This window comes from Hemitrygon akajei, chromosome 16, assembly GCF_048418815.1.
Source record: "Hemitrygon akajei chromosome 16, sHemAka1.3, whole genome shotgun sequence".
NCBI lineage: Eukaryota > Metazoa > Chordata > Chondrichthyes > Myliobatiformes > Dasyatidae > Hemitrygon > Hemitrygon akajei.
Genome location: NC_133139.1, coordinates 74,070,500 through 74,647,215, shown reverse-complemented (window position 1 = coordinate 74,647,215; position 576,716 = coordinate 74,070,500). Strand labels below are relative to the sequence as shown.

The 576,716-nt window shown below is 44.4% G+C and overlaps 4 protein-coding genes and 1 pseudogene across 15 annotated transcripts; 3 read left to right on the top strand and 2 right to left on the bottom strand.

The window, feature by feature from the left end:
- Nucleotides 1-110,396: 110,396 nt before the first annotated feature.
- LOC140740189 (C-type lectin domain family 4 member E-like) lies at nucleotides 110,397-174,111 on the top strand. The gene is made up of 10 exons (XM_073069201.1): nucleotides 110,397-110,576; nucleotides 136,355-136,433; nucleotides 143,635-143,679; nucleotides 145,310-145,417; nucleotides 146,338-146,409; nucleotides 156,032-156,100; nucleotides 158,163-158,237; nucleotides 161,736-161,887; nucleotides 165,139-165,251; nucleotides 173,170-174,111. Exons 2-10 carry the CDS (start codon nucleotides 136,382-136,384, stop codon nucleotides 173,312-173,314), a joined length of 831 nt encoding a protein of 276 aa, XP_072925302.1. The 5' UTR covers nucleotides 110,397-110,576; nucleotides 136,355-136,381; the 3' UTR covers nucleotides 173,315-174,111.
- Nucleotides 174,112-176,909: 2,798 nt separating this feature from the next.
- On the top strand, nucleotides 176,910-380,940 carry pnpla6 (patatin-like phospholipase domain containing 6). Of its 6 annotated transcripts, none has more exons than XM_073069195.1 (37): nucleotides 176,916-176,992; nucleotides 186,513-186,594; nucleotides 202,975-203,040; nucleotides 213,815-213,902; nucleotides 233,069-233,151; nucleotides 236,887-236,972; nucleotides 239,935-240,075; nucleotides 241,621-241,780; nucleotides 247,096-247,176; nucleotides 248,211-248,339; nucleotides 250,420-250,500; nucleotides 252,600-252,735; nucleotides 276,174-276,260; nucleotides 278,417-278,523; nucleotides 279,864-280,040; nucleotides 283,882-283,959; nucleotides 286,906-287,111; nucleotides 298,381-298,512; nucleotides 301,730-301,853; nucleotides 303,342-303,455; nucleotides 304,378-304,453; nucleotides 307,497-307,643; nucleotides 308,456-308,519; nucleotides 312,921-313,089; nucleotides 319,931-320,113; nucleotides 321,016-321,134; nucleotides 322,481-322,637; nucleotides 324,650-324,766; nucleotides 325,270-325,339; nucleotides 338,191-338,307; nucleotides 340,151-340,267; nucleotides 348,478-348,626; nucleotides 352,207-352,359; nucleotides 362,888-363,004; nucleotides 365,900-365,987; nucleotides 370,236-370,390; nucleotides 378,197-380,940. In XM_073069195.1, the coding sequence occupies exons 2-37, from the start codon at nucleotides 186,556-186,558 to the stop codon at nucleotides 378,275-378,277; spliced, it is 4,194 nt and encodes a 1,397-aa protein (XP_072925296.1). In that variant the 5' UTR covers nucleotides 176,916-176,992; nucleotides 186,513-186,555; the 3' UTR covers nucleotides 378,278-380,940. The 6 variants fall into 6 exon arrangements, with proteins under 6 accessions (XP_072925298.1, XP_072925296.1, XP_072925295.1 ...); XM_073069194.1 differs by lacking the exon at nucleotides 176,916-176,992 and adding an exon at nucleotides 196,773-196,859 and having other exon boundaries at nucleotides 186,510-186,594; XM_073069197.1 differs by lacking the exon at nucleotides 186,513-186,594 and having other exon boundaries at nucleotides 176,910-176,992.
- A 9,278-nt stretch (nucleotides 380,941-390,218) lies between these two features.
- LOC140740187 (ultra-long-chain fatty acid omega-hydroxylase-like) lies at nucleotides 390,219-443,477 on the bottom strand. 7 transcript variants are annotated; one of them, XM_073069189.1, is made up of 13 exons: nucleotides 443,259-443,477; nucleotides 431,570-431,782; nucleotides 420,375-420,519; nucleotides 409,067-409,120; nucleotides 407,102-407,229; nucleotides 403,299-403,420; nucleotides 402,055-402,322; nucleotides 399,555-399,621; nucleotides 398,198-398,327; nucleotides 396,589-396,722; nucleotides 395,927-395,991; nucleotides 393,807-393,889; nucleotides 390,219-390,712 (listed from the first exon to the last, which is right to left on the bottom strand). In XM_073069189.1, exons 2-13 carry the CDS (start codon nucleotides 431,780-431,782, stop codon nucleotides 390,505-390,507), a joined length of 1,617 nt encoding a protein of 538 aa, XP_072925290.1. In that variant the 5' UTR covers nucleotides 443,259-443,477; the 3' UTR covers nucleotides 390,219-390,504. The 7 variants fall into 7 exon arrangements, with proteins under 7 accessions (XP_072925290.1, XP_072925288.1, XP_072925289.1 ...); XM_073069187.1 differs by lacking the exon at nucleotides 420,375-420,519 and adding an exon at nucleotides 426,033-426,177 and having other exon boundaries at nucleotides 443,259-443,476; XM_073069188.1 differs by lacking the exons at nucleotides 420,375-420,519; nucleotides 443,259-443,477 and adding exons at nucleotides 426,033-426,177; nucleotides 436,322-436,474.
- A 15,143-nt stretch (nucleotides 443,478-458,620) lies between these two features.
- On the bottom strand, nucleotides 458,621-459,399 carry LOC140739670 (RNA-binding protein 25 pseudogene; annotated as a pseudogene).
- Nucleotides 459,400-508,330: 48,931 nt separating this feature from the next.
- LOC140740186 (rho GTPase-activating protein SYDE1-like) lies at nucleotides 508,331-576,375 on the top strand. Its single transcript, XM_073069185.1, has 8 exons — nucleotides 508,331-508,655; nucleotides 538,615-539,205; nucleotides 546,752-547,543; nucleotides 553,702-553,931; nucleotides 555,088-555,214; nucleotides 564,698-564,876; nucleotides 571,239-571,470; nucleotides 575,027-576,375. The coding sequence occupies exons 1-8, from the start codon at nucleotides 508,574-508,576 to the stop codon at nucleotides 575,866-575,868; spliced, it is 3,075 nt and encodes a 1,024-aa protein (XP_072925286.1). The 5' UTR covers nucleotides 508,331-508,573; the 3' UTR covers nucleotides 575,869-576,375.
- Nucleotides 576,376-576,716: the final 341 nt, after the last annotated feature.

Sequence of the window (576,716 nt, the reverse complement as noted above, 5' to 3'; positions counted from 1 at the left end):
TTGAACTTGCAGTTTGGAATGGCAATTATAACATTGAATTGAGGCCATCAATCCATTGCCTACTAATACTGGACCGTTCTCTCTCTGCTTGTGTCCCTCCATCCACTTTCATTCTGTGGAGCTCTTTATTTCCACTTCAACGTTGTCTCTCCTCCGGGAAGGAGCCTGCATCCTTGAATATCCATTCCACTAACTGCAACTTCTTGTCCTCTATCACAAATTCTGTCCCCCAGCCTGCTTCATTTCCTCACTAACTTTAGTATGCAGCCAGGCCTGTAAACTGTAGACTGATTAAGTAAGTGTAATATTATTTCCCTGCTTTTCAACACCCAATCCAGAGTTTTCACAAGTTGTTTTCTGCTTTTCTTTCAGTGACAGGCTCTTCTGAAGAGGCGAGGAGCTCACTCGCTGAGGTCAGGGCTGAACTCTCCCAGCTGAAGAAGAGTGAGTGTTACCAGTTTCATTGGTTGCATGTTTCCAACTCCAGCGGAGCCTGTAGCTCAGCCTGAGACAGTCCTGGGTGGTGCCGGCTGCACTACTGAAGCCTGGGATGGGTCAGGGAGAAGAAGTCAGGAAAGGGTTCATTCTGTGTGTCTTTCCCTCAGTGGTTAGCCCACCAGAGAAGAGTTTGAGATATTCCCTGCCACCTTTGCACATTCAGGATTTATCCTCTCTGTGTTTTCCATTGACATTCAGTAGAATATCAAAGAGGAAGTGCACTCACTGGCTTGTTTCCTGAAATGCTAGTCCACTCTATCTTAGACCCCAGGGTCTCGCAATCCACAACTTGGCTCCGATGTGCTGTTGCATTCCTCATAGTGTCTGCATATCGTTAGATGCCGGGATTTTGCAAGGGTGTAGTTCATGGAATAATACACTAGTGACTTTCACTTGGGTTAGGTTACAAATTCAGCAGGACTGTAGTGATAGTCTTCTTTTCTTTTCTAGTCTTCAAATTGAAGGCAATTTGCCTGCATTCTCCTGTGTGAACTCAGGACAGCAGTGTCTACATAACGCAAGCCCAGGTTTGTCCTTGCCTATTGAAGGACACAAGAACTCTTTCTGTCCTGTAGAAAGCAGAAATTAGAATCAGAATCAGATTTAATATCACCGGCAGATGTTGTGAAATTTGTTGTTTTTCTGCAGTAGTACAATGCAATACATAATAGTATTAAAACTATAAATTAAATAAGATATATATATATATAACTTCAAATTTTTATATATATATTAAATTAAATGTAGTGCAAAAAGAGAAAATAAAAAGAAATGTCTCCCTGCTTGATGGTGCTGAGGTTAAGATGTGCTCACTGAAATTCATAACCATCTCAGGTCAAATCAACTTTTACTAGGCAGGACTCTCTCGGGATGAGGTCTTTCGAGTGATGGTTCCCTGTTCCATGCTGTGAAACCATGGTTAAGGTTCAACAAGCTGAAAACAGGACAGGACAGGTTGAAACCAGCATCTAATAGGTTTTATGGAAAATAAACTCAACATAAAACTAACCTGACCCCTGACCGTACAATCAGATGCAGAGGCTGAACTGCAGAACCAACTTAACGGCAAAATCTATTAGAGCGCGGATTCATTTGGAGTATTTTTAAGGAACATAAGCGGCATACATATGGTGAATACACTCAGGCTTTTTCCCAGGATTGGGGAATCAAGAATGAGATCTCAGAGGTTTAAAGTGAGACTGAAAATATTTATTAAGAACCTGAGTGACAACTTTTTTTTTACATGGAGGGAGGTCATTATATGGAATGAGCTATCTTGGGAAGTGGTTGAGAAAGGTACAATGATAACTTTTAAAACAAACTCCAAGAGGTTTAGATGGATATAGGTTAAAATGAGCAAATGGACTAGCTTGGATGGACAGGTTGATCAACAGGGACCAGTTTCCCTGATCTATGACTGTGGGATGAACTAAGGTCCTTTGCAACCTACAAAATACTTTAGCACTGTTGCTGCTGCAGTGTCAGAAACACACTGATGAAGATCCTTTAGCAATAAAGCAATGACCCATCAGTTGATATTTTTTTCTAGGTGCTGGTTAGAAGGGAGGGAAATGTAAGCCAGGTCATTTGGTCCAATATCAGTGGTAAATAAGTCATTGGAAAATATTCTGAAGGACAGGATTAATCTACACATGGGAAAGCAGAGGCTGATGAAGCATAGATTTGTTGGGGAGAGATCATATCTGACCTATTGAGTTATTTGAAGAGGTGAATATGTTGATGAGGGCAATGTGGTTAATGTGGTTTGCATGGATTTCAGTAAGACTTTTGAGGAGGTTCCACATGAAAGGTTGGTCCAAAACATTGAAGAGTCAAGACAAGTTGGCAAATCTGATGCAAAATTGTCTTGGTTACAGCAGACAGAGGAGTGACAGTGAAGGGCTGGTTTTCTGCTTGGAAACCTGTGACCAGCGGTGTAACAGGAATCAGTACTGGGACTCTGGATATTCATTATATGCACTAATTACTTTTGTGCATGGTAGAAGAGGTTTAACCAATCCTATAGAGTTTTTCAAGGAAGCTACCAGGAAAGTGCAGGAAGGCAAGGCAGTTGATGTGTCTAGCAAGGCATTTGACAAGATCCCGCATGAAAGGCTGGTCAAGATGATTCAGTCTCTCAACATTCAGGATGAGATAGTAAATTGGATTAGACATTGGGTTTCTGGAAGAAACCAGAGAGTGGTAGCATAGGCTTACCTCTCAGATTGGAGGCCAGTGACTAGTGATGTGCCACAGGGATCAATGATGTGTCCTTTGTTCTTTGTCATCCATATCAATGATCTGGATGGTAATGTAGTTAAGTGGATCAGCAAATTTGTGAATGGCACCAAGATTGGCAGTGTAGTGCATAGTGCGGAGGGCTATCTTGGCTTGCAGAGGAATCTTAATCAGCTGGAAAAATGGGCTGAAAATGACAAATGGAATTTAATGCAGGCAAGTGCGAGATGTTGCATTTTGGTAGGACAAACCAGAATAGTCTTACACTGTGAACGATGGGGCACTGAGAAGTGTGGTAGACAATGGGATCTGGGAATAAAGGTCCATAATTCATTGGAAGTGGCATCACAGATAGATAGGGTCGTAAAGAAATTTTTTGGCACATTGGCCTTCATAAATCAATGTATTGACTACTGGAGATGGGACGTTATGTTAAAGTTGTACAAAATGTTGGTGATGCCTAATCTGGAGTATTGTGTGGTCTTGATCACCTACCTACAGGAAAGATGTAAACAATCTTGATCACCTGCCTACAGGAAAGATGTTGAAAGAGTACAGAGAACATTTACCAGGATGTTGCCAGGTCTGGAGGACCTGGGTTATAAGGAAAGATTGGATAGGTTAGGATTGTGTTCTTTAGAACGTGGAAGATTGAAAGGAGATTTAATTGAAATGTACAAAATGATGAGGGGTATAGACAGGGTAAATGTAAGCAGGTTGGGTGGGCCTGCAACCAGAGGTCATGGGTTAATGGTGAAAGGTAAGAAGTTTAAAGAGAATATGATTGGAAACTTATTCACTCAGAGGTTGTGAGAGTGTGGAATGAGCTGCCAGCAGAAGTGGTGCATGCATGTGCGATTTCAATGTTTAAGAGAAGTTTAGATAGGTACATGGCTAGTAGGGGTATGGAGGGCTATGGTGCCCATGCAGGTCAATGGGAGTAGGCAGTTTAAATGGTTTCAGCATGGATTAGATGGGCCAAAGGGCCTGGCATCATACACCAGGGTGCTCTGTACTGTTACCTGATGAGGTAACCATAGCCTTTGACCAGGAGCAGATGTTGTTCGGTGGTGCCCAACTTTCATGGAGTGTTTCAGTCCTTAACCACTACACTCTCCAGTTGGCAGAACAGCACTGGTGGCCAAGTCACTGTCCATCTGCTCCCAACTTTCAGCTCAACTCCTCTCGCCTGCTCCATATCCAGCAAGAGGCTCTTTCTGCTTCCTCCCCCATCCTGCGAGCTGCTTGATTCTTGCTCTTTTCATCAAGCCCAGTGCAGACAGCAACCTCCATGCTGACCTTGCCGGGAACCCTCTACAGCCAAGCTCCATGGGGAATAGCTCCGTCTGCCATCCTTGTCTCTGCACTGCCGGACCAAGGACTGATACTTCAGGGTCTTCCTCTCACGAGCCTCCTCACAGCGTTCCTCCCCTGGTTCTGTGAGCTCCACCAGGATGATTTTCTTGTCTTTGGTGGACCACGGTGTGATGTCTGGTCGAAGTGTGGTTTGTACCACCTCTGGGAACTGTATCTTCCTCCCCACATCAACCGTCATCTCCCATGATTCGACAGTTTGCAGCAGATTGGAGTTAGGCCTCTTTGATATGACTGGCAAGGCCCTCTCCTTGATTAAAATGACTACCCTGTTTGCCCCTCTGCCAACTGGTCTCTTTTTACACGTCTCTCGCTCCAGTGTGTCAGCAAGGGGCAGGAGGACCTTGTCGTGGTGCCACCTATACCATCCCTGTGTTAAAGCTGGTTTGCATCCTGACAGTATGTGTGCCAGTGAACCCCAATGACCCCAAAGCTTGCAGTTAGGGTTCTCTCTCAGCCCCCATGTGTGCAGCTGTGATGATGTAGGGAGAGTGTCATGCACGGACCGCAGGAGGAAAGAAATGCAGAAGGGCAGCAGTCTCCAAATCTCTGTCCAAGTGATCTTGCGTTTGGGAAGGACCCACTTCATCCAGGACCCAGGGACCCCCATTCCACTGCCTTTGATACTCACCTTTCATCCTCGCAGTTCCATACCTCTGCCTGGACCATGTCATGCATATCCCTTGCACCTGCACTCCCCCATTGTTGGTAGTGTGCAGAGCTGAGGCTTTGCCATCCCAGGGATGGGCTGCCAGTGACGTCTCTCAGTTGCAGGGAGCTCACTGTCTGGTCTATGGATGAGTTGGTGGCCCACTATCAGCCCAGTCTTGCTGTGAAAGCCTGCTTGGTTTATGAGCTTGTCATCGGAGCCCTTCAGTGTTAACACAACTCTACATTTTGCCACCCTGAACTCCTCCACTACCGGTGACAATGGGAGCTGTAGTTGGCCTGATCTTATGTAGAACCCCACTGAAGAAAAACTTGGGTGATCCCCAGCCACCTGCACAGGTGCTGGTTGACATTCCTTTTGATGCCTTCTACTGTGGTCATGGGGAACTCATACACTGTGAAAAGCCCCAGCAGCCTTGGTAGAAGGCCACTTTGGTACAGCCATGTCTTAAATTTACCAGGGAGACCAGTTTTGTCGATCTTCTTCAGCCACTCTTCGGTCTGCTTTACAGTGTCAGTGATGTTGACACGGTCAATCATTGTTGCATTAAACCACTTTCCCAGACACTTTACTGGGTTATCTTCTATGAGTGGAATGACTTCTCCCTGTACTTGAAAACTGAGCTTGCTAGGAACCTTGCCCTTTTTGATCACTATGCATCTGGACTTCCTGACCTTGAAGATCATCCTAGCCAGGTAGCTACATTGTCCAGGGTTTTCAAAACCATGAACCCCTATATTGCAGGTTGTCAGATGCCGAGCTCCAACACTGGGCCTCGGGTTACGTCTGCTGCTGCTGATATGAAGAAGCTCATACCCATGACAAACAAGATGGGGGAGATGGTACAGCCTGCTGGAATCCCTTTTTGGAGGTCTTGCCACCTGGTTGTGAAGTGGGCTGAAGTGAAGTGTAGCTTGAATCCTCCAAGGTAGCTGGTGATCATGTCTCATGTTACTGACGGGACATGGTAGTGGTCCAGGCCAACTTGGATCAGGACGTGTGGAATTGATCCATAGGTGTTGGCTAGGACTAACCAGACAACTGTTTCATCGCCTTTCTTCTGCTTGGCCTCATGGATCAATTGGCTGAGTATTGAGGTATGTTCAAGGCAGCTGGAAAAACCCGGGATGCTACCTTTCTGGATGGATGTGTTAATATAGTGGTTCTCCATTAAGGAAGAGGTCAGGGAGAAGAATATCTTGCACTCCACATTAAGCACGTGAAGATATCGTCTACTCCATACAAAGGACAGAGACTGTCCTAACTGAAAGATTGTGGAGGAATCTTCTTCCTTGAAGCAAAACATCCTTCATCCATTTTCCAGCTTGGTGGGATGGAGCCTTTGGTCAAAATCTTCCTCATAATCTTCCACAACCTCCAGAGGAGTTTTGGACATGTCTTATATACCTTGTGGGGTATATCACTTGGTCCTGGGGTGGCAGATGACTTTGCTCTCTTGATGTTATCCTGAACTTCTTGCCACATGGGCTCTGCATTCCTGCAGAAACTCTTCCACCTCCTGCTTTGAGCTGATTAGCGTGCCAGCTTTTTGCTAGCTGAGAAGAGCCCAGATGAACCTGAATGGGTTTTTAACAAACTGTACTCTCCTTCTCTCTTTCTCCCTTCTTCACCTTTGCTGTGGCTCCACCTTCCTGAGCTTGCGCAGCTGCTCCTGCAGTTTTCTGGTTAGATCTTTGACACCTTCTTCTTCATCAGATGAACAGTTTTGAATTCTTTGTTCAGGGTCTTTATCCCACGTCTCAGGTGGCAAATCTCCCTTTCTCTCCTGTTTGATTGCCATAATGGTTTAAGATCCCCTTTCTTCTCCATTGGGTCCAATTTATCCATAGCAAAGTTAAGCACAATGGCTGTAGACAGGTCCTGCCAATTGAGCTTCCAAGATGCAATCCAAGTTGTCATCGAACTGCTTCCAAGATGCATTGTCTGATGATTAAGGCCATCTGATCCTCTCTTTCCTCGATGAATGGATTAGGGTGTCTGAGGGGGTACTCACTTGGTCCCTTCTTTGACACTGGGGCAGCTCAGGTGCGGAGAGATCTTCAGCTCTGTGGGGTGCTTCCTGGCTGAATGTCTCCATCATCACACCAGATGTTTCTGTGCTGAACTTCTCCATGACTCCATGAGTATAATTACCAAAATGCAAATATAAGAGACATAGCTACTAAGTTTCTAGTTGACGCAAAAATTAGTGCTGCTGTTGTTAGTCAGCTGGGTAATCTTAGACCACAGAATTATATTGATCCGTTGGTAAAGTGAGCAGAGCAACGTCAGATAGAATATAATCCCAACAAGTGTGAGGTGACACACACAAAATGCTGATGGAACGGACTGTTAGTCCTGACGAAGGGTCTCGGCCCGAAACGTCGACAGTGTTTCTTCCTATAGATGCTGCCTGGCCTACTGCATTCCACTAGCATTTTGTGCGTGTTGCTGGAACATGTACCATGATTGGTAAGGTCTTAGGTTGTATGGAGGAACAACAGGACCTTGGTGCACATCCAAAGCTCAAAGTTCAAAGTAAATTTATTATTAAAGACTGCATATGTCACAATATACTACCCTGAGATTCATTTTCTTGCAAGAATTCATGGGAAAATGAAGAAATAAAGATGAGTTTTTGAAAAGCTACTGTACACAAGACAAAGACTGACAAACATGCAATGTGCAAATGAGGGCAAACTGTGCCAGTAATAAACAAATGGAATGAATCACAGGTTGTGGAGTCAGATCAGCAGTGAAGTTATCCAGACTAATTCAGGAGCCTGATAACTCTTCTTGAATCCAGTGGAGTGGGACCTAAGGCTTCTGTACCTCCTGCCAATGGTGGCGGCAAGAAGAGGGCATGGCCTGTTGTTGAAAGTTGAAAATGTCAGTAAACAATTCAGCCAGTTGATTAGCACATGTCTTCAGTAGTCTGCCAGGTATACTGTCCGGGACAAATGCTTTCTGTGGGATTACTCTTCTGAAAGATGTCTCATATAAACCCAAAAAGCTGAAATCACAGGGTCACCTGGGACTTAGGGGATTCATGAAGTTGTCTTCATGTTCTGTCAAGCAAAGCAAGCATAAAAGGCATTGAGCTCATCTGGGAGTGAAACCTTGTTGCCGTTTATGTTGCTTTGTTTTGCTGTCTAGGAGGTGATGGCATTCAAGCCCTGCTGCAGATGTTGAGCATCCTTCTGTGATTCCACTTTGGTCCGGAACTGCCACTTTGCCTGCGAGATGGCTTTCCGGAGATCATACCTGGAACTCTTGTACTTTCCTGGATCACAAGTCCTGAACGTCACTGATCTAGCACTCAGATTGCAGATCCCTTGTTTCAATCATGGCTTCTGGTTGGGGAAAACTGACTGATTTTGTAGGTACACGTTTATGCAAGAGTCTTTGTAAAGTCCATAACACTGTGGCATAATAATTTAGGATCTCTGATAAATGATTAAACACAGCTCAGTCCACTAACTTGAAGCAATCCTGGAGGTGCTTCTCTGCCTCCAATGTTCACCTCTTTGTTGTCCTTACCTCTGGTGCTTCTGCCTACGTTCAGGTAGGAGAAAGACAGCCGGGTCTCTCAAATGCTACAAAGAGGATTTAGATTCAAGATTCAAAAATTTTATTGTCATTCTAACCATACATCAGCTCTGCAGGGCAGAATGAGACAGCGTTTCCCAGGAGCAGTGCAATCATAACATAACAAACACAACACTAAATAATAAACATAACAATAAATAGTAAAACACAACAGCCACATGTCAGTTAAAAACAAGTTATAAGTGTCCAGTGCAAGTTAAAAGAGTCCAAAGCAGAGTCAGGTAGAGCATCTATTTAGCAGTCTGACTGCCTGTGGGAGGAAGCTGTTTAGTAGCCTTGTGGTTTTAGTTTTGATGCTCCTGTAACGTTTACCTGATGGCAGAAGAACAAACAGTTCATGGAGAAGGTGTGAGGGGTCTTTAATGATGTACCGTGTCTTCTGGAGGCATTGACTCTGACAGAGGTCTTGGACAGAAGGTAGGGGTTCTTCAATGTCTGAGTAGCTTAAGAACCCAGACTAAAACATTGGACACATTTTTAATAATGGGAAGGGATAAAAGGACTTCTGGAGAAAATCAGCCTGGCAATGGCTAGAATATGGAACTCATTACTGCAGGAAGTGGTTGAAGCAAAGACTTAGATGTCTTCAGAAAGACCAGTACTTAACAGAAAGAGATCTCATAATGCCATAGAGCCATAAAGTCATACAGCACACAAACAGGATCTTCAGACCTACTGGTCTATGCCAAACAAGATTCCTAGTTCAGCTAGTTCAGTCGCCTATGTTTACCTTGCATTCTGCTATACCCTTCTTAGCAAGTAGCTCTTAAATACTTCTAATGTGCCTGCCTCAACCACTTCCTCTGGCAGATTACACCATATGCTGTTGAAAGAATTACCCTATGGTTTGTCTAAGATCTCTCCCCTCTCACTGTAGACCTGTGTCCTCTAGTTCTTAATTCCCCAAGCTTAGAGAAAAAGGTAGTGTGCATTTACCCTATCTATGGCCCACATGATGTATAAGATCGCCCCTCCTTATCCAATGCTCCAGCACAAAAACATCTCCCAAGCTGCTCACTCCATGACACAGTTCCTCATCATTGGAAACTTCCTCTGCACTCTTTCCATCTCCCTCCATAACTCAGTCCCTCATACTTGTAAGTTTCCTCTGCATTCTTTCCAGTTTAATTCTTTTCTGTCACAAGTGCGGACAACTGCATAATGCCCTCTATGCACACTTTGAGAGGGAGAATAAAGCTACACCAGTGTGAATCCCTGAAGCATCTGGTGATTCTGTAAACCTCTGTTGTGGAGGCCGACGTCAGGGCATCTTCCATGAGGATGAAACTTCACAAGGCACTGAAAACCTGTGACAACCAACTGGCAGGAATGTTCACGAACATCTTCAGTCTCTCAGTGCTACAGCTGGAGACTCCCACCTGCTTCAAAAGGGTGACAATCATACCAGTACCCAAGAAGAGCAGAGTGAGCTGCCTCAAAGGCTATCGCCCAGTTGCACTCACATCTACTGTGATGAAAAGCATTGAGAGGTTGGTCATGACTAGAATCAGCTCTGGCCTAAGCAAGGACCTGTGCCCATTGCACTTTGCCTACCAGTATAATAGGTCTACAGTGGATGCAATCTCTATGGCTCTCCACTTGGCTCTGGACAATAGCAATACCTACGTCAGGCTGCTGTTTATTGATTACAGCTCAATAATCAATACCATTATCCCCTCAGTACTAATCAACAAGCTCCAGAATCTTGGCCTCTGTACCTCCCTCTGCAAATGGATCCTTGACTTCCTCATTGAGTGACCAAAGTTTCGGGCCGAGACCTTTCATAGTCCTGATATGTAAACTCTCTTGACCGTGGCACAGTGAGTACTCTAGAGGTTGTGCTTTCTAACCACCTTCCCATCTCCCTACATTAACTCCACAGGACTTCATCCATTTTCCTTGTATGTCACTTGTGCCATTGCGTACAATGGCTTCTCACCCTCTCCCCTGAGAATGGTCTGCAATCACTCAGAGACGTCCTCCACCCAAGCCGTCGTGAAACAAAATGCCATCTCAGAATCTCACTTGCAGCCACGGTCTCCTGTCTGCCCCCCTCCCCTGCCTAACCAAGTCTGCTATCACCATAATCCTTCCTGCCTTCTTGCTGAGAGCCAGTGTCTGTCATGGTGTCTCGGACTTGGTTGCTGCTGCTTTCTCCTGACTCCCCAACAGATCCAAAATGGTATTCTCATTTTCAAGGCGAAACACCATGGGGGAGCCCTGCACTACCGCCTTTACTGTTCCAGTTGGTCACCCAGCTCTCTGCAGCTTACATCCCAGGTGAGTCCACCTCACTGGAACTCCTTTTTATGATGCTCACTTTATTTGAAGTTATGGTGGAATGGGAGGAGGTTGCTGAGGGGCACTCACCATCACCTACCACGTGTTGGTTCTTGCATGCAGTCCGTGTAAAACATTTGTATCACTTCAGTTATGTAGACATTGAAAGAAATAAGGAAATCCAGCACTGTGATCAAAATGGAAGTTTCACTCATGCAGAGTACAGGTCAGTGTGTGTCATATTTACCTCCTCTGGTAGTTCTCAATCCACACCACAGAAGACTCTGGCAATGGTCCCGGCACTGCAGAGTAATGACACCTTGTGAAAGTCTCTGGGATTGGCTCAAAGTGCCATTGAACCCTAGAGCTGAGACAGAAGTGACATTTCTTGAAATAAAGAGAAAATGCAGAGTCAATGAATACATTGTATTTACTGACCACATTGTGACAGCCTTTGAGTTGGGGTGGGGCAGAATGAATGACCCACTAGCAATTTATAAAAGCTTTGCTCAGTAAAGGCCGTGCAACTTCTCCAGAGAAACACAATGAGTGGAGGACAGCTACAGATCAATCAGCCTCAGCAACATCGATTATGTGGTCACCAAACCTGATTGACAGGGATTTGTTGGATGCAGTGTTACACAATGCATCTTGCTCAATGCAGTATAAAGATCTCATTCACAGGGAACTGGGATTACTACAGGCTGCCAAGGCAACAACAGAGAACTTCAGTGAATGTTGTAAACTCATCAGTGAATGTACAACATTCACTTCACCAGAAATAATTCGAGAAGGAGAGAAATAAAGTGGTAGTGGTCCAACAGCTATGTAAAACCTGCCAGGCACCATTAAGCAGCTAGACAGAGTTCAGACCATAACAAGAAATTAACAAGAAACCAGCAGTGAATAACAGCCCTTACACAGCGGATAAATGCTGCAGAGTATTACAAATTCCTGGCTTACGTATATATATGTTGGGTGTTCAGGAGGAAGATCTTAAAAACCCACCTAAGTGATACCCAGATCACAATATGCCAGTCCCTGGTAAAACGAGGACTATGCAAAGCATTACAGGCCATACTGGGAGCTCTTTGGACTGACTAAATGGGACAGCTCCTCAGCAAAGGGAACCGGGCTGGATTAACTGGAGAAGTAAATATCAGAGGCTAAACTATGAACTGTGAGAGAGGTACAGGGGAGCTGATAATGGGAAAAAGCACAGCCGAAGTGTTACAGAGTTTAATGTACCAGTCCCTTTAGTGAATTGTCTTGTGAAACTTTGCTGGAGGATTAGGTCATTCTGCAGATATCCATGACTTCCTCATCTGATCATAGTTTCACTGCAGATAAGCATATAAAAGTACTGTCATGGTTAGTGGGAAATGAAAACATACTCCCTACTGGAAGTTCATGAGCTCCTCATATACAAGCAGAAAGCACAGGGAACCCTCAGCAAGTCTGGCAGCACCTAGAGAGTAAAAGGGAAAAGAGAGAGACAGTGATAAAAACAGAAGAAAGATACAGATAAAGAGCGGAAGAGGCAGAGCCAGCGAGAATGAGTGAGAGAGAGACAGAGAGGAAAGGAATGTGACACTGCCATAACAACCATGTCCTGTGGTCACACAGCTCCCACCATACTCTTAACTTCATTACTCCAAACGTAACGCGATGTGAGGCAGAACAGACTGGGAGATAATCTGGACACAGCTGGTGGTGAATGAACATCAAAATACACAGATGCTAGAAATCTGAAATAAAATCAAAGAAAGGTTCCTCAGCTGGAACCATTCACTGTTTCCCTCCCAGCACCTACTGAGTGTCTCCAATGTTTCCAGTGTTTATGACTAATGGTGCAATTGGAAACCTCTCTGGGGGCATATCTCTGCTGCTTCCTAGGAAGTGGCCAATTTCTTTTCCAGTAATCTGGGGATGTGCTAGGGATGTTACTTCTTGGCACAGTGGTGCAGCTAGTAACTCAATTCTGACCTCTGCTGCTGCCTATTTGGAGTTTGCATGTTCTCCCTGTGACCATATGGATTTCCTCAATGTGCTTCATTTCCCCCCCCCCACCCATATGTAAGATGTGTGGATTGGTAGGTTAGTTGGCTGCTATAAATAATCCTGTGTGCATAGGTGAGGGGTAGAATCTGGGGTGAATTGATGGGAATGCGTGGAAAATAAAATGGGATAAGAGTAAAGAAATGTTTGATGGTCAGTATGGACTTGATGGGCCAAATGGCCTGTCCTATGCTGTGTACATGAATGTGTGGCCCCCTCAGGAGATAGAACAAGGCAGAGAGAATTAATACAGTTCCTTGTTGAAGGTAGATGGAAGAACTCTCCTCAAAGAAAGTCAATTAAACAGTTCTAGTAATGCTTCACATGTGGAAGTCAAGTCAGTAGTTCAGAAGAAGATAGCTTATTGGACCTTGAGAGAAGAGCGGGGCAATGAGACAGCACAGATCCAGTTGGCTGAATGGCCTTGTGTACTGGTTTGCTCAGGTCTCAGACCTTGTGATCTGCTATAAAAATGGGACATGGACAGAGGGGCATTGTCATTTTGAATCTGGTCTTTGATCTAAAGCTGTAGGGTAAGGAACTTCCTTTCACATTAGAAAGTACACCCTGCCCTCGTTGTATGCATCTTCATACTATGCGGATTCACAGTTATGCGAGGAACCTATTTCTACCAATGTCTCCTTATATGCCTCCAAAACTCACAGTTATGCGAGGAGCACTGCTTTCCCGCCAATACAAGTCACACATGCACACCTCACAGTCTCACTATTGGGATGAGAAGCATTGCTTTCCCAACAATGTAAGTCAGGTGCACACGCCTCACAATCTCACTCCCGCCAGTCTCGCATTGGTTTTGGCAAGGTGTGGATGTGCGATCTTGCGCTCTTAAATTTTTGTTGGTTTTACTCATGGTGCAGTGATTTTGTGCTTGAAATATTTAACTATGCCTCCTAAGCATCCGATGTCACGTCCTGAGCCATCAGCCCAGCGGCAGAGAACCGCTTTAACACTTGAAAAAATATTATAAACAGCGCGGCATCAGCTGAAGGTAACACAGCTCTGAGACGCTACTACTGGGAACAGAATCTTGCCTTTAAAGTTCTTTTGTTGCCTGACAAAGTGCCAGCCTATCCTAAACATTTGGACAGCATCCCTCCTAACATAACGGTGTGTTTCCTGCTGCCTAACACAACATCGCTGATTCAGCCACTCGACCAAGGTGTGATCCACATTCAAGACGTATTTTTTTACGGCGAACTATCTCTCAGATGCTGCAAGCAACAGACCATTTTGAAAATCCCGGCAGTTTACCAACGGTGAGGGAATGGTGGAAGCCGGAACACTTGGCACAAATGGCGATGGACATGGACCCGAGTTTAGAATGGAGTCAGCATTTCCATCGTACCCTGCCGTCAACCCTTCTTCCCTACAAGCAAACTTATGCTGAAAAACAAAATGCTGCCAAGCAAACAACCCTCACCACTTTCTTCAAACCGGTGTCATCTCCTGCTGCCGGCAGTTCTAAGAGATCTGTGAGTCTTCCTTCATCCCTGGCTGTGCTTGATATGATCCCGACACCACAACACCCACTCACCTCCCGGAGCGAGCACACCTGCCACTGTTGGTGAGTGCTGTACACCCTAATATGTTAACTTACAACTTACACTGAATATTACCTTAAATTGATGAAATATAATATGAATGTTGCCTTGTGGTACTGCTTTTGTGTTGTATTGGTATGAAAATGTGAATAAATTACAGATAAGACATATTTAGGAAGCCCTCTGGAACGCATCCCTATTTTCTCCATTTAAATAATTGTTTACATTATGCGTTCTCACATTATGCGCCGACTGCGAGGAACGTGTCCCCCGCATATAACAAGGATAGAGTGTATAATGCAGGAACAAAGTTGTACTGAACTAATTAAACTAGCAATTAAATGCCTAACTTATTTACCCTTCTGCCTACACAGTGTCCATGCCACTCCATTCTCTGCATATTCATGTGACTATATTCTGGCTTGCACTGTTTTTCAGGGTCCAATGACCTCAGGGTAGGTCAGTGGTCCAAATTTCAGTGTGTTGGGAGAGGGAGTCCACCATCACAGGCTCGCCAAATAAACGGAATCCAATTGTCTCCTCAGCCAAAGTGAGAAACCCCTTAAGATGCTGGAATATGCCAGTGGATGCACACCTACTGCATCAGATAGCCAGGACAGTACAGCAGACACATCAAAATAAAATATTCCATTATGCACAAGACAGTCACTGGATAGTTTTGACAGAGAAACTGCTTTTGGGGGGCAATCCCATTACAGAGACCCATAAGAACTCCAGGGAAAGTCCAGTGAAGGGATTGTGTTTAACTTGTTGAAGTGAGCCCTGGCCACTGGGAGCCTGACCGAGAGTACACATTCAGGAGCTTCATTGATAGACAGCATGACCAAGCTCCTCACATACTGGCAGGCAGTCAGGGTTGTGAAAAAGTTAGATTTGCTCATAGATTTGGCCACAGAAGATAAGAGACGGGACATCATAGTGTAACTGTACCAAACATTATTTAGACCACACTTGGAGTATTCTTTGCACCTGATCCCCACACCACAGGAAGGATGTGGTTGCACTGGAGTGACTGCAAAGGAGATTCACCAAGTTGTCGGCTGAGTTGGAGAATTTTTATTATAAGGAGGGAGTGGTTGTATATTGTGACATACACCGTATGTACTTTGATAATATACTTACTTTGAACTTTGAATCGGCTGGAATTTTCTTCCCATGGAATAAAATGGCTAAGAAGTGGCATTTGTAAGGCATAAGATAGGCAAAGAATCTAAATGTGTTCCTGTGGTAGCGGTGCAAAGAATAAGAGAACATTCATTTAAAGTGAGAGGAAGAAGCTTTTAAAAGGGGTCTGAGGGTAAGTGCTTCATGCAGTGTGGTTGGTACCTACAACCAGCCAGAGGAGATGGTGGAATCAGATACAATCAATATATTTCAGTGACTTTGAGACAGGTACTTAAAATAGGCAAGGGTTAATGCAGATAAGCAAAAGCATGGCATGGACATTCTACTGCCCTCGCTGTGCATCTGGGCACAACTTTGCAGCAAGGGCAAAAATCACCTGAAATGGAAGCCTTCCTCAGGGTTTTTAATGAAATCTCCTACTGATAAAAAGATATTGCTGTTTCAGTGGTATGTAAAGGGAGGATGGAAATGAATGTCTTCCCACCGTACATTCCTCATTGAATCAAAACTAACCCATGCTGGGAAAAAAAGGTTATTAAAAAACGATTATGTATAGTGAGTCGTGTTCATACAAAACGAACTGTGCCTCCAGAGGCCAGAACACTCTCCGCCTGGCATCTATAGGATGTCAGACTTAACTACTGTAACTAAAAGTCAAGTGATCATTTCACTAAATCTTTGGCAAAGAAATCACTTCAGGAAGCTGCAGATGAACCGTCCCTCTCTGCAAATATATAGCTCCTCTGTAGAGAGAGTTAAGTGCACCAAGTTTCTGTGAGCTCACATCATAGATGACCTCACCTGGTCCTAAGGAGATTGAGGCAAGCAAGGAACCCCCCCCCCCCCCCACCACCTCCCCATCTTAAGTGCATTTTATAGGAGCACCATTGAGAGCGTCCTGACCAGCTGCATCTCCATCTGGTACAAGAGCAGGCCAAGCATCGGACTGGAAGTTCCTACAAAGGACTGAGAATGGATGAGGGGATCACTGGGGTCTCCCTACCATCCGATAGGGAAATTTATCAGGAACGCTACATACACAGGGTCCTTAGCATTATTAAGGATACTAAGGATATTAAGGATACTAAGGATAATAACCCATCCATCCAGCATCCTCTTTGACTTGCTACGGTCAGGCCAGAAATTCCAATGCACAAGAACAAGAACAGTCAGGATGGCAATCAGTTACTCCCCTCAGGCTTCTGAGCTCCATCACAACGCATTCAAACTGTCGCCGGTTAATTTATTCTGTACCTTACAATATTTATTTTATACTGTTTAGTTTGCTTGTTTATGTGTAATTCATCTGTAGAGTTAATCCCTACTTTCATAAGTTATTGTGTGTTTTGTGTATTATGTGTACTACTGTGCTTTACACCCCGGTTTCAAGAAACATCGACTTGTTTGACAGTATACGTGAATATAGTTAAATGACAATAAACTTGACATGACTTGACTTGAAAAGAATAACCGTCTCAAGACTTGAAAAATGTCTTACTACATCTTTAAATGTTCCCACTTCGAAAGTGCTGGCCTTGATGACATATTTGCTCACAGTAACAACTAATGAACAGTGAGGTGACATGGAGCTTACCCAGAATGATTGACTGGATGAGTTACCTCTGACCTGAGTTGTGCCTTCTTGACCCATCCTTCAACTCACAGTAACCCCTCAGAGTCAATAAAAAGGGACAGAGTTTACAAAGGGAACTTTGTTTTGGGAGAGGTTCCTGCTTTGTGGTACTTTGCACTTCTTCGGCATAAACCTGTCTCAGAATAACAAGAAGAATTCTCACCCTTGTCCGATTCAGTTGCTCTGCGCTGAGGGGTTGCTTACAAATGTGCCAACCATTGCAAAGGCTGTCTTTGGCTACCCCTGCAAAGAAATGAGCAATATGTGAGAACTGGACGATTGCTCTGGTAAGTGAATTCCAGTAAGTGAAAGTGCTCAGTGTGTTCACTGCCAAGTTGGAGCGATGATAAATGAGTGATTTTGGTCAACACATATTTCGGGCAAGTCAAAAGTTCCCTGCTGACTGCATTTCTGCTGAGGAACAGCAAGAAATACTGGGCCAGTTAACCAGAAGGAGAGGATGACCTAATTAGCTTGAAGGCCTTTTGTGACATGATCAGTAGGAATATAGTTCCATTGGTTCTTCTAAGCTGATCGCCTGATATGTTGGATCCTATAATGTATATTAACATAGAATCTCCTTGTTTCCTGAAGAATATAACCAAGCGCAACTTTGCTGTTGGTAAAGAACTTGATATCATCTAGTTCTACGTCCAGCTCTTCAGTTATCAACTGCTCAAGCAGCAGCACCAAGTTCAAGCTTTGGTAGGTGAGATCTGCTTTGGGAGCAAGCTTTGCCTTGCCCAGAATAAATCCAACTTCACTATATCCAGCAGCATCTGAGACCGTCAGGTTTGTAACAGCAGTAATAGCTTTAGTTGGTGCATCACAGAAAATGCAGGCCTCTTCTTTTTGGGCTGTAGGTAGCATAATTGTTGCGTAGGCTCTTGGAATTTTCACGCCTTTAAGATCTTGAAGGGAAGCTGCTGCCACTGCTCATGTTTCTCTTTAGGGAATAGGACATCCCATCCAACAGAATCTGAAATCAACTGTCTCAACATGAAGGGTCACTGGATACCCTGGATACTGACTGGAGCAGCAAAATAAAGAGGATCAAGTAGGCTGTTGATAGTCAATACTGTAGTACAACATGACATATAAAGGTTCTTTCAGTATCAGCAACCTAGAACGTAAGGGAGCTGGTAACGAGGTCCCATCCAAGGCCCAGATTGCACTGCATAGGACGGAGGTCCTGTCAAGATCAAGACTCTGTAGACCTTTGACCATGTCTTGCATAAAGTTACATGACCTCAGCACTGTTGGATGCGTTTGTATGCAGTCTGAGCCAGCCTGTCTTGTTCTGCTTTCAGCATGCTGACTGCTTCTTCTGCACTAGAAAATTATTTAAGACCAACATCAACATAGAAATGCCTTTCTATGTACCTCCCTGCTTCAGTCGCAAATTCCTTCTCTTCCTTGGTAGCTGTCCTCTTAATGTCACAGATTGCCATAGCTGGTGAGGGGCAGTTACCTAATACATGAACTCTCATGCAGTAGTCCAGAATCTCGTTGTCCAGTTGATGGTCATGAGAATCTGAGGTAGTCTCAATGATCATCTCACTAGCGTGCTGTGGGACATTTGCTCAGTCTGCTTTCACTGTAGCAGACTCAGAAGTGCATGAGGATCCTGAGCAGACTGTATTGAGGTTTGGAGTCTGCATGAGCACATTGTCCAGTAATACACCTTTGAACTGCACACTTGAATCAAAATCAACTTGTACTTGCACAGGTTTCTGGTGGTGATAAACAACAATGTTGGCAAATTCCAGTCCTCTTTGTTGGGATCTGATGGAGGTGCTAACTCAGTCTCTCCATGAAATCCACCTAATTATCTTTCATTTCTTGTTTCCTTCTCAATGTGCGACTGAGGGACATGTTCTCTGTGGTTTGGTAGCAGCAGTCGTGGAGAGCGAAAAGGAAGAAGGGCTTCCTAACTGTTTGCCTTCTCTTTGCTAAACACATGTTTATGATTCAAAGGAAGGCCACATCTTTGATGGAAGATACTGGATTGTAAACATCTTGCAAATGACTGAAAACCAGCTTGCCTAACTCTAATTATGCAGGGCACTTGGTTGCTTACCTGCAATCTTCTCTTTCACAGATTCGACTCTCACGGGGTCTGAAGTGACTTGGATACCTGTTCTCCAGGACATTAATCTTAAATGTGCTGATGGTGGACTGCTGAGAATCATCGATGCAGACTTCACCCTCTATAACCCAACTCAGGTACAGTCATGGGATATAAGTTGCATTGTGTCAACCATTGCGCTGGTCATGTACCTTATGTGCACAGATGGTGTCTCTGCCAAACAACAGGAGAACCTCAACAGAAGAGTCAAGAGGGAGAATCTTGTCAGCTACGGCCTTGAGGTGTGAATGACCACATGCAGCTTTTGGAGCTGGGATTTCATTCCTGTTGTTGGGAATATAGTCACATTCAATGAGGATTGGGAGGGGTAAGCAGCTCTCCCTTCCTATTGACTCCACAGCAAATCTCATTGTTCTTCTTCTGGCAACTTCTGACGATCCAGAACGGGTCTTTAGAGTGCTTTGAGAAACAGAACTTTCAATACTGAATATGTTAAAGAATTTTGATTTTGCTAATGACACATTGATCTGATCATCTATTGTCACATAGGCCTTAACTTTTTGCTGAGGATGTCCTTTCAGATAGACATTGAATAGGCATACTGTATTTTAGAGCAGGATTTGCCTTGAATACCTTTCTGCATAACTCTTCTGCATAAGGAAGTGGCTACTTCTGATGGATGCTCAGGTGGCTCCCATGTTCTGCTGCAGGAACTCTGGAACCAGTGACAGCCCAAGGTGCTGAAAATGAAGAAAGTGCTGATACAATATGTGGTAGCTATTGTTGCATTCAGTGCAATGTATAATTACTTGGCGTGCTGTTGAAACACAACATTCAAAACGTATTCATTGTTTCTTTAGAAAGTATCTCTCTGAATCTCCTGCATTTCCTTAAGGGGTGAGGTTTCTTATGAACAGTGCATTATCTACTGAGGTTCGTGATGCTTCATTTTATACTAGAAATCTTCAATCCACTGTTCTTGCATGCTGTTCAGTAGTTCCTCCACTATAGGGTTTATTCCTCTTGCTGTGTCCAAGAAACTCAGTCCTAGTAGGTAACCCTCGTATTTAGCAATTTTCTGATCTGACAACAGACCTGCAAGGTCCCGTAGCTTCCGCGGTTCTTTGTGTGACAGCTTTAGAAAATTATCAAGCTTGCTGAATAGAGATTCTTTGATTGCTTCCGAAGAGCCATAGTCTTTATCCAGCCTCTGCCAAAGCATTTGCAAACCCTTAGTTGGATTATTCATGTGAACCACTTGACTTCTTCTTGCATGTTGCAGTAACTCCCCACCAAGCCATTTACAGTGCAAGTCAAGTTCTTCAGTAGGTTGGAGACTTAGCCCTTCCACAGCACTGTGGAAGCTTGACTTCTAGGACAGATAACTGGCAGGCTGGTTTTTAAACACTTTTAGTCTTGCTGAGACTAGGTCTCAACAAGCCAGATGCCAAGCCAAATCTAATGCACCCATGGCTCATAAAGGAAAGCATTTTGGAGACTGATTTGCCAAATGTGTGTCTTGGAATGGATGGAAGTTCAGTCTCTCCATGTCTGTGCAGATGGGGTTGGCATCAGTAGCAACTCTCGACTGAGATCTTTGCTGTGGTAGAACTGCAAAAGGGGGTATTGTGGGTCTTTGCTGTTGTAATCTTTGACTGTCAATACTTGGAGTATGAGAAAGACACGTTGGCTGTGTGGTGTGGTAGCTTCCCCTTGTAGACCTGGAGCACTGTCTTCTGTTTAGCCAAAATGCATTTGGACATATTCTTTAGTTAAATGCATTGGCTGTTGCAATGGCAAAGCTTAACTGCTTTTAGAACATAGAACATAGAAATCTACGGCACATTACAGGCCCTTTGTCCCACAATGTTGTGCTGACCATATGACCTACTCTAGAAACTGCCTAGAATTTCCCTACTGCATAGCCCTCTCCTTTTCTAAGTTCCATGCACCTATTTAAGAGTCTTTTAAAAGGCCCTATTTTATCCACCTCTACCAGCTTTTCTGGAAATGCATATCACGCATCCACCACTCTCTGTGTGAAAACTTTACCTCTAACATCCCCCTTGTACCTACTTACAAGCATCTTAAAACTATGCTCCCTCATGTTAGCCATTTCAGCTCTGGGAAAAAACCGTTGACTATCCACACAATCAATGCCTCTCATCATCTTGTACACCTCTATCAGGTCACCGCTCATCCTCTGCTGCTCCAAGGAGAATTGGCCGAGTTCACTCAACCTATTCTTATAAGGCATGCTCCCCAATCCAAGCAACATCCTTGTAAATCTCCTCTGCATTCTTTCTATAGTTTCCACATCCTTCCTGTAGTGAGGTGACCTGAACTGAGCACAGTACTCCAAGTGGGGTCTAAGGTCTTATATAGATTTAACGTTACCTCATGACTGTTGAATTTAATCCCATAGCTGATGAATGCCATCAGACCATACGCCTTCTTAACAACACTGTCAACCTGCACAGCAGCTTTGAGTGTCCTATAGTCACGGACCCCAAGATCTCACTGATCCTCCACACTGCCAAGAGTCTTGCCATTAATATTATATTCTGTCTTCAAATTTGACCTACCAAAATGAACCACTTCACACTTATTTGTGTTGAACTCCATCTGCCAATTCTCAGCCCAGTCCTGCATCCTATCAATGCCCCGCTGTAACCTTTGACAACCTCCCAGACTATCCACAACACCCCTAACTTTTGTGTCATCAGCTAACTTACTATCACACCCTTCTACTTCCTCATCCAGGTCATTTATAAAAATCACAAAGAGGAAAGGTCCCAGAACAGATCCCTGCAGAACTCCACTGGTCACCGTCCTTCATGCAGAATATGAACCATCTACAACCACCCTTTGCCTTCTATGGACAAGCCAATTCTGGATCCACAAAGCAAGGTCTCCTTGGATCCCATGCCTCCTTACTTTCTGAATGAGCCTTACATGGGGAAACTTATCAAGTGCCTTACTGAAATCCATATGCACTACATCCACTGATCTACCTCATCTGTGTTTTGTTACATCCTCAAAGAATTCAATGAAGCTTGTAAGGCATGACCTGCCCTTGACAAAGCCACGCTAACTACCCTTAATCAAGTTATGTCTCTCCAAATTCTCATAAATCCTGTTTCTCAGGATCTTCTCCAACAGTGTGTCCACCACTGAAGTAAGACTCACTGGTCTATAATTTCCTGGATAAACTCTACTCCCTTTCTTGAACAAGGGAACATTTGCAACTGTCCAATCCCCTTGTACTTCGCCCATCCCTATTGATGATGCAAAGGTCATTGCCAGAGGCTCAGCAATCTCTTTCCTCACTTCCCACAGTAGCCTAGGGTATATCTCATCTGGTCCCACTGATTTATCTAACTTACTACCTTTCAAAACCTGCAGCACATCCTCTTTACTAATGTCTATACACTCAGGCATTTCAGTCCATTGTATGTCATCCCCACAATTGCCAAGGTCATTCTCACTGGTGAATATGAAGCAAAGTATTCTTTGAGAATTGATAAATTGATTTTATTTATTTTTATTTATTCTCTTTGGGGAAAATCCTTATCCATGAAGATTCGGAGATGATTGGAAGAATGTTTCTTCTCTCCCTCTTTTTTAAATTGTATCCTCAATTGAACTGCCCAATCTTTCTTTTTCTTTCTTTTTTTTTCTTTCTCTTATTTTTTTGTTTCAGGTTAGTTAGTGGGGTTTTTTTTTCCTTTACCAATAAAATTTCCAATCTTTTTTTTATGATTGCTATGAGGAGTTGTAGATTTTTTTACCATTGTATATATAACAGCATAATATTTTACCTATTTGATTTTGACATTATATACTTTCTGATTTTGTTATCGCTGTTTATATGTCTTTTATATTATCTGTTTGCTAAACTCCTCCTCTGATTTGTATATTCTTTATTTGAAAATCAATAAAAAGATTGAAAAATTTAAAAAAAAGAACCTCCACTATCATCTGACTCCATGCCCATGTTTCCACTATCACACCTGATTGGTCCTATTCTCACACAGTTCATCCTCTTGCTCTTCACATACTTGTAGAATGCCTCAGGGATTTCCTTAATCCTATTCACCAAGGCCTTCTCATGGCCCCTTCTAGCTCTCCTAATTTCATTCTTGGCACCCTTGTAATTTTCTAGAGCTCTAACAGTACCTAGTTTCTTCAACCTTTCATAACCTTTTCATTTTTACTTAACTAGATTTTTTACATCCTTTGTACACCATGGTTCTTTTACCTTACTATCCTTTCCCTGCCTCAATGGAACATACCTATGCAGAACATCATGCAAATGTTCAGGGAACATTTCTGCCGTGCATTTCCCTGAGAAGATCTGTTCCCAATTTATGTTCCCAAGTTCCTGCCTAATAGCATCATATCTCCCCCTACCCCAATTAAATGTTTTCCCAAATTGTCTGCTCCTATCCCTCTCCAGTGCTATGGTAAAGGAGATAGAGTTGTGATTTCTACCTCCAAAATGCTCTCCCATCAACACATTGGACACCAAACCAGGTCAATTTCCAATACTAGATCAAGAACAGCCTCTCCTCTAGTTGGCTTATCTACATATTGAGTCAGGAAACCTTCCTCAACATACCTAACAAACTCCACCCCATCAAAACCCCTTGCTCTAAGGAGATGCCAGTCAATATTAGGAAAGTTAAAATCTTCCATCACAACAACCCTATTGCACCTGTCCAGAATCTGCCTCCCTATCTGTTTCTTGATGTTTCTGTTACTACTGGGGGGTCTTTAAAAAACATCCAGTAGAGTTATTGCCCCATCCTGTTTCTCATTTCCACCCGCAATGATTCAGTAGACAATCTCTCCATGACTTCCAGGTCTTGATGATCAGTCAGAGGTGGACATTATCACCCAAGGCATTCAGACAAATCACCAGTCCATGGGTAATGAGCTTTCTTTTCACTCTACTGCCCTCGCTGTGCAGCAAACTAAAAAACTTCCAAATATCTCGGATGCTGTCTTCAGGGCTTTTAATGAGATCTCTTTACTGGTGAAAATATATTGCTGTTTGAAGGATAAATAAAGAGAAGATTGAGATGAATGTCCTCCCACCATACATTTCAAATCAAATCAAAACAAACCCAAGCAGGAAATATTTAAAAATAGCTTACGTATAGGAAGCCACGTTCATACAAAATGAACAGTGCATCTCGAGGCCCTGACAGGCATGTGCAACACCACGAATAAAAGTGCCACAGAGAGGGTAGTGTTCCTTGTTTTCTTCAGTTTAAGTAAATCTCATGGATCAGTAGATCTGTGGATGTTAAGGAATCTGGGAGTGTGTGCAGGGAATTGGTGCTGAGGGAGAAGATCAGCAATAACTTTATTGAATAATGGAACAGACTCCAGGGACTGAAGAACTGTTGTCTGTTTCTGTTCTGTTCTGAACTCCTTTGTATGCAATCCCTGGGCATTAAAATTCACACAATGTATCCAACACACAACAGCACAGCGTGGGATTTGCTCTGCCTGATTGTAATTCTTTCAGTTTATTCTCATCAAATCTTTAAAGGATAGAAACTTCCACTCAGTTCTAAACCAAATACCACTTAGAAGGAAATTCACTGCAAGGCTCCCGCAAACTGGAAGAGGCCTGGCCACTCTCTTGCTCAATTTCAAAAGCAGAGGCCAGGAGAGCCATTCACAAGAAGTGGCAAACAGTGATTGGCTAATGTATTCCTCTGGGAACTTGGTCTGAACCAATTGTCACCACTGGCTCAGCTCCACCAGTGTACATATATTTTCCAGTCTGTCCAGGAGGTCCTGAATGAATGAGGAAATGACAAAATATCTAGTTTATTAATACTGACATACGGTGTGAACTGAGTTGCTTTGTGGCAGCAGCACAGTGTAAGGCATGAAAATTACGATGAGATACAATAAAAAATAAATAATACAAAAGAGGAATAGTGTGGTAGTGTTCATAAACTATTCAGAGGGGAAGATGCTGTGTGTAATGATGATAGTAATGAGAACTGTTTCTTGATACCAGGTTAAACAAGTAGCATAAGACAGCAGGACCAAACTCACACACACAAAATGTTGAAGGAACTCAGCAGGCTAGACTGCATTTATGGAAAAGAGTAAACAGTCAACGTTTCAGGCCAAGATCCTTCTTCCAGCATTTGTGTCTGTTACTTTGGATCTCCAGCATCTGCAGATTTTCTCGTGTTTGGGTCCAAACCTGGCCTGATATCTGAGTAACGACAGCAATAATTCTGAGAAGCAGAATTCTCCTTTCTTTGATGCTCAGAAATACTGTTCAAATAATGTCTTTTTTTTTTGTTTTTATTTGTTTTTTGCACCTCCCTGTAAACTCTAGAGATGGTTGTGCATGAAAATTCCAGGAGATAGTAGTTTTAGAAATACTCAAAGCACCCCTTCTGGCACCAACAATCATTTCACTGTCAAAGTCACTTAGATTGCATTTCTTTGCCATTCTGCTATTTGGTCTGAACAACAACTGAACCTCTTGACCATATCTGCATGCTTTTATGTATTGAGTTGCTGCTTCGTGATTGGCTGTTTAGATACTTGCGTTAACAAGCAGGTGTACTTAATAATGTGGCCACTGAGTGTATGATTGGGGGATATAGAATCCTGTGGGTAGAGTTAAGAAACATCAAGGTTAAAAAGACCTTAAGGTTAAGAAAGGAGTTATATACAAGCCTCTGAATAGTAGCCAGGATGTGGGGTACAAATTATAGCAAGAGATAGAACAGATATGTCAAAAGGGCAATATATGATAGTAATATGCAGCTAAAATGGGAAAATCAGGTTGGTACTAGATCTCAAAGGAAGATATTTGCAAAATGCTTATGAGATGGCTTTTTAGAGCAGCTTGTCCTTGAACCCACTAGATAAAAGGCATTTCTTGATTGGATGTTATCTTGTTATAAGGATTTACCCCTTAGTAATAATTGTCAGTTGGGCATAGACAGAACCTGTATTTACTGACAAGTATGTTTGCTTCCTCAACTAAAATGCACATGGGTTTACACCAAACTAATTGTGTGCATACCCAATAGGATTCCCTGACCCTCCATGAACAGTCAATGAAGAGAAAATGTATTACCCAGGAAAGGAGACTACACTAGCCAGCTGTTCCTCTTGATCCTGATCAATAATCTCCATGTGTCCAACATGGGTGTCCACAGCTGCGATTAGTAGTCTCTGAAGAGTTGTCACTCCTTCACATTTGAAGCCTTTCATCTTTATACTCTTTCATCACCAGTTCAAATGTTGCACTTCAATCCTGAGTTCATCTTCTTACTGGCCCTGGTCCAGAGATACAACCAATATTATTCTACGCCCTTTGCTATCCACCTCATGCCTTGTCTTTTTCAATTCTGACTGGTTCAAACCAGTCAGACCAGGAGACCCAGGCACTGAGCCTAATGAGATTACATATTGCTCCTCCTATAAGCCAGCCACTTTACATGTAAATAGTGATTTGTCTGAGAATAGTCTCAGGATTAGAAAGTCATTAGCTGAACACTGAGTCTACATTCAATTGCTCTAATTAAAGTTATCCAAGAGCAAAAATCAGTTCATCAAACAATTCACAAAATGGTGGCTACAAGGACAGTCTCACTAAATGGCCAGGTGGGGTTCATCAGCCATGGTTGGCAGCTCATCTCAGAGGAGGAAAACTTTGATCTCAAACCTCTGCGGCCTCAGTCACTCATGGGGAAGGGTCCAGGAATGAACCCCCAAGGGAGAAATCCAGAGGAGGAGTCCGAAGACAGTCCTACGTTCAGTTCAATGCCGACTGGCAACTCCTGCAACGCTGCTGGTACCAAACTGTATCGGTCTCTGCCATTCCTTTGGGTTCATCAGATATAGGGAGAGGGGCAGCTTACTACATGGGCAACAGCTTGCTCTCCATATAGTACTGCCCTGGCCAGCGTATCTAGACCACTATGACACAACATCCATGGTGGACCCTGACTGACAGAAGCTTCACTCACTCATTGCTAGGACCACTTCTCTTCATGATAGACATCAATGATTTAGATGATGATATTAACGGTTTTGTGGCCAAATATGCGAATTATACGAAGATAGGAGGGGCAGGGTGTGTTGAGGAAGCAGAGAGTCTGCAGAAGGACTTACATAGAATGGGAGAATGTGCAAAGAAATGGCAGATGGAACACAATGTAGGGGTGTGTATGGTCATCCATTTCTGTATAAAGAATAATGGCATAGACTATTTTCTAAATGGGAGAAAATTCAGAAACCAGAGGTGCAAAGGGACTTGGGAGTCCTCGTGCAGGATTCCCTAAAGATTAATTTGCAGGTTGACTCGGTGGTAAGGAAGGCGAATGCAATGTTAACATTCATTTCAAGAGGACTAGAATATAAAAGCAAGGCTGTAATGGTGAAGCTTTATATAAAGCATTTGTCAGACCATACTTGGAGTATTGTGAACCCTTCTGGGCTCCTTAAAAGACCATAAGACCATAAAATATAGGAGCAGAATTTTGCCATCTGGCCCATTGAGTCTGCTCCTCCATTTCATCATGGCTGATCCAATTTTCTTCTTATCCCTTCCCTGCATATCCCTTCATGCCCTGAGCAATCAGGAATCTATTACCCCTGCCTTAAATATACAGCAAGATGGCCTCTACAGTTGCCTGTGGCAACAAATTCCACGGATTCACCACTCTCTAGCTAAAGAAATTCCTCCTCATCTCCGTTCTGAAAGGACGCCCCTCTGTTCTGAGGTTGTGTCCTCTGGTCCTAGATTCTCCCACCATAGGAAACATCCTTTCCACATCCAATCTATCAAGGCCTTTCACCGTTCAATGTGTTTCAATAAAGTCACCCCTCATTCTTCTGAATTCTAGTGAATACAGGTCCAGAGCCATCAGATGCTCTTCATATGACAAAGCCATTTAATCATGGAATCATTTTTGTGAACCTCCTTTGAGCCCTCTCCAGTTTCTGACCCAAAGCTGCTCACAATGCTCCAAGTGAAGCCTCACCAGTGGTTTATAAAGTTCCAATATTACATCCTTCCTTTTATATTCGAGTCCTCTTGAAATGAATCCCAACATTGCATTTGCCTCACCACAGACTCAACCTGCAAATTAACCTTTAGGGAATCCTGCACAAGGACTCCCAAGTCCCTTTGCACCTCAGTTTTTTTGTATTTTCTCTCCATTTATAAAATAATCAACCATTTCATTCCTTCTACCAAAGTGCACTTACACTTCCTGACTTATCTAAGAAAGGATGTGCTGGCATTGGAGAGGGTCCGGAGGAGGTTCACAAGAATTATCCTAGGCACGAAAGAGTTAACATCTTAGAAGAATGAGGGGTGATCTCATTGAAACCTATCGAATATTGAAAGGCCTCAGAAGAGTAGGCATGAAGAAGATGTTTCCTATAGTGGGGGAGTCAAGGACACATCCTCAGAATACAAGGATGTCTCTTTTTAACAGAGATGAGGAGGAATTTATATAATCAGGCTGTGGTGTATCATTGCCACAGACACAGACAGCTGTGGAGACCATGTCATTGAGTATATTTAAAGTGTAGATTGATAGGTTCCTGAATAATAATGACATCAAATGTTATGAGGAGAAGGCAGATGAATGGAGTTGAGAAGGAGAATAAATTAGTCATGGTGAAATAATGGAGCAGACATGGTGGGTCAAATGGCCTTATTTCGCTCCTATGACTTGTGGTCTTCTCTTAATATTTTTCTCCAAATGAATCAAATGTTAATCCACCACACTGATAGACAACTGCTATATCCTACTGCAGTAACTGTGTTACTGGACCAGGCATGCATGAATTTGAGTCCCATTACAGCAGCTTGTATACTTGAATCTCATGTAACACAATCTGGAAGTAAAAAACCAGGAACAGAAATTGCCCACTGGATCTTCAGATTTTCCATAACCCTCACGGTTTTGCCGAGACCTGCGGTGATGTGGTCACAGCCTACCTGTTGGTCCACGTGATTCCAGCCAATGGCAACTGCAGTTGCATCTTAGTTCTGTGGCTTAGATGCATCAAACACCAGGAATGGAGCTGTTCAAGGTGGTCTGGCTTTTCAAGGGGAAGAAGGATATTTAGGCAGTAACCTCCAGACTAGAGTCACTGACATTCCATGCCCACCCAGAAATCCAACAACTCTGGGCTGATGCCTGCTCAGCCACTTGCAGTTTTAATGTAAGTATTTGAAAACAAAATTCAGGCTTCAGGGTGATTTTGTTCTCAAATGTCAGGTGCCAAACTAAATGACTTTACAAGGTAATCAGCAACAGAATGCAAGCTCATTTATTTCATAAGACTATTGAAATAACAGAGGTTAAGGACTGGAATTTCCATGGTGTCTTCCCAACTTCTCACCGATGTTAACATTTGATGAAGGAACTCTTGCCAAAGCTGTCTGATTCCAAAGGGATCGTGTGGGAGTTGCTCAGTGGAATTTCTGCCCACAGATGAAGCCAATTAGAGCAGTTCGATAGGAATTTACTCTGAGCAGAGGATAACTTCATTCATTTTATGCAGTGGAAAATTCTGAATTCCAGTGAACAATTCTTGAATAGCTCTCTATAAATGCTGGGCCCTTCAGCCCATCTCATCCATGTCAACAAAGATCTCCAACTACAACTGATATCGGCATTGGTTTATAATCGTCAAATGTACCAATATGCAATGAAAAAAAATCTTGCATCCTGTTTCTATAGATCAAGTGCATTGAGCTAGAATGGGGTAAAACAATAACAATGCAGAATAAAGGTACCAAAAAAGTGCAGAGCAGATAAACGATAAAGTTTCAGGTCGATTGTGAGGCCAAGAGCACATCTTATCATACCAGGTCCATTCAAGAGTCTGGCAACAGGGGGATAGAAGATGTCTTTGAGCCTGGTGAGACACGCTTTCAGGCATTTGTATCTTCTGCCATTTGGGAGAGAGGAGAAGAGCAAATGCCTGGGTTGGGTGGGGGGTCTTTGATTACGTTGGCTGTTTTACTGAGGCAGTGAGAAGTAGAGACAGAGTCTATAGTAGGTAGGATTCTTCCTGTGATGTGCTGAGCTGCATCTGCAACTCTGTAGTTTCTTGCAGTCTCTTGCAGAGCAGCTGCCAGACCAAGCTGCTATGCATCTACGCAGAATGTTTCCAATAGTGCATCAATAAAAATTGTTAAGAATTGACAATGTCATGCCAACTTTCTTCTGCCTTCTGAGAAAGTAGAGGCATTGGTGAGCTTTCTTAGCCATGACATCAGCGTGGTTGGACCAGGGCAGGCTATTGGTGATGTTCAGAACCAGGAACTTGAAGGTCTCAGCCCTCTCAACCACAACACCATTGATGTAGACAGGAGAGTGCGCACCAACCCCATCCCACTTCTGAAGTCAATGTTTTGTTAACACTGAAAGAAAGGTTGTTGCCATGAGTTGGGGTACAGCAAGTCTCTGTCTCCTTCCTGTACTCCAAATCATCATTGTTCAAGATGTAGCCCACCACAGTGGTGTCATCTGCAAAATATAGATGGAGTTAGAGCAGAATCTGGCTGTGCAGTGAGAGTGTACAGGGTGTAGAGTAAGGGGGCTGAGGATGCAATCTTGTGGAGCACCAGTGTTTGTGTTAGAAATCAAACATCCATTTGCAGAGGGTGCATTTGTACCTAGGGTCCAGAGTTTGGTGATGAGTTTGCTTGAATGATAGCATTGAAGGAAGGATGCATTCAGTAAACAATAGCCTGACATAGGAGTTATAACTGTCCAGAGGCCATGGCATCCATAGTTTCCACTTTGGAAACACCTGGATTCACCTTGATACATCACCCTCAACACCATACGGATAAAGTCTATGATGATAGTAATATACACATCTAGGTTGGTAAATGAGTCTTTGAGCATGGACTAGTCTACCAACTCAAAGCAGTCACGATGAATCCCATGAGTTTCCTCAGAACAGTACTGCATGACTTGCTGTTCTGATTCTCCCATTTGAGATAGTCCTCTTTGCCCACGTTTGACCTATATCCCAATAAAACTTTATCTGTATACCTGTCCAAGTATCTTTAAGATGATTTTTTTTTACCTGCCTCACCCTGTTCCTCTGGCAGTTTGATCCATGTACACGGCTCCCTCTGTGTGAAGAAATTCATGGACTCCATTGACTGAGGCAGCTCTGTAATTAGTGAATCGTGGCAGAAGAGAAATTTGGTGTAAGGCATGGTTAACTCAGCACAATTGTGACATCAGGACAGCAAAATGAGAGATCAATCTGCTCCAATGACCCAGGTTCGATTCTGACCTCCGGTGTTGTCTGTTTTCACATTCTCCCTGTGACCATGTGGGATTATCCTGGGTGCTCAGCTTTCTTCTTACATCCCAAAATTGTGCGGGTTGGAGGTTAATGGGCAGTTGTAACTTATCCATAACGAAGACAAGGGCAAAATATTATAGGGAAGTTGCTGGGCTTATGACAGGGAATAAGATGTAGAGCTACAGGGAAATAGGAAGAAGTGAATGGGTTGCTTCTGTTGGGAGCTTGCTTTGATCTGATGTGCCAAAAGACCTTTTTTATGTCTTAATGACTAACATTACTCAGTATGACCATTTACTTCATGTCTGATATCTGCAGAAGGTTTTGATTATCCCTTGAATAACTTTCCAGAAGTAAATGGCAAAGTTACAATGACAGCGTTGTTTGTGGAAGCTGGCTGTGTACAAATTGGCTCCCATATTGCTTAAATTCTAACAGCAGCTACACATGTCACTGACTGTAAAGGACAAACAGCAATTAGGAAAATGGGCAAAGAAGAGGCAAATAGAATACAGTCTCGGGAAATATATGCTCATGCACTTTGTCAGAAGAAATAAAAGGGTAGACTATTTTCTAAGTGGAGAGGAAATTCAAAAATCTGAGGTGCAATGGGGCATGGGAATCCTCGTACAGGATTCCCTAAATTAATTTGCAGGTTGAGTCTATGGTGAGGAAAGCAAATGCAATGTTAGCATTCATTTCAAAAGAACTACCGTAGATTCCGGATTTTAAGCCGCTACTTTTTTCCCACATTTTGAACAGCTTTGAACTCTGCGGCCTTTACTACGGTGCGGCTAATGTATGATTTTTTTTCATGCCGCCAAAAACATTTTGCCTCGTAACAGTAGACCAATAAAATTGATGAGTAGTTCACAGAGGTCCAATGAAATTGTACGATAAATCAAGCGCACTTTCACAATTAAATTATTGTAAATCAGTCATTTGTACTCACCCTCATCAACATGGAAAACACTCGAAGAAAAGCATTGTGCTGCCTTTATGGCAGTTATTTAGTTTATAATATTTTCACTTAGTAATTCATTTGTTAGTATGTTTTCTGTACTACAGCCCGGAATGCTAGACGTTACATCCGGTTTCGCCGCGTCTTGTGGGAAATACCGGTTTGCGATAAACGGGAAGGTGGGAGGGAGCGGCGGAGCCAAAACGCTGCTTTTAAGTTAAAGGCGATCAATAACTTTTCCTGGTAGGCTGCAGTATATATATTTTTACCAGTCGCTAGGAGATATTGGAATGTATATGCAACGTAATTTGTGTGTTACCGATACGTATGTATATTTAAAAGTAGCCGTATTACAGGCACGGTTCGAAAAAAAAGCATTTGCAATATGTATTTGTTTGTTACCATATGGATTTAATTAAAAGTTAAAAAATCCTCACGTGTAATATCTTTCTGTGTAAATATCTCATATTACAACGTGGGACACCTGCGGCCTAAAATCCGGTGCGGCCTGTACAAGTACAAAATTGATTTTCTTTCTAAAATTAGAGCCAGCGGCTTTTAATCAGGTGCGCTCTGTAGTGCGAAATCTACGGTAGATTATAACAGCAAGCATCTGATGTTGAGGCTTTATTGAGCACTGGTGAGGCCTCACTTGGAGTACTGCGAGCAGTTTTGGGCCCAATATCTAAGAAAGGATGTGCTGACGTTGGAGAGGGCGCAAAGGAGTTTAACAAAATTGATTCCAGGATTGAAAGGCTTGTCATATGAAGAGTCTTTGATGGCCCTTGGCCTGTACTTGCTGGAATTCAGAAGAAGGAGGGGTGACCTCATTGAAATCTATCGAATGTTGGAAGGCCTCAATAGAGTGGATGTGAAGAGGATGTTTCTTGTGTGGGGGAGTCTAAGATCAGTGGACACAGCTTCAGAATAGAAGGGCGTCTTTTTTAGAATGGAGATGAGGAGAAATTTCCTTAACTAGAGAGTGGATGCATCCTCTATGGATGCATTGCCACAGGTGGCTGTGGAGGCCATCACTGGGTATATTTAAAGCAGAAGTTGATAGATTCTTGATTGGTCAGGGTATGAAGGGATACGGGAGAAGGCAGAAGATTGGGGATGAGAGGGAAAATGGATCAGCCATGATGGAACGGTGGAGCAGAGAGAGTCAATGGGCCAAATGGCCTAATTGGTCTCCTATATCTTATGGTCTTATGGTCTGTAAAGTGCTATAGAGCTCCCAGTATCAGCAATGGTGCTATTGAAATGTAAGACCATTCACTGTGCAATCAATTTGAAGAAACTTCCCCCTGGATCTGCCTGTTTTGGCTTGGCCAGGTTTAATTCCTCCTTTTCCTTCTGTTCAGAGAGAACAGAACTGCTGGCCCCAATCGTCAGGTTCAATCCTGACCTCTGTGCGGAGTTTCTCTCTGTGATTTCCTCAGGGTGCTTCAGTTTCCTCCCACATCCCAAAACTGTGCTGATTGGCAGTGTTATTGGCTGCTGCAGATTGCCTCAAGTGTATAGGTGGGTGGTGGAATCTATGGAGGGTTGATGGGAATATGATGTGAATGTAATGGGTTCAGATACGATTAATGTAAATGGGACCTTGGTGGTACACGCACTAATTGGGTGGAAGAGCTTATTCTTCTGTGTATATAATCTGTCCAATATGTTATTGGATCCCTCTAGCCTTTATCCTTCACCATTTTCCCTAATCCTGGCCAATTCCTGACTCAAAGACCTATGACCTTTACAAGAGAAACAGCAATGGGATGTTTTTTATCCTTAAATGGAGCTCATTAATGGGAAGATCTCACAGAGCTATTTCCCCAAAGACCACCTAAACAGAAAGGGAAGTAGTTTCTATCATCAGCACTGTATTTTCAGGCCACGTGATCCCTTAACATGTACATTAAAAAGGAATTGTCATCACTGATAATTTGTCTTGAAACTGGGACAAAATACAGCAATGTGGATGAAGAATTGTGATGGTGCCAGCAGTCAGGAGCTCTGCCTCACAGAGTGGTCTTCAGCAACAAACACCTTGCCTCACTCTCCCTGCTCCCTCATACTGTACATCGAGAGTGGAGAGCAGGGTGAAGGTTGGGAAAGTTTCCATTAAGAATTCAGTTGTTGAAACTCTGCACTGCGCACAGAGAGAACAGGGCAAACACTGGAAAGAGGGAGAAGTTGCTGGGAACGCTGAGCATATGCAGCAACATATGTGGAAACGGAAACAGTGATTAACCATGTCAAAGAGCCTTTTGTCAGAGCTAGGAAAGGGAGAAAACAAGTTAATGTTGTGGATGGTAGCACACCACGTTCAACTCTACTGCCTTTAACAATGGGAACTCACAAGGGCCTACGACATGTCTTTCTTATATTTTTGTAGTGTTCAAGAAACAAACTTTGTTTCATTCTTACTTGGGACAGCTCCCTCAGTTCTTTCTCCAGTACATTTATGATACATTCTGCTGTTTTCTTCATTCTTACAGAATTTGAAAATTCATCAATTTCTTAGATAATTTTCACCTTCACCATGCCTATTTCTGACTTTTCCCCTTCTGGGTCTCTCTGTCTCCATCTCAGACAGTAGACTGTTACAAATATCCATTACAAGCCTGCACATTCCCAAAGCTATCTCCACTGTCATTTTTCCCACCTTACCATCCAAAAGAATGTAATTTCATTCTCTGAGTTCCTGCTGATCCATTGTATTTGTTCTGATGATGAGACACACAGGCACCTCAAATGTCTTTCTTCTTGAATCGTGGCTACCCCCACCCCCCCCCCCCCCAATATTGTAGATGTAAATCTTGGCCATAGGTTATCTATCTTTCAGACCTCTGCTCTCACCCCTTCTCCTCCTGCAACAAAAACTGAGTTTCCCTGGTCCTCACCTTCCATTCACCATCTTCTGATTTGAATGGATCTTCCCTTGCAATTTCTGTCAACCGATAAGATTCCGCCACCAGCTGCATTTCCCCTCCTTCCCCCTTTCGCATTCCAAAGAGACAAATTCCCTTCTCCACTCCCTGGTGTGCACACCCCACTCGTGGCATATCCAGTAACTTGTCTATCTTTTCATCTCTTCCCTTCCCTCCATCCAGTTGAAGCAGTGATTCACTTGCACCCCTTCTAATCCAGTGTTCTATACTCGCTTTTCATTTTGTGGCCTCATGATATAATCATGGAATGATTATCAAATGGAATATCTGGTTGGAAGACTCCAAACGTTCACCAGAAGTTCCTTCTCACCTACAATCTGTGGCCGACACTGCTCTAAGACACAAAATGCTGAAGGACCTCAACATGTCAAGCAACATCAATGGAGGGAAATAAACAGTCTACTGTACAGTGCCGGCTGAGACCCTTCATCAGAACTGGTGATGGGTGCTGATGTAAGGTCGTGGCCCAAAATATCAATGGCTTGTTTCCCTCTCTAGATGCTGTCTGACCTGATGTAGGGTCGTGGCCCAAAATATCAATGGCTTGTTTCCCTCTCTAGATGCTGTCTGACCTGCTGAATTCCTCCAACATTTTGTACATTATGCTCAAGATTTCCAGCATATGCAGAATCTCTACTGGTGTCCTTTTACTCGAGAGTAGCTTCTGATACGTCCTGAAGAAAACATCCTCTGGCTATTCTGTCCCTTAAGCTGCATCGTAGACCAACATGTCACAATGCAGTCCCCTCTCTTGACAAATCTCCAGTGAGTAGAGGCCCAACATTTGCAGCTACTCCATACAAGACAACCCTTGGTTTAAGAAACGCTTGGGAAGTTTTGAGCATTCCAGCTGGTGGAATTCACACCAGCTGTTGAAGCCGCGCTGTGATTCTCATGTTACATATTGTTGGAATAAAGCCACTGAGGCTGCAGGGGATCTGTGAGTGCAGAAACCCTCACAGCGTATCATCCAGTCACACGCATTATATCAGTACCAGCTGCCAGTAACTCTAACATACCAGACCTGCTCACAGAACCTCTGTTGCAAACTCCCTGCTTCCTGCAGCCCACACCACTGACCCTGCGGGCTGCATAACAGCCACTGTCATCCCCGTGACCAAGAGGGCAACAGTAACCTCCCTTAAAGACTACTTGCCCTAAAGCATCACTGACCTCAACAATAATAATACACACAAAATGCTGGAGGAACTCAGTAGACCAGGCAGTAGCTATGGAAAAGAGTACAGTCGACGTTTCGGGCTGAGACCCTTCAACAGGGCAGGAGAAAAAGAGATGAGAAGTCAGAGTTAGAGGGTGGGGAGGGAGAAACACGAGGTGCTAGATGAAACTGGGATGTGGAGGGAGGTGTGAAGTAAAGAGTTGGGAAGTTCATTGGTGAAAGAGATACAGGGCTGGAGAAGTGGGCGACTAATAAGAGTGTGCAGAAGGCCATGGAAGAAAGAAAAAGAGGGAGGAGCATGAAAGGGAGGCTTATAAACAACTTTATGTTGTGCACCTTGGGCTGGAGGAACATTGTTTCATTTTGTAGTATACCTTTGAATATCGATAAATTTAAACTTGAGCATGCTGGTATTAGAACAGAGGGAGCTTGTCCATGAAAATACTCTTCTTTCAGTTTGCCACGTTAAAAGCAATTGTTTGCTCATTAACATATTGCTGGGAGCCTGCTATGCTGAAGCTGCCTGCTAGAGCAGGAGGACCTCCCATCAGTGAGGGGCCTTACCGCACGCTGAGGATGTGGAAGGTAACACCTTCCCTGCTGTGTCTACTCACACCTGAAAGGTGCAAGCCAGCGCCGCATAGGTAGAGTCACACCTCAGTCTGTACAGTGTATCAACACTCTGGTCTTCCCCATCACTGGTGCCTTTGCCTATACAGCAAGGCTTACGTCTCCCCAGGGCAATTGTGAGGCAGCTTGATATCACCGTGGAAAGGTTTTGCAGACCATAATAGTAGACCTATTAGAAATATACATCTCCTGACCTAGAACTACGTCTCATTGTTTCAGTTGGTTAGACTATTATGGAACCTCCCAACAGGAGATGTTCCCGGATATTCAAGCACAGCTAGTAAATTCTGTGACTGAACCCAGAATGCTGGAGCAATGAAGCAGCAGTTCTATTTGTTGCAACTCTTTGCAACCCAACCTTCTTCACCTTAAATAGATGTTCTGGAAATTATCAAACTCACCATCTTGGTCTGAGTCTTGATGTTCAAGCATCCTACACTTTTATTGATCAAAGTCTGTGCTAGCACACTGTAGGTGGTGGGAAATTACATCACAATATCTGTTTTTACCAAGAAATGTTCACGGTTAGCAAAGTCGTGCCAGGAGCCTTAATTGCTGGAGGCTAGTGTGGTGAAACAAGGTTAGCTTGATGAAGGACCTTTGTCCTGCAGGACATGAGTGTTCAAGCTGTCCTGCCTTCTCAGTGCAGACATTCTCACATTTCCCTCACAGGTTTCATCCTGGGTAGAAACCTCCTTGTTATTATCCACAGGTCCTGCTGCCAACTTCTGCCGCCCCCCTCAGTGATGCTGACAGATCGTCCATTTGTAAAAATAATCCAGTAGGTATAGTTCACCAAATGTGATGATGGTAATGTTTGTGTTGGAACAAGAGCTTAGACTTTGCTTCATGTTTCAGTAACCAAAATGTTCGGAGAGATGAGTTCGCAGTCGAAGCTCAAGGTGGAATGTTGTCTGAATCCAGTAAATGGTGAGTTGTGTATTACCCTTTCCTGACACCTGCTTCCTCTCTGCCACCATCAATCCTCTTCCAGCCCCTTCCCACCCTGGCCAGTTATTCATTCCATTCCCTTAACTGCCCACTGGAGCCCACCTCAATTCTTCTCCCATTTGGACCCCAGCTTTTAGATTGTGAGCATCTTCCATTCTTCTATATCACTGACTCCAGCCATGATGTGAACTCTCTGCCAGTTTAGATTGAACCACATTTAGCAAGATCAGGGCACACCTCACAGCTTCAATGGACAGAGTTCAATCTTGACCATCAGTTCTGACTGTGTGGGATTCATACATTTTCCCTGTAAAGGCATAGATTTCCTCCAGGTAGTCCAGCTTCCTCCCACAACCCAAAGATTAGACACTGTAACTACCAGAAGAATTATCTTTGGGCAAAGAAATTACTTGATTAATAATAACAAGTCGCCTTCTACTACACCTGATAACCAATGAAATAATAATAATGGAGAATTTTATTAATTATAATGATCACTCTTTATCCACGTCCATAACATGCCCAATGAAATCAGTGGAGAGTTTTGGAGTCATAGGAACAAGTGTGGAGTGCTGGCACTGCTGGTAGGGTCATCGCCTCATAGTTGAGTGACCTGGGTTTCAATCCCGACTTCAGGCTCTATCTGTATGGAGTTTGCACGTTCTCTCTGTGACTACATTTTGCATGGTGCTCCATCGTCGTTTCACATCCTAAAGACTTGCTGGTAGGGAAGTTAATTGTCCTGTAGATTACCGCTAGGGTGTGGGTAAGGGGTAAAACCTCAGGGAGTTAATGAGAAGGTTGGGAGAATAACGTGGGATTAGTTGATGGTCAGAGCAGAGCCCATGGGCCAAAGGGACTATTTCCATCTAGATTCTAAACCAGTCCCGTTTGCCAGGTGTGGGATAAAGCATATTCCTTCCCTGCTGGTCTGTTACAGCATTAAATCAAGAGTGTTGTCAGACACAAGATCAGAGACAGGACACAGGAGGCACCAGAAGGAATGCAGGCCAAATTTTGCACCACAGTAATGATTAAACCCATTGCAGACACAAACATTTGCATCTGTGTGTATAGTCAGCATCTGTGTGTATAGTCAGCATCTGTCAGTGTACTCCTGCTGAAGTTCAATTTCTGCTCACTTCTAGTCAGAGGCAGTGACTTGCTCCTTAAACTAGAAGCTTTAGCCCAGCTCCTGAACTCACTGAGAGGTTGATTTTCACCAGTGCATAACAAGAAACTGCTAGTGACTACCTGCTGAAGTTTGAATTATGATGTTTCTTTAAAATCATGGAGTCATGGAGAGATACAGACCCTTCAGGCCATTGAGTTTGTGCTGACCATCTAAGCTCCCAGTAATCTCATTTTGTATATTCCCCACATTCCTATCAAATCACCCACATTCTACCACTCTCATGGGGGGCAATTCACTGCAGACAATTCATCTACACCCCCACACATCTTTAGGATGTGGGAGGAAACTGGAATATGCTGGGGAAATGCATGGGGTGACATAAAGAGCATGCAAACTCCACAAGGACAGCTCTGGAGGTCAGGACTGAACTCAGAGCAGTGGAACCATGAGGCAGCAGCACTGCCTGATGCACCGTTCTACTGCCCACTGCTTGTGCTTACGACAGAACCCGTTAGTACAAGGATCGTGGAGAAAGTGGTTCTCACATTAGACATGTAACACCCTAGTGAAGGCTTCACTGCTAACATTTCTGTAGAAGCAGTGTTCGGGTTATGGTTAGAGATAACGGTGAGCAGGTCTTTTCTGAGTGCCTGACACTGGTATAAGCTAGGGTCTTTGTTCGGTGGGAGATGAAGAGAGAAGGCACTGGAGAGAACCGGTCGTAGGATTCGACCCGGTGGGGGACTGTGATTTGATGGAGCAAGCTGCCGGGGTCTACTCTGGATTGGTGAGTACGTATGACTTTCGGAAGAGTTGAGCTCCAACTTGTGCACATTTGACTGTTTAATTATAATGGGGCCTTTTTGATTTTTCCTTTTTTTTTTACTAACCCTTTAGCTATCATTCATAAATATAATTGTATGTAGTGTGCTGTCTGTTATTTCTTGTCACCAAGTTGTACGGGGTAGCAAGTTACACAGCAATCACACAAACCAGGGTTTGGAGTGGGAGGGCCATCACTATCTCACGGATTTGGCACACCAGAGTGTGTATTCCCTAGACTTACGCAACCAAGGAAACCCGGAGTTTCAGATACAATATGTGGACCACCATTACGCCCATCACTGAAACACAGTGGCTGCATTGTACGAACTGCCCACATGCATAGTGCAGTTACTCACCCTGACAAATGGTCGTTAACACTTTTCATCCACTGGTTCCCCTTTACCGATCCTACCAATTGCATCTTCCAACGACTCGCCTGCATTTGCATGGATTAGCTCCTTTTCATAAAACCTCGATGACACTTAATGGGGATTGTGATACCTGTCAACAGCTGCTTCCATTTTAGACAGGTTTGCCAGGGAGAGGAATGAGGATCAGGCTGGGAAAGAGAGCTTGTGATAGTTGTCAAGGTCAGTGTTTCCAATTGAAGGAAAATTCTGTTAATCCACCACTGGATATTGGACGTGCAATTGTGGGGAATTTTGGACAGGTAGTGATAGTATTAGATTCTGGTTTCTGAAATAAAGGACGAGGAACAGAAGAAAGATCAGGCTACTTCGTCAGATTATGGTTGTTCTATTTCAGAGCCGCTCTCCTGTATTAATTCCATCTCCCTTGTTTGCTTTACTATCTAAAACTCCTTAGATCCTGTATCATGTACACTCAGCCACTGAGCCTCCATTGCTTTTTTTTTAAGATTGAGTTCCAAAGCTTCACCATACTCTGGGTGGAGAAATGCCTTCTCATCCTTGTCCTAAATGGGTGTGATGCACCATCAATAACTCTAGGAGACTAGAAGTGAACGATAGGCTTTTCTTAACAGCAAAAATGGAGCACGACCATGTTGGAGACTGAGGGGGGAGCAATGCCCCAATCACCTTTATACAGGGGTCTGTGTGAGGAGCCACAGGAGCAGTCAGCGGGGAGCGTGTCCAGACAGGTATACATGGTTTACCACAGGGTGATTCTTCAATGTGGTGAATGTTTATCAAGGGAACTCACTACACAACTTTTAATTAGTCAAACACACACTTTACTGTCTCTGCGCAAACAACTACATAACTATGTTGATCCCGGGCCAACAACTTAGAAAATGAACTGTGTTGTTCCCTTTGTGCCAATACTCACTCAGACTACTTTTCCAATTTATAACACTAAAATAGGGATCTCCGTTGGCCTGACAATCAATTCTTTCTTCTCCCAGCTCCTGATGTGAGGGTTCTTCTTTGTAATGGTGATTCTCTAGAAAGAATTATTGCTGATAGCACACTCGAAGCATCCACTTTTATATTCATTCCTTATCAATTCAAAAATTGCCCTTCAGTGTCATTGGCTATATGTCACCAGTTTGACCTTTAACACATTTTTCTAAGCTCTTATCCAGAAGGGACAACTGGTAATTTATGCTTATTTGTATTCATCAGTAGCCAGCTCAAATCACTTCAGGTAGGCACAGACCCCAAAATTCAAAAACCTGCATGTTATATGATATCAAAGAATATCTCACAAATACTTCTTCTTTGGAAATGATCTCTAGTCCAGCAGATTACCTGGAGCATCATTGTGTCTACTTTAAAACGCAAAAAGCCAAGCAAATTCATCTCACAAAATGGAGGATGTAAAACTGTTCTACAAAATGGCAGCCTCCATCTCCAAGCACATGGCAGGAACAAGACAATTCCCCTGTCTGCTTTCACCGTCCTTGACCCATTCGAGGATGTTGTTTACTTCCATATTTTAAGTCCGCCATGGCCAACTACTGGGAGACAGTGAGTCCTGGTTCCAGACGCTACAACCACGGGAAAATCAGCTTCGTATAAGCTATGTTAAGCCCTCTAAGAATTTTATGTTAATAAAATCTGAGCCCTAGAGAGTATTCTGGAATTTAATTCCAGTTCAAATCTGCCTTTTTAATTATCTTGTTAACCTTTTGCATTCATAGTTGTAGACCCCAATTCTACCCCTTTGGTGAATACTCACTTGGCACCTTCATGCTTATTCTCATTGTGTCTGCATTTCTCATTGTTTCTGCATCGTATCACGGGCTGCGTGGTGTAATTACAGAATCTCATTTCAGCGCTGTCAATAACATCGAGGAATTAGAACCACGCCATGACTCTACACCTCCCTTTGCTGTTCCCTGCACAAGACTCATTGTGGGACAACAAGAAGGATGAGTCCCTTGTTCACCATTCCCCTCCCCCCACTTTGTGTTCACCAGCATAGTTTTCATATTTCAGTTAATCTCATCTGATTAACTGGAACAATTTATTATGTCACAGTGAAAGCCCTAAGCAAAATGATGAAAAGTGCATTAACGGAAGTTGATATCCAAAAGTCTGGAAAATCTGCTCATCCAACTGTTGGTGAGAGTTTTATTATGTGTAAGGTTGTGGGTATGTTGGCTGTGTGTGTATTTTGCTTACATGGGCACTGGGTACTTGTTGGTGTATACATGGGGATGTGAATATAGAGCCTTCCAAATCAGAATCAGGTTTAATATCATCGGCATATGTTGTGAAATTTGTTAACATAGCTGCAGCAGTACAATGGAATACATGATAACAAAGAAAAATAAATAAATTACAGTAAGTATAAATATATATATATAAAATAGTTAAACTAAAAATAGTGCCAGTGCAGAAACAGAAATAATCAAGGTGAGGTAGTGTTCATTAAGGAATCAGATGGCAGAGGGGAAGAAACTGTTCCTGAATTGCTGAGTGTGTGCCTTCAGGCTTCTGTACCTCCTTCCTGACGGTAACAATGTCCTTGGTGATAGGGATCCTTAATGATGGATGCCGCCTTTCTGAGGCACTGCTCCTTGAAGGTGTCTTGGATGCTACGGAGACTAGTACCCAAGATGGAGCTGACTAATTTTACAGCTTTTTGTAGCTTCTTTCGATCCTGTGCAGTAGCTGCCCACCCCCCCCCCCCCCAATACCAGGCAGCAATGTGGCCTGTCAGAATGCTCTCCACAGTACATCTGTAGAAGTTTGAGTGTTTTAGGTGACAAACCCAATCTCCTCAAACTCTTAATGAAATATAGCCACTGTCTTGCCTTCTTTATAGCTGCATCAATATGTTGGGACCAAGTTAGATCCTCAGAGATCTTGACACCCAGAAACTTGAAATTGTTCACTCTCTCCACTTCTGATCCCGCTATGAGGACAGGTGTGTGTTCCTTTGTCTTACCCTTTCTGAAGTCCACAGCTTTGGTCTTACTGATGTTGAGTGCAATGTTGTTGGGCGACACAACTCAATCAGCGGACATAGCTCGCTCCTATACGCCCTCTCGTCTCCATCCAATAACATCATTTTGCTAATTGGGCAAGTTTGCATTTCTCCAACTGACTGGAAGCCCTGAAACACTGTGTAGTGTCAGTCACAGTTGGAGCGTGGATGACTGAGTCTAGACTGAAGGCTATGGCCCTTTGGCCAGTGTCTTAGGCCAATTACAATCTGGCAAACTCCATGAATATCAACTGATGGGGTGTAAGAAGCATGGCAGGTTTCAAGCAGCTCCTTCTGCTCCACTCAGAGTGGTAACTGCTGACAAGTGCCACCACCAGTAACCCAGGGACAGAGGAGGCAGCACAAACGCTGCTGGATGCCACTACTCTGCAACATCCAGATTCTGAGGCCTGTGGAAACTCAATGACATTGGTTCCACACTTTGCCACCAGCAAAGAATTGGCTTCCTTACATCTGTCTAGAAGCTCAGTTACATTCTTAACTCAAAGATTTACACCTGGGCAGCACTTCAGCAGATGGAGAACATTTGTAGGTCCAGTGTTTTAGAGAGCAAAACCATTAACCTCCAGTGGAAGCGCCACTTTTGTGATATCATTCTGGAGGAACGTTGTCTCATTTTTTAACTGCATTGCATTTGTGGTTTCTAAATGACATTAAACTGAATCTGGATCCTTTAGGAGAGGATGATTTGTAGTAACCCAACTTCAGGCAGTCGGACATTCTCATCCATGGGGTGGTGAAATTGGGAAGAGTGGACTCCCCTCCACTCAGCTCAAGCCCCATGAAATCATCTCACCTCCCACCACTGCTGAGCTATTGTATGGCACCAAACAATAAAAGCCACTGGATCCGATGAGTGGCGAGAAATACCAGGTAGGATGGTACCCAGGTAGGATGAGGAACCTCATCAGGACTGAATGGCTTCTCAGGTTTCAGGAAAGATGTCTATTACTAATTGCGTTGCTGTCACATCCGACCACTCTACACCCCTCACCTTGCCTGATGAACTTCCCTGTACCCGTCTTTATCATGTCTCCACCAGTCTGCAGCCCTTCCCACAGTGTACAACTTCTCCCACACCCACTCGCTTCCTCCAAGTAAAATGTGCTTCTACGCAAACCTGGATGGGTGGGAGCAATGTCTGAACTTTCTTGGGATACATAAATGTCCTGATCTATCCTGCTCACTCCCTGAGCCAGTTTTCCAGAGGTTGTCCCCATGCTCAAGCACTCCTGTTCCCTGTTTTCACACCTCCTTCTCTTGCCCCATCCTAGAAACATTCCTTTACTTTGCAGTCAACTCCCTCCATCCCATCATGATGTCCCAGTACAGCTGTCACCCTTCCTCTGCTCCTTCATTCCAAGGATTGGTTACCAGTCGTAGAATCCATTGTAAACTCATTGATTTCCACAATTATTTGGTTACACTTCTTGCTGGTTTCAGTTATGATTCCAAGCACAACCCCAGTGTCTGGTTCCTGTTGGCAAAGTCACCTTTCAGCTCAGGGGTCAAGGCCCTCAGTTACTGACATGAGTTGAAAAATCTTGACTGTGTTCTCCCATTCCTTCCTCCTCCCCCATCCTGTCCATGCTGTCTGAGAGAGATGGAGAGTCTCCTTCCTCACTTTCCATCCTACCAGTCTCCACAATCAACAGATTCAGACGTTCCTGCTGTCACCCTCCCTAATCAGTGATCCTGGCCAATTGAAACACCTCTTGTGCTTCTCCCATTTGCACAGAGCCTGTCCGCAATCAGAAATAACGCATTTCATCCCTTCCCAATGTCTGGACTCCAAATACAGCTCACAAGCAAATCTGTGATTTATTGTGGTCCCTCAGTTCTGCATTATTCATTGTCCTGAACAGTGTTCCTTGTGCACTGCACTGCCGGCTGTGTATATGCACAACTGGACTGCATGAAAACTGAGTGTCCTGTACACTACACCGCACGCATGCTGTGTGCCTGTACACTCTACTGCAGACGGTGTGAAGAGGTGGTGGGGATATGGAACAAGCAGCCAGAAGCAGGTGTAATTACAACTTTTAAAAGTCATTTTGATATGTGCATAATAGAAAAGAGGGTTATGGGCCAAACATGGGCAAATGGGACCAGCACAGGAAGGCAACTTGTTCAGCATGGATGAGTTGTGTCAAATGGCCTATTTCCTTCTGCATAACTCTATGACTATGATTCAGTTACCTAGACCCTATTATGACCAATAATGGTTGAAAACTAATATATATATCTTCTTTCAGGATCTAGTGCTTTCCCAGCATTTCTGATGAATAAACTCTTCTTGAGCTCCCAGCCAGATACAGGTATTGATTTTAACCAACATTTCGATGACGAACTCCGCCATCTTCATCAGGGTTGATGTCTTGTTCATTGGTATACTGTATATACCCACATTGTCTGTCTCTCCTCATTGGTTAGATGTCAACCAACCAAGTTTCCACTGCCCCACTTTGTTTACAATCAAATTCCAGTTCTTGCTTAGAGCAAGACCTTCATCTTTCTTAAACTTCTTATTCTCTAGTCTTATTTCAATGGCATCATTTACCAGGCAGTCCCAAAAGCCACTGGTGTAGCACAGTAGTTTTGTGCCATTGAATGTCATTGTGAATGTAATGTTCTGCTACCCCCGATTTCTCCGGGTACCCCAAATGGATACACCTCCTATGTTCCTTGATGTGAGTTTCCACTGTGCACCTCGTCTGGCCAATATACACTCTTGTGCATTCACAGGGAATCCTGTAAGCGCCAGCTGTCCTGAGTTCCAGGTCACCTTTGATCCACATAAACTGGGATTTGAATTTCCTTATGGGTTTGTGGATGGAATTCAATTGTAAACAAAGTGGAACAGTGGAAATTTGATTGGTTGAGGACTAACCAATAAGGAGAGACAGATGACAGGAGTATATATACCACCAGACTAGACATGCCCGGGCATCATCCCTGATGAAGAGGGCAGAGTTTGTCACTGTCTTTAAAATTGAGACTTGTACCTGGTTGGAAGCCCGAGGAGAGTTTATCTTCTTTCACTTTAAAAGCATTATAATATCCAGCCACCCTTCGAACCTTTTCTGGTTGGTGTTTCTGAGTCCTGTCCAAACTCGGTATAAAAATAAAACATTCTGAAACTCTCTCTTTGATTATTAACAACATTTAATGCATGACCTAACCTAATATTCAATGTAACTAATCCTGGGCACTTAACCAAATATCTTTCAGGACTGAGGCACTGGGGCTGTGGACTACCACTTTGGCCCTGGATCTCAGAGTTGTGACGGAGCCCAACTATAGCCTGGACAGAGAGAAGAGCCATTATCTACTCCACATAACAGTGCCCACAAATCTGAAGCATCACGCCAGCTTAAACATTCCAGGGAAAATACATCATTTGAATCAGTCCCTTGGCTGCAGTTTGGAAAATATGCAGTTTTACAGTAATTCATCTAGAATATATTGGTCAAAAAGTTTCTGTTTAATCACTCACAGAGGCATCAACAGGCAAGGCAGAAGTGGAAGTCCTGAGAATTTTGTGCATGTAATCCCCCTGTGAAACTGTTGTGACCAAACCTCCTTCCTGTTTATCTTGCAATCATCCCCAGTCCCCCACTTGCTGTGTTCTTTTTTCTAGCTCTGCGTTTTTTTTGGTTAAAACTATTATTGATTTACAGCAGCTAAATAAAAATGTCATCGTAGTGTTGAGGCCTGTGGTGCCCACCAGTCATGGCAGACTTCCAGTGAGGCAATGAACAGGTAGCCATTGTTTACAGATCTGCCTGGCCAACTATACCTCCAGCCAGCGTAATGGGAACAACCCTAAACTACAGAGCATAAAAACGCAAGCTTCCTGCGTTTAGTTTCGAGCAGTGATTCTCACCGACAACATCATACTTCGAGGAGCAACAATGCGCATCTCTCCCGGCATTCATTGTGATATACCTGAATTTATCTTTAAATTTTATGTTTGATAACAGCAAATAAAGAGGCCATTCAGCCCAGTGAATCCATAGCGCCTTTCAATTTATTCCCATTAATCCCATTCCCCACTTAACCTATTCTCATGCACATGGTCACCAAACCCCACCCCCCCCACCACTCCCACCATCATCTCTGATACTTCCACCACTTGCTTACTCCAGGGTTAATTTTCCGCGGGCAGTTCACCTACCCACAGATCTTGTGGATGTAGGGGAATCTGCAGCACTTAGGAGAACCCATGCAAAAATAGGAAAAAATAACGTGCAAACTCCACACAGACAGCGCCCGAGTTTAGGATTCAACCTGGGTCTCTGGAGATAGGAGGCAGCGGTACTGTCTGCTGTACCACTGTGCCACTGGAGATTCCAGAAGCATTCCCTGGTGAAAAGATCTGGCCCAGGTGGGAAGAGCACCTGTCTTCTGCCCAGATCAGCTGTGTATGTCAGCCCAGAAATGTGGACAGGGCAGAACAAGGATAGATAAATGTGGGAATAGTGTAAATGAGTAGTTGATCATCATGGTGAACTTGGGCTATTTCTGGGGCTGGTTCTCTGCCCTAATTTTCTTTGACAAAAGGGTGATATTCTAAAGTTCTAAACACACAGAGTGTGGAGGAGGTGGAAATGTTGGGCCATCCAAAACATCCAAAGGACTCTTGAAAATATATACGAGTCAGTGCCATCTACCTGCATGCAAATCCTTTGCGCCTCCCCCTCCCTCCCCTTCCTTCCCCACTCCTTGCCCTCCCTCTTCCCCTCACCATCCCCTCTCTCCCTTCCCCCTCTTCCTATCCCCTGCTGCCTCCCCTCTCCCTCTCCTTCTCCCTTTCCCTCTCCTTCTCCCTCTTCCTCTCCTTGTTTCCTTCTCTCCCTCTCTCCTTCTCCCCTCTCCCTCCCTCTTTCTCTCCCTCTCCCTCTTCTTCCCTCTCCCCTCCCTCTTTCCCTCTCTCTCTATCTCTCTCTTCATTGCTTTCTCCCTCCCTTTCCCTCTTGCACTCCCTCTCTCTCTCCCTCTCCCCCCTCTCTCTCTACCTCTCCCCCCTCTCTCTCTACCCCCGCTCTCTCTCTCTCCCTCGCTAAGAATCCTCTCAAATATTTTGCCCAACACTAATGTAAGTCACCCGTTAGGCAGCGGAGAAGAACATACTTGCAACATGTTCATACAGCACTTTATCAAATTGTTAAATCAGTTACAGATCTATTTGATGATTATGACTGAATAAGAAATGTAAAATATGTTTTGTTTTGGCTATGAGTCGGGTGGAACATCTGGTGACAGCCATGAGAGCCAAGAGCTGGAGTTGGTCTGCATTTATCGGCTGATCTTGGAGTTCCATGTCACTTTCCTCCAATGTCCCCATTTTCCTTGGTCCCCTTAGTCTAGAAATCAATCTTGGGCCAAACCGTATGAACTTTTCAAATTTAAATACAGCCCGCCTCATCCTTTTTGGAGTTGAACCAATGTTCATCCATTCTGAGATTGTTATCCCACCTCCCCTCTCCTCCTCCCCAGCACACCTCCTGCTGGCTCTAAAGGCAAATCAAAGGGAACGTTCCAGAACGAGGGTCAAGACCAGGATCTGCCTCAGGTGGGAGAGCAGATCTGCAGCCCGGACCAGTCAGAGTTTGGACACCGGAGGTACAATGCCGGTCGAAGCTGTGGACGGGCTTCCAACAGCGAAGGGTATGGGGCTGATCACGTGGTGACCAAGCTGACGTCACAGCTCTACCCCTGTCCCTCCACTGAACCAGTGACGTGTCCCAGACACAGAAGGCCGTCCCCTCATTATCACAGAGCAGGTTCAACATCAACCAGTCACTCAGACCCTCTGCCAAATGCCATTAAATGTGTGGCTCCTGCCCAGAAGGCCGCAACATTGTGTAAGCATAGAATGTTGATTAAAACCCGTTTCACTTGTAAAACCAATCTGCTGCAGTCACAACCTACAGGTCCTGAACTCCTATAAACTCTTTTGCATTTTCTACGGACATTATGTCAAATCTCTTCCGTTCAGTTACACAGATGCTCGGAACAGGAAGAGCCTCACAAGCCCATAGCGACTTGCAGTCAGCCAGCATGGAGAACGCCAGTGAGTGAGAGGCAGCTGGATTCTGTTCAGTGCTTCTGCGTGCTGTTTACTAACCACTCTGAGCTGTCGAGATTAAAATGTAATTGTTACTGTTCTGATGGATACATGGATGAGACGTTAAACCAGAGAGCCCATTATCACTCCCCCACGTAGGGAAATGTCATGGATTCATAGTCACAGAGCAAAATGCAGTCCCTTCAGCCCATCTAGTCTATGCCAACCTGGACTTCTGACTAGTCTCGTTCACCTGCACCTGGCCCATAGCCCTTCATACCTCTCATCACGTACCTATACAACATCTCTTAAATGTTACAATTACCACTTCCGCTGACAGCTAGTTCCACACTCGCACCACCCTTTCAGTGATGAAGCTGCCCCTCCAATTCACCTTTAATATTTCACCTTTCACTCAAAACCTACAACCAAAGGGGGAAAAGACTGCATGCATTCATCCCTCATAATTTTGTATACCTCCAGAACAAGGGTTCCCAATCTGGGGTCCATGGACCCCGTGATTAATTATTGAGGTCCATGGTATAAAAGGTAGTGAACCCCTGCTCTAGAAGATCTTCCCTCATTTCCCTGCTCTCCGGGGAATGAAATCCCAACCTATTCAACCTTTCCCTATAGCTCAGGTCCTCAAGCCCTTCTAAATTTTCTCTGCACTCTTTCAAGCTTATTGATGTCTCTCCTGAGAGTGGGTGACCAGAAATTCAGCCTCAACAATGTCTTAAACGACTACAACATAACATCCCAACCGCTGTATTCAATGCCCTGATTACTCAATGCTAATGTAGCAAATGGTCTCTTTATGACCCCGTCTACCTGTAAGGCCACTTTATGGAGCTTACTGCCTGGTCCCTTTGTTCTACCACATACCTCAGAGCCCTACCATTCACTGTGTAAGTCTTACCCTAGTCTGTCCTTCCAAAGGGCAACACTTCATTATTGGTTGCAATAAATTGAATCTGCCATCTTTCGACCAATTTGCCCAGCTACAAACTATTGCATTATTTGAAGAGAGGGCTCCCTCCCAGTACTCTGGTTGATATCTCATCCTAATTCAACTTCACTACAAATAAAGCTGCTCATTTACTTGGCAGTTTATGGGATTTTTCCGCATGACCAATGCATTTCCTACATTGTGGATACTTATAAAAGGTGTATCCTTGGCTCTACAAGTTTGGAAATGTCCTGAAAACAGAATAGGTGCTATACAAAAGAAAGTTTGTTAGTGCATTTAGTCCCTAACTTGTGCTGGGGAATGTAATTGGAATTTATCATTGCCATGTGTCCCAAAACACAGTGAAAAACTTAGTTTCGCATGCCCTCTATACAGATAATTTCAAAACTTAAGTACATTGAGATATTAGAAGGAAAAACTATAACATATCATACATAGATGTGATAAAATTTCATCCAGTTTTCAAAGTGCAGTTAGAAACATAGAAACATAGAAAATAGGTGCAGGAGTAGGCCATTTGGCCCTTCAAGCCTGCACCGCTAATCAGTATGATCATGGCTGATCATCCAACTCAGAACCCTGTACCTGCTTTCTCTCCATACCCCCGATCCCTTTAGCCACAAGGGCTATATCTAACTTCCTCTTAAATATAGCCAATGAACCGGCCTCAACTGTTTCCTGTGGCAGAGAATTCCACAGATTCACCACTCTCTGTATGAAGAAGTCCTAAAAGGCTTCCCCTTTATCCTTAAACTGTGACCCCTTGTTCTGGACTTCCCCAACTATAGATATGAAAGCAGCTGTGGTTAAAGTGGAGTAGATAACGATGTTAAGTGAAGTTTTATAAACATTTCAGGAAATGCCTGTCATTGGGAAGGATGATCTATTGCAGATGAATGTTAGATCAGGAGGTGGGGAAGGCATAATGTAAGGTTAGTGCTGCCTTAAGTGTCTTAGAATTCAAAGGATGTCACATAGGGGAGAATGGAGAGCATGAAAGCAAAAGAAATGTAAAAGGGAAGTCATCTTTGATCTCATTTTAAAGTTGTTCTTAAAACATAGATCAGTGCTGCTTAGGAACTGGGCCACAAAGAAAGTCTAGGCCAATTGCAATGCCATTCTAACCCCATCTGCCTGCATATGGCTGGTATACCCCTGTTCCCTGACTGATTATGCCTGTTCACATGCCTCAAATGTTACTATCGCATCTGCTTTCACCACCTCCCCATCAGCACTTCTAATATAACGAAAAACTTGCTTTTCACACCTCTTTTAACATTCTCCCGCTTGCATCAAACCTATGCCCTCTAGTATCTGAAATTTCCACCCAGAAGGGGAAAATATCTTAACTTTATATACTTCTGTCAGGTCACTCCTTATTCTGTGATGCTGTAAACAAAGCCAAGTTGCTCCAATCTCCCCTTACAGCTAATAAGCCATAGTACATAATGGTTAGCAGACCACTTTACAGCACCACCAACCTGTGTTCAATTCATGCCAGAGTCTGTAAGGGACTTTTACACTCTACCATGATCATATGAGTTTTCTCTGCTTCTTCCCATATTCCAGACGTAGGGTTTAGGGTTAGTAAGTTGTGGGCATGCTAGGTTGGCACTGGAATCATGGTGACAAATATCACCTACCCCCAGCACACCTTGGATTGTGTTGGTCATTGACACAAACAATGTATTTCACTGTATGTTTTTATGTTTCAAGGTTCAACGTAAATTTTATTAGCAAAGTACATATATGTCACCATATACAACCTTAAAATTCATTTCCTTGTGGGCATACTCAGCAATCTTAGAATAGAAACTATAACAGGATCAATGAAAGATCAACCAGTGAACCAGACAACAAACTGTGCAAATGCAAGTGTAAATAAATAGTAATAACATGAGATACTGCGATAAGGAGACTTTGAATTGAGATCACTGGTTGCAGGAACATTTCGCTGATGGAGCAATTGAGTGGAGTTATATCATTTTGTTCAAGAGCCTGATGGCTGAGGATTAGTAACTGTTCTTGAACCTGGTGGTGTGAGTCCTGAGGCTCTTGTACCTTCTACCTGATGGCGGCAGTGAGAAGAAACAATGACTTGGGTGTTGAGGATATTAAATGGATGTTGCATTCATATGACAGCATCTCATGTAAATATGCTCAATGGATGGGAGGGCTTTATCTGTGAAGAACTGGGCCAAATCCATTACTTTTTGTCAGATTTTCTATTCAAAGGCATTGGTGTTTCCATGCCAGGCTGTGGTGCATCCAGTCAATATATTCTCCACGCTACATCTACAGAAGTTTGTCAAAGTTTTAGATGTCATGCTGAATCTCTGCAGACTCCTAAGAAAACAGAGGCACTGCTGTGCTTTCTACATGATTGCACTTATGTGCTGGGTCAAAGACAGATCCTCTGAAATAGTAACACCCAGGGATTTAAAGTTGCTAACCCTCTCCACCTCTGATCTTCCAATGAGAACTGGCTCAGGGACCTCTGGTTTCCCCCTTCTGAAGTCAATAATCAGCTCCTTGCTCTTGCTGACATTGAGTGAGAGCTTTTTGTTATGACACCACGCAGCCAAATTTTCAATCTCCCTCCTGTATGCTGATTCGTCAACACCTTTGATTTGGCCCACAACAATGTATATGTACACGTGACAAATAACGCTAATCTTAATCTTAGCAGATAGTGTCGCAGTTACAGAGAAGGTGCAGTGCAGGTAGATAATGATACAAAAGGGCAACAAAGAGGTACATTTTGAGGGCAAGAGTTTAGGGGGAGCTAGGACACAGGAGTGTGTTTCACAGCTGCTGACGGAGAACTGGTATGGAGTCAAGTGAACCCCAGAGGTAGTAATATATTATGACGAGAGTTCTTAACAAGGATGGTTTGGACTCATATGCTGGAATATCCCAGGCCAGGATGAAGGCAAACTGTATCAAGAACTGGGCACAAAACAACACTAGACAATGTATCTAGGTGGGTTTATGACTGAGCACTGAGGCTTCATTCAGGTGCTCTTTAAATACTCAATTCTTGGTGCCCAAAATATGATTGCCAATTTGCAGGACAGTCCTGAATCTTTAAGGGGACCACACCAGCTATCCATATTCTGTATGAGTTAGAGCATCTCAATCCTGGAAGCTGGCACGGTTGGGTGTGTGTAATGTATATGGCCCGTGAAGATATGGCTCATATCAATGTTACCTGTATCACTGAGATTCCAGTTGGTGTGCTTCTCCTTTTGAACAGTCTGGTTCTGTCAAGGAGATGAAAGGGACATCAATTGGAATGGAAGAGAGTTTGTGATAAGCCTCTAGGAGGATTAATTTGATCTTTCAAATATTTCATGATGATCAATGTTTCCCTCTAGGGTGTGTGGATATGTGCACTTACACATCTTTTGCTACTAGCGCACAAAAGAATTTAAACTGTGCACAGAAGGTTGCCACCTCTGCCTCATGGGAATATTACGTACATTTCATGTCGTACACAATTACATTTTCTTTTCCAGTTTCTGATGCGGACGCTGTTGATAACGTGGAGTTTGCGATGATTTGTCTGCAGATTTTAGAACTGACTTATTTACACTGCTTTTATTGAAGAAATTATTCAGTGCACTCATGTTGTTGTCGCTGGGCAAAAATGACCCAAGATTTTTATCCACACTGGTCATTACAAATTAGAGAGAGCATTGATGGAGAGTTGTGTAACACTTTACCAACAGGCTGGTATAGGTCTAGGGGAAAAGGAGATCCAGCCACTAACCAACCCCACCTCCCGTACACGCAGGTGCTGTGGGAATCAAGTTTATGCCTCGCGCACACACACAGTATCAAATTCACACCAGATACCATTATGAAATACACTTTAAAGAGTTTACTAAAACTAAAAGAGTACTAGGCAATACAATATATATGAAAGAAAAGGAAAAGCAAAAGGCACCAACTTATCAAAGTTCAGTCAGTTTAGTGCACATCGTTGGAGCTCAAACACCGAACCATTCAACCCCTCGTCGCTTGCCTCCGACCTCCATGTCTTCGCAACTGGGACCACCCCCGGTGGTCGACCGAGCAGTGCAGCGCACGTCCACCTTCCTCGGCGTCTTCCTCCCGACTCTCCCGAAAACCCGCGAAAACCCCCCCCCCCCCCAAGCTCCCAGCCTCACAAGACAAAATAACATTCCCCATTGGTTAACAAATGAATACAATCCCCATATCAGCAAGTCTAAAGCTAAACAACTGCGAGAGAAACACTTATCAGACAAAGAAGCATTCCTACTCTTAACAAACCAAAGAAGCCATTTTGAGTAACATACACAGGACATTATACAGTTGTTTAGAGAGACTGGAGGTGAACTGAACTGATATGTTTCTATTTCCAGCTAGTATGTGGTCTGGGGCTGCAAGAATTGCCCAGGATGATCTACGGGGCAAAGTTTCCCAGAGGAATAACAGTAAGTGATAATTTGGATGTTTGCCTAATTAGTGCAATCATCAAAATCAAATGTACAAAACACACGAGTAAAACAATTTCAAAAAATCTGATGTTACCAATAAGATGTTTAGGGGCCTGGAAAGAGAATATTAATTACAGAATTTGCACATTCTCGCTGTGACTGCGAGAGTTTCCTCCGGGTGTTTCAGATTCCTCCAACATCCCAAGGAAATGAGGGCTGATGGTACAACTGGTGACAGTGAAATGCCCTGCTTATAGGTGAGTGGCATGAGATTGGTGGTCATGTTGGGAGAATAGGTTATCAGCAATGGGCTAATAGGAATTCTCTGAGAACCAGCAGAAAATGATGGGCCGAATGATCTCCCATGTCTTTAGAAAATATGAGAAATGTGTAAGAGATGGCTTAGCATCTGGGTGCATCCAGTGAGATGCTGAGAAAGAATTTCCCCACACTGAGCATGACACAGCTGGCTCATGGGGGTGAAGTATTGGTGGGAGAAGGGTGTGTCTTTGGGGGAGTATTTGGGATATTTGTAGACACGGGATGTTGCTCCGGGAGGGTGTGGGGTGCTGAAGGGGAGGGATATATTGCTAGGGGATGATGCGGGGTGTTTATGCTTGTGGGGTGCGGTGGGGTTTGGATAGGTTGCTGAGGGAGGGTTTGAAGTGTTTGTGTTTGTGGAGTGTTGGTAGGGTTTGTTTATGTTGTTGAGGGAGGCAGTTTAGGGTGTTTGTGCTTGTGAGGTGTTGGTAGGGTTTGGATATATTGCTGAGGGAGGAGTGTTTGAAGTATTTAAGGTTGGGAGATGCTGGTAGGGTTTGGATATATTGCTGAGAGAGGGGATGTTTGAAGTATTTAAGGATGGGAGATGCTGGTAGGGTTTGGATATATTGCTGAGGGAGGGGTGTTTGAAGTATTTAAGGATGGGAGATGCTGTAGGATTTGGAGATGTTGCTGAGGGAAGGGGTATGGATGGGGGGCTGTTGGAAGAGGAGTGGGGAGGAGTTGAAGGAGTCAACACTGCAGCAAAAATCTGGACAGCAAGTCCACTTCAGCACAAAGCATCCTGTCACATTTGCTCCCGGACTCCCAGGAAGTAGACAATTTGTTCCCTCATTTGAAAATCAAACCGTCTGATGCATTTTGCCCCATCAGCCCATCACGCAACACTCCAGTGCCCCTAACCAGCAGCTACACCTCACTTCTCCCAGATAAGTGCATTTGGTTTCCAGTTCGCTTATCCCATCCTAGTTTCTGGTACCTGCACCAGAAATACTACCACAGTTCCTGAGTTATTCCCCTTACTTCTTTCCTTGTCAACATCTGTCTCTCCCTTCCAGACACAATGCCACAGCTACAGGTCAGTTCTGGGTTCTCTCTATGGCAGTGTTGTGATAAACAGCAGGGGCAGAAACATCATGTTGGAATAAGATCTGGTTCCGTGTTTCCTTTTCAGTTGCGCAGATGTTGAGAGACATTAGAAACTTGCACTATGAGCTAAAGGTGGAACTCTCACAGATGAAGACTAATGGTGAGTGGTGATAAAGCCTAAACCATCGGTTTAACCCCAGTTGTTCTTTTACTTATTTATGTATTTAGCAATACAGCACGGATTACGCCCCACTGGCCCTTTGAGGCACACCACCCCAGCAACTCTACAACCCCAATTAACAGAAGCAATGTCATCCACACACTGCCCACTGCCACACTCTGCTTACTGTCCACACATGGTTCTCCAAACCACTACCTCACGATGCCCTGCGCCACGGCCCTCTCTCTACACTCTTTCCCCACAGACCCAATGTCACCCCGACCTCCACTCTCTCCACACACCCCTTGGCCCCAGTACTCCATCTCCAAGATCTCCCTGCACCACTCCCATTCCTTCCACAAGCTATCATCCATTGAACTTTACCCCTCCCTACCAAACACTTGAGAGACACTCTCCCTCCACATCTAACATGCACATACCCAAGCCGACTCCCACCTCCTCCCCAGCTGCCCCCTCCGTCGCTCAGACACACTCCGAGCCCGTTCTCTCTCCCTACTCACGCCATCTATCTCACGCAGACACACACACCCGTCCCCGAGAGGCAGCTCCCTCCTCTCTTCCAGTCCTCCATACTCAGAGCCGCAAACTCAAAAAATCTGCGGATGCTGGAAACTCAGAGCAAGACACACACAAAATGCCAGAGGGACCAGCATTAGGGGGGGTGACCCTGTGAGCCACTCTGTCGCCCCACCTACTCCTTCAGCACCCTCCCCGCCCCACCCACACACATCACTCAGCCTCACCTTTAGGCCTCGCTTCTCGATCTCAGAGACACACTTCTGTATCAGCAGCGGCACACTGACTCCAGAACGCTCCCGCTCCACCAGATCGCTGAGCTCCATCCTGAAGACCCTGGGCTCTCGTTGCTCGTCAGCGTAGCCCGCCGGCACCTCCCACACCTCCACCAGAGACACCTTCAGGTAGAGGACTCCACGGGGTTCCAGCTGCAGGGCAAGTTGATGAGTGCGGGTTCCTTCCAGGGAGGGAACGTGCTCATTAAGGATGTATGACCATGACCGATTGGTCTGCAGGTTACTGAAACTGATGTGCTTACATTCCTGCACTAGTAATCCAGAGGTCCGGATAGTCAAGGGTTCAAATCCCACCCCAGCCAGGCCACTGAGCAAATTCTGGAATTCAAACATCCGCAATGGTGGCCCTGGTTCACTGGTGACAATAGGGAAGCAGCTGTCACGCAGTGTGGTCTAGACCCACAGTAATGTGACTGATTGTGCAATGTCCTGGCTAGTTGCTTTTTAAACATTTCTTTATATTGTTATTTCTTTTTCATTTATTTTTATTATTAATTTTTAAAGCCTGTTTGCAATTTTTTTTGCTTTTTAAAAAAATTATTTATCTACTTACTTAAATTTTATGAATATTTTAAAAATTTTTATTTATTTATTTTGATTGCTTAAAATTTCTTTTCCCTATTGATTGATTGAGATACAACATAGAATAGGCCCTTTGAGCCATGCCACCCAGCAATCCCCTGATTTAATTCTAGCCTAATCACTGGACAATTTACAATGACTAATTCACCTACCAACTGGTATGTATTCGGACTGTGGGAGGAAACCACATGGTCACTGTGAGAACGTACAAACTCCTTACGGGCAGCAGTGGGGATTGAACCCAGGTCGTCTGTACTATAAAGTGTTGTGCCAACCATACCTCTCCATGCCACCCAGGGGCAATAAGGGGTGGGCAGCAAATGCTGATTTAGTCAATGAAGCTCACCACCTGATCTGCGGGCATCTAACCAGATCACCTCCTTCCCTTCTCCTCTCTGAAGAAAACTGTCCCAACCTCTCCAAGTGATCTTTGTAACTGCGGTCCCTCATATTTGGAATCAGTGCCCCACATATTTTCTGAACCTTTATGGAGTGGTGTGCAACTGGAATGGAACACAATACTCCTCTTGAGGTTGGAGCGGTGTTCTTTGAAGGTTCGGCTTGACTTCCATGTGACTATGACAGTAGAGCTACTGTGTCACAATTCTCGATGTTAGGGTTCAATCCTGACCTTTGGCTTTGTGTATGTGGAGCGCCACATCTTCCCTGTGACCGCTGGGGCTACTCCGAGTGCGCCAATTCCCTCCAAAATCTCAACAATGTGTAGACCGATAGATTAATCTGCCTTCCCACCCCCCCCCCCCCCCACTGTAAATTACCCCTCGTGCACATGCACCCGACAGGCTCTGGAGGGAGTAGAGTGGGAGTACTGTAGTCAGAGTGCTTGATGTTCAGCATGGATTTGCTGGGCTGAAGGGCCTTTGCCATGCTGTTCTACACTTACCTCTGCTCTGCACATTTTTTTCAGACTATCCTTTCCTGTCTCTCCTCTTTTCCCCACAAAATACCCTCACCTCTTTTCCCCACGTTAAACTTCCCCCGGCACAGGCCTGCCCATTGCAATCTGACCTTGTCCTCACCACAGTTTACGATGCTGCTAAGGTCCGTGCTGTAGGCAAACTTAGAAATTGTGGCTTGCAATCACAAATCTGGGCCGTTGATATAGATGTAGTATAAAAAAGCAATGGCTTGAATATGAATCCCTGGGGACTACCTTTATTCACCTTCCTACTGTCTGAAGACCAACTATTGACCATGACTGCTGTTGTGTGTTACTTAACCAATTTCACATCCACACTCTCAATGTCCCCCTCATTCTGTGTGCTTCAACTTTGCTGATAAACCTACACTCAGTGGCCACTTTATTAGGTACACCTGCTCGTTATTGCAAATATCCCGAATGTGGGATGCAGACAGGGTCAAGAGGCTCAGTTGTTGTTCAGACCAAACATCGGAATGGGGAAGAAATGTGACTTTGACCGTGGAGTGAAAGTTGCTGACAGACAGGGTGGTTTGAGTATCTCAGAAACTGCTGATCTCCTGGGATTTTCATGCAGGGTAGCTTTTAGACTTTACAGAAAATGGTGCAAAAAACAAAAAATAAATCCAGTGAGTGGCAGTCCTGTGGGTGAAAACACCTCGTTAATGAGAGAGGTCAGAGGAGAACGGCCAGGCTGAAAACAGAAGGGTGACCCGATAGTGCGATATGCAGTATGGACAATCTGGAACAAATAATAAATACTGGTCAGGCCAGAGAAACCCAGATCTCAAATTTAACTTTAAGAAAGATGTGTCAGAGGATGCATTCCGTCCAGTCCCACCAGCATACTGTCTGATTCAGAGATTGAGAAGAGAAGATTGTAATGATTATGATGCCAAAGGGTTAAAAGAGCATCAGGGATCCTGGACTTTATAATTCGTGATGTTCAATACAAAATGAAAATATTTATGTTGAGTCAACCGCAGCTGGAGTACTGAGTCCATTTCTCAGCTGCATAATTTAGGGAAATGATCATGGTGGAGGCTGATATAATGAGACATTGACTCAAACTCATAGACATAAGAGAAATGGAATATAATGAGCTGCATAGGAAGGAGTGGTATGATTGTTCATGTATAGGTTGGCACAGCTTCATGGGCTGAAGAGCCTGTACTGTTCTATATTCTATGTAAAGACATGAGAAGGTGCAGAAGTCTCATTACAGCACCAGGCCCTCATTAAAGCATCAGATCTTATAAGGTTTTCTTCTCTCTCTGGGATGCTGTGTTGATGCATTTCCTACTCTATAGATTCCGTGTAAGCTTTCTAGGACCAATTGTTGGCTTCCAGAATTCCAGCAGAATTTACCCATCCAGTTACACTGTCACTGCCACTTCCACACAAAGAGTGATCAGCTCTTCTGATCACGTTAACTTCAACATTTATGGGTACTCGACAGACCAGCAATACTTTAAGAAGCAATGAGAGGATCAATGACATTGTATAAGAAAGCTTGACTTATTTCTGATGTAATAAGATTCTGCCTGTGACATCCCAATTACCAGATGAATTGTTAAACTAGATGCCACCAGATATTGGAACAATGCCAAGACTGCAGACACAGCTTTACCTGCCTCCCTAAAACTTGGTCACTGGGTCAAAATGCCTCGGAACCCACCACATCTCAGTATTTTCCCCTGCAGAGGCCAAATCTTGGTCTTACAGATGTAATTTCACATCCATCTACGTGAGCCCAGAGATGCAATGAAAGCAAATATATTTTCAGAAACATATGCTGCTTTAAAAGCTGCTAAGCTTTGAAATATTAAAAACTTCAGATAATGCAGCCTCAAAAGATCTGTATTTTCGCAGACCTCTCTCACTGTGGACATAAATTCATTGATTCTTCCTTCTAGTTATTCCAGCTGTTTGAAAAATTAACACAAATTCCCTTTATGCCTCAACTGTAAACCCTAACTCCAAGGTTTCTCGAAGTTCTCCTGGGATAGATCAGCGAGAGCATATATTGTTCCCAACAGCAAGTTGTCAACCACCTTTTGTAAATTGCATTTCCTCACATAATACCACACACTGTCCAATCCAAAATGCAGTGATCCCTGATACAATAGGAGGTGTGGGTTTCCTGCTTTAACACTCAGAGTACTTGTTTTTTCAGGAAGCAGAATTAACATTAATTCCATTACAGTAGTTAAAAAAAAACATTTCTTGACAATGAACAGCAACACACACAAAATGCTGGAGGAACTCAGCAGGCCAGGCAGCGTCTGTGCAAAAGAGTAAACAGTCGACATTTCAGGCTTCGACCCTTCACTGGGTTTACTCGTTTCCATAGATGCTGCCTGGCCTGCTGAGTTCCTCTAGCATTTTGTGCGTGCTGCTTTGGATTTCCAGTATTTGCAGATTTTCTCGTCTTTACAATGAACAGGCTTCTTCGTAACCGTTGCTAAAGTAAACATGTAAGTGAATGCTGACAGTCCATTTCCCCAGCATATGGTTCCCTTTATACCAGAATATACTGTATTCTTCATTCATAAAATGTGCAAATGCATATAATGCAGAACATTGAAGTCAACCCATTTTCATCAGTAGTTATGTTTTTCCCATTAATTAATGTTAACATGAATCAATCTACTCTTTTGTGCCAGTAATTCTTGAGCTATCACAGAGAATCCAGACAATTAGTAATGGGAGGTCTTAAACTCTGGTCTTTTCCCACAGTATCATGTACAAGGTCCTTCCAGAATCTGTCTTTAGCAAGGAGGGCAGGACAGGGATGCATGGATCTTAGTCAACTTTTTTCCTCAGTGGTTACAAAACAGAGACTCTGTGCTGTATGGGTTGTACAGCGACACATACTGAAACAAATTTGGCAAGAGAACCCTCTGGCTACCTTGCCACCACCGAGATCTCATCACAAGGACAGTGAGCTGGTTACTGCATACCTGTGCTGCACGTTCCTACGTGTATTTTAAATGATAGGTTATTAACTTACGTATGCATATAATATTTTGGTTTATGTGTTGTGTGTGATATATGTTGTATGGGTGCACCGTATAGTCAGATGAGAATAAACGTGAACCACAACCTGAACTGGTCAGCCTGGAACCCAGTGGTGTTCCAGTGCAAAAGCTTTGAGCTGCATCCATTCAGCCTTTGGGATTGATTAGCAAGAGCAACCTAACGGCGGGCAGGGGCAAGCACAGCAGCCGTCTTGTGTGTGGACAGAGTGATCTTCAGGCTTTAGCTCCTTGAGGCTTCAGTCAGAGAAAGCAAAAGAAAAGGAAAACTCAAGTATTTTTTCTCTTCCGCTCTTTATAGCTGTTCAGCTAGGACAGAGGAGATGCCTGGCTGGATTGTGGAATGCTCCTCTCGTGGGATGCGGGAAGGCAGGGAGACCTCCAGTGTCCCTGATGACTACCATTACGAGAAGTGCATCCAGCTGTGGCTTCTGACAATCTGCATTGGGGAATTAGAGATGGAACAGGATGAACTCCAGGTCGTTCGGAATGCTGAGCGGGTGATAGATAGGACATACAGTTATAGCTATGGTGCAAGACACAGGAAACTAGGAGACAGTCAGGAAGGGCAAAGGGGTTAAGGAGCCAGTGCAAAGTACCCCAGTGGCCATCCCCCTCAACAACACTTTGGATACTGTCAGTGGGGTGGAGGGGGGAGGCGGGGTGGTGTGGTGACCTAACGGAGGAAAGTCACCGTGGTCGGGTCTCTGGCACTGAGTCTGCCTCGGTGACTCAGATGGGAAGGGGGAAGAAGAGGTACAGTGTGGTGATGGGGGATTCATTAGTGAGGGGAACAGACAAGAGGTTCTGTAGGTGAGAACGAGATTCCCAGATGGTATGGTGCTTCCCGGGTGCTAATGTCTGGGATATCTCAGATCGAGTCCTCAGCATTCTTAAGTGGAGGGGTGAACCATCAAAAGTTCTGTTCCATGTAGGTACCAATGACATGGGTAGGACGAGTGACAAGGTTCTACACAGGGAATTTAGGAGGTTAGGTACTAAGTTAAAAGGCAGGACTTCCAAAGTTATGATTTCAGGATTGCTACCTGTGCCATGTGTCAGTGAAGCCAGAACTAGGAAGATTATGCAGTTTAATACATGGCTAATGGGTTGGTGTAGGAGGGAGGACATAAAATTTTTGGATCAGTGGGCTCTCTTCCAGGGAAGGTGGGACTTGCACAGAAGGGATGGTTTGCACCGAGCGGGAAGATATTCTGGCAGGAACGTTTGTTAATGCTGCATGGTGGGCTTTAAATTAGAGTCGCAGGGGGATGGGAAACAGAGTGCCAGAACAGTTAGTGGAGAGGTTGTGGAAGCAGATGATGGTAAGATCTCAGACAAAGTTAGGAATCAAAAGGTTAAGCCTGGCGTGACTAGTGTCCTGAGCTGCTGATATTTCAATGCAAGTATAGTAGGAAAGGTGGATAACAGTGCTGAAGATGAGGCAGCTGGTTTACAAACAGGGGCAACGTGTAGTGAGGAGAGGCTGTCGGTAGGCAAAATTCCAGTCAACAGGAAGAGTTGCAATGTAAAAGGCAGACAAAATCAAAGAGGGGTGAGAACAGGACTGAAGGTGTTATATCTGAATTTGTAGGGTATACGGAATAAGGTAGATGAACTTGCTGCACAGTTGCAGATTGGCAGGTATGATGCTGTAGGCATGACTGAATCATGGCTGAAAGGAGATTATAGCTGGGAGCTCAGTGTCCAAGGATACACATTGTATTGGAAGGACAGACAGGAAGGCAGAGGGGGTGGCGTTGCTCTACTGGTAAAATATTAAATTATATCATTAGAGAGAGGTGACATAGGGTTGGAAGGTGTTGAATTATTGTGGATAGAGCTAAAGCACTGCAAGGGTAAAAAGACCCTATTGGGAGTTGTATACAGACCCCCCCCCCTCCCAAAACAGTAGTAAGGATGTGGTCTACAAATTACAATGGAAATTGCATGCCAAAAGGCAACATTACAATAGCCTTGGGGGAGTTCAATATTCAGGTAGATTGGGAAAATCAGGTTGGTGCTGATATCCAGGAGGAAGTTCTAAAGTGCTTACAAAACTCCTTTTTACAGCAGCTCATGGTTGAGCCCACTAGGGGATCAACTAGTTTGGATTCGGTGTAGTGCAATGAACCAGAATTGATTTAGAGGACTTAAGGTAAAAGATAATATGGTCCAATTCACCCTGAAATTTGAGAAGGAGAAGCTAAAGTCAGATGTATCAGTATTACAGTGGAGTAAAGCGAATTACAGAGGCATGAGAGAGGAGTCGGCCAGAACTGGTTTGAAAAGAAGACTGGCAGGGATGCATTGGCTGGAATTTCTGGTGGCAGTTCGGAAGACATGGGATATGTACATCCCAAAGAAGTATTCCAAAGGAAAGATGACACAACCTTGGCTAATGAGAGAAGTCAAAGCCAACATAAAAGTCAAAGAGAGGGCATATAATAGAGCCAAAATTAGTGGGATGTTAGAGGATTTGGAAGTTTTTGAAAACCAACAGAAGGCAACTAAAAATGTCATTAAGAAGGGAAAGATGGAATACAAAAATAAGCTAGATAATAATATTAAAGAGGATACCAAAAGTTTCTTCAGATACATAAGGTGTAAAAGAGAGGTGAAAGTGGATATCAGACCACTGGAAAATGATTCTGGAGGGGTAGTAAGAGGTGGCTGAAGAGATAGTGCAGGCATTAGTAATGATCTTTCAAGAATCACTAGATTCTGGACAGGTTCCAGAACATTGAAAAATTGCAAATGTCACTCCACTCTTCAAAAAAGGAGTGAGGCAGAAGAAAGGAAACTATAGGCCAGTTAGTCTGACTTTAGAGGTAGGGAAGATGTTGAAGTCGATTATTAAGGGTGAGGTCTCTGGGTACTTGGAGGCACATGATAAATAGGCCATATCCAGCATGGTTTCCTCAAGGGAATATCATGTCTGACAAATCTGTTGGTATTGTTTGAAGAAATAATAAGCAGGATAGACAATGGAGAATTGGTCGATGTTGTGCAATTAGACTTTCAAAAGGCCTTTGACAAGGTGCCACACGTGAGGCTGCTTAATGAGTATTGAGCTCATGGTGTTACAGGAAAGATTCTCGCATGGACAGAGCAGTGGCTGATTTGCAGGAGGCTAAGAGTGGGAACAAGGGGAGCATTTTCAGGTTGGCTGCTGGTGAGTCGTGGAGTTGCACTGTGGTCTGTGATGGGACCTATTCTTTTTACGTTATATGTCAATGATTAGGATGATGGAATTGATGGCTTTGTTGCAAAGTTTGCAGACGATGTGAAGCTAGGTGGAGGGGCAGGTAGTTTTGATGAAGTAGAGAGGCTACAGTAGGACAGACAGATTAGGAGAATGGACAAAGAAATGGCAGATGGAATACAGTGTCGGGAAGTGTATGGTCATGCACTTTGGTAGAAGAAATGAAAGGGTAAACTGTTTTCTAAATGGAGAAAAAATATAAAAAGCTGAGGCACAAAGGGACATCGGAGTCTTTATGCAGGATTCCCTAAAGGTTAATTTGCAGGTTGAGTTTGTGGTCAGGAAGGCAAATGCAATGCTAGCGTTCATTTCAAGAGGACTAGAATATAAAATCAAGATAGTAATCATTTGATCATATTATCTTTTACCTTAAGACTTCTAATCAATTCTGGTTCATTGCACTACACCAAATCCAAAATAGCTGATCCTTTAGTGGGCTTAACCATGAGCTTCTGTGAAAAGGAGTCTTGTAATGTTGAGACTACAAAGCGCTGGTGAGGTCTCGCTTGGAGTATTGTGAGTAGTTTTGGGCAACTTATCTTCAAAAAGATGTGCTAAAACTGGAGAGGGTTCAAAAGAGATTCACAAAAATGATTCCAGGATTGAAAGGCTGGTCATATGAAGAGTGTTTGATGGCTCAGGGCCTGTATTCACTCGATTACAGAATGAGGGGTGACCTCATTGAAAACTATCGAATGGTGAAAGGCTTTCATAGACTGGATGTGGAGAGGATGTTTCCTATGGGGACAGCCTCGGGATAAAGGGATGTCCTTTTAGAATTGAGATGAGGAGGAATTTATTTAGCCAGGGAGTGGTGAATCTGTGGAATTCTTTACCACAGGAGGCCAAGTATTTATGTATATTTAAGGCAGAGGTTGATAGATTCTTGATTGGTCAAGGTATGAAGGCATACGTGGAGAAGGCAGGAGATTGAGTCTGAGAGGAAAATTGGATCACCCATCATGAAATGGCAGTGGGCCAAATGGCTTAATTCTGCTCCTATACCTTATGGACTTATCGTCTTATGGTCTTGTCCAGAACCAAGTATGAATTACTTTGAGAACTGAATTTGCTCTAAGACTATTGGTTCTTCACTCTGCTGTCCCTGGTAAAGCATTACTGCCCATGTATTGGACACCCTCCCCCAGTCAGGTCAGAACTTCCTGACTAGACAAAATCACCCCAACCCTGGTGGGTTGCCTAGGAACTATATTTGGCAGCTGGTTTATTTTTGCCATCTGTAGCAAGCTTCAGTGAAAAGCTGTCATTTCCATCCTATCCAGCCAGAATATTCCAAACATGCGTACGTAGAGGTCGTGCAAAAAGGAAAAGATTGTATGCAGGATATAGTGGTCCAGTTGCAGAGAAAGTGCTGTGTAGGCACACAAATAAGTGCAAGGGCTAGGAAGGTGTGAACAGAGAGATCAAGAATTTACCGTACTTTTATTGTATAAGAGAGCTATTCAAGAGTTTTATAACAGTGGGATAGAAGTTGTCTTGAGCCTGGTGGTAGGTGCTCTCAACTTTTTTATATCTTCTGCCTGTTGGGAGGGGATGTGGAGAGAGAATATCCAGGGTGGGTGGTATGTTTCCCATGGCAGTGAGAAGTGTAGGCATTGCCAGCTGAGGGAAGGTGCTGCTGTTTTTCGTAATGGACTAGGCGACATGCAAAGATCCCTGTAGTTTCTTGCGGTCTTAGGCAGAGCAGTTGTCACACCAGGATCTGGATGGGATTAAATATGAAAATGTTACAACAGTGATGTACAGTATGTGTGATTCTCACCAGAATGAAACTGAAAGTTTTGTTTGGCTTCAGTCACACAGATGATTGCTGAACTCAGGACATCACAGGAAGACGTCAGGACTGAACTCGCACAGATGAATTATGACAGTAGGTGGTAAATAAAAAACTCGCGTCAGATACTTTGCCATCATTCAGCTCCACCCAGTCACATTTCAATCCAATTCATAGAATACAGCTGTTAGCAGGAGCTGTGGAAGTGTCATTGATGGGTGTCAGGGGAAACGAGTTGATATGCCTGTGAGAGCATTAATGAATGATCTGTTATAAATTGCATTTCCCAATGAGAACTCATCCACTGTCCAATCCATGAGGTTGTGACCCCTGACACAATTGGCAGGGCAGGTTTCTAGCTCGAGCACTGTAAGTAATTGGTTTTTCGGGAAGCAGGAAGATTACTATCCATTACAGTAGTCTAAAAAACAATTCCACACCATGAAGGAACTTCTTTGTAATCAACCAAGAAGTAAACATACCGATGAATACTCTCACTCTTTTTCCTCAGTCCACTGGAAGGGTCTTGACCTGAATTGTTGACTGTCATTAACCTCCTGTGATGAGAGTTCTAGACGAGGATGGTTTGGACCCAAGTACTGGAATATTCCAGGCTAGGATCGAGACATGGTATCAAACTGGATTGAAAACTGAGCACAAAACAGATGCTAGATGATATCACTTGTAAGGCTTTCGATTGAGCTCGGTTCAGCTGCTCTTTACATACTCAAATCTTGGCACCAAAAACATAATTGCCAATTAGCAGGACGGTCCTGAATCGTTATAGGGGCCGCGCCAACTATCTATATTCTGGAGGGTTAAAGCATCTAAACTCCAGAAGCTGGTGCAGTTGGGTGGATGTCATAACAGGACCCCCTCTATGGCTGACTCCTGATGGCTGTGGCTACTCGGAGTGACGATGATTGTAGTCATGGAGGAGATACAGATCCAAGATGTCTCTTTCAGGAACTCAGCACTATTCCTTGGCTCTGAATCCTTCTCAATCCACAAGGAACTGCCAAACACCCCAAACAGTCTGTGAATCCAAAATTCTTTTCACGGTGAAGACCAGCTCCCCATCGACAAACCTGAGTGGCAGTGGGACTGACAATGGTGGTGCTAAAGGGCTGGTGTTCACAGGTTTTAATTTGGAAATATGGAAAGTGAGATTGATCTTCAGGGTCTTGGGGAGCTGCAGGGTGTAAGCCACTGGGTTTACTTTCCTAAGAATCATGAAAGATCCAATGAACTTGGGCGCCAATTTCCTGGACTCCACTCGAAGAGGCATGTCCTGAGTTGACAGCCAGACCTGTTGCCCAGGCTGCAAAACTGGTCCCTCTCTTCTCTTGCAGTTAGCCTTTATTTCAGCCTTCTGGGTAGAGTCCAACAGAATATCCTTTGCCCTAATCCATTTCTCCTTCCAGCATTGAATGAGATCTTTAGTCACAGAAACCCACCCTCAGCCTACTGTTCAGGGAAGAGTGGTGGGGAGGACCCAAACTGGCACTCAATACGGGACATCCCATGACCTGAATGCCGTAAAGTGTCATGAGTGACCTCTGGCCACAGTAAATGGTCATACCACTTGTTCGTTCTTTCAGAGGCCAGGCACCTGAGAGTTTGTTCCAAATCTTGATTCGTCCACTCTGTCTGGCCATTGGACAGTGGGCAAAACCCCAAGGAAACTCACTGTTGCCTCAGTCAGCTTACAGAACGCCCTCCAAAATGTGACGGGAATTCAGGACCACAATCCAACATGATGTCTGCCAGAAAGCCATGAACCCTGAAGACTGGGTGCAGGGCAGTTCCAGCCATCTCTTCTACAGATGCCAGTCTGTCTAAGGCCTTAAAAAAATGATCCACAATCACCATGATAATGGTCTTCCCTATAGAGGGAGGAAGACCTATGACAAAACCCATGGAGATGTCCGCCCATGGTCTGTCCGGAACAAGCAGAGGGTGAACGAGGCCTTGAGGTTGAGCGTGATGCTCCTTATTCCAGGCGCACAACACACATACCTGCAAGTATTGACGGATGTCCCTTGCCATTCCGAGCCATCAATACGTACAAAAAAGCTGGATGAACTCAGCCGGTCGGGCAGCATCCGTTGAAAGGAGCAGTCAATGTTTCGGGTCAAGACCCTTCGTCAGAAAACGTTGACTGCTCCTTTCAACGGATGCTGCCCGACCTGCTGAGTTCATCCAGCTTTTTTGTACGTCTTGATTTGACCACAGCATCTGCAATGCACTTTGTGTTTACCAAGCCAACAATATCTTCTCTTAATGAACTTGAGGGTCCTGGCAATCATTTGGTGAGCGGTCATTCTCGATGCATGTCCCCATTGAAGAAACTGAGACCTGATGGGACTGAGAAATCTCCCCTTGCGCCTGGACCTTGTGAACAAGTGTGTCGATTCCCCAATGAATTGCACTATCACCTTGGCTTGGGGCAAAATGGTGGTAGGCTCCTCTTCTCATTTGGGTTCATTGGGACAAGACATCTGGCTTCTGGTTCTTTGATCCTGATAGGTCAGGATAAGATTAAAATGGTTAAAGAAAAGAGACCACCTGACCAGCCTGGAATTCAGTCTCTTGGCCTCCTGAATATAAGCCATGTTCTTGTAATCTGTCCATATGATAAAGGTGTTCTTGGCCCCTTCCAGAGCCAAAGACCATGGGCAGCTCTGTATTTCCAGTGTCGTAGTTCATCTCTGCCAGAGATAGCTACCTGGAAAAGAATGCGCACAGGTGCAATTTATAGTAAGTCCATAAGATATAGGAGCAGAATTAGGCCATTTGGCCCATTGAGTCTGATCCATCATTTCATCATGGCTGATCCATTTTTCCTCTCAGCCCCAATCTCCCAGCTTCCCCCTGTATCCCTTCATGCCCTTACAAATCAAGAATCTATCACCCTCTGAATTCAATATACATAAAGACTTGGCTTCTACAGCTGCCTGTGGCAATGAATTCCATAGATTCACTACTCTCTGGCTAAAGAAATTCTGCCTCATCTTCGTTCTAAAAGGACACCCCTCTATTCTGAGGCTGTGTTCCTTCCTCCCAGATTCTCTCAACATAGGAAACATCCTCCCTACATCTACTTTATCAACGCCTTTCACAATTTGATAGGTTTAACTGAGGTGGAATGAGCTTCCTGTAGAAGTAGTAGAGGCCAGTTCAGTTGTGTCATTTAAGGTAAAATTGGATAGGTATATGGACAGGAAAGGAGTGGAGGGTTATGGGCTGAGTGCAGGTAGGTGGGACTAGGTGAGATTAAGAGTTCGGTTCGGACTAGGAGGGCCGAGATGGCCTGTTTCCGTGCTGTGATTGTTATATGTTATATATGTCACCCCTCATTCTTCTGAATTCTATTGAATGCAGGCCCAGAGCCATTGAATATGCTTCACATGACAAGCCGTTTAATCCTGGAATAATTTTCATGAGCCTTCTTTGAACCCTGTCCAGTTCCAGCACATCCTTTCTAAGATAAGTCTCTCACAATACTCCAAGAGAGGCCTCAACCGTGCTTTATAATGGCTCAGCATTACATACTTGCTTCTATATTCGAGTTCTCTTGAAATGAATGCTAACATTGCGTTTGCCTTCCCCCCCACAGACACAATCTGCAAATTAACCTTTAGGGAATCCTGCACAATGACTCCCTAACAACACACACAAAATGCTGGAGCATCTATGGAATAAAGTACAGTTGATGTTTCAGGCCGAAACCTTTGGCAGGATGTTGTGTGTGTTGCTCAGATTTCCAGCATCTTCAGATTTTCTCTTGTTTGTGATTCAATGACTCCCTGGACCCTTTGCTCTTCAGACTTTTGTATTTTCTCTCCATTTAGAAAATTGTCAACCCTTTCATTTCTTCTACCAAAGTGCATGACAATGCACTTCCCAACACTGTATTCCATCTTCCACTACTTTGTCCATTCTCCTAATCTGCCTGTTTCCTTCTGTAGTCTCTCTCCTTATAGTGCACCCACTCCCGACATCCGAGGACTCCACCTCTATGATGAAGAGAAGGTCTGGGTTAGGTGCAACCAAAATGAGAGCTGTTGTAATCCATTGTTAAAGTAGCCTCCACAGTGGTCTGTGGAGACCACAAAGGGTCCATGGATCCCTTGGTAAGTGCTGTCAGTGGAGTCATCACTGAGCTGAAATTTTTGATGAACTTCCGAGAAAAGTTGGCAATCCCAGGAATCTTTGGAATTGTTTCACATTGGATGGGTGTGGCCAACCTCCAAAAGCTTGAGGATTACTAGGGTCCATCTTGAGATTGCCACTATTGATGATGAAACCCAAAAATGAAATGGTAGTTATGTGAAATTCGGACTTCTCCAGCTTGATGTAAAGTCCATGAAGCCTCTTTAGAACATCTCTGATGAGAGCAACATGCTCCTCCCTGGACTTCGAGAAAATTAGGATGTCATTCAAGTGGACGAAGGTGTATTTATGAAGAGTATCCTGAAGCACCTCTTTTATAAAGGCTTAGAAAACTGCTGATGCATTCACAAGGCCGAAGGACATAACCAGGTGCTCATAGTGCCCTGTCAGTATGCTATCCACTCGTAATCCTCCTTTATGCAAACCTGGTTGTATACACTCCCACAAGTCTAGCTTCAAGAATATTCTTGCTCCTTGGAGAATCTTGAAGGCAGTGTTCATGAGTGGGAGAGGGTAACGATCCTTGACGATTATGCGATTCAGCCCTCTATAATCAATACATTGCCACAGGTTTCTGTCCTTCTTCTGTACAAAGAAGAAACCAGCACGGGCTGGAGAGGTGGAGGGTTGAATAAATCACAAGGTAAGAGCCTCCTTCATAGTTCTTCTCTCCGGGCCTGAAAGAACATATAATTGACCCCACGGAGGACAAGTATCAGGCAGTAGATCTAGGGTCATTGTGGTGGAAGAGCTGAGGCCCTTCCCTTGCTGAAAATCTCTTCCAAATCCTTGTAGATGGAAGGGATTTCTACCAGCTTGTTTGCTGTAATTATCCCAGAACCTTCCTCCAACAAGAACGCCTGAGCCTCTGTAGCAGACCCTAGAGTCTCCTCCATTGGTTCATAACAGTCTCTAGTGAAAACAGAGGCCAAATGACAGTCCAAATCCTCAAAAATCGGCAACGAGATGCAACAAATGGTCCATATGCTCCTGGGACTAAGCTCCAAGGGTCTCCATTTTGGAGCCTTCCCCTTAGACGGGATCAGGCGACTGGAGTCCCTTGGCTTAGGGGCTCGAATTCCTGACTGCTTGGGCACTTCCTTGGCTTACTCCTGAACTAGAGATCTAGTTCCAGCTCACCCCTGACAAGACTGATTTGGGACTCGCTCATGCCTGGTGGCTGGAGCCGGCTTGTCTACGCTTGAAGGCAGGACTGGGTGTCCAGTAGGCTCCAGGTTACCCTGAACAGAAGTTTGCCACCTCGTCGGTCGCTGGTCTCGGGAGAGTCTGGAGGTCAGAACAACAACCGTGAAACATACACTCTTGCAGCGACTGGACCATGCAGTGATCCTCCCTTCCTTCCAGTTCATGGAAAGATTATACTGGGACAGCCAAGGGTGCCCAAAGACCAGGGGAATGTGAGAAGACTCAATGAAAGAGGAGCTAATGTCCTCTGCATGATCCTCTATCCCATCCGCAAGACCAATGTCTGCTGCCGGATCTGCCTGGAACCAAGCAGACAGCCATCCAGGACCTGCAGTGGTATGTTGTGTTGACGGGCGATCCCCAATCCAGGAAACTTCCAACTGCTCCAGAGTCCAAAAAAGCATTCAAACCGTCAGTTCAAACCGTAGGAGATCTCCCTCAGCATGAAACCAAAATCCATGAGGTTGTGGGTAGTGGCTGCTACTGTCACAATCCTCCTGACACCAGATGGTCTTAATAGTTCTCCCAAAGCTGCAGCTTCAGACATTCAGCCCGCAGGTAACCTGCTTCCCTGCAATAATAGCGGCAACCTCGGCTCCGATGCCAGAACCTCTCACAGGCAATGATTTTTATGCAGCCGATTTGCATGGGCTCACCAGGATCCTGAGCAGGAGACAGGCTGGTCATGATCTGAGATCCGGGAGTGGAACAACAATGCATTGAGGTCGTGCTTGGGCTAGTCCTCTTTGACCTCTTGATGTAGTCCCACTTACAGTCTGCCAGATGATTATCAAACCGAATGGATTGGTTGATCAGAACCTTTGCTGGCTCTCCCAAGGTAAGGGCTTCTTCAGTTCATCTCGTAGTCCTTGGCGGTGTAGAGAGGCCAAGGCCTCCCCGTTCCAGCGACTCTCCTGGGTCATGGTCCGAAACTCAATATTGAAGTGGGCTGCTGGCTGTCTGTCCTGTTGAATCTTCATCAGATGGCCCAAGCCTTAGCTGGCTCCAGCAGGGTGAGAGAAGACCTTTCATAGCAGCTATAAATTCCTCCAAATCCAAAAAACCCTCCAACTTTCATTCCCAATACGCAATGCCACAGGCCAGGGCTCTTCCAGTCAGAAGAGAGATAGTGAAGGCCACTTTTCCGCACTCCGAAGGGAACCCAGACAGATGGAAATCAAAAACTAATGATGAATCCGCGGCAAGAGCCTGGGTAACCATCAAATCCCTCCGGAGTTGGAAGATGTACTAGCTCACTGACAGGACCGACTGGCTCTTCCGAGCAACTCTGGCTTTCTCCTTGCAAAACTTGACCAAGGGCTACCTGGAGGTTGTGTATCTCCGTGTTCTGTCTGAAAATATATTCACTGTAGCTGGTCACAGTGGATGAAAGACTCTGATACCTCGCTGGTCCATGCTTCCTCAATCATACTGTGACAAGGATGGTTGGGACCCAAATACTGGAGTATCCAAGGCTGGGGGTCAAGACATAATATCAAACTGGATCAATGAGCACAGAAACAAACACTAGACCATATCACTAGTAGGACTTATGGCTGAGCACTGAGGCACCATTCAGGTGCTCTTTAAATACTCAAATCTTGGCACCCAAGACATGATTGCCAATTAGAGGGACTGTCCTAAAGGGGCCGTGCCAGCTATCCATATTCCAGAGAGTTTGAGCATCTAATCCCTGGAAGCTGGCGTGGTTGGGTGCGTCTTGTAACACCTCCACAGATGCTGACTGACCCATTGAGTTTTACCAGCAATGTTTGTGAATTAATATGGGCCTTGTTTAAACATAGAATGGCACAAGTACTGGCTCCAAACTGAGGAGCAAATTGACCAAATTTCAGGAGTTACTAGGATTCCAGAAAAAGCTTTCAGACAGCACAGTCTTGCTTCAGCAACCTGACAAATGGTTCAGGACAAAGGGGTGTATTTGATCTCTCCCGATGTGAGAGTCAGATGATTAGAAATTTGTACAAGGAGCGTTAGACCAACCCAAGGTCAATTGCCTTGAGCAAGGGGCTGCTTAACCTCTTTTGACTAAGGCAAGCAGGCTGTCCGACAATAAACTTTTGAGTCCTTGGGCACAAATGGCATCGCAGAAGGAACAGAGGAATTTCAATGGCTCGGAGAGAGGAGAGTAATTAAGGTGGCTAGAAGGGGAGGGCACTCATTTGAGGATTGGGGCAGGGAGGAACCTTGCTTTTCTTCTCCATGAACATGGATGGAAAGCACTTCCCCAGCACTCCCTTCAGCCATTGGTTTCCTTGAGAACTCGGATGCAGTCTCATTATGCACTAGCCAGGAGTACCAGAGTCCTGGGATCACTGTGACAGCCAGTCACATAGAACCTCTGCTAAATGCAAAGAGCTTCATAAAGCAGAGTATTAGATCTTCCACTATCCTTCTATGTAGGAAAGAGAAAATTCCCCCTCATCCTCTGGCCACACTTTACACTTCTACCAACATTATTCAAAGAGATTTGCCTGTTGTTATCATTATTTTTGGTCACATCCAAGACATCATTCACTGAAACTTCCACCATCTTCAACAGGATCCCATGACCAGGCACGTTTTGCCTCCACTGACTCTCTGCTTTCCATGGGGTTCACGCTGTCTGTGACTCCCTTGTCCAGTCATTCCTCCCCACCAATCTCTCTACAGGCCACGATCCCAGGACTCGAGCTAAGTGCTACATCTTCTCCCTCACCACCTCACAGCCCTAAATAATACATCAAGGTAAGGCAACACTTCACCTGTGAATCTCTCAATGTCATTTATTGCATCCAGTGCCCCTGGTGTGGCTTCCTCAACATCAGTGAGCTCCAATGCAGATTGAGGAACTGATTCGTCAAGCACCTTCACGTCATCTCCAACAGCCAAGATCTCCCATTTTAATTCCACTTCCCTTTCCCATACTGACATGATGCTCACACCCTCCTCTACTGGCTGAGGCCAGATGCAGGTTGGAGGAAAAACACTTCATAATCCACCTGGTAGTCGCCAACCTGACCATATCAGCATTGATTTCTCTAACTCCCAGTAACCACACTCTCCGCTGTCTTTGCTTTAACTCCCCCTCCCCAACTTTATTTTCCCTCATTCTGGTGGCCATCTCATCCTTTCTTGTTTCCCTCCCCTGCCCTCGAGACCTGCTTATCACAACCTATGGTCTCCACCTCATTGTCCTCTCCTATTAGATTCCCTCTTCTTCAGACCTTCATCTCTTCCAGCTATATCCTCACAGCTTCTCATATCATTCCCCACCCCACCTGCCCACTTCCCCCTCAGTTGGTCTTACCTAGTTTCTACTCCTCTTAGTTTCTACCTGTTAGTTTCTATTCCTCTTATTCTGGCTTCTACCACCTCCCTTTCCAGTCCTGATGAAAATACTCAGCCCAAAACATGGACTGTTTTTTTTCCCTCCAAGGATGCTGCCTGATCTGCTGAGTTCCTCCAGCACTTTGCATACGTTGCTCAAGATTTCCAGCACCTGCAGAATCTCCTGTGTCCCTGGTTTCTGGAATCTTATTGTGCACAGATTAGCCAAGTTTTTCTTGCATTAGAACAGTAATTGTCGGGACCCACTCAACCAGGCACACAAATCACCCCATCACCACAGGCCCAGCAGAAGTCAGAGGTCAGGATGTGGATGGGGTTGAGGAGACCTGTGGGCCATCACACTACTTAAGCACCTTCCTAGTAACCATGGTGACCTCTCACTCTGTGCCCATCACTTAGTTTTAAAGCACACCCTCTGCATGCCCCAGCAGGCGATAGGGCAATTGGTTACTGCAATCATCCTGGTGAGATTCTGCCATATCACTACACTGGGGAACTTCGAGATCTGCCAGGTTCACATCTAAAACTTTGTTTCTCTTTCAGTCACAAAGCAATTCAGTGAAATTCGGATCTCACAGAGCAACTGGAAACTGGAACTGGTTCAACTGAAGAATGCCTGTGAGTATCATTATGTGTCCCATGGTAACCACTGGAAGCAGAAGGCTAGGATTTAAATGAACATAATAATCCTAGGACTGTGTCTGCAATGAATGGATGATCCTGAAAACATCCATGGTGAACTCTACTCTCCAAAACCACCCCTCCCCTCCTGGCGCAACCTGGGTGTCATGTTACACCCCTCCATAGTCTACCAATCATCTTAGGCTCCCGTATCACTGTTACCCCCTCCTCTTTATAGCACCTCCTCACCTCTTCACTCTCAATTCTGATGTAGGGTCTCAAGCCAAAACGTCGAAGGTTCCTTTCCACACACACAGCTGCCTGACCCGCTAAGTTCCTCGAGGCAACTGTTTGTTGCTCCATATTCCAGCATCTGCAGTCTCTTGTGCAGGGATCTGAAATGAAGCCTCGGGCCCTTTAGTTATTTCCATAAGCACAAACCATGGATCGTACAAGCAATCAAACCAAATACTGGGCCAAATGTTCAGTCCAGCAGAGGAGAAGGAAGGACAGAGAGGTGGTTCAGGATAATTCTGTTGGTAGAGTGAAATGAAGGGACCCAGCAGAGAAAAAAAAGATAAAAAAGCAAAATTAAGTGAAATGGACAGCATTCCTAGGGAGGTAGGTGAACTGAAGACAGTAATAATGTGATCCTTGCAGAGACATAGCTGCAGAAGTATCATTATTCATGGTGTTCAATGGACTTTGATGTTGTGGTCTCCCATTATGATGGCAGGGAAAGCAGAACCACAATATGTTGTTTGATATAGAAATAATCCTTTAGTACTTATTCTCAATTGTGTTGTGTTTTCTTTCAATCTGGTGCTGATGGACTTCCATCCAGCAAGGACCACTCCACTCCCCTTGTTCAAGTGCAGCCAACATCCTCTTGGGTTGTCCCTCACCCTGGCCGGACACAGCAGGATTTCTCCCTCAGCATCCCTACTCCCATCATCTGCTCTCACGGGGAGACTGCAGCATCTCATCTCAGAAGGATTTGTGTTGAATTTCCTGCTTTATACATTTCCCACACGTGAAGACATAGAATGTCAAACTATACTGCACAGGAACAGGGTGTCTGGGCTGGGCACACTGCTGAATTAAACCATTCCTTACTACCTGCGCATGATCAGTATAATCCCAGCATACCCACATGAACATCTCAAAGGATGTCACTGTCTTATCTGCTTCCACCACTTCCTCTGGCAGCCCCTTCCAGGCACTGGAAAAAACTTGTCTTGCACATGCGCTTTAAACTCCTCTCCCCCCACCTTGAAAGTAATACCTTCTTTTATTTGACATTTTTAACCTGGAAAGAAGGTTCTATCTATCCCATCTATGCCTCTCATAAACTTCACGTCTCTTCCCCTCAGCCTCTGATGGTCCAGAGAAAATATTCCAAGCTTGTCCAACATCTCCTTATATCACATACTCTATTACAGGCAGCATCACGGTAATCCTCCCCAAACCCTTTCGAAAGCCTCCGCATCCTTCCTGTAACAGGGCAACCAGAACAACACTCTATACCTCAATTGCGGCCTAACCAAAGTTTTAAACAGCTGCATCCAGACTTCCTGTTCTCTGTGCCCCTTGTGATGAAGGCAAGTATGCCATTGGCCTGCTCTAACACTCAGCTCGCATTGCCACTTTCCAGAAGGCATGGACTGACAGTGGCTGAAGCCAATGTTCCAAAATCATTCCAGAGGCATTGATCGTGTGGATAGTCAGAGGCTTTTTCCCAGGGCTGAAATGGTTACCACAAGAGGACACAGGTTTAAGGTGCTGGGGAGCAGATACAGTGGAGATGTCAGGGGTAAGTTTTTTACTCAGAGAGTGGTGAGTGTGTGGAATGGGCTGCCGGCAACGGTGGTGGAGGCTGATACGATAGGGTCTTTTAAGAGACTTTTCGATAGGTACATGGAGCTTAGTAAAATAGAGGGCTATGAGTAAGCCTAGTAAATTCTAAGGTTGGGACATGTTCAGTACAACTTTGAGGGCCGAAGGGCCTGTATTGTGCTGTAGGTTTTCTATGTTTCTATGTTAAACCAGTGTTGGTTTATATCTTCATTGTGAGAGATCAAGACTTTATGGTTTTTTGCTGTGGCCTGCTCTGCACTACTGTTTCCATGACAACACACACAAAATACTGGAGGAACTCAGCAGGTCAGGCAGCTTCTATGGAAACGAATATTTTATTCCCTTCCATAGATGCTGCCTGACCTGCCGAGTTCCACCAGTATTTTGTGTGTGTGTTGCTTTAGATTTCCAACATCTGCAAACATTCTCAAGCTTATGTTTCCATGATACGTGTTACACACAATAAGCCACGTGGACAATAAGGCTAACTATCTTTACAGTCAAAGAGCACAGAAACAGGCCCTTAAGCCCAGTGTATGTTGATCACCTTCGTGTCATGGAGGCTTACAACTGTAGAAACAGGCCCTTCAGCCCATTGTGTTGATGCCAACCTTTTGCCCATCCACACTAATCCCAATTGCCCACATTAAGACGATGTTTGCTATTTAAGAGTCAGTTTAAATGCCTGTCACAAAATGGTAATTGTATTTGATTTTGTAAATTGCATCAAACATCCATCTATACCAGTTCCATTATCCTCTCCACAGTCAATTCCCCAGCCTCAGTATCTAACATACCCTACACACTAGGATCAATCTACAGCAGCTACTGAATTTACAAACTTTATGTAGGAGCAAACCTGAGCACATGGGAAACGTGCAAACTCCACACACAGCACACTGGAAGTTAGGATTGATCTGAAGTGCCCCTGGAGCCAGGAGGCAGAAGCACTGCTCGTCTATTTCAGACTAATGTCGTGGTTGAACCTGTTTGGAACAAAAGGCCACCAACACATTAGAACGTGTAAGTTGTCCTGACAGAAAGGCACAAGAAGAATGAGTAATAACTCTGTAGCACTTTATCTAAATATAAATTTGACAAACCGCATTCACAGAGATATAATCTCGCCACAGAGTTCACAGAGGTCCTCAGAAAAGCATAACGTTGAATCAATCAAGGAAGTGTCTACTTTAAGTACTTCTGTAATGAGACAGGATCAAATAGTGATCTTATTCTACCATAGAGAATCTCATTCAGTTTGAGAGTCAAAATGAAAGTCCAAAATTAAAGCATTAAACTTAAATAAAGATGGTAACAACAAAATTAAGACAGAGTAGGTGGAATGGGCAATAGAACTAAAGGATAGATAGTGAGTGAGCAATGGCAGACAGCTGAAGAGATGCCTCATGGTCTCGAATGGTCTTTCCATCGAGAATGACAAATTCTATGCAAACAATGATCCATCCACAGCTAATCAAGAAAGTTATGGCTGGAATCAGATTGGAAGGGAAGAATGAATAATATTGTGAATATTTTATAGGCCGAATGATTGGGAAAATTCAGGAACTAATTAAAGACAATGAAAAGAAAAACAAAATGTGACAAAAATATAGTTGATCATGAGAGCAAATTAGCAAAAAGTAGAAATACACACTAAGACAAACACGAGGAAATCTGCAGATGCTGGAAATTCAAGCAACACACACAAAATGCTGGTGGAACACAGCAGGCCAGGCAGCATCTATAAGGAGAAGCACTGTTGAAGAGTCTCGGCCCGAAACGTCGACAGTGCTTCTCCTTATAGATGCTGCCTGGCCTGCTGTGTTCCACCAATACACACTAAGAATTTTAATTTGAGCAGAAAAGAAGAAAATAATGTAAATATCTCCCTTCACAAATGTTGCTTGACATGTTGAATATCTGCTATGGTTTTCTAATTTTATTCCAGTTGGACTAACCACTGGTATCAGTGGTATTAGTCAGGGCATGAAGGGATACGAGAAGAAAGCAGGAGATTGGGGCCAAGAAAGACATGGATCAGCCATATGAAATGGCAGAGCAGACTCGATGGGTCAAGTGGCCTAATTCTGCTCTAATTTCTTATGGTCTTATACATCCTGGACAATGTAACTGAGAATTACTAACAGGAAATGAAAAAAAAATGGACTTTCAACGAGCATGTTGTACCTGCCTTCACAGTAAAGGGCATGAATAAGACCCCATGGTAGTCAACCATCGTGAGAGAGGGAGGGAGAAAGTTAAAGCAATGATTATCACTACAGAGCTGTGACTGGCAGGTGACAAAGTCCATAAGACATAGGAGCAGAATTAGGCCATTCAGCCCATCACGTATGCTCCACCATTCCATCATGACTGATCCTGGATCCCACTCAACCCCATACACCTGCCTGCACACATATACTTTGATGCCCTGACTGATCAGGAAACGATCATCTTCCTCCTTAAATATACCCACTGACTTGGCCTCCTCTGCAGTCTGTGGCAGAGCATTCCACAGATTCACCACTCTCTGTGGTACAAAGTCAGTGATGCCCACAATGTCACACTGACCAATCTCTAATTGCACCATGAGTTCATCCACCTTATTCCGAATACTACGTGCGTTTAAATACAATACCTTCAGTCATGTATTCCTTGCCTTTTAGAATTTTGCCTCTGTGGTACAATTTAACTCTTTGCTCTGTCTGTATTTGTACCTAATCATTGGCTTGTCCTTCCTTACATTCATCATCTACTTGGAAACCTGCTGGCACATCCTCAACTCTATCATACTGGTTCCCATCTCCCTGCCATATTAATTTAAACCACTCCCAATGGCTCTAGTAAACCTGCCCACAGAATATTGGTCCCCGTCGGATTCCAGTGCAACACGTCCCTTTTGTGCAGGTCCCACCTGCCCCAGAAGAGGTCCCAATTATCCAGAAATCTCAATACCTGCCCCCTGTTCCAATTCTTCAGCCACACCGTTATCTGCTACCTCATTCTATTCCTATCCTCACTGTCACATGACACAGGCAGCGATTCCGAGATTACTACCCTTGAGGTCCTGCTTCTCAGCTTCCTTCCCGACTCCCTGTATTCTTTTTTCAGGACATCCTCCCTTTTCCTACCTATGTCATTGGCTGAGCCTCTGTCCTTGCATGTCAAAGGGTATGAAATGATGGCAGCAAGTGTTGTAGATGAGCGAAAGGGCTGTCATGAAGTGTTAACTCTATTTCACTCTGTATTCAATTCCATTTAATTCGATTCAATTCAAATGTAATTGTCATTCAACCATACAGGAATACTCATGAATGCAGCCAAATGAAGCAATGTTACTCCGGGGTCAAGATGCAAATCACAGAACCAATAGTCATACACAGCACAAAGCACATGCAAGATAGCAAAAGCACAAATAGTATCATAATTCTGTAATAAAAGAATCCAAATCTCGCACCATCAAACAGTGGTCCACAATAGAGCTTGTTTTCTACCAAGCAAACACTGGAGTTGGGAGAGGAAGGGGAAAGCTCCTGTTGGCTGTTGTTTCCAGCATGTTGTTGGGTTTTGATGTGCCTATTTCAGAGTTCCAATGTCAGAAGTCTTGATACTGATACAATGTGGGTAAATAGGATTAAGGTACAGTACTTGGGCAAAAGTGCTGGCATTGATGTTGAGGGCCGAAAGGTCGGTTTCCGTGCTGTACATCTCCATGACCTTATGAACTCCACAGGATATTGGTGAAACCATACCCAGAGCACTAGTACAGATTTAGAGACATACAGACATAGAATTGTACGGCCTAACTTGTCAGTATCGATCAATTGTCTATCTCGGTTAGTTCTACTTGCCTGCATTTGCCCTGTACCCTTTAAATGTTAATATTCCTGTACTGTCAAAATGTAGGTTCACATACCCACCACTCCCTGTGTGAAAAAACTCGCCCCTTTAGGTCGGTTTTAAATCTTCCCACTCCTACCTCAAATCCATATCCTTTACTTTGGGACTCCATGACCTGGGAAAAAGACGGTGACCATCCACATTATCTACATCCCCTGTGATATCATAACCTTCAATAAGATCACTCCTCAGTCACCCATACTCCAGGGAATAAAAATCTGGGCTCCTTTCTTAGGAACGGTGTGCTCAAGTTGGGGACAGTTCGAGGAAGGTTTGTTCAGATGTCTCCTGGGTGGCCTAAGGGCAAAGAATGAGCTGGACGGACATGTCCTGATTGCAATCCTGAGGAATGAGATGTGATATTGAAGCTGAGAGGGCGGGGGGAAATAGCCGGTGAGAGGATGGTTCTCCCCGGGTCCTGTTGAATGACATGGGTAGTTTCGGGATTATGAAGATGAGGAGGAATGTCTTCTCTCAGGTCAGGAATGTTTTAAGTTCTCTCCATTTGTAGAAGTAGTGTCATTTAAGGTACTCAAGTTTGAGACTGATGTTTGGACAGTAAGTAAATCAAGGATTATGGGAACTGGAAAGGAAAAGGAAGGTTAAAACAAGTGATATCAGGCGTGATCTGATTGAACATTCTCGAGGGGATCCTCCTATTTCCTGTTGACTGACTTAATCCCCCTTTGGCAATATGCATTTCAGCAATGTTTACCTTTGAGTAAAACAGGCCTGGCAAATTATTCATCTGCATTGGGGTTGATAAGCACTGTGATAAGGCCCAGGGCCAAGAACTGATCAACTCTTTAAGAAAGCAGAATGACTAGAGAAGGAATACAGGAAAGTTATTCTGGGGTTGGAGTTTAACATTCACTCTCAATTAGTACTGGCAACCATACAAGGGTCCCACTTAGAAACATGGCCCAAAGACATGGTTTATGTAAGTTACCAAGCACATTTCTGGTCTCCATCTCACCATCTCAAAAAATGCAACGGAGATGGTGAAAAAGAGATTTGAAAGGAGGTAGTACTTGCAGGATAAAATAACTGAGGTTATTTTTCTCTGCAAAACTAAGGAAAAATAAATAGTCCTGGCCATCACACTATAGGAAGGAATTGAATGCAGTGGAAAAACTGTGTTTATTTTCCCTGGAAGAGGCTAAAAGCTGACCTGATGGAGGTTTATAAAATAATGAGGGTGATGGACATTTAAATCTTTTATTGTGTGATGCAGATGTCTAAAACAAGAAGACGTGAGTACCAAGTGAGAGGTAAGAGGCCTAAAGGTGATCTGAATGGGAATATATTGTCATGGGGATGGTTGAAATTTGGAAGTTGCTCCCCGAGGAAGTAGTGGAAGTAAGTACTCTCCCGAGTGACAAGCATTTAAATCACGAAGGAGTCATGATTGTTGCTGGTAGGTTGTTCCCTCCCCCCAACACAATTCAAAGTGGTAATACCTGTTATGCTAATCTCTTTTCAGTTCCTTCGTCTCCACTGTATCCGTGTTCCCAGGATGAGGCTTTCTTTTCCAGGACATCAGAGATGTCCTCCTTCTTCAAAGAACGGGTTTTCCTTCCTCCACCACTGATGCTGCCTTCAACCACAACTCCTCCATTGCCTGTACATCCGCGCTCGCCCCATCTTCCTGATGCCTTAACAGTGACAGACTTCCTCTTGTCCTCACTTACCACCCCATGAGCATCCACACTCGACACATCATCCTCCACAACCTCCACCATCTTCAAAGGGATCCTACCACCAAACATATCTTTACCACTCCTCCCCTCTCTGCTTTCCACAGGGATTGCTGCCTCTGTGATTCCCTTGACCATTCATCCTTCCCCACTAATCTCCCTCCCAACACTTATCCCTGCAAGTGGCCCAAGTACTACACCTGCCCATTCACCGGCTCCCTCACCCCCATTCAGAGCCCCAAACAGTCCTACCAGGTGAGGCAAGATTTTAACTGCGAATCTGCTGGGGTATCCAGTGCTCTCGATGCGACCTCATCCACATTCGTGAGATCCGTTGTAAATTGAGGGACCGCTTCATTGAGCACCTCCGCTCCATCCGCCAAAACCTGAACGTCCCGGTGTCCAAACATTTTAATTCTGATTCCCATTCCCGTTCCGACATGTCAGTCCACGGCCTCCTCCTGTGGCGTGATGAAACCAGCCTCAGGGTGGAGTCCGTCTGAGTAGTCTCCAACTTGATGGCATGAATATCGATTTCTCCTTCTGGTATAATATAAATTCCCTCCGCCTCCTCATTCTTCTGTTTGCCGCTCTGGCATCATAACACTTCTCACCTACCTGTCACCTCCCCCTAGGTTCTTCCCTCCTTCCCTTTCTCCTATGGTCCACTCTCCTCTCCTATTGAGTTCCCTCCTCTCTAGCCCTTTGCCTTTCCTGCCCACCTGGCTTCACCTATCACCTTCTAGCTATCGTCCTTCCCCCCACCCCCTCATTTTTATTGTGTCATTTTCCCCTTCGTCTGCAGTCCTGAAGAAGTGTCTCAGTCCAAAACGTTGACTGTTTATTCATTACCATAGATGCTGCCTGACCTGCTGATTTCCTCCAGCATTTTGAGTTTGTTGATATAGAGGACTACGAACTAAATCAATGTCATTGTGTCCTTTGCAACTTTTTTTTCATCTATCTCCACTGCGCTTTCTCTGTATATCCTGCATTCCGGTCTCTTTTTGCTAGCTTCGCATATTTGGTCGTTCTAGATAGTACACAAAGCAAAAGCTTTTCTCTGTATCTGGGTACACGTGATAGTAAAAGCCAATCCCAGATGCAGTTAAGTGGAATTTATATAACAGGTGGTATGAACATGATGAGTGAAGGGACTGTTTAGAACATAAAACATAGATCATAGAAATCTACAGCACATTATAGGCCCTTTGGCCCACAATATCGCACCAACCATGTAACTTAGTCCAGAAACTAACGAGGATTTCCCTACCGCATAGCTCTCTATTTTTCTAAGCTCCACGTACCTAAGAGTCTCTTAAAAGACCCTATTGTATCCGCCTCTACCACCATCACTGGCAGTGCATTCCACACACCCACCACTCTCTGTGTAAAAAAACTTACCCCTGACATTCCCCCTTGTACCTACTTCCAAGCACCTTAAAACTGTGCGCCCTTGTGTTAGCCATTTCAGCCCTGGGGAAAAAGGCTCTGACTCTCCAATCAATGCCTCTCATCATCTTATACACCTAGCAGTTTCTCTGCGTGTGACTGTTACGTGACTCTATAGTTCTGTGAAATAAAAGTAGAAAATGCTGGAAACACTCAGCATGTCAGACGGTTTTTGTGGAGAAAGAGCCACGGTTAAAATTTCAGGCCCAGGACCCCACATCAGAACTGGGAAAGAGAGAAGGTGGAGGGAGGTGCAGAGGATGAAGGAGACATCAGTGACAAGCTGAGTTCAAATTATCCTGGGGATTAGCTGCAAATGGATTCATCTACACAATAGGTTAATGGAAGCAGTTCGAGAGAATCTGAACAAAGAACCATTGGAGGGATGAAACTACAATCAGAATTAGGCTCATTATCATTTTCTTACATGATGTGAAACTTACTGTTTTACAAAGCAGCACTCAAGTCCCTCTTTACATCAGTGGCACAGCAGTGGAAACTGTGAATAATTTGAAACTCCTGGGAGTGAACATCTCGTACAACTACTCTCATGGTCCCCAAAGACATCCCACATAATCAGCAAAGCTCACCAATGCCTCTGCTTTCTGAGAAGGCTGAAGAGAGCTGGACTAGGCATATCTTTACTCACATTATTTTACAGATGTGTGTTAAATATAGAAACTGCACAATGCCAGAGAGGAAAGCACTATAATGGGTAGTTAAACTACCCCTGCATCACTGGTATACCCGGCATCAAGCACATATATATAGAAAGGTGCCGGAAAAGGGCCAGTAGCATCATGAAGGATCCCACCCACCCAGCTGCTGGACTGTTTGTCACATTCCCACCCGTGAGGATGCTATGTAGCATCCACAACAGGACCAGCGGACTGAAAAACAGTTACCTTCCCCAAGCAGTAAGGCTGATAAACATCTCCACCTACTAATCCAACCCTCCACACACCCCACCATCACTATTTTATTATTTTCTGACAGCCAGCTTAGGCACAGAAACTCCTGTGCCTATCATCACTTTATGGACATACAATCCACCTATGTACATATGCTACCTTAAGTACATATTTATATTTATTACATTTTTATTATTATATTCATTATCTTATTCTGTATTTTATATATACATTATGTGTGTGTGTATATACATAAATAGATAGGTAGATAAATAAATTGGGAACAACAAGGTAGTGTTCAGAATTCTGCTGACAGGTGTGTGGGGAAGAAACTGTTTCTGTTTCAGATTTCCAAGATTTGAAATGTTTTAACATTTAGATTTCAGGATTAAATAAGTATTTGATAAAATATGTGAAAGGCTGTATCTGATGACATATTATTTGTGTGGTTTTCAGACACGCATGTGTATAAAATGGCCCATAATAAATTGAACCAGGTACTTGGGCAACTTCTTTATTGGAAGTTATTCAGCAGGAGTGCAGAGAAAATCCATGCATATCTTTCACTGGAAGGAAAGCAGAAGACACTGTAGATTCTCAGCAGGTCAGGCAGCAGCAGTAGAAAGAAAAACAGAGATTAAATTTCAGGTTAAGTAAAGAAAATTCAGTTACACTAGTAACACAAATACTGTTTATTCCTCTGCAGATGTTACCTGCCTTGCTGGGAGTTCCCAGCATTTCCTGTTTTTATTTTGGATTTTCTCATCTAAGGGATTTTTCTTTTTTCTATGTCAAAGGTTCAATGGTGCAATTTAATATCAGTGAATGTATCCAGTATCCAACCTGAAATTCTTACTCTTCACAGACATCCACGAAATAGAAAAAAAAGTATGAATAACAAAAACATCAGAACCACACAGCCATCCCTCCCTCCGCACCCCACCGGCACAAGTAGCAGCAAAAAAATCAACTCTCCCCACATATGCACCAGTAAAAGACATGACCCCCACCACCACTACCATGCAAGCCCCCAAAGAGTTCTTACTCTTTTTTTGATATTTAGATTTTACATTTAATTGGAAATCAATATCAGGTGGAATGACTGAGATGAAGCAGTCAAGGGTTATGTACAATAAAAACTATGCTATAACTGTGCAAAACTTTGGTTAGGCTGCATTTGGAGTATTGTATGCAATTCTGATCACCACATTACAGGAAGGATATGGTATATGGTGGCTTTGAAAGAGTACAGAAGACATTTACCAGGATACAGCCTATATTAGAGAATATGTGATAAGTGGAGAGTTTGGACAATTTGTCTTTTTCTCTTTGTCAAGCATCAAAGGCTAAGGGGAGACCTGACAGAGCTATTTAAGATTATGGGAGTCACAATAGAGACAACAGTCAACATCTGTTTCCCAGGGTAGAAATGACACATACTAGAGAAGATGCATTTAAGTTGAGAACCAGAAGGATTAAAGGAGATGGGTAGTGCAGGTTTTGCTTTACCCAGAGAATGGTGGGTGTCTGGAACAGGCTGGCAGAAGCAGTGGTGTTTAAGTCAACTTTAAGTAGTCACATGAATATATAGCAAATGAAGGGATGTGGATATGGATTGTACAGACTGAAGAGATTTAGTTAGATTCAGCATTGCATTTGGCACTGATTTTGTGAGACAAAGAGCTTATTTCTGTGCTGTACTGTTCTATCTATCTATGAACCAGTCGATAGATATTGGGCTGCGTCCAATGTAATTCTGTGCAAATACACTCATGAATACATGTGGACACCATCTAATGGTGTGATTGAGGTGATCAAGAGTTAACTGAAGGCTCCAAATGTATATGTTGTGTGATCGGAAGCCTTACCTTCCCACTGACTATAGAAGTTCCATAAATCCAGCTTCACCAGAGCTAAGCCAAGCTATTTATATTTATTTGTTATGTCTCCAAAGTAAATGGCCGAGAAAGTCTACATCAGAAAGAGGTGCAAACTGGCAGAAGAAGAGCATAAGGATGCTGAATGAAGAATAACAGATGGCAGATCTGAGAACACGATCCAGAGATATACTCTGTTGATCAGAGCAAGTTATACCCTCACCAAGGTATGGACTCCCTGTGGAAACCAGGGCAAAGTACTCAAACCATGGAGGCTGCCCTCACCAAAGGAACTGCAACCTTGAAAATTCAGCTTTACTCTGTGGCGTGCTAAGTGAATCACAGATCTGTATGCAGAGTCAGAACCCTACGTGAATTAGCCTCCCTGAGCCGGAAATGGTTATGACAACATAGGGACTGGTGTAAATAAACTTTGCCTGAGCTGGGGTTCAGTTACTGTAGACCATTAGCAGCAGGTCCTAGGGGCATAAAGATGTTTCATCCTTGTGAACGATTAGATAAGAAGCAAATTTACAACCACCAGAATGATTACATGAGAGGTCACTGGGCAACTGAGTCCATGTGGCTGTGCTTGGAATCATCTGATAGATCTAAAAGTTAGTGTAGAGTAGAAGTGGTGAAGTGTACCTGGCTAATCCTCTGTGAGCCGCTGTTTCTCCCTCTGTTGATTCAAAGCTTCAGAAAGGTTTGTTTGAGTGGCTCTTCGATGGGGCCACATGTGGCTTCCAGGACAGCAACCACTTTGCAATGAGGAGGAGACTCAGTCCCCAATATCCAGCCGTGAAAGGAAGCGGTGACTCTCTGGGACCTGTCACCGCCCACCAACATTTGTGCTGACAGTCTGACCAGCCCCTAGAGGAGCCCAAGCAGCCCTGGTGACCAGTAATGTAGAATCAGAAAATGATACAATTCAGGAGATAATTCTGCTCTTTACATCTATAGTGGCTGTCCAGTTAGTACTGCAATTCATCTCCTCATCGCAGCCAGTACACTTCTGTCAAGAAAAATTGGCTATCACCAAAGATAACCTCCATCCAGGGTACGCTATCTTCTCACAGATCCCATTCGGAAGGTGGGATAGGAGCCTGAAGTCCCACACTGCCAGATTTAAGAACAGTTACTTTCCTTCATTCACTTAGCTCCTGAATGAACCAACATAACCCTAATCACTACAGTTTTACTGAACACTCTGGCCACTTGAGTTTTCTTATAAAAAGTTGTGTATAATTTGTGTTTTTTTTGTGTGAATGTGGCTTATCTGATGCAATGTGCTTGTGATCCTGCGCATACCGTCCATGCGCTGATGCAAATGAAAATAAATTCAAACTTTGACATCCTGTCTTTCAAATATTCTTCCAATTGTCCTTTGAAAGTTATTGCGGAATCTTCTTTCCACAACCTTGGGCAGTGTGTGGCAAGTCACAACTCCTGAGTGAAATAGGTATTTGCCCTGCCTGGGTGCCCACACAGAACCCCACTCAGCAGTTCCTCACTCTGAATGAAAGTTGTAGGCAAAATACTTCAAGGCTCACAAAGTTAGAAAGCCACATCCATGATCAGTGCCACTTCTCTGTTAACTAGTCCACAACAGACCTAGTAACGAGGAGATGAAGTCCCATAAAATTATAGTGCAGTGTATTGTTGTGGGTTTGACAGGGATTGTATTAGCTCCACAGGACTCTGTGCTTAGTCCTCCGCTCTACTCACTATACGCTTATGACTGTTTGGCTAAGTGCAGCTTCAGTGCTGTCATTAAATTTGTTGACAACACTACTGTTGTTGGTCAGATCAAAGGAGGTGACATTTTAATGGAGAGGAGGGAGATTGAAATTCTGGTTGAGGTGCTGCAACCTCTCACTTAATGTCAATAAAAGCAAGAAGCTGATTATTGACTACAGGAGGAAGAAGCGAGAGATCCAAGAGCAAATCTCATTAGGGGAACAAGGCGTAGGGGTAGTAGCTTCAAATTTCTTGGTGAATATCTGAGGATCTGTCCTGGGACCAGCAAATAATTGTCATCACAAAGATGGTATAACAGTGCCTCGGCATCCTTAGAGGTTTGCATAGATTTGGCATCACCAAAAGCTTTGACCTACTGTACTTCTGTAGAAGCACAGTGTCCTAACTGGTTGCAACATGGCCTGGAATGGAAATGCCAATGCCCAGGAACAGAAAGTGATGGATAGTTCCCAGGTCATCACAGGCAATGCCCTCCCCACCACTGGACACATTTACATGAAGTGCTGGCTCAAGAAAGCAGCATCCATCATTTAAGACCCCACCCCCTGCCCCAACTTCCAAGCCTTGCTCTCACCTTGCTAGTACAGCCAAGCAGGAGATACAGAACCCTTAGGCCCCACACCACCAGGTGCAGGAACAGATTTTATGCTACAACCATCAGGCTCATGAACTAGCATGGACAACTTTATTCACCACTACTCTGAACTGATTCTACGACTACAGACTCACTTTCAAGGACTCTTTACAATTCAGTACAACACAGTATTATTTTTATTTCCAAAGTATTGCACATTGGTTGTTCCCAAGTCTGCGTCTATGTATAGTTTTTTGTAAAACCCTATTGGTTTTTTTTTTCCCCTGTAAGAACCTCAAGATAGTGTATGGTAATAATGTATGGTAGTGTATGATAATAAATTCACTTTGAACTTTGAACACATCAATCCCAATCATAGCTTAACCACCGTTATTATAGTGGGGTCAGGTTTTAGTCTCTTGAACTCTGTGTGAGGTTTTGGTGTCCACAAGTGTCTCGGGTACTGTGTTTCATTCAGTAAGGGAGCACACCAACCATAAGCCTGTCTTTATCACTCTGCTCAACACTTCTTTTAGATCCCTCAGGTGTTAATCTCTCTTGATGCTCCAGTAATCAGGATATGACCCTGGGAATGGCAGTTCCGAGACTTGCCATGCACCCGAAGATGAGGTTCATCTGCAATAAAAGCTAAGATTGTCACTGACTACTCGGACATGTCCTTTAGTACAACACAAGTGTTGCCATGTTGATGGCCTTGTGAAAACTTGCTCAGTTCAGCTACTTACTCAGCCACCATCTCATTGATGTTTTTAACTTGTGGCAAAATGGTAGAGACGCAGCCTCACAGCGCCAAGGTCCCAGCTTCGATCCTGACCTCAGGTGCTTGCACATTGTCCCTATAACTTCATGGGTTTTCATCGGATGCTCCAGTTTTCTTCTGCGAGTTTGTGGGTTGATTCTAAATTTCTCCCAGCATGTAGGTAGTCAGAACTAGGCCGTTCAGCCCAACACATACCTAAGCTAGACCCAGTTACCTACATTTGGCCTAGAACTCTACAGCTTTCTGATTCATAAACTTATCAATGTGTTTTAAACATGGTAATTAAACCCACATCTACCGCTTCCTCCATATACCCACCACCCTCTGTGCAAAAAAACAGCCCCTTTTAAATCTTTTCCTTCTCACTTCAAACATACACCGTCTGGTTTTAGACTCCCCTACCCTGGGAATAAAGGGGATTATTAATTTTTGTTTCTTTGCAAACAAATCATTATAAGACTTACCATTCCCGTTTAGTTTTTAAATTTTCTTCAGTCTTACCTAACTTCATGAACAATTTTCCTTGTCACAAAATGTTATAACTGAACACAATAATAAAGAGAAGGCTGAGGTTCCTTGTTTAAGAGGTTTATTTTCTTCAAGTCTCTATATACACATCTGCAAACATGCAATCTTTGCCAAGATTAATGAAAATGCTATCTCAAAGTCACCTGGACTGATGTCAGAAGTTGTTTGTGGCAAAAGCACCTTGGCACATTCTATTATGTTAGGCCATCATACAAATGAAACTTGTTATTGTAAGTACAGATTAGTTGTACCATTTCTTTCCTCTGTGAGATTAGGTTCTTAAGGCAGCAGAGCTATTTATTTACTATTGAGAAATATGCATTCCATTGCTATTAAATAACAGACTGGGATCTTTTCTCCAGAACTTGAGGACCGAATTCAAATTCAGATTTAAACATACTGAGAAACACATTTTTACATTAACAACCAACGCACCCAGCTTACTGGGGGCAGCCTGCAAGTGTCATACACATACTGCCAGCAACAGTGTTCAGCAGAACAACACAGAGCACAGTAGGTGGGAAAACATCAGAACAGAAGCCCTATTCCTCTCTCCTACACAGCCACCCACAGACACAGAGTCCTCCACCCCAGGGCAGGGCATCTTTGGCCCCCAGCCTCCAGAGGACTTACACTTCCAGACATCGGGTTTTCAACTTTCCCAGCAAACTTGCAAAGACTCACAGACTCGGGGATCCAGCCGTCGTGACTTATCTACCAGACCTCTGACTGACCTTCAGATGATGATGCTCGGTATCGACCCAGGACTCGCCACTGGCAATGATTGGCAACCCTGGATAAGGACCCGACCTCCAGGCTTCGAACTCCAGACTTGCCGATGATGAGACTCTGCGCAGTAGGCTCTTTATCGGAAACATTACATGAATTATCAAGGGAAGGCAGGGAACATGACGGAGTTTTTCACAACCTGGGAAGTTCCAAACATGTTAGAGTTAGGGTTCATAAGTTGTGAGCGTGCTACGTTGGCACTGGAAGCATGGAAAAACTTGCGGGCCTCCCTTGGCACATCTTGGGCTGCGTGGGTCATTGACAAAAACAACACATTTCACTGTATGCTTTGATTTTGAATGGTTAGAGCAATGTTATTACAGCTTGGGACGTTCCGGAGTTGAGAGTTCAGTTCCGGTGCCATCTGTAAGAAGTCTGTCTGTCCTCCCCATGGAATGCATGGGTTTCCTCAGGTCCTCACACAGCCCAAAGACATACCATGTAGGTTAACTGGTCATTGTAAATTGTCCTGTGACAAGGTTGCTGTTAATTGGGTTTATTGGGGATTGCTGGCATGGCACAGTCGAAGGGCCAGAAGGGCCTACTCTATGCTGTATCGCTGAATAAATCAGCGTTCTCATGTACTTGTAACAAATAAAGCTAATTTTTCTTTAAGTTCAGAATGCATTACTGGGTATCGAGTGCCCACAATTTATGTGTGGCTGTCCTCAAATCATTCGTCTGAAGATTCATAAAGTTAAGGAATATCTTGTACTCAATGGGACTTCCATATGGAAAAACCTGGCTCCATGTCCTCATTAACCAGACTGTGTGGGGAAGCATGAGGGAGCGTACTGTACCGGGGAATCGATGAGCAGGAGCCCCTAATCCCTCACATGTGCTCAAGACAATTCCACTATCTTTCCTCTGGAGAGCAGAAGCAGGGGGGGGGGGGTGTCACGTTCAAAGTTTCAAAGGTTCATTTATTATCAAACTATGTGTGCAGTATACAACCCTGAGACTCGTCTTCTCCAGAAAGCCATGAGACAAAGACAACCATGAGGCCGTTCAAGCAAAAAGATCAAACCACCCCCCCCAACCCACACAAAAAAGAATGGCAACATGATCCAACAGCTTCCCAACCGCTGAAGTCAGGCCACCAAGCCCATAACTTCCTTTCTTCTGCCCTCCTCTCTTCTGAAAGACATTTGCAATTTTCCAGTCTTCAGGAACCATTCCAGAATCTAGTGATTCTTGAAAGATTATTACTAATGTTTCCAAAATTTCTTCACCTACCTCTTTCAGAACCCTGGGGTATAGTCCATCTAGTCCAGGTGACTTACCTACTTTCAGGTGTTTCAGCTTCCCAAGCACCTTCTCCTTAATAATAGTGATGGCACTTACTTCTGAATGCTATTTGCTCATGTTCATTGTTTGCATGACTGGTTTTGTTTTCTCTGCACATTAGATGTTTGACATTCTTCTCTCTTTTTAATGAGCTCCTTTGGATTCCTTTGCATTGTGGCTGCTTGTAAGGAGATGGATTTCAAGGTTGTATAACGTATACCATGCATACTTTGATAATAAATGTACTTTGAACTCTTAACTTTTCTGCCCTATGACCCTTTCACATTTCTGTCATTCTGCTGGTGTCTTCCACACTGAAGAATACGACTGATACAAGATACTTATTAAGTTCCTCCACGATTTCTTTATCCCCCATTACCATCTCTCCAGCATCATTTTTCAGCAGTCCAGTATCCACTCTCGTCTCTCTTTTACTCCTTATATGTCAGAAAAAAAACCTTTTCTATCCTCTTCTATATTATTGGCTAGCTTATCTTCATATTTCATCTTTTCTCTCTTTATGGCTTTATTAGTTGCCTTCTGTTGGTTTTTAAGAGCTTCCAAATCCTCCAGCTTCCCACTACTTTTTGTGATATTATATTCCCCCATTTTTGCTTTTATGCTATCTTTGACTTAGTTTGTCAGCCATGATTGCATCATCATCCCTTTAAAATACTTCTTCATCTTTGGGATGTAACTCTCCTCTGCCTTCTGAATTTCCTCCTAGAAACACCAGCCATTTGACAGCTCCTCTCTTTTGCCTCGGTAATTCCCTTTACTTCAATGTAACATAAAAACTTTAGAAATAGGAGCAGGAGTGGGCCATCTGGCCCATTGAGCCTGCTCCGCCATCTGACCATGGATTCATCTCCACCTACCTGCCTTTTCCCCATAACGCTTAATTCCCCCTACTATGCAAACATCTATCCAACCTTGTGTTAAATATATTTACCGAGGTAGCTTCATTGGGCAGAGAATTCCACAGATTCCCCACTCTTTGGGGAAAGCAGTTCCTCCTCATCTCCATCCAAAGTTACTCCCCCGAATCTTGAGGTTATGTCCCCTAGTTCTAGTCTCACCTACCAGTGGAAACAACTTTCCTGCCTCTATTTTGTCATAATTTTATATGTTCCTGTAAGATCTCCTCTCATCCTTCTGAATTCCAGCAAGTACAGTCCCAGGCAACTCAATCTCTCCTCATAGTCTAACCCCCTCATCTCTGGAATCAACCTGGTGAACCTCCTCTGCACCGCCTCCGAAGCCAGTATACCCTTCCTCAAGTAAGGAGACTAGAACTGCATTCCTAAGGAGACCAGAACAGGGTTACTAAGGTTGTGATAGCCAGGGGTGATAGTGGGGATAAGCTCCCACTACCTATAAAGTGCTCCAAATGCAGTGCATCTCTAACAGCCTCTGACAACCCAGTCCAACTCCTGGCCTTCTAGGCCCGGCGAAATTGTTTCTACTGACAAAGGCGGACCACGTGCCTCAAAACCACTGGTGCTTCGGGCAGGTGGGGCTCTTCAGCCTGGGACAGCAGCCCACCTAGGAGAAGGAAAACTTGGATTTTAAGCCTCCACTGCCTTGCGGCTATACCCACCCATGAGAAAGGCTTTGGTAGTAAACCCTGAGAAAGAAATCTGGAGCTGAGGCCCCTAAGGCAGTTTGACGCTATTTCCAACTTCGCTCTGGCAACCTCTGCGATGACACTGGTGCCAAGCTATATCGGCGCTTGCCCTTTCCTTGGACTGCATCAGTGACGTGGAGAGGGGGAACCCACTGAATGGGCAACAGCCAATTCTTCAAATCTTCCCACCCAGGCTGCGCCCTGGAGAGGACACAGTCCACCAGAGACACAAACCCATGATCCCCTGGGATCAACGGCTGCCTACTCCAGATGCAGCCTCACCAGTATCCTATACAGTTGCAGCATAACCTCCCGACTCTTAAATTCAATCCCTCTAGCATTGAAGGCCAACATTCCATTTGCCTTTTTTATAGCCTGCAAACCAACCTTTTGCAATTCATGCACAAGCACTCCCAAGCCCTGCACAGTAGCATGTTGCAATCTTTTACCAATTAAATAATAATCTGCTCTTCCATTTTTCCTTCCAAAGTGGATGATCTCACATTTACCAACATTGCATTCCATATGCCAGACCCTTGCCCACTCACTTAACCTACTTGTATCTCTCTGAAGATTGTCCATATCCTTTGCACAATTTGGTTTTCCACTCAATTTAGTTTCAGCAGCAAACTTAGATTCACTGTACTTATCCCCTCTTCCAGATCATTAATGTATGCCATGAATATTTGCAGGCCCAGTACCAACCATAGCAACTGCAGCATAACGCTCACCACTGATTGCCAACCAGAGAAACACCCATGTATCCCAACTCTTTGCTTTCTATTAGTTAACCAATCCTCTGGCAAGTGTCAATATACATTCTGGTGCCAGGATAGCATTCCACCATGCTCAGCAGAACACGAGAGAACGTGCCAAGTGATAAAGCAGCAGCAGCAAAACAAGATTCATTCACAAAAATACAACTGCAGATGCTGTGGATCAAAGAATACGTACACAACGCTGGAAGAATTCAGCAGGCCAGGCAGCATCCGTGAGAAAAGAGTAGCCAACCTTTCGGGCCGAGACCCTTCATCAGGAAGATCCATTCCCTCCCTCCCACTCACACACCCATGCAGCTACATAGTCCTCTAAGCCCAAAGCAGGTCGTCTTCAGCCTTCCAACCTCCAGTGGACTCATGGATTTGCAGACATTAGGCCTTCAATTTCCCCAGCAGACTCACAGAGATTCCACCTTTGGGCTTCATTCTTCAGTACGAACCCAGTGCTTGCTGATGACAATGAATGAGACTTTAAGCTCGGGATTCGTTGATGACAGGATCCCCTGAACTCTGGTCTGGCTGGCAAAGAGATATATGCAGAACCACAATCCTGGCAACTGTCATGCACAAATGGTATAGTTCTTGGAACTGGAGAACATGAACGTATCTTTCCTCCATCCCACTCTCCACATTCCACAGGAATCACTCCTTCCATGACTCCCTTGTCCAGCTGACCCTCTCCATTGATCTCCCTCCTGGCAAGCGGGAGAAGTGCTACACCTGCCCCGAAACCATTTCCCTCAATACCATTCAGAGACTCAAACAGCAACACTTCACCTCAAATTCTTTTGGGGTCATCTACTGTGTCCAGTACTCCCAGTGCAGCGTTCTCTAAATCAGTGAGACCCAATGCAGATCGGGGACCACTTTGTTGAGCCCATTCGCTCCATCCGCAAATCTCTCGGTTCCCACCCATTTTAATTCTACTTCCCATTCTCATTCCAACATGTCGATTCGTGGCCATTCTCAGGTTGGAAGAGCCCCAGTCACTGTCTGTAAGGAGTCTGTATATTTTCCGCATGACTGCATGGGTTTCCTCCAGGTGCTCCAGTTTCCTCCCACAGTCCAAAGACAATCCAATTGGTAGATTAATTGGTCACTGTAAAATGTCCCGTGATTACACTAAAGATATAGGACAGCACAGCTTGAAGGGCTGGAAGGCCTATTCCATGCTGAATCTCAACAAATAAATAAAAACCTCGTATTATAGAAACATAGAAAATAGGTGCAGGAGTAGGCCATTTGGCCCTTCAAGCCTACACCGCCATTCAGTATGATCATGGCTGATCATCCCTCAGAACCCTGTACCTGCTTTCTCTCCATACCCCCGATCTCTTTAGCCACAAGGGCCATATCTAACTCCCTCTTAAATATAGCCAATGAACTGGCCTCAACTGTTTCCTGTGGCAGAGAATTCCACAGATTCACCACTCTCTGTGTGAAGAAGTTTCTCCTCATCTCGTTCTTAAAAGGCTTCCCCTTTATACTTAAACTGTGACCCATCGTTCTGGACTTCCCCAACATCGGAAACAATCTTCCTGCATCTAGCCTGTCCAATCCCTTTAGAATTTTATACATTTCAATAAGATCCCCCCTCAATCTTCTAAATTTTGGCTGGGTAATTTAATTTAATTTAATATTCTGTCTGGGTAGCCTCCAACCTGATGACGTGAGCATCAATTTCTCTAACTTCCAGTACTTTCTCTCCTCTCGCTTTTTTCTCTTTTTCTATTCCTTATTATGGTTCCCCTCTTACTCCTTCTCTTCTCCTGACCTGCCCACCACCTCCTCCTGGTGTCCCTCCTCCTTTCCTTTCTTCCCTGGTCCTCTCTCCTCTCCTAACAGGTTCATTCTACCTCAGCCTTTTACCTTTTCCACCTATCAAATCCCAGCTTCTCACTTCATCCTCCCTCCCAACCACCTACAGTACCTTCTCCCCCCCCTCACCTATCCTAACCTTTCAGCGGTCAGCTTGTATTCCAAACCCATCCCCACTTTCTTATGCAACACACAGAAAATGCTGGAGGAACTTAGCAGGCCAGGCAGCATCTATGGAAAAAGGTACAGTCGGCGTTTCCGGCCAAAACCCTTTGGCAGGAATGGAGAAAAAGTGTTGAGCAGTAGATTTAAAAGGTGGAGGAAGAGGAGAGTGAAACCTGGAGGGGCAGGGATGATGTAAAGAGCAGGGAAGTTGATTGGTGAGATGAAGTGAGAGAGAGAAAAAGAGGACGGGTAATAGAGAAGGTGGGAGTTGCTGGGGGGCATTACAGAAGTTTGAGAATCTATCTTCATGCCATCAGGTTGGAGAAATATAAATGTTGTTCCTCCAAGCTAAGTGTGATCTCATCACAACATTGGAGGAGGCCATGGATGGACATATTGGAATGAGAATGGGAAGTGGAATTAAAATGGGTGGCCACTGGGAGATCCCGCTTGTTCTGGCGGATGGAGCATAGGTGCTCAGCAAAGTGGTCTCCCAGTCTACATCGGGTGTCACCAATGAAGAGGAAGCCACACTGGGAGAACCAAATACAGTATATGACCCCAACAGACTCACAGGTGAAATGTCGCCTCACCTGGAAGGACTGTTTAGGGCCCTGGATTGTAGTGAGGGAGGAAGAGTAGGGGCAGGTGTAGCCCTTGTGCTGCTTGCAAGGATAACTGCCAGGAGGGAGATCAGTGGGGAGGGACGAATAGACAGGAGAGGGACGAAATGGACGAGGGAGTCACGTAGGGAACGATCCCTGCAGAAAGCAGAAAGTAAGCGGGAGGGAAAGATGTGCTTGGTGGTGGGATCCAGCTGGAAGTGGCGGAAGTTACGGAGAATTACATGTTGGACGTGGAAGCTGGTGGGGTGGTAGGTGAGGACTAGAAACCCTATCCCTGGTAGAGTGGTGGGAGGATGGGGTAAGATGTGGGTGAAATGGAAGAGATGCAGTTGTGGGCAGCATTGATGGTGGAGGAAAGGAAGCCCCTTTTTTTGAAAAAGAAGGACATCTCCTTCGTCCTAAAATGAAAAGCTTCATCCTGAGAGCAGAGCGGCGGAGATGGAGGAATTGAGAAAAGGGGGTAGTGTTTTTACAGGTAGTAAGGTGGGACGAGGTGTAGGCTGGGTGACTGTGAGAGTCTGGGTTTGGAATAGACATTGGTGGATAAGCTGTTTCCAGAGATAGAGACAGTGAGATGGAGAAAGGGAAGGGAGGTTTCAGAAATGGACCAGGTGAATTTGAGGGCAGGGTGGAAGTTGGAGGCAAAGTGGATGAAGTCAATGAGTTCAGCACGGGTGCAAGAAGCAACACCAATGCAGTCGTCAATGTTTCTACTGCTCCCCAACTTTCTTATTCTGACTTCTTCCTCCTTCATTTCCAGTCCTGAAATATTGACAGTCTTCCCGATCCATAGATGCTGCTGACCTGCTGGGTTGCTCCAGCACTTTGTGTGTGTGTTACTCTTGATTTCCAGTATCTGCAGAATCCCTAATATTTATGCACACAGAGAGCAGAGTCCCAGGAATTGGTGTACACAAAGTGCGGAGGAGTATGCAAACACATTGTAAATAGTTTGGGATATCGGATACCCAGGGCATTGTTTGTAGAGTTCACAGTCTAGGAAATCATGTACAGGGAGCTACTTCCTTACTGACCATTACGCTGCTGGCATGTAGGGCAACAATAAAGGTCCTTCTTCTCTGCCGGTGTTCAGAGCTTCCTTCATCATGTCAGTAGCTTCTTCTTGGTTTCCAGTACTGTTACTCATGCAAGTCTCGGGCGGAGACTCTGGAATACCGTCGTACTCAGAAGTAGAAAGATTCTTCATTGTTGTTTCTATAACAATTTTGTTTTACCAGTCAGGGTTGTTAGCCCTGAGCTGAACCCCCGAATCTGGAAGACAGGTAGAGCACTCTCCTTCTGGCCTCTACACTTTGATCTACTTGGCGAGGGTGACCCTACCAAGAGGCAAAGCATAAAGCCCTGACTCCAGCCAACATAGTTCCTCCAGGTCATTGAGGCACACAAGCCTCCAAACCATAATATGGTTGCAGCCCTCTTGAAGAATGTACATAGAGTAATGCCTGATCAGTCTGCAGAATTAGAGTGTACAAAGTTCACAGACTGGGGTACCTCTGCATAAAACTAGCATACACAGAAAACACAATCTGGGTTATAGATATATAGAGAGAATGCAATCTGGCAGAACAATGTGGACAAATTACAGTCTTGTGTATTGATCCTTACACAGTAGAATCAGAGAATTAGTGCCCAGGCAACACGTACTGTTAGTGTAGTCACAGAGTGACTGCACACTGGGTATGCGTGCTTTTAGAGACGACAGAGGGTGTACAGTCTGTGAATCCTATGGTGTGTCCACCACTGCAGTTCTAGCCAGCCTGGATACCAGTTCCCACCACAGCCATGGCTCTGCCTCCTGCCCCTGGCCCCTCTCCCCGGCTCTCTGCTCGGACTGACTGCTGCCTCACTCTGAGGCCTCTGTTTCTGCCACCATCTGGGCTGTAAGTTTGCTTCCTGCAGGCAGCGGGATGTTGATGAGAAACATCTGGTGATGATGAGGTGTGTAATTCATTTGTGTTGTAAGGACTTCCCAGAGCTTAGATGTTAACCCTTTCCTACTTACCAGACAGGCTAGGATATCCCTGGGCTGAATGCTTGGGGATCAAACACTCACTTCACACAGGTCAGTGACTGTGGGAATGCTGGCTCTGGCCTGGGAATGCCTGCTAGTGTAAAGCCTAGCGTCCACTTTCAGAGAGGTTGAAGTTGTAGAGTGCGCGGAATCGATATCCTGGGGAGGTGGAACTCTGGAACCCGGACAACGCAGCAGCCAGTTACCAGCTGTACACTCCTCCCAGGGCTGATAGGGGAATATTGAAATCCAGCCCACAGATTCCAGAAACCTGAAATAAAAGTAGAAGCTGGGAACCCCCAGCAGGTCAGAGAGCGAGGGAAACAGTGCACGTTTTCTCGTCCGGGACCCTACATCAGAAATGGGAAACAGAGACACAAGGAGACACAAGAGACTGCAGATGCTGGAATCTAAAGCAAAATCTGATTGCCAGAGCAACTCAGGTGTCTGTAATAACCATGGTGGGGGGGATTGGAGAGTCAATACTTCAGGTCTCACACTTCATCTGCACTGAGACAGTAGAGGAGATAGCCAGAATACAAAGGTGAGGAGAATGGTGGGCAAAGAGCTGGCAGGTGACAGAGGAGGGATTGATAGGCAGATGGAGTCAGATGGGGAAGGGAAGGATGCAATAACTGGGAGGTGATATGTGGAGCCAAAGGTGGAATCTGATGGGAATGGAAGATGGAGTAATAAACCAAGTGAGGGAGGGTGAGGAGAGCAGATGGGAACAGTGTACAGGTACATCAACTGTCCTTCTCCCAGTATAGATGCTGCCTGACTGACTGAGTTCCACCGACTTGTTTGTTGCACCAGAGCTACTGAGGTTTGGGCTGACATGTAGTAAGCAAACTCCTGCACCAAGAAGAAGAGGCCTAGACTGTGTCATTATTTGAGCAGCAGTGAATGAAACCGAATGTATATACTCACTTATAAATAACCGTCTTTCCAACCATGTGCTGGAAGGAAGGTCACTGGTGAAGCAGCTGAAGAAAGAAGTCTTAAACTTGTCTGGAGAAACTCCTGCAATGATGTCCTGATGCTGAGATGATTGACCTTCAGCAACCTCAACAGTACATTGCAATATGTAATAATAAAAAGACTACACATTATAATAAGTATATCTAAAAATTAAATTAAATAAGTAGTGCAAAAAGAGAGGCAAAAATACTGAGGTAGTGTTCATGGGTTCTTTGTCCATTCAGAAATCTGGTTGCAGAGGGGAGGAAGCTGTTGATGAAATGTGGAGTATGTGTCTTCAGGCTTTTGTACCTTCTCCTTGATGGTAGCATTGAGAAGAGGGCATGTCTTGGGTGATCAGGATCTTTAATGATGGATGCTACCTTTTTGATGAATTTGAAGGTGTCCTGGATGCTGGGGAGGTTAATGCGCATGATGGAACTAGTTCAGTTTACAACTTTCTGCAGCTTTTTCCAATTCTGTGCAGTGGCCCTTCCATACCAGAGTGGTGCAAACAGTTAGAATGTTCTCCACAGAACATCTATGGAAATTAATGAGTGACTTTTGTGACATACCAGTTCTCCTCAAATTCCTAGTGAAATGTAGCCACTGTCATGCCTTCTTGGTGATCACATCAATACGTTGGGACCAGGATACATAGATCTTCAGAGATGTTGGCACCTAGGAACATGAAACTGCTGAGCCCTTCCACTGCTGATCCCTCAAAGAGGACTAGTGTGTGTTTCTTTTACTTCCCCTTTCTGAAATCCACAATCAAATTCTTAGATGGCATTTGAGCTGTGCCCAGACACACAATCATGGGTGCAGAGAAAGTAGAATAGTGGACTAAGTGTGCATCTTTGAGGTGATTAGTGTTGATTGTCAGCAAGAGGGAGATGTTATTTCTGATCTGCACAGACTCTGGTCTCCCATAGAGGGAGGTATAAGGGCCCAGGATCTGGAGCCTGTTGATTAGAATGATTGCATTGAATGCTGAACTGTAATTAATGAACAGCAGCCTAACATTGGTATTACTATTGTCCAGGTGATCCAATGCTAAGTGAGGAGCTAGTGAGGTTACATCCACTGTAGCCCTCTTGTGGTGATAGGCAACAGGTTCAGGTTTGAGAACGAGGACCATCTCTGGGGCTCCCCCAGCTGTGACCTCTGATCCATTAGCTATAGAGTCACTTAACCCTTCCCATTTGAAGGTACTTTCAGAGCTAAGCATGCATTAAATGCTGCGTAGTAACCCATCAGATTGGCACCCCATCGCTCCATACTCCAGGTGCTGCTCCTGGTAGATCTATCCACACTCACTGAATGGGCAGCCCAATCATAGTGGCAGAGTGAAGGATCGTCCATTCTGGGAGGTTACTTTTTATGTGGTGTAGATTTGCTAAGACTTGGTAGTGATAGACGGAGTGCAGAAGAGATTCACTAGTACATTGCCTGGAATGGAGCGTGGTAGTTATAAGGAGAGACTGAATAGGCTGGGTTTTTTCTCACAGGAAGGTACTCATGGAGAATTATAAAATTATGAGGGGCATGAATATGATTGTTAGTTATTCTCCTTACAGCAGAAGAGAGGCCACAGACCTCTCCTGAAATGTCCAGGGGTAGACTGTGGGTCACACCACACCTAACACAGTGGAGGGTGGAGGGAGTTCTCTTGGGTACTTGGTGCGTCAGGGACACAGGACACCTTTTCAATGCCCAGCAGTTCTAACAAGATTCTCTTATCAGGAACACATTCCTTTTCCCTGGCTTTTCAGCATTTTCAAGGGCTTGTTCCCACCACAGCTCCCTACTTTACTATCCCCGCCTACTACACTCATGGTTAGGTACTTTCCCAAGCAAATGCAGGCAATGCAACACCTGACCTTTCACTCCCTTCCTTCCCAGCATCCAGGGGCTGAAAACGGCTTTCCATGCGAAGCAGTGAATCACTTACATTTCATCCAAACTAGTGTACAGTGTGCCTCCTCAACACTGGAGACAGCAACCACTGTTTTGCAGAGCAGCTGTATTCAGTCCACAGGGACAACCCTGATTTCCTCCTTTCATATCACCTTCATTCCTCTCCCCTCTCCCACTCCAGTCTTCCTGTTGGTGACCTCCTGCACTGCTACAATGAGGCCTAATACCAAACCTGAGGAACAGCATCTCGTCTTCTGTCGGGGCATGCTGCAGCCTTCAAATTCTGATATAACTCATTCTCTCTTTTTGCTTGCATGAGAACTGGCCATTGTAGTTGCCATTACTTTTGCTGAGTTCTTCCCTTCTGTATGGTTTTTTTTGTACTGTCTGGCCTGCTGAATTTGTCCCACTGTTTCACCATTAGCAACGTATGACACAGAGAAGGAAGCTTACCTGCCCCTTACCTGTCACATTAGGGTGCAACTGGATAACTGATCAGGGAAATTATCTCCCTTTCTCCCATCTCCTTCCCCCACCTTCTCTGCTATCAATGACTGGTCACCTGGATGCCACCAGTCAAGATGAAGGGTCTCAACCTGAAGCATTGACTGTCTATTTCCCTCCATAGATGCTGACTGACCCACTGAGTTTCTCTAGTGCTTTGTGAATTGGTCCACATTTGCAGTCTCTTGTGTGTTTTCTGCATGTTAGTTCTAAGGCATTTCTTGATGTTGTGATGGAGATAACAATCATAATTGGTGATCACACTGCAAACAGGGGGTTGCCAAGAATTATTTTGTCACTTTATCATTTCTGGTCAGAGCTACTTTATGTCCAGATACTCCTGCACCTAATGTCACTTTAGATATAGTACATACAATCAGTCTACGTCATCATCATCATCACTATGTGCTGTGTCGTATGACGTGGGCAATCATGGTCTATGACCAAGATTATTCTTGACGATTTTTCTACAGAAGTGGTTTACCATTGCCTTTTTCTGAGCAATGTCTTCAGAAGATAGGTAACCCTGCCATTGTTAATACTCTTCAGAGATTCTCTGCCTGGCGTCATAACCAGGATTTGTGACATTCTCATAGGACCATCCAAAATCTGCTCCCATGGCTTTACGTGACCCTGATCGGGGGGCTAAGCAGGTGCTACACCTTGCCCAAGGGTAAATGCCTTACACTTCCTTTGGTACAGATGTATCTCCACCTTGCCACCCATCAGTCTATGTATATAAGTTAATCTTATATATATATATATACAGCCACACTCAACTGCTTCTTGTACATTCTCTTTTATAGGATTGCTTTTATATCTATATTATTGTATTTTATGCTAATTGGATCCAGACCAATGATCACTTTATTCTCCTATATACTTATATGCTGAAGAATGCCAATAAAAAAATCTCAAATATTGAATGAATGTCAGAAGATTGTGAAAGGGGGCAGGAGAGTTTGTTAAGGAGATATATAGGACAGTGGCCAAGATACCAAATAGAAGATCAGGGAAGTGATGTTGAATCAGCTGGAAACACTGGTTATTCTACATCTGGAGGTCTTACACAGTTCCAGTCATCATACTAAAGGATCTAAAAGGCTGCTGACAAATCAGAAGAGATGAGCAGAATTCTGGTGGTTTAACTAGACAGATCATTGAGGAAAAGCTTCTGTCAAACAGGACAGACTGAAGGCAAATGTAATTAGTATTATCGAATTGCTTGTCAAGATATACAAGAATGATCTGTTCCCCTAGTAGGGGTAATAATTAGAGATGCAGGGTAACTGGTGGAAGAACTAGAGGGGAGGGTAGAAATATTTCATCCCAAGTCCATTGGGAATCTGATGGAAACAGAAATTGTCAGGAGGATAAACTCCAAGGGTGGGACGGACTGTGAACACATGGCCACTGAATCTGCTCACAGAGCAAAAGAAGGGTTTAGATTACAAACTAGAACTAGAACGATGAGGACTTCACTCTTGATGAGTGCTTTACAGTGAAGAGGTTGCATTAGTTGTCTGTCTCACCTGAAATGTGCAGCGTGCACGGCCAGGTGAGGGAAAGTCCATGACTTAGGTGGGTCTGGAGATTTATGCAGGTCAGGTGGAGAATGACGTCTGTGCAAACCCCATGGTCTTGTGGCCATCAGTACTAATGACTGATGTGTTTTGTTCTAATTCCTAATTATCAACAGAACATAGGTGGGTCTGGCTCTACATTTAAGTAAGGCCAGTGAGATCTTAACCCTTTGATTCAAGAACATCCTGCGCCAGTGTGAGACCAGCAGGTTAACCCTTTGTTTATAGAGCATTTTTTGCTGCCAGTATGGGTGCTGTGAATTAACCTTTTCATTCTGTAACGCTTCAATGGTGTTGGCAATTCTGTTGAATAATGCATAGATTCTGGAATGTTGCCCAAAGTATCCAGAATATTTGGGTAAGTGTGAAGACCCTAATCCAACTAGAATCAGATTCAGGTTTATTAACACTGACATAGGTCATGCAAAATTAGTTACTTGTGGCGGCAGTACAGTGCAAGACATAAAAATTACTATAATTTACACAAATAAATAAATAGTGAATAAGATGAATACTGAGGTAGTGTTCATGGGTTCATGGACTGATCAGTAATCTAATGGCAGAGAGGAAGTTGTTGTTCCTTAAACATTAGTGTGGCCATTCAGTCTCCTGGATCTCCTCCATGATGGCAATAATGTGAAGAGGGCATGTCCTGGATAATGGGAATCTTTAATGATGGAAGCCACCTTTTTAAGGCAACTCATCTTAAAGATGTCTCCGATGATGGCAAGGGTTGTGCTAATGGTGGAGCTGACTGAGTCGCAGCCCTCTGCAGCCCCTTGATCCGATGTTTTAAAGCTTCCATACCAGGCTGTGATGCAAGCAGTCATAATGCTTACCACCACTGAACATCTGAAGACCATTTGCAAAAGTCTTTGATGACACATCATCAAAATCCTAATGAAGTTGAGACACAGGTGTGCCTTCTTTGCGATTGCTTCACAACGTATGTGTCCTGGATAGATCCTCAGTCCTGTTGAAGGGTCTCGGCCCAAAACTTCAACTGTTTACTCTTTTCCAGAGATTCTGCACAGCCTGCTGAGTTCCTCCAGCATTTTGTGTGTATTATGTTGATTTCCAGCATCTGCAGATTTTATTTTGCTTATGTTTTTAGATCTTCTGAGATATTGTTCACTCTTTCCACCACTCACCCCTCATCGTGGACTGATGTGCATTTTCCAGACTTCCCCTTCCTGAAGTCAACAATTCCTTGGTCTTGTTGGCATTGAATGTAGGTGGTTGTTGCTGGTCCATCTTTGTATCCCCTCGTCCTTCTGATTCCATCCATTCACGACATATACCCACATTTCATCACATGTCCCCATATTTTCAGCTCCATTACCTATCAAAGTCTAGCACTGTCAACCCTCTGTGTTCCTACTTATCTCCCTACCATAGCCATCTCTATCTTCACCCTCCCCTCCATCCTCCTCTCATCTTTTTCTCTCTGCCTCCTTCTATCATTCACCTACCAACATCTCCCAACTCCACCCTCCTCCCCCCCTACCTGCCTATCATCTCACACCCCTCCTCAGTGCACCAATCACCCACTGACCCCAATCTCATCTTGGCCCCTTTCCTCTTTATGCCAGCCATCTCCCCTCTCCACTCTCAGTCCCAATGCAGGGTCTCGTCCCAAAACATCGACAGTTCCTTTCCCCTCACAGATCCTGCTCAACTGCTGGGTCCTTTAGTGGACTGTTTGCGCTCCAGATTTCATTATCGCAGTCTCGTGTGTCTTGATCCAACCAAAGTGCTGGATTGATGACATCAGGAGTGATGCAACACCCCGGGTACTGTTGAAGGACCATGGGTCCTAGATTCTACCCCTGTGCTCAGCAGGTCACAGTGCCCTCCAGGACAGCAGATCCCATTGCTGAGTTGAATTGAATTGACCTTATTTCATACATCCTTCACATACATAAGCAATAAAAACCTTTACGTTACATCTCCATCTGAATGTGCAATGTGCAAATTATAGTAATTTGTTGGATAGGATCTTCATGGATTGCTGGGATATTGATGTCACCATCCCGAACAGCTAGTGCTGGGAGAGGCCTTCTTCACAGACTACTCCCATGGGAAATCTGTTATTGGTTATCTTCCAGCATGTTGGAAACAAAAATTGGAACAGACTCTAGCTCCTGTGTGATCCTGAACTCATTATACAGAGAGCTCACCCACCACCTGATGGTGAATAAAGTCAAGGACATCTCTCTGCTCACAATCACCCCAAGGATGGGAAAAGTGCTCCCAACACAATCTGACCAGAGGTCCGACAACCTGGCCTCTTCTACCCATGGTGTAATCCTGACCGTCTTGGACTTCATGCACTGTTACTCATTAAACCTACTCCATAGTGAGGGGTAGCTCTTCCATAAAACACGGCATCAGCCCAAATCACCAGCAACTCCTTAGGCTTGGCTGGGGCCAAAATGAGAGAAGGGTGACAGTGCTGATCGACTGCACCACAGGGAATGCATCCCTTGTAGGCATCCCTGCTGCATTGCCACCTCTGTCTTCCCCAAGCAGAGTCTCCACTCTTTATTGGCTCTGGTCATTGGTAAGTAGGCTTATTATCATCACCTACAGAGGCACAGCAAATTGCTTCTATTTGCATGCCTTCCTGACAGATGATTCCTTACATAAATACCTCGAGATAGTACAAAAGGAGAACAGAATGCAGAGTTTAATGTTACAGTTACAGGGAAAGGGCAGTGCTGGCAGACAATAAGGCTCAAGGTCATTGATGAGGACCTGAGAGATCAACAGTTCATTTTCATTTTCCTTATTGGCTTCTACCCCTGTGTTGAAAGACTATTGAGCCAAATAAAGGGAACTCTTCTTCTCTCAGTCTATTTCGTCATGGTCTTTGCTACTTATTGTCCATCTGCACTGCACTTTCTCTGTAAGTGGAACACTGTACTTTGAATTCTGTTATTGCTTTCCTTTTGTATCTTTATGTATATATCACAGACACGAGAAGGTCTCTAGATGCTGGAAATCCAAAGCAATGCACACGAAATGCTGGAGGAACTCAGCAGGACAAGGCAACATCTAATTGAATTGAATGATCTTTATTGTCATTATATATAGGTACAATGAAACTCTGTTTAGCTTCCTCTCAGGCAACTAAATAAAGCGGTAGATAAAAACAAGACAGTGATAAAAAAAACAATATTAAATAGATAAGTAGCAGAAAATAAGTTGCAGCAGCACCAGAATATCACAGTAATGCACAAAATGCCGTTAGTGCAAGTATTTGAGCCCTTGTGTGTGCAAGTGTGTGCTCACAGTTTCAGTCATTGTTCTGTGGGAGTGGTGTGATGGAGGCCACAGCTCTGGGGGAAGCTGTTCCTCAGTCTATTTGTTCTGGCTTTTAGTGGAAAAAAAAACTTTATGGAAAAGAGCAAACAGTCGACATTTCGGGCCAAGACCCTTCATCAGGGCAAGGTGTTTGTTTTATTAAGATACACCCTGGAACAGGTCCTTCAAGCTGCGTTGCCCAGTAACCCACAATAAAACCCTAGCCTAATCATGGGACAATTTACAATGACCAATTAACCTACCAACTGGTACGTCTATGGATTGTGGGAGAAACCGGAGCACCTGGAGAGAATGTAAAAATTCCTTACAGACAGAGGCGGGAATGTATGGAATGACCTGTCTGGATGGGATGCATTTAAAACTGTATCTGCTGATGCTTGTTCGAAAGTGTGGGATGGGGGTTAGTGGAGAGGAGGTAATGAGCCAGATGGTGGGAGGGGTCTTTCCCTATGCTGGCTGCTTTCCCGAGGCAGTGGGAAGTGTAGACAGTCAATAAGTGGAGGCCAGTTTTGACAATAGTCCAGGCTGTGCTCAGAACCGCAATTTCCTGCGGTCATGGGCAGTGCCACACACCAAGTTGTGATGCATCTGGATACGATACTCTCTAAGGTGCATCTGGTAAAATCTGTGAAGGTGTTGGGGGCATGGCTAAACCTCCTTCACAATGGGCAGTTGCTATGGTCTGAGGTTGTAGAACATAGAAACATCGAAAACCTACAGCACAATACAGGCCCTTCGGCCCACAAAGCTGTGCCGAACATGTCCTTACCTGAGAAATTACCCAGGGTTACCCATAGCCCTCTATTTTTCTGAGCTCCATATACCTGTCCAGGAGTATCTTAAAAGACCCTATTGTATCTGCCTCCACCACTGTCGCCTGCAGCCCATTCCACACACTCACCACTCTCTGCATAAAAAACTTACCCCTTACATCTCCTCTGTACCTACTTCCAAGCACTTAAAACTGTGCCCTCTGGTGCTAGCCATCTCAGCCCTGGGAAAATGCCTCAGACTATCTACAGGATCAATGCCTCTCCTTGAGGTAACAGACCCACACAGGAGGGGCTGGATATCTCAGCGAGTCCCTGTTCTGGCCACATTCAGGACACGTGGGAAGGCTCACGCCAAAAAACAGGACTTGGCTGCTGGGTGGAGAAGTCAAAGAGTTTGCAAGAGTTAAAATAGTAATTGGGTGCGGAGGGGAGCTGCTCGAGTGGGAGTGGCGGGAGGCAGGAGGCAGGACTGCGAACAGCTTGGTGAGTCCGGCTGTGTGGAAGGCGCTCGGGTGAAGTTTCTTTGTTGAAGTTGGTTGTGTTCGCTGTGTGAACAAACCCGCATCTTCCGCTACAGGGAGAAACTAACGGCCAGTTATTAGACAATCTCTGAGTGACAGCGTGCTCAGACACTCGGCACACAGCTGTAAGTCTAATGTGATTATTGAAAACTTTAAAATGCAAGATAAGTCACTCTCTTTTTAACCTTAATTGGGACGAAAGGCACCCGCGGTCGGTTCATTTGGGGTCTGCAAGCTGCCAGATGAACAGTTAGTTTGTGAATTCCTGCCCCAGCCCTGGATGTTATATTAAGACTGGCGTGACTGGGGCTGTGGTCTGTCTCATACCTGGAGGGTGGGGGAAGCGGGTCGGAGGATGGTGTGGACTGACGCTGGGAGTGCGGGAGCTCCGCTACCTCCGCGTCGCCAGCCGCATTTGCGCTGAGGCTGAGATTAGGGGAGACTGCGGGCTCATTGCCGTGGTAGGGCGGGGCACTGTGTGTGTGTGTGTATACCCCTGTGGCGCGCCAGTCGGAATGCCGGGCAGTTTGACTTGCTCCAGGTCAGTGACGGGCTGCAGACCGGTTGGAAGGGCGTTGAGATGCCAGTCAGAGTGATAATCAGGGTCAGGATCATTGTTTAGGAGTCACGGTGAGGTTCAAGGTCAGGATGATGGGCAAAGGACAGAGGGTCAGGAGCAATGTTCAGGGTGAGGTTCAGAGGTCAGGATTAGGGTTCAGGGTTTATGGTGGATGTTCGGGGGATTCAGAGTTAGGCATCAGGGGTCAGGGTGAAGTTCAGGGATCAACTTTGGTGTTCAAGTGTCAGGGGTAAACTAAGGACAACAGGGTTGGCATTCAGGGATCAGAATTGGCTTCAGGCGTCAGGGTGGGGCCCAGAAGGTCAGAACTAGTGTTCTGAGATCAAAATTGGGGTTCAGAGGTCAGGGGTAGGGTTCAGGAGTTTCAGGAGTCGGGATTAGGGTTCAGGAATCTATATGGTCTGAGTGAGTGTGGGATGTCACCCGTCCACCGATGGGCAGGGAGAGCTCAGCTACAGTGCGCTTCATGTCACCACAGTAAATGCCTGGTCTGACTCCCCAAAGACCTGGACTGGGGCTGCTTCACAGCAGGACTTTCACTGCTTGGCTCTCAGCACACACTCAACACTTGGCCTTCCACAGCCCCCAGCCAGGCACGGCAACGTGCGTGCCGCTCCATGTAAGGAGAGTGATTGCCACAGATGTTGGAACAGCTGAAAGGACCATGCCTGGATGTTAACCCTTTGTGTGCAAGCTGTCAAGTTACCTAAACATGCTCGGTCAAGATAGGCCTGCAGGTCCACTGGAGTGGGTAGGGTCACGGACCTGGGCGGGGCACTCCCAGATGCCACACACTGACATGTTGATACACTGGACAGTACCCCAACCCCAGGTAAGTACCACGCCACCCACCTCAACACCAACAGTCAGGTTAGTGCCACATTACAGGTGTCACCCACACTCAATACAGACATTGACAGCACTCATTACAGTGGTCAGCCACACTCATTACAGACTTTGCCTGCACTCATTACAGGCATTTCTCACACTCATTAGTGGTCACCCACACTCATTACAGGCAAATTGATCTATTAAAGGTGTGCTATACTCAACCTGCCCATTGCAGGCTGGATATTTCAATGGTTCCTGCCCTACAAACCATCCCCAACCTAGTCAAGACACTTGATGCACTCCTTACTATCCATTACAGGTGAGGGGGGCGGGCAATGACACACTGAGTAATGATTGGGTGGAAGGGAACAGTATGGTCCCAACTATCACTGCAAACAATGAAGAAGCAAGCAGAGGAAAAGTTGATTCGAAAGATGGGCCACGTGGGAGCATCGCAATGCTGGAGTGTAATAATGTGTTCAAGATGGTGTTGCGGACAGTGTTTGTATTGCTGTTAGAGCGAATAATTTGGAGAGGAGTCGATGCGGAATAGGTCCGATTCCTGTCCACGTAACCCAGGTGCGAGGTTGTATTTTTCTAAGCGCTGAGTGGATTTGGTGATATCGAGAACAGCTTTGGGCAGTGCAGACCAGGTGTGTCACTACACCGGGGCCCAGCCCTAGAGTGAGGTATTACTCAGTGCTTGGACAATTTAAACGCTAGCCCAGATAGACGGGAAAACCCGAGTGCGGAGGCAAGGGTGGGGCTGATTTTGCACACTCTCCTGCGATGTTTATTCCTTTCTCCGGTGGCCACTGTCTCAGCAAGTTTTGTGGCATTTTCGCCCACCAATATGATTAACTTGAGATGGAGGCTTCAGCCTACTATTCCAGCTGTTCCAGTGAGTGCATTTAAGGACTCAATCTGGTTCAGAATGCTGTCATTTGCAACATTTGTTTATGTGGTCTGAGTTTTCCCCCCTTTCTCTGAGCAGTGGTTATGGTCTTTTTTTAAAAATTGTGTTCTTCAGGTTTCTTGCTTTGTGGCTGCCTGTAAGCAAACAAATCTTAAGGTGTATAATTTATACATTCTTTGATAATAAACGTACTTTGATTGATTGGTATAATGAGCGCAGTGGATAGAGGGAAATAGGTAAACATTGTATATTTGGTTTTCCAGAAGACATCTAAAATGAGGATGCCTGGAGTTGGGGTAATGTATTAGCATAGATAGAGGATTCGTTAACCAATAGAAGGCAGAGAGTTGGGATAAATGGGTGAATCTTTGGTTGACAGTCAGTGATGAGTGAAACGCTGCAAGGGTCGTTGTTGGGCCCACAGTTGCTCACAATATACATCAACAATTTAAAAGTGGTGACCGAGAGTAGCATATCTAAGTGCTGATGACAATATATTGAGTGGAGCAACAAAGTGAGGATGCAGGGAGAGTCTGTAGACAGATATAGATAGGATAAGTGAGTGGGCAAGGGTCTGGCAGATGGAGTACAACATCTGTAAATTTGAGGTGATCCACTTCGGAAGGAAAAATAGACAACAAGATTATTATTTAAGTGGTGAAAGATTGCAACATGCTGTTTGTGCAGAGGGACCCAAAGACTATAAGACAAAGGAGCAGAACTGGGCCATTCAGCCTATCAAGACCTCTGTCATTCAATCACGACTGTTTTGTTTTCCCTCTAAGCCCCACTCTCCTGCCTACTCCATTTAACCTTTGACACCCTTACTAATGAAGAACCTGTCAAGCCCTACTTCAGATATACCCAATGACTTGGCCCCCACACCCTGGTGCTTGACTCCCCCACTATTAGAAACAACTTCTCCGCATCCAGTCTACCTAGGTCTTTCAATATTTGATCAGTTTCATTGAGATCCACCTCCCCCCCACCATTCCTTAAACTCCAGCAAGCACAGGCTCAGAGACATCAAATGCTCCTCATTCTCATCAACCTCCTCTCTCCAATGCCAGCAAATCCTTTCTTAGATGAGGGGCCCTGAACTGCTCTCAATGCTCCAAATGTGCTCTGACAAAATGCCTTATAAAGTCACGGCATTACATCCTTGATTTTATACTCTAGGATGTTTTCAGAATTCTGAGACATATTTAATTATTGGTGAAATCTATATGTTGGTCTCCTTCAGTTTATCTGCTTTCTTGTTGGTGATTGGCGGGTGGGCAATATGGGTGATGGAGGGGTTGGATGTTTCATGTTATTGTTGCTGTGTTTTTTGCATGGAAGGAGCTTGGGGTTAGGGGTTTAATGATTTTGATGCCGTGTCCAGGTGGACGATCTGTTAGCTTTTGTGTGAGGGAGATGTTGGGGAATTTAGAGGTTTGATGTTTTAGCTGCCGTATCTGGGTGGACGATCTTTTAGTTTTGGGTGTGGAAGAGGTTGGGAGGGAGGGTTTGGGTTTGTAAGTTTTGGTTAATTTTCTTTTTTGTATGGGAGGGGCCTTCAATGACTTCCATGGTTATTCTGTCTCAGAGTTGTATTCTGCATACATAATTTGATAATCAAATGAATCTTTGAATGTTTACTCATCTTGAAATGAATGCCAACATAGCATTTACCTTCCTTACTACCAACTCAGCTTGGTTACCAAGTTCCTTTGCATCTCCGATTTCTAAATTTTCTCTCCGTTTAGGAAATAGTCTATGTCTTTATTCCTTCTACCAAAGTGCATGACCATTGTATTCCATCTGGCACTTATTTGCCCATTCTTTTAATATGACTAAGTCCTTTTATAGAGCCCTGTTTCCTCAACACTATCTACCCCTCTACCTATTCTTGTATCATCCACAAACTTGGTCACAAATCTATCAATTCTATTAAGTAAATCTTTAACATATAATGCGAAAAAAGCGGACCCAACTCCGACCCGCAGAACTCAACTTTCCCATAATCTTTCCTGTAAGACTGTTGGCTCATATTTTGTTTAGTAGCCTCATGTGTGGCACCTTGTCAAAGATCTTCTGAAAATCCATGTAAGCAACTTCAATTGACTCTCCTTTGTCTATCCTACCCATTATTTTCTCAAAGAATTACAACAGACTTGTCTGTAAAGCTTTCCACTGAGGGAAACTATGTTGACTTCTGCCTATTTTATCATCTGCTTCCAGGTACCCCGAAACCTCACCCTTAATCTTTAACAATAGACTTTAATATCTTCCTAACCACTGAAGTGGTCTATAATTTCCTGCTGTTTGCCTTCCTCTCTTCTTAAAGAGTGAAGGGACATTTGCCACTTTTCAATCCTCCATTTCAGAATCTAGTGATTCTTGAGAGATCATTACCAATGCCTCCATAATCTCTTCAGCCACCCTGTGGTGCAGTCCATCTGGTCCTTGTGACCTATGTACATTTGGAACATTCAGCTTCCCAAGTACCTTCTCCAGATTAATAGTAACTACACTCAGTACTCTCCCTAACATTTTTGAATTACTGGCATGCTACTGCTGTCTTCCACAGTGAAGACTGATGGAAAGTACTTATTGAGTTCATGTGCCATTTCTTTTTCCTCCATTAGTACCTCTCCAGCATCATTTTCCAGTGGTTTGATATACACTCTCACCTCTCTTTTACTTTTTATATATCTGGGGGAAAACTGTTTGCTATTCTCTTTTATATGATTGGCTAGCTTACCTTCATATTAGATTTTTTTCCCTCTTTATTTCCTTGTAGTTGGCTTCTGTTGTTTTTTTTTAAAAGCTTCCAAATCCTCTAACTTCCTACTAATCTTTTTTCTATTGAATGCTCTCTCTTTTGCTATTATGCTGTCTTTCACTTCCCTCATCAGTCATGGTTGTCTCATCTTCCATTTAAGAATGTTTATTCCCCTTTGGGATGAACTGATCTTGTGCCCTCTAAATGCTCCCAGAAACTCCAGCCATTGCTGCTCTGCTGTACTCCATGCTAGTATCCCCTTCCAATCAACTTTGCCCAACTCGCTCCTCATGCCTCTGTAGTTCCCTTTACTGCACTGTAACACCAGTAAATCTGATTTTAACTTCTTCCCCTCAAACTACAGGGTGAATTCTAGCACATTATGATCACTCTTTCCTAAGGATTCCTTTACCTTAAGCTCCCTAATCAAATTTGGTACATCACACAACATCCAATCCAGAATTGCCTTTTTTCTCATGGGCTCAACTACCAGTTGTTCTAAAAAGCCATCTTGCAGGCATTTGATAAATTCATTCTCTTTGGATCAAGCACCAATTGGATTTTCCCAACCAATCTGCATACTTCAAACATTGCCGTTTCTATCTCCTGTTGTAACTTGTAACTCTCATCCTAGCTACTGTTCAGAGACCTGTATATACAGTAACTCTCCTTTTACCTCTGTAGTTTCATAACTTTAACTATATCATCCGATCTTATGTCACATCTTCCTAAGGATTTGATTTCATTCTTTACTGGTAGAGCCACCCTACCTTCTCTACCCACTCTCTACCCTATTGATACTTATGAATGAATCACGAAAGGTTCATTTGCACATGCAACAGGTTAGCAAATATAGCGCACAGGACATTATAGCACAGTAAAGCCCTTTGGCCCATAGTGTTGTGTCAACTTTTTAACCTACTCCATGATCAATCTAACCCTTCCCTCCTACAGAGCTCTCATCATGTGCCTTCTAAGAGTTTCTTAAATATCCCCATGTATCTGTCTCTGAAACTACCCCAGCTGGGTGATCCACGTACCCACTACTCTGTGTAAAAACTTTACCTCTGACATCCCACTATAATTATTTCCAATCACATGAAAATTATGCTCCTCGTAATAGCCATTTCCGCCCTGGGAAAAAGTCTCTGGCTATCCATTTGATCTATGCCTCTTATTACCATATACACCACCATCAAGTCACTTCTCATCCCCCTTCATTCTAAAGAGCAATGCTTTATCTCACTGAACCTCTCCTCATAAGACATTCTCTCTAATCCAGGCAGCATCCTGGTAAATCTCCTCTGAACCCTCTCTAAGTGCAATCTAACCAAGGTTTTATTGAGCTGCAACATTACCTCATGGCTCTTAAACTCAATCTCCTGATTAATGAAGGTCATCATATCATACACATTCTTTACAATCCTATGAACTTGCACTACGACATTACGGGATTTTTGGATGTGGTTCCTCTGTTTCTCCACAATGCTAAGAATCCTGTCATTAACCCTGTATTCTACCTTCAAGTTCAACTTTCCAAAGTGAGTCACTTCACACTTTTCCAGGTGGAACTCCCATTTGCTACTTCTCAGCCCAGTTCTGCATCCTATCAATGTCCCATTGTAACCTACAGCAACCTTCTACACTATCCACAGCACCACCAATCTTTGTGACATCTGTAAACTTGCTAATCTACCCTTGCACTTCCTCATCCAATTTCTTTTACAAAAATCACAAAGGGCAAGGTTCCCAAAACGGATCCCCATGGGACTGACCTCCATGTAGAATATGCCCTTTCTACAACCACCTTCTATGGGAATCAAATTCTCAATCTACGCATCCAAGTTTCTCTGGATCCCAGGCCTTGTGACATTCTGAATGAGCCTATCATGTGGAACCCTATCAAACACCTTACTAAAATCCACATACAACACCTCCACCGCTCTACCTTCATTGTTGTGCTTTGTCACATCCTCAAACAATCTAATCAGGATCATGAGGCATGACCTGACCCTCACAAAGCTGTCTATCCCTAATCAGAGTATGTTTCTCCAAATGTTTGTAAATCTTTTTTTAAGTATCATCTCCAATAATTAGTCCACCACTGAAATACAACTCACTGCCCCATAATTCCCAGGTTACCCTATTCCCTTTCTTGTACAAAGCAATAATATTTGTCACCCTCCAAATATCTGACACTATCTTGTGGTCAATGATTATGCAAAGATCATCACCAAAGGCACAGCAATCTCTTCCCTTGCTTCCCATAGCAACCTGGGTCATATCCCATCCAGCCCTGAGAACTTAACTATCCTAATGCTCTTTAAAAGTTGCAGCACATCCTATTTCTTAAAGTTGACATGTTCTAGCACATCAGTCTGATTTATGCTGACCTCACAAACACTGGTTCTCTCATTGGTGAACATTGAAGCAAAGTTTTCACCAAGGACCTCATTTTCCTCCTCCAACTCGAAGCATATGCTTCCTCTTATATCCCTGATTAGACCTACCTTCACTCTATTCATCCTCCTGTTCTTCACATGCACGTAGAATGACCTTAATCCTGCTCACCAAGGCCTTCTCATGCCCCATTCTAGTGCTAAGTCCTTTCTTAATCTCTTCCTTGACTACCTTGTAACTTTCTAGAGCCCTGCCTGATCTTTGCTTCCTAAACTTTAAGTAAGCTTCTTTCTTCTTCTTGACTAGATGTTCCATTTCTCATGTCTACCATGGTTCCTTCACTCTACCATCCTTTCCCTGCCTCAATGGGACAAACCTATGCAGAATCCCTTGGAAGTGCTCTGCAAACAACTTCCATATTTCCATTGTGCATTTTCCTGAGTCATCCATTCCCAATTTAACTCTCAAATTCTGGCATAATAGCGTCATAATTCCCCCCTCCCCCGATTACATCCTTCCATACACCATCTGTTTCTAAGGCTACATCCACACTAGACCAGATAAATCCATAACCAAAGCTTTTTCTCTTCCTTTTTACCCTCCATCCACGCTAAAACGGCATTTTCATCCCCCGAAACCGGAGCTTTTCAGAAACGCTGTCCAGGGTGTATAATTTTGAAAACGGCACTTGGGCAGATCAGTGTGGACGGGGTAACCGGAGAAATCTGAAACCGCTGTCAGACGGCAGAGCGCCATTTCATTGTTTTCCTGAACGCAACCCCCCACACAATCTAACAATTTCAGAACAGACGGCAACAAGACTGAAGCCAGAAGAGTTAGAAATGTACTCACCAAATACTTTGACCCATTACTTACTGAATAAATAAGTATACTCACTTTGCCCTGTTTTCTGTCCTTGCTCGTATGAAGGTGGTTTACCTATTTATGTAAGTACTTCTCTGACAATAGATGTGTAACAACCTAATGTAACATTGTATGGAAATACAAAATAATACTGATGCAGACATGTTTTACACATTTGACAAGGTGCTTTATTAATGCAACAGAGTTAGTCAGTTTTTCAATGTTCATCATCAGCCGGTTCATACTGTCCATGACTCCCTGTCGGTTGCCTCCATATGCTCCAGTATTTGTTTTTTTTTACTTTTAAGTTGTCCTGCACAAGAGCCAACAGCTGCCCATTGTTTAAATTTTTCTGGTCTGTAACTGCGCAAACACACACTGTCTTTCACTGCGAGATTTGACACCAAACATGTCGCTTGTTTTCAGTAGATGTGTCCTGCGCATGCGCAGTAGGAGTTTCGCTGAAATATCCGTTTCAATGTGGACAGAGATATTTTTTTAAACGCCTAGTGTGGATGCCTATCGTTTTTACGTGAAACCGGCATTTTCAAAATTATCTGGTCTAGTGTGGATGTAGCCATTGTAGAGTCATAGTGTTCTACAGCATGGAAGCAAGTCCTGTAGCCACCCCATCCATGCCGATTAAGTTGACCATCTGATCCTTTGCCAAAACTCCAACATCCTTCCTGTAACAGGACAACCAAAACTGTGTACAATACTCCGTGTGGCCTAACAAAAGTTGTACGTAGCTGCAATATGACTTTATACTCTTGTGAAGCACGTGTACACCTTCTGAGAGTGAAATTATCATCCTACAATGGATGGTGAGTGACTGGAATCCTTCACCCCAGAGGCTGTAGAGGCTTGTTCACTGAGTTCATTCAAAGCGGTGCCCAGGCAGATCAACCATGAACTTAACCAATGACAGCGTAGCCTCAAAGGGCGGAATGGCTTTTTCTTGCTCCTCTTTCCGGATTTCTTCTGGCTTTCCGATTATCTGAGCCTGCTGTCCAGAGTGGTGAACACAGACAGCTACCCCATGCTCAGTGAGAGGTGGTGCAGTGCCCTGGAATTGCACTGGGCTTCTCTGGGGCAGTGGAGGAGGCCAGAGGCAGAGAATTGGTGAATTGAAGGGGCGGGCACAGGAAGCTTGGGGTGACAGGTCCCACTCTCGTTTTTCCACCTCTTGCTGCCGCCACGTTGAAACCGCATTTAGCTATCTCCAATGACATTTTCCTTCCTCTGCCCAAAGTACAAACCCACCCTAAGCCAATGAGGAGGTCCCAGTCTCCAGCAGTTTCAGTTTTGCTTCAGGTTTCCAGCATCTGCAGAATCTTGCCAGCTTTAATGATTTCTGGTTCGGGCTCTTGCTGTTTTCTGCACTGTAATGTAAAAACTGAAAATGATGGAAACACTCACCAACTCAGGTTGTACATGTGCAAAGAAAAACTGAGGTTTGAGAAACTTCATCAGACCTGGGAAGGAGACAAAGGAAGCTTGAAAAACTGCATCGAGAGTGGGGAAGAGGTGCGCCTCTGATGGGGGAGCACCAAGAGTGACTTTGTGGATATGCTGTAAACTGGTTATCTTGCTAATGAGTGAATGGAAGCAGTCAGAGTGAAAACTCAGGCAAAAGAATGTAGGAGCTGCAAAATGCAGGTGTGGGAGGAGATAACCAGCGGCACTGGATGATTAACCAGCATTAGGTAAAGTTAACCAGCAGGAGTGAAGAGTTAACTGGCAGCAGTGAGTAGTTAACCAGCAACAGGGAAAGCTGATAGGCAGCAATGAGGTATAAAACAACAGCAGTGAAGTGCCCATAGAGAAGATGAGGGACTGTTCTTCCAGCTTACACTGGGCCTCACTCTGACAGTGCAGGAACTACATCCTGAGGGACAGACTGGGAGTAGACTGGGCAGTTACAGAGGCAGTAACAGTAGCTGTGGATCACCAGCATTGAGTGCCGCTCTTCCACAAACCAATCACCTAATCTGTGTTTGGTTTCTCCACTGTACATTCAAGATTGTTTAATCTCCTTAGTACACAAGTGTAATGGAAAATGAAATAATTGTTACTCCAGATCCAATGCAGCACTAAAGAAGCACAATAAGATAAAGAATATGATAATAAAAACAATAAATATAAATATATAAGATAGTTTATATACATGGATTGAATATATGTCTATAAAGTGATGCTAGGTACAAGAGTGTACATAAGGTGACTGACAGGAAATGATAAAGTAGTGGTGGTTGGGGGTGTGGAGGAGTGGGTTAGCTTTACTGCTTGGGGAAAGTAACCATTTTTGAGTCTGGTGGTCCTGGCATGAGTGTTACATAGCCCCCTTGATGGGAGTAGGACAAACAGTCCATGACCAGGGTGGGTGGGATCCTCCAGGATATTACTGGCCCTTTCCAGGCACTTTTCTGTATACATGTCCTTGATAGCCAGCAGGCTAGTGGGGATGGGCTGGGCAGCTTTGAATACCCATCGCAGAGCCTTCCTGTCTGCCACAGTGCACTTTCTGCATCAAGGAGTTATTGTGTGTGTGTGTGCATGTGCGCGCGTGCGTGCGTGTGTGTGTGATGAGTGCTCCTGAAGTTGAGAAACAGAGGCCATAATGTGAACATTGTAAAACCATACACAGGCTGGGTGACCACTTTGAACTAATTGAAAAGGTATTGGCCGGAACAAATACGGATTTTGAACAATTTCTTCTCGGGGAGAATGTCTCTCAGGATATATTTGTTTGAACATTTGAACAAAAAAAAGTTGGGAAAAGTTCAAAGGCAAATTAGGGCAAAGGTTCCTGGAGCAATGCCTTACAGATAAGCATAGCTCTGTGCTCCCCTGTGAACACACGAAGAGTGGGTGTGGAAATGGTGTGTGTCAGGCAGATATGTCAGCAGTTAAAGTAGATCAACAGCCACAGAGGTGAACGATGAATCGTCCCTCTTCTTTTAACTCTCTCTTACCCCTGTTGTTCTTTCCTTCCAGCCCCCTCTCCGACTTCATGCTTAGTCACTCCTCTACCTCTCAACCCCTCTGTAATGGGGAAGAGGGATGTGTTGGTGGTCCCTTCCAGAGCTGGAGGTAGTTGTTCCAACTTTGGAGGTCTCTTCACCAAGTCTCCCTAAATTCAGACCTCAGATAAGCAATCGAACACTTCCTGAACCCATCCCACATACAAAAAGAGAAAAGCGAGGGAGAGAGGTGAGGTAGAAAGAGAGCTAGAGAGGAAAAAAGGAGTAAGAGAAAGAAAGAGGGGAAGGGAGAAAAGGAGACAGAGGAGGGAGAGAGAAAATAGGAGAGAGGACAGTAGAAATAAGAAAAGAAATAGAGAGCGATGTGAGAAAGAAAGGAGAGAGACATGGAGAAAGAAAAGAACTACTGGTCATTAACAGCAGTGGTAGATGATCTACACTGTTTTTTTTTTCAGTAAAGCCATGCTGCATTCTTACATTATTTCCCTCTTTTCTGAATTCCAGTCGACAATTAATTCTGAGAACATTCTGTGCTCCCGCCCCCCCACCTCTGACCTTTGCAACATACAGATGTTGTTGCTGCACCACTGGCTCCCGTGCCTCCATATGCCTACTCTCCCTGAGCCACTTGAGCAAGGGTGTTTCCTGAAGCCAAACCTACCATCTGATCGACTTAGGATTCACATCTCCTTAAAAGGCCTGATGTCAGATTTCTGATTGATGGCGTTTCTGTGAAAAAAAAATAGCTGCTCAACATTCAGAAATCAAAGGAAGTTACTCATCAGGGGCCCTTAACTTGCACTCACTGATGAAGAGTTTTAAACACTGCAGCCGACTGACATAGCAAGATCCCACAAAAAAACTGCAATCTCAGTGCCCTGATAATTTTCTATTTTTAAACCTCCAAGGAGCATGTGTGTGCCAGGATTTGGAAGTGGGCCAGATACCTACCAAAGTTGCCCGTGAGGGTAGCTGTGGTCCGAAAGGGTGTTTACCTCACCGTGTGCACTGTCCTCCTGGGGTGGGTCAGCAGCCAATGTCTCACAGCTGAGGGTCACAGCTACTGTATGGCCAACCCTTCCTGCTCTGAATGACTCTGCAGCTGTCTTAAAGCACAGCAGGATCAAAACATCCCAATTAAACCAAACGAACTGGTTGCCCGGAGCTCTGCTGCCGATCATTTACGAGGCACTTCGCCTGCTTTCTCTTTGACCCTCAGCTGTCAAATTGAACTTCATTTGGCAAAAGCCGTACATCGATGTTTAAGAGCAAGAAATATCGATTTACCCCACCTTCCCCACCTGGTTCTCCAGGCAGGTTTTGAGGAAGGAAGCTGTGGTTCCTCTTGGTACTTGTCTGAGTTATACAATGAATAGACTGGGACAGATGCAGTCAGCCTCACTGCAGACACATAGTTGCTCCACTGTTCTCTGCTTGGTTCCAGCTGTTCATGTGTTGATAGAGTGGTCCTTCCTCCCATTCCCACCCACTCCCTCCCCTTCCCCATTCCTCCCTACTCCCTTTCTCCTGTCTTCTCTCCCAATCTCCAACCCCCACACCCTCCTCACTCCCTTCCCACTCCCTAATCTTTCACCACCACATTCTGAATCGCAACCTGCATCAAACTGATTTCCATCTCCCAGCAACCCTCTCAACAACCACCCTCAATCAGAGTTCCCTCCATGGATTTGCCCCTCCCTGTGGGAACTGATTCTACTCAATTGGAGTTCCCTCTGTGGATTTGCCCCTCCCAGTGGAAACTGATTCTACTCAATTGGAGTTCCCTCTGTGGATCTACCCCACCCTTCTCGTACCCACTCCTTCAGCATGGTCTCCACTGTTAACGGTTTTAGTGCTGGAGCATCCTTATTGCAAGGCATCCCGTCACTGTACTAAGGGATGTGGCCAAAGCTCTAGAAATCCCTCCTCATCATGTCACAGATGGTGGCATAGAGTGATAGAGAAACCACCCCCCCATACTAACCTTCTCCCATCTCTCCCTAAACCCTTGTTACCCCTCCCCTCCATAATTTCTAACCTCCTCTACCCTCTACTACCATGCCTCTCAAACCTCTTCTTGTTCTTCTCTACCCCCATACTTCTTCAACCTCCTCCTGTCCTACATCTCTCCTGAGGTATATTCACTCTCCATTTTCATCTGTTTGAGCATTCCTGATGTCAATCTCCCAAGCCTGAATTTCCTTTCTAAACCCCCACCTCTTATTTAGGATGGAACATTAAAGCAATTCTGTCAGCCAAGCCTTGGGTCACGTGTCTCCAGTAACCAACTCCCTGTATCCCTCGGTCATGTCTTTGTATCTCCATCCCTCTACCTTACACCCCCTGTGCTGTGCCTTGGGATATCCGTGCCAACCAGATACCCACCTCAGCAGATCCCATTTGCCTGTGTTTGACCTGTATCCCTCTAAACTTTTGCTACACCTATATTGTCCAAGTACCCCAATATTGGTTATTGTATCTGCCCAACTATATCCACTGCTAGCTCAGTCCATAAACAGACCTCCCCTTGTAAGCCACTTCTTTTCCTTCACAAACAGATTTCTGAATATTCCATGAACCCAAGAAGACAACGTTACTATATTTTGCTCTACTTTGGCACAATTCATTTTTTGTGTTTCTTATTGTAGCTTGTGGTAATTATATATATATATATATATATATCAGTAAATCCTGATTCTGAAGATATCTTCTCTCCCCTCTATCAAATCTCTCTCCTCTCATCTTAAACCTGTGCCTAGTACCATTGACCCACACCCACACCAGAGCCTTCTATACCCCTTCCACACATGTACCTATCCAATTTTCTCTTAAATGTTGAAATCAGAACCCACATCAGCCACTTGTATTGCACTCATTCCACATTCTCATAATCCTCTGAGTGAAGAAATTCCCCCTCATGTTTCCATTAAACATTTCACCTTTCACCCTTAACCCATGATTTTAAGTTCTAGTCTCAATCAACCTCAGTGGAAAAACCCACCTTGCATTTACCCTATCTACACCCCTCATAATATTGTGTATCTTTATCAAATCTCCTACGCTCCAGGGAATAAAGTCCTAATCTACTCAACCTTTCTCTATATCTCAGGTCTTCAAATCCTAGCAACATCCTTGTCAATATTCTCCACACTCATTCAATCTTATTTTCAACTTTCCTGTAGGTAGGTGACCAAAGCCGGACACAATGCTGCAAATTTGGCCTCGCTAACATCTTATACAATTTCAACATAACATCCCAACTCCTGTACTCAATAAATTCATTTATGAAGGCCAATGTGCCAAAAGCTTTCTTTACAACCCTATCTAACTGTGACACCAGTTTTAAGGAATTATGAATCTGTATTCCCAGATCCCTTTGTTCTACTGCACTACCAGTGCCCTACCGCTCACCATATAAGATCTACCTTGGCAGATCCTCCCAAAGTGCACACCTCACACTTGTCTACATTAAATTCCATCTGCTGTTTATCAGCCCCCTTTGTTTTTTGGCTGATCCAAATCCTGCTGCAAGCTTTGACGGTCTTCCTTGCTGTCCACTACACCCCCAATCTTGGTGTCATCCACAAATTTGCAGGTTGCCACATTATAATCCAGATCGTTGATATGGATGACAAACAACAATGGACCTTGCACTGATTTCACTGCGGCACACCAATAGTCACAGGCATCTTGTCAGAGATGCAACCATCTCAACCGTTATCTTAAACACAAAATACTCTGCAGATGCTGGGATCAAAGCAACACGCACAACACGCTGGAGGAACTCAGCAGGTCGAGCAGCATCCATGGAAACGAGCATTCAACGTTTCGGGCCGAGACCCTTCGTTAGGACTGAAGAGGGAGGGGGCAGGGCCCTATAAAGAAGGTGGGGCGAGGGTGGGAAGGAGAAGGCTGGTAGGTGCCAGGTGAAAAACCAGTAAGGGGAAAGATCAAGGGGTGGGGGAGGGAAAACAGGAAAGGTGAAGAAGGAATGTAGGGAAAAACACTATGGGTAGTGGAAGGAGGCGGGAACCATGAGGGAGGTGATAGGCAGCTGGAGGAGGAGGCAAAGGGAAAATGGGATGGGGGAAGGGAGGGGGAGGGAATTACTGGAAGTTGGAGAATTCAATGTTCATGCCAAGGGGTTGGAAACTACCCAGACGGTATATGAGGTGTTGCTCCTCCAACCTGAGTTTGGCCTTATCATGGCAGTAGAAGAAGCCATGTATGGACATATCCGAATGGGACTGTGAAACTGAGTTGAAATGAGTGGCAACCAGGAGATCCTGTCTGTTGTGGCCGCAGAGAGGAGGCTGCAGCGGGAGCACCGGATGCAATAGATAACCCCAACAGACTCACAAGTGAAGTGTTGCCTTACCTGGAAGGATGGTGAATGGCAGTAAGAGAGGAGGTGTGGGGACAGGTGGGAGATCTGTGGGGAGGGACGTGTGGACCAGGGAGTCGCGGAGGGAACGATCCCTGCGGAAAGCGGAGAGTGGTAGAGAGGGAAAGATGTGCTTAGTGGTAGGGTCCTGTTGAAGGTCAACCATTATCTGAATTCTTCCGTGAAGACAACATCAAATCCAAATTATTTACTCATCTTGAATGCTAAGTGATTCACCCTTCTTGACCAACTGCCTATGCAGGGCCTTCCTCGATATGACCTAACACGCACAAAGCCATGTTGGCTATCCCTAATCAGTCCTTGTCCATCCAAATACTTATACAATATATCCAGTTCCTTAGAATACTTTCCAATAACTTTCCCACTACTGAAGTCAGACTCATTAGCCTACAATTTCCTTGGTTATTCTTAGAGCTTTTCCTGAACAGCGGAACAACTTTAGTCAGACCCTGGGGATTTATCCACATTAACTTGCCTCAAGACAGCAAATGCCTCCACCTCTGTAATCTGTATAGGGTCAGTTTCTTTGCAGCTGCATTGCCTCACATCTATAAACTGTGTCCTTCTCACAAGTAAATACAGCTGCAAAATATCAATGTAAGATATCCCACATCTCTTTTGGCTCCATGCATAGATTAGTCAAGCCAAGTGAAGTTTATTATCATTTAATTCCATCATGTATATAACCATAGAATGCATATAGAAACAAGACAATGTTTTTTTAAACCAGGATGTAAAGCACAAAACACACATAATGCATGATAACTTATGAAGGTAAGAATAAAATCTACAGATGAATCACAGATAAATTACTAACTAAAATACTTAGAAATGAAATATTCTAAGGTACGAAACAGATTAACCAGTGACACTTCAAATACGATGCGGCAGTGAGTTCAGAAACCTAATGGCCTGGGGAAAGAAACTGTTTCTCATCGTGACTATTCTTGTTTTTATGAATTACAGTCTCCTGCCTGATGGTAGAAAGTCAAAGAGGATGCTGGATGGATGGGTGGGATCCTTAATAATACTCAGACCACTGTGCACGCAGCGCTCCTGATAACTGTCCCCGATGGATGGTAGGGAGACCCCTATGATCCTCTCAGCTGTTCACACAGTCCTTTGTAGGGTCTTCTGGTCTGATGCTTGACTACTCCCACACCAGATGGAGAAGCAACTTGTCAGGGCGCTCTCAATGGTGCTCCTGTAAAACAGAGTTATGGTGGGGGCGAGTTCCTTACTTGCCTCAATTGGTGGTGCTGCTATGCCTTCTTGTTCAGGGAGGTGATACTAAGGGACCAGGTGAGGTCATCCGTAAGGTGGATTCCCAGGAACTTGGTGCACTTGACTCGCTCTACAGAGGAGACATGTATTCGCAGAGGGAGATGGTTTGTCTGCACCTTCCTCAAGACACAATGATTTCCTTTGTCTTCTTCACGTTCAGGCTTAGGCAGTTCCTCTCACACCACTCCACTTCCTCTCTATACTCCGTCTCATCATCGTTCTTGATGAGGCCAACCACTGTTGTGTCAACCACAAACTTGATGTGCTGGAGCTTTTGGAAAGCATCAAGTTGGATAAGTCTCAAGGACTGGATGAGATGTACCCTAGGCTACTGTGGGAGGTGAGGGTGGAGATTTCTGAGCTTCTGGCGATGATCTTTGCATCATCAGTGGGGACGGGAGAGGTTCCGGAGGATTGGAGGGTTGCGGATGTTGTTCCTTTATTCAAGAAAGGGAGTAAAGATGGCCCAGGAAATTATAAACCAGGTAGCCCTACTTCAGTGGTTGGTAAGTTGATGGAGAAGATCCTGAGAAGCAGGATTTATGAACATTTGGAGAGGTATAATATGATTAGGAGTAGTCAGCATGGCTTTGTTAAAAACAAGCTTGACTGAATTTTTTGAGAATGTGACTAAACACATTGATGAAGGAAGAGCAGTAGATATAGTGTATATGGATTTCAGCAAGGCATTTGATAAGGTACCCCATGCAAAGCTTATTGAGAAAGTAAGGTGGCATGGGATCCAAGGGGACATTGCTTTGTGGATCCACAACTAGCTTGCCCACAGAAGGCAAAGAGTGGTTGTAGACGGGTCATATTCTGCATGGAGGTCAGTCACCAGTGGTGTGCCTCAAGGATCTGTTTTGGGACCCTTACTCTTTATGATTTTTATAAATGACCTGGATGAGGAAGTAGAGGGATGGGTTAGTAAGTTTGTTGATGACACAAAGGTTTGAGGTTTTGTGGATAGTGTGGAGGGTTGTCAGAGGTTACAGCGGGACATTGATAGGATGCAAAACTAGGCTGAGAAGTGGCAGATGGAATTCAACCCCAATAAGTGTGAAGTGGTTAATTTTGGTAGGTCAAATATGATGGCAAAATATAGTATTAATGGTAAGACTCTTGGCAGTGTGGAGGATCAGAGGGATCTTGGGGTCCGAGTCCATAGGACCCTCAAAGCAGCTGCGCAGTTTGACTCTGTTTTTAAGAAGGCATACGGTGTATTGGCCTTCATCAATTGTGGAATTGAATTTAGGAGTCGAGAGGTAATGTTGCAGCTATATAGGACCCTGGTCACACCCCACTTGGAGTACTGTGCTCGGTTCTGGTCACCTCACTGCAGGAAGGATGTGGGAGCCATTGAAAGGGTGAGGAGGGGATTTACAAGGATGTTGCCTGGATTGGGGAGCATGCCTTATGAGAATAGGCTGAGTGAACTTGGCCTTTTCTCCTTGGAGTGAAAGAGGATGACAGGTGACCTGATAAGGGTGTATAAGATGATGGGAGGCATTGATCATGTGGATAGTCAGAGGCTTTTTCCCAGGGCTGAAATGGTTGCCACAAAAGGACACGGGTTCAAGGTGCTGGGGAGTAGGTACAGAGGGGATGTCAAGAGTAAGTTTTTTACTCAGAGAGTGGTGAATGCATGGAATGGGCTGCCAGCAACAGTGGTGAAGGTGGATATGATAGGGTCTTTTAAGAGACTTTTAGATAAGTACATGTAGCTTATTAAAATAGGGGGTAAAGGTAAGCCTAGTAATTTCTGAGGTAGGGACATGTTTGGCACAACTTTGTGGGCCGAAGGGCCTGTATTGTGCTGTAGGTTTTCTATGTTTTCTGTGTTAACTTGATGACATGGTTTGAGCTGGATCCTACGATACCGTCATACGTCAGCAGTGTGCACACAGCCTTAGGAGCACAGTGCTCAGTGTAATGGGACTGCCACATGGACTGACTGACTGTGGCCTTACTGTTAATTCCAGTATCCAGTTGCAGAGGGAGGTGCTGAGACTCTTCAAGGACAGTTTCCCACCAATTTCAGGCATATGATGGTGTTGAATGCCAAATTGAATTCTATAAGCAGCAGTTTGATCTTCCAGTCTGATCTTCCAGAGGACCAATTTGTTCCTTGCTATCCTTTTGTTTTTAATATACTTTAGCTGTAGAAGCCCTTAGGATTCCTCACCTTGTCTGCTAGAGCAACTTCATGCCTTCTTCTGGCCCTCCCAATTTCCTTCCTAAGTCTTCTCTTCCATTTCTTATATTCTTGAAGTACCTCATTTGTTCCTGCCTGCCTCTACCTGCTATACACATCCTCCTTTTTCTTAACCTTGGCCTCAGTAACTTATCTCAGATGCTTAAGAAGAATGTGGTAACCTGCCCCAGTGACTATCTTCCAGTAGCACTTACATCCACTGTGATGAGAGGTTGGTGATGAAACACATCAACTCCTGCCTGAAAAGTGACTTAGATCTGCTTCAATTTGTCTACCAGCACAGCAGGTCCACAGCAGATGCCATTTCATTGGACCCTAGACAGTTCAGATTGGCAACATCTCCTCCACAATTTCCAACAGCACAGGTGCACCACAAGGCTGTGTGCTTAGCCCCCTGCTCTACCTGCTTTACACTTATGACTGTGAGGCTAAACAAAGTGCCAATGCCGCATTTAAGTTTGCTGTTGACACCACTGTCACTGGCCAAATCAAAGGTGGTGATGAATCAGCATATAGGAGGGAGGTTGAAAATCTGGCTGAGTGGTGCCATAAAATCAACCAAGGTCAGCAAGACCAAGGACCTGATTATTGACTTCAGGAGGAGGAAACCAGAGGTCCACGAGTCATTCCTAATTAGTGGATCACGAGTGGAAGTTGTCAGTAACTTCCAATTTCTCAGTGTTATTGTTTCAGAGTCCTATCCTGGGCCCAGCACATAAGTGGAATTACAAAGAAAGTACAGCAGCACCTCTATTTCCTTCATAGTTTTGTGAAGGTTCGCCACGACATCTAATACTTTGACAAACTTCTATAGATGTGTGGTGGGGAATTTATTGACTGTTTGCATCACAGCCTGATATGGAAATGCCAATGCCCTTGAATGGAAATTACAGTCCAGTCCCTCATGGGTAAAGCCCTCCCCTCTATTGAGTACATCTACATCGAGTGCTGTCGTAGGAAAGCAGCATCCATCATCAGGGGCCCCCACCACCCAGGTCAGGCTCTCTTCTTGCTACTGCCATCAGGAAGGAGGTACAGGAGTCTCCGGACCCAGACCACCAGGTTCAAGAACAGTTAATACTCCTCAATTATCAGTCTCTTCAACCAGTGGACCCCATCACTGAACAGTTCCCACAATCTATGGACTCACTTTTCAAGTACTCTTCATCTCATGTTCTCAATATTTATTGCTTATTTATTTTTTTCTGTTTTATATTTGCACAGTTTGTTGTCATTTGCACATTGGTTGTTTGTCTGCCTGTTGGGTGCAATCTTCCACTGATTCTGTTGTGTTCTTAAATTTAGTTAGTATTCCCACAAGAAAATGAATTTCAGTGTTGTATGTGGTGACACATACATTATGTACTTTGATAATAAAGTTACTTTGAACTTTAAATATGCCTCAAAAATCAAAGTTCCCTAAACCTGTTATCATTGCCTTTTTTTTCTGACAGGAACATGTAGATTCTGTACCCTCACTTACCAAGTATACATTTGCCAGAAAACAACCTGTCCCAATCTGCAATTCCCAGATCCTGTGTGATACCATGAAAATATGCCTTTCTCCAATTTAGAATCTCAACCTGGGGACCAGCCTATCGTTTTCCATCATTTACCTTGAAATCACTGGCATTATGATCACTAGATGTAAAGTATTCCCCTACACAAACTTCTGTTGCCTACCCTGTCTCATTTCCTAATAGGAAATCACCAAAGACAGATGACAGATTCTAAGGAAATTTTTCGGGGCTATTGAAGGTAATGGGCTATTAATGTGTAGATTACAAAAATGTCTGGAGTTGCACTCTGCAGCATTGAGCATGGATTTCAGTTTATCCTCATGGTGGATACTCTGCTCCACAGAAACTGGCCTCCCACAAATCTGGGCATCAACTCAATTATAAATAAAGTTTCACTTGTCAGAGTGGCCTGTAGAGGGAAGTCACTGACAAAATATCCAATCAGCCATGTAAGTGAGGAGAAGTAGAAACTTGCTGCTGTGAGGGGAATTGAGGTAAATAGTAAAGGGGTCTAGTTAGATAAGATCAAGTGGAGAGGGATGGGGGAAGCAAGGATTGATGCTGACAAATGACAGGTCTTTGTGAGGAACATGAACTGTAAATGGCACACTCTCTCAGGGTATTTAAGTGACCTTCCCGCATCTGTTCCTGCAACTGGCTTTTCCACACTGCGTTTTACTTTAATGCAAGGAATGAGACTCTAAAGTTCAAAGTACAAACACTATCAAAGCAGATAGATGTCACTATGCACAGCTCTAAGATTCATTTTATTGCATGCGTTCAAGATAAATCCAAGCAACACAACAGAGGCAATGAAAGACCATTCCCAACATGACAAACTAAACAACTAATGTACAAAGTACAGCAGACTGTGCAAATACAAAAGAAAAAAATGAAATAATAATAAATGAATAAGCAATAAGTATCAAGATGAAAGCAAGTCCATAGGTTGTGGGCACAGTTCAGTGCTAGAGTGAGTGAAGTTATCCCCTCTGATTCCAGAGCCTGATGGTTGAGGGGTAGTAACAGTTCCTGATCCTTGTTGTGTCTGTTGTGAGGTTCCTGCGTCTTCTACCTGAAGGCGTGTCTTCTTCGTGGATTGTCACCTTGTCATGGTGGAGAAGCTTGTGTGGTCCTGAGATCCCGAGAGCGATGCTGTTTGGAGCTATGCTCCTGGTAGGGTCACCCATGGCGATAAGGTCAAGGGTGAGGTCCCTGACAAAAAACAATTCAACCAAGACCTCAACGGTGGAACAAGCGGGCGAAGTTACTTCGAACTCAACGGCTGTGAAGGCGGATGAAGGCTGCAACAAATCCATCAGCTCCAATCGTTGTGGTTTCCATGCCATTGGAATCAGTCGGTTGATTTGTGAAGTATGGTGTGCTTCTTGGAGTGCAACATCAAGTACAAGTTAAACAAATACACGCACAGGCGACTTCGCTCTGTGATAGATCAACGGAACAAAGACCATCATCCTCGACCTCGAGGGATTGTCACGACGACGACCTGAAGGCAGCAGTGAGAAGAGAGCCTGGCCTGGGTAATGGGAGCCCTTGATGGATGAATGCTGCTTTCCTACGACAGCACTCCATGTGGATGTGCTCAGTGGTGTGGGGGGGCTTTACCCATTAAGGACGGGCCGTATCCATTACTTTTTGCAGGGCTTTCCGTTCAAGGGCATTTGTGTTTCCATACCGGGCCAAGTTATTTCTAGGCCAAAAATATGGTCAGTCTGACAGGGTGGGAGTCCGTTGGGAGCTGGAAACAGCTGATGCAAAGATCAGTTAGCAGCTAGCCTCAGACTGCTGAGCTGGTCTCACAGGCTAGAAATCAGACCCTGTAACATAATGAGGGCCAAACCCCACATTTCCTTTCACCAATTAAAGAAGCAAAACCAACAATGGAATGGGATGTTTCCAGCTGAAGTTATGGAATTGCAGAGGATTTCAAATTCTAGGCAACCAGAAATGCAAGTCCTGACGAAGGGTCTCGGCTCGAAGTGTCGACTATGCTTCTCCCTATAGATGCTGCCTGGCCTGCTGCGTTCCACCAGCATTTTGTGTGCGTTGCTTGAATTTCCAGCATCTGCACATTTCCTCGTGTTTGCAAGATTTCAAAGGCTGCCCTCTCTCTCTTTGGTTTCCTTGCTGCCCCCTCTAAACACCCTCATCTCACCCTCCAAACATGCACTTCCAGTGCATCCTAATGCGTGGATTCAGTGGGAAATATCCACAGTTCCCTTCCATCTTCAAACCCACCGCACAGATACTGCTTCACCCAATCAGTTCGGCCCGCAGAATCTTTGTTGTTCTAGATTCCAGTATCTGCGGTCTTTTGAGTCTCCTTGCAATTCTGGATGTCCCATAGATATCCAATGTCAACGTTTTCTTTTGATTTGAAGTTAGACCCAATCAGGCTAGAATGGAACATTCACAGGGAAGTGTGATGCTTTCTCAAACGTCAAGCCAGCAAAATCATGTCCACTTGGAGTGCAGCTGAGCCAAGATGACTCTATCAGTGGGACATTATGCTGCAGTTGTAAAGACATTGTTGAGGCCTGATTTTGAATATTATGTTCAGTTTTGGTTACCCTTTTATAGGAAAGATACCACAGAGGCGTGAAGAATGCAGAGGAGATTTATGAGGATGTTGTGAGGATTTGAGGGACTGAGTTATAGGTTGCACAGGCTAGGATTTGCTCTTTGGAGCATAGAAGAATGAGGGGTAACCATATAGACATTTATAAAGTCATGAGGGGCATAGAAAGGGTGTTTTGCATGGATTAGTGTATCAACAACTAGACAGCACTGGCGTAAGATGAGATGGTAAATATTTAATAACAATCTTAGGGACAACCTTTTCACCCAGAGCCTGCTAAGTACATGGAATGAGCTGCCAGTAGAAGGGGGTGAGGCAGATATACTAATAACAATTAAAAGGTACTTTGACAGGATGGGAAAAGTTTCAAAGGATGTGGGCCAAATGTTGGCAAGTATGATTAGCTTAGGTAACGTGAAGAGAAAATTGAAAAGGACTGAAACTGTTATATTTGAGTGCATACTGTATATGAAATAAGGTAAATGATGTTGTAGCATTGTTATAAATTGGTAGGTATAACATTGTGGACATCATTGAGTTGTGGCTGAAAGAAGGTCATAGTTAGGAGTTCAACATCCAAGGATACAAATTATATCAAAAGGAAAGGCACAAGGACAGAGTGGGTGGGTGTCTCTATTGGTAAAAAATGAAATCAAATTCTCAGAGAGAAGCGACATAAGATCAGAAGATGCAGAATCTTTGTGGATAGATTTAAGAAACTGCAAGGGTAAAATGGCCGTGAGGCATGTAAAAAGGTCAATTTCATGATAGTCATGGGGGATTTCAATATGCAAATAGATTGTGAAAATCAGGTTGGTGCTGGTTCCCAAGAGAAAGAATTTGTAGAATGTCCATGAGATGGCCTTTTAGAGCAGCTGGTGTTTCAGCCCACTAGAGGAATGGCAATTCTGGCTTGAGCGTTGTGTCATGAACCAGATTTTTATTAGGGAACTTAAGGTAAAGGAACTCTTAGGAGTGATCATAATATGATAAGTCGAGTGGAAGAAGCTAAAATCTGTATTACAGTAGAGTTAAAGGAATCTCAGAGGCATGAGAGAATTCTGGCCAAAGTTGATTGGAAGGAGACATTAGCAGGGAGGATGGCAGAACAGCAATGGCTGAAGTTTCTGGGAGTAATTTGGAAGGCACAGGATCAGTTCATTGCATTAAAGAAGCATTCTGAAGGGAAGAAGAGGCAACCATGGCTGAAAATGGAAGCCAAAGACAGCATTAAGGTAAAAAGATAGGGCATACAAAAAGTAGCGGAAAGCTAGAGCCCATGGTATTAGAGGAAAGGTGCTAACATGGGCAGAAGATTGGACGACCGGCAGGAGGAAATGAGTGTGAATATAGGTGGTCTTTTCTAATTGGCTGCCAGTGTCTAGTGGTGTTCTGCAGGGGTCAGTAATGAGACAGCTTCTTTTCACATTATAAGTCAATGATCTGGATGACAGAATTGATGGCTTTGTGGCCAAGTTTGTGGATGATATGAAGATAGGTGGAGGGGTAGGTAGTGTTGTTGAAGCAGGGAATCAGCAGAAGGACTTAGACAGATTAGGAAAACGGGCAAAGAAATGGCAGTTGGAACATAGTGTAGGGAAGTGCATGGTCATGTACTTTGGTAGAAGGAATAAAGGCATAGACTATTTTCAAAACAGGGAGTGAATTCTGAACATGGATGCAAGGAGACTTGGGAGTCCTAGTGCAAGATTCCCAAAGGTTAATTTGCAAGTCAAACCAGCAGTAAGGAAGGCAGCTACAATGTTAGCATTCATTTCAAGAGGACTAGAATATAAAAGCAAGGATGTAACACTGAGGCTTTCTAAGGCATTGATCAGACTGCACTTGGAATTACGTGAGCAGCTTTGGGTCCCTTATCACAGAAAGGATGTGCTGGCATTGGAGGGGGTTCAGAGGAGGTTAAGGAAAGCGGTAATGTATGTGAAGCATTTGATGGCTCTGAGGCTGTACTCGCTCAATTAGAAGAATGAGGGAGATCTCATTGAAACCAATTGAACATTGATAGGCCTAGATAAAGTGGAAGTGGAGAGGATGTTTCCTACAGGGGACGAGTCTAGGACTAGAGGGCACAGCTTCAGAATTGAGGCTCATCCCTTTAGAACAGAGATGAGCCAGAAGGTGGTGAATCTATGGAATTCCTTGCCACGAATGGCTGTGGAGGCCAAGTCATTGGATATATTTAATGTGAAGGTTGATAGGTTCATGATGACTGTGGGGATTAAAGGTTAAGGGGAGAAGGCAGGAAAATGTGGCTGAGAGAGATAAATCAGTCACAATTGACTGGTGAAGCATTGACAATGGGCCAACTGGCCTGATTCCACTCATCTTATGTTCTGTCGTCTTCATGGGACCTTGGCTGGCATGAGCCAGTTGGGTTGAAGGACCTGTTTACATGCTGTACGGTTCAATGTCCGAGCTAAGCACACAGTGAGTGGTAGTGGGGTACGGATGGGTGGGAGGTCTGACCTGGAGTGACATAAAGCCTTATTTCACCTCTGACCCTCTCCCCTCTGGCAGGTGTAGTGGTCACTGGCAAAGAGAGTGATGAAGGACAGCACGGGGAAGGAAGAGATCAAGATGAACGTGAAGAGCGGAGGTATATTGCACATTGCTCCCCGTTACTATGGGACGTAAGTGTGTGGGAGGGGCTCAGGAAACTGTGGAAAGGGCTGTTCAACATAGAAAAACAGGCCCTCCCACAGGAACCCATTTCAGCCCCTTGAGTCTGATTCACCACCCTGCTGAACTGGTCTCTTGTCCCAACACTATGCAGTTCAGTACAAAAATGCCCCACTCATCCACTCACTCCATGGACTGCATTTTCTCTTGCTCCCTCTGCATTCCCTCCTCCACTCCCCTCACTCCCTCTCCATTCCCTCACTCCCTCTCCATTCCCTCCTCCACTCCCATCAATCCCTCCCCATTCCCTCCCTCATTTCCTCCTCCACTCCCCTCACTCCCTCTCCATGCTCTCCTCCACTCCATTCACTCCCTCCGCACTCACCCCTTGACTTCCCTCACGACCACCCATTCCCTCCTCCACTCCCCTCACTCCCTCCCCACTCACCCCTCCACTCCCTCCACATTCCCCCTCCACTCCCCTCACTTTCACCTTATTTTTCTCCATTCTCTTCACTCCCACTACTCCCTCCCTCCCCAGTCCCTCCTCCATGCCTCTCCATTGCCTCCTCACTGCTGCTCCCACTGCCCCCCTTCTCTTTTCTCCACTCCACTCATCGCTACTCCTCACTTCTTCATCCCACTCCCTCCCTCCTTATTCCCACCCCATTCCCTCCTCTTTCATTCCTTCTGCAGTTCCCTCCCTCCGCCTTACTCCACACTCCCTTCCTTTCCCTTATGCCTCCCCCAACCCAACTCCAATCCTCCCCTCTCCCTCCTCGGTCTGCTTTGCTGGATGCTGTTTAAGTTTGGCAGACTGTTTAGTGACTCGCTCAGTAGTTACTTATTTTACAAATGTTTCTCCTTATTCGGAACTTTGTTGGCGATCAGACCATCTGGAACACATTACACACATCCGCATCCCCAGCAGCACCCCGAGCCCGGCAACAGCATTGAAACCAGTGTTAATCAACAGAGCTGAGGAACATCCCCACAAGGATTAGGCTGACTCATATCATGGCGGGGGGGCTGGGGTTGTTGCAGGGTGGTATGCGATTTGATGGAGCCAATATTCCTGAAGCCTGGGCAGTGATCCAGGCAGCAGGAATCCACAATTCACCATGCAGCAGAAGCTGAACTCTGTTTTTATAACCTAGGAATAGAAGCTGGGATTAATGAGATCAACCACTGCCACTTCGCTATAAGCATCCAGTCTGCCCCCAAGTGTTCCTCTTAAAGGGAGTCTGCTGTCTGGGTCTCGATGTGACTCCAAACAATCGTCAACATTGTTCCCTCTGAGGTGCCTACTAAAGCATCTAGCTGTGTCATTCCATCTACACTGTGAGCAGTATTAACACACACACACACACACACACACACACACACACACACACACACACACACACACACACACACACACACACACACACACACACACACTCTCTCTCTCTCTGTCTCTCTCTACACACACACACTTTCTCTCTCTCTACACACACACACACACACAAATAAACACAGTCACAAACACAAATCACACACTCAATGGCCACTTTATTAGGTACCTCCTGTATCTAATAAAGTGGCCAATGATTGTATGTTCATGGTCTTTTGCTGCTATAGCCCAGCCACCAAGTTACGAAGTGTTTTGCATTCAGAGATGATCTTCTGCACACTTCTGCTGTAACTTGTGGTTATTTGAGTTACTGTCGCCTTCCTGTCAGTTTGAACCACTCTTGCCTTTCCCCTCTGACATCTCTCATTAACCATTCTCCTCCAACCTCTCTCATTAACAAGGCATTCTCACCCATAGAACTGCTGGTACTGGATGTTTTTTGCTTTTCGCACCATTCTCTGTAAATTCTTGAGACTGTTGTATGTGAAAGTCCCAGGAGATACTCAAACCACCCTGTCTGGCACCAACAATCATTCCATGGTCAAAGTTACTTAGACCAATTTTCTTCTCTATTCTGATGCTTAGGCTGAACAACAAATGACCCTCTTGACAATGTCTGCATGCATTTACACTTTGAGTTGCTGCCACTTGATTGGCTGGTTAGATATTTCCATTAACAAGCAAATGGTGTACCTAATATAGTGGCCATTGAGAATATATGCATACATGATACACATGCAATCACAGGCATACACACAGATATATATGCACACCCACACACTAACAAATTCAGACGCACACATATATGCACACATACAGATAAGACTATGAGCACGCATGCATACATACAGAAACATTCACTTATGCGCGCGCGCACACACACACGTATATAAAGACACCAACTCACACTGTGCTTGCCCGTAGTGACACACAAATGCCTTTACACTGCCAGCATCCATGAGCAAGCACAGTAACTGTGTCGCTGGCAAATACTTGAATTCCAAGACTCACCCTGGTGCCCTGGGAATCGACCTACATAATCCTGACAGTTCTTCTAAAGAAACACATCCATGTTCCTTCACTTTGCAACTGGATCTTTGACTTCCTGAACAGCAGACTGCAATAAGTAAGGACAGGCGGCAAGTTATTTTATTTTAAAGTACATTGGTGCCTCTGCTTCTTCAAGGAGCTAAAGAAATTCAGTATGCCCCTCTTGAGCCATAGAAAGCATCCTAATCAACACAGACAACATGCTGGAGGAACTCAGCAGGTCAGGCAGCATTTATGCAAAAGAATAAGCAGTCTGTGTTTCGGGCCGAGACCTTTCTTTAGGACTGAAAAGCAAGGGATGTCATCAGAGATATCCTCCTTTAAAGAACTGGGTTTCTCTCCCTCTACTATTGATGCTGCCCTCACCTGCATCTCCTTCATTTCCCATACGTCCACATTCATCCCATCTTCCCACCACCTTAAAAGTGATAGAGTCCTTCTTGTCCCTACCTACCACACCATCAGCCTCCGCATCCAACACATCATCCTCCACAACTTCCACCATCTCCACTGCCACTAAACATATCTCCCCTCCCTCCCCACCTTCACTTTCTGCAGGGTCTGCTTCCTTCATGATTCCCTTGTCCATTCGTCCCTCCCCACTAATCTCTGTCTAGGCACTTACCCCATGAAGCAGCCTAAGTGCTACACCTGCCCATACAGCTCCTCCCTCACCCCCATTCAGGGTGCCAAACAGTCCTTCCAGGTGAGGCCACACTTCACCTGCAAATCTGCTGCGGTCGTCTGTTGTGTCCAGTGCTCCTGATGCGGCCTCCTCTACATTGGTGACACCTGTCATAAATTTGGGGACCACTTCGTTGAGGACAACTGCATCATCTGCCACAAGAGGGACTGGTGCTTTGAATTGGTGGACTGGACCATATTCAGGGATTCATCTTTGAACCTGGATGAGCATGCTGCTGTTGTTATCGACTTCATTAAAATCTGTGTGTATGAGTGTGTGCCCACAAAGACTTACTGTCCATTCCCAAACCAAAAGCCATGGATGAACCAGGAGATACGTCGTCTGCCGAAGGCTAGATCTGTGGCATTCAAGATCTGGGTACAGACCCAGGCCTGTACCAGAAAACCAGGTATGATTTGCGGAGGGCTATTTTAAGGGCAGATACAATTTTGAACGAGGTTGGAGGCGACATCAGATGTACAACACTGACAGGGTCTGCAAGACATTACTTCCTACAAAGTGAAACCCAACAGCATGAATGGCAGCGATGCTTCACTACCCAATGAACTCAACGCCTTCTATGCCCACTTTGAAAGGGAGAACACAAGTATAGCTGTGAAGATCCCTGCTGTACCTGATGACCCTGTGATCTCTGTCTCAGAGACTGATGTAAGGCTGTCTTTAAAGAGAGTGAACCCTTGCAAGGCGGAAGGTCCCGATGGAGTACCTGGTAACACTCTGAAAACCTGTGTCAACCATCTAGCGGGAGTATTCAAGGACATTTTCAACCTCTCACTGCTACGGGCAGAAGTTCCCACTTGCTTCATAAAAGCAACAATTATACCAGTGCCTAAGAAGAACAATTTGAGCTGCCTTAATGACTATTGCCTGGTAGCACTCACATCGACAGCAATGAAATGCTTTGAGAGGTTGGTCATGACTAGACTGAACTCCTGCCTCAGCAAGGACCTGGACCCATTGCAATCTCCCTATCACCACAATAGGTCAACGGCACGCAATCTCAATGGCTCTCCACGCGGCTTTAGACCACCTGGACAACACAAACACCTATGTCAGGATGCTGTTCATCGACTATAGCTCAGCATTTAACACCATCATTCCCACAATCCTGATTAAGAAGTTGCAGAACCTGGGCCTCTTAAACTCCCTCTGCAATTGGATGCTCAGCTTCCTAACCAGAAGACCACAATCTGTGTGGATTGGGGATAACATATCCTTCTCACTGACGATCAACACTGGCGCACCTCAGGGACGTGTGCTTAGCCCACTGCTCTATTCTCTCTATACCCATGACTGTGTGGCTAGGCATAGCTCAAATACCATCTATAAATTTGCTGATAATACAACCATTGTTGGTAGAATCAGAGGTGGTGACGAGAGGGTGTACAGGAGTGAGATATGCCAACTAGTGGAGTGGTGCCACAGCAACAATCTGGCACTCAACGTCAGTAAGACGAAAGAGCTGATTGTGGACTTCAGGAAAGGTAAGAAGAAAAAACACATACCAATCCTCATAGAGGGATCAGAAGTGGAGAGAGTGAGCAGTTTCAAGTTCCTGAGTGTCAAGATCTCTGAGGATCTAACCTGGTCCCAACATATCGATGTAGTTATAAAGTAGGCAAAATAGCGGCTATACTTCATTAGGAGTTTGAAGAAATTTGACATGTCAACAAATACACTCAAAAACTTCTATAGATGTACCATGGAGAGCATTCTGACAGGCTGTGTCACTGTCTGGTTTGGGCAGAGGCTACAGCACAGGACCGAAAGAAGCTGCAGAGGGTTGTAAATCTAGTCAGCTCCATCTTTGGTACTAGCCTACAAAGAACCCAGGACATCTTCAGGGAGTGGTGTCTAAGAAAGGCAGAGTCCATTATTAAGGACATCCAGAACCCAGGGCATGCCCTTTTCTCACTGTTACCATCAGATAGGAGATACAGAAGCCTGAAGGCACACACTCAGTGATTCAGGAACAGCTTCTTCCCCTCTGCCATCCGATTCCTAAATGGACATTGAATCATTGGACACTACCTCACTTTTTTTAATGTACAGTATTTCTGTTTTTTGCACATTTTTAAATCTATTCATATACAAATACTGTAATTGATTTACTTATTTATTATTTTTAAATTTTATTTATTTTTCTCTTCTATATTATGTATTGCATTGAACTGCTGCTGCTAAGTTAACAAATTTCACATCACATGCTGGTGATAATAAACCTGATTCTGACTTCCTGTTGGCAAAACATTTTAATTGTAAATCCCATTAGCATTCCAACATATTGGTCTACGGCCTCCTCTTGTGCCAAGATAAGGGCACCCTCAGGGTGGAGGGGTGACACCTTACATTCTGTCTGGGTACTCTCCTGCATGATGGCATGAATATCGATTTCCAGCAGACAAATTCCATCCCAACCACTTCCTCTGTTCTCACTCTGACCCTTTACTTCTTCTCACCTGCCTATTATTTCCCCTGGGTACACCCCCTCCCTTCCCTTTCTCCACTCTCTTGTCCTATCAGATTCTTTCTTCTCCAGTCTTTGACCTTTCCCACCCACCTGGCTTCGCCTATCACCTTACAGCTAGCCCCTTTCCCCTACGGCAGCTTTTTTATTCTGGCATTTCCCCCTTTCTTCTCACTCCAGAAGAAGGATCTTGGCCTGAAACATCGACTGTTTATTGTTTACCACAGATGCTGCCTGACCTGCTGAGTTCCTCGAACATTTTGTGTGTGTGTTGCTCTGGATTTCCAGCATCTGCAGACTTTCTGGTGTTTGTAGAAAGCATCCTGTCTAGATGAATAATGGCTTGGTATGACAACTGCTCTGCCTGTGTCAACAGGAGAGTTGACACAACTCAACGAGTTATGGAAAATAACCTCCCCTACTTGGATTCTGTTTACACCTTTTGTTGCCTCAGTAAAGTAGTACAATCAAAGACCACTCCTACCCCAAAGGTTTTCTCCCCCTCCCATCGGGCAGAAGATACAACAGCCTGAAAGCACGTACCACCAGGCTCACGGAGAGCTTCGATCCCACTGTTATCAGACTCTTGAATGGTTTCCAGTGGAAGACTATTTACAAAAAGATGGCACTAGGAAATCTGCAGATGCTGGAAATTCAAGCAACACACACAAAATGCTGGTGGAACACAGCAGGCCAAGCAGCGTCTATAAGGAGAAGCACTGTCGACGTTCCAGGCCGAGACCCTTCATCAGGACTAACTGAAGGGAAAGATAGTAAGAGATTTGAAAGTAGGAGGGGGAGGGGAAAATGCAAAATGATAGGAGAAGACCAGAGGGAGTGGGGTGAAGCTGAGAGTCGGAAAGGTGATTGGCAAAAGGGATACAGAGCTGGAGAAGGGAAAGGATCATGGGATGGGAGGCCTACGGAGAAAGAAAGGGGGAGGGGAGCACCAGAGGGAGATGGAGAACAGGCAGAGTGATGGGCAGAAAGAGAGGGAAAAAAAAGGAGGGGGGAGAAATCTAAATATATCAGAGATGGGGTAAGAAGGGGAGGAGGGGCCTCCCGTCCCATGATCCTTTCCCTTCTCCAGCTCTGTATCCCTTTTGCCAAACACCTTTCCGACTCTCAGCTTCACCCCACCCCCTCCGGTCTTCTCCTATCATTTTGCATTTTCCCCTCCCTCTCCTACTTTCAAATCTCTTACTATCTTTCCTTTCAGTTAGTCCTGACGAAGGGTCTCGGCCCGAAATGTTGACAGTGCTTCTCCCTATAGATGCTGCCTGGCCTGCTGTGTACCACCAGCATTTTGTGTGTGTTGCTTACAAAAAGATGGACTGTTGACCTCACAGTCTACCTCACTTTGGTCTTGCACCTAAATGGCTTCCTACACTGCACATTTCTTTAACTGTAACATTTTATTCTGTGTTATCTTGTTTGTTTCTGTTCTACTACTTCAATGTACTGATGTAATGAAATTATCTGCATGGATGGTGGGTCGATACATGTGAAAACAATGAACAGATTTACCAATTTGCACACTTATTTCTTCTTACCCCTTGAAGGTGAGGATGCCCAGCCAGTCGGAAGACAGGATGCACCAGGTGGAGGTGAGTCTGTGAATAGTGGGGAACAGGAAAGGGTGCAGAATGTGTCTGAGGGTAAAAGAGGGTAACGCATGGGGGATGTGAGAGAGTGGGAGGGTAAGGGGTTAGAGAGAAGGTATGGAAAGGAATGGAGGGAGAACCACCCCTCATGGGTACAAAATGTAACAAGAATCACAGGGAATGATTGCTCCAATCTCTAATGACAGTGGGTAGGAGTCTCCCTGCGCAGAAGTTGGAAAGAAGGAAAAGCTGGGAAGAGCTAGTCCCCCAGCCAGAGGGCACAATAATGGTCCAGTCAGACTGAGGGAAGGGGTGGACAGAGTTTCAGGGAAAGAATTAATCTGCACTCACTTAGGAACTGGTCAGGGAAAGTCAGCACAGATTTCTTGGTGGGACATCCTGTCTAATTTAACTGAGCTCTTTAAAGAGGTAAATATATTGATGAGATCTGTGGTGATTTACATGGATTTCATTAAGATCTTTAACAAGGTCCAACACCTTGGTCATATAAGCAGCATTCACAAGAAAAGCATAAATTCAATATCAAGTATACATAATGACGAGAACAAACCCAATTAAAACAAATAGAACAAATGAACAAGGGCATTTTTAGAGCAGAAAAGTGAAATGTGAAGTGGCCATACCATTGCTATACCGTGGTGGTGATTAGGGTTTTGCCAGTTGGCTCGAGAACTGGATGGTTGAAGTGAAGTAGCTGTTCTCAAACCTGGTTGTATGGGACCAGGCTTGTGTTCCTCCTTTCCGATGGAAGCTATGGGAAGATGGCGTGGCCTGGACGGCAGGGACTTTCGATGATGGATGTTGCCTTCATGAAGTAGTGTCTCCTGTAGGTACTATCGATGATGGGTGTGGTGGGGCCTGTGGTGTATTGAGATGTGTTCATATATATACGAGGTGGTTCATTCAGGGAAGGTTGGGAGAGTTTCAGAACCCAGTATTTCATTAACTCTCTTCTCCTGAATCACAGGTTCCTACTGGGGGTGGGTAAGTTAGAGTATCAACCTGCCCCATGCATCAGCACAGCTGGAAAATCTCCAGCACTTGGCTAAGTCTGGCCATTCCCAACTCCTGCCATCTGAGAATCTAACACATCCAAAACTGTCACTTGTATTCTGATACAAAAACTGAAAAGTCCAGCAAGTAAGGCAGCAACTGTGGAGAGAAACATTAACATTTTAGGTGAAGGACTCAGTATCAGGACGGGGAAAGAAGAAGGTGCAACTTCAAGTTGCAGAGGGGATAGGGGAGGGGGTGAGTACAACAAAGGGTATCACTGTGTTAGAGTGTGGGGATGGGTTGTTAATGGACTAAGAGGGCAATAAAGGAGAGTGATTGGAGCAAATCTCAGGTTATGGTGTTCTAATGAAGAGGGAGAAATCGTTGAGCCAGTATCAATGGGCGATGACTTACAACAAAATGGTCAGGCTTGCTATAGAAGGGAAACTGGGTTGGAGTTTGGAAACTGTGACCTGGTTTCTCATTTCGGGCTTCCACGGTGAACCATGCAAAGGCCACTGGTAAACAGGGATGTGTGGCTTATGAGAACTTTAGCCTTCAGTTAGATGCTGATAATTCTGTTGGTGAATTCATCATCTCCTCCTTCTCTTCCCAGATCCCACGAAAGGAGCAGCAGCAGGGAAGTCCTTCGGCATTGTGAGCTACATCCTCCTGGCTCTGTTTGTCCTGCTGATGGTGATGTTCGTTGTGGAAATGCTCAAGTGTAAGTCACTGACTGCGTGCGAGAGCTGGGTGACGACACGGACTGGGGAAGGGCCTGCACCTTTGGGGAAGTGTTGTGGAGGAACCATTTCTGAAAGGTCAGCAGATGGCTGAGTCACCGTGCACCAAAGGAAGTGTGAGGGCCTGGTCACGAGGTTTCACCCTTGTCTAAATACATTTAGTGTGTCATGAATCCACAGAGCAGCTTTAAAATACTAGGGGGCAGCACGGGAGCCTCACAGTTAGCATTACACTATTACACCACCAGTTCCGCCACTGTTATTCAGGGGGTATGTACTCATAGAACATAGTCATCTACAGCACATTACAGGCCCTTCGGCCCACAATGTTGTGCTGACCATGTAAATTGTGACCATGCAAGTTTCCTCCAGGTTCTCTAATTCCCTTACATTTCAAAGATGAATGGGTTAGTAGGCTAATTGGTCACATGGGTGCAATTAAGCATGACGGAAATTGGTTACCTGGCTAAACCTAGCCACTCCCAACTCCTGCCATTTGAACACCTGGCACATCCAAAACTGTCATCAGCATTCTGATTAAAAGAAACTGAAAACTTTGCACTCAGCAGGTCAGGCAGCGACTATGGAGAGTGAAATGGATTAACATTTCAGGTCAAGGACTTGAGTTTAGCCAAGTGCTGTGGATTTTCCAGGTGTTGGGATTTTCTAGCTCTCTGAAAGTAGAAAGTGAGACTGCCAGTTTGTTAGCTGTTATGAAGCAAGAGGAGATGAACAGACAGTTGTAATATGGCTGAGCAACGTGGAAAGACCTGATGCTCCTCTGTTTCCAAATTCAGTCCCTGCTGTTCATCTACCCTGGGCTCCGACAGTCCTGATCCTGCTGCTTGACAAGGTTAGAGACAGGATGCAGCAATACTAGTAATAACTGTCTCACTTTCAGTTCGACAGATATCCAGTGAAATTAAAGATCTGAAGGAAGATATGACAGAGAAACTTGCAAGGATGAAGGATGGTGAGTCTTGCCCAAACTCTTCATGAACCCAGCTCTTGTTAGAAGCATCTAAGAGCATCAGGAATCTCAGGGACAAAGTGGATCCAGGTCATGTGAGACTGAGAAGCTGGCTCAGATTCCCTATGATAACTGGAGACACTGGAATCTGGAGTCACTAACAACCTGCTGGAGAAATTCAGTGGGCCAAGCAGTATCAGGGATGGAATTGTCAACATTTTGGGTTGAAACCCTGCGTCAGGTCTGATGTGACCTGCATTCTGCAAATTGGTCCATCTACCAGCTTGGTTCTACCTACCTTTTACTCTCTGTCTCCACCTATCATCCAGCTGCATCTGTGTGGTGAACTACATATATCTGTCTCGACACGCCCCCCACCCCCCCCCCCCGCTGACTGCTCCTGTGGCTCCTCCCACAGACCCCTGTATAAAGGCGGTTGGAGGCACTGCTCCTCCCTCAGTCTCCAGGATGTTGTGTGGTGGTCTCTTGCTGCTGACGGTGCTTTCTTCCAGCTAATAATGCTTTCTTCCAGCTAATAAAAGCCTATCTTGACTCACGTCTCCGAGAGTTATTGATGGTGCATCAATCTGTCAACTCCAGCCTTCGCCCTTCCCTACCATACTACATCTGCCCTCATCTGTCACTCCTCCCCAATCATCGACTGGCCTGTCTCAACCCTCTCCCTCCTCTTTATCTCTCCGCTCCATTCTCAGTCCTGAAGCAGTATTTTGACCTGAAACATTGACAATTCCTTCTCCCCCTTCCCCCACCACCAATGCCGCTTGACCTGCTGAGTTCCTCCAACAGATTGTTTGTCTCTCTGAGGTACTGTTGGTAAGGTCACCATTGACCCATATCACTAACTGTGATTCTGGATTACTACATCTGGCTATTGAAAGGCAGAAACTGGGTTGAAATATTCTGCGGGCCTCTCCATCACGCTGAACACTGGTCTCTGACCCACAGGAGAGGGACTAGGGCTAAACACCACAAACTGGCTGGGAACTTTTCAGTGAAAGCTGTCCCCCTCCTGACTTGATTCAGGGAGAATAGTTGTGCTATTCTAGGCTGAGAATTAGTCATGGAAAATACTTTAATATTTCCTTAAATCTTTGCAAAACATTTTCCGTTAAACCCTTTGTTGATATAATTTTAAAATCTCTAACAATGTTTGAAAATATTTAAGTGTTTTATGAAGTGTTTTAACACTTTTTCAGTTTGTTATGGGCCTGCAGAGCAATCTAAGTTTTTAATCAAAGGTTGACACTTGGTGGGAGTGTAATTTTGTGTCCCTCTGACTGGTATCATGGTCCTAATGATGGGGTGGTCCCAAAGGGGCAGCTCAGTTCTCCACAAGTTCCTGCTGAGACAGCTGCCAAAAGTAATATTAGACTTTCCAGTCAGAGACAACTGAACCGATAAAGGTCTCCACTGACTCCAAACTTCACTCCTGTCCTGTGGGAGCAATAGTATCCCAGGGCCCAATGTGTACTATGACACTTCGATGGCCGAGGATGCAGAGGTTTGTCATGGTCCCAGGATCCCTGATCAAGAAGCTGGGATCGTCCCCACCTCAGTTGGGAACATATGCAAGATCACCTATACTTCAATGGGTGCATTTGTATATGTGCCTGTGTGTCTGTTTATTGGTAGTGGTGTGTGATCGTGTGTGCTGTTCCATTGGGTCCTTAACCAGCCTGGTATAAAGGCTTCAGTAAGCTCCTCACAGTAGAGGACCAGCCTGTAACCTGCTCCTATAGTCACTGTATCTATGTGGCTGGACTGGTTAACTCTGGCCCCACAGGTTACTGTTGATAGGGCAGGTTGGAATAGGTTGACTTTGCTAAACTACTAATCAATACTTGCTGCTACACATCAGCCCAAGCTGTTTGCGCCTTGTTGTGTAAGGACAAAGAACATCTCCTCAGCTAAAGAGCTGTGCACGGAACCTGACCGTATTCCGCTGGGGTTGTCCATGTTCACTTGAGAAATGCTACATCCAGAGGGGAAGGCCACCATGTGTACACCAGCCTCAGTGTCTGCCTGGATCCTCTAGCCAAACCTCTAGAGTTTAAGCCAAGAGCCTCAGAGGCCACATCTGATACAGAGACAACACAAGAGTTAACTTATTGGAAGAATTATTGAAAACCCAGATGCAATAACCAGAGACCTGAATTCAAATCCCACTATGGCAACTCCAGGATTTTGGAACAAACCCAGTCTCAGTCATGGTGACTACTTGGCTGATGAAAGTTCTCTGAAGTATATCTTCATCTGACTGTAACTATATACAACCAAATAAAACAATGTTCCTGTGCACCATGGTGCACCAGCAATACATGTATCACATACAACACAAAATATACCACAAATAAGTTAATAAAATATAATTCAAGATGGATGTTCTGCACAGAACAGGTGAACAGTAAACAGACATTTTAAAACAATGCGAGTGCCTGTTTATTACCTCCTGCACAGGCTAGCAAACTGCTCATTGTATGTAAGTGCTGCATGAGGCCTGAGGAGAATTACATTCAGATGAATTATCCAGCTGTGAACTTGCCACCCAGTTTGGACATGGTAGAGATGGTTCCTCAGCCAGCGTTTTCCTCGCCTGGGGAGTAGGGTCTAAATACCGAGCAGTCAAGCAGCAGCCTGATGCAATCATCCTCACACAATCAACCTCACTGGAAACATGTCAGACTCCTGCTCACAATTGCCTGATGCATCCTGTCCCTCCACAGTACACAGGTCATCTTAGAACATTGACTCTTGATCCCATGTTGTCAAATGAACTTTGACAAGGTATCCTTCACCTGACTCCCACCCGTCACCCTCTCTCATTGACGAATCAGCACTCTCCAGTGTTGAACAATGCTTGGAAGAAGTGATGAATGTAGTGAAAGCTCTGTGTGGCACATCAGTGTCCATTATCAGGGTAGGCTTGGTGGCCCCATCACTGATGACGGAGCTGACCATGTCCTGTGGCAAAAGGTGAGGGAAACAGTACAAAGAATAAACTCTTTGAACTACCGACAACTATACGTGTGGTACCTGTTTGTTAGCGTTCATCTTCACCTAGAGAGCACCCCGATTGTGGTGTTTGACAACCCATTCTTAGTAGAACTGAAGCAGAACAAACCTGACCAGTCATCCACAAGGCACTGTGGACCATCGGCAGCAGCTGAGGTGTCCACCCCTAGAGCCTGTCACCCAGGACATTCTTCACTCCACTGTGACATCAGCTCAGCAGACCAATGGGGAGCAGGCCAGGAGCAGAACCACAAGACGTACCTAAGGCTGCACTGCCCAGCTGTTGAAGATGTAACACAGGGTCACTGTTTATTAAAGAACAAAAGCACTGGATGGAGCCTTGTAATTCCTCAGTGGCTCAGGTTGTCTCAGTACCCACACATCCAGTGAATGGTGGTGGGCAATTGCACGAAGAGGAGGAGGCTCCAGTGACGTCTTCACCCCCAACTATGGCAGGGCCCAGCACAAGGAAGTACAGGCAACCAATCCCAGCCAGAAGTGTGGAATGAGCTCCCTCCTGAGATCTTCACCGGCATAGAAACCAGTGCCCAACTAACTCCATGCGCTACTCAGGATCTTCAGAAACAAATGATAAAGCCGAAGAATTGGGACCAGACAACCTCCTAGCTGGTGCATTAAAGACCTGAACTGCATATCTATCTGATACTCCAGTGCAGTTTTCACTCCAATGTTTTACCCAACAATGTGGAAAGTTGCTCAGGTATGCCTCGTTTACAAATCCAGATCTATCCAATCATCAAGTTCTCTAAGACTGCGTTTCAAGAGCATTCAAAGTTGAAGATTCAAAGTACATTTATTATCAAAGTATGTCTACATTATATATAACCCTGAGATTTGTCCTCCCACAGGCAGTCAGGAAAGAAAGATACACCATGGAAGCTGTTGAAAGAAAATCATCAAACGCCCAATGTGCAAAAAAAACCAAATCAGAAAATGTCAAAACAAAATGAGTGGATTACATACAGAATAGTAAACATCAAACCGCAGAGACCTTGAACCGGTTTGGGAGTGTTCCGTTTAGTTCAGTCCAATTCTATTTGGTGCTGTGGCAACACATTCTGGTCTCGCCAGTGATGACCAGATCTGGAAATGAAGTAACTAAAACTTCTCACAGTAAAGAAGGACTGAAGCTCCTTTTTGTTGACCTGAAAGAGATGCCACATCTTTGAGTCTAATCGGTGGAATCTGTCACTGAGTAACCGAAGCAGGTATCTTGGATTATTAGGACTGAGGGGGAAATAGAATTAAATCTCAAAGGAACAGAGGTGAGGTTTCTATGAAACATTCCTCTTTCAGGTGTGTTGGGAGTTGTCATCTGAACCAGCAGAAGGAAGTGGATTCAGGGTGTCAGAAATGAAATATGTGATTAACTTGAGAACCAAGAGAAGCAGAATAGGTTGTTTAAGAGACCTAACATGCAAAGTATGGGTTGAGTAGCTAAGCCATATTTGAAGGCCAGGTGTTTGACAAGGTGTTGGAAGCTATTTGGGATGCATACCATTGACAGTACATAATAGGTAGTGGGAGCTGATCTCTACTACCCCCCCCCCCAACCCCCAGCTATGACAATCTTAAGGAACTGGAGAGGTCAGTGGGCCATGGACTAAAGGGAAGGAGAAAAGAAACCAAAAGGCGGTGATGGACATATCATGAGGGTTGGAGAGTAGAGAGGAGGGGAGAGAGGATAATCAGAATGAGGAATGGAAAAAAGAGAAGTGGGGTTGGGCAGGGGAAGAGGAAGAGGGAAGATATTATGTGAAGTAAGAGAAGTCAATGTTCATGCAACCAGGTTGGCAGCCATCCAGATGGAATATGAGGTGTTGCTCCTCCAACTTGAATTTGTCCTCGTCATAGAGGTAGCTTCATCAGGACTGGAAAGGAAGGATACTGAAGCCAGAATAAGAAAGTGGAGGGGGGGGGGTGTTGGGGATGGAGTGCAAGCTGGCAAGTGAAAGGTGAGACCGGGTGTGGGTGGGCGGGGAAGCAGGGGGATGATGTACCTTAGTGAAGCTACACTCAAGATGAAGGAGAGACTTCTCATATTCTGTCTGGGTAGCTTCTGACATGATGACATGAACATTGTTTTTTCTAACTTCTTGTAGCTACTCCCCTCTGCTTTCCCTTTGCCCAATTCCCCCCCCCCCCACTCACCTCTTTTCTTTCTCATTCCCGATTCTAGTTACTCTCATCTCCTCCCCAACCTCACGTCATGCCCATAACCTCCCTTGTTCCCAACTCATTCCTTTTATTTCATGGTCCTCTGTCCTCTCCTATTAGATTCTTTCTTCAAGACTTTTACCTCTTCTATCTATCGCCTTCCAGCTTTTCACATCTCCACCCCCCTCACCCTCCCACGTCTCCTATCACCTGCCAGCTTGTTTCCCTTTCCCCACCTTCTTAGTCCAAATTCTTCCCCTTTCCTCTCCAGTCCTGGTCAAGGGTCTCAACCTGAAACATTTACTATTTATTTCCCTCCAGAGTTGCTACCAGCATTGTGTGTGTGCTACAGAGGAACCTGGGTTCAGGGCGGGCAGGAGCAGGGTCTCGTTGCCTTGTTGTATGGTGATCAGCCAGCATGCAGACACTCCATGGTCCCAAGAGCATTTCTCAGAAGTGATGAACGTTGAACTGAAACAGGAGTTGAACAAACAGCAGGAAGAGTACGGTTGGACGGTCTTTGATAGATAGATGGATAGATAGATAGATAGATACTTTATTCATCCCCATGGGGAAATTCAAAATTTTTTCCAATGTCCCATACACTTGTTTTAGCAAAACTAATTACATAAAATTACTCAGTAAAAATATGATATGCATCTAAATCACTCTCTCAAAAAGCATTAATAAGAGCTTTTAAAAAGTTCTTAAGTAGTTTACTTAAATACATTAAATACAATCAACCCCGGCACTTTAACATATCTTACTCCTGGCGGTTGAATTGTAAAGCCTAATGGCATTGAGGAGTATTGACCTCTTCATCCTGTCTGAGGAGCATTGCATCGATATCAACCTGTCACTGAAACTGCTTCTCTGTCTCTGGATGGTGCTATGTAGAGGATGTTCAGGGTTTTCCATAATTGACCGTAGCCTACTCAGCGCCCTTCGCTCAGCTACCGATGTTATACTCTCCAGTACTTTGCCCATGACAGAGCCCGCCTTCCTTACCAGCTTATTAAGACGTGAGGCGTCCCTCTTCTTAATGCTGCCTCCCCAACACGCCACCACAAAGAAGAGGGCGCTCTCCACAACTGACCTATAGAACATCTTCAGCATCTCACTACAGACATTGAATGACGCCAACCTTCTAAGGAAGTTCAGTCGACTCTGTGCCTTCCTGCACAAGGCATTTGTGTTGGCAGTCCAGTCTAGCTTCTCGTCTAACTGTACTCCCAGATACTTGTAGGTCTTAACCTGCTCCACACATTCTCCATTAATGATCACAGGCTCCATATGAGGCCTAGGTCTCCTAAAGTCCACCACCATCTCCTTGGTCTTGGTGATGTTGAGACGCAGGTAGTTTGAGTTGCACCATATCACAAAGTCCTGTATCAGTTTCCTATACTCCTCCTCCTGTCCATTCCTGACACACCCCACTATGGTCACTGTGAGTCACTGACTGACAACTTCTGGCAACTCTTTGTGCCTAGTTGTGACCCTTCTCACCCATCCACTCTTTGGATTCAATGGCTGACATTCTTCTGGTCAGTAAATTCCCTTCCCTCTATAGTCTCCCCTTTATGGACTCTGCCCATACTTTTGGTTGCCTGAATACAGCACCCCAGCATAATCAAAAACCCCAGCCACTCTGGATATTCTCTCATCTCCCTACTCCAATCAGGCAGTAGATACAAAGGTCACCAAGCTCAATGACAGCTTCTATCCCATTTTTATGACTATTAAAGAGATCCCTCATACAAGGGATCTGACAGTCGAGCCCTGAGGTGACAAGTGCCTGTGATTTTGCTTTGTTGTGTGCCTGTTGGGTTTGCCTTCCTCTCCGCTCATGGGCCTCTTACAGGCTAACACGAATCACTTGCATTTGCGTGGCTGCTCAAGCCAAGTGAGGTGTTCCTGGGTAATTCATTCAAGGGTCCCCAACAAGCTGGTAGATGACAGGGTTCAGAGAGTGGGGATGGAGCAGGGCCACTCATTGGCCAGCTGCACCATGACAGGGCACCGTTACCAGCATGTGAGACGTCTGCTCTGAGGGTTTTGTATGGGACGTTCACTGCCGAGAAAGGGAACAGCCACTGGTGGGGGAGCTCATAATGAGGAAGATCATGGGAGTCAGGAGGAAATACCCAGCGAGGGGGAGAGCTTCCTGTAGGAGGAGAGATCCAGTGACGAGTGAGCCCCTTATGATGAAGGAGCTCCCTGTAAGGAGTATTCAGAGAGGAGGAAGCTCCCTCGTTAGAGGGAGCTGCCTGAAGTGGGGGAGTACTGAAGGTAGAAAGCTCATGATGGGAGGGAGCTCTGGTGAGAGCCCATCAGCAGAGTGCATCAAAGACAGGCTAGATGTGAATGGGCACTGCATCCCAACCTAACCAGGCCAGGTCGGGAAGGAAAGGAAGCTCTTAGAGCAGTGGTAAGAGTCCCTGGAGAGAGGGATCTCTGCTGCAGGTCTGGCAGGAAGGCCTGGGATCATTGTCCCCAGAAATGAGACTGCTGAGAGGAGGAATGATGGGGACCAGCTTGCACTGAGTAAATACAGGGGAGCTGTTCACACTAGCAACAGTTCAAGGGCACAGCTCCGGCACTGACGGCCACATGCAGAATGTCATGGAACATTTTGTTCTGCAGGGAAAACAATGGGAAGTCAGGCAGAGTCTCCAAAAGAAACTGGGTGTGTATTGACAGAGAAATATTTTCAGAGTTCAAGGAGAGAAGTGGTTGAGATTGCTCACTAGGGATCAACGTTGACTAATGGACTGAATGGCCTCTGTTGTATGCGGTATGTCGAATGCCGGGTGAAACGCGAAGTCTCTGGGGTAACTGCAAGTCTGTGTCCTTGCTATTGCTTTGCTCACGCTCGAGTGCGATGCTTGCCTTTTTTTTGCCGGCGGAGGAAAGGGGGATTGTCGTTCGCTGCCACTTACACGCAGGAGGGGGGAGCTGGGGGTGCTTTGGGGTTCTCATGTTTAACTGTCGTTCATTCTTTGGGGAACTTCTCCGTTTTCGTGGATGTTGGTGAAGAAAAAGCATTTCAGGATGTATATTGTACACATTTCTCTGACATTAAATTGGACCTTTGAACCTTTGTTGGTTATTCTACAGTTGCCATTCCACACTCCTACACTAACAGTGCAGAGAGTTCCAGTCAGCAGAACGTGCGTTTGGCAGGTAGGAAGGACCCGTGAGCTAGTAACGGCCTCCCAGCGGAGGCAACCAGCAGCTGTATTGCTACCTCATGGATGAGGTTGAGTTTGGATCACATTCTGCAGTGAATGGACCTCACTGGATGCTTGGATCATACTATGCATTACATGCACGGCCTGCACTGCGCAGAAGGGTTTGATCAAATTGTAGGAGCATTGTTGGATTGCACTCTCCAGTGTGCTTGGATCACCATGTAGAGTGTGTTCCCCTGTCATTTTTCACTGCATACACGCATTATTGCACTCTGCAGTGCGTATATGAGTCGCACTGTGCGGTGGAACTGAATTATACTGTCAAGAGTCTTATTTTACTGCATAGTGCAGACTGTGATGTGTCTAATTATGCAGAAAGTATTTGGATCTTGGGCCAAGTTTGTGTTTGGATCACACTGTGCAGGCGCGCTTGTGCTGAGCGGGTTTGGATAAGGTTGTGCTGTATGTTTTTGGACCACATGGCAGAATGTTTAAAAACTTCTATAGTGGTACCGTGGTGAGTATTCTGACAGCTTGATTCACTGTCTGGTGTAGAGGGGCTACAGCACAGGACCCAAAGAAGCTGCAGAAGGTTGTAAATCTAGTCAGCTGCATCTTGGGCACTAGCCTACAAAGTACCCAGGACATCTTCAGGGAACGGTGTCTCAGAAAGGCAGCATCCATTATTAAGGATCTCCAGCACCCAGAGCAGGCCCTTTTCTTACTGTTACCATCAGATAGGAGATACAGAAGCCTGAAGGCACCCACTCAGCGATTCAGGAACAGCTTCTTCCCCACTCCCATCCGATTCCCAAATGGACACTGAACCTTTGGACACTACCTCACTTTCTTCAATATACAGTATTTCTGTTTTTTTGCACTTTTTAAAATCTATTTTATATATACTGTAATAGATTTACTTATTATTATTTTTTTATTTTTTCTCTTCTAGGTTATGTATTGCATTAAACTGCTACCGCTAAGTTAAAAAGTTTCATGTCACATGTCGATGAACTGTTTGTTTGGATTGTACTTTAAAGTGTTGGACCATGTGGTTCAGTGTGTGTAGAGGCTCGGAGGGTTTTGACTGTATTGTACTGTGTGGTGTGTATTGGGACTGTTTTGTACAGCGTGTGTATGGATATTGTGTCACTGAGTGAATTATTCTGCACCAACTTGTGTATCTCTTTGTATCTTTAACCACTTTTTAATGTTCATTACAGAGTTGATCACCGAAACCCGGAAGGGTCATGGCCAGTTGGAGCAGGGACAGAGAAGGATTGATGGCGGAAGTAAGTGAAATCTTTCACTCTGCCCTCTGCCTTTCTGTGGCAAGAGAGACAAATGATTCCCTTGTTTATTGATTTGTCAACTCACCACTGCAGTAGGCTGGATGTTCCAGCAGGGATGGGGCTGCCCCTTCTGCTGAATCTTGGGTTAAGCTCTCCGACATCTTGCCTAGAATAGAGATGCCATGGTACATCCAATACTGTTGGTGACAGTGTCAAAGCTCATCTGTGTGTGGCCAGCGTTCATGAGTCATCGGTGCTGTAATAGCCAAAGGTGATAGGAATGGAGAGGTGGAGGAGGCATTTGAGCTTCTTCAGCCTGTGCTGGCAATCAGCTTGATCAAAGTCACTTCATTGCCCTAGTAACTCTCTGAATATTAAATCATTACAATACATGTCATAAACAAATACAGAATATCATTTATAAAAGTATGAGAAGCATAAATAGACATTCAAAATCATTTCCCCACAGTAAAACTATCAAGTGCCAGAGGACATAGATTTAAGGTGAGTTGAGAGAGTCATGCAAGTCCCATCTGGAGACTCAGTAATGTTATCACAGTCAGATGTAGAAGGATTCTTCATTGTTGTTTCCATAACATTTTTTTTACCATTCAGGGCTGTTAGCCCTGAGCTGAACCCCCGAACCTGGAGGACCAGTGGACGACTGTGGCAATGAACTGAACCGGGCCTGGCCTCTACCTTTTGACCTGTTTGGCAAGAGCCAAAGCACAAGGCCCGGATTCCAGCCAACATAGTTTTCCGGGTCCGAGAAGCTCACAAGCCTCCAAACCCTATGGCAAGGTTGTAGTCCTCTTGGAGGGAGAGGGGGAAAATTTGAAGGAAATGCACTGGAAATAACTGGAACATGCTGATAGGGGTAGTGATGGAGGCAGATACAATAATGTCATATAAGAGGCTTTTTTCAGTCACATGAATATGTAGCGATGCAAAGATATGGATCATGTGCAGGCAGAGAGATCTAGTTTAGTTTGGGATCATATGCAGCACAGACATCATTGGCCAAAGGGCCTGATCCTGTGCTCTATGCTTCTGCATGCTGTGTTCTCGAAATAGCCAGTGGCATTCGTTGACATAGTTCAGAGCCAGTGATGGTTAGAGAGAGAAAGAGGTGGCATTGATGTAGCCTGAAAGCAGGGCAGCAGTTACTGCAGAAAGAGCCACACCCACTTCCCAAGGTTTTCACAGCTGCTACATAGTCACAGGTCTATTTTTCATTAAAGCTGTTCTAAACAGTTCTGGGCATTGGAATGTGCGAATTGTGGTATCAATGTGTGCACAGCAAGATCTCGCACACCGTCACCTGATAATGAAACAGTGGTGCAGTGGATATTGCTGCTGTGTCACACCTCCTGGAAGCTGGTTCAGTCCTGACCTCAGTTACTGTCCGCGTGGAGTTTGCATGTTCTCCTTGAGATGCCATAGGTTGTTTCCGGGTGCTGAAGTTTCCTCAAAATTCAAAAAGATGGACTGATTGGTTAATTGGCTGCTTTAAATTATCACTTAGTGGAGATTAGCCTCTGAAAAAGTCAAATGGAAGTTGACAGATGCGTGTGAGATCCACCTGTAAGGGATTCCCTGAAAGCTGGTGGCAACTCCAGTGCAGCCATTCCTCAGCAGGTGACCCAGGGACAACCACTTGGCTGTTCTGTGGGCAACTGCTCCTGACTGGAGGGGATTGTGCTTTTTTGTGAGCCACAATGACAATAGCCTGTATGTGTTGGTGGCCACCATTTTGTGTCTAGGTCTCTAGACTGAAGGTGGAGTGTTCAGACTCAGAGTTAGTGTCAACCAGCCCATGGTAAGCCCTCTGCTGACCCCCTGGCTCACAGACTACAAGCCATTCTAGATTGTGCAGTTTCTGGCATTCACATGTCTCCATATTTCCGGCTTTCACCAGGGACACAGAGGTTTCCTGGTTTCTCAGGCCCTTATATGTTCAGCCCTACCCTGGTATGGATTTTGCAATGTGGTGGCTGAGATTAAACCAGCCGGTGTGACCAAAACGTCCTGGCATCACAGTAAACTTGAGCTTCTTTTTCAGTTTCGGGTTTGAATGACCAAATGCGCAAATGGCACGGTGAACTGCGGGCTCAGATAGCAGACATGAAGAACAACTGTGAGTATTGGGAAGCCACCTTTCCATCTCCTGATGTGCCTCATATTTCTGATCATGGGCATTAGACCATTTAGGTTGGATACTGTGTTGTGAGGGAACTGAAGGGCCAAACATGGGTGGAATCTCTGAGGATTCATCTGGAGTCTGTTATGTCCATTCTCAAATTCCTCACAGTTCCACTCCCATTCTGTTTCCCACTGTGTCAAGGTTTAAACACAGACATCCTCCAAATTTCTTGACATGTGCAATGCTAACTGATTTAGAACATAGAAATCTACAGCACATTACAGGCCCTTCGGTCCACAATGTTGTGCCAACTGTACAACCTATTCCAGAAACTACTTAGAATTTCCCTGCCACATAGCCCTCTGTTTTTCTAAGCTCCATGTACCTATCTAAGAGTCTCTTAAAAGACCCTACTGTATCTACTACCTTCGCTGGCAGTGCTTTCCATGTACCCACCACTCTCTGTGTGGAGTAACTTACCTCTGATATCCCCCTTGTACCTACTTCCAAGCACCTTAAAACTGTGCCCCCTCATGTTAGCCACTTCAGCCCTGGGAAAAAGTCTCTGGCTATCCACACAATCAATGCCCTTCTTCATCTTATACACCTCCATCGCTCCAGGGAGAAAAGAGCAAGTTCACTTAACCAATTCTCGTGCTCTCCAATCCAGGCAACTTCCTTGTAAATCTCTGCACTCGCTCTATGGCATCCACATCCTTCCTGTAGTGAGGTGACCAGAACTGAACACTGTCCTTCAAATAAGGTCTAACTAAGGTCTTATATAACTTTAACATTATCTCGTAGCTCTTGAACTCAATCCCATGGTTGATGAAGGCCATCACACCATACATCTTCTTAACAACATTGTCAATCTGCGTAGCAGCTTTGAGTTCCCCATGGACATGGACTCCAAGATCTTGCTGATTCTCCACATTGCAAAGAGTTTTACCATTAATATTATACTCTGTCTTCAAATTTGACCTACAAAAATGAACCACTTCACACTTAACAGGGTTGAACTCCATCTGCTATTTCTCAGCCCAGTTCTGCATCCTATCGATGTCCCACTGTAACTTCTGACAAGCTTCCAGACTACCCACAACAATCCTAACTTTTGTGTCATCAGAAAACTTATTAACCCCCCACCCCCCCCCCACTCTACTTCCTCATGCAGGTCATTTATTAAAATCACAGAGAGGTCCCAGAACAGATCCCTGCAGAACACCACTGGTCACCATCCTCCATGCAGAATATCTACAACCACCCTTTGCCTTCTGTGGACAAGCCAATTCTGGATCCACAAAGCAAGGTCTCCTCGGATCCCATGCCCCTTAACTTTCTGAATGAGCCTTACATGGGGAATCTTATCAAATGCCTTAGTAAAATCCATATACACTACATCCACTGCTTTGCCTTCATCAATGTGTTTTGTTACATCCTCAAAGAATTAAATTAGGCTCATAAGGCGTGACCTGCCCTTGACAAAACCATCCTGACTATCCCTAATCAGATTATGTCTCTCCAAATGCTCATAAATCCTGCCTCTCAGGATCTTCTCCATCAACCTTGTGAGATTCCTGACTCACTGTGCAGACCCTATGATTTCATTACCTTTATCTTTAATTGTCCAAAGTTCAGGGTTATGAACTTAACTCACAAAGCCAGTGGTACATGCCATACTGATAGAGTTGGACCTTTTTTTGGATGTATTCCCAGAAACATTCCTCTTGGTCATCAAAGCTTGAGCCTCCAACCACAGGTGCCAAGGCGAATCAGATACCTTGCTACATTCATTAAGACCCTAGGCCTGACTCTCCATCTCATCTCGAATCCCCCTCTATCCCAGGAATTTCGCACATCACCTCCGCCACCCCACTCCATCCCCCACACCCCTCAACTGCTTCTGCTCCAACTAAGTCCCTTCCAGACATGAATCTGATGTCTGGGTATATGTCTGAGGGGGCCAGTCCAGATCTGTCCCACTTTCCTGCTGTTTCCCCAGGCCCTGCAAACTTCACCATCTCAATTTAAGTTTAATGAATAATTTATGTTACTGAATCTATGTTCAGTACCTTTATATGACTGAATCTGCATTTAATTATTTTGAGTGAATGATTTTCTTGACTGAATCTGTGTTCAGCATCTTTCAGTCCACAGATTCCAGAATGTGGCCTCTCAAACAGTGAGAGGAAGCCTCCTCACCTTTCCCCCAACTCTGTTATTATTAACCGGCGGGGTTTCTCCTAAGTTATCCATCAGTCCTTCACGTAAATCATTCACTTTAAATAACTGAATGCAGATTCAGTAACATAAGTTGTTTGCTTAAATAAATTGTGGTCGCGAGGGTCAGGGGAAAGAGCAGGAAGTTGGACCAACCCTTCAGCATCAGTCCTTCTAAATTGTAGCTTCTATTAAACATCACCCTGACTCTGTCTGCTGCAAGGGTCAAAGTCTGTCTGGTCTCTGTATACACCACCCTCAAGCCATTCCAACTTATTTTCTCAGTATTGTCTACAAGCAGCTTCCCTAGAAGGGGTGTCCGTAACTGGTATTCCCGCCGGAAGGTGATCAGTGATGAACAAAGGTTTACTATTAAGCAGACAGGCTGTCTCACCATGTTAATGGAAGTCCATCAGAGAAACCTTGCGCAGAATTCAAGGGACGACGCTGAAGATGTTCTACGAGTCTGTGGTGGCCAGTGCTATCATGTTTGCTGTTGTGTGCTGGGGCAGCAGGCTGAGGGTAGCGGACACCAACAGAATCAACAAACTCATTCGTAAGGCCAGTGATGTTGTCGGGGTGGAACTGGACTCTCTGACGGTGGTGTCTGAAAAGAGGATGCTGTCCAAGTTGCATGCCATCTTAGACAATGTCTCTCATCCACTCCATAATGCACTGGTTAGGCACAGGAGTACGTTCAGCCAGAGACTCATTCCACCGAGATGCAACACTGAGCGTCATAGGAAGTTATTCCTGCCTGTGGCCATCAAACTTTACAACCCCTCCCTCGGAGTGTCAGACACCCTGAGCCAATAGGCTGGTCTTGGACTTATTTCCACTTGGAATAATTTACTTATTACTATTTAATTATTTATGGTTTTATATTGCTATATTTCTACACTATTCTTGGCTGGTGCAACTGTAACGAAATCCAGTTTCCCTCGGGATCAATAAAGTATGTCTGTCTGTCTGTGGAATTATTCTCAGTACTCAAAGAGAACACAATTTTCTTTCACAAGTAAACTGGGAGTGGCACTGGAGGAGAGGGAGTACTTTTTCCCTCTGTGTGAAGTCCTGGGTCAGTATTATCTTCAGTCTAACTCCCAGCACTGCTCAACTCTTTCCTGTTTCCTAGACTCTTATCATTTTGCACTCACCCATAGGGTATGTGAACTAAGCAAGGAGAGATCCCGGCACCAAGGAATGTTTTGTGTTCTGGTCTGCATTGTTCCTGCTCTCCTGGGCAGATTGGTGACTGATTGTTCTTCACAGGTCGGCCCCGGTTTGAGTGCCCCTTCCAGTGGACGTTATTTGGTCAGAAATGTTACTACTTCTCACCAAACACGGAAAATTGGACATCATCCCAGATGTTTTGCACTTCACAAATGGGCAACTTGGTTGTGATTGACCATTCTGACAAACAGGTATGACCTCAACTCAATGTAAGTCTTCGGAGTCCCTAACCCCTTCAGCCAAGGACCCAACCCAAGCCAGTACTTCCCCATTTAATCAGGATGAGTCCCAGCAAAACAACACAGGAGAATGGGATCAGCTCTGAGGAACCTCTCAGGGACCAGAGATGTCACACTAACTTCATGCCCAGTGTACGTCCTTTGAATTACTCTGCTGCCTACAGATCCCCATCTCCAAAGGTATGGAACAGCTCAGAATTTAACCTTCCCAAAATGAAAATGTGTGGGACACTGATTACTTTAAGCAAGACACACCCTTTTATAGAGACCAATCTTAATAATATACTCAATGTTTGTGGTTGCAAAATTTGAGTATTTGGGCACAGAATTTCCTCCAATATGGCATAGATTGACACCGTATTAGCAAGGGAAGTAAGCTTAAGGTGAACCCACCTTACCCCATCTGCTCCTTGGAAACATTAAAACATTAAAAATCAAGGAAAATATGTCAGTACAAGAAGATCACCTTTACTTTTATCTAGTGTAGTTTATCCATCATATTCAGATCAATAAACAGTGTAACCTCTTCCGCTGTCTCCACTCTTTCAGCAGGAATTTGCTGCACCATCTTCCATCCCATGGAATCACCCAGCTGGCTGACCCTCAGCGCATACCTATGTGTACCCTCATGTTGAAACGATCACACCGGCATTTATATTCCAGTTCCAGCAATGCTATTTTCATGAACTGGAATGAAAATGTATTGGACACTGATTACACTTGCATCTTGTCTCAGCATCCCTTTCTGAAATGTTGGGAGCCTGTGAATCAAACTGCCAGCCGGCGAAGTGTATCAAAGAAAAGTGCTGCGTCAGGGTAGCTCTCCATACTGCACCCAGGAGACAGAGACAGAAAGACAGCAATTCTGGCATGTTCCACACTGAATATTTAGCAGCAGCAAAAAGAAAAGACAGTCATGTAATAAAATCATTAAAATAATATGGTCTTAAGGCACAAGGAATATTGTGTAAGACACATGTCACAAATAAAGAAATGGCATATGCTATATGAGTTTACATCTGGAGGCTGGAGCTACTAATGCAGGTTAACTTCATCCAGCAAGCGATCATGCATTAACTAGCCAGTAATTGACTTCTGCTGGGGGCTGACAAATGCATGTTCAGTTCTGGTTATATCTACATCATTGACAGCACAAACAGTAATTTAAAATTACATATGTGCAAACATTTGGTAAGTATTACTGTCCAGCACACTCACCTTCCCTTGCTAATACTGTGTCAACCTATGCCATAGTGGAAGAAATTCCGAGCCCAATTTTTCCAATTTTGCAACCACAAACATTGAGTACATAAGTAAATTTGGTCTCTATAAAGGAGTGTATCTTGCTTAATCAGTGTCCCATACATTTTCATTTTGGGAAGGGTAAATTCTGAGCTGTTCCATATCTTTGGAGAATACCTCAATATTTTAATTGGGAGCCATAGAACTAGACTCATGACTGAAAATGAAGGTTCAATAAGACAAACAAGAGGGGAAGTGTTAACAGAAGTGGAATTGCTTTATTACTGTCACATGTACCTAGATACACTGAAAAGCTTTGCTTTGGGTGTCATCCAGCCAGATTACTCCCCACACCGAGGACATAGAAAGGAAAACAGAATGTAGAATGCAGTGTTACACAGAAAGAACAGTGCAGGTAGACAAACTGCAAGGGCCACGATAAGGAAAATGTCATCTTTTAATGATTGGAAGGGCCATTCAAAGGTCTGATAACAGCAGGATTGAAGCTGTCTTTAAGCCTGGTACAACATGGTCTCTAGCTTTTGTAACCTCTGCCCAAAGAGAGAGGGTAGAAGAGGGAAAGACCAGGGTAGGAACGGCTCATGATCATGTTAGCTGCTTTCTCGAGACAGCAGGGAGTAGAAATGGAACTACTGGAGGGGAGGGTGGTTTACATGATGGACTGGCTACATTCATAACCCTGCAATTTTTTTGTGGTCCTGAGCAGATTAGTTACCATACCAAGCTGTGATGTATCCAAATATAATATTTCTATGGTGAATCAATAAAAACTGGTGAGAGTCATCTGGGTCATATTGAATTTCCTTAACTTTCTTAAGAACTAGAGTCATAAGTGTGCTTCCTTGGCCATGGCATCCACAAGACTAGACCAGGGCAGATTGTTAGGGACCTAGCAACCTGACGTTCTCAACTATTTCTACCTCAGCACCATTGATGCAGGCCGTAACATGTCATCTATCACAGTTCTTGAAGTCAATGAGCGCTCTTTTGTTTTGCTGACTCTTGGCATCGTGCCACTAGGATCTCTACCACCCTTCCAATACTCAACAGGCCAGATAGCATCTGTGTAGCGAGAAACATCTGAGTTCTTTCTCTTTCCACGTTTGATGCCTGACCTGCTGAGCTTTTCCAGCATCTTCTGGTTTTATTTAAGATTCCTGGTATCTACAGTGTTTTTATTTTCCATTTACTGAGGAGCTGTTAACAATTGTACAAACTTTGTAGATTGTAAGAGGATTTAAAACTACAAATTAATTGATGCAATTGTCTGAAGGCACAAAAATGCAGATGCTAGAGTTCATGACCGCAGCACTGCGATGCTGATTGTGGCCTTGCATTCTCGAGGGACGGAAAGGAGAAGTGCAGAGTAGTCCCTGGACAATTGAGATAGAGAACAGAATATTGAATGTCAAAGGTGAGCTTCGGGTGAGTGAGGAGGTTTTGCTTGCACTCTGGCTGAAGGGCAGTAACCCCCATCGGACCTTGTTCAGGATGTTTGGACCCCGAAGCACCATTTGAATTGGAAAAGGAAAAGGAGAAGGAAACACATAAAACTTTCTTTAAATTCTGCAATGGAGGGAAGTCTCTACCATTTCCCGCTCCTTCTCCTCACCCCACCCCTTCTATCCCATCTCCAAAACTACCTGATCCCACCCCATCTCTCCCCCACCTCCCCGACATGAATTCTAGTTTTCTAGTTCTAGTTTTCCCGGTATCCAGTTATTTGCTCAATGCTATTGATTTTCCCTCCTGTGACACTGACTCCTTGCTGAACTCTAAACCCTTGATCAACTACCATACCCTCTACCTCCGTCTCAGTGAAGTCTGACGCTGAGCATCCCTGCCACTAGTGGCAAGCAGGCTGAGAGTAGCCCATAGTAGCTTCAGTGAATCATTCTAGCACACCTTGGGATGCCTCACACAGTTTGTTTATACCGCAGGCATTTATTAAAAACGAGATCAAGGCATCACCTTATTGGATCGGCCTGAGGAACTCAAGCTCGGATAGAGCGTGGCTCTGGGTGGATGGTACCGATTATCCTTCCTCAGAGAAGTAAGTTCTTTTTTACTGTGGCACGGCCTGATGTGTACGTTAATGTGATCCTCTGCTGTCGGACATACTTGGTGCAATCAAATCTGAGCATGATCAGGACCGAACGGAAATGAGTTTTGTTCTAAAAGCTGGATCATGCCTTGCATTGAAAAGACATTGGAATTGGAATTGGTTTATCATTGTCATATGTGCCAAGGGGGACAGTGAAAAACTTGCATTGCTTACTGTTAGTACAGAACAAATCATGACATAGTGAATTGAGGTAGAATAAGGTAAAACAGTAACAATGCAGAATAAAGTGTAAGAGCTACAGAGAAAATGCAGGGCAGGGAAACGACAAGGTGCAAGGCCATAATGGGGTAGAATGTCCTGATGCAGGGTTTTGAACTGAAATGTCCACAATTCTCCCCTCCAGGACATTTTGTTATTCAACCAAACATGTTGATCATCTCCACCCTCGCCCACCGCTAGGCCTTTATATTGGGCAAGTTATCCAAAACCAGGAGAAATATACTTAGGTAATTTTAATCACACATTCAGCAAAGGAACAGATTTCCCACCTCCCTGGTCCTTTAAGGGGAATAGAGTGTCCCATCAGTTTCTGCATGAACCTGTGCAGTTCCTGATCTGCAGCTTCTGGATGGTGCAAGGGTGATCCTGGAATCCCTGCCCCCAACCCTGAGGCTCAGGATAGGGGGCCTGACTGGCACAGCTCTCCCTCCTCATTTCCTTTGTCCGTTTATCAGTTGGATTGCTGCCATAAGCATGTTCTGGGATACACTTTGACTCTTTGAAACAGCCTTGAACAGAAACAAGGAACCTGGCTTTTGGTAGGATAGTGAAGTCTGCAGACTAATTCATCTCATGAGACTGCATTGTAAAGGGACACCTTATCTCTGTGTTGCATTGCAAGATTTCCTCCCAGCTAAATCAGTTTAGCGAAGTTTAACTTGGGTTTCGATCAAAGCCCCTGTAGTACATGTGAGCAGCATTGACAAGATCACTGTTTGCAGCAAATTACCATTGTTTACAAGCATTGTTTCTAACTTCCCTTGAGAAGGTGGTTGTGAATCACTGGAGATCTAGCATTTAGACTCCTCCACAATGAAGGAACAGGGATGTGGTTGTGTTTGACTTTGTGCTAAAGAGGGGAACGTGCCTCTGCCTGCTGCCTGAAGTAACTGCGCATGCCCAGTTCTGAAAAATGGTCACTGACTCACAAGGTTAATTCTGTTGCGCGCTGCACAGATGCTGCCTGACCTGTTCAGTGTTTCCAGCATTTTCTGTTTCTATTTGATTTCTAGCGGTTGCATTTTTCGTTTAGTTATGTTCCCTGTGCCTGGAGCTTTTGTTTTCGGTAGTGGAGGTCCCAGGTTTGGGGGGCGGGGGGTGGTTGCTGTCAGAGTTCCTTGTGCAGGTAACTGCTGTGCACCTTCTAGATGGTACACACTACACCATAACTCTGCTGATGGTGGAGTCAGTGCTTAGTGTGGTGGATGGGGTGCTAAACAAATGATCTGATTTGCCCTGGGTGGTGTTAACTGTTGTGCAGATGTACTTGTCCAGGCAAGTGAAAAGGATGGTGGGGGAGATGAGATTGGAGGATGTTTGGGGTCTTGCTGGTGTCAAATGTCTGGACCATGACACCAGCAAGTCAATGTCAAATTTCATTTATTTATCTATCTACTTAGTTACTTATTTTTTTATGGGTAGTTTTTATTTATTTACTTACTTACTCAGAGGCACAGCACAGAACAGGCCCTTCCAGACCTTTGAGCCAGTTATTTAACACTAGCCTCGTCACAGGACAACTTACAATCACCAATTAACCCAGAATGTTAACCAATGCTTCCTCAGAATGTGGTAGGAAATCGGAGCGCCCAGTGGAAACCCAAAAACTCCTTAGAGACAGTGCTAGAACTGAACCCTAAGCTCTGATGCCCCAAACTGTAATAGTGTCATGCTAGCCTCTATGCTACTGTGGTGCCCTATATGCACAAGTATAGTATTGCTGTTAAAGTACAAGTATGTATATATGTATATAACAAGTATGTGTGTGTGTGTGTGTGTGTGTGTATATATATATGTATATATAGATATATATATATATGTATATATAGATATATATATACACACACACACACATACACACACACAGTATATGCACTGGTACAACGAAAGATTTATTCACAGCAGCATCACAGACACATAGCATCAGAAACACAAAGTTCACAGGAAAAACATGAATTAATCATGTTGTACACAACTATTGCAAGAAAGCAACATTATAAGAAAAAAAGTCTATTATTCTCAAAGCATTCGTAGCATTGCAGTGATTAATACTATGCAGATTGGTTCATGAACTGAATGGTTGAATAGAAGTAATTGTTCTTGCTCTTGAATTGGTCTTGAGGACTGTATCTCTTTCCAGCTGGTAGCTGCAAGAAGATGACATAGCCCAGATATAGTTGGGATCTTTGATGATAGATGTTGCCATTTTGATACAATCCTCCTGTAAATACTTTTGATGATGGGGAAGGATGTGCCCACGATGTGTTGGGCTGATTCTTCTACTCTTCAGAATCCTAATCAGTTTTTCATTTACTGTTTTACATGATCTGAAATTTGTTCTTTTTGTAGCAGCAGTACAGTGCAAAGACTTAAAATTGCTATAAATTATAAAATTAATAACTATTGCAAAAAGGAATAACAAGGTGTTGTTCATGAATTCATGAACCATTCAGAAATCTGATGGCAGTGGGTAAGAAGCTGTCCCTAAATCACTTGAGTGTGAGGCTTCTGTGCCTCCTCCACGATGGTAGTAACATGAAGGGGGCATGTCCCAATTGGGGAGAGTCCATATTGATAGTGCCAACTTCTTGAGATATTTTTGATGGTGGGGAAGGTTTTTTTTTAAAGATTAACTTTATTTGTCAAATTTTTATCAAAACATTGAGTGAAATGCATAGTTTTGCGTCAAATCGAATTAGCAAGGATTTTACTGGCAGCCTACTAGTGTTGCCACGCTGCACTTACATAGTTTGTATGCCTGATAAGAGCTGGCGGAATCTATGACCCTCTGCAGCCTCCTCTGATACACTGGAGCTGCCATACCACACTGTGATGCAACCGGTCTGAACACTCCCCACTGTACCTCTGAAGAAATTAGCAAGAATCTCCGGTGACATGGCAAATCTCCTCAAACTCCTAACAAGCTGAGCTGCCGTAATGCCTTCCTTGTGATTGCATCAATGTGTTGGGTGCAGCATAGATCCTCTGAAATGTTCACACTCAGGAACACGAAATGGCTCACCCTTTCTAACGCTGACCCCTCAATGAGATCTGGTGCGTGTACTCCCAAATTCCCCTTCCTGAAATCTACAATCAATGACTTGGTCCCAGTTACGCTGAGTGTGAGATTGCTGTTGTGACACTCCTCAGCCAACTAATCTATCTCCTTTCTGTATATCTCCTCATTGCCATCTGAGATCTTAACTAACAACATCTGTGGATTTATAGATGGTGTTTGACCGTGCTTAGCCACACAGTCATGAGTGTAAAAGAGTAGAGCAGTGAGCTAAGAATGCATTCGTGAGGTGCCCCGGTATTGACTGTCAGTGCGGAGGAGGCTCCCTGAAGTGAAAGTTGAAGATCTCTGCAGTTTTTCACATTCCTGCGTATGTAAATTGTCAAACCAGAGCACAATGTCTGCAGTTAGTCTACAGGGGAAGCGGCACGCTGCATTTCCTGCACATGTGTTCACTACAGACACTGGAAGTCTCCCTAATTCCCACAACCACAGAATTAGTCCTTTAGTCACATTTGACTCATTCTCCTACCCCTATACTCATTGACTGGTGGCACCAGAAGTAAACTAGAGACTACAACTAGAGACCCTGCTCTTTAATCTGCCACCTGAAACCTTAAGTTCATGCTGCAAGGCATCATCCCTTTCTCTGCCTATTTCAAGTTCAAGTTTATTATGCAAACACGAGGAACGTCAGCCTGAAACGTCAACTGCACTTCTTCCTGTAGATGCTGCCTGGCCTGTTGCGTTTCGCCAGCATTTTGTGTGTGTTGCTCAAGTTTAATATCATCTGACTGTACATATATACAACCAAATGAAACAACGTTCCTCCAGACCACAAACAACATATCACATGCCAGAAATATTGAACTATACATAAGTTAATAATGTATAATTCAAAACACGTAGTAAAGCACAGCAAAGGTAAACAGTTCAGTTCAGTATAAACAGCTCGCTGACCTCAGAGGTGGCAGGGTATTCATTCGTCTCACAGCCTGAGGGTAGAAGCTGTTACCCAGTCTGGCAGTCCTCGTCCTCATGCTCCTTTACCTCCTTCCTGACGGTAGTGGGTTAAAGAGACCGTAGGGTGCATGGTGGCGTTCTTTGTGCCCTTCATTGGTACCAACGTGACCATGACCTCTGGTTGATGTCTCCTTTCAGAACTTCATCCACTCTGAGACTGAGGCACTAAGATACCATGTCGTGCAAGAACTTCACGCACAGCCACAGGAAGGCCTGCCTACTATTCCATGAAACTGAGTCCCCTATCGCTATAGGTCCCCCAGTCTTTTCACACCCATCCTGTTGGTGGTGCTGCTAACCCGGATATTGCTACTTTTCCCTCAGAGACCAACTCTCAACAGTATCTAGCATGGTATGTCCATTTGAGAGGGGGATTGCCCCAGGAGAATAAGGAGCACCGATCAGTACAGGAGCAGGCCCTTTGCCGCACTATTTCTGTGCCAATGCCACTAATCCCAACGGACTACATGGTCTACATTCCTCTATTCCTGCCTGCTTACGTGTCTGTCTAGGTGCCTCCTAAACCTTGCTATCTTACCTGCTTCCATCACCTCCCCTGTCACACTCTGTGTATAAAAAAAATAAAAAATAAAAATGCCTTCCAAAACTCCTTTGAATGATCTCCCTTTAACTTTACGCCTACTCCCACTAGTATTTGTCATTTCCAGTCTGGGAAAAGTCTCTGATTCTCAACCCTATCTATGCCTCTCATATTTTACCAGCTCACTCTTCAGCCTCCAGTGCTCCAGAGAGAACCCATCAATCCAACCTCTCCTTATAATTAGTGCTCTCAAATCCAGGCAGCATCCTGGTAAACCTCTTCTGCACCCTCTCCAAGGCTTCTATTCACGCTGGTAAAACTCTTCAGCAACTTCTCCAAAGCTTCTACTCACCTTGATAAACCTCTTCTGCATCCTCTCCAAAGATTCTAATCACCCAGGTAAACCTCTTTTGCAACATCTCCAATGCCTCTCCTCATCCTGGTCACCCTCTTCTGCAACCTCTCCAAAGATTCAACTCACGAAAGCACTCCAAATGCTTCCTGAAATGCTGCGACCAGAAATGCACACAAAATCTCAAATGTCATGTAGCAGCAATATAAACGTTTCACCCAGCTGTAACATGACTTCCTAAGTGATGCACCATCAATAACTCTCGGAGACGGGAGGCGAACGATAGGCTTTTATTAGCTGCAAGAGACCACCGCACAACATCCTGGAGACTGAGGGGGGAGCAGTGCCTCCAACCGCCTTTATATAGGGGTCTGTGGGAGGAGCCACAGGAGCAGTCAACAGAGGGGTGTGTCCAAACAGGTATATGTAGTTCACCACACTAAGCGAAGAAGGCAAGCACACATCCTTCCCTTTCTCCCATGGTCCACTCTCCTCTCCTATCAGATTTCTTCTTCTGCAGCCCTTATCTCTTCCACCTATCACCTGCCAGCTGAGGCTTCATAAGGCATTGGTGAGACTGCACGACGTATTGCAAGCAGGTTTGGGCTGCTTAAGAAAGGACGTGCTGGCACTGGAGAGGGTCCAGAGGAGGTTCAGGAGAATGATCCCAGGAATGAAAGAGTTAACAAATGAGGAGCATTTGATGGCTCTGGACTTGTACCCACTGGAGTTTAGAAGAATGAGGGGGTATTTCATTGAAACCTATCGAATATTGAAAGACCCAGTTAAAATGGACATGGAGAGGATGCTTCCTATAGTAGGGAAGTCTAGGGCCAGAGGGCACAGCCTTAGTATACAAGGACATCCCTCTGGAACAGAGGTGACAAGAGATTTCTTTAGCCAGATGTTGGTGAATCTGTGGAATTCAGTTCCACAGAAAGCTCTGGTGTTCAGTTCATTTAGTACTGTATATTTAAAGCAAAGGTTTATAGATTCTTGATTAGTAAAAGTGTCAAAGATTATGGGTAGAAGACGGGAGAATGGGGTTGGGATGGAAAATAAATACCCATGATGGAATGGCGGACTAAACTCAATGGACTGAATGGCCTAATTCTGTTCTTATGTCTTATGGTCTTCTCACTTCAATCCTACTCTCCCACCTACCCTCCTTCTCCCTCACCAACTTTCACCTATCACTTGCCAGCTTCTACTCCTTCTCCTCCCCTCACCTTCTTATTCAGGCTTCTCCCCACGTCCTTTGCAGTCCTGATGAATGGTCTTGGCCCAAAACATCGACTGTTTATACCTCTCCATAAATGCTGCTTTTACCTGCTGAGTTCCTCCAGTATTTTGTGTGTGTATTTCCAGCATCTGCAAAACCTCTTGTGTTTAAGCATGTCGTAGGCCTTTACTGTCCTATCCACTTTCAGGCAGCTATGGATTTGTCCCCCCTGCTCATCAATGCTTCCACATTATTTACCTGTGCCTGCCAGTCTTGCTACTCTTTCTGCCTGTTCATCGTGTGACCAGCTCATTAAATGTGCTGTCCACAATGTCCTCGACTTCACAAAGACTCCATTGCGAATCCATCTGCAACTGTCCGTCTGGAGCTGCAGCTCGGCACATTTCAGGGCACGAGGGCACTAGAAGTCTCTCTAATTCCCACATATCCACACAGGAGGAGCACATCACAGGTTCTGATATGCTCTAAAACTCTACATTTATTTACCCCTTTAATGTAACCTTCCGGTTACACTTAGAACTTTCTACAACTTTAAGCACCAGCTACTGCACTCAAAGAAATAAAATAATGTAGAAAGTATCTTATTGGTCCTCACAAATCAGATTCCTCCTCCGCTGCTTGCCAATTCGTAGAGTGATGTCAGTTTGGTTTCCACTGCGAAATGAGGAAGGCCGGGTCTCTCATTGCTATGCCCTGTCCCAGGTCTTCTTCGCTTGCTACTGCTACTAAATGTAGGCCATACATTGAGCCTCCTGCTCTATTTATGACCAGTCTCCCAATTTCCCAACCACCCCCTAGCACTTACTTTTGCCACCAACTGTATATGGGTTTAAAAAAAAATCTCAGTTGAGCTAACAACAATTTTTCATGAGTAAAAAGAAAATGCTGTAAATACACATTTAACAAAAGCATGCAGCATTAACCCAATGCTATCCATTAACCCTCCCCTCACAGGTGCTGTGTGCTTCCAGAATTCTCTGTTTTCATTTCAGGTTTGTAGCATCTGCATTTTATTTTTTCCACATAATTTTTTCATGACTCGTGAGCACTCCTTTAGGCTGGCAATTTCCACATGCTACTCCACTATATAAGGAAAATGAAAGAGGAAGTCCCAAGGAAAAGCAGTCTGCAGGGAAACTATTCTGTCTATAATTAAGGAGAATGATAAATATTTTGAAGATTTACATTTAGTCAAGCAGGGCAAAAGTGTATTTACAAAGGAAATGCCGCACCTGCTGAATCCAAGTGTGTTTTTGAGCTGCTTTGCTTTTGTATAACATTGCTATTGAGAAAGCCTGACACTCTGTTTACAACAGTCTTTTGTGGGTGTTACTCCCGATTTCCAGCATCCGCAGAAATTCTTGTGTTTATAATTAACTGTGAGCTGCTTTGATTCATCCTGAAGTCACAGAAGATACAAGCACTCTCACCCATGTTATTTTTTTTACTTAGGTTTTGGTCCTCTGATGAGCCAAGAAGCATTGCAAATTCTGAAACATGTGCGACTACAAATCGTTATGGGAATTGGGTTGCTCGTTCATGCAGTGAAAAAGTTAATTTCATCTGTGAACGACCTGTGTTCTGTCATTTTAAATAATTCTTTACTGAGCTAAAGTCTTTTGTTTTTAACATATTTTCTGCTCCTGTGTCTAAACACCAGATAAAATTGTTATCTTGAACTTAGTTCTGTCAAACCTAGCAAAAGAAGCTGACATTTCCAGCCTATTCAATGGCCATTGATGGAATTTAATTCTGCAGCTAGAGTGCTTCTTTTAACCTAAGAATACAGTATTTAATGTTCCCTTTATTGTGCTTTATCTATCACTGCAATGCTCCCTCTAATGACTTTGCCACAAACGGTATCAGAGGGTTTTCATGTCTATTTCTCTTCAGCGAGAATCTGTTTCCTTCAGATGTGTACTGTACCAAAAGATAAGAGTCTTCCTGATATACAGTAAGCTAATGTGAAAGTCTGTGGCTCTCTTCTTTGCGGCATAGTGCAGCTGTAGTGTGACATTCACCCTGCTCCAATTATATTTATCACATTGCTGAACTGTCTGTTTGTGTGGAATGAACGTACCCATAGTAATCACATGACACAGATCACGTGATCACTCCCTACTTACAGAACTGTGCTCCAAGATTATGAAATAGCCTTTCAATGGATCATTTGTTTTGTATTCTGCGGATCAGATATGCACAGGCTGCAAATAGAGGCCATGATCAAGAGAAGCGTTGGGAGTCAGCAAAGTAAAATCCCCCGACGTCCAAACGTACATACATTTTGTTTCAAATGCAGTTTTAATCTCTCTGTTTGGAAGAATGTAACTATTGCCTTTTGTGAACGTTTACACTGTGGATCAGACCAATTCAATAAAAGAAATCAAAATACCATTGGTCTGTGTATGTTGTTTCCTCAAGTATTTAGCTGTAATTAATCATTAAAGCGAATGTTAGTGAAATGGACAAAATCCTCGGAAGAGTTCCATCTGGATATGACAAAAACAAAAATTCATTCAGACTGTATTAGTGACAAACAGGTTTGCAGTCCCTCTAACACCCCACCCAACTTTAATATCCATTGAACGCTTGAAGAGTAGGAAGAACAGCATTCATTTCCCATATTCATATCACTCACAGGAAATATATGAGCATGGTTAGAAGATTGGCTGACTGGCAGGAGGCAAGGAGTAGAAATAAATTTGGCCTTTTCCGGTTGGCTGCCAGTAACTAGTGGTGCTCTGCAGGGGTCGGTGATGGGACCGCTTCCTTTTATGTTATATGTCAATGATCTGGATGATGGAATGGATGGCTTTGTGCCCATGTTTGTGGATGATACAAAAACAGATGGAGAGGCAGGTAGTGTCGAGGAAGCAAGGAGCCTGCAAAAGCACTTGGACAGATGGGAGATAGTGTAGGGAAGTGTATGGTCATGCACTTTGGAATAAAGTTGTAGACTATTTTCTAAATGGAGAAAAAATTCAGAAATCAAAGCTGTAAAGGAACTTGGATGTCCTCGTGAATTGAATTATTACTTACATCCTTCACGTACATGAGAAGTAAAAATCTTTACGTTACGTCTGTCTGAATGTGCAACATGCAATTTATATTAATTTGTAATAGAATGTACAACAGGACAGTCAATATAACATAGAAATACAATTGTATCAGCGTGAATTAATCAGTCTGATGGCCTGGTGGAAGAAACTGCCCTGGAGCCTGTTGGTCCTGGCTTTTATGCTGCGGAACCATTCCCCAGATGGTCACAGCTGGAACAGTTTGTGGTTGGGATGACTCGGGTCCCAAGTGCACATTTCCCTACGGGTGAACTTACGGGATGAATTAGTAGTAAGAAAAGCAAATGCAATGTTACTCATGCTAGAGGACTAGAAGATGAAAGCAAGGATGTAATGTTAAGGCTTTATAAGGCATTGGCCAGATTGCACTTGGAAATACTGTGGGCAGTTTTGAGTCCCTTATCTATAAAAAGATGTGCTGGCATTGGTGTTCCAGAGAACGTCCATGGGAGTGATCCCCGGAATGAAAGGCTCAGGAGAAGCATTTGATGGCTGTAAGTCCACACTCAGTTTAGAACAATGATGTTGGGGGGGAAATCTCATTGAAATCTATTGAATATTGAAAGGCTTAAGGGTAGATGTGGTGAGGATGTTTTCTGTAGTAGGTGAGTCTAGGACCATATGACACAGTACAAGATAATTGAGTACAAGGATGCCACTTTAGAGCAGAAGTGAGGAGGAACTTCTTTAGCAATTCAGAGTGGTTAATCTGAATTTGTTTCCACAGATGACTGTGAAGGCCAATTCATTGGTTATATTTAAAGCAGAGGTTGAAGATTCTTGATTAGCTAGGGTATCAAAAAGGTTACATTGAGAAGGCAGGAGAACAGTGGAGCAGACTCAATGGGCCGAATGGCTTAATTCTGTTCCTATGCTGTCTGGTCTTCCCGAAGTCATGGAGCAATTAAACATGAACAAAGGGCCTTCAATCCAATGAATTCACATTGACCATAGTGCCCACCCAGTCAGTCCCAAGTTCATGTCCATATCCCTTATAGCATGTCCCTATTCAAGAGCTTCTTAAATATTACCTGCCTCAACGATTTCCTCTGGCAGCTCATTCCATATATTCACCGCCCTCTGCGGTAAAGTGTTGTCCCTCAGTTCCCTCTTAAACCCCTTCTCACCCTGGTTCTATGTCCCCTAGTTTTGAACTCCCTTACCCTGGGAAAAAGACTTGTTACCATTCACCTTAATCATGCCTCTCCTAATGTTAAATGTTTCTGTAAGATTTCCACTCATTCACTAAACGATAAGGAACCTAACCTGGCCAACTTCACCCTGTAGTTCAGAAAGTTACCTAAAGCTGGAGAATTCAATATTGGGTCCAGAAGCTTGTAACAGGCTCTGACAGAAGGTGAGTGCAGTTCCTCAAACTTGTGTTGAGCCTCGTTATGCCGGGGCAGTGGGCTACAGACTAAAAATGTGTCGCCCACTTCTGGGTCGGTACACTTCTGGGTGAGGTTGCAGTTCTGCCAGCTGGATCATTCTGGGACCCAAACCCTTTCGGAATATTTTCAGCATTCTCTGTTTTAATGTAACAAGCGATTTGCTGGAGGAGTTCAGCGGATGAAGCAGCAAACGCCGTGCAGGGATTAGACCCGAAAATTCGATAACTCTTGCATGATGTGTCCTGTGATGAAGGGTTTCGGCCCGAAACGTTGACTGTTTACGTTTTTCTATAGATACTGCCTGGCCTGCTGAGTTCCTCCAGTATTTTATTTGTGTTCCTCCAGTAGGATTGTTTGTGGCACTAGATTCCAGCATCTGCACTCTCTTCCTACTAATCAGATTCTGGCATCCAGAATTTGGGCTCGCTATCTCCAGCGGTGTTTGGCCGTGCTTACAATTTTTGCTGGTAAACCGCCCTCGTTGCGGAAAAGAACCAAGATAGCGATGCCTGCATTGCACACCGCAGCATCCTTGCACACTGACTGTCACTCAAGCACAACCCCGCCCTTTCTCCACCAGCATTGGATGACGATGCGAGTCCGCGGTTTATTTGTTGATAGATACACTGTCAATTAAAAGTCACTTTGTATTTTCATTGGTTCAACGCCTGCCAATCGCAACTGCATGCTAATTTTCTATTGGCTGAAGGCGCCGACAGTCAGCTGTTGGGGCGTTTGTTTCCGGTGCGTTGGCCAGGTGATGTGACAAGAGGCTGCAGAGGGCATTGTGACGGCGAGAGCGGTCTGGTAGGTGCAGTGGGGTTGTCGGCTGTGCCTGCGTTGTGGTTTGGCGGAGGGAAGAGTTTTTATAGCCCGGGTATCGCCAGAGATTGGCTGGGGGCGGGTCTAGATGACGATCCGGGCTGGGCTGACCAGAGCACGCCCCTCAACCACCCTCTACCCCATTTCCCCGCCACCTAGTCTACTCCCCATCCTATTTCCCAAACCTTCTCCCTCCCTAACCACCATCCACCTCAAACGCTTGCCCCTTCACCTTGCCTGACCCCACCCTATTCCCCCAAGCCCTCGCCTATCTCCCGCCGACGAGCCGAGGTTCACTCAGCATTAACTCACACAAAACTGCACCGGACCCGACCACTGTCTTCTTTGCCCTTTGACCCTCCACTCCAACAACCCCTGTCATGTTCTGACAAGCGCCAACTGCAGACCCTATTACTCTCTATCCTTTGACCCATGACCCTGTCTCTGTCAGTGTTACAGCCTCAACCTACCTATCGTCCTCTGACTTCCAATGTCGTCTCTCCCTGCCTTTTGCCTCAATATTTCACCTCCATTCCCCTTTATGCTCCCGCTCCCACCCCCTCCACAGAATCTCAACCCTCTGCTCTCCAATGTGTAGTCCTGACTCTTTCATGCGTCCTCTGTCATCCGTCATGCAACCTGATTGTGTCCGTGTTATTGCTTGGTTCTGCAGAATATGCAAGACTCTGCGTTTAAGTGGAAGTTTGAAGCTGACACTTAGCTAGGTGGTCTGTAGTTTTGTTTTATTCTACAGCAAATGGACCACACTTTGTTTCCTTAGCTTTACTTCTGGGATCTAAGCTATTTCTGTGTAGAAATTATACATTGCAGTAGAATTTATTATTTATAGATCTGCTTGTATTATTAAGAATAAGATGAAAAGTGATCAGAAGATGACGTTTACAATTGATTAATTATGTACTTGTTAAGAAGATTTACATTGAGAGCGGGCAGAGAATTGGAGTAGGCAGCTGTGCCTTTTAGTGATGTGTCACCTTTTGGGCCTCTCAGCAGAGGTGCATGTAATAGTACAGTGTGGTTGTGTTTCCATGGAGAATGTGAAGAAAAAGCTGAGTCCTCAGAATAATGCTTTGACATTATGTCAGCAGGAAGCTGAGTGAATTGTACGACTGTTTAGCTCAACTGGTCAAGTTGATATGTAACTGCAAGTAGCTATCCACCTGGCACCTCTGAACTTATTGCATTCTTCTTCCCCCTCTCCCCTCCCCCTCTCCTCTCCCCCCTCCCCTCTCCCCCCTCCCCTCTCCCCCCTCCCCTCCCCCCTCCCCCCTCCCCTCCCCCTCCCCCCTCCCCTCCCCCTCCCCTCTCCCCTCCCCCTCCCCCTCCCCCTCCCCCTCCCCCTCCCCCTCCCCCTCCCCCTCCCCTCTCCCCCTCCCCTCCCCTCTTCCCTCTCCCCCCTCCCCCCTCCCCTCTCCCCCCTCCCCTCTCCCCCCTCCCCTCTCCCCCTCCCCTCTCCCTCTCCCCCCTCCCCCTTCCCCTCTCCCCCTCCCCTCTCCCCTCGTGCACCCACCTTCCCTGTGCTACCTGCATTTATCTAACACTTGCCAGTAAACACTTATTCCCTCTCCCCTCTCTTTTATTCTGACTTTTGCCCTCTCTTTTTCATTCTTGAATAAGGGCTTTGGCCCCGAAATATCAACTGTTAATTTCCTTCCATAGATGCTGCCTGACCTACTGAGTTCCTCCAGCCCATTTTGTGTTATTGTCATCTGACTGTGCACATTAAATAAAAAACGTTCCTCCTGACCACAGTTCACCTTCAATATGTATATCACACTCAGTACATAAGACAAAATATTGCAAAAAGTAAGTTCATAAATAAAATACAAAATGGGTGTGAAATGCACAGCACAGGTAAACAATAAACTGTATGGTAAACAGCTTGCTGTCCTAGTGACGAGACCTTGGTGGTGGTAGGGTATTCATTAGTCTCACAGCCTGGGAGTGGAGGGAGGGTGGGGAGAAGCTGTTACCCAGTCTGGCTGATTGAGTCCTGATGCTCCTGTACGTCTTTCCTGATGGTAGTGTGTTAAAGAGATTGTGGGATGGGTGGTAGGGATCCTCAATGATGCTTTGGACTCTTCATATGCATTGTTTCCGGTACATATCATAAGTGGGAAGGTGGGGTAGGAGGAAGACTCTGGCAATCCTCTTGGTGGTTTTTACTTTCCTCTGTAGGGTCTTGTGGTCTGTGGCCTCCCAGCTTCCGTACCACACAATGATGCAGTCGGACAAAACACTCTCGATGGTGCTCCTGTAGAAAGTTGTTAAGTGGGGGCAGAAAGCCTCCCATGCCTCAAACTGCTGAGAAAGTGTAGATGCCACTGTGCCTTCTTAACTAAAGAGGAGCTGTTGTGGCTCTAGGTTAGATCATCGGGTATGTGCACACGAAAAAACTTGGTACTCTTCACTCTCTCTGTGATAGAGCCATTGAGCTGCAACTTGCTGAGTCCACAATCATCTCTTACCTTGTCCATGTTAAGACTCAGGTTGTTGTTTTTGCACCATTTAACAAGCCTCTCTACTATGCCAACTCATAACTGTTGCTGTAGTACCATCAGCGAAATTAATGATGCAGTTTTAGCTGGATCAGGCAGTGCAGTCATGAGTCAGCAAAGCACAGCACACAGCCCCGAGGGCACCAGTGCTCAGTGTGATTGAGCTGAGATATTGCTGCCAGCTCAGATTGGCTGGTGTCTTTCTGTCAAAACCACCAAGATCCAATTACGTAAGGAGGTGTTATCCCAGCAAGGACAGTTTGTCAGCAGTAGCCTGACTCCGGAGATTGAGAAAGGGGAGAGACGTGTCGGAAATGGACCAAGTGAATTTAAGGGCAGGGTGGAAGTTAGAGGCAAAGCTGATGAAATTGACAAGCTCAGCATGGGTGTATGAAACAGAACCAATGCAGTGGTCAATGTAGCACAGAAAGAACTGGGGAGTGTCACCAGTATAGGCTTGGAACAGGGACTGTTCCATGTAGCAAGCAAAAATAGTAGGCATAGCTGCGGTCCATGGCTAGGAGAGTGTAGGAGGAGCCGGAAGAGAAATTGTTGAGTTTGAGGATCAGTTCTGCCCGATGGAGGAGGATGGTGGTAGAGGTTAGGTCTATTGTCTAGAGAAAAGCAAGGCCTTCTCGATGCAGGATAGAAGTGCATAGGGACTGGGCATCCATTGTGAAAGTGAGGCGATCAGGGCAAGGGAACTGAAAGTTGTTGAAGAGATCAAGAACATGTGAAATGCCATGGATGTATGTGGGAAGAAACTGAACTATGGGGGATAGAATGGAATTGTTATCTCCAACTAGTAATTTCTCTCCCTTCCCCATCTCTTCTTTTGCATTCCCCATTTTGGCCCCTCTCTAACTCCTGCTCCTACCTGACTATCACTCGCCTGAGGTGCCTCACCCCTCCTTCCTTCCCCCATGGTTCAGTCTCCTCTCCAATCAGATTTCTTCTTCTTCAGCCTTTTACCTTTTCCAGCTAACACTTCCCAGGTTCTCACATCATCCTCCCTCTCCCCACCCAACTATCTACCCTCTCACCCAGCTTCAACTACCACCTCTACTTTGTACCCTTTCCCCCACCACCTTATTCTTGCTTCTTCCCCCTTCCTGTCCAATCCCGATGAAGGGTCTCGGTCTAAAAGAAGAACTCTTTATTCCTATCCTAACACGCTGCCTGAAATTGTTATCAGCAAGGTTCAAGTTTATTGTCATTCAACTGCATACAAGTATGCTGCCAAATGAAACAGCATTCCTAGCATATTTTGCTTTTGTTGCAGATTTCTAACATATACATTAGTGCTTTTCAATTTGTTTTTTTTCTGGTATTTACTAAGTTGGTGTCACATCTTTGCATGTCTAATGCAACAGAAAACTTAATATGAAGCTACTCTGGTTATATTGAATATTTTTGAGCAGTCACAAGAAGTATATGACTTGCTTGAGGAACTGAACTTCATATTGTTTGCAGTGGTGTGTGAATTCTGGGGCTTTGCATGGCAAGGTTATAATGTTTCCTGTTTTATTTCCCTCCTCCTTTTGCATGCATTTTTAAATGTGTACTTTATTCATCAATTGTCAGCATTAATGATTTCTGAACACTTAAACTATAACAGTTAGCTGCCCTAAATGCCAGCAGCGTAACAGGTAGTAACAAATAATAACAGTTGTTTAAAAATTGGAACTGTTTAATTTTGGTGCAGCTTCTTTCTGGAATGGCGAGGCATGATGAACGGCATGGCCTTATTTTCTGAAAGAAATTGGGTGATAGAATTGGCAACTAAGTGTGCAAATAGTGGCAGAAGATTTCCCCTTCTTAGAAGAATAATGGTTTTCATTAGTCACTTTTGTGTCAGTGATGTCAGGAATTATTCCCTTCAGGTTCACAAATTCAAAGCCCTGGTTTATTAATACAATAATTTTCCTTCTGTAGTTTGTACTGCTTTACTTTCATTTATCTTATTTCGTTCACTTACCCAATATAATCTTGAATGCTGAGACAAATTCTGTAGTGAATGCAAACCCTGGAAACAAATTACACAGCTCTGAAGCTATCTGGGATAGCTTCCCACCCCCTTTTCTTTCTACGTCTTCCATTTCGAGTTTGTATTTGATAGACTGCATTTGTGCATTGGCATGAGGTGAGGTTACCTGCACGACATTTGGTTTTGTGTATTAGAGGGATGAAGTCAATGCTCAAAGCTGAACTTCAAACTTTTCAAATCGTCCAGATTGCAGGCTCTTCACCATGTATCTTTGGTCAAAGTTCCATCATCCAGTGTCATTGATGTAAATATGGTTCAGGAAGAGCACTGCTGGAAATGACTCAGTGAAATGAAGACCTGCAGGAAATGCCCTGCTGGATGGTTTCAATTATACACTACATTGCTGTCCTATTGCTTTCTGTCAGCATGCGACCAGCATGTTTAGCTCCCAGCTCCGTGCTCAGTTTTGTTACTGTGACTACTTTTATTGGAGTTGAGACAAGTTTGAATAAATAGTCAGCAACCACCTGCTTGTGCCGAAGTAACAGCAGGTTTGCCTAAATATGTGCTGTATGTTTATTAAGCAAGACCACTGGCTTCACAATTGCACAAGGGACTCCACTTTCTCCTTTATCAAGTTGTACAATTCACTTAATTGTGGACTTTGAATTCACTTAAGATAACACAGAGGTCATTGTACTGCACTTCTTCTGTAAATTTTATAGCATTTTATTCCTTCCGGGAGAAACTGCACCAGAATGCAGCTGATAATAATGGAATCACACAAGTACCCAAAGTGTTTTTTTTTGTGCAGGTGAAGGGCACTCAAGTATTATACTAGAGAGAATCAGAATCAGGTTTAATATCACATGGAATTTGTTGTTTTGTGACTCTGTACATTGCAATAGATAGTAATAAGAACTATTAATTAGAATAACAAGTACTGTATAGAAAAAATAAGTAAGTAGTGTGCAAAAATAGAGGTGAAAAATGCTGAGAATATGTTCATGGGTTCATTGTCCATTCGGAAATCTGATGGCAGAGGGGAAGGAGCTGTTCCTGAAATGCTGAGTGTGTCTTCAGACTCCTGTACCATCTCCTTGATGGCAGCAATAAGAAGAGGGCATGTCCTGGGTGATGGGGCTCTTTAATGATGGATGCTGTCTTTTTGACCAATAAGCTGCTTACTCTGATCAGCACATCCTAATCTAACAAATTTGTGGAGTTGCTTCTTGGGATGAATATGTTTAAGAGTTGTCTATAATGACATAGATTTTAAAAACTGAGTATGTGGAGAAATAGTTATGCAATGAGGGAAGAGGCCCTTCAGCCGACCATATCTGCACTGACAACCTGGTACCCATCTATGCCATCCCCCTCAATCCTGTCCCCCAGATACCCTTGTAACCTAATGTACCCCTTAATTTCCCCCCCACCCCCAGTTCTTCCACACCCTTCATCCAGAGAGGAGGGAGAATTTACACATGGCTGGAATATGGAGGACACCCACAGGGAAAGCCCAGGGTTCCTGTGCAAACTACACACAAGGCGGTTCAGGAGATTAGGGTTGAACCCAGGTCGCTGGGGCTGTGATGTAGTAGCTCTAACTGCTGTGCCACCTAATAGTTGAGCACCTTGAAAATAATAGTAGTTCTGGACAGAATCAGCATGGATTTAAGAGAAGAAAGCTGTGTTTTACTGATCTGGAGATTTCTGAGGATATGACAAAGAAAGTAGTTAAGGGAGAATCAATGATTGAGGTGTATTTGTGTTTGAATGTTCAGAAGGCTCTCTGAGATCCTGTACAAAATTTCTTCAGTGTTGGAGCGCATGGACTTTGGAGTGATATCCTAATATGGTTTGAGAGTTGCTTATCAGACAGAAAGCAGAGCAGCAATTAAAATAGGTTGGGGTAGGTAAACCATAGGGATCAAAGCTAGGACTCAAGTTTTTCACAGTCTGTCAAAAAGGTGTCTGAGGGACCAAATGTCATATTTGCAGATTTGTTGATGGTACTAAACCATGTGAATCTAAAAGTGTGGAGGAGGGTGTAAAGAGCCTTCAGGGGATTTTGGATAAACAAGTGAGTGGTTGAGAACAATACAGATGAAATACAGTGTGTGGGAAAAATGTGAAGTTACCGTCTTTGCAGAAAAGTTGAATTTTTGCTTTAAATGGTAAGGTTTAGTAATTTTAATATTCAAAAGGACCTCTGTGCTTATTCAATTCAATTCAAGTTTAATTGTCATTCAACCATACATGAATATTCATAAGTACAACCAAACAAAACAGTGCTACTCTGGGGTCAAGGTGCAAAACAGAGTACCAACAGACACACACAGCACAAAGCACACACAAGATAGCAAGCACAAATGATATCACAATCAAGCAATAAAAGAGCCTGAAACTCGCGCCATCAGTGTAAGGTTGATCACAATAGAGCTTGTCTTCTGCCAAGTAGGAGGGCAGCACTGTCTCCTGTCCAGGTGCTGTGTCACACCGACGCTGGTGGAGTGCACCAGCTCAGACACTTCTCTCCTGGTAGCTGTAAACAGGTGACCCCGAGGCTTGAGGTCCTAAGTCCATTGAGTGGTGCCAAAATACGAGTCATTGAAGGTCAATGTGTAGGTGAAACAAACAATTCTGAGAAAAACATTGTACTGTATCTTCTGTTCCACAAAGTCTTAAATATAAGTGAAGAACTCTTGTTGCAATTGTTCTGAGCATTGGGGGTGGAGGCAGTGAGAGCATTGTATGCAATTTTGGTTCCCTTGCGAAGATAGGATACACTTACTAGATGGGTCCAAAGATTGCGACTTTGCTAAAGAATATTTTGATTAGTGGTTGCTACACCAATCCACCTAGCTACTTCTCCCTGAGTGATATCAATTTACTTGAGTTTTTTTGGTAACCAGAGAAATGGTAATACAGCTGGAGTATGATAATTAATTGCATTACTATTGTTAAGCTTAATGATTAGACTACATTGTTCAAAATGAAATCTGCCTGATGTTAGTGGGGCATATATGTTGTTTTTTTATTTATCGCCTTATCCCTGACTGTTGTGAGTCTTTCATTATTTGAGGAACTGTCACTCGAGCCCAACATAGACCAATCACCAGTGGCCATACCAGTTCTATCCTTATCATGAAGGAAGGCCATTGATGAAACAGTTTAACATTGCTGCATCTAAGATGCCATGCTGAGAAATTCTGTAGGCATACTGGTGTTTGCAATGAGTTGCCTTCAGTGAGCACAACCACTATTCTCTGTTCAAGGTACAAATCTAGCCAGTGAAGCAATTCAGCATGATTGAGTTTGAATGCAGCTCCTACCAGAGCATGCATTTAAGTTGAGTGGTAAATTCGAAGATGAGCAATCTTTTTTACTCTGGGTTGTAGACATCTGGAATTTGCTGGCAAGCTTGGTGGTGGAAGCACGTATGATGTTTGGCCTTTACAAGCTTTTAATTAGATATGTGAATATGGAAGGATGTGTTTCAGGCAGACAGTAATTAATTTAATTTTTAATTTGTGGTATGGAAACCTCTTCTTGTCTTGTACAGTTCTTTGTTATAGCTGTGTCACTTGAAAGCACTAATTGCAACACTTTTCATCAATTTTTAAATGTATTCATTTTTCAGGATGTGATCATTACCAGAAAAAGCATTTATTGTTTTTCTTTAATTCTCACTCCAGGTGATGGGGAAAATAAAATCTCCTGGTACTAATGGTATCCCTATCTACCCAGTGCTGTTGCCTGCTCAATAGTATGTGGATGTACCTCCTCCTAAAGGATTATTTTGGTCCCTAAAAATAACTTGCCATCACCATTGGCAAAAGTTGCTAATCTTGTCAATGACTCTTGCATCCTGAAAAACATATAAATTAAACAAGAACGATGAAAGGTGTTTCCAGTGCAATTGAGTGGCACCTGTTAGTGATCTTTAAGGAATAGAAAGAGCCAGAGTTTGAGGTAAATTAGGGGCTAGACATCTGGAAGCTCAGTTAATAACAGTTGGGTGATGGAAATTAATAGAAGAATTTGGAGGAGAGACTAAGATAGCTGGCCAATTAGTTGATCATTGCCAGACTTGAAAGTAGCTGGAATATGAGTGAGGAATTAAGGAATGTTCTGCAGATCAAAGGAAGTCAAAGTTGTGTTGTCATATGCGTAAATATATACATGCACAAATGCAACCAAAAACTTATTTGCAGCAGTATCACAGGCACATGGCATCGTGTAAGCAGTATTCATAATAAACCCAAATACAAATTTTACACAATATTTTACAAAGAAGAACATCATTAAAACAAAAAAGTCTATTTTAGTTTAACATGATTGAAATCTTGGTGATGGTTGGGATACTGGGGTGGAAGCTCAGCTCCAGGTTATGAACAGCTGATCTAACTAGGAACAGTGGTCAAGTGAAATTGTTAATGTGGGAAGAAAGTTTGAGACGGGCACCAAAAACATTGGATTTTCAATGCTAATTTAGAAGAAATTGAAACTTTTATAAAACAGTTATGCGGAAAACCTAATCTAAAGTGCTCCAACAAATGTCTTGCCAGAAAATTCCAAGCATGTACAAAGCATTGTTGGTTCATATAGAATTCCTGTATAGGCATGAAGAGGAAGTGCAGATTAGTTCAAGACTTCAGCCATTCTTAACATGAATGTACACGTGCTTGCAACAACAACCTACTTGTAGACTGCATGTGACTGTTCTTACCTGCCTTGCATTTTCAAGACAAGAGTCTGCCCACAGTATTTTCCTTCGAAGATGTAAGAGTAGAAGTGATTTGGGTGAAGAGTTGGGAACAATCCATAATTCATGGTACTGCATGCTTTCAGAGAAAAGTAAAAGCTGCTGACTGTGCCTGTTATGTTTCCGTACTGTTGAAGAGATTGGAATTTAAGCTAACGATTGAGAACTTGAATTATTTGTGGCTTTTGTTTTTTTTTTCTTTTCACTTTCCACCCTTGTATTCTGGACAAGCACCCTGCCTTTTGGGAGGATTTGACAAAGTGAACTGAAAAGAATGGGGCAGAATGAAGCTCACCATGCGGAGGATTTAGAGGTACCTCATTGGAAATGACTTAATGGCTTGCATATAAAATGTTTTGAAGCTTGTTTTTTTTGCTGGGTTTAGGAGGGGCTTGGCTGAGAATTGGCGTGTAAGGAAACCTATTGGGTTTATCTAGCTTTGAGCCTCTCGAGTTATGTGACTCTGGGTTTAATGAATATCCTCACTTGTAATTCTCTTTTCTGTATATGACTTAATTTAGCTAACAGCAAATATATTGTTTGAATGGTCCAATTAGTTTGTGACCCATCCACGTATGATTTATTTATTCCATACTTCTATCCTCATGCATATTTACCTGGAGCCTGAGTATTCTGCCTTTGTAACAACAGTTGTACAACTGCTGCAAAATAACAAATTTCACGTCATATAAGATAGTGATAATAAACCTGATTCTGATTCAAAGTATATTTATTATCAAAGTGTGTTTTCAGTATACAGGGCAGTGCACACAGAATACTGGAGGAACGCAGCAGATTATTTATTTAATTGGGTTCTCTTTATCTAGTTTTAGGACTTGCATGAAGATCTGATCACATTTTTTGTCATATTTATGCAGAAATAGAGAAAATTCTGCAGGGATTTTAGCACTATTATATCTTTTAACATAGAACATAGAAATCTGTGGCACATTACAGCCCCTTCGGCCCACAATGTTGTGCCGACCATGTAACCTATTCTAGAAACTGCTTAGAATTTCCCTACTACTTAGTCCTCTATTTTTCTAAGCTCCATGTACATATCTAAGAGTCTCTTAAAAGATCCTATTGAATCCGCCTCTACCACTGTTACTGGCAGTGCATTCCATGTATCCACCACACTCTGTGTGAAAAACATCCCCCTTGTACCTACTTCCAAGCTCCTTAAAACTATGTCCCCTTATGTTAGCCATTTCAGTCCTCAGAAAAAGCCTCTGGCTACCCAATGATCAGCACCTCTCATCATCTTGTACATGTCTATCAGGTTACCTCTTATCTTTCTCTTGAAATCTCAAAGGAAATGACTGTAAAGATAGCAGTGCAGAATACAGTAGAACTGTTGGAAGCTATCTTCATTTATTTTCCCCTAGCTCCTGGAAATAGGAATAAATTTTCCTCAGCAATTGAAAGCTGAGATTCCTGGAACTGGAGTCTGCCACTGTTGTAACTGTGCTCTTTGTGGTGTAGGGTCATGTGTTGTCTCAATGCAATGTGCTCATTCCATCTTCTAAAGATCATTTGACTACTCATTTCTAGCGTCACAGTTGGTGGTTTCTTCTTGATGTTCACTGAGGGAGCAGGAGATTTGTTACGATGAGGCATTAACATTGACCTTGAATGGCTCTACCACTGGTCTTTGATTGTTTATACTCCTAGATTTCAAGTAATTTCTTGAGGCATTTCCAAGGCATACTGTCTTGATAGTGGACAGAAAGGTTTAGCAATTAAAAATAGTTAAACTTCCAGAAGCTAGAAATAGAGTGTGGATACTTGGAGGGATTCTATCACAATTCCCTTTGTCTTCACTGAGATCCGTGAAGATTCAAAAGGAATTGTGATAGAATTTTGACATTAAGCTGAAGCTAACTGTGTGTCATTGAATCCTGGCTAAATTGATTGTGTGGAAATATACAGTATAATTTAAGACTTGATTAGCAGCCATCCTATATTTTCAACATTCATTTGATCTCAAGATATTGAATACACTGATACTACCAAAACTATATCTTTTACAAAACTGTATTCTGAGAGATGACCAAATTACTTTCTATCTGCTAGAAAGTCCATCTTGTGTGACTGTAATAATGAATATCTTTCTTCTTCTGTTTGAGCAGTTGATCTTGCCTCCTCCTCTTCCTTCTCCACATTCATCTCTACTCATTGCAGCCAGAGAATAGCCTGCAAGGCTTGATGATTAAACCACTTTTGTGGTAAATGGTGAAGGAGCGGTTGGGGGGGGGGGGTGCATTACCAGTAGTTCTGGAATGAACACCCCTTCACCATTCCCCATCTCCTTTTCCCTCTCTCACCTTATCTCCTTACCTCCCTTTGGTGCTCCTCCCCCCTTTCCTTTCTTCCATGGCCTTCTGTCTTCTCCTATCAGGCTCCTCTTTCTCCAGCCCTTTATCTCTTTCACGAATCAACTTCACAGCTCTTTACTTCACCCCTTCCCCTCCTTGTGTTTCTCCCTCCCCCTCCTCACCTTTTACCTTGTGTTTCTACCCCCTTCCCCACCTTTGTGTAGTGAAGAGGGTTATTTCTGGAGGCAAAAACAGGGGGAAGGGTGAGGATTTGGGTAGAGAATTGTAAGGAAGTGATTAGATGTAAATCAGAAGATAATAAGTTCATAACCAGTAATCTTGAAGGGTAGGGATAAAAAGGTGAGAGTTAAGGAAATGAAAGTGTCTGACTAAGAATAGATTAACACTAGATGTGGTAGAGAATTAGAATTTTGTTTGAGCAGTAAAATAGACTAGAAGAGGAAAATCCCAGGAGGAAGTATGCACTGCAGCTGAGTAGTGGTGAGAAGGTGCTGATCGAGTAAACTAATTTATTCTGAATGATGTTTAAGCCTGTTGGCTGTTGTTGGTTGGAGAGCATTCCATTGCATTCCTGTTTTGTTCCTTGTTGATTGGTTTTGGGACACTTGGTGGTGGGCTATTGCAGAATAGATTTCAATTCAAGGGACACTGGAAAATTGAGTTCAGGTGAGAAAGATTTAATTCAAATTGAGATTAAATTGGTGAATTGAGTAACTCACAGAAAGGACTTTAAATTACGTATTAGGGTTTGGAGTGGGGCAAGGGAGAGGCAGGGTTTGGGTGAGTGTAAACAAAGTCAGGGAATATTCAAGTGCATGGTTACAATATGGGTAGTAAGTATGACAGGAGGTGTCAAAACATTCAAAAACAAGCCTGATCTATCTGTAAAGGCAGTGTCATGAAAATAGTTAATGAACACTTTAAAGATTCTTTAAATGGTATATTCAATGTAAATTGCATGGCACAGGTAGAAATTAATGGCCAGGCCTAAGTAATCACAAATGAGGCAAAGATAATGTTAGGCTTCTAGAGTATATTTGGACATCTTCAGACACCTGTAAAAACAACCAAGGACCATCCCATTCTTTAGATTGAGGTTTGTGAAATGTCGTAGGATCAGTCTGATTGCAAAACCTGGATTAAAAAACAGGCCTGAAACGTAAAGATATTCACAAAAGCAAAAGTTGAGTTGATTAACGTGCATTCACAACATTAAAATGCTGGAGGCTAGGTAAATAGGGGGAGGAATTTATGAAATTGCTGTAACACTCAAATGTGAAATTAATAACTAAAATAATGCAGTTTGAAGGATCAGTGTAGATGAGTGCTTGGCACAAACTCAGTGGGCTGAATGGCCTGTTGTATGCCATTAGGGCGTGCAGTATTATGAAAATTAGTGGTCAGAATATTGGAAACGCATTTAGAAGCCAGCAAAGGATGATTAGGAAAACAACGGTAGTAATTAGATTATGAAAATGAACTAGCAAGAAATATAAAAGCAGTCAGGAAGAGCATCTGCAAGTATCTAGAAAAGTAGATAAAATCTTTGTTTCTTAAAAGATAAGATGGAGGAATTAATAATGGAGAGGAAATGGGTGCGACTTGGAACAGATATTTTGTACAGGTCTTCATCGGGAAAGGCATGTAAAACATCCCTGTGATAGTTGAAAATGAGTGAGAAGTGGGAAAGGAACTTAACATAGTAATTATCATTCGATAAATGTGTGAATTAGGAGCATGAGTAGGCCAGTCTTTGTGTCTGATCTGATTGTAACCTAAAATTTAATTCTCATTTACTGTCTGTAACCTTTTATCTCCCTTTCTGTCTATACTCAGCAAATATATTTAAAGACCTTGCTTCTCCATCCTTTGAGCAAGAGTGTAAGAACTCACCATGCTCAGATAAGACTAGAAATGTTTTACCTTAGCTATTTTAAGCAAGTTATCTGCCATGGTGAAACAGTTTCACCACGTGCATCGTTCAGGGACCTCTCAGCATCTTGCATATTTCAGTTGTTGCCACTTGTTGTTTTGTACTCCAGAATGAAGCTCTGTCTGTCCAATCCTTCTTCAAAATAAAAACAAACTGATGAGACAAAACACAGGTGTTATTTCTGAACTGGATCTAAGGATTCTACTGCACTCTCTGGGAGTGTACTTTAGGCACTTGCCATCCTCTGACTGAAACCAATCCTCTGGAAATCCCGTCTACATTTCCTTACATCTTATCATAGGTCTCTGTTCATTAGTTTTATCAACCTCTAAAATGGGGAATTGTCTTCTCCATCCTACCTATCTGTACCCCTCAATTTTGTATATCTCAGTCACATGGACTATGAGCTACTTCCATTCTTGGGGAGAACTGAAGATCCTCTCCATTTTCTCCTCATGACTGAATCACCACATGGTCAAACACCTCTGTACTCTCTTCACTGCCGTCTTAACACAGAATCTTATCTCAGTGCTGGTAGCAGTAGTCATTACTTGTCACAAAAAAGTGAGCGATTTAAAAAGCAGTGCTTACTGTTCAGTTGTAACTTGATTGAGCAATTAGGCAAGTAGAAAGGGCCAATAAAAGGTTAGGTTTAAGTGGAGAGGCTAGTGTGAATGAACACGGTTAGAGTGTGGAGCTGAGGCTCTGTCTCAAAGGTCAGAAGCTAGGGTGAAGTTTCTGTCAAGTTTCTCCTATTGTTCCAGACTGGATCCCAGGACAGTGGCGTGCTCCTCTTGCATGACGTGGGAAGTCAGGGAGACCTCCAGTGTGTAAGAAATGCATTTGGCTGTAACTCCTTACAGACAGTGTTAAGGAACAGGAGCTGGATTATTTTTTTAGCGTGTTGCAGCAGACAGTCAGCCATTCTTGTCTGGCGTGTGGTGTCAGGATTGGTCTCCCTTTTCAGATTAACCAGGTCACGATATGAACGCTCCTGACTCGACCCTTGTTTTATTTTACGAGGCCGAGTGGTCAGCTCGACGCTTAACCCGGCACGGATGGAAAGCATGCTTGGGGGCGGCCCGACTTGGATTCGAACTCGGGAGCCTTCGCTCCGGAGTCCGGCGCTGATGCCATTGCGCCATCAGCTGGCTAGAGCTGGATGACCTATAGTAGTGGTCACCAACCTGTCGATCGCGATCGACTGGTCGATCTTTGAGACTTTCCCAGTAAATCCCGGAAAAAAAAGAAAAATAAATACACAAATACTGTTGAGAGATTGTTTCTGGGTTGTAGGGTTTTAGTTCCGTTCTTTCTGCCCAGCGCGCATGCATGTACCTTCCCCACACTACACAGTGTAATTCAGTGGTCCCCAACCACTGGGCTGCGAGGAAAGGATATGAGTCAGCTGCACCTTTCCTCAGTCCTTGTCAGCCCACTGTTGAACTTGAACCCACGCGAGGTCATCAGTCGTCTAAATGCAGTGACACCTTCGCACCAGTGTTCGCCTCGTGCGGCCGGTGAGAACCGCCGATGCTACTGGCCTGGAGCATGGCTGGCGGGAAGTGCCAATGTTACTGGCCCGGAGCGCAGCCGGCAGGAAGTGCCAATGCTACTGGCCCAGAGCGCGGACAGATGGGCACCGCCTCTGAACCTGTTTAGCACACCGAATGTTTGTGGAGAACCCGGTGCTAAAATATTCGCAGACGGCCTCAGGGTTTCGTAAGGCCGATAGATCCTGCAAGGGGGGTGGGCTCGTGTCCTGTCGCACTCCTCGATCGGTTGGTCGCTCTCTCCGGACTGCGACTGCCGCGGCCCCGGCACGGGGACCTCCGGCCATGACTTTGTCCTCTCACCCCACCCACGACCAGCCTGGCCAAGGCGGATGGCGGCGGGCGGGCGGGAGGCTGCAGTTCAGGCCCAGAGGTTGTCCAATGAGTCAATGAAGTCCTCAAAATGGCTTTGGTACCCTGAATCCAAGCACCCCACACTTAGAGACAAACTCGTTGAGTTTTTTCAGCAGAAAGCAGGACAGAAGCTAAGTGCTGAGAGCCATGAAAACTAAATTGTGGAATAGACTGGACATAAGGAACCTGCTTCGAGTATCGCTGTATTCCCGTCATGTTTAACCCCCCCCCCCATCGGCCAGTCCGCAAGAATATTGTCAATATTAAACCGGTCCACGGTGCAAAAAAGAGTGGGTACCCCTGGTGTTTATACATTATTTCCACTTCCAGGTTGCGGGGTTTTACTTCCTGTCTTTTCTGCCTGGTGCACATGCGTGTAGCTAATCGATCTGGGGTCGATCTTGCCTTTCACTAAGGCTGAGGTAGGGGATCTTAGGCTTAAAAAGGTTGGTGACCACTAACCTATAGGTTATTCAGCAGAGTGGGAAGTTGATAGACAGAAGCTACAGGTTGGCAGCCACACCTAAGTTGTAGGAAGCAGGTAGCTGGGTGACTCAGAGTGAAAGAGAGTAGGTAAACAGTGCAGAATATCCTTGTGACCATTCTCAACAAGTATTACATTAAAAGTGAGATATTTTACACATGCTGGAAATCTAAAGCAGCAAACACAAAATGCTGGTGGAACTCTGCAGGTCAGGCAGCGTCTATGGAAATGAATAAACAGTTGACATTTCGGGCCAAGACCTTTCTTCAGGACTGGAAAGGAAGGAGGAGTAAAAAAGTGGAGAGAGGGGAATGTGGATAGCTAGAAGGCGGTAGGTGAAGCACAGGCATAGGAAAGGTAAAGAGCCAGAGAGGAAGGAATGGGTGATAGGAAAGGAGAATGGAGCATAGGAGAAAGAGATGAAGGAGGGGAGCCAGCAAAGGTGATACTCACGTGAGAAGAAATAAGAGGCTAGAATGGGGAATGGAAGAAGAGGGGAAGGTGAGGGAATTTTACCGCAAGAAGAAACTGATATTCATGCCATCAGGTTGGAGGCTACCCAGATAGAATATAAAGTGTTGCTCCGCCACCCCGAGTGTGGCCTCATTATAGCAAAAGAGGAGGCTGTGAACAGGCATGCCAGAACAGAAATGAGAATTGGAATTAAAATATTTGGCCACTGGGAAGTTCTGCTTTTGGTGGGCAGAGCGGGTCTCACCAGTGTAGAGGAGAACACATCATGAGCACCGAACGCAACAGACAACCCCAGCTGATTTGCAGGTGATGTGTTGCTTCACCTGGAAGGACTGTTTGGGGCTCTGAATGGAGATCAGGGAAGAGGTGAATAGGCAGGTGTAGCACTTCGGCCACTTGCTGGTATAAGTGCCAGGAGGGAGATTTAGTGGGGAGAGACGAATGGACAAGAGAATCACAGAGGGAGTGATCCCTGCAGGGAGAGGGGGAGAAGGTTAAGATATGTTTGGTGGAAGGTTCCCTTTGGAGATGGTGGATGCTGTGGAGAGTAATGTTTTGGATGCGGAGGCTCATGGGGTAGTAGGTAAGGACAAGAGGAACTCCATCAGTGTTAAAGAACATGGAAAATGGGGTGAGCGCCAATATATGAGAAATGGAGGAGATGTGGGTAAGGACAGCATTAGTGGTGGAGGAAGGGAAACTCTGTTCTTTGAAGGCATGGAAAGGAAATCCACATCCTGAGAACAGATGTGGAGAAGAAGGAACTGAGAAAAGGGAATAGCATGCCAAGTATTACCACTTTGGATAGTGTTTGTAGGGGAAGGTGGAGAACATCCTACCAGGACAATCTGCAGTGATCAGCTCCCTGGCACATTCTGGCTCTGTGACTCCAAAGGGAAGGGAGGTGAAGTGGAGAGCTGTAGTGATAGGGGATTCAATATTTAAGAAGCAGGCAGAAGATTCAGTTGGTGTGCAAGAGACTTTTGAATGCTATATTGCCTCCAAAAGGGTCAGGAAATTTCAGATTAGGTCCACCACATTCTTAAGGGGGAGTGTGAGCTGCCTGATGTCTTGGTACATATTGTTGCCAATGACATAGCTAGGAAAAGGGATGAGGTCCTGAAGAGTGTATATAGGGAGTTAGGAAGGAATATAAAGGACCTCAAGGACACTAATCTCTGGATTGTGACCTGTGCCGCATGTCCGTGATGGAAAAGAATAGGATGATATGGCTGATGAATGTGTGGCTGATGGTGCAGGGAGCAAGATATTTGATTTGTGTATCATTGGGATCTTTTCTGGGCAACATTTGATCTACACAAAGGAGATGGGTTACATCTGAACTTGAGAAGTACCAATGTCCCTGCAGGCAGACTTCCTAGATCTGTTAGGAAGGGTTTAAACCAGGTTGGCAGGAAGTCATAAACCAGAATGATAGGTCAAATGATGGGCAGTTTGTATAAAGGTAGATGCAACATGTAGAGAAACCGTAGGAAGGATAGGCCATGGATATGGCATAATTGCAGTCAGTTGGATGGGTTGAAATATGTTTAATGAAAGAAGTATCAGGAACAAGTGTGATGAAGCTGAAGTGCATGGTTCCTTGTGGCCATTACAAAGACTTAGCTGTCACAAAGGCAGGAACATTTGCTGGATGTCTGAGGGTTAAGTATTTCAAAAGGGGTGTGGTGGGAAGTAAAAGATGTGGGGCATGACATTGCTAATTAGGAATAATAGTAGGTAACGTGGTGAATGTACTGCATGGATTTTAACAAGGTTCCCATGGTAGGCTCATTAAGAAAGTCATGATGCATGGAGTCCAGGGAAACTTGGCTGCATGGATTTGGAATTGGTTTGCCCATAGAAGGCAGATGATGGTTGTAGATTGATTGTATTCTGCCTGGAGGTCAATGACCTGTGGTGAATTGAATGAGAAAGTGGAAGGGTGGGCTTGTAAGTGCAAATGAAAAAAGGTTGGTGGAGTTATGGATAGAATAGAAGGTTGTTCACGGTTACAAAGTGACATTGATAGGATGCAGAGATAGGCTGAGAAGTGGCAGATGGAGTTCAACCTGGAAAAGAGTGAAGCAAAATTCTTTGGAAGGTCTAAGTTGAAGGCAGGGTACAAGGTGAATGGCAAGGTTCTGTACAGTGTGTAGAAAGAGGGATGTTGGGATCTATATTCTGAGATCTCACAAAGTTGCAGTGCAAGCTGATAGGGTGGTTAAGTAGGTGTACGGTGTGTTAGCCTTCATTAGTCAGGGAGTTGAGTTCAAGAGCCATAAGGTAATGTTTCAGCTCTGGGAGTATTGTGTTCTTTCTGGCCTCTTCATTATAGGATGTGAAAGCTTCTGAGATGATGCAGAGGAGATATACCAGGATGCTATTTAGACTAGTGAGCATGTCTTATGTGGAATGGTTAAGCAAACTAGGGCTTTTTGAAGGAGCAAATGAGGTGATGTGATAGAAGCAAAGATAGAGAGTCCTGGTCAGCACCTTTTTCCCCATGGTGGCAATGACTGATGCAAGGGGGCATAATCGGAATCAGGTTTATTATCACTGGCATGTGACGTGAAATTTGTTAACTTAGCAGTAGCAGTTCAATGCAATACATAATCTAGCAGAAAGAGAAAAAAAATAATAAATAAAATAAAACAATAAATAAACAAGTAAATCAATTACGTATATTGAATAGATTAGTAAAAACTGTGTAAAAACAGAAATACTGTATATTAAAAAAGTGAGGTAGTATCCAAAGCTTCAAAGTCCATTTAGGAATCAGATGGCAGAGGGGAAGAAGCTGTACCTGAATCGTTGAGTGTGTGCCTTCAGGCTTCTGTACCTCCTACCCGATGGTAACAGTGAGAAAAGTGCATGCCCTGGGTGCTGGAGGTCTTTAATAATGGACACTGTTTTTCTGAGACACCGCTTCAGAAAGATGTCCTGGGTACTTCGTCGGCTCGTGCCCAAGATGGAGCTGACTAGATACACAATCTCCATGGCTCTTCACACAGTTTTAGCCCACCTAATCAACACAAACACCTACATCAGGAAGCTGTTCATCAACTATAGCTCAGCATTTAATACCATCGTTCCCACAATCCTAATTGAGAAGTTGCAGAACCTGGGCCTCTGTACCTCCCTCTGTAATTGGATCCTCGACTTCCTAATTGGAAAACCACAGTCTGTGCGGATTGGTGATAACATATCCTCCTCACTGACTATCAACGCTGGTGCACCTCAGGGGTGTGTGCTTAGCCCACTGCTCTACTCTCTGTATACACATGACTGTGTGGCTAGGCATAGCTCAAACGCCATCTACAAATTTGCTGACGATACGACCATTGTTGTTAGAATCTCAGGTGGTGACGAGAGGGTGTACAGAAGTGAGATATGCCAACTAGTGGAGTGGTGCCGCAGCAACAACCTGGCAGTTTTAAGGTAATTGGAGAAAAATATAAAAGGGTTCGTCAGAAGTAGATTTTTTTTACAGATTGGTAAGTGCATGGAACACTTTGAAGTGAGTGGAGTTAGAGGCAGATATGTTAGGGACATTTAAAGGCTCTTGGACAGGTACATGGATGAAAGGAAAGAAAGGGCTATGTGGATGGGGAGAGTTAGATTGATCTTGGAGCCGATTGAAGGTTGGCATTACATCTGTACCGAAGGGCATGCTCCAGCTGCTCCAAGCTTCTTGTTTGAGAGCTCACGTTCATTCTAAATGCTATTTGCTTACTTTTATTGTTTACACAATGTTTTTCTCTCTGTACATTGGGTCTTTTTTTGAGCTTTTTTGGAGACGAATCTCAAGGTTGTATAATGTATGCATACTTTAATAATGTATTTTGAACTTTAAACTGTGTTCTTAAAGCAGGAATTACAGATCAGTTAAATGACACCTGTAATATTTCATTATTAATGTCGGATTAATCCTTCATATAGAAAATCTCAATACAATTGAGCTGTAAACAGCTTTATGAAAGTGAAATGGTGTTTGAAGATCAGAATTTTAATAGAAGAGCAAGATCAAACTGATTTCTCTTTCTGGAAGTTCCAGTTAGCATGGCAGATAAAATGAGCCAGCAGCTGTGAATCATGTAGGTTTTTGGTGAACGTTGCCCACGATGTAAAACAAAATAACAGGCCAAGAGGTTATTGCTATGCAACTATCAAAGGCATCTACTGATCCACTGATGCATTAAAAAAAAACATAAAGTGTAAAGATCCAGTACAGAAAGTAGTCTACTGATGGTCTTGAAGATATAGATTTGTGTTGTTTTGAGTTGTGTAGAAGCTTATCCGTATTCAAATACTTAGCACCCAATCTCAGAGAGTTCATCACTGCCATCATAGACTTAGTCAACGAGTGGGTGTAGGATTGCATACCAAAAAAGTCACTCTGAGCATTCCCATACTGGAACCTTGTATGAACATTGAGATATACTCCCTGTTGAAATCCTGGTCTGCTGTGTTCAAATAGGGTGATCCTGACTGATATATATAAAAGAAAAATGAGGGAAGATTTTCATAAAGCTATCAAGAATGCCAAGAGAAAATGCCAGTCCAAAACAGTCTCAAGCCAACCATCAGTTGTGGCAGGGTTTGCAAAAAATAGCAGGCCACAAAACAAAGTCAGACACAAGCTAAACGCATTTTTGCAAGTTTTGAACAGAACAAACGTGGAATGTCATTACCTGCCCTGACAATCTACAGTCACAATTCGTGAATTCATGGAAAGCATCTGGTCCATAAGGAGCCCCCTGAGATCCTGCGTTGATCAGTTGTTTGGAGTGTTTACATTTTTAAACCGCTTGTTTTAATAATACCACTATCATCGCAGTACCAAAGAAAGATAAGGCAATGTGCCTTAATGACTGTTGCTCAGTGTCTCCATTATCCACCATCATGAAGTACTTTGAGAGGCTGCTCATTGCACGCATCACCTCCAGTCTCTGAGACAACCTTGACCCACTGCAATTCCACTACTGCTAAAGCATGTACATGGTGGATGTCATCTCCCTGGCCCTATACCCATCTTTGGAGGATCAAAGTAACAAAGCCATCTGTGTCAGACTATTTATTTTCTACAGCTCTGCCTTCAGTACCAGAATTTCATGCAAATTCATTTTCAAACTTCTAGACCTGGGACTCCCTTTGCAACTGGATGCTGACCAACAGATTGTAATCAGTAAGGATAGGCAGCAACACTTCTACTACAATCATCCACAACACTGGTGTCCCAAAATACTGTCTCCTCAGTCTCCTACTTTACTCCCTGTATACTTACGACTGTGTGGCTGGAATCTGCTGTGATTCCAGCTACAAGTTTGCAGATGATACCACTGTAAGACCATAAGACATAAGAGCAGAATTGGCCTATTGAGTCTGCTCCTCCATTCTATCACGGCTGATTTATTTTCCCCTTAATCCCATTTTCCTGTGCCTTCTCCCTGTAGCCTTTTTGATACCCTTACTAATCAAGAATCTATCAACCTCCCCCTTAAATATACCAAATTAATTGGCCTCCACAGCCATCTGTGGCAATGAATTCCACAGGTTCACCACCTTTTGGCTAAAGAAATTCCTCATTATTTCTGTTCCAAAGCAATGACCCTGTATTCTGAGGCTCTGCCTTCTGGTCCTGGACTCCCCATTATGGGAAGCATCCTCTCTACATCCACTCTATTTAGGCCTTCCATCATCCGATAGATGTAAATGAGATTCCCCCTACATTCTTTAAAATTTCAGCCAGTAAAGTTCCAAAGCCATCTTTCTCTCTCATATGATAATCCTTTCATTTCCGGAATCATTCTTATGAACCTTCTCTGAACACCCACAAAATATCAACACATCCTTTCTTAAATATGGAGCCCAAAATTGCTCACAGTACTCCAAGTGAGACCTCACCAGTGTCTCTAAAGCCTTGGCATTACATCCTTGCAGCATGGCAGCATAGTGGTTCGTACAACACTTCACAGTACCTGCAACCTGGGTTCAATCCTCACCGCTGTCTGTAAAGAGTTTGTATATTCTCCCCATGATCAGGTGGGTTTTCTTCGGTTTCCCAATCCAAAGATGTACTGGTTGGTAGATTAATTGGTCATTGTAAATTGTCCTGCGATTAGGCTAATGTTAGATTAGGGTTTTCTGTGTGGTGTAGCTCGAAGAGCTGGAAAGTCCTATTTGTGCTGTATCTCAACAAATATTCTAGTCCTCTTGAAATGAATGCTAATACTGCATTAAGCTTCTTCATTACTGACTTTAACCTGCAATTAACCTTTAGGGAAATCGGCATGAGGACTCCTGAATGCCTTTGCATCTAGGATTTTTTGCATTTAGAAAATAGTCTATGATGTTATTCCTTCTACTAAATTACATGACCATACATACACCTTCTGACACTTCCATTTTCTACATGTGCGTGATTATGTAGAATCAAGTACAATAACAACCACATAGTTATTTTACGGATTTATTGAGTATGCCTGCAAGAAAATGAATCTCCAGTTGTATATGGTGAGATATTGTATTTTGATAATAAATTTACTTTGAACTTTGAAGTCCTTCTGCAGCCTCCCTTCTTCAACACTACCTGTGTTGCTTTAAGCCCATTAAAGCTCAACTATTGAAAAACATTACCTCTGTCACAAGATCACAGATAAGAATGGTCACTCATTTGTTGCACAATTTCCATTCTGGTCACAGTTTCTCAGAGAATGAAGCAATCTGCATGAGCATACAGTAAAACATTAGCAATAAGCAGATTAAAGTTAAAATTGTCCCCACTTCCCCTAAAGATTCAATGGAATTGGCTGAACCATGAGAACACAGGATCAGGAGTCATCCATTTAAACCCTTTAAATCTGCTCAACATTTATTAACATCATCTAGCTAAAAGAATTCATCACCATTTGAGAGGGTCTTCGTTGATCATAAACCTAAATGCACAGATATGAGCATACCTAAATGAGCAGGTATGACGTTGTGGGTAACATTAAGTTGAAAGAAGATTATAGTTGGAAGCTTAATATCCAAGGATACACGTTGTATCAAAAGGACAGGGAGGTAGGCAGAGGGGGTGGTGTAGCTCTGTTGGGGAAAAAAATGAAATCGAATCCTTAGAAATAACATCAGATCAGAAGATGTAGAATTGTTGTAGGTAGAGTTAGAAAACTGCAAGCATAAAAAGACCCTGTAACACGCTGGAGGAACTCAGCAGGTCGGGCAGCATCCATGGAAATGAACAGTCAACGTTTCAGGCCGAGACCCTTCGTCAGGTCCCTGATAGGAGTTATATACAGACCTCTGAACAGTGGTCAGAATGCTGGCTTTAATTTACAATGGGAAGTAGAAAAGGCTTGTCAAAAGAACAATGTTACGATGGTCATGAGGGATTTCAGTATGGAGGAAATGCAGATCCCTGACAAAATCTTCAGCAATGTCAAAGTGCTGAGTTACAAGTCCAGCCAGTGATGAATTTTCAATCTGATTCTACTAAACCTCTTAACAATCATACTATTGTTTTCTTCAAATCAAAGACTCTCATCTTTCTTTGTGTAACCTTCTCGCAAGAGCTCACATACAGGCTTGGCTCCTTTGCTAACTCTGCTAACAGCCATGTGACTCAGTGGTGAGAAAGCCACCTTTCATAAACAGTTTAGGATCGGTACGATTTGGGATTCAACCAAGCAGGATGTTCTGATTAAAGGAACTTGGATTTGAGTGAATGCTGTGTAAATATGGTTCACACACAGTTAACGGTAAACCAGAAATGCCAGATTGTGCACTAGCATAAAATTATAAAGGAAGTATATTTATCAAATTTTCAACTTTAACAGTTACAGAAAAAGAAAATTAAAATAAAAGTGCCCATTACAGTTAAACCAGTCCAATGTGCACGTAATGTCAGAGCTTATACTGGAGTAGTCGGGGGTGTACCTTTTACTTATGCACTGGACCCACAGCCCGAGTAAAAGAACCTGCCACATTCCGAACTCCCCTCGAGATCAGTCTCGAATGACCAGGCTCTCTCAGGAGTATTAGCTCTTCCTCCTTGGAGATATTCATCTCCACAAAGCACTTCTTGCAGTGGAGACTCTCCTTTCCAACAGCATTCTTCAGCATCCCTTGTGGCCTGTTCCACAGCTCCTGCTTTTTTCACATCCCATAATCCCGAGTGGTTGACTCACATTCCTAAATTGGACAGTAAGCACACTTTCCAGCATGGCCCACTGCTTTAAAAGAAAACTGCTAATATAAACTATCTCACAACATAGACATAGAAATCATAACCAGGGCATTACATTTGTCTCCGAAATTTGGCTCCTTTCACCATCATTGGACTAGGATTATAATAATGTCCAGAGTGAAGATCTTCCAGAATCCAAATGGAGCACCATTTATCAGGTGTCTAAGTGTCATTTGATAAGAGTGCCACATTCCGTTTTGGAGATTGCAGTTGGGCAATTTGGACATTTGACCTGGATTGGACTGTCGCTGTTTTTTCTTTTCCCACTATTCTTAATGCCAGTGTTGTAACAGTGCTTGGATTAAAGCATGGATAGATGACCCACCTTTAGCTTACAATCAACACCTGAGCCTTTGACTCTCTTTTTCTTGATGTCCTTCCGAGTGAATGTACCTCTGAGTGTATCAGTTAGCTTCTTGTCATCCTTGTGTTTAAGCTTTACCATGTTGGCACCTCAATTTTTAGATATGTGTGGTTCAGGCATACTCTTTGACAGTAGGAACAGAATTAGATATGTGACTTAATAACAGTTGAATGAGGAATATGCTGGGCCACAAAGTTGTACATTATGGTGCATAGTTCTGGTGCTTCATGGATGTTCAATTTTGTCCAATTAGCACAGTTCTAGTGCTATCCGCCTCAAGGGTTGTCCTTGGTATGTAGCACTTAGCAGACTGGTAACCATTAGAATGGTTGATGTCTGATCATTAGAAAGAATCAGGGATAGATTTTTTGGTTCTTCAAATCTGCTCTGTCATTTAATAAGATTAGGAAACATCTACCTCAGTTTCAACAAAATAACCCTCTATCCCCTTTTCCCTAATCTCCCTAATGATCTTTGCTTTGAATGTTTTCAACAGCAAGCATACACAGCTATCTGCAGTGAAAACTTGTAAAGGTTCACAACTCCTTTTAAGGGATGGGTGGAGGGTGTGACTTCTGCTAAATCCAAAATAACTATACCTTTACTTTATGTTACTGACTAAAATATCATTACTCATTCCTGCCGGAGAAATAATTGCTACCTTACCAAAGCATGCAAGAATTTTGCATGCCTCTCCACCCATTTGTTCTTTCACCAACTAGCACATGTTTACTGTTGGCATTATTGTTTTTCGGTGAGGTAAGCTTTTTATAGAGTGTTCTAGAAATAAATAGTTCAGCATTTTAGTATGAGATTAAACCTCATTTCCTCTGCAAAGCCATGTAATAATGTCAACGTTAGGCTGATCTGATAACATGATTCTATCAGTAAATTATTTATCTTTCTGTAAAGTTTGATACATGTGTTTACAATTTTTTTAATAGAATGAAACTGATGGAAGTTTATTAGATCTGAAGGCTCTGGTTGAGAACCAACTACAGACCACCATGGTAAGTGGTATTTATTTTATTTTGGGTGGCTTGACATGCGACAATGGGACCCATGAAATCATGCTTAGAGTTTTTCAAACAGGACTGATAGAAAAAACGTCTTAAACTTTTTGTAAGGTATTCTGCAATGACATCTTGGGCTCAGGATGAATTATTCCTAGGAGCATATTAACAAGAGCCACTGTTGAGAAATTCTAAGCATATGTAGTGAGTCATTGACGAAATGTACCTGGCTTAAAAGGGCAATCTGAGCAAGACTGAAGGCTTTATTCTTTATTTTGGGGATAATTAAAAAGGATCCCTTGAGGATCTGCTTCATTCGACTGATCAGGGGAAAATCTTGATTATACATCTCATTGCAAAAGGTTACCCACCTGAATTAGGGAAGTAGTTTTGTAGGCCCTGACACTTCAAGCACGTGTGTATCTAAGTACTTTTTAAGTATAATTATTTCTGCCTCTTCTGCCATTTCAGTTGCTGAATTCCAGATGCCCCCTCCCCATCAAACTATGGGTGAAACCATTTATCCTGACCTCTCCTCTAATCTTAGTTATATTTATGTGGAATTTGGCCCCTTGGTCCTCCTCATATCAAGATCCCGCAATTCTGCTTTAGTTTTTTTCTGTTCCCAAGGAAACAATCCTAATTTATTTGATTTTCAGATGGCTACAATTTTCCAATCCTGCTGTTATTGTATACCTGCTCTATACCCTCTCCAATGCCTTCACATCTTTCCTCTTTGACAAGAACTGTGCACAGTAATGAGCTGTGTTCAATCCAGTGTGCTGTACAACTCTAGCATAACCTCTCGACTCTTCTGAACTGCACTTAATTAAGGAAAGTATTACAGATGACCTTTTAACCATCCACTTTCATTAACTTTTATTGCTACTTGCATGAATATGCTGACATATATTCCAACTTCCCTCTGTTCCTTGACATCACTAAGTTTTCTCACATCTGTTGTCTTAAACATCACAAAATGTATTAATTCACTACACCAGATTAAATTGTATTTGCAAATGTTCCACCTGACTGATTAGATTGTCTTCTTGCTTAATGCACTTGGGAGCTTTTATCCTGAATGTCAGACACGTGTCCAATTTGTTGTATCATATTTTGTATATTTCTTTAAAATAAAAATCATTAATAACTGTTACAAAGATCAAGAGACTGAGTACTGAGCGCTATGAAACCATTGATACCTACCTAAGGTCACAAAAGAATCCCAACCATTATCCACTGTCTTCCGATTCTCAAGCAAATTATAGATGATGTGATTTGATGTGTGCTTTTATTTTTCTGACCAGTCTGACATGAGTTTGTCAGTAGCCTTACATGTAGACCATGTGAAACGTACCACATTAACCTTCATTTCTTCAAAAAATTCATTTGTCAGTCAAGCACAATCTACCTTTAAATCTATGATCTGTCAATCAAAGCACACCTTGTACAATTTCCAAAATGGCTGGTTATTTAATTGTTTGAATCTACTGTACCCCTGAGTATGACCATGGCTGTGGTCTGCTTAGGAGAGCAACAATCGACAATGCTCATTGCTCCCACTGCCTGCAAATAGCAATCATCAGAAATGAAAATAAAAGTCATATTCTGTCACAAGTCCACAATTCAAGGAGCCATTTTCTAACTGGTTGTCCCTGTTGACCCTTGCCAATTTCTAAAGATGCACCATAGAGAGTATCCTATCTGTATGCATCACAGCTTGGTATAGTAACTGTTCTGCTCAAAACTGCAAAAGTGCAGAGTTGCAGACTTAGTTCAACACATGATTAAAGCTAGCCTCCCCTCTTATCTACACTTCTCACTGCCTCAGTAAAGCAGCCACCTAATCAAAGACAACTTCCACCCCAGACATTCTCTCTTCTTGCCCTTCCCATTAGTTAAAAGATATGTAAGCCTGATAACATGTACCAGCAATCTCAAGGACAGCTTCTATCCCATTTTTATAAAACTGTTTGATCTTGTATGATAAGAGGGGCTCTTGGCTTCACTATCTATCTCATCATGGCTTTGTACCTTATTTTACTGCACTCCTTCTGTAACTAATACTACCTTCTGCATTGTTACTGCTTTCCTCTTGTACCACTTTGGTGTACTGATGGGATGAAATGATTTGTAAGGGTAGTACACATAACAAAGTTTTTCACAGTACCTGTCACATGACAATAATAACCCAATTCCCAATGTGGGCCTTCTGGGGGGAAGATATTGTGCACCTTTATGTTGCCTCCACTCCAGTGTTCTGCACTATTCTCTTACGCTAAAATTTTAGGAGGTAGTGCTCTGGATGAAAATATTTGCCATCCTGAACTCTATAATAGAAAATTCCACCTGAAAAAATTTCTGTCTATCTCGGTCCTAAATGTGCATAAAAATTTTTTGAGATGGGGTGCAAAGTTCTAGTTTCACTAACCACTTCTCATCATCTTCTCTATTAAGTCATTAAGAATTTTATATGCTCTAGTAATATCTCCTTTCCTAACCACTTTTATTTATTTATTCTAATGTGATAAAACATCCAAAGGTAATTTAACTGAATATTATCATTAGAAAAATTGATATTGAACCACAAAATGGTACTCTGATAATAATCAAAAGCTTGGCCAAAGAGATAAGTTTTTAAAAAATAAAGATGTTAGGTGTGTAGTGGTAGAAAGAGACTAGCTGTAATTTTTACAAAATCATAACCCGATTAGCAGCATAAGGCCTGTACTGTGCTGTATTGTTCTATGTTCTGCTCTATAATGACATGGATTACATGAAGTGACATGCATATAGGCTATTATGTTAATATATTGTTCTCAACATTGAAAAAAAACACTAAGAATAAAGATAATGGCACAGTATTAGGAGAAAGATGCCTGCCTCACAATGACCCTTGTTCAGTCTCGATTTCTGTTGCTGTCCCTGTGGAGTTTGCGGGAACTTCCTGTGACTACATGGGCACTTCATTTTCCTCCTGTGCCCCAAAGCTCTGTTGGTGGGAGGGGGGGGGGTGTTAAAATAATTGTCTACTGTATCTTGTCGCCTGTGTAAAGGTGAATGATCAAAACTGAGGTCTTTGAAGGAAATGCAGGGAGAATAGGCTGCAAGAAGAATCGTTGATGTGCATATGCTGGCACAAATTTGTTGCACTGTCATTCTATGTTGTAATAGTTCCCTGGCCCTTTGAGCTTGCTCTACCATTTCTCAAAACCATGGCTGATCTAGTACCTCAGCACCACATTTCTACACCATTCTCAAATCCCTTGTGTTTTGACCAGCAGCCAATCCGGACATCAGAAGTTTTGAGAAGAGGGGACTTCAATCAGGTCCACTACCTGAGTACAAAAGGCAGAAGTGGGTCACCACAGTAAAAAAGAGCTTTGACTAGCAACCAATTGGTGTACGGGATTGATGAGCAAGAGCAAATTAGAGTGCAGGTGCAAGCGCAGCGGCCGTCATTTGAATGGACAGAGTCAGAGTGGTGATCTTGTGGCTTTAGCTCTTCAAGACTTAGTAAAGAGAGGATTCAGTCAGAGAACACGAAGAAAAGATCGAGGTTTTTTTTTCCCTTCCCTTCTTTACATAGGATAGTAGAGATGCCAAGCAGGATAGCTGAATGCTCCTTTTGCAGGATGTGTGAAGGCAGGGAGACCTCTCGTGTCCCTGATGACTGCTACTGCGAGAAGTGCATCCAGCTGAATTTCTAGCAATCCTCATTAAGGAGTTGGAGCTGGAACTGGATGAACTTTGGATCATTCGATAGCTTGAGGGGACGACAGATTGGACATATAGAGAGGTAGTTACCCCCAAAGTGCAAGACACAGGAAGCTGGGTGACAGTCAGGAAGAGGAAAGAGGTTAAAAAGCTAGTGTGGAGTACCCGTGTGGCCATCTGTCTCAACCACTGGGGGGGTGGTTGCAGGGTTGAGGGTATGGATGACCTAACAGAGTAAGGTCACAGTCGTTGGGTTTCTGTCATGGAGTCTGCCTCTGTGATTCCGAAGGGAAGGAAGAAGAAGAGGCATGCTGTGGTGATAGGGGATTTGTTCGTTAGGGGAATGCACAGGAGGTTCTGTGGACGAGAACGAAATTCACAGATGGTATGTTGCCTCCCGGTTGCCAGGGTCCGGGATATCTCAGATTGAGTCCTCATTATTCTTAAGTGGGAGTGTGTACATTCAGAAGTGGTGGTCCATGTAGGTACTAGTGACATGGGTAAGATGAGTGACGAGGTTCTGCATAGGGAGTTCAGGGAGTTAAATGCTAAGGGCAGGACCTCCAGGGGTATGATTTCAGGATTGCTATCTGTGCCATGTGTTAGTGAGACCAGAGCTAGGAAGATTATACAGTCTAAGACATGGATAAAGATTTGGTGTAGGAGGGGGGACATGAGATTTTTGGATCATTGGGCTCTCTTCCAAGGAAGGTGGGACCTGTACAGAATGGATGGTTTACACCTGAACTAGAGGGGGAATAATAACCTAGTTGGAAGATTTGTTAATGCTGCACAGTAGGGTTTAAACTAAATTTGCGGGGGGATGGAAACCAGAGTGCCAGAACAGTTAGTGGAATGTTTGTGGAGGTAAATATTGGTGAGACCTCAGACAAAGTTAGGAATCAAAAGATTGAGCATGGTATAACTAGTGCCCTGAGCCACATATATTTCAATGCAAGAAGCATTGTAGGAAAGGCAGATAATAATACTGAAGCTGGTTTACAAATAGAGGCAATATGTGGTGAGAAGAGGCTATTGATAGAGCAAAATTGCAGACAACAGTATGAGTTGCAACAAAAAAGATGGACAAAATCGAAAAGGGTGAATACAGGACAGAAGTTATTATATTAGAATGCACACAGTAGACAGAATAAGGTAGATGAACTTGTAGCACAGTTGCAGATTAGCAGGTATGATGATGTAGGCATCACTGAATCATGGCTGAAATAAGATTATAGCTGGGAGCTTAATGTCCAAGGATACACATTCTAATGGAAAGACAGACAGGAAGGCAGAAGGGGCAGCTCTATTGGTAAAAAATGAAATCAAATCATTAGAAAGAGGTGACATGGGGTCAGAAAGTGTTGAAACATTGTGGATAGAGCTAAGGAACTGCAAGGGTAAAAAGACCCTGATGGGAGTTGTATACAGACCCTCCCCCCCATGCAGTTGTAAGGATGTGGCCTACAAATTACAATGAGAGATAGAAAATGCTTGCCAAAAGGGCAATGTTACAATAGTCATGGGGGGGGGGGTGTTCTTCAATATGTAGGTAGATTAGGAAAATCAGGTTGGTGCTGGATTCTGGGGGGGGGGGGGATTTTCTAGAGTGCCTAAGAGATGGCTTTTTAGAGCAGCTCTTCACTGAGCCCATTAGGGGATCAGCTGTTCTGGATTGGGTGTTGTGCAATGAATCAGAATTGATTAGAGAGCTTAAGGTAAAAGAATTCTTCGGGGAATGTGATCGAATTCACCCTGAAACTTGAGAAGGAGAAGCTAAAGTCAGATGTATCAGTATTACAGTGGAGTAAAGGGAGTTAAAGAGGCATGAGAGAGGAGTTGGCCAGCATTGATTGGAAAAGAACACTGGCAGGGATGATGGCAGTGCAGCAATGGCTGGAGGTTCTGGAAGCAATTCAGAAGACACAGGATATGTACATCCAAAAGAGGAAGAGCTATTCTAGAGGAAAGATGACATAACTGGGGCTAACAAGGGAAGTCAAAGCCAACATAAAAGCCAAAGAGATGGCATATAATAGAGCAAGAATTCGCAGGAAGTTAGAGGATTGGGAAGCTTTTAAAAACTACCAGAGAGCAACTAAAAAATCATTAAGATGTTGAAGATGGAATACGAAAATAAGTTAGCAAATAAGATTAGAGAGTATACCAAAAAATTTCTTGAGATACATGAAGTGTAAAATAGAGGCAAGAGTGGATATTGGACCACTGGAAAACTATGGGGGACAACAAAATGGTGGACGAACCGAATTTAGTCATACATCAGCAGTATGGTGGAAGTTCCAAGTGTCAGGTGTCATGAAGTGTGTGAAGTTACCATAACTAGAAGGAAGGTTCTTGGGAAACCAAAAGGTCCGAAGGTAGATAAATCACCTGGACTAGATGGTGTACACCCCAGGGTTCTGAAAGAGGTAGCAGAAGAGATTGTGGAGGCATTAGTAATGATCTTTCAAGAATCAGTAGATTCTTGACTGTTCTGGAAGACTGGAAAATTGCAAATGTCTCTCCAATCTTCAAGAAGGGAGAGAGGCAGAAGAAAGGAAATGATAAGCCAATTAGTCTGACCTCAGTGGTTGGGAATCTGTTGGAGTTGATTAAGGATGAGGTCTCCGGGTACTTGGAGGCACATGATAAAAATGGGCCATAGTCAGCATGGTTTCCTCAAGGAAAAATTTTACCTGAGAAATCTGTTGGAATAATTTGAAGAAGTAAAAAGCAGGATAGACAAAGGAGAATCAGTTGATGTTGTGTACTTGGTTTTTCAGAAGGCCTTTGACAAGGTGCCACACACGAGGCTGCTGAACAAGCTACAAGCCCATGATATTACAAGAAAGATTCCAGCTTGGATTGATTGGCAGGAAGTAAAGGGTGGGAGTAAAGGAAGCCTTTTCTGGTTGCTGCCAGTGACTGGCGGCATTCCACAAGGGGCTGTGTTGGGACCAGTTATTTTTAGGTTATATGTCAATGATTTTGATGATAGAATTGATGGCTTTGTAGCAAAATTTGCAGATGATATGAAGATAGGTGGAGGGGCAGGTAGTTTTGAGCAAGTAGAAAGGCTACAGAAGGACTTGGACAGATAAGGAAGATTGGCAAAGAAATGGCAAATGGAATATAGTGTCAGGAAGTGTATTGTCATGCATTTCGATAGAAGAAATGAAAGGGTTGACTATTTTCTAAAAGGAGAGAAAATACAAAAAACTGAGATGCAAAGGGACTTCGGAGTCCTTGTGCAGGATTCCCCAAAGGTTAATTTGCAGGTTGAGTCTGTAGTGAGGAAGGCAAATGCAATGTTAGAATTCATTCCAAGAGGACTTGAATATAAAAGCAAGGATGTAATGTTGAAACTTTAGAAACCACTGGGGAAGCATCACTTGGAGTATTGTAAGTAGTTTTGGGCCCCTTATCTTGGACAGGATGTGCTGAAGCTGGAGAGGGTTCAGAGGAGGTTCACAAAAATTATTCCAGGATTGAGAGAGTTCTCATATAAAGAACATTTGATGGCTCTCGGCCTGTATTCACTGGAATTGAGAAGAAAGAAGAGTGACCTCATTGGAACCTGTGGAATGGCGAGACCTTGATAGAGTGGATGTGGAGGAGATGTTTCCTATGTATGGTGCGAGAGTCTAAGACCAGAGGGCACAGCCTCAGAATAGAGGGGCATCCTTTTAGAATGAAAAGGAGGAGGAATTTGTTTAGCCAGAGAGTGGTGAATCTGTGCAATTCTTGTGATTCTGCATTCAAAATGAGCTTTCCCTTTTTCTGCACAGGCCTTTTACGACTCATTTGGCTGACCAGTTCTTGTCTCCCTGCAGTATTTCACAGTTCTAGTAGCCAGGTTAGCAGATATTCCCCAGAATATTTTTGTTTGTTTCAGTTCCTAAAATCCAGATTGCTGATGATTTTTTTTTCCATGGCCTTATTTTCTGAAACCTCTGTCTTTAACTATCTGTGAATTCAGAGGTTTGATTTTTGTAGAAGACTGTTGTACACTTTAGGTACATTTTGCCTTGTTTTAAATTTGTCTTTCTGTGTCATAGAGTTTAGATAAAAACAGCAACATAAAATTATAATTAGAAAAGGGTGAAAACTATGAAATTATTCAATAAATTATTTAATATTAAGTTAAATGTTTTCCTGCAATAACAAACATGATAACTTTGCACTAAGTGGAATGCCGATTCCCTCCAGAATTCAGGCTAATGCCAGGAAGGCTGGATCAGAAATAAGCTGGACAAGAAGTGAGTTGATATTTACCTTCTTAGCTATTATACAGAACTTTATCAAGGCAGTCAGACAATGTGGACATCTTAACAGAGACAGTCCTGACTAGATTGGAGAAGTGAAAGGCCTTCTATTAGTTTACCCAATCAGAGTTTGGGATACTTCAACATTCACCAACCAGACCACCGGTGAGTAAGCACTTTCTTTAGATGAGCTTCATACCGTAAAGTTAAATGAGTAGGGAACCTCTGTATAGTCTTTCGTGGATTTGGAGTCTACAGTGATGGCCTTTTAAACTTTATGAACTAAATTATTGGTAAAAGAGTACATCCACTTTGACAATTTGAAGTTTAAGGTAAACCTAGTTATCAAGATTGAGTTAGATTAAAGTTGTTTGTGAAATTGGATTAAAATGGCAAAGGATAGCTTTGAGATGTCCTGGGGAGTTTTTTTTTCATATTTGGTTGACATGGGAAGAATATCCCCACTCTGTTAAACTGAAGTTGAGGATGGCATTATTAAACAAAAAGATTAAAAGTTTCAAAGATTAGTTGTCGGTCTGAGGATGTGGAGAATTTTAAAAGCTAGCGAAGGACATTATTTTAAATCATAGGAAAAAATATAAAGTGAGCAAAACAAAACAGCAAGTTAGAGGGCATTCTGTATACAGAAAAGGAGAGGTAAAACCTTCGAGCATGTAAGAAGCAAGGACACTGCAGATGAAAATGGTGAATGAGAAACTGTCAATGACTTTAAGCATTTTAGAGTGCTTTGTATGAGAAACACAATTGGCATGCAGTTGCGGAGAATAGTTAGATGTGTGGAATATTTTCCTTTTTACGTAAGGTGGTTGATACCTAGAACGTACTGCCAGTAGAAATGGTGGAATTGAATACGATGAAGAGGAATTTATACAGGCACTACTGGACATAGGCAAGACATGGAAAGATATGGTCCTAATGCGGGCAACTGTCAATGATAATAACACTGATTCTGAAATGAGAGTAGTGAAGCTGAGCAAAAAGGTCAGCATGGATAGGTTTGTGTCGGGGGGGGAGAGTTGGGGGGAGGAAGGTGAAGGACCCATTTTTGTGTTGAAGACTCTGACCGTAAAGGGGGGGAGCCAGTTGATGCAATATAATTAGATTTTCAAATGTTAAATAAATTAGCAGATAATATTGTTGTTGCAGAAGTTGAGAGCTTGTGGGACTGAGATGATCATAGTTAGCATGGATACTGAATTGGTTAACTGGTAGAAAAGAGAGACTAAATTTAAGCAGTTCAATTTCAAGTTAACGATTTGCAACAAGGAGGGTATTTCTGATTAGTGCTTGAGCTATTAACAGTATGTTACAGGGTATACAAATTACAACAGATTTATTTCAATTACTCATCAGTGCATGAGTCTGGACACTGCTGGTAAACACTGTCCATCCTTAATTGTCCGTAACTCTTGATGCCATCTTCTCAGTATTAGCACTGATCCACTGACTAAGAGCTTGGCTCTGTTAAAAACATGTTTCCTAGCCACCTGTGGAGTGAAGTTTTTTTTACTGATGCTCCTGCACCCGAACTAACTTGGCACATGCCTAAAAAATAGAAAATGGCACAAAAGCAGGTGTAGAAACAAGGTGCATCAAGATAATCTCTAGTTCTCTCCCGCCCTAAGTCATAAAATTCTCTTTTTTGTAAACTCTGACCCCAAATATGCAACAGCCATCATTGGCATGAAGGTACGTGTAGTGTGGAAATACTTCAAATATCATTGCATGGGCATGCAGCATCTATCAACAAGTCAGGCAGCATCTATGGAAAGGGATAAAGAGTTCATGTTTTGGGCCCAAACCCTTTGTCAGGAAGAGGGTAAGAATAAGAAGGTTGGGGTGTGGAGGAAGGACTACAAGCTGGAAAGTGATAAGTGAAGCCAGGGTAGGTGGATGGGGGAAGAGGGGGATGAAGTGAGAAGTTGGGAGGTGATAGATGGAAAAGGGCTGAAGGAGGAGAAATCTGACAGAAGAAGAGAGTGGACCCTGGGAGAAAGAGAAGGGGCAAGAGGGGAGCCAGAATGGGGAATGTAAAAAGGGAGAAGAGGGAATAGGGTAAGAACACCAAATGAGTTATGTTAGATTAGATGAAGTGCAAGTGAATCAGTGGTTCACATGGAAGGACTGTTGGGTGATTCTTGCCTACTGTAGATCTTGGATCTCTCGCCAGCTGAAGTCACAATAAAAGGAAGCAGTTGATTGAAATTATACAGTGTCTGACTTGACTTAATTCTACAAGTGAATCAGTGGTTCACGTGGAAGAGCTGTTTCTGCTCCTGAATAGAAGAAATAGAAGAGATGAAAACAACTCTTGTAATTCATTGCGATAGTATTGTAGTTTGTGCAGTGGCCACAGAGTGACACTGGATAAGGGAGTAGGGAGCTGTGAAAGTAACACTCTCGTCAAAATGTTTTGAGAGGAGGTGAATGGGTGTCTGACTTAGAATATTTTTGTCGCAAGCAGAAGTTGTGAATGATGGCCTTTTGGATGGAGAGGCTGGTGGGGTTGATATTGAGGACCAACGATCTCTTTCCTTGCTGTGTCCAGGAGGGAAGGGGTTGAGTACAGGTGTGCTTGATGCAGTGTGGTCAAGGGAATTGTCCATTACGGCGGGATGGAAACAAGGGTCAAGGATAATCTCATGTCCACATTTTTGTGATACTCAGTGTCATTCATAATACTGCTTTAGATTGAAGTTCTCAAAAGAGATTGTTTTATAATTTTATGTTTTATCTTTCTTAAAATAAATATCGATTCTATTTTTCAGATGATGGGAATAATTTTGGGGGCTGGTGTGGCAGTCATGCTGATTGCCTCCACCATTCTCATTATTCATAGGCGCTTGCAAGAGAGAAGTAAGTATGACTGCAGTGCAAAATGTTCTATTACTGTGTGTTCTGTTATGTTCTCTTTTCTGGTTGATACTTCAGTGTCATCTCTGTCTGCGTGAGTTGATGGGCTGTCGGGACTTTGAGACGTTCTTTTAAACCATGCCATGAACTGCTCTTTATCAGATTACGGTATTGCTTTGCACTGTTGAAACTATGTGTTATAATTATGTGGTGTTTTGTCAGTTAGTCTTTTATCAATTATGGTATTGTCTACACTGTTGAAACTATATGTTAACTATAACTATATGTAATCTATGTGGTTTTGTGTAGATCTTGTAGCTTTAGTTTTGTCTGATGGGTTTGTAGCTCCCTTCTGGGGAACGTGCCAAGACGGTAGCGCGATATCGATACGCAGCAGCCTCTCCAGACTCTGGATTGGGGATTACCAAACATTATGTGGTTTTTCTTGTGTGGTCTGTTTTGTGCTTTTTCATGACATAATTCCGGAAAAAGTTGTCTCATTTTTTAACTGCATTGTATTTGTGGTTTATAAATGACAATAAACTGAATCTGAATCTAGTATTGCACCATCTTCCCTGATCTGAATTTTTGCTAGTTTGTAAGCAGTGCCAGAGCTTCCATTTATGAAAATCATATTCAGAGGACCTATTGTGTAAGGCATAAAGGAGTCCTGACTTAACTGGAGTCTCTGGGGATCAGGGTACTGAGTAGTCCATATCCAAACACAACAAGGCTTGGACAGTATTGAGGTTTAAAATAATAGGTGGCAGGTTACAAGAGAAAATCTGCAGATGCTGGAAATCCAAGCAACACATACAAAACTGGAGGAACTCAGCAGGCCAGGCAGCATCTATGAGAACGAGTACAGTTGGCATGCTGGGCCAAGACCCTTCAGCAGAAAGAGGAATAGAGTTAAAAGGTGGGTGGAGGGGAGGGAGAAAAACAAGGTGATAGGTGAACCCGGGAGAGGGAGTGGTGAAGTGAAGAGTTGGGAAGTTGATTGGTGAAAGTGCCGGAGAAGGGGGAATTTAATAGGAGAGGACAGAAGGCCATAGAAGATAGAAAAGGGGGGAGGAGCACTAGAGAGACATCTTAAACAGGTAAGGAGATAAGGTGAGAGATGAAAAGGTGATGGTGAAGGGTGAAGGAGAAATGGGGGGGTGGGGGGACAGTCGAGGAGTGTCCCGAATTGTAATAACATCGAGCTAATCATTGCGCTATTATTAAGCAGAAATTGAGCTGGGGTAGCCATGTACACAATGTAGTTAATAAGAACATGATTAAGGCTAGCATGTAATACCGAGCAATTCTTTTTTAACTGCCAAACCTGTCCATGTATAGTGTTCAAGTCAGGAGAGTGATGGGTCACTGTAGCTTTAACAACACTCAAGAAGCTGTTGAATTCTGATGTGTTTATTCAGTGGTTCTTTGGAAGTCGAAAATGAGGCATAGAATTTGTTGCTTACAATCATTTATTAAACTTTACAAGAACAGAGAAGACTAAGGCAGGAAGATGAAACAAGAGGGAGAGAGAAAGTGACCCTAATAGCAGGGGAAAGAGACCAGTCCAGCATGGTTTGGTCCTCTTACACTAGTTTGTTAATTCCATTAAATTTCCATAGACATTCCATTTAAATTCTGTTGTTTGAATCAGGCATTGAGGTAGCCCTCATTCAGGAATACGATGCCCTCAACTACCGCCAAGTTGTTACAAAAGCAACTGAAAGCACACTAAGCAATTACATGGAAATAGGTAATTATATAAAAAGATGCAAACAGGTATTAAAAAGCTAAACTGCACAGAAAATAACAATAATACAGTCTATCCAATGTACCTCCCTTGATTCTAAATCATACATATAGAATGATTACATCTGAAGTTCAGAGGCAGGAAAATTGGTGTTACCTATGTTAAGTATAAAATAATGAAAATTCACCTATTATGGAAATATTTAGAAGTTTGTCATTGCTAAGTAATTGGCTTTGTAAATGGGCACACTTGCGTGAGTTTGAACTACTCTATTAATTGAATTGAATTGACTTTATTACTTACATCCTTTATATACATCAGGAGTAAAAATGTTTATGTTATGTCTCCGTCTAAATATGCAATGTGCAATTTATAGTAGTTTATAATAAATAGTATGTACAACAATATAACACAAATACGGTTGCATCAGCATGAATTAATCAGTCTGATGGCCTGGTGGAAGAAGTTGTCCCAGAGCTTGTTGGTCCTGGTTTTTATGCTGTGGTACCATTTCCTAGATGGTAGCATTTGGAACAATTTGTGATTGGAGTGACTTAGGTCCCCAATGATTCTTCGGGCCGTTTTTACACACCTGTCTTTGTAAATGTCCTGAATAGTTAGAGGTTTACATTACAGATGTGTTGGGCTGTCCACACACTCTCTGCAGGGTCCTACAATTAAGGGAAGTACAGTTCCTTCAATTATAACCTTTATACAAGTAAACAAAATATAAGTTATGATAAGGTGTATTAGGACAAATAAATAGACTTGGATTGAGTAAACTAGCTTCCAAGTCTTGAATGAATCCATTTGAAGAAATCTCATCCATCATATTGAAGCATTTTAGCTGTTTTTTCATGAATATCATCAGCCAAGTTAGTTACGTCTTCAGACTTGTCAAGTATGTATAGTGGCATGTAAAACTTTGGGCACCCCGTGGTCAAAATTTCTGTTACTGTGAATAGTTAAGTGAGTAGAAGATGAACTGATCTCCAAAAGTCATAAAGTTAAAGATGAAACATTCTTTTCAACATTTTAAGCAAGATTAGTGTATTATTTTTGTCTTATACAATTTTAGAGTGAAAAAAGGAAAGGAGCACCATGCAAAAGTTTGGACACCCCAAGAGATTTGAGCTCTTAGATAAATTTTACCAAGGTCTCAGACCTTAAATTAGCTTGTTAGGGCAATGGCTTGTTCACAGTCATTGTTAGGAAAGGCCAAGTGATGCAAATTTCAAAGCTTTCTAAATACCCTGACTCCTCAAACCTTGTCCCAGCAATCAGCAGCCATGGGCTCCTCTAAGCAGTTGCCTAGCACTCTGAAAATTAAAATAAATGATGCCCACAAAGCAGGAGAAGGCTATAAGGAGATAGCAAAGCATTTTCAGGTAGCCATTTCCTCAGTTTGTAATGTAATTAAGAAATGGTAGTTAACAGGAACGGTGGAGGTCAAGTTGAAATCTGGAAGACCAAGAAAACTTACTGAGAGAACTGCTCGTAGGATTGCTAGAAAGGCAAATCAAAACCCCCATTTGACTCTGGAGTGGTGGTGCTCTGTTCTACTGTGCAGCGACACCTGCACAAATATGACCTTCATGGAAGAGTCATCAAAAGGAAACCTTTCCTGCAACCTCACCACAAAATTCAGCGTCAGAAGTTTGCAAAGGAACATCTAAACAAGTCTGGTGCATTTTGGAAACAAGTCCTATGGACTGATGAAGTTAAAATAGAACTTTTTGGCCACAATGAGCAAAGGTATGTTTGAAGAAAAAAGGGTGCAGAATTTCATGAAAAGAACACCTCTCCAACTGTTAAGCACGGGTCTGGATCAATCATGCTTTGGGCTGGTGATGCAGCCAGTGGCATGGGGAACATTTTACTGGTAGAGGGAAGAATGAATTCAATTAAATACCAGCCAATTCTAGAAGCAAACATCACACCATCTGTAAAAAAAAAGCTGAAGATGAAAAGAGGGTGGCTTCTACAACAGGATAATAATCCTAAACACACCTCAAAATTCACAATGGACTACCTCAAGAGGCGCAAGCCGAAGGTTTTGCCATGGCCCTCACAGTCCCCCGACCTAAACATCATCGAAAATCTGTGGGTAGACCTCAAAAGAGCAGTGCATGCAAGACGGCCCAAGAATCTCACAGAACTAGAAGCCTTTTGCAAGGAAGAATGGGCGAAAATGCCCCAAACAAGAATTGAAAGCTGGCTACAGAAAGCATTTACATGCTGTGATACTTACCAAAGGGGGTGTTACTAAGTACTGACCATGCAGGGTGCCCAAACTTTTGCTTCGGGCCCTTTTCTTTATTTGTTTTTTTGAAAATGTAAAAGATGGAAATAAAAAAGTAATCTTCCTTAAAATATTAAAGAGATGTGTCATCTTTAACTTTAAGCCTTTTGGAAATCAGGTAATCTTTTACTCCCCTAGCTATTCACAGTAACAGAAATTTTGACCAGAGATGCCCAAATTTTTGCATGCCACTGTTAGTACACATTCCTGGCCTAAAACTACATGTTTCTGCCCCTTAACTGCCAAGGCCTAATGCCATATGATTTTGAAGACCCACCTTACGCATGATGACTATTTCAAAATGTGTGGTATACATATTCAACAGCAAGAGGCATTAACAAGCAAATCAGCAAATTCATGCGTTACCTGCACGTATACGCTGAGTCATCTCAATTGGCACATTGTGAGTAGGGAAAATCGGCGAAAATATAACAACAGCAAATGTTTTTAGAATAAATTCCATAATGTTCGGTATTTGATGACTCTGAAGCTTTTTCTGGCTGGTTAGTGATTTGTTCACTGTAGCCTAGCAGCATCGACAGAGTCAGAGGTTACTCATGCTTTAAACACAGTGCTGGTCCTTATCAGTTTGCAGTGGTCAGCATTTATCTGCTTCTTTCACTAACAAGTTAGTAATTAACAGCACTTGATAAGGACTTTCCCATTGAACTGTCAGTGGTTCTTTATACGTTTTTTAAAATCAGGACCCACTGATCAGAAATCAGTCAACACACACAAAATGCTGGTGCAACGTAGCAGGCCAGGCAGCATCTATACGAAGAAGCACAGTCGACATTTCAGGCCGAAATCCTTCGTCAGGACTAACTGGAAAAAAAAGATAGTAATGTAGTGGTGTGCTACACGCAGCGCTAAAATAACGACACGGAGTCGGTAAACTGCAGTCAAAGAATAAGTTTATTTCAACTTCACAGTCTTGCTTTAAAGCCTGTCTCCCCCACCAGATACCTCAAGAGGCACGTACTGAAACCCCCTCAGGCTTTCTTCCTTTGTGCCTGCACTCTGGCTAATTGTCAGCCAGTTCGAGTGTGCTAGTAATTGGGTCGCCACATAATCCCCCCCCCCCCCCCCCAGAACCGGCAATACACCCCCCAATGTCCACAGTCTGGGCCGGACCCTGTTTGGGAGATCGGCCTCTGCGCCGCGGTGCCGGAAACTCGACCGGTTGCGCCAAGTCTACATGGGCCGGTTTGAGTCGGTCCACCGTGAAAACCTCCTCTCTCCCCCCAGCGTCCAGCACGAACGTGGACCTGTGGTTTCTGATCACCGTAAACGGCCCCTCGTAGGGCCGTTGTAGTGGTGGCCGATGCCCGCCCCGTCGTACAAACACAAACTTACAGTTCTGCAGGTCTTTGGGTACGCAGATCGGGTGCTGCCCATGCTGCAAAGTGGGTATGGGGGCCAGGGCACCGAGCCTCTCGCGTAGTCTGCCCAGGACAGCTGCAGGTTCTTCCTCTCGCCCCCTTGGGGCTGGTATGAACTCCCCGGGAACGACCAGGGGTGCACCATACACCAACTCGGCCGATGAAGCGTGCAGATCGTCTTTGGGCGCCGTGCGGATGCCGAGTAGGACCCAGGGAAGCCCAGTTAGCTCCTCGCAGGCGGGCCATGAGAGCCGACTTCAGGTGACGGTGGAAACGCTCCACCAGTCCGTTCGACTGTGGGTGGTAGGCAGTGGTGTGGTGCAGCTGAGTCCCCAACAGGCTGGAGGTGAACTGGGCGCCTCTGTCGGAGGTAATGTAAGCCGGTACACCAAAGCGGGACACCCAGGTGGCGATCAGTGCCCGGGTGCAAGATTCAGAGGTGGTGTCGGTGAGTGGGACCGCCTCTGGCCATCTTGTGAACCGGTCCACAATAGTCAGGAGGTGCCGCGCCCCGCGCGACACTGGCAGGGGGCCCACGATATCCACATGAATGTGGTCGAAACACCGGTGGGTGGGGTGGAACTGCTGCGGCGGGGCCTTGGTGTGTCGCTGCACCTTGGCCGTCTGGCCCATTCACGGACCTGCTTGCGGAGTCCGTGCCAAACGAACCTGATGGAGGGGTGCGCCAAGTTATGAATGGAGTCGAAAACACGTCGTCGCCAAGGTGCCGGGACGACGGGACGGGGCTGCCCGGTGGCGACGTCACAAAGTAGGGTCCTCTCACCTGGGCCTACGGGGAGGTCCTGGAGCTGCAAACTGGAGACTGCGGTCCTGTAACTCGGGATCTCCTCATCTGCCAGCTGTGCCTCTGCCAGCGCCTCAAAGTCTACCCCTTGGGAAAGGGTGTGAATGTTAGGGCGAGAGAGCGCATCCGCCACAACATTGTCCTTACCCGAGACGTGCCGGACGTCCGTCGTGTATTCAGAGATGTAGGACAGATGGCGCTGCTGGCGGGACGACCAGGGATCGGACACCTTTGTGAATGTAAAGGTAAGCGGTTTGTGGTCTGTGAACGCGGTGAAGGGCCTACCTTCTAAGAAGTACCTGAAATGCCAGATTGCCAGGTATAGCGCCAACAACTCCCAGTCGAAAGCACTGTATTTGAGCTCGGGTGGCCGCAGGTGTTTGCTGAAAAACGCCAGGGGTTGCCAGCGGCCCGCGATGAGCTGCTCCAGTACCCCACCGACTGCCGTATTAGATGCGTCCACTGTGAGGGCAGTAGGGACGTCCATTCTGGGGTGCACTAGCATCGCGGCGTTCGCCAAGGCATCCTTCGTTTGAATGAAAGTGGCGGCGGACACCTCGTCCCAGGTAATGTCCTTGCCCGGACCGGACAGCAAGGTGAACAGGGGGCGCATGATCCGGGCAGCTGATGGGAGGAAGCGGTGGTAGAAATTGACCATACCTACGAATTCCTGAAGGCCTTTGATCGTGGTGGGTCGGGGGAAATGGCAGACCGCATCTACCTTAGCTGGCAGAGGGGTTGCCCCGTCTCTGGTAATCCTGTGGCCCAGGAAGTCAATGGTGTTGAGCCTGAACTGGCATTTGGCCAGGTTGATTGTTGGACCGTAGTCACTCAGCCGGGCATAGAGTTTGTCGGAGGTGGGACAGATGCTCCTGAGGACTGCTGCTGGCTATGAGGATGTCGTCCAAATAGATGAATGCGAAGTCCAGGTCGCGTCCCACCGCGTCCATCAACCGCTGGAACGTCTGTGCGGCATTCTTCAGGCCGAACGGCATGCGGAGGAACTCAAAAAGACCGAACAAGGTGATGAGAGCCGTTTTGGGGACGTCGTCCGGATGCATCGGGATTTGATGGTATCCGCGGATGAGGTCTACCTTGGAGAAGATCCGTGCGCCGTGTAGGTTTGCTGCAAAGTCCTGAATGTGCGGCACAGGGTAGCGGTCCGGTGTTGTAGCCTCGTTCAGCCTGCGGTAGTCGCAGCACGGTCTCCAGCCCCCTGTTGCTTTGGGCACCATGTGCAGGGGGGAGGCCCATGGACTGTCGGACCGCCAAATGATCCCCAATTCCTCCATCCTCTTGAACTCCTCCTTCGCCAGTCGGAGCTTGTCCGGGGGAAGCCGCCGAGCGCGGGCATGGAGGGGTGGTCCCTGGGTCAGGATGTGGTGCTGTACGCCGTGTCGGGGCATGGCTGCCACGAACTGCGGTGCCAGAACCGATGGGAAATCCGCCAGGACCCTGGTGAAGTCGTTGTCGGACAGCGTGATGGAGCCGAGGTGAGGGGCTGGCAACTGGGCTGCACCCAGGGAGAACGTCTGAAAGGTCTCGGCATGAACTAGTCTCTTCCTGGGCAGGTCGACCAGTAGGCTGTGAGCCCTCAAGAAATCCGCACCCAGAAGCGGTTGGGCTACGTCGGCCAGTGTGAAGTCCCACGTAAACTGGCTGGAGTCGAACCGTAGCTGCACCGGACGGGTGCCATAAGTCCTTATAGTGCTGCCGTTCGCGGCCCGCAGGGGGGGACCCGGCGCCCTGCTGCGGGTGTCGTAACTCGTCGGAGGTAAGACGCTGATCTCGGCACCGGTGTCGACCAAAAACCGGCGTCCCGACCTGCTGTCCCACACAAACAGGAGGCTATCCCGATGGCCAGCCGTCGTAGCCATCAGCGACGGCTGGCCCTGGCGTTTCCCGGGAACTGGCAGGGCGGGCGACAACGGCGGGCTTCTGCGCCCCACCGCTGGTGGTAGAAACACCATTGCTCGTTGGGCTCCACACCCTGGCCTCTGGGTTTAGTGGGCTCTACGGCCGGGCCAGGACTGGTTTGCTGCTGGGAGCGTTGGCCGGGTGATCAGTGAGATGGACGCCCCACTCCCCTTCTTGGCGTTCCACAGCAAGTCCGCCCGGGCTGCCACCTTCTGGGGGTCGCTGAAATCCGCGTCGGACAGCAGCAGGCGTATGTCCTCAGGCAGCTGCTCCAGGAATGCCTGCTCAAACATGAGGCAGGGTGTGTGTCCGTCGGCCAGAGACAACATCTCATTCATTAAAGATGATGGCGGCCTGTCTCCCAAGCCATCCAGGTGCAGTAAACGGGCAGCTCGCTCGCGGCGGGAGAGCCCGAAAGCCCCTATGAGCAGGGCTTTGAATTCCATGTACTTGCCGTCCGCCGAGGGAGACTGTACGAACTCCGCGACCTGGGCCGCTGTGTCCTGGTCGAGGGAGCTCACCACGTAGTAGTAACGGGTGTCCTCTGAGGTTATTTGCCGAACGTGGAATTGGGCTTCTGCTTGCTGAAACCATAGGTGAGGTTGTAGCGTCCAGAAGCTTGGCAGCTTCAAGGAAACCGCATTAACAGATGCGGTGTCGGTCATCTCCGGTCCAAAAACTCCTCAAACCTTGTCCCAGCAATCAGCAGCCATGGGCTCCTCTAAGCAGTTGCCTAGCACTCTGAAAATTAAAATAAATGATGCCCACAAAGCAGGAGAAGGCTATAAGGAGATAGCAAAGCATTTTCAGGTAGCCATTTCCTCAGTTTGTAATGTAATTAAGAAATGGTAGTTAACAGGAACGGTGGAGGTCAAGTTGAAATCTGGAAGACCAAGAAAACTTTCTGAGAGAACTGCTCGTAGGATTGCTAGAAAGGCAAATCAAAACCCCCGTTTGACTCTGGAGTGGTGGTGCTCTGTTCTACTGTGCAGCGATACCTGCACAAATATGACCTTCATGGAAGAGTCATCAAAAGGAAACCTTTCCTGCAACCTCACCACAAAATTCAGCGTCAGAAGTTTGCAAAGGAACATCTAAACAAGTCTGGTGCATTTTGGAAACAAGTCCTATGGACTGATGAAGTTAAAATAGAACTTTTTGGCCACAATGAGCAAAGGTATGTTTGAAGAAAAAAGGGTGCAGAATTTCATGAAAAGAACACCTCTCCAACTGTTAAGCACGGGTCTGGATCAATCATGCTTTGGGCTGGTGATGCAGCCAGTGGCATGGGGAACATTTTACTGGTAGAGGGAAGAATGAATTCAATTAAATACCAGCCAATTCTAGAAGCAAACATCACACCATCTGTAAAAAAAGCTGAAGATGAAAAGAGGGTGGCTTCTACAACAGGATAATAATCCTAAACACACCTCAAAATCCACAATGGACTACCTCAAGAGGCGCAAGCTGAAGGTTTTGCCATGGCCCTCACAGTCCCCCGACCTAAACATCATCGAAAACCTGTGGGTAGACCTCAAAAGAGCAGTGCATGCAAGATAGCCCAAGAATCTCACAGAACTAGAAGCCTTTTGCAAGGAAGAATGGGCGAAAATGCCCCAAACAAGAATTGAAAGCTGGCTACAGAAAGCATTTACATGCTGTGATACTTGCCAAAGGGGGTGTTACTAAGTACTGACCATGCAGGGTGCCCAAACTTTTGCTTCGGGCCCTTTTCTTTATTTGTTTTTTTGAAAATGTAAAAGATGGAAATAAAAAAGTAATCTTGCTTAAAATATTAAAGAGATGTGTCATCTTTAACTTTAAGCCTTTTGGAAATCAGGTAATCTTTTACTCCCCTAGCTATTCACAGTAACAGAAATTTTGACCAGAGGTGCCCAAATTTTTGCATGCCACTGTTAGTACACATTCCTGGCCTAAAACTACATGTTTCTGCCCCTTAACTGCCAAGGCCTAATGCCATATGATTTTGAAGACCCACCTTACGCATGATGACGATTTCAAAGTGTGTGGTATACATATTCAACAGCAAGAGGCATTAACAAGCAAATCAGCAAATTCATGTGTTACCTGCACGTATACGCTGAGTCATCTCAATTGGCACATTGTGAGTAGGGAAAATCGGCGAGAATATAACAACAGCAAATGTTTTTAGAATAAATTCCATAATGTTCAGTATTTGATGACTCTGAAGCTTTTTCTGGCTGGTTAGTGATTTGTTCACTGTAGCCTAGCAGCATCGACAGAGTCAGAGGTTACTCATGCTTTAAACACAGTGCTGGTCCTTATCAGTTTGCAGTGGTCAGCATTTATCTGCTTCTTTCACTAACAAGTTAGTAATTAACAGCACTTGATAAGGACTTTCCCATTGAACTGTCAGTGGTTCTTTATGCGTTTTTTAAAATCAGGACCCACTGATCAGAAATCAGTCAACACACACAAAATGCTGGTGCAACGTAGCAGGCCAGGCAGCATCTATACGAAGAAGCACAGTCGACATTTCAGGCCGAAATCCTTCGTCAGGACTAACTGGGAAAAAAAGATAGTAATGTAGCGGTGTGCTACACGCAGCGCTAAAATAACGACACGGAGTCGGTAAACTGCAGTCAAAGAATAAGTTTATTTCAACTTCACAGTCTTACTTTAAAGCCTGTCTCCCCCACCAGATACCTCGAGAGGCACGTACTGAAACCCCCTCAGGCTTTCTTCCTTTGTGCCTGCACTCTGGCTAATTGTCAGCCGGTTCGAGTGTGCTAGTAATTGGGTCGCCACAGTAAGAGATTTGAAAGTAGGAGGGGGAGGAGGAAATCCGAAATGATAGGAGAAGACAGGAGGGGGAGGGGTGAAGCTAAGAGTTGGAAAGGTGATTGGCAAAAGGGATACAGAGCTGGAGAAGGGATAGGATCATGGGACGAGAGGCCTAGGGAGAAAGAAAGGTGGAGGGGAGCACCAGAGGGAGATGAACAGGCAAAGTGTGATTGTGAGAGGGGCAGAGAGAGAAAAAAAAGAGGGGGGAATAAATAAATAAGGAATAGGGTAGTAAGGGGAGGAGGGGCATTAACGGAAGTTAGAGAAATCAATGTTCATGTCATCAGGGTGGAGGCTACCCAGACGGAATATAAGATGTTGTTCCTCCAACCTGAGTGTGGCTTCATCTTGGCAGTAGAGGAGGCCATGGATAGACATATCAGAATGGGAATGGGACATGGAATTAAAATGTGTGGCCACTGGGAGATCCTGCTTTCTCTGGCGGACAGAGCGTAGGTGTTCAGCAAAACGATCTCCCAGTCTGCGTCGGGTCTCACCAATATATAAAAGGCCACACCGGGAACACCGAACGCAGTATACCACACCAGCCGACTCACAGGTGAAGTGTCACCTCACCTGGAAGGACTGTCTGGGGCCCTGAATGGTGTTGAGGGAGGAAGTGTACAAGCAGGTGTAGCACTTGTTCCGCTTACACCAGAGAAAGCAGAATCTCCCAGTGGCCACACATTTTAATTCCACGTCCCATTCCCATTCTGATATGTCTATCCATGGCCGCCTCTACTGTCAAGATGAAGCCACGCTCAGGTTGGAGGAACAACACCTTATATTCCATCTGGGTAGCCTCAAACCTGATGGCATGAACATTGATTTCTCTAACTTCCATTAATGCCCCTCCTCTCCTTCTTACCCCATCCCTTATTTATTTATTTATTCCCCCCTCCTTTTTTTACTCTCTCTCTGCCCCTCTCACAATCACTCTTTGCCTGTTCTCCATCTCCCTCTGGTGCTCCACTCTGCCTTTCTTTCTCCCTAGGCCTCTCGTCCCATGATCCTTTCCCTTCTCCAGCTCTGTATCCCTTTTGCCAATCACCATTCCAGGTCTTAGCTTTATTTCTCCCCCTCCTGTCTTCTCCTATCATTTCAGATCTCCCCTCCCCCTCCCACTTCCAAATTTCTTACTATCTTTTCTTTCAGTTAGTCCTGACGAAGGGTCTCGGCCCAAAACATCAACAGTGCTTCTTCCTATAGATGCTGCCTGGCCTGCTGCGTTCCACCGGCATTTTGTGTGTGTTGCTTGAATTTCCAGCATCTGCAGATTTCCTCGTGTTTGCGTTGACCAGAAATCAGGATGCATCCTCCTGTTGGACCACTCCCAAGTGCAAAAATCTGTTCAGAAGCAGACTGTACAGCTTGGAGTAATTCCACACAAAATTTATCAAAACTGTCTGCCATAATATGTATGTCAACCTCTCTGAGATGAAAAACTCCCAGCACTGGCATAGGATGCCCTGTTACCACCTCAAATGGACTTCATTTAGTTTTCTTGTTCGGGGTTACTCTGATGCCTCAAGATCATAGGAGGAGCCATAGGCCATGGTAGGCCTTCCTTGTGACACTAAGTCAAAACACCAGGTATATTTATTTTAAAAGTACATTTATGTTACCATATACAACCCTGAGATTAACTTTCTTGTGGGCATACTCTATATATCCATAATAGAATTATAACCATAATAGAATCAATGAAATACGCATCAACTTGGGTGTTCCGCCAGAGTGCAAATTACAACAAACTGTGCAAATACAAAAAATGAAAACAAACAAACAAACAAGCAAGCGAAAAAATATAAAGAACATGAGATAGATTCCCTGAAAGTGAGTTCACAGGTTTTGGGAACATCTCAATAATGGGGCAAGTTAAGTTGAGTGAAATTTTCTCCTTTGGTTCAAGAGTCAGTCAGTCCTTGTTTCATAATTCCATTCATTGGTTTGACTTGTCCTGTTGACTGAGTGATGTGGGTGATGAAAAGACTATTCACTGTACATCAGTTGATATAAGTCCCAGTGAAATGAGTTCCTTGGTCAAAGTTAATGTGACATGGCAAGCCCCATCTAGGAATATAGTCCTTGATCAGAGTTTTCGCTCTGTGTGTGGCAGTGGCTTTTTGCTGGAATATCTTCCACCCAACTGGAAAATTTGTCCACAGAACTTGTCTGAATATCCTTGACATGTTAGTAAAGAAATGTTGTCCACTTGTAAATGTAAAAGTGGACCAGGTGGAGCAAGAGCATTTAATTTTGGTAGCTTTACCACTGCTCCTGGATTTGTTTACTGGCATATCATGCATCTTTTAAATGTTTGTCAAGCCAGTGCCCTGAACTTTGGATTTAACAACCACTGGGAGAATCTTGTTGATCATCTGTCCCACTCCATTGTGTCCTAGGGAGTGTATCTGCCATGCCAAATAAGGAAGTAACATTTTTGGAGCTACTAGCCTATGATCAATGCAATATGTCTATGCTCTATCAGTGTGTTCAACCTATCACCATTCTCCACCAAAAACCACTTTATCTGGTTAGAGGATTGAGCTTGCAACTCGCAAATATCTTGTAAGTTTGTCTGCTATAGAGTCAAACTTTGTTTCCATAGCGTCAGTCACTATGTGTTCCCAGTACATCTTTTAATATTTCAACATATTTTACTTTTTTGGCTGCTTATACCGATTTGCATATGCTCATTTGCAATTTCATCTGTGAATGCATTTCCACGGCATTTCATTGTAGTCATTTTGGAGTAGATTTTACATTTTAATATAGCAACTTCTGATAACAATTGTATGATATTCACAAGTTCTTGTTTTAGTTGCCCATTCTTCACTTGAATTCCTCCAGCTGTAAAAAAGAATCCCCTTTGTCTCCACAAGTTTCCAAAATCTTGGAACAACTCCAAAACCATATTGACGATCAGTGTAGATATTAGCTGATCTTTCTTCTGCTACCTTCCAGGCTTCAATCAGAGCTTTCAGTTCTGCCTGTTGTGCAGAGGTACAAGGAGACATGTTTCTTGATGAAATTTCAGTTTCAGAATCAGTGGCCCATCTAGCCATTGAAATTCCCCTGTCAATCATTGAGGAACTATTGGTGTACAGGATCACATCTGGGTTCAATAGAGGCATTTCTTTGTAATAATTTACATCTTCTTGGCACTTTATCATTCTTGCAGAGTCATGGTTGTCATAGTTTAACAAGCGTTCATCACATTCATTCCCAATTGGCAAGTTAACATATAAGCCATCTTGTTTTCGCTCGTTCAAGGCAAGCAAGGACTGCAGGAATTCACCAATACATCAAATACATATATCTGAAATTGTTTGTTGAAACCATATTATCAGATCAGGATCAGTATCTCCCAACATTTGCAGGGAAGAGGATTGAACTTGTTGAGCTTGTCCCTCTGGTCGACCTTGTTTCTTGTACCAACAACTTCTATCCTAATGTTCATTCTTACCACAAAAGTGATGTTTTGCTTGAGCCTTAGAAGTGTGGTTTGGACTGAAATTGTTGTGAAACACACGGTGAACAACAGTTCACCTTCTGTTGGTCAATATTTATTGGTTCTTGGTTCACTTACAGAAGCTGTGGCTGTTGACTAGCAAACAATGACTGTTGACCTGTGGCCTATGGCTGTTGATCAACAGGTAACTGACCTACCTTTAATGCTAACAATTGTTTATTAAACATTGCAAAAACAAAAAGGCAGGAAGATGAAGCAGGAGGGAAAGAAAATGCAAACATGAGGAAATCTGCAGATGCTGGATTTAAAAACGCAAACACGAAATCTGCAGATGCTGGATTTAAAAACGCAAACACGAAGAAATCTGCAAATGCTGGATTTAAAAACGCAAACACGAGGAAATCTGCAGATGCTGGATTTAAAAACGCGAACACGAAATCTGCAGATGCTGGATTTAAAAATGCAAACACGAGGAAATCTGCAGATGCTGGATTTAAAAACACAGGGTAGGGGGAGAGATGGAGGGAGGGAGAGAGATGAAAGAACAAAGGGGAAAGATACTGAGCCAGTGTAGTTTGGCCCTCTTATGCCAGTTCGCTAATTTCATTGAATTTCCATGGATAACAAACATTCTATTCAAATTCTGTTGTTTGAATCAACCACTCCGCATTCCAGTAATATTAAACCTGCAACTGAAAACACACTGAACAATTACATGTAAATAGGTAATTATATATAAAAAATACAAGCAGACATAAGAAAGTTAAGCTACAATGAAAATAACAATTAAACAGTCTAATGCAACAAAACTCAACACCATGCAGGGCGTACCAGCCCACTTGATAAGCACCCTGTACACAGCCATCACTGCGTCACTAACCTAACAGAAAACAGCAATGATTTGTACTATCTACCAACTACAGCTCATCGCTACCTTAAGGGCAATTAGGAATGAACAGTTAAGTGCTGGCTGAGCCGATAAAGCCCTGGTCCTTTGAACAAAGAGAAAAACTAGGGGAGGCTAATGATTAGAACTGAAAATTTAAGGCCAAACCTTGTGCTCTAGTTCTAATATCCCTAGTTGCAGATTAATTGCCCATTCTTGTATATTATTTTATCCAGAATAATTGTGGAAATAACAGACTTGGACAAAGGGATATCTTGTCCTTGGTATTGGCTTAGTGTTAGTTCCTTTACCATTGATTCAAAATTGAGGACTTGCACAGTGATCTAGAAATTTAAGGCACAGTGAAGCTGCTACCCTATGCTTCCTGCAAGAGAACCAAAATTGAATCCAGATTTGCTGCAGGAAAGAGGAAGTTTATGAAAGCGATAAGGGTACTTTCAAAAGCCTCAACTAAAATGATGTGCTTTTTAACATATAAAAATCAAGCATACAAATGGAAAGGTTACCAAATTTCAAGAGATAATAGTTTAACAAATTTTCAGAGGAAGTAATTTTATGCCTGCTCAAACAAATGTAACGTGAAGTCTCTTTAAAAATAAAAATTAGGATTAGAATTTAGAATTTATTTAATTTTGCATCCATCCCACAACGTGAGGGAGTAAAAAGCTTTGCATTATGACTCCGTTGCAGTGTACAGACATGTGAATTTAAAAGTCTAATGCCTTGTAGAAAGAAGCTGTCCCATAGCCTGTTGGTCCTGGCTTTAATGTGGTACCGTTTGACAGTGTCTGTGGTTGGGGTGACTAGTGTCCCCGATGATCTTCCAGGCCTTCTTTCTGCACTCACTGCTATAAATGTCCTCAATGGAGGGGAGTTCGTATCTGCAGATGCGCTGGGCTGTCCGTACCACTCTCTGCAGTACCCAGCGATCAAGGTTGGTGCAGTTTCTGTACCAGGCGGTGATACAACCAGCCATATGCTTTCAACAGTGCCCTGGTGGAAGATCTTGAGGATTTGGGGGCCCATGCCAAGCTTCTTCAGTTGCCTGAGGTGGAAAAGATGTTGCTGTGCTTCTTTTGCCACAAAGCCAGTGTGTAAAGTCCAGGTGAGATCATCAGTGATGTGTATACCAAGGAACTTGAAACTACTCACCCTCTCAACTGCAGACCCATTGATGTTGATTGGGCTGAGTCCATCTCCGTTCCTGCTATAATCCACAGTCAGCTCTTTTGTTTTTCGGACATTGAGGAAGAGGTTGTTATCCTGGCACCACTGTGTCAACCTCTCCTCTGTAAGCTGTTACCGCTAGAAATAAGGCTGATCAAAATTGTGTCATCTGCGAAGTTGATCAGCAGATTGGAGCTGTGTGTAGCAGTACAGTCATGGGTGTAAAGGGAGTAGAGAAGGGGACTCAGAACACAACTCTGGGGGGCACCTGGGTTGAGAGGCTGAGATGAGGGAGTCCATCCCTACCACCTGTTGACAATGTGATAGAACGTCACCCAGCTGCACAAGGTGGGGTGCAGGCCGAGGTTTCTGAGCTTCGTGTCAAGTCTGGATTGAATTATGGTGTTAAATGATGACCTATAGTCCAGGAACAGAGTTCCAATGTATCCATCCCTCTTCTCCAGGTGATTGAGGATGGTGTGTAGTGCTGTGGCTATGGCGTCATCGGTAGACCGGTTCTGTCGGTAGGTGAATTGTAGAGTGTCTAGAGTGGGTGGTAGAATGCTGCAGATGTACTCTTTAACCAGCCTGTCAAAGCATTTGCTTATAATTGAGATGAGTGCGACAGGGCGCCAATTGTTCAGGCATGCTACCTTGGTTTTCTTAGGTACAGGGACAATGATGGATGATTTGAAACATGGGGCACTACACACTAGGAGAGTGAGATTAAAAATGTCTGTAAACACACCAGCCAGCTGTTCAGTGCACACTTTAAGGACGTGTCCTGGCATACTTTCCGGCTCCGCTGCCTTGCAGCTGTTGACACATTGGAATGTACCTCAGCCTCGGAGATGACCAAGGTGCAGGTCTCGTCAGTGCCTCTCCTCAGGGGTTCAGTCCAATCAACCTCGAATCGACTGTAAAAAAAAAAAGCATTTAGCTCGTCCGGGAGCGAGGTGGCAATGTTGGCTATACTGCTGCGTTTCCTTTAGAAGTCTGCGATGGTGTGCATTGAAAAGGGGGAAAAAAGGTCAAAATTGAAATTGTTAGAAGTTCCTTAATTATATTGTAATTAATTTCATAATTTGACTTTTCTTTCAAATTCCAAATGGTTCAAACATGACTAATGTTTCAGCCAATGCCAGTGCACCAGTCAGGGGACTGTAGTTGCGAATTACTTCATAATTAAATTGCTTCTGTGTGCATTCTTAAAAAAAATTAAACTCATTAAATCATCCTCAGCAACACGAGTGAATCTGCAGATGCTGGAAATAAATAAAAACACAAAATGCTGTCAGAACTCAGCAGGCTATGGGAGGAGGTAGTGACGACGTTTCGGGCTGAAACCTGGCTTGCTGATTTCTGACAGCATTTTGTGTTTTTTTTTAATCATCCTCAGCACTAACTTTTGTTTCAGTTCCCCTTTCCACCAATTCTGTCACTTGAAGGCAGTTTATGAACAACATAAATGGGATGGATTGAGGGACCTGACACTTTTTTTTGGAGGAGTGGATGTCACTTTAAAACAGACTTCCAAGCATTTATATATTTTTAGATAAAATATTTGTATATCTGTAAACTAACTGTTCTAAGAGGCCCAAATTGGAGGCTAAGCTTAAATCAAGAAACTTTTAAGAAGGGTTTGAGATATTACACAGTTATCTGTCCACTGAGCTTCTGTTTGGTTCATTGTCTTGACCCACTTTACTGATTTTTATTATACTTTCCAACATTACGATGAGGTAGTGAATTGGCACCCCCTCCACTCCAGATAAATTCTAAGTCCTGCAAATGTTTGAAAATGAATGCTGTACTGGTCTTCTTTAAGTACGTAGGAACTAATTCATTGCACTTGATCTGTGGGACACTGCAGAAGTTTGATGTGGCATTACATAATTTCAAAGTAACCTAATGCCTGTATTTGTTTTGACCATTTGTTTATTTTATGTTTATTATTTTTACTTTATTTAGTGACAAAGCATGGAGTAGGCCTTTCTGGCCCCTCGATCCGTGCTGCCGCAGCAACCCTGGCAAACATGATTAACCCTAACCTAATCACAGGACTATTTACAATGACAAATTAACCTACCTGATATATCTTTGGACTGTGGGAGGAATCTGGAGCACCTGGGGAAAACATATGCATACCACGGAGAGGTCATACAGACTTCTTACAGACAGCGCCGGAATTGAACTCTGCCGCGTCACACTAACCGCTATGGTGCCATGGTACCCTAAATTCAGAGAAGTTGTTGCAAACTTTGGAAATGCATGTTATATTCTTGAGCAACATTATATGTATAGCGACACAAGCAATTTTTAGGCTCGAATTCATTTACCATTGTGTAGTTTACTTGGCGAGCCAATTCTGTTTCATGATGGTAAAGCTCTCTGCAGAAATGTTGGTTGACTCACTCCTTAATGAATGAAGTAGTTCTGGTTTGTAGAATCCCTGAAGTATTAACTTATTGTACAGTCATCAATGTAGGGTAACTACTATAATGACGAGATAAGAACACTCTGGATATGCTCCTAATGTATGGAAGATGCAAATCATTGTTCTTGATAAATTAAACTTCATTCTGCAATTGATTTTATCCAGCAATTAATTTATTTTGTCTTTGATGTTGCTTCTTAGAAATTCAAGCTCCAGAAACTCCCAAGTACAGATTTCGAAAACGTGATAAAGTAATGTTCTATGGCCGCAAGATCATGAGAAAGGTATGAAGGCATGTCTAATTGAGAGCATAATTGATCTATAGTCTACAGCGAGCGAATATGCCAGATATTACTTATTCCTGTTGTTCAAGATTTAACCAAAGAAAGAGTGACTGGACCAGAAATCTTGGTTTCAGATGTTTCTAATAACATTCCTGTTCAGGAAATATTTTGGAATTGGAATTATTATTGTGAAGTGTGCTGAGGTAAAATGGAAACATTTAATTGCATGCCATTCATAGAGATAATTTCATTACAACAGTGCATTGAGATAATACAAGGGAAATAATAATATAATTCAAAATAAAGTGTTACAGTTGAAGAAAAGGCTGTGCAAGATAGATAATAAGGTGTGAGGCCATAATGAGATAGGTTGAGAGCCCACCTTCCACTACTACCAATCCAGAGTCTACTTGGCTAGGACAACTCTGTTGTAACCTTCTGGACCAGCTTATCATTCACAACCTTATCAAAGACCATGCTAATGTCCATGTAGGCTATATCTATTGCCCTGCCCAGATCAATCCTCTTTGTCACCTCTTCAAAGATACTCAGTTAAATTAATGAGCAATTTCCCACACACAGCCATACTGACAATCCCTGATCAGTCCTTACCGTTCCAAAAGCAGTTAAATTCTGTCGCTTGAGTGCCCTGCAATAACTTACCACCACTGGCATTAGGGTCACTGCTAGCCCTTCATTTGTTATCTTCAATAGGTATATTTAATGTCAGAGAAATGTATACAATTAACATGCTGAAATTCTTTTTCTTTGCAAACATCTATGAAAACGGAGTGCCCCAAAGAATGACTAAGAGTTAAGTGTTAGAACTCCAAAGCCTCCCCCAAACTCCCCCCTCCCACCCATAAGCAGGAGCAAAGCAATGACCCCCCCCTTCCCCCACCAGCAAAATCATTGGCACCCCACCACCGAGCACTCAAGCGTGCAGCAAGCATCAATAAAGACACAGACTTGCAGTACCTCAAAAACTACTCGTTCACCTAGTATTCAACATACTAGAGGCTCTCTCTCTCTCTCTCTCCGTCTCCCCCCTAATAAGGGAAAAAGAGGTGTCTCCATTTCACAGCAAAAGGGGAGACAACAAAGCATCTCGCTGATTTATGGTGTTAAAAGTCTGTTGTGTCGCTTTTTCCGAGCTCTGTGCCCAAAGAACTCGGGTCTCTGGGCACACAGCCAGCAACCAGCTCGCTGCTTATGATCTTCCGTCTCCCACGATGCATCAGGCAGCGGTATTTCCACAAAGAACTGACATCAGCGTGTAACTCCAGATCAGGGTCTTTAAAAGAACCTTGAAAGGGGAAAAAGAGATATCAAAAATAGAAATAGAGCTGTTTCTGGAGATGCAAGCAAAGGAGACGCTGTTGGGCACCATCATCCTCCTAAGCTCAGCCTCCCTCTTGTGCCATCTTTTAACTACTTGTGTCTGACAATGAAACAAGTGTTTCTGCTCAGAAGCTATTCCCTACAAGGTCCTAGGATATACTTGATCCAAGCCCTGGGGATTTATCCACTTGTATGTCCTTCAGGGCCAACAATGCTTCTTTTGTAATGTTGATATGTTTCGGGTTCTCTTCACTGTTGTCTTCCATGAACTCACTAACACCATGACCTTCCCCACATTAAATACAGATGAAAAGTATTCATTGAAGACCTCATCCATCTCCCATGGCTTTCACATAGATGAGCACACAGTTCCTTGAGGGCTTATTCTTTTCCTTATTCCTGATGAGGTCCTGATCAAGGATCTTGGCCCGAAACATTGACTGTTTATTCCACTCCATAGATGCTGCTTGACTTGCTGAGTTCTTCCAGCATTTTGTGTGTGCTGTTCAAGATTTCCAGTATCTGCAGAATCTCTTATAGTTATTCTCTCCCTTATTGCTCTTTTCTGTTAATATGCTCAATGAATCTTTTAAAATTATTTACCTTATCTGCCAAGCATATCTCATCTCTTTTTGCTTCTAGATTTTGTTCTCATCCTTCTACATCCCTCATGGAATCACTTAGTTTTAGCAGCATGTACCTGTCCTGCACCTCCTTTTTCCTGATCAGAGCCTCAAAAACCCTCATCAGCGACATTAATCCTGCCAGCCCTGCCCTTCACTTTTACAGGAACATGTTCCATCAAAGTTGTGCCATCAATTAGTGTTGAATGAATGCTGCAGAGTAGTTCTAGATGACACCGCTCAGTCATCCTTCATTAGCCTAAATAAACAAAGCCAGATGGTACTTGAAGTGATTTGCGTGCTTTATGGATTGGGAAGTTGCTGGGTATTTTCTGAGGTTGTAAAGTTCTGGGCATAATTTGAAATATTGCATACTCATTTGTCTTGAGTTTTATGTTTTTAAAAAAATTGTTAAAATTTTGTTTTAAAACTCTTGAAATCAAGTATCATGTTATGCTATCAAGCCCTTTCACTTAGTGCCTTAAGAATAGTCATTTTTTTAATCAAATTTAACTGTTGCTATTATATCCTGCTTTACATGTCAAGGTTTTACTATCAGCAGAAAGTTGCCTGCAGTTATCTAACGTTCTCTGGCAGGGATTTCTCCATTCCCAGTGTCTTCTGTAGTCAGGTGTCTGCTCTAACGGGTGTCTGATATTCAGCAACAGGAGTGTTATCAAGCACGATTAGATGCCAGTGCCAATGAAGGATTCTCACAAACAGTAAACCGGACAGTCAAAGACACCCTGAGATTTTTAGTTGAACTAGTTATGTTTTTTTTAAGTAAGGTAAAAGATGATACATAGTTTTTATATCAGTATCTTGAAATCTTTATTATACATTCTCTAAAAACATTAGTGTATGCTTAAGGGTTTGTTAAACAGTAGACATTTGTACACCATTAAAAATGGGCACCTTAAGATATGAGACTTGTTATTTTAAATGCCTATTTATAAAAAATGTCAGTAGAAATTCTGTGCAAGTAGATGTAAGTTGTTTGCTGAGGGGTTTGATAGTAACAATTTCAGACAGCACACCCAGTGGAAGAGCACAGAATCATTGAAAGCTGCTTTTTGAATTTGCTTAGACATGGGCACACTCTGTAAGCCCTTTTGCAGTTTTTCTGTTACTACAGTCACAGAATCTAGGACATTGTGATTAGTTAAACAGATGTGGAAAACTCATCCTCTACTGCATTGGACGACTTTTTAAAACTGATTTTGCCAAAGAATATTCACAGAGTCATAATCATATTGTCATAGAATAGCAGAGGAAAAGTTTGTTTGTTTATTTACCGGCATGCAGCACAGAGTAGGCCTTTCCCACTCATCGAGCTATGCCACCCAGCAATCTCCCAACTTAATCCTAGCCTCTTAATCCTAGCCTAATCATGGGACAGTTTACAATGGCCAATTAACCTACCAACTAGTATGGTTTTTGGACTATGAGAGGGAACCTGAGCACCTGGAGGACACCAAGCAGTTACGGAGAAAACGTGCCAACTCCTTACAGGCAGTGGCAGGAATTGAACCCAGGTCACTGGGACTGTAAAGTATTGTGCTAACCACTATGCCAATGTGCTGCCCTATTCTTTGTGCTTGGCTGTAGTAAATAGTTCCCTCTTTACCAGTTCTCAAAAATACTATCAAACCTGAAGATCAGTTGTTCAGTTTTAAAATATGTGAATAGTTCACATTTAGGCTTAAGGTTTTCACACTATCAATATAATGTGTGATGCGTTGAAGTTTGGCTTGTGGTTGTCTTTTTCTAGGTATCCCAATCCACATCTTCCTTTGTTGGGACTTCAATAAGAACAAGAGTGAAAAGAAAACAAAAAATGCTAATCATTGCAAAACGGTACGGCCTTGAATATATATTGTTTGTATATGGAATGGTGGTTACTCTGGAAGGGGTAACATTGCATAATAACTGTCTTAGAGGCATGATAATCATCATGGATGATAATCACCCAGACTTACAAGATACTTTATGTCATTGAGATGTAGCAGGACAAAGTGTGAAGCTAAATTCAAGAAAGCTGTTCATGCCAGATAGTAACTTCATATCTGTCTTAAAGCCTAACTGGTTCTCTAATGTCAAGCAACAAGGGCCATAAATGTATCTTTACCCCCATTATCCATGTGTTGAGATCAAGTTAAATAAAAATGTGGGTAGAAGGTTGATTGATCATTTGTAAAACATGCTAAATGCTGGAGGAACTCAGCAAGTTAGGCAGCATTTACGGAGGGGAATAAATATTCACATTTTGGACCTAGTCCCCTCATCAGTGTCATGACTTCCTGAGTTGCCCCAATATTTTCTGTTGCTGAAGATTTCCAGCATTTGCAGAACCTCTTGTGTTTATGATGGATCATTTGAACTCTTTCCCTAAAGAACTAGTGTTCCTGAGGCTGCTGCTCTGACCTAGTCCAATTCAACCTCTTATTCTTACCTCTTTCTTGATGTCTCATTACACTGAAAAAGATGCCATAGATCTGAGCTGAGATTTTAATGAGAAAAGATCAGATAAGCTGTGATTGTTTTCTTTACTATCCTGTAAATTTTCTAAGATTTCCTACCCCAGACAACACGTGATATTTTATTCATAGGCATACAATGGTATTTCTCACTGTCTTCTGAAGTGCAGCACTGACTTGGCTGACCTTCCCATCTGATTATGTTACTGAGGGTTAACTTCACTGAGCTGCTTCCTATCCAGCTCTCCCAATCTTTTGTCCTAGTTCCCTTCCCTGCATTGCCACCTGAAAACATTATCCAGACCCTCATTTCCACTATTTTGTGTAGAAGGCCCTGTCATGCATAGTCACTCACATGATTTCTCCCTTTATATCAGACTCCCAGAGGAAATTCTCTTTCTTCTAGCCTTGCACAATTGTTTTAGATTATAAATTCCACACATGGGTCATTTGTCACATGTCTACTGGCCACTGTCTTTACCATCATTGTATGAGTGCATTGTTTATCTGATATTTAATCTTTATTGAGATGCATTGTCCTGCAGATAATTATTACAAAATTGGTCATCTTTACCTTTGCTGCAGACTCCCCAACTGCCCGGTGACAGAACTGGATTGTTTACATCTTAAATGATTTACTAAAATGTCTTGTCTATCAGAAGTTCCTGAAATTGTAATATCATCAGGATACTCTCCTGTCTCTGTGCTTCTGCCACTAACTAAACACAAGGGTAGCCTCCTTCTCTGTCCTGCCCGCACTGTCTTGCCTTTTTTGATTCAATGTTGGCTTCTAGTTTCCAGTGCCCTGAACTGAAAATTCTCACACTTGTATCTAACTATCTCAAGTGCTATTCATCTCTCCATCTACCTCCATTCTTCAATGGAGAAGGGACAGCATTTTAAGAAATGCATTGTCTTTGAGGCTTCTTGTAATAATTTTACCCAGATTCTGATAAGTGTGATTATTATTTTCTATGATTAATTTTATATGTTGACCTGTTACTTTGGTTGATTCTGAACATTTTCATGAGTTTGTGTTGCCTCAACAACGTTTGTCGCACAGTGGGTGCCAAAAGGATTGAAAACACAAGACTAGTTGCTGGAAACCAGAGCAACAATCAGCTAGGGGAACTTAGTGGTTTGAACAGCTTCTGGGAGAGAGAGAAATGAGGAAGGAACTGCTGATTTTCAGGTCAAGACTCTGCAGGGTGTTTTGACTGTTTGTCGACAATTCTCTCCCCCCACCCCCCAACTTCCTTCGTGCACACAAAATGCTGCTTGACTCACTGAGTTCCTCCAGTTGACGTTATCAAAAGAACAAGGTTTTTTGGCTCAGAAAATGTCTGATCGGGCAGCAGCAGTCAAAAGGTGCTTAAAAAGACAATGAGAAAAATGAATGGTCGAGGACCATTGCTCAGAATACTCAGTGAGCTAGGTCTTGCAGTAGTTGTGTTTTACTGTAATTTGCAGTGAGCTGCTGCCTCCATGTGTTCTTGTGTTAACAAAATTACAGTAAATGTGAAGGAATACTGTGGTGTTGACACTGTTAGAAGGGAAACCACGTACAGTAATGCTAAAATGCTTTCTAATAAACAGTGTTAAATAAGTATTTTAATAGTTTTATTTTTTTTAAAAATGCAACATATAATATTGTCTTATTTTGTTATTTTACATGAAGTATTTTCTAAGTGTTGGGACTACTGGTGCAAAAATCCAGTTGGGTTAATACCACCAAGCCAGCAATGCTCAGTAGTGCTGGTGATAATCTAGCATTGAGCAGAAGTAACCGAGCAACATTCAGACTATTAGGGATTTTGATTAAAGCGCAGCATGTCACACATGACTGCGTTTCTACATGTCGATTGGCAGAACAATAAGCTTAGTCTAATACCTGACGTAAATTATCAGTGAGTTGCTTGTCTGGTAACCCTGGGCTAAGAGCAGTTTTATTAGTTGGAAGCTTTTTCCTTCATTCTTGTTCCCTCTTACCTCACTCCTTTTGGGTCGGACTGCTTATAGAGGATGCCTTTCAAGTGAGCTAGGATATTGGACAGTTTGTCTTTCCGTAATGATTTGCTGAATGTCATTGTTTTTGTAGAAAAGATAACCACATTGTGCCTCCTTTAGAGAATAGCATCAGTGTAGATATGGAACTTCTGGATGACTGAACAATATTTAGTATTTTTATGTATTTTACATAAGTCATGTACATCATTACATTGTTAAGTAAGTTGATGTGCTTTGTCTGCTTGCATCTGCAATTGCCACTTTGTGTAAATCCTGTTCTCTGCATTCATCTCTTCATTTCTTTTAAAGGCATTTCTCTTCTAAAATTTCCACAGGTTCTTGCACATTAGTAAGGAAGTTCCAACCCTTCAACCGAAGGAGCCCCCACCCTCGGTTCTTGAGGCTGATTTAACTGAATTTGATGTTGCCAGCTCACACTTGCCTTTGGAAGTACTGTATATGCTGAAAAATGTCAGGTAACATTTGGAAGCTTTAACTTATTTCATCTACACTGTTACTAATTGTCAGTGATTCTTTGTATACAGAATTAGTATTGTGTTTAAATTGGTGGGGAAAAAATAATAGCAGCAACTTTAGGGTGCAGCTTTTCCCAAGGAAAATAAGAATCAAGCACATGCTCTATTAACACCCATCTATTTCTTGTGCCAGCTGGTCTATCTTTGAATAGATTGAATCATCTTGCTAAGGCTACTTGTCAAAAATTCCCAAACTCACAGATTTTACTGTAGCTTTTGTAAGTAAATTGACAGAGGTGTTTTAAGTTTAAGGGAAACAGTAACAACTCCCTCATTTACTTAACAAACACAGAACATAATGCGTGATAATAAACTTCATGTAATTACATCGTCACATCAGACCATAAATTAAGTAAGTAATGCAAAAAGAATATAAAAATAGTGAGGTAATATTTGTAGATTTGCAGGGTTATTTGCAGATTTACAGCAGCAACATATGGGACTCGCTACAATTCTCTCTGTGCTTCTTGTACTATGGTGCCTGACTGCAGCTGTGCAGTGGTGTTCAGATGATCACTCATGCTCTGAAGTGCAAGGGATTGGTGAGCCCCAGCAGTTGGGCCCTTCATCCTGTAGTAACTGGGAGATCTAGCCAAAATCAGGGCTGAGTGACTACTTGTGGCAGATGGAGAAGCTGGGTGTCTACTGATGTAGAAAATTGATAAACTAGACTAATATAGGAGCAACACCACAAAATGCTGGAGGAACTCAGCAGGCCAGGTAGCATCTATGGAAAAGAGTATTGTCAGCGTTTTGGGCCAAGATGTTGACTGTACTTTTTTCCATAGATGTTGCCTGGCCTGCTGAGTTCCTCCAGCATTTTGTGTGTGTAACTTGGATTTCCAACACCTGCAGATTTTCTCTTATTTGTGATTAGACAAATGTAGATTTGATCTTAAAGACCTTGTTTTGAATGGATTGCAGCCATGCTTATTGGAATCTTTACTTGTAAAGGAAGGCATCTACAACTGAAAATATCGTAATGTCAGCATGTTTTCTAAAGGGAATATTATGCTTGTCAGATGTTATGGAATTCATTAAAGAGGTAATAAAATAGGCATGAACGATGCAAAGGATTAAGGTGCAATAGCCTCCTAACTAAGGTTAGTACGCTGAGTTGGGGATGAGAAATAGAATGATGGTAAAAGCTAAATAAGGTGTTGCAAGTCAACTTTCAAGGTAAGTGATGAAAGAAAGGTCCGCTGCATGTTAAAGAAAAATATAATTATTTAAGTGGGTCTTGATGTGGATCTGTTCTATGTTTAGGTGAGATGCTGAGTTTTCAATAATGCATTGTGAAGTATCTAATCAAAAGACGGTCTATTCTTCAAGCCTTCAAAGCATTTCATTGCCACAGTATACTGTGTCAGGCCATCTATCTTGTACAGAAATTCCACCTGCTTTTTTTTAATATAGGATTGTCTAATTTTATTGCCAAATACTGGTTAATTGGCAGTCTTTCCATTGTGAATCTTGTGGTTACAGGGTTTTGGGCCATTTCGAGAAGCCTCTGTTTCTGGAGCTGTGTAAACACATGGTCTTCCAACAGTTTCAGCAAGGAGAGTATGTCTTTAAACTGGGCCAAGCAGACAACAGCATCTACGTTGTCCAGGATGGCAAACTGGAGCTCAGCCTCATGGGACCTGTAAGTCAAACCCCACATTAATTGTCTGGGAAATATTGTCTCTCAGTTATTGTTTTCAATGCTCCCTTCTCCAAGGAGCTTGTTCTGCTCTTAGTTTTGCACACCAATTACATTGGCTCCTATGCTGCTGGATAGAGCAAATTTGTGTTTTTTTTATTCCTATACAAGTGCCCTTGCTGAGATTAACACATTGGTCACACTCCGTAAAATGACTTGCTAGCTGTATTATTTCAGAAGGCAGTTTACAAATAAAATATCTAGTTAATTTGCACTTGCATATAAACTTGAGCAGGTAAGAAACACAAGAGGTTTTGAGCAACACACACACAATGTTAGAGGAGGTGAGATCCTGCTGAAGGGTTTCGGCCTGAAAAGTCGACTGTGCTTTTTTCCATAGATGCTGCCTGACCTGCTGAGTTCCTCCAGCATTTTGTGAATGTTGCTCAGATTTCCAACATCTGCAAATTTTCTCTTGTTTGTGAAGAGTATACTGCATTACTAGCAATGATAGCTCATCTTTAGATTAGACTAGATTCAACTTTATTGTCATTGTGCCCAGTACAGATACAAAGCCAATGAAATGCAGTTAGCATCTAACCAGAAATGCAAAGAATAGTGTTATTTACAAAATAACTGCAAATAAAAAGTACCGTAGATTCCGGACTACAGAGCGCACCTGATTAAAAGCCGCTGGCTCTAATTTTAGAAAGAAAATCAATTTTTTACTTGTACAGGCCGCACCGGATTTTAGGCCGCACCGGATTTTAGGCCGCACCGGATTTTCGGCCGCAGGTGTCCCACATTGTAATATGAGATATTTACACAGAAAGATATTACACGTGAGGATTTTTTAACTTTTAATTAAATCCATATGGTAACATAAACAAATACATATTGCAAATGCTTTTTTTCGAACCGTGCCTGTAACGCGGCTACTTTTAAATATACGTTGCGTATACTTTTTTACTGAACAACATTCCAATATCTCCTAACGACTGGTAAAAAATATATATATACTGCAGCCTACCAGGAAAAGTTATTGATCGCCTTTAACTTAAAAGCAGCGTTCGCTCAGATCCAATGCCGCTCGCGTAATGTGCTCCCCCCCCGCCTTCCCGTTTATCGCAAACTGGCATTTTTCCCACAAGACGCGGCGAAACCGGGTGTGACATCATAGCATCCCGCGATGTAGTACAGAAAACAAATATAGTTAAAACACTTCTAACTTTAACTAGAAAATGAATTACTAAGCGAAAATATTATAAACTAAATAACTGCCATAAAGGCAGCACAATGCTTTTCTTCGAGTGTTTTCCATGTTGATGAGGGTGAGTACAAATGACTGATTTACAATAATTTAATTGTGAAAGTGTGCTTGATTTATCGTACAATTTCATTGGACCTCTGTGAACTACTCATCAATTTTATTGGTCTACTGTTACGAGGCAAAATGTTTTTGGCGGCATGAAAAAAATCATACATTAGCCGCACCGTATTAAAGGCCGCAGAGTTCAAAGCTGTTCAAAATGTGGGAAAAAAGTAGCGGCTTATAATCCGACATCTACGGTAAGTGTTACAGCAACAAATATAAAAGTACTGGGACAGCACAATATAGGTGCAATACTGTTTAGCGCTGAGATGTGAGGTTCAGCAGGATCACAGCCTCAGGGAAGAAGCTCTTCCTGAGCCTGCTGGTGCGGGAGCGGAGGCTCCTGTAGCGCCGAACGGATGGGAGGAGAATAAAAAGTGCATGGTTAGGGTGAGACGCATCCTTGATAATGCTTTTCACCCTGCCCAGGCAGCGTTTATGGTAGATGTTCTCAATGGTTAGCAACTGGGTTTCGATAATCCGCTGGGCAGTTTTCACCACACGCTGAAGTGCTTTGTGGTCCGATAGGGGACAATTGCCATACCACACAAATGCGGTTGGTCAATATGCTCTCAATGGTACAGCAGTAAAAGTCCATCAGTATCTTGGGACAGAGGTGAGCTTTCTTGATGCTGTGCAGGAAATAAAGGTGCTGTTGCACCTTTTTGATCAGGATGGAGGAGTTCAGGGACCAGGTGAGATCCTTGGAAATGTGGACACCAAGGAATTTGAAGCTTGATACACGCTCCACTACAGCTCTGTTGATGTTGATGGGGGCATGAGTGTGGCTCCTAGCATGCCTGAAGTCCACAGTGATCTCCTTGGTCTTCTGGGTGTTAAGGGACAGGTTGTTGTCAGCACACCATGCGGCCAGGTGCTGGACCTCGTCCCTGTAGGCCGTCTCGTCATTCCCTCTGATGAGGCCATCCACCATGGTGTCATCTGCGAACTTGATTATGGAGTTAGAGCCATGTACAGGAACGCAGTCATAGGTGAAAAGGGAGTACAGAAGAAGGCTCAGCACACAGCCTTGAGGCACGTCGGTGTTCAGAGTGAGAGTGGACTCTCACTGTTAACTCCTTACTTAGTCCTCAGATAGCCCACTCGGTCCTCTGACTGAGCAGTCTGGATTCTTGCTCAAGAAGCAGCATGCTTAACTCATTCAAAATAGCTTCCAGAAATTAAATTCTGCCTCATTGAGTCATACTCTCCATCAAACATTCTTCTGTTCTTTGATTCCAGTTTCCATACATGTTTTATTTTTAAATCTCCTCCCCTCTACTTATTTTGTAAGCTTTAACTAAAGCATTAAAAGCAAAACTTGTGGATTCAAATTCCAGAGACAGATCTGTGCTGGGTTTTCCACCATGAAGTAAAAAGTATTTCTGTATTTCTGCTAGTTCAGTAGAAAGCACTAATGAATTTTGTTTGAGCTGAAGATTCTCAAATAACTTGTACCTCCCACTGCCACCAAATTCATAGTCCCTTACCCGCACTGCTTGTTTCTGCATCCTACCAGGGTCCACAAACCTGACTAACCAGGTTGGCCCATTGTCTCTGTCTGCTCCTGCCTGAATGAACTTGTACCTCCATACCTCAACTCCATTCTATCCTCCTTGGTTCAGTTGCTTCCCACATGCTCTCGATTTTGTAGTAACTTTTAAAATCCCTGGCCCTGATAGCCTCATTTTCATCATGGATGTTCAATCCTATACACTCCTATCACCCATCAAAAAGTCCTTAAAGCTTCTTCTCGACAAAAGACCTGACTGGATCCTCCACCACCCTTCTCCGTCTTGCAGAGCTGATCCTCACCCTCAACAATTTCTCCTTCGGATCCTCCCACTTTCTACAAACTTAAGCCATGGGCCACAGTTATGCCTCCTTCTTCATTGGTTTCTTGGAACAGTCCATGTTCCAAGCCCTCCCAGATAATGCTCCCCAACTCTCTGCTACATTGATGACTGTTTTGGTGCTGCTTCATGCACCCATGCTGAATGCATCAATTTGCCTCCGCCGTGCTCTTAAATTCAATTGATCCATTTCTGACAGCCCCCACTCCTTTCTCGATTTTGCTGTCTCCATCAATTGTCGGAGACAAATTGTCAACCCACATATTTTATAGACCTACCTATTCCCTTGGTTATCTTGCCTATGCCTCTTCCCACCCTGTCTCCTGTAAAAATGCTGCTCACTTTTCTCAGTTCCTACATCTCCACCACATCTGTTCCCAGGATAAGGCTTCCCTTTCCAGGACATCAAAGATTCCTCCTCCATCAAAGAATTGATGGAGAATGAAGAATCCCTTCCTCTGCCGTCATTTCTATCCTCCTCCATTTCCCAAACATCTTCACTTACTCTATATTCCCACAGCCTTAACAGTTCCTCTTCTTAACCAGCACCCCATGAGCTTCTGCATCCAGCACATCATTCTCCACAATTTCTGCCATCTCCAATGGGATCCTACTATCAAGTATACCTTTACCTCCCCTCCCCCCTCTCCCAACTCGGCTTTTCATTCCCTCCATGATTCATGTGTCCATTCATCCCTCCCCACTAATTTCCCTCCCAGCATTTAATGCTGCAAGTAGCCAAAGTATTACACCTATCCATTCACATCCTCCCTCGCCTCATTTCAGGGCCATAAGCAGTCCTTCCAGGTGAGGCAACACTTCACTTGCAAATCTGCTGGGATCATTTATTGTATCCAGCGCTCCCAATGCAGCCTTCTCTACATTCGTGTGATCCAATGTAAACTGGGTGACCACTTTGTCATGTACCTTCATTCCATCCACCAAAAGTGGAACTTTCTGGTGGCCAGACTTAATTCCAATTCTCATTCCTGTTGTAACATGTTAGTCTAGCACCTCCTCTTGTGCCTTCAGCGTGGAGGAGCAAATCCTATATTCCATCTGGATAGCCTCCAACATGATGACATGAATATCGATTTCTCCTTCCAATGAAAATAATTCCATTCCCCTCCCCTCTTCTTCTATTCCCTTCTCTGACCTCACCCGCCTATCATCTCCCTTAGGCCGCCCTCCTCCTTCCCTTTCTCTTAAGGTCCACTCTCCCCTCCTATCAGATTCCTTTGTTTTTCCTATGCACCTGGTTTCATCTGTTACCTTCTAGATATCTTTCTTCTCTTCCCCCACCTTTTTATTCTGGTGTCTTTCCCCTTCCTTTCCAGTCCTGAAAAAGGACCTTAGTCTGAAACATCGACTGTTTATTTATTTCCATAGATGCTTTCTGACCTGCTGAGTTCCTCCAGCATTTTGTGTTTGTTGCTTTGAGTTTCAACATCTGCAGAATTTCTCATGTTCACCATTTTTAAATTGTTTGAAATATGAAATGTGGCTTGTAAGACCATTGAAGAAAGGGCATAAAAAAGATTGCTGGACAAACAGCTGCCGAGGAGGGGGTTGGGAGTGGGGAGGAATTTTTGATTGAGGTTGAAAGGAGAAATAACTTGCTAAGATACAGATGAGTACATTTCACTAAGGAAGACTTAAAAGATGGTGTAACGCATTCTAGCACCATGAAGAGTTTGTGTGTGGTACACCTCAATAATGGGGAATGGTCATTTTTGAAGGATTTGTTTATTAGTGCAGAGCTAATTGAACTCTGTTTTATTGAAAATATTTTTGTTTAATGTGATTCTAGAAATGGTTGCAAATGTTAAAAACTGGGTCATTTCCAGCTATTAAGTCCTATTGATTCATACAAACACCTATTGATCTTCTCCAAAATATGGCCTTGTGCTAGTGTTTGTTCATTATTGTATTGGGGGTGAAGGGGTTATGCTGAACATCAATTTCTTCACCATGAAGGTGTTTGCCATGATATGATTGTGGGAATGGATACTGAACTCGTGCTGAAAATTTTGCTGTAAATGTATCTGTTTCAAAGCCATTATCATATCAATGTGGCTCTTCTTTTCCTGCAGGAAGGTAAAGAATGTGTGGTAAAGGAGGTTTTTCCTGGCGACAGTGTGCATAGTTTGCTCAGCATTCTTGATGTCATTACTGTAAGTAACTGCATTTTGACATCTTGTTTCCTGGTTTTAAAATATAAACAGGGTTGGTAAATGAGTTTTGGGTCTAAAAATGTATTAATTTGGTAACCTCCCAGACTTGATTCTTAATAACTGGTCTAAGTTGGAAAAAAGATCTTTAACTTGTTCCAGAGCTAGGCGATATTGTGGTCTGAGGAGGATGCAGAGAGGTTTAGTGGAAATATACACAGAATAAGTGTACGTACAAGGAGGTAGCTGATATATGATATATATTCTGTAGGAAAAAAATAGAATCTTGGAGTATTTAATAGTGTGAATTTAGCTGGTGTTTAGAGGAATTAAATATACACTGAAAGTGCAGATGCAAAGACAGTAAGTGATTAGGTAAGTAAGCAATACATTGGCATTTATAGATGGAGTAATACTCAAGAAAACTCTTGTGATTTAGAGTTGTGGTGATAATGATTAGCAGTGGTTTCAGGAAAACTTCAACAACATTTATGCATTTATCATTGTGATACTTGCATTTATTTGGATTACATGTTTTGGGTTCAAGCCTATCTCTACAAATGCAGCTTTATCCACTGAAGAGTGCTGTCTCCTCTTCCATGACCCAGGTTCAGTCTTGACTTTGGGTTCTGTCTGTGTGGAGATTGCACGTTCTCTCTATGAATGTGTGCTTCACTTTCCACCTATAAATCAAAGACATATGCAGATTAGTAGGCCAATTAGCCACTAAATTACCCCTAGTCTAGCAGAAATTAGATAGGATTAATGTAGGATTGGTATAAATGGATACTTGATACTCTGCTTAGACTCAATGAGCCAAGGGACCAAATTCTGTTCAGTCTGTCTCTATAACAGTGGATCCAGGGCTGCCTGGTAGAATGGAGAGCTTGTGTCTTTGACTGTTAAATAGGTAATGGTGAGTGTTCTGTGTCTTGACCCAGAGTTGCAGTTGGCTTTTTTTTTTAAGAGTTCTTTCATGGTTTATCTTCCAAAGGATTTTTGGATGCAATAAGGGTGTCAATGCTTACTTGTTCCAGGGTCACCAACGACCATACAAAACTGTGTCAGCTCGAGCTATTGAAGTATCAACTGTACTTTGCTTACCGGTGGAGGCATTCCAGACAATTTTTGAGAAGTACCCTGAAAGTTTGGTGAGGGTGGTGCAGGTGAGAGCATTATTTGAATTGGGTTTCATACATCCACTCATACAAACATAGATATGCAACATAGTGACACACATTTTCATTAATAGTTACATAGTTTGAAGGGTATTTATAATAAGAATAAACAGCTTGTGTTTCATTTCTTGTAGCAACTGAACATAAACCCTTTAACTTGCCTCAAACAATGTTACTGCCAAGCCCATTCTAGTTCTTCAAATATAGCAAACTAAATAAGTAAATTTATTATCAAAGTGTGTACATGTCACCATATACTGCCTCAGGTTTCATTTTCCTGCAGACATTTACAGGGAAATAAAGAAATACAACAGAATTTATGAAGAACTATAGCAAAGACTGACAAACATCCAATGTGCAAAAGGGGACAAATTGTGTCAATAATAAGCAATGAAAATAAATAATACTGAAAACATCAGTAAATTAGGTATACACTCAGTGGCCACTTTATTAGGGACAGGAGATGCCTAATAAAGTGGTCACTGAGTGTATGTGGTCTTCTGCTGCTGTAGCCCATCCAGTTCAAGGTTCGACATGTTGCGCATTCAGACGTGCTCTTCTGTTTTAACACATGATTATTTGAGTTGCTGTCAGCTTGAAGCAGCCTGGCCATTCTCCTCTGATTTCTTATATTATCAAGATGTGTTCGACCATAGAACATGCTGCTCACTGGATGATTATTTTTGTGCTCTGTTTAAGTGGTAACGTAAAGACGATTGTAGGTTTAGCAGAGTATAGAGATAGGATGGGTAAAGGATTTGTCGTCAGAGGTGAAGTAGAGAGGAGAAAGCTAGAAGAGCTGGTTAGAGGTTGTAAAGACTGGGAAAGCATTGGAAGCGACATAGAAATGAAATATTTCAGAGCACAATGAGCCAAGATAAGCTGGGGATCTGCAAAGGCAATTGACTTAAAAGGAAATTTTGGATACATATCAACACACACAAAATGCTAGTGGAACACAGCAGGCCAGGCAGCATCTATAAGGAGAAGCACTGTCGACGTTTCGGGCCTGACGAAGGGTCTCAGGCCGAAAACGTCGACAGTGCTTCTCCTTATAGATGCTGCCTGGCCTGCTGTGTTCCACCAGCATTTTGTGTGTGTTGCTTGAATTTCCAGCATCTGCAGATTTCCTCGTGTTTGCTCTTTGGATACATATCCTTAGGGATTTAGAAGGGTAAGATAACATAGGAGATACTGAGGGGTCTTGACATGGTGGATGTGGCACCATATCTAGAAATAGGTCAGTGTTTAAAGTCAACATTGAGTTTATTGTCATAATCACAATTACATGTATTCGGAGGTGCAGTGTTAAAATGATAATGATAACAGCTGCATAGCATATAAACAACATTTACAAAAATATCAAATTAAAATTGCATGCAATTTTTACAAGAAGCTATAATTAGAACAAAAAATAACGAAGTCCATTTTAGTGTGAGGTGGCCATAGTGCTCTTAAACTGTAGCGATGGTTTTGCTGGTTGTTTCAAGAACCAGATGGTTGAAAGGAAGAGCTTCAGACCTCTATACCTGCTGCCCATTGGTAGCTGTAAGAAGATGTTGTGGACCAAATGGGGGAATCTTTGATAGGTGTTGCCTTCTTAAGGCAGTGATTCCTTTAGAAACTACCAATAGAATGGAGGGGTGACCCTATGATGTATTGAACTGAGTCCACTACACTTTGCAACTTTTTTCATTCCTGTGCTTTAAAATTGTCAGACCTAATTATGATGCAACCAGTCAGGATACCTTCATCAGTACATCTTAGAAGTTTGATAAAGTGTTCGATGACAGGCTGAATCTCCTAAGAAAGAAAGAGCACTGGTGTGCTTCTTATGTTATTGAAGCATTGTCCATTTTTTTTCCCTGAGGGTTGCAAGTATTTGCAGCTGTTACACCAAGATAGTGGACATAGAACTCATGAACATTTTTAAAACTGAGATTTGATAAGCAAGCCGTGAAAGCCTATAAGTTTGAGGTTTTGCTATTATTAATGGACATACAATTGTCAATCTACATCTTGTGGTTCAATTAATTTGCTGCTTTTCAATTGTTTATGTCTCTCCTAGATCATCATGGTGAGGCTACAGAGAGTGACTTTCGTGGCTTTGCACAACTACCTGGGCCTGACTAATGAGCTGTTCAATCAGGTGACTCTCCTACTTACAGTATATGTTCAGAAGCCTGCTGCAAGATACTTGCAGTTTCTACAGGAGTTCTTATCTCCTACTGTAACTTCAACAGGCTCTATTTTCTGCACTTCTCTTGTATGGGGTTGAGCAATCTCATTACGTGTAAGAATTTTTTCAGTCACCGTCTGTCTGGTGGTCAGATGTAACCCAATCACCTAAGATGGCCACACCGGGGATAGATTGGAAGGTTTCAGTTACGCTGTGGATCTGAGATCTCAGATCCTCTGACAGTTGCAGAAGAGGACAGGAGCAAATGTGTACTGTTTGCTGTGTTGGTACCTGCATGTCTGGGGGTTGCTTAGGACAAGTGTATACTACAGAGCTGAGTTCATTCAAAGCTGTTCTGGCATCCACAAAATGGATCAGTGATGTGCATGATGATCAAGGTTGACCATTCTAACTCAACCCAGATGTTTTGACTAAACAAAACCTAGAACCACTAACAAAAAGTGGCAGCGATTGGCCATGGTAGATGACACTGAGTGGGGCTGGAGTCCAACCTTTTTGACATTTGTAATTGCTATTTGTAAGATCACTACAGTAATTGAAATTGGTGGATGTGGAAGGTGGCCAAACCAGTAATGCATAATGCTGTATTCAAATTCATGTTTATTGTTATTCAACCATACACATGTATCAGCTAAATGGAACATTGTTCCTCTGGGCTCAAGATGCAAAACACATTACATATTGTCACATACAGCACATATCAAACATGCTGTATAATTATGATACAACACATATAGTTTCAATAATGCACAATACAGTCACAAATCAAAATTTGTACAAGTCCCTGAATGGCATGGCCTGAAGATTGATTGCACAAGGGTTGTTGTCCTGGAGCCAAGGTTCTAAGAATAAGCTTGCAGCAGTTCTTCATCTTGTGCTAGATCAGTTGCAGATGAAGATAATCCAGTTTGTTTTCCATGGAGCAAACATTGGAAAGCAGTATTAAAGAGAGAGCTGGCCTACAGAGATTAGCCTTTTAACCGATCATGGATTCCAGTGCATACTCTGACATTGCTACCAGCACCTCCTCTCCTACCTGGCTGTAATAAGCAGGGGCCTTGGTCCATGCAATAACCTGAGGCCACGCAGCTCCTCTGCTGATGGTCTTGCTAGTGGACCAGACTTTAAATATTTTGTACTACTAATATCCAACAGGGCTCTTGCAATCATAAGGAAATGTGTAACACAAAAATTTGCACCATTTGTCCTGCTTGCTGTACTTCAGCTTTCTCTCATACTGTTTCCGGTGCCTCCTCACCCTGGGTGGCTGTTACAGGGCTTGGAGGGTATGGTCCGTGCAGTAACCTAAGGCTACACAAATCCTCTGCTGTTGGTCTCACTAATGAACTGGACATTGTATTTTGTATTATTAATGTCCAACATGGTCTTATGATCATAAAACAAACGTGTAAGACAAACACTTGCACCATTTGCTGGACCCGGAGAAGCCACTGTGACTAAGCACACCCTTACCTTACTGAAAGTTTATCAAAGTCCAGGTTGGAAATCTTTTAAAGGCAAAGTCTTGAGGATGCTGGAAATCAGAAGGAATAACACAAAAACCCAGAGATATTCAAGTTAATCAGTATTAGAAGAGAAAATAGCTAATACTCAGATTGTTGAATTTTCATTGGAGCACTCTGAAAGATCATCAACAACAAATATATTTATATCCACACATGCAATCTGACCCAATAAGTATTTCAGTATTAAGGTAGTATGTGCATATTTGCTTTTCCTTTCCCCATGGCCAATTCCATTTATCTGTGGGTGTGACTGTCCATTTTAGGAGACCCCATGCTGAGGCAGCATGAACCACCTCCAGGTCTCCTCACAGTGCAGAGATAGGAATTGCCTGCAGGAAGGCCTATTGCAGTGGTCCATTTGTGTAGCCAAAACCTTATAACAGTGTGATTGACAGCTGGTGTGACCAAGTTCACTGGCTGTGCTGATTTAATAACTAATCCAGGAACCAGCATTCTGAATATGTGAGAGTATTGCTTCTCTAATACTTACTGACAGGATGTATGTTCTGTGTTTAATGGTAGGAGAACCAGCCTTCACGCCTTGTTCCTCAGCCAAACACCACCACACGGATGAGCCCTTTACGACACAGGCGGTACATAAGTAATTCAGTTGCTGATGATCAGAAGGATATGGCTGGGAAATCGAGTTCAGATGCAGGTGGGTAGATGTAATCTGCTGGTTCTTGTCTGACACAAGCTGGGCAGCAGCTTTGCCAGCATTAATGCAAATTTGCATTATTTGACATGCCAGTCACTTCCATCTGAAATTCTTTGTTTGCGTTGGAATTTGCCTTTTGATTTTTCCAACTGCATGGGACAGTCTAACAGCTTTGAACTTGGCCTCTACTTGCATAGCAAAAAAAGAAAAGAGATATGAAGCCAAACGGAGCCACAATCTATTCGGTCAGCTCCACATTTAAGTACAATCATTGTTGAATTCATTCACATTTTCCCACCTTCTCCCAACTCCTCCCTCATCTGGTGCCAAATTTATCAATTAAGTGTAATGCACATAGGCAGCCTTGGATAGTCATTTGCTGATGTTTAAATTTTTCATTTACTTTCAGTTTAATAGGTGATTATTTAGTGTCTGTTCTGCTCAATTCTCCCCACCATCAACCTCCTGTAATGTCCATACCTCCCATCTGGGCCACATCCTAGTTACTGTGTCCTCAGCCACAAAGGTCTCCCTTATTTTCTGCTGTGAGGGCAGGCCATGAGGTCATGAACATACATGAACATCAACACATCAGTACAGTATCCTATTGGTTCCCAACGATACCAAAATGGCTGATAGCCTCTGTGTAAGTAGTTGTTAAATTCTAAATTATTATGCAAGGATCTTGAATTTCCTGTGAATGGTTTAACCATATGTGTCAATGCTTTCGATAAGAATGAGTTGAAACTTTGTGATCCCAGCCTGGGCATGTTACTCCAGGGTTCATCTTTTATGTTCTCCTTGACTAAACTAACTCACCCAAAACATGGGAAGCTTCAATGTAGACCATTACAATTCAAAACTAATTACATGAAGCAATTACTTTGTTTCTCCAAATATGCTGCTTAATCTGCTGTATAATTCTAGCATTTTCTGTTCTTATTTCAGTTTTCCAGCTTTAGCAGTTTAGTTTTCCAAACTTATTTCTTGTTGTTAAAGATAACTGCATATCCCACCACTGATGTTCTTTCCTACCCAGAACTGGTGCTTTCTGATTCTAGTAGTATATTTATGGTGGGCATTCCTGGTCAAGGAAATTATAAGTAAGGGAACTAGTTGTAAATGGAATAAATGAGAAATAATATTCTGAAATACTGGACCTCAACTAGTTTGTTTCTATCTAGTATTCAAAGTTCAAAGTAAAATTTATTATCAGGGTGCATACATTTCACCACATCCAACACTGAGATTGTTTTCTGCAGGCATACTTAGCAAATCTATAGAACAGTAACTGTAAACTGCAAACATCAGGAACTGTTAGCCATAAACAAACTGTGCAAGTACAGATATAAGTAAATAGCAATAAATGACGAGTATGAAATAACAATATAATAGAGGCCTTAAAATTCCCTTTTTTCCCAAGAGCCTGATGGTTGAGGGGTAGTAACTGTTCTTGAAATTCATCTATATTCATCTATAAAATGGAGGTTTATAATTTACTCATTTGAGTATTGCTTTGTTTCCTCCCTTTCCAAAGCACCTATGTAGCTGTGTCATAAGTGCAAATTGCATTTAGAGAGGAAATGAAGGGAAGTGGGAGATATGCAAGGAGCCAAGAAAGATGAGAGTTCAAGGCGAGACACAGGGAAAGCAAGGGAGAGCTAATGAACAACAGACTATGTTGTATAGTTCTACAGATGCTGTGATTGTAGTGTCCATATCAGATAGTGTTTACTGGAAAAGATCAAATTAAGGCTACTGTCATATGCATGTATGCACGGGAGCAATGAAAACCGTGCAGCAGCGTAACAGGCTCATAGCATATATCACTGCACCAGGGACTAAATAAATATGTCATAAAACACTTTAACATCCTGTTAGTTGTTTTTAAATATTGCAGTTGAAAAGCAGTAGTAATGTTAAGTACAAACGATTATTATGCTGTTCTGCCTAATATTATAAATCTACAGAGACATGTTGTGTAAAGTATCATTTACCACAATTTCCTCTAAACACATTTTGTATAACCTATTACTACTGCACGGCATCTCTGGTTCTCTGAAATATGGGAGGTTTCCTCATCACTCAGTTTGGCTATTTTTGCCATGACGATTACAGTGTGAGCAATTGCTGTTAGGAAGGATAGGTAGTCATTGTACATGAGCTGGTATTTATACTGCCCTATGCATTATAGACTATTGGTTGTTTCACAAGGATGTTGTGCTAAAGGGTGAACATAAATAGGCCAGTATATTATCTGGTCAAACATTACGTGGTTCTGTGTGGTTAAAAATGATATTTGGTTATCTGTGGAATCTCCTTCCTGGAAGGCATTCATTCAGTCCAGGATCTGAGATATCTTTGAAGCTTGGGACTTCACTTACAAAGGCATTGTAGGTCTGAGTTTCCTGTCTGATTATTGTTCATGCAGCTCTTGCTTTTGATTTTCTTAAAGTATGCAATAAAGTTGAAATGATGTTGTAAATGATAAAACACAGCATGTCTCTGTGGCATTCAGTAAAAGAATCATAAATGGAGTTCTGCAAGCTATCTGAAGATGGCTCCTGTGTGTTTCTTTCCCAATCTGCAGTTGCAGGGGAAGGCTGAAGGCAGGACACTACAGAGTCTCGGCTTGAAAAATTAACTGCTTATTCCCCTCCGTAGCTGCTGCCCGACTTGCTGAGTTCCTCCAGCATTCTGTATGTTACTCACATTTTTGAAGACAGTTTTCATGCATTTGCTACCCATTTTTTTTTATTATTTGCTACTCGAGTGAGATGACCTCGGGAAAGTCCTGTGTGAATCTCTCTAGCCACTATAGGTAGACTACCAATCTTAGAATTGTTAGGCCCAATTTCCACCCCAACTATCATTCATGCAGGGTGACGGAGAAGAAGTGACAACTGTAAAAGCTCTCAAGCATGTGTCTGTGGGCACCATGCTGCTGGAAGTCTGTTGCAGGTGGGTCTGTCCATGTCCATAGGAGTAACTAGCACATAATCCTTGTGGATATGAACTCTGCCTTCATGATAAGGGCACTTTCCATCCTGTTCTGTGGGATAGACATCAGACAGACATGAACCGCTGCAGGCCAGCAGCTGCAGAAACTTGCGTCACCGCAATCTTGTGACATAGTGACCTGGCGTGTCCCCCACTCTGACATTGTTATCAAGCACAATGATTAACTCTGGCTCAATGGGGACTGCAGAAGAGCAAGTCAGAAGCAGCACTGGAGTTACTAAACATAAAATACCAACCTACTGCAGTGACATCATGAGTTACATTATGCTAAACTTAGTTATGAGTTTGCAGACCAGGGTCTTGTAACCAAGTCCTATTGTGAATGGCAGTGAAAAATTAAGATATCTAATAGGAGGCGCAATAACCAAGCATGGTCTCCTCCACAGTGTTGAGATTCAGATGCTGGGCCCAGTCACTGTCAAATTGAAAACTTGAAACGTGACTCCAACAACATTTTGGACATGTGCTCACAAGAATCATGTTAAATTTGTGACACAAGTCCCAGACAGTGATAATCTCCTGCAATAAATACAATGACATTACTTTTTGCTATGACCCCTACCATCAACATCCTGGGTTGGAGGGAATTAGGAAGGCAACTCGGTCACCATACAAACACTATCTTTATCTACAAGCAAATCAGAGGCTAATTACATTTGGCAAGTGATTCACCTCCTGATGCTTCAAAACTTTCCTCTGTCTACAAGCCACAAAACAGGAGTTGGATGTAGTACTTTCTTCTTTCTTGGATGAGTGAAGCTCCAATAACTTATGAAAAAGGATTAATACCATCTGGAGCAAATCAGGCTGCCTTTTTCTTGCCTTCTTCTTCCCCTCTGCCATAGACGTATTGTGGCTTAAGCACTCCTAAACACGCAATTCTATTATGAGTGCAAGGGAACATCACCCCCTACAGGTTCCCTCCAAGATGTGCACCAACCTAATCTGAAAATAGATTTGTTTCTTCTTTGGCAGGTCTAAATCTAGGAAGTTCCTCTCCAATGATATTGTGGGAGTACATTACCCAACAGCAGTGCCAAGATTCAGAAGGCTGATCCTCTCCCTAAGAACACTGGAGAGGATTAATAAAAGCTAGTCTTTTCAGCAATGTCTGAATTCTGAAAATGAGGGTTAGAGCCTTGTAACTCTCCTTCCTTTAACAAGAAAAAAACCTCATTCAAGCTTAGTAATAGTCCATTTTCAAAGGTGCTTAACCTGCTTATGTTTAGGAGAATCGGCAAGAAACTGGCAAATGAAATACAATGTTGGAAAATGCATGGTCATAGAAATAAATGTGCGGACTATTTTCTAAACGGGAAATGATGTTGTAAATGATACCTTACACAGTATGTCTCTGTATCATTCAGTAAAAGATTTATAATATTAGGCAAGGACTTGGGAGTCCTTGTGCAGAATGCCCTGATGGTTAACTTGCAGGTTGAGTCAGCGGTGAAGACAAAGCTTAGCAAAATAGAGGCCAATAGGTAAGCCTAGTAATTTCTAAGGTAGGGACATGTTCGGCACAGCTTTGTGGGCTGAAGGGCCTGTATTGGGCTGTAGTTTTTCTATGTTTCTATGTTTAGAATACAAGAGCAATGATGTGATGCTGAGGCTTTATAAGGCACTGGCGAGGCCTCACCTTGAGAATTGTGAACAGTTTTGGGCCCTTCATCTAGAAAAGATGTGCTGGCATTGGAGAGAAATTTCTAATCTTAAATTCCGTCCCTTCATAAATTAGCTCTCTGGATGAGGAATTTGACGTCTGGCCTTTTGTTCTTCTCTTCCTTTTACACATCTGCTGCACAGGCAGCCCTTGACTGATAGTCCCTCCCTTTTTTTATCTTTATTTGGTGCAGTGACATGATGTGCCACTACACGTCAAGCCACATTAGAGAGCTGATCGAGGCACTTGTTCCTCCCAGTCCTTAAATCCAAAGCTGGTGACACGTCCAAATAGATTCCAGCTGAGAGCTTTGTGGAGGCTGTGCGTGGAATTAAAGAAAAAATTGCCCAATATATTTGAATAATATATTCCTCTTTCATTGTGTTTTGAATGGTTATAGAGTCATAGAGCACTACAACACAACGGGCCCTTCAGCCTACTTAGTCCATACTGAACTGTTATTCTGCTTAGTTCTGGCCATTGAATATTTATTCCCTAATCCCATTTAATCCCCAGCCTTCTGTGCCTTGGCTATTTAAGTGTCATCTAGATGCTGCTTAAACATTGAGTACCACCTATAAAACCAGTAGAAGGTTTTCCTCGGATTCCTAATCATCTTGCTCATCTGGTCTTCTAGTCTTTCCCATGAAGAAGGTTTTCTTATCATCCTAATTGATGCCTTTCATAATATGGTATACCTATATCAAGTCCCTGCCCCAACCTTCAGCCATCCCTACTTCCTAAAGAGACTGAGGTCCTTTGAGTATGCAGGCTTCTCCTTCACATGTTCTACCAGTCTTATCACCAGTACAATTTTCTATGTGGTGGTGTGCTAGGGCAATGGCATCAACATGGGTGATACCAAAAGGCCCAAAAAGCTGATTGGAAAGGCTGGCTCAGTAATAGGAGTCAAACTGGGCACACTGAGGCTGTGGTAGAACAAAGAACCCTGCAGGAAATTCTAGCAATTCTGGACAACGTTTCTCACCCTCCGCATGCTGCCTTGGTTGAACAGAGGAGCACTTTAAGTAATAGACTAAGACAACTGTGCTGCTCCAAAGAGCACTATATGAGGTCATTCTTTTCCTTGGCCATTAGGCTGTCTAATCAGTCAACCTACAGCTGGGGAAGTGATGAACCCCACCTGTTAGAATGTTTGTGGTAACTTATTTTCATTCCTTCTTACTTCTCTTCTAATATTGGTGTATCTGTGCACTTGTAATGCTACAGTGACACTGTAATTTCTTTGGGATCAATAAAGTATCTATCTATCTGTCTGTCTATCTTAATTTACACTTGCAAAGGCACAGGACAGTCAGCATGCATTATGTGTTAAGAGATCCTGTCTGTCTAATTTGAATGTTTTTCTTAAAGAGGTACATTGAAGCACTGCAATTGATAGAGTTTACATGAACCCATTATGTCATCACATTCCTTCTCAGGGAATCACTTGGTGGATTTTCTCTGCAATTTCTCCCATGCAGTCATAACCTACCTGATGTGTGGTGACTAGAACAGTGTACAGTATTACAGTTATGGCATTATGAATGTTTTGTAATGTTGCATCAAGCTCTCCAATGACCTGTAGTCCTACACCTGACTATTGAAGGCAAGTATTTGATTTGCTGTCTACCTACTTGTATTCCCAACTTGAGAAATCTTTGGACTTGAACAGGAAGACCCCTTTGTTCCTCGTTATTGTCCAGGACATGATCATTCATGGTATATCTCTTTGCATTTTAGAATTAATTTCCATTTGCCGTTGATCTATCCCAATTCATCAACAGATCAATATCATTCTGTATGCTAGAATTACTCTTAAGGAGAACACCAATTTTTCTAAGATCCCTAAATGTTCCAGTGCACCTTCTACATTTGCATCTAAGTTGTTCGTATATATAACAAGCACCTTACTGTTAGTATCTAATCACAAAGGCAGCCCTCTATCATCATTCTTTGTCTCCTGTATTAAGCCAATTTTGGATCTAATTTTCTACATTTCCTTGGATTACATAAGCTTCAAACTTTTGGACCAGCCTTCTATGTGGGATGCTGTCAAGGGTTTTCCTGTCCTATGAAAACCACATCAGTTGTAGTGCCCTCATACATATATACTCAGTGGCCACTTTATTAAGTGTGCCTGCTTGTTGATGCAAATATCTGATCTGTGAATTGTGTGGCAACAACTCAGTGTACAAAAGCATGTAGTTCATGGTCATGAGATTCAGTTGTTCAGACCAAACATCAGAATGGGAAAGAAATGTGATCTAAGTGACATAGACAGTGGAATGATTGTTGGTGCCAGATAAGGTGGTTTCAGTAACTCAGGAATTGCTGATCTCCTGGGGTTTTCACATACAATGCCTCTGGTGCAAAAAAAAAGTGAGCTGCAATTAATTTGGGCGAAGAACACCTTGTTAATGAGATAGATCAGAGAAGAATGGACGGTCTGGTTGAAGCTGGAAGGAAGGTGACAGTAACTCAAATAATCACATATGGCAGCAGTGGTGTGCAGAATAGCATCTCTGAATGCACAACATGTCTAATCTTGAAGTGGATAGGCTACGGGAGCAGAAGACAACACTGAGTTCCACTCCTGTAGCTAATAAAGTTACCGCTGATTGTACAGTACTGTGCAAAGGTCTTGGCCATTGTAGCTATAATCTCTATGACTTAAGACATATTTATAGCTTGGATGCCCAAGACTTTTGCACAGTACTGTATTTGTCAACATGGAGTGAAGAGCAAACTTGTAAATCTGGGGGGAGCAAGGGATGTTGGGATGTTGGGGTTAGCAAGTGTAGACCACCACAGGAGAGGTGTGGGGCAGTAGGCAGAGGAGGACTGCCAGTAGTGGGTAGGATTGGCACGGGTGCAGACACACGCAGCCCTGAGATGTCAGGCAAGATCGTTTGGTTCCAATCAGTTAGTTTATAGAACAGTACAGAATGTCGCTGTGGTGTTTCCCGCTGCCTCGCCTCTCCCTTCACCTTTTCCCAACCATGATTCCCCTCACCCTGCCCCCCCCCCCTCTCTCAGAATCAGGCTTATCATCACTCACGTGTCATGATTTTTTTTTGCGGCAGTAATACGATGCAAAACATAAAATTACTACAGTATTGTGCAAACATCTTAGGCACACGCAATATATATATATATATATCTTTATATAAGTTGCAATAATAGGCAAACACAATCTGCCTAAACTAAAAACACACAAACAATTGTTCTTGGCAATACTGAATACACTATTTAAACAACCACAGTCCAGGTTCAAAAATGTATGTGAACCTCTGAGGTAATGCCTTCCACAAAAGCTATTTGGAGTCAGGTGTTCCAGTCAATGAGATGAGCTTGGAGGTGTGGGTTGTAGAAGTGCCCCACCCTCTAAAAAAGACACAAATGGTCAGGTTACTGACAGAGCCTGCTCTTCTCAAGAAAGATCTGCTATGTGCACCATGTCTTGATCAAAACAACTTTCAGAGAACCTTAGGAGAATTTTAGAGATGCATGAAGCTGGAAAAGGCTACATAAGCATTACTAAAGACCTGAGTATTCATCAGTCCACAGTAGCAGAAATTATCCATAAATGGAGGAAATTCAGTACTGTTGCTGCTATCCATAGGAGTGGGCACCCTACAAAGATCACACCAAGAGCACAATGTGTAATGCTGAAGGAGGTGACTCGGAACCCAAGGGTAACAGTAAAAGACCTGTAGAAATCTCTGAAACTTGCTAAAATCTCAATTCATGTGTCCACTATAAGAAAAACACTGAACAAGAATAGTATTCATGGAAGGACACCACAGAGGAAACCACTGCTCTCCAAAAAAAAACATTATTGCATGTCTCAAGTTGGCAAAAGACCACCTGGATGTTCCACAACACTTCTGGGTGAGACAATGTTCTATAGACAGATTGAACTATTTGACAGAAATGCACACCACTGTGCTTGGAGAAAAAAGGCTACTCAGACCAACACCAAAACCACATCCCAACTGTGAAGCATGGTAGAAGGGGCATCACAGTTTGGGGCTGCTTTAATGCCTTAGGGCATGGACAGCTTGCAATCTTGAGGGAACAATGAATTCAAAATTGTATCAAGACATTTTACAGGAGAATGTCAGCGTCTGTCACATGAAGCTTAATAGAAGTTGGATGATGCAACAAGGCAATGATCTGAAACGCAAGAGTAAATCAACAACAGAATGGTTTTAAAAGAAGAAAATTTGTGTTTTGGAATGGTCATATCAGAGTCCAGATTTTATCTCAATTGCGATGCTGTGGCATGACCTGAAGAGGGCTGTTCATGCAAGGTGTCCCAGAAATATTGATGAACTGAAACAGTTTTGTATGGAGAGATGATCTAACATTCCTCCCCACCGTTGTGCAAGTCTGATCGGCAGCTACAGGAAATACTTGGTGAAGGTTATTTCTGCTAAAGGAGGTTCTACCCTTGTATCTATACAGCCTGGACTGTGAATGATTAGACAAAGTTTAGGCAGATTGTTCTTGTCTATTATTGTGACTTAAATGAAGATCGGACCACATTTTATGAGTAATTAATGCAGAAACTGGACCCCCAGCTCAGAAGGGAAGGAGGGAAAAGAGGAGAGCAGTAGTGATAGGGGATTCGGTAGTTAGGGGGACAGATAGGAGGTTCTGTGGAAGAGATCAAGAATCCCGGATGGTCTGTTGCCTCCCTGGTGCCAGGGTCTGCGATATCTCAGATCGAGTTCTCAGTATTCTCAAGAGGGAGGGTGAACAGCCAGATGTCGTGGTCCATGTTAGGACCAATGACGTGGGTAGGAAGAGTGAGGAGGTCCTGAAAGGTGAGTTTAGGGAGCTAGGTGCCAAGTTAAAGGACAGGACCTCCAGGATAGCAATCTCAGGATTGTTACCAGTGCCACATGCGGGTGGATTTAGAAATAGTAAGATAGTGCAGATCAACACATGGCTGAAGACATGGTGCAGGAGGGAGGGCTTCAGATTTATAGATAATTGGGCAGTTTTCCAGGGAAGGTAGGAACTGTTCCGGCGGGACAGTTTACATCTGAACTGGAGGGGGACAAATATTCTTGCAGGTAGGTTTGCTAGAGAGGCTCCAGTGGATTTAAACTAGATATGAGGGGGGAGGGGAACCAGAGTGTAGGAACAGATGTATGGGAGAAGGAAGAAAAAGAAGACAGTAAAGTTCTTTGTACTGTTAGAGATAAACAGAGAGGAAGAGGTGGAGAATTTCTTAAATGCATTTATTTTAATGCTAGGAGCATTGTAAGAAAGGTGGATGAGCTTAGAGCGTGGATTGATACCTGGAAATATGATGTTGTAGCTATTAGTGAAACATGGTTGCAGGAGGGGTGTGATTAGCAACTAAATATTACTGCATTTCATTGCTTCAGGTGTGATAGAATCGGAGGGACAAGAGGGGGAGGTGTTGCGTTGCTTGTCAGAGAAAATATTACAGCGGTGCTCTGGCAGTATAGTTTAGAGGGCTCGTCTAGGGAGGCTATTTGGGTGGAATTGAGGAATGGGAAAGGTGTAGTAACACTTGTAGGGGTGTATTATAGACCACCTAATGGGGAGCGAGAATTGGAAGAGCAAATTTGCAAAGAGATAGAAGATATTTGTAGTAAGCACAGGGTTGTGATTGTGGGAGATTTTAATTTTCCACACATAGACTGGGAAGCCCATACTGTAAAAGGGATGGATGGTTTGGAGTTTGTAAAATGTGTGCAGGATAGTTTTTTGCAGCAATACATAGAGGTACCGACTAGAGAAGGGGCAGTGTTGGATCTTCTGTTAGGGAATGAAGTAGGTCAGGTGACGGAGGTATGTGTTGGGGAGCACTTCGGGTCCAGTGATCACAATGCCATTAGTTTCAATCTAATTAAGGAGAAGGATAGGACTGGACCCAGGGTTGAGATTTTTGATTGGAGAAAGGCTAACTTTGAGGAGATGTGAAAGGATTTAGAAGGAGTGGATTGGGACAATTTGTTTTATGGGAAGGATGTAATAGAGAAATGGCAGTCATTTAAAGGTGAAATTTTAAGGTTACAGAATCTTTAAGTTCCTGTTAGGTTGAAAGGAAAGGTTAAAAGTTTGAGAGAGCCATGGTTTTCAAGGGATATTGGAAACTTGGTTAGGAAAAAGAGAGATATCTACAATAAACATAGGCAGCATGGAGTAAATGAGGTGCTCGAGGAATACAAAGAATGTAAGAAGAATCTTAAGAAAGAAATTAGAAAAGCTAAAAGAAGATACGGGGTTGCGTTGGCAAGTAAGGTGAAAATAAATCCAAAGGGTTTCTACAGTTATATTAATGGCAAAAGGATAGTGAGGGATAAAATTGGTCCCTTAGAGAATCAGAGTGGACAGCTATGTGTGGAGCCGAAAGAGATGGGGGAGATTTTGAACAATTTCTTTTCTTCGGTATTCACTAAGGAGAAGGATATTGAATTGAGTAAGGTAAGGGAAACAAGTAGGGAAGTTATGGAAACTATGATGATTAAAGAGGAGGAAGTACTGGCACTTTTAAGGAATATAAAAGTGGATAAATCTCCGGGTCCTGACAGGATATTCCCTAGGACCTTGAGGGAGGTTAGTGTAGAAATAGCAGGGGCTCTGACAGAAATATTTCAAATGTCATTAGAAACGGGAATGGTGCTGGTGGATTGGTGTATTGCTCATATGGTTCCATTGTTTAAAAAGGGTTCTAAGAGTAAACCTAGCAATTATAGGCCTGTCAGTTTGATGTCAGTGGTGGGTAAATTAATAGAAAGTATTCTTAGAGATGGTATATATAATTATCTGGATAGACAGGGTCTGATCAGGAACAGTCAACATGGATTTGTGCGTGGAAGGTCATGTTTGACAAATCTTATTGAATTTTTTGAAAAGGTTATGAGGAAAGTTGACGAGGGTAAAGCAGTGGATGTTGTCTATATCAACTTCAGTAAGGCCTTTGACAAGGTTCCGCACGGAAGATTAATTGGGAAGGTTCAACCGTTAGGTATTAATATTGAAGTAGTAAAATGGATTCAACAGTGGCTGGATGGGAGATGCCAGAGAGTAGTGGTGGATAACTGTTTGTCGGTTTGGAGGGCAGTGACTAGTGGTGTACCTCAGGGATCTGTACTGGGTCCAATGTTGTTTGTCATATACGTTAATGATCTGGATGATGGGGTGGTAAATTGGATTAGTAAGTATGCAGATGATATTAAGGCAGGTGGCATTGTGGATAATGAAGTAGATTTTCAAAATTTACAGAGAGATTTAGGCCAGTTAGAAGAGTGGACTGAACGATGGCAGATGGAGTTTAATGCTGATAAGTGTGAGGTGCTACATTTTGGTAGGAATAATACAAATAGGACGTAAATGGTAGGGCATTGAAGAATGCAGTAGAACAAAGTGATCTAGGAATAATGGTGCATAGTTCCCTGAAGGTGGAATCTCATGTGGATAGGGTGGTGAAGAAAGCTTTTGGTATGTTGGCCTTTATAAATCAGAGCATTGAGTATAGGAGTTGGGATGTAATGTTAAAATTGTACAAGGCATTGGTAAGGCCGAATTTGGAGTATTGTGTACAGTTCTGGTCACCGATTATAGGAAAGATGTCAACAAAATAGAAAGAGTACAGAGAAGATTTACTGGAATGTTACCTAGGTTTCAGCTCCTAAGTTACAGGAAAAGATTGAACAAGTTAGGTCTTTATTCTTTGGAGTATAGAAGGTTGAGGGGGGACTTGATAGAGGTATTTAAAATTATGAAGGGGATAGATAGAGTTGATGTGGATAGGCTTTTTCCATTGAGAGTAGGGGAGATTCAGAAAAGAGGATATGAGTTGAGAGTTAGGAGGCAAAAGTTTAAGGGTAACACGAGGGGGAATTTCTTTACTCAGAGAGTGGTAGCTGTGTGGAACAAGCTTCCAGTAGAAGTGGTAGAGGCAGGTCAGTATTGTCATTTAAAGTAAAATTGGATAGGTATATGGACAGGAATGGAATGGAGGGTTATGGGCTGAGTGTGGGTAAGTGGGACTAGGTGAGAGTAAGTGTTCAGCATGGACTAGAAGGGTCGAGATGGCCTTTTTCCGTGCTGTAATTGTTATATGGTTATATAAAACCAGTTAATTGCAAAGGGTTCTCGATTTTTTCTTGCAACTATATAAGTAATAAATATATATAATATGTAACCCCCCTCACTGGGGCTTGTATACAGATGTGGCTCCTTTGCTAACTCTGCTAACAGCCACGTGACTCAGTGGTGAGATAAACAAAATATGTCTATAGTCGGTATGATTTGGTGTTCAACCAAACAGGAACATCAAATATGTTCCAATTAAATGAACTTCGTTTTGAGCAAAAGCTGTGTAAATACACCCCATCCATGGTTAGCGGTAGCTTAGAAATGACAGATGGTACACCAACATAAAATTATAAAGGAAGTATATTTACCAAATTTTCAACTTCAACAAACAGTTACAGAAAAATAAAAGTGCCCACTACGGTTAAACCAGTCAAATGTGCACATAACGTTAGAGCTCATACTGGAGTAGTTGAAGATGTATCTCTTTACTCGCGTGCTGGCATGGTCTGCGTGAAAGAACCCGCCACGTTCCGAACTCACCTTGATCATCTGGAATGAAGTGGCTCTCTCGGGAGTATTGGCCCTTCCTCCTTGGAGCCATTCACCTGCACAAAGCTTACTTCTTGGAACAGGGATTCTCTTTACAACGGCATCTTCCCTTGTGCTCCACTCCGCAGCTCCGGCCAAAAGATCCCAAAGCAGACTACCATTCTTCAGAAGACTCTTCCCCACAGCTCTCTAGAAGCTTCTCTCACATCCCACAATCCTGATTTGCTGACACACATTCCTAAGTTGGACAGCATGGCTCCTTATATTAGCCGAAGCCAGAACACACTTTCTAGCATGGACACTGCTTTTACAGAAAACTGCTAATATGAACTACCTTACTGCAGAGCAGTAGAAATCTTAACCAGGGCATTACATATATGCAGTACAATATATGGTCATTTCTTCAAAAAACTCCATTCTAATAGACAGGATCTCCCACCAACAAAGCGTTGTGACTACCTGGTCAAGCTTTGTCTTTACAGATGTAGATTAGTCACAAATCTTTGAAAGTTTTCCCAGTAAATTTCTTCCTATAGATTTTGGACAACCTGTGTATTATTCCCTGACTTATCCTTCAGGTCTTTGAACTAAGATATCCACAGCATTCTGGAGCACATTTCATCAAGCCATAGGAGTTTACTGCCTTCATGACCACTAAGTTGTCTTATTTTTTAATCTTAATATGCTTTTGAATCTTTCTATCCCAACTGAAATTTCCAACTTTCTTCTTTGTGGATATAATGAAAAATATTCTTTTAACAGATTTTTCCATCCTCTTGCCCATACACTGATTCTCTCCTTTGTTCCTAATGAGTGCCATTCTTTCCCTGGTTACCCTCTAGCTCTAAATGAACGTATACAATGCTTTTGCTCTTAATGGACATATAAAATGCCTTGGGATTTGCTTAATCCTCTGTGCCAGAGATATTTTGTATCATGTTTGTTCATCTAATTACCTTATAAAACCACTTCAGCACTTCAGCAGTGATGTACATGAAGAGCTCCACCATTTTGTTTGCTTGTTTTTCCTTCTTGTCATTAACCAACTATTGATATTCCTTAACATGTCATATTAGCTTTGTGCTCACTATTTCACTTTTAAGAGACTCACACTTGGCAGGTGAGTATAGGCAAGAGAGGCCAAATCAAAGGTGGTGAGGGGGGATTGAAAATCTAGCTGAGTAGTGTCAGCAAGACTAAAGAGCTGATTATTGACTTCAAGAAGAGGAAACCAGAGGTTCATGAGCCAGTCCTCATCGGGTATCAAAGGTGGAGAGATTCAGCAACTTTAAATTCCTCGGAGTATTATTTCAGAGAACCTGTTCTGGGCCCAACATGTAAGTGCAATTACAAAAAAAAACTCAGCAGTGTCTCTACTTCCATAGAAGTTTGCAAAGATTCAGTATGACATCTAGTAAGACTTCGTCAAACTTGTGGTGGAGAGTATATTGACTGGTTGCATCATAGCTTGGTATGGAAACAGCAATGCCATTGAATGGAAAATCCTACAAAAAGTAGTGGATTTGGCTCAGTCCATCACGGGTGAAGCCCACCCCTCCATTCAGCACATCTATGTGAGGTGCTGTTGCAGGAAAGCAGCATCCACCATCAGGGACCCCCACCACCAACCAGGCAATGCTCTCCTCTCGCTGCTACCATCATGAAGAAGTACAGGACCCACACCACTAGGTTCAGAAACAGTTATTACTCCTCAACAATTGGGCTCTTGAACCAGTGGGGTAAATTCATTCAACACAACTTGGCCCATCACTGAACTGTTCTCACACTTCCAAGAGCTCTTCATCTCATCTTCTCAATATTTATTGTGTATTTATGTTTTTCTCTCTCTTTTATATTTGGATAGTTTGTTGTCTTTTGCCCATTGGCTGTTTGCTGCCCTGTTGAGTGTTGTCTTAGAATCATAGAAAACCTACAGCACAATACAGGCCCTTCAGCCCACAATGCTGTGCCAAGCATGTATGTACTTTAGAAATTACCTAGGGTTACCCATAACCCTCTATTTTTCTAAGCTCCATGTACCTATGCAGGAGTCCCTTAGAAGACCCTATTGTGTCCACCTCCACCATCGTCGCCGGCAGCCCATTCCACACACTCACCACTCTCTTCATAAAAAAAACTTAACCCTGACATCTACTCTGTACCTTCTTCCAAGCACCTTAAAACTGTGCCCTTTCATGTAAGCCATTTCAGTCCTGGGAAAAAGTTTCTGACTATCCACACGATCAATGCCTCTCATCATCTTGTACACCTCTATCAGGTCACCTTTCATCCTCCTTCGCTCCAAGGAGAAAAGGCAAGTTCATTCAATCTACTCTCATAAGGCATGCTCCCCAATCCAAGCAACATCATTTTAAATCTCCTCTGCACCCTTTCTATAGTTTTCCTTCCAGTAGTAAGGTGACCAGAACTGAGCACAGTACTCCAAGTGGGGTCTGATCAGGGTTCCATACAGCTGTAACATTACCTCTCAGTTCTTGAACTTAATCCTATGGTTGATGAAAGCCAATATAGCATATGCCTTCTTAACCACACGGTCAACCTGTGCAGCATCTTTGAGAGTCCTTATGGACTTGGACCCCAAGATCCCTCTGATAGCCACACTGCCAAGAGTCTTACCATTAATACTATATTCTGCCATCATATTTGACCTACCAAAATGAACCACCTCACAGTTATCTGGGAATGAACTCCATCTGCCACTTCTCAGCTCAGTTTTGCATCCTATCGATATTCCGCTGTAACCTCTGACAGCCCTCTACACTATCCACAACACCCCCCAACCTTTGTGTCATCAGCAGATTTACTAACCCATCCCTCCACTTCCTCATCCAGGTCATTTATAAACTTCACGAAGAACAGAACAGGTCTCTGAGGCACACCGCTGGTCACCGACCTCCATGCAGAATATGACCCGTCTACAACCACTCCTTTCCTTCTGTGGGCAAGCCAGTTCTGGATCCACAGAACTTGGATTCCCTTGGATCCCATGGCCCTTTACTTTGTCATCAACTTACCAAATGCTGAACTAAGACTCACTGGTCTATAATTTCCTAGGCTACCGGTACTCCCTTTCTTGAATAAGGGAACAACATCTGCAACCCTCCAATTCTCCGGAACTTCTCCCATTCCCACTGATGATGCAAAGATCAGTGCCAGCGGCTCACCAATCTCCTTCCTCTCCTCCCACAGTTGCCTGGGGTATACTTCATCCGGTCCCGGTGACTTATCCAACTTGATGCTTTCCAAAAGCTTCAGAACATCCTCTTTCTTAATGTCTATATGCTCAAGCTTTTCAGTCCACTGTAGTAATCCCTACAATCACCAAGATACTTTTCCATGGTGAATACTGAAGCAAAGTATTCATTAAGTACCTCCGCTACCTCCTCCAGTTCTATACACACTTTTCCACTGTCACACTTGATTGGTCATATTCTCTCACATTTTATCCTCTTACTCTTCACATACTTGTAGAATGCCTTGGGGTTTTCTTTAATCCTACTCACCAAGGCCTTCTCATGGACCCTTTTGGCTCCCTTAATTTCATTCTTAAGCTCCTTCCTGCTAGCCTTATAATTTTCTAGATCTCTATCATTACCTAGTTTTTGGAACCTTTCGCAAGCTTTTCTTCTTGACGAGATTTTCCACAGTCTTTGTACACCATGCTTCCTGTACCCTACAATTCTTTCCCTATCTCATTGAAACGTACCTTTATAGAATACCATGTAAATATCCCCTGAACATTTGCCACATTTCTGCCGTATATTTCCCTGAAAACATCTGCTCCCAATTTATGCTTCCAAATTCCTGCCTGATAGCTTCATATTTCCCATTGATCCAATTAAGCGTTTTCCTGACTTGTCTGCTCCTATCCCTCTCCAATGCTATGGTAAATGAGATAGAATTGTGATCACTATCTCCAAAATGCTCTCCCACTGAGAGACTTGACACCTAACCAGGTTCATTTCCCAATACCAGATCAAGTACAGCCTCTCCTCTTGTAGGCTTATCTACATATCTTGTCAGAAAACCTTCCTGAACACACCTAACAAACTCCACCCCATCTAAACCCCTTGCTCTAGGGAGATGCTAATCAATATTGGAGGAATTAAAATCTCCCACCACGACAACCCAGTTATTATTGCGCCTTTCCAGAATTTATTTCCCTGTCTGCTCCTCGATGTCCCTGTTACTATTGGGTGGTCTATAAAAAACACTCAGTAGAGTTATTGACCCCTTCCTGTTTCTAACTTCCAGCCGTAGAGACTCCGTAGACAATCTCTCCATGACTTCCTCTTTTTCTGCAGCCGTGACACTATCTCTGATCAGCAGTGCCATGTTTCCACCTCTTTTGCCTCCCTCCATGTCCTTTGTGAAGCATCTGAAGCCTGGCACTCTAAGTAGCCATTCCTGCCCCTGAGCCATCCAAGTCTCTGTAATGGCCACAACATCTTAGCTCCAAGTACTGATCAATGCTCTAAGCTCATCTGCTTTGTTCTTGATATTCCTTGCATTAAAATAGTCACATCTCAAACCATGAGTCTGAGCACATCCCTTCTCTATCGCCTGCCTGTCCTTCCTCTCACAATGCCCACAAGCTTTCTCTACTTTTTCTGTTTGTGAGACAACCACCCCTTCCTTCGTCTCTTCAGTTTGGTTCCCACCCCCCAGCAATTCTAGTTTAAACTCTCCCCAATAGCCTTAGCAAACCTCCCTGCCAGGATATTGGTTCCCCCACGGATTCAAGTGCAATGCATCCTTATTGTACAGGTCACATCTGCCCCAAAAGAGGTCCCAGTGATCCAGAAATCTGAATCCCTGCCCACTGCTCCAAACCCTCAGCCACGCATCTATCCTCCTCCGCACACTATTCCTATACTCATTGTCGTGTGGGACAGCCAGAAGTTCCAAGATTACTACCCTTGTGGTCCTGCTTCTCAGCTTCTTTCTTAACTCCCTGTAGTCTGCTTTCAGGACCTCCTCCCTTTTCCTACCTATGTCATTGGTACCTATATGTACTACAACCCCTGACTGTTCACCTTCCCACTTCAGGCTATCATGGACGCAATCAGAAACATCCCGGACCCTGGCACCTGGGAGGCAAACTACCATCTACAAGTTTCTTTCCTGCATCCAAAGAATCGCCTGTCTGACCCCCTAACTATAAAGTCCCCTATCACTGCTGCCATCCTCTTCCTTTCCCTCCCCTTCTGAACCACAGGGCCGAACTCTGTGCCAGAGGCACAGCCAGTGCCGTTTCCCCCAGGTAGGTCATTTCCCCCTCCCCCCAACAGTACTCAAACAGGAATACTTATTGTTAAGGCAGACAGCCACAGGGGTACTCTCTAGTATCTGACTCTTGCCCTTCCCTCTCCTGACTGTTACCCACTTATCTGTCTCCCGAGGCCTAAGTGTGACTACTTGCATATAGCTCCTCTCTATCACCTCCTCACTTTCCCTGACCGGACGAAGGTTGATGAGCTGCATTTCCAGTTCCCTAACCCGGTCCCAAAGGAGCTGCAGCTCGACGCACTTGGTACAGATGTGACCTTCCGGGAGGCTGGGAGTCTCTTGAATTTCCCACATCTGACACCTAGTTAAGAACACCAGCCTCACAGACATACTTCGTATTCCAATTCTTAACAAGTAACTTACTTCGCCTAGATGCGTTATCGCCGAAGCCCCATTGAGCCAAAGTGCTCCTATTCTGGATCCCTCTACTTCGACGCCCACTTCTCTGACACCCGCTCTATCAAGCTGTCTTCTTTTTAAACTCTTCCCACCGGTCTAACTGACTGATGTTCATGCACCTGCACAGTCGTGCCTCAATCAAACTGCTGAAGAAAAAATGGTCTTTCATTGATTCTGTTATGGTTCTTGGATTTATTAAATATGCCCACAAGAGAATTAATCTCAGGGTTGTATATGGTGACCTACATGTATTTTGATAATAAATTTACTTTGAACTTTGAACTTGGAGAGGGAAAGTGGGAAGTGAAAGGAATTATAAGGAGCTAGGAGTTAATAAGTGGAAGAGGTGAAAGGGTGAAGAAGAAGAAATATAATAGGAGAGAACAATGGAATAAAGTAAAGGAATTGAGGAACTGAGTGGCATGGTAGTGTAGTGATTTGTCTAATGCTATTACAGTGCCAGCAAATGGGGTTCAATTGCACTGCTGTCTGTGAGATATTTGTATGTTCTCCCTGTGACTGCCTGGGTTTCCTCTGGGTGCTCCACTTTCCTCCCACAGTCCAAAGACATATGGATTCATAGATTAATCAGTTACATGGGTGTAACTGGGTGGCATAGGCTCTTTGGGCCAGTATCTCAAAATAAATACATTCTGTATCTCAAAATGAATAAATAGATGGATAAGTAGATTGATAATTCACATGGTCAGAGAGAGTGTGCAAATTCCACAAAGGTATAACCCACAGTCAGGATTGAACTCTGGTCTTTGCAGATGTGAGTCAGCAACTCTACCAATTATGCCAGAGTTTTAACTTCAACTGCATAAGTTGGTTGTTGCATTTTCTACAGTGCAGTAGGCTGGAAAGTCTGGAAATCATCAAAGTTACAAAAATAGTCAAGTTTGATCTCCCTGTTGAATTAAAAGCTAGTGCATAATTATAGGGAATTTTACGCATTGGTGAGCAGATAAAGAACAGCTCATTGACTTCATGAATGTTTCTTTATGATCCCAATGTCAGATTGAAATGGGCAGAAATGGTTTTTCTTTGGCTGTTTGTGGTAACTATTTCACCCATTTTACATACTTAGTATATTATTTATTTAGCAATATATCTCCAAATTTACTTCTTTTCTTGTGGGCTTTTCTTCTGGATTTATTGCAAAAAACAGTAAAAATAGAAGATATTCCTCTGAAACCCAGAGTTGTAATTCAACATTCAATTTTAATGCTCCTAACTTCGGGTATCAGTCTGGTAGTGCAGATTTCCACTTGTCTCTGACTCTGGTTTTGGATCAAGCCTGAGCCTGTTATCAGGTTAACATGGTACCAGTTCTGAAGGAGTGATTCACTGGCTGCAACGCTGCCTCTCTCTTGGTGTTAAATGGAGGCGCACTTTGCCTCCTAAGTGTTAACGATGCGGTAGGACTCTGAAAAAGAGCAAAGCTGCCCTAGTGATGGCAACACTTGTATTTATATAGCTCCTATCTATCACCTCCTCACTTTAATTAACTGCTGATTTCCATATGGTACTACATGTAGAGCATTGGCACATCCTGAGGACATGAAAACAAATTCAACTATTGTAACTTTTTAAATGTAAATGTTAATCTTGTCTCTAATTTATTACAATCTACTTATTATCTTGAACCTGTAGCAAAGTAATCTCCATCGCCTAGCTCATCACGCATCCTTCCCTACTTCGCTCTGCCACCCAGTCCTTAAATGAGTCACCCTCATATGTGTGGTCATATTCTAGTTTCCTATATTTAAATAACTTCTTGTTAACACAGTCGAATTTTTACAGCAATCTGAATAGTACTCTTTTTCTGCAAAATAACTTGACGTGTTAAGTTTGTATTGATGTCCCTTCCATCAAGCTGTGGTTTAAATTCAAATATTGCAGAGTATGAATATTAGGGTAGCATGGTGATGATGGAGTGTTTTACCTATTATTTTCTTTTCTGTAAAGGTATGATCATGGACCCTGCTTTAAAGGAGCCCCCTGATTTCCTGTACATAGCAGTGTTTAAAATGGAATACGAATGCAATGACACAGATAGCTTAGGGAGCAGGAAAGCCACAAGACGCCGCTCCTCAGCAAAGGGAGAGCACTCCAAAGCAGCTAAGGAGAGGCAGGCATGTACCGAATCAGTAAATCGAAATGGAACCCAATGTGAGGAAAATTCAAAAACAAAGGATCAATCTGACAAAGGAATCAGCAAAAAGAAACCAGCAAGACATGTCACAATTGAGACTGTCCAATCACCACTTGTTGAAGTTTTTCAGCAGAGCATAGCAAAAGAAAGTTCAAGTGAGGGGGATATAGATCTACTATTACAGAGGAGAAAGAAGCAACCAAGCCTAGATCCCAGTGATGAAGCCCAAGTGGCCGACCTAGGTCAGTAATACATCTTATAACTGAGCAGGGAGTGTCAACTAGTTCTACTAAGTAAACATTGACATTTTTAAATGCTACCAAGCACCAATTTCAAATCTTCATTCAAAACATTATATGTATGCCAATCTCCATTTAAAGTTGAATATTTTTAACTTCCTACTGTATAAAATAATCTTTTTCGAGTTGAGCAAATGATGACAATATACAGTACATTGTGAAGGTAGAACGGCAACAGAATTCCCTCAGTACTATATCAGCACCAGAATGAATAGGTAAATGAAGGCAACAGCATGGAACATCCTAACCCATGCTGTCTAGAATAGTAGCTCCTAACCTTGTTTGAATTATGAGATCTCATTCAGGATCACAGATGGGGTTTTCCAGTTGACTTCCACATCACTGGGTTAGGGGTAAAAAATACATGAGGCATAATCTCCTTCCCCTTCCAGGTTTCTGAATTTGTAGCATGGAGTCTTCATGTTCCTTTAAACCTCTGCTTGGATCCAAGGATAGGGTGTGAGATATCAGTGAGTAGGGTGGGGCAGAGTTGGGTATATATGCACGGGGTCACAGGGAGACATGCAGGCTGCGAAAACTGAATAATGGCTTTTTGCCTGCCTGTTTACCAGTAATTTAAGGAGCCCATCTCTGCGAGCAGTTCTGCTGGGGAGAAAGCAGAGTATGAGACAGAGGGACTTCAGGGGTCTCAGTGACAATGTTGCAAGATTTATCTGCTGGGAACTTGAGTGTGAACAAGAGGAGGCTTTGTGGCCTATTGTTTGCTTAACCATTCAATAAGGTCAAAGCTCCTCTGATTCTAGATTTGTTTTTCTGCTGGTTCCTCGTAACTCCCCTTTAGAGCAAAACGTAAGCTTAAGGTGGAGAACTCCAAAGCTTCATGAAACTCTGAGAGAAGAAACTTCTCCCCATTTCCATGTTAGATGAGCAATTGTCTTTTCAACTGTTAAAGAATGGGCTGACACAGGCAAATAAAATTCAGTAGCATTAGAGAAGATGGGGAAAAAAAGGTTAGTGTGGTGGGCCAAAGGACTGGTTTCTATGCTGTGTAACTTTAGTTCCTTACTCTGAAACAGCACCCAAGTTTTAGATTTATACTGTTCAGGGAAGCATCCTCTCAACATCTACCTTGTCAATTCCCCTCAGTATCTTTTGTAAATTCTCTCAGAATGTTTTGATAATTCTTCAAAACTCCCATTGAGTATTGACCACCCTGACTAACCTATCCTTAGAAGTCAACGCCATTGTGTTATAATCATCCCAGTGAATCATCAATCAGTTATCCAGTTTTCTCCTTAAGTAGGGAAATTAGAACTAGATGTGCATCAGATGTGATCTCATCAGTAAACTATACACGGTACAGCATTTTTTCCCTCCAAGCCCTTTATAAGACCAAAGACCAACAGTCCATTTACCTTCCTGATTATTTACTGGACCTGCATATTCAAGTACTTGTGGTCCAAGTACAAGGATACCAAAATCCCCTATATATCCCTGTAGTCTCCTTCCAATGTGGATAGCCTCACTTCCACACATCTCCCAAGTTTTTGCCGCCTTGTTTAACATATCCACATTTCTTTGTGAGTTCTTTACACATGTCTGTCTCACGTACATACATCTATGTATGTTCTACGTACATGTCTCTCTCTGCATAGTTGGCTTGTGCATTTCTCTTCTAGACTCTGTCTTTCTAAAAGGTGATTGAAATTCAGGTTGCAGTGGTTTATTGTAACTTTCCTCCACCAGGGACATCTATCATCCATCTCCTTAGAATGCCCCTTGCAGCTGTTCCCATGCCGATTTTGAGACTGGGATTCTGTGCTCCAGTTGTGGCACCTCATATGGGATTATCCCAAAATGTACCCCATTCTTTCTCCTTTTGGCTCTCTTCACAGTGCAGGAATAAGTGGGAACTCTGTGCAGAGACAGCCAGAGTGGTATGTTGACATTGCAAGTGTAACTATTCATTTGCTCTGCCTTTGTCTGTCTGTAGGGACTGAGGGTTCAAAGGCACAGACTTCTGAGAACAATCGAGCTGCATTGTTAAGCCGTTGTATATCCATGCCAGTGGACATTTCAGGTGAGCCTGGGCACTATCTTTCAGCATGTTAGAAACTGGAGTACATATTTACTTAGTGCATAGATCTTAAGATGTCAACAATTAAACACGGCTCAGACTAAAATTTCAAACAAGAGAAAATCTGCAGATGCTGAAATCCAAGCAACACACACACACACAAAATGCTGAAGGAACTCAGCAGGCCAGGCAGCATCTGTGGAAAAGAGTACAGCCGACATTTCAAGCCAAGACCCTTCAGCAAGACTGTGTGTGTTGCTCAGACTAAAACTTGAAGCTTTCTTTTAAGAACTAGCAGAGCTAGTTCTGACCAGTGCCGCTTACATGTAGTTCTTGTAGGTGAAGGAGAAAAATATTATTTATTTTAGTTTTTTCTACAAACATTTTTCTTGACCACATCAAGCTAAGGATCCATTTTGAGTCCTGATGAAGAGTCTCAACCCAAAATGTCGACTGTACTTCTCCCTATAGATGCTGCCTGGCCTGCTGCATTCCACCAGCATTTTTGTGTGTGTTGATCCATTTTCATAGATGGCACATTTCCCCAGAAACTGTTCTGCATACAAAGGACATTGAGACAAGTAACCCTTGAGATGAGGTGTTGGCATTAAAAATACTGGGATTACCTAGTAAAAACTTGTATGTATTTTGGATGCTCCAGCTTTTAGAGCACAGCATCATTTTGATTGAGTGCACACACCTATGAACAAGTACACATGCATGCATTTAAACAAGTGTACATGTATGTGTGTGCATGTGGATTCACATGATTTGGTATCTTGGGTAATAATTCGAGCTTTGGAAAATACAAACTGCATTGTGGCCAGCATATCTTAAATAGCTGATGTCTTAAAAGCTTCCAAATTGTAACTATATCATGAGCTTGCAAATTTGTATTAGTTTGTACTAAATCCTCTCAGCCATGAGAATTAGTAGTTTTTTTTTTCCCTTCTGGTTCCTGTATTAGGTTTCAACTGGTACATTTAATGTGAGAGAAATGTATACAATATACATCCTGAAATTATTTTTCTTCACAAAAATCCACAAAACAGAGGAGTGCCCCAAAGAATGAATGACAGTCAAATGTTAGAACCCCAGAGTCCCCCAACTCTCCCCTCCCACGCATAAGCAGCAGCAAAAGTAATGACCTCCCCCTTCCCCACCAGCAAAAGCAATGACCCCCTCCACCAGCAAAAAAGCAACGGCACCCCCCACCAAGCAGTCAAGCATGCAGCAAAGCATCAATAAAGACACAGACTTGCAGTACACCTAAGACTATCTGTTCACCCAGTAATTCAACATACCACAGGCTCCCTCTCTCCCTAATGAGGGAAAAAGAGGTGTCCCCATTTCACAGCGAGAGCAGAGACATTACATAGCAACTTGCTGATTTATGTCCCGCTTGGTGGTGCAATAATATCAGCACCGGACTCCGGAGCGAAGGTTCCCGAGTTCAAATCCAAGTTGGATTGAGCGTTGAGCTAGCAACTCGGCCTCGTAAAAACAAGAATAGCTTGCTACGGAAACACCGTCATGACGGTGCCCCGATAACTCCACTGCCGAGTATTTGCTGATTTATGGTGTTAAGAGTCTGTTGCGTCACTTTTTCCGAGCTCTGTGCTCAAAGAACTCGGGTCTCTGGGCAAGCAGCTGCTTGCGATCTTCCGTCAACAAAAAAGCGCATCAGGTGGTGGCACTGGCCTTGAGTCCACCCACCTCCAGAGCCACAAAAATCCGGCACCCTGAAGGCGTGTTAGTCTTCCAGGCCGCGTCTTTGGCATATTGAAAAGCAGCCGGTCGTGAGGCCCCGAGAGCGGGTCCCAATTCTGCAAAGAACCAAAGTCAGCATGTAACTCCAGGCTAGGGTCTTCAAAAGAACCTTGAAAAGGAAACAAAAAGAGATATCAAAGATAGAAATTGAGCTGTTTCCGAAGATGCAAGCAAAGAAGTCGCCGTTAGGCACCATGGTTCTCCTAAGCTCCGCCCTCTGAATTAGTAATGTTAATTAGTAGTGTGGTCAGAGCAATGAGACCAACACTAGTAATACACTGGTGATAAGATTTTGAAGGCCATATGATCGCAAGTGAACTGCGGTAAGTTTAGGAGTTATCATTATACTTTTATAATCGAGATGAAAAAACTTGTCGTTTTCATTTTAGGAATACAGAAAGGAATGTGTTCAGATTTTGATATGGCATATGAACGAGGGAGGATTTCAGTCTCCCTGCAGGAGGAAATACCATTTTTCCCTTCTTCATTTAGTAGAGTAAGTATAATACTGTTCCAAAGTGTAGAATTAAAGGTGTAACTATGTTAGCCTTGTAATCACTTATGGCATATATTTGTCATTTGAGTTTCAATGGCTCTTGTTCAGATATCCCTATCAACTGGACCAAATGTAAATTGGCTGAACTATTTTTAATATAATGACATAAAGCTGGAACTTCTCTTGCGGATGCTGAACATTGCCAAATCATGGACTTAGCACTGAGATGCATTCCTAACTTCCTTTTTAAGTACAGGTTGAATTTAAGTTGCAGATATTGCATAGTTGCTGTCCCATTAGCCAAACTGAGTATGTGACCTCCAGAAATGATCCTGACATTGGTTAATGTTTCAACAAGCAGACACGCTGCTAATGAAATGCTATTGTTCTCAGCTGGTCAGTGTTGTTCTCCTTTCAATAAAAACAACACAGTGCAGTCTTTGGAAACTTGAGAGCTTCATCTGATTGGGAATAATCATCTCCAGCATTGTACGAGATCACATACCAGGTAGCTGTTTGGGAACAGTGGCTTAGACACTAGCTCCACTTCAGTGCATTTATTTCAAGAGGCCAAAGGTGTGTCCCTGGACACAGTTCACAGAATTCTGCCCAGCTAGGCTGGGACTTCATTCATTTGTGTTCTTTAGTTGCTTTTGCGTCCTTCTTCAGTACACCACTTTATCAAATATAGCAACTTTTAAACGTTTGGTTGCAGACCTGTTACTCTGGGGTACTTAAGTTGATTATTTATGAGACAGTTTGGACCAAAGACTTGGCAGGTTCTCTGTTAGTGGATTGGAGCCCAGGCTGCCTGATCTCCAATACTCCCCTCCCTGACTGATTGTTCTGCAACCAACTGATATGTCTCAGTTAGTGTTCCGGTCTGTTATATATGTTCTGTTTTGACTGGATACTCATGATTTGACAGAAGCTGTGCACTGCTCTTGAATATTTACAGAAACAACATGATATATATTTCAAATATTTTCATTTTTATATAGTTATGTTTTGTCAAAAATGTTAAAAGAAAAGAATACTATGAAATTATAATAACCCTTGGTGATATAACAGTGCAGTTATATGTAGTGAGCCTATACAACTTTCTGCCCTACATTGCAACCACTTAACCTCCTGAAGAAAGAGAAGAAGTATTAGAAAACCAGGTAATCCTGTGACTCTGAAAGTTGCTGATAGTTGACACTGTCCAAAGCTTGGGAGCATCTTCCAGATAATATTGCTATTTGCTCAGAAATCTAGAAGGAAAAGTTATTAGGCAGAGGAAGATGTGAATGAACTACAGATACTCTGATTCCCTGAATAACTAGTTTTGTCTGTACCAGACAGCATCACAGGATACTAGGGAACGCAAGTCTGTGACCGTGGAGGGACAGCCATCATCTGTGTTTCTTTATCCCGAGGATGACCCGGATGACTTCTATGGAGCAGATGAAGTGAAACATGTTGGAAGCATTTTTGAGGAGGCAAAGCAGGAGCTCCTGAAGTTAATGCGGATTGAGGTAGAGACGTCTTATTCATTAGTTGCTTGTGCACTCTTGTGTGGAGTTTGCATTTCTCCAGGTAACTATATGCTTGTATGCTTCTGAATGATGATGCAATCTTTTGAATAATTTTCCTTAAAACATTAGGGCAAATCTGAGAATTAAAACAAAACCTCAGCCATATTCACACTGGAATTTTAGTAATTTCTCAACCAGTGTTGTTCTTCATTTTCATACCTGAAGGAAACTGCTAATTATAAGTAAATAACTTATTGAGAAGTGTTATCTGGAGTGTTTATAATAGTTTAAAAGCTGTATGCATTGAATCAGTCAGTCATGAGTCTAGCTTGCCTTGGGAGTTACCCAGTTCTTACCCTGGCTGGCCCTCAGAAATGGTATAGTCAGACATTTGATTGTCTCCAAGACTTTCTCAGTAGCACGAAGAATTGTACAATAAGTGCTGACACATTCTGTAAATGTAAAATATGTTTAAAAAGATGTTTAATCAAATGTTGTTCATGTTGATAGAGATATGCCTGAATCAGCTAGGGGCACAGTTCTGATTGTTTATTTCTAACTATTGTAGTTCCACCTCTAAGAAGGCCACAACCTTGTTGTGGTTGGGAGGCTTCTGTGCCTCAATTATCCGGAGAGCTATACTGGCTGGAGTCAGATCTTTATGCTTTGGCTCTTGGTAGAGTCACCCATGCCAAACAAGTCAAAGTGTAGAGGCCTTGCTAAGAGTAGTCCACTGGTTATCCAGGTTCAGGGTTCAGCTCAGGGCTAGCAACACTGACTGGTAAAAAAAAAATTGTTTCAGAAACAGCAATACAGAATTCTTCTATATCTCTGACGTTATGGACAGACAGAGATGGAAGATCTTCATTGCTGCCTTAAAAGCCAGCGGTGTAATGGACAGTAACTATTGTAGTTCCAGTAGCAGTAAGTCAGACTTATGAAACACACAAGAGATTACAAATGCTGTAAGTTCTAGCACCTTTGTGTGTTGATGTAGAAATGTAATGTCACAGGAGAGGACCATTAGCTATTTGGTTAAGTAAGACCACACCAGCTCTTCACAAAGTAAACCTGCTGGTTCCTATCCCCATTCCCCTGAAGATCATTTTACTTAAACGTTCTATTGAAAGCTAGGATCGTTTCCCCAGGATGTAAGTTCAAGATCATAATCACTGCCTCAATAAGGAAATATCTCAATATTTCCCACTGCCCCCTTCCTGCCATTGTATATTTTGTCCATCACTTCAGAGATACCCCTTTGACCTTAACCCATCTGCTAATGGGAATGCTTTTTCTCCATCTCGATCAAATCCCCTCTCAACCTTTGTTCAGCTGAAATCAAATCCAACATTATTCTGACGTTGTTGCTGAAATCCCTTTTTTCCTGGAGCCATAGTCTTTCCGTAGAGACTAAGTTGCTCAATATATTTAAGAAAGAGGCAGACTGGTTTCTCCTCACAAAAGGCATCAAATGGTACAAGGAAAGAATAGGAAAGCGAACATATCAGTGCATGATCACTGAAGTCCTGAAGGACCAAATGGCCACTCCTGTATCCACTTTTTCTGTTTCCGTTCTAGTAAATCTTTCATGTGCTTACTAAATGGTGCTGAACAGAATGGAACTGTAGCCTGTAAGTGTCCAACATAGTTGTCATAGACAATAGTTCATGTAAGTTCCGTTTTTGTATTCTGTGGCCCATGTGCTTTACTAGCTACTGTGTCAATATGTATAACGACTTGCAAATACTTCTGTACATACACACAAATACACACAATTAGTTCCTGCAATTTTGTTAAATACTTTTTTTTTGTAGAGGGCCTTGTCAAGCATCAGTAGCCTTCTCTGTGACTGCTTTTTGAAAAAACATCCACCTAGTTTGCAAAATACAATTTTTCTTTAACAAATCTGCATTTTCTCATCTTTATTAGTTCACACTTCTCCAAGTGCTTCCCTGATCACTATTCCTGGAATTTTTATGTAGTGATGAGATTGAACTGTACTTTCCAAACATGTCCTCTATCTCTTAGATCATCTTCCTGGTCATTAATGAGTCTTGCCTTGGCCCGTTTGCATGTTCCCTTTATTAGTTGTAAGCCTGCTGAGGACATTCAGGGTCCTTTTTATGTTTGCTACCGGGCTTTTTCTCATTTCGGCAATTTATGGATGACACCAAGATTGGGAGTATAGTGGACAGCAAGGAAGTCTATCAAAGCTTGCAGTAAGATTTGGACCAGAAAGAAAATAAGGCTGTAAATGGCAGATGAAATTTAATGCAGACAACTGTGAGCTGTTGCACTTTGGCAGGACTAATCAGAGCAGGACTTGCACAGTAAATGGTAGGGCATGAGGTGTGCGGTAGAACAAAGGGATCTGAAAATACAAATCCATAATTTTTTGAGATTGGTGTCACAGCTAGATAGGGTTGTAAAGAGAGCTTGTAGCACATTGGCCATAAATCAGAGCAATCAGTACAGGAGTTGAGATGTTATGTTGAAGTTGTATAAGACGTAGGTGAAGCTAAATGTGGAGTATAGTGTGCAGTTTTTGTCAAAAGTTATCAATAACCTTGTAAGGGTATAGAGAAGTTTACAGGTTGTTGCTGGGACTTGAGAACCTTAGTTATCGAGACAGATTGAGTAGATTAGGACTTTATTCTGACCATAAGAGAATGGAAGATCTTACAGAAGTGTACAAAATTATGAAGATATGGATAGGGAAATCTATGCAGGCTTTTCCCCCTGAAGTTGGGTGAGACTAGAACTAGAGGTCATAGGTTTAGGGTGAAAAAGGTGAATTATTTTAGGGAAATCTGCTGGTGAACTTCACTCAGAGGATGGTACAAATGTGGAATGAACTGTCACTCAAGAGAAGTTTGGATAGGAGGGGTATGGAGGACTGTGGTCCAGGTACAAGTAGATGGAACTAGACAGAAAAACAGATTGGCAAAGATTAGATTGGCCAAAGTGTTTGTATTTGTGCTGTGGAGCTGTATAACTATGACTCTCTTACCTGTTTTAATTGACTATATTGTGCTTGGTTCTCACTCATGCATTGTAAACTTATTAAAAATTTGATCGTATTGGTTATCTCCCTTGTCATCTAGTTCTGACTTAGCTCCCTTACCTGTGTGATTGTAGTTGCGGATATTTGATTTCAAGTCTTGTGTTGATTTCTTCTGAACTCTTTGATCATCCTTATTCACTTATGCGCTAACCTTTCTTTAGTCATGGAGAGGAGAAAGAAGCCTATCATTTACGCTAATGAATCTTTTGCTGGTAGTCCTCAATCCTCTGTTCACTTCATTGCTCCATTTGACTCTGTTAAACATGATTATCATTGCGCCAATCCTCCATATTCAGCTCCCTGCTCTTTCTTGGTTCCATTTTGGTCTTTCATTTCTCATGCTAGTACATCCTCTCAATGTTTTCTCTATACATCACTTTTGCTGCTCCCCAGATTTTCATTGCTGACCTCCTCAACATTAACATTAACACTATTGATTCTTAAGAACAGGATTTGATGATGCTTGAGGTACTTCAACAATTACTTCTCTCAAATATTAAGACCACAGTGAGCTAAAAGTCCCTCGTGCTTAATGTCACCATACTAAAATTGTGCTTCTTATTCTCAAAGCAGAGCACTCATCTCACTGCCTAGTTAACACCTCAAGGCTTGCTCAGAGACAGGAACACCTTCTCATGATGTGCCAGCAACGTTGGTCACTTTAGTCTTTTTTAAAAATCTTGTTGCTCACCTTGTTCCATCACAGACCACACCTGTATTACTCTATCATTGTCCTTTAGTTAAAGTCTGCTTTTAACCATTTTCCTTTTGACCTAGGATCCGTCACTTCTTGACAATCGTGTAACACTGCACCATGCCAAATCTGGAACCGTACTGGCCCGTCAAGGAGACCAGGTGGGTGCACAGATGTTCTCACCAGCTAACGTGTAATGGCAAATCAGCTGACAATGACTATAATCTATTTCACAGATCATTATTACTAATGATGCACTTGCCAAGAGTAGGTACAAGGCAGGTGCCATGGGCAGTGAGCTTATATACATCAAGTTCTACTGATAGCAGGAAAACAGATGGCCAGGCTGTCTGCTTTAAGGCCTCTGTTATGGAATTAAAATTACATTGGCTGGTGAATTAATAACAGAAAACAGATATGAAAAGTCAATTTTTTTGCTTCAGTCTTCACCATGGAGAATACTGCACATATTCCTAAAATATACACATAGGTTAATTTCAAATTACAGAGAGGAACTTGTAAAAGTACAAATCCCAAGGAATGAAGGATTAGAATAATTCAAAATTTAAGGACAGATCACTGGGATCCACTAGATTGCATCCAAGGGTTTTAAGGGAAGTGTTGAGAGATAAGTGGACTCAGTTTTTTTTTCAGAATTAGGGAGAGTACCAAAAAACAGCCACTGTGACTCCTTTATTCAAAAGAGAGAGAGAGAAAATGTGGAACTCTTGATACTGGGTTAGAATATACTACTAACAAAATACTAGAGTCGGTAGTCAAAGGAGATATAAAAATCATTCAAGAAAGCTGAATACAATCAAAGCCAACAAGGTTTTATGAAGACAAATTTGCTTGAATTCTTTGAGGTTGTGGTGAATAGAGATAGAGAGTTGATGCAGTGTATTTAAATTTCTAATAAGCATTTGACAAGGTACAGTACCAAATAAGGGTTGATGCATAAATTAAGAGCCCAAGGTTTTGAAGGACATGTGCAACCATGGACTGAAAGCTGGCTGTCCCATAGAGAACAAAGTGTTGGAATAAATGGGTCCTGCAAGGTAGTGTGGCTAGCGCACACTTTACAGTGCCAGTGACCCAGGTTCAATTCTTGCCAGTGTCTGTAATGAGTTTGTACATTCTCCCTGTGACTGCATTTGTTTCCCCTCGGTGCTCTAGTTTCCTCCCACAGTCCAGAGATGCACAAATTAGCCATTGTAAATTATCCTGTGATTAGGCTAGGGTTAAATTGGGAGTGGCTGGGCGGTGTGGCTCAAAGGGCAAGAAGGGCCTGTTCCGCACTGTATCTCAATAAATAAATAAAAACTTTCCCCATGTTTGGAGAGATGTATCTAGTGCAGTGTCTCAGGCATCAGTTCATTGCCCTCTATTTACATGAGGAACCAGCAGAGGGGAGTAAAATGCAAAGTTTCTATGTTTGCCAATTTTACAAAAGTAGATGGTAAGGGATATTGTGATGAGAACAATGTGATTCTGTAAAGTGAAATAAGCATGGAATGAGCCAGTGAAAGTTTGACGAATGGAGTTTAGCATGGGAAAGTGTGATTTCTCACACTTTCCCACATTAAAATCCAATTCTGTAAATTGAATCAATTAACTAAATGAAGAGAGATGGTAAACAAGCAAAGCACAGAGGGATCTAGGTCTTCTGGGTCATGAATCTGTAAAAGCTAGCAGGCAGGTCCAATAAGTGGTTAAGAAGTCAAAGTGTGGTTCGTCCTTTATTACATAGGGGTTTGATTTGAAAACGGAAGGTTTTGTCAGAGTTGTGCAGGGCATACCTGGAATACCTCACCCACTTTGGGTCCACTTACCAAAAAGAATATACAAAGGTTTGTAATAACATTGGAAGTCCAAAGAATATTTACCCAGCTAATTCCTGGGGTGCGAGGTTTGTCCTAATAAGAGATACTAAACTGGGTCTGCATTCCTCAGAGTTGAGAAGAGTGATTCAAACATAGAAGATCTGAAGAGGTTTGATAGGATAGATGTTGAATTGTTTCCACTAGTGGGAGAGTCACTAACAAAGAAACATCATGTAATAACTGAGGCGCATAGAATCTTTTCTCAGAGATCAGTGAATTAGGAATTTTCTGCCTCTGAGGGTAGTCAAAACTAGATCATTAAATATATGTAAGACGGAGAGTATTTCAAAGATCAAGGGATTGAGGGACCGAGAAGCTTACTACTACTTTCTTGTGTTCTTATGCATTGTCATCCAGACTATTGGTATTGATTTATTATTTGTCATCATAGAACATTACAGCACAGTACAGGCCCTTCAGCCCTCCATGTTGTGCTGACCCATATAAAAAAAGTACTAAACCCACACTACCCCATAACCCTCCATTTTTCTTTCATCCGTGTGCCTGTCCAAGAGGTTCTTAAATACCCCTAATGTTTTAGCCTCCACCACCATCCCTGGCAAGTCATTCCAGGCACTCACAACCCTCTGTGTAAAAAACTTACCCCTGATGTCTCCCCTAAACTTCCCTCCCTTAATTTTGTACATATGCCCTCGGGTGTTTGCTATTGGTGCCCTGGAAAACAGGTACTGACTATCCACCTTATCTATGCCCCTCATAATCTTGTAGACCTCTATCAAGTCCCCTCTCATTCTTCTACGCTCCAAAGAGAAAAGTCCCAGCTCTGCTAACCTTGCTTCATATGACTTGTTCTCCAATCCAGGCAACATCCTGGTAAATCTCCTCTGCACCCTCTCCATAGCTTCCACATCCTTCCTATAATGAGGTGACCAGAACTGAACACAATACTCTAAGTGTGGTCTCACCAGAGATTTGTAGAGTTGCAACATGACCTCTTTACTCGAACTCAATCCCAAGATGCAGTCACCTGTCCAAGATGCAGTGAGGTGCTTTGTGTGCCGTCCAAAATGATCATATAATACATAGGTACATTGAGGGGAATAAACAAAATACAGAATATAGTGTTATCGTTATAGAGGATGTGAAGTGCAGATAGACAGATTGTAACCTTTATCATGTTTAACATATCACGTACAATGTAATTTAGCCTCTTCCCTTTCTGTAAGTTTTGTGAAATAAGCATTTATCTCTTCCCCACCTCAGGATGTCAGTTTGCATTTTGTGTTATCTGGCTGCCTACACATTTATCAGCGAATGATCGACAAGGAGGATGATGTGTGCCTGTTTGTGACCTATCCTGGTGAAATGGTGGGCCAGCTCGCTGTCCTAACTGGAGAACCACTGATCTTTACCATCAAAGCAAATCGTGACTGCATCTTCCTCAAGATATCCAAATCAGACTTCTACGAGTGAGAATTTTCGCACCATTGATATCTTCTTCATTATATGCATATGTTTTACAACTCTAGCTTTCTATAAATTTTCTTTCTTTGATGCCCTGTTAATTGCACATGTGTTGTGGGAAGTGGGGTCTCACTGTGATGAAACTCTGTTGACTGCAAAATGAGGAGTTTTTGCATTGTGTTGTCTTCCTCATCTGTGCTGTGGTCAAAGTCATATACTCTGTGTCCACTTTATTAGGTACAGGAGAGGAGCCCAATGTGGTCTTCTGCTGTAGCCCATCTACCTCAAGGTTTGATACGTTGTGCATTTAGAAATGTTGTTGTAACAGGTGGTTATTTGAGTTAATGTTGCCTTTCTATCAGCTTGAACTAGTCTGACTGGTCTCCCTGACCTCTCTTTTTAACGAGGCATTTTCAGCCACAGAACTGTCATTCACTGGATGTGTTTTTTTTTTAACACCTTTCTCTGCAAACTCCAAGTGTGTGAAAATCCCAGAAGATCAGCAGTTTTTGAAATACTCAAACTGCCCCATCTAGCACCAACAATCATTCCACGGACTAAGTTACTTAGATCACATTTCATCCCCATTCTGATATTTAGTCTGAACAGCATCTGAACCTCTTGACCATTTTTTATGCATTGAGTTGCATACTTTTATGTATTGAGTTTCTACCATATTTTTGGCTGATTAGGTAATTGTATTAACATGCAGGTGTACCAAATAAAGTGGCCACTGAGAGTAGATTAAATGAATGACCAAAGCTCGTTGAGAGGCCTGCTTTTGCAATGGTTGGGGAAGAGGGCAGGCCACCAGCTGAAGCCACATACCTCACCCCACAACTAAGTTTCTGGCCCCACCAGATAGTTGTATAGTTGTCAGCGGGGGGGGGGGGGGGGGGGGATGCAGTGTGAACAGAAGGTGTAATGATTAATGAAGCCTAACTCTCCACTGCCCTCCCCCATTCCACTTTGGTGCTCATCACTGATTATCACTAGAATTGAATACTAGAATAGAAATCGATGCTATTTTGCCTGGTTTAAAGGCAGAATATATTGGAAATTCCCAGTATCGGATGTGCATGTGTGTGTGAGAGAGAGAGAAAGAGAGAGGAGGAATAGAGATAGTACTTTAGTTAACGTAGAAAAGTACAGCACAGGAAAGGCCCTTTGGCCCACAGCATTTTGCCAAACCAATTAAATTGGTAATCAAATGGCTAGCTAATCAATCTCTTCTGCCTACACAATCTCCATATTTTCCCATTTTCCTCACATTCATTGCCTATCTAAATGCTTCTTGAGAATCTCTAATGTTTCTGTCTCTACCACCACCCTAGGCAATGCATTCCAAGAATCCACCACTCACTCCTTCTGTAAAACAAAATGTCCGTCATATCTCCTTTGAAATTACAAACTGCACCCTCTCATTTTAAATGCATGCTCTATTATCAGAACATAAATGCTTTCGGGTGCTGTTTGACATGTTCAGGATTCCCAACATTGTCTTTTATTTCAGATTTCCAGCAACGACAGTATTTTTGTACTTCAGTCCTCTGTTTTCGATCACCTCTTCCAGACAGATCAAATACAATAGCAAGCATTCACCTCCCTCTCTCAGATACCACTAACATTAGCTTTGCAGACTCTCAACTTTCATCCTGTTTTTGACATTTCCTCGTTCTCTCCATCTCTGTCCCTTTTCTGCAGTGCCGACTGACCTTCTCTAACCATGGCTACTTATGATGAAGACCATTGACTAAAGCCTCAAATACATTTCCATTTCCATTCATGCTGCCTAATCTGCTGGGTGTTTGCAGTATTTTTGTGCTGCAGTGGCTGACAGCTTCCTAGTCAACAACTTTAATATTTATATCTTTTTGTTCAATTTCATTCTGATTTTGTGAGCATTCTCATCTTCCATTGCCCACTGAGGACAGGGATGCTGGAATATGGAACAACACACAAAGTGCTGGAGCAACTCATAGCGTAGCAGTTAGCACAACACAATTACAGCTCGGGGCATTTCAGAGTTCAATTCTGTAATTGTACATCCTCCCCGCGTAATGTGTGGGTTTTCCCAGGGTGCTGTGGCTTCCTACCACAATCCAGTGACATACTGCAGAGGGGAAAAAGCTGTTCCTGAATTGTTGAGTGTTTTCATGCTCCTGTACCTCCTACACGAGGGCAGCGATGAGAGCAGGGTATATTTTTTGTGATGGGGGTCCTTAATGATTGGTGCCATCTTTTTGAGGCATTGCTCCTTGAAGATGTCCTGGATAATTCAGAGGCTAGTGTCCATGATGGAGCTGACTACGTTTACAATTCTCTGAAGCATATTTCAGTCCTGAGCAATATCTTCCCCCCCCCCCCCCCCACCCCTACACACACACAGACACACGCACACGCACACAATGCCAAGCAGTGATACAGCCAGTTGGAATGCTCTTCACGGTACATCTGTATAGATTTGCTGGTGTCTTTGGTGACATACTACATCTCAAACTCCTAATGAAGTATAGCCATTGTCATGCTTTCTTTGTACCAACATTAATATGTTGGGCCTTGATAGATCCTCAGATGCTGACACCTAGAAACCTGAGATTGCTCTCTCCTTCCACTTCTGATCCTTCTATGAGGACTGGTGTGTGTTCCCCTGCTCCCTTGTTCTTCCATGTGATAAAGGTTGTGAATTTTTTAAGGTTTATGGAGAGGCCTTTTTGAGTTACTACAGTGCATATACAGGAAACTCAAGTAAAGTTGTTTTAGACAAGAAAAGTTCTTTCAAGTGAACTGCTTTATTCTGGATGGTGTCAAACTGTTTGATTGCCATAGGAGTTTCACTCATCTAATTAAGAGAATAGTGAAACCCCACTGGTTTTCTTGGCTGCATAAGTCTAGGGAATACACACACCGGTCCCGCCAAACCCCTGAGACTGAGATGGCTCTCCCACACAAACCCCAGTTGATGTGTATGCTTTGTAATTTGCTACCCTGTTACAACTCAGTGCCAAGAAATAACGGACAGCAAACTGCATACGATTAAAGGAATTGTGTTTATGAATCTTAACTAAAGGGTTAATTAAAAAAAACCAAAAAGGGCCCATTATAATTACACAGTCAAATTTGCACAAGTTGGAACTCAACTCTTCCAAAATTCACACATATTCACCAATCCTCAGTAGACCCCAATGCCTCGATCTATCAAATCACGGTCTCCCCACTGGGTCAAATCCAACAACCGGTTCTCTCCGATGTCTTCTCTTTTCATCTCCTGCCAAACAAAAAACACCCAAAACCAACCTTGGTGTTCCTCACGAAACTTCCCAGTTGCACCATCCTAATTGGATGACACATTCCTCTGCATCCCTTTCCTTTAACGATAACCCAAACAGGCTGAAAGCAGAACAGACTGCTATTACAGAACTGCTAAAATGAAATACCTACAGCATAGCAGTAAAAATGTGAACCAGGGTGTTTCACACCCCCCCCCCACCACCAAAAATAGTCATGTCCTCATGACTTTGAAATAAATTATCATCTCTTCATTAATTACACAGTTTTCAAAGAAATTTTGTGATGTCAGGATGTCCAATCCTTTTGTAAATAGTAGTGACATATCTCACTAGTGGGAAAGGTGCAACATTCTGTTCCCCCGGTGCGACATAGGTCAGCGTCTCTGGGGGGTCTCCTGACTCTCTGAGACATCCTTATCCCATCATCTACTTCTTCAGTTTCAGACACTCCTTCGGACCTTTCTGGTCTACATGGTGAGGCCTCCCCCTGTCTATTCCTCATGCCTTCCAGTAACTCAGATCCCTCCATCACTTGGCTGAGCTCAGCTTCATTCCCGGTTACTTTAGAGCCCAGTCTCCCTTCATTGTGCAGCTGCAAGCCTGCCTGTTCACTGCTAGTCACCCCCATTTCACCTGCCTCAGCGTGAGAAGGATTGAGAATCTCTTCAATTATTGGGGAGTCTGCGAAGGACAGCATATACCACACCCTCATTTTCTCATCCTCCAAGTCCACATCACATTCCTGGGTGGGGTCCGGTCTAGCCCTTCCCACTGCTGGTCCTTCAGTTCCCCCATGTTGCTGCATAAAGGGTAATTCATTTTAGAGTAGTCCTCTGATAGTACCCACAGAATCCAAGGAACAGGCGTAGGGCACTCACAGTCTGTAACGTTGGCAATGTATCACCATTACTCCATCCGGTGAGACTATGTACCCAACATAGTTGACAGATGTCTTGCAGAACTGGCTCTTGTCCAGGGAAATTTTTAACCCTTCAGCTTTCAGGCGGCCCTGCACCTTCAGTAGCCTCACTTCATGTTCCTCTAGGATGGACCCGAACACCATGAGATCATCCAGGTACACGAACACATCAAGCAGGTTCTTATCCCCCACTGTTTTCTCCATGACACACTGGAAAGTCACTGGCTCCCATCATGCCCTGGGCTTCCTTTCAAACTGGAAGAATCCCAGTGGACATATGAATGCCATCTTCTCTTTGTCAACCACATTCATAGGGATCTGATAATAACCACTCCTCAAGTCCAGCACGCTGAACACTCAGACATGCCAGCGCATCCTCGATTCTCGAGACCGTATACTGGTTGGGGACTGTACGCCTGCTCAGAGTCCAATCGTCCATACACATCCGTACCTTCCCTTTCTTCTTCCTGGCCACCGCTACTGGAGACACATAGGGGCTTCTGGACTCTGATGATCCCAGCTTCCGAAGATGCTGCCAAACATCTTCCCCCTCTGCAGGCACCCGTCGCCGCGACCTTTCCCTGAACAGGGTGTCCTCTGTCAATGGAATGGTGTGGCAAGTACTCTTAGAACAATCCACATCAAACTCATCAGTAGAAAAGACATCTTCCAGCTTCAACATCTTCTCTATCAACCTCCTCTTCCAACCTCCAGGTACTGGGGAGTCCCCAAAATTGAATGAATCGGCAGTCAACTTTCCCTTTTTCAGAGCGAGTCTCTTCCTGGCTTGTCTCACAGGGACACTGGACATTATCGTCACCAGAAATGAGGTGTGCCAGTGGCATCCCCGCCTGAGGGTGACCTCCCTCTCCGAAGCATTCCTGTTCACCTGTACAATTGAGGGCTTCTGCAGATCAGGCCTCACAAGTACCCCAAAAGGTAAACTTGACTCCTCTTCGTGGTCTTCCAGAGCATCCACCAAGAGGGCCTTGGCCTCAGGCATTCTGGGAAATTTGGGGTTTCCCGTCATTCTAGCTACGTCCCCAGGCTGTAACATGACTGGTTTGGACTGGGTGACCACATGGTCCCTTGTTTATGCTCATCATCCAGCCCAGTGCAGCCACGCACTTCCTCAAAAGCAGCTCAGAACACGGTGATTGGACAATGGTTTCAGAAAGCTCTCTCCACTTTCTCCTTGCAGGCTCCCACTAGCCTCCTCACAAAAGGAGTATTTGTTCCCACAAGAATTGAAGCTTTGCCCTTCTCAACTGGGTCCGGACAAACCAGCACTAATATATCAAGGACCTCAGCTACTCCCACATCTGCCTCCAAAAACTCCAGCTTCAAAGACGTAACCATCATACGGATTGTCATCCATACGAAGACCCCAGATTTCTCGTGCACTGGGTGGTGCCAATGATAAATGCATCGAATACCGGTTGTGAAATGAACGGTACAGCAGAATGACCGGAGAGCCTGTGTCAAGTATGCCTCTAGCATAAATACCTTCAATCTGTAGCGTTACATTGGAGCTTGACCCCACTAAGCTTTCAGGAATAGGGTTTTTGCTTTAGAGAGTTCTTTGACATATTGCTGGAAATGTGCTCCCCCTGAGACACCAGGCCATTCCCTCACTGGGTCTCCTGACGTCTTTCTCTGCTTAGGTACCCAGGGCTCACTCTCCAAGGGCTTTCCTGTCCTTCACACTCCCGCCTGAAGTGTCCTTCTTTGCCACAGTTATAACAGACAATACTGGTCGCTCCCCTTCTTGCGGTTGGTTCCCCGTTCACTAGCAGCCTTCTGCTTAGTCTGCCCCTCAGGGAGCCAAACTCCCTGTCAGCTTTGTCGTGCGGGATCGCTGCACCCACCAATAACGACTGAGACATCTCAGTCCTAAACTTTGTTATGAGCTCCTTTACCACTCCCCAGGGTGGGCTATCAGTGGTCACTTTAGCCAAGGGGACTACTACCGAGAACTGTACCCTGCTGAGGGAGGGCTCCCGTGCTTCCATTGCATTCTCCTCCTCTCACTTCTCTGATCAGCTCAACAAACAAGGGAGGGGTTGCGTCTTATGAGACATTCGGAAACCCCAAGCGATCATGTCCTGTGACTGGGTGCCTTTCACCACTTGGTCCATTCTTAACTGATTCACCTCAGCCGTTTGAATGCCCCCCAATGCCACAAGCAACTTAGCTGCCTCTAATTGAAAAATGTAGGCGGAAAACTTCTCCCCTTTCTCCTGAAACATGCCAAGACCCTGTCATAAGCTCCATTGGGCTTCCCATCACGCCAAAATTATTTTCTAGTGCTTGTACCTAGCCTGTTGAAGTAGCAAAGGGGGTCTTTACCTTAAGGATCTCACTACTTTAGCAGGCAACCCCCTCAAACTCGCTACCAATGGCTGTCTTTTACATCAACTCATCCAGCATCTGAGAGGTCTGCTCTGCCCAAGTCTCATACTCCTCTTCCCCTTTAGGGGTGGGCTTCATTCCCAAGAATATGCTGAGCCAACACTAACTGGGACTTTGAACCTGGGCACTTTGTCATTATTTGGCCGGGAGGCAAAGGCCAGTACCAACTCAGAATGGTCACCTTTCGCTGGAGGACTCATTAAACCTTCTAAATCAGTCCCTCACACTGCAGAAACAATAGCAACTTGTCTTTAAAGTCTTTGCCCCAGGTACAGGAAACTCAGCTTCCGATTTAGCACCCTTGTCTGCACTCCCCTCCTCTCGGAAAGTATGGACAGCCCACAACCCCTCCCTCCTGGGGCCCCAATAATACCAGGCAATCCACTGCCGTTACATCAGTGCTAGTCTGAACTGAAACAAAAGTCTTTGCCCGCCAGTTTGTCAAACCTCCGCTCCATGATCGTAACTGTTCCTAATGCTTAAACGGTACTTAAAGTCTGAATTAACAATTCGACGGGGATACGAATGTCTACCCCACTCAATGCACATGCATTAGTTACCGGTAACCCCCTGGATTCGCACTACTGCTTAACCCTTGCAGCATCCATAACCACATACCTCAATCACTTTACCAGACAATAGTTCAACACAGGTTTAAATACACAACCTGCTGGATCAGTGCCCAGGGCAATCACACAGCATCCAGCAATATTGATCCTGGTCAAGCCCCCACAAAAAACCCCACTGATTTCCTTGGCTGTGTAAGTCTAGGGAATACATATTCCAATCCCGCCAAACCCGTAAGATTGAAATAGCTCTCCCACCCCAAACCCTGCTTTGTGTGGATGCTGTGTAATTTCTACCTGTTACATCTCAGTGCCAAGAAATAACAGACAGCACACTGCATACGATTAAAGGAATTATATTTATGAATCTTAACTAAAGGGTTAGTAAAGAAAAGAAAGAAAAAAAAAACAAAAAAGGCCCACTATTATTAAACAGTCAAATGTGTATGTTGGAGCTCAACTCTTCCAAAAGTCACATATATTCATCGATCCTTAGTAGACCCCGGCACCTTTCTCCATTAAATCACAGTCCCCCCCCACCAGATCAAATCCTGTGACTGGTTCTCTCCAGCGCCTTCTCTCCTCATCTCCCGCAGAACAAAATAAACCCAAAACCAACCTCAGTGTTCCTCACAAAACCTACCGGTTCCACCATCCTAATTGGATCACACACACTCCTCCGCATCCTTATCTTCAATAATAACCTAGACAGGCTGAAAACAGAACAGACTGCTCCTACGCAACTGCTCAAATGAAATACCTACAGCATAGCAGTAAAACTGTGAACCAAGGTGTTACAATAGCATTCCATATGATTCCTGACATAGATAGCGTATCAGTTTTGTTGACTCACTCGCCGTGCAATACGCAGTTGGTTGACTTGCTGTTGTAGCCATTTTCGTATATCCAATCCAGATAAGTTAATATTGATGCCCAGAGTGTTAAGATTGGATCTGCTAACATCACTAACTTCCAAAGGCCTGATGAAGGGTCTCAGCCTGAAACGTTGACTGTTTATTTCTCTCCATAGATAAGACCTTTTGTGCTGAGCTCCTCCACATTTTGTGTGTATTGTTCTGACTTTCAGATTGTTTTGGGATTAGTTGAAGATGATACTTGAACAGTACAAATGTTATTAGCCATTTTGCAGCCCATTAAAATTACTTAAATGGAGACAACATCTCCTTGTTGCCGATCAACAGTGACGCACCTCAGGGATGTGTGCTTAACCCACTATTCTACTCTCTCTATATCCATGACTGTGTGGCTAAGCATAGCTCAAAAACCATCCATAAATTTGCTGATGATACAACCACCATTGGCAAAAAACTCAGTTGGAGACAAGAGGATGTACGGGAACGAGATATACCAGGGAGCTGGGTGGTGTCACAGCAACAACCTTGCACTCAACTTCGATAAGACCAAAGAGCTAATTATGGAAAGAGTGAGAAGAGGGAACATGAACCACTCCTCACAGAGGAATCAGATGTAGAGCGAGAGCAATTTCAAGTTCCTGGGTATTAATCTCCGAGGATCTATTCTGGTCCCAACATCTCAATGCAGCCGTAAAGAAGGCAAGATAGCAACTATATTTCATTAGGAGTTTGAGGAGATTTGCTTTGTCACCTAAAACACTCAAAACCTTATACAGATGTACCATGGAGAGCATTCTGACAGACTGTGTCACTGTCTGGTATGGGGGGGGGCTACTGCACAGGATTAAAAGAAGCTACAAAAAGTTGCAAAGTTAGTCAGTTCCATTGTGGGTACTAGCCTTCATAATATCCCAAGCATCTTCAAGGAGTGTTACCTAAGGTGGCATCCATTATTAGGACCCCATCACCCAGGACATGCCCTCTTCACATTATTACTGTCAGAACATAAGTGTAGAAGCCTGAAGGCTCACACTCAGTGATTCAGGAACAGCTTCTTCCCCTCTGCCATCCGAATCCTAAATTGACATTGAACCCACGAACACAACCTCAGTTTTGTTTATTGTTTCTGTTTTTGCATTATTTTTAATTTAACTATTTAAAATATATGTATATACTTACTGTAATTGGATTATTTATTTTTTCTGTATTTAACATGCATGGTACTGCTGCTGCTAAATTAACAAATTTCATGACATGTGCCGGTGATGTTGAGCCTGATTCTAAATCAGGCTAAAATATCATCAGGAAATACCCAGTTTGTGTCATGGTGGGTATAACCAGTCAAATTTTGTTCCTGGTGTCACATGCACTAGGAATCCTTGACACCAAGACAGTTTTGGTGTCAAGTGCAGACCCCTCTCCACACCTGGAATCCAACTCATTTGCCATGTTTCAATCAAGAGTGTAATGTGACAATCGATATAACTATAGATAGTGGAAATCTACTCATGGCCATTTCATTAGATGCATTTATGTGACAGCAACTCAATGCATAAAAGCATGCAGACGTGGTCAAGAGGTCCATTTGTTGTTCAAACCAAACATCCGAATGGGGAAGAAATGTGATCTAAGTGACTATGACCATGGAATAATTGTTGGTGCCAGATGAAGTGGTTTGAATATCTCAGAAACTGCAGATCTCCTGGGATTTTCATGCACAAGTCTCTGGAGTTTACAGAAAATGGTATGAAAAACAAAAACACCCAGAGATCAGCAGTTCTCAGGTACCTTCCATACCTGATAAAATGGCACTGAGTGTAGAGCATAGAATAATAAAGCATAGGAACAGGCCCTTTGGCACACAAATTAGTAATCAGATGCCTAATAAAGCTAATATAAAATAAAAACAGAAATACTCAACATAGCAGGTTGCATCTGCAGGAAGAGAAACAGTTAACAATTCAGGATGAATACATGGTTGGTAGGGTTATGGAGGGCAATGGCCTTGGTGCAGGTCAATGGAAGCAAGCAGTTTAAATGGTTCGGCACAGACTGAAGGGCCAAAGGGCCTGTTTCTGTACTGTATTTTTCTATGACTCTATGAAGTTCTTTGGGCAGAACCGAGAACGAAACAAGACTGTTCAGCTGCAGAGAGGTGAAGTTGGGTTGCCTTTGATAGGGTAAATCTGAGATGATCATGGGATATAGGCTGTAAACAGGTCATTTGGTCTGTGAGTTAATGGAGCCGAGTGTTACGTGGCCTGAAGCCGCATGATTGGCAGAACCCAAACTGTGTCACTGACCATTTCATTGAGTAAGTGTTGTTTGATAGAATGCTAGGGGTGTGGCTAACTGGAGAACAGTTGAAGTGGTGTCAGAACCATAGCCTTTGCAATATTTGGTGTACATAGTCATTAGTTAAATTGCTTGAGACCCACATTGTAATGATAGAAGTCTTGAGGGAAAGCTGAGATGCATCCACCCTACTGAACTGTTCAGCTTGTTATCCAAGCTCATTTGCTTCCTTGAGACATGCTTGAGTATTCTTAGAGCCTCCTTCCCTTTAGTTAATTTCCAACTGTCATTCATGACTACATGTGACAGTACTCCTGAACTTTGATTGGATCAGTTGTTTGTGACTTTGCTCTATTATAGCATGCTGCTTTTCTAATTTGCAGACATAGTCTTGTGTTGTAGCTTGTGTATGTTGGGTCTCCATTTTTAGATGCAACCCTTCTAGCATGGGCAGCTCTTCGGATGGATATTGATTTTGTGGCTGCTATTGGCCCATAGTGTCTCACAGATTCCCAGTTTTGATCCCTCAGAGCTGATCTGAATCATTCACATTTAACATTGGTATCACCACAAACGTTATCTTTGGTATGGAGGTGGGACTTCAACATATTAAGCAATTAAGAGTTGGTCACTCCTATGAGTACTGGTCTGAACAAATGTATGTGCAATGGGTATTTTAGTCTGGGATACATCATCAAGTTTGGTCTCGTAGAGCTTTCCCATGCCTAGTCTGACTCTCTAATGCCAATTCTTCAGTGGTGCTGTTACCAAGCCATTTTCTGACCCATAGAGCCATATTGGTTGATCTGTGTCTAGCAAGTAGTACTGAAGTTAAACAATAGAGGGTAATCATAATGATTTTGATAATTGGTCATTTCAGTAGTCCAGTATCTAATTTATACTAACTGTTTTTGCAGGATAATGCGTGAACAGCCCAATGTTGTCCTCAGTACGGCACACAATGTGGCCGTTAGAATGTCTCCGTTTGTCCGTCAAATGGACTTTGCAATTGATTGGATGGCAGTGGAAGCAGGCCGTGCTCTCTACAGGTATGGTAGTACACTTAACTTCCCTCCAGCTTCCTGTAAACATGCTTTGGCTTGTCCTGTGTATTCAGCAACATGATATTTAGAGTACAGGAGCACACCATAGGCCCATTTGATCTCTATGCCTGATTAGCTGCACATGAGCCTCGTTCCACCCTACATATTCTAACCTGGTCCCTATATTCTCCCATCTTTTCTCTTTCATGTAATATCCAAAGCCCCTTTGTATGAAATACATTTATTGTTTTTATTAATTTTGAATAGTAAGTTCGATACTCTACTATTAACTTGCAGTTCTAATGAAAGATTAGTGATCTAAGATGTTGACTGATTTTTTCTTCCGACAAATGTGCCTCATGACTTTGTACTTGCAACATTTTCCAAATCTGTTGACTGTTTGATTAAACTAGTCTCCCTGAAATCAGTGTTAATTTAATGATGGCATATCGACCCTAGTTTTGGCTCCCACTTGTCTCTGCCTCATCTACTGCTTGGCTGCTTCCCCACTCTCATCCACTCCTGATCTTGTAAGAGCAGTTTTGTATGGAGATGTGTTTTCCCCAAACAGGCATCACGCTTGCTTTCTGGTTTTGGTTTTGCAACCTGTTAAACAGAAAAACATAGAACAGGATAGCACAGGGGCAGGCTTTTCAGCCATTGGTGCCTGTGCCAACCAGGATGCCAATTAATAATGCACCTCAGCCTGTCTATATCTGTCTGTTCCCTGCCTATTTATGTGCCTTTTAAATGTTACTACTCTATTAGCTTCTACCACTTCCTCCAGCAGTTTCAAGCTGATGCTGTGCTTTATAAAAACACGTGCCTTATAAATCTCCTTTAAGCTTTCTCCATCTCATCTTAAAACTATGCTGCCCAGTATTTAACATTTCAACACTGTATTTACCCTATCTGTGCCTCTGATTATGTTATATAATTTTAACAGGTTGCCCCACAGTCTCTGATACTCTAGAGAAATCAGTCCAAGTTAGTCCAACCTCTTAACAACAGGAAACAATTAGTCTGAAACAAAATCTGATTCCTAGACACTGAGATCTTTTTTATTTTTGTGTATTATTTTAATTTCATAAATCTACTACTGCCTTGCTACACAGGTAAAGCAACAAAAATATTACTGTTATAGCCTTGTCTCACATTTGTGCTGGTTAGTGTACTTTCACAATTCGTACTTCAGTTTCTGAAGATAACTTCCAATAATCTGGCACAATCAAGGCTTTGAGCTGGAGTAGTGGATTTTCTGGATGTTTGACGTCCATTGCTGATTTCTATCAAAATCCCAATACACTTTTAATTGACTTTTTAAGATGTTACTTAGCATTATAATAAATATTGTATAATAAGCTATGTTTAAATGGAACCAGGACCTAGTGAGTGGGGAGGGAATGCGGTAAACATCCCTGAAGGGCCAGAGGGCTAAATGTTAGGGATTGCTGAATCATTGGACAGTGGATTATGAGGGTTTTACTGTACTAAAGGGATTAAAAAATAATTTGAGAGATGCTGACTATTTTTAGTGTTATAGACACATTGAGTCATGCAGCATGGAATCAGGCAATTGTTCCAGTACACCACACTGATTAGTGGGCACTTTCTATACTAATCCCATCTCCCAGAAATTGGTACATAGCCTTCTACATCTAGGTAGTTCAAGTACTTGTCTAGATCTTAATGCTACTAGCAACTCTGCTTCCACCACACTCTCTGCCAGTGTTTTCCTGGCACTCACTACTCTCTGAGTGAAAAAGGTACCCCCTCAGGTCCCCTTTAAATCTTTTCTCTCTTATGTATATCTGTGTTCTCTAGTTTTATCCACCCCAATCTTCTTGCAAGCTACCTTATCTATACCCCTTATAATTTTATATACCTAAATTATGTTCCTTCTTGACCTCCTCCACTCCAAAAAAAAAGCAGACCCAGCTTCTCTAGTTTTTCCAGGGAATTGAAACTCTCCATCACAAGCAACATCTTGGTGAGTCTCATCTGCACCCTCTCCAGTTGTATAACATCCTTTTTTAGGGTACATGAAGAACTCCAGCTTTAAGGTTTGACTATGATTTTATACATCTGGAGCAAAACTTCCTTGTTTTTGTATTCAGTGCCTCAACTGAAGAGGGCCGTATGCTTTCTTAACCACATATGCCTGTGCAAGGATCTTTTGACCTCAATACTCCTCATTAGTCCTTTCAAAGTGAGTCATCTCATATTTATCAGGACTAAGCTCTATTTTCCAGCCAATTTCACCAGTGCATTGATATCACCATTTAGCCTACAGCTACCCTCCCCACTGTCAACAACTCCAGTAATCTTTATATGATTGCAATGCAAGACCAGCATTTGGTTTGCATATTCCATGGACTGTTGAGAAAGGAATTTAAGTATTATTAATAAACTGTGAATTTGATACTACCTGGTACATTTTCATCTCATTTTCCACTGTCCACTTGCAGCTGCTTGTCACTGGCACAGCTTACTCCCTGGGTCTTTACATTTTGTTCCTGTGTTGCCACACTCAGAATCTAGTTCCAGTGTTCCTCAGTGTATTCTGCCATCAAATGCATGCTGACATAGTCATAACTGATACATGATATTCATGTTGAATTTATCTGTCATTTTGGGGTCAGTTCATCATTCAAAGTTTACCATTTACAAAAGATGACAGAATAATTACAATGAGGACAGCAAACATGAGGAGATGCTGGAAATTCAGATAACGCACACAAAATGCTGGTGGAACACAGCAGGCCAGGCAGCATCTATAAGGAGAAGCACTGACGACGTTTCGGGCCGAGAGCCTTCGTCAGGACTAACTGAAGGGAAAGATACTAAGAGATTTGAAAGTAGTGGGGGTAGGGGGAAATGCGAAATCATAGGAAACATCAACAATGCTTCTCCTTATAGATGCTGCCTGGCCTGCTGTGTTCCACCAGCATTTTGTGTGTGTTGTTTGACAATGAGGACAGCAATCATTGCCTAACAATTACACTTTATTTGTTAATTTCACCAACTATGTTGCAACTAGTTTTCGACAGGTTTGTTGACTATCACGTCACATAAGTACGGGTGGGCAGTCTGTGAATGTGAAGTGAAAGCCACCATTACTCTTGCTTTTTCCCATATCAAACAGGGGATTAGTTTAACGAGAGCATACCGTTGGGAATATCACAGAGACCAATTCTCCCAAAGCCTTTGTTTTGTTTTACAGGCAGGCTGACCGATCAGACTGCACCTACATTGTGCTGAATGGGCGACTGCGATCTGTGATTCGAAAGGCTAACGGCAAAAAGGAGCTAGTAGGAGAATATGGGCGTGGAGATCTGATTGGAGTGGTAATGACTTCTCTTCCTTTCCTTCGTTGCCACACCTGCACAATATTGCTTGTATACTCAGTTTAATGGACTGATTTGTTATTGCATCAGGAAGCGCTATAAATACAGCTGTCAGGTGGCCCCTCTGTGCTGTCTTGCAGATCAGGATATCCGAGATCAGACAATCTCACTAAATGCCATTTGCTTTTCACCATCCCCTGCTGAACAGACACAGTCAAGTTGGTGTCCTGCTTGCAGCAGTGCACAACACAAATGGCTGTGAGGAAGTTGCTACCACGTCTCTTAACTTCCTCCTGACCCATTTCACCTTTTGTGCTCAACATGCCACTCCCATTGTGCTACAACCAGACAATATGTTGAATGCACCTCTAAGTTGGGAAGCTGCAAAGAAGGAAATGAAATTGTGTTGGTTCTGACCATTAAGAGAAGAATTGCTACCTGCTAAAAATAAAGTCTGGGAAATAGTGGTGACACTGTGTATTTAATGCCGGAAGGAAAGATGCATTAGTCTTGAGGTGTAATATGTGAAATACCAAAGATTTAAAAAGTGAAATGAATATCCCTTTATTTGGAGTCAACATTTGTATTTCTTGGGATAACTGATAAAAATAATGCTTTTATATCTTGTATCGTATCAGTTTGAAAATTCTAACAACCAGTTCAAGGTGGTATCTTTTGGATACATAGATGCAATTACACTGGAAATTACATTTCATTCCTGTCTTCACAGAGTACAAATGTAACACTTACCCAACAGGCTGGTATATGTCTAAGGGAAAAGGAGATCCAGCCACTCACCAACCCCACCTCCCGTACACGCAGGTTGCTGCGGGAATCAAGTTTATGCCGCGCGCGCACACCATATCAAACTCACACCAGATACCGTTATGGAATACACTTTAAAGATTTTACTAAAACTAAAAGATTACTATGCAATACAATATATATGAAGGAAAATAAAATAAAAGGCGCCAACTTATCAAAATTCAGTCAGTTTAGTGCACATCATTGCAGCTCAACCATCGAACCATTCGACCCCTCGTCACTTTCCTCCAACCTCCACGTCCTTGCACCTGGGACCACCCTGGTGGTCGACTGAGCAGTGCAACGCACGTCCACCTTCCTCGGCGTCTTCTCCCCGACTCCCCTGAAAAGACCGCAAAAACCCCCAAGCTCCCAGCTTCACAAGACAAAATAACATTCCCCATTGGTTAACAAATGAATACAATTCCGATATCAGCAAGTCTAAAGCTAAACAACTGCGAGAGAAAGCACTTATCATACAAAGAAGCACTCCTACTCTTAACAAAACAAAGAAGCCATTTTGATCAACATTCACAGTACATTGTACACACATATACACTATGATGCATAAGGCATTGTTGTGAGAGTCACGCTGAACGGACTAGAAGGTTGTTGTTTGTCTGTCTCTGTTCATCTTTTGTAGCTTAAGCATCACTTCACGGGAAAATTTTTATTCTGGTTCAGGTGGAAGCCCTGACACATCAGCCCCGAGCCACCACAATGCATGCTGTTCGTGATTCGGAACTGGCCAAGTTACCAGAGGGAACACTGAACAACATCAAACGGAGGTATCCTCAGGTGAGTGAGAAAATGGTTGATGCTTAGAAATTGAACCATGCTTTTTTTGATGTGCTAAATATGCACAGTGGATAATAATGACACCATTCGAAACTGCCAAACTAAAGTCATACTTCCTTGCTTCAAGAAATTATTGCTGTAGTTTACTCTTTTTAGTAGTATTACATTTCAAATTGCATGTCTCACAGATGCTGCCACTTTCTAAGCAGGCAATTATCACTTTTAAGGAAATCTGCCACAGCACTATGTGGAGTTGGGGATTGGAACAAGGCTAAGGGCAGGCACCTGGGTCTCTGGATGTAGACACCAGCTAACAGTGCTGAAAGTCTAAAGTAAATTTATTATCAAAGTATGTATATGTCACTGTCACCTTGAGGTTAATTTTCTTGCAGGCATTCACAGAAAAATGAAGAAATGCTATAGAGTTTATGTAAACTATAAATAACAAAGACTAACAAACAACCAATGTGCAAAAGAAGACAAATTGTGTAAATAATTGATATAGAAAATATATAATACTAAGAACACAAGAATATTGAATCTATCAGACCTATGTCTGTAGATTGGATCACACATCCAAGAGTGTCTGAGCTAAAGGCTCCTCATTCATTACAGTGGCAGTGCTCCCTGATTAAGAATTACAAGAATAATATACAGTCATAGCCCGGAGGGGGTCACTTCAGTTCACATTATGTATTAATTTTATTTCTGAATTATTTAACTGTCAGAAGTCTGGACCTTTCACTCAAATTTCTTATTTAGTAATAACCTCACTGAGCACATAAAGTACAAAAGGAAAATTTTATCGTGTGTCATGACAGGAACTGAAAATGTTCCAACACACAAGATTACAATTAGAAATTCTGCAGCCATTTATGAGTCCAGTGCTTTTAATTGTTTTGTCAAAATGTGTGATTTGCAGGTAGTCACTCGATTAATTCATCTACTGGGCCAGAAGATCCTGGGCAACCTGCAGCAGGTGCATGGACCATTCCCAGGTAGAGTCTCAGACATGGGATCGGGGTTTGTGACACTTGTGCTCAATTGATAATGTTTGATTCCATTTCCGTCATCTTGCCCAACCTCCTCCCTGCTTCTTCTCTTCCCCCCCACTCCACCCTTTCTTTCTCCTATTCCTGCTTCTCCCTCTTCCTCAACTCCCATCTTTCCCTTCCACATTTCCTCTTCCCTTCCTCTGTCTCCACCATCTCCACATCCCTCCCTAGATGATCCCAACTTATCAATCACTTGTCACTTTGATACCCTGAAATCTCTGTGATAGTTCATCTTTTCTCTGACTAGGTATTCAGTTCAAAATTTTTGGATAATCATCACTTAGTGCTTTTCAGTTCAATTTTCTAGAACCCATTTTATTTCTTTAGTGCAAACATTTTTCTGCTTCGGGTCTGCATTTTCTTTCTTGTACAGTTACCACCATCCTTCACTTGCATCATTATTTGTTCTGTCATTTAATTTTTTTGTGCTGTCCATTCCATCAGATCTTCCCTTTAGTTCACTCAATCCACCCCCTCCCCCAGCATCTTAAACCTGTTCCTCTCTCCTTTTCATAGTTCTGATGAAAAGCTGGTCAATCTGAAGTAGTAACTCTTGTCTGTTTCTACAGCTGCTTCATGACCTTGGTATTTCCAACCCTTCATAGAGTTGTGTTTCTGTAATCACTGCAGTTTTATCTGAGGAGATAACAAATTCTCCCTATGTTATCTGTTCTCAGTGGGAGGGGGAAGTATTCTTAGATACTTACTGTTCTCTCTATCTTGCCCATTGATATGATTAAGTGTTTGGTAGACAATTGGGATGTATGTGTCAACTGCTGCGGGGCAACAGGCATCTCATTCCAAATGGGAATTCTCCTCTTGACTGCATTTCCAATTTGTAAACTGTTCTGGTTAAGAATGTTTCACAACAATAAAGAACCTCTCATATTTTAATCGTTGTAAGAGAATACTTAATTACAGTTATACAGCCTTTCGCTCCAATGGGTTTATGCTAACCACAGTGCCCACCCAGCTAGTCCCAATTTCCTTCATTCAGCGGACACCTCTCTAAGCCTCTCTCCTCTATGCACTTATATAGGTGCTTCTTAAATGATACTATTCTACCTGCCTCAACCACTTCCCCAGAAGCATTTTCTCATCGCCCTCTACGTGGAAAAGTTGCCCCTCAGGTCTCTTTTTAAATCTCTCCTCTCTCACCGAAAATTTATGCCTTCTAGTCCTGGACTCCCCTACCCTGGGGAAAGAACTGTCTTTGTCCACCCTACCTGTGCTTTCATAATTTTAAATATTTCCATAAGTTTGCCTCTCATTCTCATATATTCCTAACATTAGAGATCTTGATTGGCAACATCCTCCTGATTTTTTTTCTGCACTCTTTCCAGTTTAATGTTGTATTCCTGTAACAAGTTGATCAAAATTGAACACCATGCCCAAAGTGTATCCACACTAGCAACTTGTGCAGCTGCAAGGTAATGTCCCAACTTCTGTTCTCAATGCCCTGCTGGTTGAGGCCAGTGAGATAAGTGCCTTTTTCACCACCCTATTTACCTGTGCCACTTCCTTCCTACCCTTGAGAGCATTCTGACAGGCTGCATCACTGTCTGGTATGGGGGTGCTACTGCACAGGACCGAAAGAAGCTGCAGAGGCTTGTAAATTTAGTCAGCTCCATCTTGCGTACTAACCTACGAAGTACCCAGGATATCTTCAAGGAGCAGTGTCTCAGAAAGGCAGCGTCCATTATTAAGAGCCCCCAACACCCAGGACATGCCCTTTTCTCACTGTTACCATCAGGTAGGAGGTACAGAAGCCTGAAGCCACAGACTCAGCGATTCAGGAACAGCTTCTTCCCCTCTGCCATCCAATTCCTAAATGAACATTGCACCCTTGAACACTACCTCACTTTTATTATATATATATTATTTCAGTTTTTGCATGATTTTTAAACTATTCAATATACGTACACTGAAATTGATTTATTTATTATTTTTTCATTTTCTTCTTCTATATTATGTATTGCATTGAACTGCTGCTGCTAAGTTAACAAATTTCACGACACATGCTGGTAATAATAAACCTGCTTCTGATTCTGAATCAACTTAGCTTGCTCTCCTTGGATTCCATGGGACCTAACCTCCCAAACCAGCCTACCACATGGGACCTTGCCAAAGTTCCAAATAATGTCCAAATAATCAACATCTACTGCCCTACCCTCATGTACCTTTTTGGTTACCTCTTCAAAACACTCCAAAAAGGTTTGTCAAGCTTGAATTCCCATGTGCATAGACATGCTGAATCCTCCTAATCGGACTCTACTTATCCAGATGCTGGTAGATCCTGCCACTCTGAATCCCCCCAGTAACTTCCTCACTACTATTGTCAGTCCGACTGGCCTTTAGTTTCTTGATTTGTCCTTGCTACCCTTTTTAAACAACAGAATATTAGCCACCTTCCAGTATTCGGGAACTTTACCAGTAGTTAACAATGAAGCAAATCTCTGAAAGAGCCTCCACAATTTCCTCTCTGGTCTCCCACAAAGTCCAAGGATGTACTTGGTTAGGCTCAGGAAATTTATCCACCTAAATATGTGAAAGGCTACAAGTACCTCCTCCTTTGTAATAAAATGTCCTCCAAAACATCTCCACCAGTTTCCCTCAACCCTTGAGTAAACATGATTTTCTCAGTAAACACCAAGAAAATCCCACACATTTAGACATAGACTCAAGACATAGGCGGTCCCACTGATCTCTAAGGAGATCTTCTTTCTCCCTAGCCTCCCATTTACTCTTACCTACCAGATGCATCTCCTACCCTCTTTGTGAGGGAGGTGATTTTTTTTTTAATTCGATGTAAACAAGACATCGTCTCATTCCTGATATAGTGTGGATGGAGGAATAGGCTAGTAATGTGTAACCACTGTGCCTTCAGCCTCTGATGATGAGCTTTCATATGTTTATTTCAACACTAAATATCTCTACAAAACACCAAAATGTACTGTATATATTTTTTTGTTACCATTCTTTTCAGGTTCAAGCTTGGGACTTTCGACAGCTAGCAGCGCTGATGTAACAAACCCAACCAGTAACCTTTCCACCGTGGCTGTGCTTCCTGTCTGTGACGAGGTGCCAATTGTTGCCTTCGCCATGGAACTGATGCATGCACTCAATTCAATTGGTTAGTGTGAGTCCCTTACATAGATGTAAGAAGGAGAATACTAAATTCTTCGGCTTTGTAAATTCAGAAGGTTTTAGATTTTGGAAGAAAATCACCAACAACAGCAAGTTTGAGAAATACTGTGACTCAATCAAATGGTCATTTTGGACCCTAACCTTAGTTTCACTGTGCCTGTTCTGCTTATTGAATGCCAGATTGCTGAAGTGAATACTTTCAGGACAGCATGCTGATCTCCCTCTTTGTGTTGAGGCTCCCAGTTCCTACTAATTGTTATAAGAAGGGATTTCGAAAACTGGTTATTTTCAGTAAGCATTTTCATTACTTATCATGATGCTCAGTGCCATTCTGAAGGAGCCTGGTAGAAGGCTGTCCATTAGCACCATGGCTTGTACATGAAGAAATGTGGAAGCCGTGCCTGTACTGTCACCTGTGAAAAATGGTCAGCATTAAAGAGTAAATACTAATTTGTTCTCTTCTTAGTTTGAGTACCCCACTTTTTAACTTGTTGTCCACATAGAAGATGTTATAGCAACCAGAACAAGGGATTGTAGGCAAGTTTCTAGCAATTCTATCCAGCACTTAGATTGGGTCTGCAGTTTTGGTGATGAAGAAAACATTGCAAGAAAATTAAAATAATTATAACCCAGGATGTGCTGTTCTGCTGAGAGGTTGGGGGAATTGGCAAGAAGGATATTTTAAGCACCACAATTGATGCAATGGTTTACCAGCAAACTGCTTTGCATGGCGGTCATTTATACCATTTACAAAGGCATTAACAATTGCTTTAAACTGCTGTCTTTATGACTTGATAGGACCAACTTTGCTGATGACCAGTGATATCATTAGGCAGCGACTGGGCGCATCAGCATTGGACAGGTAAGAGAGCTGTACATATACACTACAGGAATACTTCTAGCTACTGCAGATAGAAATTGAGGTTTAATTAATACTTGGTGAGATCTAGTATAAATAACCTAATAGAATTATAAACCCATTAGGTTACTAGTGAGCAGTGTAACCCAAAATAATTTGTACATGACAAAACATTATGTTTGCATTGTCTTTGACATATTATGTTTCCTCTTGGCAGAGTTGGGAAGGGCTTCAAACTTTATTATTCTAGATTTCTCCTAAGAGATGTATAGGATTGAATCTCAGTCTCCCTTGAATTCTCCAGCATTTCACTGGTATGCCACCTCTCTGATCCTGCACTCAGTCAGATTTCAATAAGGTTTAAATGAGAAAGGGGAGGCTTTTTTAAAATTATTTTATCCTAGTTAAAAGTTTTCTGAGTTTTAACTAGGTTTATTGATATGAATGTAATAATTCTTATCACACCTACGTTTGATCAATTGTTCAAAGCTAACTTTACACAGTTATTTGACAAAACCAAACAGGATCTTGAGGGATGGAGCACTCTTCCCATTTCTTGGCTTGGCCAAATATCCTTGCTCAAAATGAACATTCTTCCTCGTCTGCTCTACCGCATATGAATGATTCATATAATTTTTACCCAGCAAATACTTAAAAAAATAAATGGCTGGTTTATTTCTTTAATCTGGAACAAAAAAAGACCCTGTATTAAAATGTCTAAGTTACAGCTTCCCAGTAGTCTAGGGCATCTGATTTTCCAGACATCAAAAAATATCAATTAAGTTCCTTTTTATCTTGTGTGGTTGACTGGCTTTGCAGGGACCCCTCCTCAATTTGGCTAGACATTGAAGCTTCACAAGCAAAATGCCCTCTTATTAATTTGCTTTTCCTCTATAAGCTGAAACTAGTTGAGGAATATTGTTGCAATCCAATAACAATTAATACAGTCAGGGCTTGGAGGTCAGTGTGACAAATTAAGGGCAACACAGCAAAAAATCACCCTTCACTCCAATAACTGGCAGTCTAGATTTTCAGCCAGGCATAATGGATTCTGGATTTAAACTTTGGATTTCTAAGGGGATTTTCCATCTAGGAGATTTGTTTGATGAAGGGATGATGATGTCTTTTAGTCAAATAGTACAGAAATTTAACATACCCAACAAGGATCTTTTTCATTTCTTTCAGATAAGAGATTATATACAGGAAAAACCATCATTGTTAACTGATTTCTGACATAGAAAAGAGGGTGTTTTGTTCTAAGGGTGAAGTCTCCATCAGTACTTTTTACAGCATCCTGACGGAATGTCCTTGTGGAGAGGCTGAGCAGCTGGGAAGGGTCTGGGAGGAAGAGCTGGGAGTAGAAATTACAGCTGAAACATGGGAAGACATCTGTGATAATGCAAAGAAGATTTCAGTTTGTAATAGAACTAAAATTCAACTCAAAATTCTGCATTGAACCCATCTGACTCCAGATCGTCTCTGGAAATTTAAGATGGGGGTTTCTCCAGTGTGGTCTAAATGTAAAGTAAATACTGGAACTTTCACCCACTGTTTTTGGACTTGTCCCAAACTTCAGGCATAGTGGACTGATATTTTGGGTGAAATGGAAAAGATTCTGAAGATGGAGCTTGAACTGGACCCAGTGTCTTTTTCTTAGGCTTACCCAGCAAACGTATTATTAATGCACATCAGTAAAAACTTTTTAAGATCCTGACTTTTTGTGCAAGGAAGAACATTTTACTTTGTTGGATATCCAATAAGGTCCCTGGACTTTCTGGTTACCCTAAATTAATCATGGAATGCATTCCTTTGGACTTTTTGTCATGTATGGTACACTTAAAAACAAAAAGTTTTCATAAAACATGCAACTTTTCCTGCAGTATATAGATGTAAACCTGTCTGCTATACTAATAAGGGCTTTTGTATAGGATGTTGTGGTGATGTCTATATTTTGATGGCTGTGTTCTGATAGCTGATATCTGTGAGGGGAAGATATGTAAATATATCTGAAAATTGAAAGTTTTGTTATGCTGAGCAAAAAATATCTATTTTAAATATTGTTAATTGTTTAATCATAAATCATTATTATAACATTTATTATTATAACTATTGGTGGCATTCTTGTTCAGTTGTGGTATCAAGATCCCCTCCAGAGAGTTGAGCAAATAAATTGGGCTTTGTTTTGAATTTTAAGACCATAAGATATAGGAGCAGAATTAGGCCATTTGGCCCATCAAGTGTGCTCTGCCATTTCATCATGGATAATCCAATTTTCCTCTCAGCCCCAATCTCCTGCCTTCCCTCCCATATCCCTTCATGCCCTGACCAATCAAGAATCTATCGACCTCTGCTTTAAATATATATAAAGCCTTGGCCACTGCTGCCTGTGGCAAAGAATTCCACATATTCACCACTCTCTGGCTGAAGAAATTCCTCCTCGTCTCTATTCTAAAAGCACACGCCTCTATTCTGAGGCTGTGTCCTCTGTTTTTTTTAGACAATCCCACCATAGGAAACAGCCTCTCCACATCCACTCTATCAAGGCCTGTCTGATAGATTTCAATGAGGTCATCCCACGTACTTCTGAATTCTAGTGAATATAAGCCCAGAGCCATCAAACGCTCTTTATATCACAAGCCATTCAATTTTGGAATTATTTTTGTGAACTTCCTTTGAACCCTCTCAAACTTCAGCATATCCTATCTAAGATAAGTGGCCCAAACCTGCTTGCAATACTCCAAGTGAGGCCTTACCAGTGCTTTATAAAGTTTCAACATTGTATCCTTTGCTTTTATATTCCAGTCCTCTTGAATTGAATGCAAACGTTGTATTTGCCTTCCTCACCACAGACTCAACCTGCAAATTAACCTTTAGGGAATCCAGCACAAGGACACCCAAGTCCCATTGTACCTCGGCTTTTTGTATTTTCTCTCCATTTAGAAAATAGTCAACCCTTTCATTTCTTCTACCAGAGTGCATGACCACACACTTCCTGACACTGTATTCCATCTGCCATTTCTTTGCCCATCCTCCTAATCTGCCTGTCTTTCTTGCAACCTCTCTACTTCCTCAAAACTACCTGCCCCTCCACCTATTTTCATATCATCTGCAAACTTTGCAACAAAGCCATCAATTCCATTATCCAAATCATAGACGTAAAATATTAAAAGAATTGGTCCTAACACAGACCTCTGTGGAACACCACTAGTCACTGGTAGTCAACCAGAGAGGTTCTCTTTATTCCCACTCTTTGCCTCCTGCCAATTAGCCACTGCTTTATCCATGCTAGAATCTTTCCTGTAATACCGTGGGCTCGTAGCTTGTTAAGCAGCCTCGTGTTCATGTGTGACACCTGTCAAAGACCATCTGAAAATCCAAGTGCACAACATCAACTGTTTCTCCTTTGTTTATCATGCTTGTTATTTCTTCAAAGAAATTCAACAGATTTGTCAGACAAGATTTTCCCTTGAAGAAACCATGCTGACTATGGCCTATTTTACCATGTGCCTCCAAGTACCCAGAGACCTCATTGTTAATAATGGACTCCAACATCTTCCCAACCTCTGCCTCTCTCGCTTCTTGAAGAGTGAATTTTGCATTTTTTGTTCTGTCTTTTCGCTGAGATTAGTGCACAGCATGGAAAGGAGCTCCCTTCAAGCAATCTGCTTCATGGAGTCATACAGCACAGAAGTGCCATCAGTCCACTGTGTCTATGCCCACGCCCACCACCAAGTACTTAACCACATTCATCCCATTTAAAAGCACTTAATGGATAGATACATTGGCAATTCAAGTGCTTGTCTATATTCATTTGCTGTTTTATTAACTCATTCCCTCTCCAAATTAGATTAGTTTTACTAGTTTCTATTCAATTTGAAAGCTTGCTGTGGGCATGCAACTGTGTGAAAGCTATAAACTGTAAGTTACACAGCTGTGTATTATCTACACTTCAATGCAAAAATTCAAACACCCACTATGTCTCTTTTCTGAAAGTGTCTAGAATATGTGATAACCCCATGAATGTAGTGTGATAATATAAAATAACTAAAGCACAATAATCAGAAAATTTTAATGACTAATACATGTAGAGCAATATTTTCCCCAATTTTGTCCCTATCAACACCCACAAATCATTCAAATATTCTGGGTGGAATTTATTTGCTCTATTTACACTTGTTCACAAGAATCCCTCTGGACCTCTGCAGGGGCATGAATCCATCCCACTTAGTAAGTGATGAAGTGTCCCCTGGTGATTGTGCCCTTAGTGCTCACTATTAACAGTTTCAACTCAGTGCCTGACATCAGAGTATGTATTGTCTATAGGCTTTGAACAGTTAATTTGCAGAGCATGAGCTTTACTAATATTGCACCCTGAGCAACTAGTGTCTTTCTATACTATTATAGCATCCATGAATATCGTCTCTCAGCATGGCTGGCCCAGCAAGAGGACATAAATCGAATTGTGCTGTACCAGACTGACTATAGCATGACTCCTTGGACCCAACGCTGTATTCGACAAGCTGATTGCATCTTGATAGTTGGACTTGGCGATCAGGAACCCTCCTTGGGACAGGTGCCATGAATTCTTGCTTAATATTTAATTATCGAACCTGGCTGATTTCCTTTAACATGTGTGTGTGCCTAATATGTTGTGCTGTTGTCATCAACAAGTTACTGAAGAGAGCCTTTTGGCTGTAGTGACAAAGAAATATGGAAAAAGGATTATAGGAAGTGATGTAGGATTAACAAGGTATTGTTATAACCATGTGTGAAAGAGTTTAAACATGACACTATTGACCTGGTGATTTGGAAGTGTTGTCCCATGAGCTTAAATTCAGGTTATATTCTGAGACAGCCCCTGTGGATCGCATACAATTGTAGAAACAGATGCTTCAAACCATGTGTATATTAATGCCATTTTCTGGCAGTAGACCCGTAACTCTCTGCTGTCTAAGCACCAGTCCAAATGTCCTTTAAACATTGTAATGTTATCATTTTCTCTTGTCTCAGGTACTCACCCACCAGATCTCCTTAAAAACGTTTCTAAAATAAAAGCTTTCCCCTTAGGTTTCCTTCGATTTTTTCTGTTGCCTTAAACTTGTGCCCTCTACGTCTAGACTCCCGTGCCCTGTGAAAAATGTTCTGACTACCATATCCATGCTTTTCATAAACTTGTAAACCTCCAAAGATTGAGAATGGCTTTCTTCTGTTCTGGTTCTGTGAGGTCTGAGGTGGTTGATGGGAATTTTCCACATTTGGGGCAAGAGGTGACTGGCAGGGAGGTAAGTGAACTGCCATTCATGCAGGGCATCTGTATGTCCCTATTGCATGGCCTGATGTACTCTATAGCTGAGTGTTCCTTTTTCACGTTGAACAGTAACATGGCAGAGAACCCAGGAGTGTGGGGAGTGTTGCATTTCTTTAAGAGGGCTTTGAGCACTCCTCTGATCATCTCCATCCATCTGGTAATGTCTTCATGTGACAGAGCTTCTAAAAGAGATGTAATTTTATGAGATTGTTATGAGACACTTGAACGATGGGTTGGCCTTCCAGAACTGATGGAGGGTAACCAGTACCCCAGTGCTTATGGTGCTAGCCTCAGAGAGGATACTTGACCTTCCAATAAACTTAGGAGATATTGGAATTTTGCAACTAAGGTAGATCCAAATTGCACCAAATTAACTCCTGTCTTGTTCTTTTAAGAGACTATTTTGAGCAGCAAATGAATGCTGCTTTTAAACAATCTTCTGAAAAGGTGTTTTTATTTTAACCACAGTTAGTGCAATTTTTTAACTAAATGATTGGCAGCAAAAGGTCCATCTGAATGACAAAAGCATGTGGTCAACTTATAACAATAGCCAGTAACCCTAACATAAACCTGCAGTAACTGCAACTTTTAAGGACATAAAACAACAGAAAATCATGTTTTTTTTAAACCACTATCTATCAGAAAGTCAGGCGTATGCTTAAGATAATCAGAGTTTAAAATCTTTGATCAGATCGGCAGAGTAGACAGAAGAGTTGTGCAACTCTGCAATGTCCCCATTTCTTGGGCATACTTCCTCTTCGAAGTAAGTGTGGTGGTTACCCTGAGCCACTTGATTAAGCTTTGCTGATTTGACCACTGATTTCCCAATGTTGAAATGTTTGATAGTATTTCCAATTTGTTATTTCATTTTCACAAGATATTTGAAACATGATCTGATTCACAGTAACGGTGCTCTCAGGCCACTGTAATCTAGTAACGAGAACATTTGAAAATCCACCATCTAACAAATAGTGGCAGTGCAGAAAAAATATGCTGCCAGATTTCAAATAAAAATTAAGAAAAGTTGTGGTCAATTTCAACCTCCCAGAGTGAGTGAAAGCCAAATCAGTAACTGTGTTTCTTTGACTGTAAAGCTCCTCAACATGGACAAATTATGCCTTAAAGGTAGTTATGTGTGTGTTACCTTGAAGGTAATAATCACTTCCCATATCCTCACCTATCTTAATGGGCTTGTGTTTCTGCTCCAGCCACTGTCCTGAAACATTATTATCAAATTTACCTCGGACATAATATGTGGCCACATGTGTGCAAATTATTCTTCCTTATGTTTTCCATCTGTCATTTGATAAATTGACTATGTGTGCTTCCCTGTGAGGCATTCTGCTGACATCCAGCTGGTTTTAGTTAGCCTACCAAAGTATAGTCATAGAATCGTATTTTAACGCCTTCCTGTACCTGTTGTTAGTTCTGTAATCTCAGTGTGGTGAGGAAGTATAACTGGCTAATAGCTATAAGGTCTAGTTGGACTAATAATCACTATCATGTTTCTGTTTCCTTTACCTCTTCCTTTGCTATTTTAGGATTAACTTGCAGTTTCCTCAATTCACATCCTTGGGCTTAAAGAAAACTTGGCAATCACTAAAATGTATTTAAACTGTTCTGGCTGTTTATTAGCATGTAGTGAGATCCCAGAAGTGAAAAAAAAAGGATTATGAACAACCTACTGATCTGCTTTAGTGATGTTGATCAAAGGTTTAATGTTGACTAATATGGGGAAGAGGCCCTTGCTGGTCTTTAAATTGGGTTATGGGATCTATTAAAATTATCAAAGGGCACGGGCATGGTCTTGTTATAATGTCGTATTCAACCAAACAATAAGTACTCTTCAGTTCTACATGGTATCTTTTTACTTGCATCGTTTTTGTCATGTTAAATGATTATTATTGAAAGAATTCTCTCATGCCATTTTCATGTTAGCACAACGCAACAAACACTGTGCAAAACAGCTCTCAGTGGAAAACAGGCATCATGCATGCTTTCCCTCCCACCACCTTATTTTGGTTTCTTCCCCCTTATTCTATTCTGATTAAGGGTCTTGTTCTGAAATATCGTTCATAGGTTCATTGTCCATTGAGAAACCTGATAGAGGAGGGGAAAAAGCTATTTCTGAAACATTAAGTGTGTGTCTTCAGGCTCCTGTACCACCTTCCTGATGGTAGCAATGTGGATAGGGCATGTCCTGAGTGATGGGTACCGCCTTCTTGAGGCATCACTTTTTGAAGGTGTCTTTGATGCTGGGGAGACTAGTGCCCATGACGGAGCTGGCTGATTTTACAACTTTCCACAGATTTTTTCCAATCCTGTGGAGTTGCCCCTTCTTACAGACAATGATGCAGCCAGTTAGAATGCTCCCCATGGTGCACCTTTAGAAATTTTTTAGTATCTATCGATATTCAAATATAGTGATATCGGTAGACTTGGGTCACGCGTGCAGATTCCCTTTAAGACTTAAAACAGAAAAGTGGAAGCCAAGTTGGTCTACAAGTACAATTGGAACTCAGTGGGTTCAGATCCCCACTTCCAACTATCCTGCTGGTGAATGTGCAGTCTTTGGAATAGAAAATTAAAGACCTCAGAGCAAGATTACAGTACTAGAGGGACATGAGAGACTGTTTTGTACATTGCTTTACAGAAACATAGTTCACCTCTGCCATTTTGGATGCATTGCTGCAGCCAGATAGTTTCACTATTCACCATAAAGACAGGGCACCTCAGTTTTTTAAAGGTGGAGGAGGTGGAGTATGCTTTATGATTAACTCATCGTGGTGCACAGACTTGGCGGTTCTGTCTCAGTCCTCCTCTCCTGACCTCAGATATACAGCTGTCAAGTGTCGTCAATTTTATCTGCTGAGGGAATTACCACTATCATTCTGGTAACGGTGTACATTCCACTTCAGGCCAACATCAGGTAGGCACTGGGGGAGCTGAGCACCTTAAAAAAATAAGTGACAAAAAAGCACATCCTGATGCCTTTCCTATCAATGTAAAGGATTTTAGCTAGGCCAGCTTGAAGTCTTTGAACAACTACCACCAACATATTACCTGTGGAACCAGAGGAGCCAACACAGTTGACCACTGTTACACCATCATCAAGAACGCTTACCATGCCATCACATGCCCACACTTCGGAAAATCCAATAATCTGCTTGTACTTCTGGTTGCAACGTACAGGCACAGACTAAAGTCCACATCACCACTGGTAAGGACAAAGAAGGTGCAGCCAAGGGAGGCAGAGGAGTGCTTATAGAGCTGCTTTGAGTCAGTGGACTGGACAAAATTCAGGGATTCATATTTGAATCTGAATGAATACACTACAGTTATCAGCGACTTCATCAAGACCTGTTTAGATGAGTGTGTGCCTTCAAGAACATACCAGACAAACTCGAAGCAAAGGCTGTGGATGAAGCAAGAGATTCATAGTCTGAGGTCTCGATCTGTGGCATTCCAGACAGGCGATACTGAACTATACAAGGCCAGGTGCAAGCTTTGAAAGGCTATTTTAAGGGCAATAAAGCTATTCAAATTGAAGGTAGAGATGGAATCAGATGCACACCAGCTCTGGACAGGTTTGAAGGCCATTAGGAATAGATAACATCATGAATAGCTATAATGCTTCCCTCCCAAGTGAGCTTTCAAAGGGAGAACAAAACTATGTCTGTATGAATCATCTGGTGAGCCTGTAACCTCTGTCTGTGAGGCTGATGTCAGAGCATCTTTCAAGAGGGTAAACCCTTGCAAGGCTTCAGGCCCAGAGGGCATTGAAAACCCATGTCAACCATCTGGTGGAAGTGTTCAGGACATTGTCAATCTCACTGCTGCAGTCAGAGGTTCCCACCTGCTTCAAAAGAGTGGCAATGAGAGCAGGGTGAGCTATTGCCCAGTTGCCTCAACAGCTATTGCCCAGTTGCACTCACGTCTACTGTGATGAAATGCTTTGAGAGGTTGGTCATGGCCAGAATCAACGTATCTAGGCAAAAACCTGGGTGCTGCAGTTTGTCTATCACCACAGTAGGTCTACAGCAGATGCTATCAACTTCACCTTGGATCACTTGGATAAATAGCAGTGCCTATTTCAGGCTGCTGTTTTTTGTTACAGCTCAGCGTTCAACACAATCATACCGTCAGTTCTAATCAAGAAGCTCCAAACCCTGGGCTTCTGTACCTCCCTCTCCAACTGAATGCTTGATTTCCTTACTGGGAGACCACAGTCAGTGTGCATCAGAAATAACATCTCCTGCTTTCTGACAGTCAACACTGATGCACTTCAAGGATGCATGCTTAGCCTACTGCCCTGCTGTCACTACACCCACTACTGTGTAGATATATTTTGAACATGAATCAAAACTAGCTACACTTTGCAAGATAGCTCATTAGCTGTAAAGTGCCCTGGGATATCCTGCAGGACATGAAAGGTAGTGTATAAATTTACATCATTTTTCATGCAAATAAAAAAGACCTTGGAAGTTTCTTAACTCTTCTTGCTCTACACACATGGGTGTTCTCTTTATACACATATATCTATCTACATAAGAAGATAGTTGGGAAGTTGGAGAACTTGACTGAAGTGTTCCAAGAGGAAGTTGGTGAGAAATCTAATTTTGCATGCAGTTCCTTTGATCTGAAAATTTATAAGTAAATGTCTAGTGGAAGCAGATCTCTTGTTCTCTTTTTACACTACTTAGTTTAATTTTGTGCTTGTTTATGTGTGTAATTCTGCTGAAGTTGAGCTCATTGAATAGTGCTCCCTTCTTCCTTAACCTTGTACCAGACAGGCTTTGAAACATGTCCAATAAAACACACTGCTTGCCAGTTTATGTAGCCAGAAGGTAAAGTTTTCTCCATAGTCTGGATGGAGATATCTACTATTTCTTCTAATTCGTGTGTGTACTTCAGTATATATTTTCTCAATGTGTATAAGACCCACTCTGTATTGATAAAAGAACCAAGCGGTGTTTCTGAATTTAAAATGTTAGAGTTTGTGTGAAGACACATTGAACAAAAGTTCAAACCAGTGTAACCTTCGGGTTCTGTCGGCTGCGTAAGTCTAGGGAAGACAGTCTCTGGCTCCACCAAACGTATGAGATTGAGGTGCCAAACCGCCTGTTTGTGTGGATGCTGCATGATGTGCTACCCTGTTACAAATCAGTACCATGAAATAACAAACCGTACACCATATGCAATTAAATGATGTAGCTTTATAATTCTTAACTTGACTGAAGGATTAGTAAAGTAAAACAAAAAGAAAAGGGCCCATTTTAATGAAACATCTAATGTGCACAGTTGGAGCTCACAGTTTCCCATTCACTGGTCCCCCATCGATTTCCCCGGGCTTCATCGACTCCCAGCCCTACTCCAAGTCCACTCCTTTCTGGTGTCTATAACCTCTCCTTTCAGGCATCATCTTTCCCCATCTTCTGCCAAACAAAAGACCCAGATCACCTTGGTCTCAGGCACACAACAAGAAAAAACACTCCCTTCATTCCTGGCACACATTCCAAAGCCCCCATTATCTCTAGCTATAACCCAATTACTGCTGCTACAGAAAGAGCATTACATTAGCAGTGAAAACTTTCCCAGGGTGTTGCACCAGTTTTTCCTTATCCAGTGTTAGCTAGTTTGGACAACAGCGGCAGTTTGCACTTGTGCAATATCTTTAATAAAGGAAAATGTCAAAGGCAATTTCTAAAACCATAACCAAGCAAAGTACTTTCTGCTACTTGGAGGAGTGGCTAAGATCTCGGTCAAGAGAGTCTGATAGAAATTCAACATTGCATTTTGAAGTTCAAATCAGCAACACTACATAGCATTGTGGCATTGTATGAAGAGCTAATACAAATTGTTCATCTTTATTCAGAGTTTAAAATATCCAGTTTATTGTATGAAGAGCTAATTGTATGAAGAACTAATACAAATTGTTCATCTTTATTCAGAGTTTAAAATATCCAGTTTATTTTGAACTCTTGCTGTTCCATATAGTAGTTATCTAGACTTTCTGGTGATCCATATTCAACAAACCACAACAACAACTAAAAGATTTTCTCTTCTCTGCCTTGGAGCGTCATGTATTTGTGTCATGTCTCTGCAGCTGGAGCAGATGTTGGAGAACACAGCAGTGCGAGCACTGAAGCAGCTCATCCTTTTGCACAAGGAAGATGGCCCCAGTCCTTCCCGCACTGTTGAATGGCTAAACATGAGGAGCTGGTGTTCGGGGCACTTTCATATCAAGTGTCCTCGCAGGATCTTCTCACGCAGGAGTTTCCAAAAATTGGTAATGTTGTTCTCTAGTCTTGTCTCCTAGCCCAATGTGAAGTTACACGGAAGACTAAATGCAATTTGTGTTACTGAGGAACTTCGTAATCGCTGAGAAATGCCCCTGAAGTAGTTTCAAACAGAAGTCTAGACATACTAGGGGTGGGTCACATGTTGGTGCACGTGTTAGCATGACAGTTGGCGTGCGGCTATTACAGCTCAGGGCATCGAAGTTTGGAATTCAATTCCAACCTTCTACCAGGTGCTTTACTTCCTTTTGCAGTCCAAAGGCGTTCCGGTCAGTGGGTTAATGGTCATCATAAATTGTCCTGTGATTAGGCTAGGGTTAAGTAAATGGGTTGCTGGGTGGTGCATCTCATTTGGTCAGGTAAAACCTGTTCTGCACTGTATCTCTAAATAAAATAAAATTTTAAAAAAACAAGATGTGCTTCATTCCCAGTGCTCACCAGTTCAGCATTTCAGTATCAGAAGTCTGAGGGGAGCTGAGCTTGGAAGGCTGAGGGCCAAAAAGCGGTGAACAGGGTAGGGGAAGCAGAGTTGGTGATGGTAGTTGGGCACTGGTGGGGAAGATGATGGGAATAGTCATCTGGATGGGCAGAGGTGAAGTCAGATCACCAGAAACAGACAAATCAGGGCTTTAAGATTGAGGCTGCAGTCTTAATCTGCAGGCTTGGGATGGGTGGGCATGCAGGTAAGGACATAACGGGGGTTAGGTTGGTAAGAGAATGACCTGGGGTTAGCTGGAAGCCTGGATGAAAACAGAATAATGAGATAACTAATCTGCAGAGCGAGAATGTGGATTTAGGATTTGAGGGTGTTGCTGAATCGACAGTCTATTGTCAGCAGTGCTCATGGAATTGGGAGGTAAGTAAAGTTGAAATAATTTTCTTTTTTTTTTAGACTGAGCTATATGAAAAAGTATTTCAGAAACCTGTCGACCGACACAGTGACTTCTCCCGACTAGCCCGGGTCCTAACAGGGAACACTATTGCTTTGGTCTTGGGAGGAGGAGGGGCCAGGTAAACTACATTCTGCATTCTGTCATTGCTTTTCGCTTGTATTACTGCAATGTACTGATGTGATGAAAACATCTGGCATTCAAAATTAAGTATTTCACCTATACCTTGGTACATATTACAATAATGAATCAATGTACCGTTTCATGCATCATTAAGGCTAAGCACAAACAATCAAAAATAATAGCACATACCATGTGGTATATATTCCCACAGCCCCCTCCCCATGTTTATATTGAGCTTTGCCCTTCCACATTTGGATCACACTGCTGCCCTGTGATTATGCAGTATCTTTGCCCAACTTGAGGCTACTGTCTGATTCTATAAAACAGGGCCAGGATGAAAATCAAGAAAATATAAATTCTGCTAGGAATTTGAAATGGGAATAGAAATGTTGGAAATAAAATGTAGGCAACGTCTCTGGAGAGAAAACTCAATGTCTAAGGGAAGGGAATTAATCTAAAACATGAAAACATTAATGTTGTTCCTTAGAATTGCTGTCTGGCCTACTGAGTATTTCAATCACTTTCTGTTTTTATTTTTAAAACAGTAACTAAAGTAAGACTGTGGTAATTTGGCACACTCAGAATTTTGTTACCAAAATAGCAGTGACTTGAATTTCAGATGCTACCATAATACACTTTATTATTTGTTGATTTATTTATGGTAATATTATTTGGTTTTGTGTGTGTGTGAGTTGACATGTACTGTGTTGTACACGTTGGTCCAGAGGCACGTTGTATCATTTGGTGTGCATGTGTATAGTTGAATGACAATAAACAACTTGGAACTTGATATTTATGCTCTAATGTCATTTAATTAAATGTTCCATGGTAAATATTTTTTCCATTGAGCCTAGTAAGTTTAAAAGGAATGTCAAAAACAGATACGGGTGAGTTTAAAGGAAGGTGGGACCCAGTGAATAGATGGGGATCATGGGAAGCAGTGCCAGGTCTGTAGAAAGGGAGTGTAACAAATATTGCCTGTTGATTGAGATGCATCAGGATTTCTCAACAGTTGGTTAATGGATTATCGGAATTTTATTGTTTGTTGCTTGGAAGTTATTTCAGCAATTGTAAATTTTGAGTTGCTGCCTGTTGGAAGCCAGATCACAGTGTGATGGTTATTATTTCCCCCTCCCATTTCATCTCTCCCATTCCCTCTTCCACCTCACCCCATTCCCTCTGTGTCTATTCCTTCTCTATCGGCCCTTCCTCCCCCACTCTCCTTCCCTTTCCTGATCCGCTTTCCATCTCTTCAACTGCACTCCAACTCTCTGTCACTCATTCGTCACTTCCCCTCTGACTCTGCCTCTTTCACCACCATACCACCCCCTTCCACACACACAGGGGATGCTCACATGTTGGTGTACTGAAGGCCATGGAGGAGATCGGAATCCCAGTCGATATTATCGGTGGAACCTCCATTGGGTCATTTATCGGGGCGTTGTACGCAGAAGAGCGGAGTGCAGTGAGGACCAAACAGAGAGCAAGGGAGTGGGCAACTGTGAGTGCTCTGAACTTTGAAACTTATTTACTTATTGTCAAGAACAGGATCTCATTTGGCACTTTAACAAGCAATTCGTGGGTTCTAATGTAAGGAACAAAATCTTTTATTCCCACCAACGACTTTCCATAAATAGCACCTGTTAAGGTATTGAATTACCCAGTAGCTCTGGAAGGTCACGAGAGTCAGTCATGTAGGACTGTCCATAGTCAGAGTACTGTTATTAACTCACTGCATAGTGATCTGCATAATTTCCTGTTTGATTAGTGAATAGCAGAGCATCTTAAATTGTGTGGCAGCAGCCCACTCCCTAGACCAAGGGTTCCCAACCTAGGGTCCATGAACCCTTCAATTAATGGTAGGCATTAATGACATAAAAACGTTAGGAACCCCTGGCCTGGACTGAGTGTTAGAGTAAACTGCAATGTTTCCCAGCCACAGACTGTCACTTCAGTGTTCATGTTTTAGACTCCCTAACTTTTGGAGAAAAACTGACTACTTACCCTATCTGTGCCCACCTCCATAATTTTATAAACATTTTTAAAGTCATCTCTCAGCATCCTGTGTTCCAGTGAGAACTATATGAGTTTATCTAATCTCCTTATAACTAAAGTCTTCCGCTCTAGGCAACATCCTAGTGAATCTCTTCTGCACACTTTCCAGCACAGCTACATCCTTTCTATTGTGTGGTGACCAGACTACACGCAATATTCTAAGTGTAGGTTAACCAATGTGTTGTACAGCTGCAAAGTGATGCTTTACCTCTTAAATCATAATTCCTGTGAAAGTGCATCTGTGTTGCCATTTTCAAAGAACTATGCTCTTGTGCAGAAGGTCACCGTGTACATCACTGGTTCTGAGGTCCCTGCTGTTTATTGTACATGCTAACCAGTATTAGATGACCCAAAATACATTACCTCGCACTTATCTGGTGTCTCATACTGGCTTGATAAACTGCCAAAATAGGCTTAAGAACTGTTCTCACCAAATGTGTCTGACTAACTCTCCACTTTGCTTTGAAGCATCTAGACAAGAGTGAACACATGTTAAACGACTGTTTATCAGTTACATCTCAGTGTTCAATACCATCATCTCCTCGGAATTAATCAGCAAAATTTGGTTGATTAACTAGTGTCACAACAACAGCCTTGCACTCAATGTCAGCAAGACCAAGGAACTGATGTTGGCTTCAGGAAGGGGAACTTGGGAGAACACATGTCAGTCCTCAGTGAGGGGCTTAGCAATGGAAAAGATGAGCATTTTCAAGCTCCTTTTCATCTCGGTGGAGCTATTCTAGGTCCAACAAATTGACGCAATCTTGAAGAAGGCACACTGGGAGCTTTACTTCATTGGGAGTTTAAGGAGATTTGGTATGTCAGTCAAGCAAAACTTCTATAGATATACAATGTATAGTATTCTGACTGGTTGCGCAACTGCCTGGTACGTAGGCTTCAATGCACAGGATCACAGGAGGTTGCATCATGGGCGCAACCCTCTCCACCACTGAGGACATCATCAAGAGGCACTGCCTCAAGAGGGTGGCATCCTTCACTGAAGACCCTCAGCATCTTGGAGATATCCTCTTCTCATTGATGCCATCAGGGAGAAGTGTAAGAGCCTGAAGGCCCACACAATAATTCAAGGACAGCTTCTACCTCTCTGTCAACAGCTTTCTGAATAGTCCATGAATGCTATCTCATTATGTCTTTTTTTTGCGCTATTTGTTTTGTAGTCTGTAGTAATTTTGTTGCAAAACAATTTTCACATCTTTGTGACAGTGATAATAAATCTAATTCATAAAATCAATTGAAGATAAGGTGGGAAAGGATGATAAAGCTATGGATGTTTTGTAGTCATAGTCAATACTGGAGCTGAGAAATACTCAGCCTCACAGCTCTGCAAGTCTACAAATTGCAATAAATAAGTTCAAGAATATAGTTTGAAGAAAAAAAATAATTCAGTGTTTCTCTGGTTACAACTGAAAACTTCACCCTTCCCTGTCCTTTTTACAGGCCATGAATTCTGTCTTTAAAACAGTATTAGACTTGACCTACCCTATCACATCAATGCTCTCAGGCTCTGCCTTCAACACAAGCGTTGCTGATGTCTTTGAGGACAAACAAATTGAGGTAAGCTTTAAACCACAACTGGGACCCTCTAGAAAGGGCGCACAAGATAAACTCTTAGTTTGTTAACAATTCCAACAACCGATGTTAAGGTTAGGCAGCTCCAGGTGAACTTGGTACTCTAACGCTTTTACGCTGTTGAATTGTAGATCAAGCTTAGTTGGCTGTGTGGTATCAGCATCCTGTAAAGTTCCAGTGTTCCTGTTGGACACCTAATTGTTTTAATTTAGAACATATAGTTCCATGAATCTTCTGTTCAAATAACTTCTGAAAATATAAGCTTATCGTTTCTACAATAAAAGTGTACTGTTTAACAAAGTAATTCACTGCTGACGCACCTTTACTAACATCCAGTGTAGAAATTGTTTTTGTGGAATGTTTTGTACTTGGAATTGTGGAAGTTCACTGTATGATTGCAGCTTAACTAGTGGACAGTGCTTGCTACTAGAAAGTCTTGCTATAATTTTTAATAGATCATGACCATTTCCCCATTTACCTTTTCTCAGGACCTGTGGATCCCGTACTTCAACGTGACAACTGATATTACTGCATCTGCAATGAGGGTGCACAAGGATGGTAAGTATGTTCGCATTTACAATGCTGTTTGTTTCTGTGTGTAAAGGCTTTGTATCCCATCCATGAGTACTCTGCCTCCTGCCAACAAGATGCTCGTGGCCATTTAAATGACCATGCAGGTTAGAGTCATTTTTCCCTCTAAATGGAATGGTTAAGTGGATTGAGGCAAGGTCTCATCAGGGCAGAGGGACAAATTCCCTTGCACGGTTATTGTTTTACAAGTATCTAAAAGATTTTTACTGAGTTGAAGATAAGTCAGTTCTGTGGATCATATATGGAGGCTGCCAGGGACACCCAGCTTGGTTCTTTTACATGATGAAATGCTGTCAATAGATCCTAGAAGCCATGCAAGCACATGAGAGCTTTACTCCATGAAAATCTGGGCATAGTAAAACAAAACCATGAATACGTTCATGATGCTGCCAAATTATACTTAAAAATCCAACTGATTCACCTACAGGTTAGAAATCTGGTGCCGATGTCTATGTGGCTTCAGTCTTTAATTGAAAGTGATAATCTGAATTTAAACACAAAAGATTCTGGAGATGCTGGAAGTCCAGAGTAACACACACACACACACAATGCTGCAGGAACTCAGCAGGTCAGGCACTATCTACAGAAATGAGTAAACAGGTGGTATTTCGGGCTAAAACCCTTCTTCGGGACTGGAAAAGAAGGGGGAAGATGCCAAAATAAAAAGATGGAAGGAGGGAAAGGGGATTAGGTGGAAGGTGATAAGGTGAAGCCAGGCGAGTGAGAAAGGTAAAAGGCTGGCGAAGTAAGAATCTGATAGAGGAGAGTGCACCATTGATGAAAGGGGAGAAGGAGGAGCACAGGGAAAGGTGATAGGCAGGTGAGGAGAAGAGGTGCGAGGCCAGAGTGGGGAATGGGAAGGAGGGAATCTCTGAATATGTATTTTTTTTTACTTAATCCCAGGATTTGTTTAAAATAGTGGAAGTACAAGCTTGGAGCAGTTGTCTGGAAAAGCCTGACACAGAAGAGTGTGCACTAAAGAAAAACTGATAATTTTTTTTTCAGCACAAACCCCTTTTCCCCATTGAGTCCATCTTATAAGTGGAGATGCATTCCTACAGGATCTCTTTTGCATGTTAAGCCATTTTACCAGCGAAAACAAAGTGACCCACCACTGTTACTTAACAGCTAATTCTAATATTAGATCTTGAATGGTTGTAGCTTGTACAAATGAAACAAATAAGATTTGGATATGATGTCAATACATGATTAGGTTGCCAGTCACAGATGGGTCCCTCCTTTCCCTCCTTCCAGTCCAAGGACATGCTAACTAATTTATTTTTTTTCTCCACCTAAGTTTCATAAGAGCAATTTTTATTACATACATCAAATCTTTGGGTAGTGATTTCCATAATCATGGGGTCTCCTGTACTTGGTTGCCTCTTTCTCTGAGCATGCATTTATTGCAAGTCCATTTTTACCCTGAAATGTTCAGCCTTTCCAACATTTCTTTCTAATCATGATCCTCTTAGAGAGATTTGCATAACATTGAATGACAGGGATGGAGCACCAGCTGACTGATATTTCAGTGTCTCATATCTATTGCCTCTACAAATCGCAGGTTTGAATTTCAATGTAAATCTAATGTTTATAAAAAGTTTCTGCATTTGTTCCTCTCCATGCATTTAGCTGAATTCTTTGCTCTTATCCAACATTTTACAGGAATTTGCAACCCTTGTTGTACAAACCAGTTGTTACATCAAGCAAAGCTGTTAAATTGGCATTGCTGGAGGGCACATTTGTACGAGCCATGGGGTTAGATATAGGGGAATATTCCAGCAATTATTTTGTATTACTGTGCAAAATTGTATCCTGTTTGAATTCTCTGAAAGATAGTTCCCTGATTACACAGTGGTCACTTTTACTGCTCATTGGGTTATGCATCTTGATGTTGCAGAGGCATAGTAGTCAGGAAAAGGATTTTAACTACATCAGCATTTGCTTTTGATGTAGAAGATGGCTTTTTTGAATGGTGCAAGCAAGCTTTGATCCCTTAAGTTTTAACTTATTAAATTCACCTTTCTGGAATGTGATTTTGCAGCTCTGGCAAAAACCTGTGCACATGATCCTGCTAATGCTGGTTTACTCACATGGAGTTTAAAAGCAGCCCAAACTTGGGACTTTAGCTAATTGGTACAAATTAGACCTTGAAAATCAAAGTGCTCACAGGTAAAAGAAAAATTCTGACTGTAATAACAGTGATGCTTTGTGTAGTCATGAAATCAACTGATGTGCAGTCAGACAGGTGTGTATAAAGCAGTAATGCAAGGCAGCAGTGAAGAATGCCAGTGAATGCAGGTGCACCGTACACATTACAAGTGTCACACTGTGTACAAAACACAACAAGTTGTCACTAACCAGTCAGTAGAACAGTACAGCAATATGCATAGACAGAGGTCCAGACTAGCACCACTTCCAGCATTAAAGAATATAAAAAGCAGGCGAAGCTTCTCAGCCCTTCAAGGTGCTCTGTCATTCCATAAGATTACAACTGATCCAATTGCAGCACTAGTTTACACTCTCCATCATGTTTAACTGTCTTGTCAGTTTCCAAGATGTATTCAGGGACACCTCCCCATGCTTCTCAGGGTGGAGAATTCCAGAGATTCATGACCCTCTGAGGGAAGGAATTCCTTTTTATTCCAATTGTAAGTGAGCAGCAACCTACTCTGAGACTATGTAACTTCCATCTAGATATCCCTAACAGGGGAAACATCTTCCCACTGACCACCTGATAATCCCCCATAAAATCTAAATGGCCTACTTCTACTCCTATATTTACCACCTAGTTGGTCTGCAACCCAGTGATATGAATACCAAATTTTCAACCATCAGGTATAATTCTTCCCCTCTCATTTCCCTTTTCCCTACCACCTTTCTTACTTTGTGTTCCTGCTTATCACCCTTTAGCCTCTGTCTGCACCTTCACCCTCTTTCCACATCCTGTCCTCTGTCTGTAATCTTGCATCGCTCCCTAGTTCTCTTATCACCTATAGGTCTGTAGGCCCCTGAATCTCACCTCCTATCCCCACCCACATTTTCTCAAACAATTGTTTTAAGTTCCTTCTCCCTATAACCCTCTATTTCTGGATTAACCCCACTAAGATAAATGTTGTCTGCTCTGATTAGTCACAGTGTGTAGGCACAGAACAATATTAGCAGTAAGAACAAGATCAGTCAAGCTAGTGTTTTTTTTTGGTGTACATACTTTTATGTTGTTTAATGTGAGGTGTGAGCTAATCCAATGATTTCAACCAAATTGGTAGACGTGCTTCCAAAAGTGTATACATATTCATTGTATCTCAGCTTTGAGAGTGGGCAGCACGTGAGTAATGATATCAGCATTAACAGGATAACTGATTTGTGTCAATAAGAGCCTTGCATGATCATTAAGTTATCATTAAAGTGGAACACTTGGGTTTTTAACCAGAAGGTAATACTTTATTTGTATCTCTAACTGGCCTTCGAAACAAGACTTAATGAATAAAAAATCAATTGGATAAGGTGAATGGAACTTGGTTTATGTTTAAAGATGAATAAAGTGAGCAGAATGATCTTACCTTTCAGTGGCTTCTGACCTGACTGGTGCCAACATTGCTCTGTTACTCCCATAGTAACTTGATGTGGCAATTGACTTCCATTTCCAGATCTGTGGAGTCTGTGCTAGAAAAGTGCCAGACTAGGACAACATGTGACCAATCACCAGCCATTAGCATTCCCTTTTCAGTTAATCTTATTACTCATCAGAGAGCATTTTCTGCTGATATAGAATGTCATTATTTGTTCATTCAGAACTTTAGCAGTACATCATTTATAGCAGGTTCTATGTCAACAGAGCTGCTGTTCCATAGAAGGTCCCACACAGTCTCCCTAACCTGTGGCATCTGAAGCACTTGTACCTTCCACATCACCCTTGTACGTCTGCATCTCCCAAACAGCCTGATTGATTTGCTTGTGCATTGTACATAAGTATCCGTGAAGAGCTCCCTGACATTACGGACTTAAAGAAAACCAGAACCAGGAGGCTGCATCAGAAGTAATTGTCTCTCATTATAAAGCAGGTTCATAAGAAATTATGAACTTAAAGGAATAGATTTTTAATCATAGACTCCTTACAGCCATTTATTATTAGCATGCTGTCTCGTACTTAAGATTTAAAAGTTAAATATTGCTCAGTGTTCCTCTTTATTGATTTTTTTCTCATTAACTTCCATTTATTGAACTGAAGCAGATGGAGCCTTAACAGCACAGAAAATTCATTCTGTTCTCTTTAGATCGGGTTTGCTCACCTGATATTTTTCCTTTCTTCTGGAGTTTCTGGGAGATCTTTTAACCATCTTTATTATTGGAGGATGGGTGCCTGCTAGCCCCCTTTGTTAAAACTCCTATCTGATTCTGTCACTGATAAGCTGAGCTGTACTTGGGACATTGCAATCCACAACTCCTTGTTCTGCCCTTGAGAGTGGAGGTTGTACTGTGTGTGTAATGCTCATTTGTGTCTTTGCCCCTCACCATTCCCAAAGCTTTGGTTTCCTGTCTCATTGTGGTGGCATTGCTGCATAACATTCTGCCAAAACCAGCACAGATTCATAACTGTATTAACCCAAAGTTAATCTACGGGTAACCTTTCACCCAACATTGTGTTTTTTTTTATCTTCCTTCCTTCCCCCTAGCTTTTGTTCTAAATCCACTGTTTGACCCTTTCTGTTCTCACATTTCCTTACATTGAGTCAAATGTTCAGCTTTACCTACCATTTACAGGCTCTGTAAAACGACAATGGTGAGTACTAGACAAGAATACAGAAGATCTTTTGTTTTGTCCTGTTTAAAACTGTAAATCTATAGTAGTTCATGATTCAATACTACATAGCCATTGTGATAAATGCATGACCTTGTATCAGGTATCAACCTGGTGGCCCTTAAAAAGAATTATCCCACATTCACTAGAAAATTAGTGCCTTTATCCTATTCAGTAATAAAATCCCAAAGAATAGCAATCCTGATTCACATTGTACATAGATTTGGTGCTATTGATAATAGCAGGCCCAAACAAGGTACCTAGTTTCTTATTCTTACAAATATGTCCATTAGTCTGATAGGTCATTGTTGAAATTCATACAGCATCGTAGGTTGATTAAGGAGTTGATTACATTCTTATAGTTGGAGATTATTATTATTTTTATGCTTTCAATTTATTTTTAACATTCATGAATTATGACATAAACCTGCAACCACCAATATTTTATAGAACTGAAAAGCAATGCTGCAGATGCTGAAAATCTGAAACAAAAACAGAAAATGGTGGGAACATTCGGCAGGTCAGGAAGCATCTGCAGAAAGAACTAGTGTTAATGTTCCTCTGTGAAGGCCCTCTTATCAAAGCTTACACAAATCATGGAATTTTTCCTGATTTTTTTTTTTTCTCTCTATTTGAGGAGTGAGTTGTCATGACTTCCTAGACTGAAGAAGCTTCAGCACCTACTTCTTTTACCATGTGTCATAATGCTCTTTGGTTCCAGTCATTAGGTTTTGTTTGCGTTCAGTGATTTGATCCTTCAGAAAACCACCTTCATATAAATTTATTACCATCATAAATTAATTGAACAGAACAGTATCAAATTGAAATACAAGATTTATATTTTCCCTGCCTGGAAAATTCAGGTTCACAGTTGTAGTGACATAGTCTGTACTTGACATCATCAGCAAAAAAATGCCTTGGAGCTCAAATTCATTTAGACTAGTGGTCACCAACCTGTCGATCTTTGAGACTTTTCCAGTCGATCCCGAAAAAAAAAAGAAAAATAAATACACAAATACTGTTGAGAGATTGTTTCCAGGTTGTGGGTTTTAGTTCCGTTCCTTCTGCCCAGTGCGCATGTGTGTAGCTCCCCCCCCCCCCCCCCCCCCACACTACACTGTGTAATTCAGTGGTCCCCAACCACCAGGCTGGAAGGAAACAATATGAGTCAGTTGCACCTTTCCTCGTTCCCTGTCATGGCCACTGTTGAACTTGAACGCACTCGAGGTCATCAGAAAGCTAAACGCAGTGATACCCTCATGCCGGCAATCTCTGGTTGGCCTCGAGCGGCCGGCGGGAAGTGCCATCGCTACTGGCCTGGAGCGCTGCCTCTGAACCTGTTTAGCACACCAAATGTTCGTGGGGAACCCGGTGCTAAAATATTCGCAGGTGGCCTAATTCAGGCTCAAGTTTTCGTAAGTATCAGAGCAGCTACCTCGCTGCGATCTACTGAAACAAACTTTTGTCGGCCGATAGATCCTACGGGGGTAGTGGGCGGGCCTGCTCCCTGTTACACTCCTCGCTCACTCAATCGCTCTCTTCGGATTGCAGCCGCCGCCCCCGGTACGGGGACCTCAGGCCCTGAACTTGTCCTGTCACCCGACCCACGATCAACCACACCTGGCCAAGTCGTCTGGCGGCGGGCGGGCAGGAGGCTGGAGTTCGGGCCGGGAGGCTGTCCGAGGCAATGAAGCCCTCAAAACTGCTTCGGTACCTTGAGTCCAAGCACCCTGCAATTAAAGACAAATGCGTTGAGTTTTGTGAGCAGCACGGGACAGAAGCTAAGTGCCGAGAGCCGCGAAATTGTGGAATAGACTGGACATAAGGAATCTACTTCGAGTATCACTGTATTCCCGTCGTGTTTAACACCCCCTCCCCCCGTCGGCTGGTCGGCAAGAATATTGTCAATATTAAACCGGTCCGCAGTGCACAAAAGGGTGGGTACCCCTGGTATTCATACATTATTTCTACTTCCGGGTTGCAGGGTTTTACTTACGGTCTTTTCTGCCCTGGTGCGCATGCGTGTAACTAATTGCTCTGGGGTTGATCTTGCCTTGAACTAAGGCCGAGGTAGGGGATCTTGGGCTTAAAAAGGTTGGTGACCACTAATTTAGACAATTATAGAGGTCTAAGGACTGGAGTGACAGGGTACCACCTCCAAGGCTGTTTCTATGCTAACATTATATTGGCCTATTCCAGTTCTGCAGATGGGACGGGGGGAGGGTGGATATTTGTTTCTACAGAGATCTTGCTAATGCAAATTGTCAGAAACAAAGCTAATCTGGCAGCCTATGAAGGAAGCAGCCAAGAAGCCCTAAAGATTAAACCAGTGTTCTGGCCGAGTAATTGGAGACAATTCCATTGTTTTTTTGCCGTCATTCCAAATTGACCATCACATTTCATTGACTGTCCAGGGCAATGCCCAAAATGGGTGAGCTGAGAAAAGCTAAATTCCCCACGACCAAACTGAAATTCATGTAGCAGATAGAGACTAATTTATTAGGAAGTGAAAGATAATCAGATTGGAGTGCTAGAAAGAGTAGGGGTATACACTGCACAATTTCTACTGCAGATGGTCCTGATACAATCAGTGAATATTCCTTTAACAGTATTCTGAGGGGTTACTGAAACCGAATTACAATAGCTATATACACTATGTGGATACAAGACCGGGTCAGGTAGTAGGAAGCTTGCAGTAATTAACTCACCTAACTCTCCAAAGCCTGTCCATGATCTACAAAGGCTCAAGTCAGGAAAGTGATGGAACACTCTCCACTTACCTGGATGATTATGGATTAACAATATTCAAGAAACTTGACATAACAGTCTGCTTGATAGGCACCCATCCACAATAGAACATAGAACAGTCTAGGCCCTGTGGACCACAATGTTAATTTACTTTAAGGTCAATCTAACCCTTCCCCCTACATAATCCTCCATTTCTCTATCATCTATGTGCCTATCTAAAAGTTTCTCAAAGCTCCTTTGAAGCTGCCCCTAGCTCCACCCATGGCAGGGTTCCATGCACCCACCAGCTCTATGTAAAGAACTTAATTCAGACACCTCCATACATTCCTCTAATCACCTAAAAATTATCCCCTCTTGTATTAGCCACTTCCGCCATGAGAAAAAAATCTCAAGTTATCCACTCCATCCATGCCTCTTATTATCTGGTACACCTCTATCAAGCCACCTCTCATCCTTCTTCAGTCTAAAGAGAAAGATCATTAACTCACTTTACAACTGATTCGTAGTAGCAACAGTTTGTACCTTATGCAGAATATACTGCAGTAACTCACCAGGATTCCATAGACAGCGCCTTTAAAGCCCACAACCTCTACCAGCTAAAACAGAGGTTCCAACCTTTTTAATGCCATGAACCAATACCATCAAGCAAGGGGTCCGTGGACCCCAGGTTGGGAGCCCCGAGGTAGGAAAACAAGGGCCGCAAAAGCAGGGAAACACCTTTACCATGAAGCTGCTCTCCAAGCTAACACCATTTTCCTTCTCTGTCACTGCTGTAATTGAAGATTGCTCTAGGTATTTGCAGGTAGTAGATGTGAAGAGTGTGGTCTGTGTACTTAGCTATGCAGTCTGTAGCCCACATTGAAACTGGTTAACAAAAAAATAGCTGATGCTAGAAATATGAAATAAGAAGTGAAAATGCTGGAACCGCTCAGTGGGTCAGGCTGCATCTGTAGAGAGAAAAACAGAATAACGTTTCAGGTCAAAGACTCCTTGGAAGCCGAAATTTATAAAAGGTGGTTCTGCCAGCTGGGCTAATTTAAGGCAGGTAATGATCATGATTGTTCAGTGCATTGTACAGACAGGAAGGAGCAAGGCAGGTTTTTATGCAACATTTAATCTGGGACATCCACACCTTTCTGACTCCTACCCTCACCTCACTTCATTGTGTCCTATATAACCTCAATCTTCAATCTCTGTTGCATAAAAAGGAAGTGTGCATACTGATGGTATAAATCAGTTTGTCAGTGTTAGTGTTGGTTTAAGGTAATTATTGGAATGAAACTTCAGCACAGGAGAGAGGCAATGGCTGAGTAGGAACTGGAGGAGGTGTGTATGGAGGAGTCCAGTGGAAGGCTCAGACGTACATCTCTCAAGTCTGTGAGTGAACCAACAAGAGGGGTTTCAAAATGGTAGTGCTATTTAGCTCCAACCGCTTGTCCTTCTTGCCCCACACCAACAGGCTAAGAAGAAGCCATGTCATTTTGTAATAGTACTCAATTCTGTTGTCAATTTCATGTGTTTATTTTTGTAGATTGACCCATCAGCTGTGCTGAGTAGTGCCAAGTCAGAACTTGAATTGTGATGTAGGTCAAGTGGGAACTGCTATCAGTAAACACGAGTAAATGAGGTACCTAGAGACAAAAAACCTAACTATATCTTCAGGAACAAATAGTTTATTGCCATTTTACGGACTAAGCATTTATCACTTAAAAGAAAATTGGCAAGTTCCTGATGGAATACCTCTTATCCAACAGCAACAAGAGGATAAAGCAAGTAACTAGATCAGCATCAACAATGGATGAAGAAATTTTTGGAAGAGAAGCACCCTTTGTGTAAGGGATAAGCTCAAATAATATCATGGACCTCTGAGCAAGATTCAAATAATAATTATTGAGGTCCAATCATCTCATCTGGGCTGAAGGTGACCTATATAACAACCTAAATAGAAATCAGATTTTAACTTCCTGGTGCTATACATGCTGAACAGAAAACTCAGTCCACAGAAAGAAACAGGAAATCTCCAGTAATGCTCAGTAGTTGCTGATTGGTAGTGATATATCACCTCCTAGGGCAGAAGGATGAGGAGTTGGGGCAGAGCAAGAAGGTATGGAAGTGTGTGGAGATGTGATAAAGCAGGCAGAGTTGAAGGGAGTATCATCTCTCTTGGGTAGCCTGTTGGTTCTGTCAGTGGTAGTTTGGGAAACTGTATGCTTCTTTCGTAAATTGCACTAGGCTTCTGTGTGCTTGCCAACCAAATGTTCCTTCTCCATGTTGAGCAAAGATGGGCCAGAATCTTCCCCGTTTCATTGGGAGTGTTACAGTTCTTCAAGAAGGATTTGAGAACATCATTGAGTAATTTCCCTCATCTGCCTAATGATCTCTTGGAGTTTGAAATTGTGTTTGCTTCATGAAACGGCTGTGAACCTGCAAGTGACATGGTCTGCTTTTTGGGTTTGACACTGGAAGTGTTGGCCTGAGAGAGAGTACTGATACTTGTACACTTAATCTGTCAATGAATTTGAGAATTTTGCAGAGACATCATTGAAGAGATTTTTTTTCATTGCTTTCAAATGCCCACTGTATGTAGTCCAAATCGCAGGAGTATATAGGGCAATGATCCCAACTGCCTGATCGGCCTATGAACTGTGCTGGATTTGAAGTTGGTATCGTCAAACACCCATTCACTAATCAACCAAAAGTTCTGGGCATATTGAAGGAGAGAGTGAAATTCTTCATTAGACATTTGCCTTCATCGAGAGGTGTCTCCTGAAGATGCCCACATTGCACAGATTGCCATCATGGTCCTTTATTGTCAAACATCTGCATTTCATAACAATAGTAGGATGACAGAGACCCTTGTTTTGCAGATACTAAGTGTAGCACCCACTCTCTCAAGATAGCAGTAGCAATGATCTCTACCTTTGGAAACACTTTTTGCAAAAGTGTCACCTACAGACAGATGTCTACAGTTGGAATGATTTTTGTTCTGAAGAATTGGAGATGCTTGTTTATCAAAATAAATTAAAGTTGTAGCCTCCTGCACCCTTTTACCCTAGTTATTCTGTTGGGCTCCTGCCACAGAGGATTGAACAGTACAGCATAAGAACAAACCTTTCTACCAGGTGTCAGTTTTGGTGTCAAATGTAACTAATCCCATCAGCCTGCAGATGAATCATATGCCTGTTCATGAATCTGTCTATATGCCTCTTAAAAAAAATCTCCTTTCACTGCCACATTTGGCAGCACACTCCAGACACCTTCATTGGCCTATAGAGCTATTTATTTTATCTTGAGCTATAGCTGAGTTTCCAACCCAAGCCTGCCTTGCTTTTGCGGTTGATTAGCTCCTGCGTTACTTGGTCATTTTCTTCAAACCTACCTTGGCACACTCTGGTGATAAAACAAGATCTCTACAGAGGGCTACAGAGCAGTTCTGCAAAGTGGAGGTTCTGCAGCCGGTTGGCTTAAGGTCATCAAGTTATCTGTAAGAGAAGAGATAAATTTTATGGGTCCTTCCCACTTATCAGCTCTTCCCTCTCTCAGCTCGCTCCTTCAGTGATTCTGGACCATTTCCCTTTTCACAGCATGGATGATGGGGTCAAAAACTATGTTCAGTGTTGTTCAGGGATGCAGACTGTTACTGCCAGAGGATTGAATATTAAGACCACAGTTTTCTCATTGTGAAACATAAATGATCTGAAGTTAAAATAGGGAACATATCAATACTTACAGGAAATGTATTGGCATGGAACATGTGTAGATGATAAGGGCTAAAGTGAACTCAAGATATTCATTAAATTAAATTTTGTTAGAGGAGAAGAATGAGAGTAAATGTACAATATCCTTGAATTTATATTAGAAAGAGGATTGGTAATCCAAGTGAATCAACAGAAGTAGGAAAATGCCTTGAAATCATCCATGGAAGAAAATTGGGAACACAGTATAAAAGCAGTGAAGTGTTTCCCCATCTGTATGTGTGCAGTTGGGTATTGTGTATTTCTAGATAGTCTCTTCAGGAAAAAAAATTATACCCACTGAGAGAGCAGAAAAGAAATACATGACCCGTGAAAAGATGTTCGTAGTACAGAACAAAGTTGTTTGGTCCATCTTGGTAGAGTAGCTGGTATCCACTTGAGGGATCTGATAGAGGTGCAAGTAAAAGAGGTACTTTCAGGACTAGCCAAACCAAGTAAATGTAATGCATTTTGTACATGGTGCACACTTCAACCATGCATATCAATATAGAGGGAAAAATATTTAAGGTGACAGATAGGATTCCTGGCAAGTGTGTTGCCTTGTCCTGGATGTCATTGAACTACATACATTTAGTTAAATGGTGAATGTTCCATCATTGACTCCTGATCTGTGGATAGTGGAAAGACTGGTGTATCAAGTTTTAAGTCACTGAATACAGCTTAATCAGTCTCAGACCTACTTGTGTAGTCTCAGTATTTATGATTTTTTAATAATTTTACATATGAACTAAATTTCTCCTTGTCAACAAAACTGTTTCCCTGATAGCTATCAAATAGATAGTGCCTGTAATTTCACAAGAAAATATGCTAGCAATAAATAAAACTGAGATAAGACAGATGTATGCCCTGTAGAATTCTGTGGACATAGCTACACCACACCTTCCTCCACCGAGCCTACCATCATCAATAGGATTTTCATTTAAAATGTCACTGTAAATTTTAAAAGGAGCAATAAAGAACAGGGTAAAACTGCTAAGACATGTATTCCCTTCCTCTTCCCATGTCCAAAACTTGTCATACTTAGCTGCATGACTTCAAGGTAAAATTCATTTTGACTTTATTAGCTGAAGGAACTGCACCATAAAATTCCATGGATGGCCCTCCTATAGCTCTCTATCATGCTCCTTCTCTCAAAATCGGTCTGAGTTTGTGGTTTATAGTCAAAAGTATTTTATATTAATACAACTGTTGCAAAACTCTTGCTTTGTTCATGGCACTGTAGTTGGTTAATTACATTATACAGCAGATTTCTAAAATATTGCGGCTACACCTCAAAGCAAACCAGCCACCACTTAAAGTAAATCTCTATTCCACTCAGGATGACAGAGCAGTTTAGCATACTTGTGAGGAACTTTCTGAAACAGTGATGCCCTCCTGACTCTTCAAAGAGTTCTCCTTGTTGATGTTTATGCTGCCATCATGCTTTTCATCTTTGCCCATGTTCCTTCATTTCCTTTTCCCTCCCATGCTGTTCCACCTTGCTGTTCGTTTTCTTACTCTTCATCTTCATCCGGCAGGCAGCATCTGGCGTTACGTCAGAGCGAGTGCATCTTACGTCCCTTATTTGCCTCCTCTCTGTGACCCCAAGGACGGGCATTTGCTTGTGGATGGATGCTATGTAAACAATGTCCCAGGTCAGCACTACAATCACTTCCTATCTACACTGGCCAGGTGGTGACATTCAAAACTTGTAGTTCAAAAGGAAACAGCATTTGGGTGTTTGAGATCTGTTGTCATCCTATTGATAATGAACTATCTGGATATGTTATAAATCCTAAAAGTATTGAAAAAAATCATTAAACAGTGGGAACTAATATTCGTTGCATTTTTAACAGGACTGTATCAGTGTTCCATGTTCAACAGTCAGATGCCTCAAACTGTCTTGTGTCCTTCTGAACCAAGTCTCTCTATGAAGGTTTATAGTCCTTCAGCCCAGGAAAGGGCTGGGAGGTGGCTAAGTCTTACGTATGGAACCATCTTGTTCATTGGCAGCTGTGCTGCAAAGCTCTAATCTACACAGCATCAAAAGGGTTTAACAGCTTTCAAGTTGGTCATAGTTGGGTTTTATTATGATACATGGTCGTGAGATGGTTAATTGCCCAATCTCCAGGTGACTCAAATTTTTCTTTTCATTGACCCCATTAATCAAATTATTATTGCTATTTAATTGCTGGGCATGTAATAATGGCCTGCCACATCTAAAACAACTTCAAAAATGTATGATGGCCAGATGTTCATAAACTGTATCAGTAAATAAATCAAATTCTTCATTAATCTACCAGACAGTGGAATCACATTCTTCCCATCAGATGGAATCAGCAACTCACACCGATCATCTCACTCTCAACTGAGTTCTTCAATCCCAGAATTGAGTGATGATAAATGAATTAGAATTTGGGGGTAGTGAGATAGGTTTCAAATAAGTGCTGAGTGCTAATTCCCTCCACTAACAAGTGTGTTTCTCCGGGTGTCCAGTTTTGTCCCACATCCCAAAGAAAAGTGCAGATAGGTAGATTAATGTGTAGAATCAGAGAGGTGGGAGGAGTTGCCCTGGAGAATGAATTGCATCAGGAATTTTTTAAATAAAAATTGGTATTCAGTGGTTGGTGTGGAATCTTTGAGCTGGAGGGCCTGATTCTGTACATAACAGAGAACTGAGCTTGTTCAGGTAATTCAGAGGGGAATAGTACAGATCTACACAAGAAGCATTTTTTCCAGGGATGATAAATGCATGGGTAGAGATCAGATGCAGAACCATAGGAGGAAAGTCAAAGGATTCACACATTACTGGTGTGAAATTGATGGTGCCACCGTTAACCGACTTGAGAAGGCATCCTGCAGCATTGCTGGCACATAAAGTTTAATTGGATTTGTTGTCAAACTTTGTTCTTCTTGAACAGATGACCAAGTACTTCATCAGATTGGTAGATGTTAAACTCGTCTCCCTGAATGGGTTAAATGTTCTAAAGGAAATTCCAGGAAAGCAAGGAAGACAGAAAAGGCCAGATTTGGAAGAACTCTCAGATCTTTGAGGGGTGGGAAAGTTAGTGGGAATAGTTCTTTCTTTAGCAATGTATAGATTAGAAATTATCCACTGAAGGAGGAAGCAATTGTACTGATTATTGGGGGTATGGAGATTCCATTGTAACTGAAAATTAATCGTTGACAGTCCTCACAAATATTAGCTATTCTACTTATAAAATACAACTCCTTTATCACCATGAGTTTGGTGCAAAACTTTTGTCTTCCCCCTCCCCTCCCTCTTGCCATCTCCACCTGTTCTTCGGAAGCAATTGGTGTACAGCAGACATTACGCTGCAGTGGTTGTGATGCTGTGGAGATTTCCATAGGCCTGTGAGTAGAAAGCTGTGACCTCCCCTTCTCCACACCTCTGCATGAGGAAGTGGAGGTAGGTGGTGGGTCCACACACCTGTGCTCTTCTAGGCCTCTGACTGCATCTGTTCCTCGTGTGGTTAGGCTCGCTGTGGCGGTACGTGCGAGCTAGCATGTCCCTCTCGGGATACCTGCCACCACTCTGTGACCCAAAGGATGGACACTTGCTAATGGATGGAGGATACATCAACAACCTGCCAGGCAAGTATGTGACAATAGGAGAGCAAAGGCCAAAGGTGAGATCTGAATAAGCTTCTTGATTGCAAAATAAGTCAAGTTAAGGCACTTGATATTTTGAGTCAAAACACTTCTCTTGAAATCATTGTAGCCGCGAGAAAAATGAAAGCCAGTCAGCTCTCGTTGTTTAACATGTAAATACCCAATTGTATCTGGTCACCTTGCACAATTCACAAATCTAGGTTTACCACAAATGAATTGGTCCAGAATAATTTCAGTCCGCCAGTTTTTTTATTGACAATCTAATTATCTTGCTACATAATCAAACTCCTGGTTTCCATGGGAGTATCTGTGTTTGGCATTTCAGAATCAGATTTAATATCATTGGCATATCTCGTGAACTTTTAAACAAAAAGTGAATTTGACAAAAAAAGAAGTGCCGGAAATGCAGAGGTGTAATTATGATTAGCTGATAAGAATCTGAAATCCCAGTTTGTCATAATGCAACTGTGGTATTGTATCTGGTGTAAAAAGAATGCCTCCTCTTAGTAACAGAGGTGCACATGCAGTGTTTGTAAGGTGGATGGACAGGGAAGGGATCATGTAAGAGTGGCTATTGCTTGGTTAGTCAATGTTTACTCAAGAAAACACCAGCAACATTTTACATCTTTTGCTTAATGTGGATAGTTTTTGTGTAAAATTGAACAGAAGGAACCCACATCGATTAGGATTTTAATTCATCTTCTCTGCAATTTGTCATAGTTCATGATATTCCCAAGTGAGAGGTGAGTTGGTATCTGGTAATTGTTCTTGGGTTACCAGGGTAGAAATGTTGGGGAGCTAGAGATATATAACTTATTTGAAACCGGGAATAGATGCCACACACAGGACCTTGCATTGTACATTCCTGTCCTGTGCTTTCGTTTCTCAATAGTATCGAAAATACAATTGAAACGAATGGAAGTTGTCAAAAAATGCAGTTGTGAAAATCTATATAAAAGATTAGATAAAACAACATGCCAGGCTGCAGAAGAGTTATCTTTAACAATGGTACACCACATTAGGGTTTACAGCAATAACACAATCTGTAAAGGCAGTAATACATCCTATATTACAGAAGATGGCGATCTCAGTCTTGCAGTTACTTTGACTATGGCCCTATTGCTATATGATGCAATTAAATTACCAACCTTAGTCCCCTGCAGTTCTGCCTGCTTCTCAGTTAATTTACCACTGGGTCAATAATTTGCTTTAAATAGATAAGCATGTACACAAAGATGTGAACCAAGATCCCGCCGCTGCCTGTAAGGGGTTTTTACATTTTCCCCGTGACCACTTCGGTTTCCTGCAGGTGCTCCAGTTTCATCCAATAGAACAAAGACATACCAGTTGGTAGGTTAATTGGTCATTGTAAATTGTCCAACAATTAGGCTAGGATTAAATGAGAGGATTGCTAGTGGCGTGACTCAAAGAGCAGGAAGGGCCTACTCCACACTGTATCGTAATAAAATAAAACAACTGTTGGGCATTGGACATCTTCAGCTTACTAAACTGTTGGATGAGATCATATGTCATTTGATTTTAGCTTCAAGTCTGCACTCTGGCCAAACCCAGGTAAGCTTTCCGTACCCACTCACCACCCAACCCTCTTCTCTTCCCACGCACCCCCCCCCCCCCCCATCCCGATGGATCCAATGGTCAAGAAACTATTGGATACTGCCTTAAAAACTTACGACGATTCTCTTTCTGTTGCACTTTGATCTAGACAGGTCCACAGACTTTTCTCCATCTAAGAAGGGAAAAGCTCATTTTAGAATCTGGCACTAAAGGAACCATTCTTTCCAAATCCACCCTATTAACATCACTGAGGAACTTGTACATTTCAGTCAGATCTCCAAGACTGCAACAATTACAAACCTCATCTGTCCAATTTTTCTTCATCAGTCAACCCAAACATTACGGACATCAGTCTCTTAACACTTCTCTGAGCTCCTTCCAGTTCATTAACATCTTTCTTTTCTTTTTTTTTGTAATTTTTTTATTGAAGTTCATCATCAAACAAACATTTCCGTAAGATGTATTTCAGACATTGTACATATATATCATATAATCATATCACAAATCTCCACAAAGTATTTATCTGAGCTATACACTTATAGAAAAGAGTGGAAAGAAAAAAACAAGCAAAAGGAAAAAACTACATGCAAGTGGAAAGTGATCTTTTTTTACAACATATTCATTGATTTGTGAGAATAAAATCAGGCCTTTGAGGCATTATGTAGTTAAACCATTTTTCCCAGTATGAATCAAATTGTTCCAGCTTATGATTAACAGATGCTGTTATCTTCTCCATTTTGTAAATGTCCATTGTAATTTCCATCCATGTATTTAAAGTTGGGCTTTCCTGTGATAATCATTTCCTAGTAAGAGTCTTTTTACCAGCCACCAACAGTATATTCATTAAATATTTATCTCTTTTCAACCATTCTTGAGGTATATATCCAAAATATATGGTCTTACTCTGTAAGGGTATTTCACATTTAAAGATGTCTTGTAGGGCATTGTGTATCCCCTCCAATAGTCTTTGATAACAGGGCAGTCCCAAAAAAATATGATAATGATTTTCATTTTGATTTCCATAATTTCTCCAGCAAACAGGGAGGTTACTATCATAATGGGATTTCTAAGAGGGTGTAATAAAATATCTTATCAAGTTTTTCCATCCAAACTCCCTCCATTTCTGCGAACTGGTACACTTCCATTGATACCTCCATATTATTGTCCATTCTTCCTCACATATAATTATCCCTCCTTCCTTCTCCCATTTTGTTTAAATGTATGAAATCGAATGTGTTTTAAGATTTGACAACCCCTTATACATGCTTGAAATGATTCTACTACCGTTATCTGAATTATATGCTTTCCTAGTGAAAACACGAGGAAATCTGCAGATGCTGGAAATTCAAACAACACACACAAAATGCTAGTGGAACACAGCAGGCCAGGCAGCCTCTATAGGAAGAAGCACTGTCTACGTTTCGGGCCCAGACCCTTCGTCAGGACTAACTGAAAGGAGAGATACTAAGAGATTTGAAAGTAGTGGGGGGAGGGGGAAATGCGAAATGATAGGAGAAGACCGGAGGGGGTGGGATGAAGCTAAGAGCTGGAAAGTTGATTGGCGAAAGTGATACAGAGCTGGAGAAGGGAAAGGATCATGGGACGGGAGGCCTCGGGAGAAAGAAAGGGGGGGGAGCACCAGAGGGAGATGGAGAACAGGCAGGGTGATGGGCAGAGAGAGAGAAAAAAAAACAAACAACTAAATATGTCAGGGATGGGACCCCACCTGTGTTCCACCAGCATTTTGTGTGTGTTATATGCTTTCCTAAATAGCTCTATCAAGCATGTACTTGCCTTGGTTACATTTTTAAGCGAACATCTTTCTTTTCCAACAGAAAGACTAATACTGCACAAAGATTTTCAGTTATTGCCTCTTAGCTTGCTAATCCCACATTACCCTCCCTACTTTTGTATTCAGTTCCCATAGCAATAAACAATAACATTTTGGTGGTTTTCCTAACAGATCAAGTGGCTCCTGGAATTCCTTGGCCATAAACATTTTTCTATCTGGAACGTAAACTGTCTTCCAGCAAAAAATACAAACAAAAAGTTTGACTAACTGCTTTCAATGCATGCTTCTTTTCTCAGATTTTCTGAAAGTTTTCAGTGCCTCCAGTCATTCTCTAGCTAATTATAGATGTAATTCCAAGTTCAAGTTCAGTTGTTACTCAATCATACATGAATGCAGCTAAAAAGACTGCATTCCCCCATAGTGCAAAACATAGTACTAACCATCATGAACAGCACAAAGCACATAATATAACCCAAAATGTTATGGCCCACAGCAATCCATAGACAAATGCAATCCAGCTTGCCTTCCACCGAGCAAACACTGGAGAGCAGCACCATCAAGGAGGGGCCAGCCCCCACTCCCGTGTGGGCATCACACCACACTGCCTCCAGCATGTCCTTTACTGGGTGTATGTAACAGGCAACACCCTGGCATGAGGCCTAGTCCATGATACAACTGATGGCACGCCAACAAACCGGTGGAATAGACTTGCAGTATTCCATATTACCAATGTCAAAAAGGGTCATAATGGAAGATGTTAGAATAAGACACACAGAATTCCCTATTTCCATTTCTCATGCATAATTTCATAATTTTAAGAAATCTTTCTGAACCAAGAAAATTTCAAAACACTTGTATAATAGATCTGCAAAAAAAAAACTACTCTTTGGGGTTGTGTAGTGTTTCAGCTCATTATTTTCTTCATTATGATTTATGTGGATTTTTATGCATCTCTTTCATGAATTACTTTAAGATCTTCAGCCTGCTGATGTCTCTCTATTCAAAATACTGATGAAGACACCCATGATTTGCATATTTCCATTTTCAATATCAATATTATGATTTTAAAATCTTGACAGGCGCCACCATAAATGTTTATAAATGTTGTATGTTTATTTTAATACCCCTTGCCAGCTCAGTCTCATTCTGCTCTTCTTAAATTGTGTTTCCTCATCTCTTGTTTTATTTTATATAACACATTTGACAGACTTTGTTCTAGTTTTTACATTTTTATACTTTGAATAGTTGTTCCTTTGTTTTTTTTACTCACGGGTGTATTTTTGTTTCGGGTAGAAGGGTGGCTTACATCTCTACCGAAGGAGGTGTAAGACGGCCCTTTCATCCACTAGCCTGCAGCTTACCTTTGGACAAGGTGTAGCACCTGCTTAGCACCCCCCCCCCCCCCGCCCCGCGATCAGGGTCATTTGAACCCATGGGAACAGGTGGTGGATAGTCGTATGAGCAGCATACATATTGCAAAGTGTTCACGCGTGGCCAAGTGGTTAAGGCATTCGTCTAGTTATCTGAAGGTCGCTAGTTCGAGCCTTGGCTGATGCTGTGTGTGTGTGTCCTTGAGCAAGTCACTTAACCACACATTGCTCTGCGACGACACCGGTGCCAAGCTGTATGGGTCCCAATACCCTTCCCTTGGACAACATTGGTGGCATGGAGAGGGGAGACTTGCAGCTTGGGCAACTGCTGGTCTTCCATAAAAAATACCTCGCCCAGGCTTGCGCCTTGGAAACTTGCCAAGGTGCAAATCCATGGTCTATCAATCCTAACGGAGGCCTACACACACATATTACAAGTTATGCAACTACTAATGCCAGGTAGACAATTTCTGAAGACTATTAATAATGGCTGGGGTCACCCATCTAGTAAAGACATTGCCCAGAAGAAGGCAGTAGCAAATCATTTCTGTTGAAAAATCTGCCACAAACAATCATGATCATAGAAAGACCTATGTCTTGTGACATGCCACATAACAAATGAATGATATTTTTGGAAAGTAGAGCTTTTTTCTCTTTTAAAGGCATAAATTGGTCTATATCACCTTTACATAAATCTTGACCCTTAGTAACAGTTTTGTATTTCTCTCTTAAACTTGACAATATAATGATCACTGTTCGTGTTCACATATTGTTAAGCTGATAACTAATTTCTAAATCTAATGCTACCTGGTCTGTTGGATGTATTGCTGAAAAGAACTGCACATACTCCAAACATTAGTAATTATGATTTGACAATCTACAGTTTACCCTCTAAAGCTATCAGTCTATTCTCTGCATTTGTATCTTCTGCCATTTGACTGACACTAATGGAGTCTTGTGCACAACACTCACTTAAGTCCTTCCAATTTTTTTACTTTATTCTAATAGTCTGCTTCAAACTCATTAAAGTTTTATCTGATCATTCAAATGATTTTGTGTTAAAGGAATAAAATTTTACATTCTCCAGTATCATTTTACATCTTTTATTGGAGACCTTATGTAAAGTCTCCAGATCAAGTACGGTATATATTTTTGCCATTTCCTGCCTGTGTTAGTCATAACTTGGTAATCACTGCCGTGTCAAATTTGTGGTTTCAATTTGCTGATACTATGGCTTGTGTTTGCACCTAGAATACTTATCTAAACTTCATCTTTTGAACCGTCTTTTTGTTATAGCGTCTTTTTCACACACTCAGCTTCATCATGGTAACCTCTATCCTTTATGACCTCTGCATCTTTGTTTTTCCTTCAGTTGATCCCATTAGCACAATTTATTTCACAAATATTGTTTTAGGACAGTTTATGATATACTCCAAGTCCCTACTCATCTCTGCTGTATATGTATTTGTTTTAAAAAAAAATCAGATTCAGAATCAGGTTTATTATCATTGACATATATTGTGAAATTTGTTGCCTTTTTTTAAGTGGGCAGATTCTGGGCCCATTTATTCCATTCAGATTTCTTTCATAGCTCCTACATTATTCTGCTGTAGGCAGCATTATAATCACATAATGACCATGGTGTTATCTACTAACCAAAATCTTGTGCAGTGGCCATTATTCCTGCTCTGTCTTCATATTTTACATCAACTGTTTTGCAGATCGCTCTAGGATGTCCACACAAATGTAACAGACCAGCCATACAGTATACAATTTGTTATGTGGTGAATAGCTTCCAGATACATTGAGCAGCTTGTCCCACCCCATGTCTCAAATTTCTTCCAGTCCCATATCTCTGCAATATATCTATAGTGTTACAGCATGGAAATAAAGCCCCTCAGCCCAAGTCATCCATTCTGACCAATATGCCTTCTTGAACTCGTCCCAGTTACCTACATTTGGCATACATTCCTCTAAACTTTTCCAATCCATCTACCTGTCCAATTTGCTTTAAACATTGTACTTGTACCTGCCTTTACCACTTTTTCTGGCAGCTCATTCCATATAGCCACCACCCTCATTGTGATTCATAAATTCCTTTTTATGTCTTTCCCCCTTAAACCTATGACCTCTTAGATTCCCCTAGCCTTGCATGTGGGGAAGAAGAGGGGAATGGTTTACCTATCTTGAATCTATATAAGATCATACTATCCTCCTGTAATCCAGAAAAGCAGTCCCAGTCTATCCAGTCTCTCCTAATAACTTGAGCCCGCCAATTCCAGCAACGTAATTGTTAATCTTTTCTGCACCCTTTCTAGGCTGTGTTGCTCCAAATCTGGCCATTGTTCAACCCTGAATGTAATTGCCGTGCAATTAGGCCTTCCACCCACAGGCACTAAACTCTGAAATTCCCACCCCAGACTCTCTGCTTCTCCAACCGTCGCATAAGATGCTTCTTCAAAACTTGAGAAAATTTGCAGATGCTGGAAATCCAAAGCAACACACACAAAATCTGCAGGAACTCAGCAGGTCAGGCAGATTCTGTGGAAAAGAGTAAACAGTCAACATTTCAGGCTGAGACCCTTCGTCAGGTCTCAAGTTTACTGTTTACTTAAGTCCTGAAGAAGGGTCTCGTCCTGAAATGTCTATTGTTTACTCTTTTCCATAGATGCTGCTTGGTCTGCTGAGTTCCTCCAGCATTTTTTGTGTGTTTCTTAACATCTTGCTTTTTGACAAAGTAGATATATTTGTTGATCTTCCCAAATGTTTTCTTGTGCAAGGTCATGGCTGGGTAGATGTCTTTGCTGATGCTCCTGAGAAACTGCTTATCGTGATTTTCTTTGTTAAACAATAGTTATTGTCAGTTGTTATTCACAAATATTTATCGTTTTTTTCTCCAAATTGTCAGTTAACCTTATGGCAGAAAACTGTTCAATCAACTGAGTCAGTACAATCCACTTCCAACCGCATGCTTGCATTAGCAACTCATATCCAGGGATGGATGACTACTGTATTCCATCTACTTTTATTTGGCAGGAACTGAAATGTCAGATGAAACTGCACTCATCGCCCAATCAGCTGTCATTCAATATGGAATTTGTTATTCAGTGAAGAAGTTGAGCTTTAGTTGAATATTTTAATTGTTTTAAAAATCATTAAAATTACATCTTTGATTAGTTAAGTTGTTTACATTTTGTTTAAAGTGGATTGTGGTAAATGAAGAGCAGTACAGCTTTTGACCATTTACAGAGTAATAAGAATGGAACGTTCTTGTGTTACTTTTGGAAGTGGTGCAATAGCTTTGCTGTGATTCTCAGAGGACTTGCAAAGTTTTCTGGGTGAATTTTTCAGGAAGCACCTGTCCAAGGCCAGATGCTGTTTTACACAGTATGCAGTGTTCATGGTTGTTCAGCCAAAGTATTAAATAAATTGTCTTTTTTTTCATATAATTGCAGCTGATATCGCCAAAACTATGGGTGCTAAAACAGTCATTGCCATTGATGTGGGAAGCAGGGATGAAACCGAGTTGTGTAACTACGGAGACAGCCTTTCGGGATGGTGGTTGCTTTGGAAACGCCTAAATCCGTGGGCAGAGAAAGTTAAAGTAGGAAACTTTACAGAAAAGTCTGTTTTCTATCCATTGCACAATGAACTTTATAAAGGAGCTGCAGAGACTGGCTATTGCATTTGATTAAATGCCTCCCTTTCTTGAAACAACTGCAGCCAACTACATTTAACAGTTCAGTCTCTATGCCAAGGGCTTCCAGAGACAATGACTGAATAACGGGATTATTTCAATACCACTACCAGACCATCACCCAGTGGATGATACCACTCTTTGCCCAAGAATGAGAATGCATCCTTGAGGTTAAGATTTGGTTGAGTTGTTGAATGGTTTCTGATGCTCGGTGTCATTGCAATTCCAGAAGAGAAATTTTGCCCCTTGCGCACATACGTATCCTCAGGATGTGCCATTGTTGAGCTATGGGTATACATTATCAGGGCTTATCAGCCGTTCTACACCATTAACTTTCACAGCTTTTACATATCCCTGGTGGACTGTGTTAAGTACCAACCTATTTATGCTCCATTGCTGCCTCTCATTCTCTGTTCTCCTCCTCTCAATCACATATGAACACATATCTCTCTGATTCAGTCTGCATGTATGTGGCTTTAGTGTTCTTCCCTCCCACCCTCTCTTATTTCCCTTGAGAACCATCTGTTAGATGGAATAAATATTCAGCCATAGGAGCATAATGTTAATTGGCATTCAAAACTTGGAGTTGATTACGGTAACTATCAGACTTAAGATGATCAGCACCATAGGCAGGTAGCTTAAAAAAAATCACATTCATCACAACTTCTATTGGCTTGCACTGACCTTTGTCAAGGTATTCCTCTTGCTGATCAAAGCTGTGGCTGATCCAGCTTCTGGGAACTTATCACCCAGAACTAAATTAGTGTATTCACAGCTACCTGGAATATACCTCTAACCACCCTATTACTTATAAAACTGCTATACCCTTCTCTCAATTCCTCCATCTCCACCATGTATGTTCTCAAGATGAGGCTTTTCATTCCAGAACTAAGGAGATGCCCTCCATCTTCAAGGAAACGGGCTTCCCTTCCTCCACCATCAATGCTACCCTCAACTGCTACTCTTCCATTTCACGCACGTCTGCCCTCACTCCATCCTCCTGCTACCCCACCAAGGATAGGGTTCCTCCTGTCCTCGCCTACCACCCTACTGGCCTCTGCATCCAGGACATAATCCTCCATAAAATTTCTATCATCTCCAAAGGCATCCCACCACAAAGCACATCTTTCCCTCACCCCACCCCCTCCCCACTCTCTGCTTTCCACAGGGATCGCTCCCTAGGTAACTCCTTTGTCCATTCATCCTGCTGATCTCCCTCCTGGCACTTTGCCCCTGCACCCTACCATCCAGGGCACCAAAACAGTCCTTTCAGATGAGGCAACACTTCATCTGCAAGTCTTTTGAGGTCTTATACTGTATCCGGTACTCCCGGTGTGGCCTCCTGTACATTGGTGACACTCGACATAGATTGGGAGACCGCTTCACCAAACACCTACACACTGTCTGCCCGATAAAGCAGGATCCAGTGGCCACTCATTTTAATTCCACTTCCGATTCCCTTTCCGACTTGTTAGTCCATGGCTACCTCCACTGCCGCAAAGAAGCCACACTCAGGTTGGAGGAGCAACAATTTATATGCCGTCTGGGTAGCCTCCAACCTGATGGCATGAACATCAATTTCTCGAGCTTCCAGTAATAGCCCCCCTCCCCCACCATTCCCATTTCCCTCTCTCACCTCATCCCCTTACCTGCCCATCACCTTCCTCTGCTGCTCCTCTCCTCCCCCTTCCCTTTCTTCCATGGCCTTCTGTCCTCTCCTATCAGATTTTTTCCTCTCCAGCCCTCTATCTCTTTCACCAATCAACTTCCCAGCTCTTTACTTCACCCCTCCCCCCCCATCCACTTATCACCTTGCACCTTGTATTTCTTCATATCCTCCTCACACCGCCTTACACTGACTTCTCATATTTTTTCTCCAATTCTGATGAAGGGTCTCGGCCCAAAACGTCAACTGTTTACTCTTTTCCATAGATGCTGCCTGGCCTACTGATTTCCACCAGCATTTTGTGTGTGTTGCTTGGATTTCCAGCATCTGCGGATTTTCTCTTGTTTGTAAATGTGTGCTCTGCAAGTAATCACCAGCAAAAGCAAGGACGGGTAAACTGACCATCCATCAATAAAGAGATCTAGGAAATGGTAATGGCAGGTGGTTTTCCATGACCTTTGTCTTGAAATCAGCAATGGAAAAAGTTAGAAAGCAGTCTGGGTTAGAAATTAATTGGAGGAAAGCCAGCTACTGTGGAGCAGAGGATTGTTCAACATCAAGAGGATGTAAAAGGCTGAAGAAGTGATACATTTTAGCAGGGACAATGCACAATAGATGGGTTATTTCTAGACCAGATGTCTGAGCTGGGAGACTTGGCTTCCTATTGCTAGCAGAAGTCTTAGAAAATGGCAGAGCATGATGTAGGAAGAACTAATAAAATGTGCATCCTATTTGAAAGCAGACTACAAGCCAAGTAGGTATTTTGAACCTGTTTAAAACACTAACTGTTGCATTGAATTCTGATCATTGCATACTGTGAAGGCCTCAGAGAGGATGCAGGAAAGGCTTACAAGTTCCAAGCATTGGAGTTCCAAAATACACAGTTGGATTGTCTTTGCTGTCTGTGAAGTGAATAAAATATCTTGATGGATTTAACACAGGGTAAAGGAAACATTTCTCTTAAGTGGAGTGTGGTGGAGGGGGGGGGGAGATAGAACAAGGTGGAGGTGGATAATGAGTCTAGATAACAAGGAGAGAAGGAATGGGTGAGTTGAACATGGGATGAAAGATTCAGGTGCCTTGGCAGCACCGTTAATGGAAAGCAGGAGGTGTAGGTTACTTTAAAATTGGATCTTCAATATTAATACTATTAGTTTGCAGGAACTCAAATCAAATGTACAGTGTTGTTCTAATTTGCATTTGGCTTCATCCTGGCAGTGGAGAAGGCCAAGAGAAAATAGGTCAATGAGGGAAGGGAAATTGATGTGTCGTATAACCAGAAGCTCACGATCACAATTACAGACAGAATACAGTATCTATCAATAACCTTCATCTCACCTATCCTTACCTCTTTACATTGGCTACCTCCTCTCTGCACTCTCACTCCTGGTGTAGGCTCTCAACCCAAAACATTAGCCATCTCCTTGCTCTATAAATGCTGCCTGACATGCTCATTTGCTCCAGCAGTTTGTGTTTTTGCTCCAGAAATGTTAGTATCTGCATTCTCTGTCTCCTGTGGAACCAGTATAGTCTTGTTACTAGCCGGATAACTACCTAACTAATCCTCTCACCCTGCATACTGATCAGCTCTCTTGCCCTTTCATTTTGCCACACTAAGTGTCACAGGAATCCTCTTGATTTCCCTCCCTGGCTGTCTGTCACTTCCACATTTATCAGTGTGCATTAAAGAGATATCCCTTCTGGTAACATTGCATATGTCACAGAGAGAGCATGCCTGCAGCTCAGAAAACTGGTGTACATGTGGTAAATAGTGATGGCTGCAGCTCCCATGTAATGTACAGTTGATCTGATGTGTTCTAGGTCCCCGATATGGCAGAAATCCAGTCCAGACTGGCCTACGTGTCCTGTGTCCGACAGCTGGAGGTGGTGAAGAGCAGTGCCTACTGTGAATACATCCGTCCACCTATTGATAGGTTTAAAACTATGGACTTTGGGAAGTTTGATGAAATTTATGTAAGTAACTCTCTTGGTTTGTTTTCAGACAATCAAAGTAACACAGCAAGAAGGAGGCATCTGAACCATTGTGGTCAAGTCTGAATAACCCACCCAATTGCCCCATTCTCTTGCCCTCAGTTCTCTCAGCAGCTCAATTTTTCTGTTATCCTAACACTTTTCATGGAAGTTAACTATTTAAGAACATGCTTATTTCTACTACTGTGTTTTTGCCTCTGGGGTTTTCCATCTCATTCTCTCTGTTGCCAGCGACTTTTTCTTTCATTTGCCAAGGTATATCTCTGTGTTTGATACATTTCCTGCTTGGTTTTAGGATCATGGGTCTATCACAGGTAGAATGGCTAAAGTCAGGCCAACTGGGCACCACGGTAGTGTAGTGGTTGGCACCACAGTAGTGTAGTGGTTAGCACGATGCTTTTATAGCTCAGGGAATTCCAGAGTTCAGAATTTAATTCCATTGCCATTCTGTAAGGAGTCTTTGTACATGCTCCCCATGGAACTTGTGGATTTTCTCTGAATCCTTCAATTTCCTCCCACAGTCCAATGACATACCTGGTAGGTTAATTGATCGTTGTAAATTGTCCCATGATTAGGTTAGGGTTAATCGGGTTTGTCATGGTTGCTGGGGTGGTGTGGCTTGAAGTGGCGACAGGACCAACTCTGCGCTGTATCACTAAAATAAAAAATGAAGCTGAAGGGAATTTGCTAATATCAAGTGGATATTGTGTGCACCATTTTCACTGCCAGTCTGAGTTTCCTGGTGGTTTTGCTGCACAATTAATCCTCAAGTGTTAATTCATCCCAGTGCTTACTGCCTGGAAGATTGTATTGTTTATCAAGTACAATATTCAATACATTATTTGTTAAGAATCACTAAAACTGAATGAAGTTGCCTCTCACCACATACTTGTGGCCTTAACTGTACACATGGAGCAGGCAGAATTGAGGAGATACTACATTTATGTAGTGTCTTTAAAGAATTCAGGCTTTCCACGTAGTTAATTATTTCTTAATCATGGTTTAAGATGGAGTTACCAAACGTGTGCAACAGCACATTGGTATTTCAAAAGGCACAAAATTCAGCTAAAAACATTACTAATAACACCTTTTCTGAAGTAAGTTGTGGTAAACTATCACCACAAACAATGAAGAAGCAGGTGGAAGCAAAGCTGATTTGAAGTACGGGTTATGCTGGTGTGTCGCAAGGCCGAAACGTAATATGTTCAAGGCGGTGTCGCAGACTGAGTTCGTATCACTGTCATTGCTGGAGTGAAAGATTTGGATAGGAGTTGAGACAGAAGAGGTTCAATGCCTGTCCACCGAACCCAGATGTGAGGTTGAATCGCTCCAAGCGCCGAGCCGATTCGGTGAGATTGAGAACGGCTTCAGGCTGCACAACCTGGGTGTGTCACTGCGCTGCAATCCAAGTCCTAGAGCGAGGCACTAGCTGGTGCTCGGACAATTTAAGCCCCAGTCCAAGTAGTTTGGGAAGCCCAAGTGTCGGGCTGATCTTGTTTGCCCTCCCGCAATGTTCATCCCTCTCTGCAGCAAGGAAGACATGAACTGATCCAGCAGCTGTTGTCTCTGTGAGTTTTGTAGCAGTTTAGCCCTGCTGATATGATGACCTGAGATCCAGACCTGGGCCTACTCCGGCTGCTCTGGGGAGTAGACCTAAGGTCTCAATCTGGTTTGGAATGCTGTTTGCATAATGCGTGTTTGTTCTTTTTCACTTTCTCTGCTTAGTGGTTATGGTCTTTCTGTTTTTAATTAGGTTCTTCGGGCTTCTTGCTTTGTGGCTGCCTGTAAGGAAACAAATCTCAGGGCCTATAATGTATACATTCTATGATAAGTGTACTTTGAATCTTTTGAATCTTCTTAATAGGGGACTGTTCACTTTTGTGTTCTGATAATTATTGTTCACTATAATGTGGAAAATCCTGGAAATGCTGAATAAGCAGAGAGCATTTTCAGAGTTGTAGAGTTGTACTGCATAAACACAGCCGCAGTGCCCCACCATGTCTTTGCTGCCTTTGGTAATCCTAAATTTACCACCTTCCATTCATCAGAACTACAGTATATTCCATCTGCCATTGCTCTGATCTATGTCACTGTCTGATCTTAAACAACCTCACACAGTATCTAGAAAATCACTATCCATATCATCTCATCATCCCTCATACAGCTGTAGAAACAGCAGAAAACACTTCAGATCGATGACTTATCATCAAAGCTGAGCATAAGTAAATATTTTTAAGTGTTAGGTGCAGGCACAAGGAGAAGGGGGGGATAGAAAAGAAAGGGAGGAGAGTGATAGCTAACAAAAGCCTAAAAGAAATAGGAGTGCAGAATGAGTATTTCTCATGACCGAAGGAGTTTAGAGAGAGTGCTGAAATGCTGACTACCTGAAAGAGCTGACTGATGACTGCAGTAGCCTGTGGTGTTCCCCGCATGAAGGTAGAGGTGCTACTGTCTATCCACTTGCTAGGTTTCATTCCAACAACAGTTCAACCCAGATAAGTGTGATGTTGTTCATTTTGGTAGGTCATCTATTGTCTATTGTCTAACTATGATGGCAGAATATAGTATTAGTGGTAAGACTCTTGACAGTGTAGAGGATCAGAGGACGCTCAAAGCAGCTGCGCAGGTTGTCTCTGTGGTTAAGAAGGCATACGGTGTATTTGCCTTCATCAATCGTGTGATTGAATTTAGGAGCTGACAGGTAATGTTGCAGCTATATAGGACCTTGGTCAGACCCCACTTGGAGTGCTGTGCTCAGTTCTGGTCACCTCACTACAGGAAGGATGTGGAAACCATATAAAGGGTGCAGAGGAGATTTACAAGGATGTTACCTGGATTGGGGAGCATGCCTTATGAGAACAGGTTGAGTGAACTCGGCCTTTTCTCCTTGGAACGACAGAGGATGAGAGGTGACATTATAGAGGTGTATAAGATGATGAGAGGCATTGATCGTGTGGATAGTCAGAGGCTTTTTCCCAGGGCTGAAATGGTTGCCACAAGAGGACACAGGTTTAAGGTGCTGGGGAGTAGATACAGAGGGGATGTCAGGGGTAAGTTTTTTACTCAGAAAGTGGTGAGTGTGTGAAATGAGCTGCTAGCAACAGTGGTGGAGGCGGATACGATAGAGTCTTTTAAGAGACTTTTGGATAGGTTCATGGAGCTTAGTAAAATAGAGGGCTATGGGTAAGCCTAGTAATTCCTAAGGTAGAGAAATGTTCGGCACAACTTTGTGGGCCGAGGGGCCTGTATTGTGCTGTAGATTTTCTATGTTTTCTGTGTAACGGGCTAAAGACATGCAGTGGGACTAACAGTGAGTGTTTCTTAAACTTTCCACGTATGCACAAGTCATCACTTTATCAGCCTGAAGGGCTGCACATGCATTTGGTGTGGCCACAGTTTCATAATCAATAATGTACATGATCATTGCACCAGTGAGCTATCATGCTGTGGCTCTGCTCATGACTGTATAATCTTCAACTTAAAAAGCTTGGTTAGAAAAGAGACCATTTCAATAGGTCCTTTCTGTTCTTAGCAAATAATTTCAGTCCCTGGATTCTGTTACCTTCTGATGTCCCCAGGCCCTACAACAATATCCAATTCGAACTGTGCTCAGGTACAACAATCCCAGACACTATAAAGAGATGATTTGCCCGACCACACCATATTTTCACCTTTACCTTTCCCCAGAATGCTCCTGCTGCTGCCTCCTGTTTAATCATTTCACATGATTTACCCTCGATTATCATTCCCATGTGTTGGGCTGAAAGGACTGTAGTTGTGGATTCACTTGATCAGTGTTGATCACTGGCCTTGGTGTCTCTTCCCCTCTCTCTTTTTGGCTCTCCCTCTCCCCTCCCCTGATCACCCTCGATCCTCCTCTCCCCATCCCCCAGTTCACATGGACTCGCTCTTCCAGGATTACCCCCCCCCCCCGCAGTCTCACACTCTCGAGCCCCTCCTCTCCCATGGTCTCACCCACTCGACCCGTCTCGCCTCCTGCGGTTTCACCCTCTCTCCCACCTCTGCCCCTCGGCTGCCCTCTCGCCCTCCCATCCTCTCCCCTCCTCCAGTCACCCTGTCTGACACCCACCTCTCCTGTGTCTCACCATCTCTCACTCTCTCCCCCCTTCCTCCCTTCTCAGTTCTTAGTCTCTTCTTTGCCCCCCGCCTCCGAACTTCCTCCCCTGCCCCACTCTCCCTTCCCCCTCCCCCCTCCCTCCTGCCTCTCAGTTTCCAGCTGTCTTTATATGCCTCACTGTCTGTGTCTCTGGCTCATTCCTGCTAGCTTGCTCTCAACAACTTATCTCTGCTTTCCACTCTCACCTCCAGCAAGCCTAATTCTACTGATAAAAGCTTTCATATCTTTGTTATAGTTTCACTTTATAGTTCTGACCTTCTGGTCAGCCAATCTGTTCTGCCTTTCAAAACTAAAACTATCTTATAAACCTCTACCACTGCCACCTCCTGTAGTTGTTCCAGGCATCCACTACACTCTATGGCAAAATAAAAAGCTACCTCTTTCTTCCATTCACCTTAAATAAATGTCCTCTGTATTGGCCATTGCAACTTTGGGAAAAAGATGCTGGCAGTCCATTATATCGATGTTTTTCATAATTTTACCTATCTTTATCAAATCGCCTCTCATCCTCTATCACTTCAAAGAGAAAAGACCTATCTTGCTCAGCCTTTCCTCATAAGACACGTTCTCAGATCCAGGTAGCATCCTGGTAAAGCTTATTTCCTTCTCTGAAGCTTCCATACCTTCCCTATAATGAAGCAATGGGAACTGAACACAATACTCTAAGAGTGGTCCAACCAGAATTTTATAGATCTGCAACATTACATCACAGCTTTTGAACTCAGTCCTCTGCTAAATGAAGGCTGGCACTCCATATGCCTTCATAACCACCCCATCATCTTCCACGGCAGCTTTGAGGAACCTATGGACGTCATTTTTCCCACCAGAATACATCACTACATTAAACAAGATCTGCTATATGCATGCATCTTCTCCCAGCCTGTTTATACCCTGCTACAATCTTCGTACTATCAAATTATACTATCAAATTTTGCACCACCTGCAAACTTAGAAACTGTGACTTGCACCCACAGTTCAGATCATCAATGCAGAGCATTTTGCTGAAGCTCAACATAAAATCAGTTATTCTTGTGTCCACTGGTGCCCTTTATCGTTAAAGATCTCAGTGACTTTATAGCGCTGTTGATTTGACTACCAAACACAAAGATGGTGAGATAAGCCAGTAGTGCACATTAGATGTGGCTTGCAGAAATCATTTGTTAGCAATCTTATCATATATTTATAAAATGCTTACATGCGGTAACTGGGCCATCCAGCCCCTCACATATTGCAGTCACCTGCCATGAGCTGATTTAGAGAGGTGGTGTAGTAGAATAACACAACTGAAAAGCTGAAGGGAGAAGAGAAAACCTGTTTTGATTTGAAGAGACTCTCTTTATGTAACAGCAATAATACAGGGATGCTAAGCTAGAGTCAGTGCTCAATCACCTACTGAGTGAGAAGCTCCCCCTCAGGCTGCCCTTAAATAGTTTACCTTTCATCCTTAACCTATGACCTCTAGTTTTTGTCTCACAGAGCTTCAGTGGGAAAAGCCTACTTGCATTTACCCTATCTCGACCCCTTCATAATTTTGTATTCCTTAATCAAAGCTTTATTCATTCTTCCACGCTCCAGTCCTACCCTATTTGACTTTTTCATGTAACTCAGTACCTCAAGTTCTTGCAACATCTTTGTACATTTTCTCTTTAATTTTTCAATCTTAATGATATCTTTCCTGTAGGTGGGTGACCAGAACTGCTCACAATACTCAAAATTTGGCCTCATCAACATCTTGTACAGCTTCAACATAACATCCCAATTCTTGTACTCCGTACTTTGATTTATAAAGGCCAATGTGCTAAAAGCTCTCTTTACAACCTTATCTACATTTGACACCATTTTCAAGGAATTATGGATCTGAATTCCCAGCTATCTCTTTCTACCACACTCCTCAGTGCTTACCATTCACTATGTAAGTCTTACCTGGGTTTTCCCTTTCCAAGTGCAACACCTCACACTTGTCTGCATTCAGTTCCATCTGTCATTTGTCAGCCTATTTTTCCAGCTGTTCCAGATCCTGCTACAAGCTTGGAAAGCTTTCCTAGCTATCTACTATGCCACACCCCCCCCCCCCCCCGCCCCAATCTTGGTGTCAAACCACAAATTTGGTGATCCAGTTTACCACATTATCATCCAGATCATTGATATAGATGACCAATCCCTATGGCAGAGTACTAATCATAAGCATCCAATCAGAGAGGCAACCATTTGCTACCACTCTCTGCCACTGAGACAATGTTAAATCCAATTTACTACATCATTCTGAATGCCAAGCAACTGAACGTTCTTGACCAGTCTCCCATGGGGGACTTTGTCAAATGACTTTCTAAAATCCATGTAGACAATGATCACTGGCTTTCTTTCATCAGCTTTCTTTATAACCTCCTCCAAATACTCAGCCTACCACGATTAAAGTCATGTTGACTATCCCTAAAAAGGTTCTGTTTATGCAAATACTTGTATATCCTGATCCTTAGACTACCTTCCATAATTTACCCCCTACTGATGATAGGGCTATAATTTCTTAGCTTACTCTTAGAGCCTTTCTTGAACAATGGAACAAAATTAACTATCCTCCAGTCCTCTGGTACTTCACCCATAGTTAAGAATGTTTTAAATACTTGTGCCAGGGCCCCTGCAATTTCTGCACTAGCCTCCCACAGAGTGTAAAGTGACACCCTGTCAGGCTCTAGGGAATTGTCCACCTTAATTTGCCTCAACAGAGCAAGCCTCTCTTCTTCTGTAACCTGTGTACAGTCCATGATCTCACTACACTTTTCCCTCAGTTCTATAGATTCTGTGTTCATCTCCCAAGTAAATATAAAATTTCCAATTATGTCCCCCATCTTTTTGGTTCCATACATAACTGACCATGCTGATCTTCAAATGGACCAATTTCATCCCTTGCTATCCTTTTGCTCTTAATGTATCTGTAGAAGCCCTTAGGATTCTCCTTTACGTTGTCCACCAGAGCAACCTCATGCCTTCGTTTTACCGCCTAATTTCCTTTTTAAGTGTTCTCTTGCGTTCCTTATACTCCTCAAGTGCCTCATTTGTTCCTTGCTGCCAATACTTGGTTGTGTAGCTCCTCCTTCGTAACCAATACACCTTGAACACCATAATTCTCTGAACCTGTTAGCCTTGCCTTTTATTCTAATGGGAACATGGAAACTCTGTATTCTCAATATTTCATTTCTGAAGCCCTCTCACTTACCAACCATCCCTTTACCAGTAAATAAACTAGGCCCATCCGCACCTGCCAGATCCATTCTGATGCCACCAGTATTGACCTTCCTCCAACTTAGAATTTCAAACCAAGGACCAGTTCTATCCTCCATAATTATCTTGAAGGTAAAGGAATTATGATCAATAGATCCAAAGTTTTCCTCTGCATACTATACACTTGTGTCACCTGCTCTATCTTGTTCCCTAATAGTAGATCCAGTATCATGCTCTTTCTAGTTCAGACCTCAATATATTGATTAAAAAAACTTCCCTGAACACATTTGACAACCTCTATCTCATGCAGTCCTTTTGCAGTATGGGAAACCCAGTCAATATGTGGGAAAGTTAAATTCACCTAGTATTACAACCTTATCTTTCTTGCAGCTGTCTGCTATCGCCGTTCAAATTTGTTCCTCTAAATTCTACTGACGTGTACGGTACACTCAAAAACAAATAGTTTTCATAAAACATGGCAACCTATTCTGCAGTATATAGATGTAAACCTGTCTGCTGTACTAATAAGGGCTTTTGTATAGGATGTTGTGGTGATGTCTGTATTTTGATGGAACTGTTCTGATAGCTGATATCTGTGAGGGGAAGAAATGTAAATGTAAGTATATCTGGAAACTGGAAGTTTTGTTACGCTGAGCAAAAAAAAAAATAAATTAAAAAAATTCTACTTACTATTGGGTGATCTATAATATAATCTCATTAAGTTGGCTATCACTTTCTTATTCATCAGTTCCACCCATATATCCTCAGTACAGTCTGGAGAGCTCCTCTTCTCTCTAAGCACTACCGTGACATCTTCCCTGACTAGTAATGCCACACCTCCCCCTTAATACCTCCCACTCTATCCCATCTAGAACAACAGAGCCCTGGAACATTGAGCTGCAATGTGATTCCTGCAAAATGATTATAGCTACAATATCATAATTCCACATGCTGATCTATGCTCTAAGCTCAACTGCCGTTCTTAAAATATTCCATGCATTGAAATTGATGCAACTCAGAACATCAGCCACACATGATCAATGTTTTGAGTATTTCCTTGTATGTACTTCTTCATTGTACTTTTTCTCAGAACCATGCCACTATCTGCTCTGGCACTCTGGTTCCCATACCCCTACAACTCCAGTTTAAATCCCCTGGAGCAGGACCAGCCTCCGTTCAGGTGCAATCCATCCTGTTTGGACAGGCTTCACCTTCCCTGGAAGAGAGCCCAATGATCCAATTATCTGAAGCTCTCCCTCTTGCACCATTCTCTGTAGCCACGTGCTAAACTGCATCGCCTTCCTATTCCTAGCCTCACTAGCAAGTGGTATGGGGTAGCAATCCCGGGATCCTGGAGGTCCTGTACTTTAATTTAGCACCTAATCCCTGAACTCACTTTGCAGGACCTGGTCATCCTTCCTGTCTATGTAATTGATAACAACATGGACCATGAACTCTGGCTGCATACCGTCACCCTTAGGAAAGCTATTGGCTTGATCTAAGATGTCACTGGCACCTGGGATGCAACATATCATTCAGGAATCTTATTCTCATCCAGAGAACCTCCTCTCTGTTCCCCTGTTGAATCCCCTGTCACTACAGCTCACCTCTTCTCCCCACTTTCCTTCTGAGTCACGGAGCCTGACTCAGTGGCAGAGACCTGACTGCTGAGATTTTCCTCTGTTAATTCATAACCCTCACCCCCCAACATATCCAAAGCTGTAATACTTATTATTGAGGGGGACAGCACCAGGGGTATTCTGTATTATCTACGGTATTTCCTTTCCCTCTCCTGGCAGTCACCCAACTGCTTGCCTCCTGCAACTTCGCTACCTCCTTGAAGATCTTACCTGTCACCACCTCATTCTCCCAGATGAGCTGCAGGCCATTCAGCTGTACCTCCTGTTCCCTGACATGGTCTGTAAGAAGCTGCACCTAGATGCTTTTCTCTCAAATGTATCAATTAAGGACACTTGAGATCTCCCAGATTTCACATATCTTGTATGAAGAACATGCCACTGTCCTGAGATCCATTCTCACATGTCTAACAAGGTACTAATAAATAAAGAAAGAAATGTGACAAAGCCTGAACCTAGCCTCTGCCTCTTCTCACTGAAGCCTCTTGAGCCAAAGTCTCAGCTCTCAAATCTAACCGTGCTCCACTCCACTTCTTTTTTTTATTGGCCCTTGCCAAGTGTCTAATAACCTAAAGGAGCTCAAACTCTAGTGAAAGTTCCCGACAGGCACCATTCTCTTTTCAAATCTGGTGCTAAACTCAACAAGCGATAGTTTCCGAGGTGAGCAGATCAGTGGGCCAAATCAGTGGCCCTGTGCTGTTTAATTCAATGACAACGCCGCCATCCACACTAAGTATAATGTTTCATACCCACAACTTCAGTCCTTTTCACACAGTTTGTTGACGTGTTTCTGTTCCCAGAATTTCAGTTGACTTAAATCAGATCTCCAGGGTCTAAGGCAGCTGAAGTTCTGAGGGGATATTGAAAAATAATGGAAGCCAGGAAGATCTGATAGCTGCCTTTAAACATTGAGAAACCTGTGTTTTCCTGAAATTGAGGAATGATTTATCATCAGATCGCTACTGATGAACAGCACTGTTAACTGAAATTTATTTACTGGGATGGCTTATAGCAAGGGTTTCCAATCTTTTTTATGCTATGGACTCCTACCATTAACCAAAGGATTCATGGACCCCAGGATGGGAACCCCTGGTTTATAGTATTTTGGATTCACTTTGTCAGCTTTGTGTCTTGAGCTATTGTATGGGAGGGAAGTGAAGCCTCACTTGCAATGGTCAGCCCTTCCCCTTAGCTGTAGGTCTCCGTGTATCATTGAGCCGAAGGCCATCCAGCTGTACCTCTTGTTCCCTAACATGTTCTGTAAGAAGCTGCATCTAGGTGCATTTCTCTCAGATGTAGCAATTAAGGACACTCAAGTCTCCCAGATTTCCCACATACCTTGCATGAAGAGTGCCACACTAACCTATGATCCATTCTCACTACTCTAACTAGACATTAATAAAGAAAGAATGCTCCCCATGAAGGCTGGCTCCTTCCTGCTGTGTTGCTCAGTGACTGTGTACTGTTTTGGTGCCTAGTGTTGTCCTCCTACAGCTTGTCTCCTGACTGCCCACAGAATCTCGGATACCAGTACGGGAAGGTTGTGTTCGGTAACTGGAGCAGGGGGGATATTATCGACAAGATGCTGAAGGACAGGAAGTCTGTTGACTATTACGAAATCAAAAAGAAGAACGTGAGTACTCTTCCCAGTGCTTGACCTTGCCTTAAAAACACTCCCTATTGACAGTGATGCAACTGATTCACCTTGTTAGCTTCTGTTGGATTGCTTTAGGCTGAAACTCCTGTTTGCTCAGCAGATTGGTGTTTGTTTACTGCTGTAAAACCTACTGTGCAGAATACTATAAATAGTATCTCTCTTGCACTGAAAACAACAGTGGAGCTAGAATTGCAGCTGAGAAAATGCTGCTAACTTTTAATAGCAATTGAGTGGCCATATCTCACAGGATTTCACCAACTCTACTTAGTTTGGCCAGGAAGGCTGATGTGGGGAACATGGCTCCATTCTCAGCTGGTTGCGGCCTGCATCCTCTTTGTGTTTTATTCTGTCCCTTCTTGATTCTCTGTCTCCCTATTTCGAGCTGGTGAAGGCACCGAGATAACAGGAATGACAATCAAAATACTGCAGGAGCCAGAAATCTGAATTAAAAACAGAAATCGCTGGAAGCACTCAATGAGTCAGACAGCATCTGTAGAAAAAGTAGTTAATTTTTCAGGTGAAAGAAGGCTTTACTGAAATGAATGCTGCCTGACTTCATGGGTATTTCCAGTATCTTGTGTTTTTATTTTAGACAGTAAGGCAACCTGACCTCTCACAATGACAAAGCATTGAATGCAACCAGTACTAGTAATCCTCAACAAATATATCCCTGATTCTCTGTGTTAGGATAATGTTCCAATTATGATCAAAGTGATTAGTGCAGGAAGCAGGTTTATCCAAAGCCCGGCACTCATTCTGGAACTACAGAAGACATGAAGTGACTCAGCTAGTGTCTATGGAGCCAAACTACGGACTGGTGACTGACAGGAATCATCTCCCTCTCCTGTCCTATTCCACTCCAGTGCTATTTGGACCTGAACCCCAGCCAACTATCAATTCAGTTTCCAAACCTACAGGAGCCTGCCTAACTCTTCCTTTACCTAGCACAGTGGGTCTGGTCTCTCTCTGCATGGGTGGGTGGTGCACTGGTTGTACGCGTGCGTAGGTGTGTGTGTGTGTGTGTGTGTGTATATGCAGAAAGGTGAGCATATGTGAGTTTTATTATGTGAATGGTGTACCAGTAGTAGTGTGCATGTGTGAACTGCAGCGGTGGTGTACCTAGTTCTGCCACATGTCTCCTCGCTGACCTTTCTCATCTCCAGATTAAGCAGTACCTCAACATGAAGAAGTGGTATCACTCTTCAGGTGGTCCTCTGTAAGGATGTTAACAGTGCCGTCACCATGCAGTGACTCACCAGTAACCTACTCACCACCACACAGAACCAGAAGCTCATTGTCACCTTTGGCTAGAAAGCTGAATTGCAAGGCAAGGTCAGAGGGACCCGCCTTGGCTTCATATCAGTGTTAGTTCAAGTGTGACATTAAGGAGCCCGTAAGTCAATGGCCATCAAAGGAATCACACTCATGTGGAAAGCATACTCACACAAAGGGAGGTGCTTGTGGTTCTCAGTCACCGGGCCACTACTGCAGGAATTCCTCAGAGCGGTGTTTTTAGACCCACCTATCAAGTGCTTTATCAGTGACCACCCTTCCGTAGTTCAGCTCAGAAGTATGGACTGCACCATGTTCAATTCCACAATTCCACCTCAGCGTCGGAAATATTCCTTGCCTACTTTCAGCAAGACAAGGCAGCATTCAGGTAAGGGCTGATAAATGACAAGTAATATTGGTGCCATGAAGGTGCCAGGCATCAATCATCTCCAAGAACAAGTCTGAGGAAGGCCCTTTGACGTTCAGTGGTACTCACATTACCAAGCCCCCCCAGTGTTCTGAGGATCACCGTTGACCAGAAACTCAGTCCAGACCAATCACACAAATACGTCAGGCCAGAGTTAGGTTTCCTTGAGGAATAACATACATCATGACATCATAAACTCTTCCCACTGTACAGTGTGATGAAATGACTTGCCTGGATGAGTGCAGGGAAACAGTTCTATGAAGCTCAGCTCTTTCACACCCTTGACTCAAAGCACCCTGCTTGCTTGGTACGCCATCCATCATTCTAACAATTCAGTTCCCCCCATAGAGGCTCTGTGCCCCCAATCTACAAACTACCCAGACTATTCCAATAATACCTCTCTACCTACAAATTCTGCCACCAAGTGCTAGATACTAAGGCAAAGGGAATGCTAACTTCGCCAAGTTGCATGTCCTGACCTGGAATGAATTGCCAGCCACATTGCTGGGTCTAAGTTCTAGAAATCTCTTGTTAGTACTGTGAATTTACCTTCACTAGAATGACTACAGCATTTCAAGAAAATGGCTCACTGCCAATTTCTAAAGGCCAATTACAAATTAGAACCCAAAAATGAATAAGCAGACAAAACCATGATTATATACTTCTGTTCTGCCCTCCCCACCTTTGTGGTCTCCATATTTCCAAGAGGACTCTCCACCACCTCTCTATAATATGAATTATTTCAGCACTGGAAGCTGTATGTTCACTTTCTACATCTTGCTTAGCAATTCCTTCTCTAAACATCTATCACTTTTGTTTGTTAAGAATCTCCTTAAAACTTATCTCTTTAACCAAGCTTTAGTCATTGCTCTCGTTATATCCCTATGTGGTTCTCTACAAAATGGTCTTTTCTTCTGATCCTGCTGAGTGCTGTGAGATATTCTACTGCAAAACTGCCTGCTGCCTATTTTCTGACTATGGGTGTGTCAGTGTGTATGAGAATGTCTTTCTATTGGATTATACTACTCACCATGAATTAAAATGTGTTGCCTCCTGTTGGAAAAGTCCCGCAGCTAGTGACTGGTGTGAGATTGCATGTCCTCTGTCAGACACAAAGCGGGTCCCAAGATGAAAAACTGAAACCATTTACTGAAAAACTCTTTCTTCCACAGGCCTTTCTATCCTCAAACGCTGCATTCACTGACCTCGCTGAGATAGTGTCTCGCATCGAACCTCCAAAGAGCTACAATATGGCAGATGGTAAGCTAAACGCTTTCCAGATCTACTTGACAGATTATTTCTGGTCTATTTTATTTAAATTTCAAAGTTAAATTTCACCATATTTTCCATTATTTGCCTGCCTGCAGACCCGAGCAAAGGCCTGCTGGAACATCCACAATATTTTCTCTGCAGTAACATACTTAGTTCTCTGAACAGCAACAAGCTGTGTTCATCAGCTGGAGACTGGGACTAATTGCTCACTGATGGGTGTTCACTTTCAGCTCTTCTGTTGGACTGGTCAACAATTGTGAGCTCTGCCTATTTATGGGCTGCCATCTGTAACCATGAGAATCATAAATTGGATCTGTAGTGACCCATCAGATTATACCATGGATTCCCTAATGGTTAGCTTGCAGGTTGAGCTGATGGTATGGAAGGCAAATGCAATTAATTTCAAAAGCACTAGAGTATAAAAGCTAGAATGTAATGCTGAGGCTTTATAAGCCAATGGTCAGACTGCACTTGGAGTATAGTGAGTAGCTTTGGATCCCTTAAGAAAGGATGTGCTGACGTTAGAGATGATCCAGAGGTGGTTCATGACAATGATCCCAGGAATGAAAGAGTAAACATATAAGGAGTGTTTGATGACTCTTTTTATAAGCAAGATAGCGCCAGTGAACCACAGAAAGATTTACGGAGCTACGTACAATACTTCCAATATACCTCTTATTGATCACGCTCACTGTAATCTGCAGCATGTAATTTCCCATTAAGCAATGCACTTTTGAATTGACTTAATGAATTATAGATTTCACAGTCTTCTGAAGGACTCAGTGGATCATGCAGGTATGGCACCTTTAAGCAGATGAAGGTTTATCGCAGTGGCCAGAAGCAAGGCAGGAGGAGGGACTCCAAGCCAAGCAGAAACACAGAGGAGTGAGATCCCCTCTACCAAGCATCTTGTTAACAATGTAGTCGCTGGAGAGTAAATCTGAGGACCTGAAGAGAAGATTGCCGTATCAGAGAGAATGAGAGATTGTTATGTACTATGTGTAATTGAGACATGACTTTCTCCCAGTATACCAGATACTGTGATCAGACTCGAAGGCTGCACGATTTTCAGGATGGACTGAACTACTGATTCAGGAAAGGCAAAAGGAGGAGATAAAACACATAAGTTGCTGGAGGAACTCAGCAGGTCAGACAGCATGTATGGAGATGAATAAACAGTTGATGTTTCAGGCTGAGACCCTTTACCAGGACTGGAAGAAAAGAGGAGGTGTATGTTTCATTATAAACTCTCCGATATGGCGGTTGTGTTGAACTTGTTTTCCCCCAGCCTTGAACACCTAATGGTCAAATGCAGTCCATTCTGTTTACCCAGGGAATTCTCCAAAATCTTGACCACCATTTACGTAGCACCAGCATTCAACTATAATCAAGAGCTTGAGACTCTGCGTGATGCCGTCTCCAAACAAGAAACAGTCCATCCTGATGCATTTCAAATCATAGTTAGGAATAAAAAAAACCCTGTCCAATTATATTCAGCATATAATGTGCAGCACCAGATGTCCCACTGTTATACTAAGATAAGGAATACCTACCAATCCGTGCTCAGACTGCATTTTGGTAAATCCGATCACTTGGCTGCACTTCTACCTGCATACAGGCGATGGCTAAAGAGCAAAGCTCCAGGGATTAGGACAACAAAGAGGTGGTCATGAGAGACGAAGGAGCAGCTACAGGATCTCTTCGAGTCGGTGGACTGGGCTGTCTTCAAGGACTCATCTGTGGATCTGAATGAATATACCATGGTGTCACATACTTTATTAAAACAATTGTAGATAAGTGAGTCCCTACAAAATCATTCAGAGATTTGAAATCTGTTGAGGACCAGAGGGATTCAAGTCCAGTGACAAAGAAAGTTACAAGAGGTCTGTGTACAATCTTCAAAAAGACATCTCACAGATGAAGTGGCAATTCTGGACAAAACTTAATCAACGAAGTGGACAGTTGAGGCAGGGCTGCAATGCTGTCATCTTTTTATAAAGTAAAAATCAACCTAGATAGGCAACAAGAGGGCTTCGCTTCCAGATGAGTTCAATGCCTTTATGCTTTGACCGTTCTAAGATGGAGGAACCATCACAAACTCCCTCAGTCCCGAGTGATCCTATGATTTCAGTCTCTGAGGCTGACATGCAAGCAGCATTCAGGAGGGTGAACCCACTAGAAGCATTCGGCTCAGATGGTCTACCTGGCCACGTACTAAAGATTGATCAACTGACTGGAGTGTTTACTGAGATCTTTAACCTCTTGTTTTGGTTGTCTGAGGTACCCAGCTGCTTTAAGTAGACTTCACTTGTACAGGTGTCTAAGAAGAACGTGGTTACCTACCTCAGTAACTATCATCCAGTGGCACTTGCATCCACAGTGACGAAGGGTTTTGAGAATTTGATGACAAAACATATCAGCTCTTCGCTGAGAAACAACTTGGATCCACTCCAGTTTCCCTATTGGAGCAACAGGTCCATAGCAGATACCATCTCATTGACTCTTCACTCAACTCTGGAACACATGAATGGCAAAGATGCATACTTCAGTATGCTCTTTATCAACTACTGTTCAGCATTCAATACCATCATCCCCTCAAAACTAATCAAGCTTCAAGATCTTGGCTTCAATACCTCCTTGTGTAATTGGATCCTCGAGTTCCTTAATTACAGACCCCATTCAGTTCAGATTGGCAACAACATCTCCACAATCTCCATCAGCACTATCGGTACTATGTGTTTAGCTCCCTGTTCTACTCGTTTTGCACTTATGACTGTGTGGCTAAACATAGCTCCATTGCCACATTCATGTTTGTTGACAATACCATTGTCACAGGCTGAATCAAATGTGGTGACAAATCAGCATATAGGAGGGAGATTGAAAATCTGGCTGAGTGGTGCCACCACAACAGCCTCTTACTCAATGTCAGCAAAACCCAGAAGCTGATTATTGATTTCAGGAGGAGGAAACCAAAGGTCCATGAGCCAGTACTCATTGGAGGATCGGAGGTGAAGAAGATCATTTAGGAGAACCTGTCCTTGGCCCAGCACGTAGTACAATTGCAAAGAAAGCATAGTAGCCCCCCCACTTCCTTAGGAGTCTGCAGATATTCGGCATGACTTCTAAAACTTTGACGAACCATAGAGAGTATATTGACTGGCAGCATCATAGCCTGGTATGGAAACACCAGTGTCCATGAATGGAAACTCCTACAAAAAGTAGTGGATATGACCCAGTCCATCATGGCTAAAGGCCTCCCCACCATCAAGTACATCTACAGAAGTGTTGTCACATAAAAGCAACATCCATCATCAGGAGCCCCACCACCCAGGCCATGCTCTCTTCTCTCTGCTGCCATTAGGAAGAAGGTATAGGAGCCTTAGGACCCACACCACCAGGTTCAGGAAAAACTATTACCCCTCAATGAGCAAGCTCGTAAATCAGAGTGGATAACTTCACTCAACCATCAAGTTCTTGAGCTAAAGAGGATAACTTCATTCAACTTTACTTGCCCCATCGCTGAAATGTTCCCACATCCTATGGACTCCCTTTCAAGGACTCTTCATCTGATGTTCTCCATATTTGTTTCTTACTGATTTATTATTATTATTAATAATTTATTTTTGTATTTTTACACAATATGTTGTATTTTGCACACTGGGTAAACACCCAAGTTTATGCAGTCTTTCATTGATTCTATTATGGATGTATTGAGTATGCCTACAAAAAAAAATCTCAGAGTTGTATATGGTAAGATATATGTACTTTAATAAATTTACTTAGAACTTTTGAACCTTGTATTCGCTGGTGTTTAGAAGAATGAGAAGGAATCAGATTGAAACCCATTGAGTATAGTAAGGTCTAGATAGAGTGGACGTAGAGAAGATGTTTCCTATGGCGGGTGAGTCTAGGACTAGGAAGGCACAGCCTCAATGCAAGGATATCCCTTTTGAACAGAGGTAACAAGGAATTACTTTAGCCAGAGGCTGGTGAATCTATGGAATTCATTGCCACAGACAGCTGTGGAGGCCAAGTCATTGGGTACATTTAAAGCAGAGGATGATAGGTTCTTGATTTATAAGGGTGTCAAAGGTTATGAGGCAGGGAAGGCAGGAGTATGTGGTTGAGAGGGATAATAAATCAGCCATGGTGGAATGGCAGAGCTGACTCAATGGGTCAAATGCATAATTCTACACCTGTGGTCTTATATTGTGTTTTCTTTGCTGATCCTGGCAGAAGAGTCAGATTATCTGACTGAGTATGAAGATGATGCAGTGGATGCAATGAGGGATGATGATGAAGACCAAGAGGAACAGGATGGGAATGAGGATCTAGATGATCAGGAATATTCAGAACAAGATCATCCCACTACAGAATGGAACATGGAGCTGGTAGGTGAAAATACAACTCTCACATTTGCCATATTTTTTCCCTGTAGGTGTTGTGCATTGGTTTTGGAATGGAAACACTTCTCAAGCAGTGATGCTTCTCCAGCACTGGGCACTCAGCTGAGAGGTGATACGTTAGGAACATCAGAGCTTCTAAACTGTTTAGCCATTGCCATTAACTCTTCAAACACGAGAAAATCTGCAAATGCTGAAAATCCAAAGTAACACACACAAAATGCCGGAGGAACTCAGCAGGCCAGGCAGCAGCTATGGAAAAGGGTAAACACACAATGTTTTGGGCCGAGACCCTTTGTCGACTGGAAAGGAAGGGGAGAAATCAGAGTAGAAAGGTGGGGGGAGGGCAGGAGAAAGTACAAGATGGCAGGTGATAGGTGAAACCAGAAGAGGGGGAGGGGTGAATTAAAGAGCTGGAAAGTTGTCTGGTGAAATAAATAAAAGGGCTAGAGAAGAGGGAATCTGGTAGGAGAGGACAGAAGACCATGGAATAAAGGGAAAGAGGAGGAACATTGGAGAGAGGTGATTGACAGGTGAGGAGATAGGGTGAGAGAGGGAAACAGGAATGGGGAATGCTGAAGGAGAGGAGCGCACCAGATGGTGGTGATGGGCAGTTAAAGAGATTAAGTGAGACACTGTCTTCTCTCATTCCTTTCCAATGCAGATGAAGGATCTCGGCCTGCAACATCAACTGTTTACTCTTTTCCAATAATGCTGTCTGGCCTGCTGAATTCCTCCAGCATTTTGTGTGTGTTCACATTAACTCTTACTTAATCTGAACTTTGTTTTAATTTAAAATCTTATGACAACTACAAATTGTATGAAAATTCAGAAGTCATCATTTTATGGAACATGTTTGAAATTTCTAATTAAGGAAAAAGACAAATTTGGATACAATCATAGAACTCTTATAGCGTGGAAGCCATTTATTGCATTGAGTTTACACTGACTCTGTATACGACTAATCTATACCCAGAACAATCTTCTTCTAGCACTCTTCCTGTAAGTACTGAACCATGAAGCTCTTCCTGCCCAGGTTGACCCTACATCATAAATCTCTCCTCCCTAGTTCTCAACTTGTCCACAGATAGCATCGCTCCTTTCATTTCTCCAGATTGGGGGTTAAACGTTTCTGTGTAGTGACAACCCATGGACCCCCCGTATTTGTGGCAATGATAATATTTCTCATCATGCTCCATTGATCTGTTCTTTCACAGTCACAGTCATACTGTAGGCTATTCATCCCACCACATCCACACTAACTAAGTCAAGTCAAGTCACTTTTATTGTCATTTCGACCATAACTGCTGGTACAGTACTTAGTAAAAATGAGACAATGTTTTTCAGGACGATGGTGTTACATGACACAGTACAAAAACTAGACTGAACTACATTAAAAAAAACAACATAGATAAAACTACACTAGACTACAGACCTACACAGGACTGCGTGCACAAAACAGTGCAGGCATTACAATAAATAATAAACAGGACAATAGGGCAGTAAGGTGTCAGTCCAGGCTCTGGGTATTGAGGAGTCTGATTGCTTGGGGGAAGAAACTGTTACATAGTCTGGTCGTGAGAGCCCGAATGCTTCAGAGCCTTTTCCCAGACGGCAGGAGGGAGAAGAGATTGTATGGGGGGGGTGCATGGGGTCCTTCATAATGCTGTTTCCTTTGCAGATGCGGCGTGTAGTGTAAATGAGGACACTCATCCATATTAATCTTACCTCTCAGCACTTGGCCCATAGCTTGTAATGCCTGGGCACTGAGGTGCTGTCAGCGACTCTGGGATACCGAGCTTCATTAATCAGGGCATTTAGTACAAGACCAGGGAGGTTATGCACTCTCTCAGATACTGTATTTCAGATGCTCACCACTCTTTGGATGAAGAAGGTCCCTCTCAGATCACCTCTAAATCTTCTCTCCCAACCCTAAATCTATATCCTCTAGTTTCATTTGCCTGCAATGAAAGGAAAAGTTTTCTGCAGTGTACATTGTCCATATCTTGCCTGGATTGAGGAACATGCCCTATGAGAATAGGTTGAGTGAACTCGGCCTTTTCTCCTTGGAGCAACGGAAGATGAGAGGTGACCTGATAGAGGTGTATAAGATGATGAGAGGCATTGATCGTGTGGATAGTCAGATGCTTTTTCCCAGGACTGAAATGGCTAACACAAGAGGGCACAGTTTTAATGTGCTTAGAAGTAGGTGCAGAGATGTCAGGAGTAAGTTTTTTATGCAGAGAGTGGTGAGTGCGTGGAATGGACTGCCAGTGACGGTGGTGGATAGGGTCTTTTAAGAGACTCCTAGGTGGGTGCATGGAGCTTAGAAAAATAGAGGGCTATGGGTAACCCTGGGTATTTCTAAAGTAAGTACATGTTCGGCACAGCATCGAGGGCTGAAGGGCCTGTATTGTGCTGTAGGTTTTCTATGTTTCTATATCCCTAATTTTATATATCACAATCATTGTACCTGTTTAACCACCTCCCCTCCAGGGAACACGGACCTCGTCTCTCCTCATAGCTGAAGAGCTCCATCCTAAACATGATCCTGGTAAACGTGCTCTGAACCATCTCCAATGCTGGCACACACTTCCTGTAGTGTGGTGACTAGAACTGCATACAGTACTCCAGTTGATCTCTAACCAGTGTTTTATAAAGTTAGTATAACCTCCCCGCTCTTGTACCAAATGCCTTGATTAATGAATGCCAGTATCCCAATGTGGCTTGAGTTTCCTAATCAGCCTTCATACTAAATTTGATAAATCACCTTGCATTGTCATCTGCATCGACCTTCCTTTCACCCATTGATAAAGTGAACCAAGTAGTAGTTTTCCATATAAAAATCAGTGCTGCTGTCTATATTAACCCAAATTCTCCAATTATCTACTGTTTATTTCTCTTTTTGTTTCTTGTTATAATTTGGAATTGGTCTGTTGTGTTCATAGCTGTGGTATGGAGAGTTGCCCATACCATGTATCGAGGAAGACTAAAACAAAGAGGGAAGAGCCCAAAGCATTTCTACCCCCACACTTCCCAAACCCTAAAGAAAGATCAGCTATTTATGGCACAAACCCACGCTGAGCTGGGTGCTACCCGCAAGCCAGCAGATTTATCAACCTCCTCAGCAGAGTCTTGCCTGTAAAGGCAATGACTAGTGTTGGAAAACTGCCCTGACAACCCAACCCACAGCTTGTTAAAGTGGTTGGCTTTAAATGTCCATGTTATAAGAAGCATCAGGCCACACAGAGAAGAGGTTCCAGGATCCAGCGAGTCTTTTGGTCTCCATTTGAAGGGCAATTGAGGGGCACAAGATTTCATGGTGCTTTTACACATCATGGGCCAATTAACACATTGCCCCATACCACCGTCACCCTCCTCACATACACAGAGCAGTGACTGTGTAAAACCCTAGGGTGCAGGGGTAAAATAAATTTATTATCTAACTGAATATATGACACCATATACTACCTTGAAATTCATTTTCTTGAAGGCATTTACAGTAAATAAAAAGAAATAAAATATAATCCATGAAAAAACTGCATACAAACCAATATGCAAAAGACAAGAAATTGGCAAATACAAATTCTGAGAAAGAAAATAACAAAATAATAATAATAATAAATATTGAGAACATGGGTTGTAGAGTCCTTGAAAGTGAGTCAGTAGGTTGTATAATCATTTCAGTGTTAGGGTGAGTGAAGTTATCCACTCTGATTTAGGAGTCTGCTGGTTGTGGGTAATAGTTGTTTCTGAACCTGGGATGTGGGTTCTGAGGCTCCTGTATCACCTTCCTGATGACAGCAGAGAGAAGAGAGAGGCCTTGGTGGTGAGGGTCCTTGATAATGAATTCTGCTTTCCTGCAATAGTCCTCCATGTAGATGTGCTCAGTGGTGGTGAGGGCTTTACCTTTGATGGATGGACTTTTTGTAGGATTTTCCATTCAAAGGAATTGGTGTTTCCATAGCAGGTTGTATTGCAGCCAGTCTGTTTCCAGTATCTCCACTACCATCTATGGAAGTTTTAGATGACATGCTGAATCCTTGTAAACTTCATGGAAAGTAGAGGCGCCGCCGTGCCTTCTTTGTAATGGGAGTCACATATTGAACCCAGAACAGATCCCCTGAAATGATAATAAAGAGCAGAATTCCACCTTGGATCTGCTTGGAAAAGATCAACAGGAATAGCAAGAGTGCTGTCCAGCACATCAAATGTTGCTACAAACCAGGAGCCATTTTTCTGCTTGCTATCATTCATAGATACAAAGGCAATGTGAGCAAATAATGTAAACTAGACAGAGGATAAGTGATTTTATCTTGTAAGTTGTGTTAATCATATATCGTAGATAATACATCAAAATTGGCAATTAGATGTAATCAATATTGAGCTTTGTTTTTTCATTACTTGGACTGATGTTTAGTGTGGCACTGTTCAGTACTGCAAAACATTGTGGTCTGCTCTTGCCCCATAACAAGACCATCAAAACATCGGTCACTTACTGTTTATCTGGCATCAAATCAAATTTCCATCCACAGACCCACTCTGCACAGTTTAGCTGGCTGCAGTAAAGATGGAACATTTCAGAATTAATGGTATCAGGCTTGTAAACAGAACAGTGAGCGTAAACAAGTTAATCAGTTCGGGACAGTCTTGAATTCTCTTGTTTTTTCAGAAGTCAAGAAAAAGGCATAAAACTTGTTGCTTCACGGCCATTTTAATCAGCACTAATAGAACAAGAAATTGGAAACGGACAGTAGCAGGAGTCTAAAACAGAGGGAAGGAAGGGAAAGAATAAATACTGAATAATAAATAGTAAAGATAGCAGGGCCACGTGTTCAGCTCTTTTTATATCACAAATATAGTGCCTTGAAAAAGTGTTCAGCCTGAACAGCTATTTTCACATTTTAATACCTCATTTTCTAAATTTTCTTTTTAAATTTAAAATTAAAGTAGGAATTTTTGAGCTAATCTATAAAGCATTGTGCATCATTTCAAATCAAAAGATAAATTCCAAAACCTGTCAACGAATTACTAAAAATTAAAAACCGGAATTGTGAGGCTGAAAAAGTATTCATTCCCATTGCGCAATATTGTATGTTATCTTACCAACTCACCCAATTTGTTGATGTAGAAAATTGGAAGTCAGCTGAATAAATACCCACTCTCTCTGTAAAGTCCAACGGTATGGTAGATTTTCAACAGACCAAAACAAAATGAAGGAAAGAGAGCAGGGCAAGTTAGGGAAATGATAATAGAGAAATACAAATCTGGGAAGGGTATAAGATTATTTCAAAGGCACTGAACATACCTTGGAGCTTAGTAAGTCCATCATGAAAAAGAGGAAAATATAAAACCATAACCACACTGCCTAGGTCAGGCCACCTCTCTGAACTTGGTCAGTGGAGAAAAATGGTACTTGTAAAGGAGAGTACCGAGACCAGCAGTCACTCTGAGGGAGCTGCAGAAGACAGTGGCTGCAATGAAGATGAAGTTCATGGCTCCACAATTTTAAAGTCTTGTACAGAAAGGGTGCTTATGGAAGAGTAGTGAGGAAGAAACTCTGGCTAAATAAAAAATACTTGCCCATAAAGATTTTGCACTGTTTCACTTAAAAGATTCTGTAAAGATGTGGAAATATGACTCATGGTCAAATGAGACTAAGGTGTGTTACGAACCCCGTAACTGGGTGTCTTACCAGCAAAGATAGAAGTGTCCGTTGGAGTCTGGTGATACTATTTTCAACAGTATTTATTAGTAAAAATACACAAAAATAACATCAATGCAAATATACAGATAATATACGTCATCAATACTAAACCTAAAAGTGCGGGTATAATAATAATCAATAAGAAATAAGCTCTATCGTTGTCTAGGGGATAATGAATTGTCAGATAGAAATATAAAGTTCAGTTCAGTTCATGCAGGCTGCGGTAGTTGTTGGTCGCTGTGTTGCAATTGTTGGAGAGAAGAGAGAGAGAGAGAGAGAGAACGTGCGAACAGTAATAGCTATTATCTTGCCAACCTTCCGTTACGATTTTGATCCGTCGATGCGTTGTTGTTGTGGCCATTCACGTATGACCCCTCCGTCCTTTAGCTAGACCGTTCTTCCGTGGTGGACTCGTCACCCAGGCAAGGGTGGACACACACACACAAGCCCCCACCGGTCTCGCTACAAAACACTGTGAGTTAAGATTTACCAACCCTTCGTTCGGTCTCTGGTCTCCCACCCTGTCTTGTGGGGGTTCTGATGCTCACTAACGTTTCTCCTGGTGCGTCTGAAGGGTGTTACTCCAGACCCCACTTTTATCCCCACTCACGGGGTCTCAGGTGTCAATCAGGTTGAGATGATGTAACCCATCAAACCAGCCCACTCTGGTTGTCCCCTGAGGGGTTTCAATGAATAGAACAGTACCAAGTACTGTTTATCCTTCTCCAAAAGACAATAGCAGTAATCAATGGTTCCGTTCCGCTTTTGTTAGGAGGAGACATTCCACCTTAGCTGTGCCTCTCTCTCATTAACTTTCATGAGCTGTTATCAATAACAACTGCCCTGGCAGAGTCCCTTTTGTCTCTCTTACTTCCTTGATAACAGCGAAATAGTAGCGATTTGCGATTCTCAAAAAGGGGGGGGGGGCATTGGCGACTCTGCACCCTTCTGCCCATCAGAGTTGTTCATCCTTCGTAACAGGTGGAACTTTATTTCCTCAATTCTAAGTGGTGAATGTGGTGTAAATCCAGTACTACACATCAGCCCTACTGTAAAATATAGTGAAGGTAGTAGCATGCTATGGGATGTTTTCTCATAGCAGGGACAGAGTATGTGGTCAGGATTAATGGGAAGATGAATGCTGCTAAATACTGAGAGATTCTGGATTTAAAAAAACCTGCTAGCCGCTTCCAGAAAGCTTAAACTGGCAAGGATGTATGTCTTTCAGCAGGACAATGACTCAAAGAACATTGCCGGAGAAACCATGGAGTGGCTTCAAATGAAAAAACTTGATGTCCTTGAGTGGCCCAGTTAGAGTCCTGACCTTAACCCGATCGAACATCTTTGGCAAGACCTCAACATTGCTGTCCATCACTGCTCCCCAACTAACCTGGCACAGTTTGAGCAATTTTGCAAAGAAGAATGGGCAAATCTTGCCCCATTACATTTTGCAAAGCTAATAGTATAGCCTAAAAGACTACTGTCTGCAATAGCTGTGAGAGGTGGTTCAACTAAATACTTAGCAAAGGGAATTAAATATTTATGAACTGCTGACTTTTTAGTTTTTCATGATTTACAATTTTCTTTGATTTGGGGGTGCTATTGTGGGGGGGGGCAAGGAGCATGTGATTCACAAATAAAAATAATAAAAATTCCAGTTAAATTGATCAAAATCCCTGGTTATAATACTCGTTTGTGTGAACAAAGGGTTGGAAGCTAAATACTTTTACTAGGCACTGTAAGAAATATTCCAATCAAATTGTAAATAAGAGTTAACCAATTTGATAGACCCTATTCAAATAACACAATACCAAGAGAAGCTTCCAGATTGATACACGGAACATTAACCACTAGGTGATTATGAACAAATTGAATATAAATACTATGACCACAAGGAAGCATACTAAACAGTTACATACAGATAGGTGATTATATAAAATACTAACAGGCATAAATTGTTAAATTGCATAGAAAATTGTCATTATACAGTCCAATCCAACGATATCAATACAGCAGAAACATGGTCCAGTATTGGAGCATGGAATTTTTGATCAAGTCTGTTTTTTAATCTTTCTCTTTCTCTGCAGGATGAAGAAAGCAGTGTAAGAAACCGTAAACCTGGCTCCAGTAACCTGGAATCCCCATCTCCACCTGACAGTGAAGCTTAAACATGGAGTCGTACGCTGCACGTTAACCCTGCCCTCCAAGCTCGCAGTTCAATAACTTAGCAAAACAAAGGAATCTACAAAATCATGCAATTGAACTAGGGATATCTTTCCAAGCAGTCTGTGAATGAGTTTTGTTCTTTATTTTACACCTCCTCCCTCCTCATTCATTATGATCAGAGCTATTACTGAGGAGCATGTAGGGTATGGATGGCACAGCCAACTGCAGTGCATGAACTTTGCAGTTATTCGTAGTATTCCTGTTTCCTTGGGAACTGACCTGCTGAATTGGTTTTGTCCTTGCAGGAAGCGTACTGCTGACTCCTGAAGATCTCTAATTTAGTTTCTGGAGAGGGCAAAGTTCAAAGGACACCTGTTTGGAGTCATTTCCTCATTCCTGTGCTCTCTGGGATTTTGGTGCACAAACCTGTACATAGAACGGAGGCTGAGTATGAAAATCATACTAGGTATGGTTGGCACAGCCTCGTTGACAGCCGCTATAAGCCCCCCATGTAGTGTGGGCTATGAGCAGCTCTCCAGGAGATGAAGTAAAACAGCTTGAACACAGCTCAAGCAGTGAGCTGGTGTCCTCGCTGAAAGACTGTACCTTGGTGCAGCAGTAAGAATAGCAGCACCAGAGACCCAGGTTCAATCCCAACCTTGGGTGCTATCCACGTGCAATATGCACATCCTCCCTGTGACTGTGTGGATTTCCTCTGGATGCTCTGGTATCCTCCAACATCCCAAAGACATGCAGTTGGTAGGTTAATTGGTCACTGAACATTAGTATTTACTAGAATTCTGGTGTCAATGAGAATGCAGGAAGAATAAATTAGGATTAGTGTTAGTTGAGTTCAAGTAGATGGTTGGCGACCATTTTGGACTCAATGGGCAAAGGGCCAGTGTCTGATGTTACTGAATCACACTTGGTCTATTGTGTGGTTGGATCTTGATTGAGTCGCTCACTGATTTTTCTGAATTATTTTCGCTTTTGCCACACTGCCAAAGACAAAGTGATGTACTATACTATTAACCATTTCCTCACATGCTTTCTCGCTATCACTCATTCTCTCTTTCTCTCCCTCTCTCTCTTTCTTTCTCTTTTCCCGCCTTTCTGAATTTAAACGTCAGTCATGTCTGCACATTTATTCCTGCCCGTACAGACTGTGACAGAAGGCAAAAGATCTCCCGAGTGTTTAATCCTGTGTTTGTGACTGATCTGTGCCTCTCTGCAGCTACTTCAAGCACTCAAGGATGTCTCAGGCAACTTGAGAGGAATCACAAACTAAAGTGAAGAAAAGGAAGTGGTTCAAAAATGCACACCCAGACCTTGACAACTTAGCACCATGTAGACTATAATGGCTCAAGCTAAAAACTGGCAGGAGTTTCATTTCACATCCTGGGTTCAACAGGGCTTTGAATGTCTTCTTCCTCCTGCCTTCCTTGGGTACTCATGTAATGTGCCTGGGTCTGGTAATAATTCTGTAATCTTTATTTATCATGTGATGGAAATGTTGAATTGTTATGGTAAATGATTGTTCCAACATTTCAAGTACTGTGCTCTCACCTGCTCTCTGACTCTTAGTGTTGTTTCAATTACTACCAGGTTAATGATATTGTAGATTAACCCTCACCTATTTTTCTTGGATTACCACTGCCTCTGGGAATCCAGTATCAATCTTGACCAATTACTAGGGGCTGTAAATTCAAAACCAAGCTGCCAGCTCACTATCTCCTTCTGCTTCTGTACTGGCTGGCAGTTCAAGGAAAGGATTCTCTCCCATACATGAGCGGAGCAGAGGGAGTGCTCTGTACCTGAGCCTCAGCTGTCCTTGTTGCTTCTGCACCATCTTGTCCTTGGAGAAAATGTTTAGATCTGTAACTGAAGCACTATTCTATTCGCCACCTCCATGCATCCTGTTAGACTGAAACTTGTGAACTCGCAGACACCTCCTCACTGTGAGTGCTTCTCTGTAGTGTGAATGGTCAATGAGGATTCCAACCACACAGCAGTGGATAGCTCTGGTACAGTACTTTGCAAGTCACTCCCAGTCCACTCAAGTAGCTCCCAAACCAGACAGGAAGATATAAAATGCAAATCGTTGTCTTTTCTGGTGTGCAGATTTAGGGACTCTTTCATTCAGTTTTCTGCCAAAGGTTGGCTGGATAAAGTGGTAATGCCCAAATTGGGTTTGGCTGCAATTAGGTGGACAGTGGAGTGTGCACTAGGGGTTGGACCGAAGGTGAGATGGCTAGCCAGGGTATTGTGAGGGCATGAGCCTGAGATACAGAGGGCCATTCCTCCCCTTGGTGGGGAAGTAGGTGCTGGTCACCGATTGTCTCCAGTCAAAGCCTGTGGGGAATGGGGAGAGACGGGCACCAGCTCGAACCTGCCCATCGCTGAATTCCTTTCACCCATACTCCCACACTAATGATTTGACTCTCAGTTTATCTTTTCTAACATTACCAAACACTGCACTGGTCAATGATGGACATTAGGTAATTTTGTGCATTTTTGTGGACTTTTAATTTGATGAAATAAATAACAGGTTTATTTATAATGTTGGATAATGAACCAATATATTGTTGACTAATGAGAGTAGTCATATCCTTTTGTGATGCTGTGAATATTCAAAGTATAATGATATTAAATACTACTGATCTTACGTGTGCCCTTTGTGTAACTTCACGATATCAATGAGGATTGAAGATGGAGTGACATACAATGTGCTGAAGGAGCTCATTGGGTTGAGCATTAACATTTCATTAACACTGAGTGTGGGGAGAGCAGATGGCTGATATGAAGAGGGGAAGGGGAAGGAAGTCACAGAGACCATTAAGAGGATTAAGGACTATTTGCTGCCTCACTTCCACCAGGATGAATGTAGCTGTTTGTGCAGCTCCCAGTGCCTGACTAACATGGATAACCCACTCCATGCAGAAGCCTGTGGTCCATGTTACGTTCATTCAACAATGAAAACGTCTCTCACCATCCATGATTTGTAGGGGCTGGTCTGGAATGTGGGGACACAGGTGGCTGGAGAGGTAAATCCATGCTCGAAAAGTCCTTTGGCTATGTGGAAAAAAAGAGTCAGCTATGTTGGGTTGAGCATTGCTGGCTTGGGCTTTCCTGGCAGTCTATGTGTCTGCTGGAATTATCCATTCTGCCTCATGTGTCACTGTACCCTTATGGAAGGAGGAGCGCTACTCAATCTGATCCTGGGCAATATGGTCCCATGTGTCTGGGTTGATGCCAAAGGCTTTTAGTGAAGTTTTCAAGGTGTTTTTATAGTGTTTGCTTTGGCCTCCAATGGAACGCTTTCTGTAGTTCACTGAAAAACAGTCTCTTGGGCAGCCGATGGTCTGGTGTACAATCTGCTTAGCTTGCCCAGCATAACTGGGATGGTGTAGATACCAGGCAGGCCAACCTTGGTAAGTACCTCAGTGTTAGGCATTCTGTATTGCCACTTAAGTTTGAAGAACTCTCTGAGGCAGATTGTATGGAAATAGTTCAGTTTCTTGGCATTCAGTTGGTACACTGTCTATGTTTCACAGGCGTAAAACAGTGGGAAGTACCATAGCCCTATACATCTTCAGCTTCATCTGAAAACTTGTGCCTCTTCTGTTCCAGACGTTGGTATGAAATCTGCTGAAGGTTATACTTGCTTTGGCAGTCCTGGTGTTTACTTCATCATTGATGATGTTCTGAGACATTCTGCTGCCAAGATTTGTGAACTTATTCACTGGGTTGAGTCTTTGACCGTTGATTCTGATGTTTGGCTTGATGTATGGTTTCCCTGGAACTGGCTGATGCATTATTTTAGAGCCTGGGGGAGATCTTTGCTGCAGCCAAAGAGATATGGCTGCTATTCAGAAGACCAAAAAGGAATTAGAAGTGGGGCTCACCAGTGTGGACAGAACCTGCCAGGTAGTCTTGACAAAGGCCTGTATCAACCCGCATGGCATCCTCTCCCAAATCCTCTGACCCATGCTGTTATATGGGATACCCAGGTCAATAGCTGAAATTCTTGAAAGAAAGAAATGGCTACCTTCAAAGATGACTGAGCCTCCCATGTAGCAAGAGCAGCTTCTGTACGGAACAAGGAATAAACTGCAGCTTCCCCCTGCAGCCTGAATGAGTTCACGGTTTCCTGTACAAGAGAATTGCTGCAGTACAGAGATTACAGTGACCCCAAAATCTCATCAGGAGGCATTGTGGTCCAGATATGAGAAATGGAAGGCCAAGGATGCAGTGGAAATGGCTAAAGCAGTGATCTGGTAAGGTCAGTGGGGCTAGGCAGCATCCCTTCAGCCCACTTTGATGGGATCCAGGACAGAGACAGATGCAAGCTGGTTTAGGAAGAGATGCCAGCAACTGTCAGGGAAGTGCATTACATCAGAATGATGTGAATGGGGCAGCCAGGAGCTTGGACAAGGTGGGAGGGGGCAGTGAAGCGAAAGATCTCCTGGTCCAACATCTGCCAGACAGAACCTCAGCGCAACAAGTTCATGATCCAGTATGACGTCCTGTCTCGTCCAGCAAACCTTTTTGCCTGGGCAAAAGGGAGGCACCACCATGTCCTCTCTGTTCTGATAAAGGGACCCAGGAGCACTTCTTCTGTAGCTGCCCAAAAGCCCTGGGAGAAGGTTGCCACTGCTGGTGCAATGACCGGGTGCTCAAGGCAGTGGAAGAAGGTGTCTCCTAGCCCATTAACAACAGTAGAAACATCTCTGCCAACTAAGAAAGCCCATAGCCTTTGTCAAAGCTGGAGACCAAACACAGATCACCAACAGGCTAGCTCACCACAGCATCTGACTGGTAACCGAAAGTCAATCTCAGCCAGCAATTAAAGTTCCCTGACTTCATCACATTATCATCTCTGAGGTCTGACATGGTCATTCTGTCAGAAACTTTGAAGCAGATGGTCATGGTAGAATTGACAGTGCCCTGGGAAGATGGATTAAGGAAGCAGTTGAGTGGGTGAATGCCAAATACCAGGAGCTGGTAGAGCAGTGTCAGAGATAGGTGTAGGGCACAATGAAAGCCTACCTATCTGGCAGGGTGCTTGGGCATCTCTGGTCCTTATCCATTTCCTAAATCTCACGTCTTCTCCAAGTAGCACACCCCAGTATACCGCTGAGCTGGTGGGCTAAATGACATGAGGGGTGGTGTTAATAGGATACCACTGGGCAAAGGACCTCGTCAACAAAGTTAATGGCCAGGGCGGATGAGTTTCCCAAAGAACTACAATGGCCATGTGTTCCAGACCAGGGCGAGTCACCTAGCTGGAGGACATTGACTGGTTTGGCTTGGAGAAGGATGGGTGCCACCAGGCCGCACCAACCAAAGACACGTGGCAAATGGATACAGCAACAGAACCCATACCGGATCAGTCACCACCTGGGTCACCAAGGACCGTGCCATCCATTGCACACCAGAGCAGAGGTGCTAAGTCTGCTACTGGAGTTACCTCACCATAGAAGATCTGTGGGAGAGACTACACCTTGTTAGCCACATGGAACATGGAATACTTGCCCAAACAGGGAAACTGCAGGAGCTCACATATGAATAGAGTAAACCTGGCACTTTGTGGGACTCTGTGAAGTCAGGTGGTAAAACCTTGTGAACATCTTACTGAGGAAGGCCATATACTATACTAAAGTGGAGAATTTGACAAACATGCCAATGGTGTAGGATTTGTCATCAACAAGAGCATTAAGAACTCAGTACTCGGGTGCCACCTAGTATCTAGCAGGTTTATTTCCATCCACCTTAGAGCAACACCTTTCAATATCACAGTGATACAGGCCTATGCACCAACAACTGACTATGAAGATGACCTGGTGGAAGAGTTCTACACCCAACTCCAGGCAATTATTGACAAGGTTGACAAAAAGGACATTCTAATCATCCAGGGGGACTGGAATGCCAAGTTGGTGTGGACACACTGAAAGACTGGAAGGAATTCTGCAGCCTCTCCTGTAATGCCATAACCAACAAGCGAGGATTGCACCTACTTGAGTTTGCCAACTACAACAACATGGTGCTAGTGAACACTCTTGGAGAGCATAAGTCCTCATGATGCTGGACCTGACATGTGCTTAATGGAATACATCATAGCCAGATTACATACTGGTGTAGAAGTGGTTTCAGTCTGGGATCAAGAGAGCACAAGGACATTTCCAGGCACTGATATTGGAAGTGACTACTACCTGGTGATAATGAACTTCAGAATCAGGCTGAAGAAAGGTAAAAGCCCAAGATCATCAGAATGAAATTCAACTTGGACAGACTGAAAGACCCGTCTAACACTGAATCCTTCAAAGCTACAGTTGGCGGAAAATTTGCACCACTGCTGATACTTGACGAAGATGCTGAAACATTCACAGCTAAGTTCAGTGAAGTGATGACAGAAACAGCCAATGAGATACTTGGAAAACACTGCCAAAAAACCCAACCCTTGGGTAACAGGGGAGATCCTAGAAATGTGTGACACTACAAGAGACCTGAAGAAAACTAAGAACACAACAACAGGAGCTGTAACGTATAGAGAGATCAGCAAAAAGATCAGGAAAAACATGATCAAGTCCAAGAAAGAATGGATTAAGAGAGTGTACAGAGATAGAAAAACAAGAACAGCAACAGGCAAGCATGTCAAATTGTGAAGGACCTCACTAAACAAACAGTCATGAATCAGCACCATCAAGACAATGAAGATAACTGCCTCATAGAAGATGAAGCCATTCTCAACAGATGGACTGAGTATTGTTCAGACCTTTACAACTATCAGACCGAAGGAGACTCCAGCATACTTGCAAGCCAGGACTTATCAAATGACAATAACTTTTAAATTCTGCTGGAAGAAGTAAAAGCAGCCATAAGATTGCTGAGGAATGGGAAAACTGCAGGAATAGACAATATCCTGGCTGAGCTGGTAAAACATGGGAGAGAGACAGTGATAGGCATCCTAGCCAATATCTGCAACAAAATCTGGCAGACCAAGGAATGGCTAACACCCTGGACAAAACCACTTATCATCACTCTCTCCAAGAAAGGCAAGTTCCAGTGGTGCCAGAACTATAGAGCCATGCAAGCAAAGTGAAGTTGAAAATCATCTTGAATAAACTGAAACCACAGGCAGAAGAAATAATCATCAAAGAGCAGGCTGGATTCAGAAGTGGAAGTACAACAGAACAGATCTTCAACCTCTGAGTATTGTGCAAGAAATACGAACAACATCACCAAGAATATCTTCCAAGTGTTCATAGACTTCAAGAAGGCATTCAATAGGGTGTGGCATGGTGCATTCTGGGCAACAATGAAGAGATGCAACATGGGCCAGAAGCTGATGCAAACCATCAAGCAGCTCTACACCAAAGTTACAAGTGTGGTACTTGTTCAAGGCACTGTTAGAGAGTGGTTCCACACATCGGCTGGAGACCGACAAGGCTGCCTCCTTTCACCAATTTTGTTTAACATTTTCTTGGAGAAAATAATGATAGATGCCCTGGAAGACCATATCAGCACAGTCAGTATCAGGGGACAGATCATAACCAACCTCAAGTTTGCCATGAGGTTGATGGGCTGGCAGGAAGTGAGAATGAACTGCCCTGCCTTGTGAACCGTCTGGACAATACACCTACCAGATATGGCATGGAGATCAGCGCAGAGAAAACCAAGCTGAGGAGAAACAGTGAGATGCCAGTCAGGACAAAAATCACAGTCAGTGGACAAGAACTAGAGAATGTGAAATGGTTCAAGTATCTTGGCACCATCATCAACCAAGAAGATTCAAGCCTGAAGTCCAAGACAGCCCAATCAACCACAATGCTGGCTAAACTAAAACCAATCTGGAGAGACAGTAACATCACTCTCAGATCCAAACTGAAACTCTTGCATGCACTTTTGCTCTCCATTTTCTTGTAGGCATGTGAATCATGGACTTTGGCAGCAGAACTACAAAAGAAGATCTAGGCAGTAGAAATGAAATGCTTCAGATGGCTGCTCAGCATCTCCTATGCAGAATATGTCTCAAATGATGAAGTATAAAAAACCATCACCCAGCACGAGACACTACAAAGATTTACTGTCCACAGTAAAGAAGAGGAAACTGAGATCGTAATGGCCACATAACAAGATCAAGTGGACTCTCAAAGACCATTCTTCAGGGAGTGGTGCAGGGGAAAAGAAAAAGGGGTAAACAGAGGAAGCAATGGGCAAACAACATTGCAGAGTGAGCCGGAGAGTGTTTTGTTGCAACCCAGGCACTTGCTCACAACCATGAGAGATGGAGGCAACTGGTGCAGTGCTCATCTGTACAGTGCCCCTACGACCCAGGTGAATTACGAGATCCATACCCATAACTGTAAAGATTTTGCTGGCCTCTCGCTGTGCAGAACCTACTCTTCCCTTGGCATTACAGGGGGTAGTGATAGGCAGGTGAGGAGAGGTAAAAGGCCAGAATGGGAAATAGAAGAAGAGGGGAGGGAGAAAGAAAAAATCATTCTACAGATGGAGAAATCAATATTCATGCCATCACATTGGAGGCTACCAAGACTGAATTTAAGGTGTTGCCCTCCACTCCAAGGGTGGCCTCATCTTGGCATGGATTGATATGTTACTGCATTCTAATTGTCCAGAAGAATGGAGTTCAAGCATTGTCCAGAGTGTCAACAAAAGTCTGCGTTATGATGGCACTTTTCAGCTTGGAAAAGTTCAACCATCTTGGGGTTCTCTTTCCTTGTGCCCATCTTTTGGGCTGGATGTGAATGTTCAGTTCAGAAACAATGAGATGGTTGTCTGCCCAGCACTCAGAACCACACATAGATTGAGTTACCCTTCTATCCTGCTTGTTTCTCTTCCTGATGATGACGTAGTCAATCAGATGCCAGTGCTTAGAACAGGAATACATCCACAAAGTTCTGTTATGGGTCGGAAGGCAGATGACAGTGTTGGTTATCAACGATTCATGTTTGGCACATGTCTGGAGTAGCAGAAGACCATTGCTGTTGCAGCAGCCAACGCTTTTTACCCCAATGACCCTATCCTAGCATGTGTCGTCAGAGCCTTCTGTTGCATTGATGTCACCAAGATGATAAGCTTGTCTACTTTGGGAACATCAGCAATAACTGATTACAGTTCTAAATAGAACTTGTCTTTGACATCATCTGAGTTGGTCATAGTTGCAGTGTAAGAACTGACAATTGTGGCATGCTTCCTACCATGTGACAGAGAGAGTTTCATGGTCATGAGCTGGTCATTCACACTGTTTGGAAGTACAGCAAGCTTGCCAGTGATCTCCAGCTTCACTGCAAATCCAACTCTAGCCTCACATCATTTTTGATTTCCTCTTCCACTCCAAAAAATGTGTATTATATGTCCCTTTCGCAAAGCTTAGTTCTTCCCGGCAAGCTAGGTCTCAGGGCTGTGATATCGATATTTTATCAGGCTACCTCTCTCCCAATTAGAGCAGTTCTCCTCTGAGGTCTATCAACATTGACTGCCCAATACTGTGCACATATTCCACACACTGAAGGGGACAGCAATAGTCCTTTAATTTTCTCTTTGATGCACTTCGACTGCTGCGAAAGGGACCCACCAGCCGCAGTAAGCTAGCCAGGGAAAGAATGAAGAAGGCAATGTGTAAGACACTTTTTCCTCCTACCAGGGAGGTACCTAAAAGGGCTGCTCAGTCACTCCAGTGGCTGCCAAAAACAATACTACTTACTCCATGTCAGTGAATAACAACCCTATACCCTGACCTACAGCTGCTGCTTGAGTGCTAGTCTATCACCACAGGACTTAAAGTTAGTTTTGGATGGGAATGACAGATGATACGTGGTTTGTACAAAGACTTAAAGTGAGGAAGAGTTGTGCAGCATTGACCTCAGTTTCATCTGAGACCATCTGTATCCACTGGTAAGGCAGAGTCAGGATGGCTGGAGATGGAGTCAGATACAGTGGATGATCATGACATCCTTGGTGCCTCGCCTCACCCAGTGCATTGCTGGGTCCACCTTCCTGCCCATTGTGCCAAACTAGTGGTTACTTCAACGCAGTATGCCAGATTCAGTCTTCACTAGCTTGACTAAGCAAGCCCAAACTCACTGAGGGTTTAAGACCCATCAGTTGCCCTCACCTGGCTTAGCCCACTTATCTCAGCTGTTTACCAGGATGTGGCTACTGTCACTAGCAAATAGCTGCTTGGAGCCACCGGAGAGAGCCACACATCACTGCCAGCCAGGGCCATAGTTCTGCTGGATGGTATCAGCTATTGCCACACTCCAAAAATGAGGGATAGAGACCTTTGGTTTAGTGAAGGAATTCTGAGTTCAGCCTCGGTTCTGTGTGCAAGGAAGTGCAGTGTGGAAATCCTGTGGCAGAACAGGGTGAGTGGGAGAGGGGAATGTTTGCTGTGGTTGTCCTTCACTCACACTTTAAAAGAACAGTTTGAAGGCATGGAGTGGGGAATAGAGTTTTGCCCATGGGTGGACACAAAAATGAAGGGCAAATACCATAGGAATTAGTTTAATTTGGTATCATATTCTGCACAGACATGGTGGCCCAAAAGGTCTGTTCCTATGCTATGCCTTTCAATATATTGGTGTTGCCAGTTCCAGTGTGGTGAAGGTCACTATCTCAAATAGGAACTAATACTGTGTAGATGCTCAGGAAGAACCTGTCCTCTAGTAGTACCAGCGGTGGAGAGGTTCGGTTTGTCTAAGGTTGCTGGTGTCCTGTCGAGACTCTTTTTGTTGGTGTTCCTCACCCTTCTGCTCCTCTTCCTAACCTTTATCCTACCCATAGCCCGATCACCGGGTCTTCCCTGCTGCTCTGCTTCCCACACCAGCTGCAGTCTTCAGGTAGCTGGGTTCTGTGGGAAATAGTCCATCATTGTTTGTCTACGCACCAGTCGCTCACATTGCCGCATTCCATGCACAGTGCAGTGGTCCATGTGCCAGCCCCACATGTAACAGAAGAGTGAGAAGCACCAGAATAGCCAATATCTTCAGTGTGTTCCTCTGAGTCTTGGGTTTATATGGCAGCACTGTCTCTTCAGCCCAGAGCCAATCTACCAGCCATCTTTACCGGCCCTATCAACCAGCATTTGGCCCATCATTTCTGTGCCTTGGCAATTAAAGCGTCTGTCCAAATGGTTCTTAAGTTCAGCTCCCTTAGGCTAAGCTGCCAACAAATCGCTTGGGACCACTTGAAATCCTGTGAATGGAGTCACATGTGTCCCAGCTACCCCACCCTGACCTGGGATGGGCTCTTTGGAGAGGGCCATTCACTTTCTCTCCTGCCCAGAGGTCTCACACGCACTCTGAGTGTCGACCTTGACCTCAGGTTTCTCCAGCTGTGACAGCAACTGAATGAATTAAGTTTTGGAGGAAGCACACTTGTTAACTGCCTGTAGGAGGTACTGAAGGTGCCAAATCTGGTCCAAAATGGCAGTGGGGTAGAACACAGCAACTGTAGCTGCAGGTTACACAGAAGTGCTGTCAGCTTTGCCTGTACCTGCAGATCTAGGCTAAAGACAGTTCCACTGATGTGAGCAGAGCAAGCAAGGGCCTGCTAATCATCAAGGTTTTTAAAGCTTGCAGAGGTAAGTGAAGCAATGGAACCTGTCAGGAAATGTGTCCACCCACTGTTCATGCATAAACTCGGAGAAGTCCCTGTGTGTTACCAAGGATGGGTTGAGTACCATTGATTCCGCGTCTTCTCAACCTGATACTCCGTGCCAGACCCACTTTGACTTCCCGCTTGGCCGCCAACTACGCGCATTTCTGTGAATTCGGTTGTGTTGTGTGGTCAGTGAAGCACCCAGAAACCATCGGCTAACACCATCTTTGGTCAGAACTCAAGCCAAGACCAAAGGTGAAATTGTTCTCTCCATAGTGTTGAGGAGAACCACTCAACATTAATGGAATATTGTTCAAACCATTGAAACACTAAAAAAAAATTTTATTTCATTCCACAATTATAAAAGAATGCCAGTCAGTGATCATAAGGTGTGGGTTGGGGGGATGGGGGCCATCAGGACAGTCCAGGCCCCAGACACTGAAGATAGAATTCTCCAAGAGAGTTGAACCACACTGGTAACATTTCACCCACCCATCACAAGTAATCTTCTGAGTAACAAAGAATTCCCCTTTCCTTTTCACCTGCATCTCACAATTCCACTCTCAACAATTAATGAAATAACTTCTCCCCTTCCCTCCTGCTGTTTTCATTCCACTGTCTGCTGGGATTGCTCCCGGACTTCTCGACCCGGTATTTGCTTCATTTTAAGCCAGATCCCCTTCTCAGTCCGAAGTATCAGCTCTGGTTTCCTGCGCACCTTCTGGGAAGTGTCCAGTTCCAGCTCGAACCGATACAGGGTCAGTGCGACGGTCACCTTCATCTCAGAAAGAGCAAAGTTCTGCCCGATGCAGTTCCTGCAGAGCAGAGATGTGACCAGGTACTTAGACAGCATGGAGGTTGCTTGAGTCAAGACAGCCCATTCTTTTTCTCACATATTTTCAGTGCCCTGACCATTGAAGACACGCATGCATCCTTTAATATCTTATCTACTTGTGTAGCCACCTTCAGGAAGCTGTTGACTTCAGCTTCTCTCCCACTATACTAGTGCTGTTAATGGTCCAATCATTAACTGTGTACTTCCTCCTATCACCTGATCTCCTAAAGTGGAACATCTCACATGTGCCCCGATTGTACTCTATCTGCCATTTCTCCACCCATAACTGTAAATGCTCTCTATGTCGCATATCCTTTGACAGTCCTGTCCACCACTCCACTAACCTCTGGGCCATCTGTGAACTTACTAACCCAGCCATCAGTATGCTCATCCAGGTCATTAGTACAAACAGAGGTTCCAGTAAGGACCTGTGGAATACCAGTAGCCACGGACCAACAACTAGAATAACACAAGATGTAAGAACAGAATACACCCAATGAACTGGACTGCACAGCTGTTTGTGGCAATGAATTCCACAGATTTACCACCCTCTGGCTAAAGAAATGTCTCCTCATTTCCATTCAAAATGGATATCCCTCTATTCTTAGGCTGTGTCCTCTGTTCCTAGACTCCCCCACCACAGGAAACATCCTCTCAACATCCACACCATCTAGGATTTCAACAGCAGCCCTGCTTCCTTGATACCACCTGCCCCTCCACATATCTTTGTATCATCCGCAAACTTGGCTAAAAAGCCATCAATCCAATTATTGATATACAACATCAAAATAAGTGGTAATCACTAATCTCTGCAGTTACCAGAAACCAACCAGAATAGGCTCCATTTATTCCCGCTCTTTGCCTCCTGCCAATCAGCCCATGCTAGTATCTTGAAATAAAATGGGCTCTTATCTCATGAAACAGCTTCGTGTGGTACCTTGTCAAAAGCCTTCTGCAAATCTAAGTACACAACATATACTGAATCTGCTTTGTCTAGCCTGCTCATTTATTCCTGAAAGAATTTCAACAAATTTGTCAGGTAAGATTTCCCTCAAGGAAATCATGCTGACTTTTGCCTGACATGTACCCTGAAACACATCCTTAACAATCGACTCCAACATATTCCCAACCACTGAGGACTGGCTAACTGGCCTATAATTTCCTCCGTTCTGCCTCCCTCCCTTCTTGAAAAATAGAATGACATTTGCAATTTTCCAGATCGCTAGAATCGTGCCAGAATCTATTGATCCTTGAAAGATCATTACTAATGCCTTCACAATCCCTTCAGCTGCCTCTCTCAGAACCCTGAGGTGCAGTCCATCTGGTCCAGGTGATTTATCTACCTTCAGACCTTTCAGTTTCCCAAGCATCTTCTCCCTAGTAATAGCAACTGCTCTCACTTCTGCTTCCAGACACTCAAATTTCCAGCATACTGCAAGCATCTTCCACTGTGAAGACCAATGCAAAGTACTTACAAATACTTATTTCAGTCATCCGCCATTTCCTTGTTCTCTATTGCTATCCAGTGTTCCAATATTTACTCTCAGCTCTCTATCTCTCGTTTGCTCTTTATACATCTGAAAAAATTACTGGTATTTTCTTTGATATTGTTGGCTACTTTATCTTCATATTTCAAATATAACACTCCCAGTCCTGTAAATGTCACCCTTGGATTTTATCCCCCTTTTACACTGCAACTCATCCCATTGACTGCAATTTTGAACTATCATCTGCCTGCCCTTCCTGACAGTCTCGCTACACACACAAAATGATGGTGGAACACAGCAGGCCAGGCAGCATCTATAGGGAGAAGCGCTGTCAACATTTCGGACCGAGACCCACTGCCTCTGCTTGTAAACCAACTGCCCCATCACTTTGCTTCCTATCCTCCTCAGATTCAAGTGTAATCTGTCCCTTTTGTACAGGTCACATCTTCCCCAGAAGAGATCCCAATAATCCATACACAAACTGCTCCCTGCACCAGTTTCACAGCCATGCATTCTCCCTCCACCACTGCCATCTACCTTCTATGGGCAAGCCAATTCTGAATTCAAATTGCCCCCTTCAGCTATTCTCTTCTCCTCCTTTACAGATGCAACCTGCCCCACACAGTATTCCCAGGTTTCTATTTCAGACCACCAGCATCTGCAGCATTTTGCTTTTGCCCCTTTGAGAGGCAGGAACGGGCAGCAGGTTGTGGATGCCCAGGTGTGACTGATGGAAGGAACGGTCATGCATTGGTTCATGGGTCAATAAGCCATGGGTAGTTGATCAATGACGGGGTAGTGGCTGTTGATCAATGGAAGGACAGCAGGGTGTTGGCCAATGGGAGGGCCACTGTCTTTGACCTCTAACCCCAGCACGGTGTACAGGAAGATAGTGCACATCAGCACTGTCCCTCAGAAAGAACCAGGTTGTGACATTGACCCTGGACCTGGGCTGTAGGCCTGAGATGTTATATCAGCCCCACCCCCCCCCCCCACACTTCCCATTCCTCCTTCTCCTGCTTCTAGTTTTCCCTGACCAGCCAAAGGTCCCTCCTCAAATCACACCTCCCCACTCTCACAACCTCTCCCCATCCCTTCCCCCATATTGTCCCCTTCCCCACCTGTCTCCCACACCTTCTCTCATCCCTCCTAACATCTCCACCTTCCATCCCTGTCCCCAGCTCTCTCAAGCCTCTCTCAACCTCCTGACATCTTCCCACCCCAAGGATATTTACCTTCCTGCAGACAGTCTGGACACAGCTAAGCCCATTAGTGGGAGCCCCTGGTGGGATGGAGGTGGGTCATACTTGGCTCCCTTTGACCCGTGAGGGAGAGGGAGACAAAACCAGGAGGTTGGAATAGGGGGTGGGACCTGAACCACACCCAGCCCTGTGAGACAGCTGGAGCAGGCTCATACACCCTCCCAGTGCAGGACGTACACCAGCACCCTGGTGTTCACTTTGTGTTGGAATGAAAATGGAGTCCTGCTGGGGTCTGATACTCCTGAGTGACTGTCTCCCCCCCCGTGCCAAGACATACCAGGGAAACATGATGATGTAAATCTGGGAGCCCTGGACAATACCTCACCTTGGACCGGCAGAGAACGGGATGAAAGCATACGGAGCTCTCTTGTCTGCGTTTTCAGAGTCAAAGCGAAATGGATTGTATACCTGGAAGATCGAACACCGATCAGTTACACGTTCCCGCCTTCAGTGTTGTGATCCCCAGCGCTCTCCTCCCCAAGAGGGACCCAATGGGTGGGAGAGGGGCCAGTGATGGCTTCTCCTTTCCCAGTAGGAAGTGCCGACCCCAACCAGGCTCCTCCGCCCCCCCCTTTAGATGCATCTTCAAGTGTTCAAGAGCTGCTCAAAGAAGGGGGTTCGGCCTCAACCACATCACTTCCAACCACGGAGAGTGGTCATACTTCCATTTCAGGACAAGGACTCCAATATTCCCAACAGCCCATGTGATTGGAAGCTGGCGACCAGTGGTCTGCACAGGGATCGTTGCTGCTGGTTATATACATTATCGATTTTGATAGGAGTAGAGGTGGTCTGGTTAGGAAGGTCATGTGTGACACCAGAATCAGTCACATTGCTGAGAGTGAGGACAGTGGTGATATTGATTGGGGGTAGGATGAGAAGGGCACTGGTAGATGGAATTTAATCTTGGTGCCTTTTGGTAGAACATACACAAGGAACTGCTTTGCCTCACAGTTCCAGGCACCTAAGTTCAATCCTACCCTTCAGTGCTGTCTCTGTGGAGTCTGCATGTTCTCCCTGTGACAATCTGGGCTCTTCCCCCCCCCCCAATCAGAATTTCCAGTTTCCTCCCTTTTCCAAATGCATGTAGCCCCCTCCACACCAAATACATTCAGCGTGGTAGGTCAATTTAAAATTGTCCCTGATGTCTGGGGGTGATGGAATCTGCAGGGAGGGCTGGGATACATTACAGGAAAAGTTAGAGAGAAATAGAATTGTCTACACTCAGTGGGCCAAATGGCCTCCCTCCAATGAATAAGGAAATATGGAAAAGTAGGGAATACTGAGAAACGAGGAATTCCATGTTAAAGTTTATTCATCTCTCAAAGTAGAGGCTCAGACTGTGTGGTAAAGAAAGCATTCAGGACACCTGCCTTACTTTATTAGCTGGGCAGAAAATATGGGTGTGGGTGTTGAGGATGGTGGTACAGGTTTATAAATACTGGTGTGCAATTTTGTTGACACACTGTTGGAAGGTTAGGAACACTCCAGAAGGCTGCAGAGGAGATTTGCCAGGAGCAACACACGTAAAACTCTGGAGGATTTCGATGGGTTAGGCAGCATCCACGGAGGGAAATGGACAGTCAACATTTCATGATAAGACCCTTCACCGAACGTCCTCCTTTGAGTTCTGTGCGTGTCGCTCTGGGTCTACATCTGCAGTGTCTCTTGTTTCTCACCAGGATGTAGTTCTTCAGTCCTGAGGAAACACTGGAGGAGGGGTTTTTTTTTCCTGCGATGGGTGGGGTGGGGAAGAATCTGACTGAGGTGTTCAAAATTATGAAAGGCAGAAACAGGTAGTTACCGTTAACCTGACACATTGGAGTCAGACTGGCAGATTGCTTTTTTGGACCACTGGATATTACTTCACTGAATACTCTCCTACATTTTTAATTCACATTGTTGTAGACATTACACAACAGTATAATCAATTTTCCAGTGCACTTGGTGAGTTTAAAGGGAGCATGGGAATGAGAACATCATTTCAAAGGAGAGTACAGTGCAGAGGAGTTTCATTTCAGTGCAGAGGAGGGTGTAGCAACTCTCCGGGTGCTTGGAAACCCCAGAGCCTAGGGTGTTGAAGGGTGCAGACATCCACACCTAGCAAGACAGATGCTCAATCATTGGGATTTCCAAAGGGTATTACTGGAGTTTTAATATCATTGGAAACCTTTCCCCAGAGTGGAAGTGCCTAAATCCAGAGGGCAATAAGTTAGACTAAAGGATGAGAGATTAAGTAGATCTGAGGGAGAATTCAAAAGTAGGTTAGTATCTGGAGCTGTCTGAGGGTGTAGAGGCAGCAGAGATTCTCAGTGTTTGAATTGTGTCTAGACGAGCATGTGAATTGCCAGTCTACAGCACAAGTGCTTCAACAGGGGATCATGAAGTTGATGGTCAGAAGGGATGTGGTGGGCAAAATGGCCTGTATCTACGAGACTCTCCTACCTCAGGATCTGGCCAGACTGTAGGGTTGTGATGGGTTCCATAAATGCTGATCAGGCAGGTGATCCCTGTAAAACAAGTGCACACATCCACATCAGAGATTCTGCAGATCTGCGGCGAAACACACAGGATGTTTGCCTGTGTTGCACACATTACACCCTCTCTGCTCCGTCAACATATGCACTCAGGGTCCATCTCAACACAGTCCGGATCAACACACTTGCTTGGGGTTCACCTCAGCATGGCATGTCCACAGGCCACATCAACACCAGGCTGGGTTTCTACAAAGATCGTAATCCGGAGCTAGTGGTGAGTCACCCTGATACTGCCGATCCAGGCAACCTCCGATGTCATGGACCAACGTGACAGGTGCCTCTGAGGTCCAGACTGGGCTGGGACAGGGTGGTGTGTGTGAAAGTCAAGGGTCAGAGGGTCACAGGTCAACCCACAAGCGTCCAATATTGGTTCCTCCCCAGACAACACCACACAGAGCCAGGGACATGGATTCTGGGCCTGAACTCACACAGAAGCACAGGTCAGATTTTCCCATCACTTGCTGGTGGAAGACCCAAGAGCACAGGGACAATGGCCCGGCATCCAGAACCCCACCCGTCCCCCCGTCCCCCGGCATTTAACCCTCACAGCCCCAGAAGCTGGCCCCTCACCCTTGGGAATGACCCTGGCGTCAGGGAGCTTGATGTCCTCGGTGCAGCAGCGAGCAATGGTGGTGACTGGAGGGTGGAGCCTCAGAGACTCCTTGATGCACATGGTGGTAAAGGGCATCTGTGAGAGGTCGTCCCTGTGGAAAGAGAGTCGCTATGAGTACAGGGAGACTCTGCTCCTCAGGCAGACAGCCTCGGGAGAGGGAGGGTCAGTGGGGGGTGGGGGAAGGGGGAGACAAAAAAAGAGGGGGACATTGAGGTGGGCAAGAGATGGAGAGAGAGTGGAACAGAGGGGAGGGGGTAAAAGGAAAAAGAGGGAGAAGACAGAGAATCAATAGTTCATATCAAAAACCCTCCATTTAAAGATTTTGATGTGTCATTGAGTTGAAATATTAATGAAATTAAAAGCAAAGCTTCAGACACAGAATCCTAAAACAAAGACAGAAAATGCTGGGAACGCTCAACAGGTCCAACCGTGTCTGTGGAGAGAGAAACTGGTGAAGGGCTCAAGTCAACCTGAGGGGGGAGGAAATATTATTGTCTGGCTGCAGAAGGTGATGGAGGTGGTGAATAGGACAGAGGGAATTCCACTAACAGGCTGAGTCTGGAGTTATCCTGAGGATAAGATACAAGCAAGCTTATCTGGTGAAGGGTGAATGGGGGTAGTTAGGATGGAGAATATAGCCCCTCTTCAACAAAACTGTGAAGAGGTTATTTGGAGAATGAGAACACAGATGACGGGGTGTGAAGTACAGGGCTGTCAGGTTGTGCTAGCAGACAGAAGAACTGAGTTAATATTGTAGTTCTAGTGAACACGACATCACGGAAAATAGAGCAACCTTAAACCTGCGCACTATTCGATATGATCATGGCAGATCTGAACCAGGCATCTTCACCCCACCTTCCCATGCCAGTTCCCCACAGTCCTCAATTCAATACCCTCTCTTTAGATGCCTGCAATGATCCCACCTCCAAATTTTCATTCTCCCAATAACCTCATTTCACAAAGGGAGGTGTTGGATCCAACTGTTTGATACTTTCTTTGCAGCATAACAACTAATAATCTGTTTGTATTTTATATAATTACTCACACATAACTGCTTAGTATGCTTCCTAGTGCCCACCGTATGTATATGCGGTTGTTCATTGTGTCCCCTAGCGGCTACATTTGCATGATTCTGGAAGCTTCTCTGGTGCTGCATGATTGGAATAGAGGCTTTCTAATTGGCTGACTCTTTGCTGTGAATTTGAATCGAATTTTTCTTACCTATACAGTCCAAAAGAAACCACTCCACAGTGGGGTACAATGTTTTGTCTTTTTGCTTCTATCTCCTTTCAATTAGTGGACCTCTATCACTGTTCATTTCCAACTCTCAGTTCCGTTAACGTTTCATAAAGTGACCACGAAGCAACAAGTTCTGTGCCTATTTCCTGACTCCTGACTCAGATTAAAGCATCAGAATTGAACCGAGGCAAGGGTCAAATTGATTGTGAAACCCCATCATTGCGCTACAGGGCCAACAAATCCCAATGGAGTGTGGTGGAGTAGGAGAACATGTGAAAAACTGACCAATCCCCACCTTGCTGAGTAAGACAGGATTCAATCACTCACCACTCCAGCTCCTCAACATCCCTCTCCTTCAGCAGCAGCTCAATCTCCTCCCTGCACTGGCTCTGGTACTCCGGGTGCCTGGCCAGGTTGTACAGCACCCATGAGATTCCACTCGCCGTCGTATCGTGGCCTGGGGGAAGAGTGGCAGCTCAGGAAATCGTGAACACTCCGCTGCTTACAGCAGAGCTCCACAGGTTCAAGTGTCCAGGGGTTAAGCAGCAATCCAAGCCCTCAGCCCCTCCCACCAGCCCAGATCACAGCTGGGCCCCTTCCTCAGGGGCAGACGGGCAGGGAGCCAAACATGGCTGGGAGGGGTGTCAGGCTCTAGCCAACATTTCTAAAAGGCCAGCTGTAGACTCCCTCCACGCCCAATCTCCCATAGGACCCCATGTCCAATTGTCCCATTCCGGCTAACCGCAGATGGGAGAATGCCAGGACCTCAGCATTACTGCACTGATAAACAACCCAGTGTTTCTGGCTGGATATACAGATGCCCTGTCCAGCTGTTCCAGAGGCTTCAGCGCCTTCCAAACCAGCCCGGGAGCTGGGTAGTGTTTCCCTGGTGAGTGGGCAAAGACATACAAGCGACCTTGGGCTTCACACTCACAAAGTCTCACAGCTAGCAAATCAACGCCGCCTCCATCACTACCCTGCCCTCCCTTCCACCCTCGAGACCACCAGGAGCTATATCACCGGCTCAGGATAGAGTCATCAGTTGGAGTGTTGAGTACAAAAGTTAAGAAGTCGTTCTGCATCTGTATAAACCTTTAGTCGGGCCGCATTCAGAGTTTTGTGTGCAGTTCTGGCTGCCTCATTATAGGAAGGATGTGGAGGCTTTGGAGAGATTTGCTAGGATGCTGACTGGATTACAGATGGGATCACTTTAGATTACCAGCATGGTCAGCACAGCCATGTTGGGCCAAATGGCCTGTTCCTGCACTGTATCGTTACTGGTTCTATGTCTAGAACAGCCCAGACACACACTGTGATAAGGTGCAGTTTCCCACTGATCCTGGGACCCTGCGGTCCAGCGTCAGACAAAGACAAAATGGCCCTGCCACACCTTGAACTCCTGAGGACCACTGGTGTGTGGAAAGAGGAGCACAGGTTCTGTCAGCAGCCCATTACACCCGCCCAGAAAACCGGATGCATGCTGATTCTTAACTTGCTATTGGTGGGACCGTGCAGGGCTACGGCAGCCCGGTCCCCTCCGATGCTCTGAGGCACTTTGTGGTGTTACAAGGTGATGAATGGAGTGGTGACCATGTAGTCCTCACTTTGGCTGGTGCCTCAGCCTGCCGACGCTGGACCCAGGCTGGAACTGAGGAGGACCCCACGGATGTAACCAGGTACTCACCCTCAAACATGAAGGTGTCAGCCTCCGACTGGATCTCCTCATCCGTCAGACCTTGGCCATTCTCGTCCTGCAAACAGAAAAGCATTTCCACCAGATCTGTCCATCCGTCTGGAACTAGGAGCAAAATTACGCCATTTCCCACCTTAATACCCACCCTTACTATCCCAGTCCCTGACCCTTCATGACACTCACTAATCACTCCTGATCTGGCTGTAGCTCCAGCATCCCAAATACCTCTCTCTCTCTTCTCTTCCCAACCTCACTCCCTCTCCAATCATGAACAGTGCAATTAAAACCCCACAAGTGGTGGTGCTGTACTGCCTGGTTCAAGGGCAGCTTCTACCCTGCTGTTGTAAGAGTATTAACAGACATTTTGTACAGTAAGATGGGATCTTGACCTCACAGTCTACCCGGTTACCTCAAAGGATGTGCTGGCATTGGAGAGGATCCACAAGAATTATCCCAGGAATGATAGGGTTAATGAATGAAGAGTGATTGACAGCTCTGGGCCTGTACTCATTTAAAAGAATGAGGGGGGATCTTTTGAAACTTACCAGATATTGAAAGGCCTAGATAGAGTGGGCGTGGAGAGGATGTATCCTATAGTAGGGAGTATAGGATCAGAGTGTGCAGCCTCTGATAATAGGACATCCCCTTAGAACAGAAACGTGGAGGAATTTCTTTAGCCAGAGGGTGGGGAATCTGTGGAGGTCATTACCTCGGATCTGTAGAGGCAGAATCATTGGGTATCTTTAATGCAGAAGTTGATTGATTAGTCAGGGTGTCAGCTGTTGGGGGAGAGGCAGGAAATGGATTGAGAACAAGAATAAATCCCTCTCAATTCTGGATCAGATTTGATGGGTTGACTGGGGTAATTCTGCTCCAATGTGTTAAAGTCTCAAGATCTTGTACTTTATTGTTTACCTGCTCTGTATTTTCTCTGCAAAGTTATTGTTTTACCCTTTTCTACCTCAATACACTGTGTAACGATCAGATCTGTATGAAAAGTGTGCAAAATAAGCTTTTCATTGCATCTTGGTACACGTGACAATATTAAGAATAATAATCTGCTGCCTCTGTGGTTCTGAGTGGCAGAGACCACGGACTCGAGAGGGGGTGATGGAGCAGAAGCTGTTGGTGACGGTGCTGCATTTAGTAGACACTGCACACTCCAGCCGCCCCGTGCTGATAGCGGAGAGTGCTCCACCACACTGCTCGTGTGTTTGGGGATAAAGGAGGTGAGTCACTCACAGCAGGATCAAAGTTTTGAAGTAAGATTTATTATCAGAGTACATACACGTCACCACATACAACCATCAAATTCTTTTTAGTGCGGGCAAATCTGTAGAATATTAACTGTAAGTGGGATCAATGAATGCAAGAGCATAGAAGGCAACAAAAGGCTGAAATGCAACTATAAATGAAAAACAATAAATAATGAGAGCTTGAAATTACAAGATAAAGAGACCTCAACGTGGGATCGTTGGTTGTGGGACCATCTCAATCGATTGAGTGTAATTATCCTCCTTTGTTCAAGAGCCTGATAGTTAAGGGTGGTAACTGTTCTTGAACATGTTGGTGCGAGACCTCAGGCACTCCTACCATCTGCCTGGTGGCAGCAATGAGAAAAGAGCATAGCCTGGGTAGTGAGGATGATGGACGCTGCTTTCCTACAACAGCATGTAGATGTAGATGGTTCAATGGTTGGGAGAGCTTTGCCCATAATGCACCGGGTCGAATCCACTGCCTTTTGTAGAATTCTCCACTCAAAGCCATTGTTGTTCCTATACCAGGCCTTAATGCAGCCAATCAACAACAAGTTTTCCACTGCTCATCTATAGAAAGATACCCAGCCCTCACAGCTTCTCTTGTAGCTGGAGTAGCTGTGGAGCGAGTTTATTATCTGAGGGCGATGGTGGATGTTGGTGGTGAAGGATTCGGGGAGACTGAGCAGCATTTGAAGTTTCTGGGCCTGTACTCAGTGGGGCTCAGGAGGATCTTCACTGAAACATAATGAATACTGGATATAGTTGACATGAAGAGAAGGTGTCCATTAGAAGCACAGTCTAGGATCTGAGGACACGACCTTGGAATAAGGGGACCTCCCTTTAAAACAAAGATGAGGAGAAATTTCTTCAACTAGAGGGATGAGAATCTGTGGAGGACTGGTCATTTGGTATACTTAAAGTAGAGATTGATAGATTCATGATCGGTAAAGGGGTTAAGGGTTATGAGGAGCAGGCAGGAGAAAGTGGCTGACAAAAGTCAGCCTTGATTGAAAGGGAGAGCAGACAATGGGCCAAATGGCCCAATTTTGCTCCTATATCTTCTCGTCTTATGAATGGAAAAATAGCAGTGAGACTCCCACTAGTTGGAGTTCCCTTTGTATCATACTTTCTTCCGGGAGGAGTGCAATGGCTCAGAAACCTTCCCCCGACCCCTGTCAGTGCGCAGAGCTGAGACAAGTCAGTGGAGACAGTTACAGTGGCCCAGGCCTCACCTTTGACAGCAGCAGGATGTCCAGGAAATCCACAACCTTGCCACGCTTGGATTTAAGCCAGGTCTCCGTCTCCTGACCCTTCAGGATCTCCCGGCGACGCTGGACCACGCCCATCGAGTAGGAGTGCACCAGGTCACAGGCACTGTCGAACCGCTTGCTGTCGGCTGTGAACTTGTAAATGAGGTTGATGTGATGCGGTAAGCACCGTTCCCTCTTCACCACCAACGTACTCAGCTCATAGATGGCTCTAATGTAGTCGCTCAACTGCCTGCGGGGCAGCAGGAGGAGCAGGAGAAACAAGGCGATGAATGAGAGGTGAAGGTGATAGGTTCCCGGAGAAACACCCACCCCCACCTCCTTTCCCGCAGGATCTCTCCCAGATGGAACAGGGACACAAGGCCACAGCCACTGACATACAACAAATTTCACAGCATGTGGCACTGATGATAAACCTAATACTGATTCTGAATGTGTCTCCAAGTGATGAGGCAACATTGGCACCAAGGCAGTGACCAGGATTTACTTCTCAATCGAACTTACTAATAAGAATTATTTGGTCAGTATCTTATGGGATCTTACTGTGCACAAGTGCTTTGTACATCCCATGACTTTGTACCTTGTTGCCCGCCTGCACTGTGCTTTCTCTGCAAGTGGAACACATTATTCAGCATTCTGTTATTGCTTTTTCCTCCTGTACTACCTCAATATACCGATGTATAAAATTATTATTTTATGGATGGCATGGTTTTCATGTCACCATGATAAACTGATTCCCCGTTACACTCTGGGATGGAGTCCATTATGGGGAGCAACCACTGGCCACACACTGAGGATGTGTGGGTTTGGAGATGCCAGTGGTGGCAAGGTTCGGGCTCTCTCAGCACCCGCACCAGTCTCTGCCACCCAACTCCCATAGCCCAGAGACTCAGGGTGGCAGGGAGAGGCCCCGCTACTGATGTCTGCTGGGACCCACTGGTGGTGACTGCACGGCCCCATGTCCCATCCCCAGCGGACCACCCCACCCCAATTTCACCACTTCACCAACCCAACCCACATGTACCCACTGCTCATCCCCAACACACACTCCATCACTCTCCTAACACCAACCTCACTCCCCACACCCCTCCCTTACTCCTACCCTCATCCACCCCACTCTCCATCCTCAACCCACTCCCCTAACTCTCTCACTCACCCCACTCCTCACATCCCACCCTCACCGCCCCAGCACCCACACCCCTGCTCACAGCTGGCAGTTGCTATCGAAACTGAAGGTACATTTCAGTAAACTGTCCAGGGTCATCAGGCTGATGTGGTCGAACATCTCCAGGGAGGGCACCCCTTCCGATAACAGCCGGAGCCACTTGTCCTGAAACAAAGCAGAGACCGTTGGCTCACAGCCGAGGGGGCGCACCGATCCACGGAGGAAGGCACACTAGCCCAAAGCTGGATCACGAAGGCAGAGGAGCAGCGTGCTGACCTAGAGTTGAGATGCAGACTACCTACTGAAGCAGTTCCCAAGGTGCAGCCCACATAGCCTCCTGTAGGCAACAGCAGCTCCCCATGGGACCGACAGCCGGAGGCCGGAGGGGTGTGAATGGACAGCTACGTGCTCTCTCAGGCCGAGCTTCCGCTGCTCCCAATCCACGTCAGTTTGGCTGCGAGACCAGACATTATACAACCCAGTCTGGTGACTACACCGGGGTGGCAGGGTGATGCTGAGTGGGGAGGGGGATGTAAAGTGGCAAGCTGGTGAGCAGGCAAGAATGGGACAGGCAGAATGCAAGAGATCAGTCGCAGTGCGCGGGACAGAGAATTGGAGCTGGTTACCTCAATGTTGGCTTGTGTTGGTTTTCAAACCAACCCAGTTGTGTTTTGTAACTTCAGATGTTAAACTAATTCAAAGGAAAACACAGGCGTCCAGGAATGTGGGCCTAACTTTGAGTTTACTTTAAGTGAGGTGCACACGCATCACATGGTAGCGTGATGACATGTGTAGTTAACATATTTATACATATAGTCCATATTTATACATACAGTCCATAATGAAAGATTTCAAACAAGAACATTTAATCAAACCATATATTGTTTGATATATATTATCCAAGATAAATATAAAATGCAATTTTAAACAATATATATCCAATACTCAAATACTATTGAAATATTAAATACAGGACAGACCTGGCTGTGGTTGTGCACAAGTCACAAAAATAAGCTCTTCAGCCCAACTCATCTGTGCTGACCAAGGTGCCTTCTTGAGATGGTGAGTCCTATTTGCTGCATTTGGCCCACATCTCCCTAAACCTTACGTACACAACGCTGGAAGAACTCAGTGGGTCAGGCAGCATCCGTGAGTAAAGAGTAGCCAACGTTTCGGGCTGAGACCCTTCATCAGGAATGGGGGGGGGGGGGGGGTGAAGAGAGGACCGAAGCCCAGTAATAGAGATAGGGGAGGGAGTAGGGCCTAGAGGCGCTAGGTGGAAAACCAATCAGAGGAAAGATAAAGGGGGGAGGGGGAGGGGATAAGCATGAAAGAACTGTAGAGATAAAGAAGCAGAAAGTTGAAAGGGGAGAGAGGCAGAGAGGGACCTGGGATAGGGGAAGGGGGAGGGGGAGGGAACCCTCCCCCTCCCCCCTTTATTTTTCCTCTGATTGGTTTTCCACCTGGCACCTCTAGGCCCTACCCCCTCCCCTATCTCTATTACTGGGCTTCGGCCCTCTCTTCCCCCCATTCCTGATGAAGGGTCTCGGCCCAAAACGTTGGCTACTCTTTTCTCACAGATGCTGCCTGACCCGCTGAGTTCTTCCAGCGTCGTGTACGTATTCTCTGATCCACAGCATCTGCAGCTGTATTTTTGTGTTTTGTCTCCCTAAACCTTGCCTGTCCACTGTCCAAATGTGTTTCAAATGTTGTTAATGTGCATTGCTCAATCACTTCCTCTGGCAGTTCGTTCCAAACATCAACAACCCTCTGTGTAAGGAAGTTGCCCTTCAGTTCCCCTTTAAACTTTTCCCCTCTCACCATAAAGTCGAACTCTCCAAGTTTAGAATCTCTTGGCCTGGTGATCAGGACAGTGACCTTTACCCATGTCCCTCGTGACTTTATACACCTCTGAAGGGTCACCTGTCAGTCTCCTTCAGTCCAGGCAAAACAATCATAGACCCTCCTTTCCAATTCCTTCAATCTCAGCAACAGCCTTGTGAATTTTTTTGTACCGACTCTAGATTAATGACATCCTAACTCTAGTATGGCGACCAGGTCTGCCTATAGGTGCGGTTTTACCAACATTTTGTACAACCGTAACATGACATCCCAACTCTTGTACTCAGTGCCTCATTCAGTGAAGACAAGCCAAATGGCAATTGCCTTTTAAACCACCCCGTCAATCTGAGTCATTGTTTTTAAGGAACAGTGTACTATTACTCCTGGGTCTTGTTCTAAAACATTCTCTGGAGCCCATCATTCACTCTATGTTCTACTGTGTATAGTTACTGTGCACTGGTTTAACGTATCAAAAATGCATAATTTCCAATGTGTCTAAGTTAAATTCCATCAACTTTTATTTGGTCCACTTTCCTAGTTGATCCAAATCCTTTTGTAACCTTAGACAACCATCAACATCTACTACACCATCAACGTCATCCATAAATTTCCTAATCATACGACCTGCATTCTCATCCAAATAGTTACATTACATGACACAGAACAGTGGCCCTGGACTGTTACCTGTGGCACATCACTGCTCACAGTTCTCCGATCTGGAAACTACCATCCTTTGCCTCCTACCACCAAGCAAATTTTATATCCACTTGCTTAGCTCACAATGGAGCCCATGTGATCCCATCTTTCAAACCAGCCTGCAATGCCAAACCCCATCAAAGACCATAAAAACTCCATATACACGACATCTCTGCCCTCACAATCTTCACTGAGGTCCCAAACACAGTCACATTCATCGGAGATGAGTTTCCACACGTAAAATCAATCCAAATTCCAAATGCAGGTAAGTCCTCCCACTTTAAATCGTCAATTTCTAGGCTTCCGGTATCTCATGAGGAGAGATTGGGATTCTCAAGAGTTTGTGTGCGGGGGTGGGGGGGGGGGGGGAATGTTTGAACAGTCTCACAGGTGTACAGAGACACAGATATACAGTGATACACACACAACCAGACACTGATACACACACACATATACACTGATACACACATATACACTGATACACACACACATCCAGACACTGATACACACACACATCCAGACACTGATACACACACACATATACACTGATACACAACCAGACACTGATACACACACATATACACTGATATACACACACATCCAGACACTGATACACACACATATACACTGATACACAACCAGACACTGATACACACACATATACACTGATACACAACCAGACACTGATACACACACACATATACACTGATACACAACCAGACACTGATACACACACACATATACACTGATACACAACCAGACACTGATACACACACACATATACACTGATACACAACCAGACACTGATACACACACATATACACTGATATACACACACATCCAGACACTGATACACACACATATACACTGATACACAACCAGACACTGATACACACACATATACACTGATACACACACATATACACTGATACACACACAACCAGACACTGATACACACACAACCAGACACTGATACACACACATATACACTGATACACACACAACCAGACACTGATACACACACAACCAGACACTGATACACACACATATACACTGATACACACACACACATATACACTGATACACACACATATACACTGATACACTCACAACCAGACACTGATACACAACCAGACACTGATACATTCTCCTCTATTCACATCTGTGGCTCGGCGGCAGGTAACCTCATACCAAGGTGATGAATCAAACCCACACAGTGTCTGCATTACATTCCCCCCCCCCCGCCCCTGCCCTTTCGCCACCACAGCCCTCACCCACCCCCCACCCCATCACCGGCCTGGGACTCACGTGCAGGATGTTAACAGACTGGTTGAAGATTTTGACGTAGGGCTTCAGGATGTCAAAGTGGAAGGCGGGGGTGAGGAGTCGGCGATGCCGAGCCCACCGCTCTCCTTGGCTGATGAGCAGACCCTCTCCTGTGGGGTGGGAGGGGGGGGGAGAGACAGGGACAGGTCAGAGGGAACAGCCAGTTCTCATTGTGCAGCCGTCCGGGGGGGGGGACACTGACATTTGTCCAGAGCCTCACGCCAGTCCACCCATACTGACCATCTCACCCCAAGGTGTCCACTACTTCCAGAGTCTGGGACACTCACCCCAGTCTACCCACCCCACCCATAGAGACCACTCCCCTACCCTACATCATCCCTAACACCGTGGCTCCTGGAGTTGGTGGGGTGATAGGTTGCTCCTGACCCAGGAACCATGACTGGGACATCAGATCATTCAACGGGGCAGTGCAGATCGCTGCTGAGGGAGTGGGTGGGTTGGGCAGGGAGAAGCAGTTCAGGAGAACTTGGTTGGACTTCCATACAGTGCAGTACTGAAACAGCCTCGACACCAAGGCGCAGATAAAAGCACTGGATACTTAGAGAGCAGGGCGAAGATTCACAACGAGAATGAGAGCAGCACAGCCACACAGTGTCACACCTGCACTGAGGTTTGCAACAGCACAGTTATAGTGAGAATTGTACTAATACCAAGAATTACAGACATTCACAGTGGAAATGGTAGCAGAACTGAAAGTACTGAAAATGGCAAAACCAAAGGCAGAGATAAGGCACAAGTGACTGCACAAAGGGTTTTGATGATGCAGGGTTTGACCCAAAACTGCAGCAGTTCCTTCTGCTTTGACCCACCAGATGCTGTGTCAGCCACTCAGATATACCTGCAGACTGTCGTTGCACAAGAGACTGCAGGGGCTGGAATCTGGGACGGCAAACTGCTGCAGGAACTCAGGTATGTCAGGGGCGTCTGCAGAGGGAAACGAGCAGAGTTTCATGTCCAAATCCTTCATCGGGGACTGGACGATGCTGGCAAGTGCAAAAGGGAGCTGGACAAGAGCTAGCAGGGAATTGGTGAATTCCCAAAGGGTGATTGGCAGAGGGGAGGGGAAGGGAGTGGAGGTAGTGACATAGGCTGGGAGAGGATAAGTGAAGACTACGGGGCTCAAATGGTGAAATCATGAAGACAAAAGATTCTACAGATATTGGAAATCTAGAGTAACACGCAGCATCTACGGAGCATCCAAAGAGGGGGAATAAACAGTTGATGCTTCTCGAAGAAGGGATTGGCCTGAAATGTTGACAGTTTATTCCCCTCCCTCGCCTGCTGAGATGGTGGAATCTGGTAGGAGAGGAAGATGGAGCATGGAATCACGTGAGGGAGGTGAGGAGAGCAGTGGGAAGTGTGGCGGAGGGGAGCCAGCAGGAGGAGCAGTGGTCGAGGAAGCTAACAGCCACTCTTTAAAGCCTGGAGACTTGTTAGAGCTGTCCTGTCCGCAAGAGCGGTGGGAATAACTCACCAGGAGTGTAGAGGCAGATAACAAAAAGGTGTTTTTGAGATGAGGAAGAACCAGCAGAGAGAAGATAGCGAGGGTGGAGAGCGGAAGGGTTGCACCTGATGAGGCTCCCAGGCAGTACCAGCACCATCCCGGATCTGCTGTCCCCATGGGTCGCATTGGTGTGGGCAGTCGCCTACTTTGACTGCGTTTGAGTACCTGTGTCCAGAACAGTAAAACTACATCCTCATCACATGAAGCTGAGCTGGGCTTTGGTGAAGGTTAACCAGGCCTGTCTCAAACAATTCCCCCAGTAAAATACTTCCCACACTGTAAGGGACCTCCAGCCAAATCTCCCTCCCACTTGGGCTGGATCAGACCAAGGGTCAGGAACAGCCCGTTCCTAGTGCCATGATACCCCCACCTTGGCATCGTGCAAGTGAACATGAGGAAGCCACAAAGTAGCCACTGCTTACCCAACCAAGGCCTGAGGAAACCGTAGAAGAGTTCGTCCTTTGGGGCAATGGGAGCTGAAAGAAGAGGTGAAACCAGTCTTTAGAATGCCCAAAACAGGAGATCCTGCAGCTCAAAGGAAGGACACTAACACCGAGAAAAATCAGTCCAAATTTGTTGGATTCTGGTATTTAAGTCTGAGGTTGTTTTAGAGGTCAGGAACGAGTCATAAAACTTGTTGCTTCAGGATTGTTTTATTAGGTGTTGAGAGAACAAAGGGAACATGAAAGGAACAGATGCACAGGTCTACTACCTGGAGAGAGAAACTAAAGAAAGCTGGAAAGAAAGATGACACCTGCCACAATTCAGCTACTTTTATACTATAGAGTGAAGAAAAATTCCATAGATAAGAATAATCCAGTTAGAAAATACTTATTCAATGCTCTAGTAAAAATCAGCCCATTAGAAAATATTCATTCTGGAAGCTTCTTTGTTATGAATGAGTATTTAAAAGCTACTTAAAATACAAACAGAAAAATCGATTGTTAAACTGCAAAGAACATAACAATTAAAATTAAACAGTTAGACTGAAGAAAAGTTACCCTACATTTTCATTACGTAGAGAAGCGTTAATGTCAGACAAGATGTAACTCCCGATTAGCATTACCATGAATGACAGAGCATCACCATGAATGACAGAGCATCACCATGAGTGACAGAGCATCACCATGAGTGACAGAGCATCACCAAGACCTCCTCACAGGCAGTCAGAGGCTATGGGTCATTGCCTTCCTGACCCTGAAGCACCAAGGTTTGGACTCTTCCACAAGGAGCACCAAGCTATGAGGATAAGGTGTGTTTGGAAAGAGACAGCTTCATAGCTGCTGTTGGCACCAGTGGTAGTCAGGTGGGAGGGGTCATGAGTTTGGAGGGAGCATCATTGTGTTTCATTCCTGATTGTCTCTGCAGCCATGGTGCACCGATGAGGGAGACAATCGGCCCATCAAATGTGCTGCTTTGGCTTGGATGATTCATTATATGTTGCCCAAATTCCGCCAATGGAAAATCCAGGCTTGTGGCTTAAGAAATGAGGGAATGGCCTCGTAATGTAAGGAATCGAGTCACCCAGAAGCTAACCAGCTTCTGAGCTGCACTTGGCATTCGAGAGCTAGTCCAGTTTGGCTTCTAATCAATGGTGGGTGACCCACAGCCTTCAAAAGATGTTGACAGTGGGGAATTTGGCAAAGGTAATGGGCGGTATGGCGAGGACAACAGGACATACACAATATGTGGTTTTATACCGTCTCATGAGAGACAAAAGCAGACAACTACAGACAATGATAATTCAAAACAAGAACAGAAGGTGCCAGAAATACACCACAGGTTGGGAAGTGTCTGTGGAGAGAGAAACAAAGTTGATACTTCAGATCAAAGACCCTTTGCCAGAAGTCAATCCTGGCAGATTATCAGCCCATTGCACAAGGTTTTTCAGGATTGTCTGTGAGCCTTTGCAAGAGGCACCATACAATCACTAGAGAACAGCCCGTGCCCTAACCCTAACAAGCGGAGCCCAGGGATGGCTGTGCCTTGAGCACTGTCCTAAAGATGTCCTGCAGCATTCCCAAGTTGGCGATAATTGCCATCCGCAAATCATAGTCACCCTCCTTTTCCAAGAATGACTCGTTTATCCCAGCTGCTCAGAATCTACCCCACTGAACACAAGCATTATGGAGGGACAACTCAGCGTGCTCAGGGTCTTTTCTTTCCACAAGACTCGAGTGGTGATCACTCCTGCCAAAGAGGGGGAAGTGAGACAGACGGGAACAGTCGGAGTGACGGGGAAGTGGGATTAGGACAGGTGAGTATGTGATGGTCAGCAAGCACACTATTGGCTGACGCATCAGAAATGAGCAGAATGGTGAAAGCAACATCTTCTACAACAGTCCAGCTCCTTACTGCCGAGCCAGTCCACATATCCCAGATCTTTTACCCTTAGTCCAGCCCCACAATGAGGCAAATGTCTCACAGGATACCTCATCCCACTCACGTCCCTTTATTATATAGTCTTGGCTACAAAGCCTAAGGCAGGGACAGAAGGTGGACTTTGGGATTATACTGGGGAACTCAAGTAGTGACTGGATGGGCAGATAATTAGGCTGATGTCAAATGGCCAATCCAATGTCCCTTCGGCTGCAGTGACACGACACACAATATTCTGGAGAAACTCAGCAAGTCAGGTAACATCTATGGAGGGAAATAAACAGGTCCCAATGAAGGGCATCAGATCGAAACATCAACTATTTATTCACCTTCAGAGATGCTGCCTGACCTACTGAGCTCCCCCAGCATTTTGTGTGTGTCGCTCAAGTTTTCCAGCATCTACGGAATCTCTACGGTTTAAGAGCTGCATCAGGGGTATGACAGCACAGGAGGATCCTGTTTGTACAGAACTAGCGCTCACAAGTTAGGCTGTGGGGGAGCAACAGCAACTGGAAACAAGACATCGAATCCTTGGCATCGCACCTACCCAGAGTTGAAATGCTTCTGAGAACAACTACCTCAGGTCCTGGGATATTTTGGGAAATGCATTGGCTATTTTGGGGCTGGGGCACAGAGAAAGTTGTGTAAGGACCCTTGAGGGGATTAAATAGGACAAGAGTTCAAAATTGGTCCAACTGTTCATGGGAAATGGAATTGGAAAGAGCCTGTTCCCATTTTGCCTACTGAGTTTTAATTCACAAAGGACAAGATGTTTACCAATTCCAGCTACTTGATCCCAGCATTGATCAGTGTAATCTTCTGCTGGTCATAACTTACACAGAACATTTATCTGGCCGTAGTCCAGTTATTGCATCCAATTCTATTCCCTCAAATTCAAGAAGAATGTGAATATCCCAGAGAGAATGCAGTAAAAGTTTACTCTAATTCCAGGAATGAGGAATTCTCATTGTGAGGCTGGAATTGCCCTCCTCAGAGCAGAGAAGATGGAGAGAAGACATGGGGCCTGACAGAACAGGGAAGCTGCTGCAATTGGTGGCAGGGTCAAGGATCAAAAAGCAACATGAAAGAATTATTTTTATACAGTGAGCGTTTAGCATCTGGAATACACTACCTGATGGAAGTGGATTCAACTTCAGCTTTCAAAACAAACTTGAAAGAGAATTGTGGGCAGAAAGCAGGCAGGAGAGTGAAATCAGGAGGGGGCAGACAGACCCACAGGCCACATGGTTCCTTCTGTAAAACTCACAAGCATATCCAGCCATGGGACCTGCGCTGGGTGTTTGCTCCAGAAAGCCCAAGTACGATGTCAAATGAGATGGCACAACGCCAGTCTCACAGAATAACACAGCGCATGAACAACTCGACCTATAATCCCTGTAGGAACCCTGGACTCCGTTCTCAGTTCAGAACCTGCGATAAACAGGCCAAAGATTCTTTCATTCCTGAACCAGCGTTCAATGAACCAAATTGTGAAGAGGCTCAGCCCTGTATCAGTTAAACATTAAACCTCTCACCTCAGATATTGCCTTTTGCAACAGATATTTATCTTTTAGATTTCTGGATCATTGGGATCTCTTCTGGGGAAGGTATGATCTGTACAAAAAGGGCAGGTTACACCTGAACACAAGGGGGTGTAAACTAAGCAGGGGAGTTGGGAACTAGAGTGATAAGACTGAATGTGGGGCAGTTGGCGCACAATTAGATGCAGTGTGTAATAAGACTGTGAGGAAGGACAGGCAGATGATAGGGCAAGATTGCAGTTAGTAGGATGAGTTGCACTGTAACACGAGGGCAAAATTGAAAAGGGTGACAAATGCAGGACTGAAGGCATTATATTTGAATGCATGTAGTATACGGAATAAGGTACAGATCTCAAATGCAGTTAGAGATTGGCAGCTTTGGCATGTGCTGGGTCAATGCCGAAAGAACATTACAGCTGGGAGTTTAACTTCCAAGGATACACTTTGTATCAAAAGGGCAGGCAAATAGGCAGAGTGGCTGGGGTGGCTCTGTTGGTAAAAAGTGAAATCAAATCCTTAGAAAGAAATGACGTAGGAGCAGAAGGTGTAGTATCCTTGTGGGTAGAGTTAGGAAACTGCAAGGTTAAAAAGACCATGATGGGAGTTATATACAGCCACCTGAACATTAGACCAGATGTAGCATATAAATTACAAGGGAAATAGAAGTCATGGGGGATTTCAATATTCAGGTAGACAGGGGAAAACAATATCAGGTTGGTGGTAGATCCCAAGAGAGAATTTGTAGAGTGTCTACAAGATGGCTTTATAGAGCAGCTTGTGATTGAGCCCATTAGGGGAAGGGCAATCCTGGTTTGTGTGTTGTGTAAACCAGATTTAATTAGGGTGCTTGAGGTGAAGGGACACTTGGGAGCTGATGTTCAAATTCACTCTGCAGTTTGAGAGGGAAAGATAAAGTCAGAGGTATCGGTATAACAGTGAAGTAAAGGGAATTAAAGAGGCACGAGAGAGGAAGGGACACTAACAGAGATAACGGTAGAACAGCAGTGGCTGCAGTTTCAGGGGAAATTTGGGAGGCGCGGAATTGGTACATCCCAAAGATGAGGAAATATTCTAGAGAAGATGAAGCAATTGTGGCTGACTGTATCAAAGCAAAAAAAAGTAGGTATATAATATAGCAAAAGATAGTGGGAAGTTAGATTGGAAGGGTTTTAAAAAAGGTAATTAAAAAACATACAGAGAGAAATGATGAAATATGAAAGTAAGCTAGCCAAAATATCAAAAAATGCAAAACATTTTTTTCAGATCTGAAAAGGGTAAAAGAGGTGAGAGTGGATATTGGACTGGTGGAAAAAAACACTTGAGAGGTACTCATGAGGGAACAAAGAAATAGCAGATGAACTTAGTAAATGCTTTGCATTAGTCATCACTGTGAAAGACACCAGCAGTATGGCAGAAATTCAAGTGTGTCAGGGGCAGTAGGGAGTGTAGTTGCTGTCGTTAAGGAGAAGCTGTGTGGGAAGCTGAAAGGTCTGAAGGTCGATAGGTCACCTGGGCCAGATGGACTGCACCCCAGGGTTATGGAAAAAAAAGTTAGCCAAAGAGATTGTGCTGGCATTTGCAATGATCTTTCTGGAATCACTAAATTCTGAAATGGTTCCGGAGTACCGGAAAATTACAAGCATCACTCCACTCTTTAAGAAGGGAAGGAGGCATAAGAAAGAAAATGATAGGGCAGTTTGCCTGACTTTAGTGGTTGGGAAGACGTTGGAGTCCATTATTAAGGATGATGCTTTGGGGAGCTTGGAGGCACGTGACAAAGTAGGCCAAAGTCAGCATGGAAAGTTTTCCCTGATAAATCTGTCAGAATTCTTTGAGGAAATAGCAGGCAGGATAGACAAAGGAGAGTCAGTGGGTGTTGTTTACTTGGGTTTTCAGAAGGCCATTGTCAAGGTGCCACAGATGAGACTGCTTAACAAGAGCCCATGGCGATACAGGGAAGATACTAGCACAAATATAAAATTGGCTGACTGGTAGGAGGCAAAGAATCAGAATAAAGGAGGCCTGTTCTTGTTGGTTGCTGGTGATTAGTGGTGATCAGCAGGAGTCTGTACTGGGACATTTTCCTTTCATGTTATATGTCAATGATTTGGATGGTGCATTTGATGGCTTTGTGCTCAAGTTTGCAGACAATACAAAAATAGGCAGAGGGCAAATAATGGAGACGAAGCAGGGAGTCTCCAGAAGAACGTGGACGGATTGAGAGAATAGGCAAAGAAGTGGCAGATGGAATACAGTGCAGGGAAGTGTATTGTCATTCACTTTGTTAGAATAAATACATAGACTATTTTCTAAATGGGGAGAAAATTCAAAAACCAGAGGTGCAAATGGACTTGGGAGCCCTCGTGTAGGATTCCCCAATGGTTAACTTGCAGGTTGAGTTGGTGGTGAGGAAGGCAAATGCAACGTTAGCATTCATTTCAAGGGAATAGAATACAAGATCATGAATGTGATGCTGAGGCTTCATAAGGTATTGGTTAGACCGCACTTGGAATTTTGGACCCCTTAGTAAAGAAAAGATATGCTGACAATGGGGAGGTTCCACAGGATTTTCACAAGAATGAATCTGGGAATGAAAAGGTTGAAGTTTGATGGCTCTGGGCCTGTACTCGCTGAAATTTAGAACACTGTGTGGGGATTTCATTGAAACCTATTAAATGCTGAAAGGCCAAGATAGAATAAATGTGAAGAGTATGTTGCCTTCATTGGGAGAGTTAAGGACCAGAGGACACAACCTCAGAATTGAGGGGCATCCTTATAGAACGGAGATGAAGAGGAATTTCTTTCACCAAAGGGTGGTGAATCTGTGGAATTCATTGGCACAGACAGCTGTGGAGACAAGTCATTCAGTGTATTTAAAGTGGAGGTTGATAGGTTCTTGGTTAATCAGGGCATCAAAATTCATGGGGAGAATGGGGTTGAGAGGGATAATAAATCAGCCATGATGGAATGGTAGAACAGACTTGATGGGCCAAGTGGCCTAATTCTTCTCCCATGTCTTATATTTAATTTAATGCAGAAATCACTTGATTCATGTTTACCACACATCCATAGGTGTTTCTCTGCAGGGTGCCGGGTGTGTTGATGCATCCAGCCATGTTCAGAGGCTGACATTCACAGAGGGGAAACATTCCCATACACCACAACACAGCCAACCCTACCCTGGCAGTATTCTTCAGAGCTGGGAACACTCTGGCCTATCATGAGAGACAAATGAATGAAAATAATCAAAAATGAAGATATTGAAATAAAAAGAGAAATTGGTAAAGCTCTTCCACGTGAAACATTACCCACTTCTCTCCTCACAACAAGCCTGACCTGCTAAGTGTTGTTCTTACCTTCTGAAGATAAATAGTGTATTAAGCTACTGAAGTAGCAGACATTTGAGATAATCTTGGTGTCAACAACCTAATCAATTTTTCTTTGCTAATTCCCATTAACTAATTTAGTTTTCGGAGAAGGTAGTTCAATAGGTTTGGTTGGGCTTTCAACCATCGTATTTACTCTGATCCTCAAAACTCCGGTCAATATCTACCCCATATCCAAGTCAACCTTTGCAAGTGCGTCTCCAGTTGCACTTCCAATCCAGCATCTTCTACGGCACATAATAAAAAGGGCGTGGAGGTGGAGACGCGTTCCGAAGAGTGAAGAAGAGTATATTTCTGGATGGGCTGCAGGAACACAGGCCACTGTGCATACATACAGAGCACCTCGAGTATGGCAGGGTATGAGGTGACTAAAGTAGCTCAGTTGTGGGCAGCTGGACTGGGTGGGGCATGATGGTCCTGGAGACCAGGTGCAGAAGGGATTCCTGGGGTGGACTTCAGGAAGAAGTTGGGCTTGTTCCTGCAATCAGAGACAGTAAATAGGGCGATGAGAGGATTCAAGGCAAAACTCATGGAAGCGTGGAGATACACTCACTGTCTTCTGTGTGACTGACCTAAATGCAACATGTCCCAAGATCTACAGTCTGTGCAGCATTTTCTGTGAGGCCCTCTGTTGGTTGGGGTTGACCACGGGCATTGCGACCCAGCTGTCTATGTGCTACACAAGCCAGGGCAGTACAACATGGAGAGCAAACTTTTGGCCATGTAGTAGGTTCAGCCTCTCCATGCAGCTGATGAACCCAAATTCACGGCAGAAAGCAATACAGTTCGGCACCAGTGGCAGTACAGGAGTGGAAAAGTCAGCGTCAAACTCAATGTGGGGCTGCCTTAGGGAATTCAAATCCAGATTTTTCCCTCAGGATTTACTCCCAGAGCCTTTTCATTGGTGGGTATAACCACAAGGCTTGAAATCAGAGTCACCTTCTCCTATATGAGCTGCCAAATATGGCTGATGAGCCCCATCCGCCCAGAGCGTCTGATTTTAAGGCACCAATAACCTGCCTCCACCCCCTGTCAGTAGAAACAATTCTGCTGGGCTTGGTAGCTAAGCCACATGTGAAGAACAGGAGATGGACTTTGTTGTCAGAGGCTATTTGAGACACACTCCATTAGGAGCATGTAATAGATAGTGGGAGCTCGCCCCCATTACCACCCTATAACAACCTTAAGGAACTAGGTCATTCTGTAGAATTGCCAAATCGTAACAACGACGCCGCACTTGATTTGATTTTGGACCATAAATATTTTACATGTCAGATCAAATCCTGCAAGCTTTACTTTGAGACTGGAGATCAGGTGTTTACTCTGGATGGTTTACATTACACACCCATGCTCTGTAACCTCCTACACATTGCACACTCTTCCTCTGTATCGCTGTGTGACATGTGGAAGGATGGGCCCGACCATTGCTCAGCCTCTCTCTGTGCAAACTCTGCCATGGCAATGCTTGGGGAACAATACTGAGGCAAGAGAGAGCACAGTTACCGATAGGGGAGAAAATCTTCCCCTCCACATCACCCTGCACACAGCCAGTAGCTGGGAGATGCACTTCATTAGCAAAGAGGATCAATGCAAATGCAGTCCTCAAATGGTGGTCAGACATTTGAGGAGAAAATTATTGCTCAATCCCAGGGGAAGAGCTTGTTTACGAATACTTTCTAGTTGAATGTTTGAAGAGAGTTCAAAAGAAAAATTCAGAGGGTCAGCAAACCGCTGACTGTCCCAAGAAGAATCCAGAACTGGGGAAAAAAAAATACTGCAGATGTCAGAGATCTGAATGAAAACCAAACATCTGAGAACATTCAACAGGGGAGGGAAGGGCAGGAGTCAGATACTGGAGAACAGCCACCTTAACAATAAGTACTCCTGCTCGAGTACTGTTGGGGACGCGGCCTAACCGGGAGAAGCCACGGTGGCCGTGCCTCAGGCACAGAGTCTGGCCCTGTGGCTCAGAAGGGTAGGGAAAGGAAGAAGGCAGCAGTAAGAAGGGACTCTATAGTTAGTAGGTCAGACAGGTGATTCTGTGGACGCAGGAAAGAAACATGGGTGGTAGTTTGCCTCACAGGTGCCAGGGTCCGGGATGTCTCTGATCGTGTCCACGATATCCTGAAGAGGGAAGGTGAACAGCCAGAGGTCATGGTACATATTGGGAGGATAGGCAGGTGATGGAGAAGGGATACGCTCAGATCGATGGTTTGAGATGTGTCTATTTTAATGCAAGGAGTATCGTGAACAAAGCAGATGAGCTTAGAGCGGTGAGGTGGATACGATAGGGTCTTTTAAGAGATAGGTAGACGGAGCTTAGTAAAATAGAGGGCTATAGGTAAGTCCAGTAATTTCTAAGGTAGAGACATGTTCAGCACAACGTTGTGGGCCGAAGAGCCTGTATTGTGCTGTAGGTTTTCTATGTTTCTATAATGTTGTGGCCATTACAGAGACTTGGATGGCTCAGGGACAGGAATGGTTAGTTAGAGTGCCAGGCTTTAGATGTTTCAGAAAGGACAGGGAGGGAGGCAAAAGAGGTGGGGGTGTGGCACTGTTGATCAGAGAGAGTGTCACGGCAGCAGAAAAGGAGGAGGTCATGGAGGGATTGTCTACTGAGTCTCTGTGGGTGGAAGTTAGAAACAGGAAGGGGTCAATAACTCTACTGGGTGTTTTTTTTTAATATATAGACCACCCAGTTGTAACACAAACATCGAGGAGCAGATAGGGAGACAAATTCTGGAAAGGTGTCATAATAACAGGGTTGTTAAGGTGGGAGATTGAATTCCCAAATATTGATTGGCATCTCCCTACAGCAGGAGGTTTAGATGGGGGGAGTTTGTTAGGTGTGTTCAGGAAGGTTTTCTGACAAAATATGTAGATAAGCCTACAAGAGGAGAGGTTGTACTTGATCTGGTATTGGGAAATGAACCTGGTCAGGAGTCAGGTCTCTCAGTGGGAGAGCATTTTGGAGATAGTGATCACAATTCTATCTCCCTTACCATAACATTGGAGAGGGACTGAAACAGACAAGTTAGGAAAGTGTTTAAATGGAGTCAGGGGAAATATGAAGCTATCAGGCAGGAACTTGGAAACATTCATTGGGAACAGATGTTCTCAGGGACAGGGAAACGCGCGGCAGAAATGTGGCAAATGTTCTGGGCGTTACAAAAGGTTAAAAAAAATGTAATGATAGAGATCTAGAAGATTATAAAGGTAACAGGAAGGAGTTTAAGAATGAAATTAGGAGAGCCAGAAAGGGCCATGAGAAGGCATTGGAGAGCAGGATTAAAGAAAACCCCAAGGTATTTTACAAGTATGTGAAGAGCAAGAGAATAAGATGCGAGAAAGTAGGACCAATCATGTGTGACAGTGGAAAAGTGTGGAGGGAACTGGAAGAGATGGCTGAGATTCTTAAATGAATACTTCGCTTCAGTAGTCACTATGGAAAAGGATCTCGGCGATTGTAGAGATGATTTACAGCGGATTGAAAAGCTTGAGTAGACATTAAGAAGGAGAATGTGCTGGAGGCAGATACGATAGGATCTTTTAAGAGACTCCTGGACGGGTACATGGAGCTTAGAAAAATAGAGGGCTATGACGTAATTTCTAAAGTAAGTACATGTTCGGCACAGCATTGTGGGCCGAAGGTCCTGTATTGTGCTGTAGTTTTCCTATGCTTCTAGTTTCTAAGTCATTAGAGAAAGAAACTAGGTTGATGTTTCAGACTGGTCACCTTTCAGCAAAACTGGAGAAGGTTTAGGACCTGAAATGAGATTTACGCTCCTATGATTCTGGGCAGGAATAATAACGCAGTACGGGATAAGTACCCCTTATCTGAAATGCTAGGGGCAGCAAGTGTTTCAGATTTCAGAATATATAATGAGATAGATCATTTCCAACTGAATTTAAGTGCAACTGGTAAGCGGTCTTTGCCCTCACACGTGTTCTGGTGCAGCGTGCTAAAATTTTCATCAGCGACTATTTTGGCAAACTTGGTTAACTTCTCTGCTGGCACATGCCTTTTTTTAAGGTTCTGCAACCAGCCTACTGAATATTCATAAGTACCTTCAATTTTCAGTTCATCCTGATAGGTCCTTGTTTCATAATCAGCACATCGTTAAGTAGCATATTCTCATTCTGACACTGACAAATTTACTCTTTCAATCCACGATCGAGATCTTCAGTTTTCACTTTATGCAGAGTTTTCCCTATTTTTCATTAACAATACATACATAAGGTCACTTCTCAGAACCATTGCCTGGGAACTTCCCAGTGTCCTGTGGGATTTTCCATTTGTGACATCATATCAGCGCTCAAAACAAAATAAATCTGATTTAAGAGGTTATTGGAATTTCAGAGAAGAGGTATTGAACCCGTACTGAAAAAAAAACCCAATAATTTCCAGTGTCAAGCTGCTCTACCTGATTGAAACAGGATGCACTTGATGTACGTTGGATGAAAGACCCTCACTATTGGATGAATGGGTCCAAACCAGGTGACACAACAGGTCACATGACGTTTGACGATTTCATTAACCATGTTCAGCCCCTCCTCTGTACTGCGAATCTAATGGGAGAAAGCCAATGAGAGCAAAGGAAGAAAGAAATTAACCAAAGAATTACAATTCACAAGCTTGTTAAATCCATAATTATCCCCCAGGGACTGATTACTGCAGAGTGAAACATCAACAGCAAATAACCTAATAGAGCAGTGTAATGTTCATAGATCAGACACTATCTCAGGTAGCTACCAATTATGACGAAGTGCTTCAGTAAGAAATAAAAGAATAGGGGGAAAAAATCTACACAACACGACTGTTATTTCAGAATAAAAACTGTCTCTGAAATTGCAGAATAGCCACCAGGAAATAAGCCTCAGCAAGCTGTCAAAAATCACGTGACAATGAAAAGAATGTACCAGGTTCGGAGGTGCAGACACCGATCTGGAGAACATTGGACTTGATTAGCTCCTGCCAACCGAAGAAGAGAATTCACAGCAGGAAGCACAAAGCAGCTGGAAAGACCAAGCCACAGCAAAAAGCACAATTAGGACTAGAAAGTGCTGATCTAAGGTTAAGAAAGGCCACCCATGACCAGAAACTGGGAACTGGAATAAGCAGGTTCTGAGAAAAAGGACAGGTACAAGGCTTCTACCTGGTCCCAAACTCATACACTACTACTCACTAACTCTCAATAAATAAGCTATCTATTCATAGACTTGAGCATGTTCTACAAGACCAGCGGACTGTTCCTCTGGGCCTGCCAGTTCAGCTACAGAGTTGAGGTGTACTCTGGAAATAACTCATTAAACGTGTAGCTTGGGTGGTTGATGGAGGGGTTGAATTGTTCTCCGATCTTGGCAATCCATTTGCAAACATTTCATCACCAAACGAGGAGATATCACCTGTTCATTGGTGGTTTGTCCTCCAAATGCTTGGCCTTTACATACTTAACAATCATCAATTGTGACGTAGGGAGGGGGTCTTGTTGCTGATTGGTTGCCATGACTGTTTACACTGTTTGCATGGTCTCAAAGTATGGGTCAGCTATCCAGGACAGGGAAGAATGGAAACACCTTCACTCAGAGGGTAGTGGATTTTGGAACTATCTACCCAAGAAGACTGTGGAGGTTGAGTTGCTGAATACTTAGAAGAAAGGTATTGACGGATTTTGGAATATTAAGAAAATTATGGGATTCAGGGTTAGTGCAGTGTAGTGGCCATGGAATATCATTTCATCCATGATCTTTATTGAACGACTGAGCAGGCAGACTGTATTTCTTCCATTCAACGTTGAGGGTATTTGAATTAGTCTCCATGTCTGCCTGCTCACTGTCCTGGGGGTGGAGATGTTGCTTGTAACCCAGCAAAATGACCATGCTCACCGACAAGTGAACGGGAAACCTATTTAATCACTGGACAAACAGTGACAATCACAAGGCAGGATAAAGCTAGCACAGTGGGGCAGAGATTTTCCTGGAGCACAGAACGACTTGTCAAACATAAAGGCATCTTTTAGTGGAAAGTGGATTTAATGTTTAATATAGGAGCTGGAATAAGAAAGGCAGAGTAGGGATGGAGCTACGCAGCACCCGGGGACATAATGGTTATGATGCTGAGGTCTCCTTGACCCAATCCCACCTCACCCAGAGAAAACCATTTTCATTCCTGGTCACTTAGAGTCCAGAATGGGCTAATCTGGGATTAATATAGGGATACGGAGTGAGAGCAGGAACAGATCAATTCAAAACTCTCAGAAGTGAGCTGGATAATGGGATTACTTTACAAATTAGTGCAAGTGAGAGATGCTGCCAATCTAAATGCATACAGAACAAACATAGGGCTGTTGAGACACAAGAGGTTCTGCAGATGCTGGGAATCTTGACCAACGCACACAAAACACTGGAGGAACTCAGCAAGTCAAGCAGCATCTATGGAGGGGTATGAACAATTGACATTGAGCAGAGTCACTTCATCAGTTTTCATTGGCTGTTCATTTCCCTCCATGGGTGCTATCTGACCTGCCGACTTCCTCCAGCATTTTAGGGGGGTGTTGAGAGTTCATTCTCTTGGCTGTTAGTGGGAGCTTGGTCAGAACTGAGAAATGTACAGATTCCTTATTCAGACAGCAGCTGGGGCATGAATCTCACATTGAGAGTGCTCAGAGCTAACGCACAGAGTTGTAACCGGGTTCGACAGGGCCAATGTGGAGTTAGTGTTTCCCCTGGCTGGGATGCGTGGAGAGAGGTGGGGGCGGAAGCATGGTCTCAGAATAGGAGGTCGACCATTTGGGGCAGCGAGGAAACTTTCACCCACATTGTGGCAAAACCTTGCAGTTGTCTATCTGAATGCTGAATTACTGAATATATTCAACGCAGAGATGGGTAAATCCCTGGATATGAAAACAAGTGAGTGATGTTGAGGTACAAGATTGGTTCTGATCTGAATGAATGGAGAAGCAGGTACGAGGGATTGTGCTGGCATTGGAGAGGGTCCAGAGGAGGTTCACAAGGAGGATTCCAGGAATGAAAGGGTTATCATACAAGGAATGTTTGATGGCTCTGGGTCTGTACTCGCTGGAATTCAGAAAGATAAGAGGGGATCTCATTGAAACCTTTCGAATGTTGAAAGGCCTAGACAGAGTAGATGGGGAAAGGATGTTTCCTATGGTGGGAGAATCCAGGACAAGAGGGCACAGCCCCAGGATAGAGGGGCACCCTTTCAAAACAGAGATGTGCAGAAATTTCTTTAGCCAAAGGGTGGTGAATTTGTGGAATTTGTTGCCACATGCAGCTGTGGTGGCCAGGTCATTGGGTGCATTTCAGGCAGAGATTGATAGGTTCTTGATTGGACATGGCATCAAAGGTTACGGGGAGAAAGCAAGAAACTGGGGTTGAGGAGGAGGAAGAAAAAAGGATCAGCCATGATTGAATGTCGGAGCAGGCTCGAAGGGCCAGATGGCCTAATTCTGCTCCTCTGTCTTACGGGTTCCAAGATCATCTGCCAGAACCTTTCCCTTCTAAGACACAGGAGTGGCCTGAGGAGGAGGGATATTGATGACACATCCAGGTGTCCTTGGTGACAGACAGCGAGTGGGGAATCAGAATGACAGGCTCCAGAGAACAGGAGCATCCCAGAGGCTGCAAACACCGTTAGCCCCCAGCAGTGAATCCAGTCCGACTCAGACCAGCATCCTCTCAACGAGAGGGGGGCAGCTGCTTTAGGCTGAGGAAAGTGACAGGAAACCATCCACAGTGAACAGGCCGCTCCAGCCAGCGGGGTCAGGTGGGAGTGGTATCAGCTCTCTCCGTCCTTGTATCACGGGATAGGGGAAAAGGAGGATGGTTAACCGCATGTATATAAAGAAATGTTGCATAAAGTGTTCCAAGTTATTTCCAGCAATAAAAGGTCATCAGAGATATTTGGAATTTGGCTTTTCTCTCGAGAAGCAAATTCCAAGCCTGTACTTTGACCGGCTCATTAACTAAAAACATCTGTGGCATGTTGGAGTTTAATTCTCATCTTTAAAGAACCAAAATGATAGTAAAACTGGCTTTTTGAGGCCATCACCACTTTAAGGCCAATAAGAGGCCATTGCCACTTCAGTGATTATGGGATGATTATGCAGGCGATGAGGAGATAGGTGCCTCGGGCATCGACGGGTACTGCACTGTCTAGGAAGACCATGCTGATGTGGCAGAGATGGGTAGTGGGCAGAAGCCAGCCCGAGATTCTGTTCATCCAGAAAGTTTCTCGAGCTGTTTTTAAGCTGAAGATCACAGGCCAGATGAAGATGCTGGCCACAGCATTTGCCCACAGAGAAGTAAAGGGGGGAGAATAGGGAGAGGCAGATGCAACCAGGAAAGGAAGTGGGGAGAAGGGAGACGGTGGGACAAAAGATCTGAAAATCAAAAAATAGGAGGGAGAAAGAGCAAAATGAGTGATCCAAAGGTCTTTATGGCAGCGGGAAGTTCGGGGAGATCTTGCTCTACCTTCCTGGCCTGATCCACTCCTCAGGTAACAGATGTCGCGACCAGACAACGCTCTACATTCGCCAGGTGTACAATGAACTGCATGTGCTAGCGCAGGCTGCTTTCACAACAGGACAATGACAACGGAGTAGGCACACGGTTAACAACAGGGAAGAAAGCAGCAGCATGGAGGCACACACAATGTATACAGACTGGGGTCACCGAGTCTCCCTTACACGGGTCCTCAGTTCAACAGCCGTCCTCTGAAAAGCAGCTGGTAGGGCCTCAGTCATTGGATGAGGGGGACAGATCACGTCATCATCCTCACAGCTGGAGTACACGACACCCCACATCTGCACTTCCAACACAGACAGGAGCAGGGGCCGACACCACTGGGCATCGAAAGCCCGTGGTGTGACGGCGCCCCAACCTTCTGTTCTTTCTCTTCCTAGAGAGACGGAGAGATCATCGCCTCCCTCTCTAAATATTCACTGTATAAAGTCACTCCACAGGAGAGGGGCTTCCAGCTACAAAGGGTTTACACGAGGGTCTACAAAGGGTTTAAGTGAGTTGGGAGAGAGGCGAATGCGGGGTCAGGGGACAGAATTACAGTCTGGGGCTGTACAAGAAGCCCCATAGATGGGCATTGGATGAGTTCTGTAATCCAACACAATATCCAACTGACCTGCACAAAACCCTTGCCCTGGTACATTGAGCTTTGTGACTTCCTTCAGTCAGTCAGGTCCTGTCAGTGGATACAAGTCTCAGTTTCACAACAGCCACAGCACACCTCTCTGTCAACCCAGTGACTCATCCACTGATCGATCTGGCCACCTGGCTTGCCCCCTGCTCACCCTATTCTTGGGTCAATGCCCTTGTGCAAGTTCAGCTGACTTTTGCTTGGGGCCAGAAGTGCCACTGCCACTGGATTTGTGGACTGGTCTGCTGGTAATCTTAGGGCACACTGATAGGCCTTAGGCAATACAAAAATCTGCAGATGCTGGGAATCTGAAAGAAATAGATAATTCTGGAAACACTCAGCAGGTCAGGCGGTACCTGTGGAGTGAGAAACAGATAGGATTTAAGGTCACGGACCTTTCGGCAGAGCCCAGATCTAATGAAGGGTCTTTGGCCTGAAATATATCCTCGCTTCTCTCTGTACAGGGATGGTCTTCCCCTTCAGTCCCCCTCCCCACTCTCTCCACTGGCACAGCCCTACCCCTGGCACCCGCCTCTCTCTACTTTGTCTTCACTCTCAAAATTCCCCCATCTCACAGCCGTTGTTCTTGTTGTTTTCCCTCTCTAACTGATCCATTAATGCATGGGTGGGGTTACCTTTATCAATCACCCCACAACAACGCTGCTTTCATCCAATCACCTACCGCCCATCTACCACTCCATTCTCTTCCCCAGCGCTGACCAAAGCTCTTCACCGCAAACTCTTAACCCTGCTTCTCTCTCCACAGATGTCGCCCGACCTGCTGAAAGTTTCCATTATTTTCTGCTCCTATTTTGCAGGCACCTTTAGTGCCTTCAGTCAAACACACTGCAGAACAATAATTGTCTAAATCCCCCCACTAAATAACCAGCTGCCCCACGTGCTGGAATACCTGATGCCAGGAGGACAGGTTTAATGTAATCGGGGTGAAACAGATGGATTAAGTGTAACAGGGGTCCAAACTGGGTCTTCATGGTGAGTGGGAACTTTACCACCAGCTGTCCAACGGTTTGTAATCCTTCCTCATCGGGATTAACCTTCCTCCAAAAGAATAAACATACGCACATTAGAAGCAGGACACACAAGCAGCACATTGTGCAGAGGCTGGAGAGCACACAGTGATTGGGAGGCATAGCTTGAAAACAGGCCCTTCAGCCCAGCTCCACCATTCAGGCAACGGTCACCACCAAATCAGCCCCATTTGCCTGCATTTGACCCGTACCTCTCTAACCCCTTCCTACCCATGCACCTGCTCAAGTACCTTTTAAATGTTGTTAATGTGCCAGCCTCAAACATTCCTGCTAGCAGTCATTTCCATATACCGACAACCCTCTGGGTGAAAGAGCTGCCCCTCAAGTTCCTACTAGACCTCTCCCCGCTCACTTTAAACCCATGTTCTGTAGCCCTTGATTAGTCAACCCAGGGGAAAAAAATCTGTGTGCATTTAACCTACCTAAGCCCCTCATGATTTTACACATCTCCCTAAACTCAGCCCTCATTCTCCTGTGGTCCAATAAATAAAGTCCTTGCCTGCCCTTTTCTCATTACTACCATCAGGGAAGAAGCAGAGGAGCCTGAAGACCCACACTCGATGACTTATAGCAACAGCCATTAGATTTCTCAGTGGGCCATGTACACTACTTCGCTACTCCTCTTTCCTTCCTTTCTCCGCACTTTTCTCTCTTTATCTGTTTATTGCAACTTATTGTAATTTTTATGTCTTGCACTGTACCGCTGCCGCAAAGCAACAAATTTCACAACACACGGCAGTGATAAACCTGATATTGATTCTGCCCGACCTTTCTCTACAAATCTCCTTGGTAACATCTTTGTAAACCTTTTCTGGATTCTCTCTAGCTTAAGAGAAATGTTCCCTCCCTCCATGCCTGAAGAACCTACGCCCTGGAACACTGAGCTGCCAGTCCTGTCTTCCCACCAGCCACATTTTTATGACGTCATAATGACTTGCTGAGCCACCCCCTCAGTTCACCTGCCTGGTGAGATTTCCTGCCAACACTCTCAGGCCTTTCCTCCTGTCTGCTCTTCCCACTGAGAGGGTGGGAGGAAAGGCAGAGGACAGCACACAGGTTTCTGTGCCCACCTAGATAAATGCTCACCACCACCACCCCCCCACCATGCTCCAAGTTCCTGTAGCAAGTTCTAGTCTGGTGAACTGCTTCTCCCCCCCCCCCCCCCCCCACTAATGAATCAAGACCTTGCCCTATGAAGCTTGCATGGAGGTCGGTGTACAATAGCTACCCAGAGTATAGACTGCACACACTGGTCAGCTGCGTTCCTCTGCGTGAAGATCAGGACCTGAAGAGTCCAGAACCCTCGCCTTTTCCCCATCTACATCCCAGCAGCGACCCCCAATATCATGTTCACTTTGAACTTCCAACACTGTGAACCTCTGTGCATGGTGACCTCTCTCAAACTTTTCACTGGGTGTGAGAGCAAGTTCAATCAGTTACCATAATACAACCCAGTGCAGACTTCAATTATTGTGAAAGATCAAAGGGTTAAACCTGACACCTCCATAGCCCTCCCATACATGTGCTTACCCACACATCTCTTCAATAATGCAATCACTTCTGCCATCCCTCACTACCGCTGGCAGCTTGTTCTACACTCGCAACATCTTCTGAGTAAAAAAAGTCTGCTTTCAAGTTCTCCTTAAACATTTCACCTTTTACCCTTATCCTCTGACCTCTTGTTCTAGTCTCACCCAATCTCAATGGAAAAAGCCTGCACGCATTTCTATAAATCTCCCCAAATTCTCCTATATGCTAGGGAATAAAGTCACAACCTATTAAATATTTAAGTACCTCTGCCAAGGCCCATGCAATTTCTACATTCACCTCCTACGAGGTCCCAGTGGACATTCTGTCAGGCCTAATCCACCCTTATTTGTCTCAAGACAGCAAGCACCTCCTCTTCTGTAATCTGTACACAGTCCATGACCTCACTATGGTTTTGTCTCAGTTATAAAGACTGTGTCCATTTCCAAAGTATAGATACCTAAACTCCATTTCGGATCTCCCCCCGTCTCTTTCAGACTCCATGTACAAGTGACCACTATGATCTTCCACTGGACTAATTTTGTCCCTTGCTATCCTTGTACTCTTAAAATAATCTACAGAAGCCCTTGGGATTTGCATTCACCTGTCTGCCAGAGCACCTTCATGCCTTCTTTTCGCCCTCCTAATTCCCTTTACAAGTGTTCTCTTGCATTTCTTGTGCTCCTCAAGGGCCTCATTTGTTCCTTGCTGCCCATACCGGAAATGTACTTCCTTCCCTCAAAAACTTGCTGGCCGTCCCATTTATTCTGATGGGTACATACAAACTATACACTCTTCAAGTGCCTATCACTTAACAAGCATCCTTTTCCCAGAAAACAGTCTATCCCAATTCACACCTGCCAAATCCCTTCTGATGTAATCAAAATTGCCCTCTCACCAACTTAGAATCTTAACCCAAGGGCCAGTACTACCCTTCTCCATAATTATCTTGAAATTAATGGAATTATGATCACTAAATCCAAAGTGATCCCTACACACACTTCTGTCACCTGCCCCATGTTCTTCCCTAGTAGGAGATCCAATATTGGCTCTCTCCAGTTGGGACTTCTATATATACTGATTAAGGAAACTTCCCTGAACACATTTGACAAACAACTCTAGCCCTTCATCCTTTTATAATATGGGAATCCCAGTCATTATGTGGAAGGTGTGGGGTGGGGAGTTCCTCCACCTTCCCCTTTCTCCTTATTCTTCCTCTATCACTCTGTCAGTCCCTCCCTTCCCTCCTGCATCATTCCTTTCAAACCTCTATTCTTGTCAAACAAGCCTATCCCGAATGAATGGAGAGAGGAGAAAGATTCCGAATAAATATCTATTAAATTCTTAATCAATTAGGAAACTCATAATCATAATCTCAATTAAAAGATCCAGAAATAAACATTGACTATGGCATTAACCAGCTCTCTACACTCTTGGGGATCCCAAAGGTGGAATTCCCTCAGGTTGACTTCCAGAATGAATGCGTTTTTCCCATTTCCACCTTTTCCTGGAGGTGCCTCACCCATCCTAATTTAGCAGCAATCCCAGGGAATGAAGCTCAAGAGGCACACTGCCTCCACTCACACCATCCCAAAGAGGTAACTATTCTTCAGTCAGTGATCCCAGCCTGCACCCAGAGGGACTCCCAGCAGGAGATGTTGTCCTAAACAGCCACTTTGTTCCATGTGTCAGTGCCCGAGACCAATCTTGGCAATTTAATTACAAATGTTTCATCACCATACAAGGAGACATCATCAGTTGTGCTGTTGATTGTGATGCGTCCCATGAATGCTTGGCCTTTGTAAACTTATCAATCAGTTGATTGGTCATCATTTCAGAAACTCAATTGTGACGTCAAGAGGAAATCTCGTCGCTGATTGGCTTTGTGGCAAACTTCATGCGTTGCGGTCTGGAATTTTGCTCACATTGGCTCCTAAATAGGATCAAGGTCTATACACATGTTTACAGAATTATTTGTGAAAAACCATTCCCTTGCCTGCATTTGCTTGTGCAATGACACTGACGCCCAGTCAAATTTGTGTCCCTCTCCATCTTCATAGGTAGAGACTATGGCGAGTTGGTCATGCCACTTTACAGCCAATTGATGTTCATGGATTCTTGTGGATATAGCTGTCCCCCAGTTTGGCCAAAGTAATATTTGCTGCAGTCCCCGCATTGGATTCGTCGACCACATTGGTCTTGTTGAATAGCTTGGTTCATTCTTTTGGTCTACAAAGTACTCTCGTCAACATTGCTGTTGGCTTATGCACGACTGAAATTCTATGTTCTTGGAGCAGTCAGGCCATCATTTCCAAGACATTTCAAATGTATGGAAGGACATGTTTGGTTGCTTCTTGATTGGTGCACTGTTGGCCTCATAGGCATGTTCATATGAAGTTATGTGGGTATCCATTTCATGTGAATACTTTAAAGGGATGTTTCTCCTCTTCATCCTTTAGTTCAACCATGCTGTAGTGTGTCTCTGCTCTCTGGAACAAAGTTTTGATACAGCCCTTCTTCTATATATTTGGGTGGTTGTTACGATCATTTAGAATCTGCCCTTTACGCGTTCCCTTACGATAAACGGAAGTTTCCAAAGTGCCACCTATGTTTGTACCGAGAAGCATGTCCAAGAATGCTAGTCTCCCCCCTCAGTTTCTGTTTCCATTGTGAACTCAATATATTTGAATGCCATGTTGATTAGTCCTTAAGTTCTTTCAGTTTCACTGTGCTTTACTATGACGAAGGTATCATCAATGTAACAGACCCAAATTTTAGGGTTTATAATTGGCAGCACCATCATTTCCAACTTCTGCATGACAAACTCCACTATAAACCCGGAGGTGGACAAACCCATTGGGGTCCCTTTTCAGCTGCTTGTAAAGCGTGCCGTTAAACGTAAGCACAATGCTGCCAGTTTGAATAACCTTTCTTTGCTTAGTCTTCCACCGTTTGTTCCGAAGAGCAGACACACCTTGCAGCACGGCAAAACGAAAGGATAAAGGAAAAGAAACATCTCTTTAAAGTAATCGCACGAAATGGATACCCATCGAACTTCATATGAAGATGCCTACGTGTTCAACAATGCACTAACCAAGAACCAAGCAAATGTGTTATCCTTCCACATATTCAAAATATCTCACCAATGAGTGCCTGACTGCTGCAATAACATGGAATTGTAGTCACACATAAGCCAACAGCAACACTGCAGAGACTGCTTTGCAGTCCAAAAGAATGAACCAAGCAATTAAACAAAACCAATGCCATCTACAAAATCCAGTGTGGGGACTACAGCAAATATTATATCGGTCAGACTGGGAGACAAATGATCCAAAAGGATCCAGGAACATCAAATGGCTCTAAAACAGCATGACCAACTCTCCCTAGTCTCTACCCACGAAGATCAAGAGGGGCACAAATTTGACTGGCGTCACTGAACCTGGTTTTCCACAAGCAATTCCATAAACTAACATGTGAAACTTGATCCTATTTATGAGCCAGTTCCAGACCATGAAGTTTGCTGCAGTACCAATCAGTGATGAGATTTCTTCCCCACATCACAACTGAGTTTTCGAAATGGCAACCAATCAGCTGATGGATAAGCATATAGAGACCAAACATTGAGAACACACCACAATCAAAGGCACACTGATAGTGTCTCCTCATATGATGACAAAACAATTGCAAGTTAATTGCCAAGATCGAAGAACAACTCAATTCAACCATCTACCACCCGAGCTACACATTTTCCAAATTACTTTCAATGTGTCGTCTCCCCCTCTCCCCCCCCCCCCCACCCCACGGTGCCGCTCCATCGTGGCTTTGGAAGATCTTTGGTATTCCGAGACACCACAAGCACCCAATTCCCTACCATTCCAAGGTGTCCCATGAGCCAGCTGCGCTTTGGGGGGCTGCCAAAGCACGTCAGTTTTTTGCTGTTCTGATGGAAGTTAATGAGAAGAGTGGCAAAGTTCCAGATGGTCTTAATGAAGAAGACCAGGAGCAGGGTGATGATCACAGTCCGCAGGGAGGTCCACATCTTGCTGTGGTCCAGGGCGAAGACCTGATCCAGTACTGGCAGCATCTGGTGAGAGAAGACACACAAAGCATGTCAGCTGCATGCTTGTAACCTCATTCACAGCCGTGTAGCATCAGGAACTGGCTCATTACAGTAGTAATACCAGGGAGTATGGAGAGGGATGGACAGAGAGCAGATGGACATCATCCTGAATATTAGATGGAAAGGTAAACAGCGCACCATGGTAAAGGGAAGGGCCAGCAGTTGTATCAAAAAACATTCTAGAACTAACTACTATATAGTGCTCATAAACAGAAGAAATGCTGGATGTTGGAAATCCAGAGCAACACACAAAATGCTGGAGGAACACAGTAGGTCAGGCAGCATCGATGGAAGTGAATAAACAGTTGATGTTTCAGGCCAAGACCCTTCTTCAGGACTGGAAACGAAGGGGAAGATGTCAGAATAGAAAAGCGGGGCGAGGGGAAGGAGGACTGGCTAAAACGTGATAGGTGAAGCCAGGTGAGTAGGAAAGATCAAGGGCTGGAGAGAAAGGAATCTGATAAGAGAGGAGAGTGGACCACAGGAGAAAGGGAAGAAGAAAGGAACCCAGGGGAGGTGATAGGCAGGTGAGAAGTCATAAGAAGCCAGAGTGGGGAATGGAAGAGGGCAGCAGGAAGGAATTCCCCCATCCCCCAGAAGGAGAAATTATTATTCATATCATGAGGTTGGAGGCTCCCCAGATGGAATACAAGATGTTGTTCCTCCACCCTGAGGGTGTCCTCATCATGGCACAAGACGAGGCCATGGACCAACAGGACAGAACAGGAATGGGAATCGGAATTAAAAGGTATGGTCACCAGGAAGTTCCACTTTTGGCAGATGGAGTGGAGGTGCTCGACGAAGCAATCCCCCAATTTACGACGGGTCTCACCAATGTAGAGGAGACCGCATCAGGAGGACCAGGCACAATAGACAATTCCAGCAGATTTGCAGGTGAAGTGTTGCCTCACCTGGAAGGACTGTTTGGACCCCTGAATGGAGGCGTGGGATGAGGTGAATAGGCAGGCTTAACACTTTGGCCACTTGCAGGGATAAGTGCTGGGAGGGAGGTCAGTGGGGAAGGACGAATGGACAAGGGAATCCGAGAGGGAGCAATCCCTGTGGAAAGCAGAGAGAGGGGAGGAGGTAAAGATATGTTGGGTGGTAGGATCCTGTTGGCTCTAGCAGAAGTTACAGAGAATAATGTGATGGCTCATGGGTGGTAAGGCCAAGAGGAACTCTCGCTGTTAAGCCGGTGGGAAGATGGGGTGAGTGTGGATGTTAATGAAATAATGAATGGAGATGCAGGTGAGGGAAGCAGAAGTGGAGGAAGGGAAATCCTGTTCTTTGAAGAAGGATGTCCTGGAAAGGCAAGCCACATCCTGGGAACAGATGAGGTGGAGACGGGAACTGAGAAAAGAGAATCGCTTCTTTTTTAAAAAAACAGGATGGGAAGAGGTATAGTCAAGATAACTGTGAAAATCAGCAAGCTTATAAAAGGCAAACATGAGGAAATCTGCAGATGCTGGAAATTCAAACAACAACACACACAAAATGCTGGTAGAACCCAGCAGGCCAGGCAGCATCGATAGGGAGAAGCGCTGTCGACGTTTCGGGCCGAGACCCTTCGTCAGGACTAACCGAAAGGAAAGATAGTAAGAGATTTGAAAGTAGTGGGGGGAGGGGGAAATGCGAAATGATAGGATAAGACCGGAGGGAGTGGGATGAAGCTAAGAGCTGGAAAGGTGATTGGCGAAAGTGATACAGAGCTGGAGAAGGGAAAGGATCATGGGACGGGAGGCCTCAGGAGAAAGAAAGGGGGGAGCACCAGAGGGAGATGGAGAACAGGCAAACAACTAAATATGTCAGGGATGGGGTAAGAAGTGGAGGAGGGACATTAACGGAAGTTAGAGAAGTCAATGTTCATGCCATCAGGTTGGAAGCTACCCAGCCGGTATATAAGGTGTTGTTCCTCCAACCTGAGTCTGGATTCATTATAATGCTTATAAAAGGCATTTGTCCACGTTTGTCTGCAGAGATTGAGTCAGATCTAGAAAGGGGAAAGAGAAGTTGGAAATGCACCAAGTGAATTTAAGGGCAGGGTGGAAGTTGGAGGCAAAGTTAATGGAAATGACGAGCTCAGCAGAGGTGCATGCAGCAGCAGCAATGCAGTGTCAATGCAGCGGAGGAAGAGTTGGGAGCTTTACTGGGGAAGGTTTGGAACATCGACTGTTCTACGTAGCCAATGAACACGAGCTGTTTACAGTTTTCTGTTCACACCTCTTAAACTTCCCCCATTGCACACTGCTCCAGATACACAGCCCGTTCACACTCCCTCTGCACACTGCTCCAGATACACAGCCCGTTCACACTCCCTCTGCACACTGCTCTCTTAAAATCATATCATCGAGTCACGAAGCACAGAAACAGTCCCTTCAGCCCATTGAACCCATTCTGGCCATCAACTGGCAGCTACACAAATCCAACATGAACCCCAGTTTATTCTTCCCACATCTCTATCAACTCCCTTGGACCCTAAGCTTCACCCACACAACAGGGACCATTTACAGTCAGTAATTAACCTGCATACCTTTGAGATTTGGCGGGAAGCCAGAACACAATGGGACATTGACAAGATGCAGAGCAGGGCTGAGAAGAGGCAGATGGAGTTCAATCTGCAAAAGTGTGAAGTGAAATATTTTGGGGAGAGATAGAGTGGGATTAGCTTTAGAAAGGCTGCAGAGGGGATTTACCAGGATGCTGCCTGAATCAGAGAACATATCTTATGAGGAAAGATTGAGCAAGCCATGGCTTTTCTCTTTGGAGGAAAGGGCCCCAAAGAGCGCTTCCAAGTCAGGCAACACCACTGTTTACAAAGTTCAAAGTACAGATATGTCACTGTATGTACGGTGGGGTGCATGAAGGGAGCGTGTAAACAGAGCAGTGACATACATGCACTTTAATAATAAACCATGGAATTCATTGTTTTGCGGGCATACTCAATAAATCTATAGGATAATAACCACAACAGAATCAATGAAAGGCCACACCAATTTGGGCGCTCAACCAGTGTGCAAAAGACAACAAACTGTGCAAATACAAAAAGAAAGAAATAATAATATCAAGAACACAACATAAAGCGATTCTATAAGTTATGAGAACAATTCAATGATGGGACAAGTGAAGATGAGTGATGTTATCCCTTTGGTTCAAGAGCCTGATGGTTGAGATGTAATAACCGTTCCTGAACCTGGTGCTGCAAGTCCTGAGGCTCCTGTACTTTCTTCCTAATGGCAGCAGCTAGAAGAGAGCATGTCCTAGGTGGTGGGAGTCTCCGATGATGGATGCTGCTTTCCTGCGACAGCAGTTCCTGTAGATGTGCTCAATGGTGCAGAGGGCTTTACCCATGATGGACTGGGCCACATCCTCTACATATTGTAGGATTTTCTGTTCAAGGGCACTGGTGTTTCCATACCAGGCTGTGATGCAGCCAGTCAATATACTCTCCACTCAACAGCAATAGAGGTTTGTCAAAAAGGCTTAAGTGTCGCAAACTCCTAAGGAAATAGAGGTGCTTGCTGTATTTTTTTTCCATAATTGCACTTGCATGCTGGGCCCAAGGCAGGTCCTCCTAAGTAATGACACTGAGGAATTTCAAGTTGCTGACCCCCTCCATCTCCGATCCACCAATGAGGACTGGCTCAAGGACCTCTGGTCTCCTTCGCCTGATGTCAATACACAGCTCCTTGGCCTCGTTGACATAGACTATGAGGGTGTTGTGGCACAACTCAGCCAGATTTTCAATCTGCCTCCTGTATGTTGATTCGTCACCACCTTTGGTTTGGCTAGTGACAACGGTGTCATCAGCAGACTTGAATATGGCGTTGGAGCTGTGCTTAACCACAGACGAGTCTAAAGCATGTTGAGCGGGGGCTAAGCACACAGCCTTGTGGGGCACCTGTGCTGTTGGAGATTGTGATGGAGATATTGCAGCACTTCCTTCACGCTGCACTCTGCACCACTATTTGCACACTCCATTCACACCCCACTGTACACAGCTCCATTTACACACCCCCCACAGATCACTATACACCGCCCCATTCACACTCTCCCCTCACACTTCACTGTACACCGCTCTGTTTAAACACTATTCACATTCTAGACTGTACAGAAGGAGATATTTAGTTTTGTAGTCACAGTATTTATGGCCTGGTCCAGTTAGCTGCTCCCCCCATCCACACCCCCCCACCCCCAGCACCCTGAACACACAGCCACATCTCCACAGTACGTGGAACCCGTAGGTGGTGAACTTCTCTCCCACACAGGAGAAAAACAGGACGGTGCACAGCGGGGCGCGAGAAGGGAGTGTAATCAGAACAGTGCACAAAATACTCCGCAGTTACTCACGGGCTACTACCCACTGCCTCTGCCACCAAGGACGAGGGCAGACCCAGATGGGAACACCACCTCCTGCAAATTCCCCTCCAGATCACACACCTCCCTGGCTTTTAAATAAATGAACAATCTTTCACCGTCACCGGGTCAGAAACTGGAACACCTTACCTTTGGGCTGTGGGAGCACAGTCACCGGAGCTCCAGGGCTTTACGGTTACAACAGATGTCAACCTGCACACTAACTGGAGCCCAGCAAAGTCTCTCTCAGTCGAGGCATGGACATGTTCAGATACTCATGCAGCAATTGCCCTACCAGAGCAGCCAGGAAGAACTGTCAACAGTTCCTCATTTGTCATACATTTCTTAACAGTAATTGCAACACTATTGAGTACTTCAAAATCACAAGCAGGATGATGAAACCCTGACAGAGAAGAGATTTAATCTGAGCAAGAATATCTCTACAATAAGCAAATGCTGTGGTTGCGTGCATGATTCCAAGAATTTTGGAATCCTTTTTGCATACTGTAACACTATCCTCTACTTAGCTGTCACATTAAAACAGGCTCTTCAGCCCAACGTGTCCATGATAACCATCTAAGATAATCCTATCTACCTGTGTTTGACCTTTCACATCGATGTACTTGTCCAAATGCCCTCGAAATATAAATGTACCAGCCTTCCACCACTTCTTCTGGCAATCAGGTTTATACACTCACTGCCTTCTAATTGAAAAGATTGTCTCCCCGCCAAGGTCCTCTTTAAATATTTCCCCATTTCACTTTAAACCCATGCCCTCCAATTTTGGATTCCCCTACCCTGGGGACCTGGCCAGCCAGTGGCATAGTGACATCAGCACTGGACTTCAAGACAGATGGTCCCGAGTTCAAATCCAGCCAGGTCCCAACCTGGGCAGCAGTAGTATCTGTGCAGAAGAAAGGCCTGGCGATGGACTTCCATATTTTGCCACGAAAACCCTGTGGACAACTATCCATAGGGTCACTGTGAGGGGATGGCACTCAACAACAACAACCCCAGGGGAAAGATTTTGGTTGTTCGTCTATTAACACTTCATGGCAATTTGCTTCAGGAAAGATGTTACAAGTAATGCTTTTTGTTGAATCTCTTGCCTTATGATTTACGAGTAAGCTGTCACAAGAACACCCTAGAGGAATACTTAAAACCTTAAGACATAGGAGCAGAATTAGACCATTCAGACCTTTGAATTTGCTCTGCCATTCCATCATGGTTGATTTATTTTCCCTCTCAACCCCATTCTCCTGCCTTTGATACACTGACTTGATTCTACACAGTGACTGAGCCAATTGTTCCTGACAGCTCTGCTTTGGTTAGCATGGTTGTTGACTGGCAGAATGGCCTCTGCTGGACTGTGAATTGCTATGATGCAGCAGGGAATTGGAAAGCCAGTCATGGCATGCAAATAATTCCCAAACCTCCCGTTACACATACGTAGGCATCTCCACCGGGAGAGACATCACTGGAATGAACCCATGAACACTACCTCACGATTTCGATTTCCTGTCGCAATATTTGGGCCCTCCCTTGGCCAGGAGCAACCATGGAAGCCTACACAGTCAGTACGCAAACCATGGCAGTATAGCGAGCAAGCAGTTGCCCATGTAGCAGGCTCCCCCTCTCCACACAGCTGATGTATCCAGAGGATGACAGTGACCAATACAGTTTGGCACCAGCCGTAGTTACCAGTCAGCATTGAACTCAACCTAGTTCTGGCTTAGGGGCTCCAGCTCCAGACGTTTTACCCCTCAGAGCTTACCCCAGAGACCTTCCCCAAGGGGATAGCCACAAGGCAATGGAGATTTGAGATCAATGTTTTTCTTCTCCTAGATGAGCTATCAACCATGGATGATGTGCCCCATCTGCCCGATGTGACTGGTTTTAATGTGCCAGTAACCCAATCTTGCCCTTTCTTTCGTTCAGTAGAAACAGTTCTGCTAGGCTTAAAAGCTAAGCCACAAAGGTCAGGAGCTGGACTTGGTTGTCAGAGGCTATTTGAGATGCATTTAAAAGGTAGTCAGAGTTTATGTCCATGACACCCACCCCGCCCCCCACCAATGACAACCTATTTCACACTACTTATTTATTTTTCCATTTTGTCTTAATGCCTGTAGTAATTATTAGGTATTGCACCAAATGGCTGCTGCAAAACTACAAATTTCATGACACACCTCAGTAATAATCAGCCCGATTCTGAATGTGAACCTGACATCCATTGGTGAAAGACATCCAGGGCCACGAGGGTTAATTCTAAAGTGGAAGTATTTCTCAGATATTCACCTCCCTCTTTCCTCTGTGTACACACCACTCGGACTATTGAGATGGCAGGAAACTGAGTGGCAAGTCGCCCAGGTCATTCTATCAAGTACGTCAAGGAGGTCCAGAACAAACAGAAACAACAATATGCAGAACGTAGTGTTACAGGTACAGAGGATGTGCAGTGGGGCAACAGACAATAAGGCTCAAGGGTCATGCTTCGATAGACTGAGAAATCACAAGTCCATCTTTTTCATATGAAGTAGAAGTGGCAAATGAAATACAATGTTGGAAAGTGTATGGTCGTGCACTTTGGTGGAAGAAATAAACGGGCAGACTATTATTTAGATGGGAAGAGAATTCAAAATGCAGAGATGCAAAGGGACTTGGGAGTCCCTGTGCAAGATACCCTAAAGGATAACCTCTAGGTTGAGTTGGCTGTGAAACAGGCCAATGCAATGTTGGCATTCATTTCTAGAGGCATAGAATATAAGAGCAGGGATGTGACGTTGAGGCTCTATAAGGCACTCATGAGACCACACTTGGAGTATTATGTGCAGTTTTGGGCTCCTTATTTTAGAAAAGATATACTGACATTGGAGAGGTTTCAGAGAAGATTCACGATAATGATTCCGGGAATGAAAGGGTTACCGTATGAAGAACATTTGGCAGCTCTTGGGCTGTATTCCCTGGAGTTCAGGAGAATGGGGGGGGGGGGAATCTCTTAGAAAAATATGTTAAAAGGCTTGAATAGGTTAGAAATGGCAAAATTATTTCCCATGGTAGGGGATTCTAGGACAAGAGGGTATGACTTCAGGATTGAAAGACATCCTTTTAGAACTGAGATGCAGAGAAATTACTTTAGTCAGAGGGTGGTAAATCTGTGGAATTTGTTGCCATGAGCGGCTGTAAAGACCAAGTCACTGGGTGTATTTAAGGCAGAGATAAATAGGTTCTTGATTAACCACGGCATCAAAGGGTATGGGGTGAAAGCAGGGGAGTAGGGATGACTGGAAGAATTGGATCAGCCCTTGATTGAATGGCAGAGCAGACTCAATGGGCTGAATGGCCTACTTCTGCTCCTATATCTTATAGTATACGAGGTCCATCAAAAACAATAAAAGCTGTTCCTGAGCCTGGTGGCACATATCCATTGCATGGTTTTTGTGTAGGTGAATGGTTGTAGTGCTGTTGAATGCCATGAAGGGTGAAAGGACCCATTATGGTCCTACTTACTATTGTGCAGCACAGGTCCAGAACTGCTCCAGATCAAAGCATGCTTGTAATAGCTGTGTATGTTTAACCCAAGGGTTCAGGCAGATGCATCAGATTACTCACAGGGGAGCTCACAAAATCTCCATAACAATATTTCACTGACTAACACAAAGGAGTGGGCGGGTTCACATGTGGTCGCAAACAAGCAACCAGGACAAGACCTGTATAGAGATGGATCACAACAGGGATATGGAGACAGGAACAGGAGAGTAAGGGGTCCCAACAGAATTACTGCAACAGGAGCATCCAACTATTGGGAAAGGAGCAACGCATTGGTCTCCCAACATTATGACAGACATCACCAGTATGAGGGGTGCCCTTAGGACCTTTCAAATACACACGTTGGCACGGTTATAGACAATGAGACAACAACGTTAAAAGGACCTGACTATGTTAAAAGGCTCCGTTCTTTGGTCCTTTTGACTTACCACCATCAACTCACTCACATGGTCCTGACTTAGAAATACATTGCTGAGTCATTATTACTGACAGTCCCTCACAGATGCATGGGAATATAAAAGTGATAGGAGCTGAAGGCGGCCATTTGGCCCACTTACCTAGTCCATCACATCAACAAGATGGCTGTTGATCATTTTGTCAGCACTACTTTCTGCACTAAACCCACATCCTTCAAAGTGCAAAAATCTTTTAACCTCTGAGCTTGAGCACACCAGCAGCTGAAGATCCAGATCTGTCTAAACACCAGCAACATCCAATTCAGCAAAGAAAGACACTTTAAGAAAGCTATATTAAGAGTAAAAGGGTGTCTAGGGAGAGAGCAGGTGCACTTGGAGATTGGTAGGGTTGCCTATGTCTTGAACCATAGGAGATGAGTGCTATTTTAAATAAATATTTCTCTTCAGTCTTTATTGAGAAAATTGTGCTAGCTTAATAGATAAGGGAAACAAGTGGAGTTTTTTTGGAGAACAAGCATATTAACATGAACAGGGTATTGGCAGCTATACAGAATATTAAGGTGGATCCTGTCCGAGTGCATCCTCAGACTTTGTAGGCGGCTAGAGAAGAAACTGTGGAGGTCCTTGTTCATTGTTAGACATTGGTGAAATTCCCGAAGAGTGGAAGATGGCCAACGTTGCTCTGTTGTTTAAGAAGGATAGCAAGGACAAGCCAGAGAACTGCAGGCCTCAGTAGTGCAGTTACTAAAGGGGATCAGTTACTAGAGGTGTTTCTGAGGGTCAAGACCTACCAGCATTTGGATTGGCAGAATCTGATGAGGAGGCAGCATGGCTTTGTGCATGAGAAATTATGTTAGATGAATCTTGAAGAGGCAACCAAAACGAGCTTAGGCCAGTGGATGTTCTCTAACGAGAATTTAGCAAACCCTTCAACAAGGTCCCACATGGGAAGCTGTTCCAGAAGGTCAAGTCCCTTGGAATCCATGGAGAGCCAATTAAGTAAATTCAATATTGGCTCACAGGTAGGAAACAGAGGGTGGTGCTCGAAGGCTGTTTCTTGGAGACCAGTGACCAGTGGTGTGGCACTGGGGCCAGTGTTGGGATTATCGTCACTTATATAGATAATTTGAATGTGAATGCACAAGGCTTGATCACTAAGTTTGCAGATGACATGAAATTAGGAGGGGTTGTTGACAGTGAAGGAGGTTAACGTAGATAACAGGAGATGTTGCTCAGTTAGATACCTATGCTGAGGAGTGGCAATTGGATTTTAATACTGCTAGGTGTGAGGTGATGCATTTTGTAAAGTCAAAAGAGGTGTCACAGGTAGACAGGATGGTGAAAAAGATATTTAGCATGCTGACCTTCACAAGTCAGAGCACTGGATGATGGAGCTGTGATATTACAATGAAGTTGTACAAGTTTTCGCTAATGCTGCACTGGAAGTACAGTGTACAATTCCAGTCACCCTGTTGTAGGAAAAAGGTGATTAAACTGAGAACAATGTAGAGAATATTTACAAGGCTGTTGCCATGCCAAGGAGGTCTGATTTATAGGGAGAGGTTGGTCAAACAAGCCTCTTAATTCCCTGGAATGCAGGAGAAAATGAGCAGTGACCTCACAGAAATGTTTCTCATGTATGACAAGCATGAAGTGGATGTAAAGGGGCATCCAAAACAATAGGGTTTAATTTAAGGGGAAAGGAAAGATATTTAAAAGGGAACTGGGGAGGGGGGGCAACATTTTCCACACAGAGAGTTGTGAGTATACAGAACAAGTTGCCAGAGGAAGCAGTTGAGTCAGGCATAGTAGTTTCAATTAAGAAGCACTTGCATAGGTACAAGTGGGGTGGGGGGGGGGGGTGGTAGGGGTGCTGAGCTGAACACAGGAAATTGGAACCAGCTGGACGGTCACTTTGGTGGGCATGGAATAATTGACACAGGGGGTCTGCTTCCATGCTGCATTGATCTATTTTCATGTCTTACTCCAATGCTTCACCGCTTCATTTGCTTGATCTATATCCCCTGAAGACTCTTTACGTCCACCTGTCCAACCGCACGGCTGAATTGCTGTGGGCCATCAGTGTATTTGGATAGATTATATTCAAACCGCTCGTCCAATCACCGACCAGCTTGTGAGAGATGGCGCCCTGGCACCAATCCTTCAGGCACCCCTTTAATCCCATCTGCCCAACCAAAGGTAACGTGATTATTTCTACTCGGTTTTTGTCCATTAACAATCCATACCAGTATATTCCACCCATCATTAAAGACCTTCACTAGGCCTTCTTCATGATACTACCACTCTGTTTTAGGAACAGCTTCTTCCTCTTTGCCATCAGATTTTCAAACGTCCGTGAACCCATGAACACTACCCTTGTTATTCCTTTTTATTCATTGTAATTGACAGTCATTTGTATGCCTTACCCTGTGCTGTTGCCACACAACAAACTGCACAGCCTACTCAGTGACAATAGACATTCTGATTCTGCCCCAATTTGTTTAATAATCTCTCACATCAAAGGCCTCATGAAAATACACCAGCTCAGCTTTACATCATCAACCTGAAAATAAACAAATTAGCTTTCATTAATCCACACTGACTCTGTTCCGTTCTGAGGTCAGTTTCTATCCTTCTACTACTTCTTCAAAACTAGATTCCAAAAGATTGCCTTTAATTAACGCTGGTTTAATTTGCCTGAATTCCTCGGGGGTTTTTTTCCTTACTACTTTGAATGCAAGGGTTACATTTACTCCTTTCTAATCTGTGGGAGCCATTCTAAAATTTTGGAGATGACACTCAGTCAATCCCCTTTTCTGAAGTTTTTGTTACAGGTCATAGGGTCCGGGGATCTAAGGAGATTCAATCCAATTAGCTACACCAAAACTTATTTTTGAAAAGAACATACATATGTTAATTTATTTGAGCTCATTCACTTTGGACCTGTTTTGGAAACATTATTTCTACTTAACACACAACACCTTACCAGCAACAAGCTATTCATCCATTAAACCTTTGGCTACAGCTTGCAGTAACGCTCAGTGAACTGTCCAACGCTACTTAAAATGAAGAGTCGATTTCTGACTGAACTTCCAATCATTTTGTAAAATGTCACACTGTACTACCTTCCCCAGGGTCTGCGGCGGGTCAAAACGATTCCTCGGATGCCTGTTCCTCGACAGTCACTGAGTCTCAGGCCCGGACCCTCGGCGCTGTGTTGATCCAACAGCTTGTAGCCTGTCACGCGTGCAGTGGTTCCACGGGCAGTCGGTTGAAGGCGGCCAGCCTTCCGACGGTCGGATATGAACAGATGCCCACGATTCACCTGGACGGGCAGGTGAAACTCCACGGCCCTTCAATGGCCAATCATATACCTTGCCCTCTGCGTCCATTGGCCAGCCTTGTGATTGACAGTCAGCTCGACCAAAGGAACGTCGGCAGGGTGTTCCGGAGTCGGCGATCAAGAGTTTGCCAGCCGACTTCTTTGCACTAAACCCGAGGTTCTCCAATATCTAGACATGCGGGAAATGTACATGAGTCCAGTGTCCGAGTTCCCCCTTCGCCTCCGCAAACCATGTCAAAATGTCTGACGCATTATACTGGGGCGGTGTCGTTCGACTCCTTTACCACTTATTTGTTAGCCGTGATAGAAGTTTCTTCGTCTCCCCTCCTGCCCCCCTCCCCGCTCCCCATCCCCCTGCCCCCCTCCCCGCTCCCCATCCCCCTCCCCCTCCTGCCCCACCCTCCTCTGTCCTGTGTCAGAGACACATATTTACCCTCATTGTTCACAGACATTTCTTCCTGTTTTTAAAAAAATATTTCATGCTAGTTTACTCTTACAGTCTTTTTATTTATCAATTTCTCGGGCATCATCGAGGTCCTGGTACCAGAGAGGGGATAAATTGAGTCTGCCTTTGCTTTTTATGTAACACCATGTTAGCACTGTTCTGTAATCCACAGTTGTGCTTCAATTGTGTTGTTGTTTTCACCTTAAGGCAACGGTTCACAACCTTTTGTTATGCCATAGATATTAAACAGTCCATGGACCCTGGGTTGGAAACACCCCCCCCCCCCTTAAAAGAAAGTACATTTGTTGGAAGTTATGTATCATTTCTTTAAATGCCAGCCATTCCCAGTCTCTTTGATATTAATTCCTTGATTTGGCACACTCCTCTTGCATTTATAGCTTCCCTTTTCAGGATGAAAGTCCTGGTTTCATACTGAATAAGAGTATTTTTGAATTCACTTTAAACTCCTGTCACTCTTTTCCCGAGGACTATTTACATCAAAATAACGCTGCAATTTCCAGCATCTGCAGATTTCCTCGTGTTTGCTGCATTTTTTTTTCTCAGCACTAAAGCTAAAGGTCCTGTTCACCCTGTACACATCAGACTTCCAATATAACTCGGAGTCCTGCCATGTGCAAAAGTTCGCTGATGACACGGCCATAGTGGGGTGTGTCAGGAATGGACAGGAGGAGGAGTATAGGAAACTGATACAGGACTTTGTGATATGGTGCAACTCAAACTACCTGCGTCTCAATATCACCAAGACCAAGGAGATGGTGGTGGACTTTAGGAGATCTAGGCCTCATATGGAGCCAGTGATCATTAATGGAGAATGTGTGGAGCAGGTTAAGACCTACAAGTATCTGGGAGTACAGTTAGACGAGAAGCTAGACTGGACTGCCAACACAGATGCCTTGTGCAGGAAGGCACAGAGTCGACTGTACTTCCTAAGAAGGTTGGCGTCATTCAATGTCTGTAGTGAGATGCTGAAGATGTTCTATAGGTCAGTTGTAGAGAGCGCCCTCTTCTTTGTGGTGGCGTGTTGGGGAGGAAGCATTAAGAAGAGGGACGCCTCACGTCTTAATAAGCTGGTAAGGAAGGCGGGCTCTGTCGTGGGCAAAGTACTGGAGAGTTTAACATCGGTAGCTGAGCGAAGGGCGCTGAGTAGGCTACGGTCAATTATGGATAACTCTGAACATCCTCTACATAGCACCATCCAGAGACAGAGAAGCAGTTTCAGCGACAGGTTACTATCGATGCAATGCTCCTCAGACAGGATGAAGAGGTCAATACTCCCCAATGCCATTAGGCTTTACAATTCTACCGCCAGGACTTAAGAACTTTTTAAAAGCTATTATTAATGCTTTTTGAGATAGTGATTTAGATGCATATCATATTTTTTTTACTGAGTTAAGTATTGTATGTAATCAGTTTTGCTACAACAAGTGTATGGGACATTGGAAAAAAGTTGAATTTCCCCATGGGGATGAATAAAGTATCTATCTATCTATCTATCTATTCCTCATCAGTTATTTAATACACCACCTTGCATTCCAGCCATTCACACTCCACTCCACTGGTAAAATTCTGATTCCCCTTTTTATAGTTAGATTTGTTAAAGATTTTGTCAAGTAGTGTATGTGTACTTTAGAGAGAGGAAAACTCGACCTCCTGTTAGGAAATGAGCCTGGACAAGTGGCTGAAGTGTCAGTGCGGGAGCACTTTAGAACTATAATTAGTTTTAGAAAATAACAGGACCGGTTCATCAGTTCTAAATCAGAATCAGAATCTGGCATTTTGTTAGATTTTGTAACTTTAAAACATTAAACTTATTCAAAGGAAGACATGGGAGTCCAAAATGTGAGTCCAACTTCGTGCTTACTTTAAGCAAGTATTCACATATCACTTGTGAGCATCATGACATATGCAATTCCACTTATTTTTACATTTAATAAAATTTACATTGCTATTGAGGGAGTGCAGCATAGGTTCACAAGGTTAATTCCCAGAATGGCGGGACTGTCATATGTTGGAAGATTGGAGTGACTGGGCTTGTATACACTGGAATTTAGAAGGATGAGAGGGGATCTGATTGAAACATATAAGATTATTAAGGGTTGGACACACTGGAGGCAGGAAGTATGTTTCCGCTGATGGGTGAGTCCAGAACTAGAGGCCACAGTTTAAGAATAAGGGGTAGGCCATTTAGAACAGAGATGCGGAAAAACTTTTTCACCCAGAGAGTGGTGGATATGTGGAATGCTCTGCCCCAGAAGGCAGTGGAGGCCAAGTCTCTGGATGCTTTCAAGAGAGGGTTAGATAGAGCTCTTATAGATAGCAGGGTCAAGGGATATGAGGAGAGGGCAGGAACGGGGTACTGATTGTCTATGATCAGCCATGATCACAGTGAATGGCGGTGCTGGCTAGAAGGGCCGAATGGCCTACTCCTGCACCTACTGTCTGTTGTCTAATAACTAACAATGAATTGTCTAAATCAACAAGAATGCTACTCAAACACTATTGAACTATTACATACACATGAAATTTGTTATTTTGCAGCAGTAGTACATTGCAATACATAATAGTAAAAATGATAAGTATATATTAAAAAATTAAATTAAATTAAATAAGCAGTGCAAAAAAAAAAGAGAAAAAATACAAGTTAGTGTTCATTGTCCAAGCAGAAATCTGATGGTGGAGGGGAAGAAGTTGTTCCTGAAAGGTTGAGTGTTTGTCTTCAGGCTCCTGTACCTCCTCCTGGATGGTAGCAATGAGAAGAGGGTATGTCCTGGTAAAAATAGGAGTCCTTAATGATGGATACCGCCCTTTTGAGGCATTGCCTTTTGAAGGTGTCCTCAATGCTGGAGAGGCTAGTGCCCATGACAGAGCAGGCAGAGTTTACAACTTTCTACAGACTTTTTCCAATCCTGTGCAGTGGCCCTTCCATGGCAAACGGTAATGCAACATGTAAGAATGCTCTCCACAGTACATTTGTAGAAATTTGTAAGTGTTTTAGTGACATAGCAATTTTCCTCAAGCTCCAAATAACTGCCTTCCTTGTAATTGCATCAATACGTTGAGCCCAGGATAGATCCTCAGAGATTATAACACCTAGGAACTTGAAACTGCTCACTCTTTTCACTTCTGATCCCCGATGAGGAATGGTATGTGTTCCCCCGATTTCCCCTTCCTGAAGTCCACAATCAATTCCTTGTCTTACTGATATTGATTGCAAGGTTGTTGCTGTGTCACCACTCAGCCAGCTGATCCCCATTAGAAATTATGCCAAAAGTAGTTGTGTCACCAGCAAATTTATAGATGGCGTTGGACAGGTACCTTGCCACACAGTCATGGGTATAGAGAGAGTAGAGCAGTGAGGTGTGCCACTGTTGATTGTCAGCAAGGAGGAAATGTTACTTCCAACCTGTGATTTCCTGGTGAGGGAGTCAAGGATCCAGTTGCAGAGGGATGTACAGAAGCCCAGGTTTTGGAGCTTATTGATTAGAACCTCTCACTGCTATGCAGAAGTTCCTATGCTTCAAAAAGGCAACAATTATACCAGTGTCTAAGAAGAAGAATGTGAGCTAGCTTAATGACTATCTCCTGGTAACACTCACATCTACAGTGATGAAATGCTTTGAGAGGTTGGTCATGACTAGATTGAACTTCTGCCTCAGCAAGGACCTGGACCCACTGCAACTTGCCTATCACCACAATAGGTCAACAGCAGATGCAATCTCAATGGCTCTTCACATGGGCTTAGACCACTCGGACAACACAAACACCTACGTCAGGGTGCTGTTCATCGACTATAGCTCAGCATTTAACACCATCATTCCCACAATCCTGATTGAGAAGTTACAGAACCTGGGCTTCTGTACTTCCCTCTGCAATTGGATCCTCAACTTCCTAACCAAAAGACCACAATCTGTGCGGATTGGTGATAACATCTTCTCCTCGCTGACGATCAACACTGGTGCACCTCAGGGATGTGTGCTTAGCCCATTGCTCTACTCTCTATATACCCATGACTGCATAGCGCAGCATAGCTCAAGTACCATCTATAAATTTGCTGATGATACAACCACTGTTGGTAGAATCTCAGGTGGTTATGAGAGGGCGTACAGGAGTGAGATATGCCAACTAGTGGAGTGGTGCCACAGCAACAACCTGGCACTCAACGGCAGTAAGACAAAGGAGTTGATTGTGGACTTCAGGAAGGGTAAGATTAAGAAACACATACCAATCCTCATAGAGGGATCAGAAGTGGAGAGAGTGAGCATCTTCAAGTTCCTGGGTGTCAAGATTTCTGAGGACCTAACTTGGTCCCAATATATCGATACAGCTATAAAGAAGACAAAACAGCGATTATACTTCATCAGGAGTTTGAAGAGATTTGGTATGTCAACAAGAACACTCAAAGACTTCTATAGATGTGCTGTGGACACCATTCTGACAGGCTGCATCACTGTCTTGTATGGAGGGGCTACTGCACAGGACTGAAAGAAGCTGCAGAAGGTTGTAAATCTAGTCAGCTCCATCTTGGGCACTAGCCTTCAAAGTATCCAGGACACCTTCAGGGAGCATTGTCTCAGAAAGGCAGCGTCCATTATTAAGGACCCCCAGCACCCAGGACATGCCCTTTTCTCACTGTTACCATCAGGTAGGAGATACAGAAGCCTGAAGGCACACACTCAGCGATTCAGGAACAGTTTCTTCCCCCCCTCCATCCAATTCCTAAATAGACATTGAACCAGTGAACACTACTTCACTTTTTTAATATTTCTGTTTTTGCACAATTTTAATCTATTCAATATACATATACTGCAATTTATTTATCTTTCTATATTATGTATTGCATTGAAATGCTGCTGCTAAGTTAACAAATTTCACGACACATGCCGGTGATAATAAACCTGATTCTGATTCTGAACTGAGGGTTTGATTGTTTTGAATGGTGAGCTGTAGTTAGTAATCAGCAGCCTGACGTAGGCATTACAATTGTCAGGTGATCTAAGGTGAGTGGAGAGCCAATGAGAGTGCATCCTCTGAAGATCTATTGTGACGATCGTCCAGGGACCCCTTGGTTAATGGTAAGGCTCCATGGCATAAAAAAGTTGGGAGCCCCCATTCTAGAGGTTAACAAAATCATGAAGGCCTAGAAAATATGAATCTAGATGGCACAGGTTTAAGGTGAATATACACGGACAAATTGATCCAAAAAGACAGCTTGTGGAGTGATCACCTGTCCTGACCCAACCACGAAGTGTCATGGCTCTACATCACTGTTACCGTTCCTAGGTTTTTAACAACTTCATCTGATCTCTTCCATCCCCAGCTGCTATGTAGCTCCTTCAAGATTAATTCAACTTCTGCGTTACCAGCTGCTGAGCCAAAATCCTCTCCAACCACTGTGCCAGTCACCCCAAATTAAATTACTCCCTGACTCATGTTCTTTTCCTAAATAGAAACAGAAAATGCTGTAAACATTCAGTAGGACAGGCAGCATCTGTAACTAGTTAAGGAGCTTTCAACAGAAAATGAAATAAAAATTAAGTTAGTTCTTTTTGGCTGTCCATCATAAACAATAAAAGTACTGAATACTTCCCCTCCAGTTTTAGTGACCCTGCAGTTATGTTTCTGTAAAGGCTTTGAGATAATGCCCTTTGAGCTCATCCATGCAGTCAATTTGTCATTTAAAGAAAGTGCCTTTGGATACAAGTCTTAACACCTCTATTCTCCAACCCTGTTACCTGCCTTGGTTTCTGCATTTTACTCACAACATTCCTAACGTCCTGATGGCGTGAACATTGATTTCTTGAACTTGTAATGCCTTCCCCTTCACCTTTCCCCATCCCCTTTTCCCTCTCTCGCCTTATCTCTTTGCCCGCCTATTGCCTCCCTCTGGTGCTCCTCCCCCTTCTTTCTTCCATGACGTTCTGGCCTCTTCTGTCAAGCTCCCCCTTCTCCAGCCCTGGATCTCTTTCACCAATCGACTTCCCAGCTCTTTACTTCATCCCTCCCCCTTCAGGTTTCACCTATGACCTTGTGTTTCTCTCTCCCCTCCCCTCAACTTTTAAATCTGCTCCTCAGCTTTTTTTTTCTCCAGTCCTGCCGAAGGGTTTCGGCCCAAAACGTCGTCTGTACTTTTTTCCAAAGATGCTGCCTGGCCTGCTGAGTTCCTCCAGTATTTTGTGTATGTTGCTTGGATTGTCCAGCATCTGCAGGTTTTCTCTTGTTTGTGATTGGATTCCCAACTTCCACCCCCCTCCCCTTCCAATTGTCTTCAGGTTCCCATGCTGATTTTCATCCATGTTTCAGGCATACAGGTTGGAGTTGGTAAGTTGTGGGCAGGCTATGCTGGTGCCCGAACCATGGCAACCCCTGTGAGCTGCCCAGCCTATCCTTTCATTGTGTTAGCTGTTGACGCAAATGATGCATTTCACTATATGTTCCAATATTTTTGAAGTACATGTGACAAATAAAGCTAATCTCTTTAAAATCCACCCCCCCCCCAAAAAAAAACAGCTAATGCACCCTCTGTGAATATTGGACCTAATCCTACTGAGGTGTAACCAGGGGACTTGTATGTCTCTGAGCTGCCTCAGAAACTGACCTGGTCTCATCCATCTGGAGCCTCCCTACTCTTCCCACCACACACCCATGTGCTCTACCATCTTACTTCTGTACGTACAGGTGATGCAGGGAGCATCCCTAGAGCTGTCTGCTTTCAATTCCTGCTTTTTCACTTCCTTCTTAGCTCCCTGCCCTGAAGTTGGGGGACTCTACCCCTCCTCCTATCTATGCTGGTGATACCAATGTGGACCACTCTTCTGGTTCTTCACTTCCCCCTTTCAGATGCACTGAAACCTTTGTGACTGATTCCTGAAATGAAACTTAACAGCCTGGAGTCATATCTATATTCGCAAAAGTTTCTGCTGCCTCCCTAGTTACTGAATTCACAATTTCTCCCTCCCTTGCCAGTATTGGAGCCATGGCCAGCCTTTCACCGCACTTCCATGAGGAATCATCACCTTCACCTCTATCCAAAAGAGAACATTACTCTAGGATCACAAGACCCTGTTGGACAGCAAAAATGTAAGATGCTGCCTGCCTGTTTCCCTTGTTTGGTGGCGCGACGGGCAACCTGGGAGCTGCGTGGCCTCAGTGTAGTGAAGATTAGGCCTCAAGCCGTGGGCTTGCCTGCTGCTGCAGTCCAGGAGAGAGATGCCGGAGGCAGTGTAGCATGGCATCCAGGCTCAGTTGGGGGCTGGACTCTCCTGTTGGTGCTGCCCCCAGTGTTCAATCAGTGGAATGACAGGCTGTCTTGCTGTGAATGTGCTCTGTATGAAGCTTATGGTGACGATGGTGCAACCAAACATGTGTGACAGCCTCCTGGTAGTCAAAAAGCTAAGAAATTTGACTAAACACATCATTGAAACTATCTTTCCAAAGTAAATTGTGTTAAATTATCACCTGAAACAGTGAAGAGGCAAGCGATGCCAAGGCAAGTTTGGGGTTGAGCAGAGATGATGTGTTGCAGATAGAATTCTGATGCCCCCACAGCTGGACTGGGATCGAGGTTGGTTCTCTCTGGGCACCAGAAGGAGAAGTCGGGGCTGGGCAGAGCAGATTCAGTGCCTGAACAAATGGCCTGGGCGCGAGGTCAAATCACTCTGGGCGCTGAGCTGGCTTGAAGAGCTTGAGAGCTGCGGTGTCCAGATCCTAGTGCGAGGTACGATACACTGTTTAGACATGGAGAGCTGGCCACACATTTTAATTCCACGTCCCATTCCCATTCTGATATGTCTATCCATGGCCTCCTCTACTGTCAAGATGAAGCCACACTCAGGCTGGAGGAACAACACCTTATAGTCAGTCTGGGTAGCCTCCAACCTGATGGTATGAACATTCATTTCTCTAATTTCTGTTAATGCCCCTCCTCACCTTCTTACCCCATCCCTTATCTATTTATTTATTTGTTTGTTTGTTTGTTTGTTTATTTATTTCCCCTTTTTTCCTTCTTTTCTCTCTCTCTTTTTTCTCTGCCCCTCTCACAATCACTCCTTGCCTGTTCTCCATTTCCCTCTGGTGCTCCCCTCCCCCTTTCTTTCTCCCTAGGCCTCCCGTCCCATGATCCTCCCCCTTCTCCAGCTGTGTATCCCTTTTGCCAATCAACTTTCCAGCTCTTAGCTTCATCCCTCCCCCTCCTGTCTTCTCCTATCATTTCAGATTTCCCCCTCCCCCTCCCACTTTCAAATCTCTTCCTATCTTTCCTTTCAGTTAGTCCTGACGAACGGTCTTGGCCCGAAACATCGACAGTGCTTCTCCCTATAGATGCTGCCTGGCCTGCTGTGTTCCACCAGCATTTTGTGTGTGTTGCTTGAATCTGAATCTGAATGTTTTTCCTTTGTTCAGGAAAAGTAACAAGTCAAGTCCAGTTTATTGTCATTTAAGCTTATACTGTACATGTATACCGTCAAATGAGACAACGTTTCTCCAAACCAGGGTGTAGAGCACTGTATCACACATAACAGACATAACACACAATAACTTAGGAAAGCAAGGATAAAATCTACAGATGGACTACACATAAATAAACAAACTAAAGTGCATAAATTAAATATCTTCAGAACGGATTATTCAGTGACACTTTGGATACGATGCGGCAGGGAGTTCAGAAGCCTAATAGCCTGGGGGAGGAAGCTGTTTCCCATCCTGACCGTGTTTGTCTTTATCTCTCCTGCCTGATGGTAGAAAGTCAAAGAGGATGCTGGATGAATGGGTGAAATTGGTGTAATACTAAGGGCTCTGTGTATGCAGCGCTCCTGATAAACGTTCCTGATGGATGATGCGGAGACCCCTATGATCCTCTCAGCCATTCGTACAGTCCTTTGTGGGGGGGGGGGGGGGGGGGGGTCCCAGTCTGATGCTCAGCTGCTGCCACACCAGATGGAGATGCAGCTTGCCAGCACACTCTCAGTGGTACTCCTGTAAAATTCAGTTACGATGGCGGGGTGGGGGGGGTGCGGTTTGGGGAAGCTTCATTTGCCTCAATCTCCTTGTGAAGTGAAGGCACTGCTATGCCTTCTTGTTCCCGGAGATGATATTGAGAAACCAGATGAGGTCATCCATAGTGTGAACTCCAGGAACTCGGTGCATTTAACTCTCTCCGGTGAAGCCATGTATTCGCAGACGGGAGTGGTTCACTTGCACCTTCTGACGTCCACAATGACTTCCTTGTTCTTCTCCCCGTTCAGCTTTAGGTTGTTCTTCTCCCACAGGTCACTCCACTTCCTCTCTGCGCTCAGCATCATTGCTGACGAGGCCAACCACTGTTGTGTTAACCGCAAACTTGATGACACGGTTTGAGCCGGATCCTGCGACACAGCCATGCGTCAGCAGTGTGAACAGCGGCGGGCTGAGCAGACAGCCGTGGGGAGTGCCGATGCTCAGCTGCTTGGCACAAGGGACGTTACTGCCCACACGGACTAACTGTGGCCTGACTGTTAAGAAATCCATGATCCAGTGCATAGGGAGCTTCCGAGACCCACCATTTTCTGGAGTATGACGGTATTAAATGCTGAACTGAAGTCTATAAACAGCAGCCTGGCATATGCGATCCCATTTGCCAGGTGGGACAGGGCAGAGTGGAGGGCAGAAGCTACTGCATTGTCAGTGGACCAATTTGAGTGAAAAGCAAGCTGGTAAGGGTCCAATGTAGCCAGGAGCAGGACTTTAATGTGCCTCATGACCAGCCACTTAAAGCATTTCATAATGGCTGATTTTAATGCCACTGGATGATGTCATTTAGGCAGGTTATTATCACCTTCTTTGGCACTGGAACGAGGGACAATGGACTGTTCTAGAAAAATATTGAATATATCCATCGGCACCTCCATCAGCTTGGATGTGCAGTCTTTCAGAACCCAGCCCGGTGTATTATTGGGCCACGTAGCTTTGTGTGGATTGACTCTGGCCAGGGTCTTCCCCACCTCAGCTTCAGCCAGACGTACTGTCTGCTCCCCTGGAGGGAGGGGTGCCTTCCTTGCCTGCACGTTGTTCTGCGCATCAAACCGGGCGTAAAAGCCTGCTGGGGAGCAAGGCATCCTGGTCACTGACATGCAGGGCAGACTTGAGGGCAGACTTAATCCTCTGAGCTGATCAGTGGTTTCTCAAACACAAGTGCTTTGCACGCTGGAACCTGCATAACAGATAAGCGATCTGATAGCTCGATGTGTGCTGGCAAATTCTTCCTTTGTGCCTTGTGTGCTATTATAAACCAGGTCATGAGTATTTTCACCTCTGGTAGCAAAATCAACAAGCTGGTGGAGTTTAGGCAGAACTGTTTTTAGGTTTGCATGGCTAAAATCACCCGCAATAATGAAGGGGTACTTGGTTTGAAAGTCACTGACTTTTAAAGGGGCAAAGTCCTCCCCGCCAATGAGCACATCTCCAGGAAGTGCTGTCTCAGGAAAGCAGCACCCATCATCAGGGACCCCCACCACCCAGGTCAAGCTCTCGTCTCACTGCTGCCACCATGAAGAAGGTACAGGAGCCTCAGGACTCACACCACCAGATTCAGGAACTGTAATTACCCCTCAACCATCAGGCTCTTGAACCAAAGGAGATATTTATTGTGTATTCATTTCCTTATTTATTTATTTCTCTTTTTATAGTTTCATCATTTGTTATCTCTTTCACACTGGTTGAACAAGTTGGTGCAGTCTTCTATTGATTCTGTTATGGTTATTATTCTGTGGATTTATTGAATATGCCCGCAAGAAAATGAATCTCCGGGCTGTATATGATAACGTATTTGTACATTGTTAATAAACTTGCTTTGTGCTTTGAACTTTGAACTTTAGACAAGGAAGTGGAGGCGTGCATTATTCAGTTTGCAGATGAAATGAAGGTGGTGGATAGTGTAGAAGGTCGTCATAGGTTACAACAGGATATGGGCAGGACGCAGGGTTGAGCGAATGAGTAGTAGATGGAGTTCAATCCAGAAAAGTGTCAGTTGTATACTTTCAAAGATCAAACGAGGGCAGAATACAATGTTAATGGTGGGATTCTTAGCAGTGTGGAGGAGCAGAAGGAACTTGGTGTTCAAGTCCATAGATCACCCAACATAGCCTTGCATGTTGATAGGGTGGTTAAGAAACCATATGGTTTGCTGGCCTTCATTTGTTGGGGGGCTGAGTTCAAGGGCCACAAGATAATGTTGTAGCTCTATAAAATCCTGGTTAGACCACACTTGTGTTCTTTTCTAAGTTGCCTCCTTATAGGAAGGATGTGGAAGCTTTAGAGAGGGTGCAGGGGAGATTTACAAGGATGCTGCCTGTATTGGAGAACATGTCTTATGAGGAAAGACTGAGGGACCTAGGCCTTTTCTCTTTGGAGTGACAGAGGATGAGAGGTGACCTGTTAGAAGGGTATAAGATTATGAGAGGCATTGACAGAATGGACAGGTAGCCCCTTTTTCCCCCCATGGCAGCAAGACCAATACCAGAAGATATGCATTAAAAGTAGATGGAGGCAAGTTCTGGGGAAATCTCAGAGGTTGGCATTTTACGCAGAGAATGGTGGGTGTCTGAAATGGACTGCTGGAGATGCTGGTACACCTTTCTATAGTGGATGTATGACAGTTGGGGGGTTATGGGCTGTATAGGTTGAATGTGGAGTAGGTTAAAAGGTCAGCACAATGTCGTGGGCCTAAGGGCCTGTACTGTGCTGTACTATATTGTTCTATTTTCTAAGTTTTTTGTTTAGTGTCGCTTACTGGAAAATGCTGCACTGGTGTATTTTTTATTTCATGAAATACTTTCTTTCAGGTGATATATCCAACAGGAATGATTAGATGGTCAGATTCCAATTCCGGGGAAATTGCTGGAAAGAGATGGATAAGAGTGATATCAAAGGGCTTTCCTATATCCAAATTTGATTCAAGCCTCCCAGAACTCATTAAAAACCCACCTTTGCAATTTAATTTAAAGTTGTAACGATGAAGTTGCCAGGTCACTTTCAGATGTCCGTCAGATGTTAATCAGTTCGTGAAATGGCACAAACCTGACTCGTTAGCGAATTGTAAACGCGTTTTCCCATGGGTGCACATCCTTGGTGAATTTTAACTGTTAGTGAGTTGAAACATGTAAATCCAACTGCTCCACCTGCTGGTCGGAGGCAGGCCTGCAGCTGGAGATCAATAACAAACTCACAAAATGGATTCCTAATACTGGAGGAACTCAGGAGGTCAAACAGCATCTATAGAGGGAAATAAACAATTGACATTTTGGGCCTCCTTTTCAGAACTGATAAAGACTCTCCCCTGAAACATCAACTGTTAATTTCCATCCATAGATGTTGTCTGACTTGCTGAGTTCCTTCAACACTTTATGCACGCTGCTTCAGATTTCCAGCATCTGCAACATTTCTTGTGTCTCTGAACTGGATTCCTATATCAGGTGGAATTCCATTCACAAACACTGTGCAGGCATCCCACAGAAATACTCGAATTAGTACATCAGCTGATGGAGATATTGTCACAGTTAATGTTAAAAACAGAAAATCCTGGACATCCTCAGCAGGTAGGGCAACATCTGTGGAGACAGAGTTACTGCTTGATGCACCATCAATAACTCTCGGAGACGGGAGGCAAAAGATAGGCTTTTATTAGCTGCAAACGTGACCACGACATCTTGGAGACTGAGGGAGGAGCAGTGCCTCCAATTGCCTTTATACAGGGGTCTGTGGGAGGAGCCACAGGAGCAGTCAGCAGAGGGGCGTGTCCAGACAGGTATACACATAGTTTACCACACTGCTTCAGGTACAAGACTATTGTTGGTACCTTCTCAAATTTTGCGTTTTTGAATGAATATTTATGTATGTTTTTAAGAATTATAATACTTTTAGAAAAAATTGAACATTTGTTGAATTGTCCAGATTCAAGATAGTTTAATGCCATTTTCAGTTCACAAGTGTAAAGGGAGAGCAAAATAATTGTTACTCCGGATTTGATGCAACACAAATAAAATAATATAAAGAGCACAATAATAAAATCACAACAAGTGTAAATATATAAGGTATCTTATATACATAGATTGATCTTATAACATAGCCTCCGTAGTATCCAGGAACTCTTCAGGGAGCAGTGCCTCAGAAAGGCAGCACCCATTATTAAGGACCCCCATCACCCAGGACATTCCCTCTTCTCATTGTTACCGTCAGGAAGGAGGTACAGAAGGCCGAAGGCACACACTCAGCGATTCAGGAACAGCTTCTTCCAAAACCACCCCCCTCCCCCCCCCGTCATCCGGTTCCTAAATGGACATTGAACCCATGAACACTACCTCACATTTTTATTATTGCAATTTCTGCACTATTTTTAATTCGACTATTTAATACACATATATACTTACTGTAATTGATTTACCTTTTTTTCTATATTAGCATGTATTGCATTCTACTGCTGCTGCTAAGGTAACAAATTTCATGACATATGCTGGTGATTTTGAACTTGATTCTGATTGAATGTCCATAAAGTGATGCTAGGCACATGACAGTCTGTACTTAAGGTGACTCTGACAGGAAATTATAAAGTTGTGTTGGCGGGCTGGCTTAGTGGGTGGAGGTGTTGGTCAGCCTTACTGTTTGGGGAAGTATTGTTTTTTAAGTCTGTTGGTCCTGGCACAGATGCTATGTAGCTTCCTTCCCGATGGGATTGGGTCAAATAGTCCATGAGTAGGGTGAATGGAATCCTTCATGATATTACCCACCTTTTTCAGGCACCTTTCTATATATATGTCCTTGATGGTGGGTAGACTAGTGCTAGTGATGCATTGGGCGCTATTGACGACCCATTGTAGAGCATTATGGTCTGCCACAGTGCTGTTTCTGTACTATGCAATGATGCGACATTTCAGGATGCTCTCTATTGAGCACCTGTAGAAGGTTGAGATTATTCATAATCCAGTTCTCTTCAACCGCCTCAGAAAGTAGAGGCACTGATGAGCTTTCTTGATGGCGTAGTCCGTGTTCATAATGTGCACTCCCAGGAGTTTGAAACTGCTCAAAGTTTCTACTGCTCTGCTGCTGATGTAAAGAGGGGTATGTTATGTTCTGTAACTTCAAACCATTAAACTCATTCAAAGAGCACAGTGTCCGAAACGTAGGTGTAACTTCATCTTTTACTTTAAGCGAGGCATGCACGTATCTCGTGATAGTGTGATGATGTATGCAATTAACATATTTATGCATAGAATCCTTAATGAATTATTAAAACAATAATGCTTAATCAAACTACATATATATATATACACAGACACACACGAAAGAGCACTCAAATATTAAATGCACAACACTCCAGCTGCTTAGCTATAAACTCCAACTCAAAAGAGAATGCATCTCAACTCTGTACACGTATATTATACAGTACAACGACTATATACAGACATCCACAGCATTGCAAATTTTAGATTGTCCCATTCCGACCTGTGGAAGCTTTCTTACTCTTATATAATGCCTTTTCTGACTGACAAGGCGGATCACTCTGCTTGGCCGGTGAGACTTGTGGCTATGAAAACAATCTCAGGTTCCGGAGCCTCCTCTGTGGTGGTTGTAGGAGTTGACACTGAGAATGCAGGAAGTGGTTCTGACAGCAGTAGCCACCTTTCTTCTTCTTCCTTTTATCTTCATCTACTTTATGCACCTTGATGTTGGGAAGGTGTATTTCGTTCACTGGAATATTCCCTTATCAATCCTTCTATTGCTCCCTTTACAATCTGATCTCTCCTTTCTGTTTCCTCATCCACAACATCACCTGACGACTCCTCTGTTTCTGTATCTCCATTGACTTCTTTCTTTTTGGTCTTCCATTCTTCCAGCTGGGCTTTGGTCTTTGCACCTACTTCTACAAGCAACCTTTTGTCATCCACTTGAAGTTCATGCAATAACATTAATACACGCAATCAAACCATCAAACTTTACAACTCCTCCCTCGGAGTGTCAGACACCCTGAGCCAATAGGCTGGTCCTGGACTTATTTCCACTTGGAATAATTTACTTATTATTATTTAATTATTTATGGTTTATATTGCTATATTTCTACACTATTCTTGGTTGGTGCGACTGTAACCAGACCCAATTTCCCTCGGGATCAATAAAGTATGTCTGTCTGTCTGTCTGTAGATTCTGGTTCTTTATACTAACAAAAGCCAAATGTCTGCAACTTTCCTGAAGCTCCTTGAACTCTCGTCCAATTTAAACCATAGCTACATTTAGCAAGTAGCTGCCTGATTAACATATCGGAAGCTTCCTCAGAAATGTTGCTTACAAAAACTGTTGCAGTCAGACCACAGCTTTCACAATTATCATGCTTCTTCTGAGCAGCATCGTCCTTCCTTGGTCCAATATGCTTTCCAACCACAGGCACAGAGGTTGGCACCAATATCTGTTTGTCCTCTGTGAGGTTACAGTTCATCGTATTCAGCATGGAGACAGCTGGGGCATCATCCAGTACATTTCTTAACACATAAGACAGAGGAGCAAAATTAGGCCATTCAGCCCATCGAGTCTGCTCCATCATTCAATGTTGACTTGTATACTATCCCCCTCAACCCCAATCTCCTGCTTTCTCCCTGTAACTGTTGGTATCCTTACTAATCATGTACCTTTCAACCTCTGATTTAAATGTACCCAATGGCTTGATCTCCACAGCCGCTTATGGCAACAAATTGCACAGATTCCCCACCCTCGGGCTGAAGAAATCCCTCCTCATCTCCGTTCTAAGAGGACGCCCCTCTGTTCTGAGGCTGTGCCCTCTGGTCTTGGACTCTCCCGCCGCGGGAAACATCCACTCCATGTCCACTCTATCAAGGCCTTTCAATATTCAGTAGGTTTCGATGAGGTCTCATCTCGTTCCTTTGAACTCCAGAGAGATTGAACGCTCCTCATACGCTAACCCCTTCATTCCCAGGATCATTCTCGTGAACTTCCCTCCAGACTGTCTTCAATGCAGCACAGCTTATCTTAGATAAGGGCCTCAGAAACAGTTCACAATAGACCAAGTGTGGTCAGACTATTTTCTTATAAAGCTTCAGCTACTAACCGCCCTTTGGCTAAAGAAATCCCGCCTCATCTCTGTTCTAAACAGATGACCTTATGTGCATTTTATGTTAATTGAAGTTTACTGTTTGAAAGTTATGTTTATAATGGACTGCAAAAGGCAAATTTTCTTTGCAGGGGGGAGACGTGAGAGGGACAGCCGGGCTTGCCCTCCCCCAGTGGCTGCCTACTCACTCTCAGTTGGCTTCATTGGATGTGGCATGCAAATTCTGGATGGACCTCCAATCAAGTTGTAGTTGTTTCAGCCAATCACATCCCCACGATGTTGGTCCTTCTGTTTTTACCACATAGAAGCTCAATGTGGCTTGTTGGCTGTTGTATTTCACTCACATACATCATTCTCACAGGAGTTGTCATTTCCCTGGTTTAAGTTCTTAGTTCAATATCTGCAGGCTTCAGTTTAGTACCTTTAAAATGCCTCTCAAACTCATTTGTGGAATGGCTGGAACAGCTGAACCAGTGTCCAATTCCATTTTAATTAATTTGCCATTCTGGTGTAAGCCATATTACTTGTCTATTGGTAATTTTCCAACTGTAAATCTCAAGGCTACACAGTCCTGTGTCACTCTCGTCATTATCAGATTCATGCCCTTTTTGAAACTGCTTCTTTTTCTCTTCCCTGAGCAGTCTCTTTATTTTTGTCTGCCGGACATACCCTTTGTATGTGTTCTACTTTGTTGCATTTTCTGCAAGTTTCACCTTTAAATCAGCATTTGTTTGGTGTACGTGAGTCCCTGGTAACGTAACTTGTTTGGCCAGACAGGCTTCTGTTTAGACGCTGCGATTTTATTCATGCTCACTTTCATTCCTGACTGCAATTCAATTGCATCTCTGGTTGCAGTTTCCATTGAAACATCAATTTCCACTGCTCATTTGAATGTAAGATGTTAAGAGCTGTTTTTGGATGCCTCCTTTTAATATTCCACAAGCTAAACAATCTCTGTGCAGCATTAAGACCATTACCAAACTGACGATGCTCAGGCAATCCCTTCAATTTAGCCATGTATGCTGAGACGGTTTTTCCTTCTTTTTGATTCCACTTATGAACCCTTAAGCATTCTGCAGTCAGCAATGGCTTCACTTCTAACTGTTCCTGCATCACTTTCAAAATGGCAGCAAAGCTCATTTCTCATGGGTTGGCTGGAGCGGCCAAACTTTGAAGCAAACCATATGCCTTTAACCCAATGCGAATTTGGCACCGTTTCTCATTGACTATTTCATTTGCTTCAAAGTACTGTTCCAGTAGCTCAATATACATGAGCCAATTACCCATTGTGTAATCAATCTTGTCAATCATTCTGATGTAGCCAGCCATTGATTATTATACCCGGTACTCAGCCTTTACGAATCCATGAATTCTTCTGTTTATATTTTTTTAAGCTCATTCATGTCTTCCCTTCCAAAGAACACATGCTTGTGTAACTCAACGTACCTTGCTGTGTTTTATTTCATTTTTGATTGCCTCGCTGCACTTCAACAGGTCTCTAGCCATCTCGTGTACATTTTTTAAAAATCCTTGTCGCCAATGTTTTTCAACTTCAAAACTTTAAACTAAATCAAAGAAGACATGAGAGTCAAAACTCGGATGTAACTTTGTCTTCTACTTTAAACAAGGTGATCACGCATCACGTTGTAGCATGATGACGTATGTAATTAATGTATTTTACATATAACCCGTCATTAATTATTTAATGTTTTGTGATCCTCACTGCTCCACCTGTGGCAGACGCATGTCACCACACCACATTAGTGGGGGCAAAGACATGTGCCCACTATTGTGCTGGGTGAGGCTGCAAACATATTAAATGGGTAGACAAAGAGGATCATGCTGGGTGACAACTCCCCCCCCCACCCCAAGGTGGAGTGGACCCCCAGCAGCAGCAGTGATGTCACCACCAGGATCTGTGACCTCACTCTATCACTGCCGGTCAATTCTGGTTCCGCATGGAGAGCAGAGGAGCGCAGTTGGTGCAGTGCCAGGCACATTTAAACATGACACGATGAAGACGCACTGTGAAGAGCTAAGCCAGTGCATGACAGGCAGAGCCAAGCACCGTCACAGTCACTGGATCAGTTCTGAACGCTGCAAGATTATCGCACCCTGTCAGGGGCAATTGTAAGTGAACAGCTAGGGGGCAAAGGATGGTCCGAGTTGATCCCCAGCCTGTGATGTGGGGCCCAGCAGGTGAGAAAGCCTGAAGCACTCAAACTCGTTTTCACAGAGTCTCAGAGCCGAGTGCAGATCCACCTCACTCCCTCCTCAGAACCCAACATCCAAACAGTTCAGTTCATTCCAGAGCATCATGTTATAGCTGTACAAGTTGTGGGGAGACTGCACCTGGAGTATCGTGTGCCATTCTGGGGTCATCCAGCTATCGGAACGGTGTGCTTCTGCTAGGGGCGTTGCAGAAAAGATTCTCAAGGATGTTGCTGGAAGTGGAGAGCTCGAGTTACAAGGAGAGATTGGATCAGCTGAGTTGGTTTTCTTGCAGTTAGCGGTGAGATCTGACAAGATCATGAAGGCCTTCCATTGGTTGAGGTCAACCATGCATGTGGCAACCCACCTGTCCATGTAATCTGCGAGTCGGGACAGTGAGACATGGAGAGCAAGCTGTTGCCCAGGCAACAAGCTCCCCCTCTCCACGCAGCTGGCGAATCCAAAGAAACAGCAGAGACCCATACAGTCTGGCACCTGTGGTGTCACAGGAGTTGCCCGTCAGTGTTGTACTCAATGTGGGACTGCCTTAGGGACTCCAGATCCGGATTTATCCTCAGGGTTTATTCCCAAAGCCTTCCCCATGAGTGGTTATAGCTGCAAGGTAGCAGAGCTTAAAGCTCCAAGTTTTCTATCTTATAGCTGATGATAAAATCATGAGGGGTATAGACAAGGTAAATGGTCACAGACTTGCTCCCCAGCATAGGGGAGTGTTGATCTAGAAAATACAGGTTTAAAGTGGTAGGAATAAGATTGAAAGGGGCAGATTTTTCACACAGAGGGTGGCAGGTTAATGGAATAAACTGCCAGAGGAAGTGGTGAAGCTGGATACTATTACAATGTTCAAAAGATATTATGATAGACACATAGACAGGAAAGGCTGAGAGGAGGCACTGAAGATTCTGCAGCTGCTGTAAATCTTGAGCAGCACACACAAAATGCTGGAGGAACTCAACAGATCAGACAGCATCTATGGAGGTAAATAAACAATCAAAATCTGGTTCTGACGCTCTTCATCAACACTGTTTATTTCCCTTTATAGATGCTGCCTGACCTGCTGAGCTCCTCCAGCATTTTGTCTGCATTGCTCAAGGTTTAGAGCAGGGGTTCTTGACTTTTTTTACACCATAGGGGGTCCATGTACCCCAGTTGGGAACCTCTGGGTTAGAGAGATACGGGCCAAATGCAGGCAAATGGGATTAGCTCAGGAAAGCACCTGGGTCAGAATAGATAGTTGGGCCTAAGGGCCTGCTTCCATGACTGTCTAACTGCATAAGTGATATTCAGGACTGTCTGAGGCTACTGTATACAGTAAAGGCCACAGGAAGCAATAATATTCAGGACCAAATTAAAGATGGAACTGTGCCTTACCAATCTATTAATTTGAGCAAAACATACAAGATGCTGGAGGAATTCAGCAGGTCAGGTAGCATTTATGGGGGGAAATTTACAGTCAAAATTTCAGGCTAAGACCCTTAATCAGGACTTAATATTTTGTGTGTGTTGCTCAAGATTTCTAGTATCTGCAGAATCTCTTGCATCAGCCTTATTATTCCTAAAGAATCAGAATCAGGTTTAATATCAACGGCATATGTTGTGAATTTGTTAACTTTGCGGCAGCAGTACAATGCAGTACATGACAAAACACAGAAAAAACTGAATTACAGTAAGTATATATATGTATATTAAGTAGCTAAATTAAAGTAAGTAGTGCTAAAACAGACATTTAAAAAAGCAGAGGTCACAAACAAGGGAAAATCTGCAGATGCTGGAAATCCGAGCAACACACACAAAATACCGGAGGAACTCAGCAGGCCGGGCAGCATCTGTGGAAAAAAATAAAGTCGGCACTTTGGGCCAAAACCCATCAGCAGGACTCCTAGTGTTCAAGGGTTCAATGTCCATTTAGAAATCAGATGGCAGATGGGAAGAAGCTGTTCCTGAATCACTGAATGTGTGCCTTATCTGCAAAGAAACTAGAAACAGACCAAGGCCACCGTACCCTTCAAACCTGTTCTACCATGTAATACGATAACCACTGTTGTGATTGTGGCCTCAATTCCAAGTTCAGAAAGAATGGGGGGGAATCAGAATCTAGTTTATTGTTATTGGCATACGTGACAAAATTTGTTGTTTTGTGTCATTGAAGTGTACTCTCATTAAAACTCATCGAAACCTACTACACATTGAAAAGCCCGAGTAGAGTGGGCTGAGAGAGGATATTTTCAATAGTGGGTGAGTTCAGGACCAGAGAGCACAGCCTCAGAATAAAAGGATGCCCCTTCAAAACAGATAAGAGGATGAATTTCCTCAGCGAGAGGGTAGCGAACCTGTGTGGAATTCATCGCCACAAATGGCTACGGAGACCAAGTCATTGCACGTATTTAAAGCAGAGGTTGATAGGTTCTTGATTGGCTGGGGATATCAAAGATTACAGGGAGAATGCAGGAGAATGGGGTTGAGAGGAAAACTAAATCAGCCTTGTCTGAATAGCAAAGCAGACTCGATGGACCAAATGACCTTATTCTGCTCCCCTGACTTATGGTCTCCAGTCCTATGAAACAGTCCACGCCTGCAATGCAGCATTTACTAAACAATGTTGAGACATATGCCACATAATGTCCATGACAATCTAGCCTATCAAAGAGAGAGAGTCCAAGCACCAATCACATTCAATAGCATTATCATGGCCGAGTCCTTCATCAATATCCTGGACATCAGCATCCACCAGAAACTTCTCTCGAGCAGGCACGCGATCGTTGGCTGCAGAAGCAAGATAGATTCTGGGTATTTGGAGTCCTGGTTAACCCCGTCCATACTGGATGCAGCAAATCAGATTGACGGGTTCACTATATAGCATCAGGATAGAACTGTCGAGTGTCTCAAAAGCAAAGGTGGAGGTGTATGCCTCATGATCAACTCCTCGTGGTGCACTAGTGTGTCAATACGTACCAATTTTGTTCACCAGACCTGGAATATCTCGCAATTAAGCCACGGATGAACCAGGAGATTCATAGACTGCTGAGGGCTAGATCTGTGGCATTTAAGACTGGTGACCCAGGTCTGTACAAGAAACCCGGGTATGACTTGCAGAGTGCTATTTCAAGATTGAAGTAACAATTCCGACTGAGGTTGGAGGCAACATCAGATGCACATCAACTCTGGCAGGGTTTGCAAGACTTTACTTCCTACGAAGCGAAACCCAGTAGCATGAATGGCAGCGATGCTTCACTACCCGATGAACTCAATGCTTTCTATGCCTGCTTTGAAAGAGAGGAATATAACTGTGAAGATCCCTGCTGTACACGGTGACCCTATGATCTCTGTCTCAGAGGCTGATGTCAGGCTGTCTTTCAGGATGGTGAACCCTCGCAAGGTGGCAAGACCTGATGGAGTACGTGGTAAGGCTCTGAAAACTTGAGCCAGCCAACTGGCAGGTGGGTGTATTCAAGGACATTTTCAACCTCTCATTTACTATGGCCCAAAGTTCCCAAAAAATAGCGCGAGCTGCCTTAATAATTATTGTGCAGTAGCTCTCACTTCTAAGGTGATGAAGTGCTTTGAGAGATTGGTCGTGGCCAGAATCAACTCCTCCCTCAGCAAGGACCTGGACCCACCGCGATTTGCCAATTGCCACCATAGGTCTAGGCAGACACAATTTCAATGGCTCTTCACATGGGCTAAGATTGCCGGGACAATACAAACCTATGTCAGGATGCTGTTCGTTGACTATAGCTCAGCATTTAACATCATCATTCCTACGGTCCTGATCAAAGGAACCTAGGCCTCTGTATCATCCTCTGCAACTGGATCCTCAACTTCCAATCTGTGTCGGTATTAATACCTCCTCCTCGCTGACGATTAACACTGGTGCACCTCGGGCGTGTGTGCTTAGCCCACTGCTCTACTTTCTCTATACCCATGACTGTGTGGCTAGGTATAGCTCAAATGCCATCTATAAATTTGCTGGCGGTACAGCCATCGTTGGCAGAAACTCAGATGGAGACAAGAGGATGTACAGGAGTGAGATACTCCAGCTAGTTGATTGGTGTCGCAGCAACAAACTTGCACGCCACACCAGTAAGATCAAAGAGTTGACAGTGGACTTCTGAAGGGGTAGGGCAAGGAAACACAGAACAATCCGCATGGAGGGATCGGAAGCGGAGAGAGTTCGCAACTTCAGGTTCCTGGCTGTCAAGATCATGGAGTACCTAATATACCGATGCAGCTATAAAGTAAGTAAGACAGGGGATATATTTTATTAGGAGTTTGAAGAGATTTGGTTTGTCACCTAAGACACTTGAAAACTTCTATAGATGTACCTTGAAGAGTATTCTGACTGGCTGCACCACTGTCTGGTATGGTGAGGGTGGGGTGGGGGGGGGGGGCTACTGCACAGGATTGAAAGAAGCTACAGAGAGTTGTAAATTTAGTCAGCTCCATCTTAGGAACTAGCCTCCATATTATTCAAGGTATCCTCTAGGAGTGGCACCTCAGAAAGGTGGTGTCCATCATTAAGGACCCCCATCACCCAGAACATGTCCTCTTCTCATTACTACCACCTGAAGGCTGAAGTCCTGAAGCCACACAGTGACTCAGGAACAGCTTCTTCCCCTCTGCCATCCGATTCCTAAGTGGACATTGAGCCCGTGAACACTACCTGCTTTATAGGTGGCATCCGTCGGTCTCGAGAGACCATGGATCTGCCCCTGGAGTTTCCAGGGTGCAGGCCTGGGCAGGGTTGTATGCAGTTGCCCAAGCTGCAGGCCTTCCCCTCTCCACGCCCCCGATGTTGTCCGAGGGAAGGGCACTAGGACCCAAGCAGCTTGGCACCGTCGCAGAGCAATGTGTTGTTAAGTGCCTTGCTCAAGGACACAAACACGCTGCCTGAGCTGAGGCTCGAACCTGCTTTATATATATATATTTACTGTAATTTATTTACTTCTTTTTCATCTAAATTATCATGTATTGCATTATACTGCTGCCACTAAGTTAACAAATATCATAACATATGCCAATAATATTAAACCTGATTCTGATTCTATTAACCCATCCGCTGATTCCCCAAGGTACAGACCAGGAGAGTGATGGAACACCCTACACTTGACTGGATCAGTCCTGCTTCAGCAACTTCCAAGAAGCTTGAAACCAGCCAGGACAAAGCATTTCAATGGTCTATAGAACACAGGTGGAACATAGAGCGGTGCGGCAAAGGAACAGATCCATTGGCTGAAAATATATGCACCTACCATGATGCCAAATTGAATGAATCCCATCTGCCCACCTATCCATATCCCTTCACTCCTTGCCTGTTTATGCAACTGTAGAAATTACTCTTAAACATCGCTGTCATATCTCTTCCTTGACCTTCTCTGGCAGTGAATTCCAGATACCCACCACTCTCTGTATAACAAAAAACTTGTCTCACTTGCTTCAAACTTTCCCCCGGTCATCTTAACACTGTGCCCTCCAGTAGCTGACATTTCCAATCGTCTACCTTAACTATGCCTTTCAAAATCTTACAGCTGTTTCTCAGGTCTCTCCTCGGCCTCCAAAGTTCAAGAGTAAGCATTCCAAAGTTTGTGCAACCACTACTTATATGCAATGCTTTCCAACGTAGCAACATCCTGGTGAACTTCTTCTGCATCCTCTCCAATCAATCCTGGAGGCTCAAAGCATGAAACTGCCATGAGTCTTTGAGTTTTACTACTCAGCTAGCGAACCTGAGTGAGCTACCTCTCCTCAGTCTTCTGACCGCTGGATTGCCACTGTACTTTCAAAAACAATTTAGCCTTTTAACCATCGGCTGTACGGCATCTTAAAGATTGGAGAAAATGAAAGATATTCAAGCTCGAAAACTGAGTGCAAGATGCTTTTTCCACTTGTAATCGCCTTCAGGCACAATTTACATCAAATCAGAATCAGATTCAATATCACTGGCATATGTCATGAAATTTATTAACTTACTGCAGTACAGTACAATGAAATGTATGATAAATAAATATACTGAAAAAATCTGAGTTACATTAAGTCTATCTGTGTCTATTTAATAATTAAGTTAAAATGTGGTGCAAAAAAACTGAAATAAATTAAAAGTGAGGTTGTCTCCAAGGATTCAATGTCCAATTAGAAATTGGATGGCAGAGAGGAAGAAGCTGTTCCTGAATCGCTGAGTGTGTGCCTTCAGGTTTCTGTACCTCCTTCCCAATAGTAACAGTGTGAAAAGGGCATGTCCTGAGTGGTGGGGCTCCTTACTGATGTACATAGCCTTCCTAATGCCCCTTGCAGATGTCTTGGATACAACGGAGGCTAGTACCCATGATGGAGCTGGCTAACTTTACAACTTTTCCTGCAATTTATTTCAATCTTGTGCAGAAATACCCCATCCCCGCCCCCAAACCAGACATGATGCAGCCAGCCAGAATGCTCTCCACTGTATATTTGTAGAAGTTTTGAGTGTTTTAGTTGACAAACCAGATCTCCTCAAATTGCTAATGAAGTATAGATTTAGCCTTGCCTTCTTTATAGCTGCTTCAATATGTTTGCATCCAGGTTAGGTCCTCAGAGATATTGACACCCAGGAACTTGAAATTTCGCCCTATCTCCACTTCTGATCCCCCTATGAAGATTGATTTGTGTTCCCTTTCTGAAGCCCACAATTAATTCTTTGGTCTTGCTGATGTTGAGTGCAAGGTTGTTGCTATGACACCACTCCACTAGTTGGTATATCTTACTCCTGGATGCCTTTTATCACCATCTGAAATTCTGCCAACATCAGCAAATTTACAGATGGCACTTGAGTTGACCTAGCCACACAGTCATGGGTGTAGAGAGAGTAGAACAGTGGACTATGCAAACTTCCCCGTGGTGCACCAGTGTTGATTGTCAGCGAAGTGGAGATGTTGTTTCCAATCTGCAGAGATGGTGATCTTCTAGTTAGGAAATCAAGAATCTGATTGCAGAGGGAGGTACAGAGGTCTAGGTTCTTTAGCTTTTCAATCAGGACTGTATGAATGATGGGGTTAAATGCTGGACTATTGTCAATAAACAGCATCCTGATGTAGGTACTTGCATTGCCCAGGTGATCCAAGACTACATGGAGAGCCATTGAGAATCGGTCTGCTGTAGACCAATTGTGGCTATAGGCAAATAGCAGTTGGCTCAGGTCCTTCCTGAGACAGGTGTTGACTCTAGCCATGACCAACCTGTCAAAGTCTTTCATCACCGTAGATGTGAGTGCTTATGGACGATAGTCATTGAGGCAACTGACACTACTCCTCTTGGGACCTTGTATAATTGTTGCCTTTCTGAAGCAGGTGGGAACTTCCGACTGTAGCAGAGAGGGACAAAGATGTCTTTGAATACCCCCGCCAGTTGGTTGGCACAAGTTTTCAGAGCCATACCAGGAACTTTATCAGGCACTGCCACCTTTTGAAAGACAGCTTGATGTCGGCCTCCGAGATGGAGATCACGGGGTCATCACATGTCACAGGGATCCACATAGCTGTGGTTTTATTCTCACTTTCAAAGCGTGCATGAAAAGCATTGAGCTCATCTGGTAGCGAAGCGTTGCTGCCATTCATGATGTTGAGTCTGGCTTTGTAGGAAGTAATGGCCCGCAAAGCCTGTCAGAGTTGCCATGCATCCAATGTCGCCTCTAACCTCTCCCGGAATTGTTTCTTAGCTCTTGAAACAGCCCTCTGCAAGTCATACCTGGTTTTCTCATATGGACCTGGATCGCCAGACTTAAATGCCATAGATCTAGTCCTCAGCAGACTTCGAACCTCCTGGTTCATCCAGAGCATTTGGATTGGGAATCTATAGTAAGTTTCATCGGCACGCACTTATCCTCAAAGGCTTTAATAAAGTCGGTGACAACTGTGGCATACTCATCCAGCTCAAAGGTGACTCCCTGAAGACAATCGAGTCCGCTGATTCAAAGTCTGTCTTCCTCTAGGCACTCCCGTGCCTCCCTCGTCTATGCCTTCTTGGTCCTCAATGCTGGTCCAGCAGTCTTCAGTCTCTGCCTATACTCAGGGAGTAGAAGTACAGCCAGTTGATCAGACTTCCTGAAGTGAGGGCATGGGATAACACAGTAGGCACTCTTGAGCTTAGTGTAACAGTGGTCCACTGTGTTATTTCCTCTGGTACCACGAGTGATTTGTTGATAACAATTATTTAGTGACTTTATCAAGCTGGCCTGGTTAAAATCCCCCAGAAGGCATCAGGATGTGCTGTTTCTTGCGTGTTGATCCAGCTGTTTTGCACAATGTAAACGTGTAGAATGCATTTTGTACCCAGTTGAAGGGGCCTTGGGTCATCTCGCTCTGACACCTGAAAATGCACCAGCCCCACAACTGGCTGCTAAGCATGTGCAAATTCAGATAGAAAATGCCATCAGGGTATTTGGAGAGAAGGGAACATTTCACAGCCTCATCCTGAACTTGTCCCAGGCCAGCTTTTTACCCACATTCACTGGAAATTTTGACAGCTCTCTGATGAAATGGCCTGCAATTCATTGTAGCCCAGCACTCTTCACTCCCAACTGTACTGGCTGAGATCAGCTCCCACTACAGACCAGAGAGCTGGCTGGTAAAGGGAAGTAAGCACCAGACACTGCCCTCCGACTGAGCCTAGTCACTGTATTTTCAACATCCCTTCCTGTGCAGTTTAATAAAATCTCAATCAAAAATGGCCTTCCATTCAAACAAAATCTTTTACAAAATTAAAACGACATTTTAACAAAAATATTTTGTCCTGGAAGCAGAACACATTAAAATAATCCAGCAAATTTCAACAGCACTGATGGCAGAAACAACAAAAATTTGCATAAAGTTATCAAAACAGGGCTGGACTGCACCCCAAGGACATGATTTGCCAAATTACCTCAATCTAACTGCAGAAGGCCACTCGCTACACTGACATCCAGCTCTAGTCCCTGGGGTGAAATCTAGCCCTGTTTTATGTGTAATCATTCTGGGCAGATGCAGTCTAGTTTAAGAATAAGTCCATAACTTAAAACTAAATTTCACTTTGACAAATCTCACATGGACAAAAATTAACCCTTTGTATCGGATTATCTGAGATCTATTGAATCCTTTGAGGTTCCTTAGTTGGTTTTTTAAGGTTGTTATAGCCGGAGTGATAATGAGGACAACTTCCCACTACCTATTAAATGCTTCCAATGGCATACGGCTCAAATATCCTCCAACAACCAAGTCCAGTCCCTGACCACGTGTAGCTTAACTAGTGAGCCTGGCGGAACCATTTCTACTGACAGGAGAAGGGGCAAATGTGGTTTACTGGCACCTTAAAACCACTCGCTTTGGGCAGATGGGGCTCGTCAGCTGTGGTCGGCAGCTTTTCTTGGAGAAGGAGAACTTTGATCTCAAACCTCCGCTGCCTTGCAGCTACACCCACTTCTGGGGAGGCTTCAGGAGTAAACCCCAAGGGGAATATCCAGAGCTGGATTCCCTAGGGCAGTCCTGCATTGAGTTCAATGCTGACTGGCAACTCCTGCAATGCTTCTGGTACCAAACCGTATCAGTCTCTGCCGTTCATTTGGGTTCATCGGATTTGTGGAGAGGGAGAATTTGATACATGGGCAATAGCTTGCTCTCCATATTGTGCTGCCCAGGTCTGTATATCCACCTAGGACACAATATCCACGGTCAACTCTGACCAACGGAGGGCTCAGCCTCATTGAATCCAGCCTCCTGAGGACATCTTTAGCAAGGAGGATGCTGCTGGAGTCAGCAAGGGGAAAATTGTTATGCTTCTGGATGAGCTGGAAACGGAGAAAGAGGAAATGCAGTAGATCAGCCCACTGCATTTGGCACATCGAACACAGAACATGAAACAGTACCTCTATCAGCTCTCCCCTCAGCCTCCAGCACTCCAGAGACAACAACCCACATTCGTCCAACCTCCTGTTATAGCACATGCTCTCTAATTCAGATTGCACCTCTCCAGAGCTTTGACACTTTCCCATAGTGACGTGACCAGAACTTTATCAATGCTCTAGTGCAGCCTAACTAGGGTTTTATAAAGCTGCAACATAGTTTCCTCACGTTTGAACTCAATGCCTCAACTAATAAAGACGAGCATGCCAAATGTCTTCTTAACCATACTGACAACCTGTGTAGCCACTTTCACAGAGCTATGAACTCAAACCCCAAGATCCCTCTGCTCCTCAACCCTGTGAAGGATCTTGCCTTGATCAATGTGCTATCTCTTTACATTTGACCTACTTAGGTACAACACTTCACATTTGGCTGGGTTAAATCCACCTGCCCATGTCTGCAATTGATTTAGATAGATAGATAGATAGATAGATAGATAGATAGATAGATAGATAGATAGATAGATACTTTATTCATCCCCATGGGGAAATTCAACTTTTTTTTTCCAATGTCCCATACACTTGTTGTAGCAAAACTAATTACATACAATAAAAAAATATTGATATGCATCTAAATCACTATCTCAAAAAACATTAATAATAGCTTTTAAAAAGTTCTTAAGTCCTGGCGGTTGAATTGTAAAGCCTAATGGCATTGGGGAGTATTGACCTCTTCATCCTGTCTGAGGAGCATTGCATCGATAGTAACCTGTCGCTGAAACTGCTTCTCTGTCTCTGGATGGTGCTATGTAGAGGATGTTCAGAGTTTTCCATAATTGACCGTAGCCTACTCAGCGCCCTTCACTCAGCTACCGATGTTAAACTCTCCAGCACTTTGCCCACGACAGAGCCCGCCTTCCTTACCAGCTTATTAAGACGTGAGGCATCCCTCTTCTTAATGCTTCCTCCCCAACACGCCACCACAAAGAAGAGGGCGCTCTCCACAACTGACCTATAGAACATCTTCAGCATCTCACTACAGACATTGAATGACGCCAACCTTCTAAGGAAGTACAGTCGACTCTGTGCCTTCCTGCACAAGGCATCTGTGTTGGCAGTCCAGTCTAGCTTCTCGTCTAACTGTACTCCCAGATACTTGTAGGTCTTAACCTGCTCCACACATTCTCCATTAATGATCACTGGCTCCATATGAGGCCTAGATCTCCTAAAGTCCACCACCATCTCCTTGGTCTTGGTGATATTGAGACGCAGGTAGTTTGAGTTGCACCATATCACAAAGTCCTGTGTCAGTTTCCTATACTCCTCCTCCTGTCCATTCCTGACACACCCCACTATGGCCTCTGTATTTATATCCCTCTGTATTCTCAGCCAGCCATCCACTCTTTCCACAAGACCACCAATCTTTGTATCATTAATAAACTGAATAACCCACCCATCTACATTTTCATCCAGGTCATTTACATGCATCACAAGCAACAGAGATCCCGGTACAGATCCCTGCAGAACACCACTGATCACAGTCCTCTGGCTAGAATAAGTCCTTTCATCCAGAACCCCCTGCCTTGTATGAGCAAGCCAGTTCTGAATCCAAACAGCCAATTTACCATGATCCCGTGCACCTTATGGATGAGTTTCCCATGAGGGCCCTTGTCAGGGACCTTACTAAAATCCATCAATTCATCAATCATCTTCAACAATTCATCAAAAATTCAATCGTTAGTAAGACACAACTTGCCTCACTCAAAGCTATGCTGGCTCTCCCTAATTAGGCCATGGCTTTGCAAATGGTCATAAATCCTATCCCTAAGAATTCTCCTCAGTAACTTCCCTACCACTGGCACAAGACTCAGCAGACGTTAGGCCCCCTTCTTGAACAATGGAACAACATTAGCTACTCGCCAGTCCTCCAGGCCTTGCCTGTGGTGAGAGAGGACACAAAGATATTGGTCAAGAATCCGGAAATCTCTTCACTTGCCTTTCTCAATGACCTCAGTATATCCCATCAGGCCCTGGGATCCATCTTAATGCATTTTAAGGAACACTAACACTACTTTGTCCTTAACTTTGAAATGCCTAGGATATTAATACTCTCAGTACTGATCTCCCTATCCTCCTTCTCCTTCTCCTTGGTGAATACTGATGTAAAATACTCATTAGGACCTCACACACATCCTCTGCACCCAAGCAAATGTTTACCCCTTTGTCCTTGAGTGGTCCTACCCTCTCCCTAGTTATCCTTTTGCTCCTGATATATGTATGGAATGCCTTTAATCCTAATTGCCTCGGCCTTCTCGTGGCCTATCCTGGCTTTCCTCACTACCCTCTTGAGTTCTTTTCTGGCTTCATTATAACCCCCAAGGGTTCTGTTTGATTCTTGCTTCATCAGATTTACATACTGTACTTTTCCTTTCTCACCACCTCCCTCGACATCTAAGGTTCTCGTACCTTGCCATCCTTGCCTTTGACTGGAGCATACCTGCACAACTGGTCTTTAAACACCCTCCACGTGTCGGATGTGGACTTGCTCGAAAGCAGCTGCTCCCGATTAACACTCCCTAGTTCCTGCCTCTTACTTTCATAATTTGCCCTACTCCAATTTAATATTCTCCCGCAAGGTCCGTACTTACTTTCATCTATAGCTATCTTAAAACTTAAAGAGCTGCAGTCACTGTTCCATAACTGTTCACCCACTGAAAGGCTGCTCACCCAGCCAGGCTCATTTGCTTCCTCCTTTAAGAAGAGAGGGCAGAAAATGAAAGGGAATCAGTGGCCCGTTAGCCTGACTGCAGTGTCTGGGAAGATGTCCAATACTGAGGATAAGGTTTAAAGGTACTTCAAAGTTCAAAGTACGTTTATTATCGAAGTACGTATGCATTATACGATTTTAAGAGTTGTCGGTCCTTGGAGGCAAATGATATAATAGGCCAAAGTCAGTATGGTTTCCTTAAGAGGAAATTATGCTTGACATATCTGTTTTAATTCTTTGAGGAAGTAACAGGTAGATTAGACAAAGAAGAGTCAGTAGGTATTGTTTACTTGGATTTTCGGATGTCCTTTGACAAGGTGTAGTACATGAGGCTGCTAAACAAAATAAGAGCCCATGGTATTACAGGAAAGATATTAGAATGGATAGAAGATCAGCTGACTGACAGGAGGCAAAGAGTTGGGGGCCTTTCTGGTTGACTGCTGGTAACTAGTGGTGTTCTATGTCGGTGGTTTGGATGGTTGAATTCAGGGTTTTGTGGCAAGTTTGCAGATAACACAAAGATAGTTGGAGGGGCAGGTAGTGTTGAGGAGTGATTCGCTGTTCAGGGCCAGGGGTGGGCCTTGTTTGCCAAGCTCAGCTTTCTAACAGCAGCTGACACTTCCAGAGATCAAAGCTATTTTTGAGTAAGAAACACAGACAAAACGCTGGAAGAACTCAGCAAGTCAGGCAGCATCGTGGAATTGAATTTAGGAGTGGAGAGGTAATGTTGCAGCTATATAGGACCCTGGTCAGACCCCACTTGGAGTACTGTGCTCAGTTCTGGTCACCTCACTACAGGAAAGGATGTGGAAACCATAGAAGGGGTGCAGAGGAGATTTACAAGCCTGTTGCCTGGATTGGGGAGCATGCCTTATGAGAACAGATTGAGTGAACTCAGTCTTTTCTCCTTGGAGCGACAGAGGTTGAGAGGTGACCTTATAGAGGTGTATAAGATGATGAGAGGCATTGATCGTGTGGATAGTCAGAGGCTTTTTCCCAGGGCTGAAATGGTTGCCACAAGAGGACACAGGTTTAAGGTGCTGGGGAGTAGGTACAGAGATGTGTGGGTTAAGTTTTTTACTCAGAGAGTGGTGACTACGTGGAATGGGCTGCTGGCAATTGTGGTGGAGGCGGATACGATAGGGTCTTTTAAGAGACTTTTGGATAGGTACACGGAGCTTAGAAAAATAGGGGGCTATAGGTAAGCCTAGTAATTTCTGAAGTAGGGACATGTTCGGCACAACTTTGTGGGCCGAAGGGCCTGTATTGTGTTGTAGGTTTTCTATGTTTCTATGTTTCTATCTATGGAAATTAATAAACAGTCAATGTTTCAGGCCAAGACCTTTCTTCAGGACTGGAAAGAAGGGGGAAGATGCAAGAATAAAGAAGGGTGGTGGGAGGGGAATGAGGATAGCTAAAAGGTGACAGGTAAAGCCATGTGAGCAGGAGAGGAAGGAATATGATAGGAGAGGAGAGAGGACTATGGGAGAAAGGGACCCAAGGGGAGGTGATAGGCAGGTGAAAAGAGGAAAGAGGCCAGAGTTGGGGAATAGAAGAAGAGGGGAGGGGAGAGGGATTCTTTTTTTCACTGGAAGGAGAAATCGATATTCACTCCATCAGGTTGGTGGCTACACAGGTGGAATATAAAGTGATGCTCCTCAACCCTGTGAGTGGCCTCAACTTGGCACAAGAGGAGATTATGGATCACAGACCAACATGTTGGAACAGGAATGGGAATTGGAATTAAAATGTCTGGCCTCCGGAATGTTCCACTTTTGGAGGATGGAGAGGAGGTGCTTAACAAAGCTTTCCTCCAATTTAAAACGGGTCTCACCAAAGTAGAGGAGGCTTCATCGGGAGCACTGTATACAATAGTGAACCCTGGCAGATTTACAGGTGAAGTAATGATCCCTTGGGGCCCGGAATTAGGCAAGAGAGGAGGTGAATGGGCATGTGTAGCACTTCAGCCTCTTGCAGGGATACATGCCGGGAGGGACAAATGAAAAAGGGAATCATAGAGGGAGCAATCCCTTCAGAAAGCAGAGGAGGGGGGTGGTAAAAATATTCTCGGTAGTAAGATCCCTAGGGAGATGACCGAAGTTGCAAAGGATGATGTGTTGGATGTAGAGCCTCATGGGGTGGTAGTTAAGTTATTTTTGAGTGAGCTTAATTTCCGATGAATATTCTTTGTTCGGCCTCTTGTCATAAATGTTCAGTCTTCAATTCTTAATGTAAGTGGCAAGCAGACACTGTTTGACTGATCTCTACCTTGCTGAAGCCAGGCAGCAACTCTCAGACACCTTCTCCTGCTTACCCCTTGGGAAGGAGTCCTCTCAGGACCATTAGCATATTGTCTCCAACACCATCACCAACCTTATTATCTTCAATTCACAGCCACCAACCACATTGTTCATTTGCCCCATACTATTCATTTCTACCCCCTACCTAAGATCCATAAACATAATTGTCCAGGTAGGCCCATTGCTTCTGCTTGTTCCAGCCCACTGAACTTGTATCTGAATCACCTGACTCTATTTTACCCTTTCCTTTGTGGGTTTTGTAGGTTCAGATCCTTCCCACCTACATCCATGATACTTCATGTGCTCTCAATTTCCTCAACAACTTTCAATTCCCTGGCTCTGATCACCTCATTTTCACCATGGATGTCCATTCTCTATACTATACTATCCCCCATTAAGACGGCTTTAAGGCTCTCTGCTTCTTTCCTGACAAAAGACCCGATCGGTTCTCCTCTACCACCATCCCCCACCATCGGGCGGAAATTGTCTTCACCCTCAACGATTTCTATTTCGACTTCTCCAACTTACCCAAACTCAAGGTGTAGTCATGGGCATCCATATGGCCTCCAACTATGCTTTCCTTTTCATTGGCTACATGGAACCAGTCCATGTTCCAAGCCTTCCCTGGTAATGCTCCCCAACTCTTTCTGCACTACGTTGACATTATGGCTGATCAAAGCACCCATTCTGACCTCGACAAGTTCAATAAAATTGCCTCCAACTCCCATTCTGTTCAAATTCACTCAGTCCATTTCGTCTCCACCGCATCTGTTCCCAGGTTGAGGCTTCTCTATCCCAGTACATCAGAGATCTCCTCCTTCTTTGAAAAATGGGGTTTCCCTTCCTCCACTACCCTCAACTACCCTTCGCTGCCCTCAACGAATCTTTTCCCAGACATCCATGCTTAATTCATCTTCCATCGCCTTTACAAGGATAGAGTTCCTCCTGTCCTCACTTACCACCCTATGATCTTCCACATCCAACACATCATTCTCTACACCCTACCACCAAACCCATCTATACCTCCCCCAACTCTTCATCACTGTTCCCTGTAAACTGCGTGGGGGCCTGGTCATGCAGTAATTGAAATGCTCTCATGCACATAAACTTTGCTGCTGCGCAGCTAAAATTTTATTTTATATCAAGTTTTATTAAAATGTCACGCAGTTTTCAGGCCATGTAAAAAGTTCCTGCTCAGGGCACTGATTGGACTGTGCAGCTGTAAAAAAAAAAGTTAAAAGGGAATGTTACTCTCTGATTTCCACAGGGATCGCACCCTCTATTATTCCCTTGTCCATTCATCTCTCCCAACACTTACCCCTGCAAGCAGTAGAAGTGCCACACCTACCAATTCACCCCCATTCAGGGTCCCAAACAGTGCTCCCTATCGAAGCAAGAGTCCCTCTGACCTTGACTTATTTCTCATCCCGTAGACATCACCGGATCTGCTGTGCGCTTCCAGCATTTTCTGTTGCTTTTTGTTTAAAGTAACATGAAGTTGTTGAATTGTTATAAATCCTCAGCGGGTTCCCTGATGATGTCCACATCAGTGTGTCTGCTTATGTGCATGGAGTATCTGTGAGGCAGAGTATCCCTGAGACATAGCGTCCCTCAAACATGATTCCTCAGCTGGGCACAGGTTGAGTGCCCCTTATCCACAGAGTCTAGGGTCAGAGATGTTTCAGATATCAGATTTTTGCAGATTTTGGAATATATATTGAGATAGCTTGCTAATGCCATCATTTCCAAGTCTGAATATATGTGGTACCAGAAAGCGGTCTGTGTCTTCCATTTGCTCATCACACATATGTACCAAGGCAGCTGTTCAGTATGTTAGATTTTCATCAGCAAACTCATCAATGAATTTTTCTGCCACTTTGTGATCAGCAGATGCCTGATCACAATAAATATTTTAAAATTTAATGCCATACCTTTTCTTAAATTTCTGCAAACAGCCTCCTGAATATTCAGTTACCCTTAATTTTCAGTTCATTTCATGATCAATATACCATTAAGTGGCAAATGTTCACTCCGACACTGTTGAATCCACTCTTTCAATACGCAATCGAGATCTTCGTTTCTCACTTTATGCAGTGCTTCTGTATTTTTCATTAACCTGTTCATTACAAATATGAGGTCACTTCTCAGAGCCGTTGTGTTCAGAGGCCTGTGCATCGCCTGGGAACCTTCCCAGCACCGTGATGTCATGTCAGCACTCAAACAAAATCAGATATTGGAGCTTTGCATAGTTTGGAATTTCAAACGCGGGGTCGTCAACCTGTATCTCTAAGGTGGAGTATGCATTTGAGCAGATATCCCTGAGACGGGGTATCACAGAAAGGGCCTGATTCTGTGCTACCTCTCTCTCTCTAACTCTCTCTGACTCTATGATGATCTGGGACAAAACAGGCCACTTGATAAATGCACCATCCACCATCTTGAATATTCACTCCCTCCACCACGGGCACACAGTGGCTGCAGTATCTACAGACTACAGAATGTACTACAGTTACTGAACTACTCTGTTCCAACAGCACCTCCCGAATCTCCATCCCTACCACCAGTGGACGCCTGGGACACACCATTCTAACCTGGAACCGTATTGCTGGTCCTTTACCACCACTGGGTCGAAATGCCGGGACCCCCTCCCTCGCTCACAGCGCTGTGTGTCACCTTCGCTCACGAGGCTGATTGGGTCAGGGTGGTGGCTCACCCCCACTTTCCCTAGCGTAACTGGGGACGGGCAAATAAAGTGTGGAGTTGGGAAGGAATGAAAACAATAAATCAGCCACACCAGGAGCAATCGCCACACCTTCTCTCATTCTTTCCACGGGAAATAACCTACAGGGACGCACAGCTTTACCAGCTATATTAGTGCAAAGGTGTAACTAAAGAACAATCACAGCAATAGGAAGTTACAGGTCCTGAGACAGAAAATTAATGTTAAATAGTAACACAGCATTCAATAATCTCCCACAGTGAGGTTCTGAGGAGAGCGGCTCGGTCAAACCTCTGCCTCCTCACGTCACTCAATATCACCACCCCATGAAATCTTTCTCACTTCCCCTCCACACTCCTCTCCCCTCACTCCCTTCCCCTCAATCCTATCCCTCTCACTTTTCTCCCCTGACTCCTATCTCCCTCACTCTTCTCCCCCACACCTCTCTCTCCTCACCCCTCTCTAGTTCCCCTCATTCCTTTCCCCTCCCCCTCACTTCCCCAAAGCTTCCTTACCCTTCCCCTCTTTCTTCTTCCATCCCCCTCTACTTCTTCCCCCACTCCTCCTCAATTCACTCCCATCCTGTTCCTTCTCACCCCTCTCCCCTTCAATTTCCTCCCATTCCTCCCTATACCTCATCCCCTCACTACTCTCCCCCACACTCCTCCTTCTCCTGACCCCCCCCCCCCCCCACACACACACTGCTTTAGTTTCATTAAAGTTTTGAAACTGGAACCTTAAAGGCAAAGTTAGTGTTCTGGTGAATTGAGTATGTTCCACAGATCTCCTAACAGTCCTTGATGCAGCAGTGTGACACAGTGCTCTCTGTGTGGAGTCTGCACGTTCTCCCTGCAGGTGTACCAGCTACATCTCAATGACATTCTGGCGGTTGAATTGGCCTCTGTGAACTCCCCCAAGTGTAGGTAAGCCCCAACATGTGGGCAGAGTCTGAAGACTGCAGCACCAGTGAGGGAGGCTTGAAGATCTGCTTTTTGTCAGTGGACTGGACAACATTCAGGGATTCATCTTTGAATCTGAATGAATACGCCACAGTTGTCGCCAAATTCATCAAGACCTGTGTAGATGAGTGTGTGTCTTTAAGAACATACCAGACATACCAAAAAACCAGAAGCCATGGATGAACGAGGAAATCCGTAGTCTACTGAGAGCTAGGTCTGAGGCATTCAAGACCAGTGACCCAGAACAATACAAGAATTCCAGGTATAACTACAGAAGACTAATTTAAGAGCAAAAAACAGTTCTGATTGAAGTTAGAGACAGAATAAATGCATGTCAGCTTTGCTAGGGTTTGTAGGCCATTACTTCCTACAAAGCGAAACCTAACATCTTGAATGGCTGTGACATTTCATTCGCAGATGATCTCAACACCTTTGAAAGGGAGAATAAAGCTACACCTGAGTGAATCCCTGTGGAATCTGATGACCCTGTGTCTCTGTCTTGGAGGCCAACGTCAGAACATCTCTCAAGGGGTGAACCCTTGCAAGGCCTCAGGCCCTGATGGAGTACCTAGAAGGACACTGAAAACTTGAGCCTACCAACTGGTGGGAGTGTTTAGGAACATCTTCAATCTGCAGTTGGGGGTTCCCACCTGCTTCAAAAGGTCAACAATCATCCCCGTGCTCAACAAGAGCAGGGTGAGCTGCCTCAATGACTTCTGCCCAGTGGCATTCACATCTACAGTGATGAAGTGTGCTTTGAGAGGTTGGCCATGGCTAGAACCAACTCGTGCCTAAGCAATGACCTGGACCCACTGTAATTTGTGTATCACTATAATAAGTCTTCAGCAGATCCAATCTCACTCACTCTCCTCTCTGCCTTGGATCACCTGGAAAATAGCAATACTTATGCCAGACTACTGTTTACTGGCTACAGCTCAGCGTTCAACACAATCCGCAAGCTCCAAGGCGGGGTCTCTGTACCCCACTCTGCAACTGGATCCTTGCCTTCCTCTCCGGGAGACTACAGTCTATGTGGATCAAAAGTAAATTCTCCTCACTGACAATAAACACTGGCACACTTCAAGGACGTGTGCTTTTCCACACCCACGGCTGTGTGGCCAGGCACAGCTCAACGCCATCTATAAATTTGCCAATGACAATAACTATTGTTGGCAGAATTTCAGATGGCGATGAGGAGGTGTACAGGAGTGAGGTGTAGATCAGCTGGGTGTGTGGTCTCACAACAGCAATTTGCACATAATGCCAGTAAGATCAAGGAATTGATCCTATATTTCAGGAAGGAGAAGTTGGGGGAACACACGTCAGTCTTCATCGAGGGATCAGTGCAATGAGCGAGCAGCTTCAAGTTTCTCGGTGTCAACATTTCTAAAAACCTATCCTGGGCCCAACATACGGATGCAATTACAAAGAAAGCGTGACGGCGGCTCTATTTCATTAGGCGTTTTAGATTACTTGGTATATCAACAAATACTCTTGCAAATTTCTACAGATGTGCCGTGGAGAACATTCTTACCGGTTGCATCAGTGTCTGGTATGGAGAGGCCACCGCACAGGATCGGAAAAAGCTGCAGAAAGGTGTAAGCTCAGTCAGCTCCATCATGGGTTCGAGCTTCCCCAGCAACCAGAACATCCTCAAAAGGCAATACCTCAAAAAGGCGGCACCCATCATCACCTAGCACATGCTCTGTTCTCATTGCTACCCTCAAAGAGAAGGTACAGGAGCCTGAAGACACCCGCTCAACGTTTCTGCAAGTTTCTTCTCTTCCACTGTCAGATTTCTGAATGGACAATGAACCCATGAACACTAGCTCACTAGATTTTCTTCCCTTTTTTGGCTCTCTTTTAGCACTACTTATTGTGGTGAACTACATATACCTGTCTGGACACGCCCCTCTGCTGACTGCTCCTGTGGCTCCTCCCACAGACCCCTGTATAAAGGCGGTTGGAGACACTGCTCCTCCCTCAGTCTCCAGGATGTTGTGTGGTGGTTTCTTGCAGCTAATAAAAGCCTATCGTTTGCCTCCCGTCTCTGAGAGTTATTGATGGTGCAACACTTATTTAATTTGATTTTATATATATTCCTATTGTCATCGATAAATTTTTATTATATACTGCTGCCACAAAACAACAGATTTCACAATATATACCAGTGATATTAAACCTATTTCTGATTCTGATAGCTGGCAAAAGGAGGTTTGGTGCGCTGTTCCAATAAAGAGAAAGAGAATGTGATTGATGGGACCTCTCCTTGGGAGCCAGCAAAGACCCAGTGGGCTGAATGGTCGCCCTCTGTGGCCTAATAGATAAGTAGGGATATAAAGAGTGGTTCATAAAGAGTTTACAGTGTGCTTCACAAAACATTTCATGCATTGCCAACCTCCTGCAATGTTTTACTGCCTGTCCTTAGGGTCTGTAGAACACTCGGCCCTATCCTCCTGGATAGGAGGAGAACAGACCAAACTTTGCCAAGCCTGCCAACTGTCCTGGAGTCCAGCTTGGGGCAAGGTGGGCAGCAGTATTCCATACCTGCTGTGGGACCATCTTGGAGTCCTGGGCAGAGGTTGTGGAGAGTCAATAGCTACAGTGTTACATTCAAAAGCTACAACAGTGAAGGAGATTTAATGACCTCACAAGGGAAGCAGGCCTTTTCGTTGCTCTCAACCATTCACTCCATTCATTTATCTCCCTCCCTGACCTCACAGCTTCGCTCCTTCGCTATATCGATCCTTCAGCCTCTGCATCTCCAGTCCGAACTCATTCACCTCAGATCCCGGTGCTGTACATCCAGTTGTCCCCCAGCATCTGTTACTCTATGTTCTGGGCCACAGTGAGAGACTCAGTGGGGAAGCAGCAGACCTTGGGCCCATCTAATCTGCATCCGTCCATTTACTTCAGCCAATTTTCATTCTCATCCACTTTCCCCAGATTCTACCCTTCAGCCACACACCAGGGGGAACTTACAGTGATGCGTTAACCTAGCAGTACTCATGTCCTTGGGATTTGGGTGGGGGCATTGATGTATCCATTAGTCACAGGGAGAATGTGCAAACTCCACACAGAGAGCACCCATGGTTGGGATTGAACCCCGGACTCTAAACTCTGAGGCAGCGTATCTTCCACTTGGTGTTCTTCTCCATGTTTGGGCATTGTGGACCTGGTTAATCCAATTGTTAAAAGCCCTGTCTCACTTCTAACCTTCCCCATAGGTCACCTGGCATGCCAGGGAGAACTGGATGTCCAGAATACACAACACAAGGAGTCACACAGAGGGCTACAGTACAGAAACAGGCCACTCAGCTCAACTCAGCCACACTTACCTCTATTAATCCCATCTCCCAAACTTTGGTCCATAACCCTCTGTGCCAGAGTAACTCTGCTTCCACTACTCTCTCCAGCAGTGCATTCCAGGTACTGACCACTCTCTGGATGAAAAAGGTCCCTCTCTGAACCCCTTTAAATCTCTTTCTCCTTACCCGTAATCTATATGCACTTGTATTATGTACTTCTGATAAGAGAAAGACTTTCCTGGTCTGTCCCATCTATAGTATATCCCTCATAAATTTATATATTTTATTCAGGTCACTTCTTTACCTCCTGCACTCCAGGGAGGACAGACCCATCTTCTCCAGTATCTCCTCAGAAATGAACTTCTCCTTTCCTGGTAACACAATGGTGGTTTCCCTCAGCACCCTCTCCAGTGATCTCACACCTTTCCTCCAGCATGCTGACCACAACTGCACAAGCGTTACTGCAGCCGAGGCCTGACAAATAAACGATAAAGTTGGTGCACCGTTTCTCTACTTCTATATTTGGTGCTCTGTCTAAAGACGAGGATCCTACGTCCCTTCCTAACCAGATTGTCTGCGTTGCCACCTTCAAGGATCGAAGGATGTAGTGCAAGGTACCTCCATTCCACAATGCTCCTGAGGATCTCACCATTCATGTTGTGTGCCCTTGCTTCGTTAACGCTCCCATTTTTTTGGATTAAACGTCATCTCAAGACACCTATATCATACTGCACCCTGCACACTATCAACAACTCCACTAATCTTTGGCACGTGTGAGCTTACTGGTGCGTCTCCCACACATTTAAGTTACTCATATGTATTACAGACAGCAAGAGTCCCATTACTGAGCCCTGCAGAACATCACTGGTCACATCCAATTGTGCAAACGACCCTCAAGACTGTTTATTGACAATCTTCAATACGTGAGTGTGATGGAGAATGAAATTATTGTTGCTCTCGAACCAGTGCAGCATCAGAAAAGCACAAAAAGCATAAAGAACACAAATTTTTCAAACATAGCAGATATAAATACAAAACCAATCCTATAAAACAGAATGTACAAGTAACAGTTCTATACGTAGACTGATTGTATGTCTGTAAAGTGACGCTAGGTGATGTGTATGCGCTGGTGGAGAGGGGAGTGGTGAGGTGGGTTAATGGGTGAAGGTGTTGATCAACCTGATGGCTTGGGGGAAGTAACTGTGTTTGAGTCTGATGGTCTTGGTGTGGAAGCTGAGTAACATCTTCCCCTGATGGGAGTCAAACAAACAGTCCATGAGCAGGGAGGGTGGGATCCTGCATATTACTGGCCTTTTCCTGGCTCCCTTCTGTATAGACTCAGGTGATCACTTTATTAGGTACCTCCTGTACAAACTGAAGTGGCCACTAAGTGTATGTTCATGGACATCCACTTCAAGGTTCGATGAATTCAGAGATATTCTTCTGCACACCTTCCTCTCAGTTTGAACCAATCTGACTATTCTCCTTTGACATCTCTCATTTGCAGAACATTTTTGCCCTCAGAACTGACACTCACTGGATGTTTTTGTCTTTTGGCACCATTCTCGTTAAACTCTAGAGACTGATGAGCATGAAAATCCCAGGAAATCAGCAGTGTCTGAGATATTCAAACCACCTTGTCTGGCACCAACAATCATTCCACTGTCAAAGTCAGTCGGATGACAGTTCTTTCCCGATTCTGATATTTTGTGTGGACAACAACTGAACCTCTTGACCATGTCTGCATGATTTGATGCACTGAGTTCCTGCCACATAATTGGCTGATTAGATATTTCCATTAATGAGTTTGGGTGTACCCAAATAGAGTGACCATTGAGTGTCTATACAGGTAAACTGCTGCTGGTGATGCATTGGACTACTTAACCAGCGACCTCTTGTCCATCTCCCCTGTCTGCCAAGGTGCAGTTTCTGTACCAAACTGTGATCCTCTCGATCTCTGAATTTTACATCCAATTTGCTTACTTGCTATGGATCCTTCAAGGCCAAGCTTCTTTAACCTTGGTAGTGTGGAAGAGCAGAGGGATCTGGGGGTACATGTCCACAGTTCCTTGAAAGTTGCCTCACAGGTAGATAGGGTAGTTAAGAAAGCTTATGGGGAGTTAGCTTTCATAAGTCAAGGGATAGAGTTTAAGAGTTACGAGGTAATGATGCAGCTCTATAAAACTCTGGTTAGGCCACACTTGGAGTACTGTGTCCAGTTCTGGTCGCCTCACTATAGGAGGATGTGGAAGCATTGGAAAGGGTACAGAGGAGATTTACCAGAATGCTGCCTGGTTTAAAGAGTGTTCATTATGATCAGTGATTAAGGGAGCTAGGGCTTTATTCTTTGGAGAGAAGGAGGATGAGAGGAGACATGATAGAGGTGTACAAGATATTAAGAGGAATAGATAGAGTGGACAGCCAGTGCCTCTTCCCTAGGGCACCACTGCTCAATACAAGAGGACATGGCTTTAAGTAAGGGGTGAGAAGTTCAAGGAGGATATTAGAGAAAGGTTTTTTACTCAGAAAGTGGTTGGTGTGTGGAATGCACTGCCTGAGTCTGTGGTGGAGGCAGATACAACTAGTGAAATTTAAGAGAACTACTAGACAGGTATATGGAGGAATTTAAGGTGGAGGGATATATCAGAGGCAGGGTTTAAGGGTCGGCACAACATTGTGGGCCGAAGGGCCTGTAAAAAATTTTAAAAACCTAGATATTATGTGGAACCTTGCCAAAGGCTTTACTAAAATTCATATAAATCACATATGCTGCCCTACCCTCATTGATAGACATTGTTATCTCTTCAAAGAATCCAGTCAGATTGGTCAGACAGGATTTATGCCTGATAAAGCCATGCTGGCTTCCTCTGATTAATTCCTGCCTTTCCAATTGATCATTAACCCTTTCCCTCAGCATTTTCCAGTATATTTCCTACCACTGATGCTAGTCACATAGGTTTATAGTTATCAGGTCTCTCTCTGCTATGTTCTTGAAAAGCAGGCCCACATTTGGTGTCCTCCAGACATCTGGAACCACACTTTGGGTCAGAAAAGATTTAAAAATCTCAGCCAGACTCAAATAATCTCTTTGCTTTGCTCACATAGCAGCCTGGGATAAATTCCGTCTGGTTCTGGAGATTTACCCACCTTCTAGCGAAAGAAGAATGCAGGGTTACGGGCCGTGTATGAGGGAAAGGTTAGATTGATCTTGGAGTAGGTTAAAAGCTTGGCATAACATAGTGGGTTATCCTGAACTGTCCTGTGTTCTATGTTTAAATGCACCAAGATATTGAGTGCCTTCTTTTTACTTATGGAGACCTGCACTATATATGACAATAAACTGGACTGGTCAAAGAACACTGAGGCTGTCTACACGAAGGTGTGAGCTGTCTCTACTTCCTGAGGAGACTGAGGTCATTTAACATCTGCTGGACGAGGCTGAGGATGTTCTACAAGTTGGTGGTGGCCATTGCTATCATGTTTGCTGTTGTGTGCTGGGGCAGCAGGCTGAGGATAGCAGACACCAACAGAATCAACAAACTCATTCGTAAGGCCAGTGATGTTGTGGGGGTGGAACTGGACTCTATGACGGTGGTGTCTGAAAAGAGGATGCTGTCCAAGTTGCATGCTATCTTGGACAATGTCTCCCATCCACTCCATAATGTACTGGTTAGGCACAGGAGTACATTCAGCCAGAGACTCATTCCACCGAGATGTAACACTGAGCGTCATAGGAAGTCATTCCTGCCTGTGACCATCAAACTTTACAACTCCTCCCTCGGAGGGTCAGACACCCTGAGCCAATAGGCTGGTCCTGGATTTATTTCCGCTTGTCATAATTTACTAATTATTATTATTTAATTATTTATGATTTATATTGCTATATCTCTACACTATTCTTGGTTGGTGCGACTGTAATGAAACCCAATTTCCCTCGGGATCAATAAAGTATGTCTGTCTGTCTGACTAGACACCTATCCTTTTACTGAACGTCTATTTCCTCTGTGAAAACCAGTGAGAAGGGACAGCTGTCTTCCAGGTCTACCCAGTAGACCAGGAACCAGTATTTCAGGGTCCCAGCCACATAGTGAAAGCTTCATAAAGCTTTTGTTTTAAATTGACTTGCGAGGGCAGTATCCATGTTCATCAGTAATCATCGCTTTACAGTGCAAGACATATAAAAGATGACTTCGGGTTACATTAATAAATGGATACAAAGATACACACACAAAGTGCTGGACGGACTCAGCAGCCGAGGCAGCATCTATGGAAAGAGTAAACTGTCAATGTTTCGAGCTGAGACCCTTCATCAGAATTTTCTCATGTTTGAGATACATAGATAGATACAAACATACATGCATACATATATACATACATAATATACTTACATGGTATGTCATGTCCAACCAGTCTTATAGAGTTTTTTGAGGAAGTTGCCAGGAAAGTGGATGAAGGCAAGGCAGTGGATGTTGTCTACATGGACTTTAGCAAGGCATTTGACAAGCTCTCGCATGGGAGGTTGGTCAAGAAGGCTCAGTCGCTTGGCGTTCAAGATGAGGTAGTAAACTGGACAACACGTTGAATCTGTAGAAGAAGCCAGAGAGTGATAGTACATGGCTACCTCTCTGACCGGAGGCCTGTGACTAGTGGGGTGCCGCAGGGATCAGTGCTGGATCTGCTGTTGTTTTTTCATCTGTATCAACAATCCAGATGATAATGTGGTTAACTGGATCAGCAGATTTGTGGGTGGCACCAAGATTGAGGGTGTAGTGAAAAGTGAGGAAAGCTATAGATCTGGATCCACTGGAAAAATGGGCTGAAAAATGGCGGATGGAATTTAATGCAGACAATTGTGAGGTTTTGCACTTTGGTAGGACCAGCCAGAGTAGGTGTTCCACAGCAAACAGTAGAGCATAGAGGAGTGTGATAGACAAAGGGATCTGTGAATGCAAGTCCGTGAATTGTTGAAAGTGGTGTCATAGAGCCGTAAAGAAAGTTTTCGGCACATTGGCCTTCATAAATCAATGTATTGAGTACAGAAGATTGGATGTTATGTTGAAGATTGTGTAAGATGTTGGTGAGGCCTAATTTGGAATATTGGGTGCAGTTTTGGTCACCTATCTACAGGAAAGATGTAAAGAAGATTGAAAAGGTACAGAAAGAAGTTAAAAGGATATTTCCAGGTCTAGAAGACCTGAGTTCTAAGGAATGATTGAATAAGTTAGGAGTTTGTTCCTTAGAATATAGAAGATTGAGAGGAGATTTGATAGAGATATACAAAATTATGAGGAATATAGGTAGCGTAAATGAAAGCAGGTTTTTTCCACTGAGGTGGGCGGGACTATAACCAGAGGTTATGGGTTAAGGGTGAAAGGAGAAAAGGTTATGTGGAACATGAGGAGAAAACTTCTTCACTCAGGGGGTCATGTGAGTGTGGAATTAGCTGCCAGAACAAGTGGTGCATGAGAGCTTGATTTCAACGTTTAAGCAGATAGGTACATGGATGATGGGGGCATGGAAGACAGATCAATGGGAAGAGGCAGTTTAAATGGTTTGGTGTGGACTAGAATGGCCAAAGGGCCTGTACTGTTCTATAAGTCTATGACTATAAGCAAATAGTGGAAAAGGGGAATCGTGGGGTAGTGTTCATGGATCAGTCAAAAATTTGATGTCAGAAAGGAAGATATGGGTCTTCTAACTCTGACAGGAGAGAAGTTTCTGTTCTTGCAGCCAAAGTAGCTGGTTTAATATTGGTCAGCGATCTGACCACGATATTGATAGTGTGGAGTCAGTGACAGCAATGCTGTTGGGTGGTTTGACTCCCTCTTGTTGGATGGTATTTTTGTGGCAGGAACATTATCTACCCACGCAAGATTGTTACCTATCAGTGCATGCCTGAATATTGCACAAGACTCTTACACAACATGCTCCTTCATCTGCGGAGCCGCAATGGAATTGAAACTTGTACCCTTGTCAGTGAACGTCCCTGCTTCTGACCCTATAATGCAAGCAAAGTCATCAGCTGAAAGAAGACGGGCCGTGGACACTCTTGTAATGCTGATCAGTCGGACAACCACAGCTTCTTCCCCTGTGTGTGAGGTATGGCTCTGGTATGTTCCTTTTAATGCCGATCGACTTCCAATATTATGACACTGCTGGTGGTTAGTTGCTGCCTTGAACTCAAGGGAAGTTGCCTTTGGTCCATGTTTCAGCCAATGCTGTGACGAGCTCTGGAGCCGAGAGATCCCTGTGAAGCCCAGACTGGACACTGGTCAGCAAGCCGCTGGTGTGTAGGTGTTGCTTGATCTCACCACTGATAATGTCTTCTACCACTTAGCTGATGATTACTCCAAGTAATTGAAGACTAGCCAAGGAGTTTGCAGATCAGGGTAGACAGTGTAGAAGAATTCCTTTAATGCTTGTGCAGTACCACTTGCATGATTAATGCATTCCACATCCTACCCTGGCATTTGGAAACTGCAGCAGACCTTACTCAACAAAATCAACACACTCAGTCTCTCGGTGACACAAGAGGTTCTGCAGATGCTGGAAATTTTGAGTAATGCACACAAACACCAACAGAAGGCAACTTAAAAAAAAAAGTCATGGGGGGTAGGGAGATGAAATATGAAGGAAAGCTAGCCAATAATATCAAAGAGGATGCCAAAAGTTATTTTCAGATGTATAAAAAGCAAAAAGAGAGGTGAGAGCTGGAAAATGGTACTGGAGAGGTAGTAATAGGGGACAAGGAAATAGCAGATGAAATGAATAAGTATTTTGCAGCAGTCTTTGCTGGGGAAGATACTCGCAGTATGTCAGATGTTTGTAAGTGTCAGGGGACAGAAGTGAGCACAGTTGGTATTATTAGGAAGAAAGTGCTTGGGGAAACTGAAAGGTCTGAAAGTAGATAAGTCACCTGAACCAGATGTGCTACACCCCAGAGTTCTGAAAAAGTTAGGTGAGGAGGGTGTGGGGGCACCTTTCAAGAATCAATAGATTCTGACATGGTTCTGGAGGAATGGATATTACAAATGTCATTCACTCTTCAAGAAGGGAGGGAGGCAGAAAAAGGAAATTATAGGCCACTTAGTCTGACCTCAGTGGTCGGGAAGGTGTTGGAGTCAATTATTAAGGATGTGGTTTCGGGGTACTTGGAGGTACATGATAAAATAGGCCAAAGTCAGCATGGTTTGCTGAGGAGAAAATTTTGCCTGATAAATCTTTTGGAATTCTTTGTGGAAATTGTTCCGTATTTAATATTTAAGTAATATTTCAGTAATGTGGTAAGTATATTCTTTGATTAAGTACTCTTATTTGTTTACATAATTAATTACAGGTTATATGTAAAAATACTTTATTTGCAAATGTCATCACGCTACCACATGAAACGTGTGCACCTCACTTAAAGTAAACTTGAAGTTAGACTCACATTCCTGGACTGCCATGTCTTCCTTTGAATTAATTTAATATTTAAAAGTTACAAAACATAACATTGGGGATGAGGTATTTTTTAAAACAAACCTGAGATGGCAACTGACCTGTTAAAGCACAGCACGTCTGAAACAGCCAGAGCCACAGTGAGTTAAAAAAACACAGCCCAGCTCATGCAGACACAGTCAAGTATTTTTTTTAAGTAACGCAGCACTTTGTCTTCAGAAGGGAATACAGGACTGATTTTTTTTTTAAAGGCAGTGAACAGAGGAATTTATGGTTCATAAAGAGTGAGTACCGGGCAATGCTCCCTCTAAGGTGTGCACACGTGTGCATGCACACATCTTTTGCTACTAGAGCACAAAGGAATTTAAACTGTGCACAAAAGGTTGTCACCCACGACCTCTTTGGCATGTTAAGTATATTCCGCAATCGTACACAAACACATTTCCTTTCTTGGTTCCTGATGTGGACGGTGTTGCCAACGTGGCGTTTGCGATGGTTGTCTGTAAATGTTAGAACTGGCTTACTTATACTCTTCTTATTGACGAAATTATTCAGTGCGCACGTGTTGTTGTCACTGGACAAAAGTATTGCACAACACAAGATTTTTGCACACACTGGTCATTGGAAATTAGAGGGGACATTGGTAATCAAAAAAGTTGAAATGACTAGCTACAGCAGAAAAATTGACACATTTCATTACACAAAAGATAACTGGAATATGTATACTGAGCTTATTCAACAATATTTTGAAGCAACTAAAATAGCCAATGAGAAACAAGTACCAATTTTGCTAAGAGTATTGTGTTTAAAGGCTTACTGTTTGCTTCGAAGTTTGAGTGTTTCAGCTAAACCAGCAGAAATTAGTTGTGCTGATATTGTCAAAGTAGTGCAGGATCACTTAGAGATGAAGCCATTGTTGATTGCAGAACACATTAGGTTTCATAAGCAGAATCAAAATGAAGGGGCGTCCACTGAAGAGACCATCTGAGCATTGTCAATTTGGTAATGGGCTTAATGATACATTAAGAAATCATTTAGTTTACGGAATCTTAAAAGAAAGCATTCAAAAATGGCTCCTAAATGAAGCAGAACTTATATTTAAAAGAGCAGTTGAAATTGTTGTTTCAATGGCAACCTCAGACAGAGACGCAATTGAGTTGGAGTCAGGAATGAAAGTGAGCATGAATAAAATTGCAGCATCTAAAGAGAAGCCAGACTGGACAAACAAATTATGTTACCATGTGGCGAGGCTCATATACACCAAACAAATGCAGGATTCAAGGTGAAACTTGCAAAACATGCAACTAAGTAGGACACATACAAAGAGTATGTCAGGCAGACAAAAATAAATGGACTGCACAGAGAAGTCAAAAAACTAACAAGTCAAACTACAATTTCAAAAAGAATACTGATCTGCACACTGTTGATGAAAAATCTGATAATGATGAAAATGACACAGGACTGTGTAGCCTTGAGATTTACAGTAGGAAAATTAACAATAGACAAGCAATATGGCTTACACCAGAAGTGAGTGGCAAATTAATTAAAATGGAATTGGACTCTGGTTCAGCTGTTTCAGTAAATCCACAAAATAAGTTTGAAAGGCATCTCAAAGATACTAAACGGAAGCCTGCAGATATCCAACTAAGAACTTGTACTGGAGAAAAGATAGCTCCTGTGCAAATGTCATTCATAACAACAACCAACAAGCCACATTGAGCTTATATGTGGTAAAAGCAGAAGGACCAGCATTATGGGGACGTGATTGGCTGAGACAACTACAACTTGATTGGAGATCCATCCACAATTTGCATGCCACACCCCCATGAAGCCATATGAAAGTGTTATGAATGTACCACAGCTCTGAGGGGCCAAAGGGTGCGGGGGTAGCCCCCTCCTTTGTGAGAATCGCAAGATCACTATTGAGTCAATTCAGGAGACACAGGAAATGAGAGAAAGACATGCAGAATCCACAAAAGGGTTAGAATGTGTCCTGGCCTCCGAAAGACGGACCCATTGATACCGGCTATTGTCTCTTGGAGACGGACTTGTGTATTGCATCCTGGACGATGCAATCAAAGCCCCAGGCAATGAACCAAGGAGGAGGTTGGTGGAGGGATTGCATCATCCCCAACCTGATTGACACCTGAGACCCTGTGAGTCAGGATAAAAAGAGGGTCTGTGGGAACAGCCCCTCAGACGCACCAGAAGAAATGCAAGCGATCCCGTAATAGCGAAAGCCGGTAGAAGGCCACGTGCGTCCGCTTCCATTTGCCCGGAATTGGTGACCTTTGCCACGGAAAAAACGGTTTTTAGCTAACAACGGGGAACTCTCCTCTCAACGACTCTCGAAGGATTGACATCATAAACAGAATGGGCAAGTTTTAACCCGTCTCTCTCTCTCCAACCATTGCCACACAGGGTCCCCAACGGCGGCAGCCTGTATGAACTGAACGAACTATATATTTCCATCGGACAATTCATTATCCCCTAGACAACGATACAGTTTATTTCTTATTGATTATTATTATACCCGCGCTTTTAGATTTAGTATTGACGACGTATATTATCTGTATGTTTGCATTGATATTATTTTTGTGTATTTCTATCAATAAATACTGTTAAAAATAGTACCATCAGACTTCAACGGACCTCTCTATCTTTGCTGGTAAGTGACCCAGTTACGGGGTATGTAACAAAAGCAAATTAGGAAAGGTATTGGATGTTGCCAAAACAGTCTACATACTGTACACCATGAATCATTGCCCAACAGATGACAAACATGTATCGGTGCCGACCGCTGTGCCTCTGGTTGGGAAGTATATTGGAACAGGAAAGGACCATGCTGCTCAGAGGAAGTTTGTAAGTGACAAGATCAGTGGTCCAAATATGAGTATAAAGAACCAGAATCTATTCTGTGTGCATTAAAGTTATTGCATGAAGTTCAAGTGGGATGCAAAGACTAAACCCCAGTGAGATGAATGGAAGGCCAAACAGAAAGGAGTCAATAGAGGATTCATCAGATGATGTTGCGGATGAGGAAACCAAAAGGAGAGAACAGATCGTAAAGGGAGCAATAGAAGGATTAATAAGAGGATACTTCAGTGAACTAAATGCACCTTTCCAAGATCAAGCTGCACAAACTAGAAGAAGAAAAAGGAGAAGAAAGGTGTCCAGAGCTGTCAGAACCACTTCCTACAGTCTCAGAGTCAACTCCTACAACCTCCATGGAGGAGGGCCCAGAACATGAGTTTGATTTTGCAGTAACATGCTTCACCCGCCAAGTGGAGTGATCTTGCTTGTCAGGTGCCGGGGTCCAGGATGTATCGAACCAGCTGCAGGATATTCTCAAGGGGGAGGATGAACAGCCAGGGGTCGTGGTGCATATTGGCACCAATGACATGGGCAGAAAAGGGGAAGAGGTCCTACACAGCGAGTATATAGAGTTAGGAAAGAGGCTGATGAGAAGGACCTCCGAGGTAGTAATCTCTGTGTTACTCCCAGTGCCACGGGCCAGTCCAGGTAGGAATGGGGTGATAGCACGGATGAATCAAAGGCTGAGGAGATGGTGCAGGGGACAGGGTTTCAAGTCCTTGGATCATTGGAGCCTTTTCTGATGAAGGGGTAACCCGTACAAGAAGGATAAACTGGAGAGGAACCGATACACTGGCCGGGACTTTTGCTAATGCTACCCAGAAGAGTTTAAACTAGTTTTGAGGGGGGCTGGGAATTGGAGGACCAGGTCAGTAAGGAAAGGATCAGACCAGAAGGTAGACATCATGATGCACTATCAATAACTCCAAAAGACTGGAAGTAGAGTAAATACTGAAAGGCTTTTATTAGCAGTAAAACGGAGCACGTCCATGCTGGATGACTGTGGGAGGAGCAGTGACACAATCACCTTTATCCAGGGGTCTGTGGGAGGAGCCACAGGAGCAGTCAGAAGCATGTCCAGACAGATATACATGGTTTACCACATTCACCCCTCCTTTTTAAAAAGAGAGTCCCGCGGGGTGAAGTGACTGACAATATTTAAGACAAGTATATTTACAGGTCAAGTCTATCAGGCGGTTGAGTCCGTCGCTGCGATCGACGTAGCACCGGTGACGGTGGTTGTGCTGGCTCCGGCCTGACTTGAGGTGCCAGCACGTTAGGCGTCAGTAATCCCTCGTGCGTGTGCGTCGCACCCGGTATGGGAGTGTCCTGAGGTGTCTGTGTAGGGCTTGGAGTGCACGGCGTCTCGTGGGTATATACGTCGGTAGGTACGGGGTTCATAGTCACCGTGGAGTGTTCGGGGTAGGGGTCTGGTGCTCCTGCGGGCGCCAGGTCGCAGATGGAGACCATGTCCTCCCGCCCATCAGGTAAGACCACGTAGGCATACTGGGGGTTTGCATGTAGTAGGTGAACCCTCTCGACCATCGGGGAGTATTTATTGCTCCTCGCATGTTTCCAGAGCAGCACATTTGGGGACGTCAGCCAAGCCGGTAGGGTGGTCCCAGTAGCAGACTTCCTGAGAAAAGAAAAGAGTCGCTCATGAGGGGTGGCATTGGTGGACGTGCATAACAGGGAGCGGATGGAGTGGAGCGCCTCGGGGAGAACCTCCTGCCAGCAAGAGACTGACAGTCCCTTTGACCTAAGGGCTAAGAGTGTGGCCTTCCACACCGTGGCATTCTCCCTCTCCACCTGTCCATTCCCCCAGGGATTATAGCTCGTGGTCCTACTAGTAGCAATACCCCTAGCCAGCAGGTACTGGCGCAGCTCGTCACTCATAAAGGAGGACCCTCTATCACTGTGGATATAGCAGGGATATCCGATCAGAGTGAAGAGCTTGTGCAGGGCCTTTATGACTGACGTGGCAGTGGTATCAGGGCAGGGGATGGCAAAGGGGAACCGCGAGTACTCGTCGATTACATTAAGAAAGTACACATTGCAGTCGGTGGAGGGAAGGGGGACCTTAAAGTCAACACTCAGTCGCTCAAAGGGGCAGGTGGCCTTGATTAGTTGTGCCTTTTCAGGACGGTAGAAGTGCAGTTTGCACTCTGCGCAGACTTGGCAGTCCCTGGTCATCGTCCTGATCTCCTCAAGGGAGTAAGGCAGGTTCCGGGCTTTCACAAAGTGGAAATGCCGGGTGACCCCCGGGTAGCAAAGATCAGCATGTAGGGCGTATAGCCGGTCGATCTGCGCGCTGGCACATGTTCCCCGGGATAGAGCATCAGGGGGCTCGTTGAGCCTTCCAGGCCAGTACAGGATGTCATTGTTGTAGGTGAAGAGTTCGATTCACCACCTCAAAATTTTATCATTTTTGATTTTGCCCCGCTATTGGTTGCTAAACATGAACGCGACTGAGCGCTGGTCAGTCAGCACGGTGAACATTTTGCTGGTGAGATAGTGCCTCCAGTGCCTAATAGCTTCCACTATGGTCTGGGCTTCTTTCTCCACCGCGGAGTGCCGAATTTCAGGGCCTTGAAGGGTACGAGAGAAGAATGCCACCGGTCTTCTCGTCTGGTTGAGGGTAGCAGCCAGCGTGAAGTCAGAGGCGTCACTCTCTACTTGGAAGGGAATTGTCTCATCCACCGCATGCATCGTTGCTTTGGCAATGTCCCCTTTAATGCAGCTGAAGGCCGTGTGGGCCTCGGCTGAGAGGGGAAATGTGGTGGACTTGACCAGGGGGTGTAGTTGGGGACCCATTGGGCGTAATACGAAAAGAAGCCCAGGCACCGTCTGAGGGCTCTGAGGGTGTTGGGAAGACGGAGTTCCAACAGGGGGCACATACGGTCGGGGTCAGGGCCAATGACTCCGTTCTCCACGACACACCCAAGGATAGCAAGTTGGGTGGTTCCAAACACACACTTGTCCCTGTTATAGGTAAGGTTAAAAGCTTTGGCCGCTAGGAAAAATTTTTGGAGGTTGTTGTCGTGATCCTGCCGGTCGTGACCACAGCTGGTGATGTTATCCAGATATGGGAACGTGGCCTTCAGTTGGCACTGGTCCACCATCCGGTCCATTTCCGTCTGGAAGACAGAGACACCATTCGTGACACTGAAGGGGACGCACAGGCAGTGATAGAGCCTGCCGTCTGCCTCAAAAGCGGTGTAAGGGCGGTCCTCTGGGCAGATGGGGAGCTGATGGTAAGCGGATTTGAGGTCTATGGTCGAGTACACCTTGTACTGAGCTATCTGATTGACCATATCCGTGATGCGGGGTAGGGGGTACGTGTCAAGCTGCGTGAACCTATTGATGGTCTGGTTATAGTCCACGACCTCCCTGTTCCAAACAACAACCACCTGGGCCCTCCAAGGTCTTGTGCTTGGCTCAGTGATCCCCTCCCTGAGCAGCCGCTGCACCTCCGACTTAATGAACGTTCTGTCCCCCGAGCGTACCTCCTGCTTTTAGTTGCCACAGGTTTACAGTCGGGGGGCAGGTTGGCGAACAGCAGTGGAGGAGGGATCTTGAGGGTGGAGAGGCTGCAAGTGGTGTCTGTAGTGCGGCTGTTGGCATGGTGTTGGGTGGGATGTGCAGGTCGGTGTGTGTGGTCAGTAGTGGGGTATGTGACAAATTCCCACAGAACTGGGGATTTCTGACAGTGATTGGTGGGAGGGGCCCATCATACTCCATTGTCACGCTTTTCAGGTGGCTCTGGAAGTCGAGCCCCAATAACACAGGGGCACCCAGTTGAGGCACGACCAGTAATGTAAAGTCTCAATTTTCTGTGCCCTGCACCACTAGTGTCGCTACACAACCCCCCCGGATGTCTGTTGTATGCGACCCAGAAGCCATGGTGACCCTCTGGCTTACTGGCTGTGTCACAAGTCCGCAGCGTTGCACCGTGTCCGGGTGGATAAAACTCTCAGTGCTGCCCGTGTCAAACAGGCAGCTAGTCCTGCGCCCCTCCACCAGGATGTCCATCATTGACCTTGCGAGCTGGTGGGGAGCGCTTTGCTCGAGGTCAGAGTTGAAATGCTGTCTTGGTCCGGCCCGGTAAACACCCGTGGGTCATAGGCGGTACGAGGAGGCGCCGACCAAGATGGCTGCCCCCATGCCTCGCACATGGCGGCAGGCAGGCAAGATGGCGACGGCCAAGATGGCGACCCCCATGCCTCACATGCGGCGCTGCTCGATCCCGCTCGCGGTTTGGACTTATAGGCCTTAGCGAAGTGGCCCTTCTTTCTGCAGCTGGAGCAGGTAGCTTCTCGGGCCAGGCAGCGTTTTCGGGGGTGCTTCTTGAGTCCGCAGAAGTAACACTTCACAGACTCGCGACTGGCAGCAGCCCTGGTCGATTTGCCGGTGGGTTGTGTGTTCTGCGGCGTCCACGAGGCCGTCAGGAAATTGCATGCCTCAAAAGCGTCAGAATTGTGCAGAGCAGCCTCCAGCATGTCGGCCAGCTCAATCGCCGAATGTAAGGTAAAATGGCGTGTTCCAGCTGCTGTTGGTGCACGTACGTTAAAAGTAGAAAGTAGAAAGCTCAAGAAGAGATCATACAGTATGGCCAAGTGAAATAGAAATTGATATGAAAGGAGAGGGGAGTAACAAATTAAAAGTATTATATATGAATGCACGAAGTATAAGGAATAAAGTAGATGAGCTTGAGGCTCAGTTGGAAATTGGCAAGTACAATGTGGGAATAACAGAGACATGGCTTCAAGTGGACAGGGGGCCTGGGAAATGAATATTCAAGGATATACATCTTATCGAAAGGACAGACTGACTGGTAGAGGGGGTGGGGTGGCTCTGTTGGTGAGGAATGATATTCAGTCCCTTGCGAGGGGGGACATAGAAACAGGGGATGTAAAGTCAGTATGGATAGAACTGAGAAATTCTAAGGGTAGTAAGACCCTAATGGGAGTTATCTACAGGCCCCCAAACAGCAGTCTGGATCTAGGGTGTAAGTTGAATGAAGAGTTAAAATTGGCATGTCGCAAAGGTAATGATACAGTTGTCATGGGGGATTTCAACATGCAGGTAGACTGGGAGAATCAGAATAGTACTGGACCCCAAGAAAGGAAGTTTGTGGAGTGCCTCCGAAATGGATTCTTAGAACAGCTTGTACTGGAGCCTACCAGGGAAAAGGCAATTCTAGATTTAGTGTTGTGCAATGAACTGGATTTGATCAGGGACCTCGAGGTAAAGGAGCCATTAGGAGGTAGTGACCATAATATGATATGTTTTAACCTACAATTTGAGAAGGAGAAGGGAAAATCAGATGTGTCAGTATTACAGTTGAACAAAGGGAACTATGGAGCTATGAGGGAGGAGCTGGCCAAAGTTCAATGGAACAATACCCTAGCAGGGAAGACAGTGGAACAACAATGGCAGGTATTTCTGGAAATAATGCAGAAGGTGCAGGATCGGTTCATTCCAAAGAGGAAGAAAGATCCTAAGGGGAGTAAGGGGCAGCCATGGCTGACGAGGGAAGTAAAGGGCAGTATAAAAATAAAAGAGAAGAAGTATAACATAGCAAAGATGAGCGGAAAGCCAGAGGACTGGGAAGCTTTTAAAGAGCAACAGAAGATAACAAAAAAGGCAATACACCAAGAAAAAATGAGGTATGAAGATAAACTAGCCAAGAATAAAAAGGAGGATAATAAAAGCTTCTTTAGGTATGTGAATAGCAAGAAAATAGTTAAGACCAAAATTGGGCCATTGAAGACAGAAACAGGTGAATTTATTATGGGGAACAAGGAAATGGCAGATGAGTTAAACAGGTACTTTGGATCTATCTTCACTAGGGAAGACACAAACAATCTCCCAGATGTAATAGTGGCCAAAGGAACTAGGGTAAAGGATGAACTGAAGGAAATTTATATTAGGCAAGAAATGGTGTTGGACAGATTGTTGAGTCTGAAGGCTGATAAGTCCCCAGGATCTGATGGTCTGCATCCCAGGGTACTTAAGGAGGTGGCTCTAGAAATCGTGGACGCATTGGTAATCATTTACCAATGTTCTATAGATTCAGGAACAGTTCCTGCTGATTGGAGGGTGGCTAATGTTGTCCCACTTTTCAAGAAAGGAGGGAGAGAGAAAACAGGGAATTATAGACCGGTTAGCCTGATGTCAGTGGTGGGAAAGATCCTGGAGTCAATTATAAAAGAGGAAATTACAACACATTTGGATAGCAGTAGAAGGATCAGTCTGAGTCAACATGGATTTATGAAGGGAAAATCATGCTTGACTAATATTCTGGAGTTTTTTGAGGATGTAACTATGAAAATGGACAAGGGAGAGCCAGTGGATGTAGTGTACCTGGACTTCCAGAAAACTTCTGATAAAGTCCCACATAGGAGATTAGTGGGCAAAATTAGGGCACATGGTATTGGGGGCAGAGTACTGACATGGATTGAAAATTGGCTGGCTGACAGGAAACAAAGAGTAGCGATTAACGGGTCCCTTTCGGAATGGCAGGCTGTGACCAGTGGGGTACCGCAAGGTTCGGTGCTGGGACCGCAGCTGTTTACAATATACATTAATGATTTAGATGAAGGGATTAAAAGTAACATTAGCAAATTTGCAGATGACACAAAGCTGGGTGGCAGTGTGAAATGTCAGGAGGATGTTATGAGAAAGCAGGGTGACTTGGACAGGTTGGGTGAGTGGGCAAATGAATGGCAGATGCAGTTTAATGTGGATAAATGTGAGGTTATCCACTTTGGTGGCAAGAACAGGAAGGCAGATTACTATCTAAATGGAGTCAAGTTAGGAAAAGGGGAAGTACAGCAAGATCTAGGTGTTCTTGTACATCAGTCAATGAAAGCAAGCATGCAGGTACAGCAGGCAGTGAAGAAAGCTAATGGCATGCTGGCCTTTATAACAAGAGGAATTGAGTATAGGAGTAAAGAGGTCCTTCTGCAGCTGTACAGAGCCCTGGTGAGACCCCACCTGGAGTATTGTGTGCAGTTTTGGTCTCCAAATTTGAGGAAGGACATTCTTGCTATTGAGGGAATGCAGCATAGGTTCACAAGGTTAACTCCCGGAATGGCAGGGCTGTCATATGTTGAAAGATTGGAGTGACTGGGCTTGTATACACTGGAATTTAGAAGGATGAGAGGGGATCTGATTGAAACATATAAGATTATTAAGGGATTGGACACATGGAGGCAGGAAGCAGGTTCCCGCTAATGAGTGAGTCCAGAACTAGAGGCCACAGTTTAAGAATAAGGGATAGGCCATTTAGAACAGAGATGTGGAAAAAAAATTTCACCCAGAGTGGTGGATATGTGGAATGCTCTGCCCCAGAAGGCAGTGGAGGCTAAATCTCTGAATGAATTCAAGAGAGAGTTAGATAGAGCTCTTATAGATAGCGGGGCCAAGGGATATGGGGAGAGGGCAGGAACGGGGTACTGATTGTGTATGATCAGCCATAATCACAGTGAATGGCAGCGCTGGCTAGAAGGGCCGAATGGCCTACTCCTGCACCTACTGTCTATTGTCTATTACATTGACCTGATCCCTGTCCACATGCTGGTCGGCCGTCAGCCCCCGGCAATCTCAGGCCCGCAGGAGTGTCTGTAGGGCCCAGACAAACTCAGCGCTCGACTCTCCTGCCCGCTGCTGCCGCGTCACTAAGCGATGTCTTGCATAGACCGTATTTACCGGCCGCAAGTATTGTCCTCTGAGGGCACTCATCGCGCCGTCGTAACTCCGCTGGTCTCTAATCATCGAGTAGACCTGTGGACTGACCCTGGAGAGGAGAACTCTGCGCTTCATGGCAGACTCGATCACTTCAATCTCCTCCAGGTATGATTCAAAGCAGGCTAGCCAGAGTTCGAAAGCTTTGCTGGCCTTAGATGTTGGCGGGTCGATGTCCAATTTGTCGGGTCTCAAAACACGCTCCATGTTTTAAAATTACTGCTAATAAAATTGATGCACTATCAATAACTCCAAAAGACTGGAAATAGAGTAAATACTGAAAGGCTTTTATTAGCAGTAAAACGGAGCACGTCCATGCTGGATGACTGTGGGAGGAGCAGAGACACAATCACCTTTATCCAGGGGTCTGTGGGAGGAGCCACAGGAGCAGTCAGCAGAGGGGCATGTCCAGAAAGATATACATGGTTTACCACACATCAGGAAAGGTATTGAAAGGCAAAATTGAAATTACAGGTATGATGGGTCGGATAGTTTGAAGTGTGTATGTTTTAATGCTGGGAGTATTATGGGTAAGGGTGATGAACTTAGAGCATTGATCAGTACATGGAACTGCGATGTTGTGGCCATTACTGAAACTTGGTTGAGAGAGGGGCAGGAATGGGTGATTAATGTACCAGGTTTTTGAAGTTTTAGAAAAAATAGGGAAGGAGGTAAGAGGGTCGGGGAGAACTGTATTATGCATCAGGGACAAAAAATTCCAGCCGCGCTCAGGGAAGATATAATGGAGGCGTCCATTTGGGTAGAGCTCAGGAACAGGAAAGGTGCAATCACACTGGTGGGATTGTACTGCAGGTCCACTCGTAGCCACCAGGACATTGAGGAACAGATATGTAATCAGATTAAAGAAATGTGTAAGAATAAGAGGGTTGTTGTCTTGGGGGATTTCCACTTCCTTATCATGGCCTATTACTGTGCTGTACTGTTCTGTGTTCTATAAAAGACACTATCCCACAAGAGCAAGAAATCCTCCATAGTGATAAAATCTTTGAGCCTGAATGGGACAATTTAAAATTCACTATGCCATGGATGACTGTATATAGTAATTCCATTTTATAGTATCTTGTGTATATAGTTGAGATGCATTCTCTATTGTGTTAGAATTTATAGCTAAGCAGGAGTGTTGTGTATTTAATATTTAAGTAAAAATTTTGATTACTTAGTTAATACTTAATTTGATTAAGTATTCGTGTTGTCCAAAATATTTATTTATTTGTTTATGGACATACTGCATGTAATAGACCTTCCCAGCCCTTCCAGACATGCTGACCAGCAATCCCCCAATTTAATCCGATCCTAATCATGGGACAATTTACAATGGCCAATTAATCTACCAACTGGTACATCTTTGGACTGTGGGAGGAAACCCACACAGTCACAGGCAAAACATACAAAATTCTTACAGGCAGCAATGGGAATTGAACCCCGGTTGCCTGTACTGTAAAGCCTTGTGCTAACTACTACACTACTGTGCTGCCCCATTTAATTACAGGCTATATTTAACAATATTATAATTACATACATCATCACACTATCATGTGATACCTTGCTTAAAGTAAACTTGAAATTAGCCACACATTCCCGGACTACTGTGTCTTCCTTTGAATTAGTTTGATGTTCTGAAGTTACAAAACATACTAAAATAACAAGCAGGATAGACGAAGGAGAATTGGTGGATATAATGTACTTGAATTTTCACAAGGCCTTTGACAGAGTAACACACATGAGGCTGCTTAACAAGATAAGAGCCCATGGTGTTACAGGAAAGATATTAGCATGGATAAAGCATTGGCTGATTGGCAGGAGGCAAACAGTGGAAATAAAAGGAACCTCTTCTGATTGGCTGTTGATGATTAGGGCTGGTCCGCAAGGGTTGGTGTTGAGACCACTTCTTTTTGCGACGTACGTCGGTTATTTGGATGACAAAATTGATGGCTTTGTGGCAAAGTTTGTAGACGATACGATGATAGGTGGAGGGGCTGGTAATGTTGAGGAAGCCGGGAGACTGCTAAAGACTTAGACAGATTAGGAGAATGGGCAAAGAAGTGGCAGATGGAATACAATATCGGGAAGTGTATGGTCATGCACTTTGGCAGAAGGAATAAGAGAGTAGATTATTTTCTCGGATTCAAAAATCAGAGGTGCAAAGGGACTGGAACATCCTCGTGCAGGATCTCTTAAAGGTTAACTTGTAGGCTGAGTCGGTGTGGAGGAAGGCAAATGCAACATTTGCATTTATTTCGAGAGAGTAAAATATAAAACCAATGATGCAATGCTGAGTCTTTATAAGGACTGGTGAGGCTCCCTTGGAATAGTGTCAGCCATTCCTGCCCGTTATCTAAGAAAAGATGTGCTGATATGGAGAGGGTTCAGAGGAGGTTCACGATAAGGCTTATTGTATGAAGAACGATTGACGGCTCTGGCCCGTTACTCACTGAAACTTAGAAGAATGAGGCGATCTCACCAAAACCCCATAGAATGTTGAAAGACCTAGATAGAGTGGATGTGGAGATGTTCCCTATGGCAGGAGTCGAGGATTAGAGGGCACAGACTTACAATAGAGGGACATCCACTTGGAACAGAGGTGAGGAGGTACTTCTTTCGCCAAAGGGTGGTGAATCTGTGGAATTTGTTGCCACAGGTGGCTGGGGAAGCCACGTCATTGGGTGTATTTAAGGCAGAGGTTGATGGGTTTGTGATTAGTCAGGGTGTCAAAGGTTATGGGGAAAAGGCTGGTGAATGGGGCTGAGAGGGAAATGAACCAGCCATGATGGAAAGGCAGAGCAGACCCAATGGGCAAAATGGCCTAATTCTGCTCCACTGTCTCATGGTATAAAATACAGAAGGAACTCAGCAAATCAGGCAGCATCTATGGAGGGAAATAAACAGTCATCTCATGGGCTGAGACCTTTCCTGAGGACTGCATCCTCCAGTGTTTTGAATGCATTTCTCCTAGTCTCTGCGGCTTTGGTGGAAGTTGATTCTTGCTATCAGTCCTGGAAATTATTTTGTTTATTCATTCAAGGGATGAAGTGTAGAAGAATGAGGGGAGCCTTGATAGAGGTATATAAAATTATGATGGGTATAGATAGAGCAAATGCAAGCAGGCTTTTTCCACTGAGGCTAGGGGAGAAAAAAAAAACAGAGGACATGGTTTAAGGGTGAAGGGGGAAAAGTTTAAAGGGAACATTAGGGAGGGCTTCTTCACATAGAGGGTAGTGGGAGTGTGGAATGAGCTGCCAGATGAAGTGGTAAATGCGGGCTCGCTTGTAACATTTAAGAAAAACTTGGACAGGTACATGGAAGAGAGGTGTATGGAGGGATATGGGCCAGGTGCAGGTCAGTGGGACTAGGCAGAAAAAGAAGGGCCAAAAGACCTGTTTCTGTGCTGTAATGTTCTATGGTTCTATGGATGGAGGCTTTCAGGCTGAGCCAGCATTTACTTACCTGTCTCTGACTGCCCTTCAGAAGATCCACTATGGTCTCTGAAGTGTGGGTAGACTGACAATAGAGTTATGGAGGGAGGTCCAGGATTTTGCCCCAGTCACAAGGAAGGAACATCAATATAGTTCCGAGTAGGGATGGTGTATAGCTTGGAGGGTGACTTCCATGTGGTGCTGAGCTTGAAAGGGCAGCTGTCCACCACAATTTGCCCCTGATGTGCTCAGACAGCAAACAGCTCTGATGTGGGCACATTGCTGGAAACCTGAGGTCTGTCCAGATCAGAGAACAGAAAGAGCAACAACTCACAACAGGAGCTATGGTATCCTGCAGCGGGCCCATGAGGCACAAAGCTACAGGGATCTTAGGACAAGCTTCCTCAAGCTGCTGAGAGAAATGAGAAGGGGCAGAATGGCAGGGAGGTTTAGAGAGGGAGTACCTCCGCTCACTATCCCTGGGGCTTGATATCATGGGGTCCACAGGGTAAACTCACCAGATGCTGACTCCCAGACACAAGCAGCCCCCTGGCACTCCCTGATCCTGGTAAATCCTGACTGCCATTCGTAACTCCCACACTTCCGTGACTAACCCGGTCAATGTTTACCCTTGTTCGCAGACTCCAGCGATCACCCCTCACTCTCAGACCCTGACCATCACTCCCTAACCCTGGCCCAGCCACTTCAGACACTGGCACTCTCACCCCCTGCAACATGAAGTCCGCTGTTTTCCGGGTGATGACCCTTTTCTCCATGATGTATTCCCAACATCCATTTAGAATGCACAAGCATAAGAAATAGGGCAGGAGTAGACCATTCAGCCCATAGACATTGATCTATTCACAGATGTTGAAAGCCTTACTGCAGCTGCACTACCATTATCCATACACTTTAACTCTTTAAGCTCAGTCAAACAAAATTTCCCCTATCAAATTAGTGCTCACTATCCCCAATATTCCGTCTTTTAATCAGAGATCAATCCCATTTTTTTTTTCAGAATTCTTCCCCTCCCACTGATGTTAGACACTGTCCTGTAATCACTTGGTTCTACAGATGTGTAGCGGAGAGAATGTCGCCTAGCCTGGTATGGAAACCCTGATGCCCTTGAATGAAAAAGTAGTGGATACGGCCCAGTCCGTCACAGGTAAAGTTCTCCCCACCTCTGAGCATGTTGACGTCGAGTGCTGTCGCAGCAAAGCAGCATCCATCATCAGAGACCCCCACCACCCAGCAGGTCCTCTCTGCTCGCTGCTGCCATCCCAAAGACGGTAACTGAGCCTCAGGACCCACACCACCCGGTTCAGGAAGAGTTACTACACTTCCACTATCAGGCTCTTGAACAAAGAGGATAACTTTGCTCGACTTCTCTTGCCCCATTATTGATACATTCCCACAATCAATGGACTCATTTTCAAGGACTCTTCATCTCATGTTCTTGATATTTATTGTTTATTTAATATTATTATTTTATTTTTTGTATTTGCACATTTTGTTGCCTTTTGCACACTGTTGAATGTCCAAGTTCGTGCCATCTTCCATCGATTCTATTATTGTTATTATTCTATTATAGAATTATTGAGTATGAATCTCAGAGTTGTATATGATGACATAAATGTACTTTGATAATAAAATGACTTTGCATTTTGTTTATCCCCACTGCCCTTCTGCGATAAATGACTGATGCACCAAAATTTGACAATTTAACCATAAACAGGAAAGATTTAAAATTCAGTTGCCCTAGCACTCTCCTCCCTGTCTCAATAGCAGTTTGAGATACATCTCATCAGCCCTCGGAACTGATATGCCTCTAACCCCAACAATACCTCCTTTAAGGTAGTAACTTATTCCAGAGTTTCACTGCTCCCCCTCCCTCAATCCTGCCTCTGCAATATCCTTCTCTGCACCAAGATAGAATCCTTTCAGCCTTCACCCACTTCCCCTGGTCCCATGCACAGATTTCCCTTCTGGACCCTAAAGCTTTTCCCCACTCTTTTCCTGGAATATGTTTATTGTTTCTCAATCTTGCATCTATTGTTTATTTCATAAGTTACGAACAAGTTATACTAATCCAAATTTATTTTGACTCATGTCCGTTCTCATCTTATCGTGTACCTGTCTGCTGCAGAAAACAAAACCTAATGTTTATGGGATGTGTGTCTATGACAATAATGAACTTGAAACTTCCTGGGTCTGCCCAGCTCGTTCCCTTTCTCTGCTCCAGTACGTTCGATCTCGCCTTTCTGGCGAAGGATCTCTGATCCAATTACGTGAACCCCGTTTCTCTCGCTCCAGAGGCTGCCTGACCCACTGAATGTTTCCAGCGGTTTTCCCAGACTCGGTTCCTGCTTCCCACCCCTTGCTCCCAATCCCTGACCCCACTTCCTTTCCCAGACTTTCTCTGGCACGCTCACCGGGTCTTCAATTCCCAAACCTCCCTACATTCCTATCCCTGCTTCCCATTTCCCATTCCCAGAGTTTGGAGAGCAGATCCCTGCAAACTACACTTCCCAGCGGCGGGGAAGGCAAGCAGGAACCGTCCCTGAATCTCCGGCACCGCAGGGGAGGAAGGCTTCCACTCCACCGCCACTGGGTTCCGGGACAGCCCGCCCTGATCGGGGAAGAGGTGGGTCAGATGCTCCCGGGAAGGTCTGGAGCCCGGAGCCGGAGGAGAGGCGCGGCGGGGAGGGGGTGGCTGGCGGGACCGGCGCTCAGAGTTTGGAGACACTCCCTGGGGAGGCCAGGAATGTGCTGGCGCTGAAGGAGCGAGCGGATTGCAGCGGAGCTCCGTGACAGGGGGGCCCGAGAGGCGGCGGGCACACCGGGACCGGCATCGGGACTAGCGGGGCGGCAGCAAGAGCGCAGCGACGAGACATCCCGCTAGCCGCAGGCGGTGTCCTGCATTCGACATGGCAGAACCGCTATTCCGCAAAACTTTCGCCAAACTTCGAGCCCGAAGAAGGAAAAGTCTGAAGGGAGCACGGAGTGAAGGTACAGGGAGGGAGGGAAGGAAGGGGAGGGAGGGAAGGAAGGAAAGGAGGGAGAGGGGAGGGAGGGAAGGTAGGAGGGGAGTGAAGGTGGAGGGGTGAGAATTGGGAGTAGTAAAGGGAGAAGAGAGAGGAGAGGAAGGGTGGGAGAGAAGGAAGAGGAGGGAAGGGAATGAGGGAAAGGCGGATGGGAGGGAAGAAGAGAGTGCAGTGAAGGGAGAGAGTAACGAATGGGGTATGGAAAGAGGAAGGAGAGGGTAGGGGAAGATGGAAAGAGGGAGCAGGGAAGGAGAAGAGAGGAAGGAATGGTGTTTTGGAGAAGAGGAAAGAGAGGAGGGTGTGGGTGAGGAAAGAAGGGAGAGAGAGGGGAAAGTAGAGCTGAGAACGGAGGATGGAAAGAAAGAGGGAGGGGAAGGGAATAGGAGAGGGAAGGGAATGAGGGGAAGATGGTTGGGGCAGAGGGTGTGGGGGAGTGGGAGGGGTGGAGAGGGAAGATGGGGGGACAAGGTGTATAGGGGCAGGTGGAGAGGTTAAGCACAGGGGAGTGTAATGAAGAGGTTTTGGGTTCGATGAGGGGAGTCAAGAGCAAGAGAATGGTAGGGGAGGTTAGGTGAGGGGGTTAGGCAAGAGGGAATGGTGGGGCAAGGGGTAGATGAGAGAGGAGAAAGGGCTGAGAGTCACCAAAGGGAAGAGCGGAGGAGAAAGTGGGAGAGATCAGGATGGGGAGCAAAGTGGAGATGGAGTGGGAGGAGGGGTGAGGGAGGAGGATAGGGGTGAGGGGAGGGGAGGATGAAGACTGTGTGAGGAACAATGAGAGGAAGGGTGGTTTAGTGGGGAAATGGATGGAAAGGAGAGAGGGGTCAAGATCAGATGGGGCAGAGGGTGTGGAGAAAGGGAAGGAGGGGAGAGGGAGGGAGAAGTGTGGGGAGACAGGCGAGAAGGGAGGAAAGTTGGGTTGTAGGAGGAGACGGAAGGAGGGTGGGTGTGTTTGAGAGTGGAGAAGAGGAGCTGGGGGGAAATTGGAACAGGTGGAGTTGAAGAGAACGACAGGAGGGTGTGACCGCGGAGGTGTAGGAGTGCATCATAGGCGAAGGAACAGGAGGGCAGAAGAGGAGTGAGAGAGGGAAGGGGTGGTAGAGAGGAAATCAGGTTGGCGGGGCAGAAGGGTGGAGGAGGTAGAGGGGGACCTGGAGTGTTAAATGGGGAGAGGAAATGAGGGTGAGAGGAAGAAAAAAGGGTGAGAGAAGGAGAGGTGGATAGGAGGGAGAGGGCAAGGGCTACCTCCGCTTGAGGAGAGAGGGCTAGATTTGGGCAAGATGGAGGGGTGATGAGGAACAGAATGGTAGATCAGGAAGAGTGGGGTAGAGGGAGAGGGTGAGACAATGGATGGGAGAGTGTAGGAAGTTTGTGGGGCAGAAACGTGGGAAGATGGGTGTCCAAGGGAATGGGCAAAGATACTGGGACAGTTGGGGGAGGGCAGGATGGAAAGAGAGAGGGAGAGGGCTGAATTGGGGAGCGGTTGAGTGTCTGGACTATGGGAATGGGAGGGCGGAGTGCGGCTGGAAGGAGATGAGTGAAGCTGAAGCCAAGTGGGGAGAAGCAGTGGAGAATGGCGGAGTGCAAAGGTGGGAGGGAGCAAGGAAGCGGGTGGGCGTAGGGGGGAGCAGATTGGGGTGGAGCAGCAGATAATGGGGAAACCGGTGAGGGTTGCGAAAAGACATGAGTGGGAGAGGATGGGTGTGGGCAGGGGTCTGAGAGTCAGCAGGGGGAAGGAGATGAGTGGGTTGGCAAGAGAGGTGGGATGAGAGAGGGATTTTGGGGAGTGGAGTTGGGTCTGTGTGGAATTTGTGGGCCAATGAAGCTTAGAAATGCTGGGTTGCGGCGGAGAAGTGTTCATTCCTGGAGGGTTTTGGACTAGGTGGTCCATTACAGCTGCAGTAAAAGCAACAAGAAAGCAAGTGGTAAGACACAGCTGAGATCAGAGACAGTCTGTATTGGGGATATTGAACAAGCAAAGTGGCCTCGTTTGAGGGGCATTAAGCTGGGCCCATCCAGATGAGTGCAGCTGGAATGGGCCACCTAGTCCAGAACCTTCCGGGACTGAACACTCCTCCACTGCAACTCGGCTGATAGGTTGTGGAGAACAGACTGGAAGTAAGCCCCCCTACCTCAGTGTTTCCTCACCAGTGTTGAGGTGGGCAGTCAGGTCAGCTTGGCCAGTGGCGAGGCCTGACAGTGAGGAACGGGTGAGCAGCAGTTGGGCGTACTGGCTACCATGAACTTTTCCAATCAGACCCTTGGCATCATTTGCCTCAAAAACTGAAGATTGCGGAAGTGTGGTGCCCCCATTTAAAGTACGGTGGGAGAGTGGGTGGGTGACTTATGGAGCAGCTTTGGGACTTCAGCATCCATTTTCTTCTCCACTGGCATGGGTCTGAGGTAACTAACTTGCATCTCCAATGATGTGATTTTTGCATAGTCCTTGGTGCTGGCAAGGATGGTGACCCAGTCCTCTCCCCTTCTCTGGTCCAATAGTTAAGACCGTGCTGAGCACCTGTGCCATTTAGAGAAGCCAAGCGCCCCGCGGGTACTGTGGAACGGTGGTGCTACAACAGCGAGAGGCTAATGGGGGAACGACCCAAGCATTCAGGTGGTTAACATATGTGAGCAGGGACAAGAGGACGAAGGCACTATTGAGTTGTGGCATGATGTTGAGTGACAGCTGGTGTCAACCCTAGAAGCCTGTTAGATCCCTGGAATTCTGCAATCATCACAAATACATCATAGTGTAAGGAGGAGCCATCTGGGAGCGTTCAGGCTGACAACAGCCCTCCTTATGTTTAAAGCCACTTGTAGACTAAACTTGAGCTTCGTATCCCAGGGGCTTGTGATTTGAAAACATTCCTCTGCCTCCACACCAGCCTCCAAAGAACCGGACGCATTACATGACAGCAAGAGTATGTAAGGGTGTACAGTGAGAAGGTGAGGGGTGGGGGGACTGGATGGGACAGACTTTGAGAGGAGTTTCAACGAGTGAGAAGGTTTCCAAAATAGCATATTTCCTTATTTCTCCCCTGGCTGGGGGAAGGGAGGAGGCAGATAAATCCCATTGGAATGAAACTTTTTAAAAAGGTACTGGGGAATAACTTGCTGCCGCTCCAGTGGAAACAGTGTTTACATATTTAAAGTGGCGACTGTTGATAATTCATTTTGATGAAATGGAGCAAGTCAGTGAGTGTGGGGAGCTCAGGAATGCGTCCCAGATCCCCCGTCTGCAACACCGCACCGTTGACAGTAAAATAAGTAAAAGGATAAAGCAGGGATGATTGGTGTGTCATCTGATTTTACTTAAGCAGAAATAGTATTTGATTCGCCGTCAAACTGGTGGATTTTTTGGCGTAATAACGTCCCCTTGAAGGCCTCATCCTGTTTGCCACCTCAGATATTCAAGAATAGCTTTGAGTCTGCAGCGACTGGTGTCACTGTGTGCAGCACCACAGAATTAATTCAAACTATCCTTAAATTGTCAAAATGTACAGGAATTAAAGATTCCTGCAGTGAGTGGCATACTGGAAAAAGTATTAGAAGGATTTTAGAATGCAGAACAGTTAGCCCATGATGTAGTGCCCATCTTGACGCCAATTTATACCCCTCCTATGTTTCACCCATATCCCTCCATTCCTTTCATATGTTTCCATCCAAAAGCCTCTTAAACATCATCATACTGCCTTCCTCTGCTCCTGATAACCCATTCCAGACCCTTACCAGTTTCTGCAAAATAAAAACTTGCCCTTCACGTCATTTTGAACTCCCCCAACCTTAAAAGCATGTCTTCTGATGTTTGACATTTCTGCCCTGGGTTAAAGATCTTTCTACCCTGTCTATACCGATCATAATTTTAAAAACGTATATCAGGTCTCCCCTCAGCCTCTGACCCTCTAGAGAAAACAAGTCAAGTTCGTCCAACCTTTCTTTATGGCACATACTCCCTATTCAAGGCAACCACCTGGTCTCCACAGTCTCCAATCCTTACTAGACAAGGGGTTACTAGAACCGCACATGAAAGATTTTCTTTATTACCTTTTATTTGTGGGCTCCAACACTAATTGACCGTCGGTTAAATGAAGCCTGTTAACTTGCTGGGCAGTAGTGGGAAGGCTCCAGGTGAGAATGGGGGAACCAGGGTAAGGAGAGCACTCTAGGAACGCCCCAGTCTGAACTAGCATACCAGGACCATCATGGCCTGTACAAGTTCTGTGCTGGTGTCCATGCACAATAAATGGATATCAGCAGAAAGGCTCATGTTAGCTGTCACAGAGACTGCAGGAAGGGCAACAAATATTTCAAACATGGACTATATCTGGAAAGAACATCTTGAGTTATGTAATATTCATGTTATTTGTGATCCTAGATGATTTACAAATATGTAGTGAATCAATCTGGGCTGCACATGCCCGAACTCTCAGTTTACCAGTTGGCATGTACAGTGTCAATAAAAAGTATTCAGTCTCCCTTGGAAGTTTTCATGTTTTATTGTTTTACATCATTGATTTAATTTGACATTTTTTGGACACTGATCAACTTAAAAATACTTTTCTGTGTCGAAGTGAAAACAGATATCTACAAAGTGATCTAAATTAATTACAAATATATAAAACACAAAATAATTGATTGCTTAAGTATTCAAGTCAGAATTTAGTAGATAAACCTTTGACAGCAAATATAGCCTTGAATCTGTGTGGGTAGGTGGCTATCAGCTTTGCACATCTGAACACCGCATTATTCCCTGTGCTTCTTTGCAAACTGCTCAAGCTCAGTCAGTTTGCATGGGGATCGTGAGTGAACAGCCCTTTTCAATCCAGCCACAAAGTCACAATTGGATTAAGGTCTGGAATCTGGCTTGGCCACTTTAGGTCATTAACTTTGTTCTTTCTAAGCCATTCCTGTGTATGCTTGAGGTCTTGCTGGAAAACAAATCTTCTCCCACGTTGCAGTTCTCTTGCAGACGGCATCAGATTTTCCTCCAGGGTTTCCCTGTATATTGCTTCATTCATCTTACCCTCTACCTTCACAAGCCTTCCAGGGCCTGCTGCAGTGAAGCATCCCCACAGCATGATGCAGCCACCACCATGCTTCACAATGGGGATAGTGTGTTTTTGATGATGTTTGGCTTACAGCAAACATCGTGATTAGAGTGATGGCTGAAAAACTCAATTTTAGTTTCATCAGACTATAAAACCTTCTTCCAGCTGACTTCAAAGCATCCCACATGCCTTCTGGCAAACTCTAGCCGAGAATTCATGCTAGTATTTTTCAACAGTTTCTTTCTCTTTGCCACTCTCCCATTAAGCAGCATGGGTGAAGCAGCTGGACAACAGTTGTTGTATGCACAGTCTCTCCCATCTCAGCCACTGAAGCTTGTAACTCCTTCGGAGCTGTCGTAGGTCTCTTGTTGACCTTCTTCACTAGTCCTCTTCATATCCTTCTTCACTAGTCCTCTTCTTGCGCGATCACTCAGTTTTTGAGGACGTTGCTCCAGGCAGATTTACAACTGTGCCATATCTTTCCATTTCTTAGTTGACTTAACTCTACTCCAAGAGATGTTCAGTGATTTGCAAACTTTCTTGTATTCATCTCCAGGCTTGTGCTTTTCAATAACCTTTTTGCAGAGTTGCTTGGAGTGTTGTGTCTTCATGGTGTAGTTTTTGCCAGGATACTCATTCACCAGCAGTTGGACCAGCCAGATACAGGTGTATTTTAACTACAACCAATTGAAACACCTTGACGCACACTTGTGATCTGCATTTAGCTAACTATATGACATCTAAAGCCAATTAGCTGCAACAGGAATGATTTGGTGTGTCATATTAAAGAGGAATGAATACTTATGCAATCAATTGTCTTGTGTTTTATATTTGCAATTAATTTAGATCACTTTGTAGAGATCTGTTTTCACTTTGACATTAAATAGTCTTTTTCTGTTGATCAGTGTTAAAAGGGCCATTGTGATTCAATTTAGTAAAACAATAAAACATAAAAACGTCCAAGGGGGTGGATAAATACTTTCTGTAAGCACTGCATTTGCATGCTGTCTACCAAGCCATATTTTTTTAGTTTTCATCCTTACACTTTCCAACCCTATGACTTGAAACCTACCTGCCTGGACTGCTCCCTCCTGATTATGAGATGTTCTCTAAACTTTAACCCTACATGCTATACCTGAATGTGTTTCTGGGGTGCAGTTTACTTTTTTGTAGCTTGTTGGTCCTGAGGTACTAATAACACTGAGGCTGATTAACATGTTGTCCACAATGAGTACAGCTGTTGATGTGTGTGGGGAGTTTGAAGTCCCATTCATCGGTGGCACTGTCTTTGTGACCTGTTCCCTGCGGTCCATTGTGGAGAAATTACTTTAGTCAGAGGTTGGTACATCTTTGGAATTTGTTGCCACGAGCAGCTGTGGAGGCCAAGTCATTGGGTGTATTTAAGGCAGAGGTAGATGGCTTCTTGATTAGCCAGGGCATCAAAGGGCTTGGGGAGAAGGCAGGGGAGTGGGGATGACTGGAAGAATTGGATCAGCCCACGATTGAATGGTGGAGCAGACTCGATGGGCCAAATGGCCTACTTCTGCTCCTATATCTCATGGTCTTATGTTATTGTGTACCTGGAAGCTGAGAATCAGTAACATGCAGCTTTTGGACCCTGTAATGAAGTGTGATGGTTTCACCCAGCGCCAACCGTTTATAGAGTGCACCATCTCGTACTCAGGCTCTATGTATGTTTGGGATCGTGGGTCTTAGGGTGCAGTTGTGAAGGGAACAAACATGAGCCTACCTCAGTGTGCGGGGCTATGATGTGGGTACTGTGGCAGGTACAGAGGGTGATTTGGTTGTATTGATTGCATTAGAGCTGCAATGCAGAAACCGACAACTAAACCAAACTGTAAGTGCAGTCATCGTCCATCCAACTAACACCACCACCACATCCTTCTCTGGCTCTCAGATGCAAATAAGAGAAGCAGTACCACATTCTCATCCCTTTCCCAAGGTCCCTATTAGATGCCAATGGTTATAAGTGCGAGCTCGAGACTCTTTCACCTCATGGTGCGGCATGGTAGCGTAGTGGTTAGCACAACGCTTTACAGTACCAGTGACCTGGGTTACAGTACCAGTCCTGCCTATAAGGAGTTTGTATGTTCTCCCCATGACTGCATGGGTGTCCTCCCACTGTCCAGAGATGTAAATAAGTAATAAAAAATTTAAAAAAGACATTTCTGCTATATCAATCACTGCCCTCTGTCACTTCCATGATTACTGCAGAGAATGTGACTGATAGCCAATCAAACATCTTCACCACTTACTTGGCCATCCCCTTCCTGGAAAAAAGAGCCAATCCCGATTTAGATTCGTAGACACGTGTGGCTCAACAACAGGCTCTCTGGGCCAACTTGTCGATGCCGATTATGTTCCCCATCTGCCTGCGTTTGGTGAAAGAGCCCTCTGAACCTCTCCTATCTATGTACTCCTCTCAAGCTTTTAAATGTTGCTAACGTGTCTGCCTCTGCCACGGTTTCTGACTGCTCACCCAGCACCCTTTGCGTGAAGAAACTGCCCCGATGTCCTTTTTAAATCTCTTCCCTCTGATCTTAAACCATACCCTCTTGTTTAATTTAGTCTCATGCTGTTAAAAAAAAGACCATATGCCTTCATCTGTCTATGCCGCTCATGATCTTGAATACCTCCATAGTCATCCCTGAGGCTGCTAGACTGCAGCGAATAAAGTCCTAGTGACACAATCTCGCTTTGTAACTCAGGCCCCTAGGTCCAGGCAACGTCCTGCCGAATTTTTTCTGCAGTTCAGTAACACCTTTCCTATAACAGGGTGGCCAAACCCTGTGCACCGTGCTCCAAGTGCAGTCTCGCCATCTTTTATGGCTGCAACATAACTTCCAAACTCCCGTACTCAGTGCCCTAACAGATGAGGACAAAAGCATGGAAGCACCTCTTCACCACCCTATCTACCCGTGACACCACTTTCAGTGAAGTAAGCACATGTACTTCTAGGTTCTTCTGTTCTACCATTCTCTGTTCAAGTCCAACCCTGGTCTGATCTCCCAGAATACAACGTGTCACGTTGATCTGCAGTGAAAGCCGTTTGCCAGCCTCAGCCCACCGATCTAGTTGATCAGATCCCACTGTAATTCATCACAACCTTCCACACTATCCACATCACCACCTGTTTTAGCATCATCTGCAAATATACTTACCATGCCTTATACATTCACGCGAATAAATCTCAAACAACTAAGGTCTCAGCACCGTCTTCTGCAGTGCATCACCAGACACAGGTCTCCAGTCCAAGAAACAACCTGCTTCCGAACACTGGCTCACTTCTGAATCCAATTGTTACCTGCCCCTAGATCCCATGCAATCTAGCTGTCCTTCTAAACATTCCCTTCAATTCTGGTGTTGTCCTTTGGAGCCTTGCACACTCTGAAAACACTTTTCATTCCTTTGTATAGCTGAGAGGCCAGAATGTTGCATTGGTTTTTAACCAAAATTTGAAACGTTTCTTAGTTTTCCACCGCTCTACTCGAAATAAACATGCTTAGTTTAAACTGAGGCCCTCCACTGCTCGGGGTCGATTATGGTCGTTGCGTCCTAGCTGTCTACGTAGCCCGTATGCAAGCCGAGGCAACGTGATGCAGAGAAGAATGGGTTTCCCATGCAGCAGGCTTCCCCTCTCCATGCAGCCGATGAATCTAAAGGAAGGGCAGAGACCGATAGTTTGGCACCAGTGACGTTGCAGGAGTTGCCAGTCAGCATTCAACTCAATGCCTTTAGGGAATCCAGCTCTGGATTTTTCCTCAGGTTTTACTCCCGAAACCTCTCCACTGAGTGGGTATAGCCGCAAGGCAATGGATATTTGGGATAAGGGTTTTCCTTCTCCTAGCTGAGCTGCCAACTATGCCCAAAAAAGCCGAATCTGCCCAGAGTGACTGTTTTAAGGTGCCAGTAACCTGCCTTTGCCCCTTTTCCTGTCAGTAGAGACGGTTCTGCCAAGCCTAATAGCTAAGCAATACTTGAAGGCCAGAGCCTGGACTTGGATGTCAGGGGCTATTTGAGACACATGCTACTGGGAGCGTTTAATAGGAAGTAGGGCCTTACCTCACTATCTTCCCCCCTCTCCCCCACCCCGGCCTTCTGGCATTGACAAACTTAAGAAACCTTAGTTTAAACCATAATCTAAATTTACTTAAAGTCACATGACTTATGGCTAAGTTATGTGGAAATTAACCCCAGCCAGCAGTTCACTTTCAATGGGGTTAAAAGGTGTGGAGTGTTGGACCAGGGTATGTAGTACAGCTCCCCACCATCATCAATCCTGTACGTATTTATGATAGAGGTTTCCTATGTAAACATGTCACACTATGACAGTTTCAGTTGGTAGCAATAAGGTTGTTACAGCATGAAAATTTACAGAATTATTAAAAATCTTAGTAATTACTACCGTTGCAAGTGAGAATGTTGATGAAATTAATATTTTTTTAAATGCAGTTTATTGGCCATATCTTCCATTTCAAATATTCTGATTCATTCAGATTTGAATCCATTAGGGATCATTTAAGATTTATTTTTTATATATAGCAATTTTTATTGCTCTAGCTCTTTCCTTAAAAGTTTACTATAAATGTTGAAATATTGGGCGGTGTCCAGAACTTTTTCTGTGTCCTGTAATAGAGTAATTAACAACATGAAGCTTTTCGTTAGCTGGGCTGCAGTACTTCATGTCTTTTACCAAGGGAGACTTTGCCTACTGTCTAATGGAGCTCAAGGTTTAATGAGTTAAGTTTACCATGACCATTTTAAAAGCTGATACAGAGCCCCACTCGGTTTGGAAGAGATCACTGCAAAGTCAGTGGAAGAACTGATGATAGGGAGTGTGATGACCTGATGATGAGATGCAAATCTTGCACTGTGGGATGCTACAGTGGGGAAGGAGGCTGTTCAGCCCATTGTTGCTGTGCTACCCTTGAAAGAACTACCCAATTTGTCCCAGATCTCTGCTCTTTCTTCACGGTGGTTCAAATTCCAGCCCGTGGTCAGAAGTTCAGTTCCTTACCAAATCGAGAAAGGGATTGGATTGGGATGTTTCCCCAGGCCTGGATGTACTGATATGGGATTGAGATATGTCCTCGTGTCTCAGGGTGTTGATTTTGGAATGGGATAGGCCGTCAAGTCTCTATGGTCTGGGACTGGATTGGGATATGCTCCCAGGTCTGACGGTGCTGGAATTTCCTGGGGCTGTACATTGAGTAGAGACAATATTGGAGCAGTTGAAACCTGAGGCAAAGATGGTGTAGGATGTACCATCAGTAAAAAGTTCAGACTGTATCCCAGAACAGATGGAGAGCACACGCTGGGTTAAAATTACTCTCCATTTGCTCCATTGTCATTGAAAAATAGCCTATTGTCACCTCTCTGCATTGGTGTATTAGCCCTGAAGGTCACACCCCAGGTGCTGTTTAAGTACTTAGAAGCTTCTGGCTCTCCCACACTCCCAGGTTGTGAGTTCTAGACTCCACTACTCTGAGTAAGAAAATATTCCCTCTCATAATCCTTCCACCAATTACTTGAATTCTCTGCACCTCCCACCCCTGGTTTTTAACCATTTCTGCTGAGGAAAATTGGTGCTTTCTGTTTTATCTTCATCATTTTACTGTAATACAATTAAACCTCCCTCAGACTCCATAAGGTAACTTGCCCAGCCTTTCCATTCTCTCCTGACTATACTCTAGTGAATCTTATCTGTACCCTCGCTGGTCCAATCAAGTACTTCCTATAATTGGTGATTAGCACTTTCTGAAGTGCCAAGCCTATGGTCTATCTAGTGCTGTGTACAATTCTACCAGAATCTCTCTGCTATTATATTATGTGTCTTAACAAGTCAAAGGAAAGCTTCCCAATAAAGGTTTTTGACTTGAGACACCATTTTGTGGAGGGCAGGAGAAGAGGGACAAGTGAATAATCTGAGAGAGGTTGAGGGTGTTTCAAATCCTAGACCAAGGTCTAGTTAACATGGGTCAATCTTGGTGTTCGGTTGGGAGACCTGTCATCTACCAATGGTAGAAAATTGTTCTTGACGGACGATGATTTCATTTTGGTGGAGTTGAAACGAAAAGGAAATTTGTGTTTGTCCTTGACTCTTGTAATTGTACAATGGGACTTCCTGACTGAAGGCAACTCGATGCAACTCCATCCTCTGCTAAGTTACATAACACGTACCTTATCTGCACAAGAACATTAGAATTAGGAGCAGGAGTCAGCAACCTGGCCCCTGAGATGTGCTTTGGCATTTATCAAGCTCCTGGCTGTTCTTCCATCTCAGCCATTCTCCAGCACATGTCCCATGATTCTCTTAATGCCCAGACATCATTAGGTTTGCTTTTAATGAACACAATGACTGACCTATTGATGCAGTGAATTCCCACTATTCACTACCCCTTGAATTTCTCCACATCTCAGTCCTAATCATTCCACCCCTTATTCAGGGATGGTGCGCTGGGGCAAGTTCTTCTAAGGCTGCACCAGTTTAAAGACTGCAAACACAATTGACCGCTGCCTTGTTGTTGCATTGATAATTGGTGAGAAAGTTATTGGAGATGAATGAAAGACTGAGAAAAGCCTCGGGATTTGACAGGGATCTGCACAGGAATCGGATCTGTGGCGGACCGGAGTGTTGGCATCTTGCTGGCCCAAGTAGAATGAGGATCAGTGGGATTCCTCACGGTGCCTTTCACCTGAATGAGTGGAGATTCTCACAGTGCCTGTAACCTAAATCAGTGGGGATTCTCACAATACCTTTCACCCGAATGAGTGGGAAACCTCACGGTGCCTTTCACCTGAATCAGTGGCAATGCTCACAGTGTCTTTCCCCTGAATGAGTGGGAATTCTCAGTGTCTTCCATCTAAATGAGTGGGGATTCTCACAGTCCCTTTCACCTAAATGAATGTCTTTCTCCTAAATAAGTGGAGACTCTCAGAGCGTCTTTATCCAGAATGAGTGGGAATTCTCGGTACTTCAGCTAAATGGGTTTGGATTCTCACAGTGTCTTTCACCTGAATGAGTGGGGCTTCTCAAAGTGTCTTTCATCTGACTGAGTGGGAATTCTCACAGTGTCTTTCTCTGGAAGAGTGGGGATTCTCACAGTGTCTTTCATCTGACTGAGTGGGGATTCTCACAGTGTCTTTCTCCAGAACAAATTGGGTTTCTCACAGTGCCTTTAACCTAAATCAGTGGGGATTCTCAGTCTGTCTCACCTGACTGAGTGGGGATTCTCACAGTGTCTTTCTCCAGAACAAGTTGGGTTTCTCACAGTGCCTTTAACCTAAATCAGTGGGGATTCTCACAGTCTCTTTCACCTGACTGAGTGGGGATTCTCACAGTCTCTTTCACCTGACTGAGTGGGGATTTTCACAGTCTCTTTCACCTGACTGAGTGGGGATTCTCACAGTGACTTTTTCCTGAATGAGAGGGGATTCTCACAGTGCCTTTAACTTAAATCAGTGGGGATTCTCAGTCTGTCTCACATGAATGAGTGGGGATTCTCACAGTGCCTATCCCCTGATTGTGTGGGGTCTTTCACAGTGTTTTTCTCCAGAATGACTGAGGATTCTCACAGTGTCTTTCTCCAGAACAAATTGGGTTTCTCACAGTGCCTTTAACCTAAATCAGTGGGGATTCTCACAGTGACTTTTTCCTGAATGAGAGGGGATTCTCACAGTGTCTTTCCTCTGAAGGAGTGGGGATTTTTAATGTCTTTCTGCTTAATGAGTGGAAATTCTCAGAGTGTCTTTTTTCCAAAATGAGTGGATAAAGTAGAACAGATAGATGTTATTTACTTGGATTTTACAGAAGGGGTTCAATAAGTTGCCACATAAAAGACTTTTCCATACGATAAGGATGTATAGAGTTGGGGGTGATGTATTAGCATGGATAGAGAATCGGTTAACTGATAGAAAGCAGAGGGTTGGGATACATGGGTATTACTCTGGTTGGCAATAAGTGGTGTACTGGGCCTGCAACTGTTTATGATATCCTGGAAGAGGAGACAGGGTGTAGTGTGTCTAAGTTTGCTGTTGACACTAAATTGAGTGGAAAAGCAAATTGTGCAGAGGATATGGAGAGTCTACAGAGAAATATAGATAGGTTAAGTGAGTGGGCAAGGGTCTGGCAGTTGGAGTGCAATGTTGTTAAATGCGAGGTCATCCACTTTGGAAGGAAAAATAGAAGAGCAGATTATTATTTAAATGGTAAAAGATTGCAGCATGCTGTTGTGCAGAGGGACTTGGGAGAGCTTGTGCATGAATTGCAAAAGGTTGGTTTGCAGGTGCAGCAGACTATCAAGAAGGCAAAAGGGATGTTGTCCTTCATTGCTAGAGGGATTGAATTTAGGAGCAGGGAGGTTATGCTGGAACTGTACAGGGTATTGGTGAGGTTGCATCTGGAGTATTGCATGCAGTTCTGGTCTCCGTACTTGATGAAGGATATACTGGCTTTGGAGGCGGTGCAGAGGAGGTTGATTTCAGAGATGAGAGGGTTAGACTATGAGGAGCGGTTGAGTCACCTGTGACTGTACTCGCTGGAATTCAGAAGAATGAGTGGAGATCTTATAGAAACATATAAAATTATGAAAAGGATAGATAAGATGGAGCCAGTAAAGTTCTTTCCACTGGTAGGTGAGACTAGAACTAGAGGGCATGACCTCAAGATTCGGGGGAGTAGATTTAGGACTGGGATGAGGAAGATCTGCTTTTCCCAGAGGATGGTGAATCTTTGGAATTCTCTGCCTAATGAAGCAGTGGAGGCTACATCAGTAAATATATTTAAGACAAGGTTGGATAGGTTTTTGCATAGTAGGGGTATTAAGGATTATGGGGGAAAGGCAGGTAGGTGGAGATGAGTCCATGGCCAGATCAGCCATGATCTTATTAAATGGCAGAGCAGTCTCGATGGGTCAAATGGTCTATTCTTGCTCCTATTTCCTATGTTCTGATCTTCTCACAATGTCTTTTACCTAAATGGGTGGGGATTCTCACAGTGTCTTTCTCCTGAATGTGTGGGGGTTCTCACAGTATCTTTCAGCTAAATGAGTGGGGATTCTCACTGTGCCTTTCACCTGAATGAGTGGAGATTATCTCAATGTGCACACTGTTATCAAATCCTCTTGGGGAAAAGTGTGCCATTTTGGGCTTTCTGTGCGAGTCCTTGGCTCATCCCCACTGAAAATGTAGAAGAAGCATCTAGCCATGAGTACCTCGAATCTTCATTTTTGGGGCACAGCAAAGCTCAGTGTACATGTCAGACCTCACGAGCCACTCACTCCATAAGACCATTGCCACCCCCCTGGGGGCAGAGCCCATGGGTCTCCCATCGGCTTTGTCAGCTGTCACAAAACCTTCTACCACGCTCCAGTGTAGTGGCCTGTCATAGAGCCCGAAGGTATTGTCCTTGAGTGTCAGATGCTCTGGAGTCCATCTGTCTCTGGAGAAAGCCACAGTGCCCAGGCTGCCAGCTCTACACCCAAAGTTTAGAGTATGCGAGTTGATATTGGAATTGAATTATTATTGTCACATATATCGAGATACAATGAAAATCGTGTCTCCAGATGTGATCATTACTTAGCACATTAAGGTGGAACGGGGTTTAAAAATAAATAAAAGAATGCAGAATGAAGTGTAACAACTACAGAATAAATGCAGGTTAACAATAAGGTCTGCAGTCGTAATGAGGTAGATTGTAATTGTACAATCGTACTACAGAACCATGTGATAGTCTTACAACAGCGGAGTAGAAGCTGTCCTTGGTGCGTGGTTTCAGGCCAGTGGGAGAGGGGAGAAGAGGGAATGTCTGGGCTGGGTGAGGTTTTTGATTTTGCTGGCTGCTTTACTGAGGCTGTGAGAAGTATAAACAGGCTCCATAGGAAGGAGGCTGGTTTCCACGATGTGCTGAGCTGTGTCCTCAACTCTCTGCAGTTCTGCATGCAATCATGCGCCAAACAAAGCCGAGGCTCACTCATGTCTTGAGACACCAAAGGAGCTGGAGGAGGTCAGCGAGGCAAACATTGTCCATGCAGGGAAATTGACCATCAGCCTTTGAGCTGAAGACCCTTCAACTGGATTGAGGGCAGAGGGGAGATAGCCAGTATAAACAGGTGAGAGGGATGGGTCTAGAGCTGGAAGGAGAGGGGGATGCAGGTTAGGAAGGGTGATGAGCACATAATGAGGAGAGAGGGGAGATAGTGACTGAGGTTGGGAGGTTATAGGTGGAGGCAACAGTTGCAACCAAGGTATGTTACAGTGTGGGTTTCCAAAACAGTGGAACTCACGGCTTCCTAGTCTGGGACCTGCCGGAGTATCAATGTCATTTGTCGAGGAGTGAGTCCTCTGTTCTGGCCAGGACAGGCACTGGTTTACCCACTGGCTTCGGTTTGTTACTGGTGTCCCGATGGAGAAGGCTCTGTGCCCTCCTCCCCGGAAGGCTGGAAGCTGAACAGTTTGTTCGTGGAGCCCCAAAGTGCAGGAGGTGGTTTATAATATGGGCTGGGAGCAGGGAGAGCTCGCCAATGAAGACAACCGTGGCTTTGCCGAGAACTGTCCATGTATCTGCGTCCACGCTGGGCTGAGTATGTGTAGCCGCCCTGCCCTCAGATGGAGCTGGACCGCTGTAGATTGCTGGCAAGCCTGGCTTTCACAGTGTTGCACACACAAAATACTGGAGGAACTCGGCAGGTCAGGTAGCATCCATGGAAATGAATAAACAGTCAACGTCGCATCAGGGCTGGAAAGGGAGGGGGAAGATGCCAGAATAAAAAGGTGGGAGAAGGGAAGGACGAGTAGATAGAAAGTGGTATGTGAAGCCAGGCGGGTGGGAAAGGTAAAGGGCTGGACAGGAAGGAATTTGATAGGAGAGGAGAGTGGACCACAAGAGAAAGGGAAGAAGGAGGGACACCACGGGAGGTGATAGGCAAGTGAGAAGAGGTAGGAGACAGGAGTGGGGAACAGAAAAATAGGTAAGGGAGAGTGAGGTGGGGGAAGCACTGGGAGGAGAAATCCATGTTCATGCCATCAGGTTGGAAGTGTTGCTCCTCCACCCTGAGAGTGGCCTCATTGTGGAAGAAGAGGAGCCCATGGACCAACATGTTAGACTGGAAATTGGGATAGGAAGCTAAATGATTGGCCACCAGCCACAGTGTTAGCAGTCAGCCTGCCCTGTACTGGAATGAAAATGAGCCCCCTGTGGCCTCACCCCCCACTCCCCCAGTCTCAGAGCCGGGGACCTCTAACACACAGGTCTTGTTCAGAAGGTGACTCCCTAGGCTGAACTCAGCAATCAAGCCAGTTTCCACTCTCATTTTCAGATGAAAGGAATCGTTTAATTCCTTCCAGCCTGTGATCTGGATCACATTAATTGCCACTGCTGTGTTTTCCATTAACACTATGGTATATGAACTCCTGTGCACTAGTTAAGGGAGTAGTTATAAGCTTCGCCAATGGCCCAGTGAGGAATTGGCTGAATCATGAAGCCCAGCACACCACAGGTTTGGTCCTGTCCACACGGGTTCAGCCTGTGGAGGCAGTGGGGCAGTGGAATTTGGCCAAGGCTCCAGCCTGACACTGAGATAATTTGTAACCCACCGGGGTTGACATAAGATATCAGAGAAGCAGCACTGAGATGCCCCCCCCCCCCCCCGAGTTGAATATCCTGCTAATGTTTGTGGCTGGGAGGCTGGGAAACAAAGTGCCAGTGGTATTGGAATGTGATGCTTCCGGCAGCTGAACGTCTTTCCCATTGAGCCCGAAGGTGTCCCTTGGTGCCGAAACGGTACAGTCGGGTCAGGGTGGCCAGTGACCTCCAGACCTCACGATGAAAGAAAGTCTTCAGTGTGTGTGTGTGACCTGCTAGTGTCCAGCCATGACCTGCCAGCATCCGGCTGTGGTCTGGAGACTGGATTTGCGGTCGCTGGTGTAGTGTGCGAACCTGACGTGAGCAGCAGCCCCGGCGGTATGGGCGATCGCCCCGGTCCGAAGGCATTGAGCGGGAAGCTGCTGCGCTGGCCCTCCATGTGGGGAAGTTCAAAGTAAGTTTATTATCAAAGTATATGTCACCGTATGCAATCTGGTGACTCATTTTCTTGTGAGCAATCACAGTAAATAAAAGAAACAGAACAGAATCGATGAAAGACCACACCCAACCGGACAGCCAACAACCAACCAGCAAATAAAGCAATAAACAGTGCAAAACACAAAAGGAAACGGGGAAAAAGTAGCAATAATAAATAAATAAATAGACAAGAGTCCCTGAGAGTGAAACCATTGGTTCAGTTCAGTGATGGGGCAAGTGAAGTTATCCCCTCTGGTTCAGGAGCCTGATGGTTGAAGGGTAATAACTTTTCCTGAACCTGGTGATGTGGGTCCGGACACTCCTGTACCTCCTTCCTGAGAAGACAACGTGGCCTGGGTGGTGGGGGTCCTTGCTGATGGATGCTGCTTCCTGCCCAATGGTGGGGAGGGCTTTACCCATGATGGACTGGACTGTATCTACTACTTTTTGTAGGAGGCTGGTGGGATGGATTCATGTACAAATAAGGTAATTTTTTTTGGATAATATATGCTAATATATGCAAGTTGAGTGTTGCCCTAAATACAGCTGTTAGCTTGGAATGGTGTTTGTTCCCAAGCGGCTGGAGTGACTGAGAGTGATCCATGATTTTGATTACTCAACAGTTGCCATTGTTGTTGTTACGTATGTCATTCACACTTCTAATTGAAGAGTGGCCCGGGGGGGGCAGACGCGAATCTGTCCGTTCGGGAGCCGGGGTTGGGTCGACCTTCGTCTGGCATCCCGTCCACAGCAGTTCCAACATGGGCGGCCCTGAGTCCTTGACGCACACAAGCCTCCGCACAGTGTCGACGTGTTGATCCAGGTTGTGGCGGAGCAGTTGTCATTAAAGGCTGAATAATGGGTGGAGAAAAGGTGCCACAAGAAGTGGTGTATGAAATTAAAGAACATACAGACCCTTCGGCCCACAATATTTTGCCTACTGTACATGTTAATGTCAAGCTTATTTAATGTCAATTCCTGTACACAAGTGTAAACAGAACAAAATAATTGTTACTCCGGATCCGATGCAGCACAAAACAAATGCAGAAGATAAAAAACAATAATAATAAATATAAATACATAATATAACTTATATACATAGATTGTGTGTCCATAAAGTAACCCGAGGTTGTACATTAGCTGATTGATGGGAAATAATAAAATAATGGTGGAGGTGTTGATCAGTCTTACTTCTTGGGGAAAGTAACTGTTTTTACATAGCCTCCTCCCTGATGGCAGTCCATGAGCAGGGTGTGTGGGATCCTTCATAAAGTTTCTGGTCATTTTTGTGTGTATATATATATATATATCCCTGATGGCAGTTAGGCTGGTGCCACAGATGCATTGAGCAGTTTTGACTCTGCATTGTAGAGCCTTCCTGTCTGCTGCAGTGTGGTTTTCATACCAAACTGTGATGGAGCTTGTCAGGACGCTCTCTACGGCACATCTGTAGAATGATGTGTGTATGGCTCTACAAAGTCCAGGTTTCCTCAACCTTCTTGGAAAGTGGAGGCGTTGGTGAGCTTTCTTGACTGTGTGGGATGTGTTTTGGGACCATGAGAGGTTCTGTGTGATGAGCTCTCCCAGGAGTTTGAAACAGCTTGTTTCCACTGCTGTGCCGCTGAAGTAAAGGGGGATGTGTGAGTGGTGCGAGTTCTCCGGAAGCTGGTAACTATCTTGTTGACACTGAGGGACAGGTTATTTGCCTGGCACCGGGCCTCAGGCTCTTCCACCTCCTCTCCGTAGGCCGTCTCATCGCTGTCGGTGACGAGCCTCACCACTGCCACGTCATCAGCGAACTTGACAAAGTGACTGCTCGGGTGTTTGTGCAGTCGCGTGTGAGCAGAGTGTACAGCAGGAGGCTCAGCACACAGCCCTGGGGGTTACCATGTTGAGGGAGGAGCAGTTGTTCGTTCTGACTGTCTGGGGTCTGTTGGTTAGAAAATCCAACACCTAGTTGTACGGTGGTGTATTTGCACTGAGCTGTAGGGATTCGTTCACCAAGGTCTGTGGGACAATAGTGTTGATTGCAGAAGTCCAGAAACGGCATTCTCGGTGATGAAACTAACCCTTCCTTCCCCCGTGGCCCTCCATTTGTCCTTCATCCATGTGCCTATCTTAGATTGTCCTAAGTGTTCCTAATGTATCTGCCTCTTCCACCATCCCGGCAATGCACTCCATGCACAATTTATGAAGGATGTTTCGAGGGCAATGAACTTGTGACAGTCCCCAACAACTGCGGAAGGGGGTATAGCAGAATTTGTATACTCGGAGAAAAGTGGGCCTGAAGATCAGGGATGCAGTCAGAGAGAAGCCGAGGAAGTGCACAAGGGATTGCCGGTGACGTGGACAGGGAGGTGAAGCAGGGCTGGTGTAAAGAGTAAACACTGGGCTTGGCTGGTGCTGCCGGATAGTGGGAGGTGATTCTTATCATCCCAACACAAAGAACTGGCGATGCCCCAATGGAAAGAAAGACCTAAGGAAGGGATTGTGTTTGGAGTGTTGGAGTTGCTGAGAGGGCAAAGTTGGAGTGACTGATGAGGAAAGGTTAGGAATGACTTTTAACGTCCTCAAGCATCCATCCAGCCTTACAGCCAGAAAGTGGCACAAACTGAATAAATCTAAGTCTGGAATTTGATAGAAAAATGGAAATTGCTGGCAACAGTTTCTCTCGGCACAGGTGCTGTCTGACCTGCTGAATATTTCTTGCTTTCTGTTCTTGTTGTCTTCAAAATACGGACACTTCGGTAATATTAAGTGCAGGTTGAACAGTTGCCCACTTGTCCTGTCGTGCGTCTCCACTCCAGTGAGATGCTCGTTTGGCAGGGCAGGAGAGGAGGGAGTGTGGCTATGGCGTTTGCATGTAGCTGGGGCCATGACACAGCCTTGGGCGACCCCTATCTGTGCTGGGATGGGGTCAGTGTTGTATCACAGTGTGGTGGAGCCAGTCTTCTGACAGCAGCTACGCTTGACAAGGGTTCTCCACAGTCACTCTCAATACATAAAGTAAAAGGCTTCTGTAAGGTCCACGTAAGGTGTTTGATGCTACTCCCTGCCTTTCTCTTAGAGTTGTTGTACAGCCCAGTGTGCTCTGGTTGGATGGAATCCAGTCTGTGATTTGGGGATCTGGGGCAGCTCTTTGACCACTGGCAGGAGGGCGCTGAGGGGACTCTAGTGACGATTTACTCTGTGCAGACAGCAGGCAGCCCCTCTGGATTTGCCCCATTCCGGAAGACCTTGGCGGCCCTCAGCAAGTCCTCCTACTGTGGACGTTAGTTTGTATGCACAGTTCCTCTGCCAAGCATGGTCTCACTGATCTTGGACCTTTCTCTTCCATCTTCACCCTCCCCTAGGCACTTCTCACCCCAGACTGATGCTCATCTTGAACCTCTTTGCATCTCCAGCCCCTTGCCCTCACTCAGACCCCCTCCTACACTATCATGCCCTATCACTCAGTCCCTTCCTCCTTTACCTTCTCAGCACCCATCCTTCAACCTTCCCGCTACCCTTCCCTTCTACCCCAACCCTTCCCAGATATTGCAATGTGCTACTGATCCACTGCGGGCCGAAGGGCCTGTTCCTGTGCTGTATTATTCTGTAGCCATTTTACTGAGGGGTGGGGGGGGCAAGATTTCTTTCAAATGGCTCCACGGATCCAACACTGGGGCACTTGGAGTCTCCTTGGAGTGGTCCTGGAAGGCAAGAGGGCAAGAGTGAGCGGAGTGAAACATGGCTGACATGCTCAGAGGGAGTGGAACCATTCGAAGGGGATTAGCGGGCTGGATTTAACGGGCTTGCCCGTGCCCGGGGTGGTGGGAAAGTGACTGCACTTGCTCATTTTCCATATACGGTCAGGCATTCTGTAATCGTATAATCTACAAGCTGAAAGTATCCTTGACATGCTACGTTTCAGCAGCTGAGTTATAATTGGAACTGTTGAAGACATTATGCACAGGAAGTTCTTGTTGATAGTTCACTGTGAATTCCTGATAAGTGACTAAGATGCTGTGGGAATAGTTTATTCAGTTAACAGAAGCCGATGGAAGCGTTACGCAGTGTGGCGCAGCAGCAATGCTGGGCCCTGCCAGGGAACGAGAGCAGGCACCTGGGCCAGGTGGATGGAGCCAGGGAGCACACAAAGCAGAATTATATCTCAGTGTAGAGGAGGACTCTGGCGAAGGGGGAAGTTTCAGCGCACTCGGGGTTGGGAAGGGTTGTGGACAACAGCAGATGTGAGGGGCCTTTAGTTGGAGGAAGGAGAAGGACATGGCGCTGGAAAGGCTGAGATGGAGAGACCTGAAATCAGAGGCTGCAGTATCTGCCCTCTCACCTGCAGTGGAATCTGGCCCATTCATGTCTCAAACTCTAACACCCCTCCATGGCTTCAGACCACTAGGTGTCCAGCACAGTTACCACCACCACCCCCCCCCCCCCCATGCACATTCACACAGATTTCTGCACAGCCCATGGTTTGGCCTTGCTTTGTTCATCCTGGTCCACCCAGATAGCTTCCCCAACATCCCTTTGCCCACTCACTTCCATTGCCTTCATACCCCCTTGCTTCCTTTTATCGCTCACTTATTCATTCCCTCCCCCATTCTTTCTTTCCCAATCCTCACCCTCCCTTCCCTCCTCATTCTTTTCTTCCCCTCTCCCCTCCCTAGGGGATGTCTGCCCTCACAGTCTCCGCCATCACGTGCTCCTTAAAGCCCTCCCCCCCCACCGTGAACCCCTCTGAAAGCCCGCGATTCATCGGCCTCTGAGCTCGGCCGCGGCCTTATCGCAACATCGGTCAGTTTAGCTTTCCTGAGGAGATCTCCCTGATTATTAACAAATTAGCAGCAATTTGTCTTGCAGGCTGGTGCCCTGGGGAGGCGACCAGAGGGGGGGGGGGAGAGAGCCGATCCCGACAGCCGAGCTGAGAAGGAGGTGTTGTAGGTCGGTCCCCCGCCGTCCCACGCCCGGGGTATCGCTCTCCTTCCCCACCCTCTGCTGGATCACAGTGCAGCCCACTTTATTCTGCAGGACTGTTAGACGGCCCTGGCCCGAGTGCTGTGCTCTGCCGATGTTAACCTGAGCCTGCCTCCCACATAAACAGGCTGCTTATTTCCAGCGATCTAATTTTAAGCCTGAACTCGCGCTTCCACTTTTGATTAAACTTCCGCTGCTGTGCTTTAAACCTGCGGGCGTTCTGAAACTGGCCTTGTTCTCCTGCCTCGGACGTGTGAATGGTGCTTTCAGTTCCAAGCGGGAGCTGGGGATCTCGCCACAGACCCTCCTTTGTGCAGCAGGCGGCAAATCCCGGGGAAAACAAGGAGCCAAGTTTCAGGGAACTACTAGAGGCAAGGGGCCTGTTGTTCCGTGTGGTAGGCTGCAGCTGGCTTGCTCATAGCTCCCGGCACCACGAACCACCTCACGGGGAAGAAGAGCTCCCCCCCCCCCTTACAGATGTGAATCGTGTTGCCAGCTGGTCCAGCACGCCCCCACCCCTTCACCCAACCTGTCAATCTGAATCCTGTAATGAGAAAGGAGGCCATTCAGCCCATTGGGTACAGGTCAGCTCTGGGGAAACAACCCCCTTAAATCCCATTTCTTATCTCTCCTTGTTTCCCTGGGTGCCTGCAAGTTATTCGCTCTCACACCATGTCTAACAGCATTGTCATTACCACTCACCTGCACACTGGGGTCATCTGCAGTGACTAATTAACTTACTAACCTGTGGGGTGATTGTCCACGTGTCCAATAATGATAGAAACTGGATGGGAGAGTTTTTCGGGGGGGGGGGACCCTTTGCTCTGGGGAGGTTCCACTCTCAGAAGACTGAGTCCAGTGGTACGAACAAGCATCACAAGCTGGGGTTCTCCTGGGTTGCAGTGGACGACCACGATGCCTTCTGTGCCTTGACGTGCTCTCCACTCGCCACAGCGCGTCGCAGTACAGCCTGCCTGGCCGTTGGATCTCGTCCGCCGGTGCTCACTTTGCATGCTGGGACAGGCATGTCCCTCGATATGAGGCCCCCGGATACCCTGATTTAGTCCAGCTGTCAGAGCAGTGTACTGGGGTGTGGCCGCTGTCACAGTTACTTGAAGCCACGGGTGAGAGCTGAGCGGGGGCCAAAAATGAGGGAGCTGCCCAGAAATGGACACGTCAAGCCCCCTTCGCCAGAGGCTGCTCCCCTTCTGTGGACATCCCTCACACCCCACTAACCTGGACATCTTTGTGATGTGGGAGAAAACTCACTTGGTTGCTAGAAACTCCACACAGACCCCACCGGAGTGTCAAACCAGGGTCTCCAGGGATGTGAGGCGGCAGCATTTAATCAAGGATCTGTCGGTTCAGGATAGAGATCTGAGGAAGAGCTTTTATCGCCCAGAGGGCAGTTGGGGTGTGGAATACAGTGGCTGAGTGGGTGATGGAGGCAGAGACAAAGGCATCTAGATAACACTTAGCAAGAGAAAATCTACAGATGCTGGAAATCCAAGCAACACACACAAAATGCTGGAGGAACTCAGCAGGTCAGGCAGTATCTTTTCCATAGATGCTGCCTGGTCTGCAGAGTTCCTCCAGCATTTTGTGTGTGTTGCTTAGATAAACGGCAAGAAAGCTATGGAGAAGGTGGGATTAGCAGAGATGGGTATAGGGTCAGAAAGGATGCGATGGGCTGAAGGACAAATTTCTGTACAATGTGTCTCTGATTCTGTGGTACTACCCGCTGCACGCCCCACCCGACACGCAGGCTGCAGTCCAGCAGGGAGCATGGCAAGAAGAACAAACTCAGGTCTCCAGTCACAACCCAAAGACATTTTAAAATGTACACACGTTCCCCTCCCAAATCCACTACGGACTGAGCACTGACCCGGCTTGGTGGGTGGGGAGGAGGGAGACTTTGAGGGCATCTCAGAGCTGGCAACTATATGTCTCAGAAATGATGGGCTAGGCAGCCAGAAATCCAAGGTGGGTTGAGCAAGGTCCCTGGACTGGGGGAGCTTCCAATCGATAGGTGAACAGGATGGGCAGGTGAACAGAGTTTGTCAGAAGGAGACGGACGGACTTCATGATGCAGAAGGTGACGCGGGGTGGGCGGAGTGAAGGTGGAATAGAGGTACAGTGATCAACTGTGATTTTATTTTTGAATGATGGGCCAAATGGCCTCTGCCACTGTGATTGAGGAGATGGTTGGAACACTAACCTATCCAGAGGGGTAGAGCATGTGCTGGGGCTGCCCTCTGTACCGATCGTGCCTGGAGATGATCACCACGCTGGTCTTAACCAGCACTGTGTAGATTTACTCCCTCCTCCTTCTCCACATCTCCTTAACAGAGTTGAGTGGACTGTTCAACTTCTCGTGCTTACTCCACCATTCAATAAGACCTTCTACCTCAGCAGCACTTTACTGCATGAAACTCCAGGTCCCTCTTTCCAGTAACCGACGGCGACATTCTGCTGACAGATCACGAAACCACTACTTCCTGTAAAAACGTTTCTTCTTCTGAACTGCAGCTGATTGCGGCCCGTACTTTCAATTTTGATGGCGTATTTTCCGGCCAGCTGAGCAATCCGGCAGCTTTGCTGTCTTCTGGAGAATCCGAGCGGGGTGCGCAGCCGTCGTTTCCTAATGGCGGAACGCGAACCCATGATTGGCTTCCTTGCTCCTCGCCGATTAAAACGCCGAGCAAGATTGAAGCCAACGAGGATGAGAGCGGAAGACGAGTGGGTGTTCTGCACCGTCTGCCCGCGTTTGACTAGTCTCCCTCTGCCTGCTGCTGGAGGAAGGTGCGGGAGTCTTGGGTTCCGTCACCCCGGGGGTGCGGCTTGTGGCTGTCGGACTCTTTCCGGGACACCGCGGTTTGCTGCTTAAGGTCCTCAGTGCTGAATGCGCCCCGCAGACTTGCTTATCGTGTTCTATGTGTTTCTGGCTGCTGTTTTCGTGCGATTTGATCGAGGCGCTTTGATGCAGAACTGGGACCTGCTGTCATTGACACAGCACTAAACTGAACTGACTGTCACTCCTGGACTATGTTTGGGGACCCTGTGGTTTGATGTTTAATATTCCGTCTGTTAATTGCTCATTTTTTTAACTTTTAAACTTTTTAGTTTAATTTATCAAAATTATTTATTTAAACCTTCGTTAAGTTTTTCTTTCACTCAATGGTTGTTTTGGTGTTTTCTTTTAAAGAGTTCCACAGTGTTTCTTTGTTCTGTGGCTCCCTAATAGAGGATGAATCTAGGGTTGTACACTGCATACATAGTTTGAGAATAAATGTACTTTGAACCTTTGAAATCTATCCAGAGTTACACTTCTATCCATCTCTCTGGAATGTTCTCGGCAACGGGTAATTCCAAAGGTTCAGCAACCTCTGGCTTGCAGCCCCCTTCCCAGCTCCTCCCAAACATTTCCAACACTGTCGCTTGGCCTGCTAGTGTTGGTATTTAAAACTGCCACATAGTCTCACTGTGCCTTGTCTTCCTCCTAACCCTGCTGCAGCCTGCGAGATCGGCCCACTCCTCTGGGAATGCCAACTGGACTAGGCAGTGATGTTTCTGAGGCAGTGTTGCTAATGGTTACAAAACTGTGTTTATCCTGCTCCCAGACTGATTTGATTAAAAATCTGGCAGGCTGCTGCTTCGTAAGTCGATCTTTTCCTTACCCTCTCCCACGAGGTATGTGAGTTCAAGCCGCGTGAAGCAGTCTGCCCAGCTGGCGTAGCTCCGATAGTCCCAGGTCATGCTCTGCAGGAGAGTGCAGGTGAGAATGTGCACAGGGCTGGGTCTGTGCCACCTCCTTGTGCTCCAGCACCCGCCCACATCCCTCGCACACTCCACCCGCGTACGCGTCAACTCTTGTGCACTCTCATGCTTGTATGCATGCTCTCACTGGTGTGTAATGCTCTTACGCACTCATCTGTAGCAAGTTCTCTTACTCTCACGTCATGCGTACTCTTGCACACTTGTATTTACACTTCACAGGCTGTTGCACTCAACCTGTAGGACATGACCCATTCCCTCTTCTCTCCCTTCATCTTCCCCCGCACACGACCCTTACACACTTTCTTCATTTCTTTCTGTTGTGCTAGTGGCACTGAGACCCCTCAGGCATACCGTATCTCCAATGTGGCGTTTGCAGCAGTTGGTATTTGGAGAATCTGTTTAAAACCACATTTTTCAGTCGCATGTTTATTTGCTTTCCTGCACGTTAGGAGGAATGGGACAGCACTTACGCGGGTGTAGCGACAGAACAGAGAACAGTACAGCGCAGGAATAGCCACGATGCCAGTCTAAACCAACCCCATCAGCCTGGACAAGATCCATATCCCTCTGTACCCTGCCTGTTCTTGTATCTCGAGTAACAAAGTGTTGGTGGGAGTCAGCGGGAAGTAGGCAGTCAGTAGTTTGTCTCATTGCCTCCCAACCTTTATTGCCATTGTTCTTCCTTCTACCATCTCCCATAACCACTCTCTGTGTACAACTTGCTTCATAGATCTTCTTTAAACTGCCCCCTTCTCACCTTAAAGCTATGTCTTCCAGAATTTGACATTTTCACCCTCAACATTACACAGTCTCTGCCTCTGATAATTTTACACGCAGTGTAATTTTACGTCGCAGCCTCTCAACCTGCGACGCTCCAGAGAACACCATCCAAGTTTGTCCAGTTTCCTGGAGTTAATCCCTTGTGTGCTCCACTTCCCTCCCACAGTCCAAGGACAAACTGGTTGGTGGGTTAATTGGCCATTGTAAATTGTCCTGTGATTAGGCAGTGTTAAATAGGTGAGTTGCTGGGCGGTGCAGCTCGTTAAGCCAGAAGGACCTGTTCTGCACCATATCGGTAATAAAATAACCAGCGTCCCTGTCAATCTCTTCTGCACCCTCTCCAAAGCCCCCATATCCTTCCTGTAGTGTGGCAACCAGAACTACATGCAATATTTTAAAGAAAAAAATTGTATCTTCTTAACTTTTATACTCAAACCCCCAACAATGAAGGCAAGTACTACCCTATCTACTTGTGATGCCGCTCTTAGGGAACTATGAACTTGTGTCCCAAGAGCCATCTATACAACATGTTCCTAAGAGTTTTGACATTAACCACATACTTTCCTCTTGCCCAAGAACTTGGATATACAGAATAATTGTCCCGGGTAATGTTGAAACTGTTGGTGCTGCACGTGGAAAAGATTCTGCCACACTCTGCTATATGTTAGTCTGTCAGGAAATGAGTCACTTACCTCAACCTGCTCAGCAACCACACCAACTGGAGTGTTTTCCCTTTGCTCGTAGACTAGTTTTGCCAGGGCTCCCCAATGACACACTCAGTCGAGGGCAGTCACCCTCACGTCCGGACTTCAGCTCTTTGGACAAAGGTGGTGTTCTTCTTTACCAAGTGATCCTGGCAAAGCTTAAGCTGGGCCTCAGAGAGTACGTTTCCAGCTCGTGTGCCCTCCAGAACTGTTGGCCACACCTTTCTTCACTTTGTTGATGAGTTTGAGAAGGGATTAGTCAGGATGGATTTCTCCTGCCTTCTGTCAATAGGATCCATCTAAGCAATTTTCCACATTGTTGGGTGGATGCTAATATTGTAGCTATTTTGGTATAATCAGCTACGGACCTGTTTGCTCCAGAAACAAAGGTCTTCAGTTCTTTGGCTGGTATGTTGTCTGGTTTCTAATACCACAGGAACATATTTAGTCACAAAATTATTCTCCTTGAAGCAAAGAAAGTTGAGAAGATTTGATGGATATAAGCGAGATTATAACAGGTTGAGGAAAGGTGACCAGAGAAAATTAGTTCCCTTCAGCCTATGCTACCAGGAGGAGAAGGAACAAAATGGAGATTTCGAGGAATATGAGTAAGAATTTTTGCACACAAAGAGTGGTAATGGCCAGTCCACTGTCTTCAAGAATGGTTGAATCAGAGATATTTGATTATTTTAGGAAATTAGATCAGCATCTAAGGGAGATAAAGACTGAGTGGATTGCTGTACTAATCAAATGGCCTCATTTATGCAAGATGGCTGAATGTGATCGCCGCTGGGACTCTTTTCACTGGGAAGGTTGTATGTTCCACACTTGTCCACCCAGAGCCTCTCCTCTCGTTCAAGTTGCTGCCTTCCTTTGAACTCCAACTGCACAGACACAAATTAGTGGGCTGAGACCTGGGTTCACTGCAGCCACTGAGGAACTGTAGTCGCAACAGTAGTCCCCTGTGGTGGTGGTCTAGACTAGCATCCTTCATTACTAGCCCACGGAGATCCCCAAAGGCCGTAATGGGGCTCCTCAGGGAATTAGAAACCGAGAACAAGTGGCAGGCTGGGAGCAGGAGCTGACGGGTCCAGAGAAGGAGGGGGTCGAAGGGCAGGCAAGATAAGGTCAGAAAGCAGGGAGGATTGTGGTGGGGTGGGTGGTGGTGTAAACTATCTGAAAGGGTTCCGGAACTAAAGACTGTGAGAGGTAAGGTGAGTGAGAAGGAGGAGGCAAAGTCAGTGGTATCTGTGTGTGTGGGGGTGGGGGGTAGAGACAGACAGACAGATACAGAGAGGAGAGGAGGGGATGCTGTTTGAAAATGGAGAGGCTCAATAGTGTAAGGTGTCCACAGACCTCCACAGTGGACCCTGAATCAAGGAAGCCTGACCTGGGCAACAGTGAGATTTGTTACTGAAGGCGCAGTTTGTAGTTTCAAAAGTTGGTGCTGCGCCTGCTGTAGATGACTTTGGAAAAAGGCCTTCTGAACTTCCATTCTGCTGAGAATAATAAGATGATTCCTTGGATAGTAATACTGACTCAGCAACTTTGGCAGCTCTGTACTCTCCCTGCCCTGGCAGTGTATGATGGATGGTGTAGAGCAGGGGTGTCAAACTCATTTTAGGTCACGGGCCGGATTGAGCAAAATGCTGCTTCATGCGGGCCGGATCAGTCGGACGCGTGCGAACGCAGCTTTCGTTGCCTCCGTTTTTTCAGCCTGCTCTCATGTGTCTCAGTCTCTGCTATAACTACAAAGTGTTTCACTTTACAAATTCCGTTTCTTATGAAGAAGACTGCCGAGCAAGACTGCCGAATAAACACTAAAAACCCTGAAAACCTGGTACCTGAATAAACTCAGCATTAGCCATATCATACGCCATAGGCGCTTCAATTACTGGGGCCAGCTTTAATAGTAATTAGATATTATCTCGCGGGCCAAAGATAATTCCACCGCGGGCCGGATTTGGCCCGTGGGCCTTGAGTTTGACATATATGGTGTAGAGGGAGGCCTCTCTCAATGTCCATAGACAGGGCAGTGTAGTGGGTGCCTCATTCAGTCTAACCCTGGGAGTGTGTGATGGTATGCTTAAGAGGGAGCACTCACTGTCTAACCCATTCCTTGGGAATGTGTGATGGGTCAGTGTAGAAGGAACTTCCCTCAGCGTCTCTCCCACACCCTGGGAGTTAGTGACAGAATAGCATTGAGAGAACTTCACTCAATGTCCACACTTGGGATTATGTGATGGGAATGTGTGGAAGGAGCTTCACTAGGTGTCCAATTGTAGGAGTGTGTGATGGAAAAGCATAGAGGGAGCGTCACTCAGTGTCCAACCCTAAAGTTGTATGATGGGACAGAGAGCTTCACTCAGTGTCTAACTGGTACATTGGAAGTGTGTTATGACTTGGTGTTGAGGGAACTTCACTCAGATTCCAGCCCTGGGCATGTGTGATGGGACAGCATGAAAAGTTAAGGGACTAACCTGATGGGTGAATCTTTCTCTGTCCTTTCAGTGAAGTTCTCCAACTCTTTGAGCAGGTCCCTGATAAACTTTGTTTTGCCGCCTTCAGATCCTGAGGTCCCGGACACGGCAGCGACTGCCACAAATGGAGAGAATAACCAGACGATGTGTGCGATCGGTGAAGAACAGAGTAACAGGGACTGCACCTCTGGTTCATCCAGGAGTCTTGGCACACCTGCACCTCCCTGCGGTACGGACAGTGGAATGGACTGCACTAATCGTGCCACGTGTGTGTCCAGCCTGGCACGGAGCTCCAGCCCAGAGCAGGACACCCACACCGCAAGGCAGAGTGAAGTGAGGAGGGACAGAGTGGGGGAAGGAGCGATCTGGTACAATCCCATTCCAGAGGATGAGTACGTGATGCCAGTGCCACGCAAACCTGGGAGCAGCAAGGCAGTGTGGTACGTGGAGATGCCCCAGCCGAGCGAGGCCGAGACCGGCACTGGTGATGGTGCGCGGAAGCCCAGCTGTTTGGCGGCAGCAAGCTGCAGCGAGAGGACGCTGGAGTCACGAACAATAAGATGTCCAGCTGAATCCTCGCCTCCGAAATCCCGTGCACCTTCGCACCCAGTGACAGCCACTGGAGTGTCATGGAGTTGCAGTCAGCAGGGGAGCAGTACACAAAAGACCAGACAGTCAGGTGAGTGATCATTCCCAGGATACAGAGAGTAACCAGACCTGGCACTCCAAGCAGGTGTAGGCACCAGTGGAGCACTATTTCCAGTTGGTCCACACAAGGGCCTTAAAATCATGGATGGTGATTATTGGTGTTGGGATGAGGCACCACTGAACCTTTACCCCAAAATACTTCACTCATCCCGTCTCCAATGGCTCACTACTGCAGCTGCTGGAAATCTCAAACCACAGCAGGAGATATAGGAAACACTCAACAGACCAGGCAGCATCTGTCAATAAACTTGAATGCCAAGCAACTGAACCTTCTTGACCAACCTCCTGTGCGAGACCTTGTCAAATGCCTTGCTAAAGTCCATGCACACAACATCAACTGCCTTCCCTTCGTCAACTTTCCTGGTAACTTCCTCGATAAACTCTATAAGATCAGTTAGACATGACCTACCACACGTGAAGCCTTGCTGACTATCCTTAATCAGTCCATGCTTATTCAAATACTGATATATCCAGTCACCTATAATACTTATCAAATACTTTTCCACCACTGATGTCAGGTTCACCAGCTTATTTTTTACTTTATGCCTTTCTTAAACAGCAGAACAAGATCAGCTGTCCTGTAAACCTCTGCGGCTAAGAATGATTTAAGTATTTCTGCTAGGGCCCCAGCAACTTCTGCACTTGCCTCCGACAGAGTGGAAAGGAACACTTTGTCAGGCCCTGGGGATTTATTCAGCCTAATTTGCCTCAAGACAGCAAACAGCACCTCCTCTATAATGTGTATAGGGACCATGACCTCATTACTGCTTTGCTTCACTTCTATAGACTCTGTGTCCATCTCCCAAGTGAATACTGATGCAAAATAACCATTTCCGATCTCCTCATCTCATTTGGCTGCATGCATAGATTACCATTCTTACCTTTCAGAGGACTAATATTATCCATTGTAATCCTTTTGCTCTTAACATACTTGTATAATCCCTTAGGATTCTCCTTCACCTTGTCTGCTGGGATAACCTCAGGCCTTTTAGCCCTCCTGATTTCTTTCAGAAGTGTTCTCATGTATCTTGTATACTCCATAAGTACCACAGTTGTTCCTACCTGCCTATACCTGCTATGTACCTCTTTTTGTTTTTCTTAACCAGGGCTCAATATCTCTTGAAAACCAAGGTTCCCTGCACTTGTTATCTTTTAGTCTGACAGGCACATCCAATCTTGATACTCTCAAAACTTCACTTTTGAAGGCTTCCCACTTAATAAGTACACCTTTGCCAGAAGACAGCCTATCCGAATCCACACTTGCCAAGTCATTTCTGATGCCATCAAGATTGGTCTTTCTCCAACTTAGAATCTAAAGCCAAGTGCGGCCTGCCCTTTTCAATAATTAACTTGAAACTAATGGCATTATGATCACTAGATGCGAAGTCTTCAACTGCACAAATTTCCATCAATCGACCTGTCTCACTCCCTATTAGATCAAGTATTGCACATTCTTTTGTTAGGACTTCTATGTACTAATTAAGGAAACTTTCCTGAACACATTCAACAAATTCTATCCCATCTACAGTGTGGGAGTCCCGATCAATGTGGGGAAAGATAAAATTACCTGCTGTCACAACCTTGTGTTTCTTGCAACAGTCTATGATCTTACTACAAATTTGTTCTTCTAAATCCCACGTACTGTTAGGTGGTCTATAATGTAGTCCCGTTAACATGGTCATACATTTCTTATACCTCATTTCAACTCGTAAAGCCCCACTAGAGCTGCTCTCCAGTCTGAGCACGGCCATGATTTTCCCTGACTAGTAACACCACCCCTCCCCCTTAATCCCTCTCACTCTGTCACGTCTAAAACAACAAAACGTCGGGATATTGAGCGACCAGTCCTGCCCCTCCTGCAACCAGGTCTCACTAATGGCTACAAATCATACTTCCATGCATTGATCCATGCCCTGAGCTCATCGTCCTTTCCTACAATACTTGCATTGAAATATACGCAGCTCAGAACATTAGCCGCACCGTGCTCAACCTTTTGAAACACAATTTTGTCTGAGGCCTTAACAACATCTGTCCCCATAAATCAACACTATCTGTTCTCGTACACTGGTTCCCATCCCCCTGCAACTCAAGTTTAATCTGCCCCCCACTTCATGCAGAGTAGTTCTAGCAAACTTTCTCGCTAGGATATTAGTCCGCCAGTTTAGATGCAAACCATCTCTTCTGTGCAGTTCCTACCTTCACTGGAAGAGAGCCCAATGATCCAAAATTCTGACAGCCTCCCTCCTACATCAACTCCTTAACCACGAGTTGAACTGTATGAGCTTCCTATTTTTGGCCTCTCTAGCACATGGCATGGAGTCTTGAGATGACAACCCTAGAGGTCCTGCCCTTTAACTTAGCACCGAACTCCCTGAACTCACTTTGCCAAGCCTCATTCCTCTCCCTACCCATGTCATTGGTACCGATATGGACCACGACCTGTGGCTGCTCACCCTCCCACTTAAGAATACTACGGACCTGATCCGAGATGTCCAGGATCCTGGCACCGGGGAGGCAACACACCACCAGGGGATCTCATTCTTGTCCACAGAACCTCCTTTCTGTTCCCCTAATGAATGAGTCCCCTATCACCCACAGTTCACCTCTTCACCCCCTCTTTCTGGAGCGACAGAGCCAGACTGAGTGCCAGAGACCCAAGCACTGTGACTTTCCTCTTCCCAACGGTATCCAAATTGGTATGCCTGTTGTTGTCAGGGATGGCCACAGGGGTACACAGCACTGGCATCTTAATCCCGTTTCACCCAGTTTCCTGTCTCCTGCACTCTGGGTGCAACTATCTCTATGTCCTATCTACCACCCACTCAGCCTCCCGAATGATCCGGAGTTCATTCGGTTCCAGCTCGAGCTTCTTAACATGGCGTGTTAGAAACAGCAGCCACATGCAAATTTGCAAGTGAAGTCATCACAGACACTGGAGGTCTCCCTGCCTTCCCACTATCCCGCCTGGTATCCCTGCTGCTCTAGCTGTGCAATTATAAAGAAGGAAACAATAAATAAATGGAAAATAATCTCCATGCAGCCTTTTCCTTCTTTCACTGAAGCTTCAAAGAGCTAAAAGCCCCAAATCCCCACTCTAGAACTGTTCAAACGCTGAATCTCCCGCCAAGCCCTGCTTTTTAATACGCACTCACCGATCTGTGTGAGTCACCTCTTCCCTTGCCTGATCTCTGACTGGATGCTGTTCAAACACCGAAACTCCAGCGAAATGCTGTTTTTTAAATGGATGGGAATTGTTCTTCAGCGGGAACTGTTGTGAGTACAGTAGGGCAGGGCTTTCAGGAGCAGGCTGAGCCGGCCGGGCATCCTGGTGCCATTTAGGATAGTGGCCATCCCACTTGGTGGTGCAATAATACCAGCACCAGACTCCGGAGCGAAGGTTCCCGAGTTCGAATCCAAGTCGGGTTGAGCGTCGAGCTAGCAACTCAGCCTCGTAAAAACAAGAACATTTGCTATGGAAACACCGTCAAAAGACGGTGCCCCGATAACTCCACTGCCGAGTTAGGGGCTATTCTTCTTCTTCTTCATACCAGGACTGGGCGGCTGCGGTTGGTGTAGGTCAGGAGGATGCGTGGTGGCACCCAGGAAGGAGAGGGTGTTGGCTTCAGCTCTCCAAAATAAAGGAATGAGAACCCCGGGAGGGGCAAAGGGGGTGTGAATCTCATCTCTGATTCAGCTGCTGAGATACCATGAGGTTGAGGCCAAGGATGAAAGGAATTATTAAAGAAGTTCCTTAAGGGGTGACCTGGCTTTGCTCCAACTTCACCTCACGCATCTCCGGTTGAGTTTTGCCTGAAGAACTTTGGACCATTTACTGCTAACAGCACCACCTCAGTGAAAGTTGGTGTTTGTTTTTAATCTGGAGAACTTGTCTCTGTCTCTGTTTGCTCTGATTGACTGTCTAGGGATGTCTGTGTCTGCATCTACCTCGCTGTATTTGAAGGTCTACCTTCAGGAGCACTATTTAAATGCATATTCCTCTGTGGCTGACCGTGGGGGCTCCGTACAATTCCAAAAACCCACTCAGCTCCTTATAATATTGGCTCAAAAGAGGAGCAAATTATCATTACAGGGGCCACTGCGGTTAGAATACCATTCCAATAATCTAGAGGTCTGAGTTCAAATCCCACCACAGACCACAACTCATCATTAACGATGATGACCACAGGAACTATGTACTAGATTGTTAGGAAAATTGACTTGGTTCGCTAGTGCCCTTATAACGAGGAGGAGGCTGTTTGGCCCATTGAATCTATACTGGCCCTCAGCAATCTCATCAGTTTCCTTCCCTATTTATTATCTTGAAACTTGTTCTCTCCCACATTCCAATCAATTTGTCCCAATTCTCCCACAAGGGCACAAGTTTACCTAATTACCCGCATGTCGTTAGGATGCAGGAGGAAACTGGTGCATCCAAGACATACTTGCTTTGTAATGGAGAGCACATGCAAACTCCACACAGACAGCAAAGGAAGAAATGGCCCCTTAAGTCATCTCACGGTTGTACAGTGCTTCACCGCCACCTTCTCAGTTAGTGATTGGATGATAAATATTGGCAACACCCAAACTGTGAGGAATGAATCACATTGTCCCAGAGTCATACAACACAGAAGCAGGCCTTTAGGCCCATCATTTCCATGCTGACCTCATGGCCCATAGCTGTCAATGCCATGGCGATTCATATCTTTGTCCTAGATGCTTCTTAAATCTTGAGAGCAGCTGTCCTTCCACCCCTCCCTCTCCACACAGCATATTGCCCATTTCAACACCCCGTGGGTGGAAGCTTGTCCTCCGATCCCTACTTAACCCCTGACCTCTCACCTTGCACGAGACCTCTTCTTCTTTTAGTCGACCCCTCCATGGGAAAATATCCTTACACTCGGCTCCCTCAGGGTACGTAACGGACCGCAGCCAATTCTGGGTGAAGCAGGGTCTGAGCGGGCTTCCTCTCTGTTACAGAACCATTCCTGCTCTTGGAGAAGCCTCACATTTCAGGAATGTTGCTTGACGTAGTTTGAAAACGGTACCCATAGACCTGCATTAACTTTGTGGCCTGTTTGACTCTCCAACCTTGTAAAGTGTCTCTCTTTACCCACTTGCTTAATAAGGTGACTCCTACTGAGTCGCCGTACGCTGGGAACTCACTCTCGCCGTCCTGCCTTGTCTTCACCAATGACCTGGACCGCACACAATCAGCCAGCAGTACATTGGTAAACCGGCAAGGAGCATCACACTGTGGTACGAAGGGAGCCTCACACCATGGGAGGGACGGTTCTGAGGGAACGTCACGTTGTGGAAGGGGCAGTGCTGCCCATCTGGACAATCGTGACGGTCTGTCTTATCATCAGGCGGCGAGGAAGGTCCCCAGAGGCAGTCTCTCTGTGTGGTGGTTTATCCCCTGTGCATAGGGGAGCTGGGGTGGAGGGTGTTTGCACAGGGCTGTACAGTGTAATAGATTCCTGACAACGTTCACTGATAGCCCATCCACCTTTCCTTCCTGTGGACGGGAGGAGTCAGTGTATCGCGTCCCCCTGAAGTGCAAGAGGTTGAGCCCCTGCTTGACTATCCGAAGGGGCTGCTCAAGTTCTGGCTGCACCTCAGCTCCAGGGTCCTGGTTTGTGGGCACCTGGTTAGGGAGGAGAGCGGTGCTCAGAGGATGTCCCGGTAGGCTTGCTCTAGGGCCCGGTAAGGTAGCCATTCACAGGTCCAGGCTGTCGCGGGCTCTGACTGCTTGCCTGTCTTCTGGGGCAACTTCTGTGCCCGGGTGTCCTTGGAGAGGAAGCATGCGACTATTACGGGTACAGTGGAGGCTCTCTAGGGACGGCGTGCCTTCGGAGTGCATTACGGATGGTAATAACTGCATTTCCGTTTGAATTCAGTAACTGCATTATAGCTCCCATCCTTTGTACGTCTTTTGGGTTTGAATAAAGTTTTCTATGTTTGTAAATAAAGGGTCAATACCGGATGCAGTGCCTCGTGGGATAAGAGGTCACGCTGCTCCATTGTTGCCTTTCCACTGGGATGTTCGAGCCCCGGTTTTGCCCCGGAGTACGCCCTGTGGGTATTTGAGTGGTGGGGAGTTCTGAACACCTGAACTTCACTTGCATTAAATAAAAACAGCAAGTACTGGTGATATCTGCCACGTCACAGACATGGCACAGAATTAATGTTACAGAACCGTGAGCCTTCATCACAACACCCGCTATCACTGGCAGGTCCCCTCGGGAGGAAGAAATAGCACGCACTGAAGCATCTTAGACCTGAAGCGTTATCTCTGTTCTCCTACAGATACCCCTGAGTGTTCCCCCACTCGCTGGTTTTATTTCACATTTCCAGCATCTGTAGGAGTTGATTTCCATAATGAGTCTGTTGACCATGGGATCCTGCTGGTCTGCGTAGGCTAATGTTTCCCCCAAGCCACGAGTGACTCGTTTGGGTGTCGCATTAGCCGTGCCCCGTACTGGGCCCTGCAAGGAGGTCCAGCACCCCACACGGGGTGCAGAAGGAGTCCTCAGTACTGCCTGCATGCAGACAGCAGGGCCTGTGGGCAATCAGAGGCAGTAGAAAAGCATCCCGCTGTCCCACGAGGGTGGGGCTGACCCTGGATTGTTCTGGGGGTTGGTTTCCCCTTCCCCTGACCCATCACACCGCAAGACTTCAAAATGCCGGCCTGATGATCAGAATGATCAAAATGGCGGCACCAGGCTTGGTGAGGTGAGGGGAGAGGAGTAGGAACAGGTCTGGGGACAGAGAGAGGGTATGGTGGGAAGGTTATGTCAGGTGGGATCCAGCAAACGGGGCCTCGGCAGCCAGGGGTAGTTGTCAGCAGGTAACCACTGACCCTGTGGTCTGAGCTGGGAGGTGGGGGGGGGGGGAGCTGGGTATTGTGGGGTTGGAGGAGTCAGCAGCAGAGGTGTAGTGGGGGGGGATGAGAAGAGGGTAGATTATCCCTTCCACTCTACCTCCTCATTGCAGCTGTGTGTTTGCTGGGGGGGGGGTTAGGGAGGAGAGGTGGATGCTGGGGGGATGGGGAGAGGGAGGGCACAGATGGAGGGTGACGTTGTGAAAGTGCCAGACTCGGGCAGACAGGGAACATATTAAATCTGCAAATTTCTTCCCCTCTCACCTCTTCCACCCACACTCATCTCCCGCACATCCCACCCCTTGTCCCTTCCCCTCTCACCCCCTATCCTCACCTCACCCCTCTCCGTCCCCACCCCTCTCCCCTCATCCCCTACCCCCTCCCCACCCCTCTTCCCCATCCCCCACCCTTTATTCCCCTCGTCCCCTTCACCCTTCCCCTCGTCCCCTTCACCCTCTCCCCTCATCCCCCACCCCCTCCCCTCATCCCCCATTCCCTCCTCTTGTCCCCGGCCCCTCTCCCTTCATCCCCTACCCCTCTCACCTCATCCCCTACCACTCTCACCTCATCCCCTACCACTCTCACCTCGTCCCCACCACTCTCCCCTCGTCCCCCGTCCCCCACCCCTCTCCCACAGACGGTGCAGCAGACGTCCAGATGGAGAGCAACCAGGGGCTGCCCCCCAGCCCCCGCCCGGCGAAGAAGAGGGCGGCGGCCCACCGCTCACTGTCCGACCGGGTCAAGTCCCCCGGCACGGTCCGCAGGCTGTCGATGAGGATGCGCCGGCTGCCAGACCTGCGGCGCAAGCTCAGCCTGAGGGGGACGTCCCGCTCGGCGCGCGAGGGGCCGGCGGAAAGTGGTCCTCGACCGGCCGCCCCTCCCTCGGGGCCGCCGCTGCCCCCCTCTGACCGCAACGTCATCTGCCGCTACCACCTGGACAGCAGCGTCAGCGCCCGCGGCAGCCAGCCGCGGCCCGCCAAGCCACGGGGCGCCCGCTCGCTGAGCCGGCCCGGCTACCTCAGCGACGGCGACTCGCCGGAAATGGCGGCCAGGGCTGGGAAGCTCGGCAGCCGCTGGCTCCAGGGCCTGGACACGGCCTCCTTCCGCCCCTACGGCGGGGGGGAGCCGCCGCGCTGCTTGCAGTACCTGTCCGGCCTCATCCACATCCGCCTCTTCGGCATCGAGGGAGTCCGGCCGCCCCGGCCGGGCCTCAGGGACATCTTCTGCACCATCCAGGTGGACTCGGTCAGCAAGGCCCGCACCGCCCTGCTCACCTGCCGGGACTCCTTCCTCAGCCTGGACCACGCCTTCAACATCGAGCTGGAGCACTCCCAGCAGCTCAAGATGCTGATCTTCACCTGGGACCCCAGCTCCTGCCGCAACCGTATCTGCTGTCACGGAACCGCCTTGCTCCCTCCGCTCTTCAGAGGTAAGGGGCTGGGAGTGAGAGGGGGGCCCATGTTACCTCCCGTCTCTGCTAACCTGTGTACTCGGTGTACAGTTCTGTCACTGCGCTGTAGGACGATGGTGGAGAGGTTGCAGAGGAGTTTTGCTTGGGTGTGGCCTGGAGTGGGTTGTTTTGGTTATGAGGGGGAACTGGAGAGGCTGGTTCTGTTCTCCCGCGAGCGGAGGAAGCTGGAGGGGTAGGGGGAACAACTCTGCCAAAATACAGTGAGGAGCTTCTTCCACCTAATGGGGGTGTTGGTAGGATACTTGGTAGTGTGGAGGAGCAGAGGGATCTGGGGGTACATGTCCACAGATCCCTGAAAGTTGCCTCACAGGTAGATAGGGTAGTTAAGAAAGCTTATGGAGTGTTAGCTTTCATAAGTCGAGGGATAGAGTTTAAGAGTCGCAATGTAATGATGCAGCTCTATAAAACTCTGGTTAGGCCACACTTGGAGTACTGTGTCCAGTTCTGGTCGCCTCACTATAGGAAGGATGTGGAAACATTGGAAAGGGTACAGAGGAGATTTACCAGGATACTGCCTGGTTTAGAGAGTATGCATTATGATCAGAGATTAAGGGAGCTAGGGCTTTACTCTTTGGAGAGGAGGAGGATGAGAGGAGACATGATAGAGGTGTACAAGATATTAAGACGAATAGATAGAGTGGACTGCCAGCGCCTCTTCCCCAGGGCAAAACTACTCAATAGTGCAGTGGTGGTAGTGGATTTAAGAGACTCTTAGATGGGTACATGGAGCTCAGAAAAATAGAGGGCTATGCGGTAGGGAAATTCTAGGCAGACTCTAGAGAAGGTTACATGGTCAGCACAACGTTGTGGGCCAGAGGGCGTGTAATCTATGTTCTAAAACAGGCCAGGAAATGAACGGTGTCAATTTCAGTTACCTCGGAGTGATTTGGGGGGGTGGGGGCCTTTACCCACTTGAAAGTCCCACACAGAGTGCTGATGGGTTAATCTGCAGCAGAGATCCCAGCACAGCCCAGTCCACCCCACTGACTGCTGAGCAGCACTCCCCTGGCATGTCTCCAGTGTCTGAGAAACCTGCAGTCCCACTGTACATTGACCGGTGTGGAACCGTGAAACAGGGGCATCGAGTCCTCCGCCCATGCTGCAGGATCTCCTGATCAGTCCCGGCTCGGGGTTTGGAAAGAAAGGGAGAGCTCCTTCTCCTCTCCTGATCTGTCCTGCAGTCTGGTTCCTCCCACAAATGGTTAACTCGTTGACCAGCTTGTGTTCAGCCAAAGGAATCTGGTCGCTGGGAAAGAGCCTGAGAAAGCCATCAGTGGCCGGAGTGTGAGGAGGGTTGAGTGTCCCACGGGAGGCCACCTGCATGTGCAAAGCTCGGCCCTGCTCGGAGTGTCCTCGGAACTGCGGCAGGGACCAGCTGGGAGGAAGGAACGGGGGGGGGGGGGGGGGCAGTCTGCCTGAGAGCTGCTGCTGCTGGGTCGTTTGGACCAGGACGCTGCCGATCACACTGTGAAGGACTGCGGGCTGCAGCTTCCTGTAGGAAGTGCTCTAATTGCCGGGTCCTGTTTACTTGTCTCAGGGTGAAGCCTGGAGAGGGAGTTTCCGGCCCGAGGCCTGCAGTGCACCGTACTTGACCCTGCCGCTCCCTCCGGCCCCCTGCCGTAACCGCCTCCTTCCAAGGAGAAAGCCCCTGGACGTCGAAGGGTTAAACTCCTGGGTTACAGAGGGTTAATGACCACCGTCCGGGGTAAAAGGACAGAGTCACAGCTGCAGCATCGAGAGGGTAATCACACCCCCTTCCTCCCCCACTGAGGATCAGGAGGGCACTAACCTTCAGAGGTTATCATTAGAACATCGAGCTTCTGGCATCACGAGCGGGTTAGCAATTAAATGATCTCTGCACAGAAGCACAGGCTCCACCTCCAGTCTGGTCAGCGTTAAGAGGTGAGCAGTCAACAAATAGTTAACCGGAAGTAGGGTAAATCCCAGTGAGAGTAATCCCGCATCCCATGGGAGGAAATATTGAGAGGAGAAATTCCAGAGGCAAATCGAGGGCATTTCCCAAGGAATAGCCCCTGGTTAGTATTGAGAGTATACCCCGGTCCCTGAGATCTGTGTCACAGGCCTGATATGCTGCTGTCAGGGGCATTCTTTCCAAGTTTCCCTCTCCAGCCAGAAGGTGAGTGGAGCAGCCCATAAGACCATCAGATATAGGAGCAGAATTAGGCCATTTGTCCCATCGAGCCTGCTCCATTTCATCATGGCTGATCCAATCTTCCTCAGTCCCAGTCTCCTGCCTTCTCCCCATATCCCTTCATGCCCTGACCAGTCAAGAATCTGTCAACAGTCCTGTGTGTGTATTACTCACCACAGGCCAGTGACTGCTGAGAAGGGGGTCAGACTGAAGGCTAATCGAACAAAGATGAGAATGGTTGAGGTTGGGTCCGAGAGGGAAAATGGATCAGCCATGATGAAATGGCGGAGCAGGCTCGACGGGCCAAATGGCCTAATTCTGCCCCTATATTGTGTTCAGAGCCTCCGATGGCCGCTGACGTTGGCACTGCCTTCACGTCACTGCTCTCTGTGCTGGCGTTTCCTGTGGGTGCCCTGCACAGTTTCTGTGCCAACGGACGGGGTTACCTGGTGACAGATCCCGAGCGGGTGCCCGGTAATACAGTATTTTAACACTGAAGGGTTTGATTCCTGGGGATATTCCTGTTCTTCTGGGTGCTGCGTCTCACAGCGCTCTTTGTGGCCGGATACACGTGCAAAAGTAGTTAAGCAGGTCTCTGGTTTCTTTGTCCTCTGGAATCCCTGTGTAGCGGAGGGGATGAGGGCATCCTTGGCTGTTCCTCAAGTTGCTGGAACCTTCAGCCTTTGACGTCCTGCACCCAGCTATCCATCATGCAGCAACCATCCGGCCCAGTCGGCTGGACTGCCGCAGCAGCCTGCCTCTCCTGTCCAGACCCCCCAGTAAAGGTGGGCTGGGCTTGGTACCAGGGCCAAGGAGGAGCAGGCAAGAGGGGGACAGCAGCTGACACGAAAGTCCTCTCCGCCGCTCTGGCACCTGGCCAGCCTGTGAGAACCAGACTGAACTTAAGCAGAAGGGAAAGGTATAATTGGAAGCAGCCTGTGGGATGGGGAACAGCAGCACAGCACGTTCTGTGCCGGCACCCTGACCACATGTCCCAGAAAAATAAAGACACCCACAGGTACCTCCGGTCTGCCTCAGAAGAGAGATGTTTGGAGGTTGGTTCAGGGCTGACTGGAACACTGCTCCGACTAGTGTGGTGAGGCACGTACCAGCAGGGCAGGGCCTCTCTCACTGCTCTGCGGAGTTTTGTTTTTCAAAATAACTTCACTGCAGTCAGAGGCTCAGATGCTGCTCCCCCAGCTTGCGATGTACTCCAGTCTTTGGCAGTGGACGCCCTTGGGTGAACCGGTCCCTGTCCTGGGGGTATCTGGACGTGACGAGACGGGGAGTGTCACGGGCTCTGGCACGTCCCCGGGGAATTCTGGTACCTGCGTCTGAGCCGAAAGGGACCCGACCAGCCAGGCCCTGTCCGTCCTCCACGGGACCACAATGCATCCAGAACTAGCGAAGCAGCTTGATGGGGAGGGAACTTTTAGAAAGATTGATCCAGGCTCGTCTGCAGGAGAACAGATTAATGAAGGCAGCACGGGGCAAGCAGTTTTTGTCCAATTTCAAGTCGTGGAGTAGCACATTACAGAAGCAGGCCCTTCTGCCCATCTCATCCATTCTGACCCTTTTTGCCCATCTCCACTAATCTCAACTGCCCACATTAGGGGACCATAGCCTTCTATGCCATGCCTATTTAAATGTCTGTCTAAATGCCTGTTAAATTTCTGATTCCAACATCTCCTCTGGCAATCAGTTCTAAACAATAACAACAACAAAAATCCCTCGTGTCCTGTTTAAAGCTCCTTCTCTCACTGTAAACCTGCCCCATCTTATTTTTCTTACCCCTCTGGATGCGGAAGGGTAACTGTTTTCTCTGAGAGAAAGATTCCTTCTTCCATATCTATGCTTCCCATAAATATATAATGTACAGCTCTATCAGGTCACCCTTCAGTTTTCAGCCTGGCCGTTCTCCTCTGACCTCTCTCATTAACGAGGTGTTTTCACCCACAGGACTGCCACTCACTGGATTTATTTTTTGTTTTTTGCACCATTTTCTGTAAAGTCTAAAAGCTACCCTGCATGAAAATCCCAGGAGATCAGCAGTTTCTGAGATACTCAAACCACCGTGTCTGTCAGCAACTTTCACTCCACGGTCAAAGTCACATTTCTTCCCCATTCCGATGTTTGGTCTGAACAACAACTGAGCCTCTTGACCCTGTCTGCATCCCACATTCGGGATATTTGCAATAACGAGCAGGTGTACCTAATAAAGTGGCCACGAGTGCAGGTTTATCAGCAAAGTTGAAGCACACAGAATGAGGGGGACATTGAGAGTGCGGATGTGAAATTGGTTAAGTAACACACAACAGCAGTCATGGTCAATAGTTGGTCTTCAGACAGTAGGAAGGTGAATAAAGGTAGTCCCCAGGGATTCATATTCAAGCCATTGCTTTTTTATACTACATCTATATCAACGGCCCAGATTTGTGATTGCAAGCCACAATTTCTAAGTTTGCCTACAGCACGGACCTTAGCAGCATCGTAAACTGTGGTGAGGACAAGGTCAGATTGCAATGGGCAGACCTGTGCCGGGGGAAGTTTAACGTGGGGAAAAGAGGTGAGGGTATTTTGTGGGGAAAAGAGGAGAGACAGGAAAGGATAGTCTGAAAAAAATGTGCAGAGCAGAGGTAAGTGTAGAACAGCATGGCAAAGGCCCTTCAGCCCACCAAATCCATGCTGAACATCAAGCACTCTGACTACAGTACTCCCACTCTACTCCCTCCAGAGCCTGTCGGGTGCATGTGCACGAGGGGTAATTTACAGTGGGGGGGGGGGTGGGAAGGCAGATTAATCTATCGGTCTACACATTGTTGAGATTTTGGAGGGAATTGGCGCACTCGGAGTAGCCCCAGCGGTCACAGGGAAGATGTGGCGCTCCACATACACAAAGCCAAAGGTCAGGATTGAACCCTAACATCGAGAATTGTGACACAGTAGCTCTACTGTCATAGTCACATGGAAGTCAAGCCGAACCTTCAAAGAACACCGCTCCAACCTCAAGAGGAGTATTGTGTTCCGTTCCAGTTGCACACCACTCCATAAAGGTTCAGGAAATTTGTGGGGCACTGATTCCAAATATGAGGGACCGCAGTTACAAAGATCACTTGGAGAGGTTGGGACAGTTTTCTTCAGAGAGGAGAAGGGAAGCAGGTGATCTGGTTAGATGCCCACAGATCAGGTGGTGAGCTTCATTGACTAAACCAGCATTTGCTGCCCACCCCTTATTGCCCCTGGGTGACATGGAGAGGTATGGTTGGCACAACACTTTATAGTACAGACGACCTGGGTTCAATCCCCACTGCTGCCCGTAAGGAGTTTGTACATTCTCACAGTGACAATGTGGTTTCCTCCCACAGTCCGAATACATACCAGTTGGTAGGTGAATTAGTCATTGTAAATTGTCCAGTGATTAGGCTAGAATTAAATCAGGGGATTGCGGGGTGGCATGGCTCAAAGAGCCTATTTTATGTTGTATCTCAATCAATCAATAGGGAAAAGAAATTTTAAACAATAAAAATAAATAAATAAGTAATTTTAAAGATACATAAAATACAAGTACTGGTAAGTAGATAAGTAACTTTTTAAAAAGCAAAAAATAAATGCGAACAGGTTTTAAAAATTAATATTAAAAATAAATGAAAAAGAAATAAAAACAATATAAAGAAATGTTTAAAAAGCAACTAGTCAGGACATTGCACAATCAGTCACATTACTGTGGGTCTAGACCACACTGCGTGACGTTGCTTCCCTATTGTCACCAGTGAACCAGGGCCACCATTGTGGATGTTTGAATTCCAGAATTTGCTCAGTGGCCTGGCTGGGGTGGGATTTGAACCCTTGACTATCCGGACCTCTGGATTACTAGTGCAGGAATGTAAGCACATCAGTTGCAGTAACCTGCAGACCAATCGGTCATGGTCATACATCCTTAATGAGCATGTTCCCTCCCTGGAAGGAACCCGCACTCACCAACTTGCCCTGCAGCTGGAACCCCGTGGAGTCCTCTACCTGAAGGTGTCTCTGGTGGAGGTGTGGGAGGTGCCGGCGGGCTACGCTGACGAGCAACGAGAGCCCAGGGTCTTCAGGATGGAGCTCAGCGATCTGGTGGAGCGGGAGCGTTCTGGAGTCAGTGTGCCGCTGCTGATACAGAAGTGTGTCTCTGAGATCGAGAAGCGAGGCCTAAAGGTGAGGCTGAGTGATGTGTGTGGGTGGGGCGGGGGAGGTGCTGAAGGAGTAGGTGGGGCGACAGAGTGGCTCACAGGGTCACCCCCCCCTAATGCTGGTCCCTCTGGCATCTTGTGTGTGTCTTGCTCTGAGTTTCCAGCATCCGCAGATTTTTTGAGTTTGCGGCTCTGAGTATGGAGGACTGGAAGAGAGGAGGGAGCTGCCTCTCGGGGACGGGTGTGTGTGTCTGCGTGAGATAGATGGCGTGAGTAGGGAGAGAGAACGGGCTCGGAGTGTGTGTGAGCGACGGAGGGGGCAGCTGGGGAGGAGGTGGGAGTCGGCTTGGGTATGTGCGTGTTAGATGTGGAGGGAGAGTGTCTCTCAAGTGTTTGGTAGGGAGGGGTAAAGTTCAATGGATGATAGCTTGTGGAAGGAATGGGAGTGGTGCAGGGGGATCTTGGAGATGGAGTACTGGGGCCAAGGGGTGTGTAGAGAGAGTGGAGGTCAGGGTTACATTGGGTCGGTGGGGGAAGAGTGTAGAGGGAGAGCAGTGCGGAGAGGGTATCGTGAGGCAGTGGTGTGGAGAACCATGTGTGGACAGTAAGCAGAGTGTGGCAGTGTGTGGATGACATTGCTGGGGACAGAGGGCAGTGTGCGATGGGGGGTGTAAAGGGGCTTCCACCCTCCTCCTGAAGTGAGGGCTAAAGATCCCGTGCTGCGCTGTTGATTGGACAATTCTGCTGCCTACAGCTCCCTCTATTGGCAGATCACTGCACTGCATCCCACTCCCAGAAAAGTCTTGAACCGTGTCGCAAAAACACAAAACTCCATGGATAAACTTTGTAAACAAAATATGTCAAGATATAGGAATCTCTCTAGATTTTACGTCCTCTTCCGTGATGTCCATTTACTTAGGGTGGGTGCTGGGACTCTGCCCATGGGTGCTTCAGGAGAGCCTTTCAGCCTGATATGACTAAACTCCCCAGGACATTCACAGCCCTACTCTCCCCCCTCCCCATTCACGACTTCCCTCAGGGGTTACCGGTTGCAGTTCTGGGCCCTGTGCCGGGTTTGGGACGCGCTGCTGAGTTCTGGGGTTACCTGCCGTTTCCCAATGCCGCTGCAATAATTTCTCTTCACTGTGTGTGATGTCTGTCCAACTGAACGGATGCCCCAGGCTGTAGGTCTGTATCGCCTCTGCGGATCGGCCGCTGTGAAGAAGGAGCTGCGAGACGCCTTCGAACGGGACAGTGCTTCTGTGGACCTGAGCGAGGACATGTATCCAGACATCAACGTCATCACGGGTAAGGGGGGAGTTGCCCTTGTGACCCTTGCTCACCCTGTACTCTGCTATTTCAGTCCATGGGAATTCCCATCATTTGATCCTCTTGTGAAAGCTTCTTTTGAATCTCCTTCCACTGTTCCTGACCAAACAACTGCCACCTTAATGTTCTTAGACCTGCCCCTAGCACCTAGACTTGCCAGTGGAAGCAAGGGCAGGGGTAAGCTAATGGGGGGGGGGGGGGGGTTTAAACTGGGGAGCAGGAAATTCAGGGAGGAGTCTGTCAGAAACCTCTCTCGTGCAGAAGGAGCAGTGTGTCAGGGCCAGCTTCACATTCTCGGGATCTGGGTGTTACCGGGAGGAAATGTATTTACGGCCCATCCCTAACTGATGGTGCTGAGCCAAGCTGGTGAAGAGATTGTGGAGGCATTAGTGATGATCTTCCAAGAACCAGTAGATTCTGGAATGGTTCTGGAGGACTGCCTGGTTGAGGCCACGAGAGGAAAGACAGTTCTAGATTGGATGTTATGTAAAGAACTGGATTTGATAAGGGAGCTTAAAGTAAAGGAACCCTTCACCAGAGATGATATTAGGATAGGATTCAATCCACAGTTTGAGACGAAGAAGATAAAGTCATCATTACAGCAGAACAGCGATGTCTGGAGTTTCTGGGGGCCATTCAGAAGGTGTCAGATACATCCCAAAGATAATGAAGTATGCTGAAGGGAGGATGAGGCAACAGTGGCCGTCAAGGGAAGTCAAAGACAGCATAAAGGCAAAAGAGAAGACAGATAATATAGCAAAAAGTAGTGGGATGTTAGAGAATTGGGAAGATTTTTAAAAAATAACAAGAAAGCTAAGAAAAACATACAGAGAAAAATGATTAAATATGAAGGTGAGCTAGCCAATAATATCAAAGAGAATACCAAAAGTTTTTTTGTTCTGTGAGGACGCTGGGTACAAAAGTCAGCAGGACGCCGCTGGCCCTCAGGCCGAGTCCGAGGCTGCCAGGAGCGGAGGCCGACACTGGGAACCATCTGGGTTCTGCCCTGCCATGGTGCAGGGGTCCAGGGTTTGGGTCCCGGTGGTGGCAGTCCGGCCGGGATCTTGGGCTGGACCCCTTGAGCTCACAACTACATCTGTCCACAAAAACCTCTGGATGAAAGTGACAAGAACACGAAGAGTCATGCCGGCTCGGACGTCAGCTGGATTAACAAGGTCAGCTCCAATGGTTGGGGAACCAAGACCATCTGGCAATATAATGGCTTCTGGAACAAACCATCAAAGCACGAGACTGGACAACATGGAATTAATGGAGTGCCATTTCAACAGCAACCCACGTGAAAGGGGATACATCAAGCGCATGAGGACTCTGGCAGCAATAAAGACTATAATGGAAAAACAACTGGTTACTCAGCGCTCAGACATTGCCAACAGAGGATTGCTATCACATCTTGAATTGCAAGCTATACAATCACAATGCACCACAGTAACATCACCGCAGAACCAAGCCAATCGGGAAATACAAGTTCAAACTCCACCTCCACAACTCACAGATGGTGCAAAGGTAATAGCATCACCTTGCACACAACAAATGCAAGTTCGAACCTCACCCCGGGGCATATCGACACTGGCTGCTGCAATCAGAGAGAAGATCATAGCTAAACTGAAGACTGTTAATCAATGAATTAGGCTCCCCAGACCTAGTGATAAAATTTCATCAGACAGCTTGCTAGAAGCAGCCAATGAAGCACTACTCACAATTGCAACCTCCAACGTAACTGAGAACAATAACCTGATATATGCACCAGCAGCAGCAATTCTAGAAATGCTGGGGTAGAAAATGAAACAAAGTAGAGAGCACTGTTATAACCACACCACCTGCCCCCCCCCCCTCCTCCGGAGATGACGATTGGAAGCCAAGATGAAAACCACAAGGATGGAGCTCAGCAGACTAACTGAGCTGCAAAAGGTGGGAAGACCAGAAGCACATCTCGGTTACTAAGGACATACAGCGATATGTCCAAGCTGAAGTCCTAGAAACTGCCAAGCAACGGTTATCAGCTCTGGCTACCAGACTACAGAGGTACACTAAAGATGCAGAGACCAAACGAATAAATGCATTTTTCTCCAAGAACCAGGAAAACTATTTACACAGTTCCAGAGCAACACCATGCCAGTACCTGAACCAACCAAAACAGCAACTGCGGAGTACTGGAAGCGTATACGGGAGAAAGAAGCATCACGAGCACCAGTGGCCATTGGCTAGAAGCTAATGCTAGAAGTTAACTCAAAGCCAGTAGCACATGTGTCCATCAGATGTGGAATAGAAACGTAGAAAAGAATGGAGTAAGCCATTCGGTCCTTCAAGCCTGCACCGCCATTCAGTATGATCATGGCTGATCATCCAACTCAGAACCCTGTACCTGCTTTCTCTCCATACCCCCGATCCCTTTAGCCACAAGGGCCATATCTAACTTCCTCTTAAATATAGCCAATGAACCGGCCTCAACTGTTTCCTGTGGCAGAGAATTCCACAGATTCACCACTCTCTGTGTGAAGAAGTTTTTCCTCATCTCGGCCCTAAAAGGCTTCCCCTTTATCCTTAAACTGTGACCCCTCGTTCTGGACTTCCCCAACATCGGAAACAATCTTCCTACATCTAGCCTGTCCAATCCCTTTAGAATTTTATACGTTTCAATAAGATCCCCCCTCAATCTTCTAAATTCCAGTGAGTATAAGTGTAGTCGATCCAGTCTTTCTTCATATGAAAGTCCTGCCATCCCAGGAATCACCAGGGTGATGCACTATCCCCACTGCTGTTCCACATAGGCTTGAACCCCTCAGCCAGGTCATCTCAAAGAGTGGACATGGGCACAGGTTGAAGAGTGGAGTGACCATCAGCCACCTCCTGTACATGGATAACATCAAGTTGTATGCCAGAAATGAAAGGGACATTGACTCACTAAACCACCTGACAAGGGTGTACAGCAGAGACATTGGGATGTCATTTGGATGAGAAAATTGCAGCTGGATAGTAGTGAAAAGAGGCAAACTCATCAGGAATGAATTGAGTTGAGTTACCTGAAGACCACATACCAGATGTACAGGACAGCTACAATACCTAGGGATTCTGCAGGCTCATGGAAGCCGCGATGAGGACACAAGGAAGGCTGCAACATCTAAGTACCTCCAAAGAGTCAGACAGGCCCTGAAAAGCCAGCTGAATGGGAAGAACAAGATCAGAGCCATCACCACATGTGGCCTACCAGTCATCAGATACCCAGCCATAATAGTGTGCTGGCCAAGGAACAAACTGGAAGTCGCTGACATCAAGAGCTGAAAACTACTAACAATACATGGAGGATTCCCTCCAAAGTCCAACGTTGACTGATTGTACACCTTCCGGAATAAAGCAGGATGGGGACCTGGAAGTGTCAAGATCAGAGTCCTGGAAGAAATGGAAAACATCCATGAGTATGTCAGGAAGATGGTCCCTAAGGATGACTTGCTAGGAGAACACCTCGGGCGGCAGGCAGGGATATGGAAATGGAAGTGGGTGAAAGAGCCAGAGGACTAGAGGCCATGACAGGACAAGCCACTACATGGTGTGTACCATCACCAGATATCAGAGGTGGCTGACGTAAAAAACAAAAATCCTAGCAATGGCTGGGAATGGCAGGGCTGAGGGGCAGCACAGAGGTGGCTGCACAAAAACAGGCTGAGCACAAAAGCAATAGATTTAGGGGTTTATCACACCAGACAGGACCCAAGATGCAGACTGTGCAAGGAATCCACTGAAACCATCTAGCGCATCATAGTAGAGGGCAAGATGCAGGCAGGGACGGCACAACCAAACTGCAGGAGTTGTGTACAGGAACACGTGCACTGAATATGGATCGGACACTCCCAAGTCCAAATGGGAAACACCTGAGAAGGTAGTGGAGAATGACCGAGCTAAGATCCTGTCGGACTTCCAAGTACAGACAGATAAGCAGGTACTGGCCAACCAATCGGCCATAGTAATATTGAACAAGAAACAGGAGAAAATAGTAATAAAAGAAGTGGCAATCCCAAATGATAGTAACATCAGGAAGAAAGAATATGAGAAGCTGGAGAAAGCAGGAGTTGAAAGAACAGATAGAAAGTATGTGGAAGGTTAAAGCCAGAGTAATCCCGTTGGTGATAGAAGCACTTGGAGCTGTGACACCTGGACTGGGAGACTTACTCCAACAAATACTGGGAAAAGTATCTGAGATCTCGGTCCAGAAGAATGCACTACAAGGGACAGCAAAGGTATTGCACTGAACCTTCAAGCTCCCAGGCCTCTGGTAGAGTACTGGAGATTGAGGGAAAAATACACATACACACCACCCATAAAGGGTGAAGAAAAAAAAATATATATATATATATGAATTAAATTTATCTGGATGATATGCCAGAAATTCAAAGGTCTCAAGGAACAGAAGCAAGTGCAGTTGCTGTTCCTGAAGAGAAGGTGCTTGGGAAGCTGAAAGGTCTGAAGGTGGACAGGTCACCTAGACCAGAAGGACGACACTCCTCCCCGCTCCTGCCCCCCAGGCTTCCACAGGGTAACAAAAGAGGAGGCTGAAGAGATTGTTGGTGCATTAGCAATGATCTTTCAAGAATCACTAGATTCTGAAATGGTTCCAGAGGAGTGGAGAATTGTAACTGCCACGCCACTCTATACAAAGGAAGGGACACAGAAGAAAGAAAATTACAGGCCAGTTAGCCTAACTTCAGTGGTTGGGAAGATGTTGGAGTCTATTATTAAGGATGAGGTTTCGGGGTATTTGGAGACGCATGTTAAAATAGGCCAAAGTCAGCATAGTTTCCTTAAGGGAACTCTTACCTGACAAATCTGTTGGAATTCTTTGAAATAACATGCACGATAGACAAAGGAGAGTCAGTGGATGTTGACAAGGTGCCACACATGAGGCTGCTTAACAAGATAAAAACCCATGGTTTACAGGAAAGATACGAGCAGGGATAGAAGATTAGCTGACATTATATATCAATGACTTGGGTGACAAATTTGATGGCTTTTTTAGCCAAGTTTGCGGACAATATGAGGATAGGTAGAGAGGCAGATGGCATTGAGGAAGCAGGGTAACTGCAAAGGACTTAGACAGATTGAGAGAATGGGCAAAGAAGCGGCAGATATTCAGTGTTGGGCTGAGTGAATTTATCCCCTCTGTTTCAAGAGTCTGATGGCTGAGGTGTAGTAACTGTTTCTGAACTTGCTGGTATGGGTCCTGACGCTCCTGTACCACCTTCCTGATCAGAAGAGAATGAGAAGAGAGCATGACCTGAGTGGTGGTGGATTAACGAAAACTTACAAGGCAAGTTTTTCTTACACACAGTGGTGGGTGCCAGGAACGTGCTGCCTGGGGGTAGAAACAGAGGCATTAACAACATTTAAATGGTGTTTTGACAGGCAGGTAATGAAAGACCATCACTCACATGCAGACAGACAGGTAGGATTAGTTAGATTGACATCATGGTCAGTACAGACATGATGGGCCTGGGGTCTGTTCCTGTACTGTACTGTCCTATGTCCATATCAAGATCTTCAATTAAGTTCTGTCTCTGTCTTTCAAGTTCTAGCAAGCCTGTTCAACCCATCTACAAATGTCACCTCAACCCCATCATCGCAATAATCCATACAGTTCCAATCTCTGAAGTCTATACTCAATGCCTGGAATTTAGTCTCTCCAATCTCCTATAGAACTGAAGCACGATCTCTCTACTTTTGTATTCAGTAAGTTGATACGGTTTATCAGATTTCCAAATTACCCACTGAAGCTGTGGACTAACTGCACTGAGGCACCCAGAAACCCTCCATCTTCATCTCTGCCGTCCCTCATGATCCAGATTATGTGCTTCTTAGTTTCTGGCTAATCAGATCATTTTGCATTTTCCTACATTTCCCAGCCCCTTTCCCACCCAGCTAACACACCTGAATCCATCTGTACTCTCTGTCTGTCCCTATTACAATGTGCATTCTTCTTTATCTTTCTATCTTCAACAATTCTAGCAGCTGCACCTTCAGTGAGTCCCCATCACCGGTTGCTGTGGCACAATACCCATGACATGTCCACTATCAGCCAGCCACTCTTCCACCCTCCCTATATTGTGGGCTTTTATTTTCTGCTATAATGTCGCCCCTTTATCAAATGACTTCAGTAAATCAATGTGTGGAATTCCACAGTTGCCTTTTATCCACAGCAGCTTCACTGAACTGCATTGGTCAAACATGATCTCCTTTTGTGTTACTTGTATGATTCATGTTTGCTTTGATTTTTTAGTGCCCTGCTGGGAGGTTCTTCATGATGGCTTATAACACTTCCTCTCTGCTGACATTACTAATAGCCCTGTTGTTTCCTACTTTCTACCTTCCCTGTGGATAAAAGAATTGTACAAAGATGCAACCACTCAGCACGCCAGCTAGCATCTGCAGAAAGAGAAATGGAAACATTGGCTCTCTTTCTCTCTCCCCGCACGCTGCCTGACCTGCTGAGTATTTCCAACATTTCTGTGTTTAATTTCATCAAAGGTAAAGGATGCTTGTGATTGTGCATTGAGAAAGGATTAATTCATAATCAGAGCCTTTTGGGAGCAGTGATCATACCATGATAGAATTTTATTTTAAAGATTACAAGTAATGTCATTCAGTCTGAAACTAGGCTCTTAAATCTAAGCAAAGCAAAATATGAAGGTTTGAAGTGTGAGCTGACTTTGATTGAATAGGAAACCACATTAAGAAGGTGTGGTAGTCATCCTGTTAAACCACAAAAATGAACATGGTCCAGCCATTGATTTATTGTCCCTTGTACTGAGACACAGTGAAAAGCTTGTCTTGTATGGTGCAGGAACACAATAAGGTGCGAGGTCATAACGTAGATCGTGAGCTGAAGTGTCCATTTTATTGTACTAAGGAACAATTAAATAGTCTTAATGTCAGGATAGAAGTTGTCCGTCAGCTGATGGAACGTGCTTTTGTATCTTCTGCCCAATGGGAGAGGGGAGAAGAGAGAATGTCTGGGATGAGTGGGGTTTTCGATTATGCTGGCTGCATTACTGAGGCAGCAAGAAGTACAGACAGAGTGAGGCTGGTTTCTGCTGAGCTGTGCCCACAAATTTCTTCAATTTCTTGTGGTCACATACCAAATTCAATAAAAATTGGTAAGGGTTGATGAGGACATGCCAGAACTTTTTTAGCCTCCTGAGAAAGTAGAGGTTGTGTGTCATGGTGAGCTCTGGCAATGACTGAATATGGGTGCGGAGGGAGGACAGAATCTGTTGCGGGAAGCGCTGTCAACGACACAACCCACGTGTGGAGGAACAGCAGACTCCCACGTAGAGACAGAAACAAGAGGTTATGTGTAGGAATACGAGCAGAACATTGGTGGCATGACCAAGGGACACTGTGAGACAAATCATTCTCAACACAAGGACCCCGCGATCCGCGCTGAGTCCAAATTAAATAATCATAGAAAGCAGAAAACCCGTGCCAGTCACAATTAACAAGATTAAACATTAAAGCACCAAGGCTTAATGACTTTAACACAACAATTAGTGCATACAGGTGCTCAGGAACCCCAGAAGCCCAACACAGAGACCTTCAAGGCTCATAACAGTTTTGATGAGCTTTCTTGGCTGAGGCTCTCTGAGATCCTCCACAATATTAGCAAGAAAACAGTTCCTTTCTGATCCATATGGAATTCTATAGAAAGGGCTCAGAAAGATACCAGGTTTCAGCCGTGTTTTATTTAGGACAAGAAGTAGTCTCGATGAATGCATGGATGGGAATGGTATGGAGGGCTATGGTTCAGGTGTGGGTTGATGGGGCAAAGCAGAATAACATCTAGCATGGAGTAGATGGGCCAAAGAGCCTGTTTATGGGCTGTGGTGTGCTATGACTCTCTGTAGGAGCAAGCCAGACCCAGGGTTGCATCACACAGTGATGCAGCTGCACACTATCTACACAGGAGTGGTTTCAATATTGATTTAGAGCAGACAAGCATTGTATGTAGCAGTTTTCCCACAGCCAGTGTTCCGTATGTTGCTCATTCCCGGTGACCACCCTGTTACGTACCCCGTAACTGGGTCACTTACCAGCAAAGATAGAGAGGTCCGTTGAAGTCTGATGGTACTATTTTTAACAGTATTTATTGATAAAAATACACAAAAATAATATCAATGCAACCATACAGATAATATACGTCGTCAATACTAAATCTAAAAGCGCGGGTATAATAATAATCAATAAGAAATAACTCTATCGTTGTCTAGGGGATAATGTATTGTCCGATGGAAATATAGAAGTCACTCAAGTTCATTCAAGCTGCAGGCTGCAGCCTTTGGTTGGAGTCAAGAGAGAGAGTTTAAAACTTGCCCATTCCTTTTATAATGTCAATCCTTCGAGAGTCGTTGGGGCTGATTTCTCCTTTGTTTTAGCTAAAGCCGTTCTTCCGTGGTAAGGCCCACCAATCTGGAGGCAAATGGAAAAGGACGCACGTGGGCTTTCCACCGGCTTTCGCTATTACACTGTTACAGGATTTCTAGTGTTTCTTCTGGTGCGTCTGAAGGGGCTGTTCCCCCAGACCCTCTTTTATCCTGACTCACAGGGTCTCAGATGTCAATCAGGGTGGAGGGATGCCTCCCCTCAACCAGCCCACTTTTGGTCATTCCCTGAGGGCTTCAAATAAATAGCACCGTACTCAATACACAATTCCGTCTCCAAGAGACAATGGCCGTTTCCCGTAGCTTTGTATCGCCGAGGGGCCAAGACATTCCAAACGTCTCTCTTTCATTTCCTGGGTCTCCTGACCCGAATTAATAGCGATCTTGCGATTCTCAAAAAGGAGGGGGCTACTTTGGGACCCTTCGACCCCTCAGAGTTGGGCACAGGCGTAACAACCCCAAGCCCCAGTTTCACAATTTAACCACCAACTTCCATTCCTTCCCCCCACCCACCCCCGAGCTCCCCGTCTTTCTGACTCCTGTTTTATTTCTCCTATGCTCATGTCTCCGACACCATCCGGAGCCTCACTGCACACGTGGGGAGGTCAATATTCACTATTTCATTCCCCACGATCTGGGCAACACAGGTGAGGCCAGCATTTATTGCCCATCCCTGTTCACCCCCAGGAAGGTGGTGACAATGGAGTCCCATTTCAGACGGCGTCATGTCCGGGCCAAACCAGAAGGAGGTGGCGGAATTCCTGCCTCAGGGCATTAGAGCATCAGGTGGGCTGTCAGTGGTAGTGGGTGTGTATGGGGGGCAGTTGTTTGGCAGTGAATGCGTTCGAGGACTGTGATTTACAAATCCCAGACAGTTGCTTGCCTGGGCTGAGACGAGCCCCGGTGTAAGGCCAGGCTTTATCCCAACGTGCCCAGAAGGAGGCAGAGCCACACTCTCACTGTGTTGGTGACAGTGTTCGCTGCCGTTGCTGACCCTCTGCCTCTGCCACCTCCGCAGGCATCCTCAAGGACTACCTTCGCGAGCTCCCGTCTCCCCTCATCACAAAGACCCTGTACGACGTGGTGCTGGAGACCACGGCCACGTGGCCCCTGAAGATGTCCAGTGGTGTGCCGGAGGCCAGCCTCAGCGCCGTCAACGCGGTGGTTCTGCTTGACTGCCTCCCTCCGGCTGAGAAGGTAACGCAGTCACGGCCCTGTAGCGTCAGGAATCCCAGCAATAAGATGAGCCGGCTGGCCTGGATATTATGGGATGAGTCAGAGAGATGTGTGTGTGTGTGTCATGACACCGTGTAAATGTGTGTGAGTGTATGTGGAACAGAGCAAAGAACCAACAAGCAGTTGTTTACTGAGGCGATGATGAATGACATCTTCATCTTCCACAGGAGCCAAGATCTCTCGTGGTCGTTGTTCCTTCCACAGCCAAGGTCACTGGGAGAGATCCCCCCTCTGCGTACCCATGGGGTAGGCCCGCTGTCAAGCCCAGGCCAATATTTCCCCAGTGTGCGCCCACGGCCTCACCTCCATTCAATTCAGTTCAGCATTGTGGGAATCCACCTTCCTCTCATATCTGCCATCATGGTTCCCCGCCCTGCGCGCTCCCTGCCCGCAGAGAGGCCTTGAGATGGGCTCGGTCACCCTACAGGCTGGTAGTGAGGCAGGCCCGCATGCCAGATCCCTGCGGAATGTACACCGTCCTTGTGTACTGTGCAGGTGAAGTTGTTATCTCACCGGCACGTGACCTGTCTGGTACATGTCTTCTCCATGGAACGTTCAGCTTTGAAAGAAGGCCATTTGGCCCAACTGCGTGCTGTGCTCCAGCCCCTTGCCCTCCTTCCCTATTTAAGTTTAACGACAGGGCTGCTAGTAATGCCCTGTTGAGTGACTGAGGCATGACCCTGACCATGGATGCTGTCTTTTTGGAGTTTGCACGCTGTCACTGTGACCATGATGCATTCCCTAGATGCTCCAGTTTCCTTCCTTGTCCCAAACACGTGGATCAGTGGGTTAACTGGCGGCTCTGTTTGGGTGTGTGGTAGAATCTGCGAAAATGTGTGAAGAGAAGGTTGTGGGGAAAACGGTTGGGGCAATATGATTGTTCTGTGAGCTAGAACAGACTCAATGGGCTAACGTGCTCCAAACAGGCAGGCGAACAGTCCTGATGAAGGGTCTCGGCCCGAAACGTTGACTGTTTACTCTTTTCCACAGATACTGCCTGACCTGCTGAGCTCCTCCAGCATTTTGGGCACGTTGAACAGTATGGGCTGAGGCCTGGCTTCAGTCACCAGACCATGGGCTTCTGACGCCAGGTGTGCACCAGTTTTGGGGACACATCTGCCAGTGACCAGCCCCACTGCCACAGTCCATTCGGGGTCTTGGGCAAAGTGTGCAGAAAGGTCGTCATCGTTTGACCGCGGAGCAGTGGGCGGTACTAGAACCCAGGGCGTCACTCTCCTGAGCCCTAAGCCTTAAACTGTCTGCGCAGTACAGCGCAGAGACAGAGCTACACCATCTGAAGCACCATCCTCTGGGTGAAACGCAAAGCATTGTCCCCACAGCCCCCGGCCTCTCAGTCAGCAATGTTAGAGCCAGGAGGTAGTCTGCCCATTCCTTAGTGGACAACTCATCAGTCTGCTCATTGCCTTGTGGGATCCTGCCGTTTTTTCCTTCAAAGGTCTTCAGTGACTATAAAAGGCTTTGTGGTGAGCACAGCCCATGTAAAATCGATAAAAACAGCAGTCTGACATGGCGATGGGCGTGACAGAGGTTTATATGAATCTCCTTTAATTACGTGTGTTGTACGATTTTCCACTTTGCTAACAATGTGGATTTCTTTTCCCAGTTTGCAGCGTTGTAGTGCCTTGCAGTTCCTCTCAGTTAGTCGGGAAACTATGACACAAGAAACTCGGGATGCAGCCTTATCCATTCCCGTCCCCTCACCACTGATCATTCCCAATATTTCCTGCACGTTCTGTTCTTCCCGATCTCTGCTGGACTCCAGCTGTTGCAGGGATGTAATTGTGACAAGGGGAGACCTCCCGCGGTCTGCAGGAATAGCAGTGCGGCAAATGTCCCTGTCATTACCAATAATAAAATATCTCAAATAACCGGGCCCGGAGCACAAAAACTCTCACAACTCTTCCTTTTATCTTACTTGCGCACAAGGAGAACAGCTGGGGCCTCTGTCACCCACTCTGCTCTGAAGTCTGAACAGAGAACTGGTATTTTTATACAGAATTGGCTTCTCGGTTACAGAAATCGTTTAGTGTAAATTATGCTGTATGTGTTTGAACTCCCAACTCGCAAGATCAAACACCATTGACAATAGAGGTGATCGGCGAAATTTCAAGCAGACAATAGAGCCTGAGTCGTCGAGTATGTCTCACTTCCTTCTGTTGTCTTATCTGTCTCCAGCGCCCCCTGTTGAGTAAAGACCATACCGTAAGATATAGGAGCAGAATTAGGCTATTTGGCCCATCAGGTCCTCTCTGCTATCTCACCATGGTGGATCCATTTTCCCTCTCAGCCCCATCTCCTGCCTTCTCCCCATAACCCTTCATGCCCTGTCTAATCAAAAACCTATCAAGCTCTGCTTTAAATATACCCACAACCGCCTGTGACAATGAGTTCCACAGATTCATCACTCACTGGTTGAAGAAATTCCTCCTCATCTTCATTCTAACTGAAAACCCCGAGGTGGTGCCCTCTGGGCCTAACTCCCCCACCATAGTAGCATTCTCTCCACCTTCACTCTGTCGAGGGCTTTCAACATTCGATAGGTTTCAATGAGATTCCCCTCTCATTCTTCTGAATTCTAGGGAGTATAGACACGCAGCCTCATACGGTAACCCTTTCATTCTCAGAATGAACCTCCTCTGAACACTCTCCAATGTCAGCACATGCTTTCTTAGATAATGGGTCCAAATTTCTCACAATACTCCAATTACCAATCCCTTATAAAGCCTCAAAATTACATTCTTGCTTTTATATTCTAGTCCTCTCAAAATGAATGTGAACATTACATGTGTCTTTCTAACCACCAACCTGCAAATGAACCTTTAGGGAATTCTGCATGCTGACTCACAAAACCCTTTACATCTCAGATTTTTGAATTTTCTGTCCTTTTAGAAAATAGTCTACGCTTCCATTTGTTCTACCAAAGTGAATGACCATGCACAATCCGACACTGTATGCCACCTGCCACTTCTTTGCCCAGCCTCCTACTCTGTCTAAGTCCTTCTGCAACCTCCCTGCTTCTTCAAAACTATCTGCCCCTTTATCTATCTTCATATCATCCACACACTTGGCCACAAAGCCATCAATTTCATCATCCAAAATGTTGAATTACAATGTAAAAAACACTGTCCAACATAGACCCCTGTGGAACACCACTAGTCACCAGCTGCCAATCTGAACAGGTTCCTTTTATTCCCACTGTTTCTCTCCTGCCAATCAGACAATTCTCTATTCATGCCAGTATCTTTCCTGTAATACCCTAGGCTCTTAACTTGCTTAGCACTTGCTGTGTGGCATCTTGTCAAAGGCCTTCTGAAAATCCAAGTACACAACATCCATTGATTCTCCTTTGTCTATCCTGCTTGTTATTTCTTCAAAGAATTCCAATGGATTTGTTTGGCAGGATTTTCCATTAAGGAAATCATACTGACTTCAACCTATTTTAAAATGTGCTTCTAAGTACAACGAAACCACATCCTTAACAATCGCCTCCAACATCTTCACAACTACTGAGGTCAGAATAACTGGGCTTTTCTTCTGCCTCTCTCCCTTCTTGAAGGGTGCAGCGACATTTGCAATTTTCCTGTCCTCTGGAACCATGCCAGAATCTATTGATTCTTGAAAGATCATTAATAATGGCTACATGGTCTCCTCAGCCACCCCTTTCAGAAGTTTCCCCAGGACATTCTCCCTAGTAATGGGAACTTCACTCACTCATGCCCCCTGACAGTTTTGAGTGAAGTCTTGAACTTCCGGCATACTGCTAGTGTCTTCCACAGTGAAAACTGATGCAAAATTACTTATTCAGTTCATCCAACATTTCCTTGTCCCCCATTACTCCCTGTCCAGCATAAGTTTACAGCAGTCTGATATCTACTCTCACCTCTCTTTTACTCTTTATATCTCTGAAGAAATTTTTGGTATCCTCTTTAATTTATTGGCTAGCTTTCATTTGTATTTCATCTTTCTGCTTGCCGCCTGTTAGTCTTTAAAACCTCTCAATCCTCTAACTTCCCACTACTTTTTACTCTCTTATATACTATCTCTTTGTCTTCCCTTGTCAGCCACACTTGTGTCATCCTGCCTTTAGAATACTACTTATTCTTTGGGTTGTGTCTATCCGGCCCCTTCTGAATTGCTCCCAGAAATTCCACCTTAAGCTCTCTAATCAATTCCATCTCATTGCACAGCTCCCTATCCAGAATAGCTGAGCCCCCCAGTGGGCTGAAGCACGAGTTGAAAAGCCATCTACAAATTCCCCAATTAGGATCTAGCACCAACCTGATCTTCCCAGTCTACCTGCATATTGAAACCCCCATGACTATTGCAATTTTGCCCTTTTGACATGCCTTTTCTATCAGCTGTTGTAATTTGTAACCCACATCTTTGCTACAGTTCAGCACCTATATATAAGTCCCATCAGGGTCTTTTTACCCTTGCAGATTCTGAGCTCTTAACCACAAGGATTCTACACCTTCCAATTCTATGTCACCTCTTTCTAAAGGAAAGCTATACTTTAGGAAGAACTTTCTGGAAAAGTCTCACTACGGAGGTCTCACTTGAGCACACACCATCTTGTCTGTAGTAAGCAGAGGTATCCCCGGTGGGTGGTCTCGCTTGACTACAACTGCCCCAGTCTATCCTTGCCCTGCGTGGCTTCCACATCACCATCTCCAATGGCGGTATTCCCCCGCCCCACCCCCTTCCCCAGAATCTCAATCCCATCTAAAGTTTGGTTGACTCCTCCCACAAGCAAATGAGTTTTCTCATGAATGGAGAACAGAGAGTGTTATGCATTTGCCAATTTTTCATCAACGGATTGGTTTGAATTGGAAGGGAATCTGGAAAATTGGGCGCCACAGTGGCCTAGTGGTTAGCATCAAAGCAAAGAAATGCAGAGCACGATGGGAGAGTGGGGGGACAGGTCAGTAAACCCTTCGTGCTACACTATCCAATCTGCCTTCGCCACCAGGTCACGGGTGCATTACAACTCACCATGGTGGTGTATTAGCTAGCCCGACACTGTTACAGCTCGAGGCGTCCGAGTTTGGAGTTCAATCCCGGCGTCCTTTGTGAGGAGTTTGTACGTTCTCCCCATGGAATGCATGGGTTTCCTCCAGGTGCTCCGGTTTCCTCCCACAGTCCAAAGACGCACCGGTTAGTAGGTGAATTGGTGATTGTAAATTGCCCATGATTCAGGTTAAATTGGGGTTGGTAGTGTTGCAGCTTGAAGGGCTGGGAGGACGACTCTGCACTATATCTATCTGTAAAGATAAAATCAAAATCAGATATAATGTTATTTTCCAGGCTTCGGGAGGGAAGCAACCTGCCTCCAACAGGGGCAGGGAGAGACCTGAGAGTGGAGTTGCTTCTGGAAACTCCTGTCTGAGCCAGAAGGTTGTGCCCACCCTCTTGGAATGGCAGCCCTGAGTGTGCATTGAACGTGTATCAGGACTCCTGCTCCAAGGGAGTGCATTACTGTCAATGTTCCCATCTTCCTGAGGAGACATTCAACTCACCTTGTGCTCAAAGCTGATCCGGCATTAGAATTATGTCTGGGAAAATAAATCAGATTATCCGATCATTGTGTCAGTGCTGTTTGTTGGATCTTGCTATGTACAAAATGGCTGCTGCTCTCCCACCCCCACCACACTGTAGTTACAACCTCCCGGATGTAGAGTGTTCCTCAAATTCTGAGGAAGCTGCTGTGTAAATACCAGTGTTTCCCCTTCACACACTCCCCACTGGGGTGATCCTCTTGATGTGTCACCGAGACGAAGAGGTGACAGAGCAGGGCAGTTGTGAGGCTCTCTGTGTGGAGTTTTCATGTTCACCCTGTGATAGTGTTGACCTCCAGCATCTCCCACCCACTCTCTGTCTCTCTCCCTCCCCCTCCCGTCCTCCCCTGCACTCTCTCCCTCCTGCTCTCCCCCTCCACTCTCTCACCACCCTACTCGCTCCCTACCCCCGCTCCCTACCCTCCCGCTTCCTACCCCTCCCGCTCCCTACAACCCCCACTCACTACACCCCAATTCCTACACCCCTGCTCCCCATCCCCCCACTCTCTCCCCATTCTCTCTGCCTTCACTCTCCCCCTTCCTCCCCTCCCCTTTTCCCCTTTCCCCCTGCCCCCATCTCTCCCCTGTCTGCCCCCCTCACCCCCTGTCTCTCCCCCTCCCCCTCTCACTGAAGTGATACTGATGTTGTGGACTCCCTTTTCCCTGGAGCAGCAGAGACGAGGGAAGGGGTGGTGTGTGTCCGCTCCCCACTGCTGTCTTTGTAACGTGCGTGCTGTCGTCCATCAGGCCACACTGACTCTGCTCCTTGACCATCTGAGCCTGGTGGCCTCGCTCCAGGAGTCCAACAAGATGACGTGCCAGAACCTGGCAGTGTGCTTCGGGCCGGTGCTCCTCGGCCAGAAGCAGGAAAACTCCCAGCACGGCTCCTGCGCCTTCTCGCACTCCAAGGAGCTAGCCAATGCTCTGGATTTCAAACGGCACATCGAGGTCTTACACTACCTACTGCAGCTGTGGCCCAGTGAGTACATGCTGGGGTTTTCTGGTGGTTGTGGCCGGGGTGTGAGCTGCTGATTGTAGGGAGTTATAGACGCTTTCTCAGCATCAAAGCCGAACTGCCCCACTCAGCTAATAACTCCTTGTTTATCCCTACATTGAGACCAGGAGTGGGAGTAGGCAGCCTTCGTCCTTCAATCCCACATCTCATGTTTTGTAACTGGTGGCTGGGTAACACAGGTAGTGTGTTTGGAACTGGTCAGGGATCCTGGCCCCCTCACTCCCACTGAAGTAACCCTGGAGTTCCCCTTGTGGGTTGGGGGAAGGGAAGAAGCACTTGTAGCAGTCAGTATCCTCGAGGCTGGGGCAGGAGCAGTGTTCTGGATTGGGGTGCAGTGGACTGTGATTCATACATCCCTGTGTGATGCTTTCATTGTCAGGGTCCCCCTGAGTTCCTCTCTCCGGTTTTGCTCTACGTAGGCTCCCAGGATATTTTGGAGGGTAGATGAGGGTTGAACCACAGTGGAGTGGGACTGGGTACGTGTGATGGCTTGTTCCTCACTCTTGGGCCCTGACCCTGCCATCTTGATTCAGACCATGTACACAGAGCCACAGCTGTCCTGCAGCTTCAAGATTCCAGTTCACACCACAAATATGCCACAGGTCATGCTGGTGGTCCAAAGGCTCAACTCTGAAAGGCTCTTGATTGCAGTGACCATTTCTGAGAAAAAGTGTGACTAATAAAGTAGGTAGTAGTTTTGTTTGCTGCCAGTAAGCCGTCACTGCATTTCACCCAGCGCCATCTTAAACGGGAAGTTGGAAAACAGGGTGAAGACGGAGATGACCCTGTGTGTCAGGGAGGGTTGGGCTCAGTTGTTTTACTATCTAGCCTGAAGTGTCCGGGCAACATTTCTCAGTGTGTAGGTGTCCTCAGTGACTTGGTCTGAACTTTGGACAGAACATGATTTAAGTGGTTGGGTGTCCAGCTACTTCAGTGAACACTTGGCCAGTGAGAGAGTTCTGGAGGGGAGAGGCTGCAGGCAGTGGAGGGGTAGGGGAAGAGAGAGGCCTGGCCAGAGAGAAATGTCAATGCATACGGCAGCTCGTATGCAAAATTCTAGAGGAATTCAGCAAGTCAGTCAGCACCTATGGAATGGAATCACTAGTCGGCGTTTCAGGCTGAGACCCTTCACTGGGGACTTCACCTCCTCCCCCACAATTTGCCTTCCGCTCTACATCCGTGAGGCCTGATCTAGATTGGGGGGCCACTTTGCTCCGTATGTAGCAGTCAGGATTTCCTGGTGGCCAGCCGTTTCAATTCCACTCTTCATTCCAAATTGTTGTTCATGGCCTCCTCGGCTGCCATGATGAGGCTAATCTCAGGTTGGAGGAGCATATTCCATCGAGGTAACCTCCAACCACATGGCATGAACATCAGTTTCTCTTAACTTCCAGTAATTTCTCTTCCCTCCCCATTCTCTCTTTTTTCCCTTCCCCATTCTGGCTCCTCTCTTAACGCTTCACGTCTCTCACTCCCTCCGGTCGCACTCTCCTCTCCTTCTTCAGCCCACCTATCACCTCCCAGCTTCTCATCTCCTATCTGCCAGCTCGTACTCCACCCTCTCTCCCCGCTTTCTCATTCTGCTTTCCTTCCCCTTCCTTTCCAGTTCTGATGAAGGGTCTCGGCCTGAAATGTCGTCTGTTCATTCCTCTCCATAGATGCTCCCTGACCTGAGTTCCTCCAGCATTTGTGTGAGTTACTCTGGATTTCCAGCATCTGCAGAATCTCTTGTGTTTACGATATCAGGTGGCTTCTGTGGAAAAACCTTCTCGATATGAAACCTGAACATTGGGTCCTGACCTGCTTTCTCTGCTTCTATTTTCAGTTTTCAGCATTTGTGTGTTTTTCTTTGAGTCGGGGGGGGGGGGCATAATTCACATTCTGCAGAGGACCAGGGACAGCAGGTCTGATTGACGCAGGAGTATGTTCCTGATGCAGTGACTGGGGCTGCTGCGGGGAGGAGGTAAAGATGTGTTTGGTGCTGGAGTCCCGTTGAAGATGACAGAAGTTGCAGAGGATGATGTGCTGGATGCGGAGTCTCATTGGCTCCAGCTCCCTGCTCCATCGTTGGTCACTGTGGTAGGGTAGTGGTGAGCGTGACGCTACCTCAGCCCAGGCCGCTAGAGTTCGGAGTACAATTCCAACAGCGTGCTGTAAGGAGTCTCTGTACGTCCTCCCGTTGGAATGTGTGGGTTTTCCCCGGGAGTTTCAGTTTCTTCCCACAGTCCAAAGACAGCTAGGTTAATTGCTGAAATTAAATTGTCCTGTGATTAGGTTAGGGTTAAATCGGGGTGGTCCAGGGTGGCTGGCTCAAGGGCTGGAAGGGCCTACTCTGTATCATTAAATAAACAAAAATAGATAAAAACCATTAGATGAAGTGTAGCCCCTTTCAGAGTTACATTTTTTAGTCTGAAGGGTGGTGAGCTGTCACTAGAGTGCTGGGAGATTCTGTCAGCAGAGCCACCCCAGGCAGTTGTGACTACGTCACAGCGATGGGAAGCTGGGTCTGAGGGAGTGCTAGTGACTAGTGGTGTGTGGAAGCAGGGAGAACCATTGAAACGAGGATGTGCTTACCTTGTGGGGCCCCAAACCCCCACAGCCCGCTGCAGCCCTCGGAGTGGAGAATCAGTCAACGGGCGGACCCAGCCTCAGTGCGACCACTGCGCAGCGTGGTAGGTTTGTAGAATCGGGCCTCGTGTCTACAGGTTATCAAGTCCCTATCTTTATTAATCCGATTTTCTCCTGTTTAGCCTTCTGTGCTTTGCTGACTCAGGTGATACCTCACTGTGTTATGAAGTCAGACCAGTGCTTGTTTGTTCTCTGTCCCAGCCGAAGGCATGGGTCCACAGGCCTGCACATCTACCTGTGCTGCCGCCTACAGCAAGTCCCTCTGCATTTTCCAGAGCCATATCGTTCAGTGAATACGTCCCAGGCGAATTTGTCCTGAGGCTTAGACTGACCACAGCAGTGGAAGGGAGGGGGGAGTGTGGATGGTCAGCAAGAGGAGGAGGGGAGGGTATGAGGTGTTGGGGGAGAAGCAGGGGTGTGAGGGGTAAGAGGGTATGGAGAGGGGGTGGGTGTGGATGGCAAGAGGGTGAAGAGGGAAACTGGGGGTTGGAGAGTGGGCTGGGAAGGGGAGAGGGCAGGATGTGGAGGGTCAGAGGGTGGAGGCGGAGATTGGATTTGAGGGTCAGAGGTGGGAGGGGAGGTTAGGGGTGTGGAGTGTTCAGGGATGGAGACTTGGGTTGATGATGGTAAAGTCAGACAGATATCGGGGCAATGGTAGGGTGGAATAGTGGGCTGAGATGTGGGATAGTCTAGAGGGGGATGTACCCTGCTGTCCCCGAATCGGTCCCACACACGTGACCATCTAGCCGTTCCCCATGAAGTCCGTCCATTCCCCACGGGTTTCCTCAGGGAGCGGTGTAATCGTACCTCGGGGTGCAGGAGGCTGTTGGGAGGGGCAGGCATCAAGCTTGGTCCTTGCACCACCCACACTCTTCCCCGCTCTCGCCCTCAGGTGAACGCATCAGAGAGAAGCGCGATGTGCTGATGGAGCGGCCGGTGTCGACCAACTGCCTACGCCCCAGAGCCCGGACCCCTGCGGGCAGCCCGGTCTCGGAGGAGGTGGTGTGCCGTACCCGGGTGGGGAGATCCGCAAGCTCGTCCCGTTACCGACACGCCGGCGACTGGAGCAGCTGTGGCCGGAACCTGCTGCGCACGGGGAATGACCAGGAGGCGGGTGACCGCGACCGGTTCACCTCGCTGGACACCAGTGTCCCGGGCTCGCTGGGACCTGCAGACCCACGGGGAGATGGCCCGCACCAGACGGAGTTGCGAGGTGGCAGCCGCGTGCGTCGTGCAGACACGTGGGGCCGAGGCACGTATCACACAGACACTTGGGACAGAGGCTTGTGTCATACGAATACGCGGGACAGAGGTGCACGCCACACGGACACGCGGGAAGGCAGCACGCGCCACATGGACACGCAAGACAGTGGCCCACGCCACACAGAAATTAGGCTGTGTGACTCTGACCGCACAGGCGTGCACGACACGAGGCTGCTGCACGCAGGCAGGTGGGACAGTGGGCCACGGCATACAGCTTCACAGGACAGCAGTTTTCGGCACACGGATACACGAGATTGTGGTTCCACGTCAACCAGCAGATGCGATTACGATTTGTACCCAGTTAACGGACGAGGTGACAAGTTGTTCCCTGACAGCAGCCACGATGGTGGGCTGTTTCCCGACGGCGGAGAGCTGGACTTTGAATCCAGTCTTGGTGGGAGGACGAAGGAATTCGACAGCTTAATCGCGGACATTGAGCGGGAGCTCGCCAAGAAAATCATCTTCCTCTGAGACTTGGGGACAGGGGGTGCAGGGGCCTGATTTGGCAGCAGGCATGGGCTGGCCAGCTCTCGGCCCTGAGCCGCTCTGTAACAGCAGGGTCCACTTGGCAATGTGGAGGTTACCACAGGGTTCACACGTGTTCTCCCTATCTGTGTGGAGTACGTGGGTCTCCCCTTCGTTTTGTCTCTGAGGAGGTTTGTTGATAAGATTTTCCCCCCAGGCTCACCCCTACCCCATCAGGTTTCTGCCCCTCTCCCACGCTCCCTCTCAGCGACCCAGGCACTTGAGCTCCCAATTTACCACTACCCCACGTTTCTCATCCTTCCCATCCCCAAGGTTCCCCACTTAACAACTCTGAAGATCTGTGGGGTTTGTGTACCCTCGCCTCCCTCCACCATTCTTCTTCCCCCCCTCTCCCTAACCCCTCTCTCCCCTCTCTATCCCTCACTGCTCCCTTCCCACTCTATCCCTCACCCCCTCCCCTCTCTATCCCTCACCCCTCCCTCCCTCCCCTCCATCCCCCTCCCGCCTCTCTCTATCCCTCACCCCAACTTCCCCTCTCTCTCCCTCACCCTAACCTCCCCTCTCTCACCCATATCCCTCCCTCCCCGCCAACCCCCTCCCTCCCCCTCACCCCTCCCTCTCTCCCTCACCCCTCCCTCCCCTCTCTATCCCTCACTGCTCCCTCCCCTCTCTATCCCTCACCCCTCCCTCCCCTCTCTATCCCTCACTGCTCCCTCCCCACTCTATCCCTCACCCCTCCCTCCCCTCTCTATCCCTCACCCCTCCCTCCCTCCCCTCCATCCCCCTCCCGCCTCTCTCTATCCCTCACCCCAACCTCCCCTCTCTCACCCATA

Excerpts from the sequence above, each read along its gene's own strand:
- LOC140740189 (XM_073069201.1), top strand. The coding sequence starts at position 136,382 with ATGAAGGACAGCACGGGGAAGGAAGAGATCAAGATGAACGTGAAGAGC. Across the intron at positions 136,434-143,634 it reads GATGAACGTGAAGAGCGGAG|GTGAGGATGCCCAGCCAGTC; the intron begins GTATATTGCACA and ends TACCCCTTGAAG. Across the intron at positions 161,888-165,138 it reads TTGACCATTCTGACAAACAG|GCATTTATTAAAAACGAGAT; the intron begins GTATGACCTCAA and ends TTTATACCGCAG.
- pnpla6 (XM_073069194.1), top strand. The coding sequence starts at position 196,812 with ATGCCAACTAGTGGAGTGGTGCCGCAGCAACAACCTGGCAGTTTTAAG. Across the intron at positions 278,524-279,863 it reads TCCCTTCTTCATTTAGTAGA|ACAGCATCACAGGATACTAG; the intron begins GTAAGTATAATA and ends TGTCTGTACCAG. Across the intron at positions 287,112-298,380 it reads TCCAAATCAGACTTCTACGA|GATAATGCGTGAACAGCCCA; the intron begins GTGAGAATTTTC and ends CTGTTTTTGCAG.
- LOC140740187 (XM_073069189.1), bottom strand. The coding sequence starts at position 431,782 with ATGCTGCCAGTACTGGATCAGGTCTTCGCCCTGGACCACAGCAAGATG. Across the intron at positions 420,520-431,569 it reads TCATGGGACACCTTGGAATG|ATTCGCAGTACAGAGGAGGG; the intron begins GTAGGGAATTGG and ends TTCTCCCATTAG. Across the intron at positions 402,323-403,298 it reads TTCGATAGCAACTGCCAGCT|GCAGTTGAGCGACTACATTA; the intron begins GTGAGCAGGGGT and ends GCTGCCCCGCAG.
- LOC140740186 (XM_073069185.1), top strand. The coding sequence starts at position 508,574 with ATGGCAGAACCGCTATTCCGCAAAACTTTCGCCAAACTTCGAGCCCGA. Across the intron at positions 508,656-538,614 it reads GAAGGGAGCACGGAGTGAAG|ATCCTGAGGTCCCGGACACG; the intron begins GTACAGGGAGGG and ends TGCCGCCTTCAG. Across the intron at positions 539,206-546,751 it reads ACAAAAGACCAGACAGTCAG|ACGGTGCAGCAGACGTCCAG; the intron begins GTGAGTGATCAT and ends CCTCTCCCACAG.